Genomic DNA, 514,289 nt, shown 5'->3' on the forward strand with positions numbered 1-514,289 from the left:
CCTCTGTGAAGGCCCAGACACTCTAATTTATTACTTACCCAGACTAACACTTGATGATGCTACTGCCATATATCTTTCCTCTCACCACTCAGTGAGTGGAGTCTCACAGTTGTTGGAAGAGATGGCACATTTCCAAACACAACTGCTATTTAAGTCATTAAAAATGATGCCTGGTCTGTAAAACAATATTCAAAACCACTGACTACAGAAAAAAGGTTGATTTTGTTTGATAATCTTATTAATATAAGTAATCATAGCAACTAACTCTGGATATAAAGTTTACCACACATGAATTTTGAGTGGCCTACTGCCTATGGAAGCTTTTCTTCTGCTTCTACTTGTATCATGGTTTACTTCCCTCCCCCCAGCCTTTCTTTTTTTTCTTAAAGATTACAACCCACTTTAGGAGAACATTACTGATAGAGTATCTTCTGCTATAAGCAAGACAGGAACTTCCCTAATCAGAAGCCTCTCTTGGGATGTAACAGTATTCATTCAAGACTACCATATCTGTTTACTGTATTTTTTCCCCTAGATCAACCACCTGATCAGTGTACTTTGCAAAACTTGCAAAAAGTGTATTTATGCAAACTTCTTCAGTAAAAGAATTTTCAGTTTCTTATAAACTATATCACCCCATATTGCAACACAAATATTATTCTCCTGTCATGCACATAAGTAACCAAAAAAATCTACCTTGACATGTTCTGCAAAGATCAAAAAAACATTGAAAGTACATTTCATACATACTATTCCTCCGAAACCACCATATGCCAAGCACAGTCCCAGACTCAAGAGTGAGATCACACCCACTTGGACAGTCAGTACAGCAATGGATTACATTAACCTACAATTACCCAAATCAGCTAAAGATTTTGGACAACTTGGTTTCCAGTATAACATTTCCAGAACTGAAGTAGTACGACTTAAGTCTTTAAATGAGTTCATACAGGCTCTAAGAACTTTCCAAATGCATGAAAAAACCACCTAAAAATAGGTACAAATTTAGATGAACACAAATAATTGCTGCAGTTAACTCTGCACACAGCACAGACACATCAGTTAAGATGACTGTATTTTGTCCTGTTACAAGAACAGTTATTCCATTTGATACATAAATATCAGTGTGCCCATACATCTGATGTTGACAAAAAGGAGCTAAAATTTATTATTTCCATTATATATTGCAGCATCCCCAAAGCTGAAACAAACTATTTTAAGCACTTTAAATCGATTACAAAACAGTTCTGGTTTCATCTTCAAGAGTTTTGTTTATAAGCAAACAAGTAACTCTGAAATCAATCTCGGTTAACAAGGAATCCATCTGTTTTAAAATTTAAGAAAAGCTGCCACCAAAGAGTAGTGGTTTTGTTGCTGAGGAAATGTCTACAGATTAATTCAGAGCCCTATTGTGTTCAGTGCTGAAGGCAGTACACGTGTGCCTCCTCTAAAGAATTTTTAAAAAATTATTAGCTAACTAATCTGAATCATTAGGTTAATACATTAAGCTCTCAAAATAACAAATTACATGTATTTAGATTTTATTTCAACTTAAACCAGTGATTTTTAACTTAAATTCTGCATATTGAAACTGTCCTTCACAGGCTACAGGCCATGCTGATGGAAAAAACAGATTCATCAAATAGAAACCGAATATGCATTAAAGAAAGCCAGGAAAATTAAAACTTTTGTGAAAAGAAGTTTTCCAAATAAAAAGTCAACATGGAACAGAGAGCTAGAAAGTAGGACACCACAGGAGAAAGTAATACCAGCTCTTCCTTGGGCCAGAGTTGTGCACCTACACATCATTTCAGTTGTTCAGGAAGTAACCGCTGAAGCAACTACCCCAAACTCTTTTAGAGTCACCCAAGTCTAATTAATTTGCTGAACATTTAATACACAAGAAAACAAACAGTTTGAAGGAAATCAAGAGCAAGTCATTGTTCCCCCCATTCCCTTCATCTGCGCTCATAACTCTACTTATGAATCGATTTTGCAAAAGACTTGACCAACTGGTAAGCGAGCTCTTGGGAGGGGACACACATTAAAGGAACAACCAGGAAGGAGGCCGAGAGAAAGCCTGGCTCCCAAGTTTCACCCGGTGATCCTTTCCACTGCACAACAATAAGAGGTTCCCACCCCATGAACTTTGGAAGTTTCCCAACTGCTGGAGACATTTACTCCACCAGCAGCAGCACTGCCTACGCCAAGAGCTACTCTGTTGCATTCTCCCTGGCACACAATTGCTTTTCCTTTCTATAAAGCAGCCAGGCAAATTACACATCAAATGATAATTCACCTTTGAACTACTTAAGGAGTCAAGTCACAATACAGTGCAAAGAGCAAATGTCACGCGAACGAAGGCGGATGAACTGGCACAGGCTGTTCCCTACTCAGCTGCTGAGGTACCACCAACTACAGGCTCAGCAGCTGCCTGTGCCAAAGCAATCCTACAGCGTGCGTACAATCAAACTGCATCTTCCAGTAATGCCTTGTCAGCTAGAAGAGCTGAGATCTGAAGTTTGCTCCATTAAAAACAATTGTCTCAAAAAACAAAAACAAGAAAAAAAACAACCAAACCAAACCAAAACTTTCACAGGCACACAAGAAGTAAATTGCCATCTTGGAAGTGCTCACACAACCCACCAGCTTCATTCCTTGTATTTAGCAATGAAATCACGGGAAAGCACACAGACATTTATAATGCTTAAAAAAAGAGGTTACAAGTACATACAGCAGCCTCTTTTACAGAGGTGAGAACTCGACACCAATACTTCTCCCCATTCATCCAACACTGAACTTTATGTGAAGTTCACTTTGAAATCACTCAGTCCATCTTTAACCTCTGAAGAAGTAGCCTGACGAGGAAACTAGCTTTTTTCACTAAAGCAACTTATTACATTTGGTTTAGATCACCTATTTTTGATGATTTCCACAGAGAGAAAGAGACAAGTAACCAATTAAAAGTGGCAAGTGTAATATTTTTCACCAAAAAAAAAAATTATAAATCAAGTGATAAATGGCTTCTGAGAGATACAAGGCAGTATCAAGGATAAGTAATCTAATTTAGGGAATTTGGACATGTGAGCTCTTTGGATTATTCCATGCCAATGAGTTTCTGAACCAGCTGAAAGAGTATCTCACTTTCCACTACATTTCCCAAATGCTATATGCAAACACTGATCACAACAACGTTGACAGACACATACATGCTTGCAAAGTGATTCCATAAAAAACCTTTATAGCTGACAAAGAATAATTTTAAACCAGGTTACAAAAAAACACATTGGAAAGCTATTAAACTTGGGTAAAATGGAACCAAGAGAGTTGAGGTTTTTCAGGTTAAGCTCTTTCCAATATTCAACATATATTCCTGCCAAAATTCCACCACACAAGTTGAATAGCTAAAACATTACAGAAAAAAAATAATTATGCGAAATACACACTCTGCAACATACTTATACACACCACCTAAAAAAACCCACTGAACTAAGGCAAGTGTCCATTTTCTCTCAGTTAAAAACTACTACAACATTGAAATTACCACTATTAAAACACCTCCACTTCTCACACAGTTGCAACAATTCTCCTCTAAGTACTGAGCACAAACAGAAGGAGAGATTTTTTACTTCCAATAGGAAGACTTTTGGTATCAGTGGGACAAGAAGAAACAGAAACAAAGCTTGCTAAGGACATAAACTGGATAGTTTCTCAAGGATTCAAAGGAAGGAAGAAGTCTCTTGTGAATATGCACATATTTTGCAGAGGGGAAAGGGAATTGTGGAATCATAGAATGGGTTGGGTTGGAAGGTACCTTAAAAACCATCATATTCCAACCCCCCTGCCATAGCAGGGACACCTTCCACTAAACCACGTTGCTCCAAGCCCCATCCAACATGGCCTTGAACAATTCCAGGGATGGGGCATCCACAGCTTCTCTGGGCAACCTGTGCCAGGGCCAAGAGCCAAAGGTACAAGAGCCTCTTGGAGAGCACAGTCTCTGATGTGATGGCTCAGGCATTAGACAAGCACTGAGGCAAGTGCCTCCTATTCTGTCCTAAAATGCAAGGCCTAGAATATACACAACAAAATGCACAGTCCATGCTTTGATCCAGGGCATAGTGTTTTGAAGACCTCAGGATTTTACTACAACGAGTATCTGGTTACTGTTTCTAGAGAGTGTAACAACCTCATTTACACTTCCTTAGTCTTAACCATGTTTTGCTAAATACACAGGAAGCAGAAAGGGCAGCACGTTGTCAACTGCTTTTTACAACGAGACAGAAATGCCCATAAGGAGCATATGAACCCGTCACAAAAACTGTGAGAAAAAGAACACCAAAAATATCCACTTGTCATCAACAGGAAAACACAAGGAAAAAGAACAAAACAGGATGGGGTAGTTTTGCAATGCAAGACACACAGAAGCCTATGCCTGAGCATGTACCAGAGCCTGGAAATGAATTCAACAGGACACGTTTCTAACTATGATTAGAATCACTTCTACAAGGGCATGAGATGTAAAGAGAAAAACGTGAACAGATAAGGTAGAGGTGTGAAGGGATTGTATATGAAAGGCTGGAAAAACGACAAATGCAGACAGAAAACTTGGGAAGAATGAATGAAGAGAGAAGTTAATGAGATCGATGTGCAAGTCGATCGATGCTACCTATTGGTGTCCTCGGCTATTTCTTCTCCACTCTAACTTATGTTGATAATGACAACTGGTTTCATTTTCTCTCCTGTATATTTACGTTTAGGTGCTTTCAAAGGCATAAAGAGAGAAACATAACACATAGAAAAAAGAGGAAAAAAACAGTTTTATAATATGTGATTTCAACTGAACATCTGAAAACTGTAAAGAGCATGCACTGACAGTTGAAATCAGTGATTAGGGCCAGAAAAAAAACCTGGTGGCTTTTCAAATTCATTTTATATTTGTCTATAGTATATACAAGTTTTTAATAGCAACAAGTAGCTCGCACTGCCTATGCAAGCACAGAATGTAATTCTTTATTTTCACTGACAGTTTAAAAGCAGACTGCAAAGTACCAAAGTTAAAAGTTTGGCAGAAAGCTGTTTCAAGGCAATATAACACCAAGGATATTTCTGGATATATAAAATCTCAGGTTTCCAGAAGAGAGTTAAAAGCAGTTTCTGCTGATGTACCAAAGCCTATATAAAGTTAGTAGCTTTATATACAAAAGACATATTGTTTAAAAATTATTTTCCCTTTCCTGAGTAAATATCCACTTACAGAGTGGAGGGAAAACACCATGCAGTAGACAAACACTGGAAATCCTTCACAAACATTTACATTTGTCCTCACATCCCAGAAGGCCCAGAGAGAGAGAAGCCAGGTAAAACTTTCAGAAGTAACAGTGAGTACTACCTGTCCCCCTAAAGAGGGATATTTATTACCAGAAATAAAGGTTTTAGTAAAAACAGAAAAAGGAACAAAGCCTTTTTTCAACAGTAAAAACAAAATGCCTTGGCAGCCATACAAATGGCTCAGCTCACAACCACTGTGGTAAAAATTCCTGTAACCATATGGGATATCTATCAAAATAATGCATTCTGCAGAACTGATAAGAATAAGGAATGACCCAGCTTGACTGTCACAGATTGTTCGTCTTGGCAGGAGGCTCGAAACAATCCTTTTTGTTTAAACACTATTTTTATAACTCTTAACACCATTTTAGAAAACAAGTTAAGAATATATCCACAAAGCAAAGCTACGTTTTAAAACAGACTGGGTTTATATCCTGCAGTTAAAAAAAAAAAAAAAAAAGGAACTCAGCAACATCGCTCGTGTTGCCTCCTTTGTTTTGCTGTTTTCCATTCCTTACGTTCTTTCTCACCTACTTGTGCTCTCAAAGATGCTCAAAGTGATGCAAATCCCCCCGGACTCCCGGGAATTTCAGCAGGCGACATCATCAGGTGAAACCCAGCCTTAGTCAACTCCACTTCCTGACCACGTCTAAGATGGAGCGCGCAGCCCCGATGAATCAACCAGGAGCTGTTTTACACATTATTCACTCGTCCCTACAACCTCCCTCAAAGTTCTCCGCAGCCCCGAAGGGAGAAAAACCCCCTCCACTTCCCTTCCTTCTTTTACTTCCCTACGAGACGCGAACTTCCCAAAACAAACTGCGCTGGGGGATAACGAGGGCACAGGCGGAACGCAACGCGCTGCCTGGCTGGGCTCTCCGCGGCTGGAAGCGCTCATCCAGGGCCTGCGGGAGCCCAAGGCAGGGATCCTGGATCGCTGGAGCAGTGATAGCTGGAGCAGTGGAACGCCGGAGCAGTGGATCCCATTCCCTGCGAGCACCGCCCGCCCCATCGGCCGGGCAGGGCCGCTCCCGCCCTGCCCTCCCCGCAGCACCGCCAGGCCGCTGCCCGGGGCAGGGGCACCGGGCGCACAACAAAGGCTTTTCCATCCCCCACTCCCACCCCCACACACACGGACCCGCCCGCGTTCCCCCGGCACGTAACCGGATCGCGCGCTGCGGGGTCGCGGCGGGGCATCATTCCCCGGGCCGCCGCGCAGGTGTGACGGCAACCGGCGCCCCGCGGGGGCGAAGGCGCGAGCTCCGAGCGGCGGCGGAGCCGCATCGCTGCCCTGCCCGCTCCCCGCCGCTCCCCTGGCCCCGTTCCCGTCCGCTGGCCCCGCGCTCGGCGCCTCCCGGGCTCCCGCACGGGCCCCGCTCCGCTCCCGCCCACTTTCCGGGAGGAGCGGTCACGCGGCGCCGCTTCCATCCGGGAACGCGCGGGGGCGGGGCGGGATGAGCCGGGCGGGGTGTGGGGTGGGCGCTCCCGGGATGGGACCGCACCGGGGCGTGTGGTGCGACTGAGCCCCCACTCAAGAGCGTGGCACAGGATGGAGTCCAGACGGTTCTGGAATATCTCCAGTGAGGGAGACTCCACAGCCTCTCTGGGCAGACTGTTCCAGTGCGCGGTCACTCGCACGGTCACTCCACCCCATGTTCAGGTGGAATTCCCGTGCGTCAGTTTCCGCCTCTTGTCCATCCGGAGGGATGGAGCACCTCTCTGAGGTGCTGAGGGAAAGAGGTTGTTCAACCTGGAAAAGAGAAGGCTTTGGGGTAGGTGACCTAGCTGCGGCCTTCCAGTACTTGAAGGGAACTTCAGGAAAGGTTGAGAGAAAGGGATTGTTCAGCCCAGAAAAGAGAAGGCTTTGGGGGTGACCTAATTGCGGTGTTCCAGTACCTGAAGGGAACTTAGAGGAAAGACTGAGAGAAAGGGATAGCCTGGAAAAGAGAAAGCTTTAGGATGAACTTATTGTGGCCTTCCAGTACCTGAAGGGAACCCTTCCAGTACCCCTTGAGGAGAAGCTGAGAGAAAAGGATTGTTCAGCCTGGAAAAGAGAAGACTTTGGAGTGACCTAGTTGTGGCCTTCCAGCACCTGAAGGGAACTTACAGGAAAGATGGGGCAAGACTATTTATAAGAGCATGGAGTGAGAGGACAAGGGGGAATGGTTTAAACTGAAAGAGAGTAGGTTTAGATCAAATATTAGGGAAAAATTCTTTACTGTGAGGGTGGTGAGGCTCTGGCACAGGTTGCCCAAAGAAGATGTGGCTGCCCCGTCCCTGGAAGTGTTCAAGGTCAGGTTGGATTGGGGCTCTCAGCAACCTGGTCTCGTGGAATGTGTCCCTGCCCATGGCAGGAGGGTTGGAATGAGATTATTTTCAAGGTCCCCTTCCAACCCACACCATTCTATGGCTCTATTGCTTGGCATCACCAAGAAGAGCCTGGCTCCATCTTCTTGGCACCCCCCCTTAAATATTTATACGTGTTAATGAAGTCCCCTCTCAGTCATCTCTTCTTGAGGCTGAACAGACCCAGCTCCCTCAGCCTTTCCTCATAAGGGAAATGCTCCAGTCCCCTAATCATCCTCGTTGTCCTCTTCTGTACCTCCCCTCAGAGTGGTCAGGGGGGCTCCCCTGAAGCAGCTGCCTGGTCATTACCCCAGTTGCCAGAAAGGTTCACAGTGTGGGGCAGATTTGGGGCTTCTGAGGACTTTTTAGTTAGTTAATTATAATTTTGGTTTTCAGATGATGTCATCCTAAAATTGACACTTGTGAGCTGCGTCTGCTCCCTGGCATTGGGCTTAACCAATACCCAAGAACTAGCCTTTGGTGGCTGCTCCCTGACTTACAGGGCTGATGTTGGGTTCTAAGCCTCTCACCTGGTGCACAGACCTGCTCCTGGCTGGCACAGCCCTGGACTTCAAGCCCCTCGCACCACAGCCCCTGACCAGGGTTCTTCTGCTCTTACCACACGTGTTCACTACCCAGCAGTTCTGAGAGCTGTCAGTCAGATTGGTTTCCTTTAGACACAGGTGAATTTCTCTACATCACTGACATATCTTCCTAATTGCTTCTAAAAATAAATGGTGTGATAATTGGTAAATTGCATATACAGTACTGCAGACTTCCCTGTGGGGGGCTGGAAATAAAGCTTAAGCAGTATGTTTTACTTTGATTTTCAGACAAATGGGACTTTAAAGAAAACATCCTCTATGGAGACAATTAAGACTCGGTGACACCTTAATTGCTTCTCTTGAGAACGAGCACTAAGAGTACATACACACAGCATTGTGCTGTGTAAGGATAGCCAGGCCAGCAAGGTCTCAAGATCAATACAACTGCATTAGTGAGGCACAGAGCCCTGGATAATTCATCCTGCAGAGAAAAACTGCACTGACAGGGCCATACTGCTTTTGGTAGTACTAGTTCTCAGAACTATTTCAGGAACCTGTCTAGCATTGCACTGTATTTTCAGATGTCTCAGCATTTTTTTGTTTGCTTGGAGCCTTTTTCATACCAGGAAATAGTTTTACAGCCACAGCCAGAACTTACTCCATTTAGAAAGCCAGATGAGTGTCAGGAGGACCAGGCTGTTACCTTTCATAGGGCCCATTACTTAGAGGAAAACACAATATGCATTTGTTGTTTGTATCAGACACAGGTAGAACACAGCCTATAGGAATTTTTGGTCTTATCAGTGCTTGGAGACACTGTTGCAACTGGGAAGTGAAAGATGTTCACTCTTTCACAGGGCAGAATTCAGTCACTGCTACTGGAAATCAGGAGTGGATTCCTAGTTGTAGCTGAGAAGTCTACCATGGAAATCTTAGGATTTAATTGGACTAACTTAGCACATAGGAAGAACAGTAAGCCAACTGAATCTTTGTATGTAATAACCATCATTTCCCTTAAATCCTGCTGTAGAGAATGTCTGCAAAGATGGATCGTTAACAGAAGTTATGGAAAACTGCATAATTGTCAGCAGACAAAAGGTGAAATTACAGCTCATGCACCCATTGGGCTGAAAAGTCCTTTTGCTCACCCTCAGCTATACAATATTCTGGTGTGGGTGGGCACATGCCACAGAACAGTGTGTAAATGGTTGCCAATCAAAGCAACTACCACCTTCCAGATCTGGAATCTCCAGTTAGTTTTAACCAAAGTTTAACTTATTTTCCTGTGCTTTTCATCCAATGCTCAGTCCTATTCCCTGCTATTCCCCCTTAGATTCCCATTTTTGTCCCCTCTCAGTGCTGAATTAAAGCACACCATATAGTACTGGCCTCTTGTGTAACGTTAAGGTAAAATGGTGTAGTGTCAGGATGCACTGGTGTTATTTGCATTATGGCAGCACTTAGTGGGTCAACTGAGATAAGTGACCCTTGGTGCCAGACATTTCACAAAACACAGTTTGTAATCTAATAAGTCAGGACAGAAAATGGTAGCGAAAAACAAGGCAGGGTGAAATGATTAAGCACACTTCCAGAACACAGGTTCTGTTAGAGATGAGGAGGAGGACAAAACTTTCCTGGGTCCAGAGTGAGTGCCTTAGATCATGCTTCCTCAGACCAGACAGGAGGAATATGCTCTTACAATACACACCGCTCTCTGGCAGAAGCTTGGTGGTATTTATACTGTTCAAAGCTTTTCATAGAAAGAGCCTATGTTAGTTTATTGTCCTAAATAAAGCCTAATACTAAATATATTTAGTTTTCAAGTTATAGCAAGGGAAACTATATTTCCAAAGAAACCTTGGCACAGCACAGTGGCTGTTGTAGTTGTTGGTTTTAATTGTACACACAGCCAGTAGTCCTGACTCCTCTATTTGGACTGTTTATCACTTCTCATTATGAAAAAGATCTCGATGCACACATATGTGTAGGGGGAAGGGTTTTTTAATGTGTGAGACCTGTAAACGTGTCATGATTGCAGTAGGGAACATGAACTTGGAAGCAGTAGCAGCTGTCAGGTATTAAAATCAAAAGAAGAAATCCGCTGTTGTAGAAGTTCTTTCTTCCCAGCTTCCACTGGGACAGAGCAATGTTTCCACTGTACCATCCTTCATTATGAAGTCCTTATATTTAGAATAGAATAGAATAAATGTTTCAGTTGGAAAGGTACCTACAGTGTCTATCTAGTCCAACTGATGATATTCCTTTACTACAATCAGTCTGGATCCCTTCTTAAAGGCTGTTTCAAGCACGTTACCTAACAGTTCTTAGGATTTCTTTATAGAATAATTTTGCTTAAGAGTGCTCCTAAAAAGATTAAGTAAGCATGTTAACATAGAGTTATACAAGGATTAGTATTTGGAGATTTTGAGTGCTCTAGTCTGGGCAGCCAACACAGTGATCCCAGCATGATCAAGTTTCGGATTGTTGAGACTTTCACCTTAGATAAACCCTTCAAAATACAAATTCTGTCTGCTGTCATATTAAACATCATATTTCCTGTGTTTCTATTTGAAATAGAGAATGTATTCTAGGTTATTGATGAGATTTCTTCATCCTTGTTTTGTGATATGAGGTGAACTGAATTAAGCTGCTGCACATGATGATATTAACCCTCAGAGCATGTAAAATAGATTGTTTTCAGTATTAATCCCACAGATTTAAGGGAGGTAGTTGCATATGTAAATATGAAATGAAGTTATGAGTAGAAGCTATTCTCTACCCAATAAGTACTCACATTTCAATTAAATTATATATCCTAATTAAAGATTCATTATAAGCCCCTTTGTGATCTTTTTGGTGAAAGGAGGCATTATACACACACATGTAAGCACATTCCTGCAGGATGTTTTCAAGAATCACAACAGGATTATATCAATAAAATAAAATTTTTGAAAGAAATTAAAGACAAGAATATTAATTTCATCTATTTTTCTAATCAGTGTGACATATTCTAGAAAAAACGGTGGCAAATAACTCAAGAGTATTAGTGTCACATGCTTTCTGTTTCCTTTTCCTGTCTGTTGTCCAAATGAGAGCACCTTCTGGAGGAATAATGATAAATCCATAGCATCTTATTTTATTTTACCCTATTTACTTTTAACAGAGCCAGCAGACAACATTGCGAATGTACTGCCAAGATGTATGGGTGACTTTGCATTAAGTAAATGCAGAGGCAGGTCTAACTGATATGAGTCACAATTTCATGGGCAGTTTTAAAAGAGTATAAAATTTCAGCAGGGAAGTTTTTAGTCATCTTATAATATAGTGGCTTCAGAATTTGAGTTACTTTTTGGAATTTAAAGTTCCAGGGTATTAGGGCATGCCCAATTTAGATTGAATTTTCCCCTTAACTTCTTTCTGTATTTTCTTTCTAGATTTTCTTTCTGAAAAGGAAAACAATAAAACACGCTAAGTTGCGACAAACAACTGATTCCTCACAAGGTAAAGATACAGCTCTAAAGTTGTTCAGTAATGTTTCAACAGAATGGGTCTTCACTTGAAAAGGTCAGTGTTTTGAAACCAGAACTCTTCACATGCTAGTTTGGGCAGAAAGGTTTTAGCAAAGATGCAGTTTCTTCTGAGAGAGGAGGGTGAGTTTATTGTAGGAATAAACAGTGTTCCAGTGGCTGCAGCACAGAGCCTGCAGTGGTGGGTGAGTCAGTCAAGTCTTGTTTTCCCTGATTCAGTGTGAGTTTTGATATGTCTTTCACACCACAGATAAAAACCACCAAGCTACTGGCTGATATGCAATTAGAGTCTTCTCTGTTTACACTTTGTATAAACAAACACTAGTTTTAGCAGATACTTGAACTTGGGACTTCCAAACTTTGCCTGAGCTCAGCAGCTGTTGGGTGTGATCTTCTCTTTCTTCTTTCATTAAAAACAAATAAATAAACACTGAAAAGATTTTCATGCAAAAGGTGAGAACACTTGAGTTTTCTAACTTTCACAAAGACAGGCAAATATTTCCCACATAGTTTTAGTCAGTTTTTCAACATATTTTATTTCAAGGGATGCTTACATGTTATTAGTGTTAAAAAAGAATTATTAAATTGAATTTGCTTTGTCTTGTCATGTTCCTTTCTCTCAGTTTTTCTGTGTTTACTCTATTCACTGTTATGCCCTAAAATAGATAGTAAAGACTTCAAAGCAGGTATCCTATCTTCCTGTGGATATTTCTTTGATGCATAATGGCAGAAAACTTACTGGAGAGTGGTTGCAGCACTAAATGACAATAATTTTTCTGCAGAATGTCGAGCTGCAAATCACTGACCATCTTTGTTTACTACCTCCTCAGTGTTCTCTAATGTGTTATCACCAGTTTTTTGTCAAAAAAATTCCCACATTTCTTTCAGTCATTCATCCAGATAAATCTGCTGATTTTTCACTTATTTCTCCATCCTGCACACCTAAGTTGTTGAATTCATTCGTGTTTGCTAGAACTCCACAACAGTGACTGTATAACCATGTGATGTGTCCCAGGGTCTTTCTCCTTTCCTCTCCCTTCACTGTCATTGCAGGGTCACAAATGATATGGCAAACCAGGGGGGTATTATTTGATGTACTTAATAAGACACAAACCTGACAGACACTACTGCTAACACTGGATGTGGTCAATTTTTTATAATATTTTCATGTAGAAAAGATGATTTTATTTTTTTTAATAAATTTAATAGATCCTTTTTGAATCTTGCGAAAGGATGAAAACCTCGCTTTTAAGTTTTTTGCAAATCAACATTCCTCTCCTTTCCCCTGAAGAAAATGAAATGGAAGCCTGTATTTTTGAATGTAATGCCAAATCTTTCCTTGTCTACTCCCTTCTGCTCTCCAAAAAGCACTGAAACACAAAGGACCTTCTCTTCCATAGACTTCAGAGAGTGTGGAATCTTTTTTTTATACCAGAAAGCAACAATAAAAAGCAAATTTTGCTTTGTGGCTTATATTCATAAATTTGATAGTGATGCCAAATGTATACTCTTTTCCTCATTTCAAAACCAAGTAGGTTTTAAAATGCCTTTAAAAGTAATTTTCAGAGAGTGAAGAACAAGCATGAAGTTCTGAATTTTATGTAGCCCCCAAACATCATCATTTATAAAGAGGGATAAACCCAGCATCTGAGCACGATTTGGTTGGCTCAGAGAGCACACAAATAGACTCTCAGAAGCATCAACAAATTCTTCACTGAATGAAGATCAAGTTGCTAAGGCACATTCAGAGAAGGAAAACACACACCTCAATTCAGTCTGTGAGGAAGACAAATAGTTTTGAGCTTTATTACCCTATTTTGTTTTGAGATTCTGTGGTATTGCCTCTTGAAACATCCTCCTGCTTCCTAACTGATAAACAAAATCCTTAATTATGCTACTCACAAGACTACTTTTTAACATTAATATTCCCCCAGTTCTCTTGAGTTTCATGACAGGACTTGGCTCAATTGTCTCTGTGCATAGCGAGAAAACCAATATTCCTTCTAATGTAGCATTTTATAGGACTGAGCTCTTTTGTCATACTTTGCAAACCTAACATATTTAGCATGGGACACTAAATACATAACTTTTAATAATTGAAATAAACCAGCGCTGTCATTTCAGTAAATGCCTATTTTTATACCTGCCAAATATGCAGAACAGGTAACTGGAGATTTACTGATTGTTGCACAGTTGGTATAATTTAGCCATGAATTTACGAGTCGCACATGCAATTGCCTATTTTGTTCAGTTCTGCATATTGCACAAAAAATATTGTATTTTTTTTCCCCATATTTTGCGGGTTTTTTGCAGGAAATAATGGAAAAAATTGATTTGGTGAGAAATATTAAATTGAAAACTCGTGCTTTTATGTTTTATACATGGGTTGACCTCTGTTAATTCAGAAGGTTAATTAACCCCTAATGACACACGTTTTTACTGTGTGTATCAAACAGCATTTTTGTTTGACCATACATTGTTTTTCTTCTTTTTTTTTTGTTTTCCCTGAGAAGTGAACGCATGCTACTGGCTGGGTTTTTTCTAATTTTTCAATTTCAACATCCCCCCCCAACCCCATAATTTACCCAGATTTATTCACCACCTTTATCTATAATTGATCTGGTCATATGGTCTTAATAAAGTTTAAGTAGTTAAAATGTAAGAACACGGCTATCCTCCATAAAAGTTAATTTTAAACTGTGCTGAACCACGTACACTAGATAATAAGCAATATTAGAGATATATGCATGTAACAATATACGTGTATAGTAGTAATCAAAATAACATAAATACAATAAGTATGACTTCCAATTGGAAAATCTCCTAAACGGAATGACTTCTGCATTTTGCTGAAAATACACAGGCTCACTGAATTTCGTCTCTAAGAAATATTGGATATTTGTATAAGACATTCACCATTCATTATGAATAGAAATGAGGATAAATAGCATATTCTAAATACCAGGAAAAAACCCCAAACACCTTTCAGGATTATTGGAAGGATCTCAACACAAATGTTAAATACTAAGCTGAGAACACAGAAAAGCCACGTGATAATTTCTAACAGAGTTATGCTTGATATTTGAAATTTTCATGAAGCAAACCTTTTCATTTTAAGAGAATAGAGGTGTTTCTTACCCATTTTTTATTTCTTTTGGCATCTATTTAGATTTAACACCTTTTTACATAGCAGTATGTGCTATAGGTACAGTAGTTCTCATTAGCAAAGATTTTTTACTGTTGATGTTTTCATCTAGTTCATTTCTCCTCGCTGGCAAGCATTTAATGTCTCCAGACATATTATGATTCATAAGATGAATAACTTCCTCTTGCTCTGAGATTCAGGAGACCAGCATGGAAGTGTCCTGTTCCTAGAGCAAAAGCTTAGATGAATAATGTGGTATGACGACAGTATCACTCAGTGAGGGGAGTTGTTCTGGGGAGTCTCTTCAGCAGCTTAAAGCTGTTGGTCAGGAAAAGGTAGATTAAGGCAGATAGTGGTCTTCTGAGTCAGATTTTTTCTGACATAAGAAATATATGGTGGTGAAACAGTGTTAGAATCATTTTGCAATACTGTATTTGGATGCAAACTTCATTTGAGATTTTAACTTTTGACTGCTTTACCAAATTTACGTAACACAAATGTTAATTAGGGTAGAAAATTATACAGCAAACTCTTATGCACATTGCACTTAGTCAAGGTCAAAATCCCATTTTTATCAAAAGGTTAACGTAGCTTCTTTTTTTTTTAAATAGTCTCTTGACACCATTGATTTGGAAAGATGTGATATTTTCAGTAATTATTACATCATGGTGCAGTATATTTGCATATGGGTTCATTCTGTATCTCTTCATTAAAAAAGAATTTTGCATGGTTTTCCCATACATATGTTAAAAGCCCAATTTTCTTGTAACCAGAATTTGAGTTACTTTATTGCTTTCAACTCTTTCTTGTTTTATACTTTGAATACCTAAAATTAAATACTTGAGGTTTAGAATCTGATATTTCAGTGTAGCTGTTTTATATCTGTTTTATCTCTATGAATTCAACAGAATTATTCATAGTGGTAAAGAAGCTGATTCAGTAATGGTTATGTCCAAAAATCAGGAATTCACTTTAGAACAACTTCAACATATTGTGTTTAAATTCATAAAACATACATAGTAGCTCCCTAGTGAGTCTTGGTGAAAAAGACCAGATAGGTACCAAAGCAGAGAGATATCTTGCATTTCAGTTATTCAATAATTAAGAATTGGAATGTCCTTTGAATTTTAGTATTTCAGGGTGTTTATATAAGCATATAAAGTAGCCAATTAAAAAGAAAGAAGTCAAATATGATCATTCTGGTTATCTACCTTGAACTGCCCTTAAGTGCCAGCAAAAACTTGAAGTGTGTTATCCCCAAGTCATTGGCAATCATGGCTGCAACTCTAAAAAATGTCTTTTAAGAACACCAGTGTCAGATTTGTCATCTAAAACACTTGTTTGGCCCTGCAAGTTTTGAGATAACGGAAGATGACAGCAGCATCTCCTCAGAATGAAGAGATTCACAGGGAGCCATGATCTCATAGACATAGAATAGCTTGAGGCTTTGCTCTGAGTCATCCCTCTCTAATGGCAATTTTAAGGTCACTCCTGAACATGGTCAGTTTATTTTGGAGATGAGAAACAATACTTGGCAAGAAAGAAACAGAGATCAATTGGCACAATACATGGCTATAGCTCAGTTAATCAAAGTGCCTTTGAAATACTTTTAATGTGTATCTTTGGTGTTCTGTTGTTCCAGAAATGTGTTCTAAGTTTTCATCCGGTATTTTAGAAAGGAGTCTGAATTCCATAACGTCTGGATAGGGTGTGATTTAGTTTTAGTACTTCGAAAAGTCTTTGTTGACAAAGCTGCATTACTGAGATTCATTTCTTAGTCTTTATTTCAAAAATTTTATGCAAGGAAGAGACCTATCACACATGTTAATTCCTTGGAGTTACAGGCTAACTCAGAGACCAGAACAGAGAGGGAAATTTTGTGTTCATATGATAACTTTGTCAGAACAGCTGCATAGAAAGTGAGGGAAAATAAATGTTGTTGAAATAACTTCCACAGACGTGGCTGAGAAAGCAGAAAGCCTAAAGGAGACCTAAAGCTCATGGCAAGACTTTTTCACCAGGTGTACTCTGTGTCCACACATGCAGATAAAGAACATTTTTAGGCAGTGAAGGCAAACCATTGGTTTAGGAGGAAGTTCAATATCAAGAGAATTTTGAGTTGGTGCCAGAATGAATACTATAATGTTCTTCAATGTTTTAAGTAAAGGTTTGCCACACTGTTTGAAGAAATGTGCACGTATCCATCTGCAAAAAGCCAGCTGTCCAGGAAGCAGTTCTATTGTAAAGAGTCTACTCCTGCCTTTCAGGGAAATATATAAGTTCTCTCTTTCTGATGTGGAACAGAAGGATTCACACCCTCTGAATACTTCCAGCTACTAGTTTTCTAGACACGTGGTCCTATCTAAACTCACTGTATGACATCCTTACCTTCTGCCCCTGAGAGCTCAGAGCTTCCTTCTTCACGCCAAGGAGGGACTGTTAGCCCTGAGCCCTGAGCCCCGAGAACTCACAGTGCTTTTACTCCATCAGTACTGTCTGCTTCAGGTAAACTGGCTTTCTAAACGTCTGACATGAAAGATAATTCTAGGCAAACTTTAAATATTCGTTCAAGATATGATGAAGACAAATAATTTCAAAGGCTTGTTTTCATTAGCAAATCACAGCTATTAATAGCACGATTTCTTTTCCAGTGAAGGGAAAGAATTCCCTTCTACTTTCCAACTGTTTATCTCAGTTAATATTACCTTGCACTTGCTTTTAGTTCCTTGATTACTCATGTGCAAGGAGGTGGATAGGTCTTATCACTGTGTGCACCTTGTCTCAAATGCTTTTACCCGAGCTTGGGAATTTGGCTCTTTTCTACCTAAACGAACAACCACAAAAGAAGCTTAAAAAGCTAGTTCATGAGAGTTCCTTATCAGTAACAAATATATTTACTTCTGAGAAATGTTGATGGTGACACCATGTTTCCCTTCCTCTTTAAAAAAGTCTATCATTATTTTTATTTGAAATAAATGGAAAACTGTTTTCCATTCAGTCATTCTTTAGTTATTGAATGGTCCATATTACTTGCTCTTCTCCCTGTGCACTGAATAATAGAATACAGATATACAACAGGGCTTTCAGAAAAAGTGTGCAAGAACAGATGGGGTTTGTGCAAAACACATTTGTATAGGTGAAGGAGGAACTTGACCCCAGGGCTTCAGATTACAGAACTCTCATAGAGAACTGGTTCCTGGGAGCAGTCAGAGACAATGCTGAAATAGAAAAATCTGTGCTCCTGATGCTACATTTTATTCATAGAAAAGTTGCAGTTATATAGTATGGCATGCTGGTTAATGAAGCTTTAATTAGCTCTTTTTAGACTCAATAAACCTTGGAAGTGTAGGCCCTGTTCACACACTATTGCTGACCTTCATGTCTTACCTGAAAGTGAGCAAATAACAAATGGTATTAGTGCTACCCATGAAGATAAGGCTGAAGTTGAGCAGCAATTATGGCTGAAAACCTGCAACATTTGAAGCCTTTTCAATTCTTATGCTATAAGGAGTCTTTCATGCAAGTAATAAATTGGATGGCACTTAGATGAGGAGTACAAGTTGAAAGAGAGAAAAGTGAAGACCAGACAGTGCAAATCTATGTGCACGACTCAGACATTTGCCACAGTTCTGGGATTTCTGTAAGTGGCAGATAAAGAACAATTTGACTGTAGAGCTCAAGCTGTTACTATTCAGCATTCCCAAGATGAAATTTGATGTCACTGAGCAGATTCATGGCACCCACAGCATGGCAGCAAATGCAAATAAGAAGGAAAAAAATACAACACCTACAGAAAATGATGATGAAAAAAATGAAGGTAAAATTGGGTGTTACTTTTTTCATTTTTCTTTTTTTTTTTTTCTGTCTGTACTTTCCCATTGTGAAGCAAGGACATAAAATGATTGACATTGTTACCAGGAATAACTCCTGAAATATTGAAATAAGTAATAAGTGTCTGATGAGAACTGTGACCTGAGACAGAGAGAGGCTGTAGAGTGAAAAGGATCAAAACATTAATAGCCATTAACGCAGAACAAATACAAAAGTTCAAGGTAAAGGAAGGGGGAAGCAGAATAGGCAGACACTAACTGAGAGAGCAGACATTGCTGCTTAAGGTAGAGAAAACACACAGGAGGCAGGAAGCAAAATGCTCAGCCTAAAATATTACTGAGTGTTGTGTAGGCAAAGAAAATATCCTAGTGTTTGTTCCCTAAAGGAAATGGAAGCTGAAGCATGTGCAGGCACACAGAGAGGCTACCAAGAAGCACAGGTTGTATGACCAGATTGTCTCCAATGTTCTCCATATGCACACTCCTTTTCCAGACAAAGCTGACTGCTATTCTTTCCACTTTGCCATAGGACCAGGGTTCTGGCTGACCAGCATAGCTATAATTTTATTCCAACAACACCAATAAGCAACTGGTATGTGACCATGAGAAGAGAACTTCAGCATTGCAAGACCAGAACACTGGCTATCAAAAAGATTAATCACAAGGGGATATATTGTTGCCTGAATATTTTAACAACTGGCATGGAAATATTCTACCTTCCAAGAAAACTCCCTCCCAGAACAGCCAAGTAAACCTCAGATGAGCTATCAACTTGACCCACCACCGAAATGTTTAATTTTTTCCAAAATCAAACTAAATGAGTTAATTCTTTTTTCTACTTCTCTCTTTAATTTTAAAGTGACTTCAAAAATGTTTCCTAATGAAAAGCCAATATGAAATTATTATATAACCTAAATGCAGAATGTTTCTCCTATTCCAAAATGCGTTGACTTCTCTTATTGCTTGCCATTTTTGACACTTACCTAGACACAATTTCACTTGAAATCACAAATAACTTCGGTTCTCTTCAGTATTTTGGCAAATAAGGAAGTACTTGGCCAAAGGAATCAAGAAACGTGCCACAACAAGGAAAAAATATGCCTTGATAGTGAGTACAAGGCAGAATTCACTGCTCTGGAGTAAGGAACTGGTTCCACTTTCCACATGAGAGACAGGACAAAGCCTGAGTTGACAGAACTGTCTGGGAGTACCAGAGGGTTTGCAAGTCCTCTGTTTTGGATTGTTTGTAAAAACAAAGATCTCTGTGAATTACTGTGTTATGCTCACACCTCACATTTATACAAACCCTAGTCTCTGTTCCAACAAAATCTCACAAGTGACACAATTATAAAAGTAGACTAACATTAAAACTGACAGGATATAAAATGTTCTCAGTTCAGTAGCTTGGATATAAGCTAAAAGCAAAGACAGCACATTTCTGCACTTGAAAAACTTCCCCCAGAATCTTCTTTCAGGGACAGCTTGAAAAGACAAATTGTACTGGAGTTTTCCAATCTGTCACAGTAGAGAAAATCTTCTGAGCTGTAGAGAGATGGCTTCAAATGAATAATATATCATTTTATTTGTGAATTTATAAACAAATTTATAAATTTTCTAGTTCGGTTGGGTTTTTTCTCACTTCAAATATCAGAAATACACCTTCCAACTCTAATCCAAATACATACTACCAAATCAACTCCAAACCAAGTGTTGGAGTACCTCATTAATTGAAATTTGTGTGTATTTGTAATGTTAATTCTCTCTTCAAAATGAAAATGTCAATGTAGAGCAAAGTGAGCAAGTATTTTAGTGGGAACTCTGGGCTAAAGAGGATCTCCCATACTGCATGAAGTTGGAATTCAGGATCAGTGTATCTCACTGAAAAATAACAGTACAATTGAGAGGTTATTGTCTCTCGTGCAAGAAGAGAGATTATGTATAAGACCCTAAACAGCAAGTTAGTTTTAAGGCTAATGAAAAACTCTACCAATCTCTGACTTAAAATATGTGGATTTGACCAGTTTATGAGAAATTTGCCTCAGTGCACAGGAGTTGGTAAAATCTCATCATGCTCTGACATGACGCACGTAAAACTGAAAAAAGAACAGTGTTTTCTGATCAAATTATTCTCAGAAACATAACTTCCTCAGTGGCTGCTTATTCAGTGCTCATCTATGATCATCTGTAGGGTTACAGTTTCATATGAACTCTGTTCTAGCATGCTGTCATGGGTGATAGCCTTTATAGTTTGGTGAAGTTCTTAAAAATGAGCATTTTACAACTCATTTTCTACTTGTTCTGATTTGTCTTTTTGTCAACTATGTTAACTGCAGGTTTATTTTCTTTTCCTCGAGGAAGGTTCATATATATTTTTTCAGTTAAGCATTTTGATTAAATGAATCACTAAGATTTTCTGTGAAATGAGTAAGTCATGATTTTCATGTTTTATAAATGGGGAAGCTGAGGAACAGAGAAGGAAAGTGACTTTCTGTTCTGTAAGTGGCAAGGCTGGGAATAGAAACTGGAGATCTTTACTGCCAGTTCCACTCTAGTTGATGGAGACCACTGTTCCACGGGTGACATTCCCACAGCTCCACTTAGAGCTGCAGAAAAAAAATTCTATACAGTCTCAATAGTTTAATAGCACTGGCTGAAGTAGGGTCCCACCATATCCTTCCCTACTCCTCCTCCTTTTTCCTAATTTCCTTTTTAAAGTGATTTTCCTTGTGGGGTTTTGCAGATCATATGATAAGTGATACACTAAGTCATCTGTAGCAGTTTCATGCAACTTTATTACAAAATAGTAGAAGGTGATGCTCTGGAAGTGCTTTGGAGAAAATAAACTAAAAAAAAAAATAGGCAGCAGATCTTACTGATTCTTTTAAATTTTCAAAAATTAGAAGAAAGTTCAAGAAATGGACACATATAAATTTCAGCAAATTATCAAAAATATTCAAAGAAATGGTTATAAAAGTGAAAGTGTAGAAAGCCTATAAAGCCCTAAGGGAAAGGAAATGTGTAGTGGAGTTGTTGTGATGGTATGTAACTCAACACCTTTCATTTGGTATAATAATTTGAGGGTGTAGTAAGTTAGGATTTTGAACTCCAATTGCCAGATCAGAAAAAAATCTTGTGTTCCCTCTGCAAACCATCATCTCAACATAAATTGCATTTGCTAATTAAGATGTTGTCTGTCTTCACGTCATGGTAAAAACCTTCATAAACATCATAATTGGTCTGGATATTCCACAGAAGTGCAGTTTGCATCCCTGGCTGATGTGGATCAGATTTATATGGCAAAGAGATTTGATCCTGTGCAGATCTGGTGTTAGTGAGTCATGTCCTGAGTCAGAATGAACAGTAAGGACCAATCTGGAAAGAATCCCTGTGTTATCACTTCTTTTACCATAGTAAAAGTCTCAACTAGACATGGTTCTGCCTCCATTCTCTTTCTGGCTCATTTCTTTGACCTGTCCATGAACAGTTTTTTGAGCTGTCTGTTCCCAGCTGCTGGGCTGTTCTTGCTCCTCTGTTCTCAGCCTCATTCTCAATGGACATACTATGTTTTTTTCTTCTGCCTCCAGTATGAGATCACCCCTGCCTAAAAACCTGTGTGCCAAAAGGATCCTTACTCAAGGTGACAGGAAGATTCAAATTCCTTATACTGGTGATAGGCAAATAAGAAGTCAGTAAATTGCTAGGGTGATTCACTGATTGTGTTAAAAGATTTAGTTAAAAGACCTACTTCCTGAGCTCTTACCCCATCTGCTCTTGGGCAGATCCAGGTGTTTCTTTTAAAAATATACTCTTACAAACTTTACATCAGATAGCAACAGAGCTTGCTGACTCCTTACCAGCAGGTTAGGTTGGGGAACCCCATGTAGCAGCTTCTGTTGGTGGGAAGTGAGCTGGGTTGTGCAGAAAAGCTGCATGAAATGAGCTAAGACATTAAATAACAACTTTCAGCCAAGAGTAAAAATTTTATGCCTGAATTATGAGCCTCCTGTAATAGAAAGTGTAGGAGAAATTCAAACAGGCTATTAATTGTAGCAGTGCCAATATATTAAGATGAATAAGATTTTCTGAAGGTATATACTAAGCAATTTCAGTTCCTTTTACTTGCTTCATTAGGATGAAATTCTTTGCAGATGCATTTTCAATAAATGTGTGTTATGATTTAAGAGCTCCTGCATTGGAGTCAGTCACCTCTGCCAAGGCTCAGAAAACACCACATTCCTAATGCCATCAGGGTTTATTCTGTGGTTACATGCTCCTCTCTGCCTTTGGCTTTCTATAATCTTCATTTGACCTGTGGTAAATTCATGCTGACGGTTCTCACCCTCAAGGAAATGAAGTAAGATTAAGTCTTCTAAGAGTATAAAGTTTTGAAAATTAATCCCATGGTCCCAAAGCCTCTTGGCTGTTTTAGAAAATGGTACAAGTCCACTGGTCATGATATTTTGTTCAGTTGACAAAACTGTTCCGTGGAAAGGCTGAAACTCCTTTGAGAAGGGCAGTTTCAGTTGTTCTTGGTCAATGAAGGTTTCCCTGAAATTTTGCCTGAAATTTCAAACACTGAGAGAGACAATCTATCCAGTGTTATCCGTGGCATGGTGGCTCTGTCACACAGCAAGACAAGAAAACTGGCTTAATTCCCTTCTCTGCCTGATTCAGGTCAAGGATTTTAGTCTCAGTTGAGATCTTTTGTCAAAGTACTCACTTCACCTAGTTCAATTTTTTTTTTTTAAATATTCATGCACTTGAACATTTCTTAGGAAAGACACTGAAAAAAGGAAATGGGAAATGACTTTTAACCTGATCTTATTATGCAGGAGTGGATTGAGTGAAGTTCACAGTACATATGCAAAAATATGTCAGCCAACAAATCAAGGAGAAAACCAGAGAAGGCTTAACATAAGAATGATAACCCTAAACACATTTACAAAGGACACAGAGCAGAGTTCTAGACTGAAGTAAGAACTGTGTCTATAAAAGTGATTCTTGTCACTGGAAGAAGAGAAAAATTTCCATAAAGGATCATCTGCATTAAGTTCTTTCTAGTTGTGCATGAGATAATAAGGTTTTTTTATTCCTTTACTGGTTCTCCTGTGTTCTTCCTGTGCTAAGCTTCTGCTATGTATGTATGTATGTATATGTGCTACTGTGAACATAAATTTGTGTTACATCACTGTAGAAGTGCTTGCCATTGTATATCTGCCTGCTTAGGTATATTTGGGGAACAGACAATTCTGCCAGAAACAACTGAGTAAAAAAATATGCATCAGCATAAATGGTTCCCTTTTTTTCCTGAATATTCATATTCTCATGGGAAGTATTTCCACAGACTTCCTTTAAAGGAATGAAGTGTTTGCAAAGCTTAAAGAGACAAAAAAAAACATTTTCTCTGACTAAGTATCCCTAAAATGTTAAACGTAATTTTCAGAATACACAAAAATATCTGTTACTTCATTTGACTTACTCCATAAAGAATTGGTTTTCTGTCAACTTCTTCTTTCCTTCTCTGAAAAAGATATTTCCATCTGAGGTCAGTTGCAAAAAATTTAAGGAATCTATCAATGGAATAAAAGAAATATCAACTTTATCACAGATGAGATTGGACTATCATTGAAATTGGACTAGCACAAAATAAAGAAAATTATTTCTTGCTCACATTTCTTGGTCTTTGATGTCTATTGTCATTATGGTAAGTCCAGAACACTGCTTATTTCTGTCTACCCAGGAGGGCATGCAAGACAGTAACTTCTCACTGTTTCTGACTGCAAGGTACCTATCACACCACATTTAGCACTTTGAGCTACAGGTGAATTTTCTCAAGAGATCCAAAGACTGAAAATACAAACTGTGTTTTATAGCTACCAGAGTCAGTGAAGCTATTCCAGTACATACCAGCTGAGTATCTGGGCTTAAGAGGCAGTGGCGACCATTGGTACAAGAGCATTGTCAGGAGGCTTTTATGCTGCCACCAGTATAAAGCACCTCTGCTTTATTTCTTGCTCATTTTCTCTGCTCTGAAATCATGCAGCTTCTTTCCTTAACTGCTATTCATTACAGTTCTCTCTGGAAAAATACCAGTAATTTAAAGGTTAATAGAATGCTGATGTCACTGTAATTAGAGCAGAGGAAAAACATTTCTGTAATTACTGTTAATGCTTTCTTGCTGTTCAACCAATAAGATATGGCCCCCAGACTGAGATGGAAGGTGGGTGTAGAGATCTGTGTGAGTGAGAACTTCTGACAGGGTGATCAGACCAGTGCAGAAATGATGCCTGAGTCACTGGGAGCAGGTTGGAAATTAGTTGTTAAGCAATCCACCTAGGAAAAATAGAAGTCAGAATGTCAAGGCTGAGAATGTCATAAAAGTGCAGTATATGGAACTGGCTAGCTAAAGAAATTCAGGACATGCAGTTAATCAAAATTCATATTTTGATTTTCACTACACTGCATTGCAAACAAACCCATTAGCCTAGGAGTTTTACATTTTCAAAAACAACCGGTGATGCTGCAGAGCTGCCCATCCGTACCTGTGCCCCTACTGCCTCTGGTAGTGACCCCAGGGACAGAGCTGGCAGTTGGTTGCACCTGGATCATTATTCCTAAAGCTGTTGTTCTATGCTGTGCCTGGTCACTTCCCATGGAGTGAGCTAGAGCCCTGAAGTGCACAGTGAGGTCTCTGTTCTGCCTCCTCAGGTGGGAAGTGGCATTTCAGAGCTCAATGAAATAGCCGTGAGCAAACAGAGCAGCTGAGTTTGGGGGGTTTTCCGTTCTGCCAATGGGAGACCTCTCCAAATTAAATGTATAGCATCTATAATGTCAAAAGACCATAAAAAGAATAATTTCTGCACTGTAGTTGTTTTAAGAAATGACAAGTAAATTCTTTCCTCATTTTCTGAATGGCTGGTTCATACACACACACCTGAAGTCACCCACTTCTGGGTGACCAATCCCCCTGATTTCCTTCAGCTTTGTATTTTTTTTTCTTCACACAGAAACAAACCTTTATCTTTTATATAGGTATGTGTATGTATATATTTAATGGACAGAAGTTCAAAATTGGTGGTTTTTTTACTAGAAAAATGTTTGTTTGCTTGCACCTAAGACCTTGATAAAAACCTACATACAAAAAAGTCATATATGAGTTTTGCTGATTTTAATGCAGTTGCGTTTGCCCAAATGCCAATGAAATCCTACACTCTGATGAATACTCTGGTGAAGACACACTAACTTCCCTCTCCAAAGCAGTGTAACCCTGCTGGCATGGCACTGTGCTCAGGCTGATTATCTCTGTCCCCAAGAGCTGGCCCATTCAGTAGTAGCTCAGGTACCCTGTGAACTGTAGTATCCTACATTACAGACATACCCTGAGAAACTCATCAGTAAAGGGCAGAAAAGAAGAATGAATTTTGCTATTGGTATTTTACCATCATATATTTCCCAGGCTCCCTTTGGTAAGTCGTTTGTCACCTCATAGTTTCTATGTGTCACAGTGGATGCGGATTTTTAAAAAAGAGTTTGTGAAAAAATAGCTACATGTTTCAGCTCAGAGCTGGCATCCCATAGAGGAGCTTGGACTGAGAAAAGGAACACGTGCAGAGGGAAGGCCAGAAACACCAGACACAAGTTGAAGGATGTGATAATAGACAGGAGCAGGTAACAGTAAGAGTTTCATTGCAAGGGGAACAAGCATGCTAGGTTAGGGAGAAGATAAATAGCACTTTGAAACTTCAAATCTTCCTCTTTCTGGTTAATATATGAAAGTGAATTATATCTGAATTCTTATGGGCATATAAAGCTGAAAAATAGCCAAGATTCTTTCTGACTTCTTTTAATGTTCCAGTAGCTTAATTTTCACTCTGAAACACAAGTGGTAACAAAATTCTCAGAATGTGATCTGTACATTTCAGAAAGGCATGTCCTCAGAGATGATTATTACAACAGCAAGAATTCCTTTCTTGTATCATCACTGCAGTGATCAGGACTCTTGTACAGGCTCAGAATGTTGTGCCAAACTGCTCCTAAGTGACTTTAATGATTTGGAATTGCAAATAAGTTATAGTTTAACTGTAGTAAGTCAAATGTAACACTGAAAACTACATCCTTGAGTACATATTTCTGTACTACTTTAGAGACAACTTAACTATGTGATTTTTTTACCTGGTACTGTATATGTAGTCTGCATTAAATGGTTTAAATTCTGAGACACCTGAAATCTTCGTGGTCTCTGGCTTAGAACAGTCCTTTTTCATACAGGCCAAACTGATTAACAAAAATTGTAACATCTGAAGACTTACTGTAAATTCATTATCTATAATGATTTTTAGTCTGTTTTAACTGAACATGACATTGAGTATGGACAAAATACGTTAGACATTTCAAACAAAAACAGAAGCTGAAGGAATTGTATCTCTTCTATAGAACCAAAAGTTCTTGACAATTCAGGTAAAAATGCAATAATAAAAGAATGAAGGATATTCTTTACATCTTGGATCTTCAGAAAACAGAAATCCTCCCCTTCAGTTAATTGTGATTGCTGTAATTCAGTGCAAATATTAAATTAATCACTTTAGTACAGGTGAAAGGTCATTGTTCAAACGGTGGTTTATCCTCTCCCTTTTAGGTTCAGTCTCCAGCTCCAGCTTTTTCTATCTGTCACTTCTGTTTAGACTACATCAGGTTAAACTGAAACTAATCATAGACATGCAATGTGGCAAATCTGCTTGACCAGAAATTTCACTCCCTCTTCTCATAGGATTACATCCTAACACTGTGTTCACTCAGCCAGACTTTTCCTCTGGTCAACGGGGTGACTAATGGTCCTGACCTTAGTGTTTGTCTCAAGGGCAAAGCATAACCTGGCAGCAAGGAACTGGACCTGTTGTGTTGGACCATCAGCACTGTTTGTGTTGCTGTAAAACTTACGGAAGCTGCGGCCACACAGAGATACTCCTGGCTGGGAGCATTTTCAGAGGACTTATGATTTGCTCAGACTCATGGAAAGGAGTTGGCTTCTTCAGGCTGCAGGGGAGCAACACTTGGACATGGAGAATGCTTATTTAGATTGTGGATTGACCTCCAAAGAAAGGTTATGATCTCTGTGAAAGCCATCTCTCTACAAGTAAGAATGGTAGCAAGCTGCCTGACTAACAGTAGTAGTTATCAAGAGAATAAATTCCCAGCCTCAGAAGTATCCATGCATATTTCTGAGGGACAGTTTGCCAGTGAGTTAGAAGCCATATTATTGGTGTCAAAGAGCTCTTATGCCTTTTTAAATCTTTTTTAATATCTCTTTCTTCTCATCTTCTTACTTCTATTCCCCTCTGCTCCTTGTTCCTATTACTACCCTGACCTGAGCAACCTGAGCTTGGTGAAGACATGGTGATAATATGTAGCAAACAGTTCTTTGTTGGGTCCTCAAAACCCACATGCACGTATTTTATCCTCTTTACCAGATATTTAATTTTAATTTGGTACAGTACAGAAGACAGTGGTATACAGAAACCATACTGACTGACATAAGCTTCTCAAAGGAAAATCTGGTGTGGATTTCATACGCGTGTTGATGGAAAACAGCATTTAATTTTCTCAAATAGCTAATGGCATGGAACTCTCAGAGACAAATAAAGCAATGAGATAGTTTTGTAAAAAAAAAGTGTGAGTTAGTTCACCAAATACCTTTGAAACCAGTAAATGTTCATTATGGCTTGTCCTGGTTTTGGCTGGGATGGAGTTAATTTTTTTCATCACTCCTCCTGTGAAACTGTGAATAACATTTTTACTTCATTTTTAAATGCCAATACTGCAAGATTATTTCAGCAACTTCATGTGCAGGTTTTATGTAGGGGCAATTTGCCCACAGCAGCTTTGGCAGTTTCAAGGTGAGTAAGAATAGTAATAAGGTAATAGCTTTACTATTGCAATTAAAAGTGAAAATTATTTCTTTTAAGTCTGTAAATACTTTCAGTAGATACTGGGCATAAACTCACAGGCAGCTATATAATCACCTCAAGAATCTACACTGATTTTCAAAGGTCAAAGCGGTTTCATAAAGAAGGTAAATGAGATGTAATACCTACCTGGTTTCTGTAATACCTACTTTCATAAGACTGCTATCAACAGCTCTGCTATTGTAACACAGTCAAAAATATTCTTTTATTATAATATGAAGTTTATCTTCATAAATATTTTTACATGCACACTTGTTAAACACAATAGTCAATCCAGCTGCAATGATTTTCTCCTTTACCTTTTCCCATATGTCTAAGCGCCCAAGGAAAGATGTGTTTTCATTTGTTTCTGTCTTAGCACAATAGTTACACAATATTTTTCATGATAGAAACTAACAAGGCTCTTAGTAATATATTAAAAAAACCGCAAAAAAACCCCAACAAACCAGGAACATAGCAAAAAGGAGAGAAAAATGTAGCAAAACCAAGGGATAAAGACCTGTTAATAACGTTTCTGTTATTAAGTAGTGCCTTCTGTGCCTTTAAACTCACACTATTTCCATTGCCAAACGGCTGCTCTTTTTTCATGGGCTGGCTTTGGCCTCTCTAGATAAAAAATATTGCTGTGGCAGTATTAATAGTGCAGGCAAATGGTTTAATCACAGGAAGGGACAAGAAGTTTTCTTGTAATTGGATAAGAATATCTTCCCCTGGTTGAAAGTTTAGCTTGTGGCCATTTATAACCTTTCTATTTCCAGCTGAAACCTGAATCCTTGCTCTTTACATGGAGAATGCTGCTTTCTGATAATATTCCCCCATAACCAAGGGGTTGGGTGTTGAGTGTGTATTTATGGGTCAATATTGGACCCCTAAATTTCTTGGGGATACATTTGCTTCTATCAAATTCTTTACTGAAAATACTGAGAACGTAGTTCTGTAGATCCTCTGTCATGACTTAGCTGAGTAACAGTGATCCATAGACCTCACTTCAGGAACCAGTACCCAAAACCATAAAATTATATGAAATGCAAACAATAGTAAGAATTTCTATTACAGCTGTGTTATGTTATGCAGCACTGCAGGATCATGCTGTTTCTTGAACCCAATTTAAGAGAATTTTCTTACCTATAAAATAGTAGTAGAAATGGTAAGTACAACCACTGTACTTGGAAGAAAAGTTTTTCTCCACGGTGTGACTGTTACACTGAGAAAAAGAAGTAAAGAGCCATTTCATATTTTTCTGGGCACCAGTGGATGTTTATTTCCACACTTTTCACTGCAGGGAAATTATTCTTTCCTACTGTACACGAGCTTGTATTTGATTATTACAAAATATTTTTTGAATTTGATTATTATGAAATACTTTTTGAGTTTATGTTCCTAGTACACTTAATTATCATATAACCAAGGTTCAGTCTATCTCATGAAATTGCAGCCTTTTTCTCTCTTGAGTTTATTGCAGCTAAGAAGGGGCAATTAAGTTGAGAAAATAAGTGTGTGTTTCACATGAAACTGCAGCAGCCTGAAAAGCTCTCTGTTCACAATCTCTTAACTAATAAGTTTTTATTTAGGGAGGCTGTATTAGGTGAATAACTTGAGCTTATATCATACTGAAATGTCCTTGTTGGTAGAGATAGCTGTTTGTAAATATTCTTCAGTTTCAAGATGGGGACAAAATTATGAATATGGGATCAAATCCTGTTAAATGGCTTCATGTTGTATTTAAGGCTTGAGGACTTGTAGCTAGCTACAGATTTCGATGGTTGCAGTGTATTATCTGTATTTTGCCTGTAGCACAGAATGAAGAGACCTTATTGCAGGGCCTAAGTAGCTACACATGAAACTGGCTGGTCCTTTATTCTAGTAGCAATTCTGTCTTTACTTTTCCTGTGAAAAACTGTACTCTTTCACACAAAATGAGTTTTAACTTGAATGGAAACAGTTTGTTTCTCATGTACAGATTTGCTTTAACTGTCGCTTTCATTCTATTCTTGTGTGTGTGGTTGGTGTGGTTGGCTGTGTTTTTTTTCAATGGCACTTGGCTACCTCTCTCACTAGGCATTTCACCTTTTTTTTTTTTTTTTTTTAAATAGTTGTATGAGAAGGCCTTCTGGGAGCTACCAGAGCTTGCTTTCAAAACTCAGTGAGTTCCCAGTCGAAAGAGCCCTCTGCAAGATTAATTCAAGTCAATAGAGGATTTAGAAGTGAAAGGGGAGAAAAATCAGGTCAGCAAGAAATATGAATAGACTGAATAAATCAGTGGGAAATGCTGTGGTAAAAGACAGAGGAGTCCAACTCCATTTACTACAGACTGGGAGTCTGAGATATTTAATAGCAAGGAAGGAGGGTATTGCTTGAGAATTGGATTGAATTGGCAGAGTATATCCAATCATTCTCCTTCTAATAGAAGGATTGAATATGTAATATAACTTGGTACAAGTGTTTGGTGTCTCTGCTTTTTAATAGGAGTGCTGTGAACGCAGTTCCTGAGGAAAAGACCATTTGTGTTTCTTTCCACCAAAAGAATGAAGTACCTAAGCATGCATTTGATGCTGTATGGTTCTGTGGTTTCTGTTCTAAAATAGTGGTGGCAAAATCTGAGTGGACCTAATTCATTGTGTCCTATTCAGGAAGGTCAAGCTGAAGTCCTGATCTGATGGTCAGTTCCAGAGTCCTTACTAGTGCTTACACATAGGTATCAATACCTTCCAGAGGATAGTTTGTTGTGTTTTAAGTCCTAGCTTTTACAGCAGTAAAAACATTCCCAGATGCATTGAAAATGGATACAGGCAGGCAGGAGTGCAATTTTGATTCTCTAGGAAGAGTTAAAGTTGAATTAAAATTCCTAGCTTCTCTTAAAACCAATTTATGAGAGAAGTATCTAGTCTTGCTCGAACGTGCTGTCATGTGGGTTTTGGATCATGAGAAGCAGATGCTCCCTAGGGTTTTGTCATCTCCAAATGAGATAAATATTTTAGGCCTGTGATTGACTTGTTACAGCCATGCAAAAAATTACAAATGCATCAGAACCCCAAACTTCATTGGGGAATCCGGTCACCGCTTCTGTATAAATATTCAACAGTAGGAGATGAGACAGACTTTCTCACTATGGCATTATGTATGCACCCAGCATGAAGGCATTTTAATTCCCTTCTTAGATGGTACAGTACTGTCACCCCATAGAAACTAGAAATTAAAAAGTCTGTGCCAGCCTGCACATTCCCCATGCTACATGGAGGAAAAGCCTTCTGAAGTAACTGAGGGAGCCTGGATTAAAGTTTCATGACAAAGGTACACATACCCTGAAGATCTGACTTTTATCACTGCCATCTGACACTTCAGAGTGCTGTTCAGCAGAGTGTGAATGCATGGCATGCTGTTTACTTCTCCTTATGCTAACTCCCTGGCATGGGTTTTGTGGGTATGCATATGTATATACACATATATATATATATGTGAGGACCATCATTGCATGGGGAGTGAGTGTACAGCCACCAGAGATGCAGAAATTTGTAGCCCAGATTTTTGTACGCTAATTCCTGATGTAGAGAGACCCTCCCCTAAGCAAATTCAAATCACTAATTATAAGTGCCCAGAGAGAGGTTTCATGCAGTTAAATAAACTGCAATAAAATGTGTTAACTTGCCCATTTGTCCCTCTGCAAGTGAGCTCTAAATATCTTCATCATGTTTTCTAGCAGCCTTCACAAATCCTTCATGAGTCCAGTTTCCTGATGTCAGAACAGGACTAGGATCTGCAACCACATCAAAGTTAACTTATGGGATTTTGCTTTGCTTTTCATAGTTATGGATGCTAAGCTTCAATAATGTGCTTAGTGCTGTAAGAGGCAGCAAAAATGACACTTCCTGGCCCAAGGAGCTGCAATCTAACAACAGACAGACACTGCAAACTGGGCTGGGAGACCTGGGGAATGTACTTCTCAGAGAAATGTTATGTTTTAAAATAATGGTTGTGTGTTTGATAACATTTACATTAAAATTGGTGAGTATTCATGGCTTCAAGAGTGATGAGAGTTTAAGGAAGGGATTTGGCTTCTGCAGCTTTTATTCTGCCACATGCAGAGGGATTGGATCAGTTGGCCATTGGTGCTATAGGCATATACATTCCTTCCTTACTTTTTTTTTCCATGTGGTATTTGGGCTTGCTTTTTGATCTGTGCCCCTTACATTTTGCACCTCAACAGGCTGCTCACAAATGCAGAGGAGTTTATGTCCTGCCAAATGTGTAATTACTGAAGTACTCCAGGCACTTCATTGCATACTAAGGAAGTTTTCGCTGCCCTTACATTGATGTCAGATATTGCTGTGCCAAAAAATCATCTCCAAGAAAATAAGCTTCTTTAGCCTATGATATTTTAGTAAGTCCTTCAAAGTAAAATTGATATATCTGGGCTCTTACTTCCTTTTTCTTAGTTATGTGGATATGTGTAGGATTAAAACTTCTTTCTATACTAGTGATCTTTTCTCTTCTAGTTAAATAAGTGTCTTTATCTCTTGAAGAGACAAATCTATTAGTAGCAAAAAGTGTCTAAAGTGAGAAACTTTCAAGCATAATAACAGTGCAAATTGATAAGCTGTTTTGGGGCTGGTTTTGAAACAGAATACACATGAGGAAATAATTTGTCATGTGCTTAACTTGTATTTGAAATACATTAATGAGCATGATATCTGGGTCATGCAGTAAAAGTGAAAAAAAATTGACATACAGTCCAAGTCAATGAAATTATTGTGTTAGAAACTGGAATAAGCCTAAAGAGAAAACAAGAGGGTCTTTGGGGTAAAGCTATTGATTATGACACACTTCCCTTTGCTCTAATTCTTTTGCTCTGTTGGAGTTTTTGTTTCAGGTAGGGATCCTGTACCTTGCCATGCTTGCCTGTATTCTAGCTTTGATTCTAGAAGCAGCTGAAAGGTCGTTGTTTCCCACTGCAGACATATGAGAAGTAATTGTTTGTTTTGATTACCCTAAAGCAATTGGATCTCCCCTTTAGAGTAGTGATTCAGTCTTTTAGTAAGCTTGAGGGACTCGTCCAGTCCAGGGGCTCTAACACAGAAATGAGTTGTTGTGTAAGTGGAAAATTAGCAGATCTATATCTTTACTCAGATGACAACAATTACCGTAGTCATTTGTCATGATTGGTTTGAGAATATTAATTATCAATTTCTCTCAATCCATTTCCTCTGAAATAGGCATTAACCACTGATAGTAACCAAATTTGGGGGACTGGTTTGTGTCACCACTCTTTCCTATGTTACTGCTGTTGCCTCAGGCCTCACCTGCACTGAGTGGCTTCAACAGTAACACTGGCTCTTTCACAAGAGCTCCTGTAACTCATCTGCTCTGGGTTCAGCGAGTCTTCACAGAGACTGGTTTTACCTGCAGATGTTATGCCGTGTTGTAAACGAGTGTTTTCTTGCCTCCTCTACGATGGTTGAGTGGGAGTTCATTTACAATGTGCCATGGGATGCTTCCCTGGGATTGTGAAATCTTAGCATCAGTTCAGTTGGTCTTCTGCACCTCATCAAACTTTGTTTCACAAACTTGGTGTTTGCTTTAAACTTGTGTGTCAGTTTCTCTTTAAAAGAAAAAAGTAGTGTCTGTACAGTTATCTTTTTTTTTCGTATTTTAAACTACACTTTCTTGTGACTGTTTACTTGTTTTTTTCAGCAGAGATGGTAGTTCCTGGGAGGCTGTGTAACTAACTACTTAGCTCCAGAAGCAGATAATTGAATTTAATTAAAGATGAGTGTGTTCTGTGACATGCAGGCTTTGCCCAGCACCACTGGCAGCACACACTGCCACAGCTCTGCACCTGCCTGGTCTGAAACAGGACAAACTGCAGGTTAGAGCTCCCTTTTTGACCAGATCATAGCTCCAACACTAACAAGTCTCAGCTTGTTGGGTTTCACCTTGGCATGCCTGCGAGTATCTCAGCACAGGTTTGCAGGCTCTGACTTGCCAGTGGCTGGAGCTCTCCCTGTCCTTCAGGCAGCACAGAATGCTCGGCAGGTTTTTCATGGGTTGCACACTGAGCCAGCACCAGCAGCCCCTTCTCATGAGTGGGTGACAAAGCTTTGTCAACAGAGGCCAGAGAGAAAATATTTATATAATGTGGGAACAGAGCTGGTGGCTCAGCTGTGCAGAAATGAATCATCAAGTTCAGGCCTTCATATTCAAGCTGGCAGGGGCTGTGTGTGCTGATAAGGCAACGTCCTCAGCTGGTGCAAACGTGCCTCGTGTCACTGTGGCTCAGCTGCTCTCCAGTGCGAGGAACATCCAGCTTCCTGTGACTGGACTGGTGATTCAGTATGAGTTTTGTGGGTTATGTGGAAAGGGGCAATCCAAGGATAGAAGAGGAAGAATTTTGTTTTTGGAAAGGGTCAGGGAGGTCAGGTTTGGAGATGTGGTAATAGAAAACAAAAGAAAAAAAACAATTTGTTGTGACAAAATGTTGCTCTTCACTATTCTTCATTTCTGAGTTTTCATTTGAGAAAAAATTGAGAGATGGGATTTGCAAAATGGTTTATATAGATGGTGTTTTTACTAAATATATGCTCTTGTTAACCAAGCTTTCTTATTTCATCTGATAAAAAAACCAACAATTTTCAATCTGTAACAAGCCAAATTCAGCATGAGATCAGATCACTGCAGCTTCTAGAACTTTGCCACTTATATCCACAGAGTCAAGAGTTAGTGTTTTTAAAAAATGCATATTAAGTTGTTTTCTTTTATGTTGAAGATTGACAGGATAATAAAGACAGCATTTTTCTAAAGTAATTGTTGAAGTCTAAATGACACAGTGGCAGTCAGGTATTACATAATTAGCTAGAGAAACTCATATATCTTTATGTATTGACTTTTTAAAGTGTTTTGTTAACAGTTTAACAATCGTTTTGGGATGGTGGGTAGAGGTCTTCACACCCTTAGCCTTCGTGGCCATACCAAAGCAGAAACCAGCAGGAGGTTAGAGAGCTTACAGTATTGCAAGTGAAGGCAAATGGTTTACAGCTGAGGTTTTTGTTGCAGTGAGAATTTTATTTTCCTTAATTCACAGACCATAAAATGGTACAACAGATAAAACATTTAATGTGTATAAAAGATTAAATTAGAGGCTGCAGTGTGGGTCAGTCTGAAAGGCTCATAAAAGGCATGGTTGAAGATAGCAGAAATCAGTTTTTCCTCTCTGATTTCAGTGATCCTTACAAATTTGCCTGGACATTTTGTGCGAGATGAGAGCGCTCTCTTGATGTGGAAACCCTAGGAACATGTCTCAGAGCTTTCCAGATCACATAGAGCTATAGTGGCTGATAGGTTGTCATCTTCTTCTCCCTTGTCTTTGACTTGCAGCCTCTGCCTGTCCCTACAAAAAACATCAACCTTACAGTCTCAAATTGCTTGCAAAGCCTACCAGGTTTTGCTTCTTACTCCACCCCAGAGTGGTTTCAGTGGAGCAAAGTGGCCAGTGTAGGTTGTTATCTGGGTGTGCTTCATTTTAACCAGTTGACATTAGAGAAGATTCAAATAGTTCAGTACAGCTTCCAGCAGACCACCCCTCATAGTTTAAGAAATCGCATTTAAATTATTCATAAGCTATCTCCATGCTGTATGATTTTCAGTAACAAGTAGGTAGAACTGTTAGCATGGCTACTTTTCCATTATATAATCTACTGGGCAGCTGGTCTCTCAAATTTTTGGAGGTCCACTGTGCAGATGGACCCAGAGAAGTTGGAACAGCTTCTGTGTCCAGAGGAACAGCCAAACTTTTGATGTCCGAAACCTCTCTGTCTCCTCCAATAAATTTCTACAGTCATTTCCAGGATCCCATATTGAACACTCAGACTCTCTGCTACATAATTGCCTCCACTGAAAATCCAGTTGATACCAGAAAGCGTGTGTGTGCATGTGCACACGTGCTATGTACCTGAGAGACATGTCTAGAAGAGAGATGATTGTGGGATTTGCCTTTTTAGAAGCAGATGCCATTATCAGGAGACATGAAGGGTGCTGATTTTCCAGCATTAACCTATCCTGCTGAATGGAGGGAAAGAAACATGGCATGAACCTGTGAAAAGCTGGAAAGTTTACAAAGGAATGATCCTACAGCTTCTAGCAACAGCAGCTGTGCTGTGACATACAGACTGATGTACCAGTTGTCTGATCCATAGGTTTTACTTCTAGGACTATTATTTCTTGGCAGCCAACCTAATGTAATTACGTATGTTTTCCTGCAAAAAGCAAACACTTTATGTGATTGAGGAAACAGCTGCAGTACACTGAAGAGCTCACTTGCATAAATGTGAAAGTATAGTCATAGAATTGCAAAATTGCATATTGGGTAGGGTTACATGCCAATGGCAAGGATTATAAAGACCTATAGGGATTATAAATACCTATAATTCCCTTTCATTTAAAAGGAATTAATATTTAGACATTTTGAACATTGAAAGGCAGCTTATTATCTGACTATTTAAAAGTGTGACTATTTGGTCTAAAAATAACTATGAATATGATTGTGAACTGGAGATCTTTGCATCTTTCTTTATTTTCTATTTTGAGTTACTCTTCAGAGCTGCAGAGGACACCTTCAAAAAGGACTGCCAAGCCAGATAAAATTTGTCCTTTTTCTTTCAAACTTAAATTGAGCTTCTTGTTTGTAAATTCTGAAGCAACCTAGTGGAACTTCTTGTATATGAACTACATAACACAGAAACTAGATTCCAGGTTGCAGGTGACATGCAGGCTGTTAATACATGACCAAGGATACTTACTGAGTCATTACATGAAGTCTTTCCAGAAAAGACCTGGTGACAGCACAAGCATTTGTGCAGATGTGTGTCAAAAAGAACTAATTTGGGGGAGCAAAACCTAGTTTGTTTCAGTCCCTCATCTGCTTCACTTTGTGACTAGACAAGTGCTTGTGCCATACAAGAAAGATGTACAAACCAGAAAAGAGAGGCTAAACGTGTGGAGGATGTAGACACAGCATCAACTTATACTGCCCTAAATGATATGTGGAATTACAGCATCACACTGGGGCAGCTGAACTCCTGCAGAGGTTGCAGCTTAAGAGGTCTTTAGCCCAGTGTTTTAAAAGAGACTTGGCACCCATTCTGGGTTACCATAAGACAAGGAGACTGTAAACTGGCAATACATCTGCAGTAGGGACAGAAACCCTTCAGAACAGAGCACCACGGGCTGCTGGGCTGGCAACCATGAGCTCAGCCCTCTCCTCTGCCCCCAGAGCCCTGTGTGCTCACAGCACAGTCAGCACATGACAATGCTGACACAGCGAAATGGGTCCAGCTGAAGATTTTGGTGCTGTCCCCATAGTAATGTGTTTGGATTTCTTGAGTGGTTTTCTGCAGATTTGATCGACGTGGTTGGTTTCAGCTGATAGATTCAGTTGTGCAATTTGTTCAGCTTTTCATGAAGCAAAAACAGAGGAATGTTCCAAGTGTCATGACAGCATGATGAGATGAGCTCTAACTCATCTTCTCGTGATACTTCAAAATACACTGCCATGTTTTCCTCCACTAGTTTATTCTGCCCATCTGCTGGATGCTGCATTTCTTGCTGGCAACAGTAAAACCAGTGCCCAGAGGCAGATGTGTTTTTTCTGAGTTGGCTTTTGCTCATAGTTTTAACCTGTATCTATGCTTGGCATTGAAGCATCTCAGGAGCATGAACATGAACTTTTGAATGATACTGCATTTCTGAGAGCCTGCTGATCTCCAAAAGGAAGTCCTACTTCTGCTCCTACCTCTTGATTTCATCCTTTTCCTTCCACCAGCCTTTAGAAACAGATCTAATATTAACTAGAAATCAAATTAGCATTGTTTTGACTGAAGCAGTGTGTGCTTAGTGCCTTGAGGAGACAGTGAGAAGCAGAGGAAGAAGGAGGAAGAGGGAGGGTACCAGCCCCCCTGCAGGCATGCTGTCAAATTCTCCTACTTGGATTACTGATTCTGCACCATGACCCCACTGTCACCCCCAGCAAGAAGATGGTAACCCAAATCCAGAGGGAGGAGGTGTCTAAAGCTCTCAGAGTCCTCTTTAGGTTTCCTGACAGCAGATTATTGTAGCTGTTCAATGATACATTTGCATCAGCATTTTGAGCCTGGAGAAGATAAACTATTACCAGTCAGCAAATATGTCCTTCCTAACTTAGGAAGAAAGTTCTGAGCCTCATCAGAGTACACACTCCATTTTGGGCAGGGCAAAGGGGATCACAGGAATTCTTCTGTGGGGGGGATAACAGTAGAGAGAAAATGGCATGTTTGGGGGCTGAGGCTGTTTTCTGTGCTTCCACACTAGCTAGCACACTGGATGCGTGCCTGAGGATGCTGTGGTCACAGATGAGTTCTGCCTGCCATCTGAAGTGCTGGGATACCAGCTGATTTGATTTGGAAGGTGTCTAGATGTGTTAGGGTGGATGTGCAAGACTCTGAGAAAATTGAGTCCACTTTCTTTGTGCAGAGGCTGCTGAAGTGGCTGATGAGCCCATTCATGCAATGTTTGAGAGGCTTGTCAGTCACCTCCATAAAGGGTTGTACACAGCATAAAAGGCAATGGGGAAAAGTAGCGGTGAGAACAGTCTGAAAGGAAAGACTGGAAGGAGCTCAGACCCTACTGCCAGTGAGCTGCCAATTGCCCTGGAAGGACAGGGTGCATGAGGAGAGATTTGGTAGTAAAACTCTCTTGCAATGAAAGCTTCCACTTCTTGTTTCAGAACAGCTGGAGGGACTCTTCTTGCTCTGTGTCTGCACCTGAACAAATGAAGGTGATAGGCTGACAAAAAAAAAAAAAAGAATAATTTCTTGGGTCAGTTTGTTTTCATTTGAAAATTTTAAATCTACCTTTCTTATGACACCACAAATATAAAGGATTACAATGGTGCTTAATCCCACTGAAGTAAATGAGATTTTAATACTGAGATTTAATGGGAGTAGAGTCAAGCTTCAAGAGAAATCCAATGTAAGACTTAAACATTAGCAGTGATTGAAAGGATAGTTAGATGAGGTCAATCTTTCTGCTGAGGGCCAACGTGAGAGGTAGAATGATATAGGAAGTGCTGAAAGGAAGACTCACCATCAGGGTAATAAAGAAAATATTTGAATACAAAGCTTACTGACCACCAATCTTGAGCAGTGAAGATATTTCAGTCATGTTAATTTATCCGAGTTTATACTGGAAGGTAAGGATTAGGGGTGGGTTGTGTCATTATCAAAGTCTTGTATTTATTAGCAAAATGATTTGAAAAGCCCTCTAAAGACATATTTAGAGAAAATGTTTTCTGTGGAGGCAGAACTGTCTTAGGACATTCATAGAATGCCTGTCCCCTCTAATATCCTTCTGGGCACAGACATCACACAGTTGCAAGAGCACAACAGAGGCGAAGGAATGCACGGGGTGGGGGGAAATAGGAACTTTTTAAACTGGCTTTGCTACTAAGAAGGAGTAAGGGTGAACATCCACATCAGCTTACTCTGGAGCATGCCCTCCCACCCATATATTCCTCATCTCTTTCTTTGTGCCACCAGTGAGGTACAGGAAGTTGATTTATCTAAAATTTCCTGTGGCAATAAAAAAGAAGAGCTTAAGATGCCTCCTTACTAGCATGCAAATATGTGATGAGAAAACATTTCCTCAAAACACTGCTGATACCTCTGAAACAACTGCAGTCTGCTGAGACAATCCATGGAGCTTTTGACTATTTCCTTTCCAAACTGACTCTTTCTTATCATGTGGTTTAGAAAGGCAAGGTACTGAGATGAGTTGGAAACCTGTGGAAGAGTCCAGATTTGGTTTTGTGCTGAAGCAGATAGACTAGTAAGATAAAAAGAACTATTCTAGGAAAGTAAGAGCCCAATCAAAGATGTGGAATTAAAGAAAAGAGAACTAGTGGTAAATATGAAAAATGTGAGTTAGAATCATATGTATGGAAGGTATATTAAATAGCATCACTTAGCATAATGCCAGTAAGTTAGCGCAGACAAATCAAATGTACATATAATGAGGAAAGATGAGTGAAGTAGCAGCAATTCTCTTGTTGCTCGAAAAGGGGAGCAGAAATCTGTATATGTATTCAAAGAGCATTAATCTGTTCAATATGCCTCCTGGGTACTCTTACAGCTCTTACAAGCTGCAGGAAAGTCTATCCAGCTTCAGAAGAGGATGTTTGCGCTTTTTAGACATCCTGGTTGAGACAAATAAACAAATAGGGCCAGGAAATAGTCCTTTTGGAATTTAAACAGGTGTATTACTCAGTATGGAAAGACTGAGAATTGATGGAACCCTGTGGAATTACTATAAAGATTGGATGATAAAAGTCTGCTAACACATGTGAGAATTGAAGCTGAAAAGGCATGTCAGTTAAAAGTGAGGCTGGAAATGCAACAGAATTGTGTCTTGTTCTCCAAGTTGTTTGAAATTCTCAAGGATAAGCTTCTTAACATTTACTGGAAGAAGACGTGCTAAAGATTACCAGCCTGAAGGTATTAGGGTATGCAAGGCATTAGGAATGGTAATTACCATGACCTCATACATAAATAACCATTTAATAACACAGCTGATTTCTGGAGACTTATCAGCATGCTGTCAGTGTAGAAAACACAAGAGGAAAATTTCTTGAAGCAGGAAATCCTTCAATCTAAGAACTATAAAGGAAAGAAACAGAAACCCAACTAAACAAACAAAAAGCACAAGCATTATCGTGCTCCATAAAAAGGCAGTGAAATCGAGCAAAAGATGCTGAACAAGAACCTGCAGGCAAGTTTTCAGACTTTGCCAATGGGAAATGCTAATGGAAAGTTCCTAAACAGAGCAGGCCAGGCTTGGATGATATTGGAAAATATCAGCTCCCACTAGACCAGTATATTTTTGGTACTTTTTCAGATCAGCTGTTTTCCAATTAGCTGAAATATGAATGTAAAGTCTAATTTTAAACATAGTTTGAAAAGTGGGACTTTATCTGTCCAGTTACTTAAAATGTCTGTTTTGTTATCTTGTTTATTACTCTGTCACTCGAAATCTCAGCAATTTTGTGGTTAGCATCAGCTCTGGCAGTGTTTCCAGAGCCAAACAAACTGCACAACATCTCTGTGGTGTAACATGTGTAGTAACTTGTAATTCACTGTGCAATTTGACAGTAATTATTCATAGCTTTAGCATTTGCAACTTGATAGCCTATTTTAACAATACTGCAAAAAATGTTCTCAAATAAACAATACTGTAACTAAGCAATCCTAATGTATTTACATAAGGTGTTATAAGTGCATTTAATTTTTAATTTAAATGTAACTCCAGTTGGAATACCTCTGAAATCATTAACGGAAATTCAACAAAAAGTCATGAATGCTATTAGCTGAGAGTAGGAGACTATTTTTAGTCTCTGTTCCCCATGATTACAGAAGACTTGCTTTTAAAAAAACTTGGTTTTGAGAATGAGTCCTAGATTCTTGGTTCAGATTTCTACAGGCAGGCATATTTTTAAAGAGGCAGGTCATAAGGTTGTAAAGACAGCTATAAAATGGAAAACTTTAACACAATTACAATATGTAGATTTTACTTTTTAATATATAAATTTTCTCAGTTACATAGGAAGAGTCAAAAAGAGACGTATTGAGTACAACAAATGTTTTCATGTCTGCACTAAAAATTTTCTTCTTTTCTCATCTAACATTTAAAAAGTGTCCTTCTGAGGGCAGTACTAAGCTAGAAATGAACTATCCAAAGCTGTGGGTTAGTTTGTGGGGAGAGTTACTTTTGTTATTTATACAAAGGACAAGGTTTGCACAAACACATTTGCATGTTATTGTGTGATGAGTTGCAATTAAATGAATTTAGTTGGATACAGAATTATGAAATTTGGGCCAAATCTAGTGATAATAATTTCAGAATTTCTTTTCCAGAACCTTTTAACTGAGAGGCCACCAGGAGGGTTGAAGACTGTGCTGTTTAAATCATTTTGTTTCAGAACTCAAGCCATTCATGTCTGCTTAACATTGTACATGAATTCCCCTGAGTTTCCTTGCAGGATAGCAAGCTTTTTGAGGAGCTTACATCACACTGCAGGAGTATTTATTATTTTTTTTTCTGAGGACACTATTTTGTATGTTGAAATGTAACTTCTTTATAGTTCCCTTTGTTCACTGAATTTTCCAATTAGTGTCCACATCAGCTGAAGCCTGTGAGAATTCTCTGTGAATTACAATGCCATGTCGAACTGCAGCAGTTATGAAGGTGTTGTGTCAGAAGATATGAAGCACTTTTCCCAAGTATACATCTGCAATTGCATTTATTTTAAAACTTGAAATAGAAGTTGAAATTGAGGTTTTCTTACAGCTTTTTTTTTTCTAATCAGTGTTTTTCAATCTCCTCTCTTTTTGCTTGAGGATCGATAATATGTATTGTGCCCAGAGGGTACATTTGTTTGTTACAGAACATCTCATGAGCCGTCATTTCCAAGCTGCTGGACTGCAAAGCCAAGCTGAATAGATTCTCTAGTTTTCTTTTTAAATGTCACTGACTTCATTTCAGGTTTGTGGAGTTTTTTCCCCTACTATCTTGACAGCTAGCTTTCTCTTTGTAAGTGTCTCTTCATTCATTTACTATTTCAGTATAACTTACAGCTTTCCACATAACAATTGAAGGGCTCTAGTCCTCTCACTCCTTCCAGACAGAAAATTCCTGTGCTATGATTAGGGGTATTAGGAGGTAGACTGTTAATAAATGACTGAAGGGGTTGGATGACTTTGGATGTGATCAGTGGCTTATGAGTGCCTCTGAAAATTATTACATCTGATCATTGCTTCAACTCCCACCGAAGGGACACTGGTTCAGAGTCTGCATAAAGCAGCAGGATGAAGCTCTGCATTCTTTCAGGACGTGGCAGGGCCACGATTGTAATTGTCCAGTAGAAAGTGGGCAGTTGGATAGTCCTCACGGTCTTCAGAACCCATGAGACATCTGGAAGACCTTAAGGTGAGGAAGATTCAGCTTTGTCTGATTGCATGTGAGTCTTCCATTCCAAGATAACTGACACACCTCAAAGGAGGCCAGAGGAGTCCCTAGAGGGGCCATCAGCAGTAACTCACTGGCATTTCTGCAGTCTGATTTAGATGAGTCACACCAAATAGTTCCCAAAGCAGGTACTGCATTCAGAGGTCTCACCTTTATCTGCAGATGCCTATCATGGTCATGCAAGTAGTCTATGAACTTAGTTCATAGTTACACCAGACTCTTCATCCTGTGATTCACTGGAGCAGCAAGAGGTCAGAGGCACCTACAAGGAGTAGAGAGCAGCAGAGGGAGTTCCAGCTCCCTTTAGAAAAGAGCAGAAAGCCTCCTCCCCCTTCTCCTTCTTGAGCAGGGAGTCACCTACACCAGGTGTCAGGCAGGCACAGTACAAGAACTGTTTAAATGGTATTTGATGGTGGTTACTACTAAATCAGTCACCACTGTCATTTAATCAGTTTCTAAAGTCATGAATGAGGCTGCTGATGTCAATAATGGATCATTAACTCATTTCACAAGTAATAAATCAATTTTTCTAGTATTAAGCCTGCAGAGGAAAAAATGCTAAATCAGCCATAAAATACGTTATTACAGAGCATTAATTGGAATCCTAACTAGAATCCTTTGTTTTAACTTCTATTAGTAATTGTTTACAGGGAAAATTTAATAGCATTCTTGACTCTAATCCAAATTCTCCTCAACTGGAGATGGCTGTAGGACTTGACACAGATGGGAGAGGAAAGGAAGAGGGGTAAGTGATAAAGGTGGAAAACTCCAACAGATCTATTTTAGAAGGTCCTGTACCTGGCTGTTTGCATGGGCCTGTTCTAACCACGGAGGGCAGAATCCTTCCATGGTGGGTGAAGGAAAGGCTTGTGACAGTGAGAAATTCTTGCAAGGCTAATACAAAGCTAAACTGATTCTTGTCCTGAAAATAGTAATAGAGGCAATACACAAACCCTCTTATCCTTTCCATCCTGGATAATGAATCCTTTTTGAGAAATATCTTAACTTTGAATCCAGCTGAATTTAAACTGCAAGCTGTATTAAACCTTTCTAAAATACCACTCGAGACAGCTGGATTTTGTTGATGGGTGAGGGAAAAGAGAGTTGTCTCATCTGAAGACAAGGTCTTAATACAAACTGCTGTTTGTGTGAAGCGAGTGGGGCTGAGTAGATCACACTTTAAAAGCAAGTCTAGTTATCAATTTCCTGTACCACTTCCTTAGCCTGAGAGCACTCTTGTATTCTTTCATTCCACCCTGAAATCATAATAACCGTTTGACAACTGGTATAAAATAGTTGTTAATTACCAGAGACTGGAAAACCACTTCTCTTTATAAACAGAGTGACTGCTGAAATAGTTGATACACTCTTTTTTTCCTCTGGCACCTGAACTTGAATTCCTATAGTATTCAATGACAGCAGACTAAGACTGTGGAGTTCACTCCAGTCAGGTCTTGGACTATCGTGTAAACAAAGTTTAATCTTTAATTTTTAAATTGAGTTTGTGTTTAAAAGGCGGAAAATCACAATTGAATTCTGGCATTCAGACTTCTCCAGTAAAGTGCTTTCTAATGTCTATACATCATATTTGCTATACTTATAGTATTTATCTATTTCTGAACTTGAAATTCGAAATAGTTCTTTCTTGTAAGTTCGATTTCTTGTAAGTTCAGAAATTATTTGAGATACTGTTGTGGCATTTAGCCTTTTCTTCTTAGCTTTAAATAGCAGCAGTTGATGAAAAAACATTGAAAATAAGAAGAGCAAAAATGATTTTGTCACAGATCAGCACCATTTCAATTTAAGGTGACGTTTGATCACTATCGCTTGTGATTGTGACCTGTTTTAATAGAAATAAGAAGAGAAACTAAGAGACATGGTAATTTTGCCCAGTGATATTTTTTAAAGAATATTTGGAAAAAGATATTGAAGCAAACAGGATTATCTCTGTGCTCAGATAACTTCTGTGGAAATGAGGTAAAACTACTTTAGGGTATTTAGCATTTAAAAGAGTTTTTAGTCTTGTAGGAATGTTAAAAATACAGCCAGTTTCATGTTCCTGTTTGGCAAGTTTTTGACCTCAATGTGTTAATTAGATGCAAAAACTTTTCTGTAACCTTGCATCTGAAACAGTTTTCTTTCAAACGTGTTGCAGTGTAACAACCCAAGAGTATGTGAGGAGGGAGCAAGATAAGCAAGAAATTAATTTCATGGAATGGTCATAGAATAACTTGAATAATTAGCTAGATAGAAAAATTACTGTTGATTTGAGCAGGTCAGGCAGCTGCCTGGGGCAGAAAATTACAGCTTTAAGCTGCAGAAATGAATTTTGCTGTAGGCCTGTTGAGGGTTGGTTCAGCAGTGGTAGGAGGATAGCTCCTGGTATTGGGATTGCCTGGCAAGGGTTTGGTAGCAGGGAGCTACAGGGATGCCTGATGTGAGAAGCTGCCTGGATCTTCCCCCATGTCCGATGCAGGCAGTGCCAGATGGCTCCAGGACAGACCTGGCCTTGCCCATCAGCCACAGAGGTAATGCCTCAGGGATAATGTATTTAGGAAGAGGGACAAGAACCTTTGCAACTGCAGTCTGAGAGAGAGAGAAGAGTGAGAACAAACTTTTTCCAAAACAAACTGCATGTGCTACCCCTTGACTTGTCTGTCTCTTTTTACAATCAGATCACGAGTTCTAGCAAGGACCCAGAAGAAGTACCCATTCCTTACAATTGTTCAGTCTTAAGGAAACCCTTCCTCCATACTATACAGAAAACTTACCAAAAATAAGTAAATAAGATTTGAGAGTACAAAAATCTTGGTGTCCATGAGTGAGAAGCCTATCTGCTATGAATTAGGATAGGGATTTTAAGGCTGGGTCTATTTTGTTGTGTATCTGTTTTTATAGCTAAGCTCACACAGAGACCTTGTTCCAGTAGATCATTCTCTTTATTAACATCTCTAGTCTTGTTCTGTTGTACAAGTCTTCCCAATTCAGAATTGCTTTTTTTTATTATTGTAGGTGAGGAATGAAATAAGCTCACATCAAAGCTGTTCTTCCCTCTGTCTATTTTGACTCTCCAAGATGAGTCAGAGGACACTGACACATATACTTAAATCAGTTCCGCTGTTGTGAATGCATTTGGACCATCCATTAGAGATAAAGACTCCATAAAGAAGGCTGACAAAATAGCCAGGCATCTGATTAGGCACAGAATAATTTCAATGGCTAATCAAACGAATGAATCCTTACTTGATTACGTTTCAGTTTTGTATCAGCTAATCATGAAACCAGAAAATACACTAATGGATGCTGGTTTCTGACAGCACCTGTACTCACAGGTACAATTGCTGTAATTTGGGAAGAAGAAGGGAGGGGGCAGCACTAATTTCCTAATCAAGAGCTGAGACAAGCAGAAAGCTTTAATATTCTTAATGCAATAGGTCGTTTTTTCTCTAGAAGGAAACAGGAACTTTTCCAGGACTTGAAGATGTCAGCAGTGGGATGTTTGGATCAGTCCCCCACAACTCCCAGCACCCATTTTTTTACATGTATATGTTGTTCCTCAGGACACCTTCTGTATAACATGGTGAAAAGAGACCTTTCTTAAGAAAATCGGAAAAAATGACCTTTCTCCCACCCCTCAGGTCTCTTTCCATACTGACTCCTCAGCAGACATTATCAGGGACAAGGAAGGTCCCTGCAAAAAACCAGAGTGTTTGCTGTATGTGTGTTTGCACATGACCATGTTCTTTTTGTACTCCTCGTGTCTCAGAAGATTTGGTCTCAGATGTAAAAGCCACAAGCTGTCAGATGGGGGAGATGCTTCCGAATGCTCTCCACCAAGGTCTCTGACTGAAGATATAACAAAAAAGCACAGGAACCATTGCAGTCCACGGAGGAAATCCCATTGTGCTGCATGATAATACAGAAAGCAGAAGTCCCTGTCCCAGCAAACCTACTATAGAAAACTGTACATTTTATTTTCATAAAAAAGGCAACAATAGAAATACTGAAGGAAGAAAGGGAGGTAAAGAACACTGGCTTCTGCTTCAAATATAGCCTAGAATTGACCGTTAGTTGTATGCAGAGAAGAGTTTTGGTGCTAAGTTATGAACAAGGTCTGACATCTGCTCTCACAATGAATCCCAGAGAGCAAAGCCAGTCTTGAAGCTTTTATTTTTGCACTTCCTATGGTAAAGTATCTCATGAGGGACAGACTGAAATAAAGGCTGAGCCCTGACTCCTGAAAAATGGGTCCTACCTTACAGAAGCCATCCTTCTGCCACTGTGTAACCTCACAGTGTCACCAGTGCCAGGAGAGCTACAGAAATTTGGGCTTGTATACACTGGTCTGAAACTATTGCTAACAGAGCACAGGAATGGCTTTAAAACATCTGCCAATCAATACTGTCCAGTTCTTTGAAGAACTCTTAGTTTAATGCTGCTTACCTACGCAGGAAATGTCTCTGAAGTGTAAGTAGAGAAAATACAGAGACCAAGGGCAGCTGGATTAGCAGCACTAAGCCACGGTCAATCTACTGCCTCCATTTTAATAGCTTTTGCAAAAGTGGAACACTAGATTCTCTGCTATGTAAATCAGCACAGAGCCATTGAAATTGCCAGAACTGTGCTGATTTATACGGGCTGAGAACTGTGCCTGAGACTTTCAGCAACAGCTGTTTCAAATAGTTGAGTTGGATCTGTCTTTTGAAACACTAAGCCAACAGATAGATTGCCTCTAAATTATCAGTGCTGATTAATATAGGAGATACAACAAACCTTTCCTAAACACAACTCAGCCTAATTTCCTTATTGACTTAAAATACACTCATCCTGAATCTTCTTTAACTTTTCATACAAGCTCCTAAGTTGTAGAAAAAAAAAGTCTTCGGAAAGACAAACATAGATAAACACTTTATTAAAAAGGTATGGTGTTACCATTTGTCATTTCATAGCTCATATATCCCTATTTAAAAATAATAGTAATAAAAAAAATCCCAAACAACAAACCAAAAATGCACCATCTGAAGTGCCTAAAGTTATTTGAGGGTAGAAACTGAGTTGCTAGAATCACATCTGGTGTTGTGTTTAGGATTTTTTCCTAAATCTGAACTTAAAAGAAGGGAATGAAGGGTCCATCCTACAGTGAACTGAGCACTTTTTCAGAGCTGCTAAGTAAAAATCTGACTCTTTTCAGAGGCATTAAAGATTTCCAGAGTAGATGCTTGGTGTTGTTCAGGATCTCATGAGCAGAACAATAGCTGTGTTCACCATCATAAACATTTTTTTTATTTGTGACATGAGTTAGAAGTTAAGAAAATACGGTAGATTTCTGCTGTAGAAACAGTAGTTGTGTTCTGGAGGATTTTCAGATGTCTAGGAGGGAAAAATGTTTCTTTCCATGCTGTCAAAATCAGAGTCTTCCCTTCATATTTCTGACCTTCTTATTCCTCAAATGTGATCTTTTGCCTCTTTTCTCACCTGTGCACCTGTACATTGTGTTCTGTTCTGTGCAGATCATGGCTTCATGCATCCTGAACTCCATGCTTTTTCTCTGCTCTTCTCTCTGTCCTTTTATCTTTGGATGTCTCTTATCATGGTGCTCTGGACATTGTGCTAGCACTCACCACTGAATTTCTTCCAGAAATCCCTCATTCTTTGTCAATACCAGAAATATTTTCCCAGGCATGATTTTTGAGGTTGTTGCTGTCACTCTGTTTCAATTAATCTCCTCCATTTCTTTCATGAGCAGCTGAAGAAATAATTTTTGAGCTTGCTTTCCTAGAGATTCTTGAAAAAGCAGAGGAAGGAAAGGAGTAAGGCAATGGATTGACAACTGACTTTGTTTACCTTCTCTCTCCTTCATGTTCTTGTACATTAACAGAGAAACAGGAAGCAACAGGAGAAGGGAATGACTGCTGGTTACAGATTCAAAAGGAATATGGTGTCCACGAGCACCCTCTGTTCCATACTTGCTCCATGCAGAGCAAATAGTCCACTGGCATGCTGACTGAATAATTGCTTTTACACAGTATCTTGCAAATGGCAGTCATGGACCAGAACCCCCTGTGCTTGCTACTCTGTTAACAGAAGGAAAAAAATTTAGAAGACAGTCACCACAACCAGAGCTTAAATCCAAACTATAAGACTGGAGACACCAGATGGAGATGGACAGATGGTGAAGTGCAAAGAAACTCCTAAACAGTTGATAAGCATGAAGGCAAACAGTATCAGCATACCAGCTGCCTAACATTTGTCCATTAGAGATGTCAAGCCAAGGAATGGTATAAGAATGGTTTTGAAGGATAATGGGATAGCTCTATGAGTGGCTGGGGGAAAAACCATCCCAAGCGGAGATGGCAGCAGGAAATAGTTTATCTGGAAACCCTGCTAAGACACAGTGGAGGCAGGAGTTGTAATTTCCAGTGAGGGGATGGCTGTGAAGGGCATGAGGGTGAGAACAAGTAACTTACCTTTAATGTGACCAAGAAGTGGGACTCGTGAAAGGGCAAAAAAGAGAGGGGTACCAGGGTCACACTTATTGTGTAGTTACAAATGAGGCAAGACTTACACTCGCAAGAACAAAAAATGTTGAAAGCAGTAAGTCTGAATGATTTTTAGCATCTTATTAGAAGGAAAAAGCAGTTTCACAGTTCTCATGTGGAAAGAATCAAGACTTTGACACATCTTAGGCTCCCTTTTCAGTGTTTGAGTGACAGGCAAAATACATCACAAAGGGAAAGAAAAGGAGTAGCAGGGTCACATGAGATGGAGTAAAGGGACTAACAGGAACATTTTAGTTATCCTTATTGTGACATAATAGCTAAATATTTGTAAGGAGACGCCAGGGAGAAAGGCCAAGATATGTTGAGGGCTTGTAGAGACAAGCACAAGCTGGAGAGGTGGATATCTGTGCTATGTGGCTGGCGGTCTATGTAAAGAGATGCTTGAATTTTGCTCACAGATCTAGGCAGAGAAAACAAAAAAGAGACCAAGGCTGGGTGTTAGGGCAACCCTTTGAGAAATCTGGGGTCTCAAGAAGCACAACCCTTTAAAGGACACTCTGAGTGACCAGAAGGCAGTGATGGATTTCATAAAATGTGGTAACTTTCATCGTAATTGGTTAAGGAGTCAGGAAACTCCCTCGGTGTTTAAATGACTCCATTGGGAGAATCTGGCCTTTCACAGATGATGTGGGTTGGCTTTTGTTGTTTTTTAATCCTCTCTGGTATTTTCCTTTTTTTATGAATGACTGCATAGCAGTTAGTCCATTTAACTGCAGCTGCTCACCCTTCTGAGAGGTGTTTTGAGAGTGGAATAGATTAAGGATTTAAATACAGGTGATAGCAGCATTGCTTGGAATGAGCAGAAATGTAATATTTATAACACAAGCATATTGGTCTTTGGGTGGGTAAGTGGTTCATAAAATTCAGTGCAACATGAGGTGAAGTAATGTACCCAATTACTAAAAGAATAAGCATGAAGATTGCAGTCTAAATAGGAACACAACAAGGAATTCATAGTAAAGAAAGAACCTAGAAGGGACTGCAGATAATAGAGTAAACCATTAGCACTGTTTTCTGGTAACAATGACAAAAATGAAGAAGAGCAAACAAGTTTTTGAAATATACTCAATAAAGCTGCAGGAATTATCTTGACCTTCCACTGGTCTCATTAGAAAACAGTGCTCAGCTTTAGCCATTTCCTTAAAGGAAGACATTGAGAACGGGCAGCCGGGGCATCCAAGATGATTTAGTAATCAAGAAATGATTTATGAAGAAAGTTTTGACTTATTTCTCCTCTGTAGCTAAGGGAAGGGAGATTATGGGAGAATTCTTACACAAGTATGCAAGATCCTTAACAAGGGGGAATGGATCATTGCTAAAGTACAGTTGTTATGGTCATATACAAACTTTGAAGAAGAGATATTGGATCAATGTTAGGGAACAAAATGCAAGCAGATTTTCAAAGAGAAGACAAAATTTTATCTCAGACCACATGAGCAATGTTTGAGGAACTGACTATAATTGCGTAGAAGAGATTATTAAAATTCTTCATCTTATTTTTTAAAAGAATAAGTCATGAGCCAAAATTAGTTCTTATATTTGTTACATACTGATGAAGAAACCTTCCTACAATAGACAGATACAAACAGATCTCTGTCAGCTGAGCACTTAAGACTGCAATTTCACGAAGAGTTTTGCTGTCAACTACCTAAAAGAAAGAGCTGACCTGTCTCTCAAAGGAGATGATAATATAAAAATCTACAACAAAACATCAGTTTCCAAATTCATTACAACTATATGTGTTCCCAGTATAAGCACCTGTATTTCCTTGTACGGATTGCTTTTTTAAAAATGAATCAGGTTGGAGCTCTTCTTTTGAGTTTTAATAGGGAAAATTGTCCAGAATACAGAACAAGAAGATCAGAATAAATTTAAATATACATGGCACTTTTGATCATCGAAATGTCATTTCCTCAGTTTATTCCCTCAGATAATACTGGTAGGCTTGTACAAATACCTTCAGCTGACCAGAGGAATTAGATTTTGTTTGTTCCCAGACTTGCACTTTACTTAGATTACCTTCTTTATCGATTTACATTGGACCTGAGCATCCTCTGGCAACAAGAAGGGGTGGGATATTGTGTGCATGGACACCTTTTCCATCTTGAAGATGGTGCAGCTCCATCCATACCACTGCTCTACCCCTGCCCTGTCCAGCTCCCAGTTTTTTTTCTTATTAAGTGAATTTAGGGGAGGACAGAGGAAGGTGTTCTGCAAAAGGTGTAGGAAAGTGTTGGAGGCAGTGATGTGTACCCCCTCAGAATTTCCCAGGGAACCAGTACAGTCAGACTTCCCTATATTCCTTCAGCAAATGGGTGACTGGCTCTTCTTCTTCCTGGCCAAAGGTACTGCTAGGTAAATAGAGTGACAAACCAGTGACATACAGACCCTACCACGAGTGAGGACAGAAAAACCAGTAGTGTGAATAAATGTTAGGAGAAATTATACAAGACTATTTGAGTAAAATGTGTAACAGAGATTAAATGTTTTTTAAAGGACAAGTTTGGGCAGAACACCACCGAAATATCCTAGATCTTAATTTAATAGCTGGTATCAAAGGTCTACACATGGATGGCTTGCATCTGTTGAACTGAATTCAGGGTGAATGTAATCAAATCAAAAGTCTTTCCATATAGTGAATTCTCCTGAGGGAGCCCACACTGATTCTTGCTGATATGATATATCCCATTCACTTCAATGGGACAGATAAGCCTCGTGAATAAATGTCTGAAGGAATTATCCCAACAGACTTCCTTACGTGCTTTCAAGCTTTTCCTCTCAAGCTGGTGAAAGTTTTGTTTGAGTTACTGACTGCATTATTTAGCCTGTGGGTTTAGATGCAACTATATAAACAGATTTCAGGGCATGTATTGGAATTACGGTAAAACGTGCATTTGTTCATCAAACTCTAGAACATTAGAACATTAGACTGTGCTTTATGCACTCAGGGTTTTGTACAGGTAGTTGTGGTGACAGTGATTTTCATGGAAATATTTGGAATGCTTCTATATAAGTCTTCACAACAGTCTCATAGGCTTGCAACCTGTTGCCATTTATTATATCGGTAATGGGGAAGACAATTTTTCTGAAAGCAGGAATGGGTTGTTAAAGACTAAAATTTATATTAAGATGCTCTATTATAACAAGCAAAGTGGGAATCTCTATTTATGGAAGAAAAATATTGGGTAGGTGTCTGCATCTTTATGTCTGGTTGTCTGCATTTGGACAGTCATGTCTGCAGAACAAGAACTCAACTACCAGGACGAGATTCTCCAATCACATCCACAAAGGTGTGATTTTAAATGAATCTAGAGGTCTCTTAATATTTTTGTAGCATATATTCTTGTGCATGGAAGCACCACCATAAATATTTAATTAAAAAATAAATAAATAAAAAGACAAACCCAAAACCAACCCTATGTCCCCTTTGCAACTGTTGGTAGCTGTGGAGACTGAAGTCTTTTACAGACACAAGTGAAATAAAGTGTTTCAGCTTTTGGCTTCTACTCAGCCCTGAAGGGCTCCCTCACAATCTTCTCTTCTTTGTTGACACTGCCAAGAATGGAACAATTTACACCAATGCTTTTGTTTACCCGAAGTGGTTGCATTTCCCAGCCAAGTGCTTCAACAAGCAGCCAAATCAGGCTCCTGCTGTTGAGGGGAGCTCCCTTACCTCCTTGGCAGGAATGCTGTTTGGAGTTGGCTCCAAAGAGCAAGGCACACATCCTGTGTGTGTGTTATCCCAAAGGTCTGCCAGTGAATCAGGTGCTGCCTCTGGTGCCTGAGGTTTACACAGACTTGGCCAGTGCTGTTTCATTTTCCCTTGGGATCAGGATCTTGACATGGACATTCAGGTCTCAAGTCCTCGTGACACTGAACAGGTCAAGTTAGCTTTTCAGTGTGATTATCAATCAAATGCATTTAGTGACAACTACTTACATCACATGCTCTCAGAGTACATTTTTTGTTCACAGATTTATACCAAAAAAGAGCTTTGACATTTTTGGGGGATTGTTACAAAACAGCTGTGATATGCTGTGTACTCATAACATTATGGCATCTTTATAATCTCCAGATCTTTTAACAGCTTTATGAAGGATATGGAGCTTAACGAAATGTGAAATATACACTAAAACTATTTTTTCCTGTGCAGTAAGATAATAAGATGTTACATTACTCACAGGTCCAATTTTAAATTTAAATATAATTTCATTTAATTTTACTTTGCAATCAGGTAAATTAATGAGAGAGAATCAAAACAATATGCTGTAATTGCACTTGAAAATTATTCCTTCTGTCCTTCAAGAGTGTTCTTTCTCTTTAAGATATTGAAATTTAGTGTCTAAATATAAAACGCAGTAACATCTGGTACTAATTGCTGGTTTAAATAATATAGACATTTAGACAGATATTTCATGCTTTTGAAAGGAGGCTTTTAGTAGGATGTTCTGAGTCAAAGGTTATAAAAAATTTCATGCCACTAAAAATAACTAATATTCCATTTGTGTTCTAGATCTAAGGGATCTTTTACATAAAAGATTTTTCTTACTAAAATATAGTTAACTTACTTTATTTGAAAAGAACAACCAGTTTCTATGACTTTTACATCTGCTCTTCTTTTGTACATGTGAACATAGTGCAGGGAAATGTTGGAACAGTTTATTTTTAGACTCAAATATTGTTACATTATCCTCAAGATCTCTGATTTTCAGCACAGAACCTTTTCCTTCCGAAATTATGTATTTGAAGTCTTCTATTTGCTTGCACTTTGCCAATTATTTTCCCAACAAAGGAAGTCATTGAGACAGGTAGATTGACATCAATGCTAAAGTGAATTTGGTGTCAAGCAAAGGAACCATGGTCCAAAACTTATTTCTCTTTGATGCAAACTCTTTGGTGTACTGATAAAAACACCAGATATATTTGAGGAAAATAATCAGTGGCCCTATTGCTTCCCAGTTTAGTGCATTTTCTTACCAAAATACCTTCTTATATTTTAGAATAAGCTGTCTCATCCCTGGCCTGTCTCCTTTCATCCCTGACTGGGCTCCCTGGATGAACCCTGGACCTGGTTCATCGTTTGCCTTGTCTTGGGCTGTTGATGGACCCTGTGACCAGCTCCTGGCTCTGACACCATGGTCAGACCCTGATGAGGAGGTCAATAAAGCTCAGATGATCCCAATTTGGGGGCAAGAAGCTGGAATGCTTTATTGGACTTACAAGTTCATATTTAAAGGGTTTAGGGTCTACATATTCATCAGGGGGTTGCACCTATTACAATTATTACAATTAGGGGGTTTCAGGGGATGATGTAAGGGGAAAACCTGATTTACACATTTTGGGGTTTTCACAGAGATGACATCAGGGGAAAATCCAAGTTACACTTCTTGGGGTCTTAGGAACTACCTCATGGGGAAAAACCTATTTATCTTTGGGGATTTCCATGGGGGAAAGACATTCAAATTACAGATGACACAGGGCACAGAGAGCAGCTACAGGACATGTGATAACATCACACAAAGAGTCTCTTCACATCCTGCTGGAGAAGGCAGGAAAATTCCACAGGTCAATCAAGAGGGTTTTTCCCAACTAGTGTGACTTGAGGTTTCTGTCTAAACTCAGCAGTTCCTTTGTCTGATATCCGAATTTTGGAATCCAACACCCTGAAATGCTGTGTCCCTGTAGGACAGATGTGGCAAGAAGAGCATTACTGATAACTGAATCCCCTGTGACTGTGAGCACAGCATTCTTCAGCAGCAGGAGGGGTTCAGCCAACTCTGTGCCTTGTTGACTGTCACTGATAATTGATGCTAATCAAAGAATGTAGCAACTAGGTGACACTACATACTGAAGGTTTGTCATCAGTGGTAATTTCTTTTGTCAGAAGACAATAATTTTACCCATTTATCCTCTCCCATTTCAGGAATCTATCTAATCCATTTTTACTGTGGAAGTCCACAGCTTTATGTAATGGTGAGAGGTAGCATCTTTGGTTATGTCAGTCTGACATCTGCTACTTTCATCTGATGTTCCCTGGATATTCCACTGGGGAACACAGACAAAACCCATTTACTTCTCCCCTCAAACATCTCTGTTTGTCTCCTCACTCTTCTGAAGCAGAATCCAATGGGTCTTACTCTCACTCTGGATTTATGCTACCTAACCATACCAACTGACTGCAAAGCTGCCTCAGGTTTGGATTTTAATACAGAAATTAATTTAAGCGTATGTAGAACTCTAAAAACATTTGTAACTGCCCCAATTTTGAGAACTCTCAAAACTGAATTAGTCCCACCTATATAACCACTTTCCCTAGTTTTAGCATAGGAGGGCTTGGATGAAAAACTGGGTTTATATTTTGCTGTGAAGGGATTGAGTTTTGTGGCCATTCTGACCTTTCTAAGGAAGGAGATACCTTGCTTGCAATCTGTTCAGCCACCTGTATAAAAAAGCTACAAATTCAACCTCATAGAGCCCACACGACCTACAAATGATTCATTGTCCCAGTCACCAACATTTATTAGTATTCTTGAAAGAATCTCCTCCCTCCCCATCCCACTGACCCCAGGCCACCTTCATGCAAGCCTGCACTTCATTTATCGTCAGAAATTCTGAGAAACAAATCTAAGCAAAACAAGTTATGACCTGATCTCTCCCTGGTCTAGTGCATATCTTTTCCATTCAGGCACAGGAATAAATTAAAAAAACTAGAGGGAATTATGAAATGCAGTAGTAGTGCCTCGTGCACCAAAAAGTCATAAACTGATCAAAGGCAGAAAATATTAAAGCCCTGGTAAGCAAATATCTGATCCAGGTGCACTTAGGCTCACTGTCCTTTTACACTGTGAGATTTTCCACTCTCTGTTACAGAAAGCTCTCCCAAGCCTCTCTGGTAGCAGCTCAGATCAACTATAATTTTTCTTTCCATAGCCAAAATGTACCATCTGACATCTACACATCGGACATTCAAGAGAGCAGCTTATATTATCCAGCTTGAAAACCTTGACATGAGGTATGCACCCATGCTACCCTTCTGTGTAGGGTTTGCCTGGAATACCATTCAGGAAATATCCCCTCTTTTTCCTATTGTCTGGAAAAGGGGTTTGCAGATGGATATGGATTTGTAATTACACCTGTAGTTCCACCAGTTGTTGTGTCGGTGCTGATTATTAAGAAACCTCTTAAATTTTCTGATTAAGAAACAGTCAGAATCTGTAATTGTGCTGATCTTTAGTCAGCAGCAGATACACAAGGAAAGAACTTGTGAGGGAATCAGAATAATTTGCATGTCTTGTGTAGCCACTGTTACCACTGGTTTTTGCAGTTCTAGTGCGGGTCCTTCACATCTTCAGGCTTCAGAGCAAAACCTGGACCATTAGAGGAGTTAGAAAGAAAAAGAAACCCACCCTTCTTTTACTTCCACACATTGTTTAATAAGACACTGTATGATAGTTTTATATCTTCCTTTAAAACATAGCAGAGTTATAGTCAGAAGCAGGACCACGAGATACAAGGATAAATGCTCTGTTCCAGTAGCCTGGGACATTTTTCTGCTGTAGCCATCTAAATTCAAAGAGATGTGATGCCCCCTTTTTAGGAGATATGAAATCATTATACTTTCTGCCTTAAATTTCACAGAGAAGCTGGTAAATAACATATTTACCTTATTCCGTTCCCTCTAGTAAGATAAAATATTACTTTGAAAAAACAGAATAAAAATAAATTGCAGGTAGCAATTAATAATTAAAATAAATCAATTTTTAAATACTCAGCCACCTCTTTCCATGTTTGTTTTTAATACACTCAAATTTGAAATCTAATTGCTTAGACAGTAGTACTCCTGTGATTATTATTAGTTACCTAACAATCATTCACATCCTCTTTTATTTTTAATGCTTGTTGTGTTACACTCTGCTGATACTATATTGTTTCAATTGTGTGGGTTTTTCTACTTCTGCACTGGGAATATAGATTATTGTATTGCTTCACTGGATCCTAGAAAGGTCTGTCTTTTATGACTGCTGAAAATCTGTGTACACAGTAGAAAATGGCACGGCATGTTTCAAGCCAGTGATTTCAGTTGCTGAGGTTATGGTAATGAATGTTGGTGTTTGAATGCTTTGATAAAGATAACATCAGTGCTACAGGATACACAAATCATCATGTATTCCCATGCAGTGGCAGGAGGGAAGCAGCCAATGTTTTTCTCTTTTTCATTTGCTTGAGGAAAGTACAGAAAATCCTGATCTTAAGGGCCATATTGGTTTAGATCCCTAAAACCTTGACAGCAGCAAAATTAAGTGTTTAAACCCCATTAAAGGCACTGAAATCTAAGCTCATGCCTAACTTAACTGCACAAATGTCTTGGATTGGTGCCTTTGTGAATAAATTGGAGATGCTTAAATTTACACTCAATTGTCCATTTCCTTCTTGCTGCCTTGTGCTTTCTGTGCTATTATTTTAATTCTTCATATGACCCACTCCAATTTTCTTGATATCCAAACCTTTGTGAAGACTTAGACATCATTCAAGAAGGTGTTTCAGCACATTTTAAAGTTCATTCTTTCAACAGTCATTTCAACTCCAGTGTAATTTTTAGTAAATGCTTCCATCTCATTGAACTCAGTGCAACCTTAAGCACACAGTTAAGTTAAGCAGTATTGGTTAATGTTTTTCTGAGCTGGGGATTTAGATTGTGGGTATATGTCTTCTGGGAGTAACCTCTGTTGTTTGCCATTTCTGGTGCCTGGTGGCACATCACTTTCTCTGCTCTATTTACCACCATCCATCCATCCACCCACCCATCAGATGAGCATTTGTGTACATTTTTTTATCCAGTTTAAGTCCAAGGCACCCAACTTTGTTAAGTAGTTTAAATGTTGGCTAATTCACTTGCTTTTTAACTGAAAAGCTTTATGAAATGTTAAAATGTACCTATTTGCAATAAGGAATTATCTTGCCCAAATTAGAAACTGATGGTTAGTTTTCTGCCATTTTGTTAAACCATGTTTCATCAACAGAAAGAAAGCTTATTGCTTGAACACCTCATGCTTTTCCAAGCAAGAAACCCAGAAGATGATTACCTCAGATAGGGAGGTGATGGTGAGCAATGCTGGTGCAGGCTGGGATCAGTACAGCCTGCACAGCTGCACCTGGAAGGAGCTGTAAGGTCATAACTTCAGTGTGTTCTACCTTGCAAAGACTAATAGAATACTTTAATACTGGCTAATCAAAATTGCTGGTGTTTGGGGGACTGAAAGTAGATCTGTATTTTGTATTTCCAAGAGACCGAGGGACTGCTGGATGCCAAATTTCTGTCTGTTTGGTTTCTGGATAGTTGTGCTAGGCACAGACCTGAAACAAGGCCTTAACAAGCTTCCCTACACACCGAAGACATATTTAGATCTAAGGATTTCAATATAATTAAGATTTGAGTACCAAGTGAATTTCTGGCTGTGAGAAGGTTTATTAGTTCCTTCGAATAGGTCAAGATTCAAATACTGCTTTTCACGTTATTTCATATATTTGACCTTCCACAATTCGTGTTCTAAAGAAATGTCTTTCAAAATACATCTTTCAAGTGTAGTAATGTTTGTATCAAATTAATCTGAAGCTTCTGTTGCCCTGGAGGCTGACTGAAATGTGGGTCAAGTCTGACATCAAGTGGTCAGACACACTCTGTTCCCAATGGGACTATTAACATAGTGCTGCTCCTGATATCTTGTAAGAACTTCCCCCTCCACCTTTTTTCTCTGTGTTTTTTCTTATTTTAACGTGATTTCTCAGTGTTCTTCCTTCTTTGGTTTCCACCTTTCCAAGGTCATGGAGTATCATTTCTGACAGACACATGAAGAATCGTATTAGTCTTGCATTAGATATTGCAACTGCTGAATGATGGGATTGTGTAAATAAAGTCTTGTTGACATGGTAGTGCTCATAGAGCCTTCGTTCACTCTGCTTTGCTTCAGCAATATATTCTAACAAGATCTATGTCTTTTTAAAAACACTCCCAGCTCTTGAGACACCAACTCCTCTATTGGTGCAGAGTCTTACTGATAACTGCAGAACATTTAGCATTCACACGTTGCTTCTTGTTGTTAAAACGCATTGCAAACACTAATTCCGTTAAATTTCATCATTCCAATCTGGAAAAACTTAATAAAATTATTCATACCATGATATAGGAGAGGAACTGGAGAGAGAGACCAGAGAGAATTTAAGTCTTTGACTTGAGCCTTTAAATTTTCCTAGGTGCAGGTCTTGGCTTCAGTCATCTGGCATACTGGGATGTGACTTTCATGCTTTAAAAGTATTTGTACCCTTATTGACTCAGGAATACAAGGTTCATGTTCAGCTCCTCGTTCTCCTTTCATCTAGGGTGAGGAGATAACCTTCGGCAGCCAGAGGGACATTTTTAACCTTTCTTCTCGGAGATCAGCAGGCTTGTTCAAACAACAACAAAAGACAGTTGTACAATATAAATCTGTTATCTGCACAATCGATTCATTTGTAACTGGAATGTTGGTGTGCTTCTATACCCTCTGCATAAAACAAAAAGTACAAAGGTCAGCATTTCTGTGTACTTTATAACCCAGTCAGCAATGCAAATACAAACTTTCCATTTCTCCCATAAATACCACAGCTGGATAAGATAAACCACGGTGTTTGTGCCTCTGGGCCTCTCAACTACCTGTTTGCAGGTGGACACCTTTGTTTAAATTAATCTCAGGGATGAAGTCTTCACTTCAGCATTGTTTCTTTCTGCTGCAAATTTGGCTTTTCAGTCTGGAGCAGTAGTTTCACAGGGATCTTAAGCTGCATAGACCAGTACTGCTGCTAAAAACACAGCCCTTCTCCTGATTCAGCATGGTTGTTTGTGCAGCTCCACAGTGTACTGGACTGGGGACTTGTTATAGGAAAAAAACAACTGACCAAACCAAGCTCTAAAAAAGCCTCAAAACCAGAAAACCCCACCAAGATTTCTGCACATCTAATTCAGGGATCCACTGTAATTTAACTCAGTGCTTAATGGTGGGTTTATCCTCTGTGAGCAGAGCTCCCTTCTTGAACTGTGTTTCTTACAATAAAAAGGGTCTGTGTGAGGCAAAGGATCACTGTTCATGTTCCCAGTGTGTTGTCTGGGCATCCCAGGTCGCTGAGTAGAATGGACATGTGGTGTCTTTGCTTTAAAAGGCCTATGGCCTCCTTACCTGGGAATAGTGCAGAAAAGAAGTGAGCTACATGATTGAACTCTGTGTTTAAAAAGTAGTCCTGTAAGTTTTTTTTTTTCCTTAATAGACTCTATTTTTATGTATTCAGATATGGTTCAGTTGCTATCAATCTAATTTTGAGTTCATTATCTTTAGTCTTCTATGGTTTCACTGCGTAGATAAAATTACGGTGAATATGCTAAATGTTAAATGCCTGCTTGTACATATATTTTCATGGATGGATCCTACTAAAAATTAACGACTACAATAATTTTTATAATTTAGAATGGTTTCTGTTTACATAGCATGTGATCTGTATTAAATCACACTAGCACCAAAGTCCCAAATCATGCTATGGTTAGTCCCAGCACTGGTCTTAGGATCCAGACAACAGTAAGGAGATGGGAGCAAGTAAGGATACAAGATTCAAGCAAATGACCACAGAAGACAGACTTCAAAATACCTCCATAAATATATTTGCAGATCATTTTCCAAGTTGTAAGCCACAAGGGACATGAAATTTCATGGGTGCAAATTCAGTTCTGGGTAAAATTAAGTTCCAAGTAAGCCTCTTTTCTTTTACATCCCTATTATGGTATCCATTCTGATGAAATACTTCTGCTGAGTCATGCAATAGGCATTTTAACCAGACACAGAATTTTTCTAATGAATAAAGCTTAGTCTCTGCAGCAAATGCAATGAATGGTGGTGTGGTGCATTTTAAAAGGACATCTTTGCAAAGCACCTATTGATGCTAGACCGATGGGTGCATGGAGGGTCACCACAGAAAATAAAATCAGTGGCCAAATGGCAGAGCTGTGGCAAGCTACATCTTACAAGCTTCGAAAGGAATTTTGGCCAGAGTTCACAACTGTAGAGTTTATTGCAGCTCAGACAAAATGTACGGTAGTTTTAGACAAATCTGGGCATTTTTATACTGAACAGACTATTTAGCATAAGTGTGTGCATCTTTTAGCAAAACAAATCATTCTCTTGTTTAAAAACAAAACCAAAATGCTACATATGTTACAGAACTATACTTGCCATTCTTTATTTTAAAGTCGTACACAAATGGCTTGTTCTGCTCTGATTAGCTTATTAGTTAATGTTGGATATGAAAGGCAGTTTTGGGGCATTGTCTGTCAACTTAGTGGAAATTAGGACAGTGAGTGCCTTCAATAGTCTTTGTTCATTAAACCATATCTCTGCAGATGTTCAGTGTTTTAATATTTCTTTTGCTGTTCTGAAGCATTCTCATTTTTTTTCAGCTAATGAGAAACGTGTGACTTTGCATACTGTTCACAGAACCATTTATTAAAGATGCAAAAGAGCTCAGCTTGTTACTCAAAGACCGACACCTTTCTTCTGAATTTATTATACCCATAAGTGCTAATACACGTTTACAAGCCCTGTACGAGTAAGATGAGTGAGTTAAACAATCTATAGAAATTTTTGCTCTCAGGAGAGCCCTGAGAGCATCTTCTTGGAGACCAAGAAATTATTGGTCCCATGGGGAATTCAGCTGTAGCCAACTGTGCTTTTTATATGAAGAAGAGTTCATACATGGGTTCCTGCTGCCAGATTTTAGCTTTAAGTATCATGCATCATTTAAGTATGATGCTCACCAAAGTTAGTATGTCCTGCGTCTGCAGACAACTAATCAAAGGGCAGGTTGTGTTTCTTGGTTTAAACCTCTGATATTTTTGAGTCAGAACTAACCAAATGACAACTGGATGATGTTTGTAAACTAAAAGCCTTCTCTTAGCAAGGAAAATCAACAGCTAGTTCTGACTGACACTGTGCTCTCATCACCAGCAGAAATGCTGTATTTATTTAGAAAATAAAGCAAAGAGTGTTGTATGTACTTGAAATGCAGCTTGGAGTAATGGGCCCGGCTGGGGATGACAAATGAGAGCTCTAATTGATTAGCCAGTTAAATGTACTTTATCTGCTTCTCTTTTCTGAGATTTCTGTTGAATTGATCAACAAGGTGCTACTGCTGCTCCTTAAACTAATTTCTTCTTCAAATCATGCACATCATTAGTCAACAGGATGGATGGAAAGGTGGTGAGGTAGTTGTTTGTGCTTCTAAATATATATTCATTATGCATGTAACTCTATTTTGTTAGGATTCTTGATCTCCTTCTAACTCCAGGTAGGGTTTTTTAACTTTAGCAACTTCCAGTTTGGTTATAAATTTGCATATACATAGGTACCACTGTTCTTTCTTCATAATACAATCTGCAAATATGTATGAAATTTGGAAGTCTGTTTTCATCAGCCTAACCCATTCTGAACCAGTCTTATCTTGAAAGTACAGGTAATAACCAACAAGAAAAAGAAAAAAAAATACAATACCATTGAAATATGTGGAATTAGCTGTTCATAAAAGGAAAGGTCATGCTTTATCTTGCTGCATACTATCATGTATTGTCTGTACTCACATATAACAATGTATTGCAATGAAAATTAAGATAACACCACAATGTGTAAAAATAGTTGGTAGTAATATAACTGACTGCTGGTACAATATGCTCTTTGTGGAAATATAAAATAGACATAGGTTGATAGTATGAAGAAAGGGGCAGTTGCAGTAGCTCAGTATATTAAAACTGATAGCATATCAGATATGGCAATTACACTAGTCATCAATCTTCAATAGTTTGTGAAGAATGCTGCTAAAATGCAGTGAAGCTTTATAAGATTTGTGATCACAGAGTGTAAAATATAACAGATGCTACAATATTTAGATGCCTGCTGGCATTTACTTTTACCCTACACAGCTCATTTCAGTTATATGAAAATTTTATGTGCTCTGTAACCTCACTGAAATAGGAACATATTTATAAAGCAACCACAATGGAACAGAGCATTTTCAATATATACACTACTTGATCTGTTTAATAAGATAAAAAAAAATAAAAATTGCCAGTTAAATTAAATGACTATTAGTTTATTATTAAATTACTGTTAATGCAGCAGTTTTGATACATGTGATGCCTTCTAATCTGGACTCTCTGCCAGAGATGTGTCACTCAGAACTGGTTGGAGAGGCAACACAGCCATTGTTCAGCGCCCGTTGGGGCCTTATGGGGGTGATCACTGCAAGTCAAAACTAATGAAATGAGACAGGAAAAGAAAGTTCTTGCAGCTTGCTATTTCTTTCAGCTGGGAAGCACAAGGGACAGCTTCCTTTGTGAAATGTGAATCCTATGTAAGAGCCACCCAGGTTGCTGCAATCTCTTGCAAGACCGAATATTACTGGAGGAGTGTGAAATCAGGGCTTAGATGTACTTGCTAATTAATACTATCTCTTGGAAGGATGCCCAGAAGCACCTCTTTGTAGCAAGCTGTGGAAGTCACCATGCTCCTGCTCTTGTAGACAACTGTGTTTCATTTCATCACATCTCTATGTTATTTTCCTTTTCCCAGCTTCCCCTGAGGTGACTGTATCACAAACGTTTAACAGCTGAGTGTGGCTGATGTAATTCTGGTAATCACTGAACTCGTTGCACTAAAACATAAATGCATTAAGGTCAAAGACATCCTCTCTAAACTCAAGAATTGCTCCCAAGGCTTGACCTTGTAGATGTCTGATACAGTGCTTGAGCAGGAGGAAGAACTCACTCAACCCAGACTTCCAAAGGAACACCAAGACTTGCAAAAGCATTTGAACTGGCAGTGTGTCCATATGGCGTTTGGCTTGGTTCCTTTGCAGTTTTCAGTTTCATGAACTGGTTTCCCATGTGGTAACCTGGCAAGTCTACAAGCATAGGGCCTGTAGGAAACCAAGAGGCTCTGGCTGTTTGTCAGGGGGGGATTATAACATATCCCTGGTTAAAAAAAAAAGGCACAGTAACTCTTGGGTAGCAGTAAGTTGCTCCTTTTTAAAAGTAATGTTTTGATATTGTTGAGAGAAATCTGTTTCTTTCTGAGAGTAGTGTCCGAAATTTTTCTTAATCTAAAAATTTGACCCTTCACTAGCATTGCTTACGACATTTAGACCATTTCTACTTTATCTTTTTCAGCTGCTTACTGTTTACGGTTCCTGTTCACAAATCAGATCCTTTATCACACTTGAAACCAAAATATTCTTTCTTCCTCTACTAGCCCATAAAACATAACGCAGCAGAAAGAGTGTCACTTTGGATGAGTCACCCAGAAACAAGATACACTTGGGCCATGGAGGATATTTCTCCTGTGAGCTCGAGTTCCTTAAGCTTTAGAGAGCCATGTCAGAGACTCTTCCCTCCTGCACAAGTGTAGGTACTTCACTGCAGCTTGACAATACACAGGGTAACCAAGCTGTACAACTGCTGTTTGTTCAAGCTGCTTGTTCTGTGAATCAAAGCAGTATCTCGGATTGATGTTGCAAAGGTGGTTAAAAGCAATTTTGTGGCCAGACTTACTGTCTAACCTGCTGTACACATACAAACAGCAAAAGCATTCAGCCATAACTATATCTGCTAAATCTAAGGTCTGGCTTTCCTGCTGCAAAGCAAGCAGCAGTTTTCTAGCCTCAAAAACCATGTTAGGAAGTTAGCAAGCACTATAATTCCATTTTGTGCTTCTGCAAACTCAAACAAATCGTGTCCAGATCCCTTTGAGATGACTGAAGTTGGTTCTCTACAGGTCAGACAATATTGGACAGTACATTCATTACAGTAATTTTGAAATGTAATCTAAGCATATTTGAAAATACAGATGCTTAACAATTGTTTGTGGTTAAAATATATTTTTATCAGACAGCACTGAAATTTGTGAAGTCTTTGATGTAAATGAACACGGAGTGCAGATAAGCAAACCAACTCAGAGAACTCTCATCTGTACTATTCTTTGTCCAATTGAAAGTATTCTCAAGTTATATGAAATGCATGAAAATGTGGGGGGTTTTAATAACCAGAGAATCAAAGTCAATAAATGAATTCAAGCCATCTCACCCAGCTTATGAAAAATACAATCATGCACAGAGACATAACATAGGTCAGGGCTGTCAAATGCCACTCGCTCATCTCGGACGATTGCAGTGTGTGTGATGGCCATGGTACATCTGGACAGACTATGAACAGATCTACCTGGGGTTTCTGGAGGCCTCTGTGGCTTCAGGCTTGTGGAATGTCATCTCTGCCCTTCCCATGGCTGCTGCCCCTGGTGCTCCATCCAAGCAGTGTTTTGCCCAGGTGGCACTGGCAGCAGCAGATGGCATGGCAGGTGGTGGTCACAGAAGTTGGAGAAGCATTTTGATATTCCTCCCAGGTGCCCCAGTTCCTTCACCAGAACTTTGTCCAGTAAAGGTGAAGGAGAGCTTGATCCTTGCCCTCCAAACTATCCCAGCCCCAGGGGAATTCTCCCTGCCAGGAAGCAAGTGATGTCTCTGCCATCCTGGCTCCTGTCTCCTGCCTGCTCAAAGTACAACCACATGCAACTCACTCAACCCACCAAGTTTCCTTACTACAGCTAGCTATGACTAGTTGTGTGTCCTAGTAGCTACTAACAGTTGTTGTATGGATAACTGGCTATGACTTATGAGTCTCACTACTACCTACTTTTAGGATCCCTCAGTCTGATGAGAGAGATATCTGCCTCTCTAGTCTTCAGGCTTCTTCCATTTCACCAATCCAGCCCCAAAGCTTCAGGGTCTCTCTCAATTTAGACATTTTCCAACCTCTGCAAACCTCTGGTTTGGGAGCTGTGCTCCAGGACAGGTAGATCTGCCAGGGACCTAATGCACTATGTAGTGCTCCAATTCTAGATCTGCCAGTCTGGTCCCCTGAGTATCTTTCCACTGACTTCTGTGGATTTCATAGGATACCTTTATTCAGATAATATGCTGGAGTAAATCTGTTTCTCAGAGGTCACGTCCCAGGAGGCACAGTTTGCCCTGCTTCACATTCCATGACAAATCCATTCTGAATCCTTTTATTATTAATAATAGACAGCAAATTCTGATCTCAGAGTTCCTGAGGTAGAGTCAGTGATATCTGTGTAATTTAAATCAAACCTGCTCTCACAGGTCTAAGTGAGTTCTAAAGATTGTATCAATGCAATTTCCCTGTGCAGCTGGGTAAGCCAGCACATAATTAGAGATAAGAGCCAAGAACCTTAGCAGTGCAAGAGGTGTAACTAACCTTTGCTAATGAAGGATATCATGCAAATAGCATTTGATATTTGTGTGTATCTGATCCTACAACTGAACAAGGTATAGTTGCTCAGTGCTTCGTTATGGCTTCTGTGATGGTATAGGCACTTCTTACCAAAATTTGATTGCAACAAGCATTGCACAGATTCAAGGGAAAAAAGACTCTGCCTGTTGAATAACTACAAACCTGCCCTCCCTTTAAATTAGCTCAACCCTTTCCACTAAGAAAAGTCCTAAAATAATAACCCCTCCCTCCACAAAAAGAGCGGCAGAACAGAGATTCTTGTTCTTTGTATAAGTTTCATATGAGGCTGTGAATGCCCCAGAAATGCAAGTCAGTGGATATTAGAAGCTATTTTCTGAAGTCAATTTTATCCCAAAGTCCTTGAGAATAAGTATTACCCTCTGTGTTTGCCATTGCTCAAAAACAGCTCTCTGCTGCAACAATTCCAGTAATTTGAAAACTTCAAAATCTGCATCAATTTCTTGTAGTTCTTTTTAAAGCTTTTCAAAGAGGGCACAAGGACTAATGCACATCTGCCTTAGGAGGTTTTGCTACTAGGAGGGAAGGTAACTGTTGGTAAGGTTGGGCCGTGTTAGTGCCAAGGATTTTGATAAGATTGTTAATTGTATCCCTGTGAGTCCAAAGGTCTTTGTAAAATCATTGTGAACTCTCACGACACTGCAGATGTGGATGTGATATGCTTGAGTTAATGTGTACTGAAGTGCAGGTACCCAGAGTGTATTTTACATGTAGTCAAAGTGATGGTTAGAATTATCAGCAGGCTCTGAAGCATTCCCCAGGATCGTATCATCCAGTGTTTATTGGTAGGATGGTATTGTGCTAGGCCAAGGAGAGTGGCTAAATAGCTGACAAGCTGCTAGCTACTTTGTTTGAGTGTTTCATAGAAGCAATTCAGAGTAATTCAGGTTGGAAAGTGCCTCAGGAGATCTCCAGTTCAAACTCCCACTCAAAGTGAGATCAGATCTGGGCTCAGACCAGTCTGCTCAGGGCTCGATCCAACTGTTGACCAAGACCCCCAGGTCATTTTCTGCAGTGGTGGTCCACAACCAGTGTTGTTTCTGGGGATTATTTGTGCTTGTCTTTGTTGAATTTCATAAGGTTCCCGTTGGCACAGTCCTCTGGTTTACCTTAGTCCTGAATGGTGACACTGCTGTGTATGCTCTGGATTTTTCTTGTAGTTTTTATAAGCATCTTTTACTTTATCTACTTCCCTTTTACTTTGCTGATTCTCCAGATGAAACCAATTCATTACTGTCAGAATTTTTCATTTTATCCCATAGTTATGGGTTGTGGCTTGGAATGTGGGCATCAGATGAAGTTCTGGGGTGTTGGGTCCACAGGAGCAGCAGGCTCAGGCAGACCCTCGAACTAACCTTGTGTGGCTGGATAGCTCTGTCTACAAATGTGTTCCTTGCACATTTCTTAGCTTTCCTGACTGCTGTCAAAAAGTAAGCTTCAATTTAGGCCCTCCAAAATAAAGAGACATGAATTAATGAAAAGTAGCTAATGAGAAATGCCATTTCTAATAAATGTTATCAGAGAGGTTTAGTTTGATTTATTTTCTGATTTTTATTGGAAAATTCACATAATCAAAGAAGACTGCTTAAATTCACTCTGCCTTTTGTGTATCATCAGTGGAATTATTAATAGAGATCCACCTACTGAATCATTAACTCTGTGTGTGGAGACTTACAGCCCTCAATCCCCCCACACAGCTGCCACCACAGCAGGGCTATAGGCAGGGCAGTTTGTCAGCAACGAGAAATGGAAAGTCAGAAGATCTCACTCTGACTTTTTGACTTTCTCATCCACGTGATATCTCATCCAAGTAATATAATCAGGCTGAAGGATCCAATCAGATTTTATTGTATTGCTTGATGTTATTAACCCTTTCCAGTGGCCTTAAAATACCTGGACATTTTTCCTCATATTTCATATTTAATTGCATATTTCAATTGCAAAACATATGTCCTTGGAATTTGAGAATGTTTATCTGTGTATTCCTGATGTCATATAAGGACCTAGAATGCCTTTGACATTTAAATTTAAGTCTTGGGAAATGAAATATTTCTTTCACTTTTAATTTGAAAATCTATGTTCCTTTTCTAGCTATTTTTGAGGAGTGCAGTGACGTTATGTTGATTGAGCTTTTTCATGAAAATAGTAGGGTCTAAACAGATCTCAGAGAAAGATGAAAAGTTGTTCTAATTGCAAAATATGTATTTTGGCACCCAGACACCGAGCTGTGTCATGCAAGGAAGTGGCATTGGGAGACATAACTGTAAGGATTGCGAGGACATGTGTTTCAGCAGCCATGTTACATTCCAAAAATGCTACAGCCTCAACATGCAAACAGTCCAACCAGTAGTAAATTATTAAAATAAAAGCTTTCCTCAACCCCTCTTTTGGTTTGGGGGTACATCAGTGTACTATGTCTCCTGGCCTTTTGCGGTCAAGAAGCACCATCCAACAAGGAGAAAAAGAGGCCAAGTAAACTATAAATTTGTTACAAATTATTTAATCTTGCATTGTGAATCTATTGTTTTTTTCCTCTGCCCTAATAGACCTAAGTAGTTCTGGAAGCTGCACTCTCACATGCTACAAAAGTACTATTTCAGTAGCAGACTTGTTTGCTGCTGAGAAAATAGTTGTTAAGAAATCATATAACAACCACTGCTGATCCCTAAAGGGGATTGCTTCTCCCACTAGCTATTATCTAAATTGGATGTTTTCTGGAAAGATGAGCTGAATAAATAAAATAACACCAGCAAGACTGGAGTACTAAGGACTCAAAGATTCAGACTCCTCCATTTTAATGTTAGTGTAACTCCACTGAACTCAGTGAGTTATTCTGGCTTTAAACCTAAGCCCTGGGGCCCAAAACGCTGCAGGGAATGAAGCTGTCTGCTCCCATTTGAACAAGGGGAAGGCCACAGCGTGACTTTATTTACATAAACTGGCTACCAGATGGAGAGAAACCCTGGGGAAAGGCAGGTACTCCCTGCCCCCATCCCTCCTGAAATGTAGGACATGGGAGAAGGGTCCACTTGACAAAAGTGTCTACCTGAAAGGAGGTCATTGTCAGGTGCATGTCAGTCTCTTCTCCCTGGCAACAAGTGACAGGACAAGAGGAAATGGCCTCAAATTGCTCCAGGCGAAGCTTGTATCAGATATTAGGAAAAAAATTTCTCCTGGAAAGGGTTGTCAAACATTGGAACAGGCTGCCCAGGGAAGTGGTGGGGTCGCCATCCCTGGAAGTGTTCAAAAAATATTTGGATATGGCACTTACAGACGTGATTTAGTGGCGAACATGGTGACGGTGCTGGGTTTGACAGTTGGACTTGATGATCCCAAAAGTCTTTTCCAACCTTAACAATTCTGTGATTCTACTCTGAAGTTTGCAGAGCTACTGTTCTGGTGCTTCCTCCTCACAGCTTGAAAGCTCTGAGTTTGGGACTGGGCTCTTGTAGCTGCCTGGCCACATTTCCCTTGCTCTTGCTCCCACAACAGCTTCGGCAGCGGTCAGCAGAGAATTTGATATCTGGTACAAATGGGTCTGTTTACTGAATTCTAATTCCAAAGTGTTAGGGGTTCCATTTCTATTTGGTTTTCTTCCCATCAACTCATTTGTCTAGGATCTCTGTTTCTGGAAAGAGGCAGAGTGAAGAATTTAGTCTAATACACCATTTAAATTCCATAAACAAGAAAAAAATCAAGTAGCAGACCTGAGAATATATATTGCAGCAATAAAACTTCCCTGAAAGAATTGCAGCAGCAGCTAGAGAATGCTAATAAAGGTTTCTTTGCCTGTGAGGTAACATTCACAGGCCTAGGTTGGCTTGATTTTCATTTAATAAAAACACTACATTAGTATAATCATGATTATATTGTGAAGAGGAAACACTTCAGAAACTTTTTGATTCTCTTCATTAATTACTTCTCTCTCCAGCAGTACCACTGCACTGAAGAGATAAAAAGAGGAGAGTGACTGATACTGAGTTTCATTTTTAAAGAACAAAGTGCATTTTTAATTGGGTTTAATATGTAAGCTTGCAGGTAAAAGATGGGCTCAAAATATTTCTGAATAAAACAAAAGAATTGCAGACTTCTGCCTTCTGATCTGGCCTGTTCCAAACCGTACACAGACCACCTTCAAGGTACAATTAACAGTCTGAGATATTTGGAGAAGTGACTTGAGATGGACAGTGCTATTTAGTCTGTGGATCTTGGCGAGGTTTTCAGCTGGAATTTAGCTTCCAGAGACAGGATGTAAATATTGCTTTTAAAACCAGGATTTTTTGTCTCTGTGAGTTCAGAATGTATAGTATAGATTTGTTTTGAGTAATGTCAACTCCAACCTGGGGATCCAGAGGTCACAAAAGCTAGGTTCTAGGGCTAAAGCCAGCTGCAAATGTAGGGATAGCTGGAATTTTAGTCTTACTTTTCAGCTACACAGTGAAGCAAATCATAGCAAAGATCAAGTAGCAGCTGGAGAGCCAGCTCTGAAAGCAAAACATATAGAAAAAAGGAAAGGAAAAAAAAACCCCAAAGTGTTGTCCACTTAAGGGGATGAGGATCTGGATATGCAGGATTCACTGAGCTGGCTGGTGGAAGAGGGAGGGCTACACAGACAGACAGAACATTTACTGTTACTATTTTAATCCACTGCTGGAATTCATGGTGACGGTGTAAAATAACTGAGTCCTGTGTTCCAATTCTTCAATCTTATTCAGAAACAGAAGTTATGAAAAAAAAGGTATTAAAAGTATAACAAATATGAGGAAGTTAATGTTTACTTCAGTTAGAGCATCTGAGCCTGATATTGATGCTACATGCCTTGCTCCAATTAAAGTCAATAGCAAGAGCCTACCAAAATGATTTATCTTCTCTATTTTATATTTCAAGTTGTTGATGTATATAGCTAATTGTGGTAAGTTAGCAGAGAGAAACAAGCTAATCCATGTGAGAAGATTGCTTCCTTTTGATTCCCTGTTTGCCTGCCTACTGGCAGTTCCATACTTAACCCCCTGCTTCATTTTTTACCTCTCTCTTGCCAGCAATTATATTTCATTGGTGACTGTTGTAGCATAGAGTTGGAGGTGAGGGCTGCTGCTTTATCTGAGAAGCAATATTTTGTACTGAATATCACTTCTCAAGGTATAGAATCTGGAAAACTAGCAATTTCTCATTTAATTTCCAGCAAAATTTACTATGTTGGAGGAATAGTGCTGTCAGCTTCCACTGAGAATGGTATGTGGTTTGTTTTGTATCTAAAGGTTTGCCTTGCTTCTGTGTCCTCTCAAGTAAAGCAAACACAGATTACATTTCCAAACTAACTGTGTGGTTCTTGGTCACCTCATTTTGTAGTTTTGCCAAAATAGAAATCACTTACTGTTTTCCAGAAAAAAAAAGTAAGGGCAGAGCAGCGACAGCAGGTATCCATGCAAATCCACAGTTTTGGGGGTTTTCAAGTCACTGAATCATAACATAAAAATTAATGTCTGCGAAAATATTCCCATTTTGTCTCTTTGGCAGCAAACTTAAAACTAACAACTGCTATAGATCATAGTAGCTGGTATGTTACGTGATATGGACACCATATAGTACATATTTATGCCATAAAGTGGTGTTGCTCAATTTATTGACTGTGTTAAACTGGAATGCTTCACAGTGGGAAGATCTTTACAATTAAGGAGTAAAACTCGTGAAATGAGGGGTTGAAAAGACCATCTGAGTTTCAAGATTGCTCTGGGCTTGTTTGAACAGCTGATAGAAGCAATGATGATGAAACCTTGGCTGACCTGAAGATCTGCCAACAAAAAGTCCTTTGTGAATCGGAAATGACACCTCAAAACTTTTCTAACTAAACAATATGTGTATATATGTTTGTACATACTGTGTTTATAACACAGTGATCAGCACCTCTGTTTAGCTCCTCTTATCCACTGCTTAGAGACAAGCAATGTCTCTGAACATTAAAAATCCTACTATGGAATGAAATTTTTAGATCCCATCTCTGAAAACTGAAAAACTGGCCAAGATATAAAGACTAGATAACACAGTTCACTGGCACTAGAAGTCCATTTTATTTAGAACAGGTTTTTCTTGCCCTTCTCTTCCCCCCTCCAGCAACTGGAAGCTTACTTGAAAATCTGTAATTGTTTTGGCCTAAGCCAGGTTTTGGGGAAAGTGCCAGGCTTGGGACGCTGCTCAAAACTAGGAAACTGCTGAATTATGTATGTATTTGTGATAATCAGATATTTACCCACGAACTCCCTTGCTGCAAGCTGAACATCTTGGAATCCAGTCTGCAAGGCGTGATGTTATGTGAAGCCACGTGCACAGATCAGCAGGCTGTGGCTGTTAAACACTGTTCACATCCTTGAATCCTGGCACCCCACTCTATCCTAAAGGCAGAGGTGTCCATGTTTCTTCAGTGCCTGGTAGCTGATACATTTCAGTGTATTTTGTGATGTTTTCCAGTCCATGGAAGCGCATCCCTTGCTGCAGAATGTGTCCTTATCAGCCTGAGTGATTCAAGCCTCCAGGGTTTTTCTCACTGTCCATCCTGTTCAAGGGAACATTGCAGATAAGAGCAGGACTGAGGTCTGGGGCTGTGCCATAATGGTCATTTTTCAGGAGAGAATTCACTTGCCGTAAAATTAAAACATCCCAGCTGAAAATGTAGCAGAGATTTCTCCCAGTTCATTCTTCCTGTTGCACCGGCAGCACTTACAGGAAGCAGCTTCCTTGGCTTCTTGGCATCGTTGGAGCCTATCAGACAAATTTCTCTAACTGGGCCACTGGGGACTGACCCGGGACTAACACATTCCCTGACCCAGGAGTATTTTGGGAAGCCTCACATTTCTGGTTCACTACTGTGGTTTCAGAGAAATTAAGGGCTCTTGAAAACCTTTGGAAATACTGAAACAGAGTGAGGTTTTTATTGTTGCAAAATGAAATTTCTGAATTTTAGTTTCTTGTATAAGTATTTTTCAAATTTATATGGGAAGAAATACTTAACATTTTCATTCTAAGTCTCTAAAGCTATCTTTAGTCTATACTGAAATTGTTCCTCTACATGTTTTATAAAAACTTTATATAACTTCCTATCATTAGATCTTTAACACTTATAAGAAGTTGTGCAAACCTGGATAGGAGAAGTTGTACATATATAAAAAATAAATAGATCTGTCTTTCTGTGCCTTGATCACTTCTGAAAAAGGAAGACAGTTAGTCAGTACATTAAGGGTCTCAAAACTGAGAGCATCTTAAGCAAATGTGTCCTAAGTTTCACATTCATCAAACAGTTTTTCTCTTAATGTTACCTCACTTCTGGGTCAATTATTGTGTGCAGATGATTATGAATCCAGTCTTCAGAATCTTTCCTGAAAAGACAACAAATCTTTAAATTCACCTCTTGCCTAGTGATCTGTTTACAGAATACCATGGATCTCACTATAAAAAGCGCCCATTGACCTGTTATTGGTTCTATAATGCCTGTGGCATGGGTGGCTAATCTTTAGCTGTTTGAAAATCAGGTGACAATGTCTCAGCATTTTGGTAACTCTCACAGTCGTCTCTGGTGGGATTTCTGTACCAGGAGAAAGGGAAAACCACTAAGGCTTCCCCATATCCTTGTATTATCCTTTTTGCAGTAAGGGTGAGCCAGAAATCTGTGTGGAGGAAGATACACGGTGCCTCTCACTCCTCTTCCTCATACACAATGAGTTGCTGCTTCTTCTTCCTGAGGCCAGGGAGTCTCTGGAGGCAGTGTCAGGGCAGAGACATTTCTCAGCCTTTGCCAAAGCTGGAGTACTATGTTTTCTCCAAACCCTTGGATGTTTATTAACATACTACCTTTCTGCTCATGCTGCCATTATTTGTATAGAAATGTGTGAATGTTGTATTGGGGCACGCACAGTACCCATATGCCCACCCAAGACTCTGTGAAGGCTCTCCCAAATCTGTTATAATAACATGTAGGCAAAAACCAAGTTGGTGACCCCGAGAAGCTCCAAAATTAGGGTTCAGCTTCCTTCTCCCAGCTGTGTTTCAGCAACCACTGCTGTCAGCAAGGCACACAACTCTGGCCTGCTTTGACAACAGCAAAAATGACACCAGGTAGCCAGATTCTTACAGACACCCTGGCCCCCATGTCTGCCCTGTGGGAGCACTGGTCCCTCTTCAGCCCTCACAGAAGCATAAGGCAATTTAAAATAGATTTTCTTATAGGGATGAGTTAATTTTGTAATAAGCACAGCTTTGCTCTGGTGTGTCAGCAGTTGTGGTGATTTTAATGTTGTCCCCTTCACTTCCCTGTTAAGCTGGTGTAAGGTAGCCTTGATTATTGAAAGAAATGTCCTGTTGCCTGCTGGTGCAATTAAGACCAAGATTCATTGCTGGGTAAATTTGGCCTTTTCTGTCAGTGTCTGTGATTTGTACTTGTCATGGATTCCACTCTTTGTGACACCCTGGTCCCAAGAAAAGACACAACCTGTAGCATTTAGGGAAAAAAATTGGAATCCGTATTTCCTGTATGTGAAAAAAAGAGCACAGAATAATTCAGCTATTGCTTTTTCTGTGCAGGGAATGGGGAAATGACCATACAAAATGCAAGTCTTAGCTCTCAGAAATCTCCCTTTTGTACATGTGCAGCATGAAGGCAGAGAGCCTAGCTGGGGCATTTCCTGCCTCATTTTGCCCTTCCCAACTCTTGTCCTGGAAATTTTCAGACACTGTGGCAGCAAATACATTGAGAGCAATTCAGTAGATGGATGGCAAGGCAGTAACCAAATTGCTGCAGTAACATGTATGCTGTTTTCAAAACACCCTGAATGGTCTATTAGATGTAAAATTGGATTAGAGAGAGCAATTAAAATGGTAAACCTGTAAGGAAGAGCAGTATATTGTTGTTTTAAAACTTGAATTGACCACTTGAACCATGTGTGTTGGCCACAACTCTTGCCTTTTATTGAGCCAAGAGGAATTTTAAAATATTTCATTAGCATTAAACCTGATAGATTCTTTCCATTAAGCAAGGTGAAACAACTATAATGCACCATAGCCAGTAGCATTATAGTGGTGTGAATGCTAAAATATATAAGATGCTTCAGCTGGGGGCCCATTGTGCCCAGTATTCATATTTTGAAAAGGTTTGGAAGCTTCTCATTATAGATAATGAGAGTTGCCAGGTGTCCAGCAGCTTATGAAATGAAGGACTGAGTCCAAATTATTTAGGTGTACCTTGTAAATAGATTTCTGTTGTTTTTTACAACAGATTTCCAGTAGATAAACTAATACTGGTTAACCAGACCTCTGATACTATGAGCCATATATTTGAATAAACTCAGATATTTGGAATAATAAATTAAAAGTGACTATATTTGCTATGAATATATTAGAATTTATATAGTGTAGAGTTAAGATCTTTTAAAGTTTGCTGGATGAAAACAACTTTTATCTCACTATTAATGGATCTTAAACATAAATTCATCTGAACATTTAATCTAAATTAGCTGTCATTTGAGGTGATTACATGGCTTAATTTTTTTTTCTTTCAACTGGACCATGCATTTCCCAGCAGCTTAGTTTGCTGATGGTTGATTTGTGGTGATACAGATCATATACAAGCTGGCTTGTTGTTTTTAATGAACTGGATGTGTTGTATAATGGAATTACTAGGTTTGTGTTAAATTGCAGCATTGGGACTCATTATTGTGAGATGTTATCTGCTTTGAACTGGCTTATTTTATCACAAAGAAAGAAATTGAATTTGCTTAAGATGGCAAATGCAGCAATGGATGGGTTGGTTGGTGAGTGTTTTGGGGCACCCTGTTGAGCTGATATGTGTTTTATTTGATCTGACTCAGGTTCTGCCCAGAAGATGCATACACCCACACATATGTTGCAGTCCATATAAAAAAGCCTAAAGCAAACAACAAGCCCAATGTATTGCTGAATGGTTAAATGCTGCTCTTTAGCCATTGGGTTTTGACCATTTCAACTGTAAATTCATGGGATCTTTTCCTTAGGGTATTTTTGTTCCAATTTTCTGTAACGTGCAGAAGCTAATGACGCATTTCTTCCTGCACATATTTAGCTTTTACATGCAAATATTTCAGCACATGCACAGAGGCAGTTTTCAGGCACTGAAGTTTAAGGGTATGCAGCAGGATAAACCGTGTAAGAGCCAAAAAAATTATGTTTCCTTTGACAATTGCAGGTTTGGAAGATGAAGCCTCTGTGTGCCGTTCTTGGCATTTCTTTTCCTTTGCAAAACATGTTGAGCTTTCAGCCTAATGTAATGATGATATATAGGAAAATTAAATAATTTTGTTTACTGAAGTAATTTTAGCTACTCTGTGCAACAATGTATAAAAACACTGATTTGCATTGACAGAAGCCATAGACGCGTGGTAAACACTTTGACTTGAACAGTTTAAATCAATGAAAAAGGGGTTCAATTCACAGGTGATTTTAAGAAAATGATGAAGGAATGCAAATTGTTTATAAACTGATGTGGCACATGCTTTCATTTGGCTTCTACTTAACTTCCTGTTACAGCAGTGCCAGCTTCTATAGCTGTGTTGGGCATATGATATGTTAACACATAATAAATATGTTAAATATGAACAAATTCTGCAGTGATCCAAATTAGCAAGAAAGTCACTGAGATGTGCCTACCATCACTCTCAGCCTCTAACAGAGCCTAAATCAGAGCAAGGGGTGGTACCTGAAGGGTAGAAAAGTGTTCAGCAAAGCAGAGGAAACGGACTTTCCCCACCAGTAAAGCATCCCACCTCCGCTGGCACCAGCTTACACCTGATGCTTCCCACAGGCAAGAAGTTCACCCTGTTAAGGAAAGGAACTTGAGGTCCTTTGGAATCCAGAGAACAAGGACCCTGCACAGATAAGAAGCCCAGATCCAGCAGCATCCATGAGCCAGGAGCAGAGCCTGCCCTGCTTCTCGCCCTGCCTTTGGCCTCTGAGTCACAAGGCAGAAAAATTACCCCAGGGAAGTCCTGGGGGTTTTGCTGTGCTGCAAAGGCAGCTGTTCCCAGAGCTCACATGTGGGTAGGAATCCAGCCAAGTGACCACAGTCTTTCCAGTGGAGGGAAATTTGACACTTCCACATTCATTCCTGGACATCAGAGCCAGTTTATGCCCCGGTCCTTCATCACATCAGGTGGGACACCAGCACTTTGCAGTGATGGCTGCACTGTGTAAGACCTGATGATGTTCCATGAACCACTCAGTGCTGTGCATACACATCTACCCAGGGCACATGCCCTGGCTTCTGGGAGCACTGCCATGGCAATTTCAATTTTTTGTGCAGAGGTGTTTGAATCACCACAGTTATAGTCAGAGTTTAATGATAAATGAGGGGGGTTTTGATAGCTGTGGGGACTCAGATGTAAAATATCACATTAAAAGTTGTTCTTTGCAGTGCAGTAGTTCTACTCCAAAAGAAAGCCAATGAGCAACAATAAATATTTTTCTTTCAGAGTGGGCTTAGTAACTCATTTTAAGTGATTCTTCTAAACTCTCTATGATCTAGCATCACATGCTGTAGAGGTGGAAGAAATGATAGCTATTTGTACTTTGCATTAATGTTTAGGGTGGATTGTAATGACAAAGCAGATATTGAACTCTGTAGTTCATTTGCTTTTGTTGAAATAATCTTTAAATTATTCTTCCCTTAAACAGATGGCTTTTTGCATACTGAGGAGTGCTCTGTCCCATTCCTACCCAGTATGCTGCATTATGTCCTTTCTTTCTTCATCTTTGCCATCATTATTTAGTAGATGGGATAGTATATACCATAGAACATGGAGTTTTTCCTCACTCTGCTTTCCTGGCTTTAGAAAGTTCCAATTTTTTTGCATGACCTTGGTTCTGGAGGCCTTGATTTACATCACATTAACAGCTTTATGGAGTTACTTTATAGTTTGCTCTATTGCAGAAAAACAGAACAGTTTTACTGATAGAATTTACTGCTCGTTTTTTTCCCAATTGTTTTTGGCATATGCTCATGTTTTGGCTTTTACATCACTGTTGCTAGTAATTACCTTGCTTCCATTATTTGTCTTTAATAGAGGATGAGTGAGTGTGTGGTATTTTTCTTTAGTAGAGCCTGAATATATTGGAGATATCTCTTATGATGGGGAGAATACTGCAGGCATGATTAATGGCATCATCTTTGTAACATAATTTAGTTAGAAGGACTTATACAACTGATAAAGTGTCATGCACTTCCACTAAACTGCAATCTAAGTGAACTGTATTTCAGGTTTTTATATCCTCATTTCTGTCTTCTGTAAAGATATTACTGTAAGATTCATACAAGTATCTTTATAGTCTCATGCTGTAAGCAGTGAAAGTTCAATCAGTTCTTCATGCAGGAAACAGTTTCTATAAAAAATGAGTAATTATAATTCTGAAAAAGGCATAAATTAGTTCACTAGATACATTCATTGCAGACTGAAGTTGTAACTAGATGAAGTCTTTTATAGAATAAAGAGAAATTTAGTTTAAAATAAAGAAATGGGTCCTTGAAAGATGAGAGAGAAATTAGGTGTTTACAGCAGACAGTGCCTACAAAAACTTGCATTGTAAGAACTCCATGGACCACTCACATATAAATTAATCTGAGAAAATCAATATATAAACCAGAGACTAATAAAGAACTTCTTCTTAGTAATTAAAAACATCTCTGTCTTCATCTGCTTAATCCAGCTCCTTGGGCCAATTGAAATACTGCATTTTAATTTCACCTCTGTGTGGTTTTGTATGAAATTATCAAATTTTTATGAAATAATTTCAAAACTTATTCACACATAAAGAAGGTTTTTCTTGGTTTTCACTAATCACTATTATTTTTCTAGTGGAGCACTTTGTTTAGCTATACTTCCCATTTGAGCTTTGCATTTTGAAAGGGCTTTGTGTACTTAATTTCATCTTTTTTTGTACTTAAACCTACATAGCTTTGGAGCTCAGGTTTTCAGCAGCTTGAATATGTCTCTGCTGACCATTCCCAGCAGGTGAACACGCTGGCAGTGAGCCCTGCTGTGCACAGTGGCATCATCTCTTCCACCAGCGAAGGGAAGCAAACTCCACACTGGAGTCCATTTCCAGCTCTCAGGAACACAAGATGAGCCCAGCACTGCTTTTCCCCATCTCCATCAGTTGGCACTTCTTTCCTTATCACCCCATTCTCTGTTTTGTCTAACTTAGATCTGTTTCCCCTTTGATGCTATCAGGCTGCTGCCTTGCCCTGCCTGGTATAGAGTCTGCTTGTTAGGAGTAAAATCATGCATCTTTTCAAGCAGCTCTGTAATCCTAAAATTACAAAGCACATGTCCCAGTCAGAGCAGTGGGTCACTTTTTGGGAGCCATGAATGCAATTTCCAGTTCTTCACTGAGCTGGATATTTGCATTATTTTCCCTTTCCTTGTCTGTTCATGGTCTGCAGTATATGCAGACACTGACATTCCAGATGGAGTTATTTTGCCCCGTGTGCAGCGTGGTGGGGCCTCAGTCTTTGTGACAGTCTTTATGGGCAGCAAAAATAGAATAATAAATAGAGTCTCCACTAAATTATTGATTCTCATTACAGATTCTCATCTGGACACTCCAAGCAGGGTGCCTGTCCAGATATATTTACTGTGCATATTAATTAGGGAAGGATGAACAAAAATGAAAAATAAAAGATCCATCACTTCTGGTTTTTTATCTTAACTTTTATCTGGTTTGGTTCAGATGGATAAACTGACAGTTCCCCTATTTCTGTGTTCTGACCTCCGAACTGGAGGCTCCTGTTACACACATCTGGCTCTGCACTTCAGCCCAGCAGAGCTGCAGAGGGAGAAGTAGTGATGCTTCACCTGCTTTTGCTGCTGCTCACACACCTTGGGCAGTTTCCCTGGCTTTGTGCCAAACCCTTCTACTCTTTCATTTCCTGCATTACCAAAGTGCAGAACAGAGAAGCAGCTGGTTGGTAAGTACTTAGCTTTGACTTAACACATTGATTCACAGAAGCAGTGCTGTGTAGACCCAAATACTCATGTAGCATATTCTCTGATTATTTTTGTACAGAAGCATCTCTGTAAAAGCTATGGTTCATACTATTCAAGCTATGGTTCATACTATTCAAGCTATAGTTCATACTATTTCATCAACCTTCTACTGAAAAATTGAATGGGCTTAAAATTAAGATCCCCTTACATAATGGAAGTCATAATGAAGGGTACGGTTCATAAATTTCAATTGTTAAATTGTCTCAGTGGGAAAGGTGACTTGACATTCCCATATTTTAAGGATTTAAAATCCACATTCAACAATAATGGCAAGGAGTTTAATTATCAGCTTATATTAAGACTTGAATATGAGAGACATTTCAACTGTTCTCTATGTGAGCCATAAGCTTTCGACTGAAGATTTTTCTTGCCTCCCAAGATCCAGATTCTGAAGGCATTTTTATTGGGTTTGTAAAAATTACATCTTATGGATGAATTTAACCTAAAAAAAAAGAAGATGAGAAACCCAATTAAACATTTGCACAAAATATCTTCCAGGACCACAATACATGTAAGGCTTTTTGAGAGTATTTAAGGAGGCTACTTAATGGCTATTTGGCTAACAAATAGCGCTAAGAAAAGGGGAACTTGTGCCTTTCCACTCCAACATTTTGTGGTACCTCAGAACTCAGTGTGTTAAGGATGGAAACATCCATAATGGAGCAAATGTTGCACTTTCCTGTTACTCAACACAAGGCTGTTGTTTATATTTATCTATGCTGTCTAAGTTTGAAAGTCCTTCTACGGTTAAAAAAATCCCTTTCCGGCTCTTCCTCTTTGGGGGATGGAATCTGTGGGTTTCCCTAGGTTTGGAAAGCACTGATCACTTGGGGGGTGCTATTGTAATATAAATAAACAGCAATGACAATAATAATAGTGTAACGTTGCAGAAAGCAATATTGTGTTTGTAACCACTGCTGAAACAGAGGTAGTGAATGATGACCATGTTTAGCCAGACTGCTGATGCAGGAATACAGAAACTGGAAAGATATCAACCAGACTGATTTAAGACTTGGAGAGAATACAGAGCTGCTAGATTGATAGCACAGAAAGGAATCTTTTGGTTGAGGTCCATGGCCTGCATCAGAGCTTTTGGGATTGATAGCACGCAGCACTATCAATCTCACAGCAGCAAATGGGATGACTATTCTCCATGAAGAATGGGCCATATTAAATACCCTGACATCCACTAGATTGAGAACTGCAAAATGAGTAAGGAAGAGTACACGTTTTTAGAGATAATACACTGCTGATTCTTTGTGCAGTTTGTTTTGCTGCAAAAAACAGCCTCACTGGCTATTCCGAGCTCAGCCCCTGGGAAGCTGAAAGTCATTCTGGAAATAATAATGATAAGTGTGAAAATGCACAGAAGGTAGGAAATATGTAAGGGAAAGTGACTTCTTAAAATTCAAAGCCAGGCTGGATGGGGCTTTGAGAAACCTTGTCTAGAGGAAGGAATGCCTGTCCGTGGCAAGGGGGTTGGAAAAAGATGGTGTTTAAGGTCCCTTCTGGCCCAAACCATTCTAAGATTGCATGATTCTATGAAAATTAAAATGCAAAAAATAACCAAAAAATAGCTTACTGTGATCTGTTTACTATTTTTGATTTGTGTTTCATTGATTATTTTGTATATTACATCCTGGCCATTTTCATGCTGAATCCTGTGTTCATAAACTGGTGACAAAAAAATTTCTTTGCTGCATCTTATGCTTTCATTGTTCTTAATATGAAGCTTGTGAAACTGAAAGCTTTAGGTAAACATGTCTTGCTTCAGGTCTATGGAATTTTCTTCATGAATTGGCTAGCATTTTTTACTTAATATTTTTATTTAATACAACCATATATCCTCCTTCAAGTATATGTCCTATATAATATTATTCCATCGGGAAAGTATAATTTATTCACTTTAGCATTCCAAGGGTTGTGGAAACCACTATTTTTTTCTTGTGTGGACACAGCTCCCTTAGCAAACATTGCTGGTCACAACAATAGCAGATGCATTGCTAAGTGAACATAACTATCTCTTGTGTGAAATTATTTGGATAGCAGCAATGCACAGACAAAGCCATTAAAGGACACAATGAAAGCACCAAAAACTGTTATTGCCTTCCAACAGAGAGAAATTCATGAATAGTAAAGGTTCACCTCTGAAAATTTGGAGGTTATTTGCTTCTCTGAGTTCTTACAATTTTCCAAAGTGTTTAGATGTTCAGCATAAAATTAGGGAAGTAGCATCAAACCTCTGTCAAACAAAATGATTCTTTAAAAAGTTTGCTCAGTAGTCTGAGAAAAAAATTACATACTTTTACCTAAATTTATCTTCTCTAGGGTCTCTGAAGACAAATGGAAATGTTTGGAGAGAGAAAGAAATCGCCAAGCGTATTTGCTGGAGGGAACGTCCAACTTTGAATAATTTGTTGCTAGATTTTAATGTTCACATGTGACATCATTTCTTCCCTCCCCCCCCAATTTTTATACTCTAGCTTTTTTCACTTGTTTCTAGTAATTTTCTAAAGTCTTATTTTAGAAGGCTACAGAAGTGTTTATATTATAAATTTGCTGGGCTTCACTTTGATGGCATGACTCTTCTCCTAAACTCCTTTGGAAGATAAGAGGGATTTAAAATATGATGCACCTGAATCAGGAAAAGTTCTAGTTTTCAGTAATTCAGGGACTAAAATATAAATATGGTCTTTACAGACTATCTCTTTTGTCTGAGAAGTCAGGATTTCCAGCATGAGTCATAAGCATTCTTAGATCATGCTAAATAAATAGGTTTATTATTCAAGCTTACTGTATTATATAGGAGGAATTTTGGTTGGAAATGCATTCTAAAAAGTGTTCCATTTTAAATGTTTTGCAATGTTTGAATGACTGTTATGGGCTTGAATGACTGTTATAGGCTTGCTGACAGCTAGATGTGTTTTTAAGCATGCCCACATCCATGAAGTAGTCATGTCTCTCTCGGGGAAAAGTTCCTGGATAACTGCTGGTCTCAGAGTTCAATAAGAAAAATAAACTGTTGCTCTCCTGGTCATTAAGGAGGTAGTCAAATTTAGATTCCTAGAATACTTTTCATGGTAGTTCAAAGGGATTTTGAAGTCAAAGGTGAAAACTAAGGATAGCTGAAGTAGTTCTAGTGCTTGGGTGTCACAAACTCAGGCTTTAGCAAGAAAGTTGGAGTGAGGCTTATGCTGAAACACAAATGTTGCATTAGTGTCAGGCTGTGACAGATTGAAATAATAGTCCTGTGCAGAGGAAGGCTGCAGCTGGCATCAGCAAAATGTGCCCCTTAATATACACTGAATCTCCAAGTAGTAACACAAACATCCACTGAGAGCACAAAGGAAATGTCCCACGTGTGCAGTACAGCTCGTTTGGGAAGACCTCGACATGATAGGACCTACCAATGACAAATGAAATTCAGTCCAGGTAAATGAATAAACAATACAAACAAAAGTCATTCATAAACTGGGAAATATGCTGATATCTAGACAAATAAAGCAATCTGGGTGTTTCTGTATTAAAATAATCCCTAAAGTATTCATCCCAATGTGTACGGGCAATGAAAAACAAATCAAGTAGTGGAGTGAATTGAATTACCAGTCCTATGCACTATAAATCAAAAGGAGATCCAAGCATTTTTATTGCTCCATATGGCAGAGTTGGCCATTGTCTAGAGTACTGTTTATAACACTACTCACATCAAAGCTGGAAAGTTAAAATTGCTGGAGAAGGTGAATCCAAAACAACCCAGAACCAGAAAACTGCTAATCTAATCATTAACAGAGAAAAATAGAACAGCATTCAAGTTAAGAACAGCCAAAGGAAAAAGAACAATCAAATTAATTCTAGGGTCTTCTGGTGAGTGAAGGAAATTTGTGGTTGAAAATGGAGCAGGAAAATGTAAAACTAAGAGGATGTTTACACAAAATTCCACATTCAAAACAATACACATTTAATGATATGCATTATCCCAGTCAGTGGTAAGCTAATGGAAGTGGCATTACCTGGAGTTCTCGTGCATGCCCAAATCATGTCAAATAGGGGAATGCTTATTGGATAAGCCAGGGAACTGGATGCTAGGCAGCAATAGATGAGTATAGTGTTGACTCCAGCATCAGTGTTATTAGAGAGCTGATACTCTTCAGATCACAATCACCAACAGTGACACTGCAAGAGTTATGAATAAATGAAATTAGAACAGGGTAATTTGTGAAATTAATGCTGATTATGTCTTTAATATAAAACTGTACTTCTGCCTCTTGGGTTTCTTCACAGCATTACCCAACTTTACACCATATGTTTGCACAGTCCTAGAAACTGGAGGTGGTTGAACTTGGTGGTGGGTGTTAAGGTGGATCTGCTGCCTGCTGCAGCTTTCCTTGCTTATAATTCTGAAGGTCACTGGCCTGCTAATAAAAAAGAGGGTAATGTGGATTTCAGTAAATTGCTGAAAAGGCCAACACAGAAAGGGTTAAGGGCAAAGTAAGTCACCTGCTAAATATCACCTGGAAGGGACAGACCTGAGTAGGTGCTGGAGTGGCTAATTGCAGCTGTCAAGCCAGCTAGAGGTCTTAGGCTGTACACAGAAGAGTGGCTTAAAATCACGGAATCACAGAATATTCTGAGTTGGAAGAGACCCACAGGGATCCTTGAGTCCAACTCCTGTCCCTGCACAGGACCATCCCCAAGAGTCACACCATGTGCCTGAGAGTACAGTCCGAACACTCCTTGAACTCTGTCAGCCTTGGTGCTGTGCCCACTGCCCTGGGGAGCCTGTTCAGTGCCCAACTACCCTCTGGTGAAAGAACCTTTTTCTAATATCCAACCTAAACCTCCCCTGACACAGCTCCAACCATTCCCTTGGGTCCTGTCACAGGTCCCCACAGAGAAGAGATCATCGCATGCCCCTCCTCTTCCCCTCACAAGGAAGCTGTAACTGCAATGAGGTCTCCCCTCAGTCTCCTCTTCTCCAGGCTGAACAGACCAAGTGCCCTCAGCCCCTCCTCATGCAGGAGAAGAAATGAGCTCAAGAAATGAGCTGGTGGTCCCTCACAAGGTCAATTAGGTACAACAAGACCCTGCCAGTACCACCATCAAGCCTTTTTATCCCACAGTGGTCTCGTGAGAGTGGGGGAAGCTGAACAGGACTGAGGGTAAGGCTATGGATGGATTGAGAAAGTGTTATGGATGGTGTGATTGCTCTGTACTGTGCTTTGCTAAACCTACCTCACAGGCACAGCCACCATCTCAGCATAGCAAACAGTGCAGAGAACTTTCAGACCCATCCACCTCTCTAGTTTTAAACTGGCAGGTGGCATCATCCTTAAAAGAGTCTTGAGGCATCTGCTGTTTTGGTTTCTTTCTGGTTCAGCTTCGTGCCCAAGGGAGCGGTAGCTGATGCAGTTTGCTGATTGCAACTTGCCTCAGGACTGCTGAGTTTGCCTTTTTGAAGTTATAACCTCAGATTTAGGAAGTTCTGGACTAAAATAGCTCATCAAAATATGCAGATGGAAAGAGGTTAGCCTCCCTTCCTGCTGCATGGAATGAATTGAAATTTGTGAAGTCTCCAGTTATTGAGTTTTCTTTTTTATGGAAGCATTTGGCTTGTATGCGTCTGTTAGAACTAGAATGAATTTTAAACATGTTTCCACTGAGCATAATTAAACATATTAGAGCCTCGATGAATTGTATTGTCCTATGCCAAATGAAAGACTGCAAGGAATAAGAGGAATTAAAATGAATGTCAGAGTGAAATGAACACCTCCATTAAGATCAATAAAAAATTTGTTGTTGTTCAGTGTATTTAACAAGGTTCTGGAGATGCAAAATGAAGTGTCTCGTTGGTTAAAATAAAAACATTGAAATGCTGCTAGGAGATCACAGGTAATATAGCTACCTGAGAATATATCACAATTCTAGCAGCAGCCTGATAATTAAACCTTTGTCTCAAGTGTGAAATCTCTTGCATGTGATAGGATACTGGAACTTGTGTAGGTGAAATGATAAATGGAAGCAGATATTTTAATTCTTTATTTTTAGACAATTTGGTAAAGAAACCAACATTAAAGCTCAATTTAGTGTATTGCTTTTTGTTCCCCAACCTAATATCTGTTGGTTTTTGCATCAATAAACACATTAATCAGAACCTGAAAAATGGAAAACATTAGTCAATGATCCAATAAAATCCTATAATATGATGTTAGTAATGAAAAAAAATTGACAGATTAATAAAAACAGTGATAACATAGAAAATGTAGCCTTCCAGTACACTGCTTATTGTGTTTGAATGAGTTTCAGAATTTAAGCATGAAAAATTATTCTATCCAATTTCTAAGGGTCTTCTGGATCTCTTACCATATAAACTTATAGCACAGTATTTAAATATGGAATGACTTTATACATTTTTTTTCCTTGACATGAGGGGGAATCCCTGAGTAAAACAATACACCGTACACCTGGGAGAAGTATGTGAATTTTTCCCCACTGTGTTAAAGATTCCAGGGATCCTTTTGCAACACAACATAACCCAAGTTATCATATTAAATGTTATTTCTCATTGTAAAGGTGTTACTGTCCTCTTCTGCTTCCTCCCACGTTGGGCTGGCTTCATTTTACTGCCTATTTTCCGTATTTATTTTAATTCCACATTAAATCAAAAGGTGTTAACAGGAGTTTTTAATTTTGTGGGGTGATTTGCCAAACTTTTTTTTCCTAAACTGCATTGAGCTTTAATGAAAATGGAACTGCAACCAAGAAACCAGAATGTTTCTGATTAAAAACAAATGAAACTAGTACCTGCTTTGCTTTATTGCATCAGAAAGCCCTTGATCTTAACTGCAGATTGTCAAGCTGTGTAACAGGCTTGGAAGTTACTGTGCTGGAAGTGTAGGTTTCCTTAGACTTGCATCTAAGTTGTTTTTCATGTGTCCACCTGTCTGCTGTCAGACAATGATATTTTAGTTTAATCCTCTGGGAAAAATTAAAAAAAAAAAAAAACCAAAACAACAAAAACAGCCTGTTTCAGTCCTACTGTTTCAGTGCACACCTGCTAACAACTTGTGGACATGTTGTCCAACCAAAGCTGACAAAGAAGTTGGTGATTGCCTGTAGACTTTTTGTGAAAATAGGTGGGTAAGAAAAGAAGGGAGACCCACTCATTCTGAAAAGACATTTTTCTATAGGACATTGAAATGCTTGCACAGATCAAACAGCTGTCCTAATTACAAGAAGACTTTTGGAGTAAATCTGAAATAAAAATGCACACGGCCAGGCTTTCTTAGTTCTGATGACAATGATTCATTTTATGTACATGGAGTATTATATTGGCTTTTTCTTTGCATTTATCTCTATGCATATCTGGCAATATGCAATCTTTTTATATTCAAACAATTGACAAAGACATCACTGTGTGCCAGGCAGAATAAAATCTGCCCTATAAGGCAGAGTCATAAACTGAAACCTGTTTTCAACGTTTTGAGTAAAAATAACAAAATCCTCTTTAAACTGCCTCACTTTAAATGAAACCACCTCACTTTAAATAATTCTGATCCAGTTCCTCCAGCTTCCGTAAAATATGACACTTTCTCCCATTTAAGTAGATTATTTTAAGTTATGATAAGTGTTTGGTAAACATGAATTTTTAGACTACTAAAGCATAAGATCTGGTGGATTTTGTCACAAACGTGTGTTCCCCTAAAATTATAATAATCTTGAAAAGCTGATGCAATAAATTTACGCTTCCTAGAAAAATCAAATGGAAAATTTTTGCTGTTTTCAGTGTAAGTCCATTGACTCCCATGGATTTTCTGTTGATTTATGTAAGTATGAATAAAATCAGAAAGGGCCCAGTAGAATATGTTGTAGTTTACACAAAAAGGATTTATTGCAGGGACTCAACAAAAGAATTTTTCAGCGTAATTTATAACCTGTTTACTGACTATAGTTGACCTTCAAAATTGCTATTAAATATTCACTCTAAGGACTACTCTGTATATTTAACTAAAACCTCAGTTTAGAAGGGTTGCCAGTACATTTCTACCTAGTGTCTATGTTTTCCTCTCAGTTTCAATGGAAGACAAAAATTAATAGCTAGAAAAGACACATCCTTTCCCCTTGGAATTGACAAGAAGTCCAATAATTTTTGATGAATAGTCTTATTTTGTGACTCTAAATGTCCACCAGAATCAGTGTGCCAGATTAGATAATATTTTATTCTTTCCTGTGTCCATGATATGTCCTCTTATTCGTCATGTCTGAGAACTTGTCCTGACTACAATTATTAAAGTACATAAGGTAATGTTGGTTTGTGTACCAGCTGTGTGTCTGAGGTCCTCACCTTCTTGCATGTACTGGAGTAGAATACCTTCCCTGCAAAGTTATTGGGAGAAAAAGCTTCCTTTAACCATGTTCTAGCCAGAAAATGATACTGCTGTGCTTTTGTAGGGTAGAAACACCCTTTGAAACAATGCTAGGAGGTGTTAGCTAATCCTTTTCAATGATGCCTTTTTACAGCCTAATCGAGATAAACCCCAGGAGGGAAAGAGAGGTTTGCAAGATGAATCTGTGCCCCGTGTGGTTTTCAAATGGATTAAAAGTCCATTTTATTAACTGAGTGCAGTGTAGTATGAAATAAACCTGAAAGCATATGGTTTTGCCCTGCCAGAGAGCCGTGAGTTGAAGCTCTGCTGTGATTTTCCCCGTCCCAACCTCCCTCTGCCAGGAAACCTCAACAGTGTTGGACCAACATCCCGACCTCTCTGCTCCCATTGTCCTGAGGCTGGTGGCAGTGAGCTGGATGGGACAGTGGAGTCCAACTGCCTGAGCCAACCTGGTTATCCAAGGCTGGGCAGGGAGTGGTTGGGAGGTGCCACTGGAGGTGGCACGTAGGTTTGGGGGAGCCTGAGTCTTTGGAGGCTGGCAGGGAAATGTCCCCTGGCTGTGCTGTGAGGGGACAGGATGAAAGGAGGTATTTATGGTCTGCATGGCAAGAGCCCACTCCAGGCTGTGCATGGGCACCACGTTGTGTTGTAGAGTCACCTTGATCCCCAGCAAGGACAATCTGACCCTGCATATGCTGCCAAAGGGTTGACTGAGCATGGCCTTATATGCTTGTGGACAAAGAGAAATTACATTTCCCATGTGACACTTCCACACTGTGGGTAACATATAGCTGCAGCTGAAGTGCTTTTGTTTCAGGCATCATTTCCATCTTGAGTGGCTTTTCCTGTCTGCTGGAAAAAACACGAGCTCACTGGGTTCTTTGGTATTCTTCGGGTCCACCTGTGTGATCACTGTGGATAGTCTTTAGGTGGGGTGCACCAGTTATCTGTAAATTAAACTATATTAGGGGAAAATTTTCCTGTGCTTTCTTCCCTTTTAGTAGAATAGCTTTCTGTCTCAGAAAAAAAAAAAATAAAGAATTTGATCTCAAGATCTGCAAATGCATCTGCAAGATAAAGGTAAGTTCTATTCGAACTAGCAGGGTCCTGGGACAATTTCTGGCACTCAGCCTTTCTCTTGAACCTCTGCTCTATGTCCTGCAGCTGCCAGGGCCACGAGGGATAGGTTTTGCTTTCTATAAATTGAATTGCTGAAACATGGCTCCTACAAAAGCCAGCCAACACCATCTTCTACCCAGACCAGGGGAATGCTGGCGTGAATATCCATTCAAGCACTTCAAAGCATTCTTGCCCGTGCTGCAAACTGAGCCAAGGGTTTCCTCAAATGCACCACATAAAATATCCCACGTAGTTCCCTGGATTTCTGTTGTATTTCTTAATACTTCCACCAAAAGCTCGAAAAATGTTTTAAATTAAGTCAGTTGCAGCTGCTCTGTCAGGAATTCACTAAGCACTGCAGCCACTGAAGCAATTAAAAAAATGGCACAGAAGGTAATTAAAAGCCTTACTGGTTCTTGCTATTAGACTGACATTTTAAATGCCTCTAGATGTTTTATTGCGCCAATAACCTATTTCCCTAGTCTCGAAGAGAAATACAACTGACATCAGTAATTTAGCAAAGTATTCTACAGGTATCATAATGTTCCAACTAGAAATCTATACTAAATCACTGCGGTTTTCCATTCTGCACAGTCCTTGACGCTCAACCTAATGAAAGAGTGGTTATTTGTTAATGAATATTAGAGCTTAGTCTCTCATTCTCATTCCCTGTAGTGAGCTGTGTAATATTTGTATTACTTGTGCACAAAGAGGCACTTTCTGGTTATCATGAACATGTGGGCTGGAAGGACTCAGGCAGAGATTGTCCTTCTTCTGTACAACAGCAGAGCAGAAGTCCTGGTTTGCTGTACAGGGCAATGTGAGAGGCCTTTCTCTGCCCCAGTGAGCTTTACTAATGAGTAGTGCTGAACAGTATATGACTGGCTGCTGTTCACAAGGTCTGCTGTTCACATAGCTGGGCTTCTCAGAGCTCCTCTGTCCTCAAGTCCTGTGTTTGCAGGCAGGCTGATAGAAGGAGGTTCCTCCCAGAGACCTTAGTCTGTCTCCACAGCTCCATGAGTCAGGCTGCCACCCTTCCCAAACCCCACGTGTGTCCAGAAAGGAAAGCTGGAGGGATATTAGACAGTTTGCTAGCTTTCAATTCAAGGTTCAAGCACAAGACTTTAAGAGGATACAGGGAAAATATTTTATTACAACATTTTCCCTGATAGCCTCCAAATCCTTTTCAATGTTCCAATGAATCACTATTGTTCACCGCTGATAGGAAGGTATAGGAAAACCACATGACACAGGGGAAGATAATTGGAAGTTGCCTAATTTTTTTAATCCTGATTTATTTTGTAGATCCCATTGGAACATGAAATCAAGCCAGATTTCAAGTATATTACACTTATCTGTAAAGTATACAGAAGTAAGACTATAGCAAACAGCATTGCTATGGGTGTTATAATGCCTCAAAGTTTGACAGAAATTATTCTGATGTGTAAGCACGAGGAGCAGCATTAATGTTAAGCTTTCAGCTTTTATTCCATTTTTTGTCTCCTGGGTCACCTTAATACTATGTAAACAGGGGTGCTTTGGAAGGGATTTCAGCAATAAACAAACCAGCACATATTCCTGTGACTTGGGAGAAAGCCCACGCAGGCTGGCTCACATTGACCTCTGTGGTGTCTTTTGTTTCATATCCTGCTGATCAACACTACATGTCCCTACAGTTTGCATCAACAAGGATGTAAAATGGCAAAACTCTCTTGGCACTAATCTCCAAAGCCACGTCTAATTCTCTATTTTAATGAGGCATTGAATTATTCCATACAGTGAGATGCCTGTCAGTTTGCAGCATAGTTCTGCGCGTGCTGTTATGCCACCAGAGATAAACAATCAGTAGGATTGATCAGGCAGGCAATCACTTAAACAAATCTGAGTAGGGAAAAAAAATGCATGTGCACTGCTCAGGATGAAATAGATATTTTGATAAAGTTGCATAATGAAAATATGTGGGGTGTGAATCCAGTGAGTGGCAGTATCTAATTAACAGTGAGTTTGCTTTTGCATAAATGATAAATTTTCTAGAGTTGCAATGGGAAGAAGGTCTAGGAACCAGAACAAGAAGATCCATGGTCAGTTCCCCCATTTTGCCACAGTTTTAGACTGGAGCCATTTAGTTTCCCCTCTGTGTAGCAGCTCCACTTCTTCATTACAGTAGCAAAAAGGTACACCAGCTTAGGGCAAGGGTGACCCTTCTTTTCAAGGGGAAAAGGCAGGTTGTAAGTGATGTACCTCTGTGAGAAACACGGGGCCAGCAGGTATGGTTCTGGCCATCCTCTTCAAGGTTGGACATCTGTGAGTGCAGCAAGGTGCAGGTGGAAGCAAGAAACAGCAGAAAGGTCATTGCAATTATGTGACAGTCATTAACTGGTTATGAAGTGTATTCATGGGAGGCATTTCAGGGGAAAATGGTGTCAATGCAGTGAGCAGTCCTCAAAGTCCCACCACGAACCACAACCCAACTATATCTTCCCTACTCATGCTGCTAAGCTGTCCTGTCTATACTTGCCACCATACCCATGAGCACCACAACAAAACAGTGAGTAGATGTTTATTCATGCCCCTAGGAAATGGTTCAAGCATTGCTGATGATATCAGTAAAAATTTTTGTCATGATCTCAGCAGTGATTCAAGTGCTTTGGTCACTCAGACCTGCTCTGCTGTTCATTAAGTCAGTGGGTTTCTATTGAGTTTGAAGAGCAGCAATTAAACAAATCAGACATTTTATCACCTTTTTTGCTGCATCCTGGTTTAACTGTTGCTATTTAAGACCATGTGATGGATATATTGATTTCTGCATTTACCTACATCCCAGCCAACCCATCATTTCCTTTGGATTTCTTTATACTCAAAGGAATTCTCAGCTGCTTTACTGAATCTTTTTTTATGGAATCATCTGTCACAAAAAATCTCAACACATATCAAAATTTCATTAAAAAAAATCCTTGTCCTCTATTTGGGTGAGAGTGCATTGTGTGTCTTTTAACAAGGCAGAGAGGATTCCTTTCTGGCTAAACCCTGTGAAACTGGACTCTCATGCTCTGTCATCTTTGCTTTAGAAGAGATCACTCTGAGAAATTCTGATCCTGTTTGAGCTTCCTGCCATGACAGAATAGCACATCTGAAGCCACTGTCCAGCTCCTTGCATTGCAATTCTTGGTGCCAGAAGTTGTCCCCCCTCAGCCTCCTGGCTGAGCTGCTCGTGGGATTCCTCCAAATGAATCACTTAGCCTGGGCAGCTTCAGTAATGACAGGTTCTCACCAAACAGGTGGGGCAGCACAGTGGGATCCAACTGCAGGTTAAGGGAATGTGGTTTTACAGGCAGCAAAAAGCTCTGGAGCTCCAAAGCTTTTGAAACAGGCTTTTCTGTCTAATGTGAAAGTCTGATGTAAAGTCTGACGCTCTAAAGCATAAAAACATTTTAATTAGGGAACATCTAGATGGTTAAGTTTAATTGAGTTGCATCTAAGAGTGTTTGGGTTGGAAACATGGCTGTTTAGCTGGAGTTGTAAAGTGGTGAGGTAATTCACTGGCATGCAGTGTAATTTGTGATTAAGGTTATCTGCAGTATCTAACCTTTTAGAAAATGCCAGTTGCATAATGACTGCCAGTTTTCTCTCCTCAGGTATTACATTGCAGAAGGTTCTATCTGACCATAAGAATCTATTTAATAAGACCCTAATGGGAAATGACCAGTGTCTGAGTATTACAGATTAAAAGTGACAATGCTAATTGACTGCAGAGGTATCTACATGAAGAGGGACCAGAAAAATCATTTAAGTCTAAATGAAATTGGACTGATTTGATATTTGAAAAAGCATTACATTCCTCTTGTGTTTGGCAGTGTGGATTAATTGCTCCTTGTGCCAGGCAGAACTAGTTCCTGTGTATCAATAGGCTGAGACTAGTGGGGAGTGAAGAACATGAACTTGGGGGGGTTAAAAATACATTAGTTTACTAAAAGTAGAAGTATATGAGAAGGTCTGTATTGTATGTAATTTTTATGGTGAGGAATGAAATGATATTTTGTATATGCATTTTGTGATTGCTGATGAAACAAATGGGGTGCACAACCACATTTCTGTTCTGAGGATGCAAATTTAATTACCTTTTTTGCTTAGCTTTTCAAAAAGCATTTTGCAAATAGATAGAACTAGGAAATATAAAATCAGTTTTATTTTATGAGGAGAAATTGGTAGGAATAATTATAGGAAAATGATCATATGTGGCATATGCTTATCTCAAAAATGACAAAATCATTAGGTATTAGGTAAATGTGGCTGCTGAATTTCTATCTAGTTTGCTGTGCACTAATCTACTTTCAATCAAAGGGGCTACATTACAAACTAATTTCTCTATATGATTTTTACAGGTCCAAGAAGGGAATCAAAGACAGAGCATTGATTCCAAATAACATGTTAGGTGCACAGAAAAAGCAGCATTTTCATATGGAGATATATAAAAAGTTTTTAGAAACTAAACATTAGACATCCTTTAAAAGTCCCAAGAGACTGAGAAAAATTCCCTCTAGCATGGCTTTATGTGCTTCAGAATAGACTGAGAAAATAGTTGTAAAGATAAAGAAAAGACTTAGGGGTTCAATACATGCTGTCACTGCCTCTCCCCAAAAATCTAATCAAGTTAAATGTTTTATGTATTAAAGCAACATATGAGCCACCTTTATAGATTTGATTTTATTTTATATAATGTAAAGATCAGTAGTTTGGATCTCTGGTTGCATTTAAAATATACAAGAAAACAGGGAAAACTGCTCGTGAATTCAATACAGAATTCAGAGAGTTAATACAGAAAACAGTTAAGTATGTGCTTAAATTCAGTATGTGAGCAATTCTGTTGAAGTTGGAGGAACATGTGGCATGGTTCAAACTTAATGAATCCATAAGTCTTTGCAAAATCATCTGCTTAGTGTCTCTGGTGGAAGATAAAGAAAGAGAGAAGCATGGTAATTTTACAGGAATAGGCACTGAAATATGCCCTGCTTTTCACTGACCCTGCTGTATCCCCAGTTTATACCTCAGAATGTATGCAATGTGCTCTGTGGGACATTGTGCCACTGCTAGGAACAAAACAGAGATGGAAAACAAACAAACAAAATAATCCTAAATTCTCTGAAACACGGTGATGGAGTTGTACAATTTTCAGATTAAAGTTCAGGTAATTTATTTTTAGGGTAAAATTTTTTGTGTTCTGCTCGTATAATGCACAGGATTAAGGCAAAATGGAGGCTGTTTTTAGAGTTCAGAACACAGGTTATATTCACTTTTATACAAGAATTGATAGACCATTCATATAGCTGCTGTAATGCAAAATAATCATCCACAACTACTTACACAGCATGGAGCTGGGAAACATATCAAAATAATCAGCATGAGAGTGAACCATACAATGTGCTGAATGTAAATATATGGCCTAATTCTCCCTTTGTGTCAGTTTTAGGCCAATATAGCTGTTGCAATATAAATAAAAACACAGCGGTAATTTCAGTGATTTCAGTGCAGCTGGTCCTTAGATAAGTGAAAATGTTTAGGCTTTCATTCTGTGGTCTTTAGCTTGAAATAAAATGCCCAGTGTTTCTCTTGACTTTGATTTTTCACAATTAAAAATTAATCAGAAAGGAAAAAAGTGTGTGAATATTTATATAAACACTGTGACTTTGGTTAAATTTGATCATAATAGCCTTTGAGTTCTTTCTATTCCACAAACTCAAAGCTTCTTGAAACTGGTCTGCATAATTCATTTAAATACAGATATCATATAGCTGCATATTTGTGTTTGTTATTCAACATCCATATTTGAAGCCATATCTTTGCATTCAGCTCACTGGTAACTTGGCTTAGCACTCCTGCAGTTTAAATACCAAACCTCAATGCCTGGCTCCTCATGAGTAATCTGTGAACTGCCACTTGCTCATCCCTGATTTGGGGAGGGATATTTTTGAAACCTGGCTGGGTTAGCAAGTGATGGAATTGATTCATACGTGTTCTGCAAAGGTCAAAATTGACCAACTTTTATTGCAGAGTAACATGCTGATTCACCAGTGCATAACTTGGTGAATAAAGTCATTTGGATTTCTCTCTGCAAGTGCTCTGTGGCTCTCATGCAGTTTCTTTACCCTTTCCTTAAATTATGGCTGGCCTTGGGATGAAATTAGAAATGGTGTTTCTTGCATTTTACAGTGAGCAGTAGCATGCAGAGGTTCTGCAGGACAACATTGAGACCCTCATCTTTATGCTCTGGTTACCTGGGCCAGCTTTAGGACCAGTTTATATCAAAACAAGCATTTCCACTGTTGCATGAGCTCACCTGTTCTTCGCTGTACTCAGTGCTGCACCTCTCCTACATCTGGACATCAGCTGGGCAAGTCTGCTACCCTCCCTGCCAATTATACCCAGATAATCCCAAAGCTAAATCCTGGAGGTGACCTCTTTCTCTGCCTCAGTTTAAAGCAAAGAGAAGTGGTTGTTGCAGGTCCTTTTATGCTTCTGTGTTGGCATGAGATATAATCGTAAACAGAAACAGGAATACATCAGCACAAGAAGGACATCCATGTGGAAGTGCAAGACATGGTTCCTCGAATTGTACTTATTAAGCATTGTAGGGATTTTTAAAAAATGACAGAGAAAAATCTTGAAATATTTTACTTTCAAGGATTTTAGTAATTTTTAAAAGTAATCCCTTAAAGTAAATGTAAATCAGAGATGATATTTTATATATGTCCCACACAGTGAAAAGGGACAAGTCCATCCAAGAGGAGGATGAATACAAAGGCAAGAGAGGCTATTTTTCCTGAAGATTGCAACTATGGAGAGGAAATTGTGTCTGCACAGATTTGCACAAACAGTTCCAGCAGACAGCATGCAGATAAATATATACCACAAAACACAACAAAAAATAGTTCTTGTATTTTTCTCCTTCTTTATCTTACTTAGTTTATATAGGAAAAGTGAACATATCCATTAAAAAATATCATCTACTTTTTATTTTTTTAAACATCAGTATTGTGCTAGAATCATTTTTAACCTAATGTAGAATCCGTCACTGTCGATAGATATAAGAATAGCTTCCATTTTTTTTTCTTTCCAACAATGACATGTAAAGAAGAGCCATTTTATAAAATTCTAAACTTTCACAAAGGTAAGAAATGGCAAAATAATAACAACATTTGTCTTCTGTCAAGAAATATTGACATGGTATTACTACAGCAAAATTGGTTTGTGTTGTGAAGTGTGTCTTATAGATAAATCAGATTTGAGACTTTTTAAGCTAACTAAATTGTACTTTGGTACTGATATATATAAGAATATCAAGACACACGATACTGAGGGGTTTTTTCTTTGTTTTTTTTTAAATGAAGTAGGATAAGAGCACTTCAGTTTGAAGAAAAAAAACTTTCCTTCTCTTTATCTGCCTTCGCTTGTTTCACACTTCACTCCAGTGTGATTCGATGTGTCAGTAAGTGGGCAGTGCATGGCTCAGCCTCAGAAATGAACAAGCAGAGGGGAGGTATATACAGATTTATAGAAAGATGCCTTTTCCTTGTCAGATTAAATAGATATCATTCCAGCATTCTAGTATAAATACATTCATATTTCCACATAGTTCAGATATGTGTGAGACGCGGGTAGCCAAAATAGCTTTAAAAATTTTTATAAGCACTTGGTGTTTAGCAGGCTGTGCTGAACACTTCTGCAGTAGTTGTACAGCTTGGGGAAGGACCTGCAGAAGACTTGGGAAGTGCTGCTCCTCTGGTTGTGCTTTGCTGAGTTGTTAAGCTGACATCTGGCAGAGCATCTTCTTGCTTCAGGGCATTCTCCACACTGTCAGAGGAGGTGCTGGGCCACTTTGCCAAATGCATGGCTTGAACTGGTTTCTTCATGCCTTGCTCTGCAGAACACCAATGGCTTTCCCCCATGAACTTGAAAGGAACAGCAGCAAACAATTAGCAGTTCTTCAGTCCTAGAAAATATCCATCTGCTCTTGGCACAACTGTTTGTCAACATATAAATAGCTCCACTGCCAGCAAATGGAGTAATTTTCTGCATCTGGCTCATGCTTCCTCTCCTCCCTATGCAAGTGACATTTGCAGTTCAGTAAAGGAATTAATATATTCACAAAAATGTCAGTTCTTACCACATTATTTTCAAAGGAATGATATCAGAAAATATATGCAAACATGGAGATTCTCTGAAATTTTTTTGTCTTGTTTTTCTGGCACTGGAGTACACTTTCATACTTAAAGAGGGGTAAAGAACATATCTGAGGGTCTGTGTTTGATTTTGCATTGTGTAATTAGTTACCTGCTGGAGTTTCTCACAGCTTTTCCATTTGCTCCTATAAGGGCTAATCCTAACTAAGAAAGAAATGAGTCATTCTGTGACCAGTGGAACTTATGAAGCTTCGTTTCCTGCAGCTCCCTCCCATGTGGTTTCTCCAGTGTCTAATGGCTTGGTTGAGTTCGCGCTGCAGGTTCTCCCGCAGTAAGATACTGAGATTAGTTCCCTTTCATTTGACTTTCAATTTTCACAGAGCAAGTAGAAATTTACTTTAGAATTAACATAATGTGGAAATATGTTTCATTTCTTAAAAAAAAAAAAAAAACAACAGAAAGAAATCAAAACATCGGCGCTTTAAAGCAGCCACAAAAGTGTGTTTTACTTTTTCCCAATTAGCTGATGATCATAAGTGCTGTCAGCTGTGTAATGGACACAGCAGTAGTGCTTCCATATCTGGAGTTGCCCTTGATCCCACCACTGGGCTTTCTAAAACACTGCAGTATTTTTGAGTATTTGGAAGAGGCAAATAACTCATAGTTTTCTCAAATATCAACAGATGTTGAATGGGAAAACTGCTGCTTTCTCTAGAACAACCTTTGCTGTTGAGGTGACAGGTGATATATTTTCAATGTTTGCTAAAGAGGATGCTTGGAATCCTAAGCTGAGATATGGAAGCCATCACACCTGTGACAGGTAAGGCAGGCATCCAACCTAGATGCTCTCTGAGGCAAAGTTTGGGGTGGCTGAAGTTCTGCCGATGAAGGCAGAGCTGGATGGTGTATTTCCATTTGGCATCTCCAGAGTTCCACTTGCTCGCATGAACACACAAGTGAAATCTACTCTGAGTGTCTGTTGAACACTGGACCAATAAAACCTGTGGCTTATAATCTGATCAATGTACAACATGGTGAATGACTGGCAATTCTGTTTTAGTGAGTTCAGGGGGTTTGACTCTTGGAAAGTTTAACCTGTGGGTTTTGATCCTCTGCAGCAGAACTGTGAGTCTGGTTTTGGTTTGCTTTGTTTAAATCCAGCAAATCTTAACAGCTTCCTGTTTTCCTGAGATCCGGCATCTGGGAGAAGGGGCACAGTGTGTAGCTTTGTTTTGACTTGTCTTTTAATGCACTTGTTAAATATACCACTGGAAGGGTTCAAGATCAGGTTGGATGGGGCCCTGAGCAACCTGGTCTAGTGGAAGGTTCCCTGCCCATGATAGGGGAGTTGGAACAAGATGATCTTTAAGGTCCCTTCCAACCCAAACTATTCTGTGATTCTATAACATCTCTACTACTCATATACTGAGGAAAAACTTCTGTAGAAATTAAAGTGACAGGGCTCCAAGGGTTTCTCAGACTCATATCCAGGTTGAACTGGAATTCTCTCTTGAACAGTCAGGTGTTATTGCATAAATGTTGACATATCCCAGCTGGCCAAACTCTGATCTCACACCAATTTCATTCACTTTCAAGCCCACTGGCTTCTGTGGTTTCTCTATCTTAAATTGGCATTTCTTAGACATTCCCATCCAAAGAATTAAATGTTCTTGTAAAGCAGTCTAGGAACTGAATGTTTTGCAAGTTTTTTCCTCATGTAGTGGTGTCAGAGATGTCTGGGACTCTGAGAAAAATGCCAATATTGGATGTGTTTCATTCTGGTAACCTCAGAGTCAAGACTGCACCCTGAAGCTTCAGATTTAAGTAAGATTAGTAACTCCTGGTCCATGGAACACAGGACTGATGGGCTGCCCCTATCATAACAAAGGAAGCAATACAAAAATAAAAATAAATAACAAGCAGAAAAAGAAGCAATTAGAGACTGATAATGACATTTTGTGTTAATCACTAAGAGCTTAGTGCCTTGAAATACTGTGCCCAGGCTTTGCTTCCAGAAGTTGAAGTGCATGTAAATAGCAACAGCAAATCCTGTTGTCAGTGATGGGTGACAACATGATTTCTCAGGCATTGGCATTAGTTTCTTTTCAGGGAGTTATAAGTAGCTTGAATTAGATAGATTTTGTAACTGCTTCCACTTTTTAATTTTCCTGCGACAACTTCGTTTTAATTTCTCATTCAGACCAGCAGAGCACAATGCAGTTATTGTGTATATGCTGTGAACCAGCTCCACACACAGACATGATTCTGCCTGTATAAACCAGAGTTGAAGCAGAATTTTACTTCACAGACAACATAATTGGCAAACAATGCCATACAAAAATTATATTATTTTTAAAGCTAAATGGTGTGCTTTTAAGGGATTTTTAGTTTACTAAGCTTTATTTACTTTTGGTGGGCTTTCCTTGGGGGTATTTAGAATTTCAGAAAACAAATTATAATATTGCTGCATTTTAAAACAAAAATCTCTTTGCTCTGCTGAGAGAATGGACCTGGTTCAGTGTGTGTACACTCCCAGAATAAACAAAACCCCTGTGGAGCTTAGGTAATAGACTAGGTATAAATTTGGGCTTGATGAAAACTTCAGGAGTTATGGAATGCTCAGAATCAGGCTGATTCAAACCAGCTGCAGCCCCAGCAGCTGGTGATCCAAGCAAAGTGTCCCCAGCCCATCCAAGGGTTTGGGAAACCCCTGCTATGTCCAGCCCCAGCACAGTCCCTTTCTGCTGGGGCTTGGTGTGGTGATATCAGGACATTCGTGCCAGGAACTGGAAGTTCCAATGTCTGGACACAGTGATGACATGGACCCTTTTATACTAAAATCCTGCACTAGAATCTAAGCCTGGAGTAATTCAGCCATTGTTAACCTAAATATGCCATCTCATGTTTCATTCAGGCTTACTTCAGTACGGATGTTTCTTGCTGATTGCAGCTGAAATGAAGACAAATCAGGCTTATTATATTTAAGGCTTGTGAACATTTTTATTTTTGGGGTTTTGGTGGGTCTGATTCTAAAGTGGCAGCCATTTCCACTGGAGTAAATTGGGAGCAATCACCTTGCTCCTCGTTGTCATTCACCCTGCAGTTAAACCAGGCTCTCATTCATCGGAGCAAAAGGTGCCTGAGCTTGGAGTAATCAGTACAACATGGTGAAGTATTTAGCAGAACAGGGACTGAAACACAAGTCCATCATTCCCCTAAGTGCCCCAACAGCAGCCTGCAGAAAGTGGTTGCTGTCACCCCTTGCTTCCTTTCTCTTCTCCTGTTTATATAAAACCTGAACCAGGGGGAGAGTTTCACTTTACCCAGGAGAGAAACTTGGTGTCAAGTCACCATAAAATGGGAGATTTGAGGTTTAATCCTACTGGAGAGATCAGGCATTGAACCAGATACCTGTGAGATGAATGAGTTAAGCTGCTGGAAAGGCTTTCCTTTACAAAGGAGGCAAACTGGGATTATTCAGCTTGGGGAAAAAGTGTGATGGGGATATAACAAAAATCTATAAAATCATCAGTGGTGTTGGGAGGGTGGACGAACAGGCACTTTCCAGCCCCTCTTCCAAAACAAGAGCAGATCTAAAACAAACAAAAGGAGATTTTTATTTTCTTTCCCTTCACCAAACCTGTGATTTAACTTTGGAGATACTTGTCAGAAGAGTCTGTGGATGTTGAAGGTTTAAGAGAGTTCGGGGAAGACCTGACAACTCCATGGAAGAGAAATCTGTTAAGTAGTAGGGAATATAGAGAACATGTCCTTTGCATAGGAATTATTGGAGGCTGCAGTGATGTTCAAGAAGAGGGTATGGATGCTCCTGACAGTGTAATGAGCTGCACAGAGAGAACTGCTCTGCTCCTACCACTGCCAGGGCTGCTGTCAGAGACAGAGCAGGGAGCTGGAATACCCTCGGCCTGAGCACTACAGGTGGTTTTGCCTGGATAAGAGACTGGAGAGGGTGTTATCCCCTACTTTCTCCCGCCTCTGTATCCTGAGCTTGGGCTACGTCTTCCTGCAAGACTGGATCCCTGCAGGGCAATGCTGAGATGGAAAATCCTCTGGGATACACACAGAGAGCTGCCCTGTGCCAGGGGACCATGAAGTCTCCTGTGCTTTTCTGCTCTTCACAAGCAAAACTTCCCACATTTTCACACCCCATGTCACCCACAGAAGAGTTTACAGGCCTGGGATATTCTCTCCTACAGGCAACAAGTTTAGACCTGACTATCCAAGTCCTTTATAGATCCATCTCTAGAAAACACTGCAAGGTCACCCAAAAATGCTAGAGTCGAAGATGATGGCTGAAACCTGTCTCACCACCGGGACCATCCCGCTTTAACAATTATTGACATAAATGTTTTAATTTTTAGAAAGGTCCAGCAGCATTTAGAAAAAAAATAGGTTTAGGTTTTCCTTCTGTAATGCTTGCTTTTTATTTATGAAATTCCTAGCATAAATAAATTCTGGTTACCATAAACCTTAAAAACACAAGACTCACAGGACTTAAAAGACATTTTCGTCAGATCATGGTGAGAACAACCTTGATGTAGTTTGCCAAGCCTTGAATTATAATGTATGTCATCAGCAACGTAAGTTGTTATAATTTACTTCTGACATTAAGATCTTGCTTTTGGGCATATAGTTGCAAATGTATCCTATTCACTTTCTTACTTTCTAAATGCCCTTCATGTTTCAGCAAGACAATCCAATCAAAACTAAAGACCAAATGCACTGTAAAACAAATCAAGCATACAAACAATTCTTAAGCGTTCCTCTGATACGTTAGCTGGCTTGCCCAAGGCTTCTAAACTTCATAAGCTGTGTAATAGTGAGGTGCACAAAAGTTTTCAAAGGGAACATTTATACCATATGTTTTGTATGTTAGTCAGGTTGGAATTTGTAAAAAGAGAATCACACAGAGAAGAATTTTGCATAAATCTAGCCAGCCTGGTCTAAGACTCACTGCTACTGAACATTCTCTTTCAAAATGTGGGGGGTTTGTTCCAATTTTCTTAAGTTACAATTTAAGTTGGTAAGTTTTATGATGACAGCACTTTGGAGGTGACTAATTGTGCCAAGAGATGTGCAACCCCTGATGAAATAAAAGTCCCTCACAAGGAGAGATACTTTAGTTTAATGACGGTCATAAAGCCAATTTTTAAAGCTATAAAAGTCACTGATTCTCTGTCTTTAGCCTTAGGCTGAATCCTATATTTTGCACATACTTTCCATCAAAACCACTTTACGTTTTGCTTATAAGAGGGGAATATGTGTGGGTTTGCCTCTTCCCACTCTTTAGAACAAAGCATAAAATCGTTTTCACCAAGGACCCATGAAAAACTCTTAGAAAACTACAGCAGGAGTTTGGTCTTTATTAAAATTTGATATTAACCTGTGCTCCAGAGGCACTGGGGCCACAGGCCCTTTGCACCCTCGTGGCAGTGTGAAGGCGCGGTCGGTCCCTACTTTGGCAATGGCTGCCTGGGGTTGCAGAGCATCCAAATTGCTCCATTTCTCTCCTCTGGCAAGTGAAACAACCACTGGGGATATTTGCAATCCCACCCTTAATGACTTTGTTGCCGACTTAAGCATAGCAAGGAGCAGCAGCTTAGAGATTTGCAGGACAGGGTCTGTGTTCAGAGAGACCGCAGACATCTGCTTCCAAAATCCCTCTAAATCTCTGCAAGAAAACACCCCTGTAAAAAAGCCACCAAAAGGAAGGGGTCATGCACTGACAAACAAGTTACCAGGGGATGTTTCTAAGGGAAGCAGAGGAATCCTAACCAACTTCCCTGGTCCAGGGTTTAAGCTGATAAAGAAGAGGATTAGATTTTCCCTGTGCGATAACCATCCCCCTGCCCTCCTCAGCTGCAGTAATTAAATGAGTTTCAGTAAGTGTGACATAAGATCAGATCCCAAGAGCTCCTGCCAAAGAGCACTTATAAGGCATGAATTAAATAAAGGTTGAAGTACTTTTAACCAATCAGCCGGTTTCTCACAGAGAGCCAGGAGCTTCTTCATTTAGGAACCTGACATTTCGTTCAAGTTCTGCTGAGCAGAACAGATCACACCAGTTAACGTGGTAATGAAGAAGTGATGGTGGTATTTGCACTCAACTCGAACATCAGCATAAATTCTGTTCCTCGTCCAGATCAGTACGACTTCCCTGAAATAAAGCATATTTCAGCCTCATTAACCAATTTAGGATCTCAAATGAAATTAGATCAATTTAAGTTAAATCCATCATAACCAGGCTGCCCTTAAGAATTAGTTTCTTTGGGTCCATAAGGATACTCCTGGTAACTGTTTCTGCAAGGTCATCTATTCCGAGTTTTTAGGGCATCCAGCTGTAAACAAAATTTTAATTGTAAATGCTCAAATCAGATATATGGACTTTGCTTTCTCAGTGTTACTGCCACCCATGAAAACTTGCCTTATTCCCATATTGAAGTTTCAGGCAATAAAGGAATTTTACTGTGTTAAAATAATACACTTATCATTTATCCACCAACACAGAATTAGAACAATAAATGGTTTTAACAATAATTACTGTGCTTTAGAATAGCCTTCATTTCCAGCTATAGACTTCAGTTCTGTCCATACTCAGTTAAAACTACGCTTAAATATTTTACCTTTTCAACAATCTGGCCACCCAAAGTGGACATCTCAGAAATAAAAATTGTAATTAAAATCTTGAAAGGAGGTTACATTTGCTAAGTTACTTGTTGTGAGAACTGCAGTGTGGTTCTCAAAGCTCAGCCTGTTGGGATCAGCCAAACAGGTGTAGGTTCTTCATAAATTAATTAATTTTGTCTCAGCACTATATAGCCAATTGTTAAATTCAAAATAACCTGTTTCTAAGGGGTCACCCCTGTATTGATGTCATCAAAATTAATAGGAAAAATTGCCTTAAGCTTAATTGGTATTTTAATGCCTATATTTTTAAATTATTTGAACAATTTCTTAATTAAACTTGAACATTAAAAATGAAACTGCTCTCTTTTTTTTTTCTCTTTTCTTAATTTTAAGGCATTTCAAAGATAATTGCAGTCCACACAGAAGAGTCCTTTTTTGTGAAACAAAATTAAGAAGTCTTGTACTCAATACTAGATGTTAATTATAAGAAAGAAACAACTGGGGGAAAAAATTGTAATGGATAGTCCAAAGGCCAGCCATGATTTCATCTGAATGATTGAACATTGCAATTGTTTCCCAGATGTTTAGATTGTAATCTCATGGTGGACTTGTATTGCTTTCACTGCCTATATCTTTAATATCTACATGGACAGATACTGTTGTGGTTGTTAAAACATTTTAGGAAACTTGCATCTTCCATCACCATTGTCACAAGTTAAAGGTCCAGAGACCTTAAGCTGATGGTTCAAACTCATCTTGCCAAAGCAACAGAGTGAAAAAATATGTCTGGCTTTTTACTGCTCATTTTAAAGAAAATAAAGTGAATGATGAGTTTTTTTCAATGTCAATAAAATCATTCTTTCCATCAGCTTGCAATGTTTGTGGAGCTTTATTTAACAGATAACTTCTGACATCTTTCTAATCTATGGATCATTTATTGTGTAGGTGTGTTTTAACATCTCCCCTGTTCTTGCATCCTCACTTACCACCCTGAAATTAGATAATGCTTGTGCTCACTGAGCAGTGTTACAGTTAGAGAGGGAAGTGTGTTGTTGAGCTTAAATTAATGTACCAATTCATTAAACATTTTCAAGCTGTGTGCCCATATTTACTAGATACAAAATCCTAGATTAAAAAGCCTTTTGGTCTCCAGTAGAGGCAACCTAAGTCACCTCAGCTTCCAGCTCGTGCAAACCTAACCCACGCTGAGCTATGGTGGCTGGAAATCAGATAACTTTCTACTGATTGTTTTAACCTGGTCTCGTTTTGCTTCAGGTGCACCAGTGCCAGTTCAGAGCGACTCCACCTCAGCCTGGGAGGGCTTTATATCAGCAAAAGCAAGACCAGAATCAGACCCTGGCCTCTCTCCAGTGTGTTGAACCACTTTTGGCATCACCCAGCTCTTCACACAAAGAGCCAGTGGCCCACAGCAGAGTAACAAGCTGTAGCAGGTTTGCCCATTTTTATTTTTTACTGTTTTTAAGCTTGCTATTTGCTTGAGGAAAAATACATTGCTCGTGCCAATTAGATAACTAGATCATTCTTCTACTTCTTCTGTCAGAAATTTCTTTTACTTTTACTTCCAAGGGCCCAGTTTCTAAAGCATAATAGCATACATCTAATTAAGTGGGCTGCTGGTGAGAATGAGCTATGAAATAATAAACACCCTCTGAGTTTGTAGCAAGTAAGATTCTTGAGAGAAATTTGTGCTCCTCCAGCTTTAAAACGGGGACAAAATAGAATTTCCATCCTCTGCTTAGTTCAGAGCTATTGCTATCTTTTCTCTTCTAAACCTGTTTTCTGTCCAGTTGCTAGACCAGCCTCCTTCAGGAGCCTCTTCTACAGAAAAGCAGCAAAAAAAGGCAGAATTGGAGGAGAGGCAGAGCAAAAGTGTTTGTTTACCACCTGCTTGTGTCTTGTCTTCTGACTAGTGCTGCCATTTTCCCCACAAGAAACCAGTGACACATGATTTTTTTGAGCAGTTAAGGATGTGCTCTGCATCCCACAGCACCCACAGCGGCAGCAGCCACAGACAGTGTCTGTCCCTATTGCCCATCTGGTGATGCAGCACATGCCACACCAGTTTCCACTGGAAAAATCCTCTGGGATAGTTTATCTCATCCCACACACCCCACTGGCCTCTCCCTGGGTAGAGGACACAAGCCAGTGCCGCTTGCTCCCTTTGTGTTGTCAGAAACGGGAGAAGTTCTGCTGCCTTCATTACTTTGGTAGACATAGCAATGTTTGTCTTGCTGGTTCTTGCTGCTATTTGTTGTTATTTTTTCCCCTATTCTCTACTCAGCAAAATAACTTGGGCAGCTGGAGTGCACAGAAAGGGCCTCTCTTTTCCTCTCAATTAATTACACACCTGAGTCCGTGGTCTTTGATGTTGTTGCTGTGAACACTGATAAAACTTGAAGGGCTTTAGAACACATGAGTTGCTGCAACCACTTTTTCTGGTTGTTCAAGTGTCAATACCCAATAGAGCCAGCAATTATCTCAAACTTTTACTTCAAGTCAAGGAAAAATAAAGGAAAAACTTTGCCATATTTATCTTTTATAAGACCCTTCCACAAGTTCCCGCTCCACGTGCAAAGTCGCTCATGCTTGCTGGGTTTTATAGCATTCCTGGAAGTACTGCTCAACATGTTTTCAGTGTTATTTAGGGTGTTGGTGAGGTATTCTGGTGAGGTTAGGATTGAGGAGGGAAGGGCAGGTCCACCCAGAGATACTTCTGCCCAAGCAGTGCCCTGCTGTGCTTGGCAGAATTTACCCTTCTGCACAATATTACCCCTTTTTGCATTTGTAATAATATGGCTGTTTGACTTGCTGGAAAAAAGGCTCTGCATTTAAAAATATCACAGGAGTGAAGATTAAGAAAGCAAGTGCAGAGGCCCAGCTGTTGAAAGCACAAGCAGTATGAAATTGGGGGTGGGGGACAAAATTAGCATTCTCCTCACGCGCCCACCGCCTGCTCTAATCACAATGCAGGCATTATCAGCCAGCGCTGAATCTTTGTATTATTTCCAAGTTTCCCCTATTGTCAGTCATTGTGACAAAGTGCAGGACAATCTGACACAATGATGAATCACTCCAGACATTGAGTTTTCACATGGCTGTCAGATGATCTCAGTAGGCTGTGTCACCTGAAAATGCCACAAGACTAAACCTGTGCTGTACTTCAGAACAAAAACGGAGTTTGGTATAAACTCCACTGGTTCAGGGCATAAACATGGGAGTCTGGAGGGCTGGCTCAGCTTTCTCTTACACAGGAAATCTCTGCATTTTCATCCAGTGTGAATGAAATCAGAATCAGAGCTCAGGATGTGTTTACACGTCTTGCATGCAAACCACGAAGATATGTTGTTTGGGAGTTTACAGTAAATTCCTGCATGGATGGATCTGTACTGTGTGGGTTTTTTTTAAATACTTGTTCAAGATGTAATGCCTGTCAAAGTAGAGGATATTTTATCCTAATATTTTCAGGTGCATATATAAAAATGAGTCCCTTGTAGTTTCTTTTTCCTTCATGGCAAAGTTATCTAGCAGCCTTTTTATTTTCTCTATGGGTCAGGTAAGATGTAGCTGCGCTGATAACTGATTGATATATAGTCAAATGCAAATATGCTTGTTTAAGTACATACCTTGCCTTCATGTATATTTGCTTGTCGGTGCTATTGTGAGCCCAGCCCAGAAGAACATTGCTCTTTCCCACATTATTATTCACAAAGGCAGCTTTCTGAGTTATTTCTGCTCCTGCACAATATTCATGATAGCAATTTGATACCTTAGCAGTTTCAAGGTTATCAAGTGATTGAAAATCCTGCTGCTTACTTCAAGGTGTAACATATAAACTGTACTGCCATCCATTCTAGTAATATAATAGTTTTTCTTAATGCCTTTCATGAACTCCTGATTTAAAGTGTAAGCTAACTTCAGAAAGGGCTTATCATCCCCAGACTTCGCCGGTGCTGCTCGGCTGCTGAATACAATCCCCTGAATTTGTATCGCTGCATGTAGCACTTAAGCAGGCAATATTTAATCTCTTTCAGAGGTATTGATACATCAATACTGAATGAGGACGTTGGACCACAGTCATAATGAGAAACAAAGAAGTGGTTATTTATCTCGCGTGTCGAAGGGCTAACGCTCCTTGGGCGTGAATCTCACGGGCAGGACTTGCAGACTGCAGATCACAGGGATTAACTTTATACCAAAGAGCAGCTACGGAGCCATATGATACAGTAGCATTCGTTAATGATGAACAAATAAGTGCCACTGGATGCTTAATGAGGACATTGAAGAAAAGCCCATCATTTCTCAACCTGTTTTGGAGGCTCCCAGCCACCTACTGAATTTTGGCTGCGGATGTAGTCTGGGTGGTTTCTGATTGGTGGATTTTGCTGCTTGATGGAGTTTACATGGTGGCATCTGCTTAAGTAACAGATGTCTGTGCCACTAAGGTGCTATGTTCTCACTTTTTATATAGAAAGAAATTACTTCTCAAAGAGTTTTTATTGTCTTTATGCAAATTAAAATACAAAATTCCTCTCCTTAAAGGATCCTCATTATAACAAGAACCTTAAATAATCATAAATACGTATGCAGCCTCATAAAATCTTTTGCTCTTTGGTTATCAAGGAAGTTCCTTCTGCGCTGCCAATTGTGCATGAAATTGGTTCTTATTTCAACTACCAGTATGAAAATACTCGCTTTTATTCAGTGAAGCCCCACTGGATTTCTAAACAAATAGTGCAGAAGAGTTGTTTGTGCCAAAGTATTTCAAGGAGGAAATTTTGCATTCTGTTTCTTATGCAGTGCTGAAGAGTGAGATAGAGCTCTGTTCTTATTCCCTGGGAGCCTGGTGATAGAAATATATATGTTTTTTATCTTTCCTTTGTCAGTTTTCTTTAGTAGGCAAATGTGTGGTGTCTTTATGGATTCTTTTTTTTTTAAGCAGGGATTGAAATCTGTGAAGGAGTCATGCCTAGAAAAATGTCCACAGATTCCAACCTACTTTGGACTGAGGTTTAAAGTATCCAAGTCCTTGCATTTCTGGTTCATCTCACATCATAACTTTGTGTCAGGTATGACTTAGTGCCTTGCAGAGCACTGGATTCCCCATCTGCTTTGTTTATCTCCAGCGACAGAGAGGGATGAAGGACTTTTATCCCTTGCGTTACCTCTGTATGAATCAAACAAGATGCACCTTCAGGCAGGGTGGGAAGAGTGGCTGGTAAGGGAGGCCATGGCCCCAACCCATTTGCACAGGAGTGAAACCAGACCCTGATGTAGGCGAGACTGAGTGTTTTGGGATTTGTTTTGGGATTTTCTGTTACGGACTACACAGCTCAGGACAACAGCTCCTGAGCTGGACAAAGTGATTCTTGATGAGGAAGGTAAGGTGAATGTGCTAATACCAGACTAGAGCATCTACTACCCACTTCCAGGCCCTTTACAAAAAAAGTATGGAGTGCACTCAGCTCTGAAAAGCACCTGACTGTCACCTCATCACCCTCAGGCAGAATAAATTGCCCCACAAGGACCTTTAAGGACAGCCTTGGCTGCCAACCCCAGGGATGATTTGGCTGCTCCCACCCTTCCCTGCCATCCACAAAACTGGGCCAAGCTGGGCACAAGGATGTTGCCTTGGAGAGTGTAGTTACACATCTTTCCTTCTTTCACCACAAATCACCAAATCTGTGATAAACTTCAGAGAAATGGTTAAATTATTGCAGAGGGGAGCCTGGATAATGTCTGGTCTCATCATGTAGGTTGTGCTTTTAGAATATGTTGTATTGAGGGAAAATTAATTGAAAGAGAAAGTGAAGGGAACAGACAAATGATTATTGGTTTTTTCTGACCTGTGGGATGTGATGCTGTAGGAGGCAGAAGACTGTTCAATGTTTCAACGGGTAGACCTTATTTTAGACAGATATTTCTGATATGACCTTTTCCTAGTGATGTTTTTTTTTTCATGTCTATCCAGTAGACGGAGTAAGGAGGTGGTGGATGTGCAGTGGATTATTAACCTGGTGGCAACAACATTAGTAACATAGAAGGGTGCTTTATTCTACTGCTAGAGCTCGCATCTGTTTCACAAACATTACCAAGATAATCACATTCTTCCTGCATCTGCTTTGCTTTAGCTCACACAGATAATTCAAGGGTAATGCACCTTGTCTAAGCTAATTCTAAATACATGCCTCAACACAAAAAAAAAGTGCTTGGTGGGTATTTTGACCCAATGCACTACATCAAAGTAACCGAGTAAGCTGTAAATGCTTTGAATAAAATTGGACAAAAATTGGCTTTTGTCCAGCCATGTTTCGGAATGGCAGTTTGCTTGAGTTTTAAACTTTCCCTTATGTGAATATATATGAAATGACAGTGCAACCTGTAAGTTATTCAGATGCTCCAGTGAGGGCTGAGCTGAAGGATAAAATACACCATGATGAGTATGAGGTCTAAGATGAGCCGTGGAACTGAGATCTGACCTTTTCAGATAACTTGCAGGCTATCAAAATTGCCTGTGTGGGATGACAGCTTTGAGATATGCACCTGATGCAGAGGAACTCAGAGCCCTATGGGTCCAACTAACTGGGACTTTGCCCTGTGGATCCAGACATTAACTCCTGAAAACTGGAATCATGCAGATGATTGTTGAAAGTGAGGTTAAATGAAATTAGGCAAAATTGATAAACATAGTAGATTATGTACTTAATAAAAGCAGAATATGAGAACCCTGGAATCACAGAATGGTTTAAGTTGGAAGGGACAGTAAAGGTCATCTCATTCCAACCTCCTGCCATGGGTGGGGACACCTTCAGCTAAACCAGGTTGCTCAGAGTTCCATCCAGCCTGGCTTTGAACACTTCAGGGATGGGGAGACCTCAGCTTCTTTGGGCAACGTGTGCCAGGGCCTCACACTCTCAGAGTAAGGAATTTCTTCCCAATATTCCATCTAACCCTGTCCTCTGTCAGTTTGAAGCCACTCCCCCTTGTCCTATCACTCCAAGCCCTTGTCCAAAGTCCCTCTCCAGTTCTCTTGGAGCCCTTTTACGTACTGGAAGGGGCTCTAGGGTCTCCCTGAAGCCTTCTCTTCTCCCAGCTGCTCTGGAGGAAGCTTTACATCCTGGCTGAAGCTGTGTTTGTCATACACTGCAGCCATCAAATCCTGGCTTGTAAGGTTTAGAAATATCAGTGACCATTGGTATCAGCAGCTTCTGCGAGGTGCTGTGGTCAGGTGATAATCTATGGCACCAGAGGTTTGAAATTACTCCTTTAGAGCTGGGAAAGAAGAGAATTTATGGAGGCATCATCAGCATTTCCTTTCCAAAGATCATGCAGATTTCTTGGAGGGACATATGCTGAGTGTCTTCTGTTAGCACTTGGAACTGAGTGGAGTCTCCTTCTCAACACTGGCTACCACCTGTCATCTTCTAAAACATGTGCCATATGGTTTTAGATAGCTGACACTACACTGGTCACCATTCCATTCATGAGCGTGATTTCTTCGAATCATAACCCATTTTTAAATGCTACTACTCCCAGTCATCAGTATGACAAAACCATTTAAAAATAGACTATTAACACTGTTCCTACTTGCAAATACATTCACCTAACAGACTTAATTGGTAAAGTTTTGTGTGGTTGATGTTGCATTAAAGTGCCCATCAGCATAAAAGAGTAAATAAAAATGAGGATTTTTTTAACCAACTCCTGAGGCTGTACAGACTGCAGAGAACTCTGAGTCCCTCCTAACACCAAACTAGCTTATACACGGAAGATCAACATTTAGAAACACAAGATGGCAAAGAGGGATCTGAAGCAGGTCTTTATTCCACACCTTTTGATGCTAAAATACAGAACTGGGCATTTGAAAGAAAAGGCAACAGAAAATGAGCAGAGAAAACAAGCGAGTTTATCTCCAATAAAAATAATTATTTATTTAATGCTATATAAAGTGATCTATGAGTTATCTTTTTGTTACACTAATAAAAAGTCTCAAGTCTGTTGCACAAATGTGACCTGAAAGGAGTCTTTGCTTTACCATGGGGAACTGCATCAAATGCAGTTTGAGAACTTCTGCAACAGTAAAAACACATCCTGGGTTTGAACATTCATTTCACAAACACTGTAGCAGTGTTTTTTATTTTTAATTTAGCCTGGTATAAATGTGAGTTAATTTCAGCTTACCTTATTTTCCACTGTTCTCACTTGTTCACATCACTGTTTTGCTTTCCTGCCTTTCTATCTTTGTTGTCCTTGTTTTTTTGCTATGTATTTTTTAACTCAAGTTTCTTATAGCATTATAACTACTATAATTCCTCAATAGAAAAAGTCAATAGAATCCCATCAGTAATTAATAATTTAAATTAAAAGCAATATGTAATAGAAAACTTAGGAAATCTTTGAGCATGCTTAGTGGTATTCAGAAATTGGCCAAGTGTAATCTTGTCTGCAACCCTTGGAGCCATATGTGGGAATTCCTCACAGCCACAGGAAGAAGGAACAAGCCAGGATGGAAAGCTAGATCCTTCTGCAGCTCAAAGGAAAGAGAATTTAAAATGGCTTGGTGAAACACTCACACAAAACACTGCCCTGTCATTGGGAATAATAGGCAACAAATTGATACAGTCATTAGGGAACTGAAAATGAGAAGTATAGGAAACAGCAATTAAGCAATTTCAAGCTTAAATCATAACAGCGCAAGTGAAACTCCCCAGATGCCTTTGCAGCCTTTCAAATAATCACTGGATAAGTTTTTCCAGGGTAAAGGAAAAAAAAAAGAAAAGGGTGTAGAAAAAAGGAAAAGAAAAAAAGAAAGAAAAATCAGTGCATCTGCTTAGAAAAACACAGAACTGCAATACCAAATTAATGAGGGGAAACTCCCCGAGGGTGGAAGAGGAAAAGACACGTGAGGACTGCACAGTCCCCAGGGACAGTGGCGCAGGACAGGACTTTGCAGGGAGGAGCCATGTGGGAGCTGTGTGGCCACCAGTCCCATCCCCAAGCCCTGCTGCTATCCCAGCATGCTGTGCCCTCACAGGCATCTCCTCACTTTCAACATCGGATTTCTGTAACTAATGGAGGAGATTCTCCTCTGGGAAACTCCACCAGGATCCTGCTGTCCTCCTGGTCCCCGCAGGCTCTCCCCAGGTTCACACCCTCACTGGTCTGATTTCCTCATGTCAAAACACAGTCGGGCAGCCAGAGCATCCTGAAACACCCACACCTACACAGTCCAAGCCAGCTGATCCAGGCAGCAGTCAACAAAATGTCCTGAGCCAAAATTTAACAGCACTGATGCTCCTTGTCTGACTATCTGCTGGTGAGTTCATGTCTTCGTCATCATAAGCAACACTCTCTGCTTTCCCAGCCCTCTAAATCTATGCAGTTACTCAGATTTATCCTTCTAAGTAGTCATGCAAGCGAAACCGTTTGGTTGCCCTTGTTGAATCCTCCAGGATAGTTTAGCGTGGAAACTCCTGAGTTACTTTGCCTGACAATGAAAAAAAATACTGGGGTTTAACAGGTTCGATATGGCTCGTGGTTTTTCTGAGGATGACCTGAGTTGAAGCCCTAATACTGTGTGTGTGTAAGCTTTCCTGAGCCCAGCCACATTTTCCACCAAGTAACACTGTTCTTGGGTATTTCCAGAATTTTGGAGTTTTGTCCTGCAACCTTAAGTGTGTTTCCAAACTAACTCCATGACTAAAGAAGGATGTAACCAGGTACTAGGCACTGCAAGTACCATTGATGCAATATCCAGCATGGCAACAAAATTATGTTCATCCATTTTGAACTGCAAAGTTACTTTGTGTATTCCCAGAAATCACCACGTTTCAGAGGAAAGCTGGGTTTGCACACACATGCCAGCAATCTGGGCAGCACACGTGCAGAAGGTGTATGCTTTCTGAAGGAACAGAACCCATTCCACACGGGTATATTCCTTTGTATCCAATGTGAAATAAGTCATGCCAGGAATGTGTCTTTTCAGGACCAGTAAGACAAGGAAACAGTGGAAAGATTAAACATCTCCTTAACAGGATAAGCAGAAAGTCATGGAAATTATTAACAAAAAAAATAAAAGAACCAAATAAGAGAAAATTAACTATATGAAGCCCCAAATCTTAGCTCCAGGTAGTGCAATCATCTGAATATCTGTTTCTTGCCATTTGCATGATTAATTGACATCTTGTTAACTGCTCATTAGGGACACTGCAAATCAGCACAGAACAAAACAAACACTTCGCAAGAGAGAAGAGAGTCTCTAATTGTGAGTTATACTGGAAACAAAATTGAGGTTTAAAAATACATTTTAAGGAGGCAACCTGTGCAAGGTAAATTGGAGATTGGAAACTTTCTGAACTGCTGCTGGATTGTGTATGGGGCAGCCTGTGCTGTACTTGAAACACTGCCCTGATTTAGATGTCCTTCACTTCTCTAGGACCACGCACAGGCTGGGCACAGTGCCTGAACAAGTGCTTTAGCTGGACTGTGGTTATCTCACAAGCCTTTACACTGATATTATAGGTTTGGAAACCAATTAGTAAATGCAAACCAGCTTGAGACACTCAGGTGGAAGGAACTGACAATGGACTGAGGTTGCTTCTTTTTGTTGTACTATTGCAGTTCCTGGGTGCTATGGTAATAAAAAAGAGTAGTAGTAAATAATAATTATATTAATAAGTAAGGAAGAGCTATAGCTACCAACTCCTGTTCATTCAATAGGGCTAAAATTATATCCCCTCTGTGGTCAGAGTAAGAACATGGCAAGCATTAGCATAAGCCCTACGAAATGCTTTGAAACTGTAGGGGGTGTGTTGTGAGGACGAGTGTGATTAATGAATTGATGGCTGTGGTTCTTCCCAGCCCTGAGCACTTCTTAACTCCCCGAGGAGTTTCCATCACGGTTCTGTGGTTCCCTGCATCCCTTGCAAGGGGATCAGTATTAGGAGGAGTGGATGCCAATCGTGTCTTCCCATGCACAGTGTTTGACCAGGAGAGGTAACAACCACTTAATGCTCTTGCACATCACAGCACTAGTATTATGAGATTTCTCTCCCTGTTGCAGCCTGGCAGTTCCAGTGGGAATTCTGGACTAAATGACTTTTTTTTTTCCTCCATGCACCAGAGAGTAACTTAATTTGTTTTCTCTCTCACTTGTTTTGTATTGCTGCAGCAGGAAGGACAACGACTGATAAAGGGAGAAAGCAGGAGAGCTGTGGCAGTGATTTTCCATTTTATTTATGGTGACACTGTGTAGAAAAATGTAAAAATAGATCTTGGGGATGACAGTTTTGTTGCTTCTTGATCTCAGGCTGGCACTTTGGAGCTCTGTCCTCCACTCCCTGTGAGGAGCAGTGCCTGAGCAGAGGGATCAGGCAAGAGCCTGCATCCGATGAGTGGGCAACTCTCAAGGAAGCGAGTGTGAAAACAGTGAACAGTTTATTTTTCTTGGAGGAGGCATCCAGGCTAAATCTTACTCTCCTGAAACTGAAGTCAAAAGAATGAGTCCTGTGAGTGACGAGAGAGAAGCCTGGGCACTAGAGACATAGCAAATCCTTGCAAAGGAAAGTATGAGAAATATCATTATACATGAAAACAGAAATACCTGGCTTCTGTTACAATCTTTTCCAACTAGTCCCCAATTTGCATGACAGGCGAGCAGCGAATCAGGCTGTGTGAAACCTTTTGATCCATAAAAACCTTACTGAAGGAGACAATGAACACTTTAAAATCAATGGCCTGAACAACCAGCAAGGTATCAGTGGTGATGACAGCCCACTTGAGAAAAGGAAAAAAACCTAGTGATGTGGAACCCAGAATAAGAGATATCATTAGCTTTTATTTTTAAAGCCACTTTTACAAAGATGCACCTCCTATTCACTGCCCTGCCTGGACATGCATTGTGTTTTATTAGAAGAAAGCCAAGTAATTTAAAAAGTATGTAAGTAAGTATTAAACAAGAACAATCAAATAACAATGGAGACAGAGAATGGTCATGATTTCTTTTTAACTCGGGGGAGGTGTTTCCAAACCACAGAGAGAAACAACATCTTTTCAAATAAGGGCAGTACTATTTAATGCCATGGATATGTCAGCCTTGCTTTTTTTTTTAAGTTTTTCTTTTTTTTTTAATTGCACACTGCTGAAGGAAGCAGTGGCAACACCCATTTTCATTAATACTGAGGGTGCAATGTGAGTATTGCCACTCTGATTTAAACTTTTGATGTCCTCCAGGGACTGCACAGGGGAATGACTTTGATGGATCACAGTTGCACTTGAAACCGAGCCGGGAAAGATTACTGTGTCTCAGGCAGAGAGATTCCACTCACCTGATTTTTTTGTTGTTCCGATGAGATAATTTTTCTAATTAACCTTGATAACATTTCCAGACACACAGGCCTATCCACACACAGATGGAAATACATTCTCAAATGGACATTTCACCTCTATCCATGTTTTCTAGTAGTGACTACAGAATTTTAACACCTTAGCTGCCAACTGATTTGTTTGGGAAGCTAAAGCTGAAGTTGCCCACAAAAGCCTCTAGAAGAAATCAATATTTCCATAGACACAGATTTGTATACTCTGATTGAACAACAGCAGTATGAATTTAGGAGCAATATGTGTGTCAGGTGCCAATTTCTGTTTAGTCCTCTTTTAATGCTTAGCAAGGAAGTCAGTGATGCTGTCCCTTTCTAAGCAGAGTCTGAAGAACTGTAAAAACATTTTGAAAGCCAAGGCATGGCAGAACAGGGTCCTTCAGAAATGTTAGTGTCTGACCTTTACTCCTCACATCAGCCCACTTAGGAACAGGAAGGACCATCTCTTAATCCCACTGAACTCACATGAAAATCATCCTGGAAGCAAAATGAATAATTCCCCCTGCTCTCATCTACTTTGTTCAGGTTTAAAATCAGTCAAGTGCCCAGCCAGAAGTTTTTCAAAGCTTTCCTGATTCCCCTCGCTCTTACCTGGCTTTATACCAACACTGATTTTTTACTACATAGAGCTGGAAAAACAATTCTCCACTTCCCCAAGAGAGCTGTGACACTTGTGAGAAAGAACAAGTAACTCCCTGTCCATCCTTTCACCACATCCTTTGAACCTGCTGCAGGTGAGCAGAGGCAAGTGCTGCTCTGAAAAGCTTTCTCAAGATGTTTGCTGCAGGTAGTTTTTCTCTGACACCTGAAAGATGCTAAAGCTTGCTAAGGACGCAATATAAAAAAATCTAACATGTTATCTAGGCTCAAATGCGATAAATGTGAATTTATTCCTAACCATTGATCATATTTCCAAGTCTCTGACTATGATGTTACCAACAGAGCAGCATTTCATAAACCTGCAGGCAGAGGAACTGAGAATCTGTAATCTAGACAACAACCTGTATTTTCCCCAGGAGCTGGGAATTTAGATTTATGGAGAAGTTTTACCAGCTAAACAGAGTTTAGGAGGGGGCCAATGTATATGTAAGGTTTATGAAGACAGCAGTTTTAAAGACATCACGATTCTTTTTTCTCCCTTCAGAGGTTATGCTGGTACCATATCACCAATCTGCCTTTTCCCTTCTCAGAGAGAGCCTGCTCCAATTTTTGCTGCAGTGGGGTTTATACAAAGCCAAAACTCAGCTGTCCAGTTTTATGTGATTTTATGGGTCTCTTAACATTTGTAAAAGGTGTAATTGCTGCAGATGAGTATGACTTTGAAAGGTAGAAGTGATTCCTCCGTTGAATCAGCTTTCTCTACCTGTAGCAAGTTTTTTGTGTTTTTCTTCTCAATGAAGTCAATGTCACTGTCCATTTCTGAGCCAGCTTTACAAAGATTGTGAAATGAAAATGGTTTAAAACTAAAAAATGCCAATACTCAGAAATTACTTATTTAAAAGCCAATTGTTCCATTGGCCTGAACATGCTGATGTGGAGGTGCTGCTCACCCAAGCCCCAAAGACAATCTTCATGATGGTTCACTAAATAATTTGCAGAAATTTCAGGCTTGGTACTATGTACATATATTTTTTACTTGGTGGATATAACACGGTTCTGAGAATATGTTATATTTTTTCATACATACTTTGGTGAGGGGTTTTGTTTCACTTTGCTCATTTCTGAGGCATACACTCTCTCTACCTTGTCAGCCTTTGCCATACCTTTTAAAGGACACAGGCAGAGAAAGAACAGATGGAAATAATGATAATTGCTTACTTTGAACACTGCAAGAAATGCACAGCGCCTATAAGGTCTCATCCAAAGTTAATGGAAGGACTATCAATCCATTGTACTTACAGTGCATCCATTACTGTGGGCTCTGAGCACCTCAGCAGCTTTCAGGAATTTATCCTCAGGACTGTGTGAGGTGAGGAAGCACATTTTTCCCCATTTCATTGAGAGAAAGAATTTTCATACATCCCAAGGTCATACACACCAGTGGAGCAGGAATTGAAGCTGTTTCAAGTTCTTTAGTTGCCTTATGGTAATCAGATCCCACGTGGCCAGAACCACAGCATCCCTGGAGCACTGAGCAGTCACAAAACTCCTCCACTGTTCCCCTGCTCACAAAGTGCTCTGCAACACCCTGGTAGTGGTTATAAATCTCCCAGTCTAGTAAAGGGAATTGTGCACAACAGTTTAGGATATGGAGGCCTGGGTTGTGATGAAGACCTTCCTTCTTGAAACAATGTGTTTGGGCTAATAGCAGCTGATGATTTTACTCTACCACAGGAGTCATTCAGGCACTAAGTGGTTGATCTCACCTGTTATATTGTGCTTCTGGATGAAAGCAGTGTGTAGTTCTAGTGACAAGTAAGCCTGCAGCAAACACTGTCACCAGTGTCCACAAGAGTGATTGCTCCTGAAACAAGATGCAAGAACATTGGGTCTGAAAAGAAATGTAATATTTTAAACAACACAGAGGATGTAAAGTGAGATTTTTGGGTTACAGGTTTGTGTGAATGTTTTGCTTTCAAAAAAATAAAGTCAGGAATAATAAACAAGAATTTATCAAACATCTATCCTGCACATCTGCTACATGTGCAGTACATGAACAGTGCAATTTCGTGGTATCATGTGTGATACATGTACAATAATAGATATTAATTTGAACTAAGTGTGTACTACATACAGTGATCATGTCATTTTCAGGAACTACATAAAGACAATAAGAAGAGCTTAGCTATGAGGACTGAAATAGTAGGGACAATTCAGAAACCAGAGTTAAAGAACTTAAAAAGAACATTTGAAAAGATGAACCTTTTGATAGGATTTAGGCTGCCTTTGGGATTCCAAAGCTTTAATCAACGAAAGCAGCTTATTCCATCAGTGTCGTGAGCAACAGCAGAAAAGACATCATCAGTGAAGAACACTGTAGAAAACAATTTCTTTGGTTTAAAAGCTTGTTTAGAGAAATCTGAGACTCCTCCCTTAGTCTGGTGACCATCTGGATGGATTTTGCCTTGGAAAGCCTGTCTTGAACTTGAAGCAAACAAACATTTGTTCACATGGTGGGAAGGAAAAGATTGAAGCAATGTGCCAGAACTGGAAAAGCTGCCCATGCATATCAGTACATTTACCTAGAGCAAAATGTGCTCTTTGTTTTTGGGACATTATCTTTAGTCCTCTTGACCATCCTGCATAGTGGAAACTCAGGGAAAAGATACCTTTTTTCCTATGTGTGACATCTATATCTATAACACATATTTGCATTCAGATCTATTACCAGAAGACTCTTCACCATACTAGAGGCTGTGAGGGTTAATTTTTATGTTCCCTAACGTGGATTTTCATCACCCCCAAAGCAGTTTTCAGTAAGCAATTCCCTGGGGAGGAGGCAGCCCCAGAACACAGCACGGAGCACACCAGGGGCTTTCTGCACAGTCTTTCAGGACCAGTACCAAGTGAGGTGGTAGTGCCAGATGGTGTCACCTCTGCCTGGCTGGGCTGCCAGAGCCATTTTGGGCATCTGGACCCAAAGCCATCATCTGGTTCTGGGGCCCTCTCCAGGACCCATAAAGAAGGATAGATGGTAAACTCCATAATGGAGAGGAACAATACAAAGCGGCAGAAATGTTTATTTTCCTTTCCTCTATGGTTAGCTGTTATGAATTTGGGTGGCACTGTTTTGGATGGACCCTGGACAAGGCTGTCTCTGTGCTGCAGAATATTCACTCAAACACTCATTTAATGAGCTGGCAGTTCAGGTGATGGTTGCTTCCCCTTTCAAGCTATTTAACGTCCCTGGCTGTTTCTTTGGTAACTGATATCCTTCACAAAAAAACAGCGCCTGCAAACAACATACATATCCAACCCAGACAGCACCTCAACTTTTACCATCTTTAGCATTCCTGATTGATAGCACTTACTAAACCTCTGAGCCTGCCTCACCCGAAGTACAAAGGCAGGAGGGACCTTAGATTTCACGTTTCTCCTTTTCACAGCTTTGAGTATGGTGTAAGTAACCTTTCCCATAAAGTCAGCTAATATGATCCTTCATCCTAGATATATATATATAATCTACAAATGTAAAAACCATGGCTTGTCACATTTATATGAATCCACATACGGGGTGAAAAGTTGAAGATGATACATGCTCCACAAAGGACATTAAGTCTGCTTATTTGTGCACTGTCATTGCTCTGGCACAGACAGACTAACATCAAGTGGTTCAGGGCTACGTTTCTAGTACACTTTGCCAGTGTACATTTTCACAGTCTAATGTGCATTTTTACAGGTGCAAATACAACTATAGCTAAAAGACATACATACCTGGAAGATTTTAAGTTCAAAATGAAACACCTTTTCCTTAAAGACAATTTTGATTTCTTTTATTTAAAAATTACCTTGAAGTAAACTACGAATCACTCAGTGTTAAAATTAAAAGCAAAGGTTTAAAGTAAAGTAAATGTGTTAAAATGCTTTAAGTTCCAGTAAAATCTTTCTGAAATTTTTAGAGCAAATTGAGGGCACCTATGCAGGCACATATTACCTTCCCACCAGCATTGCAGAGTCTGAGAGCTGAATTATTAGGAAAGCTCTTTTGTTGGATTTCTGACAAATCACTTTAATGTGCCAAAATTGATTTGGCATGAAATCGTCAGTAGACCCTCCAGAATACTAATAGCATTAAAGGCAGATGCCAGGGCTGACAAACTTGCTTGACTAAAGTTAGGTCCATGAATTAGTAGTTAGGTGTCTGAATTAAAGTCTTCTGCTTCCAGATGTGCTCTGTGTCTGTTGGTCCAGCTGAAGAGGTTGCAGCAAGTGACAAAGCAAGGGGGTACTGGGAGTATTGGGGACAAGAGTTTATTTAATGGCTTTGCTTCTCAGATAAAATCTTCATCTACAAGCCTCAGATACTCTAGGTAACAACCCCAGACAGTAGCTACAGTTTTGTCCTTTTTTTCTGTAACAAATCCACAGATCTTGACTCTGAACACACATCTTTGCATCCATTAAAAACACCAGCACAGCCCAGTGCTCTGACAGGTGGAGATCACTGGCCTCTTCTCCCAGCTCCACTTTCAACACCCCTCATGGCCTTGGAAGAAATTTTCTCCAGCTCTGCTTTCTTGTTTATAAGACAGCAATGACAGTGTTTATTTTCCATGTTGCTGTGAATGTCTCTTGTTATATTCTACTTTCCCTGAAGCACAAATTTACTGTAGGATCTTTTATATCAAAGTGTAGAGCAATCTTCTTCCCTCAGCTAGTTGTATTTATGGAATTTAAGAGTGTGAAACAGCATTTGGACCAGGTCTTTAGGAAGATACATATGTGCTATCTCTGTAACATGGAGGGACAGGAGCCTCAGGTGACATAAATCTGCTTTCTTTAACTTTAGTGAATTTGAGATTTCCTGTGGTGAAGATACTGATTCAGTTCAGCTGAGGTCCAGGCCTCTGCCATTTCAGCAGCAGCATTTCCTAAAACAATTGGGAAAAGTACAGTAGAGGAGGAGATCTGCAGCCAAGCAACAACTCAAGGGAACTAAAACTGTCGTAGCTGATTAAGAGAAATGAAAGCTGCTCAGAAACAAATCTGAGTATGAATTTGGAGCACAAGAATTAATTGAGAAGGGGATTCTCTTTGTACTTCTTTTAGTAGGTCAGGCAGTTTATCCACTAAGATGCCTTTGAAGCTGCCAGTGAAAAAGGCATCGCTGGAAAGATGAAACGAGCCAGTGAGTGAAGTCATCTGTGTGTCCTAAACTCTGCTATTCTTAGTGAATTAGCTGCATGGTGAATAACTGAAGCCTAAGCCAAAGATGCTCCATTACCCTTTCCAAAGAGAGGGTGAGGAAGGGATAGCTCTAGGAAGGGATGAGTGACGGTAATGGGCAGCCTTAGTGACAGAGCAGGGGTGTGATGCTGGAAGGCTGAGTTTCTGCTTCGCTCACACAGCTGTGTAAATACTTGCGCTGTTGCTGCAGAGAACACCAAAGGACTGAACACAAACTCATAGCAATGTGTTCTCATCTTGATGTCACTCATTTAATGGTTCAGGTGAAAGCTTATGGTGATATCATGGTGACTTAGTAGGTGGCTATTCACAGAGCCGTGAATTCAGTGGGAGTTTTTACCCTGATTTTAATGGAATGTAGCTCTAGAAGGGAAAAAAAAAAGGCAGATAAAGGCACAGGAACTGATCAGTAACATAAAGGGAACAGACTGCACCTCCTGCAGAAGTCAATGGGAGGAAAGGTTTTCCCCAATAACATACAGGAATGTTTTTGAGAATAAGAAATGTGCATTCGGAGCAAAGGAAATGGAGTGTTGTGTTTTCTAGCCCTTGGCTGCTGAAAGATACTGACAGTAGGAAAACTCACTATTTAAAGCTGTCTCTGTTCTAAATGCAAAATAGCAATGTGGTATTTTTGTCCCAAAGAGAGCAGAAGTAAAAGAGGTATTATAATCTCGCAGTCCTATTCTTCCTCATCAAAGATGAGTTGTGGCAGATCATGCCACCCTCTGTCGCCAGCATCCAACCTTGCACCTAAGGGATCACTCACCCTTCTCTGAGGATCAGCTAGGTATAAGAAATGGAGGAAAATAAGATGCAGTCACAGGATATCACACATCTGAGGAAGTAAATTTTGAAAATACTACTTACTTTGCCCATATTTTTCCATACCTATAGCCGGAAAACCAATAAAGGGGGCTTTTTGTCACAATGCTGTATTATGTTGTATTTATTGGTTTTTTCCAGCCTAAAGTGCTTTGTGCGTGAGATTAAAAAGCTGCAAGTCTCAGGCCATCTGGCCAACCAAATGGATTTAGTGTACAGGATCACTGCCAGATGTATGCCAGTTGTAAGTTTAATTTTTGAACATATAAAGTGCCTGGGGCTCTCTGTCTGTTATTCAGAGGAAATCGTGTTCCAGTTTTCCAAAACAATCCAGACACAGTTCAAATCTAGGTGTATGGTCTATTCTCCTCCACATGGTTTAAGGGCATATCCTTTGTTTCTCATAAAGGAAAAGTGAAGGCAAGAGAATTTTGCAGGTATCTTACATGTAACTTATGTTTGATCACATCTCTCTGACCTTATGGGATGGTAGGAAACACAGCAATGAGTTTTCTTAAGGACCTTCACTGAAATTGTTTAATTGAAAGATAAAATTTGAAAGAGTACTTTAGATTAATTTACACATATTTATTTATGAACAACTTGGAGAATGAATATGTTTTCAAGTATATAATAGTTTATAATATCTTAAAAGTGATATTTAATTGATCTGATTTATTTTAAATGAGGAGCTAATGGAAGGTGAGATATATTTTTAGCTTTACAGATGCTAAGAAGGATAAAGTGCATTTAATTTTTTTATTTTGCAAATGTTCTCACCTAAGAAGGTCTACAGCACAACAGGCATAGATGTTGTGAAAATGAAGAAGGTGTGAGCACAGATAGCTCTGGGCTTTGCAAAATGGTTGTTCAAAACACAGAAGTTGGAATCCAGGACAGAACAGGATTGGGCTGATGAGAAACGGTGATTTGTGGGTCTGGCTCTCCTGCCGCCCACATTATTTCCCACCGTATTTCTTTGCAACAGAAATCCTGAGGCTAAATTACTTTCTCCTAAGCAGACCTGAAGGCCCAATGAATCAGAGATAAATGTTTGGAAAGGAAAGACAGACTTGTTTGTCAGGGCACAGTTATTCTCCACTATCTGACAGAGCCATGAGGCAGAAGCTGGTGAAAGCCAGACATCCACAGCACCCAGGGAGTCCTGCAGCAGGTCTTGGAGCCCTTGAGAGGTACAGCTTCACCCAGCCCACCATGCTGACTGGATTTGGCAATTTCCACCACAGTCAAGTTGAAGTATATGTAGACAAAACATATGTTCAAATGTTTAGAAAAGGAGATTAGTGGCAATGTTGTTAGACACTGCCAAGAAGCAGAGCCTTTAACTTATTTGCAAAAGTCTCTACCACTAAAACCAAATCTCAGACTTCCAAAACAAGGGCTGCATTAGCCTTGAAATCAGCAGGTCTAATTACATTTGTGCTCCTGGAAATTGCTGAGGAGTTTTGGTTAGCATCTCTGGTCAGTGTGTTAGCAGTGGTGGTTACCCAGTGAAAAGGGCTCCACGTCTTTTTGAGTGCACCTTTCTAGTGAAGAGCCATAAAAGAAAAGCTTACACTGTCATTTGTAGTTTATTTTATTCCTGATAGTATTTTTCCCTGTTATATTAGCCACTTTTTTTTTCTCCTGCAAACTCGTTCAGGGGGTGGGAATCAGGGAAATCAAACAAATCGTAGATTTCAGAAAATAAGAAACAGCAAATTGAGCAAAAGCAGGATTATGAAGACTAAATCTTTTGTTCAAAGAGTGATTAAAAAGCATTAAGTTGGATGAAGTCAATCTAGAGCTTAACTGAATGAACCTTCTGCTCTATTTTTCTTCTGTTTGATTTCACATATATTGAGAAATTAAAGGATAGGAGAGACCTCTTGAGGACTGCTGAGGCTGGGGCTTTTTAAAAAAAATAGCTGAGCAAAATCAGTTGAACATGAGCTCTGTATCCTTGTTTCTAGGCAATGCAAATTGTCCTGGCCAGCTGTGTCCAAGAGCAGCAAGAATAAGTTGAGGGTTTTTTTCCAGCAGAGGACTCGAGCAATTCACACCCAAATGTGTGTGCTGTGGGGATTCCTCTAGGTAATGAAATTCTGGGATTTGTATCCTCCTCTCTCCATAGCTTAAGTGAAAACAGTTCCCCTGCCCAACAGCAAATACAGCTGCAGCTTGTTGCTGAAATAGGGAAGTATCAGGGTAATTGCTGTTTGATTTGCATTCAGAATACCTTTTGTTTTTCTGTGGTTTTAGGATTAAATCTGCACAAGCTGAGGGCATCCAGCTCTCAGGGTGGTTTACCTTAAAGAAAACTGTGTGTTTGGAGGCACACAGCTCCTTTGCAGGAAAGATCAAAAGTACGAAGTAGGAGTTACCAGTGGCTGCTATTGAGGCCATGGACTACAGCCTCAAGAAAGACTAAAACCAACAAATAATCAGGTTTCTGCACTCTGCTTGTGTGTGGCACTTGGAAAGCTCTGAGCCTTTGTTTCCGGTGTGTGTTTATAGAGAAAGATTAAGGGAGGGGGACAGAGTGTATCCCTTCCACAGCTTTTCTCTATTTACTGACTTAATTGTCTTCTTCTGTTTAGACGGTGATTTTAAGTGAATTGCAAGTTTGTTTTAAAACTAATTGTTAATTTTAAAGTTATCTGTCTCCAGTCTTTGCCATCATGGGCTCTTTGGTCTGTGCATTTTTATATCTTCCCAATTTGGCTCAATAACATGCCCTTTATCTGAAATATTTTTATTTCTGGTCTTTGATGTCCTTATGAACGTGGTAGTTTCCATCTCCACTTCTGGAAAATGTTACCCTTGGACAGCAGCTGTGTCCCATAGCTCTGCCATTTGGAGCAATGGCTCATAACAGAGCAATGTAAAACTCTCCCACTGCCAGCAACATTAAACTTTGAGTTGTACTGAGCAAAAAAATTTGCCCTGAAGCCTTTTGCTCCCTTTGGATGTTATTTTCCCCCTTGATTCAGACTTCCCTTAGAAAGAGGATTGTCTCCCCCAAGGCATTTGAATACAGCTTGGAGGAAAGCTATTTTCTTTCCAACATCTGGTTTTGGTATTTCATCACCTTTCTAATTCTGTGATTGGTGAAAATAGGTCCTTCTTCCTCAGAGAGAGACAATAAGTGACCTAGTGCCTGTGGCAAATGTCCAGGGCAGCAGATACTGAACACCTCCTCAGTCTGGTCTGTACCAGAGACTGAGCTCAGTTCCTGTGCAGTGCAGGGTGGAGGGTGCCTGCCTGTCTTCATCACCCCTCCTCTTTCCCTCTGACCATTCTCACTTCTCCCCCCAAAATCACTATTATTCCCATGGAAAAGTGTTTAATCAGCCATCTTACAAAATCTCCATGTGGTTCTAGACAAGAAAGTCGAAAAACTGAAACTAGACTTGAAGCTCCAAACATAGGGAATACACGTATTTATATTGGTTGAGTTTTTTCTATCAAGTACAGTGAATTATCATAGAATGGTAAAGTCCTCTCAGAACTGCTTTTTCAAGGGGTATTGTTGTATAAATCATGAAAACTAGACATGGAAAATGTTGAGCAGGTCTCCTGGTCCAACCATCTGCCAAGATTGTCCCCTGCAGAATTTTCCCTGTTGCTCTGCCATAGCAAGATATCAAAGAGATGCTTTATCTGCAAAACAGCTCCACACCTATTTATAGTCCTGCAGAACTCATTAGCTTTAGTTACAAAGGAATGATTTTACCCCCTGTTATAGAATAAGGTCCCTCTGTCCACAGTGTTGCACATTTGCCCATCCTCAAAACCACAAGTACAAAATTTCATATGCATTCGCTGCTCAATAATTTAATCAGAAATATATCTTATCCACTGCCATCATATATCTTGCCCTTCCATAACACATTGATAACCAGACAGCTACCTCTTGATGACTCCCCCACGGATAATAGGCAGCACAGCAAAATGTTCCTGTGCTTCTGAAGCAGAGAAGGAGTATTTCATTACCAGATCCTCTCCCTCTTTGCCAGAAGCTACCAAACAATAAAAAGGAAAGGAGAGATATAGCTTGTGACATCTGTCAGTGAAAGTAGCCCTTGGTTCAACCTGGACTGTTATAAATATTATATTTGAAGTATTAGCAAGAGCAGATTGGATTGCAGCAGGTCCAGAATGAGGCAGCCCGAAGGCTGGCAGTAAAACTGGAAGAAATGAAATGGTTTGGCATAGGTATCTCCTGCTTTGCATTGTACAAGGAATGAAGAGGGAAGAGGGGAATCCTTCTGTCTGATTCAGCTCATCCAGAGCATCTATTTAGAAGAGCCACCCTGGCAAAGATGGACCTTTTCTGCACGGGCACACAGTGTGACACGTGTCAGCATCCTCGTACCATCGGCTTCATTACCCTCATCACTCTTCTGTGCTTTTCTGGAGGTGTTTCTCTATATTAGCTATGTTCACCATTGGATATGCACTCAGTCCTCACTTTGGACCAGAGCTGGGAGTGCATGTTCAACCTGCACAGGCTTCAGGGGGAAAGATGCAGACTCTGGAGATATTCAGGTACTTAAAGATTAAAAAATGGTAACTAACTCCTCTTGGTTTCACAAAATGTGAGCTCTTGAAACTGCTATTTAGTTTTTGCCCTCAGGTTTAGGCACCCCAATGATTTTAAAAATCTGGTTCAAGAGTCTCCATCTTGATCCTTCACTAATATTATGGAGAGAAAATTATTTCTCAAGCCTAAACTTTTGTGAGAAGATAAAAAACTTCTGGCAGAGGCCACATGAGTACCCCAGCTAAACAGAAAAATTCCTAACACAGGTTGAAATTTTGACAACTTCAAGGGAGCAGAGAAAATCAAGGGAGTGTGAATATATCTAATATTTCTTTCTGTTACTGCAATTTTAGGTGTTAATTGTAACAGAAATTTTTTAGAGAAATTTTCTTAGGTTCACGATGTTACTTAAAAAAAACAAAGAGAGAGAGAAAACCAAAAATCCTTTAACATTTTTCCTCCAGCAATAAGAGAACAAAGCAGGCAAAAATTATTGAAGTTGTGGACATTTCCACACCACTAAATAAACTCTCCACCTTGGTGTACATGGGGGATTAGGAAAGAGAGATGCGAGAAATTGGCCTAGACTTTATTTCCCTAGAGGTATAGGGAGATACTGAGGGAAATCTCAATTGTTCCGTAACATCTGATTAAGAAATCAGGATATTTTTTTTCTCATTTTAAAAATGCAACAGACTAGACTGGAACCACCTGAGAAAGCTGATGGCAAGAAGAGTGGAGAAAAATCATTCCAGTCAATACTTCTGAAGTGTGGGCTTGCATCGTTTGCTCCACAGCATTTTTATTATAGCAGAAGTGGTCATATAAAGGAGAATTGCCTTGATCATCTTGGGCAGAAGGATGTTATATAAACAAGTATTGGCTGATGAGAAGCTCAGTGGGATTCAGCAATGTGCACTTCCAGCCCAGAAAGCCAGTGGTGTCCTGGGCTGCAACAAAAGGAGTGAGAACAGCAGATCGAAGGAGGTGAATCTGCCCCTCTGCTCCGCTCTCGTGACACCCCACCTGGATTTCTGCATCCAGCTCTGGGGCTCTCAACACAAGAAGAACGTGGACCTCTTGGAGCAAATCCATAGAAGAGCCATGAAGATGCTCATAAGTCTGGAGCCCCTCTGCTATGGAGACAGACTGAGAGAGTTGGCAGTGTTTGACCTGAAGAAGGGAAAGCTCCAGGAAACCTTAGAGCCCCTTCCAGTACCTAAAGGAGCTACAGGAGAGCTGTAGAGAGTCTTTGGACAATGGCATGGAGTGACATGACAAGGGGAATGTCTTCAAACTGACAGAAGGTAGGGTTAGATGATATCAGGATATCAGGAAGAAATTCTTCCCTGTGAGGGTGGTGAGGCTCTGGTACATGTTGCCCAGAGAAGGTGTAGCTGCTCCATCCCTGGAAGTGTTCAAGGCCAGGTTGAGTAGAGCTTTGAGCAACCTGGGATAGTGGAGTGGAAGGTGTCCCTGCCCATGGCAGGGGGGTTGGAACAATATGATCTTTATGGTCCCTTTGAACCCAAACTATTCTACAATTCTATGAAGTGTGTATTTAATTGCCCTCTTGTTGTTCTCTGGAAGGACTTTCCTCCCATTTCAAGTTGAAGGTTGGTCTAAACTGAAGAGCACTTGGCACAAAAAGGCACTTGAATTTTTCTCTTTAAGGACATGCAGTTTCACAGCCTCTTTAAGCAGCCTTAAATAGGTGCTGTGAATGGCCAGTTGAGAGGCTGCATTATCATTAGATTTTACCTGAGGGTAAAAAGAAATACACTGTCTGACCTTAGATGGGTCAGAAACACTGGCTATCAAGCAGATGGCAGTAAAATTTCCCTAACTGCTCTGCTGCTGTTAACCACTTCTGAGGTTGTGCCTGCCTTAGGAAACACACCAAGGCTAAGCTCTGCTTGCAGAACTGTAGCCTCCACAGGACAGGACAAACCAGCCACACACTCTACACTGCAGTTATTGATGCCCATCCAAGGACTGGGAATGATTTTTCATCACCACCTCCAACCCTTCTGGACTGTCATTTTGCTGTTTTGAAACATCCAGCTATAGTTGTCTCAATCGTGACCCATATTGGTGACAACAAATGTCTCATTCATGGATGTGTCTTGCACATCTGTAAGAGTGGGGTGGTGGTCCCAGGTGACACAAGCTATGGTGTGAGATGTTCCTTCCCTGCCTGATGCTGTATCTCGACGAGCTGTTGCCCAGAAGACAAGGCCATGAACAACCTGCCCAGTACTCAAGCACCATGCTGCTGGGATGATGTCCTGTGCCAAGGCAACAGATCTGGCCACACAGCCTCTTGCTGTCCCTTTGCTGTAGACAGCTGCTATTTGGGGGTGTGTTTTTGTCCCCTGTGCAGCACAGTCATCTCCCTTCTCTGACTTCTTCTTTCACACTCGGCACTGCAATTTGGGCTTTGGCTCTCTTCCTAATGACTGTATTATTAGCTCTATTTTCATCTGCTCTCAGCTCTTTATTTTGCAGAGAATTATTTTGGCTGCTCTACATATCACAAATTGAGTGGTTGAACCACGTCCACAAACACGGACAGAGAAAGCACGTTGAGCAGGGCCCTGTCCAACCACCATCACTGTCACCTCACATGTGTCACTGCTCCTTGTCCACACGGGCATCCCTGCTGCTGCCCTGCTGCTTTTCCAAACACACCAGGGCACAGCAAGGAGCAGAGTGACCATATGGCCCGAGGCAGCTGGGCCATATGAGCCTCCATTTGCAACACCCAGTTTGTACTTCCTAGGACACAGAAGGTGTTTAATATGTTATGTGTCACTTTACGGGTTATTCCAGACTTAATTACAAAGCCGGAAATGGTGCACAAAAGCTGTCCTCTTGAACCTGCTCCCTGCAGGAACAGTCCCTCAGTCAGAGTGCTTTTCCATCTGTATCCAGGACACATACTCTGAGAATAGCTTGGTTGGTTAGAGCACAGTGCTAAAAATGCCAGCTTTGTGGGTTTGGTCCCTGTATGGGCCATTCACTTAGGAGTTGGACTTGATGATCTTTGTGGGTTCCTTCCAACTCTGAATATTCTGTGATTCTGTGATCTGAGCAAAGCAGTATTCAAGGTGGCTGGTCCTGCCATTTGTCATCTAACCATAGTCCCCTCAGCAGTCCATCAGTGCTCTGGGGTTTTGGCACAGCTAATGGAAATGTGACTTGCAAAGCTGTGGGACAGGTCCACAGGGCCCTTGATGGGTATAGGGAGAGAAAAGGATCTGTGAGGCTTCAGTTTTCTCTTGGTCTTCTGTCAGCTTCAGACTACAGGGGTCTGTTGTTAAGGTATGACAGGGATGGAGTCATCCCGAATTCACTTCTCACAGACCTCCCTGGGTTTTTGGAAAGGACTCATTTGCATATCTGTATTCCCAAAATATGTCTCTGGAGATCCCTCACTGTGATCAGCAGCAGGTACAAGTCCTTCAGCCTGCAACTGCATTGGAGCTCAGTGCCTCCCACTGCCCGTCAACAGCTACAGTGGGAATTTCCATCTGCACCGTGCCGATTGCCTCCAGATTGGTTGTATGGAGGGAATGAACTGAGAAACGGGGAAGGAGCCTTCAACTTCTGCTATCCTGGGAGCAAAGACTTCTCAGAGGTTCTATTTCTTTCTGGCTCACTGGAAATCTTTGAGGGAACAGGAGGAGGAAGTATTATAGGAGGTTCCCTAAGAACAAAGAGGCACCTCATTGCCTAGGGAAAAGCAGGGTGGATAGAAGGAGAAATTAGTGATCTCCCTTTAGCTTTTGCTTTTCCACTAAATAAAGCTGAAAGCTGGAAATATTAAATAGCTGCCTATCTCCCAGGTTTTAGAAGGAGTACAGGCTAAGTGCTATGTGTTTTTACAAGAAAGTCTTAAGTTCAAAAGAGTTTTCTAACAATTTTACCCCCCTCCCAGGCAACCCATGGTTTTAGCAACAAACTGGGATCACCGGTGGATTGATAACCCACTTTCCAGCAGAAAGAACTCTATGAAAGCTGTACATGGTTTTTAATGTTTAATGACACAAAATCAAATGGAAGTGGCTGCTGGCTTCCACAATCAATTTCAGGATATCTCCCAGAGAACAGCAGAAAGTGGGAGAGTTTCCATTAGCCCTGAAAATCTCATCAATGATAGGAAAATGGTTATAAACAACCCTGCACTCCAAGAAACATATTAATAACCTTGTCCTCACTCATTTCTCATGTCTCTGTAGGAGGATACAGTTTTGTCACTGGTAAGATCATATCTTGGTCTCAATTCCACCCTTTCTTTGCACACTCAAACATCCACAGGGTTGTGAGTGCTTGAGAGAGCCACACCTCACAGTTGTTACCCTGGGAGCTGTCCCTGGTCTAGGAATATCTGAGGGACAGGAATCACTTAATCCTTCTGCCTGTTGGCTCTGCCCCATAGTGAAAGGCATTCTTGCCAAAATGCAGTGCAGGAAGTTGTCCTGTCCCATAGTTGGGTGGGAAGGGGCTCCCTGGGGAAATATGGAGCTCCCTGTCCAGGGTGCACACGGGGACTTGCGTGGCCAAATTCACCCAGATGCTCACTGGTGGCCACACTCAAGGGCTGTTCGGTCAATGAGAAGGTTCCTGCTGATTTTGATGGGCTTTATGCCATTTGCCAAGCTTAATGCTGCATGGCATGAAGTGCCCTTTTTCTGCCCTTGTTTTGCTCAGACTGGAGGAGTGTGATGCCTTCTGCCAGCTGGAATCTGGGAGGGGGAAAAGGTTATTTTTTGCATCTTTAAAAAAAAATGAACCAGGCCTAAGCAAAGTTAGGAACAGCCTTGACTTCAGCTCAGTGCAAAACAAGAGGCTGTTTTCGAATTTTGCAGGTTCACTCCAGGACTCCAGCTAAGTGAAGTCAAGGCAGGGTTTGTAATGCACAATTTAATCAGTGAATTTGTAAATCTCAAAAGGCATGCTTAATTTAATATTGTTTCTAATGGCTATTGTCTTCATGCTTGCCTGTTTCCCTGGTGTTTTTCCCTTTTGTAATTACTGGAATGGGCATTTCCAGGTGCACTGCATATATTAGCAAGCACTTTCATTTTAGTAATGGGTGAGACATTTTCAGTGTTTATTTCTTCATTGCCCTAATACTTACTTTATTAAAGGTCCTGATTCTTCTAAAGGAGAAAAATAAACATTTACCACTCCTTTCTACCTCATTTACCTCTTCCACAGAAAAAAAAACAGAAGAGCTAAATTACTTCTTGGCCAGGTTTAAATTATCAGAGGAAAGAAAAACAAAAAAGGGATGCTTGGTCAATCATAAAATGGTTTTGGTTGGAAGGGACCTTCAAGGCCACATCATTCCAACCCCCCTGCTATGGGCAGGGACACCTTCCACTAGACCAAGCTGCTCCAAGCCCTGTCTAACCTGACCTCAAACACTTAAGACCCATTCTCACCCCTTATGGGGATGAGAACTAAGCCCTTGTTGAATTTAAAGCCATTCTCTTGAGTGTCAGGACTTCACAGCTATTTTAAGCTCTGTTAGGGGCACCTGCAGTGCCCCTTTCCTACACCTCATTACCATCCCCTAGCAATAGCAGTGTGCAGCCTGGGCACTCGTGGGGTGCAGGAGTCCAAGCCTTGCCCAGCCACCCCAGACTGCTGCTGAACACTGTGGCTGGATTTCAGCATCTGCTGACAGCCTTCATCCTGCTGCTGAGCAGCATTTTATTATACATGCACAACATCCCTTTGCCACATGCTAGTCTAATTTTCAGATTAACTGTTTATTAGCATTATTACAAACATGGCTCTTCATCTTCTATAAATGGCAGTGCAGCCACTGTGCTCCTGTGTGAAGCCTGTAAGGAAGCACTTGGTTCACTAAATTACCCTGCAAATGTCAAACTTGCTCTGTAATATTAGCTGTACATCTTACATCCTCTTTATTAGGATTTTGTGTCTTGAGGGTGCCCTGTGGCGTATAGATTTTTTAAAATACGAACCAGTGTCATTTCACTCTTTAAAAGAACATTTAATTAAACAGGATTCATTGCTTGTATGGGGCAAGTTAAATGAAAACTAAATAGAAGGCATATGATTACATGTTATTAAGCAGAGTGACTGCTCCAGAGACCAAACTCTTTTAACACAACATTGAACTGAACTCATTTCATATGCACAGGTTAACTCTGGCTTGGGAGGGCATCATATTTTGAGAGCAGCAGAATGGTTATGGGCACTAAATGGCTTTTAACAAAATGTGTGTTTCAGAAAGAAACCTTACCTAAGCTGGACTTAAATATGTTAATGACAGAAACCAAAGCTTTGCACTGATTCTAGGTAACCTTTTAAAAATTACTACTTTTATTGTGTTAGATGCAAATAAGAATATCGGTTTTGTTTATTATTTCACTAGCTATAAATTAACAAAGGGCCACAGTGAGTGTAAAAATCAAATTGGAAGTATTTTTTAGGCTTGAGTCATTGGTCACGTCATGGCTTTTTAATGTTCTTTAGGAAAACAAAAGGAATTATAATTAGAACTCCATTACACAAATTCCTATTCCCTACTCCTTTTATGTTAACGCTGTTGGTACAATCGGAATTTTTTTAAGACGAGCACTCACCAAATTTCCTTTCCAGGCATCCTAAGCTCATTTTTGAATGCCTGCTGTTCTCTAATCCCACCCCCAAAACTCACCATGGCTGTGAGCCTACGAAGCCTTTCACAGTGGTGTAGCATTCGGTGGGCAAAAGTTGCTATTTTTACATGAATTGCAGACACCTCATTGTACTCTTACAGCTCCAACTACTGCGGTGGTTTCACCCACCATTTGGAGGAGGGATAAGTGTTTGAGTGTGCATCACTACATGGCCCTGGCTGGGTGCCATAGCCCTCTCTCCCTTTCCTTCTTGCCTGCTGATTTACCTGTTACTAAGGTTAAAACCACAACAGTGACAAGCTCCAGCTCAAGCCCTCTCCAAATCCTCAAAAGGACACCACCTCTATTTTCTCTGCTCGCAAGTGAGCGTGCACAGCTAGAGCTCCAGAGAGGCAGCTCTCAGCATGAGGTTCATGACTGAAAAGCATTAGGTGACTGAGATCTTGTATCTAAGACTGGAGCTATCTGTTTCTTCCAATAAAGTAAGTTAAAATCAGGCTGTTTGGTGTGGTAGCTACTGGTGGGACCAGTGCTGTGTGTTCCCGTGTGTGTGCCCTGAGTGCCACTGTGCTGCAGTGAGGACCTCGCAGTGGGGGGATTTGGCTCACAAACCTCCTCAAATCACATGGAGAGCAGAAGGAAAAGGTTTCTCATATGTGAAGCACATGCACTCAGGGGTGAGGCTGCACTGTCTCCCTCCAGTTCGGCTCCCCTGCCCTCTCTGTTGGAGCAATCAGCACCAAAGCTGATTCAAAGCACCAGTCACCTCTTGCTACCTGACCCGCTCCCAGTTCCAGCAGAAGCTTTATCAATCGCCTGGGCATGAAGGTGCCTAGTGACCAGAATAAACACTTCTGTCCTGAAACTGGTGAGGTTTAACCATTCTCAGAATGTTCTCCATTCTGAGCAGGTGTGGGCAGCTCTGCTTGCTGCCCTCGGCGCTCCTGGCACGGCCCCAGGGCACCTCACTGCCCAGAGCTACAGCCTGAGCCCCTGGGCTGCTCTGAGGGTTTGGGCTGCTGACTGCTGCCTCAGTGCATGTCCCTGGTTAACAAACAGAGTAACTTTTGCCTGTGCATTAGGCCAGACATGTCCCCCTACCTCTATCTAGGTCAGCAAGAGCCTTGGGAGCACAGAAGTGTACTCTGAAAAAATAAAAAAAAATAAAAAAAAGAGGAAGAGACCTTCCTATTTTTAGGTTGTTTTAATTGCTTTTCATGCTTTTCATAACAGCTGAGAGGAAACTCTTCCCTGAGAGTGCCACTTCCCCTCTCACACCTCTTCTGGGAAGACCTGGAATTCTCAGCCTCTCCTGCACTGCAGCCCAGTCACAGCACCAGCTTTGCTGCTCCCGGGGTCCCTCTCAAGCTCATGTCTCTTGTCTTCTCTGTGAGTCTATTTTTTATCTTCTTTTTTTGCCTGCAAAAGAAACTGAGCTCCTCCATGCATGTTAGTGAAGACATGCTGCCACATATTCATGAAAAACAGAATTATAACAAAAAAATTGAAACAAATAAAGCAGTCTTAGAGCAACTCTACCTTCCAAGTGGGAGTGTGGTTGTCCAGAGGTTCAGTTTATAACTTCTGGGCTTTGAAACAGGCTCTTAAGTGGAGAGCCTGCACTGTTTTTGTTCATTAACACAATCCACCCTTGGGTCACATCAGTGTGGCTGTGGCTTTGAGGAGAGTTGTAGCCAATACAGTAACGTGCAGGTCTGTAATTAGCAACGTTGGGAGGGCTGCTGTGGGCAGATGGGAGCTGAAAAGGCTGTGCCTGTTGTGAGACAGACTTTTATATGTATTGGCCTGGGAGTCCAAAGCCATGTGTGATGAATGACCTTACACACCGACAAGCCATTTGAACAGCAAACCATGGCATCTGTGTCCCTTTCTTGATACAGGGCAGTCATACCCCCTCTATAAATCATGCCAGAATGAGGTTTCTCTTAGTCATCTGGGTTAACCTTTCCTGCTGTGTGGGTTACCTACCCAAGGGTTTAAATCAGCTGTTCAGTCGGGTGGACTGAGGTTCATCTGCAAGTTAAGAAACTCCAAATTTCTTTAGCCATCATCCTTTGCCTTCCAGCAGACCCCAGTTTCTGCCTTAGGGCAGCTGTCCTCAGGCACAGCCTCTAAACTTCTACAAGGGAAAAAAAAGAGTAGCCAGGAGCTGTAGGACCCAGAAACACTGTAAAGTCTGTGCTGAAAAGCCTCTGTCTTTAGCATACTACAAGATTTTACTTGTTTGGGGTTTTTGCAACCATATTTTTTTTCTCACCATACCATTACCTACTGCCAGGCACACGGTGTTACAGCAGCCCATAGGTACCTGAGTACTTACCTCATAGTTTGCCCTCTGCCCTGGCAGTACATCCACCTGAGCAACAGTTCACCTGACCTATTCCAGCAAAGATCCCAGTCTCAGTAATAGCTTCTAATGGAAATATTCTGTGTCTGCTCGGTCTCGAGCTTTCTCAGGTTTTGTTTTCCAGAAAACTGTAATTCAGGCACTCTTAGCATCTGCTCTTACATGGCAATATCCAAGAGTACTTGTGTTTTTATACATGCACAGCAAAAAGCCTTTTACTCAAAATTTAAGAGCATTACACTAACGCACCACTGCCTGTGTCTTCCCTGGGATTAAATGCAGGTTGTCAGAGTTCATGCTCCTATGGGCTGTGCAAGCACCGCTTTCAGTGGCCTAGTACTTGCCCTTAGCTTAGATGTCAGTCATTATTAGGAAAAAAGAATGAAATTCCAGAAGAAGAGGTTTAGTGTGTCAAATGAGTAGCAGCACTTCTGTGCCGTGATGTCACGTATAGTACCTCCAGTGATGGGTATTTCAGCTTGGACTACAATAAATTCTAAATGGTTGGACTATCATGATTATTTATTTAGTGTTTCTCCAGCTGTGGTCACAGATAGGGAGCGAGGGGACAGTATCCTACACATCTTATATATACAGGGCCAGCACTTGTGATAGTTTTCCTTAGTATTTTTGCACCTATTTAAGCTCAGGGACCTCATGTGCTGGACACTGGATGTTCCTCCTCAAAATGCTTCTCATCCACCATGTTCTTGTCTTCTCTTGAGCCCATGTAAAGGATTAACATCTGTTCTTCTTCCAGGAGGAGTCCCAGAGGTCACCCAGCTGCCATAGGAAGAGCAACTTCGTTCTCAGGATTTATAGACCTGAGCAACAGCAGCCATGGGGGAGGCAATTGCTGCCAGCCAACTCATCCAAGATCACTGATCCAAATTTGTATCAAATCCTTAGAGTCCTCTTCCCTAAATAATGCCCTGTTCTTCACATAAAAAAAATAAATTTGTTATTTATACAACAGATGTACTTAAAACCACCGACCAAGATGAAGACTCAATTGTGCTAGGTACTATAAAAACAAGCAGTAATCCCCCAGAGAGCTTTTAAAGTAAGGGATTGATAGTTTAGCTTTCCTGGGAAGACCAGTCACAGTGAATCTTTAAAATCTATTTCTATGCAGAGCAGAGAAAGTTGTTGGGCTTTCACTCCTTACAGCTCTTGATAGCACACATAAAGCACAAAGCAAGAAAGCTACATGTGACTTTGCAACTCCAGCCTCAGACAGAATATATGTGCAGATCCTGCAGATACATCCATTGACTCCTAAGCTGGAATTTATTCCTGAATCAGGAAAACGATGACCCGGGCATTGCTCCTCACTTAAAATACCAGCCCCACAGTGGCAGATGTGATCACAGCAGGCTTCATAGAGAGGAGCAATTCCTAACCCTTACCATAAAAGCATATTACTGACTTTCTGCTGTTGCACTATCTTCATGGACGTGCCCAAAACCGTCATTGTTAGAGTGGTTCGACTCCCGAGCTTGCCTCGGTGCACTTTGAAGCAGTTTGTCCTAAACCAGTCATGTTCACTACCCTAATCTGACATGGAGCCTGATGGAAAAATCTGTGATCGATTATAGCAGCAGGACAAAGAGATATGAGAGGAAAGCAATGCAAAAGAACAGATATCAATCACTGGCTCGCGACGAGCCTGAAGAAGGTAGCTGATGGTATTCCTGAATTTGAAGGCAGTGTAGCACATCTTTTTGCTGTTGTAGGTAAACACTCTGAGCTGCAGATTGTTTGTCTTCCAGACAGACCGATTTGGTGTGAAAAGTGGATTTTGAAGTATGGATTATGTTGGAAGGGGACAAAATAAACTATTGGTTTGTTACCTTGAAAACGGTGTAGCATGTAATGGGTGTTTGCAGCAGTTTCACAGATGCTTATTGCTCTTCTTTTTAAGCTTCTAAGTGGTTTTTTTTTTTTTTAGATTTACATTTTTTAATTGATTGAATGTGAAATATATGATGGAACAAATTTGTATTGAATAAGAAATAGACGTGGTCAACAAACTTTAATGTCGAGTTAGCTTTTTTCTCATTGCTGGAGAAGATCATACTACAAAGCAAATTAAAAATGTGAAGCCAAATCCTGATTGCAATGCAGGCAACAGAAATCTTCTTGTCAGCCTCAATAAAAGCAGGTGTAAGTTTTCAGTATTAGTGCAGTCCATCCAATTCACATGTCTTTCTGTCTTTATCTAATCTAATACATGGTCATGAGATAAATTACAGAAGCGTATGATAAATTGCATTGCTATTAATTTTTGGCAAGATCACCTATACACTGGCCAGTAATTCATCTTCTCCGGGATCCATTGTAACACACCAGATCCTTGAAAATGCCTCTAAAATACTGTCATTTCATTTTATTTAAGAAAACAAAGAGATTATAACTGCTGGCAAATATCCTGCTTACCCTCACCAAAATAAATGATACCTCATTGTGACCTCTGTAAAATCATGGTTATAAAAGTATCAAAATGTATTTATAACATTAAGAGTCCCAAAGGTCTTTATAGTCTGTGTGAGTGGAAAACTATGTACTGAGAGATTTCAAAGTGGGAAAGGACGACATGGTTTTAATTAATTTACTTCTGTGTTCATTGGGTTTTGGTTTTCTTTGCCTCGAGATTTGATATTACAGATAAAATACAGAAAACTGAGTAAGAAATATGTGATATGTTGTAATAATATTTTCTGGTCCTCAGTTCACCACTCTTGAACAAAGCCCCATTCTGATTCACACAAGTACCACCTTGGACCCACACACTCATGGATCTCTGCTGAGTACCATTCATATCCAACTGGGAATGGAAAGAGATATATTCCCTTAATGAGAAAATACAACTTCTTTTTCCTTACACCCATCAGATCCATCTCTGCATTCGCTTTGGTTCCACCACCAGCATGAGCTGTTGGATGTGCTGGAGGGTGGGTGGGCATTGGGCTTTATCCTGAGCCAATCCCATAGTCCCAGCCCAATGTCCCACCACTCTATACTGCCAAGGAAGAGGTGAAGCTGGTTGGAATTTTGGCTGGAGACTTGTTAGTGTCTGTGCCCCTGCTCAGTGCCAGCCTGGGAAATTGCTTTCTGCTCCTTGGCATTGTCAGTGACTGCCAACAGTCACCTCCTCCTCACCTCACCATAAATCACAGCGAAATGGTGCCACGAAACATCCAACAGCTGCTGAATTTCACCCAGGAGATTGCTGCACCTCAGTGGCAAGAGAAGTGATTTTGCATATCAAGATTTTAAAGTAATTTGGGGCATTGTGAGATGAAAGACATTGTTGATGTGAAAAGAGAATTATTATATTTACTTCAAAATCCATTCTCCACCCCATGAAAACAGTAGTTAAAAACAGAGCGTGTATTGCAGGATGATGTGAAAACCTGGCCTTGCTGGTGGGAGGGAGTTTTCCCAATGATTTCAGGGAAATGAAGGCTTCATCCTGCACTATTTAGGAGCTGGTGAGGCATAATGGTTAAGTCCAGCTAATTGGATGCACTGCTATAGGCGCTTGAGAAATGTGTTAGACAGATGCATTCAGCTAGATAGAGATCCCTTGGTGCAGAGAGCTGAAGTCAATGACAGAGTTAAATTGTGAAAGATTTGACCTGATGTCATTTATATCTCAAGTCATAATTAATGCTTAAAGTTCAACTCTATGGCAATTTTCTTTTAATAACACTTAAAACCTATATAGAGCTGAAAGAATTGCATAGACGTGATGAAGGATGACTTGAGTGGATGCCAGAATTTCAGTGTTAGTAATTAATCCTCAAAACATCTTTGTGGGGCATTTGGAAGCATCATTTCCCTTCAGTTTCTCCTCTGAAGAGAAGCAGGGTGTGCTTAATGCCTCCCCAAAGTCTGTGGCACCTGGAGATAAGGACTGAGGTTTTTTCAGGTGCTAAAACAGTGAACACTTAGCTCAGCCCAGCTCCCATCTTTTTGTCCTGATGAATTTTTAAATTTTACCACAATCTTTAGAAATATGGACAAATAACTTGACAAATAGCCTGGTTTTTTCCAATTAAAATCTATGCAAATGTAGAACCTAAAGATCTGTCATAAACACAGCTTCTGCCTCAGAGGTTTTTATGTGGATGAAATATGAATCTTACTGAGGGAAGAAACGCGCTCTCGGGCTGAGACCTTGTAAACTGGGATTCAGCTCCCTGCAGATTTTTATGGTCAGGTTATAACTGCCCGTAAAGCAGGGGTAAAATGGAAGTGCTGACAAAACTTTTAAACTATAACAGTGGAAATGGTGCCACAATAATTTATAATCTACAGGCAGCTTTGGATTTATTATCACTATGACAAATGCACTGTCATTGTTAATAGGATATTTCCCAGCAAGGACTTCTTGTTATGCAAGCCAGGTTCACTATGTCATGCAGCATGATAGCAATAAAGTCTACAAGAATTTGTAATGAACTTCAATTACTAATAGATTATGGTTAATGGGAAATATGTGCAGTAAAGATATGGGTTTTTATATGCGCCTTCTGGTACTGTACAAGGCAATGATTTATGCTACAATTTCTGTTAACATTCTCCTGTATGAAAAAAAAAAGAGCCTAAATTGGTGGAAAGCCACTCCATCCATAACAAATATTTAAGATAATTTTGCACATCATGTAAATGAAGATGTAAAATTAGATATTAATCCGTTTCATTTTAGCATTTGTATTTTTATTAAAAATGAAGACTTTGCACTACTGTGTAATGACATTAAAAATCCTATCATAGGCTGCAAGCATGAATTACACCGACGCAGGAATGGCGACAGCAGCCGAGGGGTGAGTGCATTTGTTCAATTTGCTGTTGTAATTAACGGAGCAGGGAGAATATTTTTCTATGTATGATTTAAAGTAATAACCCTGAAGCTGCTCAGGCAGATGTGTTTGATGCAGGGGGATATACACATGAAGTCTGGAGGGGGTCAGCCTTTTCCTCCCCCGCTGTCGCTCTGCCCCAGCCTTCCCGTGTGGCATCACTCCAAAGCCATACCTCGCTCATGGACATCGGGCTATTCCCTTCCCTGCACAGCAAACCTCCCACGGGAATTACATTGGGAAATAATCACCTGATGCACCATCAGAGCCACAAGCTCATTCTTACTTATCAGAGGGACACAGGCCTGGGTGTTTGCCTGCTGTTTCAAAGGAGACTTCCTCCTCTTCCTTCTCCTCCCTCCCTCCAGCTTTTTTCTCCTGTACCTGTATTAGAATCTGTATATTCCAGGTTTATGTGCCTATGAAATGAAAAGAAAAGTGAATGTCTCCCAATTTGAAAACAAACACTGTTCAGAGCCATTCTGAGAAATATATAGATGCAACATAAAGGATTGCATTTACCCAGAGTCACATTTCATTGCTAAAACATGTATTTAGCCAGAAAGGGGTACTCATGCATGAAGAACTTTCAGGATCATTTCTGGGATATTTTTTAATACAGGTATCCTGAAACCTAACGTTTCAATCAGTGTTATGCTGGTTTAATACCACTGCTCTCAGTGAACCTCTGTATAAAGCCTATAAGTTAGTTTTCTAGGGGTGCAAGTGAGGAAAATGTGGGGTTGGGATTTGCCCTTTTTGCAAGGCATGTAGTGATAGGACAAGAGAAATGGATTCAAACTGACGGAGGGCAGGTTTAGATTAGATATTGGGAAGAAATTCTTCATTTTGAGGGTGGTGAGGCCCTGGCACAGGTTGCCCAGAGAAGCTGTTGGTGCCCCATCCCTGTAAGAGTTCAAGGCCAGGTAGGACAGGGCTTGGAGCAACCTGGTCTATGGGAAGGTGTCCCTGCCCATGGCAGGGGGGTTGAAACTGGATGATCTTGAAGGTTCCTTCCAACCCAAAACATTCTATGATTTTCTGGTTCTATGAAGACCCATCCCATCGGCCCACACATCTACCTGGGGGTTTGCAAAAACCAAGGCTGGTCTGGAGACGTGCTTTTCGAAGCAATTTCTGCTGGCTGAGATAAGGCAGACTTTCTGAGAGGAAAGCAATTAATTTGGTGCAGAAAGCACACAGGTAAACTCAAAATTGCCAGGTAAATCCCAGTCCATAAACAAACTGCACTCCCTAATCATGCCGTGGAATAGCAGTGTCTCACTGTACAATTAAGGGTGATCCTCACATGGAAATGTGGTTCTTCACTCTATTACGAAGTTCTTTGAGAGATTTACAAAATGTCCTACTGTTTTTATGGTAAAATGAGCATAAAATTGTGCTTCCCCACACTCATTTCCTACTAAGTAATATTTACTTCTTGGAAATGTGTGTGTTCCAAATTTAAAATTAAAAATAATTTATCCCTTAAGGGTGCTCTGCTGATTCAGTTTTCCCTTAGTCCCTTAGCAGAAGCAGCAGCATATACAGAACGGAGTTTACTGTATTTTTTCCCCCAGTTTTTTTAATGTAATTCTCCTCAGAAGCAAAAGAGGGAAAGGAGCTCTCTCATGAATTCACATTGAACATCTTTTGTGTGTGTGTGGTCATATCCTCCTCTCTTCTCTCCATATCAGCTCTGCTGCTCCTCATCTTTCCTGCTCTCTCCTGCATTTTCAGAACAAACTTCCCCCAAAACCCCTAAAGCCCCTTTTTTCATGTGGGTTATTTTTTAAGTCTGCTAAAAAAAACCAAACAAACAAGAGGATCTGCATGTGCATCTTATTGTCGGGTTTTGTTGTTGGATTTGAGGGGGTTTGTTTTTGTTTGGGCATTTCTGTGGCTCTCAAAGATCTCTCACTCCTGACAGGGTTGATGTGGCAATATTCAGCGGTCACCTCGTTTGCAAGCACCATTTAGAAAAGGTCACTGACAGCATAAAAGAGCTATGAAAATAATTGTATCTTTAATTTGTTTTCCATTAGAAATGCATGCAGCAATCTGTTCTAATGAGAGATTTTCTTTCTTTCCTGCTTTGGCATGCGACTGTAGCAGCTTACAGATATACTGAGGTCTTGTAATGCAGGAGTCTGTGCACAGAACTGTGTAAAGTGGTAATAGATCTTGTTCTGTTCAACAGCTGAGAAATATCAAGGAAACATTCTAAAATACACTGGAATTAATATCTGAGCGCTAGGAGAAGCTTGTGTTTCAAATAATTTGCCCCAAAATGAATATAAACAGCTATTAATGCCTAATATGATCTCTTGAAATCACTTCATATCATTAATAATCTATATTTTATCAGATATGTGTGTGCAAAAATAAAACATAATTTCTTGCAGCTAAAGTATTACCTAAAGTAAACCATTTCAACACTGAATCAAATTATTTCAATGGCAAAAATCACACCTGTCTCACGGGACAAATTGAGTATTCAGACTATTAAATCCATTCAAGCGACTTTATTGTATTCCACTATGTATTCTGCCTCATAGAGAGCAAAACAGTTCCTAAAACTATAAAACCATTTAGCAAAACAAATGCATCAACCCCAACAGCCTCAGATGGAGCAGAGACTAAGGAGATGAAACACCTTCTTGCTGAACTCCCTATATACTGAACAGATTTACCTGACACGACACCATTGAAAATGAAAAAAATGCTACTGGAACTGGTCAGTTTTGTATCACATTTTATTTTTACATTTTCCTTGTTACAAAGCTCACAGGCCTCCGCTGCCTGTCGAGGGAAATGCTGTGACCAGAAGGTTTGTGTGGTTAATTAAAAATACAAAAAATAAAAAAAAGTCCTGTGTGACTGTAGCTGCTGATTCCTGACAAAGACTTTGCATCAGGGCTCACTGCTGAAATCTACCTCTCCAGGACAGTTGTTACCAACCCTGTCCCTCAACCATCTTCCCTTGTTTTCCTCTTGGGTTCCATCAATAAAGTAAAAATCCAGGAAAAAGGAAGCAGTGCCATTAAATGGAGCTGGCTTCGGAGGCAGGAGAAGGCAACCATTGAACATGGAGGTGTGAGGCCACTTTCACAGTAACTGAAGGTATGAGATATCGAAGTCAGAAGCTCAAGAAATCCCATCAAGGAGCCACCCAATAGTCGGTCATTCTGAGCCTCCACTCCTGCTAGCTGCACTGAGAAGCTGTAATTGGCTTACTTGGTCTGTAAGTGATGATGAAACCACATGTGGCTGTGGATTATTTCTTAGGAAATGGTTAGGTTTCTGTAGTGCCTGAGTGGATAGTCTGAGTTATGGCTGATTATACAACATCCGTATGATAAAACACAATTTACTGCCTAGTGAGTTAAACATTCATGGATTAGTGTGGAATTAATCAGCTATTAAAGCTCACTTATAACAACAGATGTTAATAGTGATTTCTTAACAAGCTCCAAAAATTATATATCATTGCTGAATTAAGCCATTTAAAAATATTATAAAAACATACTTCTGTCCTTAACAGTTTGTATCCGACTTTTTCCTTTAGATCAAGAAGCAAGAAGAGGTTAATTCATGGCTCAATCACTATTGCACACAGGTTGTTATTGAAAAGCACCTTCCCATCTCTGTTTTCACTGCATCCAGGCTTTTTTAACTCTTCCATTAACTGACGCTTTAGTTCAGGAGGAGCAGTTTTAGAAAACTCCAATGTTTCTGTCAGGAAATCCAGCAACAGCTCCCCATCTTTGTCCCCTTCAATAAAGCAGCTTGTTATGTCCAAGTGGGATGGGAGCTCATAAAGCTGGTACTTCAGCCCTGCTGAATCCAGTATCTTTGGGAAGTCACCAGAGGAAACGTAAGAGCAGAGATCATTCAAAGGGAAGAAAGACCTGTACTTCTTCCACAGTGTTTCCCAGCCACTCTTTCCTAAGAGATGAACCACCAGAAAAATGCTCAAGAGTAAGGAAAAGCATTATTTGAACACATTTTTGATCATCTCTGGTTTTTTAGCAGTTGTCATCACTGCGAGCAGGATCTTTCCAGAGTTAGAGTGTGTTCTGGGGGATGGTGGAGAGGGCTGACTCCCTGCTCCTGTGCCTCAGGTTTGGGGACTGCTGGAGTGGTGCACATTATCTACCCTGGAGCTCCAGCACCTCTCCCCAAAGCCCCCAGATGAGGCCGGAGCAGTTCAAACCGATGCATGTACCTCTTCTCAAGAGACATTTTACAAAACAAAGCCAGCTGGGTGAGTTGAAAAGTCCCAAGTTATGTCTTCACATCTTTATTTTCCCTCAGTCTGGATGTCTGATTCAGTAGTTCTGCTGTAAATCATTTTTAAAAGGATCACCCACAATGACTGGACAGGATGAAAATAACTTCAAGCCTAATGAGCAGCTCTTCAAAGTTACAACTATAATTCTCCCTAAGTCCTAAAACCAGTTGCTCCGCGGTTTTGCGGTTGCTTTGTCTGCAAACAGTTATTTATAGTCAAATAAACAGTTTGGTGTTTAGAAGAGAGGCTACAATATTTTCTTTCACCTGGTGGAAATTGAATGCAGAGCGCTAATTGCAGGAAATTTGCTGGTGTCAGTGTTGTGTGACTCAGTGCCGTCTCTGAGCCGAGCAATTATACAGTACCTGAACGCAGCATTATTATAATGGCCCTCGACAGGCTCAGCATATGGCACTGCTTTTGTTTTCAGGGCGCTGTAAACAGATCCATAGCTCCTGCAACTCGCCTGCCCTCCCGGCAGGGTCGGAGCAGGAGGGATTGCAACTCCACCAACTGACCCAAGCCCTCTCCTACCAACGACTGGTTTTTAATTAACACAGCCTGATGTGTTTGTGTTGGAGATGACATTTCCTTTTATGAAATGAATTTTGTTCTGCTGATCTTTCAGTACCTCTTTTTGCTTCAGTGCTCGTTTTCATGGCACTTCTTCCTTCCTCTCTATTCTCTTGTTTCCCCCAAGGTTTTCCCTTGCCTTCCTCTCTTCTATTCTGAGCCCTACTTCTCTCTCACACTTTTTTGTTGGTTCTAGCAACTTCTGCTCCATCAGAAAACATGGAGTTACATTGTCCAAAGAGGACTTCAAATCCTCTTCGTGAACTCAGAACTTTAATAATTTTAATTTTGAATAAGAATGTGTTCCTTCCTTTATTCACATTTTGAGAATATCCAAATGGACAGGTTAAGTAACTGAAAAAGAATTTCAATTAAATATGTGTAAGTAATTAGCAATAGTCTGATATTATGATCTATTCTCATTCAGCCAAAGAACAAGTACAGGGGTTTTTTTAAATCATTTAAAATAGTATCATTTAAAATAGTAATTTCTTGTAGTGAACTGCTTGAAAACACTTTGAACCAAAAACATGTTGGATAAAAAATAGTTTGAATAAATGTGGTTGAGAGAATTGTCACTTCATTGTGGACCCTTCATAAACAAAATAAAAAGCAACTTCATCAAATACAGTTTGCAGATGTGGCCAAATTCAATAAGAAATTAAGCTTAAACCTCTGAACAAATAATGCTTAGCATCCCTTTCAAAATTATCAGATGAGACTGTTTACACAACTAAAATTTCCACAGTTTTTAAGGCAAATTAAAGGCTTTCCAGAGTCAAATTGGACTCCACCATTTCAGTACCTCTGGCATAACTTGCTCACAGTATTAAAAGGTCGTTGTTTACTCTGCTCCTGCATTTTCCTGCTGGATTGACCACAGAGCACCTCTACGAGACCTGAAACAGCCTAAGAATGCTGTTTTCTACACAAAAATGATGATATTAAGGAAATGGTCAGTTTGAGAAGAAAATGAACCATATGTGCTGTAACACCTGCTGCATGGCACAGCCGAGCCCCGCCGTGGCCGTTTGCTTAATGCCACAAGTCTCCAGGAGTGAGATAATGCAGCGCCCAGCCTGGAAAGCCTTTTCCAGCAAACAGCAGAGGCTGGAGCAGCTTTTCTGAGTGAAAGCTGCAGGATGGAGCCTCTCTCCTGATGTGGGGCCTCTGCTGTTGTCCACAGCGGGACAGGCTGTAGGAAGGGGAAAAGCACAGGGCAAGAGGAAGATGTTTTGTGCCCACGAGGTGGGTTTGGTGGCTCATAACACCGTGGTGTTTATGACTCACACAGGTTTCAGTGGATGTCAGTTCACCTCTATGGCCTGTGCTAAACTCACAGGAACCCCAAAGGTCCTCACAGCTCTTGGCTGACTGGGCAGCACTGGTGGAGCAACTCTCACCTGACACCAGGATAATGAGGAGTTTCGCCTGTGATTCCAGGAGGCTGTGGAAATACCGGACAGTTGCTGGGATATCTTTCACATAGTAGAGCACCTGGAAAAAGCAGAGATGCCTACAGACATGCAGTGCCATCCTGAGTGACTATTAAAACTAGTACCACTGGTAAAATAATCCAAATAGAGGCAATCCTGACAGGCGAGCAGCGGGACAACAAGGCACGTTGGCAAGATGCCAGGCAGTGGGCTTGCACTGCAGGCTCAGGCTGTCACTGCTGTGCCTGCTCTCTGGCTCTCCCAGGACCAAGCTCATGTTCATTCATTAACCTGAGATAAAGAGATTCGCCTTTCTTTGCAGTGAAGATGGCTTGTAACGGCTTCAGTGAACTTGGAAATACAAAGGCAATTTCATGGAGAGGACAAGGAGCTTTTGAAGACACTAGTTAAAATGTATTTTTAGTTGACTGCCACCCACAGCCTGGTTAATAGGACTACTGTGCTCAAAGCTGCTTTTCATTTTTGCAGTTCACTCATGCTGAAGTACTTCAAATTACTGGGAAGTAAACTCACACCTTTCTTCCCCTTAGAGTGAATAATGAGGTCACATACTTCATGCATACTTTTAACAGCCAAGACTTTGATAGCATTTACTTTGCAGAGACTCTTACCTGGATCATGTGAATGAAGTCCCACTTTTTAGACTTCTTTTCTGCATTCATTCTACTTTCATATTCATCAGCTGTCTCCTCGTGCCAGGTAAACTTTACCTTCCCCAGGTTTGATGTCTGAGCCACACGCTCTGAAATACAGGAGAAGGCAGGACAAAGTTATCTCAATTGCAAATATGTGGCTGATTTCCACTCAGAGCTTTAATACATCCAAAAGTCATATTTAGACAGAGAGTTCTGGTACCAGTTTAACACAACACTGGAATATTTAAAACCTTGAGCCCATATGTGAGGAGGAGGCTGTGAAGGGCTTTGTAGGATGAAGTCTTAAGAGGGTCTGATGCTTTTCCCTTTGCTGCCTCATTTGGGCTCCTCTGGTTTTTACCTGACTTAAAAAACAAAACAAATACATTTTTCTCCATGACTGGTTCAAGCTGATTTAAAATATATTGGTTGGGATGAATATTTATGAGGCCACAAGCAGCACACTTCACATTGAATAGGAGAAGGACTGATGGTCCCATCACATAAGTGCCACACAAAACCCACATGGCTGAGCAGAAGCCAGGCTGTGGTGAAGGGTTTTCCCCAAATAAATATAGGAGTTCAAGGATGAATCAAAGAGTGGGTTATTGTGGAGAGAAGCACAATTAAAAGGCTGAGAATGGCAGAGAAAGCAAATGTCTCCTTCTGAGACTGTGTAACTGGGATGGTGGGAGAGGGAAGGAGATTTGCTCTGTAAACAAGGACCTAACTCTTGACATTTTGGCTTCTGCTGTGTTGAAATAATTTTTGAAAAGTGCACAGTTTTGGCCAACTGCTTCAGGTAAAAGGGAAGACAGTGTTTTAAAGCAAAGACTAGTATAAGGAGTGATATATGGAGTGTTTTCAGACCTCAATACAATGCACATCAGCAACTGAGGAAAGCAGAAAGCTGGAGTAGTGGATTCAAAGTTACACTGAAGGCCTGGCTCATCACTGCATTTCTTTCCTTTTTATGGGAGCAAAACTGAGAGATAATTTCATAATTTAGGGGATGCTGGAATACTAATGTCCATCTGCTGGCATATGGAGCTCATCTCACTGCCTTCCTGCCTGGCACCCAGGATTGCTCCAGGACAAAGCTAGCCTGGATGCAATTCCTGTGCTTCGCTGGAGTTAGCATAAATTTAAAACTTAAATGGCCCAAAGGCAGACTGAGCCTTAGCTACAGAACACATGTTCAAAACAACACGATTTGCTAAAACCAGTGCCTTTACACAACTAACGACAATGTTTCTCCTTTTGGGCTCTGACTGGGACACATCCCCCTCAGACAGATGAGAAATGCTCCATCAGTGCTTATCTCCATTCTTCTGTGGCTGGAAAAGGGCCACCTCTTTCAGATGCTGCTGCTGTTACTCTGTTGACTTCCCTTTATCAGTCAATGGCCCCAGCACTTGCAGTTCAGATTTCGTTTGCTGTTTTAAACTCAGGCATCATCCAGCAGCAGTTCATATCCCCACCACCAATAATCTGGTGCAATCTGGTTCCTTTCAGCTGCTGGTCTGTCTACAAGGAGGAGCTAGGATGACAACTGAATTGCTTGCCAAGGTGGGCCTTTAAAGTCAAAATTTCAGGAAAGGCAAACTCATTATGTGGATTTTCTGCCCAAAGATTCATCTGAAACCATTCTGAAAAGTTTTCCTTAATTTTCTCTTGAGTTCACCCTAGACTGTTGTCTGGTTCAAAGCTGGTCATGTGCCCCTGACAGGTGCCCTCAAAACTGGGCTGCCTGCAGTTGTGCAATGGCAAGGCAGCTCAGTCCTGGGGCCACCAACACTTCAATTACAGTCACCAGAGGACTTCACCTGGTTGTGGACCAGGAATGAAGGAAAGCCACAGCCCAGCCATGAAGCTTTGAGTAGAGCTTCCACTGTATGTCTCAGCCTAAGAGAAACCTAAGTTTGTCATCACTGCCTGTCCCAGCGTGAAGTTTCTCTTGTGAGCTTGGCTTCTACCTCCCTAGGAGAAAGTATTTGGTGAGGCAGAAAACATAACTCCTGAATCCTCAGAGGTGCAGATAATGTTTCTAATTCTCCATAGAAAATCTGAGGCCTCAGAAACCTAATTAATGGTACCTACTGGGGACGTGATTAATTACCAAATAAGAAAGTTTAAAGAAAGAAATTCAGATGAATATTTCATTTCCAATTTAGCATAAAACTTAAAATAAGGGCAACATGTTATATTTTTCTTTAACTTCCTTCTGGAAAGAAGTTCATTGAAGTAGGGTAGGACTGTTGGTGGTAGCTGGTGGGACCACTTAGGAAGATTCAGAGCAAACCCAGTCCTACATAGCCCAGATAGGACAGAAATCCTTTGTGCAGGTGCACAAATGTCTCTTGAGCAGAGCAGATGCTCTGTTGCCCATCCTTCACCATTTCAGCCTGGAGCAATGTAAAAGCTCATGGGATTTTGTATGAACTATCTTTTAAAAGATCAGGTCCACATAATACAGAGACAGATATAAAGAAATTACATGTTTCTTGGGAGCCTTTGGTGTTTCCAGTCACTCTGAATTCCCACACTGCAGGAAGAAGGGAATTTTTTTTTCCTTTAATTTCCACAAGCTGCTTCCTTTTGAGAATGCTTCGTTTTTAAGGACTTAAGCAAGAGCAAGAGTTGGAGATTTACAGTGTGGTTTTACAGTCTGGTGTTTACTATGGTTTGGAGCATTTCCAACAACACAGTCTGCTGATGAGATTCATTCATTACTGTCACATCCATTCAGCAGCCCCTCTCTGGGAAGGTGTGCCGTGCTCTGGGCTGCTCACAGCTCCTACTTGTAGCTGGTGTCACCTCCACATAACACCATAATTACTTGCTAAGGTGAAGCCTAGTAGGTGTTAATCCAGTGATAATCAAACTGTGGGTTGCTATTTAATGCTCACTTTGTAGGGCAATTTGACCAAAGTACCCTTGTTAACACTCAATCCTCTTTGGAAAACGATTTGCTTTTCTTCTTGAGTGTTGCTCAGACCTTTGGGCTGGTGGAAGGAAACAAACTCTAATCCCCAGAGCACACGGCAAAAGTCTTTCCTGTCAGTCTTGCTTTCCTGTCCATGTTTTCTAATTCAAAGCATAGTAACTAATTTAGTGAGGTTTAGCTATTTGTTGGAAACGATTTTTAAGATGTCAGAGAATTACCATGAGACATTAAAATTTTCCCTTTGATGCCGAGGAAAGATCCTGATTCAGTGCAAGTTGAAGGAGAAAAACTTTCTGAAAGGTGGGTATTTTACTCTATTCCCAAACAATCACCAATCACTTCCCACCTAGTTTGGCTTTTAAAGTCTGTCTAGCCAAGCATTTGCCATGCAGAGTTCTTGCAGTGTGAGAGACTAAGATTTTAAAAAGAGTGAACATTGTTGAGAAGCAATGATGGAAAAAAAGCATAAAATAGTGAATTTTTTAACTTTTATGAGACATTTCTGACAAGAAAACATTTGAATGTAAGGCCATCCAGCTTTCAACACTTTTTAATGCATTTAGCATACTTAATGTAAATTTAATTTATTTAATGTAAAAATACCTTTGTACTTGGAGATTTGGTCAGCACTTGGCTCTATCACCTCATTATTGATGGCGACTCCAGGATATCTGGCTTGTACTTTTGAGAGGATCAGCAGGTCCATCTCACCTAGGGAAGCAGGAGACATGAAATACAAAATGAAAGCAGAGCTCAGGCAAATGTGATCTCCACCACCACCACATCCCCAGTTTTGAAGACTGGTGCCTGCTGTTTTTGTACAGAAGATGTACCACACAGGTACGTGCAGCTGTTTTGTATTTTCAGTAGGTTGCCACTGGAGATTGAGCTCTAGGATTTCAGAAAAATCTAAATATCCATTCCAACTATCTTCATCTCTCCTCTCTGACTGCCAAGGGAAAATCAGCCACAGTCATGCCTGTGGCTTGACCTCATATTTTCTGGGCATGGTCCAACCTCTTGAGAGATATCCCGAATGACTCTGACAGTGCCAGTTCTGATGGTCCCCAGTCACCAGTAAACCTGGCAGGATTCCTTAGGAGTCAGTAAGAGCATTTTTAGCCAAGTGCCTCACTGGTTACAAGGTCATGTGGGGGAGGGCAAAGAAAATATGTGTTTACACTAGTATCAGAGACAATATTCATGTCTGTTTGTCTTTAGTGTCCCGTGACTTTTCCCAAAAGAATGATGAATAGAGCACATGTTTATCCAAACCCTGTTTACAGAATACCTTGGAGATTACTGTACTTTCTTTTTTTGTGTGTGAGGGATAGTTCTCTCTAAACACTGTTCGTGCCAGCTATAATTATTTGATTGATGGATGCACCAGTAGATCCAACATTTCAAAATTTAAAAATAGCTGCCATATGTCTTGGCATCTCACCCCTTCTGTGTATAGCAAACTCAGGGAGATGATATTCCTGACTGAGGCACGGGTCCAGGGACAATATCCCGCTGGCTTGCTTAGCTTTCTTCAAGCTCACTTCTGCTTATTGTGCTTGGATAGATTTTAGGTGGAAAAAAATAATAGAGGAATAAATTAAGGTCAAAAGAGTGAAACAGAGGGTAACTACAGTGAATAATAGAGCCAAGGGTCACGTTACAGGCAAATGTATTGTCCTGAAAGATGTGTTTGTGCTTGCACACAACTCCATGTTACAAAATTCCCTGCAAATACACAAAGTTATGTTCTGAATGGAAGATCACCCAGCGAGCCCTGATGGCCAGACAGGCCCTTGCTGAGGGGCTGTGGAGGGAGAGCCTGCACAGCCTCTGCCCACCCTCATGATTTTCAGTGCCCCTGAACTCTCACCATGTCAGCATTAGCTCCATTATACAAAATATTTGAGGTACAGAAGGAAAATATTCAGCATTAAATTGCTCATTAGTGCCCAGAGGACATAATAAATAAAGTGAGGAAGAGTTTCATTTTTTTGGACTCACATGTCTTTCTCAAAGCAACCAGTAATACCAACATTTACATGGCATCAGTGGAAGTACATTCTTTGAGGGAGGGAAATTGAATTTCTGAAGCAGTAGAAATAACTGCAGCTTTGCTATCACTGCAAACCCTGCATTCTGTTGAAAAATCAGAGCAGAGCCAGTTGTCTGCAGGCTGCCATGATGAAGTTTGAGAACAGACAATTAGCAACAAACTACTGCAGTAGCTTGATTTTTGGTTGCTTTACCAACTTTCTGTAAAATGATTTAGCCATTTGAAAAGGCTGTGCAGGACCTGATAAAACCCCCCAAAATTTGAATTTTGTATTTCCATATGCAGATAGGTTAGTATATTCCTTTCCACTCTTCTGTTCCAAACCACCCTTGTACTGTCTTTAACCAAAAAAACCACCCCTTTGATTCATAATTTAACCCACAGCCTTAACTGACTTCAGTCAGCTGTTTTATATGCAAACAAGTGTCCTGAGGCATTTTACAGTCAGATCTGTGGCAGCTTGCATTATCAACAATTTGGCAATTAGGCTATCGGAATTATTTAAACTCTCCAACACAATTACCTTTTAAAGGCTACCACTATGTTCACCATTAAGTTTCTAATTAAACATTTTACGTAACGGGATAGTTTATGGCAAGTTGCTGCTTTATAGCAGTGCTGATGGCTTTTATGGTTTTTAAAGGTACAGAGTGCGACGCGCTGGAGTGTGAACTTAATAAAGTAGCGGCTGTGGGCGAAGGCAGGCGCCGTGTACGGGCGGGTGTAATGGGATATGATCCTGCATTAAATGGTTTCCTTGTCTCTAGAGGGGGAAAAGTGGAAAGGAAATGGTTTCCTTCCATGTTCTGTCCCCATGAAGTGCAGGGCAGATGGGGCCGGGGCAGCAGCTCTATCACCACCCTCCGGCATCGGGCAGGGTCGGCTGCAGGGATCTGGGAGTCAGCTCCCTCCTGACCTCACAGGAACCTGTGATGGGAACAAGCCAGTGAGCAGATGGGGTTTGGTGATTTGGGGATTTTTACATCACAAAGTGAGTTTTGCCTGCATATTATTGATTATCGAATGTCCATCATGCCAAGCTGGACTGTCCCTGGTCAGGGAGTGAAGTACCTCACTGAGTAAAGTGTTCCCATTAAAAATATTATTTTTTTTGGCAGAAGAGTGGTTTCCTTTGTTTGGAGAGCAATGCTCCTGCCCTATCACACTGTCTGTTTTATAACTAATGCCCACCATTTATGTACAATTATTGTATGGAGGAGAGATTGACAAAACTGAGATTAGTCTTTGGCAATGGCATGACTAGAGCACTTAAGCTAAATTAACTCTTCATATAACATTTAAGTGTGGTGACTTAATAGGCAGAGCAGAAAACTTAGGTTTTAAGTATGGGGGAACTCAAGCAAGAATTTAACAAGAAGAAACCACTTGATCTTACTGGTATTGTTTTTCCACCCAGTGAACTTGTGATAAACTACTTATTTCTTCTGATTTCTATTGGATTTCTTCTGGAGCTTACGTTCAGCTCCAGTGTTTTGGGGGACAGCAGATTCAGGAGGTGTTTCTGCATTGACTGTGGTCGGCAGATACGTACAGGCAAAGCAGAGCTCAGCCATGACTGTCACATAGCAATGATGGGGAGTTATCACCTCAATAAATAGTTACAATGCAAGTAAAAATTTAATATTCTGAGAAACCTAAGACATTCTAGCACTTTTTTTTGGTGCGTGTGGGGGCAATTCAAGCTTCTCTCTGCCCTTCAGGAGTGATGGTCCAAAAGGAGATGATTTGTGGAGGACATAAAAGAATCAGGGTGGGGAGGCACAAGCTGTTTTCAGATGATATGACTGCACACCAACTAACACCATTTGTCCCTTGGAGCTGACTTTTCAACAAAAGACTTCTTTCCCACTCTACTCCTTCTTGCAATTTTTAATCCTCTAATCTTTGGAAAAAAAAATAATAAAAACACATCAATATTGAAGTCTGTAGCATACCTGCTCCACCACCAATGCTGAGAACATTGATTGTAGACTTCCCATTTCCAATACTGAAAAACATTATTTATGCATTTTAGTAGAGCCCCCAGTAGAGAGGGTTAAATGCAAGATGTGAAGCACTGGAGATCCCATGAAGACTAAAATTTGCAGGACAAAACCACAATGCAATCTGTGCATGTACAGGCATGCCTGTGAGAGGGCAGGAGGGATCAGGTTCAGAACTCTGCTCTTTGGAGATTTACCATTTCCCGCTATTTTGGCGATTTGTAGAGGCTTTTATTATGAGTGCACACATAAGCAGGTACACGCCTTCTCTGTGTCTGTGCTCTGAGGAACAGAGCCTTCCCTGGGTCTCGACCAGCAGCTTAAAAACCACTTGTAGAAGTTTTACATTTTGCAAAATGGGGAGGAGGAGAGTACAATGTTCTTAAAATCCCTGAGGGAGGCTTTGGCAGAGCCATGAAACCCTGAGCCCTGAAGAGAGCCTCCCCAGAGCCAGGATTCGAAGCTGGCTGCCACCTCCTGAGCCAGCCTGCAAAGCCAGGGGTCCAGCAAAGGACACTGGCAGGCAAAGCAGGAGAACTGTTCAGCCATACCTGAGAGACTCTGAATATTACCTGAAAAGATTACTTTAAAAAAGCTACTTTCAATCAAATTTAATGTTAGGATGTAGTATCTGTTACTGTGTTTCAGAGCTGATTCTGGGTAAGCTGTATTTGTGTGCGAGGAAACAATGCAGCCTTATCTCCTCCCTGCTAGGCAGGCTCCGTCCCGGAGAGCCGCCATCCAGCCGTGTGTACAAATGGAATCTCCAGCCAAGCCCTATCAGAGCCCTACAGATGGGGCAGCTGTCAGGGAGAAGCAATCTGCCTCTTGCAGACAGCCCCCCTGAGCCCAGCCAAGTCCACCACCGTCATGGGACTGTACCCCAGGCTGGCCCTCAGCTCAGTGTGGCCACCTCGGTGTTACCTCGCTATCACATCCGGCAGCTGCCTCTCCATGAACTCCCGCATGCTCTGATGCTCTGTCGACTTCTCCAGGAACAGGCGGAACGACCGGAGGTATCTGTCAGGGTTGGTGAGCAAACTCCTCATGGGCGACGCCATGCTGGGGGTCAGAAGGGTGCAGGACGGAGGGGACAGGTCTCCTTTCAGACCTACAGAAGGAATAAAAAATGCTGGAGGGGCAAAGTCAGCATGTGCCTGGACTTTGCTCCGCATCCTTGGCCCTGCCACTGCCCCTTTGAAGTGTTACGCAATTTTGCAACACAAGCTGTAAATCAGGTCCAAGCAGCAAAGGGTAATACATCATCTTTAATCTGTGCAGAGGAAGCGCCAGCATTTTTTAACTGTGCTGACACAGGACTCACCCTGTTAAAACACGGTAAAAGGGTCTTCAGACGGTTCTTAAATAAAAGAAATTTCCCCTGTTTTGTGAAGGCATGGAGAGGCTCCAAAGGCTGGGTCTGGATGAGAAGAAAGTGCAACACCCATCTCCAGAGATGCTGGCAGATGTCTCTATCTGTATTTTCAGTCTTTTGATGCTCTTAAAGGGAATGCTGATACTGGGGTGAAAACAATAAAAACCTTATAAATGCACTTTATTTCTCTAGTTCCTCTGAAGATAATGGTACAATTCCCATGGGCTAAGTAGTTCATTCACCGAAGCCACATGAGTTACAGGAATGGATGCTGTGCTAAACCCGGCTTACAGAGAGAGTCAGGAGCAAGGGAGGCAGAGTGTGCTACCAGGAAATGTCAGGCTGTAGCTTGACAAGTGCACAAAGATGCCTTCATCCTCTCTTAAACTGCAGTTTAAGTCCCTCATGTCTTGTCCTAACTGGCAAGAAGAAAGAGGAACCCTCTTCCTCCTCGTGGGTCCCTTGCTTAAGGACTGCACCACATTTCCACAGTGTCTCTTACCATTTTACTCTGCCTTTCCTGCAGAGGTTACATCCCAGCCACTTCTCATTATTTTTATTGTTTGGACTGTCTCCAGCCAAGCCTCCCACCTGCTGACATTCCCTGGCTCCTGGCACAGCCAGGATGGCTTCCCTGACCTCACCGAGATCCCTTGCCTTCTCTCACCAGCATGACCACTGGAATACAAACCATGGGCTTTTCCCAGACTACTTCTCTTGGCCCTTTGAATTATAGTACTGGCCTCTGTTGTGCTCAAGTCCCTCCCAGATGCACATCAAACAACAGTCTTGTCCCTCCTCCAAATTGTGAACAGAAACACAAGTGAGTAGCAAGCTCTGGTTCATACTTGCCATTACCTCCCCTTCTGGCAGTGAACTTCTCACACATTTCCTAACAATGCAACCAGTTCTCCACCCACCCAATATCTGTCTCATCAAGGCCACATCTTCCTCACTTGTTTATGAGGATGTCATACACAATGCTGCCAACTCTTTCTCCCCTGTACACCAGCAGAAAGATGGGTTTGGGATTATTTCTTCCTGATATTTCCATGTTTTTTGGCCATCACTTTCTCTTTCCCCCTTGAAGGACAATTTCTAGGGACAGCCATCATGCTGAGCAGCTGCAGCTCTCCAGCTCCCTCTCCTGCCCCCTTTCCAATGACAACATAAGTTGTTTGGCTTTGCCCATTTTCCTTCGCTGCTCATGACAAAGGTAATATCCTTTGTCATGACGTGTTTTGGTTTTGTAGCCCATGAGCCACATCTCCACATGTCCCAAAGGTTCCTTCAGGAAGGATCATGGTGAAGGTTGGTGACAATGCTCCTCCAGCACGTGCTGCTACCAGAGCCATGAAATCAATTAACAGTGTCTGATAATTGTGTCCTTGGGGCTCTCCTGAAGACCTCTGGAACAGGACTCAAGGTGTGATCTTCCACCCATATTGTCTCCAAGGCAGGCCAGCTTTGGCATGCTCCCTGTTCCCCACTTTCTCAGACAGCAAGGATGCTTTCAAGGCGAAAACCAGCAAAACAGAGCATGTTAAAGAGCAATGATGAGAAAAGCCTGATAACAAGTAGCTGAGAGAGCTTTAAAACCTGTCAGTCTCTGACCAACAACCCCTCCTTGACCCAGATGAGCAGCGCTTGAACTCCCAGCAACCTCTGAATTAACCCGGGAAAATGAAGTATGAATTTTGCCAGAAAGAGTAAGGAAGAAAACTCCTGGATGTATCTCAGGTGAGAACTACTCACTGTTAACCCACCCTGAAAGCACAGTGGTGTATTCCTCGTTTACTCATTCTTCTGCTCTGCCCAACTACTCACTTTTTATTTTAACTGCAAAGAGGCTTTGCCATTTGCCACTAATATATTTTACTACGTTCAATCTGGAAAAATATTTTGCAGTTAATAAGAGGAGATTTAGATAATAAACCTTTTTTTCTATGCCTCCCCCTACTTCTCATGATTTAATTTGCTGATGTCCCCTGCTCAGCAGTCTCTAATGAACAGCTGAGATTCATTTTCATGTTAGCTGCAGTTCAAGGAATTTGTCTCGCTTCTTTCATTACGCTTTTGGCTGTTTGAATTTGCCCCATTTATTTGATTCTGTGTTTTGCTCTTTGAATTGCAGCCAGTTAACTTTAAAAAATGAGTCAAGTAAAGGAAGGAAAGGATTGTTTCCGAATTAGGCTGATAGAAACTTTTGGATAATAATATTCACTTGGGCATGTTCTTTTCGGTAATTATCAAATTTATACGTAGCTCCCTGAGAAGACTGAGAAGTTTTGAAAGCAGACACTGTGTTACCCCTGCGGTTACTTGATCCACCCCGGGTTTGTGCAGGCGAGAGCAGAGTGAAACCTGCTTTAAACTCGCCGTAAAACCCTTTAAACCTTCCCTGTGAAGCCAGAAAACAAGGCGAGCGTGCCTTCAGCTGTAAACTGTTTGCAGTGGGAGCTTGGGTTTAATAGCACGGGATTACGTCTGTCGCTGAACGCCAGCGAAGGAGGGATCCCTCCGAGGGGCTCGATGGAATCTGCTCCGCTGGCACTCGCTCGCAGGCCGTACTTACGTGGAGTGGTCCCTGTCCCTCGGGGCTCTGGGCCCCCGTGGAGTGATGCCACTGGGAGCCTGGGATGTGCTCCCACCTTCTTCTCCAGCCACTTTCCCGGCGGCCGCTGCTGTCCCACCCCCGGGGCTGCGACGTGTCGTCACGGGGGAGTGTTTGCTGCCTGACGGAGGAGAAGGCAGAACTGTAACCTCGTGCGATGGCAGCTGCCTCTGGAGGCAGAGGGGCAGCTCCGACCCTGCCCGACATCTCCGCTGTCACTCCCTGCATGGTCCCCACCGGCTGTCCCCCAGGACACACCCGGCACGGCCACCAGAACCCTGGGAGCATTCGGACACCGAGCCCTATCCCTGCGTTAATTAGAGTACGGATGACAAATGAAGCGCTGCCACGGGTATACGGGAAACGCAGCTCTTGACAGCTTGGAAATAGTTGTCTCAGTGTGCGGCACGTGGCGATGGGCAGCATCATTTGCAGTGTGCCTACAGAACCCTACCATTATAGAATACCTTGCTCTTTAGCTGGTTTTCTTGCCAGCAGCTGTTCTTCTTATCCCTTGCTTTCCTTAAGCAATGGGAAGCATTTTCCGAGTTGTGTGCACCCTCTGCAGCCCTGTTAAGAGCAGTTTTATCCGAGGGAACAAAAAAAAGCACTGACCCATGTCTGCTGTCACATTGTGTTTTGGTGTTCAGGGCACTAATAAAATATTTGTCCCATGTGTGCCTCAAGTTATTCTTTGTTTCTTAATATTTAGCAAGAAGGAATTTTGTTAAGTTAAAAGAAGACATTTTCTTTCTTAACTTAGATGGAGAAATGAACTGTTCAACTGTTCACACTATGAAAGTCATATAATACCAGTAATATTAATAACGATGCTTTCAAAGGCACAGTTACAGGAAGAATGGCTGCAGTTTGACATTTAGCTGAGAGTTTACTGAAATGAAGATTTCATATCAACAGTTAAAATTGTTCAGCCAGAACGATGACTGTTTGGGAAGGCAGCACCTGCTGCATTTTTTTCTCTCTCCACACAGAATACCATTCCCAGAACACTTTGAGGGAATGAGATACAAAGCCCTTCCCCAAGGAATGGTGTTTAGTACCTATCATATTCTATGATTCCAAGAGTGATGCCAAAGCCACGCAGGAGGAGCAAGCAGACCAGCAACGTGTCTGTCATTTCAAACCTACAATCGTGACTTCCTCGCCCGTGGCAGGGGGATTAGAACTTGGTGGTCTTCAAGGTCCTTTCCAGCCAAAACCACTCTGTGGTTCTCTGACTCTATGACACTATTTTCAAGGGGTGTTTTAAGGAAAATGAAACCCTAAGTACCCTGTCAGCTACAAATCAAGGCAGCTTCTCTTGGCTTGCAGTGTCCCAGCGAATGCTCCTTCTGCAGTGACAGCTCCCACCAGGCTGTGGGTGCAAACCCAGCTGCAGCAGCAGCCGTGCAAAGCCCCATCCTGGCTCCATCCTGCTCTATCCACTGCTGTTCAAACATAGCTGGACAACAAGGTCAGTGGTGTTTGCCTGGTTTTCTGTGCAGTTCTAAAAATCTGTATTAATAGGTGTCACCAAAGCTGTGCAAGCTGACCTAAAGAAAATAAACTCAGTGCATCTGGCCCACACTTTTCTCCCTCTGCAGAGCACTAAATATGAGTTTTCCAAGTGCCAGTTGCCATTTAATGTGAAAGCCTAAGTTTAGAGAGCCAAAAATAAAGATTATATGCATCTGGTGCTTTTAAGTGCTTTATGAAAATAAAAGATGCTGCTGTTAATTTGCTTCTTTAATTTCCCCTGGAGACACATTCTGTGAGCTTTAAGCCAAATCCCAGCCCTTCCAGTCCAACGTGTGCAGGGGAATTGGAGAGGTGGGGATGCTGCACCATTTCCTGGACCATATTTTCCTGGCCCCCAGTACCTTCCATTCCCAGCAGTGTCTATAATGATGTGCTGCAGAGGCATCTGTGCCCAGGGCAAGGCTGTGCTGAGCCAGAGGCTACAAACCAGCAGAGAAGAACAGGAGCCAGGATGGGGGCTGGCATCACTCTTTAAAATGACACCCTGCAGAGAAGCTGGTCACACTGCCCTCAGGCAGATCTATGGCTTTGTTCATTAATGTGATTTTACACTATTTAACATCATAGAATCATCATAGAATGTTTTGGTTTAAAAGGGACCTTAAAGATCACTTAATTCCAACTCTCTGCCGTAGACAGGGACACCTTCCACTACACCAAGTTGCTCAAAGCCCCATCCAACTTTGCTTGAGCACTTCCAGTGATGGGGCAGCCACAGCTTCTTAATATTTATTTAAGAAAAATCACACTCCTGTCCTATTTTGCTGTGTGTCCTCCTATATACAGCACTGTCCTAGATAGCAGGAGGCTGAGTTATTGAAAGGAAATCCTACAAGCATTGAGGGCACCAATATTTGGGAAATAAGAGCTATTGAATATTAAGCATCCCTCTGTCATAACTCCTCAAGAGACAATTCATAGCTCTGTAGGTACTTAACCAACTCTGACATAGTGTAATACTAAAATACAAAGTTGTGGGTAAGACAAGTCCACCCTGAAATCTGGCAAGAACCCAAGCAGTTGTCACTGGGCCCTTAAGTGAGTCAAGAGCTGGGAACAGCCAATATCTGCAGATTATTTCCCTCTCTGTAGTACATCTGCACGGGTTTGGGCTGAAAATTTATACTCTGGGAAGAAGGAGAAAGGAGTTAAATGTCATGGTCTTGGTTCAAATGAATCATTATAATTTTTTCTCCCAGGTGTGCTCCAAGTGATGGTGGAAGACAACCCTCAGTGAAGGAGGAAAGGTGAAGGGGAAATTGCAGCGCAGGATTTCCTGTAGGTTGTGCTGATTTACAAGCTCCAGCAGCCTCATCAGTCCCATGGCAGAAGTGGGAATAGCAGCACAAAAGTATCCACAGAAGACTTAGAAGGGCTGTGGTAACTGATGAATCAATTGCCTTCAGAAATGAGAAGGGTTTTCTAAGTTAGTACAAACCAGGGTACAAGCAGGGTATTGGGACTGAGTGCTGCTTAAATGTGAAGAAGGAGATTAAAGTTCTGCGATATTGATTTTATCTTGGAAGGGATGGGATTGTTGGAATAGACCATCCTGTCATGAGAAGGGCTGCAGCAACCCTCCCTTGGGGGATGATCCATCCCTTTGGAGCAGGGACCAGAGCCTGGAGTCACAGCTGAGAAAACCTAAGCTTGGGTACAGGCAGGGGATGGATCCATGTGTAATGTCCCTCCTACCTTAACAAAACGCAGGAGTACAAAGTATGTGGGTCAGATTTAAGAAACTGGATTTTCAAGAGGCAGAAGGAGTGGAAAAGTCTGGGCAGGAGCGACCTAATTATTTATCTCACCACCAGATTTAAGCAGCTATAAATGGACCAAATATCTGAGCCTGGAGAATCAGGAGTTTACTGGGCTTACCTCTGGATCTGATGTAATCACATCCAGCCAGCCTGATACAGCAGAAGCAAGATGTTGCTTAATGTCTAAAGAATTATTTCTGCTGTCTCCTAATAAACGTGCTGATGTAAGCTGGGGGTGATAACAAGAGCGCTGCGCTGGGGTAGCAAAATCTCATTTTTCAGGGCAACCAAACTGTCAGTACCAAAGAGCAGAGAGGTTATTGCTCATGCTCCTCCAAGGTTACTTTTATTAAAATGGAAATTTCCAAAGCTTTGCATGCACACACACGTGGCCACAGGTGCAGATTTCCCTCAGAGGGGGAGAGGGGCCAGCTGCAAGGCCACAGCCATCCCCTTCCTCCTGCAACCCATCAGCTGCAACCCTTCCAGATGGGAGTACCCTGAGGGAACTGCAGCACAGCTGTCTCTGCCCCAGGTGAAAGGTGTCCAGGCTTCATAGCCCCCATCCTCACCATGGCTTTGGGGTGGGTTTGACAGGTACAGCAGCCTTTGGTGGGTGGGATGGGCTCCCCCACATCTGCCCCCCATGAATATCCCACGTGATTTGGGTGAGGATTTGTTCTCCCTCCTCAAACCCAGCACAAGCGTCATCACCTAAGGATAGGAAAGGATAGAATAGAATAGAATAGAATAGAATAGAATAGAATAGAATAGAATAGAATAGAATAGAATATTTCATTTGGAAAGGTCCTACCAATTGCCTGACCACTTCAGGCTATAAGTTAAAGCATCCTTTTAAGGATATTGTCCAAATGCATCTTAAACAGTGCCAATAGAAAGAAAATATTAGAAAAAATATAAGAAAAAAAAAAAGAAAAGAAAGTAAACACTAATACCTGACTGATACACTGAGCAACTACAACAGGACAAACCTGAAGTTGACTACCAAGAACTATTTAACAAATGTGTCCTTTTATCTTCTCAAGTACATCTGAGGAGCAGATTTAATTTTTAGAAACATGTGCCTTAGTTAAAATAATTTTGCTTTTCCCCTCCCTGAAGTTAAATGAATCAAAGATTGTTTGTGAAGTATCTCGTTATAGGGTGCTCCAAACTTCTGGCTTGTAATTGGTGAAAAAAATCAGTGCTCTATTCCCAGATTGAAAAAAAATTTAGAGCATTTCAATTAGCAATTTGAAACTGAAATTCTTAATTGAGTTAATATCAGAAAGAAATTTGACTTGAAAAAAATGTTCATTATTCATTTTAGGGCCTGAGTTTGGAGGCAGTAAAGGGTGCTGGCACTGCATACCAGAAAGAGCTGGTAGAAGGTGATGCTGCCAGAAATCACCCAGAGGGTTCAGCTCTTGTCCTGCAAAGCCACGAGCAGTGATGGACTAGACAAGAGACCACCAGCTTCTTGTTAGCCCTGAATGCAGCTTGTTTTTAACAGGGGCTTCAATCTCTGCCAAGAAACTAGTTTCTGTGCTGGAGAAGCATGAAGGACTCAGCAAAGACTTGGCTCAGGTTATTGATGTTATGGGAAAGTAGAATTATGCCAGGGAAGAAGAGACAGCTTTTCTTCTGTGCCACTTTTGCTGCTGATTTAGGTTTTCTACATGTTTTAGCAAGCTATAATCATTCCCTATGAAAGAAAGCAATTCTTAGGGCAGTTTACCCATATATGGGAATAATTATTTTTTCTTTTGAGGATGCAGTGATAGGAGGACAGAACTGACAGAAATATCCAACTACCTGTAAATGAAAAACAACATCTTGGTCATGTTTTTTCAGAGACTGCCATGAGGGACTGCCTCTGGTACCACACTAACTCAGTGGAGCTTCAGACCCACGGATGATGAAAGCATGAAGTGGTCAGAAGTCGTGCAGCTCTTAACACTTGCTCATGTTTTAAATAATTTTCATTTGTAACAGCAGTTACAGATTCTTATTTATTCAAAAACAAATATTCCTGGCTCAAAAGATCCCTGTCTTTCCTATATCCATGCAATATCCACTTCCCATTGGCACCTTCCCCACATTACTAATTTCCCCTTACCTCCTCCTCCAGCTGTTCCCTAATGAGCTTGTGCAACAAAGAGAATCTGAACAAGCCTCATTTGAAAAGCAATCAACCAAAATTATAAGGCCTTTCTTCTATCCTGTGTGTGGAAAGCCATCATCCCCCTGAGCACATGGCACTGATGTCTGCTTGCACCCTGCTCTGATGTGTCAGTGCAGAGAGCTCAGGGGAGGCCGTCGCAGCATAATTTAACAACTGATATACCACCTGGAACTCCTTGGTGTGGTTCACATGCCTCCTAAATCTCTCTGCTTGAAGTGTAATATTTTCATGCCCTTCATATCTCTTCCTGTGGGAACTTATGCTAAGCTTTGCAAAGGGTTTAGGCACACTCACTCCCCTCCAGTGGCAGTAGCCGCTTACAACTCTCATCGTCACAATCTTTGCATTAATATGACTGTATTAGGAACACTTCAGATGTTTGTAAGCCATCACTTGTGACAAAACCCAGCATTTAAATTATGCTGACCTGGTAAAGCACATCCTTTTGACAAAATTTACTGTCTTGGAGCCTGTGGGATCCTGGTTCAGATGGCATCTGGCACTGCCAGATCAGGGGTGGCATCCCACCTGGTGTCTGTATAGTCTGGAGCCTGTGTGTCCCTTTGGACATTAAATTGCCATGGCAACCTTTATATACTAAGCAGCTAAACTGGTCCATGTGTCTTTTTGAATAGGTTCTGCTTCCTGGGACAGAGGAGGGTGTCCTGAACACGGGGCTTAGCACACAGCAAGCCCAGCGTCTCCATACCAGCCACTTGCCTTTCCCTTTTTTTCTTTGCCATTTTTTCCTTCTCTTTTTTTCCTTCCAACCCTCAAGTCTTTGTCCCTTCTGCCAGGTTCATTACAGTGGTGGGATGTTCTCACAGGTTACTGATGAAAATCTGTGTGATAAGGGAGAACCAGTGAGCAGCCAGAGCGCCTGAGAGGGAAGCCGGCTCAGCAACACTGGATGTTCTCAAAGGAACAACGTGGCCCCAGACCTCCCCTCGAGGCACAGATGGGAGGTGAAGCTCAGCCATGCTGTTGTTATTTCTCCCAGGCCTAACAATGGGTCAGAGGTGGAGGAATAAGAAAAATAAAGATCAAATACTCCTGCAAGCAGCATGGATGGACAGTGAGGGCTGCTCGCTGCATGATCTCTGCCTCTCCAGCCCTCAATTCTCAGCAAGCACACCCAGCAGAGTGAGTTTTAATGGCACTGTATAACTCCTAACCACAAAACAAACTGAATCTATGACCACAGAAACAGATTGGCAGTTTTTCAAACTGATGTTAACAATTATTTCACTATTTTTTTTAAAATGCCAAGTTTTATGACCAACTACTGCTACATGCAATTAAACCCTTGGATGCTGCTATTCAAGGTGGAAAGCAAGATGGTCTGTGACCCATCAGGGTCTTGTACTGCTATAGAATTATAGAATGGGTTGAGTTAAAAGGGACCTTAAAGATCATCTTGTTTCAAACCCCCTGCTACAGGCTGGGACACCTTCCACTATACCAGGTTGCTCTAAGCCTTGTCCAACCTTGCCTTGAACACTTCCAGGGGTGGGGCAGCCACAGCTTCTGTCCTGTGCCAGGGCCTCACCACCCTCACAGAAAATAATTTCTTCCTCACATCTAATCTAAATCTTCTCTACTTTAGTTCAAAACCATTCCCTCTTGCTCTATCATTACCTGCCTGTGTAAACAGTTGCTCTCCAAAGCCAGGCTGTAGCTTGGCTTTGAACATGGTCATGCTTTAATTTATACTACATTTTTTACTACAGTTTGAACTAATATATTAATTTTGGAGCTGAGTGTACCACCTACTGCCAAAAGGCATTGCAAATGCAGGATTTCACAGTGAAATAGCAGTACAAAAGCACTGCTTCCTTGCAAGCACTTATCAGTGCTAGGTACATGGATCATGCAAAAGCCCTTGACAGAGTACTATAACATTGCTTGAGTGAATGTGTACAAGAGCTTTTCATGGATAGTGCTGTCATCTAATTTTTTTTTTTTTTAATTACAACTTCATTTGGAGCCAACAGGAGCCTTGACTGGAAGCTCCTTCCTGCAGAGTGCATTCATGCTTCAGGAAGAGATGCTGAAAAGGCCGTCTTAAAACTTCCCTAGAAGAAAAAGCACTGTGGATTTCCCCTCCTCATTTCCCAAAGAAATGACAGTTGTCTGCTCAAGCCTTAAACTGAAGGTGTATTTATTTGCACTGAAGCCAGACATGAGGAATTTTGTCTGGAAAGGAATTTTGCTGAAGGTCGTGTGTGGGATGGAAGGGGGTGGTGAGGGATGCCTGCAGGCAGCCTGACTGTCAGCTTACATGGCATGGACCTGGAAGGAGGCAGCTTGATCCCTGATTGTATACTCCGAGCTCCTTCTCCTGTTGCTGCCCAAGCAATTGCCATTCCTGGCGTGGTGTCCTCACATCTTCACTTACCCTCCTTATCTCTTGCCATGATTCCTTCTCTCCCTTCCCTTTCTGCTCTGCAGGCCTGCAACTGTTGTTGGAAATAATATTTTTTTAATACAGTTTCTATCTCTCACCTCAATCCAGCTGGTGCCATTGTAGGCAGTTTCCACGTGTCACTGCTCCTTTCAAGCACCATATCCTCCCTTAAGATACTGACACATCCACCCCAGCCTGCCCACTCTCTCCTTTGTGAGGCTGTATATTGAAAGTTATTTAAGCTCCCAGCTATTTTCCTGCTTAAATAAACCCTGGACCAGTTACTCTAACGGCACCAGGGTTTTAATAGAAAGCTGCACTGCCACCTTGTTATTTTGATCCCTATTCACCTCTCATCTTCCCACAGACAAAAGCCTCTGAGTTTTTTTACACGTAGGTGTATTCATGCTTTTATTGAGAAGGAATCCTCTTTGCAAGCTCCACTCTGGTACGAGCCTGTTCTGTGGGTCATATTTGGTGTTTTATTTGGGTTTGATTTTGTCTCTGCTCTGACCAAACTGGTGACCTTAATGATGACAAAAGAAGGAATTCGGAATTTGGTCCTGATTTCAGTGCTAGGAGACACCTCCTTGTCATTCTATGGGTATTGTCCTCCTGTTGCAGGCACATCAGATTCTGTGGGGACTGGGAAGAGTAGGGGAGGGTGCCAGGGAACATCTTTCAGGTTAGGATACACAAGGATGGGTACGGTGCACAAAAATGCAAAGTGCACTGAACTTTGTTAAGTGCAGCATTTATGGCAGAGATAGTTGGAAAAAATAGAGTCTTGCTATAGTTAATGGGTTTTACTAACCATGCCTCTCAGAGCCCAGAGGACACACTTGGGCTGTGGATGTATCCCCTGGCTCTGCAATGCTCCTGGAAATGCAAGGTTAAAGCTTCAACCTCCAGCCTCCAGGCAGGAGAATGCAAATGTGGTCCACCTTTGGCTTTCCAGAGGCAAACATCTGCTTTAAAGGGAGATTAATATAAAAATGTGGAGCTACCTTTTTCCAGATAGGTTTTGTGGTGTGAGAACAAGGCAAAAAAGTTGGGAAGATGGAATATTATTATCATTGTTGTTGTTTACTATTACCATTAATTGCTATTACTATTACTATTACTTGTTTGGGGTTTTTTTCCCTTGGTGTTATTTCTTGCAATTTTCATCAAGGATTTCCTAACTCCAGAGCAAGGGAGTGGGATCTTTTCCTTAGCAGTTATTCAAAACCAGGGACACATCTCTATCTCAGGTCCCTGCAGCTGAGGTAAGTACCATAAAGTGCAGCTGGGGAGATGCAGCTGTGCCATCCAAAACACATACTGAGCTGCTGTGGTGACAGTGACATGATAACCCCATGAAAAGCCTTGATAAAAACATGACTTTTTCTTCCATTTATCAACTCTGCTTAAGTTGAATGTACCAGGTTTACTGAGAGAAGTAACCTGCCTGCAGACACCCACATACTGCTGTTTAACTTTCCTAAAGTTAATGGAGAGAGTGCCCATAATTACACGTGACCTTCTGTAACTTTTCAGCTTTTGTGATGAAGTAGGAGACAGAATTATGGCACTTACAGCTATTGATTAGTTAAATTAATGGACTGAGACTGATTGAATCTATTGCCACGGCCAGGGGGTTCTGTGTGGTGTTTCTTTTATGAATTCAATAGAAAACATCTCTCAAACTGCAGGGTGGAGAGGTGGATGGATCAGGGAGCGCCCAGTCCAGGCTGCTCCAACCACAGAGTGGGTTCTTCATCTCGTTGTGGTACTGCATCCAAATGTCTTGAGACCAAAGCTGCTGTGTTAATCCTTATCCCACTGGTACACTCCTCATTTGGGCTCTATTGCATGATTTTCATGGGTCTGTCCTGCTAAATTGCAATCATCTGCAAGAGATGGAAAATTTAAGAAAGCACAGAAATGCATGAGATACAGTAAATATCTGAAGGGCACTGAGGGAATAGCAGTAAGAGTTTATTCATCTAACAGAGTTCGGTGCTGGGCTACCTAGACAGCTTCACTTGATCACTCCCACAAAATCTGTCACATCACACACATTTTTTGAGGCAATTTCAAGTTGATCTTCAATTCAACAGCCAGTGCTGAAGGCCAAGCTCACCAGGTTTGCCACTGCACCCAAATTTCCTTGTCCTTACCAGGACACACCAAATCCAGTCTTCAAATTATTTATTTTTGTTAGATATTCAGCCCAAATTTATCTCCTAAAATTTTGTACCTACTGGAGAGAGAGCAAGGGGGAAGATAGAAGCCATTTCCCTCAACCCAGACTAAAAGCTGGCCAGCATCTTGGCCATCCACACAGACATCAAAGCTGCTTTTCCTTGCAGGGCTGCAAGTGCTGTCCCCAAGGGCCATGCAGGCTTCTGGGGAGGGCTTTGCACTGTGCCATTGCCCTGCTTTAAGAGGAGACACACAGTGAGTACCAGACAGCATGTCTGATGGAACTGCTCCTGTCAAGGGTTTATTAAGAGGTTGGGATTTTGGCTGAAGAAAGCAACAACACTGAGGCAACCAACTGGACTTGCACAGCTGCTGACTTGGTGATGTGCAGTATTTTCATTGTGTGCCAAGAGTGGTATAACGTTAGCATGGTGCAGAACACATGGACTGAAAACTGCCTGAGTCCCTCAGATCCCTCAAAAATGTAGGTAAAAATCCAAAGACTTCAAAATAAAGACTACTCATAATCAGAAAGATTAATTTCTTAGCTCAGGAATAAATACTAGGATTAGATTGTCTGCTGGTGGATGGGCTGCCTGGTGCCGTGCTGATGGTTCTAAAAATAAGTGTTGCACCTTTTATAATACTTCTGTAGTGCTACATTCACAAGGGAGAAATCAGCCACGGGCTGGAGCCACGTGCAGCAGACAAAGACAGGCAGCAGGAAAGTGATGGCTGGACAAGTTGGTGTTCACACACATGGAGCACTGTCCAAGCATAAACACAAAATAACTATGCTAAAAGCCCCAAACAACTTGTGGGTTCCAAAGCTCTTTTAGAAATCACACATTCAAACAACAAAATTTTTCATCACTTGCCTGCCTGATGTTAGCTTGATGCACAAAGCTATTTCTTTGGATTGGAATTGTGATCAAATCCCGTGTTTCGGGAGTGCACCACACAGCGTATTTAGGCCCATGAAGATTTTCTGCCCTCTCTACTCCATGGTTCAGACCATGGCTTGCTCATCCAACAGTTCAGTCCCAAACAGGAGGACTTGTGCCCTTCTCCCTTAGCAGACTCAATCCCCTCTGTGACTGACTCCCCATGCAGGCAGTGCTGGAGGGGGTTTCAAAGCATTAAATAGTTCCCCTGAAGATCTGCTCACATCTCTTTTTCTTGCCCTGGACCCACATTATGCCAAAAGTACATTTACAGAGAATGAACTATTATTTAATGGACTAACTAGAATATCCAATGGGTTGTTTAGAAGTGCTATAATTATCTATATTCAATGGCAGTTGGGTCAGTCACATGCTTATAATATCCCTCAGCCATTTAGAAGATATAAATCAGTTTGACAAAATACAAACAGGACTCAGAGAACATCCCACCCATGGCCAAAACCCCCAGACTCCATCACCTGCCCATGTCTGGGGATGTTTGTGGTGCTGGGGGTATCAGCCTCTCTCCTGCTGCTACTCTGGGTGGACACAGGTGTCCCACAGGTCTCGTGGCAGCACCCTGAGGATGTTTCTGCTGTCCCCAGGTACCTCAGACATGTGCAGGGTCACCTCACAGCATCCCTTGCCACCTCTCTTGAGACACAGCTGGTGGCTTGGTCACTTGCCCCTCAAGGAGCTGCTGTAGCTCAGAGACACAAATCATCACAATAAAAGGACAAGGACTAATAAAAACTGATTTTGCAATGTTTTGCTGTTCCTTGCAGGTGGGAATGTGGCTGTCCATCAGCAGGGCAATGCTGACCTCTGCTGCCAGAAACAAAAATTATGGAGAGCTACCTGTGACAGCACTAACTTGGCCAGGTGGCTTGGAGGGAGTGGGTACAGCACCACCCAGGTGTAACATCATTTCTGTGTCACCTGCCCTGAGTGAGCCCAGATTTGTATGTTCAGGCCTGCAAACCAGATCTTGAGGAGATGCTGTAAAAGGCAACCGATTTACAAGTGGAGGCCCAACCCTTTCCTGATGGCTTGGCTGCCTCTGGTGGCAGGCAGAGACAAGGGCTGTGTCCTCATGTCTGGGAGCTGGAGCTGATGTATTCACCCCAACCATCACGGTGGGTCTCACAACACTGCCTGCACCAACTTCTTCAGTGCTTTGCTCTGCTGGCTGGGAAACAGGTGGAGAGGGGGTGTCACAGAGCCAGAAGTGATGTTTCAACTGCTCAGGCAGAAATTGGGATTTTCATATTTATAAAAGATTAGCTTGCTAAAACATAATTATAAAAATACAGGTTATTCCTCCTAAGTATACCTGGGGTCCAGCAATGAGGAGTGCTGAAAGGAGCACCAAACCCAGAGGCATTTTCTAGGGTCTTCCTCATGGGTCAGTCACATGGCTTAATATAGTGTGTGGTGATAAAAAATGCACAGGTGCCACAAACCAGGGAATGCCTTCAGTACAGAGGAGAATTAGGACACAACACTGAGAGAAATGGATGACTTTCAGAGCTGAAAATACAATTGGGGATGGTACAAGGGAACAGGCTGCTCTGCTTCAGCATTAGATGGGTCTGTGGTGCCACAGTGATACAACCAGTGAAAAAGGCAAGTGCAGTGCTAAGATACATCAGTTGGTAGATGTACTTTCCACGGAGACAGGAAAAAATAAAGTCATTTTGGAGTTATTTGAGGGCTGCAGTTTAGTGGACCTGGCTTACAGAGGAGCTTTCCTGCAGATGTTAACACCAGCACGACCCACCCTCAGGCAGGTTGGGTTTGCTGCCCCAAGCACTGTGAGTGTGCAGGGTCACATCACCTCCAGAAATCGTTCCTGAAGCAGTTCCAGGAGATTTCACCACTCAAGTTATTCCTATTGCAGTCCTGCAGGTCTCCTCTGAGCTTGTTACAATGGATACAGTGTGCAGGGTTGAATCCATTATAACTTGTACTCTGGTTTTACACTCTGCAGAATGTGCAGTGCCCAGCCTGGCAAGCTCTTTTGTAAGGGCTCAGGGGCAAAAAGTTAATGGAAGCAGCTTGCTCCCACTTTCCTAGCAGGGAAAATTGAGAGGAGCTCTGCAGCCTCCCAGGCATTCCTGAAGATCCATCCTGCGTCCCTCATCTCCAGATACTTTTACCAGTTAGGGAATAAGGGAGTAAGATGGGGTTGACGTTTCTGGATTCAGACCCACCACATTTGGCAGCTCCTGGAGGTGGAAAAGAGAAGCAAAAGGTTCAGGGGAGGTAAAACTGGAGCAGTTGCATTACAAACCGATTGCAACCCTGATGAGCTCTCATCTGCTGATTGCAGCTGCCATGAGAACCACTGAGGGTTTTTTGCTGGAAAAATTCTTTGCAATCATATCCAACACAGAAAGCTTTCAACTTTCTACCTACTGCTGTACAGGTGACACAGAGAAAGGCATGTGTGGCTCCAGAGCAGTCAAAGTATGAAGGTAAAGCTCGTGTGTTAACACAAAGGCCTTGGGGAGGGTTTGCCATCAGCCAGGTCTTATGCTGTCTGCATTAGGTGTTTTATTTATTACTGCTGCTAATCCACAGCTGGGCAAACAGAGACATGCAGGAGTCAAGTGAGTGACTCCTGTGGGGAAGAGGAAGAGTCAGGAACTCAGTAAATGGTTGCCAGCTCTTCAGCACACGGACAAAGCAGTAGCATTCCACCTCAAGCGAGTTCTGGCTGAAGGATGCGCCGTGTAACCCTCTGCCACTCTTCATCAGGGGGAGAATTATATGTGTTTGTGGTCAAGGTGGTCTATCCTGGGACGTGCATTTCTTAGTCGTTGTCACAAGGGCTAATTTATCTTTGGTAATTAGTTTCTGTGCCTTGGAGCAGTGAAGCGCAAATAAGCATTTAACATTGATCTATTGCAGCACTTCCCTGGGTAAATAGATGGCTCTGGCGTTGGCTGCTGCTGATGCATCAGTGTCTTTTATGATCAGAGGAGTCACTCAAGCATCAGCTCAGCCACAAGCCAAAAAGCATGTCTAAGCTTTTAAAACTAAACTCAAGGGAACATGTCTTCTCCGACCTGCTTGTGCTCTGGAAGACAACAGCGTCATTTCCCTCCTCCTGCTCTGAGGCACAAGCCCAAAGTGCTCCTGAGGGAGAGATCGTATCAAAGAGGAACACAGCAGCTTGGAGACTGGGGTCAGCAGAAATGTCCTTTTGTTTTTAGAATCTCACTGTGGCTTAGGTTCAGGTTTTACACTACCTGCAAGGCCAGCTCAGGACCACAGTCTGTCCTAATTAAACTGTTGCCAGTTTTCAAGCAATTACATGCAATTATATGTGTTCTCTTTTTACATGAGCACCCTCTCTAACCCAACTTTGACAATAGGACCACCAGGGAAAGAAAGATGCCTGTTGGCTGATTTAGCCCCAGAGCTAAATGTCTGGCAAAAAAATGAACAAAGGAAATATGGTTTCATTAGAAGGAAACTATATTAGGATATTAACTGAAAAGAATGGACATATTAGTTGCTAGTCTACATGGAATAGAAGCAGAAATAACTAAGAAAAGCATTATTATATGCTAAGTATACTTAGTGGACTGCTGGACTACAAAACACCAGTTGATCTAGAAATGAATTATAGACAGTAAAGTCTGTAGCTGGTATAGTTTTTCACTTAATTAAATGTATTATTTTTATGTGATAGGGAAATGCTTTATTCTGTGAAACCTAATTATTTCTTTGGAAAAGTTGCATGTTCATCTTTATGACTGTGAAATTAATAACAGGCTGTAAAGTCTCACTTTGATTGAGAAACTCTTCCAGAATACAGAAAGAATTCAGTGCCCATCACCTGGATACACTAGCCTGGATACACTGGCTTTTCCACAACCATATTTAACAAAGTGCAATTTAAAGGCTGTTCCTTCCTGTCACAAGAAATGTGAGAACTATGAGCAGCTTGAAGTGTTCAAAAATTATCCCAGTTCTTTGTTTGAGATATGAAACTGGGCTGCACAAATTCAAAGTGGCTAATTTTATCATGACCCCAAAACCACATAGCAGTTGGAAAACAATTTCTCCCCATTTATGAGTTCGATTGTCCTCATTAAATATCTGCTTTTCTTGCTGTTTTATTGGAGATGGGGAAGACTTACAGTTGCTATTCATGATGACTTTACTGAATCATTTTATAGCAGTGGACAAGTTGCAGTGGCCAACATTTAAAATTAGGGTATTTCAGTTTATCAGCTGAAGTCCTAATTTTTGGACCTGTTTTCTTTTTTCAAGACTGCAAAAATACTCACTGACATGTGTGAAAATCAGACCATTAATATGAGTAGAAGTAGGAGCTAGGTAGATAATTTGAGTGCCCTCATTTGGAGATGGTCTCACACTTTGGGCTACATAGAACCAGTTCTAATGGCAGTTCAACAGGAGCTCCCAGTTCTATAAAAGAATAAACACATCATGAATATACGATTTCAAAAAGTCTTCTTATCAATTCTTCTGACTTTTTTCCTCCCTCTGGATTTGTTTTAGTCTGACACCTTCTGCTTTGTTTGAACTTTCCTACTTCTTTTGCCCTTTCTGGCACTTTCTTTCTTGAGTTCTCCAAAGCACAGAGAACAGCAGCAAAAGACTGTCACGGTTGGACTTCCAAGCCAGTGTGGTATAAAGAGAGTCACAATTAAACAAAACCAATTGAGGGTCTGGTGCACTGATGAATAAAACATGCTTTGATGAAAAAGCCTGCCTAAGTGCAAAGTATCATTATAACATAGCTTGGGTGGAAAAAGGGTTCTTTCCTCAGTTGAAATTTCTCAGAGCCAGATGAGCATTTTCAGACTACTATTACTGAAATAACCATCAAGGTGTTCAGCAAAGTAGTCATCCACCTCAAAAATACAGGTTATCAAATAAAACCCCATTTCCAAGTATTTCAAACATGGAATTTTCTCAGCTGCAAATTCAAAGGGAACTGGATACCTAGGAGCTTTATTATAATTTGAGGAGTTATTAAAGAATAGGAATCATCAGGAGAGAGCACGATAGCAGATCAGGTTGAAAAGTACAAACCACTTTTTTTTTTTTTTCTGACAAGTCAAATATCAAAATAAATTCACTTCAGGCACATTCACATCAATTTTCATCAGCTTTCTCGAAAGACTTTTATTGGCACAAATGATCACAGGAAGCAAACTTCATGCTGAAACTGCTCTACCCACCTCCAAGGGGTAAGTTCATTAGGAAGGATTAATTGGATGAAGGCATTATCTCCTTTGAGAGGTCTTTTTCATGTCAGTACTTAATAATGTTCACTCTATTCAAGCCAACTCGGGAGTGCAACTTTCCACTGCCATTCTGAGTAGGCAAAACACCACTCTTTCACATCAATTATTTTTATTTCCATTGTAATGAAACAACCTCCCTTTTCTGAATGATCAAAAGAAGATAAATGCTACAGTAGAGGACAGAAAATGAGGTACCAGAGGTTCAAAGGACACATTAAATCTGCTGATGTGACCTGCTTTTGCTCAGTGAACTTACCCATGAGCATCTCGACTCAGATGTACAAGGTAGGCTGCAGCCTCGTGCAATGCTTTGTGCCAGAGCTCTGCAGCAACTGAGACCAACTTCTGCCTTTAACCAAGAGCTTTAGTTCCTTTTTGGACACTGTGAGGCCCTCTGCACATTCATCACTGAACAACAGCCTGCAGGAGAGATGCAGGAAAGCACAATTTTTATAAGTATCTAAACCCTTGCCTTGTGTTGAAGTCAAGCGACACCATCTCTACTTAGGGTCAGGAAGATTTATAGCATTTGCATTTTTTTATAAAAATAAAAATAAAAATAAAAATAAAAATAAAAATAAAAATAAAAAGAAAAGAAAAGAAAAGAAAAGAAAAGAAAAGAAAAGAAAAGAAAAGAAAAGAAAAGAAAAGAAAAGAAAAGAAAAGAAAAGAAAAGAAAAGAAAAGAAAAGAAAAGAAAAGAAAAGAAAAGAAAAGAAAAGAAAAGAAAAGAAAAGAAAAGAAAAGAAAAGAAAAGAAAAGAAAAGAAAAGAAAAGAAAAGAAAAGAAAAGAAAAGAAAAGAAAAAAAGAAAAAGTGTCCAACTCTTTAGGAAAGGAAGGGTTTGGTGCCAGTGCTGTATTTCTGCACGTTGTGCAACCAGTCTGATGAAATTCAGGCTTTGTTGAGGGTTGGGCTGAAACAAATGTGGAGGGAAAAGAGGAAGCAATTCTGAAGGCACTCAAACAGAAAAGCTTGCAGGATCAAGCAAGAATTTACATGCTTCTCAGAGGGGTGTTCCTCCACCTCTGCACCTCAGCAGGGTCATATGAACCTGAATGGGAGGGATAGGGGCTTGCATAGATGAGAGGTTTGTTGCAGAGTTGATGCACCAAGGACATTTCAGCTGAAGAAAAGCCATTTCTTTCCAAAGAGCAAAAGTGCAAGAAGAAAAAACCTTTGGTCTTTTCTGCATTCAGTCTCAATCCACATATACTGCAAGTGCTTGAAATGCAATTAATAATGTCAGACCCTTTTACACTTTTAGAGAAGTTATTTATTATTACTATTGTGTTGGCATGACACTTATCACCTCCTTAATAAAGCCTCTCACTTACAGTAATGGATCTAGCCTCATGACCTGCCTGCAAGAAAGAGAAAAAAAGGTTTTAAAGATGGAAAATTGGGTCCCAGAAAGATGAAGTGATCATGGCCAGAATGGGAAAGCCATGGCAGGGCCACGTGCAAAAACAGATACCCCAGAACAGGGCTGGCTCTTAATTACAAAAATGAACTTCCCTTCTCATTCTCAGATTTAAAGAGCCAAATGAGAGATTTTTAACAGCAGGTTATCTCTGAAATTATTTCTGGCCTGATTTTGGAGCAGAAGATGCCAGACTGTTTTGCAGTCAGGGTGTATATGAAAGTTAATGTCAGGTCCAGGAGCGGAGCAGCACAACAGGAGGCACAGCCAGCCCTGACAAACACAACAAGTGGGCTTTTGGGGGATTACCTGGCACAGAGGTGAGGTCCTGTCCAAACCTAGCCTGCCAAAAAACAGCATCCTGTACAACAGTGCTGGTGCTCTGCCTCCAGAGCACCTCAAATATGAAAATAGAATTACGACACCCGCTGGAAAAACGTACAAGCAGCCACAGACAGAGTACAGACAACCCAGCACTTCTGCTCTCCCAGCTGTTAATTGTCAGCTGGAAACACACTCAGTGTCAACGTGATAAGAAGTGATAAGGTCATACACTTCTCCTCAGGGATCTGAAACTTAGTGGAAAACCTTTTCCTCCACCTTTTCCCCTTGTAAAGTTAAGGAGTATCTCTTGGCTGGCTCCCAGTGCCCACGTTTCTCCCTCTGGGCCATAAGCACCGGGCTGGTCTGGGTTGTTTCTTCTCCTTGCTGGTTTCCTTCCCCATCCTGTTCTCGCCGCCTCGGGACACCAAGAAGGTGGTGGGAGCAGGTGCCATCCAGTCTGTAGCAGCCTAAAATGAAGTGCAGAGCTGAGCTGTCTTGTTCGTGGAGGCCAGATGGTCCTCACAGCAGAGGAAATTATAAAGGAAAAAAAAAAAAAAGAAATATCTTTCTTCAAGATAAAAAGTGACTGTGCAGAGGCACTCGAAATGGATTTATTTGCTACCAATCTTTGAAAAACACATGGAAAGAAATTAGGGAAATTAATGAGGAAAGGCAAGGGGAGGGAGGACTGCCTGGATGCAGCCTTCAGCACAGGAAGTGTCTGACCAACAGGTTTCCAAAAGGCAGGAGAGAAAGGGAGAAGTATAAGAAAGATGTAGAATAACTTTCCTTCCTTCCTTGCCTTGAAAGCACAGGGTTCTGGTCAAGGTGGAGTTTTTGTCTTAAGCCTGGGTGAAATTTTATGTATTCTTACGCTTTCCAGGGACTGCTATGACACATAAATAAACAAGGCTCCAGGACCAGTATAAATGTTAATTGTGTTCAAAAGCAGTTTGTGGCTGAGAGATGGAATAGGAAGATTTATTTAAATTCCCACCAAAACAAGAATGAATTTGGGAACTGTATTTGCTGGGGGGGAGCGGAAGCAAAATACAGCTCTGCCACACAGAAAAGCAAGAATTTCTTCTCCAGTTAACCTCTTTACCTGTCTTTGTGTTATAGGTTATATTAATGCCCTTAGTTTAAAATTTCAAATCATCAGAAATATTAATAAACGTTAAGCAATGGCTGAGGGATAATTTATACAAAGTGCAGTGAAGGCACACCCCGGCAGTGCTTGTTTTTTTAAGACATTTGTAGTGGGGTGAGATGCTCCCAGTAAAACACCCAGATGAATGCATGCCATTTGTTCCATGTCGCCTGAGGCTCTCAAGCAAGACATTTACATTAATATTTGGTAGGAATTACAAGTAAGTCAGGACAAAGATTGGCCATTACCCCAGGTCCTCTGAGCCCAGGAGGAAAGTTTTCCTTACTTTGGCTGCCTTGAGATAAGTCCATGGTGGGGGGGATGCTCTGCCAGAGAAGGTACCTGGGAAGGATGAGGCCTTGGAGACAATCTGTAAGAATTAAATAAGAAAGATGTCTAGGTCAAAAATTTGTATTTTTGTCACTGTTATTTTTACATATAAAAACAAGTCCTGGCACAAGTTGGGTGAATAATTTTAATCTGAAGATACTTAACAGTTGAGTTGATTGATTCTCCAGTGTTAATTACTTCTGCTTTGTGTTGGATCATAAGAATCACAAGGATTTCTTTACATCCCAAAGTGGATTACCAGTGCATAAAACTGGAGAATGACCGGTTGTTGATAGTCAATAATGGAGAAAGTTCATGAGTCAAATTTATTAAATCTGTAGAACTTTTCTCAAAGTTTCCTCAAATATCATCCACTTTTCCCTAATAACAAATGACATGATCTGCATGAGCACAAAAAAACAAAGTCAACATTTATCTACACGGAAACATCTGCAAATCAAGACCTGGTGGAATGTTTGGTCAGCACTGGAAGTATATTAGCTCTTCTTCCAGAAATAATAAAATCAAAACGTTTATCCTCTGTGTGATCATTTTGATACTTTATAAAGTAAAAGCACTAAGAGTCAGGAAAGCACTGCAAAGTGTTTACAAAAGCAAGGGGCTTGGTCTTGTCAGATGGAAGTCGATGGCAAAATGCCAGTAGAGTTAAATACCAAAGAAAACAGCCACTGGAGCAATGAGCTGTAATCTTCCTTAATCTATAGTATCAGCTGTTGGCAGATACATACAGAGTGATAATAGGATGCAAAAAAATTTTAACAAAGCAATAGGGACTTGGAGACTGATCTGAAAATTTCTCTGTCACATTTATAAATCCACCAGTGGTACCATCACTACAGAGTATGATAAAACATATGTTTTCTCTACCAGCTTGCTGGCAGGTCTAATCTAAAGTGTCATCAGACTATGGGAATTGGCTACTGGAAATGGAACTCCTGTTCTGTTCTTCTCTGTTCCTTCTCAGAGATGAGAAGAGAAGCCCCACTGGGATCTGGCCATCTCACATGTTCCACAAACCTCCTTCAGACACGAGATCCTTCCAGCTGGAGCTTCTACTCCAAACATTTGTCTTGGAGGGATTTATTTGTTTATTTATTGTTAACAAGAAATTAAAGGAGAATGGGGGATGAACAATACATTTCCTGCATTTTGCAACAGCTGCTGCTTTAGCTAAAAGCAATGGTCTTAAACAATGCAGTGCAGGGGGGCTGGTCCACAGCCCCCTCTGGGTGTCCAGGCACAGCCCCAGCTCCCATGCCAGGCTGGTCACACAACAGACTTGCATTAGAAGGTTAAGATGTCAGTTTATCTCTTTTTCTCTTTTAGGACAGATTGCAATAAACATCTGCATTGATAAGGGTATTTTTAGGGATGGGAAGCAGTTTAATTCTAGTGGCAGAAGATTTGTGTTTTCTTTGTGTTTTCTAAACAGGAGGGCAGTTGAATTTTGGCATGTCCAAGAAGAATTGGGCTGGTGGAGCAGAAGCAGGGGGAACTGTCCAGACCCCAAGGTGCTCATCCCCCAGCCAGGAGTTTGGGTGGCTGCCCCTGAGTGAGAAGGAGCCACAGAGCTCCTCTGCTGGGACAGGACAGATGCAATCATGGCACTACCAGAATGTTTACAGTACCATCACTCCACTGTGTCCATGGCAAAATAAGGAGATATCCAGGCTTTTGCTGTCTGATGTGCCATCAGCTTGGCATGTAGCAGAGTGACCATGCCCTGGTCCATGGATGTCTTTGGAGACTTAACCAGAACTCTCAACATCTAGCAAGATTTAAATTTCTGTTGATATTTAAGTACAGGAGTGGCGTGACTGCAAGGAGCAATGGTCAATAACAAAGATATTTTAGACTTAGATTAGACATTCATTCTCAGTCTGAAGGATATGACCTTCCAAAAAAATGGTAGTTTGAAAAGCAGGATAATAAACACCTTCTTAGAGTTATGACCAGAAGGTTATTATTCCTGTGAAGGCCTCTGCAGGCTCCAGAAAGGTGAGCACGATCCTACCACCAGTACATGGAGGCACTACAGCATCATCAGGGAGCTTCGTCAGGATGCTGCCATCTCTGATGATACAGAGCCTGGGGAGATGGATCATATTTTGGGTCATCTGGACTAACTCCATCAAAAGACAAAAGACCCTGCACATTGAGCTGGCAGTTACTCCTGTCCTTCCCATCATAAAGCTCTTTGAGAACAGTCTGTTCCTTAGGAAACCCAAATTCTGTGCCTAGCAAGGACTATCTGAGAGTATTTCCGGGGACACATGGTTTCAGTCAGCTAGAGGACTACTTTCTCGACATAAACATGTCCCAGTTTTCCTAGATACAATGTTGTGGCAACCTCTCTTCCTCATCTAGATCTTGCCTCAGGTTTCTGCACCCAAGGGACCTCCAGAACTAGCATCCTAAATCTAAAGACTGCAGGGCAAGCCTTGGTATCTCAATGAAAACTATTAATATAGGTATGGTACAGCTCCTGACTAGTGGAGATCTCACCTTACAGCCATGCATTTATTTGGTGTATTTATTTCTGAAGAATGCATGGGGTACTCAAAGATTTGCTACATCTTTGATGTAAGCTTCAACAGATTTGTTTGGGCAAATATTAAAAGGAGAGGTAAAAGAGTTCAACCTCTGTATTTTTATCCTTTGCCTCTTGATTGACCTTAGGTTTAATCTTTTCAATATATGGTCTACTATTTTACTGAGCTTGTCTTTTAATGGGATTATTCAGAAATCAGCTATTAGATCTTGCAGTTTCTATGCCACCTTCGTTCCCCTGGCGATGCTCATGGGTAGAGAAGCCTTAACATTCACTTCAAAGTCAGCCCCCAAGACTTCATACAGGCCCAGTAAAACTAAAATTATCCATCCTTGATGCTACAAAGAGCTGCTCTCTGTAGCTCCTTTTTAGGGGACTGTAACACAGAGCTCTGCATTGAAATGGGCATATTACTAACTGGAAATAAGGATAAAATCTGCAACTGCTCCACATGAAACAATGCAGCTTGGGCTTTGCAGGCCTTAATTCTGCTGCAGAGTACACAGGGCAGCTTACTACATGGTTATCCACAAAAGCATTTGCTTTGGGCTGGAACAACCTGTAGTGCTGAGTGGCACAGCTCCCTCTGGGAGACATGGACCAGCTCCTCACTAACTGCAGCAGAGTAGGGCTCATCCTGGCCTGAGCTCAGCAGGGTTAATCTGGCTCAAAGCTAAAGCAGAAGCAACTCCTGACATCCCCTTCCTTGTGTTTTCCTCCCCGGTTAGTTGTGACTCCTGGTTCGCTGTCTGCAGACCTGGCCTTGAGGGGCAGCCAAGCTGCAGCACTTCGGCCATCAAGTGGGATAAAAAAAACAACCCAAAAGCAGATTTCATGCATCTCCTGTGTCATCTGTGTTGTGCAATCACAACTTTTTTTATAAACCAGACCCCAGTATCAGAGTCAGAGCCCGTGACTCTGCAGGAGAAAAAAGCGTGGTCCCCAGCAGCTGGGATCAGGATGCGATGAGCCACCAAGGAAAGCTGGATGCATTTGTCAGCCTGACGACTTGCTGCTTCTTCAGCTCAGCATCTCCAGCGTTTTGGGAGGAGGATTTATTCCGCTGGCTGCTGCAGCCCTCTCGTGGCCACACAGACGCGCTCCTGCTGCTGGGAAAGCACAACCCGAAATTCCGTGTGGGAGGAGAGCATCTTGTAAAAAGCACAACAAATAGTTATTAAATAGCATGTTCGCCGAAGAATAAATATATAAATAAATGGAACAGACACTTAGATGCTATTTATTCCAGGGGTACAAGCAGAGTCGTTGATAAATTACTTGCTTTAGAAGAATCAAAAGAAAAAATACAGATAAAGCACTAAGCAGCCGTGTTTTTAATGGGGTGTCCTATTTCATCTCTCCAGGCTGTCACTAAACAGTCTGCTTTGAAGTGCTCCTTTTCTTCTGAGCATTTGCACATTGATTTACAATGGTGTGGGTAAATATTGTGCTCGCAGATGGGTTTTGCTGAGAATCTGCTTATTGGAAATGTGTCTGCCTGGTCAGGAAACTCCAAGGAGGGATGAAAAACCTTTTGGGCTGGGGAAGATCTGGGGGAATTTGGACTGTGCTAAATTCCTGCAAAGATTAACAGACAGATTGTTCTTTGGAGCTTGAAAAGCAAGCCTGGTTTGGGGTACATTTTGTTTTTCCTTTCCAGATAGAAACCGGAGACATCACTATCGCTTGGGAATAAACCCCAGGACTCCATAGTGGAAGGAGAACATGAATGGGAGCAGTGCTGAGAGCCTGCCCAACAGCCCAGCTGTACACTCCCTGCCCAGTGCTGGGAGCCAGCACAAGCAAAGGAGATGCCTATAGAACAAACAACAGAATGGATCAAAGGGAAAAGCTTGTGCACAGGTATGGTGCACAGGTATTCCTCTGGAGGAGGTTGTCTAGTTTGGATCGATGTTTCTTGAAATAACAGCAACAGTACCTACAGACCAGGGTGCTGCAGTACTGCCAGAGAGATATTATTCTACTGTTTTCCCACTACTTTTCTCTTTTTTTCCCTTACAAGAGTTTCAGGAGAAATGGTGGCCCTTCAAAAAGATGTGATAAAAACCAAACCAAACCTAAAAAACATACCCCCCAAAAAAAACGAAGGACAGAATGGGGCTACAGTGACTCCATGGGCTCATTACCTTTTCAGACGGTGCGATGCTACTCCTGGCAGTAACTGTGTCTGGGCAGATGGCCAGTGAATGGGGGGGGATAGGTTTAGCAGCACCAGCAGGGCTCTGGTTGACAATGACATCTAATGTTTTGCAAGCCAGTGTGCTGACCCATGTGTTCATGATGCTGGAACAAGCCATTTGATCCATACCAGACATCAAGGCGGCAGCGGTACCTGAGCCCCTTCAGGTGCACACAGGTGTGTGCTATCCAGCTTAAGCATGGAAAAATCAGTTCATAGAGATGGGCTCTGTGCCTGCAGGTATTTTCCATCTAAGCTGGTGTTTCCTGCCCTGAGACCTCTTTGCTGTGAGGCTGCTGTGGCTGCAGGCAGCTTTTCCCTGTGTGGTCAGTCCAAGGTCTGCACTGCTCTAAGGCACTAAATACAGAGCCAAACTTGGCAGGCATCCTGTGCAGCACCTCCCTTTGGAGCTGGCTGTCCTGGCAGCACCTCCTTCAGCCCCCCGAAGAGCTCAGGACCCTGTGGTAATAGTCTTATCTCACCTATATTAACATCTTAACCACATACACCATATTTGAGTACTGTAGCAATGACAGACAAGCTGCCTCCCAGGGCTGCAGCACAAGGACAAGCTGCAGCTCACTCACAGCTCTTCCACATCCCCAGGCTCATCTTTCTCACTTACAAGAAATCCTTAATGTTCCCATAAAATGGTATTTTGCATATTTTTTGTTTTTAACTAAATAACCTCTTTGCTCTTCATTTTCTGTAAGCTCATATGTGCAGAAAAATATGTGACTTTTTTGGTTTAGGATTGCTTTTATTTTATATGGAGACAAACTGTAGTAAGAAAGTAACAAAATTAATATCTGCCTGAAAGAGCATGTGGCAAGGATCATCCTGGGATCCGAAATATTCTCCAAATAAAAAGGCTGATAAATTTTTAAGACATGTCCATGTTGCAAGATGCTGAGAGGCTTGGGGTAGTAAATACCTACATTGACAAAACCATGTGAAATACCCTAATGCAGAGCAACTTACAGCTCAGGTCTGGGTGCAAAGCAGCTGGGATATCTTGCTGGTTTTGTCCAGCACAAATGGAAGCATTGGGTCTGTACATGGCCAGCACAAGGGCTGTAGCCTCCTCCTGGCTGCAAAGCAGCCCCTGGTCATGCAGACCCGTCTTTAGGTGTGCAAACATGCTGGCTGCATAGAAAAGTGGAAGTCCCAGTGTTGAAAGCACAGACAGGATGTTTGCTGTTAAAAAACAAGTCCATGTAGGCTTTTAGTGAGATGGAGCTCTTTACTTTTTGGAAAATATTCTCCTAGGGATGGACTAAGTAGCCAGGGTGTAATCTTGGACCTGGTGACGTTACCAGGACAAGGAGCTCGTCCCAGCGTGGCGGGCAGCTCTGCTGACACTGGCTGGCAGTGGCAGGCTGCAGCTGAGCCCCACTTTCTTGCCTTCTTGCCTGCGAGTCACCTTCTTTCTATGTTACACTTTCCTGTGACTGCATCACCCCCATCCCCACCCCAGCGTGCCCTCTGCAGTCAGTCCGGCTTTAGGACTCCACCACGATCATGCTGAGGTTGTTGCTGAAGATGATCCTGCCGTCCTTGGTGCTGCTGCACTCGGGCTGGCACAGAGCCTCCCGCAGCCGCTGCCGCAGCGCCGGCGGCGCCGTGCCCAGGAAGTCTTTCGTCCCCGTTAGGAAATCCATCATGAGGCCGCCAACTGCGTCCCCCTCGACGAAGCACTCGGTGATATCCCATCCCGACGGGAACTCGTACACGCGGTATTCGACTCCGAGTCTCTTCAGGACATCCGTGATGCCGCTGGAGGTGATGTAGTGGCCGCTGTCGGTGGAAGGCAGGCAGTCCCTGTATTTCTTCCATAAGCTGGCCCACCCGCTGCTGTCTGCCAGGGCAGGAGGGGAGGTTACTTTTGCAAAGCCAAGGCAGTCAAACACCAGCTAATGCACCTGCGAAATGAGCTGGAAATGCTCCCCAGGCTGTGCCAGGACCAGGAGGAGTGCTTTCCCCTTACTTGAGTCTACTTATAAAAGTCTGTGCCTAAAGAGGAGTAGAACTCTCTTTTCCCTCCCTCCCTCCCTCCCTCCAAAACTCTGCTGTTTAAAGGAAACTCCTAGGTGATGGTCTCCAGCACTGGGATTGCCCAGAAGGAGGGATACACGCAGAAGTACCAACATGCTGACCCTGAACATCCACACTACCTGTTAGCTGTCTCTTGGCTAGAATAGTGCAGATGTTTTTATACATCAAACTTCGATTTTAAGTACATATCAAAGAATATATACCTGGAAAAATAGCCCCAAAGAGCAAGGGAAACAGCCTACAGGCAATGTGAGAGAGAGTTTTAATGGCAAACATGGGAAAGTATGCTTTGTCCACCCCACCATGAGCCCAGGATTTATGAATGACACAAGGGATAAAGCACTCTATTGTTTTTAATAAATGCCACCATGTTATAAGTGCCTCTTTTTCCTGTCCTACCATAAAGCCTGCAGCTCTCGGTGGCATCTGTTGTCCTGCTGGGGTCTGGACCACCACTGTGCAGAGATAAGAGCACCAAAACTGGGCCCACCCAGAGCTCTGGTTGTGTTTTGACAGTGCTGATTTCGCCAGGAAGAAGGATTGACTCCCATTCATAAACAGCCACACTTCCATCTACTAAATCTTCATAAGCAGTGAAGCAAGAACACAAAATCTGTGCCTTAGACATTGTGATCCAAGAGACTAAGCCCAAGATTGCATGCTCCATATGAAATCCAGCACTAGTTTTAGTTATCTAATACAGAATAAGTGTTACTGAAATCCCCAGGTAAACATTTGTGGCTCTCAAATTCAAAGTTCTTCAAAACTCCAGATATGAAGCAAAAAAAATAAAAGGTCCCACTTACCCGATAAAATTATGATCAGGAGTTTACCATGAAGGTCGAGGCAGCTGTGGAAAAACTTGATAGTATTGGGAATATCCTCCACACGGTACAGCATCTAGAAGAGACAGTTACACATAGCCATTATTCCTCCTCCACAGTGCAGTGACCCTCCAAAGCCTTAAACCCTTTCTATAGAGTTGTTTTTATTGTGTTCCAGTTGCTTCCCAACCTGTCCTGACTCAGCACACACATTTAGGGACACCTCACAGGACTGGGCATCGTCAGCTTTGGTGTTTGTGAAGCCCCTGCAGAAGTTATTGCTCACAGGAGAGCTATGCTAAGCCCTGATCATCCTAACTTCATGCATACATCAGAAACTAAGGGGGGAGTGAAAGTTAATACTCCTATGTCAAAGCAATGCCCATTACCTGGATCATATGGATGAAGTCAAATTTCTTATGCGTGCCTTTCTCTTTCACCTGCTGTTCGTACTCCGAGGAAGTGAGCTGGTGCCAAATAAAAGAGACATTCTGCAGGTCTGGAGCTTGATTCACCAACTCTGTTTTTAAAAGTAGAAAAAACCATGAATTTCATAAAACAGGAGATGGATGGTCCTCACCGTACCCCAGGCAGCAGGTACAGCCTTACCTTTGTAAGCTACCACGTGCTGCGGGTTGGGCTCTACGATTTCGTTGTCAATAAGGACCCCTGGGTGCACAGCCTGCAGTATCCTGATCATTTTCAAATCCTGCTCACCTGTTCAATAAACAAAAATTCATTGCTTTAAGAAGGATGTAAATGTGATGAACGGGTGCCAGAGCATCTGCCACCACTACTGCCAGGAAATCCCCTGAGCAGGAGTGAGGCATATTTGACCTTGTGGCTTGCATGGTGGAATCTAACTGTGTGTATGTGCCCTGCAAAGTTAGCTATTGGTGCTCCTCTGTTGCAGTCTAAGCTCTAGAGAAGCAAGCAGCAGTCTGCCCTCTGGTGCTAGGAAATTTCCAGCTTTTTTCGACATCATGCAGGTCACTTTGCTTTTTTCCCAGAAATGCTGTGATATACCAAGCCTATAAAGTCCACTTAGTTCACCTGGAACTATGTAAATAAACAGCAGAGGTGGGCAGCGTGTCAGGACTTCAGCAAGAATCCTGTCTCTAGCTGATGGTGGGACTTAAAAATAGTCCTGTCTGTACAAATGTCACACTGAGAGGTCTTGATATGAGATACTGCATCCTCCCTAGCCTTTCAGCTGATGTATCAGCCATGAGAAAAGTCGTCATCTTTGGCAGGTGTTGCAATAAATAGAATTCAAGGAGGAAAATACTACCCATGCCAGCACTACAGAAGCATCCAGGGCAGGAGGAGTCCTTTGAAATTGGAGAAAAAATACCCAAGGCCCCTGAGGAATGAAGTGGCAGCAGTGCAGGGTTGGCACGAGGGAAGAGGCTGCGGCTGCATCAGCTGAAGGCAGGTGCACAGACCAACATTGTTGTCAGGAAGGAAGATCCCCATAGCAAGCAGCTGAATCATTTTAGAAAGTCCTAAATTTCAGTTTTTAAGTGCCTGGGGGTGGGGAGCATCAGCCCTTAGAGGTGCTGCTGTGGGCTCCCTGCAAGCTCAGAGCAGATGGGAGGCAAAGCATCGCTGCCCCATGCCCTAGAGCCACTGATAGTGGCAAATGAGTATGCCAACAGCAAGTGGATATCTTAAAAGCTGCTTGGGTTTGGTTTTTTTCACTCCATCTCTGCAAAATTCCTTAATCCAGTCTTTTTGCAAGAGCAGGTAATAACATCCTCAACCAGGCTGTCTGCAGAAAAGAAGCAGTAAAATACAACGCTCCAGAGCAGGGATTTCTCTGCTCCAGCTTGCCCTGCCAGCAACAACCCTTCAGCACTGACCACAGCAAGGCTGGGACAAGAATGAAACCCCTCTGGCAACCAGCAGCCCATGCTGCTGGAACCAGTCATGGGAAAACACAGGGTGAGTGAGAAAATGTGATCTGGATTGGCACACAGGCTTTTAGGATGTAGAGTTGGTCACTAATCCCCATTAATATTTTCATCAACTAAACTAATTCTGGGGGCTCTGTGAAACCCGAGTCCATGCCTGGAAAGGTCAGGGATCAGACATAACCTTTTGCTCAGTGCCATCCCAGCTCACTCCCTGCCCAGCCACAGACATTCAGCTCATGCAGCCGTGGGCAAGCTGAGGGGGTGTGGGTCTGTACCACTGTCTTGTCATCTGTGAGGGGCAGTCAGCCAGGAAACAGCTGAAATTTTAGAGATTTTATTTTGCCATTAAAACCTCTTCTGAAAAGGACATAAGGAAAATTAAGGATGGTGCTAAAACTTCATTTTCCCCTTGTGTTTTCTTGGAGTCAGGATTTCTGTTTTATATTACTTAATGAAAATAGAATGTAATTGAGAACTGAATTATTTCTTCCTACTTGCTTTCTCATATGCTCCAACATATTCCCAGTTGACGAAAACAATCCAATGCTAATTTTCACTTACTCAGGAAAACAAGGGGAAAAAAAGTGAGAAAAAATACTTTCATTTGAAAGTATTAGCACTTAAAATTCAGCTGAAAATACTTTTCAAAGCAAAAGTAAACTCTGACAAATCTAACTGTCATTTCTTTTCTCTACTTTTTATTTTATCCCAGTTTCCCTAGGAGCAAAGTTAGCTGTTTCACCACTTTTTTGATTTTGGTTTTTTTTAAACACAAATACATTTAGAATTTTAGCTTTAAAGCTGTTTTTCCAAAGGATGGGTTTCTCTCTGGGGAAAAATATCATTTGCAGTTAAACTCTACTTTTCACTGGATAAAAACACAGCAGTAACAAAGAAACATGTCTTGAAAAAGCTGATGCAACCCCATGCTAATGATTGTGGCCAGCTGGTTTTGCAGTACTGGGAGCAGGCCATTGCCCAGCCTTGGCCTCCGGGATCCCTAAAAGCAGAGCAAAAAGAGAGATCCCTTCAGGTGGGTTGGTCTAAGGCAGGACTTTGTGTGGAAAGAACCTCTCTGATGTCTCTCTGTCAAGGTTTGAAGATGCTCTTATACCTGATCAGAAACAGGAGACTTTGCTTTGAGGCATATAAAATCAGGTGAGAGTCTTCAAGAGGCAGAAACTAAGCTAAAATCCCACACATCTCACTGCTCAGAAAGATTCGAGCAGCAGCATTTCAGAAGGGAAGTGGGGAAGGAAGGGAGGGAGGGAGCCTTGTTCTCATCCCAGCTCCACTCTTCCTTCTGCCCTTCTCTGTTTCAGTGAGAAGCACTGTCATTAATGCTGAGTAATTATCCTCATTGCCCAAAATTTCAGAATAACCTTCTGCTACCCACAGGGACCCCCATTCCCCAGCATCAGCAGTGCTGCCACACTCCTTACCTGTGCCACTTCCAACTCCCAGAACATTTATAGTCGATTTTCCATGGCCAAGACTGAAAGGATAAGTATGTGTTACTCAACCACACTATGTCACATGACTTTTTGTTTTCATTCTTGTTGCTTGGATGACACATTGACCCAGAAATTTTCATGTTATGCATAAAAATTGGGATAGAAATTGGAGCATCCCTCTTGAGCCCAGCTATAACCAGTATGGTGGGAGCCAGCCCAGTATTCACAAGCTCATATTTCAAAGTGCAGTAGGTACCAGGGTCTAGTGTTTCTCCCCCTTTACCAGAGAGTTTCCTTCAGGCTGTGGCTGGCACTGTGCAAAAAATCCTTGGGGATCTCCAGGGCAAAGGGCTCCCTTTGGGAGCAGCAGGGCTGTGCCTGGCTGGGGTGGGCACTGCTGAGAATGCAGGGACAAGGTGAGCTGGGGAGAACCTCTGCACCCTCAGGAGAAAATATTGGATATAAATACCCAGAGAAAGTAAAACCATCAGGCTATCCAGGTGATTGGAAATAACAGAATCACAGAATGTGCCAAGTTGGAAGGGACCCACCAATCATCTCTTATCAACATTAATCTTGGTTAAAAATTGGGAGGAATCTTCAATAACTTTTATCTTCGAAAAATTACTTTTTAAAGGACTCCAGTCATGTGGTTCATAGCAGAGTATTTAATAACTGCTTGGCTCAAGGATGAGGGGCCATGTTCTGACTTACTTTATAGCTTTATTCTGCTCTTGGGCATGGACTGTGTTGGGGAATTGAGTTTCCCATACACAGTCTCAGGAGACACCACAGCAAGGATTCCACAAGAGTGGAATGAGCAGCAAATCCTGAAGGGTGTGAGTAGCCAAGGAGCCTTAGACCTAATGAGGGTCAAGACCTTTGACAGACCCACAATCAGCATCATAGAAAGCCACAAGGTTTTGCATCATTTAAATTCACGATAAAAATTTCCCAATACAATCTTCGAATTATTATAATTTTATTTCTTATTTTTAATATATATCTGATCCAGAGAATAAAAAATTCCTGCCCAAACTTTTTTCTCAATGGAGAATACAGTTGCTGTAACATCCAAAAATTACCCAAACTTGAAAGGGCTTCTTATGGTTTGGATCTAGGCTGTTCTGAAATTATCTGCAGTTATCCAGTCTTAATATATTACATCAATACTTCACAAAACTGATTATCATTTGGTACTTAAGCAATGCAAATCGACTTAGGATAGAAATAAGGAAGTCTTAAGGGATTGAGAAAACCAAGAATTAGTCACTAGAAGAGAATTAGAAATGTGTTTCTGTTTAGATGGTGTGTGATGAAGTCCCAAAAGCAGGAAGAGACCGCATGAGAGCTTTCTTTTGAAAAAAGCAAACAACCAAAAAACCCCAAATTTAATCCTTGGAAAATCAGCTAATGAAAAGAGATGGACATGAAAATGAGGTCTTGATTCTTTCCTTAACATAAGCTAAGAGGCAGCACAGTGTATTAATTGAAATAGCACATACTCTGGAGTCCTTTAGCAGAATATCCTGTAACTCACTATTAGAGGATTTAAAACTGAAAAGCATTAAAGTTCATTCCTGCCCAAAAAAACCCTTAAATGTGTTTGCTGACCCTTGTATGCAGGTTGCCCTCCCAGGATAACAGCTGGCTTTCCCAGCTGGGTGGAAACAATCCTTACCCAGCCATGATGTTGGGCAGTTGTTCCTTGTTGAACTCATCCATGCACTGGTGCTCTGTTGAATGATCCAAAAATGTCTTAAAGGCCTCCACATACTCCTCAGCTGTGAGGCTTCTCATGGAAGGGATCGTATACAGCTCTTGAGAAACAAATATGGATTGCATGTTAGTGGTTTCAAGGCAAGTGAAGGGTCAAAGCACTTACCTTATGGAAGAAACCCAACCCAACAGGAGAGAGAGATTTGGGAAGACGATGCAGAGGATGCACTTTCCAACCGGTTTGCACTCAGGGTTTGAAAATTATTCTTGGATATCCTTTGACATCAGCATTTTTGTTAAGTGCCTCATCACCAGAGGTAAGCCCGAGGAAAATGTCTCCAAAATGCTTAGGCAGATATGAGGACTGGAGGGTTTTTCTAGGAATGTGAAGGGAATTGCACAGCAGGTCCACACCTGGTGGGGGGCCCATCACTCATGCCCATGCTGGGCAGTGTAACTGAGATGGGCAGCTACTGACACACTTCTTAGGAGAGGTGATGCAACACAAAAACTGCCACCTGCAGCTGAAGCAAAAATAGTCAACCCTGTGCACCTCATTTCTGACTCTCGCCAGCATGGGACTGACATGGGCTGCCAGGGGGGTGAATTCCCTGCTGGGAACTGCAGCTCATGGCCAGGAGTGCAACTGATATCAAAACTGTTCATCTGAATGGGCTCATGTTCAAATGTGGTTGGCTGACAACAAGATTTCTCTCTCAGAGTCGAAACCAGGGATACTCCAGTGGTTGCAAGCAATTATTGTAAAAACTCCCTTTCCTGCTGTCTCATCCTAATGACAGAGCTGTTGCCAGGGCACAAGCTCTGGCCAACTGCTTGGGTGTGAGGACCTATAGCAGGACTAAGACCAGAGGCTCACAGGAAGATACCCTGCAGCTGGGTCCTGGCTCTGGGTCTGTAGTGCCAGCCTCCGTGTGCGAGATCAACATTGGAAAGGCATCATTCAGTGGGGAAAAAATCAGCTTTTCCTCCTAGACAAAATGAGGATGAAGTGCAGGACACAGCAGAACATCATCGTCCTCATTTTTGCCTTTCAGGGAGCTGCTTTCTTATCATCTGCTTTTAGTTGTCACTAATAAGAAAACTGTATATCTCATCCGGGACTGTGCAATCTCAAATGACTCTGCTGTTTCCAAAACCACATGTCATTGACAGCTGTGTTTCTGGTCCAGAAAAATATGAACATCTACCCTCAACACTTCGAACTAAACCCTAACATAATCCTGAAATCACCTGAATTGCAGTCAGTTTACCTTCCTGCTTCTTTCTTTTTTTTTTTTTTAAACAATCTCTAACTCCAAAAGAATTAAAATATATTTGTAGTGATAGCAAGGTGAGTGGGTATTTTACTTTATCCTCCTTTTTTATTCTCCCAAATACCTGAATTATCGTGTGGAGTTGTCAGAATCTCTGCTTCAAAGTTCATGCTGGGGAAACTATTCCTGTAAGGAAAGTATAGCACTTCAGTTATTTGAAGAACCTGTATGTTTTTTTGAAGCTGCATTGAAAATGCAGAACAAAGGGAAGATGCTCCAGGACAGATTTTTTTTCTCCTGATAATCAATGATTTGTTCTTTTTTTACTAAAGGAAGTCAAAACTTCTTTGTTAGCTGATCATAGAGTCATGGAATCCTAGAATATTTTGGATGGAAAGGGACCTTACAGCTCAGCTTGTACCAACCCCCTGCCATGGGCAGGGACACCTTTCACTAGACCAGGTTGCTCCAAGCCCCATCCAACCTGGCCTTGGACGCTTCCAGGGAGGGGGCATCCAGAACTGGCCACCTGCACCACTGTTTGTCTGTGTTGTGGAAGTTTTTGTACCCCAGCAAAATCATTAACCAGTCAATGCAGTTGAAGGCATTAGACTGATATTACACACCCTGCAAAAACTTGAATCATGGATGAAATAAAAGAAAGAGCAGTGAAATTAGGAGAAGGTTATAGTGAGCATCAGCATCCAAAGTGCTAAAATATCTCCTTGCCTGTTGTTTCAGGGACCCTTTTTGCTTTGCTTTTTTTGCCTTTTTTTTGGTTTGTTTGTTTTGTTTTGTTTTGTTTTTTTTACTTCAGATTTTCCTGGCTGCAAATATTACATCAGGTAACTTGCAGAAGATATTTGTTCGAAGGACAAAAGTCAAAGAGGGCATTTGGCCATAAATGTTTTCATTCAGTTACATGTTTTCACTCTTAGTTTTTGGGAGCTTTTTTTTTGTGAAGACCTCCAGCAATAGAGTCCCATCTTCTTTCCTTTTAAAACATGCCTCATCTATAAAACAGGGATGAGGTGCCACTGGAAAAAAGGAAGGGAGGAAATTAAACTGGAGCAAGGACCTTACTTCTGCAAGTAAAGTGTTGGGCTGATCTGTCTATGCAAAGGGAATAGTCATCTCCTGGGTAACCACATTTCAGCATCAAGATGCACAGCAAGACTTAAGGGTGATATTCCTGTATAACCTCTGTATAACCTAACACATCACTGCTCCCAAAACCTTGCTGTTAGAACATGCTTCATGAGAAGCAGTCTGAGATAGCAGACAGCAACCCACAACTCTCCTCTGCCATGGAAAAAAATTCCATGTGAAGAAGAAACAAGGTAGGAGGTGGAAAAGTAAAGAAGGGAGTCTTGTGGTGGGGCTTTGAGGTGCAAACATGTAAAAATTTGCTGGCAGGTAGCAAAGAAGTGGCCACAGGTGCAAATAGCACACTGCTTTGGTCAATGAAGGCAAGAAAGGACTGAGATGTCCCAGAAGTCTTGGAGATGCTGGGGCACTGCCAGAGTCCTGCAAGAGCAGTTGATTTCATCTGAGTTCAGTACCAAAGCCATGTAATTGTCTCCTGTGAGAAACTTCAAAGGTCTCGGTTTCACCACCCTGACCTCACCTCTCCTCAGGAAAGGCCTTATGGAAGTTGAACAGGAACAAGCCTGAACTCAGCCCACCTCCATAAGCTCCAGCTTGGCTGCAGGCCAGTCCCTCCAATTTCCACTCTACCCTCTTCCATCTCTGCGTGCCCATACAGAGGACTGTTTTGTCCCCTCAGCTGACTCGACCCAGCAAGACGGTTTTCAGAACAAATGTCCCACTAAAATGCTGAGGGATAGCATGGCTTCCCCTGTTCCCCTGGCTTCCCTAGAGGAACAGCTCTGGGCATGAGCTCCATTTCTGACCGGTCAAATGTTTCCAGCCGTGCCAGGAGACCTGCCAGGTGACCTGGGCAGAGTGCAGCACAGGAATTCACCAGGACGGATGACACCAAGATAACTCTTCCACTGACACTTTTGCCATTTCTCCCCAGGCAGGGGTTAGATTCTAAGATTGATTAAAGCTTGTTGGTGGCAAGGTAAAATGGGAACAAATAGATTTCCTCTAAAATCTGGCTTAAAATCTAGATCTTAAAATTTGAATACAACATTTTGGGCTGGTGCTGCCCACCCCAAGGCCCCAAGGCCCACAGCAGGACGGAGCTGGTGACTGCCAGGGAGTGGGATGCTCACAGGCTGCTGGTCCTGTCACAGGTCCCAGCTAAGATGGAGCTTGTATTAGCAAGGTTAAACCTCTTCCCTCCACGAACCAAGCAGGATGTACTATGGACTGCAGGTGCAGGGCACAGAAGGAATTCACAGTGTTGCTTTAAATGATGCAGCCCCTTTAAGTTAAGGAAGTTTTTTCTAGGAACACAAATTGCAAGAATATTTTCATAACTCATATACATTTAATTATACCTAAACTTAGGCTGTGGAGGGGCTAAAAGTCTCCCTTAGCCCCTTTCCCTCCCAGGACATGGGCACATCCTCTGCCACTCCCACCTTACACACACCCATCTGTGACACACAAACAGCTGCATGTTGGGGAAACACTATCCCGCTCCCTGCCAAAACCCACTTACCTCTTCGCCTCCGGGGCCGCGTCCATTGTCGGGGTGGATGCTGTCCAGGGACACAGGAGTTGGACTTTGATGATCCTCGTGGGTTCCTTTCAGCTCGGAATACTCTGTGCTTCTGTGGCACAGCAGCCGGGCACGGGGCCGGGGGTCAGCCCCTAGGTCAGCATGTCCACCTGCCGCCCGCGCCGCGCAGGACGCTCAAACCCCGCGGCGCTGGGGGCGACCCGGGAGTGCGGCCGCGGCTCTGCCGGCACCTGTCGGACAGGCAGCGTCCACTGGGGCGAGGGGGGGAAACCCGAGCCCCGCGGGGAAGGAGCGGGGGGCCGGGGCGGGCAGCGAGCGGGGCCCGGCGTCCGCAGGGATGTCCTCATCGCGCGGGGGCTGCGCTGCGGTCAGGGGGAGAGAAACAAAAAAAGGGACACATTGAGACTTCCAAACCTTTAAAGCCTGAGTGGAAGTGGCTGAGGAGTGTCCGGATGGACGGGAGGCTATTTGCGTTCACTTTTTAATGTGCTGTGAAACCTTCCTCCGTGCTCACCGCCCTGGGCAGAAAGGGACTCTTTCCTGCATCCTTGCCGCGCTGCTGCCTGATAGATGGGGCATGCACTGAGAGATCCCTGCCTTCTCCAGGGACAAGAGTAGCTCTGATTGCCCAGAGACCTGAGCAAGTGATTTTTCCATCTCTGATTCAGGGGGAAACGGGGCATAATGGCAGCACCTCTTGCGAGCACTGCAGCCCCGCAGTAGGGCAGCCCGGCACATCCCCGGTCCTGCCCCACGAAGGGAATGGGGGTCGGCGGGCAGCCAGGACGGGGGGCAGCGAGCCCAGTCTGCTCCCTCTCTGCTTGCTAAACCGCAGGGATTAGAAGGCAAGAAAGCATTTTTTGGGACAACTGTCCAAGCCAGAGGTGGCTGGAGGTTCCCAGGAGAGGCTAACACAGCAGAAGGTGCAGTGGTCGCTGTTCCAAATACAGGAAATCCTAATTGTCACCTGCACCCTGCATCAGCTTTTCCCCTGCCCACATCCACAGGACTGATGCTCCTTTTGCCTAAAATCTAGTAACACAAATGTAAAAAAAGAAAGGATTTAATGACTTTCTATTTCCAAGTGAATTCTGCTTGTGCAAAGAGCAGCATTAGCACCCTCTTCACTCCCTTCCCCTGAGGGCAATGAGTAGAATGGATTTAGCAAATGACAGATAAAGCCTCATCCCTTGCTGAGCTACCCAAAACACTGCCTGCCCCACACAGATCCCTGAGACCAGGGACCTCAAGTGGAGAGGCTTCACCATCAAGTGACCTGCCTTGATTTAGACTAGATTTGGCTTCCAAATGGATTCAAGTTATCCGCTGCAAGGCAGGTCCACAGCAGCACATTAAGCCAGAAATGACTGCATTGCTACTGCTAACCAAAATATTCCAAATACTTATTGAAATATTTTGTATAGATGAGGAAAGACAAGAACCTCTTTGCTAGATCTAAAGCACAGATTTGGCTCCATTTGACCACCTGAGCAGTGATTTTTACATCAGTCAATTCAATCCCTAAACATTCCTACCAGAGGTGCCAGCCCCTGACACCAACTGTGCACCAGTGGATGCACCTGGAATATCTCAGCTGCCTCATGACCCCCAGCCACCTCTTCCTTGTCCAGCTAAGCTACCCCTCCATTCCCCCATGACAACACCAGGGATGGACACCCCGCAGGTCCCGGCAGGAAGCCATACCTCCCCAGAGCAACAGGAGCTGTTGAGAAATCTCCAGCATCCAGGAGCTGCGCAGCCCTTGGAAACCTCCTTGTACATCCAGGGGGTACTGATACCCCTCCGTGTCCCCTTGTGTCCCTCCCAGCTCCAGGATACCACGTAGGCGCATGCCACAACTGAGCCGGCATTAGCCTACAACAACAGCCTTTGTTCCCCAGCGCTGGAAACAACGGGACATTGTGGGCAGCTGCCCTGGCCGGCAGAAATTGGCAGCAGGGTGGCTTTGGAGGATGTACCCTCTGCAAGCCGTGTTTTCGGGTGTTCTGGCAAGCTCGTGACTAAATCCGCTCTGAACTCAGTTTTCCGTGCAAATCGAAAAAGCTGGTGTTTGATCAGTGAGGTGATGGCTAAAGCTAGAGCTGGGCTGCAGGGAGAGAAAAACAAAGAAACTGTGTTTATCCCCACACTGCGGCTGCAGAGGTCAGTTTTGGGCTGATCCAGCAGAAATAGGTCATTCACTTTCCCCAGGGCAAGCAATGCCTGAGGCTGGTATTACCCACAGCCCCGAGCTCCCTCGGTGTTCCATCTCCATCATCCCATCATGACAAGCTTGGAACATGTGTCTCCAGGCAGAAAAGCCTGGATATTCAGAAATCAAATTTCAATGACTTTATCTTCTAAATAGTGATCAGCTTTTAGGCTGATGAATGTCAGGAAGGTCCTTGGCATTTTTACAGAATGTCCATGGAAACGAGGTTGGAACTAGATGGTCTTTAAGGTCCCTTCCATCCCAAACCATTCTGTAACTCTATGATTAGTAGTTTATTTTTTGAGACCCTTTCAGCTCCACCTAGGGCAACTGATTAAGGCTCAGGTAATTTTTTTGTGTAACTGATTTTCTTGTGAGAGGTCTTCTCTTCTGCAGCAGTTTTCCCTTTTTCAATGAAAGTGTTTTCATGGCTACATATTTTCAGTTTTTCTAGATGTATCTCCCAAGATACATCCAGCAGTTTCTGTACTCTCCAAAGTGAAATATTTGGTGCAAACATGTTATTCTGCACCAAGTAAGTTCCAGTAAATAGAACGATAACCAGCAATTTTGTAGCACTCATTTTCCTATAGTTAAAGAAAAGATTTCTCATTAAAGGAGAAGACTTTTTTGCTTTAATCCTATTAAATATTTAACATCTGGGAAGCAGTAGGTCTTGGAGTTTGAGCAACAGTATTTGTTTTTTATATAAGTGTACAGGATATTTTCCTATATGAAAAAGAATATGATTTCTTATGAATACTGAAAAAAACAACATCACAGAAACAGAACCCATCCCTCTGTAGGAGTAAGAGCTGCTGGGCTCCAGCCATGTTTGTATTCAACCTCCCAGAGAACCCAAAGTATCTAGGTCTGAACATCAATTATTTTTTTTAACACAACCCTTCTTGCCTTTTCATTAAAGCCTGGGTGCTGGTTCAGTTCTTCCAGACCTTTTAAAACAACCCTTCTCAAACCATTTGACTAGAGGTCATAACTCATGTAGTTGTAATTACAGAGCCAAGGAGAGGGCAAAAGGAGAGTCTGATGTGGCTGCCTGCAGAAAAGGCTCTTTTATTCAAGGTGAAGACCAACTTTGCTCTACAGACTATACAGTATTCAAAAAAAAAAGTCTCTGAGAGCGAAGGCAGGTATGGTAAAATGTGCCTTTTACCCCTCAAGAGCTCACACGATTTCAGCCAGGAAAACACACTCAGAATTCAAATTTCCCTGTAGCTGCCAATAGCATGTGCTGGAAGTGCAGCCTCAGCAGGATTAAACACTTCCAACAGGTACAGTGCTCCAAAACAGGGGTATCTGCAAACCCTGCTGTACCAAAATATAAGAAATTGCCAGCGAAAGATTTTGTCCCTGACTCAAAGTCAGCAGTGCAAGTAGTAAGGTCTGGAGACTGGTCCTTGAGAAGTTTTTCTGGTTCAAGAGAATGGACTAAGGGGAACAGGGGATTTTTTTTTGTAAGAAGGCTGTGAAAAAGGACCCTCACAAGGCTGGGATGGCTGAGGAGGTATCTGCAGGGAGCTCAGTGCCACAGGAGGTTGGCTTTATGTTAAGGTTTCTGAGCAGTGCTGGTGTGCTAATTTGTCGCTCCTGTGCTTTGGTAGGGTTCACCCACCAGCCTATAACTAGAAGCAATAAGTCTGCAGGTGCAGGAGTTACAGCTGGGCAATTTGGAGTAATCCCAGCATGTCACAAAGTGATGTAAACTGCTGCAGACCCGGGAACCCACCAGTGCTCTGCTCCCCTATGGGCCATAAAGAAGTCAGAGAGCAGGCAACACAAAAGAAGCACTGAATTATTGTGACTGATTACATTTCAGTTACACCTGAAATGAAAGATCAGAATTTAAATTCTTTTTACTTACCTCCTCTTGAAGAAAGGCTGGGCCCAGCCATCACAGCAGAAGTGACACTGCACGACCTCCAAAGGGAAGGGGCCTGAACACTTGGAGCAGCCAAAGTACCCCAGGAGAAGCCACCCTGCCAGGTAAAAGTCTGTTACAAAACTGGAATATTTCCTGGAAAGTAAAGAAGATGATGAGTCACCTTTTCTCTGTGTAAGCATAGAGAGTAAGAGGTGGGAGAGTGGGTGTGAATCCAATGGGAGATGCTCACCTTTCACAGAAGTTTTGGCCGCTCTTCTGTGATTCTGGTCTCTCCCAGTCTTAAAAAGAGTATGCTTAACTAAATTAGCATTTCTTTGTAAGTTGGGTTAAAGTTTCCTTTCTGCCATCTCTCAAACCTGAGGAATATTTATAAAAATAGATCAAACCAAGCAGCTTTGGCTAATCAGGTTCAGCAACATGCATGTCTATCATTCAGCAGATTGCGGTGACAGAGGAGAGCATGTCAAAGCGAAGGGACTACAGATTCATTTTACCAAAAGCCACTAGATGGGGATGTGAGGACGTTTTTCTGATCTCTGTTACACACGGATCCCGTTATGTGAGTTCGAGCTGGCCTTTCCCGCTCACATGGGCTGCCGTTGTCTTTGCTTTTTGTTTTTAGGAGCTGACAGAGGTCATTTGGAAATTTATCACTCCCTGAGTTCTCATCCTATAAGGAATCAGGCCTCAGGCAGCTGATACAGTGTGATTATTTCTTGACGAATATTATTTTCTGCACCAAGATTGAGCAGAGGGAAGAGTGGAGGATTTGGCTTTCAGTTTGTGGATTAGTCTTCTTTTATAGGCTGTGGAAAGGAAAAGCACTTTATATTGAACACAGTGTGGGGAAAAAAGTGTATTCAGCAAGCTGGTAATCTCTGAAAATGTCCATACTTTGGAATGGTTACTGTGGAAAAAAGCCAGGAGATTTCCTCAGGCTCAATAGTCAAACCTCTGGGTATTTTTATTTTTTTTTTTTTAGTTTCTCCTCCTTTGAAAGCCCTAGTTCTCCTATGAATAAGAGAGATAAAGTCAGGAAAATTGGTTTGGTGGAGGTGTAGGCAGGATCAGCCCTGCTCTCCAGGGCAGAAGCACTCCACAGATATATACCATGAGCACATATAGGCTGCAGGAGTTCGTGCAATGCATAAGCAATGCTATGGGAGTAGGGAATGAGGAGGGCTCCAGTTATACAGTAAATGTCAGCTCTGACCTCCAGTAACCTTGGGCTTCTGCAGTGACCATCCACTCTTACTATTTTACCTTAACTGTCAGGATATTTGGTGCTTATATTAATTCCCTGCTCCTGCAGTCAGGTGAATGTAAAAAAAACCCTCTTCTAGCAAACTTTTAACAGTAAAATTCCAGATTCAGAGGCATGTTAAGGCACCCAAAATGCACTCCAGGGTTCAAAACACAGAAGATGCTTTGAAAGAAATACAAAAATTTTTAATTTTAAAGCGATTTAATGAAACTTTCAGTGGTTGGCAAGGGAGAGAGAGTGGGTGTCAGGGTGTCTTGGTGAGTCTGAGAAAAAAAAAAACTCTGGTAAATACCCTAAAAGAAAACTAAGTTTTTATCATAATATTAAATTCAGAAGACTGGGACAATCATTCAAATATTTAAATGACTAAATATCTTTCCTACTCCATATACTTGAAACATGGAGCTAATGCTGCCAGTTCATGTTTTAAGGGTTGGGAGGGCAGAGGCAGTGGGGACTGTTTGGTGGGTTCAATTGCATCTCCACTAATTGCTGAAAACTGATTGCTATATTTCATTAAACATAAACAGAAGTACAATTGCTTTTCCTGAGTGAGAGGGTAGAGGGGTTGAAGGAGCACTGGGATGGCAGCAGTGGCTTTGTCCCTGCATACTCTCACTGTTGGACACCACAGGCACCAGCCTGGAGCCCATCAGGTGCACACCTTCCCCCCCAGAGTGTTCCCAGCAGCTCAGCAGGTACTGCAGAATCCATCTATTTTTCTTCTGTGTTTTTTTCCTCACTGCTTAGTAGTTTCCTCATGGTGACAACAAAATGTCTGTTTTCCAGGAAACCATTTGAGCTTTATGGATTAGCCATGGTAGGCACTTGCAGACCTCCATAAAGCACGTTGACACACTCTCTGGTGTATTACTAACTCGACTGAAAAATTGATCAAAACTGATAGAGTTACAGGGCCTGCGTCCCCTTACAATCTGCTGTTGCGCCACTCGGCTCCTACAGAGCCAGCAAAGCCAAACCCTGGGAAAACCTTTGCCTGGAAAATATACCTTTGTCCTGCCCTTGGCTTTGCACCATGGCAAGAACCACACACCTGAAGCTGATGAAGTGCAGGATGTGCCCACCCCCAATTGCTGCTGGTTCTGCTGGGGCCAAGCTCCCCCTGGCATTGCAGGTATCCCCAAAATGCAGCAGGAAGTGCCTGCAGGGCCCTGTCCCGCCACGGGACACTGACAACATCTGCACTGTGCTCAAGGCTGGCATGTTCTTGCCCCAGTGTGGGCATGGCCTCAGGTGCCTCCTGCATGCCTTGTCCTATCTGCTCCAGCAGCAGCTCTTAGGAGAGACTGCTTAAACTACAGGAATATTTAGCAAACTCAGTAAACGTGGGCATAGGTCTGCTGTAGAAGATGGCATGCCATGCAGCAGAGGAGCTGCTGATCTCTTCTGCAGGACCTCAGCAAAGTCTTTTCTTTTTCCTCCTGGCCTCCCAACAGCTCTTGTTTTTGCTCTCTGAGAATATCAGTCCCGTGGAGCAAAGTCTGTGCCTTATTTCATCCCAGCATCTCCTAGTCTTTGGGAAGGTAGCCAGCTGTTGGGTGTGTAGTCTCTCCTCAAGCATCCTCTAGTGTCCCAGTCCTACAGAAACACCTCCTCCTTTTGTTTGCTATTTACAGTTTGACTTTTGCTGGAATCCCAAATGAACACGGAATAGCAAAGCTGATACCTGATTCAAAGAGCTTCCAAATGAGGGGTCAGGTGGGATACAAAGGATATTAAGATAATAAACAAGGGATCAGAAGTGGATGAGATATCAGAGGAGATAAGGCACTTGCTTCCAGTTCTAAACATGCAACCAGAGCCGAAATGCTCTTCCCTGCAAGTTACATGCTCCCCACTCTCAGATGAGATAACAATGTTGTGCTCACTGTCAAATTCAGTTTGATGGAGCTGATCAATAAACACTCACAGATGAATGCCATGACATGAGACGCAGGGGAAGGAGCTCTTTTGTCACACATTGCCAATGGGAAAAAGACAGTGAGGGAGATGCTCAGCTTTTCAGCTCTTTGGAGCCACAGGATCATTTAATCATCTAGATTGACAAAGACCTCTAAGATCATCGAGCCCAACCATTAACCCAGCACTGCCAAGCCCACCACTAAACCATGTCCCCAAGTGCAACATCTACATGTCTTTTAAATGCCTCCAGGGATGGTGACTTACAGCCTCCAGCAGCTTTATTTAAATACAGATTTTAAATTATGTCAAAATACCATAGTACGGTTTTATTAGACAAACAAAAATGTACAGTAATGACTAGTTTCATCATCGTGAGCAAAGAGGTAATTTCAAAATTGCCTATGTTCACATGGATAAATATACAAGATATTCAAGAAAAAAATGGGGTTCTCTTACTGCAAACATCAAGCACAGGCAACTTTCTATCACCTTGCAAAATGCTGGACATTGTCCAGTTTCAAGCTGTGCGCAATTGTAACATACCTCAGCGGTTTATTTATTTTTACCTGAATATTGATTTAAAAAAAAAAGATCTAGGAGCTGTTTGCACCCCTGTCATTCCCTGCAGCTATGACCAATTTCTGCTGGGCTCCTCCCCGAGTCCCTCACCCTGGCCAGATCCAGCTGGGGTGGATACTCTGGAACACAGCACAGATCAGAGCCAGCCCTGTGTCACCCTTGTGGGGTGACTGTGGCCAGTAGAGGGGTCCAGGACAGGCCCCAGCAGGCCCAGCTACCTGCACAGGTGAAAATGCACAGGATGAACTCTGGGCAACATTAAGGTATTTACTATCTTTTCAGACAAGGATGCTATTTAAGTCATCATTACAGCAACTGTAATTTTTATTACACATAAGTCCTTCATGGCCACCGAGCTGATGACAAGTCCTGATGGCCTCAGCTCCCTCCTCTGTCCTTGCTGTCTTATGTGGCCACAAAATCTCATTTCCTTTTCCCCCAGCGAGATTTTAACCACTTACCCCAGAAAGGGTCCAACTGCTGAGCCGGGAGGTGACCCACAGCACCAGGCAGGTGTGAAGAGTCATGAAGGACCAAACATCTCAGCAACATCAATGGATCAAGACCATAACTGCTTCAAAAATCCCAGGAAACAAAAGCAAATGAAGCACCCCTGGTGAAACCCAGACATCCCCGCTCTCTGAACCAAATTGTGCCCTGTGGCTTGTGCCATGGGGACCACCCCTGCACAGCCCCTGCCCGTGCTGCAGATCTCATGTTTGGCCCCAGGCAGTGGCCATCTCCTTTAAAGTGAATATCCCTGATCACTTGCACTCACTTATTCCCTAAGGAGTGTATCCTAAATATATCTATAACATTGCAGGGGCTCCTGGAGGTATCTCCAGCATCTTGATGCTCTTCCAAGAGCACCGGAGGGAAGCAGCTCGGTTGGCTCTAGCACATTCCATCTGCAAGATTTAGTGGAGTTCTGAGCTGTTAGCAAACAACTCAGAGCTATGGTTTTCATCTCTTTTCCTTCCCCTCCTTACATGGTACATATGTGAGTGAGCTTTCCCAAAAGCAGTTAAGATGCTTTTGATCTCAATTACTAGTATCAACTACACTGAGAAAATTAGAATTCAAGATTTGTTACCAACACTTCAATTATTCAGTGTTATCAAGTTGTCACCAGGCCTTTAATTATTTTTCAGTTTACACCTAATTTCCCACACTGTGATTGCTTTAGCAATGCTAAGGTAGATCTGCAACTGTAATCGGAAATGTCCAAGCCCTTTATGATGCTGGGGACTGGAAATGACAACGTTAATAAAATTCACACATCTCCTGTGCCACAAGCCCTCATCAATATAGTGTTGATTTGCAGTTGACATGCTATTTAATTATGCTCTTTTGGTACCAATAAACACTTAATAATATAGTCAAAGTGAGTAAACAGGATATAACACTGACTGTGATTCTGCATCTATTTAAAGATTGGGCACAAGATCATAAAATCTCACTGCCAAAACCTTTCAGTATTTGACTTTGCTTTTTGGACAACAGTGTGACATTGGGAACATCATTTCTGTATGGGGTATGTGCACCCAAACTATTGGTATGTACACCCAAGGCATTGGTTGTATTCTGGAGATGCTCAGAGGTTAATCAGCAGTGATTAACACCAATTATGCAGATAGTTATTGTCGTGTGCAGAGATCATTTGTTTTAACACACCAGGCAATTTTGACTCATCAAAACATTATGCAAAGAAGGAAACTGGTTAGAGTGATGGAGCTGGTGCAGAAACTCTAACAGACCTCTAACAGAGTCAGCAAAGAGGCAATTTGCCAAGTTTCTCGCCCAGTCCAGGGCAGGAAAACTGGGATTATTATACCTGCTGCAGATCCCTGTCTGGGGGAGGAGCTCTTCCCGTTGCTGTGCACTCAATAACCTGGATCTCAGAGGGAAGATACCGAACAGCTATTTTCTCCTCTTTTCCCCTAAGAGGCCATTAGCAGTCAGGGCACACTTTGATGTGCAGGTGATGCCTGAGGACACTCCAGGCAGCTCACCTCTGACCAATAGTCAGACTCCACTCAGTGCCCTCCCCCAGCTGCCCTACACCCCAGCCAGGCCCGGGGCTCTGAGCTGAGGAGCTATTGCACAGGTCTGGGAGGACCACTGGCATCCTCAGGCTGCGCACACAGGTCCCACCACTATTGTGCAAGTCAAACACTCTGGAGACAAGCTGCTTTGAGGGTTTCATGCTGCTCATGCTAATAAAAGGCTCATCTAGGGTGAAAAAAAAGGTCTTTCACAAGACCTGCCCAAACTGGCCTCTCCAGCTCTCATATAGCCCCTTTAAGCTCTAGAGAAGGCTCTAAGGCCTCACCAGAGCCTTCTCTTCTCCACGCTGAACAACCCTATCTTTCTCAACCTGTCTTCATCTCACTGATTTCTTTGTAACAGAAAAATGAGCAAAGCCTATCCACTGTTGTACACAACTCTGGTCCATAAACCTGATGAACAGAAAGATTAGGGGCTTGTGTCCAACTCTGCCCTGTTTTACACCTTTTTTGAGCATCCTGAAGCTAAAACACAGAGAGAAAAGACTTCAGCAAGTCAGCACCTCCAGGCTGGGATCTCCCAGTCACTACCATGATCTCCTCTTTCAGCTGGTGTATAGGTGTGTCTCAGGCTTACAGGTGCCTACCAGCTGTGTGCCAGCTGCTGCTCAAATACTATTTGGCGTGATTTGCCTTGTAACTATCTAATGACATTTCTTGCCCAGAAGCAGATGTAGGAAATCACCTTTCTAACCAGCACCTCCATTCCCAGCCTACAGCACCTTCTGCAAATAAACGTTACATATTTGAGATTTAAATTCATGTTAAATCCTTAGTGCTGGTCTTCCAGAGGTGGGGAAGCAAGGGTTTCAAACACAGCATCCAAGCGCTCAAGATCATTGCACATTTTATGCTGTTTCTCTCTCCACTAATTGAGTTAATGCCACACACAGCTGGGAGTGCATTTGAATCCCCAAAAGCACCATGGCACTCTGAAGATGGGCTTTTTCACGTGCCAGTTTGACAGCTTGACTCACAACTGGCTCCTCCCCCAAAAAATACCTGTGCCACACAGATGTGGATGACTAGTGCCCGAACCAGAACTAACTTCTCAGAAAATTGTACTTACTGCAGGACAAATTGGGTCTGCTATGCCAGAAGCCAGAATAATTGCTCAGGGGAGCACAGGGCTTATCCAGCAGTTAATTCATTATTTGTACCTTCCCAGAGCCAGGATGGAAACAGCAGGAAAGGCGGCAGCAAACAAGGTACAAACTCCAGTATCTCAGGATCAATTTGTTCAGTTAAAGGCTTATTGCCATCACAGCAAGGTGGCAAAACACCTTTACAAGAGCTTACAGGCAGCAAAATAGAGGAGGGACCTGCTTTACTGCTGTTTTGTGATATACTAAACTGATTTTAATGCAATTAATGCTGCATTTTTTACTTTTCCATGCCTTTATATGCACTCCAAAGTAAGAGTTTGGAGAGGTCTTGCCATGTGCAAAGACTGGTGCTTCTGAAAGAAACAGCAGCTTGAAAAAGGTGTTAAAAACTCTATTGGGTTTGTGTGGCAAGATTTTGGTAGCGTGAGGGCTACAAGGCTTCTGTGAGAAGCTGCTGGAAGCTTCCTCCATGTCTGGCAGAGCCGATGCCGGCTGGCTCCAGGATGGATCCACCACTGGCCAAGGCCCATCAGGAATGACAGTAACACCTCTGTGACAACACATTTAAGAAGGAAAAATAAGTTATTGTGCAGATGAAAATTGCAGCCAAAGAAGAGTGGAGGGAGAACAGGTGAACAACTCTGCAGAGACCAAGGTCAGTGCAGAAGGAGGGGCAGGAGGTGCTCCAGGCTCTGGAGCTGAGGTTCCCCTGCAGCCCGTGGTGCAGACCATGGTGGGGCAGCTGTGCCCCTGCAGCCCATGGGGGACCATTGGGGTGCAGAGATCCCCCTGCAGCCCATGGAGGAACCCATGCTAGACCACAGGGATGTATGAAGGAGGCTGTGACCCCATGGGAGGCCCAGGATGGAGTAGGGTCCTGCTGGAGACCTGCACCCCAGGAGAGGGAAGCCCACACTGGAGCAGGTTTTCATAGTAGGATTTGCTTCCCTGTGGGGGACCCATGTTGGGGCAGCCTGTGCCTGAAGGACTGCACCCCATGGAGAAGTGACCCACGTGACAGCAGTTTGTGAGGAACTGTTGCCCGTGGGATGGACTTACACTGGAGAGGTTCATGAAGGACTGTCTCCCATGGCAAGGACCCCACAGGGAGCAGGGGAAGGACTCCTCTTCCTGAGCAGCAGCAGCAAACAACCTGTGATGAACTGACCTTAATTCCCATTCCCCATCTCCTTGTGCCGTGGGGGGGAGGAGGTAGAACTTGGCAAGGAGGGAGGGGTGGGGGAAGGTGGTTTTAAGATTTATTTTAGTTCTCATTCTCCTGCTCTGTTAGTAATAAATTTAATTAATATCCTCACTTTGAGTCTGTTTTGCCTGTGATGGTGATTGGTAATGGGTCTGTCTTGATCCTTATCTTGACTCATGAAACCCTTCTCTCCTCTGTCCAGTTGCAGAGGGAAATGAGAGAGTGGCTTTAGTGGGTACCTAGCATCCAGCCAAGGTCAACCCACCACAAAAACCCAGAGCACCAAAAGTGGTGCAGAGCTCTGCCACCATTCTAGTGATGCTTACCACGCCAGGGCTGACTTCACTGCCGGCTCCTGACAGTACCCCTTTTTGCTGCTCTCAGTACAGCTCCTCAAGGGACAAGAGCTTCTCCACAGCTCCCTGAGGTGACCCCACATTGGCCCCATCTCCACTGCCTGCTCTGTGACCACACCTGTGCCTGTGAGCCCCAGGAGGCTGCCATCACCCACCTCATCCCACAGCCACACAATGATGAGACACACTGTGGGGCCAGGGCTTGACTTCTTCAAGGGTCCCTGGAAGATCTGGGAAGCCAATTTTTAAAATAAACTCAAGCCATTCATCAGAGCAGACAAACAAGCTCAGGCTCACAGGCTCTGTGTGAGTCCAGCCTGGCCTCGAGGCAAAGCAAAGCTGCTCTTACCTTTAACAGCCTTGACAAATTGGAATAGGATGTGTCTCTATTGAGTGTGGATGTTTTCCCACTGCTTTTTTTTGTAGTCTTGACTGGTGCAGGGAATCACCATGAATCTTCATTTGCTTTGCTGCATTCACACTGGGTTTATTGCAGTGTATTTTTTTCGTACTAAATCCCCATGGCGGGGGGTTGGAACTAGACGATCCTTAAAGTCCCTTCCAACCCAAACCATTCTGTGATTCAATGATTCTATGAAATATACACTGTTTTGGCTAACACATCTAGATCTTCGTACATTAGCTCTGTCAGATCTATTATTGCTTAATACTTTTATAGAATTTATAACTTATTAATGTGGAACAATAAGGATACTGCCAATTCTCTCATTCCTATAAAATGAAATGCAGAACTGACAGATGAGCGAGGCAATGGGCAGGGATGAGCACAAGGAGATCTCAGAGCAGGCCAGGCCAGTGTTGTTGGGAGAGTCACATTTACTAATGTGAGTGGCCAAGGAACTTCCCTACGTGACAGGCTTTTTATTTCAATCAAGAGAATATGTTAGTTAAAATAGTCTTGGGCATATTTATGCTATTTGTTCTGTACCATTACACAGCCATTGTGGCTAAAGCAAGAGATAATTAATCTGGTTGTCCCCCTGCATTTATAGGTAGTGCAGATATAGTAATTTTTATATTCCTTAAAAAAAAATACTTCCCAAATGGAAAGCAGTTTTCAAAACATGAGCATGTTTTACACAGCAAGGGCACTTGTGTTACATCCTATTAGCACAGCCATCCTTCCACTGCTTTCCAAATGGAACAGAAGCAAATGCAATATGAACTCATGGAATGTAGCATTCAGAGAAAAAACTAGAGAGGAAAGAATAATAAACCCAGCCTGTACCACATGACATAAATCACCTCATCACCTTCATCATCAGCTGCAGCACAGAAAGGCCACTCCAGGCATCTGCCACTCCTCTGCAATGACACCATCACCTTTAGTCATTCAATGGCTTGTATCACCACTGGGACAGGACCTGCATCTGTATTTGGGAAAGGTGTAACCCAGGGAAGTGAGAGCATCTGGAGCGAGTTAAGTACATCTGGAAGGAGAGCAGCAAAACCCATCCATGAGCTAAAGGAGGAAGAAAATTATTAAGAACATGTTGCATTTTTGCATTTCCTTTCTGACAGTGCAAACACTTAAAAATATGCTCACAGTTACATATGTAACATATCCACAATGGAATCCTTGACTTGTAAAGTGCTGGAGGGAAAAAGGAACAAAAGAAAGCTGCCACTGAAGCCTGTGTATGAACTCAGCATGCGCACAGGGGTGTGGGGGCTGACCCTGCCCAGCAGTGCTCACACAGCAAACACTGCTGCTTTGGTGCACAGCTCCCAGCTGAGGTTTGTGGGGACTGGGGAGTGTGAAATGGGCAGGAATAAGGAATGCCAATACCTGAGCTGTACCAGCACCAGCAGTTCTGCACCATAGTCCAGGATTAGCGCACTGTTTCCAGTCCATGCCATGCTGCTCAGACCCCAGAGGAAATAATTTTGCTCCATTTTAACCCTGAAGACCAACTCTTATAAACATTAAAAATGTTACATATTTGGGAGAGAAGAATTGGAAGTTGCTGGAAGACCTCATGAATGTGAATGCCAGTGCTCCAGGCAGCACTGGTATGAAATGCTGCTCTGTGGGTAAGGTGGGTGTCTCTGCTTCACTCACCACATGGAGAGTGGAGAGTAGCTGGATGTATCCACAAGGAATGAGAGAGTTCACATCTCAGCAACAGCTCTGTGCATGAAGAGTGACTGAACACATTACAGGTTAGGGAAGGCAACACTTCCAGGACTGCCACAGAATCACAGAATTGCAGAGCTTGGAAAAGACGTCCAAGACCATCAAGTCCAACTGTTAACCCAGCACCACCATGTTCCCCATTAAACCATATGCTCAAGTGCCACATCCTCATGCCTTTTGAACACTTCCAAAGATGGTGACTCCACCCCTTCCTTGGGAAGCTTGTTCCAATGCCTGACCACCCTATTGTTGAAGTAATTTTTCCTAATACCTAATCTAAACCTCACATTCCTTGGACATTCCTTGTCCTTGGAGTACAGGAATGAAAAAGAATTTCACCTCCCCATAATTCTTCTTAATAGTAGGAGGGTGTCAGCTTGTTGTCTTGGTAGCAGGAGAAAATATCCCAGCCAGTCCTTTTCCTGTCTGGAAGGGGTGATTCACAGGGGGACACATGACACATGGTAGCTGAGCTCTCCTGCAGAGGGGGGAACCAGCAGGTGATGGGCTCCAGCCCTGCCTGCAGCCCTCTCATCCCCCTGTGCTTCCTGACAGCGCTCACAGCCCACCCTCACATGGATTGCCAGGAAAGGGGCTGAGGAGCAAAGCAGAGCTCTGCAAGGGACCCACCAATTCCTCCTCTGCTAATCAGCAGAGTCCCCCCCTCCCTTCCTTGGCCTTTCAATCTCCCCAGGGTATTTCAGCTCCCAAGCTGCTGCTCTTCCTTCTGGTGCTCATCCCTGGCCCCCTCACGTGGAGAAATGAGTGATCCGGGGAGCTGCTGGCACAGCAGGGTCTGATCCCTCTTGCCTGGTCACATCAAAAGAGCAAAACCATCAGGCTCACTACAAGCAGCACATCACCCTCACAAATGAACCCAGATGTTTCCCCTCATGCCTGCTGGCAGAGCCACCCTGGGCCAGCCCCGCTCTATGCAGGTGGCAGCAGAGGAGCTGAAACCAGCAAATGACTCCTTAGGAAAGCGGGACAGAAGGGACCTCACACCATCATCTGGGTCCATTCGTGAAATTGGTCATTTGATGAAGTAATTGGGGTGCATGGCCCTGCATCCATGGCAGGACAACGCTGACATTTTGGCTCCCACCCAGTCACGCTGCGATAAATGGAGCTGTCAGGTCAGAGCACGCTGATTCATTTTCATTCAAGCACCTATTTAATATTCATCACGTTATAGGAGGACATTTTTATGTCGGGAAAAACACAAATGCTCTCCCGAAATGACTCAAGGGCAATAAAGAATAAATTGTCTTTAAACCTGTATAAGGAATGCTGAAGTCACAAACAAGGCATAAAATAATATGGAGGTGGAAAGTGCTTTTTCCTTATTAGGTTTATCAAAGTAAAACTAGGCTGGCAAGCTTGCTCTATCAAGCAAATGGATGTGGTAAAAAAAGGAAATTAAAATTCTGATCCATATTCATTGTTTCAGTGTCAGCAAGGGAAAAAAAAAAGCTCCACTAATATTTTTTTTGCCTTAGAAAGCTGATCCAAAGTTTTACGGAAAAAAAAAGTAAGCAAAGCTGATAAGAAAATCAAAGATCATTAATAGAAACAAATCACATAGCAGACATAGTGTCTAATATCAAACAAAATGTGAAACACAGAACATGCTTGACTGCACCAAGCCACAGCTCTAGGTACTGACAGCATCTTAATAGGGAGTTTTCTTTCCCAAAGCTCCCAGCGCTGGCCTGGCCAGTGCTGCTGCTGTCCCTGGCCTGTGGCTGCCAGCCACTGGTCCCTGCATTGGCAGCAGGGTTTAATCTCCAAACAGATAACAGGTTTTCCTTTTCTGATTAAATTAAGTTTAACACAGTCCTGGAGGCAGTACCCAACCAGTCGCATCCATGGATCCGTTGCAACCATTAAATAAAGCCAGACTGATTCCAGCTTAAAAAGAGGCTCATGCCTTGAACCACAAGAAGTTTAAGGGAGAAGAGGACTAGTGACAGAATAGAAGAAATTGGAAAAGTTCTTTAAGGTTACCAAGTCCAATTGTTAACCCAACACTGCCGAGCCCACCACTAAATCATGTCCCCAGGTGCCACATCTATGTGTCTTTTACATCCCTCCAGGGATGGTGACTCCACCACTGCCCTGGGCAGCCTGTGCCAGTGCTTGACAACCCTTTTTGTCAACAGATTTTCCTTAATATCCAATCTAAACTTCCCCTTGAGGACATTTCCTCTCATCCTGTCACTTGTAGCCTGGGTGAAGAGACTGACCCCACCTGGCTACAGCCTCCTGTCAGGGAGTTGTAGAGAGAAGGTCTCCCCTGACTCTCCTCTTCTCCAGGCTGGGCCCTCCCAGCTCCCTCAGGTGCTCCTCACAGGACTTGTGCTCCAGACCCTTCACCAGCTTCATTGCCCTTCCCTGGACACGCTCCATCACCTCAATGTCTTTGTTGTTGTGAGGGGCCCAGAACTGGACACAGCACTCGAGATGTGACCTCACCAGTGCCCAGCACAGGGGGACAATCACTTCCCTGGTCCTGCTGGCCAAACTATTGCTGATACAAGCCAGGATGCCATTGGCCTTTCTGACCACCTGGGCACACACTGGCTCATGTTCAGCTGCTGTCACCAGCACCCCCAGGTCCTTCTCTGCCAGGCACCTTCCAGCCAACTCTTCCCTCAGTCTGTAGTGCTGCCTGAGGTTGTAGGGACCCAAGTGCAGGACCTGGCACTTCCCCTTGTTAAACCTCATGCCATTGGCCTCAGCCCATCAATCCACCCTCTCCAGATCCCTCTGCAGAGACTTCCTGCCCTCCAGGATATCAACACTCCCATCCAAATAAGGGGGTCTTAATGCTGGCATGGGCTTATGTGTGTATTTTGCATTTCTACAGACTTGATAAATTAACACATTTTTCTCTGTAGAACAACAATAGGACAAACAAGTTTCAAGTCAGTCACACATGCTACAGCTGAGGCCTGGGATGGAGCTGATTCTACAGCCAGCACTGCATCCCCTGTACTCTGGGCTGCAACACTCCCCATTTCACTTCAAATGTCACAGCATTTGGCTTCCACCATCCTCCCTCCCCCCATATCCACTTCCCAGGATTGCATGATTAGGAGAGACAGGCAGCTTTCTGGTTTTTACTTTTTAGAGACTGCAGAAGGGATCCAGAAGACTCATCGCAGGCAGCAGCTCTTCATTTCTAAATCATGTTCTGGTACATCAAAGCACTGCCCAACTTTGCAATATTGAAGAAGTGGGGGGGTTGCCGGTTTTAGGAATTTTTTTTGGTTAATGATGATCCATGTTATACGTAGAAGAGTGACAAAGGAATGGGAGTTTGATCCCTTTGGCCTTTTTACAGCCCTCTGAGGGCAATGAACAGACCTGTTCTCCTTTTCCCATCTGTCTTTGGTCCCACAGGCTCATCAACACAGATTTTTGTGCACAAAATCTTCTCCTGGAGAAAACACAGAATTACTGGAGAGCAGTTCATGTAAATATACTCTTTCCTCAGAAGAGGACAGTGTTTTTAATGACAAATTGAGTGAAATCGCACTTGGTGTGAAGCAAATAAAGTAGTAAATATTTCAAGTTACCGCTCTGCAGTAATAGAGACTGCATTTAAAATTAATTGCTGTGGATCTGCCGTATCTTACAGAGAAATGGAGTGACAACTGTGATGTGACACATCTGCATTACAGCTTTTCATCTCAATTCTGTCTTCAACAGGCTCCATCAGTCGCTTGCATTCAGTACATGAAATGATATTTTCCGCCCATCTCTACTGGAGAAGTAGCAATCTCCTGATGCTTCCCAGCAATGAGAAACCTGTCTGAATGTCACTGCTGTCACCACAGAGTGCAGCCATCAGGCACAGGGTACAGATTATAGAGATGTATGTCTCTGATGCTCCTCTGCTGAGCCCACCGTGCACAGCCCATTGCAATAGAAACCAGAGCTAGGACTGGACTGAGTTATAAAACCCCATTTTCTCTGCTCCAGGACTGTCAGATACTGGAAGATGAGGTGGTTTACCCAGTTAAAAAAGTGGTGTGGGGCCATTAGAGAAAACAAGGGATCGCTGCAAGTTGCTCTGGTATGACCTGTCTCTGCTGTGACTTTTCCTGGCAGTCCCTCAGCATGTTTGTCACTGGGAGAGATGGCTCAGACACAGTGTTAGGGCTCCAGCAAATATCCTTCTTGCACTTCTGAAAACAATCAGTTCACTGGTGCTTCAGCTGGGCTACAGTCTTCTCACAGAACCTTCACAAGTTCTATGTAGTGTATGTTGGAAAAACAAAACCTTCCATCACAGTGGAATCTCTTCAAAGTCCCACTTTGCTTATCTGAGGAGAAGGCTTCAGTTTCATCAGAAGAAAGACTTAAAACATCCACTACAAACAGAAGAAACATGGATGTTGACTGACACAAATGCTTCTCTTAAAGAATGGAGATCCGAAATGAAATCTCTATTGCATTCTGTCATTGAAACAATCCTGAATTTCCATCCTCAGGTAGACTCCAAACACTTCACTTAAATAAATTTTGATGGACTTGGTCTACCCAATGCACACAAGACAAGAAGTTTAACCTTTCTGCTGCAGAAGAGCAGCCACAGACCACACTTCTCAGGGGACACCTGCATCTTTCACTGCTCTGACCCATCAACTGCTGGGATGTTCATCTGATTCAGTCACTGAACTGAACTGACTTGTAATGTAGAAGGCAAACCCAAATTGTGTAACTAAATCACTTAATTTGCCACATGAGGCATTTCAGAATCAATGCACTCATATTCACAAAGGTCAGTGGTGGTGGAAAACTTGAAAGAAGCAGCAGATAACAGCCTATGAATGGCCTGATCGTCTCTAGATGAAGTCAATGAGCATCGTTTACTGACTTTGGATCAGACACATTCCTCCTTTGCCACCTCCAAATATGGTTTTGCTTGATGTTACAACAGTGACAGAGAAGTGACTCTAACTGTATTCCTGCCTGTTCCTGCTAAACTCAGAACACAGTTACCAAAGGTTATTTCTAATGGAGAGATAAAATGTCACATTGTTGCTTGGCCAATAATCCTGCTGCTGTGCAGTGCTGTGATCACTGGGCAACTGCAACATCCTGGAAACACTATTGCTGGGCTGCATTCTGCAAGAAAAACTACTTGAAGCTTGCTCACATGGGGTAGGAGGCAGACTGCACCCAAAAAATACAAAATCCGAGTGCCACCTTCCTCATCTGCAAAATGAATGCTTGTTGCTCCACTTCCCTCATGAACTGTCAAAAGATTCTTCACTGTTATTAAGCTTGAAGAGATTTTTTCCAAATGTCATATTGGCATGTAACAACCCCAGTATTCACAACATGAAGGTGAACTTTCGTGAAGCAGAGGAGAAAATTAACATTCTTCCTTATTGGAGGAAAATGAATCTTATTTTTCATTCCATCAAAACATCTCTTCACAGACAGGATAAATCCCATAAATTGCTTTAACCTGTGTATCCACCTATAGTCCATTCTAGACATGACTGTAAAAAAGCATGTAATCAAAGTAAATGAGCATAATTACCAACAACTGCAAATATGGGGGTTTAGGTTATTTTCTCAGACATTTCATATGTGACCATTTTACCATTAGTTTACATTTAAAAATACCAATAAACTATATTAGATTGGAAGATAAAAGGGTATAATAAAAGGGTACACATTAAAAATTCATGCAGAAAGCATTCCATCGCCGTGATTACCATTATAACTATTCATTCAAATCTAGTCTTTTCTCCCTAAATGTAAATATAACCAAATCACAAAGCGTGGCCAAATATTAACCTGTTTCAAGGGACAGTGGGGTCCCTTGTTATCAGACTTCACAGCAAGACACTTCTTTCATTTCTACCAGGCAGGGGACAAGAAACAACTGCGCAATTCAATTTATTTAATGTCAGTTCATGTGAATTCCTCGGTTTTTTTACAATCGTGTTTCCAGCCCCAGTTATTCCACTGGGTCAAACAGACTTCTTTAAGGCAACCTCACAGCTGTACAACTTTCTTGACCCAAACCCATCCATCCCATCCATGCTGCTGCACTGGGCAGGGCTGACGGCTGCGACCCAGGGGGATGCCCTTCCCTGCAGATGCAGCAAGACCGGGAGGAGTTACACGTGACTTCCTCAATCTTCCACGTCTGACAGAAGCAGGAGGCACAGCCCGTCGTGAGCGTTACGGATCAGGTCGTGTCACATCTCAATAGCTTAATGGCATGGCTGGTGGCACAAGTCATGTCAGCAGTTAAGTGACAGTAACAGAGTCACCTGTCAGGTCGTGGCTCTGGGAATCAAGTAACACATACATATTGATGGCACGTAATAGCCTGTGCTCAGATATATCTTCATAAAGGCAATATAAATCAAGCTCCTGTCCAGGACAGGTGCATGTCACAGCTGTAGGATGTGGAAGTTAATTCATTTAAATTACATTTTAAACCAGACAGAACCATAATCTGTCCTGAGGCATGTTCATACATCAGGTAGCCTGATCCATCTTTCAAAAGGTCCTGAGTTAGATAATTTTTTTCTGCATTATCACCTCCCAATTGAAAACAAGATGCAAAATCATATTTAAACTACATTTCTCCTTCCACTCATAAGGGCAAATTAAGTTATGTATTGAGAAAAAATATGATCAGAGGGCTGGAGCACCTCTGCCATGGAGACAGACTGAGAGCTGGGGTTGTTCAGCCTGGAAAAGAGAAGGATCAAGGGAGACCTGAGAGTCCCTTCCAGTACTAAAGGGGCTACAGAGCTGGAGAGGGACTTTGACAAGGGCTTGGAGTGATGGGACAAGAGAATCGCTTTAAACTGAAAGAAGGTAAATTTAGATTAGGAAGAAATTCTTCACTGTGAGGGTGATGTGGCACTGGCACAGATTGCCCAGAAAAATCTGTGGATGCCTCTCCTTAGAAGTTCAAGGCCAGGTTGGATGGGGTTTTGAGTGACCTGGTCTAGTGGAAGGTATCCCTGCCCATGGCAAGGGGTTGGAACTGGATGATCTCTAAGGTCACCTCCAACCCAAACCATCCTATGATAATCTTTCAAGAAACCAGCTATGCCATGTTAGCAGCAAATATGAATAACTTCATACTTACTGGGATTAATCCAAAATAGAAGTCCTCAAGAGATTTTCTTTTCCCCTTAAGATTTATTCATTTCCCAGTGAAACTGCCCATGAATGCAAGTGCACTTAAGCAAAGAAAACTGTGCAATTAGGCTCTTCTTTGACACCTATGAATACAAGCACAAGCTAATTTACGAGTCTTTAGCTGCATTTTCTTGTAGAAAATTTTACACTACTCTGCTTCCAGAGCAAAGAAAATTAATCTTTGCTCTAGATTGTAGCACCTGAAGTTCAAGGGTCCAGTGACATTTCTAGTGTGGTTGCTGGGGGGGAGTACAGCTGGAATCCAGCCCTATGAATGAGAAAGCTTCCCAAGACTTCAGGATATTTCTGCAGGAAAAATGTAGTTCGATTTTACAAACCTCATACAAAAGCCCCAATGTTGGCAGTGTTTAAGCAAAATGAGATGCATAAACATGGTACCTGTGCATGTAAATATCCCATGCATGGGAAAAAAAAAAGTTGCAGGTCTTACAGCTGTGATACCAAAGTAAGAAACACCTGGCACTGGACATTGAAATCAAGAGAGTTGAAATAAATGATGACAAAGTGCTGAGTCTTGTTATCTGGTTATTACCCACACAGACAAATTGCCAGGGCATTTGGCAAATTCTTCGCCCCCAGATGCCTTCACTCACAATCACATATGTGTCTTGATGGGATGCCTAGCTGGGAGTATTGGAATGACCTTCCTGAACGGGACCAAGATCTCTGTCCTGTCTTCAGCAGGGGACAGCACCAGCACCAGCTACTTCAGCAAAAAGTTTAGAAATACCAAACAGGCAAGAATTGAGAGTAACCCTTTTTCCATATCATGGCTCACTCTGGACAATAAAAGGCAGGAACTGACTCCAGTGCTCTCACAGGAGGCTGGGCATCTCCCTGCAGCAGGATATCCAGAGCTCTTACAGATAGCAATAACCTTGGTATGTCTAGACAACTGATTCCTGGTTTTGCACTGTGCTGCATTCTCAGCCTCATGGACTCTGCAGGGCCACCAGCTCCTCTGTTCAATGTCACAGCTTAATTCAATCCCAAATCCATGCAATTAGGCTGTGACGTTTGAATCACCGTGCGGTCCAAGGTGGATGAGGAGCGGACACGCGTCCGTGTCTGCGCCGTCAGACAGCACCCAGCCAGCAGCAGCTGTCTGGAACAGCAGCCTCACGAGCCTCCCCTGCTGCTCCTTTTCATTTCACAAAGTCAAACAGGTGCACTCATTCCCTAGAGGGTATTGCTGAACTGCAACAGCTCTGCAGCAGACATTGAGTGTCCCTCAGCCCCCAGCACCACTGCCCTGCACAGCCCGCGGCTGCACCCACAGTGCCCAGTCCCACTGGGAACCGTGGACAGTCCCTTTGGCCAGTGGGTGCACAGGTGGGGACAGAGAGTGGTGAAGGGCACCAAACTGAAACACATCCCCAGATCCATCAATATAAACATCTGCTTTGCAGTGTTGTACCTGGAGCTCCTTGCCTCCCCAGAGTAGTTGACCACACAGCTGACATCTCCTGCACCGGATGCAGAATCATCGAGTCACGGAATGGTTTGGGTCCAAAGGGACCTCAAGGGTCATCTTATTCCAATCCCCTGCCAAGAGCAGAGACACCTTCCACTAGACCAGGTTGCTCCAAGACCCATCCAACCTGGCCTTGAAGACTTTCAAGGATGGGTCATCCGCAACTTTTTTGGGCAACCTGGGCCAGTGCCTCACCACCCCAATTTCTTCCTAATATCTAATGTAACCCTGCCCTTTGTCAGTCTGAAGCCATTCCCCCTTGTCCTATCTCTCCATGCCCTTATCCAAAGTCCCTCTCCAGCTCTCCTGTAGCCCCCTCAGGCACTGGTAGGTGCTCTGTGGTCTCCCTGGAGCCTTCTCCTCATCACAGTTTGGACTGTAATTCACCCTGATGTTGAGGGCAACGACCACATGTTGCAGCTGTCGTTTTGCTATTTTAACACCAACTTTCCCACTCCAATGCCTTGTTGAACAGCATGCTTAATTGAGTTTATTCCTTCATTATTCAAAGAGCACCATTCTCCTCACATCGTATCCCACAGACAAAATATATTAAGATCTGTCAGTGTTCTTCCTAATAGCACTAGATCATTATTCCCCTTGCAACTCTTACTCTGTACATGTTAGTCAGCAGTTCGGTACAGGGCACCATTAAAAAAAGATTTAGGGCCCCAATGTTACTGGGAAACACTAGATCCTGCTTTTTATTCCATAAACAGTTACAGCTCTAAGGTGGGAAGCAGGGCCAGCAGAACATCTCCAGGGCCAGAAACAAGTGAGAAAATTTCCCCTTGCAATTCTATCAGCCTTTCTTTCTAATGAGGGAAGAGAAAAGCACATTCCTGACCCTGCTTTGGTGACACACTAACACCTCAATTTAATGCTGAGGGAGCAGTGCTGGGTGGGTGGGAACATGACCTGGGGCAGGAAACCTACCTACAATTCCATTATTTTTTCAATAAAACTGTAATATTCAAATCACATTACAAAGGCTGTGCATAACAACATAACAACATGAGCAATGCCTTCTGTCCCAGTTACACCCACCTCTTGTGATGATCCAGGTAGCTGCAGATTGGAATGGACCACACAGGTGCTGGGCTGTAAACAATTCTTTTTTTCTCTTCTCATTATTGGAATAAGCAGCAGCATTGAGTTAAAAATAACCATTCTCCAGACCCGCAATTATTCTCCCAACTTGCACTTGTCTATACTCTCTTTTTCACTAATCACTGCAGCACAAAATATGCCAGAAAAGTTTGGAATCCAACTCCACTCTCAGACACAGTAAAGGACTAATAACACATGTTGTTTACACACATTTAATGCAACATACCAGAAGCAATTTTCTCACTCTCTTTAGCATTTTATTTGCTTATAAATACAAGTCAATACCACAAGATGGCACTTTCTTACTTGCAACACACACTATTATAAACACTTACCCTCTTCAAATGTTCCCAGAATTTTACGACATGTAACTTCTCAGTGGTTCTGAAACATTTAAAAAAGCAAGACCTTCTACAAACTGCATTTGTGTTTGATGTATATTAAATGAGGTCAGGTAATTAAATTCAAAAAAAGGAATTTATAAATATTTCAGATAAGAAAATTTAAATACAAAAGCAGAGTTTGTATTAATTAAACTGAATAACAATTCAAACTGGCCATAATGTATCTACATGGTTTAATATAATTTAAAATACTTTTTAAACAATCAAATCCTCTAGCCATTCATTAAAACACCTATCTACTCAACTCTTTAAAAAATATTCTTGGTTAAGAAACCACCTATGCTTTTTCATAACAATCCTTATTCTGTCCTGTAGGTGGAAATGAAGCAAAATCATATTCCAGACTAGAAAACAGGATAAGAAGGAAGAAACTTTAAAAAACCTGATAACTTCAGACACTTCAACTCATTCTTCCTTGCATTTCTCAAAATACATGATCTGGTTTTAAAGTCTTTGAATGAAATGTAAACACTAGAAAACTCATTGTTGAAGTATGTGAAGAATAAAGAACCCTGCACTAATATAGTGCATAATGATGCTGTGTCAAACTTGTCATTTACAGTAAATGTCACATTTTCCTTGGGATTGTCATGCCTTTTTTTTTTTTTTTAGATAATTCCTTTTGATGTCTGTAGATTCTCTCTTCTTTTTTTTTTTATTTTTTATTCCCATTGCTCAACAGGAAGAGCTGTATCTTCTGGTCTTTTCAGAAAAGCTTCACAGGATCCAAGTTTTAACTCTTTTTTTTTTTTTTTAAATAAAGAAATAGCAAAGTTTTAAGCTTGCAATACTTCTGTTCTGCCCAGTATATTACACATCAGGAGATTCCTCAAAAAACTGAGAAGTCGAAGAGTTCCAAAAAAGAAAGCAGTTAAGGCAGTTGATGTCTAGATTTGGATTTCTTTTACATGTTACATGTCAATGTCTCCATCGTAGGCCAAGGTTAGAGGCTTCTGCTGTGGAGGAGGGCTTTGATGCTGCTTCGTTTTTTTGCTGCAAGAAAAGCATTTCAGAAGACAAAACTATAAACTGTAATAAGCTCAGAAACGTCATCAAAACCCAAACTTCCATAAAAAATCAACATCCCACACTGGCTATTTAATTTTATAACTGGGTGATGCTGTTGTACAGTGGCTACTTCTAACACAGACCACATGGCCCCCCCTTGTGTGCTCTCACGTGTGTGGTACTGACACACAACCTGCCAAAAACGGGCAGCCAACTGTGCTCCTCATCTGCAGAGGAAATAAAGCACATTTGTTTCCCGTCTCTTCTCACAGCTGACAAAACAAAGAACACCTCGCAGAAAAATTGGAACACAAGCTGTCTAGGAGTGGGACATTCTCATTTTTCTTTGGCGTGGTATTGAAGCAACAATAATTATTATTGAGAAACACATTTCCTCACCAGCCTTCAAGTGATGGAAAAGTGGGTAATGTTATTTAAAAAATCCTCTGTATCCTCCAGTGTGAAGCCACAGAGAAATGGAGCTACATGGTTTGGAAAATAAAGGAGCTGCAAGTCCTAAGCAGCATCCAAACATGGTTATTAGAGCTTCTAACCAAAGAGAGAGACTGAGAGAAAGAATAGAAAAATGAAGGGGAATAAACTGGTGTTGGATGAAAGAGGGCAATGATGCTGTCAAGCCACAGTTGTGACTCTCTCGTTGCCTGCCCTGATCTGACAGGGGTCAGGCCAGCTTGCACCATTAATGTTTGTGAGTTCAGGCCAAATCCCTGGGCATTACCTTTCCAAATATTCAGACCAGGGAGTGCAACACTCTGCCAAGCTCTGCCAAGTCAGGCCCATCACCCCTGCCTGGTGCGACGGCTGCGCTGGAGGAGGGCAGACAACCCCCCTCCCAGTAAAGCCCAGCACCAGTGACACACTGGTGTAGATCAGGACCCGATACCCTGTCTTTAACAGTGGCTGGTAACATCAGCTTTAGACACAGGACATGTTTCCACCTGACATATTCACTGCAAAATCCTATTTAGGGATTTCCTCAGCTGGAGCGTACATCCGGAAAACCACAATTAACACCAGGAGACCCAATCTCCCATGAACTGTTATGCCTTCTCCAAATCCATTTATCTTCCTGGCATGCACAGTCCCCAGCAGCAGTAAGCTCACAAGGTAATAATGCACTGTGTGAAAAATAATATCTTTTGTTTATTTTAAACGAACATTTCATCAGATGCCTCCTACTTCTTTTATTGTGGGAAATAAAAATTCCCTAGCACCCTTTTCTCCCACATTCATGATTTCATAGATCTCTATTGTATTCCCACATCAAACATCATTTTCCAACTGAATGCCCCTATTCTATTTAGTCCTTCCTTGAGCAGAAGCCAGCTCCTCGATCCAATCATTCTCCTTGCCTTTCTTCAGTTTTACTTTATCTTTTTTTAAATAATACAATAAAACCCCTTTCTAATCCCAGTAGAAGTCTGAATAAATAAAAGGTCCTACTGATAACCAAAAAGAATTCTTTCCCTGCATGACCACTAAACTTCTTCACAATAATGCCTGTTAACAGTTAAAGTTTGGAGAGTTTTAATTACTCTGAGATAGGGGTCAAATGAAGGCACTTAGGTAATCCAATCTCCATCCTTTTCTAAAGCCTTGAGGGTTAAATCTCTGCAACACAGAGTGTTGTGATATATTTTGGATTGTTTAAGTAAATGAAAACTAGCTTTTATTTAAGGACAAAATACATGCCATACTTACCACATCAGATAGGATGTAAAAATCAGGAAAACTATGATGAAGAACCCACCAGCTGATACTCCATACACCCACATCTTCAGTTTACCATCTGTGGAAGATGAGGAAAAAGGACAGAGAGATGAAAGGGGAGCATAAAAAAAATTATTCTAAAATACATAAAAATTCAAGAGATTAATTAAAGAGAAATTAGTAGCAACATTGACGGGAAATGCAGCAAGGATTGGCTGGGAACAACCCATAAACCCCATATTTTTGATAGCAAAGGATATTTCTGTAAAAATCAACCATTTTAAAGACAAAATGCTAACTTTACTAAGGACCGTAGATTTTCCTCAATGAAAACTGAAACTGAGCTCTTCGTCCCAGTTTTCCAAAGCAGTGTTACTTCCTAACCCTGCTCTGGCTGAGCTCCCATAGCTCATTACAGGCAGCCTGGGCTTAGGGTACAGCACAGAAACACAACCCAGGCAGGCTCCTGGCCACAGAAAGGAGCAGGGACACAGGATAATTGGGGTACATTCACTTTAGAGCCCCAGTGGCTGCTCTGGCAGAGGCAATTCAACGCTGAGCTGACCCAGACAGACAGAGGTAACATCTCACGTGTTTAGCCCAAAGAAAAGAAGGTTGAGAAGGGGTGAGATTGTTCTCCATAAATACTCAGGGGTCAATTGGGGTAAACACCAGTGAGCACAAGTGGACAAGCTGCTTTGAGTTGGAAAACACTTGGGCAACAAATGGGAATAAATTCAGCTTAGAATAAAAACAAGAATAGACTTTGTGAGAGTAAGACGGATAAAGCTGTGAAAGAGCTTTCTGGCTGGGCCACAGAAGCAGGAGACATAACTGGCTTTAAGACAAGGTAAGGCTCCTGACTGGGCTGCTTGGTTGCAATGACCAGGGACCCCTGGAGGAACCCCTCCATGCACATGTGGGTTGGAGTCTGTCGAAACATTCCCTTGACTCAGAACACTTTATCTGCACAGGTCCTTAATGACAAGCTTTGCATTAATAATAACAATTGTTCAAAGACTGACATTTCTGTTTCTCGCTCTGTTCTGCCTGTACAGCTTTCCTTGAGGGGAGAAGGTTTGGTACTTTTCCATGCAGCAGCAGTCTGAGCTGATTCACATCAACAGAGCTGCAAATACACACTGGAGGCAGGAACAGGAACCTGTGCTGTGCCCACAGACACGGTTTGACAGAGGCCATTTCAAACTCAGTCAAGTGAGAGGGACAATCACTGAGCCTGGTTTACATTTTACGTTTGAATCACATTTTTTTTCAAAGGGAAACACATTTAATCAGATCCCATTCCTTCTCATTTTTCTTCCAGGCCTTGTGTAAAGACTGAGTACCTCTCTCACACATTTTCTCTTCTCCTTGAAACACTTGCAGACTACCTCCCACGTGAGAAGAGTTCTGTTTGTCAGGTTTGGGATGGTTTGTTTGGGTTTTTTCCTGAAGTCCAGGTATGAAATTGGTTGCCCTCTCAACTGGAGAAGGCCAAGAAACATTTAGCAGTCCTGCAAAGGGACTGTCACAGCCACAGAAAGGCATCACAGCATGTCTGCTATGAAGGCAGCTCTGCTCTACATCCCCAACAGAAAGGCACTGGACCATGTCATCCGACAATTTAAGCAATGCTATTTAAATTGCCTCTCTACTTGAAAAAAAGTTTCTGTACCTGAACTCTTGCCTCCCGGAGTGTGGTAAAGAGAGGAAAAACACAGCCTGATTTGAAATCAGTTCTGTGCACTCCTGCAGAGCATTTAGAAGAACAAAAACATCAGCCTCATTAAATCATAATAAAATTTGTGTTCCACACTGTAAACGGGAAGGGAAATCACAAATTACCTTGAGAAAGGCACATGTGCTTTCACTGACAGCTAGAAGTCCTTAGACATACACAAATGTCAAGGACTGTGGTGCTGCAGGGTGGAAAATGCCATCCATACGGGGAGCATTCACCACAGACCTGCTATCAAGAGCAGAACTCGTAGGCACCAGCAGTTTCCTGGCGGAGCCAGCACTAACTATTGCAAACCCCCACACTAGGGAGCCTGAGAGCCTCTTCAAGGCAAGTAATTACAATGAAGTTAGACAAAGGGGAGTGATTTGAAGAGCACCAGCCATGAGCTGGGGTCTGAAGAGCACCCACAGACTGAAGAGTTTACTGCAGTATGCCATGGGGTTGGTGATACATTTAACACACATGGAGCACCTTTATTCCTTTCCTGTATATTGGTTCTATAACATTTCTGGCCTAAAATTAAGTAACACCGTGTTCTGTAAAAGCTCCCTAGTCCCTATTTCTGTTACAGTCCCGGGGGAGAGTTGGCTCCCAGATGCTGCACTGAGGTCAAGCCCACTAGAAGCTTTCAGGGCTGCAGACTCGAATGCTGATTTAAAAACAGGATTGCAGCATCCACCTACACCTCCCTCTCTTTTTCTAACCCCATAAAGGTACCAGCCAAAGAGATGACACCCAAGTTAGACAGCCTACAGAAGGCCAGGGATGCTGAAAAAATGGCAATTAACCCCAAACCTGTGATTCAAACTGATGCTGAACTGCGTGGGCTTCTGGATGAAGGGCTTGATCGAAAACCAGACAACTTTAGAAGGCTTTGGACTGAGCTCTCTGAGCCCAGAGACTGTCAACGCAAAGGTTAACTACTGTATGCAGATCAAATATGTAAATGTAACATTCAAAGTGTGATCACATATATCAGACAGAATTATGGCTCCCTGAATCCCCCTAACACAACGTTTTGTTACATGTTTTCCAAAGTCTTGTGTTCATTAGAAACTAATTGCAAACAAATGCTGTGCCAGGCACCAGGAGAGAGGGAAGACTGCACTGCCAGTATTTTAGAAGACAAGGAGAACAAATGTGTTTTGGTAAAACCTGATGCACCTGACGAGTTGGCTTCCCATTTTAAAGCCCTGTTTGCATTTCAGAAATTTGTTTTGGATGAATTCATGTTCAAAACAACAGTCAAAATGGGAATCAGCTATTACTACAGCACTAGCCCTGTGGACCAGTCTGGGCACATCCGGTACACGGTTCCATCTGGGAAGGATTTTATGCTGTGGATGTCAAAGATCCACCTGGGATGAGTTGCTCGGGCACAGCGGCTTGCCTACTTTTTTGGGGTGTTTTTAATGCCAGAACTTTAACATTTAAACTCTAAACTCTGCACTTTTTAGCTTGTTCTTTTCATATACTCTTGAAATACAACAAGAAACAACCAATGCTTTGTTTAATGAAATCTTAAGCACTTTTTGCTCTGAATCTTCTCAAGCGTTGGTGATCAATATCTTTCCTAGTCCAAACATATTACCTTCTAGAAACATCATCAGATAATAGTTCTAAGCATCCCCCCAAATCACATAGGAGTATACTTTTGCAAAACATTATTGCCTCATTCTGTCTTTGCTATCTCTCAACATAAGAGATTGTGATTCCTCTGAATAGGCACAAAGGCATGAAAGACAGCACACGAGTCAGAAACTGGGAGGCTGCTCTGCAGCTCCCAGACACAGTCTCTGATGTTATGATCTACAAAGCTTGTACCTTTCTTCTACGGAAACATTTTAAAGACAATTTATTCCATTCATATTTAAGTTTTTCACCTGGATTAAAAGGTTGAATAGACCATCCTTTGAAAATGTCATGCATTTTTGAGTTGACAGGTTTATTTTTTCCAGCAATGGTCTTAACATCGGCTTTCTTATCTTCTAAACCTGGTACCTTCACGCAGTAATCCAGGAAACCATTTGATCTCATTACTTCTGTGTATCCTCGCTCACAACCGCAGACTCCTCTCTGGAGATAAAAGGGAATTCAGCATTAAACCAGACAGTGCCCCCTCACAGAACAGTGCACACTGTAGGGAAACCACGAAGAAACTGCAAGGTATAACCTGCACGTGCAACTTCACCACCAACAACCAAGCCAAACCACCCAGGAACTGGTGCCTGCAAACCCATTTCAGTTCAAAAAAACCAAACATATTTGGGGAAATAGAGTTGAAAAAGAGTCTGCAATTATGGAGAAGCCTAACATACAAACATTTTCATCACAACAGGCTTAATAACAGGAATCTGTGGCAAACTCCTCTCGTTGGTAACAATTTTCCCACTGACCCTGCTGGGCATTAGAAGAGATGAACCAGAAACAATCCCCCTTCAGACCCAAACCCTCCTCCTGTATCTCCACTCGAGTATTTCACGGGGTTATCTAAAATGAAGTTTTCTTGTGGCCAAATATTCACTGTCCTGGATCAGTCTAAGCAGTTTGGTCAAGAGCTTTTTTAGAAGTCTGTCGTTTGCTAAATAGATACTCCATTTTATGGATTTCTACCTTAAAACAGCTTCTTTGTATTATTTTTCTTTGCTAATTACTTTATAATTTCTTTCTGAGAGTCTTGATACATACACTTGGTTATGATCCAAACAGGTGATTGATTCTTTTATCTCCTCTTTTACAGAAGTTTTAAACAGTCCATTTTCTATGGGAGAGTATAACAGCATTCAATGAAATTTTAACCAATAAAATTAAACCAAGAGTCCCCAAACCCCTCCACAGAACAAACCCAAAGCTGTAACACCACATAAACACTCCATCACTCGTTTGTGCCGGTTTATGGTTTCCTTTCAGGATGAAATTCCCACAACTTCCTCGAGGTGGTACCACGGACACACTAAACTACTTTCTAGGTCCTGGAATGCATTTAGGATCCAGATGCTAATTGATTAGATTTTGCAGTGCTAATTTCCTAACCATAATTACCTGCGTGCAGTAGGAGAAGGGTTTCCTACACGCCGGGCTGCAGTGCCGAACTTCCGCAGGTTTTGTCCGAAGAGGACACCCTCCTGGAAAAGAAAATACTGAGTGCCTTCAAGGGCATGTTCTTTGACTTGGATCACCACAGTGTGAGAAGTGCTTGCTTACTTATTTTATATAGTTAAATACTAGTCTATTATGCACATTAGCATAATATCTGTAGGCATCGTATTAATTAATTTGCCTTAACAGGGCAGGGAATTATTATAATACCCATCTTGTAAATGGAGAACAGAGATATAGAGATATAAGCAATTTGCCACGGGCCACATAGGAAGTTAGGGAAAGAATGGGGAATTAGATGCAGATCTTCTGTGTCCTCATTAATGTCTTATCGACATAAGAAGACATAATCCACATAACGTCTTTGCCCATCCTCACTCAGGGAAGCCTGTGCTTCTGTAGGAACAAAAATATGTTAATGAGTTCTTAAATACTTGGTAACCTTTGCACATAAGATTTTTGTTATTATCTTAACCAGTCATTATAAATAGAACTAGATAAAAACATCTGCATTTTCATTTCTACTCTCTCATTCACCCTGTGCATATTGAAAGAGACCCTGTGGATATGCAAGCCCTACTGCCTTTGTCAATCTCTGGTAGAGCTTCAAAGTTCTGATGAATTTCCCTTTTCATCCTGCACAGGCAGAATTTGTAGGTCACAGTCATAGCAGGGACCTCACAGTTTGAGTGATTTGAGACTCCTGCATGTTGAAAGGAAGAAGAGGTACAGAAGGTGGGGTCTCTACCACACGTGCAATGTTCTCTTCTACTCTTCACAGGAAGGTTTCACTGAGGGTTGTGCAAGTCAGCCCAGGCAGCCCTCTAGGATGTGTACACTTATTTCTTCTTGTGAGCAGTCCAACAGTAAGGATAACTAGCCCAAATACTCCCATGTAATATATGCGTGATGCTGGTCTGACAGCAAGGCTGGTAAGCTCCCATCTGTCTTTGCTATACACAAATCTAAACTGAAATTCTGGAAGAGTGAGGAAGGATGTCCAACTCCCTCTGAGAAACAGATGCAGAAAAAGAGAAGTCTGGATGGAGACATTTCATTCATAATCATGCGAGGCAGTTTGGGGAGATACCTGTGACATTCATTCCATCCGAGCGCTGACACCACACTGTGCGAACGTTGTCTTGCCAAAGGCTGGTTTTCCACAAGTAGTCATAACACTTCCCTCCTGCAATATCAACATCAGTTAGTCTTTACCTTGCAACTAATCCAGAATAAACTCTTGACAGGGAGGAAGCCAAGCTACCTGAGCAAGGCCGAGTTTCCATTTCTTGCCCGGCGCAGTTCTCCTGGTTCTCCAGAGACTGAACAATGAGCGCCCGGGATCGAGACTGGCGCCCCGTTGTCTCAAAGCTCCTGCCATTGATGCAGGTGAGCTCGCAGGAGCTCCACTCTGACCACTCTGTCAGGTGGCAGTCACCTGTACATTGAAAGAATAAATCACACGTTTGCAAAAAGAATCAGCCTTGAAGGACAAGGACAACCTAAGCATACAACCGTTTTAACAGTGAAATATCCCAGGTACGTCATCCAGAGGTATGCAATATTCGGATTTTCTGCTTCACGGGGAATCTCATTTTCTCAAAAAACAAAGGAAGTCTTTTTCAGGTGGTCTAGAAACAGCAGAGTGAGCATTTACCTGATCTGCTGAAGCACAAATTCTTACTACAACAGCTGACAGCACTCGGAGCTACAGGAGCATATCCACCTCAGACAGCTATCACAGTCAGGAATGCACCATGACTTCCCAAAGACTTTACCTGGGCAAGGCACAGAGCAGGGTAACTGCAGCACACTCTCTTTCGATGGCAGCTCACCACATAATGCATTTTCTACTGGTTTGGATGTAGCAGAAACAGATGCATCATGTACTACACACGTGAGGTTGCGGACCTGCAATCCATCTCCACACTGTCCACCCTATAAAATGATAAAAGGGAACAGGGGCACACATCACTGACATTAGCAGATGACAAAAGAAACACATTTGATTCCAACTAAAAAGTGTTCAAAGATCCAAAGTTGGTCTTTGGATGTCAATAGTATCCCCTGCAATAGTTATGCAAATCTCTGTACACATCTCTACAGAAGCTCAGAGGCAGGGGCAGAGCCAGACAGAAAAGTGCGGGAAATGTAACTCAAACTGGGGAAGAGGTGGGTACCATAAAGGATTAATACCATAAAGGATTAATACCATCTTTGGGGTCAGCCCTTCATGCCTTTTACTTGAGCTAGTGAATTTCCTGATTCTTAATTAATGCCCAGTTACATGAACACAAACATTTTCGGCTTCTCTAAAGAAGCCAAGAGCAGAACCTGCCCATAAGGAAGGGACATTTCCTCTACCCTCCTTTGATGAGGCAGACCAAGAAGAGCACTTACATGCTTTAAACCCTGCAACAACAAAAATCCTCCAGGTCAGTTAACTGGGCTGCCAGGGTTATTGTGCATTAGGCTGGCTGTGTAATGTTCTAAAGAGAACGACCACTTCTGGAGCAGACATGAGATCCCCAGCTTGAGTCACACACTCCAGCAGAACATCAACCCAAGCCAGTCATCACCTGTCAGCACTAAACCCCAATTGAACAAGCAAAAGGAGGCTCCATCTGAGCCACTCCATGCTCATCGAGCCCAGTTCTGAAATATTTAGTCATATACCAAACCACTTGCTGAAGAGGACTTACTTTACTGCAAAATCAATACTGTTTGGCTAAAGCTATGGTCAAGGGCTGAGGATGCTGCAAGAGCTGAAGTGCTGAGGCTATTTCTAGAGGCTGGAATTGTTTCCTTCTCATCTGACAAACAGAGCTCCAATGCTGTTGAGGTGGATGCCTTAAACCTGCGTGATGCCTTAAGAATGTGCACCTGAAGCCTTGAGGAAATGCCACTTTGCAAAATTCAGTAAACAAAACTCAAGAAGAAGGAAGAAACATTGCTTTTATATAACTGAGGGACGTGCTCCTTTGGATTTCTTGGCAGTGGATTCTCTTTAAATAATGGACTTAATCTGCAGAACAGAATGGCTCCTACTGAGTGCATTCACCCAGTAGCAGATTCAATAGCAGGAATCTCAAGAATGGCTCTCCTGCACACACCTGGCTGCTTTTCACTCTCTCCATCCCTTCTGTTGCAGACCCGCAATGAAATGGAAATAGGAACATAACTAGCTGGATTTAGAGAAGTTGCTAATCAAAAGCATCTTAGAGATTAAAGTAGATTTACTACATGCAGCCAGATTCCAAGTTTTTAACACCATGTTTCACTTTAGTCAGGATGTAACTTACTGTTCTAAATTACTGTTTCACCACTGAAGCCTCTATTGTGGTCTGAGATTAATGGTGTGTGAATAACTCATGCAGCTGTCAGTTGAGTTAGAGTGCTTAGAAATGGCTGGTGGAAACAGAAGACGATGGAAGAAAATTCTTGGGGGAAATGGGCACTAATCAAACTGCAGTATTTCCAGAGTGACTAAATGACTGGAGAGGACAAAAGAAGTTTTCAAAAATATTCTTCTTCTTCTATAAACAATATATACTTATGTACATATCAATATATAAATAGTAATAAGAATACTGAGATATAAATAGATCAAAATAATAATTTTTTCAGTAAAAGTCTCTCATAAAAGTCCACATGCAACACTCTTCATTTTTATATCACGCAATACTGAAACTACATTCATATTTCAATATTTAGAATAAAAAATAAATATAAACTATGAACTCTCAAATAATCCTAAAGACCAAGGTTTTCTTTTTAACAGTGGCTTCCATTTGCTTGCTTTCTTTCAAGACCTTAATTGAACACACTTAAAAGATAAAATGTGACCCTGTCACTTACAGTAGGAGATCCTTTTTGGTATATTTGGAAAAGTCTTAAGCAAAGCAGGAGCACTGCTTTAACTTCCTTATCAACTTCAAAATTATTCATGTCCCCAAAATTATACATCTGAAGTTCTAATTAATAGAGGATCATTAATAGTGGAGCCGGAGGAAGTTCACGGCAGCAATGGCACACTGAGGATGCAGGGAATAGCTGCTAATCAGAGAACTGCCAAGGAAACCATCACATATTCAAAACACAGGAGAACAAATCTGTATTGTAAATGCTCTTTCTTGGAAGGTATGATCCCCTGAGGTTTGCCTAGAACCGGGATTTGCCTCTTGAGTTATGATCTCTTTGTGGGAAATACATTAGAATTTGCTTTCCAGGGGGGATTTCTGTCATTTGGCTGCAAAAATTTCTATGCTGACCCTACAGAGGATGCAGAACCCATCCTGGGTTCCCTAAATAAAGCCAGGACATACGTGCCCCTCCACCAGCACCTACATGGAGCCTTCACCTCGTACTCTCCTTGAACCAACCACCACTGGCAAAGTAAGGAAAAGGTTTACACCAGGACTCTGTTTGACAGCCAGGTATCTCTGGAGTTCAGCAACACACTAATGTAAGGCAGCATCTCCACAAACCTCCCACATCACCCACATATAACACACTGATAAGACAGGAGATAACAGCCCCAGTGAGATGCTTTGCCCAGAAGTGCCTTTAAGAAAAGTTTTCCCTTTTTGGCTTTTGCTGGGGTTCATGTGTTCACAATTATTTTAGGTAAAGAGTTGATTGGGCAAATGCTTTCACAGGTTGATAAGCATTTAATCAGGTAAAAGTCTTCTCTAATGAGGGAACATTGTATGATCACATTTAAGGGAGTGCTTTTAAAACACATTAGAAAGGAAAGGTTTTTAGTCTCCTTAGGAATGTCAGCCAGCTGGTGTTTGATAATGCCTAAGCTACTTCACTTACATCCCTTTAATGGAAAAAATGATCAACAGTGTCAGCCACTGTTAAAATTGTTTTTTAAGCTAATCAGGGTAAACCATTTCAGCTCTAGGAGGATAATCACTAATGTCCTGTAACCCTTTAAGACTGGTTGTATTGACCAGTTCCCAAATTGTGCATCCCTCTGAACACAGCAGAAATGCCCCATGCCACCAGCAGGTGTGGCTGGGACATGTGTAATTACTTGGAGACCAGGGCACTGTGACAATCAACAGAGAACACATATAGCAGGCTCTATTCCTAAACATGCAGACACTTCTAATTATTCACATGAAATCAGTTTAACATAAAACAGTCCTTCTACAACTAGGAAATGCAGTCTCAGTTATCTCATAATACAAGGAAAAAATATTTTGGCCTTATAATTAGTTGTCCCGTTTCTATTTATTACAGGAAGACACTTTCACACTATGCATTTTGGTCTTACCATAGGATGCACTTACCTTATTTCACAAAGCATCCTTGAAAACAGGACTTCTAAAAGCTTTCTTTAGAACGCTGGTTTAAGCTTCTTTTCCAGTAAAGCACAGGAATAAATCACCCAGTATTTATGAACTACATTTAATTCCTAAGCACCTCATTAAAGAGAGAGTGAACATGAATAGAATGGCTCCCCTCCAAAACAAAGTAAAGGGTAGAGAAGCTACACAGTGGTAATTTAAGGAGAGAAGCAGACTCTATCTCACTGAATGTGGGGATGATATCTGGGTTAGGAGAGGCTGTGATTATTTGCTCTGAGCTGAAATTTAGCTGGGTTCTGGATGAGCTCACTTTTAATCTGCACAATGTGTTATTTATCTGGAGTGAGCCAGGGTGTTAATTCAGCTTCCCTACTAATTCTTTTATCAGCTATGTTAGCTCCTATGGCTGAAGGTCTGTTCCCTTATGTTTAACAGGATTTGCTTACATTAGCTATCAGATGATGCTATCATTTTGTTCTATTTATGTTATACATAAATAAATACTGAATGCAGCATATACAAGGACCATATTCACATCACTAGTTGCAATGAGTCGATTATAGAAAGTACAAATATATTTCTGTTTCTCTGATCTTGGACTGTACAAAGACTGTCATGCTCCAGATTTCATGTGTGAAAACGTGGGAAAATTCTGGGTATCTATTGTGCCACTCACATATTCACTACATGTCTGTCTACCACACTTAGAAACCACACAGGTATTCAAGGCATTGGCAGTGTGGGAGGGGGCAGAGCAGAAAACACAAGGCATGTGTGTCTTTATGTGCATTATTGGCCTCAATCTCTTACATGGTATAATGTGGAGAAGCAGCCACAGATCTGGCACAGGTCCTGTCCCCCGGGACCAGACAGGGCACTTTTCCACTCAACCACACTTCTCTCACCTCCATTTCAGCAAAACCAGATTTAAGCAGCCTGATAAACCTCACTGTGAAAGATTCACCTCTGCTTAAACTGGGTTACCGACTAATATGTTTTAATATTGGAAATGTGATCTAACAGATAAAGAGAGAAGAAAAAGCACAGAGGGGAACAAAAAGTCAATTCAAGCTTGATGCAAGTCACTGACAGTGAAAAAAATGATGGCTCCAGTGCTGTGCAGAGGTGCCAAGTGCAGGGACAGCACATCAGAACTGAATCCAGACATTTTTAGATCATTAAAAAGATAGCCAGGGTACAGAAAAAGTAGAAACCAGCCTCTCATAAAAGGACTTGCACTACTGTACCGGAGACCTGGTGGGGGAAGACCTTCTATACAGTACTTTTAAAAAAAGGAAATAAAAAAGATAAAAAGGCTAAGCTCTCTTGATATCTAGTGCATCTATTTTCTTTTTAGAGTTGTTTTATATAATTAAATTATAGGTCATCATATCTACGCCCACTGAAACACATTCACTCCATAAATCCCTTTTAATAGTTCTGTAAGTTTATGGTACTTGAACCCATATTGCTATCTATGAAGGGCTGCTGACGGCTGGAAGATGAGGTGCAGAGACTTACCACTCCTGAACTTCCCCTGCTTCCCTGTGGATCTTATCAGCACCTTCACCAGCCACAGAGACAGTGAACAATAGCCCCAACTGGGTTTTGTGGTCGACCCCAGGCACAGGGAGCCCCTGCAGCCCTTGGGGAGCACCAGGGAAAGCCGTACCTGGACTCTGCAGGGAGACCACGGCCCCAGGAGCCAGCTGTAGCAGGGCTTCACCGGGCAGCTCCTGTGCTGGATGAGCTGCTCCGGGCAGGGCCGGCCCTCGCCTGCTGCCCGCAGGACCACGGAGCGCCCACGCACCATCTGGCCTAGGCGAGGGGAGAGCACACACACGGAGAAGGACAGACAGAGGGAGAGAGAGAGAGAGACAGGTTTTGTAATTTATCAGCATTGCCAGCTCATTTCCCACCACTAAAATCTGCTCAAAAAGCAATTAATTGGGAAGACTGGATAATATGGTTGCGATTGCTAAGTAATGCAGCCACTGATATTTTCAAGCACACTTTTTAAAACACGGTTTTGTATGTTTCCCAAATACAGCGTTTGTTTATGCAGCACATTTAAATACTTGACTAAATCCTGATTATTAAATATGACAAGAAAATAATTCCTATGGCAGCAGCATTTCTACCACCATGTATTCAATATGTTTCCAGAGATTTTTAACAAATGAAATTTTCTTTTTATGAACAATTATGTGGACCTAATTTGAAAACTGCAAACACTGTAGTGGCTATTACCATCCATAACCACTTCTACCATTTCATTAAAATCCTATTTATTATTGGTGAAAACTTCTTCAGCCACTGAATGGAAAAAGCAATTATGTTACTACTTTTGAACTAATAAAACTGAATATATTCATTAAAGTTACAGCAATTCCATTTCCGTCTCCTTTGCTGTCCATTTATGTCCAGGAATGTTTTCACTCAAAATGTTTCAATTAGAATTCTGGCTCCAATTAAAAAGAAGAGTGGAAAGGAAAAAGCCCTTATGCAATAGAATGCAGAAGATTGTGCTGGACATAAAATTTCTGCCTTGTCTTTCAATATATGTGGATTTGAGTTAAAAACTAAAAGGTCTGGGCATTAAGGGCAGACACAGACAACAAGGCAGAAGCGAGTGGTAATTGCTAACCCAGAGAAAAGGAAGAGATAAGGTGTTGTGGTGGAGCTCTCCCATTGGGATCACAGCCTTTCAGCTGCTTTTGTGACCAGAGGGGAGTGTAGGGGGAGCAAACACCCTGCAAAACGGGAAGGCTGCAATATCCAGCCAGATCCTTCTCCCAGCTATTTATGCACATCCTTTTTAATTAAAAATATTGCAGGTGTAAGGCACATCTCTAATAACTGTCATTGGCACCACCTAAAGAGCAGAGTTTCCAAAACATTTTAGTAAATAAAAATGAAAAACAGACACACCTGATAAAGGTACTGATGGGATACCTTAGCAAGCTATCTTACCTTTACAATGCTATTCCCTTGCTCTTACCCATTGAATTCCATTTTTAAACCCATTTAAACCAATTTTAAGACTTCTTCCTTTTCCAATTCTAATTCCCTAGACCTGGGGAGTTTGTAACAGAAGTGATGATAAAAGCTCTTATCCACATGACTGTGCATTCAGCTGTCACGGAATCAGATACATTAGAAGGTGGAAAAAATTCTACCAGCTGAGAGGAAAGGAAAGAAACTCCTGCAGTTCACTGGGGAGTCAGAGCAAGGGAAGAGAAGCATCCCAGCCTGCTGTTGATGAATCTCACAGCAAGCCTCCCTGGCCCAACAGGCCAAAATTAGCTATTCCTTCCCCTCCAGCCAGACACCAAATTTGCCAAATTCTTCCTAATGCTGAATGCTGAGGACTGGTGAGCCATGGAAAAAAGGCTCTTTGGGAATGGTGGGCAGCCCACAGCTGCAGGGTTCTGGGGACACTCTGGGACATGCAGGTCCTCCAGCCAGGCAGCTTTGCAGCCCTGCCAGGCACCACCTTCCCACATGGAGCTATGGAAAAGGAAGCCTCCTAAGATTAAAAGATCCAATTTCCTTAGGAGGGACTTGAAAGCCTGAAGCATTCATCAAGCTATTTTAATTAACAAAATAATTTCCTTTTGTACACTCTGTTTAACATGTTTCTAGCAAAACGTAAATGGGAAGATCATTCAGTAGAGAACGCTATTTTCTTTTAAGAGGAATTAACAGCCTTTCTGTATTTATTTCCATTTTGGTTTCTTGCAGTTGGTTAACCAAACTATTGAAACTTCACTACAGTCCCAATGGTCAGCTGAGGCTTGACTCATTTAGTCTATCACTTTCTTTTTACACGGTGAATAAATCACTGAAGAAAGACATTTCATTGAAACCTTTCTTTGCACAATGACTGCAGTGAGTTTCTTAAAGCTCTGATTTCTTTTTCCACTCCACAAACAGTATCTAGGTGCTCAACTACCACTCAAGTAGCAGAAAAACTCCCTGGTTTTTCTTTTTAAATACCTTATCTTTTGCTGCCTATGCAGAAGAGAATCTTACTGCATCTGAAATTAATTTTCTTCCCATACAAACTCTGCAAGTTGAAGCAATCTTAGTTGTGCCTTTAACTTCCCACTGTATTTTTCTTTAATTTCCCAATGTATTGGCCACATCTCTGATTCCTCTGCTCTGCAGTATTAAATGATACAAAAATTAAGACAGAAAGTGGGCTGAAAATTGAAAATTAGTATTTCTTCATTTGCTCGATTTTGAAAGAGTCTGGTCTTGTTGATGCTGGTCTCTTAAAATTCTGTTTTGTGTCTGCAGCCAGAATTTCATCTCAGATACATAGGATCATATTTTCAGATCAGGTTAATGAGATTTTTTTACCCCCCCAAAAATCTTGCCATTCCTTGCTTTTATCCACACAAAGTGATGTGTCATGGCTGAAACCAAGCTGATTAAAATTCCTGCTACAGTTCACCCCAGTCAAAACGACTAACATGTTGTAACCAGTTTGATGACTGTGGGCAGAGCACATAAAACACAGCTCTACCAAGAAACTCTGAGAACAGACTGGGGATCAAGTTACTTAAATAAGCCCTGGAAGTCAGGTTAGGTCCAGTCACAAGGTAATAAACAGGGCTTTTCACCCATTTCCCACTGCCAGTCCCTCCAGGAGGCACTGGAGCATCCACAGCTCAGGGAGAGCTCTTGGTGGCCCCTCTTCCAGCAGCATTTCCCACCGCTGTCAGACTGGACCCTGCCAAGTTTGAGTAGCAAGCAAGAAAGCATCACAAAAAGTTCTTCTTCAGAAGGCAACGCCACAAATGTTTTACCAAACTGGTGATGAATCGGGGAAGAATATAACCACCAAATCTTTCAGCTGTGCACATCCTTGTTCTCCCTCGTTTCTGTCCCACAGGTCAGTCTGGTGTTGGGATGCACATCTCTGCAACCTGCTATGTCTCTTCTGGGCTCTGAGGACTGAGCAAGGCACAGCAATGTGCCTCAGAGTAATTCAGGTAAATCTCACAATTCATCTGATAAAGACAGCTTTGCAAGTGGAAAAGCACAGGTTTAGGGGGTTTTATAAATTCAGTCCTCCTGTGAGAGAACTTGGGAGAAACCATATGGGATTGGAAAACGTTTACGTAGAAAAATTCAGCATCCTCATGTATTTATTCGCCTTAACAAAGGAAATTCAATTTGCTGGGGATTAGCTTTACCAAACATCCTTCCAAGTAACTTTGATTCAGGCCATGAAAGCCTCATCCATTAAGGCAGTACTATACATCTTTTCATAGCAGTACAGCAGCTGATAGGAGGGACCCTTACATATAACCCAATGTCAGCCTAAAGCCCTAGCCAGCATCCTGAACAGATGCTGCCCAGAACTACAGCTGCAACAGGCAAATATCCATTACACATCTCCGTAGGCTCAGCACAGGTAGGAAAGAGAGATCTACTTTACTCATCATCATTTATAAAAATCAATATATTCGCCTTTGGCTGCTGTGTACCAGAACTGTACTAGATGTCAGTGCCACATGCACAGCAGCACCACTTCATGTTTAAATGCACTACTCCACAAAATAAAACCTGCACAAGAAAAAGAGCCATCCATTAAAATATATCAGAGCAAACTGTTACAGGAAGAGATGGACAGAATAAAAACGTTAGCAACAACGCTAGAGTAAAAAAAACACATGAAAACGCAAATCCAGCAACATTAAATTTTGATCTGAATCGTATTTAAATTATGTTTCTCTTTGAAGTCCTTGATGGTGCTTCTGCAGGCCCTTCACACGCTCTCCAAGAAAAGACAGAAAAGCAACATATTGTTGTGAGTAGATACAGTAATGGTGTGTTCAACTTGCTGTGAATTATTTCTGAATACCAAGTACCTAAGTCCTTTATTTCAGCTGTACCAAAGAGTGGGCAATTACTTACTGGCAAAGGGAAGCAGTATGAGTGTTTACTACAGCTAATTCCCACAGCTCATTTATTGTCATCCTTTGTTTTTTCCTGTCTAATTTGAGGCTTCATCCTATTCACATAAATGCCTGTGAGAAGCTCATGATGACTTCAAAGGTGTCGCTGTCCATGAACTTTTCGGTAGGAAACTCTCACTGTATTCATGTGTGAAGCACCACGTACAGATAAGTGCATAATTAATGTCTTCTCTGTTAATGCCATCATCAAGTAGTATTTATAACCAACTGGAACTCAGTGAGGAAGCTGAAATGATGGTGTTTGTGCTGCTGGAACCACACAAGGGCCATGGCCGCAGGACTGGTGCCAAGGTCCATCCACTATGGATGTTTGATATCAGGGTAGCTCCACACCTTAGGGCTGCTGCAGCAAAAGCCAAATCAGGACTGAGGATGCAGGAAAATAAACCATGTGCTGGAATAACTTGGATGCAAAGTACTTCTGTTTCACTGACGCTTTGGCATGAGTTTCAGAAGACTCCTGGGTCCCTGCAAAGCTATTCAAGTGGCAGAGAAGGACGAGCAAAACTTGGCTTCTTTATGATACAGTTTTTAGGACAGTTTTCCCAACTGCTCAGCTGCCATGGGTTCACAAAACAGTATCTCCAGCTTTAAAATCCATGTAAAACTACAGGAATAGTACCTGTCTATAGCCTATACAAGACAGCTCTCTAGCCAGCAACATAACAGAGTCATGATCTTTGAAGACCAGGAGATGACCCGTAAACTGAGCTGAGCTTGGGCTTGACCGTGTGATTCAAGCAGCCTTAGTGCAGTTTGGCACCTGCAGCCAGGACACTTGGGGACACTGGCTGGAAGGTCTGCTTTGGCAGGGAATGATGTTTCCAGCTTTCCTCTGATTTAGGACATGAAGTAACTCCTTGCATGCATTGGTAGCCACCAGCTCTTTAACCAGTCTTTAGAATTGGCACAATCATTTCAGGATCAGGGACACAATACAAGACCTACCTTCACTCAAGCACATCCTTTTTCAAACTATGCAATATAAGAGCTCAGGATGAAAAAGCCTTCAGGCATTATACAGAGTTTTAGCTCCTTGAGTGTGTTAAAAATCATAAAAAAGTTACAACCTGCTTTTGCACTATACTTTGTTTAATTTAGCAAGTGATTGAACACTCAAAAAATTAATTTAAGTTTATTCAGCAACATGAGCATTAACACTCCAAAATGGATGTTGAAGAAAAAATAAAATTTGGAATTAATAGTACTTCCAGAGTGTTGTTGTTAAAACACTGTCCATGAATTATTCATTTCTGTTAAGACAGCACTACTTCACAAATGGGCTAAAAGCTCAGCAAAGGAAGAACAGCACTAATCCTAATATTAAGCTTTTTCTGTAACGTGCTTTGATCTCCAGAATCCATCTGAAGGAGTCACTTTATGGAAGTTAAGAGCTTTTTTCTTTTTGACCTTAAGTGAATTTGATTCAAATATACATTATGGCTCTTGAATCTTAAAGACCATTAGCTGTACATCTAATGCACATCAGAAGCCTGAGAAATAATGTCTCAAGCTTACTTTGAATAAAACCTTCAATGCATTTCCTCATGTCAATACTCAAAGGGTTTTTTACATCCTATAAGTTGAAAAAGGTCCTAATCCTTTCACTTTTTGTATGCTGGTGAGCATTACTGGTTACAGAAAATCTTGCTGAAGTTACTGGGGTCACACAAGTATTAAGGGACCTGTGGATACAGGATGGAGACAGAGGCATATATTAAATGATGACAAATAGTTTTTGTGTATTTTCTTCAATGGGATCCAATTACGTGACTAAAAGTTACTTCACCAGAAGGTTCCTGTTTATTTATTTATCTCTCAAGATTACTGTAACACTCCCCAGCTCTTTGGTAGCTTTACATACTCCCTGTCTTAGGGGTTAATGTTTGCTATGACTGAATTCTGAGAGTTTGAATTAATTAATAAATAATCCTCTAGGCATCTGACTACTTGCTTCCTAAGTTGCATTTTTCACTTCAGAGTACTTTGGAAATAGCCTGCTTTGTTCAAAACACCCAAGACCTCAGGACCCTGAGAGTGTCCAAGATCACCTGTAACAAATTCAGTGTGATTTGGGGCTATCCCTGAGCTCTGTACCCCTGCTCAAGGATTGTCTGAGCCCACCTGGGGTTGGGGGCACTTTTTGTGCTGCATTGCTGAGATGTGGGGGGGAGGAGGACAGGCAGGGACTCACCACCAGAGCCACACGTGTGGGAGCACTGGGACCAGGCCGACCATGGGGAGAGCTGGCAGTCCACCGCACACCCCACCACACACCGGCTGCTCGTCTGCACGGGCTTCTCCAGGCGGAGCTGTGAAGTGACAAGGAAACACAGGCATCAGCTTCCCCGGGCCCCAGCCACCTCCTGCCACAGTCAAGCATCCAAACAAAAACTGGCAGCAACTCCAGCAGGATACCAGCATCAAGGACCTTTCCCAAGGATGCAACGAGTGAAAGCAGTTTCAGTGTTGAAGCACTTCACATCTAAGCATCTCTGCTGATTTTGGCTGGGGTAGAGTTAATTTTCTTCCCACTGGCTGGTATGGGGCTGCATTTTGGATTTGTGCTGAATACAGTGATGATAATAGAGATGTTTTTGTTATTGCTGAGCAGGGCTCACATGGAGCCAAGGCCTTTTCTGATTTTCGTACTGGGGCTGGGGGTGCAATGGGAGGTTGGGAGGAGATAAAGCCAGGACAGGTCACTCCAACTGACCAAAGGGATATTCCCTACCAAATGATAACATGCTCAGTATATAAAGCTGGGAGAAAGAAGGAAGAAAGGAGGATGTTTGGAGTGATGCTGTTTGTCCTCCCAAGCAACCATAGTGATGGAGCCTTGCTGTCCTGGAGGAACACCTCCCTGCCCATGGGAAGCAGTGAATTAATTCTGTTTTGCTTTGCTTACGTGTGCAGCTTTTGCTTTTCCTATTAAACTGTCTTTATCTCAACCCACAAGTTCTCCAGTTTGTACCCTTCCATCCTCTCCCTGATCTCGCTGTTGGGGAGCAAGAAAGTGGCTGTTTGGGGCTTGATTGCTGACTGGGGTTAAACTATGACAGCATCCCTCAATCCTTGGGTCTTATTCCAAAAGGACAACCTCAAACTTCTCGTAGTAGGACACAATCTCCCTAGTCACCAGCTTCCTTGAAGCCACTGGAATAGTGCAGGGTTGGTAGCCATGCCACATGCATTCGAGTCAAGGGGTGACACCACCCACTCCAACACCCCGCAGATGCCTTTGTCCCCCAAAGTACCCAGCAGCTGCACCCCCAGCAATGAACACAACTTTCCCACCATTTATGGATGATGTCTTGGTGTGGATCAGAAGGCACCACCAGCTTTCTGGAAGCACAGTGAGCCTCTGGATGTTTCCCAGCCCTCCTCACCCTCTGGCAGAGCTGCATGCTGACGGTGGCTCCATCACTGCGCTGGCAGCTCAGGAGTCGGCGCCGCTCCCCATGTCCACACGAGGCATTGGCACCCAGCTGGCACCCACTCCAGCCTGCAGACACAAAGCAAAGGGTGCACTGCTGCAGGTCACCTTTTCACTCAACACAGAATCACAGATCACAGAATGGTTTGGGTTGGAAGGGACCTTAAGGTCATCTTGTTCCACCCCCCCTGCTGCGGGCAGAGACACCTTCCACTAGACCAGGTTTCTCAAAGCCCCGTCCAGCCTGGCTTTGAAGCATTGAACAAGTGGCTTTACCTAAGGCAGCACTTCCCCAAATCAGGGCATCCCAAAACAAAGAACAGTCCTCACAAAAAGATGTTGTTCTTAAAACCAGGCAAGTCTCAGAGGAGATACCACTCACTTTGCACTCCGATATCGTATCCCCTTATGAAACCGGTACATCCGAGCGCACATGTTGAACGCTGATAAAGGGTATCAGTTCAATCCAGTTGGCACACTTACAAGACTGTATTGTCTGAAGCAAAATTTAACTTTGATAAAGCAGCTGGGGAAATTTCTGAAGGGGAACTCTGTTTTAACCTGTTTTTGTCTCAAGGCAAAGCAATCCATTACTTAAAACTAAACTCTAATACTCATGAAATAAAAACAGTATTTCCAGCAGAAGAAAATTAATATCTTATTACGTGTCTGAAATTATGCTGGTCAGAATGCAACTAAACTGAAATAAGCTTTAAAACATCATTTAAAATAAACAAAAAGCCCAGCACAAGCCACTAAAATTTCCATACACCACCAATAAATAAGAAGGATGAGAAGAAAACCTATTACTTTGTGTCTTCTACCTCTGATAAACATGAACACATAAATGTTCTGCATTTCTGAAATGTGATGATAAAAAAGGCATCGTCCTGCTGCCTCTTTTTCTAGGGCTTTTATTACAAACAGGCTGAGTTTATATTCAGATATTTTATCGTGCTTTGTTCTCCCTTCCCACCAGCCCCCAAACTTCTCTTAATCTCTTCTCTCTATGCCTTTCTCATTTATTTGAGCTGGTCAAAACAAAAGGAATTTTTCCTGTTTTGTTTTGTTAGTTTGTTTGCAGCAGATCCAATTGCTTCTAAGGTCCTAAATAATGCATTTTGCTCTGAATATCCTGTGCTCACCCATATAACCCATATTGCCTTCAAAGCAGAGACTTCTGTTGGTATTATTGGTTTAATCAATTCTGTTGATAACTCACTGAAAATCTTATTTAATATGCTTTACTTCCAGGGCACCTGCAATGACAACTTAAATACAAAAATTGGGCATTTGTCCAGTAATCTGTAAAAATGTTGGTAAGTAATTAATGTTATTGAAACCAATGATGTCTACACGTAGCTCTTTTAAAGTCAAGACTTTAACCATTGCCACAAGTAAATATAACTAAAAACACAAAGTAAGGGTATATTTGAAAGTTGCACCTACCTGTAAGGTTGTACTGATATTGGAAGCAATTCTGGTTAAGAATACATGGCTTCATTTGTGAATCTTCAGGGCAGGGCTTTGAACTGACAGAAGACCTCAGCACTTGTCGAGTTCGGGTTTGCATAATGTTGGGATCACACACCTGTATGCAAAAGGGATGGACAGTACAGAGACCCCAGTAAATCATACAGACACCAACAGCCCAGGGTCGTTACACGCAGCTCCACAGCCACATCGAGGTATGACACAATCCCACTCCTGTTCCAACAACACTTAAAAGCATATGAAGGGAAAGAAATGCAGTTTAATGTTAGGAACCCAATATTACTAAAAGTCATATTTTATCAACCCCGATTTGGCTACTTTAGGCACTCTTATACTACTTATTTCCATGGTTTTTGTATCCTTTGTTTCCATGTTTTTAGGATCGTTGGGGATAATAGGATAAAGACTGTGCCATTTTGCTGTGCCCTACTTTGCACCTCTTTCCAAGACTTCTAGTAAAATGACATAGTACTGAATATTGGGATAGGATTTCTGGTACAATTAACGCATTTTTAAGTAATAACTGATGTTACAGCAAAGCTTTCATTTCCAGGAAGGAGATTCGTAACTGCATATCAGTTATGATTCTGACAACAAGACTTTTCAAAGTATGTGATACCAATACTGATGTCCGACTCCCTACAAACCAGGATTTGCTTGTTTATATTTTCACGGGAATATGAACCTAATGAGGCAGGTTTCCATTTATGTTTGTGCATCACACACATGAAAACTGTTGGGTTTTAGCAGCCCTCAAACCTCACTCTCTTAGTATGGCATGGGGCTGTTTATAGTACAGCACGAATGGGTGCATGGGCATGGTCCCAGGAAATCTAATGGAAATAAATCCCTATTAAAGGTATTCACAGCCATTTATTGGACAAGATGACCTATTTAATTCCTAACAGTTTCTCATTTGGCTTGTTCAGGAACAGCAGGGAAAAAAACCCAAACAATGCATTTAGAAATACATTGTCATAAATTCTTGGAGATTTAAAACATGATTTTTCTATAGAGTACTTTAATTACAAAAAAATAACTAACAGCTTAAAACCATGGGTTTATTATCATGCAACAAACTGCCTGCAAACACTGAACCCTGCACTGGTGAAAGTGTGGATAATTCCCGTATTGTGAATATTAAAGGGAAATGTAATGGCCTTGCAGCAGAAATTAATTCTCAGACTGCTGTAAACCTGGATTAGTTGCACAGATCATAGCATAACTGAACAGAAGAAATATCAGGAAAAATAAGAAAAAAGTTTGGTTCAGTCTTACAATACATTGCCAGGGCCTATTTTCCTTATGCTTACATTATGTGAAAGAAATTCTATTATATTCTTGTTGCTGACACACATCTTGTCAAATCGTTTTAAATTGGTAATCTCATTTGAATACCCATGGTCAGCTAAAATACCCGATTGTTTCTAATTATCTGGAAATTAAACATATGCTAAGTGTTTACCAATAGTTTACTGCCTTTTTCTCAACTAATCTGATTGTTCATCCTCACAACTAACACTAATAACTTAAATGATTTGCCAATAAACCAAAATGAGTAAGAAAAAAATCAAAGCGGGTATCTCAGTGGCTACTCCTAATTAATGTTTCTCTGAATTATGCTACCAAAGGGAAAAAGAAAAATCAATGGATGCTGTGATAGAAGTTGCCTGTGCCAACTCAGAAATACCTGCTTTTGCTCCCTTCAAAATGAGAACCTGCAGACAGAAAATATGCATCATTTGTAGATAAGAAAACTCTTTTAATAAAATAGTATTTTTCCCCTGTGTAGCATGCCCCCTGTTGTGCTCGATTACAGGGCATTGATGCAGCCCAGTGCTGTCATAGAGCCCCCCAGATTTCCTGGCTGGCAGGACTGTTTTCCCTCTCAGATATCCTCCTGGTGGGCAGCAGATCAGTGTGCAGGTCAAAATCTATCTGGTGTTTGCCAGGATCCAAACAAACAACTGGTTTACTGCCGCTCTGAAGCCTGAATTCTCACTGCACTGATGAGCCACAGTGTTCAGAAGCCAGAGCTGATGTGATAAGCTCCTCACTTTTACCAGTTTGGAATAATAAGGAATCTCTGTAGGAAAAGCGTTCATTTAATCAAGCTGAGTACACAGGAAACATGCAAAAATTCAAAGTCGGCAAACTGTAACTAATATCCTGTAATATTATTTGTCGAATTTCTCTTAACGTCAATTGAGAAGTCAAATTAGTTTTATAATTGATTTTCTGGCCTTACTCTTTCAAGTTAACTATGTAAAAAACTGAGCCAAATATACATGGAACTGAGTAAGCAGCAGGAAGGAATGACTTGCAAAAAAAAAAAAAGATGAAAGCTGGGATTTTCAAAGGAGCAAGGGAGGAAGCTGAATATCCAGCTACCCTGGAATCTCAATGGGTTTGGGTGCACAACTCCTGCAGGACCCCTCCAGAAACCCAGGCTGGAAAAAAATTAAGTGTTTACAACATGGCAAAGGTTGAGAAATGGCTTGGCAGACTCAGAGTCATTAGGGGATGTGAACAGTGAAAGTTAAAGAAGAGGGATGGATTCCAGTGGGGAGATGCTGAGGGTATTAACAAGCAATAATGAAGGGATGTGTGTAATCTGCACAGCAGGAGGAAGATATTATGTCACCATTGTCACCACTGCTATCACGACCAAGGGTGCATGTCTAGTCCTAAATTTGGATCTTACCAGGTTCTGAGAGCAAAACCAAACACCATCAATGGCAATTTACATGTTTAGGAGGCAGGATGGGAATGGTAGGCAGTAATTTATAGAAAGGCAGCAAATGAAAGAAATATTCCTTGAGTACTTAAAGTAAGAAATTATCACAGAGTTAATTAAGATTTGGGCAAAAAAACAGAAGGTGTTGATTCTGAATATTCTCACAAATGAAGAAAATGGCAGAACAAATCTGACTATTCAAATAATCTTCCATACAAAATAGTGAAGGTGCCATTCAGATACACAGATCAACACTTGATCTGCCCTAGGAATCCAAGATTCTAATTGAATGCATATATGAACCTACAATTTTGGGGTTTTTTTAAATAAATAAAACCCACTGTGATTCAACAATGCTTTACTGAGTATCTTCATTTACAACTCCTCTCTTCCCACTGAGTGGATGCTATACTTCCAAAGACATTATTTTACTTCCTACTGCTCTATTAGCAACTACTGCTTTCACTGATGACAGATGAAGCTTTTTTAATTATATTTTACATTAAGTCAGCCATTGCCTCCTGTAAGGCTATCACAACTGGTTTGTGCTCAGCATTAGCCAACATTTCTACAGTTGAATCACAAGAAAAGAGGAAAACGGGCAGGAAATAACACCACTTAGACAAGAAATAAAGATTTATGGATCAAAGAAAGACAATGAATATGAGTACTAACTGGCCATAAATATAGGAGAGGAAACAAGTACTATGAAATAAAGGTAGCTGTGATGCACAGAGGTAGAAGGCCAGAGGCCTGGAGAACTCCATGCTCCCTCAGGGTTAAGTTTGCTTAACAGTTTGCCTGTTAAGTTTTACAGACTATGTTGTTTGTCCAGATTCCTTCTTAATGACAATGGGTTGTGTGATTCTGGCATATGCATACTCTAGAATTGGTGATAGGAATGCAATTCATTTCTGGATGGCAACAATAATGGGGACCTATCTCAAGTGGTATGTTAATAGCCTACAGCAGTAGGATGTCATACACAGACACAGTAAGTTTCTTTATGGGTACGACTACACTGTCCCAGCCTACTTTATAGAATTAAATCTCACCATTTCCATTATTCTTTTCCATGAAGTATGAAAATGTTGAGCTAGAGCCAGGAACCTATAGGCCAGATTATATAAACCACTACAGAAACAAATATTTTGAAGCAATGAGACACACATAAAATGTTAAGGCAGGAATAAAGCAGAGTTTTTCTCAAAGGACCATTTAGAAATTATAACAGCCATCATCTTGATTCTGTGGAGGAATTCCTGGCACTATTGACTACTGCATTTTTTAATATTTCTTCTAGTCAACCCCAGTTTTTTACCATGAGCACCTGTCACTATTTTAAGCCAACATAAAAAGTGAGCGACAAAACCATACACAAAGGATGTACCCAGCCTTCGCTCCAGGCAATAATGGAGCAGGTAAAGCACTGAAAGTTTGTTCTGGAAGAGAAGGGTATGAAATAAAATAAACCTGCAAGGTTATGAATGCTAAGTTCCAGTGCAAGAGCTGTTAACACATCACACATTAGTATACACAATTAGACCTTCTTTGTGATGGATTTTAAAAGCTGTCCATTGATCTAGGCTTTCATAAACATCATAATTGTACAGCACAAAGGCTGTAACCCATTAGAGGGCCCTTTAAGCTGTTTAATTTATCAAGCAGCTTGTATAATGCATCCTGAGCTATAAATAGCTGGCTCCATTATTTTAAACAGGCTATTCATAAGAAAACATACAATCTCGAAATAAGGCATGTGCAAGGCATCAACAGTATTTGACTATTTTTAACAGAGCAATGAACCATTATATTGTTCATGCCAGTGTGGATGTTTTGTAACAATTTAACAAGCCATTCACAATAACACAAGCAATCTTTTGAAATGAGAATACATTTACATAAATTTTCTTTTTCAGACAGACCTAGGTTCTGAAACTTTACCTGCCTCCACACAGAACCACTGCTTTTTAAAGAATGATTGCTAATGAAGATGAATAAAAATAAAACAACAAATATAAAAAATACAGCATTACCAACTTTTTGGAAAGCTATACAAAAAAATCCAAGCGACAGCTATGCTAAGGAGCAGTACGTGTTCTTCCAAAAAGCCTTGGACCAGCATAGTTCTCATGCTTGACCTGAATAAATTATCTCCTGGGCTAGAAACACAACACTGTGCAAGCCTCACTCTTCAGTCCAGCCTCCACACTGCAAGTGCTCTGCCAAACTTACGTGCCAAACCCAGAGAGGTTGGTGAGTCTCCTCTGGAGATACTCAAAAGCCGTCTGGACACAGTACTGAGTAATGTGCTCAAGGGAACCCTGCTGGAGCAGAGAGTTGGACTAGATGACCTCCAGTGGTCCCTTCCAACCTTGCTCATTCTGTGATTCTGTGCACAGGTACCAGCTGTGATGAAGACGTCGGTAACACACGTGCAGAGCCCCAGTGTCTACACGAGCCCACAATTTCCCTTCCAGCGGCATTTCCAAACTGTAGTCACTCCGACTTGCATCCACGATGAAAGCCACTGCAAGCCTGAGAGCTGGCTGCATTGCTTGGTGACACTTCTAATCCGATCAGTTGTGGCAATATCACACTCCCCCCCCGCGGATTCGAGGGAATAATAACTCAATTGTGGCAAGTCCTGAGCGTGGTACATCGCTATTGATCCAAGAGGAAAATGCTCGCTGAAACGGAGACAGCTGTTCTCACTCACTAGACATGCAACCTCCTATAATTAACTAATTTCAGAGCTCTTGGAATTAGCTGCTAGAAATGCCAACAGCTGAGGCAAGCAAGGAGGCCACTCCGATCCGCAATGGGGGCTGTGACAGCCATCCACCCAACAGAGAGCTAACAAAATAGATTTGAGGTAATTATTTCAGGGACTTGTAGCACCACTCGCATATTAACTCTTTTTAAGAATGCTTTGATGAATTCAATTGAAGTCAATTAATTACATTTCCAAGTCAGATGAATATAAAGTCGAGACGCCGCAGGAAGTGTGTGTTATTCCATCACTGAATATGTAACAGAGATGATGGGATTTCAGTTTCCACACTGTTTAGCTGGGTCTTTGAGCAATCAAGTGATGGTGTCTGACTGAACACGCTATTGTCCCTGGAACAAATAAGAAATCTCTGAAGCAAAATGCAAGTCAACCTAATTTGCCTAGGATTTTTTTTTTTAACCAGCTAGCTTCAAATTGTTATTTTAAGTGGCTTTAAAGGCTTGATATTTAAGTTACATGGATGTTACCTAGTGACAAGAAAGAAAACTTTGTGAGCCAAAAAACAGTCTTCAACAAGAGGAAAAACCGTTTTGAATTTACTTCTCACAATAGAGATAGTGAAAATAATAGGGAAGCTTTAAATCAGTAACTATGAGTTTCTTGAATCCAGTACAGAGACAAAACCTCAAAGTTTGAGTCCAATACAGAGACAAACACCTCAAACCTTGAGGTATTGTATTTCAGCTGCATTTCTGGGTCACAGCCATTAGATGAAATATTAACATTTACCTTTATGTAGCAGTGTTAAATAGCACCATAATCAAGATGTGAAAATTGGAATTCAGTTGAAAAATACACATAAAAGAATTGTGGGAGCATCTGAAATTATAAAAGAACACAAATATTTAAAAGTAAAGGGGAAATGCACCGAAAAAAGGTAGAGCAAATACAATGTTTTAGACAAAAAAGTATTGAAGAAAATACTTTCCATTGACAAAGCAGTCACCACCTTTATGACTCATTGATTTCAACATGATTCAAGATCATTTACCATCCTGAAAGTGGAAAATTCACATGGGAAGAATATTGCTGCAAGATAAAAACCGAGTAATACCCTAGAAGTATCCAGAGTACAATGACATATTGACAAAAGGTACAACGGATAATCTAAAAGGCTTTTTTATATTCAGCTGATAAGAGTTAGTTATTCTGCTATCAGGATGAATTTATTATCAACACTATAAAACATGAGCAGAACACCAAAGCGGCTGGAAAAGAATTCTCACCTGAGCAAGATCTTCGGTAAATATCTCAAATCAAAGAACTCCTCAGGCAAACATGAGGCTGAAATTGTGATTGTTCATTTCTTACAAACTAGAATTTGTCAAGTTTCATAAATCCTCTTTATCTCCAGCAAGCCAAACACGACCAGAACTAGAGGAAGATATCCTGGAATGGTCTTTGGCAGCTGCCTCATGAGAGTGGTATGACTAGAAGAGTGCCAACTATTTTGGTATGAAATGCAAATGCACTTGAGAAAGAGCAGCCAGGATTTACAGTTTTGCTTTTTCATTGCAATATGATGTGATCTTTCAAATTTTTCGGACTAGTCGGGGAAGAGAAAGGAGTCATACTTAGAAAACATGTTTTTGGTGAATATTCAAAAAGCATTTTATACATCCTCAGAAGACAGGCATTTCCTCACAGTTTGGCATGAATCAGAAACCATGCATGATTATACCAGCTATGGTATAATATGCAATTAAATAGACAACCCTAATGAGCAAGAGGTTCTGTGCCTACACCCTTACTGGCGTGTATTTTGAGCTCTGTGGGAAGACATGTGAAGGAAGACTGAAGGCCCAATAGGTCTGACCAAAAGACTTAACATGAGATGCAGCTGCAGGTACAGACTCCTATATTTGGGTGTCTGTATGTATTTGGGTGTCTATTTGTAGTTCTCCATGCATGGTCCAGATCCAAGCTCTCACTTGCAACCAGTGGAGCTACTCAGCTGACCACAGGTAGCTCTTGCCTTACAGATGGAATGGGATCCTCCATAGGCTCCACTGGCTCTGTAACTCCATTGCCCACGTCCACTGGCTCATGGCCATTCTCAGTGACCACCTTTCCTAGTGGTGACTCAGGAGATGAGGGTTCCATTAATCACCCTAATGCTGTCAGTCCCTCCCTCCTGGCCACCATCATTCCCTCAATCCCTGCCCCATCACACCTCTGGCCCCACACATACCAAAGATACACCACTGGCACAGCACAGTCACTCTGCACTGACAGCAAAGCCCAGTGCTTGCCTTGGAGATGCTGAGCATGTGCAGCCTGGGAGGGACCGTGTTGTGTGGTTCTCTCTTAAAACCAAACACAAACAGCCGGAGTAGCTGTAAAAGGGAGACAGCACTGCTGTAAACTCATCAAAGGGAGGGTTTTATCTGCCCATAAAACTTCAAGCTGTTTATTGCCTCGTATCTGGACAGCACTATTGAAACACATGCTCCGTCGGCACACAGTCATCTCAGTTTCATAACAAAGCATTGCAGAACAGCTTGTGAAAACATATTGTTCAGTTAATTGCATTGGCATGCAGATGCCCTCACATTTATGAATTAACATCCACCGTGGCAAAAGGATGCACAAGGAGACACAGGGACTGTGGCATGAGGCCCTGTGCCTGCCAAGAGCTGTGCTGCCTGATGGAGTGCAGCCCATGAGCTCTGGGCTTCCCTTTCCTGCTTCTGTGGGCTACGGAGGCTTCACCACTGGCAAAAAGGAGCCTCCAGGCAAAAATTCTTGGTGTCTTAAGGATACCAGGGTGCTTAAAGCTTCAAGTAGTTCTTCTGCTTGATCTGTCACCAAGGCACCTGAAATACACCCAATGGCCTCAAGGATCTCTGCATTAGTTCACTGCGTGCGAAAATGAGGAAAATCTATGTCTGAAAAAGTCAATGGCAAAGAAACAGCCCAACCACAGTGGGACTTTGAAAGGTATCCAAGCATTTGTATGGGTTGCAAGAGCGTTATACTTCATCAAAGCTATGCTGCTCAGGAGGAGGTGAACGCAGGAAATGAAACACAAGATTTTATTTGACATGTTCTTGCCGAGTATATTGATACGCTACACAAAATATTATGGAAGGAAATTACCTGTGTCAGCAGTAGTATAAATACCTGTCCAATAACCACTCAGACTTTCAATAATGGCCCTGTTAACACAGGGGCAATGAATATATGTTTGTCACTTAAATACATCAAGTAAATCTGTTAAAAAAACCCTGTGAGATTAAACCCGGCACCTATTTCAACACCCATCAGGGAGAAACAATAGGTTTGAAATCACATGCTTTGAGGCCAGAGAGGTTTCACAATACAAAATTTGCAGCTTCTTTCCATCTTGCACACTTAGGAAAACACAGAGCGCTTGGCAGTGGCTTGAATCCCTGCATAATTCACCAAGTTTCATGACATGACAAATTGTTCAGGCATCTTGCTGCCATGCCCTTCTGCTGCTGTTGTCTCAAATCTTCCCTCAAGGTTTTGAGGAGGAGGAGACGCTGGATAGAAATAGTGTCTGCTGGGAGGGGAGAGCTATTATTCCCTCAGGACTAAGACCTGTCCAGAGAAGTGTCACCACCACAGTTTACCAGTAAATTGTTATGGCAGTCGTGCATCATTGACAGAGGTGTTCCTTGCAAATATTTCCTCAGACAGACAGCCCTTATTGCAGCTTGAATACTGTTCCCTTCACCCACTCAGCTTGTGTGGGCCCTCTCCCGTAGACCAAGGGGAAGGATGTGTCAAATCAACTGTCACAGTAATAACTATGTGTTTCACTAACCAACTTTCTATAGCTCAGTCTCTGTAGAGTTATAAATATCTCCAGGTTCAACCACATGGCAGGATCCATTAAGCCTGACATCCCTAAGAAAATAATTTACTTTCCTAGAAAATAATTATGCCATGAAATGGCTGAAGGACAAGCAAAGAGGAACATTGCCAGTGACACAAGCAGGAGGGCCTACCTGTGGACACCTGCTCCACTGTCCCCAGTCAGACACTGCACACTCACTGGGACAGTACAAGCTACACTTCTGCACTGTGTCTGGGATTTCAGCCTGATTACACAGAGCGTTGGGCACAGTCTCCCCTCCATGGTCCTCAGCAGTACTCACACACCTACACAGGAAACAGACATTTTCATTAGAGTACCATGGATGTGATGGATATCAACGAGTCTGCTCGACCCCATAGGGGACACCAGACATGACAAGAGCTACGTGCAGCACGTCTGGTCAAAAAGCAGAATTAATCATGTTAATGCAAATCAGAAACAGCTACATGCACAACACGCTTTTGTTACTCACAGACTTCAGTAACAATAAACATTTTAAATAAACATTTCAAACTTCATACAGAGGGATTTTAGCTTTGATCGGCTGACAGAGGAGCAAACAGAAAATGACACCCAGCAAGAACAAACCTTTGTGCTCCTGCTAGGAACATCTGAACATTTGGAAATAACTAAGCATTTCCCCGTGCCTGGGGAATGAATATTCAGTAATAATGAATGCTACTCTGGTGCGTGCAGTGCCATTACTTGGGGAAAATGTTAGCAAATCAGAATATGGAGGCACCTCAGGGAGCTTTATGTATACATGGCATTTAGGTTGAAGAATTCTAATTTAAATATCATGCTGTCTTCCTGAAAAACCAAGGCTGCATCTCTGAGATGCTTTTCCTGTAAACCATTGCACATAAACACGTTTCTTTTCATCAAAGTACACTGGACTCAGGAACGTACTCACTGTCAGATGGTCAGATATTCCAGCTTTATTCGAGTACATATCAGCTCTTTTTGATCTGGAGTACCTGAGCTTTTGTCTTCACGCACCTGACTTTCCTCGTTTGTATTCCTTCTCCACAGTGGAGGGAATTTTGTTCGCTGTTGATTTTGCACGGAGACCACGGTTCTACTGCCCAAGAATACTGATTGCACTCGCTGTAGCATGGGACTGCCTCGTGCACCTGCCAGGAAAAAGAACCAAACTGTTCAGCTGAGCCATCCAGGTTAGCACCTCTGCAGAAACACCTCAGCCAAGCCCAGCAAAAGGCACACTGAAAAATATCCTGGCTTACACTCCTTATGCTAAGGGTGTTGTAATGGCTTTAAGTTCATTTATTCATTTTTGACTTGCCAAGGGATTTTTAAGTATATAATAAAGAGTAGTATGCATGCAGCATCTTAGGAAACAGGATAAATAACAGCTATTTCCTGCAGCCAAAAGAGGAACTCCATTACAATTTCATTTGCTCTGCCTGCTCTCAGTATAATCTATCACATGTCATTCACCAGGACTGTATGTACCACATCCTTTCATGTTTCAGAAGGTAGAAACTTAAAATCAGCACTCATTTACCTTTGCTTCTAACATATCCTTGTAAGTCATTTACCATAAAAGAATGAAATTTCATGCGTCCCACAAATTTCATTTTTATACATAAAAACTGTAAATGCTTTTTTTTTTCCATACAAGTGACTTATCTCTAACATATCTCCCAATCAAACACAACAGTGTATTCACCTGAACTACGGTATCTATGTAGAGAGAAAAATACAGCCAAAAGCTTGATAAAAGGTGCCAGATATTCAGGTTGTTAAAAGCAGCACACTGAGATATAACACTTCAGCAGATGTTTAGGTTTAAATAAATGAACGCATCAACAGTTCTATTACAGTGATGAATAAAAGTTATTTATTTTGAATCTGGCTTGCCTGCAGAAGTTGATTTGAAGATACAGTATTCCCTGTTGCTTTGTACGAAGCATATGTGCTGCCCTGGAAAAATACAGTGCACCTAAAATTTCTTCTTCCACACACCAAGATCTCCTCAGCCTTGCTGCTGTGGAGCCATTTCATTCTCACCTTTAAAATAACTATAAATCAAGAGCCTTCCTCCCAGTTACCCCCTCAAAAGAAAATCAGCCACAAGTTTAATAATTTACAGTTTCATTTTAAAATAGCGGATTATGACTTTGCATGTTGTGGCCACAAGAATAAAGAAACCTTCTTTGCAACACTTTAGAGGTGGGAAGACAAGGAGATTGAGATATCAGTCCGGAAACAAAACTGGTATCCCATCAGAAAATCACCTTCCTATCAAATAAAAGGAAGATAACTTGCAAAGGAAAACCCCTCAGGAACAGAAAATGTCAGAAACTACCTTAGCAGTGGGTCTGCTTACATGTTGTGCACAGGTTTAGCAGAGAAGGAAGAATTAGAGATGCTGAAAAGTGCAAAATACACATAGAAGAAGAGACAGGAAAGAGGGAAACCAAAATTGGGACTGGTGAGGGCAAGGACAACACGAACTAATAAGAGTATCATGTTCCATGCAGAGGAAGGGGAGGGGAACAAATGGGGCAAAGGCAGCAGTACAATTAGTACAACTTTCCCTACATATTATTAAGAACAAATTACAAACTTGGATGAGGCTTGAAGCAATCTGAACTAGTGGGAAGGTGTCCCTGCCCATGCTGGGGGGACTGGAACGATATGATCTTTTAAGGTCCATTTCCAAACCACTTTATGGTTCTGTGAAATCCTTTTTTCATGGCCTGTGCACAAATAACACATAGAAACATGCACTACTACACCAGGGATAAATTATGCTCAATGATGGCATCTGCTACAACAACTTTCCCGTCAGAGCGAGTGGGGTCAACCCACAGCCTTTTTAAGGGAGCTCAGGGGGTGTGTGGTGCTTCGAGCACCTGCTGGACCTGCACAAAGGTCTCTGAAAGATCTCACTGCTCCTCAGACACTCGATATCGTAAGCAGCACCACAAGTGCTGCTAATTAGCTGTGCAGCCAGGCTCGTTAACACTAACTTGTACACAGGAGCACACAGAGGAAGCACTCTCCCACTGGGAAGCCACTATCCTGCCCCACCAGCCTGTCACCTCCAGAGAGTCACTGGCTCCTGCAGCCACATCCCTGCACACGCCGGGGACAACAGCAATCCCTCTCCAGGCACTGCGAAGCCTTTGCACTCCCCACAGACATCCATCCCGGAGATGGATGTAGAGACAGGGAGTATTTATTACTTTCCCTGCTCCACAGGGGGAAGGAAAAACTACAGCCTGCCTATGTTGCCTGACAAAACATACTGCTGTCCACAGGAGGCGATTAGTGAGAGCGAAATGTGTGCTTGAGGCATGATCAGTGATTCCCAGAAACAGAGGGGAGGCAAAACCAGAGAGAGAAAAGAGCCAAACTTGGACAAAGCTGGTTGCTGGGGGCAGGAATCCTGCAGCCCAGGGAGGAGGTGCCTCACTGGGTAGTGTCAAGGATGGTAAAACTTAGTAAGTTTATTAGGAGCTGGTTGGCCTGTTCCTGCTCTTTAGACTTCTGGAGAGAAAGCCAGAGTTGGGAGCGGCTGGGAGTTGATGGTGTGGTGCTGCTTCCCTCCACAAGCACAGCAGGGCAGCAGGGGCAGGCCAGCACAAACAGTGGCTTTGGGGATTTAAGATTCTTTTCCTGGTTCTAATTAATAACCTTCCCTCAGAGTTAGAGGATACTGTTGTGAACCCTGCAGGTTCACAGCACTGCCAGCCTTTCAGTGCTTGTCCTGCTGCCTGCAGCCAGGACAGGGTCAAGAGCTTGGGAATACCATCTCCACTGATTGCTCTGCCTTAACATCTGTTAAACCTCAGACCTCTCTGAACCAGCAAAGCCCACCTGTGGATAGCAGTAGAGGCTTAACATAAGGCATTTACCACAAATGTGTTTTGGTGGTCAAAAGCTCCTGCAGCATGTACCCGTGTAGGAAAACCAGATGTTGGGCAGGCAGGGGATGCCACATTAACTAAAATCTATCTGAGGAAACATGTGAGGTCAAAACAGAAATCCCATATTCAGTGACACAAATACACATAATACAAAGTGAAACTTCAAATGAGCTCTTTCAAGAGCAGGCAGGATCACAACAACAAAGCCATTAATACAGCATTGCTTGTCTGCTGTCTGATTGTGTCAAACTGCTACGATTACATGTGAAGTCCCATCAGCTCTCCTCCTCCTCTGACAGACAGACAAACAGACAGATATCCCATTCTGCACTGGAGGAGAAAGGTCACACAACACTGGCCCACATATCCCTGCAGCACCTCTGCTGCTGACCTGTTCAGTACTTTCACTTTGGTCAGGATTCCCAGGTTACACTCACCACCAAACTCTGAAATGTAACTGTTACAAACAACCTGTTTTCCTAAGTTCTTGGCCTGACACACAGCACCTCTCGCCTCTGAACAACCTCTCCCCTCTGCCCTGTGTCAGCACTGAGCAATGCCATCTCTGGTAGTACCTCTGGGACACTGGGGAGATGTAAATAACCACCTCACATCACTGGGAGGCACAGATTTCTTCAGAACAAGTTACAGCAGACACCAATGGACACCGTTAAGCTTTTAAATGGGAGTCTCAAAGAGATGCAAGATTTCCACAGGTGGAACTCTATGGAAATGCATTCAGGAAGCTGTGAATATAATTTGTGTCTCCATCTTTGCATTTAAAAACTACAGTGATGTGGCATGTGGTCCTTTCCTCCACAGGACAACGTTTTCCTCCTGTTTCTCTCTCCTGGCTTGCCATAATTTGTTTTCAATCACCTCCAAATCCTCTTTTTTTTTGTATTGGGGAAAAAAATCCAAACAAATCTTTCATTCCCAAGTTTTGCTAGAAACTGTGATACTTAAGGAGGTCACATGATGCTCTTGACTTTGCATTTTGAAAGGATTTTGCCTAAGCCTTTCTGTTCTTTGGGTCCTACCTATCAGGGCAATGTAAGTTCACTTCTCACCTCCTAGGTCCATGGGAACACCCCTGTCCTGAGCCTGGGATGGGATGTAGTGCCCTCACTCCTCACCAACCCAGGGACCCGAAGTGCCTGAGCATGGAACGAGGTTGGGATGTGCTCCCATGGATCCCTGGCTGTAACACAGAGTGCATCCAAGCTTCAAATTACATACAGTCTAAGTGTCCCAGCCCATATCATGTTTGCCATTCAGTATCTCTGCTGCAGATACAGACCTTTCTTGATCAGTTATGCCACTTCACAAAGACAACAGTTCCACTAAAAATACTGCTTAATGCTCACCCTTCCCCAAACTTATGCAAATGCACTATGACAGCGCATTTACAAACCCCTTCAGACTGAGCTCCTCAACACGTGTATGGAGCTGTAGTACCATAATCCATCTCCTGAAGGGCAGAAATGAAATAAATTCCATGTGATAGGCACAGAGGCCCGTTGTTCTGCATGGCTCACGGGAGAGAAAGATGATGGAAGCTGCAAACGCCTGACCCGTGAGGAGCTGCAGAGCTCAGCACCCAGGGGGCCAGCCTGGCTCCATCCCTTACTGCCTCAAGAAATAAACACAGTCTTTTAGCAGTTCAGGAAATTACCTGCTTTATCCAATTTTTATTCACATTTACATGCTGGGGTTTGGGCTCAATGAATCAAGGGGTGAAACAATGCCTGACTGAAGTCAAGGTGAGTTTTGCCACTGACTTTCACAGGACCACTGTATTGCTCTTAGTAGACACAACTGCCCTAGAATAGTACTTTAACATCTGAAACCTAAAATCAAGTTGATGGGCACACTTCTTAGTAAATTAAAGGAAAGAAGGACATAGGAGACAGACTGCTAAAGCTTGCCCTAACAAAAGATGCCACTTACAATTCAGTCCAATGCAAAGCCTGAGCTCTTGCTAAAGAATATCGATGTCAACAGTTACTTCAGTAAGATATACAAACATTAATCTATTTATTTTCTCTTTTAATACCTGATACTTGCCTTTTAATGAAACGTCCAAATACCTAACAACCAAGGAGTTTTGGTGTGGTTTACAATGTTCTCTAACTTATCTAAATGTAGGTCAGGAATAACAGAGGCCTTGCAAAGGATGTATAGAAACAAGTGCACTTACTCAACTGATGCAATTCATTGAAAGAAATTCTACCTACACTTCAGGTAGCTTTTCTGATGAGCTAGAACGAGGTCCAACACTTGTGAAAATCACAGTGACTTCATATTTCAGTGAACATCAAGATTTATTGTCCCTCAAGATAAATATTGACTCTGGTTTTCCCTCAGTCGATATTTTAGCTTTCATGACAGTAAATCTTGGTGTTCACTCCAATTAAGTCAATATCTGCTTATTATATTAGAACAACCAAACTGATCACTGTAGCAGTTGCCTGAGACCCTGAGGACTACCTCTGTGCTATTCATTTCTAATACAAATGGGCTAAACTCATCACTAACGTAAGTTCATTTCACATCGCTGCCCTTATACCAAGTTTACATTAGACCTAATACACTGAAACAGCCAGAGCTGAAGAAATAACAACCCATTTTTAAACTGTGGAGACCACCCTGAGTAACACCAAAGCTAGAAAAGATCTTTTTTTAGGTGGGAGAGCTGACTTGCTCTGGTCTGCAAATGGACTTAATGGTAAGGAAAATCAAATGCAGATTTTAAAACCCCTCCTACTAAGACTGGCCAGCAATTTGCTCACTTTTAACACCGTCTGCATACCCACTTTTATGTTCCCTGCATATCCAGGCTGCAAGAGGAGGGGAGGCAGCAGTGGGATGTCACAGTGCAAAAGGGAATCTCTCCTCCTCTCAGAGCTTATGGTCACCACTTGGTGACATCTGGGTCACAGCCAGCACTCCCTTGCAACCAGCCTGACACAAATGGATCCAGAGCATGGTGGGAAATACATCCCAAAAAATGTCCATTCATTGTAATAACCTGCAAATTTGACTTCTACGTTGACTCCATCTATTTCACACAAATCTCTTTTTTGGTTGTAAGATGCCTATATATTAATTCAATAACTTTTATAATGTACTAACACTGCTTTCACATTCTGTTTAATCCAAACCAGATAATTTCTAACAATGAGTTTCTATCATTTAATTCTTTAAAACTGAATTGAAAATGGAGTACTTGCTTTGTTAATTACTTAACTGCGTGTTTGATTTGGCAGATCTAAGCATGCACTTAAAAGCTTTACTGAATTAACTGTATATCTGAAGTACTTGCACATTAACAAACACTACAACACAGAAATTATCTCATTAAAATTTCAACATTAAATAGTCCTCTTTAAAATAAAATTGATTTTATTTCATGCTAGTTTATATATTGATCAAGATTGCCAGAAATATGCTAACCACTCACCACTGGTTGAACAATTAATTGGTAAACAATTTGGATTTTGCAAAGCAGCGGTTTCACTGATGAATACTTGTCTTTGGGTTTTTGGATGCTGCAAATAGCCACCAAAATGAAAAAAAAAAATTGCTCAAAATTACTTACAGCACAAAAGTTTGAACAGATTCATTATGCAGTAAGACTTCTGAAATTATTGGAATTCCTGAATTTTTTATGCCTCTAGCAGATACCTGCACAAATACTCGTGGAGCAAATTCAGCACTTTTAGTTCTCATTTACGCCCAAATCAAAGGGGTTTGTGATTTTTTCCTCCTCTGTGGTGTGGAAAAAAGAAAATCAATTTCAACCTTCGCTGAGGTTCTCGAAAACCTTCGCTGGCATTAAACCAAGAAAACCTAGACCTGTCTAAAACGTTGTAGCTGGCAAAGGGATGGGATCCATTTTATTTTAAGTGCAAAATATGAATTCAGAGTCAGGGTAGTAATTATGACAGAACAGACAGAAAGTTGCATCAATTCCCAGTGTCTGCTCTGCGGGCAGTATGGAAGCCCCTACAGAAACAGATCCTTCACCACTACTCCACTACTTCAAAAACTGCTGAAAAATCACTTTCTCTGAAAAGAGCGAAAACACTTATCAAGCCTCTGAAGTTTCTCCTTCTCTTGATTATCTATTTATAGCCCAATCCTCAAAACTGCTCAACTTTAATCCTAATTTACTCATGAGAAAACTGAGGATGAAGAGTGATTTACTACAGACAGGTTGGTAAGGAAGCCCTAAGGGAGTGAGGAACTGAATCTGGAAATGCCCAATTTCCTGCACTAACTGGATGACATCTCAGATTAAAATCAGCTCCTGAAAAGTTCAGATAAAGACATTTCAGGATGAAGTCATCAAAAAAAGCAGCACCATAAAATTCTGCCTGTAAAATGAGGAAAAGAGGAGATATTAGGAAATCAGCAGGGTATTCTTGCTATAAAGATCTCTGGATGCTCCACTTTCCCTCACCATGGCCTTTACTGTATCTAGCCTTTTGCTGGACTTTACAAAATGCTCCCAGTAAATCCCTTACATTCTTCTAACGGGTAATTAAATATTCAAAGTCAGACACTGCTTTATTTCAAATTCTTAAGTGCAATGAGTGGAAAATGCCTTGTTTAAAAAGTTAATTGAGGCGAGCTCTCTCAAACCCCAGTCATTACGGCTCACTCTGACAGAACTAACATGTTGCTCAGCAAGGTTTATTAATTCATATTTATGAGCAGTAAGTGGCTTTATTTTCTGTGAGATTGGTGCAGGCATTAGAAACACCAAGTTGTAACATGGTAAAGCAGGAGTGCTCTTTCACAGAGGTTAAAATACCAAGGTGGCATCATTTGACATGAGAAAATAAGGGAGAACATGCAGCTCCTGGCCCCAAACTTGCGTCCCTGGTTTTACTGTCACTACAGCCTCTGAGGAGCAGGACACAGCACAAAGTATAACCCTGCAGGTACTGGGCATTTATTTCTACCTGAAATACTCAGGCAAGACAATTTAGTCTCAGACCTATACAAAAATTGTAGCTGTTAAATTGGGAATGGGGGATATGAGAATACAATCACAAATGGCCAGTTCCTCTGGCTCTGCTTTTTTATTTTATTTTTTAATTCTATTTTGTCACTATCAAGAAAATATTGAATCCAGATAAGATATTGACAAATGCTATATTACTATGTTGTCAAATATGGGGGTCTAATGCAAGGCAGAAACTCATTAGTGAGAGTTTCAGTGCATTTTACAGATTTCAGGAGTTGAAGGTGCTGCAGCTGCTGCTGCCTCCCTGTCACAAAGCCAGACAAGTATAGCAAATTTAAGTAGATATAAATAAATCAATGTCTCTTGTTTCTGAAACAGCACATTTTGCTGCAGTTTCAGGGGTAACAAACAAATGTGACACCTCTCTGGATGAATCTGTTATGTAGTAATAATGTTGGATCCAGTTTTGAAGAGGGGAAGGGGGAAAAAAGTTGATTGATGTAGAACAACATCAAAGCCCTTTTTACTAAATGAGAACAATAAGATGAAGACAGATTGCAACACCAACCTGAGCCTTTGTAGAGGTCCATGTTAGCAGGGCATGACAAGCAGAAAGGAAAGAAAATTATATATTCATTAGTTTAGCTGCTATATGATAATATTGCAAAATAAATAAAAAAAAAAAGGGAGGAAAACCTACTTAAAACTGCCACAATGTAAGGCTGCATTCAATTCTTCGATTTCCCCATCTTTCAAAAAAAAAAAATAAAAAAAAAAGAATCCCTCAAGCAGAAATCAGGTGTTTCTTTATGAGTGAATGAAAAGCAATGACTATGCTGAAGAATAAAGCACAGTTCATTCAGCTGCATCCAGCAATCCTCTCAAGTTCATAACTGTCTCTCACAATCAAAGTTTAGGATAACAAAAACTTAAAAAAAAAGGTGTTAAGCTTAACCTGAGATCTGGTAAGACACCCCACAATTACGGACTATCAATCATAACAGATACAAAAGATTTTCAGACATTTAAATCTTAATTGGGTGGCTCTGTCATTAGTAAAGCCTAAAGGTTTCATGCTCCCACTGCTCTCATCTGACTGCAACACCCAGCAAAGCCCACACAGATGTGCACCAGGAGCCAACCAGGCCTGGAGAACATGGGGCTCCTGAGCGAGTCTGCCCAGCCAGCCGGTGCTCCCAGACCAAATCACAGCCTTCCAGTAGGTCAAAAACCTCCTCCGGCGGGATATGAGCAAGTAATTACTAGATCCAGAAGCCAAGTCATCTGTCACATGAAATGAAATAAATGCCAGCACTAAACACAAACAGTCCCACAGAAGCACTTTCTTTGTGGGCATCTGGACAATAGGCAATTTAAAGAAAAGACCATCAGAGCTTCCTGCTAAGTTAAAAATGATGCCTTGGAGACAAAGTTTCAGGCCTAGTCTTTCTTTTAAGAGATTTTAAATCATTCCAAGGTCTAAAAGCTTCAAATTGATATTCTATCAGTTTATTTTCATGTCTTAAGCAACAATGAATTAGCGCGACAAGAGCAGTCAGGTTTGTCCTTACCATCGTATGATCTTGAACTGACAATTTTTCCACACGAGATTTAAAACCAGTTAGCTGACAAGAACAATTTGATTGATGGCACTGTAGACAAGAGATAGAAGAGACTGGGAAGTGCCAGGCAGTTGAAAGTTATGTTTTTTGAAACACGCTTCTCTGAGGCTACACCAAGGGCTGGAAGCAGAGAGAACTGCAAACCACTCCTGAGGCTTCCTGCAGTCACAGCAAGAAACAGTCCAGTTTATGTTCCTGCAAAAGCAGCAACAGAAATGCAAACCGGCTCAAAACCTGATTGTTTTGTTAGGATGAGACTGTCACTCTCCCCCCAGTCCACTCAGCAGGAAGTCTCATTCCTCCTCAGCTGCATCCAGACAGAAGCAGATGCTCGCAGGGAGAGCGGGACAGGCGCTGATGGATGAGTGATAGATCCCACAGCTTCAGAGCTCAGAAAGATCACCCACAGCCTGATTAGTAACTGAAGCTAGAAAAATTTCCCTAGAAGAGCAAGCTCCTGCAGAAGTCAGCATATTTGACAGCCTGTTGCATCGCCTGTTTGTGGTAGCTGTCTTTCTGCCAAGACAGGCAGATGTTAGTACTGCGCTTAGACTCGGCATTAACTGGAGCGATTTTCTGCGTATAATTACAGGTAAGGCAGGTCTCCCAGCAGTGCTGCACAGGCCAGCCTCGGGACCAGGCAGAGGAATTCACAGATCTGAAGGCAGCTACAACCACACTGCTGCACGCTTAGAAATCCTACAGTTGTTACAATCTGACAGTTTTTATCGGTATTTCTTCTGGGCGGGTCCAGACAGAAAAGATTTAGGCACAGAAGAGCCAAGTTTTCTTTCCCAAATGCATACATTCAAGAAAAGTGATGGGCTGCAGAGAGAAACCAAGCTTCTACCTGCAAGAACATCCATATTTAATCAACTAAAAGCTCCTTGAGCCAAAAGTTAAATTCTACCCAACCTATTTCAAACATCAGAGTGCACACATACTGTCCCTGAGCCAAAAGATAAGAGGGAAGTGCTTGCGAGTCACTGCCTTGTGGGGTAGCTGATGTCTCTGTAGTTCTGGATATCTCTCTTCTGTTCCTTTCTGTCAGAGCAGGGAATATGTATTCTCAGATTCCTACATTTCTATCACTGACCCATAGTCTGAGGTTAAATGCTTTACATGGACCTGTACAAATCCACGTGAATCGATGGAAAGTCTTCTACTAATTCCACTGGGTCATGCTGTGGCAAGCAAGGAATATCTGGACATTTATAGGCACATCACTAAAATTTAGAGGGAAAAAAAAGTATTGATCATGGTGAATTTTTGCTGCAATATGTATTTATTAAGAATGTACATCAATACTGCCTATATACTGGTGATTAATGAGAAGCTATATAAAAACCAAATAGATGGTTTTTTGAATAAATCTGACAAGGAACACATCCCTACCCATAGCAGGAGTGTTGGACTAGCTAATATTTAAGGTCCCTTACAACCCAAAGCATTCTATGATTCTCTGAAGGAATAACAGCATAACTCTTCATGCACATATGCCCATGCACTGCAAACATCAGATCTAGCATATGGTTATGTTTTCTTGGTTTTAAGGAGTTTATGAGTGTCTGACTACTGGAACCCTACCAGAATCATGCACCAGTAGGTACTTCACCCTGTAATAGCCACCACCAGCACACCAAGTCGTGCTCTGTACCACTGCAGCGTTCAGTGGGGATGTCAGGCCACGAGTGATTCAGCAATTCTCACACCTCAGCCATTCCCCAGAGCACCACCTTCATGCATCCACGATTCTGGAAATAATGGAGTGAAAAAGGCTGTTTCCCAAAACAGTAAGTAAAGGGAGCAAATAGAAAGAAAATGCATATGGAGGCTACACAACACAGCTGTGCTTTGCAGCGTGTCGTACACACAAACCACTCTACCTGAAACCTTTTAGAGAATTAAATAATGCAACACAGCAAACAGCATGTGATAGAAATTAGAGGACACAGTAACTTGGAGATCATGCAAATGGTCTAAAAGAAAGTAATCACTCAGCCCATAGGAGATGAGAAAGAGAGGAAAATTAAAAGGCATGAGACAAGAACCTGAAGTTGAATGACAGATCTGAAATGAACTGAAAAGCCCAAGAAATAAAGGGAAACACTGTTATCTATCGCAGGAGCCACACACAGAAAGCCCAACACTAAAAATATTCAATTTACAATAGAGGGAATGGCAGGAAGTGGAAGATCACCAATGGGGTGAAGGGAAAGAAAGGTGAGATAAACCTTTTATGATGAGCATTGACTCAGAAAGTTTGGCCAACAAGGAGGGAAAACTTGAAGAGACATTTGAAGGGATTTATGTGTCGATGGGGTTATTCAGGAATGAAGGAGACAAGATACTGAGTATCCTTTGGAAGATGAAATGCGAGACAGATGGAGGAGGAAAGGGATAAAAAACAGTGACCTGCACAGCAGTCATATAAACTTTTATTCTTGGGAAACTATTTTCCTACAGACATTATCTATAAGCAGCAGAAAATAACAAGGAGATGAGTAGCAGGCAGCACGGGCTTGTCAAGAACAACCTGTGTGAAATCATTCTGATGTTCTTGGGTAACAGGATAACAGATGCTGTGGATAGGGACGAAATGGCAGGTATTCTGTTGACCTTAGTAAGCCTTTCACACTACCGTTCAGGCTAAGGAAATACAGCCTGGATTAATCTAATACTCTGTAAGTACAATGCTGGAAAATCAAATTCTGAATAGTAATAGTGTAAAATGGGCAAGAAACCTCACAGATGTCTCTGCAGAGCTTGATGTTCTATATCCAGTCATATTACTTGTTTTCATTAATTTGGGGCTGATGGACTGAAAATGATTCTTACTGACTCTGTGGATGCTGCCAAGGTGAGAGGGACAGTGAGGCAATTGGAGGACAGGAAGAGAATTCAAAGTGGGCTTTATGAATTGGTGAAATGGAATGAAAAAATAGGTTGAGAGAGAAGTACAGAACTACAGTGACAAGAGACTGACCAGACAACAGCATGAACACAGGATGAGAAACAAATGGCCCCTCTGTGGTACCACTGCCCTGGATCCAGAAATTGTAGAGAACCATAAAGAGAATGTGATTCAATAGCATTGTAAAATGAGACAAAAGCATAGTTTGTAAAACTCTGAGGTACCACTTGAGCCATGGCATAGATTCAGCTCAGGAAGCACGTCCAGATGCATGCACCCAACTTCATGAGACATCTGCAGGATCTGAACCCACTGAGAGGCGACTGATGACAGTAACACTATTAAGACCAGAATCAAATTGCCAAGGTGAGTGGTGGCATTTCCTCTGTTGCTTTACAGGCAAACATTTAAAACACCAGTATAATTAGTGACAAACTATATGATGGCAGGTCTGTCAACAAAGCATGGTATCACTGTCAGATAAAATAGCAATACTGAGCTGTAAAAAGAAATAACTCTGCTGCATCATACCAGATGCAGAGTAGCAAAAAGACACCTGAGAGAGCTTTAAAGAGATCTTCCAGCAGCTTGAAACCATCTATCTGCAGCATCACTGAGCTCCGTGCTGGCTTATTCACTGCTGCCTTGAATAAATCACAGACTACCAGATTGTGTTTTGGAAACCAGAGGCTCTTATACCTCATACAGGAATAGGATGGAGGAATTGATATTATATTAAATATTAACGGCACTGTTGTAACGCTGCCTACAGTCCTAGCTCCTCATTGTAGAAGCAACATTGATAATGACAGAGTGGTTAAAGGAAAACCAGAAAAATAATTCGAGATCCAAAAATCTTGCCTAAAAGTAACAAAATGAAGGAACCTACCTCTTTGGTTTAGATGAGAGGTGGGGAAGAGGAGACTCAATCATTTTTCAGAATATACAAAGCAGATTTCTCTAAGAAAAGCTCCTTTTAAACTAGTAAGTAAAGAGATATGTTCCCAAGGCTGAGAGCTGTAGTTAGACAAATTCATATTCAAGTTTTAAAAAAAGGGAATTTTTTAAGCATGAAGAAAATTAACTACTGGATCAGTTTATTCAGGATAATTCAGCCAAAGTGTGTGGCAAGATGGGTGCCTATCTACAGACCTCGACAGGTAGGCATGGATTTGCCTGTAGTCAAGGAGCTTATGCTACACAAGAGGTCAAAGCAGACCATCACCTTCATCATCATCATGATCTTGCCTCAGAATCTCTGCATGAGGAATTCCACAGAAGACTTCTAAATCATACATTAATCATTAAATGAGCACCACTTTTACTAAACTACACTATATACTTTCAATATAAATTGTAGATTGAAGGGATGCTTGGGTGGATTTCACATGCATTTTGAGAGGTGGTCAAAAAAACATAGCTCTACATTATAGATCAGTAGCACACTGCAGTTAAGCCAGTCCCTGTATCACCCCCTAAATGTTGATCCCCCGAAGAAGACAATATTTTATTTACTGCATCAGCTCTAGTTACTAAATTTTAAGCAAGAGAGGAACTGAAATTCAGCAGGAGAATACACTTTTTAGCAAGGTCATAATGGCACCAGTAGCGTGCAGGATGGAGGAGGGGAAAAAAAAGCAATTATTTAAAAAAAGCAAACACTCTCTTGGTTGCATCTGTTCATCAGTGACTTCTGCCATTTCTCAACTGTAATTCTGGGGTGAGTAAAATAGATAGAATACTTGGAAATGCAAGCTGGAGTCTTCCTGGGTAGAGGCTTCCAGGTTTTTGGTTTGCTTCTGAGACAGCTGCTTGTGCTGGTTTTTATTACAAGGACCCCTGGCTTAGCAACGCATCCCTGACCCTCCTGCGGGTCAGTGCACAGCACCTGGCATGTGGACAAATATATGCATGTATGCATGGACATCACTAAGAATAAATATGAGCTGATTGACAGAAAAGTGAAAAGAAAGAAAACAGAAAAAGAACAACTGGCAAAGAAGGGCAAATATTCATTGTACAGAAATGCATTGCAGGGAAAACAAGAAAAAGAGGAGAGATGCGGTAACAAGGAATACTGGCAGTGACACAGAAAGGGATAAAGGCAACAAAAAGACAAAGGGAAACACTAGAGGAAGAGGCTCACTGTGTTTTACAAAGGCTTAGCAAAGTAAAACACAAAGCAAAACATGTCTGAGGCAGCACAGAGGCACACAGAGAGGCAGTGACAAAGTTATTTGCAATAGGGAATACATGGAACCCTGCTGGGCTCGACTTCGGCTGTTTCTTTGTGGTTTGGCAAGTCCTGTAACAGCATCTGGTCATGTGAGACAAGTGCAATGGATCAGAATAGTTGGGAAAGCAGAAATGTTTAAAAGGATAGTGCCTTTATACCCATCAACTGACAGTTTGATAGTGACCTTAGTGCCACCATTTGCTCTACATACAAATAGGCAACACTCCCATGGTTATTTTCAGCTTGTTTTACAACGCCACTTTTGGAAATCTTTGTTTTCAGCCAGCAATGCTGGTGTTAGAATCAGACTACATTCGCTTCATATCAAAGCCTCTCCCACAGTGCAGCTGCACACCAGCATGTAGGGTCCAGAGACATACATTTCACAGTCATGGAATCAGATAATATGAGCTCGGTAAGGAACTCAAGGATCATCTGGTCCAACATTTCAAGGCAAAAGCACGGTCTAGACAAGGTAGCCCAGCACCCTGTCCAGTATCTTGAAGCACTGAGGAAGCCACCACTTCCCTGGGGAGGTTATTCCAAAGGCTGATTGTTCTCATTGTGAGAAATGTTCCTTGTGTCCATCTGCAAGGATTAATATGTACCTCTTACCTGTCATCTCTTCCACAAGACTCCTTGTAAAAAGGGAGTCTCCATCTTCTTTGTAGCCACTCCTTAAATACTGGGACATGGTGATAAATGTCTCCATGGTTGCTTTTGGCCTGCTGAGCAAACAGATCATACCAATCCTCCTTGCCCATGTATGCTGAGCAGGGAAACAAGCCACATTTCACTGCCTTTTCATTTAGACTTAGAGGGGAACACTAGGCAGTAAGAAAAGTAGCTGCTCACTCAGAGACATTTAAAAACACTTAAACATAGCAGCAAATCCCCTTCCATGTTTATTATATGGACACCAGACAGTTTGCAAGTGACATTTTTAACTGTTGGCAAAGCTAGAATGAAGGACTGACATACAATACATTGCTGCAGATGGGTATAGAGAAATGTACCCTGGTACAGATCACTAAAAAATCCACTGCATTTGGCATAAGTAATAGTTGGATTTTTGTTTGTTTGGGGTTTTTTTGGATTGTCGAATAAAACAATCCAGCTGCCTTCTGTTACCTTCTGTTATATCAACAAAAACAATCAGAGAGGAAAAGTGCCAAACAAATTCCTTCTTTTGCACCACAGAGATGAAAAAATAATCAACTGAGTAACAATGTTATTTGTGCTTGTGCATGTTTACACAAGGAAATATTTTTCTTAATAAAAACAGAAGACATTATAATTTTGAAGAAAATAGAAACCTGAGGTAGCATGTTTCCCTTCTAAATACAGCGAAAGATGCTTCTCAAGGACAACATCTGACTTTCTAACTCAGGCAACTGCTGGACACCAATGAAACCAAATCATGTTTATCACCGTGACGGTCAGTAAAACTCAGGATATTCAAAATAAACAACCCAAACCACAAAATTTAGGTCTCTCTGTTCCTGCCTGGCTTCCTTGTGCACTGGTGTGAGGGCTCTGGAGCATGGCATGCTCCTGTTAAACACAAGGAATGCAATCAGGTAGCACTGCCAGCAAAACGGCCCTTCACGAATATCTCAGACTTGACGTCTCCTACACAAAAGGAAAGAGGATTTCTCTTCCTCACTCATCCAGAGAAAACAATTACAGCTGCACCTGAGCACTGCAGAGTGAAAACAAAGCAATTAAGGAAAAAGCCTTATCACACACTGGGCAGGAGCTACATGGTTTCACACAACACACAAAAGCATCAGAAACATGCCCACTGCTGGCACTTGGGATTTCCACACAAAACTGGGAATGTTTTGGGTGGAAATCCCATAAACACCACATCTCTGGTGCAGAAAGACATCAGAGTCACCCAGGGCTGTAATTGCAGCCCTTTGGGGGCAAAACCATCAGTAATTCAGAGATATTGGGACGTACAGAAGAGCATGAGGGACCACAGCGTTCACCTGGTCAACTTGAGAGAAAGGCAACTCAACACTCCTGCCTGCTTACTGGAAAATTTGCTTTGATGCTTTTCAAAAATTTTAGTCCTCATATTTTTTGCATTCCCGGCATCAAAAAGACACATCATCAGTGGGAAGGACTGGGGCAGAGAAAATGCTGGTAACTGAGCCCAGGGTAGAGAAAATGCCAGCAACTGATGCTATTTTAATGGCTGTGCTTTTAAGACCTCCTGGGGATGAGGTTAGATGCCACAGTGGGTAAAATACACCTTTCCTTGGGGAAGAATTATGGGAGGCTTAAAGAAAATTAGGTGAGGCACTGAAGGAAGCCCCTGACAGTCTCTGGCACAGGGCATGTACAATGTCAGCTCTAAAATACTGAGAATAAACCAGAATGCAGTAAAACAAGATTATCTTTGCTAGTAATACATGCAGACTTCTTCACAGCACATCTACTCATAAAAAACAACATTTTTAACAATTCTGATGATGAGAATGCATGCTTTTTTGGGGGATTAGCCCCCTCAGACTGCATGCTTCCAGAAGTCTATCCTTCTTGGTTTTCCCAAAGCAATGTGCTACTAAGCATTCAGACTTTGCTCTCCCCTATTGTGTCTTTTGGGTTGTTTTCTTCGTGAAACCCCATTTAAATCTGCTCTCTATGCAGTAGGAACAAACATGTCTTGGGATAAGTCATGGACAGTTGGACTGTACTCAGCACAGCTCAGCAAGTGAACATGGTGCAGCTTTACCCACGTGCCACGGCACGGCACCAAACCACCACCACCAAGAAGCAGCAGAGCCTTCACCAATGCAACCCCATTTCATCCCTACAGATGACATTGCACTGCACCCCAGACGTGCCAAAGTGCAGACACAGCAATAGCTGAAAGAGGATGTAAGTCCTTCTCCAGTGAGGTCTTGTTCTCCACCAGGCTGGCACAGCAGCAGAGAGGCAAACGCTCGTCCCATACGGCAGAAATAGCAGGGCCATTCCCACACACACTTTACAGCATGAACACAGTAATTCCTCTTCTCCATAGCTCCACTTCATCAGCAGAATTACACACAGCAGTAATCCACACCCAGGCCTCTGTTAGCACCTAACAAACTTGAGAAATTCTTGAAGGAAGAATTAGTTTGGTCCTGTTTCAATAGCTCTTTCCATCAGAGGAGGGTTTTGTGGCTTTGGTCGATTAGCTAGGAAGATTTTTTCCTTAAAGTCAGCCTCTATCTCCACTCTTTTAATTCCACCCCATTACCCTTGTTACACCCGTGGGCACCACGTTGTGGCATCTTTCTTTTATATTTATACCCTTTATGTGTTTGGGAACTGCTATGAACCCTGCAGACACTGCTCAGCCCCACATGCCCTTTCACACCAGTATTTGGCTCTTCCCATTCCCCCAGCAGTGGGGTGATACAGCTGTGTTAACTACAGCCCAAACTCCCATTCAGAAGCAGCCTGGGAAGCACAGAGAAGCTGTATGGCCCCAGCTCACACAAACCCTTGAAGTCTTTAGCATAAACACACACAGATTTAATTCAGACTTTGATGAAAAACAGGATCATACCATTCAAACATCACATTGCTTGCTCTCCCCTGGCTTCTTGGCCCATTTACTGCACTCTTCCCAGGCATTAGAGGGGAAGAAAAGCTCTCTATCTATGTTTATTACGCAATTCAGTTTTATATCAGTGTATTTAACTTTGTTTATGCTGAACTCCACTGGCTTAGCAATGAACCATTGAGCAGAGTCTTAGGGGATTACGTTCAGTATTTTCTCTTAATTAGGCTGCACTGGCTCCTAGGATGCTCCATGTTGCTTTTATCTGCAGCCTCTCACAGACTGGAATTGTGTATCTCAATATTGTAAAACTGTTTTTACTCTTCTCTGAGATAAACCTAAGGAGATTAGACCGGTCGGCTTCTCTCAGGTTGCTGCAGATTATCACCCACAACCTCACTGCCCCTGTGTACATGTCCCTTATCTCCTTCCAACACTTTCCAGTTCTGAATGTTTCTGATTATATGATAGAGCCTGAAAAATAGCCAGGGTCTCCCTCAGTGATTTGCTCTTTATGGAAATGCACTTATTTTCTTATTCTTCCCTTCACCCGTTCCTTCTTCAACAGATCATTTGGGACAATAATCTGAAAGCATTTATTGCAGTCAGGCTGGTTTTCCAGGATCACTTGGTCTGCCAACTATCAAGATTAATGGCAGCACTGGATTTCAGAAACCTGGCTGCAAGGGAACATCCAAGCTTTCCTGAAAGTCATAAGAAATCCAAGGACTATCTTCTACTGCCTGACTCTCCTTAGGCTGCAGTACATTTCTCTGTAGAGATTATGATTATTTAATATGAACATTAAGAACAATGTGAGGCTATAAGTCATCTCAGAACCTTTAATCACACTCTCAGACGTGACCAAGCAGTGAGAATCTAAGTGTCAGTGGGACTTCACCCTGTGGACACCTCTGTGCCCAAACCACTCTCACCCTGCCTGAGCTCCCACATCAGGAAGGTAATCTGGATGATCGGTATTTTAATAATGTTAAATCTTTATTCAAAACCTTCAGCCTTGTATATGTAGGGCATGGAAGTTCCTGCAGGAGAAGTAGGTCAATGAGCTGGCCTTCAGTTCAGTGGGAGGTAATTTCTGAGAGCAGACACCATAATGTGAGGCAGGGGATTTATGGCTATCTCAGGACAATGTAAGCCACTGATGGAGCCTGCCAAGATCAGCTGGGGGAGATCCCAGCCTCTGGCACAGTGGCAGTGGAGCTGTCAGGTATCAATTCACATCAGCAGGCAAGGACTGAGAGAGCTCAATCACCAAGTGAGCCCAGGATCCGTGGGGATCAAGGGTCATCCTGAATTATTTATTTGGTTCAACAGGTGATCTTTGGTCTTTAGATTATCTAATTCCACTCAGCCACCTCCATAATATATCTTTTTTTTCTTTTTAATCTTCTGTCCCACTCTCCCAGTGAAAATTAATTTTCTTTCTTCTTCCTTTGCTCAGCCATGTGCTGAATCCTGGATGACTGTCCTTTCTTAGAGGAATATATAATAGGTGTCCATTTTCCCAGTGGTAAGATCTAATAAATGCCCAGCTTAGAATCACAAGTACTAGAGATAAAACATTCTTGAATAATGTCAATATAACATTCCAACTAGTTCAATACAGTATTAGTTCCAGTATGACAATGTCTTATTTTCAAACAGTTATTTATAGGGCTTTCATCAAGCTACCTGGGATTTATCTTTTTTTTTACTTTGTGTAGCTCTTTTCTCCTTAATATTCAGCCTAAAACACCTCTGAAATCAGAGCGGAAAAACCTCCTGGTTAATTTGATGTTTCAAGTGTCAGTACAATTTCCAGAAAGTACAAGAACTACAGAGGTCGAAAGAATCATTCCAACTTACACCTCAATGTTCATTCACAGTGAGTTTCAAGATAACCTTTGAGGACAAAACATTCTAGCCTCAGCTTCAATAAATGTAGCTTTCAATTTGGGTGGCCACTCATGATTACCTGAGCTCCTGTTGGAACAGCTTAAGTGACCATCACCGTGGTACTGGATGCTGCTCAACAGTCTGCTCCTGGCAGTGGCAATAGTCTGGTCCTGGTTGTGCAGTGGTTTACAACACCCCTTTCCCATTCTGAGTGCACACCCCACCAGCAATACAGCCCCCAGGAGTAAAGAGCTAGCAGCTCAGGACTGGTGGGTCTACAAACCCTCTCTAGATAGTCACCTACAGCACATCATTGATATGCTCTGAGTGCTGTAACTTCAGAGGCAGAAGAAATGGAAGTAGTTCCAAAACTGGTATGGGGGCTAAAACCCACCTTCATCTCGATTTTCACTGTGGCAGCACAGAGTTATGGAGGAGCCGGTAATTACCAACTTATGTGAGACATCATATGTTTCATAACTGCTCACTTATCATCCTGAGTGGACTTCTGCCTGTGCAGTCTCCGAGAGACACCCACCGTAAGCTCCACTAATTGGTCAAGTGTCAGAACGGCTGTCAAAAATGTGCTCCGTCGGCATTTCCTTGTGAAATCTATCAGGATGTCAGCTAGGAGTCTAGCCCTCAGAGATAAAAAAGAATGGGAAAGGCATTTATGAGTTTGACAGGATTTTAGTGTAAAAGTTAAGGGAAGAGATGATGGTTTTGGAGAGACACACAAGAGGACAATGAATTGCTGCAGGTCCAGTACAATTATATTGGGGTCAGCCACCACTGAGGCACCTGTCTGAGGTTTAGCATTGCACTAATGGAAGATACTGATTTTCCAGACATCGCTCCGACATATTTTAACACAATAGAAAATGGTCAAACTGCATTTGGATGCCTCTGCAAGGATTTTTCTATTTCCCAGAGACTTTCTATGAAAAATGAATTCAGACACTTAAAACACTTGCAAAGTTTTGCAAGTTGCCAATAACTGAAAGCTGTGTTTGGGAGTGCAAATTTTTCTGCCATGTGTTATCTCCCTGGAAAAAAATACAAGATGTTCAGTAATGCAAAAATATGAGAAACTGCAGCTGCTCTTATTAAAGGTATATGGCCAGTAAAGACAGCACTGTACTTGTTCAAAAAATCATAGTTAAACAGCTCAAAAAAAAGTTTTTGGCCACAGATATGGCCAGATCCTTTAATGTAGTAATCTACCCTTGAGGACACATCTTTAACAAGCAATAAACACACATAAAAAGATTCATACATTAATACAAGAAACTGCATTATAGAGATCAAGCCACCTCTGCAAGAGAAGGAGCACACAGTCAAATTTATTTCTAAAATCAGTTTCATGCTAAGCTGCAATCTCATTTACCTAAAAATAATGAAAGAGGAAGGGAAAAAAACACTCAAAATTATTATTAAAATGAATAGAATAGAACATTTACCAGATGTTCAGGCTCTCCACCTACCCTTTATCCTTCTTGACGTCTGACACTTTCTTTCATTTTAAAAATGCATTAATAAGATCACAGATCATAACAATAAAACAGGTGGCATTAAAACCCTCTAATTTAGGCTTCTAGTTAAGGCATGTTATAGGCATTCACCTCCTTCCATTGACTATGTATGGATGTCAGCCTCCCAGCTTTGAAGATTAATGGGAATATCATTACAATTTGTCTTTAACCTCCAACTTATCCTACCCCAAATGCTAAACCCTTCTCATTCCTTCCCTCCTTGTCATGCTCATCACTCTAGTTCCCTTCTTTAACTAGTCCTATACATTAATTCTGCCAACAATGAGTTCACTGAGGTTACTGCTTCTATTGGCACTGGAAGACGCGCACAGAAATTCACATGAGAAGCAAAATACTCAGCTATCTCCCTTTTCTACATCTCATCCTTATCTGAGCAACACATAAGGCAAAGTCAGGAGCTGCCAAACAGCCTCACTACAGGTAATTTCTCACTTGTATAAACAGTACTGCTGCCTGCCCTTTCCATCCCCTCCTTGGTGTCTTCCTACGGGAATAAACAGCCAGTCCCATGCCAGAGGGGTGCCCTGTTTTTGTTTAACTGTTGTTTAACTACATAAATTACATTCCTGGGGTCATCCTGAAAAAAGCAGGAAATGCCATGCCAGGAAGCTGATGAGTGTTATCAATTGTCCATATTTAGCTTCATGGCAAATGAAGGAACACAGGGAGCAGAAAGAGGAACCGACAGCCAAAGAACCATCTGTGGACTGAGGGAAGGGACCATGTACTTCGGGTACATCAACACATGGACAACATCAGCTAAACTACCAGTAAAAACAACACTGAAATAAAGAACTACTAACACTTTTGCAGAACTGGAAGAATAGCAAGATCAACAACAGCCTTTGGCAAGTGGGACACAGGAAGAGGAAGAGGGAACATAGGGAAGAGGACGTCATGAGAAGAACTCACCAAAACCAGGGGTCTTGTGAATTGTCAGACTAATGTCAGCAGGGATATCATCTTAAAATGGTATGTGAGAGAAAGTAAGGTAAGACTTTAAGGAACTACAGAGAGAAGTTTTGTCCATGCATGGAGGCAGTGTGGGACATCATCCAAGGTGGGCAGGGAAGAGGGGAGCAACGGGGTGGCTGGGGCTGTAGGGGGGGAGGTAGCACAACCCCACAGCACATCCAGAGCAACACCAGGGGCTCGCACTGGAAGGAGACAGAGGTGAGGATGAATTCAAAGGGCTGATGTAGCCATGGAGAGGCAGAGCCTGTGGGGCTGTGTGGGAGTGCTGTAACTCCTGCAAGAGGTGACTGTACATAAAAAATTCTATTAGACAAATTGCCAACGCCCTCACAGCACGCTCTGCGAGCCCAAATGTAGAGATGCTTCTCTGTGCCTCACGGCAGTCCTGCACAGGCTCTGGGGAAATCTTCTGTTCAAGGGAAGGTTTGAGTTCACACTCCTTTGACTCTTTAACACGGTTTACAAAACCACAGCTGAGTACTTTTTCCCCGATACAGAGAACCGAAAGCAACAGAATTACAAGCTGGGCGAGGTGAAAACTAAGTACTGCATGCAAGATACCACCTCTGGGGCCAGAGAGGGGAAATATATGCAAATATTTCTTGTTTCTGCCAAGGATCAGCCAGATTTGCAGAGTTGGAGCCTGCTCTCATTTTTATTGGATTTTTTTTGTAATTCTATTAGAAAACCCCTGGCTTCCAATGGTGTGAGATATTGCAGAATCAGATCTAAAATATGTTAATGTCACCAGAATAATGATTACAAATCTTGAAGCGTGATTTGTATTCTGCACAGGTATGTCTCAGATTACAGGTATCCTGAATCTGAATTTGTTTTCTGATTCTGATGCTTTTACTTATGCTTTCTGGTACATATTCTACTATATTTTTTAACTGCAATTATTGCAGTAGCTCCTTTAACAAATTTTAGTCTTTTGCTTTGATTTATTTCTGTAAGACTTCTTTTTTAAAAAAGTTCTTAAAACTTGCTGCCAAGGACTTTGAAATTTAAGGATTTGATTTAAGCTACCAGAGAAAGGCATTCACGATCACATTGGGATCCTGGTTTCTTCTTTTCAACACCAAAGCACAATTATATCTCTGTAATAGTTATGCTGAATATTAAAAGGAGCGATTATTATGGGGCATTTTAACTATCTGAACATTAAAAACCTAAAAGCACTAATCATAATTCTTTTGCCATATTAAAACATCACGAGTAAAGCAGGAGCCGCACTAAAGCAATAGTCATTAATCGGTATTTAAAATAAGTCTGTTGCCAAATTATCTCTTAGGCTTAATTTCCTTGAGCAGTATCATCCCGCAGAGAGAAGTCTGGAGTATGACCTGACATATTACTGTTCTTCAAGAGATAGTCCACCACCGGCAATTGCTCACCTGCATTAGCTGGCCCCCACGACACTGCCAGAACCTCCAGTGCACAGAGGTACGAATGTCACATTAAATACCCACCTGCCTTCTGAGGCAGCCCAAGGCTGCTCAGTAATGTAGGCAATACTTGATCAGTTATTTTTCCCTAACCCTATAGGTAGAAAATCTGAATTTGCTGCCAGCAGCAGAGCTGGATCCAGTGGAGGGCACAGAGGACTGGTAGAGCCAGTGAGAGTTCCAGGAGCCAAGGCTGAAAGGAGGGGAACAACTGTATTTTAGAGGCCATTGATTTTGGGCAGCTGGAGGAAGAGAGCATCCATTCTTCCATACACCAGGGAATGCCAGTTCTGGCTCTTTGCAGGGCCTCTCCTGCCTGACCCTCATGCAACACTGTCTTGGTGCTCCACACCAAAGTGGCTGGTTCCTGCTCCCAAGGGCACAGGGAAAGCCCCTGTGGACTGACCCTGTTGAGAACACCCCCTCACTTAGGTCTGCAGCTTGCTCATCAGCCTCATGTTTTCACTTCTCTCCACACTCCATACCAGTGAATAACCTGGCAAGAAAACACTTAATAAAGCACAATTAATCTAAACATTCTAATAAGAAAAGCTTCACTGAGACTTAGAGGGCACAATGCTATAAGGGACAGCATACGGTCACGACACGGGTCTCTGACAGGTTGGGCCAAACTTCCTGAAGTTATGAGCTAAGTGCCAGTTGCAAAATTTCCCACCTGCTGGTGATGATGAACTTCTTCCCTCCCTCGTCATTCTAGCTGGAAACATTCCCTGTGGAGGTACTTCCATCTGCAAAGGCAGAAGCCATGCATCCCTGCCCGCTGGAGAACACTCCAGCGTGGGAATATTATCAGCAGGCCCAAACTACAATTCAAAATTGCCATCCCAGGCTGACCAGACAGGCAAGAGCACATGCACTACTCACCATCTAGATGTAGTGCTCCTGTCAGAGCACCTCACAGGTGATTTGTGTTCGTAAGGTGCTAAAAGCCTCAGGTTCAAATAAGGAACAAAAAAACCTGGTCTCTAATGCAAAGGCCTTACATCCTATTTTATATATATACTGCACCAAGGAATAACTCTATCGAGAACAGGAGTTAGCTGTCTCTTTGCTATGCCTTTCATAAGTTTGCTCCCTCCACTTATCCTCCTTTTTATGGGGCACAGGAGAGCTATTCCTCAGCTCGCTCGCTCTTCTTTCTCCCTCTCTTGTCCACAGCTAATTTTATCTCCCCCATGGCTTCAACTTTCATTTCCAACTAGCACTTACACTGTTATATCTGAAGTGTTCCTCTCCAGTCAACACATTATTTTAGCTCATCTCACTCTCATTTCAGTTGTCCCCACTTCGCTCCATCAATGGCACCACTGAGGAGCACTCATGTCTGAACTTCTGATATACCCTTCTTTATGCCACCCTCCTGGAATACTTAACTGGAATTAATATGAAATAGCATTCCCTTTCCCAGCTCTCAGTACTTTCTCAGGATCTGCTCTGGATGGAAGCCTCACCTCTCCCTCCCAAAACCAGCCAGACACAATATCTCAGTTGCACAAGTCTTGGTAATACTGGCGGCTTTTTATTGTACTTGCTCTATCAAAAAATAACCTTGCAAAACCAGCATCACCATCCCGTTATGTCTACTGTTAACCTGTGTGACCAAACAATCTCTGCACTATGACCCCCTTCATTGATCCTTTCTCGTTGTTCTGTGATTTATTATTTTCTTTTTTACATTTTGTTCAATACTGATAGGCTTTCCCACTTTTGGGAAAGAAATACGTCTCCTGTGTGCATACAGCAACTGTATCAGTGAAGACATTACCATAAAAGTGATAAGAAATAGTGCTAAGAGCTAGTTCTACTTTAATCCATTTATCCCACTGTGCCTTCCAGTAGTCAAAATGAAGATATGTCCATGGGACCCTGCAAAGAATCAAATTTGCATACCACAATAAGACATGAAATAGTTACAACTTCAATTGCTTAAGGATAATTCAGCCTATTATCCCCTTCTGTGCCATGGTGAAGTGTCTGGGCTATTGGTAAGAGCTGAAGCACATTTTAAAAAAGTGGATTTTGTGTGACAAACAGAAGAATGCTTCTTTAATTTTGAAGAGTCACAAAGAATAAAAGGAATTGCAAATTAAAAAAAGAATGCAGTTGTCCAGGGAATTTGGATATTTGTACTGGGACCAAAACAATGCTACCTTTAATAAAACTGCCATCATTGCATATCATATAAAAGGCCACTTTTCAGCCCAAAGCACCAGACAAACAATGAGCCCAGTCTGGCAGTCATTACTTAGGCTTCACACTCATTAGTTTTTTATCTAAATTGTCTGAGCTGATCAGATTTTCTCATGTGCTGTTTAGGTAAGGATCTGAATGCACTTTATCAGGGTATATCTGTTAGCTTTGCAAAATAGTTTAATGTCTCTCTAATACTCAATATAAAGCGCATCACAATACATAGGTTGTATCCTCTAAAGAAGAGAATATTCCTCTGAAAAATGGCTTAAAGGAGAAATAAGTCCTACAAAACACCTTTGAAGTGAGGAATAGAAGTGTAACTCTTAGGCTGCACACTGACAGTTTAGAAAGCACCTTCATAATCACAGTCTCTCCTATTTCAAACTTCTTATCCAATCTGGAGCACTCACTTCAGGAATGTCACTGCTATTTAGCAGAGAAGCCCTGTTTGGGTGTAGCTAAAATTTAATATATGAGTGTCCTTATTGAAACCCATCACTCTACCAAATGACTGGGCTGTCTAATGACAACCTGAGGTAGAAGAGCAGAGGTGAAATGAATATGCAGACAGGGCCACCGTTCAAGCTGCAGATGATTTGTCATTTAAGTGTATTTTGGACAGACAGATAGGTCAGGCAGAACAGAGACACTTCCACTGACAGAGTCCATTTTGCACTACTCTGACACCACGTATTCCCAAATGAGTCCATCAAGCCTGACCTTTCAACACTTAACAGCTTGGGGGATAAGTGGGGAAAAAAATGACAGTGGTATTTTCCAACAGGACAAAAGAGGTTCTTTTCCTAGATTTGCACTATTGACAAATGAAGATCTTTTTGAAACTGTTTGTGTGAGTCTTTGTCTTTATTATCTTTGAACTCATAGCTACCACCCCCAAAGGCAAATGTTTCCAGCAAACAAACAGGACAAATTAATGGCTGAAAGTTCTTCTTAAACTTTTCTAGACTGTTATAAACCTATATGTTTATATTTGCTTGCTATAAACCGCATTCAGTAATTGCATCCAGGCCACTAACTTTGAAGTAAAGCTAATTTTTCCATATTACCTCTAAAACTTTTCTCATAGTTAATTTTCTCAATGACCTGCTGGACAGTATCATACACTCCTACTTATTTTTCTTGTGATCAAATATTCACTGATAACATTTCATCTCTGCATTTCCCATGTGACACTTCCAGTCTTAAACTTGTGTTTAATTTAAGGTTGAAGAGTGGCAAGGTTCAACCCTGGCTATAAGTGAATGCCTGACCAAATCCTCTGAAAAGGGCAGCACCATACAGCAAGAGGAGGAAGGGATCTTCAGCTTCTTCAAAGTCACCCATGCAGTGAAAACAAACCAAACTGCTCTGCTGTTTTCTGCAGATTTCAACAGGATTTAAGTCATCTCAGTACCTTACATGTGTATTTCCTTCCAACTCACCAAAGGAAGTTCTTCCTGAATTTATAACAATTTTTAAATGAATATTTAGGACAATCAAAACAAGTACACAGTCTATGCTCAACTCATTATTTCATTTTTTTTCTGTGGTATCTTTTCTGTGTATATCCATGTACATCCTAATACACACACATCTTAAGTCGAAATTTATATTAAAATATTTCTTTAGTTTTTCTACTGAAATATCTAAACCCTTTCCAGAAAATTACAATTCACACATCAGGAAACAAATACAAATGTTTGCATTACCTGCTGAGAAGCAGCACAGTGCAGCTCTATAAGGCCTCAAATAAAGATGATAGTTAGCTACCTTAAGTTTCTTCTTATAGACACATAAATCAGAACCTGATGTCACGGAGATTCACCAGAGTGAGAGGTAAACGAGACTCAGTGAATTAAATGATTGAAAAAGTTTATCAAAACCAGGCTGAAATTGTCTGGGGCCCAGAAGTAACACTGGGATGGTTCCACTGTGATGGTGCTGGCGGGCAACACACCACAGACCTCCAGAGAGGGATTTTAATATAAAAACAGTGTTATTAGACTGCTATTTTTTAGTAAGATTTCTCTTTTATTGCAGAACAAATGCAGCTAATAATAATATTAGAACCAGATATTCCCAAAAGCAGTCACTGACAGGTTCATTCAGCCACTGAAACAAGGTGATGCTATTCCAGATTTGTTTTTCCTAGGAGGAATGAAAGAACTGGCTATAAAAATAAATTTGAAGTATGTGATTATATGAAAATTCTAAATTAAAGTAGAAATCCTTAGAAAACGCAGGCTGGCATTTTCAGTCACAGCTCTTGGCTTCAAAAGGGCGATTTGTGCACAGTGAGGGGACCAGCTGGGAAGCCACTAATCACGGGGGGCTGAAGGATCTGCCAGGGGAAGGAGACCAGAGGTTTTGAGTCAGAGAAGCCAATACTTACAGGGATCCACACCTCAAGGAAGAAATGAAACCTTGAAGGTAGCATGCCCGGCCCTCACTTGTCAAGGAGATCAGAACAAGCCCTGCGGGGATAATTGAGTGGACGTGGAAGGAAGCACCAAGGATAACCCCACCTTAGAGTTTGGAAACGACAGAGGAGACAGCGAGCGGCAGCTACCACAGCCCAGACAAGTGAGTTGCTTTAGAAGACACTAAAAGAAGTGACAAAAGATGACAAATTGTACATGAAGAAATAACCTGCAAAGAAGCGGAGCTAATACGCAGTGAAGCTGAAGCAGTGGAGTACAGATTAAAGGCAATAGGTAACTCCAAATTACATGAATACATGCTTCAATTCTCACTGATGTCAATGATAATAACCACATAGAAAGTATCACAGTTGAGATGAACACGTAGCTCAAGAAACGAAATGTCCAAAAATGAGAAATTTCCATCCAGACTAGTGAAAGAGCTGGTAGATGAAATTTCACGTGGGGTAGCAAGTTTAATAAATCAAGCAAGACACGAACAATACCACACAGTCAGAAATAATAAATGCCACATCTATATATAATGAGGAAAAAAATTTATCAGAGCAACTAGAAGCCCTTTCTTCTATGCTTAGTAGCAAAGCCTTAAAACAACTTTAAGGTAAGAATAATCCAAGCCAGTGAAGCTAACAGAATCTGGGGGGAAACACCACATGGATTTAATACAGGTAAGGCACATGGATCTGACATCTTTCTCAGAGAAAAAAACCTCAATTTCCAGAGAAAGAAAATGAAATTGATCTTGGCAGTCCGATTTTGGGAAAGCTTTAACATCATGTCACCTGGGAAGTTATTAGTTAAATTGAAGAAGATGGGGGATTAGTACAAAAATTTTAATTTGGCCTGAAACTGCGGGAGGTAGGACAGCAACAGCAGCACGAAATGGGGAACGTCAGGCTGGAGGGAAGTTATTAGCATCAGTGCTGAGGGACTGGTCTGACAGCCAGTCTTGGTTAATATTTCACCAATTATACTGGCACACAAATAGGTACGGCCCTGTTCAAATTCTCCTGAACACAAGGAGCTAAATGACATCTTTATGAAGAGAGGAGTGGGATAGTGTGGAGCAAGATCCACATGGCCCTGGACCGAAGCGTCGGAGAGAGGCTGCAGTTCAGTAGTAGAGAGCACGGATCATATATTTGGAGACTAAAACAAGCCCAAAATCTTGGTTTTCTTGGGAAACCACGGGGGGCATCACAAGATGAAACATTACGTGATGTGGCTGCTTAAGAAACCAGAAGAAAATGGAATCCAGGAAGGTTTTAGCTTACAATTTCCCTACAAGATGGAATGCAATTACTGGTGTTCTACAAAGCCCGGCTAAGACTGTCCCTTGTGTGGTGTGTACCAATCTGGACACTTAGCTTCCCAAATTCAAACACAAAGAAATACAGAAGAGAAACAACAGGGTGATTTTGAGAATGAAGCTTCTGTCTTGCTAGGAGAGGCTAAGAGGTTTAAATATGTCTGGAGATGGGAAGCTGCAAGGGATGGCTATCTTTCCATTAGAGAATAGAGATGTTTTCTTCCTATAAAGCCTGTGGGGCAAGAAAATACCAGAGAGCAGAGCTTTTAGTACTAATGGAAACTTCAGCAAAGATGAGACAGAAGAAAATACCCATCCACTCAACCTGGGAATGAGAAGAATTTTCAACAGGAGAGGATGGGCCAGGCTTTTCACTGGAGTAATGCAGATTATCTGCCTAATGCCAAGGCAAAATTTAATAACGTTTTCAACTGGCCAATACAGCTGCCTGCAATTTCTGTGACTGTAACAGAGAAGTAAGTCCTATGTCCTGTGAAAATATCATGAGTGTTCCATGTGTGAACCTGGAATACAGCAGTGTGACACCTGCTGCACCTCCCCTCTCCCTCGGGTGATCGCACATTAATTTCCTTGCAAACGTTCAATTACAGGAGTGAACCAACAGACAATTATCCTAATGAAACCTCAAATTAAATGCAAATTAAATTCAAGACCACTGAAAAAGTGATCTTTGATTGGAAGTAGGTAATGAATTGGGTTTTGTCTTTAGCAGTTGTTAGCAGGGTTTAGGTAGCTCTGGGGTATCAAAGACAAGATAAATTGGCTAAAGCAATGACTAATGTAAAGCTACTAAGATAAACACTCATTTTTTACATTTTGTTACAAAATATAATTAAAAATATAATCTAAAACCCCATATCCAATGTATAAATTTGTTCTTAGCCTTTAGATGAAAAATGCTTCTTTTTTTTCCAATCAGTGTTGTTTGCAACTCTGAGAGCCAACAGCTTCAGCTCCAAAACCAAGCAAGGCCGGCGTGGGAAGCCACAGATGTGGCCCATTTTGGTTTCCATACAAACCATTAAGAGTTTTAATCAATTGAATTTAATGGAAATAGGAAAAGGCCCATTATTTAACAGAAGAATTTTACTCCTACCAAATTAGGAAAGATAGATTACTTTCCATGATTTAGCTACCCATCAAACATAAGAATAAAACCAGCAACAGTTCTACACGGTGAGGCTGATAAGTGAAGGTCTTCCCTAAACAAAGTCTATTTACACACAGAAGGTTAGGCAACATAACTAAAAGGAACTGAAAATAAATGGGCTTTTTTTCCCACAAAACATAATGGAGGGACAGCACTGTAACAGAAGGAATTTAAACTGACAAAACATAAAGCACAGACCTCTGACAAACTTTTACTTTACTTTGAATAGAATTACATTATCTCAGATTATTCTGGTTCTGCTGTAGTCCATTTCTGGGAAGTATACTCCTTTCCCTTAGGTGCTTGCAATACAATCCTGAGAGCATGTTACATTTGTGTGACATCAAGACATTTGTATTTTTCCTATTTGCAACACATTAAAAAAACAAATGTTCCTGATTTCACCATTTCAGTGATGGTCCAATAGTGTTGCAAATACTATTGGACATATTTCAGGGAAGCATGTGGAGACTGATTGTTCCTTTCATTATTAACTCCATTGATAAACATTAGCTCAAGCCAAAAAAATTATCTTTTTGTTTTTTGAATCAAACATCATCTGTTTCCCAGTCTGCAAATTGGACCACAATCCAGCAAAAACATGCAAACTCCTGGTATACGAAATGATTGACTATTCTACATAGGGAGGCCACTTTGCAGGGTTTTACATCTATCTTGGACCAAAGGTCTTACCTTTGCTGAAGAGGCAGAAAAAAGAGAAATATTGTGTAAATTAATACTGCTTTCTGACAAAAAGCTGAGCCAATTTCAGGTGTCTTAAAAGTTAATTGGAATTTCCCTGTATTTAAATAAATTATGAGAGTCGGGCCAGAGACATTTGGTTAGAACAACACAGTCGTTAGGAAAACACTAGGTGGAAGAGAGGACATAAAACTGGTGTTTGCATCTGCTGTCACACAGTATGCCAGGGATTTATGGGCACGCTCCAGAAGTGAGGAGCTACCATAAAGTGCCTCCCTGCCAGGCAGCACAACCACCGGGCACGTGGAGCAGCTGGAGTGCACGTCCCATCACTCACCAACTACTGGTCAGTGGCTCAGGCACGCACAATTTACTGCGGATTACAGGAAGGGAGGCAGAGATGTAGAGCCTGAATCCATTCCCAGACTTCTCACAGCTGAGTGTCAAGCACAGCCTTTTCGTACAGGATGCTTCAAGAAGAACTACTGCCTGATGCTGCCCTGCACAGCGGGACATGGAGATCACAGAATCATAGAATCAACCAGGTCGGAAAAGACCTCTGAGATCATCAAGTCCAATCCTTGATCCAACACTGCCGTGGTTACCAGACCATGGCACTGATGTCACATTCAGTCTCATCTTAAAACCTCCAGGGACGGTGAATCCACCACCTCCCTGGGCAGCCCATTCCAGTGTCTGATTACTCTCTCTGTAAAAAATTTCTTCCTAATATCCAACCTAAACCTCCCCTGGCAGAGCTTAAGACCATGCCCTCTTCTCCTACCCCGGGAGAAGAGAACAACTCCCACCTGGTTACAACCTCCTTTCCAGGTAGAGATGAAATAACACCCTTAACACCACTAGGAACTGAAAGAAAAGTGTCCCATCCTCAGTTTTAAACCAACACCTGTCAGGCACTGATTATTCTTTGGATGTGATTACAAATGAATTTCCATTCAGGGGTACAGAAATCAGGTGCGTAGAACCAGTGCTGTGAGGACTCCGCAGCTGCACCCGTTAGAAAGGATTGTTTTATTTAATTTAAAAAAAAAAAGTTATGACATATGGACTAAAAGAGACCTGCCTAAAATGAATATTTCACTCCAAAACAAGTAGATATTTTAGTCTTATCAGAGGGATTTCAGAAGTCCTCTGGGCTCCCTTCCCTCACCAAGCTCTCAGGTACCGTGGTATGCTACATTATTATGACAGGGTGAAAAAAAGGAAATGAAGGTAAAAAAAACATTTATGCTTCCTCTAGCTGGGATTAATTTCTGAGGTTAGCATGCAGATATGACCCGAATACAAGCTGTACTTCGAATTTGCTGTGTGATAACTAACTATGCTGAAATGCTGCTGTTTGCATACAACTCCTGAGAGGGTTCTTATTATGCAAAAACGAAGACGTGAGAACGCTGACGAAAATCTGCGAGTCATTTATCAAACACTGACCTGGAATGAATATTAAGAAAAACCTCTTTTATATGCAAATGCTTAATACGATTGAGTTTAATCATGACTTTCCTTTCTCAGGACCGATGAGTTGTGCATGTACTGTGCTCTGTAAGACAGAATCTTACATATCTCACTCACAAAAAATCCAGTTGTTTTGTCAATGGTTGCTCTGGGAACACACAGCATTGAAAATGAGCCTTTTCTTATTATTTTACTCACCTGTGAGACTATCCATAAAGCCTGTTCTGTCTGCCCACCTGCTGATCACTGGAGTAAAATCTGGTTTACACGGACCAAGTACTTTCATTCTCTCAACAAGACAAACTCAAAGTATAATTGATTTCTCCAATGGATTTTCTAATGAGTATCTACTGTTACTCTAGTTGCTAAAGTACTCACTAGTGTTTGTGTTCCAACAAAATACAAATCGGTTTATTTACCGTCCAACTTCACAACGAGCTACAAACTGGGGAAAAGCAACGTGAAAAAAAAACATCAACGTCCACAGAGTTAGAAACATTGGGCTCCAAACTGGCAGATAGACAAATATATGTTCCACATGGCCACTTGAGAATACACAGAACTTAAATTAAAGCAACAGAGTGGCTTTATTTTAAGAAATTTTGAAAAATTTTGCACAATAATAAAGGGCCACATGTTGGACTTAGTGACTAAGCACTAAGCCTAGTGCACTAAGCATTGCCCACAAAACCAAAACCAAGTGAGGTGCCTCAGGAATGTCCCACTGAAAGCAGGGACCAGGTTGACAAGGTCTGCTAAGACTGAATGAAAGACTTGAACTCCATGTGTGAAATAGAGCACTGTATAACAGCATTAACAAACATATATTAATTCATCTCACCAGTTAAATACATATATAATAAGACATTACAAAAGTGGCATATGACTAGATCTTCACTACTTTTCAAAGTCTTTCTTAGAAGAGGCCTCTAAACCCTGCAGTTTTTCACCACTGCCCTTTTTACTCAGAATGTTCAGAACAAGAATGAAATATCTTTACACTTGGTAGTTAAACAGAAAGCTCATGAACCTCATAATGTCCCTTAAATAAGCAAAAATTCTCACTTTTACTTAGTAAAGTAATAATTTAAAATTCAAAGTCATAATTTAAAACTAACTTATAAGAGCATAAGGGACACCTAAACTTAACAGATATTGGAATAAACTGTTGAATGTAGACTGACCAGCAAGGCTGATAGATATTATTTGATTTAGCATATTTAATAGCCACAATAATTAATAATAATTGTCCAGTTCTCAAAATCCTACATAATAGACTGGAAGAAATCTTTCTGACTATCCAAAAGATATCTACAATTTTTATCTAATGTGGCATAAGACATTTGCTGCATGATTTATAGGAAATCATTTTAATGGTCTTTATTTATGATTTTTAAATACTATTTCAAAGAAAAGGTTTTAAAAAAATCAAGGAAAAAATTCTTGTTTAAGAAACAATTAAGACTGTTCAATGACAGTACTGCAGTTACAAGTCAAGTTATGTAGGAAATCCAAAATTCAAAAGAGAGGTTGAGAGAAGTTGAGAGTTTTCAATGGTTACACCTCATAAGGAGTAGAGGGGGGTTACTGGAAGGACCCCACTGATTTCAAACAGGACTGGCAGGTGGGACTCAGGGAAGGCTCTTCCCATCCATCCCACCAGAAGTCACAGAATCACAAATGAAATCACAGCCAAGCTGAACTAACCAACAGAGGGCAGCTGACTCAGCTATAGGGAATCCCTATTCCTGATGAAACCCACAGCAAAACTCCTGTGCCATCAATGAAATACAAACTGATGTCAAAACTTTTTACCTGAAATCTAGAATGCCAGGATTGGACAAAGTGTTGCTAGTGAAAATAGCAAGTGTTTTAAAATAATAAAGATATTTGAGAAAGGAGGAGAGAAACTCACTGAAGTTCAAATCAGTGAGTGCTCTGTCTCAAGCCAGCCACCTCTGCTATCACTACAAAAATTGAATTTTGCATAATATATTCATTCTTCAATAGTAACTCATATGGAGAAAAAAAAATCTGTTTTCATAATGCATGCTGATTATAAGTTTAATTAAGGGAAAAACACAGCAGTAACCTACCAACTAAAGAAAATGATCACCCAATGACCAAACTAAAACAAAACACTAAAACTGGTTGGTTTATTGTTTTGACAACAGCATGTGGTTCAGCACTAGAGCCAAATTAATCCTCCATTAAAACCTAAATAACCATTTTAAGCCTGCTTTTTAAATTATTAAAGTGTGGCTAACATCTGTTCATTGTGAAACCACGACTGAGTCTCATCCTTTTTAAAATTAATCTGTAACTCTAAAAAAACATGTAGACTATATTTGCCATCAAACTATAATCGATGCTGGGTAAACTTTATTAAGTGCACTAATATTCAATTATCTTTGATTCTGAGTTTGAAGTCCAAAGTCAATCTGGAACATCTGAGACACCATGATGGGCCACATCTGTTAGTGACTCCAAGGGCTCACAAAATGCTCCCTTCATAAAAGGATGCAAGTTTCCTGGTTAAGTTACAATATGGGAAACAGCTGAGTCAAAAATAATATAAATTATAGGCGGATTAAAAGCCCTCATAACTTTTAATTAAGCAATAAATCACACCAGACTGCACAGGACTGCTGATTTATGCACTCTGCAAGTGAGAAGCAGTAAATAGAATGAGACAGGACAGAATATACATCTTATTGGAGAAGAAGAATTTATCCTTTGGCATTTCATTCATCTATAAAAATCTGCTCACCTTTAATATTCCTACTGTTGGATATAACCTGCAACATATTTATAACTCAAAGACATGTCACAATCTATAGATAATGAGGAAGGATTAGCTGAATTTGTGTTACTCATATTTACAACTCTCTTTTCTTGGTGTCCCTGATAAAACAAAGACTTCAGGAAGCAGGGAGAGCCCCAGACAGGTGTACAGGGGAGACATCTTTAATTTCTCTCTTCTCTCCCCAAAGACATCAGCACGTGACTGGAATGAATTTCGAGTTTGGGAAAACAGCCCTTGCAAACAACAGCCCTCCCTGACACGGGGGTTGTATCTGACAACCACTCAGAAAGCTGTAATTGGGCCTTGAAATCTGAAATCTCTAAGTGGTTTACATTCCAGCCAGCAATCTGGGAATGCTGATGGTCCTGATGCTGTCACTTAAGAAAGATGCAAAATTCATGTATTCAACTTGGGGTTCAAATGGACACATTTAGCTGACGGCAAGTCCAGCTCTGTCCTTCCAGTCATGAGAGGGGAGATCAAGAGGAATAGAGAAGGTCATTTGCACTTTTATTCTGCTGTCTTGGAGGAAGAAACCAATTAAACAACCTAAAAAGAAAATAAAGCCCATTCCTGAATCTATCAATCAGCTACAGAGCACAAAACAAAGGGAACCCAACAAATGAAATGGTTATAATTTCTGAGAAACGGCCACAAGAAACGTCTGCACCAGAAAAAATATTAACACTTGTTAAGTATTAATCAAGGAGAACTGCTGTAGACAGAACAACACAGCAATATTAAATACTTTAAAAAGAGGCAAGATCAGGGTTATTTTAAAGATCAGGGTCATTTTAACGACCATTATGCAAGTGGTGCCTGAGAGTTCCTGGGCTGCTCAGGAGCTCTGACAGATGAATTCACACAGCACATACATCTTCATGTCTGTTCTCCCTCTTTGAGCAGCAACTTCATTTCCAATTATTCTCTCTTATTCATAAAGGAGAGTCAGAAGAGTAGGAATTTTCTGCTCTGAATGCTCAGGGTATGTTCACAGCACGCAGGTGAGTCAGACCACGTTTAGCAAACTCCTATTCCTCTTAGGAATAAAGCCATTCACTGAAATGCACTCACCTTTAAACTGGGGACACACAGAGACTGCTACATATTTATAAGAAAATTCAGTCCTTCTAAAGACACTGCTGTCCACTGAGAAAATTAAAAAAGTGATCAAAATCTTCATTAGTAACCAAGCTAGAGCTGCATACCTAGCCAAGAGAATGCAGAGGACCCCCATACGAGGACCTGCATGAGACAAATCCAGATTGCTATTTGACTGGCCAAAGGACATATGAGATACTCTGTCCTGAGGAGAGGAAACTCATGTCTTTACTGCAGTCTTCCCAACATCAGAGCTGGGAGCAGACTGCCATCACATCCTTTCTTAAAGAGCTTCCTAGAACAGCCTCGCACTGGTTTCTGATGGGAGCAGATGCTAAATCAGGCCAGCGCCAGCACCTAATTTACCAAATCGAGCCAACCCAGCCTTTGTTCATGTTGGATGCTCTCCCAGCATGATTCTGATTCACACACCAGCTCCCTGGATTGGACAGATCTGGGCTGCCTTCTGCTTAAAGCCCTCCTGTGTCCAGCATCTTGGCAATATCTTGTTGCATTCACACTTCAAAAAGTTTTGAAGTCATTATGTGGCAGGTTCTTAGAATATTAAATTACTGTCATGAATTTCCTTGACTTGACTTAGAATCTATTTTAGAAGAAATTTCCACATTCATGTCTTCCATCATAGCAAACAGTGCTTTGCAATCAACAAGATCATATTTTGGAAATTAATTTTGTACAGAAAGGAGTTATAAAAGAGAGTAAAGGAAAGGAAAATGTGTCAAAATGTTCATTTAACTTGCCAAAAGCAAGAGAAGGGATACTTCTGTGTAATTCACTCTCTCTGAGGACTTAGTCACATGTGATAAAATGCATGCCAAATAACTGTTTGTCACATCTTCTACCATATGAAAAGGTGAAGACGTACCAACATTTTCTATTCAGAATATTCTTGGGTTTGTTCCAATTAGAACAGAAGCCAGGGCCCTATTTTAACTGTTATGCAGCATCTCCCCTTCCTTAATGATTGCAAACCTAAAACTGAGAACAAATTGCACTGCAAAACTGCAGAAAAGAAACAGAAAGCTTTTTAAAAGGAGGAAGAAGCGGAAAAAACCACCCAAGATTAAATCTGCTGCCAAGGAATAGCCAAGGCATCAATCCTTCGTGTTCTCCTGCTCCTAAGACAAAGACAAGCAAGAGTAAGTTCAGCCTCGGTGTTAGACGCTGTCACGCTGATTTATGACACGCACTGTGTGCTGGTCCTCCAACGTGACATATTGTCCACGAGAGATTCAGCACAAACCAGACTTCTTGCTTAAAAAAATATTGCCCAAAACCAATTGAACTGCAGTTCCTTAGGTGAAATGCTAATGCTTTCTCCACTGGGCCACCCGACCGTCTATGGCTGATTTTCCATTTAATTCCATCTTCTCTGCAGAGAAATCAACAGGACAAAGCACTTTGGGTATAATTCCTGTCTTTCGCTGTATTTTGCAGTATGCTGTTGTATTAAACAATAAATATTCCTTTCAACAACAAATGTAGGAACTATATTTGAATCAGAAATAATTATGGGTACATTCTCAGTTCCAGAGATGCAAACATATCAATTTCTTTAACAGCAAAAATTCCTGCTCTGATACATATTTCATTAAGAACTTAGTAGTGGCTGTACCAGGCAGAAAAAAATGTAGTTTAACCAATTAGCACAAGGTTGCTTATTTTTGTGGATTCAAAAGTAATTCCGGGAAGTAGACTGGCATCGTAACATGTTTAACTTCACAAAGTGCAAATGTTCTCTCACAATTGCAGAAAAACAGCATTACGCCATATATCAAGTTTCTTTGTTATTGGAGAGAAATTTAAAGAAGTTATTTAGAAAAAAAAAAAAAAGCCAAGTGAAAAATACTGTTGAAGTTGTTAAAGGGCTCCATTTTTGCAAGGCTAAAGCTTTTCATGAGTGGCAATAGCGAAAATATGTTTATACGACTCTTTATTCAACAGAAAACCTGCAGGAGAAATGAAAATCAAGTGTGGATAGTTATTGAAGCTGAATATAAATTTAATATATACCCGGAATTAGAGCAGACACTACAGGGTTATCATCCTGAAGGATAAAATGGGAAGTAGCTGTATTTCCCTTAGGAAGCGAAGTAACACCCACCCACATATTGGACTCCCAGACACTCTCTTCAGGCAGGTGAGATAGTGCTCAGACACAGACTTGGCTGCTACTTTTGCTCACTTAACCAACTAAATTACTGTTTAGTATAAAAACTTTCAGTCACAGCAAGAAAAGTGTAAGGGAAACAGGAGGTTCTCGCTATTTTTTGACACTGAAAATTCTCCCACATTAGTGTAGCAGGCAAAAAAACTTGTCATTTTTATGATACTGTAAAACTGCACTAAAATCAGAGGAAAAATGTGTTTTGTGCTGTAATTCCTTCCTTTAAGGCAGAGTGGGAGGAAATCAGACCTTCTGAAGGTAAAACTGAGATTAAAGATAGGATTTTTTTTCCCAGAAGTTGCACATGAAGCAAATGATTGTTGATAGAGCCAGAGGAAAATGTAAGTCAGATGTTTCCCTGCATGGCACAGGATGGGATCTTACACAGCCAATGGACTGATACAGCAGAACTGGGCTCAGAAATAAACTACTGGCAGCTGAAATCTATGAGAGGAAGAGATTCTAAGTGCCTCAAAAAAATGCAGTGACTTTTGCTGACAATTAGAAATCTGTATTATAAAAGAAGTGATTTAAGCAGGAGCTATTTATAGCTATTACACTGATAATGATATTCTTGAAGACCAATTTCTAATACTGGAAGGTGAGGGTTATACTCACCAGCCAGGGACTGCATGTCAGCTAATTCAGTGACAGCAATTAAAGGTGCTGGTTTCAAACTTAGCTTCTAAAACAAGAGTCTAAAAGTTTTGAAAGCTTTTCATACAACACATGAATCTATACATATGTATGGATAAAAGATATATTGATGCAAAGGAAGAGTATGACCATCAAAACAAAACATGAAAATAAACTCTTCTGTAGTCAGACACAGGCAAAATTATGAAAATAAAAACTATTTTAATAATCCACAGACACATAAGAGACAAAGATAAATGGAAGAGGTTGCAAATATTTTGCAAGTAAGTAAGGACAAGAACATAAACTGAAGGAAAGCAGGTAAAATACAGTGTTAAATGTTGTTTACTCTGAAACTTTACTGGATACAAAATTATTGCTTTGAGAACAGTTACCTACCTAAAAAAGGGAACCTTGTTTAATTGCAGTGCCCTGGGATAAGCCATGCTATGCTGCTCTTCCTTTGGCAGTTTCCCTGACAAGGTCTAAGGGCATTTTTGGATCACAGAAACTTACCTTGCCAAATGTGAGCCCAAAACTGCCCAGAGAAATGGCTACTCAATGTGAGCAAGACAAACTTTAGCCTGCATACTACTGCGTTGGTTTTCTTTGAGGATTTACTTGAGGAATTAGAGTGTGAAAAGCTCTGGAAACATCTTTAAAAAAGGTCTTTCCTGAACAGACCTTTCCTAACATGACCAGTTAGAAAAGGGGAAAGATCACACACACACACACTCTCCCACCACACACCTCTCCATCTCCAGCCCAAGCCCAGCTCTGCCTCCAAGAGACAGTGACTTCCACAGTCCACCCAACCTTGTACATTCCAATGGTGAGTTTTAAGAGCCAATAATTTTGTAAGATTTTCATTTTTGAAAAGAAATTTGTCACATTTTTTGCCGATCAAAATAAAATTTGTTTTTTTCTGAAGTGCAAGTAGGGCTAAACCAGTCACTTTCCATGAAAAGGTTCCAGAAATTCACACACCTTCACACCTGCTTCTGAGAGAACTGGTCTGTAAATGCACCACTGCCTGCTCCTTTTCCTTTTCCTTAAACTCCTGTATGCAATTTCAGGGGAAGTACTTGCAATTCTAATGTGCAAAGTGTCTGTATTTCTCATATTCTAGAGTGAACAGCGGAAAATGTCATTAAGAATAAAATATTCATTTTAATGAAAGCAGTAAGTTTACATTCTAAATACATTACATCTTTTTCCTGCTATGCCTGCCATAACAAATACTCCCAATCCTTTAAAAATGTTTGCTTAAATATATACAGCATATATAAAGGGGATAAGCTACTTGCTGTGATATTTGTCCTTTAGCAGGACTGGGTAAGAGAGAGAGAGGGAGGAAGGAGAAGGAGGGAATATCTTGACAAGAATATGTATGAGAGCAATCAATAAAAAAATAATCCCTGGAATTCATGAGTCTTGAAAATAAGATGCATTTTCTTGTAGTAATCCTAAAAACCTATAAAAGAATGTTCAAGCAATAAACCCCCCTTAACTCATATTTAACCTTTCATCATGTAGAACTACATATTAAATAGCTTAGCAACTGCATGCTGTGTAAGTGCATTCAAATAGGAGCAGAAGTAGAAAAATGTAAATGCTACACCTCTTTTAACATGCACTGCACAGCCAAGAACATCTGCCAGCTGACCCCCTAATCCAATCGGCTGTTCAGAAGCAATCACATCCTCAGATAAGAGCTGCACAGCTCCTACATGCAAAGCCCATTTTCTTTAAGAGATGGAGCAAAATGTAGTTAGCCAGCTCTCCAACGATTTTCGAACAGAGGTACAAGGCGAAAGTAATTCCGCAAATTACACGGAGCTGCATTAAAATACTGTCATCTCTCCCGCCAAATATTGTAATTTATCCCTTAATTTCACAGGGCAACAGCACAGACAGAGTTTAGGGCTGAAGTGACTACACCAAATCAAGTGATTGTATCAGAATACCAAGCGCAGACAGCCCACACAAATGTTTGTCACTTCTATCAGGAAATAACCTGGAATAAAATCTGGGGCTCAACCTAGTCCATTGACTATAATGAGAAGGAGAAATGAAAAAAAAGCTGAATTAATTCTCCTAACTCTCAGTTAACTTCTCACATCTACTGCAAAAAGAGTGGGCTGCCTGAGGGGCTCCACAGGCAGATGAAGACATTTAAAGAATGGCTTCAAGATACTCCACAAGAGTCAAAACCTCCATGGAATTAAGAGCATAAACCCCATGGAACATTATGCAGTAATAGGACGTGTCATTATTTCTGCATAAAATCAAATTCCTGCTAAAAAGTTCTGTCCTAAATACACAAGCAAGCTGCAGTACACTGACCAAACTGACTCCAGGAGGACAGTCTTTCATGGAACAGTTTATGTGACTCAAATAACTACTTATATGCATAAAATAAATTGTTTGATCATGCAAACTGCCTGTCTCTCCAAAGCAGTAGCTTTGCTAAGTATCTGTATTGGCAGAGCCCTGGACATGGTAAGAAAGAATTGATAGAACAGTGTTTCAAGTAACATTCTCTGCAGTTAAATTTATGTCAAATATTTGAAAGGCATTGAAAAAAACGACATACAGGGGTCTGCCAGAAAGCCTAGACAACACCCTGCACAAGGAGAAGGTGAAAAGATTACATGGTTTAATAAAAAAACCACACAAACTGACTGAGGGATTTAATTATAAGACACTGGAAAAATGAAGGGTTCTCCAAAGTAATTGATTAAACAATAGCAAGACCCAACCTCAGAAGCAATAATAATAAAAAAAAAAATACTACAAATACTGGAGGAAATAATAAGAAAATCATAAGCGGATTCTATTGGCACCTGGAGGAATTCATTATTGGTTCAAAGTTATCTCAAGTCTTATCAACTGCATAAAGCACAATATAACACAGTATCCAGTGAAAAGTAAAACTCAGCACCGTGGTGATTTTGCTTTCCCATGTCTGATATCGAACAAAAGCAAGTATTTACTGCAGGTACCTAATCCAGATTATATAAAATAATGAGGATGTCACATTTTTATACCTAATGAATCCAGAGAGCTTTGCTCTAGGGTTTAAACACTGCCCAGACCAGAGGAAAGAGCAGACAATCTGCCTGGCAGCGGATTAACGATATGTGTCCAGCTTAGCTAAACAGCAGTGCCATCAGCTAATTTCATTTACCATCTGGGCAGACAACTTGTACATGTTGCAGCGTGCCCAAGGACCTCGGTGTGTTACATCTGGGCTGGAAGTCTAATTCCAGTGGGTGCAGAGCAAAACTCCTTCTGAACTGCACAAAGAATTGAGAAGTGTTGGGAAAGCTGATGAATGGAATGACAGACACAATGTGTGTGTGTGTGCATATCTAACTGCACATACATATATATGTATGAAAACACACTTTTCTTATTAGCACAAGTTCTTCTTATCGTAAAAGTTCCTATATATATGTGTATATATATATATATATAAATATATATATATGATCAATCCTATAAATCTAAACTGGAAAGATATAATCCATTTGTGTGTTAACCAGCTAGAAACAGCTTCTGTTCTACCCTAAAAAACTCCAACTCACGGGTAAAGAAACAACCCCCCCCAAAAAAAACCCCAAAAACCAAACAAAAAACCCCCAAACCCTAAAGACATGAAGTCACAAACCTTAATGCAATTCTACTACAGTGTCACTCCTACAGCCTTTAACAGAAAGCCTCTAATGAATTCGGTGGGTTTTAGATCACGACATGTGGTCCTGGTAAAGAGGCAAAAAGCACCAGCCACATTTATATTAATACCAGCCATGGCACTTTGCAAGCACTATGCACCGATATACTGTACAAAGACATAACTTCCAAGTTTAAACAGCTTCTTTCCTTTAATATCTTCTGAAAGGCTTTTGAAACTAGCAACTCTAATGTGTGTGGGAATAGGTAACACATGATAGCAATAAGTTTGCTTTTAATGGAAAGTCTGCTGTGTCTATGGTTAACAAACCCCAGTATCTTTTCATTACAAAGGAGCTTATTGTTACCATATGACTTACTGTGGGATTTCACTTTGCCTCTCTGGTGATCTGTCTGATCTATTAAGGAAAGCACTGAGCTATGGACAACATACACTTTATTGCAGTTTTATACTTTCGTAGTCCCTGCTGCTTCTGTCAGCCTACTTCCGATGAATAGTAACAAGGAAAAAGAAAAAGAAAGGATTAAAAAAAAAAAGGGAGTATTTACCAAGTTTCTCACAGGGAAAAAAAATTAACTGTGAACAAAATGAGGCAAGTTCATAACGAGGAAGTGGTGCTGCATCCCAGGACACGACTCCAACAGCAAAGGTTGTGCAGAAAAACAGCTGGATCCACCAGCTCTGGCACCTACCAACCACTACATAAATAAATCTCTGTGTGAATACCATTGAAGTACTTCTACATGACACATATTTTATACATATACATATTCATAACATATATATGAAGTTCCTTCAGCATGACTGTTTCTGCCCTATTAATTAATTTTCATGGCTGAATCTGAAATATAGGACAGGGAAAACTAAACATTACTTCATCAGTGTTAATTAGTATTGAGAATTAATCAGCAAATGTAGGAAATCACTATTCACTTTGCAGAAATGCATACAGCATTAAGTAGCATTTAAATAGATGCTGATCTTTCTTTAAGAGTAGCAATTTAAAGATTATCTTCCTCTGATGGGATATTTCAATACTGAATATACAGAGATTAATGTTCAAGGGAACTGGTGCTGTGTTGAAGGGAAATGTTGCTAAAAATAGCAATATATATTTAACGAATGTTTCTACAGCAACCATAGTCTCAGAAAGAATTAAAAGGTTTTAAAATAGCCATGACATCTGAGTTCTCTGATGTCTACACACTGCCCAGGTGGGATTATTAATCCAGGGCTTCCGGTGCTCTGGGAGATAATAATTTTTTCATGTAAGAAGTACGTTGTTTCAGATCAAATTCTGAGCATCTCTCCTTCAATTCTTAAGAAGTTCAAGGATTGCCTACAAAATGTCACACAAGGTGTGGTCCCAGAGGTACCTCCTGTTTTTAATTTCTTCACCAGCACAGTACCTTTGGATCACAATTCAAAACACAGCAAGCCCAGAGGGATTTCTGTGGGCTGTTTCAACACCACTCACCTGATTCTTGAGATCCAGCTTTGGGCAGGGACGGCCTCCATTGTACGGCTTCTCCTTGAGCCACTTGGATCGGACTTTCACCCCCGGGCCACAGGAAGAGCTGCAAGGAGACCAACTGGACCAATCGCTTAGTTTGCAATCAAACGGGCAAGGGACCGTGCAAGGTTCTTCAACGTAACCTAAACCAAAAATGTGAGACAGGTTTTAATCACCGCGACCGATGAACTCCGACCCTCTGATGGGATCTGTGCAATCAACACAAAATGAGAACTCCTGAAAGAGAAGACATTTGGCACACTGACAACACCATCCCAGCACGAGGCTATGGCATTAAAGACCAGCAGCGACTTAAATTAATTTCTACTTGGTTTAGTCCAATAAAGGCAGTGATAAAACTCACTGATGTAAAGGACACACACTGGTGAAAGTAACTGATGTGAAGCTGGTGGTCACCAATATGTGGTGGTTATCTTCCCTATGAGACTGTGGCCATACTAAATTCTGGACAACCAAGTGCACAGCCCAGTCCCATACTCCTATAGTAGGACACTAGTCACCTCCAGAGTTGGCACAGGCAGGAGTCAGACAGAGGCTCTCTTCCCAGCAGAGGGAAGCAGAGGATGCTGGAGGCAACAGAGTTCTTCTCTTGGCAGCTCCCACAAGATGTGTGAGGGACCTGCCTGCCAGTTGGAGCAGTGTGGAATCCATTCTTTGGAGAAACAGATGAAACCTGCATCCCACATCTTACTAGTAATTCTCTTTGTACACCTTTCTAACTGCTTTGCTTATTATGGGTTTCATAAATGGCATTTTAAAGCTCTGCTTTCACCTTAACCTGGTTTGACATAAAAGTCCTCAGAAGATCATCACCTCTTAAAATCACAATACCAGGCATCTGCAGTAGCAACACCTTCTGAATTAAAACCCAAGAGGTTCCTCCATGAAGGCACAACCCCACAGCTGTTTTAGGAGCTGGCATATGGGAAGAGAGATTTTGCAGAGCCTAGCCTGGCTGTGGAGCTCTTGGTGTGCAGAAAGGCAGTGGAGGGTGGCCAAACCCTGAAGATCTCCAGGGAATTACTAGCACCAGTCTTGGGTTGGCAGTGTGGAATAATTCCTGCACCTTCCTGCTTACCGTGCTGCATTCATTCTCCTCCAGTTCCTATTATCTGCTTGTCATGTCTGTATGTATTATTTTAATTTAAACAAAAAAGAGATTTCATGTTAGACCATGAAAGGCAGTGGCTGCTCAGATTAGCCTTTATTAGAGGCAGCTTCGTCCCTCTGACAGCTGTGGCAATGATGGTCATGGAAATAACTGAATTTCATCCCTACCACATTTCTGATGTTTCTCATTTTTATGCCCTTCCTTTCTCTTTGGTTTTCATCACACAAACACTCCCTCTCTATTCCTTACCCACAGAATACCAAACTAGCTCATTTCATGACTCTTTTAGGAAGGGTTTCCCCACTCTATCCAGGTGACAGTCACTGCAGCATGGAGGGAAAAAACACCCAAACAACAAAATCCAACCCAGCAGCAGCTGCTGCCCAAAACCCTCAGACAACAGCTCCTGACAACCAAGAAACACCAGCGCTGAGGCACAGGGATTATTCTGGTTCAGAGCTGGATTTACTAGCCAAACTATGCCTGAACTGCTACTCACTCCAACCAGGACTGTATTACAGCCAGAGCATCCACCCACAACAACAACACGCTGCCTCACTGCCACTCTTGACACTGAAGTCAGCACCAAGAAAGGTTCCAGGCTTATTTAGGCATCCATTCCCCGGAAAATATCTCCCTTCCAGAAGTAGAAGAAATACTGATGTTGCTTTTGTAAACAGTGCCTTAAAAATCGCTGGTAGCAGCAGCAGTTCCCTCCTTCAGCTCGGTGATGCTCCATTTCTCCTCTCATGATGCTCAGTGATGGTGCTGTTCCCTCTCTCTTTACGGCGGCCGCCCCGCAGCCTGACAGCTGCAATCACTTCCCCCGTAACTCACGCTGTAACTCTTCCCTGGAGCTGCAGACCCGCTCCCATACAGTGTGCTCTGGTTTTCTTTGCCACCTCTGATCTCTGTGTGCTGCAGTGCCTTTTCATTTGCAGCTCCAAAGCCACTGGAATTGGGCATCTTAATTATTTCCTACTGAATCTCCTGAAGTAGTGCTCCCATGTTTGAGACATTTCAACTTTGCATGCTTTGTGTGCTCACTTCGGTGAGATGACACCCATGCACAGACATACACAAATATTTCCAAAACAGACTTGCTTTTTTCCCCCAAAATAAAACTCCCAAATATCCCACTAATATTCTATTCCATCTGCTTTGGTTGCCACTCAAAGTAATTCATAATACATTATGATAAGTAAAAGAAATTTTCTCATGATAGATTTATGAGAAGCATTTCTTAGGCAGTTCTCCAAAGAGTTCTCTTCCACCACCGTATGAAATATCATTTTTCCTTGGGCTGTGTGACAGCCTGGGTAATTAACTCTCAACAGAAACAAAGAAAGTGCCTTGTTTCAAAGTAGAATTAGTCAGAGGGGTTATCAACTTATCAGAGAAGGCAAAATGGGCTAAGTCTTTTGGCAGTTCGAGATCTAACTCTATAATAAAAAAACATAAGACAAAAAAGAAAGGAATACAAAAAAAAATAAGGAAGATTAAGGAAAAGTTATAATAAACCATCTTTCTCAGATATAAGAAATAAGTTTTTTACAACAGGGGTGGTAAAACACTGGCACAGGTTGCCCAGAGAAGCTGTGGATGCCCCATTCCTGGAAATATTCAAGGCCAGGTTGGATAGAGCTGGGAGCAACTTAGTCCAGCTCACTGCAGGAGGCTGGACATGGTGATCTTTAAAAGGTCCCTCCTAACACAAACTATTCTATGACATTATGGAAATTAAAGAAACCTATTGTATTCCATCCCCAGGAAGTGCTGTGAGTTATCTCTCAGCGAACCACAGGATTTCTGAAGACATTCTGTTTCTCAGGGACCAGCTCATTCCTTTTTGAGTTTTCCTTACCCATATTTTTAAGCTACATTAAGTATAAACAAACAGTGGCCAGCTAATAGAGCATTAAATTTCCATACTGCCCAGAGGAAGCCAATTCCCCATACTGAACAAAGCTACAGAATCAAATCGGGATCATAACTTTCCTCCAGGCTCTTCTCACAGACTGCCATTACTCTTCCATCAATCACGTGAGGTTAATTCCAGGCTGAGATACTCATAGAGCAGAGATTTCACTCAACCAAAACTTTCCTCCAAAAACATTCCTGTGATGTACCCTCTCTGCTCAGATAGAGAATGCCTTTATGGCTATCTTTTTATGATAATTAGTAAATAACTTGTACTCAGCTCATCCATTGCTGGTGAGAACAGGGTAATTGTTTTTCTCTGAAGGAGCCAAGCAATGACTTGTTGTTGTCAGGGGGCTAAAAAGATCCACAGTAACCCTAGTTTTGGCATGCCCAGAAAACTTGTAGTATTGGCACAGTGCACAATACAAAGCAAACAAAAAACCCCAAGGGAGACATGCTATTAAAACAATCCATTAATAAAGAATTCTATGTTCAGGCTATTATCAAGAGAAATATTCTTACCATAACAAAATATGAATAAAGGAGCATAAACATATTTCTGAGCTACTGTTGCTCGGCCTGGGGAGACTAACTCAAGGCTGAGTTTACACAGCTGGTTTTGTCAGTGTCATCCTCACACTTCTCACTCATCTATCACATCCCCCATTTTTCTCTTCTCTGCAGAACCTGTTACCAAAAACTCAAGTTTCTAAAATCTTCTGCAGAAAAAGATGTTCTGTTCTCCACAGCCCTGCTCAGCCTGCTTTCCATGTGTTTTTAGATTATTTCTTGAAGCCTCCTTTAACTTCTTTTTTTTCATTATTATTACTTGTCAAAATTTCAAACACTGTTAAAATAAAGCTCATTTAATTAAGACAGAGCAGATGAGAGCCTCTGTCCTACCTAAACCAACAGCAGGTACCTGAACACCACAGAGCTGGAGCTGCACACACAGACGTCACAGGAGGCAGTGGCAGGAACACCAGCATATTTAAGTAGATATTTTGAAAAATACTCCTGAGAATTGGTAGAAAAAATTGATGTGGATGATCAAACAAGCCTTTTCTATGCTTAAGTGCTATTGTTTTTCTACTGAGACACTGTCAATGTAATGGGATGAACAAATGCATTTACCCAGGCTGCACAGTTAATTTTACTATGATTTATTCATAAGAACAATGTGCTTGTTGCTGAAGAAGCCACAAATGGAGTCTCCTCTCTGAAGTGTCTGTAACAAACAAAGCACCCACAGATTACACAGGATGTACTGGGAAGGCTGGAACACACGATGTAGCAGCCACTGCTCATCTCCCTTCTCCTGTGCAACCCAGAGCCAAAGCAATGGCAGGTGGATGAACAAAGTGAGGACAATGGTTTAGCAGGAGTCACAGAATCACAGATTGGTATGGGTTGGAAGGGACCTTAAAGACCATCTCATTCCAAACCCTGTCATGGACAGGGACACCTTGCACCAGACCAGGTTGCTCCAAGCCCCGTCCAACCTGGCCTTGAACACTTCCAGGGATGGGGCAGCCACAGTTTCTCTGGGCAACCTCCAACGTCAGAGGTTAAGGTACAAATACATGGTGCAAAAACTGTAATTGTCTCATTTTTTCAGCACAACCCAGGAGAGGCAAGGCAAGAGGAGGCAGTTGGAGGATGGGCTGGGGGTGTCAGTGATGCAGAAGGACAAAGAGGCTGTGGATGGCACAGCAGCACCACGGGGGCAGGTTTGTAGCAGCACCATTTCTTTCCCATGTACACAAGACACTGATGTGTCACAGCAGCACAGCCAGCGAGGGGCTGCAGTGTCCTTCCATGTCCCCTCCACAGGCACAAATGGGAGAAGCAGGAGATTAGTAGGTTTACAAGCTAACATAAGACACTGGCATCCACCTGACTGTTGCATTTCCAAAAGATAAATTTGCTGTGGGTATAAGGTCTGCACAGAGCGTTAAACAACAGTGCCAACAGCATTCCAAGAGGCCGACTTAAAAGTGATGCGAAAATAAACAACATTTCTCCAGCAGCTTTGAAAACAGATGCACCTCTAATTGAATTGGCTTTAAACTCATTTGTATCCTCCCTAACATATTTCATGGTTTCAATTAACAAACTTCTAGCGGTTCTGCCCTTGTTAGTAAACCTTGAGGTGGTTCATAAAACTCAAGGTCATTACTTGAGAGGGACAATTCTGTGCATCACCGCAGCTGCCACTGGTAATAACACTGCTAATTTCCCCTGGAGTCTGTGGGACAGGACAGATCACCCTCTAACAAACAAGGGAGCAGCAGAGTGGACAGTGACACAGAAGAAATGTTTCTAATTACACACACCAAAGGTAGAGGGGAAAAAAAATTGATTCATTATGCAATTAATACTTACATTCGTTTGGTTACTGACTGTGAAGTATCATAGAATAACACCAGTAAATCCATACAGGACTAAAAATTTAATAGCTAAAGGCTCTATAAGGGAGACCTGGTGGACCACAGCACTCGGTGGGCCACATTCTGTTCAGCTGAAGCTTTGGGATCTCCTACAAAGAAAAGGTCTTGTTTTAACTCACGTTAAAACTCAGCATGGAGCACAGTTAAAAGACTTAACTCCACCAGCTGATCACAGTTCTATGGCTGGGGCTTTCCCAATGTGCCATGAATAAGGCAGCCACTGGCCATGGGCCACCCAGCATGACTGAAGGCTCCAGTACCTTGTGACATACAAGGGGAGCACCTCGTCCTAAGCAATCTTGGTTCAAAACCTAAATTCTGCTTCAAGGGAGAAAACTATTAACTGAAGGGAACTAAGCAGAATAAGTCTGGGAGTCTTGAAGTTGCTAACAACTTGAGTTGCAGCTGAAAAGGATGTAATCTTGCCACAGAACAAATGTTTAATCTTCTTTCTATTATAGTGTGCAAGGATTTGAGAGATTTTATGCAATATTAGTTTGCTGAGAAATTTAAGAGATAATCTAATGAATACATTCAGTGAAGGCATAGCCAAAAAACCCAGCTAAAATAACTTTCACATCAAATGTTTTGCAAAGCTTAAATAATGGACCCTTCGCTAATTTATTCCCACTTGCTCAACAAAGAGGCACGTGCTCATGTTATCTTGTAGCAGACTGATTAGAGATTCTAAATAGACCAGAGAGGACTTGTAAAAAAGGCTGGTAAGTTTAACTCAACATTATTGTTATTGAAATTCATCCAAAGGTTGGTTTTATTGCTCAATTTCACAGTCTCTATAAATCCCTACGAGGCAGTTGGGTTGGTGCTGACTTTGCACTATGATTCCTAATTTCCTTTGATTTTGCATTACGGTTTTCTTCCCTAAAGAACTTGCAAGCTTATGCTTTGAGTTACACACAAACAATACTAGCTGATATATTTAACCTTTTAACTCAATAAGGAAATCTCCATTAATTAGCACATTCCCTGTAACAGATTGCAGAACAAGCTGAGAACTCTTCCGGAGAAGGAGGCTCGTCTGCTGCCTTCAGAGTGCAAATAAATAAAGCAAATAAATAGGACCTCACAGTGTACATTTATCTCATAGGGAACTTTTGATGCAGGAGGGCAGAAATCCACAGCACAAATCTGTCCAGGCTCCAAAACCAACTGTGGGAATGATTCTCCCTTCTCCCAGGGCTGCTCCCCCACAGCAAAGGGCTGCTTGGGAGCCCTGATGTCTTAACAAAGTCCTTACTCAAATAAAAAATCATCCACTGGGATCAATAGCAGTTAGGGGAGTAGCTCAGCTGTGTTTTTCTATCTACTTTGCTCATCACTCTGCCACTGTGAAAATCATCTGCTTTGTCCAAACAAAACTGAGTAGCTTTTTTTTTTCCTTATCAGTGTTGTCATCATCTGTATATCAGGAAAGAAACTCGGCCCACTGGACTTTATTATGGATTGTTTAGCATATATATTTTTTTCAGGCTACTCCATTCACAGTAAAAGCAGGTTTTTAAAATAAACTTGAGATTGTGTTTATTTTTTATGGTGATGATGAGATTTATATAAGAAAACAAGACCTTTTTTATCGGCTGCACACCTTCAGCAGTACATCACAGAGACAATTAAACTGTCCACAGACCATCAAATTCCCCCTTTCTCCTACACCTGACTTCTCTCAGAGGCCCGATTGCACAGCAGCTCTGAAAATAGATGTGCACTGCAGAGTGCTCTGAAGATCAATATAGACTTGGGCAATTTGGACCAGGCAGGAAACACCTTCCAGAGCCAAGGGTCCATCACTGGGAGAAAGCTGCCGCCAAATGTCACCAAAAATATCTACCCCCCTCAGTAAATCTTGTACAACCTGAAGGTCAATGGTTCCAGGCTCTGCTGGAGCACACTAAGAAACTCAATTTCAGAGTTTGGGGCCCTCCATGGAGAGCATCTTTTTGCCAGTTTCTAAAGTCACGACATTAGGCACTGTCAACACAATATGCCACCTAATTTCAGCTGCCAAGATGTGACCCCAAGACACAGACAAGCCTCATTTAGACAACTTGCCTCGGACAACAACGTGACAGTTTCCATTCCACAGAATGGGAACTGCTGATGCATCTCCTGTATCCTGATAATTAGCACGTATTGTGCAGTATAATACTGCTCTTATTTCAGACAAAACAAACCACCAGATGACAGTGCAGAAGACAGGAACACTAATTAGACCAATGTGCAATTAATATTTTAAAGAACGCTCATAACAACATGAAAATAACCCAACTTTTTTTCCCTTTAAATGTACATTCCTAGTTCTTCAATTTACAAACTTGAGAGGTTTTACCAGGTGCGAGGGCGTCTGTTCACAAGCAGGTCACAAAGGCACTGGAAAGGCAGGGGCAGGTTCTGAGCCTGCAGTGACCTCCACAGCCCCCTCCCAGTGTCACAGGAGGTGAATGACACAGTGACCCCTCACTGTCACAGGAGGCAAGTGACACAGTGACCCCCAAAATCAATACCCTTAAATCAATACACTGCCTCAATTCCTTCTCCTCTCATCAACATTAACTGAGAAACCCACTTTAATTACACCAATGCACACTTTAATTACACCAATGCAGCTTTAAGGATGCCACTAACCATTACCAGCATTAGGAAGACCTTTCCCAAATGCCAGGCCCCACCTGTTTGGATAAGGAGTTTCACTCCTCCTATTAGAGGTCACCCTGCTGCAGAAGCAGGAATGCAAAGGCATCTGACCTTCTTAAATAAAGCTGTACTATAAAAAACATCTGATGGAAACAGGATTTTAAGAAAGGGAACAGTCCTGGTTTTCCACAGCTCAGGCACGGAGAGACCAGCGACTCATTTAGATGATGGAAAACCTTGAGAGGGAAACAGGACGTTTTTGTGACGTTAGCAGGCCCCAGTACAGAGTATTGATGTACTGAATTCCTGATAGACTTTTGTTTCAATTTTGCAGTGTGACTTTGAGCTCTCTGGTTGTGTAGCTCAATCTCCTGTGCTGGAGGACTTCAGTGAATTCAGAAACAGAAAGCGATGCAATCTTGTTAAATAATGACATTTTTAATGGTCACCCCTTCATGTTACCAAACACAAATGAGATCCAAGATTTCACAGTGGGAATCTCTGTAGTGAGGAATATTAGAAGATTTGCAAACCAGGCTCTCAGTAATTTAATTTGCACCATCCTCATTTGCAAACCTTGGAGGAACAGAGAGCTCTCAAAGTATATCTCAGACCCAGGCATGGAGTAAGGTAGGACAAATGCTCAGTTACTCATCAATATCACAGGGATAATCCTTAGAGCAGACTGAGCTGAGGTTTAATTTCACTTCTATTTCCTAGCTCAGGCTCATTTCCTCGCATCTTCTGAATTCACTTGTCGCTGTATTTCTCAGTTGGTCTCCCAAACTCTGTGATCATGCAGACTACATGAGGCACCTAACAGAGATGTCCACTATGTGCCTATCTACCCCTGCCATGCTAATTCTACTTCTGTATAAAGTCCTCCATCAAACTCATCGCTGCTCATTTTATTCAGACATTGGCCTGTGTCCAAAACCTGGAATTCTTATTTTTATAGGATCCTTGTCCCATACAAGTAGAAACACAAGAAGTTGTTTCCGAAAATCTTCAGGTTATGGCAAAACATGAAAACCTTTAATGCTACTGCTGTGCACTACAACACCTTCAGCTCTACCCAGGGGTAAAGATACGGAACTGTCACTTTCCTCTCAAAAATGATTTGTCATCCATTTATTTGACTGAAAGTCGCTCAAACAGGTTAAAAAACATTGCAAAAAAACCATGTAAGACATGAGAGGAATCCTGTGAATTACCACCAGTACATGTCACTTCCCAGTACAGCTACACGTCTCAAAAGGATCACAAAGCTCTCCATGAGTGGTAGAAGTGTAGAGGTCTTAAGACCAGAGTACATAATTCATGAACAGGACTAGGCTAAAAGGTTATTTCTTCATACTTCCAATATAACATATTAAATGGAATGACACATAGGGAGAGAAAAATGTTAATTCTATCTTTGTATGGTAACATTTTATTACAGCCTTGCTTCATAACAGGCTGTATTTGTGACAAATGTGTTATTAAGGCAGAAGAGATGGGCCACATTTCAAAGAGATTCTCTTTCCATAGCCCACTGCAGGAGTCAGGGCAGGAGATCACCCACTGCATTAACTTGCTCTCACAGCTCTCCTAAACCTCCCATAGACTATTTCTACACTGAGTTACAACTTCTACACTAGAAACATTCCCAACTCCCATGGAAGAGCTTTAATCAATCTGTCAAAAACTGACTGAGCCTAATAATAGAAAGCAAATGGAACGAACATGAGCAAGGGTGGGCAGAGGTGGTCCAGCAAGAGGAGGCTAAGGGTGAGTGTCAAACAAGAGAAAGTCTGTTTGAGGTCAGTAAAAAACCATTCCTCCACACAGTCTGGTACAGCTGCCTCTTCAAAAGGGTCATTTTATGGAATGCAGCAAAAAGAATAAAAGAAATTTGGGCAAAAAGATAAGCAATAAAGATTTGTATTTAAAGCCAAGGAATAACAAGAGACATCACTATGACTAAATGCAGCACTTACAGAGGATGCTGCTCAAATAGCCAATTCTCTAAATGTTTCTCTGTAAGATGCATGTTTCCTTTCTGTAAGAAGATAAAGACCTAGAAGAATGTGCATTTCTACGTACTAACGCCTCATGGGAAGTCCTACCTTGCTTTAAATAAGCTTCTTTGGTAGCCAGTTTGACCCATTCAGAAATAACTTTTTTGATGGTTGTTTATCTTTGATACTGTTGCCAGGAAAACACAGAGAACTCAATGTCTGAGCACTTGTCCTGTGATCCAATTTCATTTGATAAGTCTTTTAACATCCCTAAAGGAAGAAACACGGCCAAGTTTTCTTATGGTGAACAGATCTGGGGGGGAGAGGGAAAGAAAGGAAAAGATACAGAATAAATCAATGTTCTTTGAGCACTGTTATGAGAGCAATATGTAAAAATCCTGTAGTCAAACAAGAAATGGAGGGCAGGTCCTTCCTGGGCTCTGTGTCTGTGCTTACAGCTCCCCTGGCAGCCACAGCTGTAATTAAAAGTGTCACCACATACCCAAGGAGACATGTAGAAATGTCAGAGAGAGTCCAGAGGAGAACCCAGTCAGGATTTCAGGGCTAAATTAAGAAACTATTTAGCTGTGAGAGAGCAGGAAACCAGTCAAAGGTGGCCATGGCTTTGAAGAGCCCTGAAATGGGGACTCAAGGGTAGGACAGTCCTGTCTGCAGCTGGCAACACCTTTTAGCTACCCTAATTCCCATGCCAGGGGATTGGAGGGGCACAAAACAAGGTGAATTTTCAGTTGAAACTTTTTCCTGAAGCAGTCTTTGAAAAGGTTTGTCCTAGTAGTAATAGAACCATTAATAAAATACAGTCATGCAACAAAAAGGCCACAGAGAGAGACTGTGCTGGTTTGGGCTGAGGTAGAGTTAATTTTCTTCACAGTAGCTGGTATGGGGCTGTGTTTTGGATTTGTGATGAAGTGTTCATTACACAGGATGTCTTCATTATCACTGGGCAGTGATTACAGAAAGCCAGGGCCTAGCTGGATTCTGAAATGAATGGATTGTACTAAAAAATGAAATTTCAATATAAAATTTCATTCAGACCAAGAATTAAATTAAATACTTTGGAATATTTTCAAAAACAGAAGGAGGAAAACTTGTGTTCATAAAATCTTCTATTTCTGAGGACTTTCGAAACAAAATCAGGGATTTCTGCAACAATTTCATTTTTTGAAACACAATTTACTAGACATGGAAAAATGTGTAGCACAGTTATTACCAGAAATTATACACTTTCAAAAATAACCATTCAATGCTGCATTTTCAACCTTTTTTTCCCCCAAAATTACTACCTTGTAGTAGTAGTAGGTTTGCTATCAGGCCAGGATAGGCTTGGCCTACATTTCCTTAACCTATTAAGCTCTGCTTACAGCTTTTGGAGCTACACCCATATAAACTTGCAGAACAATTATTAGAATCTAGGTATTAAAAACTACCTGAAAACAGCTAATTTTCTCCAAAAATGAAAATGCTGGGACTGACATCCTGCAGGGTTTCAGAGTAGGTCCCTGTGTCAGGTCACAGGTAGGTCATGTAGCATCTATCAGGCTGGTGGCCAGAATTTCCACATACAGGAGCACAAACCCCAAAGGAATACCCCCGGTAGAAATGCAGCATTACTCTGAGATGACATTTCAGTAAATCAAACTTCATGACACTTGATACTGCCTGGTTTTCAGCAGCAGGAGCTGATATTCCCAATCTATGACCTTCGCACACTGCCCTAAATCCCTCAGCAATGGGGACGTGGCTGATCAGGACAGAAGCAGCTCTGTCACTGCTGGCACACACTGCCCTGACGTGCCTTGGAGCAGGGAACATCCCTCCAGCAAACACAAAACCTGGGAGTTTTCTCATCACCAAAGTTTTTAACTCCTCCTGGTGCACCTGTTTGCTAATCCCACCCATGTGGGACTAAAACTGGCATTTTCAAGGAGTGTCCTTGCCAGCAGCAATCTCGGTTGCAGTGTTACATCAACCTGCCTAGGAGGAACCAAGCGACACCCCTGCATCTGCAGGTGCCAAGGAACTCTCTGAGCCACCCCAGTCACCTTCAATTTGTCCACCAGCAACTAGAACACATACAAGAAAGCGGCACTGTTGAGAATAAGGAGGTGTATGAGCATCCCTGCCGCGCCCTTCACAAATTTAGAGATCATCAACACTTTTTAAGGTGACTGCAGGTTGAAGCTAACCACTCTGTGATTTAAAGTCAGGATCTATTTGTCTGTTGTGTCTTTCTTGTGAGCACAGTAGAATTTGAATAGTATAAGCACTCTTCATAAATTCCTGCTTTCCATAAATTGCCTGTCGGATCAAAAGCAGAACCTCCATGCAAGAGCACAGAAATCTCCAGCCTTTGATTTGGAACAGATGAGGCACCCTATGTTCCTCCAAGATTAAAAAAACCCTGTTGGCACAGAATACAAGAGAGAGAGGCAAAGGGACGATGTGAAATCTTTCAAAACAAAGGAGACAGAAATTCGAAAATAGTACAAGCAACTCAGATGACAGATTGAGAAGAGGATGAACTGCAATTAAAAGGACAATTTCATGTACAAAGGGGATGCTCCAGACACCAGTTAGAAAATTGAGACCCTTTGGACTAGCAGTGAGCTGAACACAATATAATCTAGTCTTCTGATAGGAAGGGAAATTGAGGCAAACTATCAATTCCATTTTTGTAATTTAGTTAAAGATAGTTACCTCTATCTGCTATTTCATAAGTGCATTTCCAAAATAAAGGTAGGAAAAGAAGTGTGAACCAAATCCAGGAGAAAATAACTAGCTCAACTGGAAACTGCAGGTCTCTCATTTCTTGAGGTTATTGAATGGGTGATCAAGGAAAATGATGACACCACTAAAATAAAGCAGCAGTCTAATCACAAAAGCTAGTCATGAAAAAAAAGTGTACTTTCTTCTAGATATTGGAGAAAAGGCTTGCTACAGAAAGGAATAAAATTCAGAAAATCTGTAATTTGTATTTTTAAGTTTGTCATATCAAATTATCATGAGCTAATAGAAGATTTAATAGCAGTAAGGAAAGGTAAATTAGTCGAGGCATGACCCGTGTGCCCACTAGAGTTGACCCAAAGAAATGACAAAAGCCTTGCTCAGCTGTGCAGGGTCAGGACAGAGGGGATGCTCTGCATGTGGTAACTACACCAATGTGGAGAAAATCCATTTCCTGCTGAGAAGGTATATTTAAAGGGTTAATATATTTGCAGATAATTGGCTTAGGACAGTTGGAGTCTAGACTGCTGGCAAACACAAATGAAAGGACTAACTGAGGTTTTGGTTAGGGATTCTTTTTTCCCCCTCAAGTTGCAGAATCAGACACAAAAGTCAGTGTAAGATCAGGGCCTCAGACCCCGAACCCCCCTGAGCAGTGATTCATCTCTACAGTAGACTCAAACTCACAGTACATTTACTTGACAACTTGGATACACTTACATAATAGGCCACATTGACAGGAGTGAACCAAACCCTACTGAACTGTAAGTTCAACAAGCAGGTTTCAGTCAGGGAAAGTGGAAATCACTGCAGCGAGAAGGCAAAAGCTCAGAATTTGCTCTCTAGAAAGGCTACAAACAGATCAATACTGTTCTATACCACTTTTTTGTCCTATACCACATACTCAGGACATTATAAAGTCTAGGACAAACTTAAATCTCCTCTTGAGACACAATTTGCATCCTTACATCTGTCTTTCTACCTTCTGTAGAAGAACTGAGGTCTAAGTCTTAAAACTTTCCCTTTTGTCCTGGTTCAAGAGAAAAGGAAGGAAAAGCACTGTCCTGCAAAAGGAAAAGAGCAGGAAACAAAGAGAAGTCAGAAGACCTGAAGGACACAAAAGAGGAACATGCTTACCCCTCCATCTCATAAAGCAAGAACAATGCCCAGATATCACCATGATTGGCATTCATTATATAAAGAAATGGCTTAATTAGCCATAATCATGGTCAGCTAGCAAATGTTAAAAGGTCACTTGATACTAATTGTGAACAAGACAAACTGAGCTGCTTAAAAAAAACACTGTCATGAATAATTTCTCAGGGCTTAGTAATTCTGGATGCTTCTGTAAATTGCTCTTCTCTATTATGGTTGAAAAGCATTCTGCTAATTATTAATTGGATAATGATTTGTTTCTATCACTAATTCAATAATGTGTTCAGAAGTGCATTTTGAAAGTTCCCAGCTCTACAGACCATAAATATCAGACTTATCTTGACATAACTGCTCTGGTTGGAAGGCAGGTCCCAAGTGATGGAAGTGGAGCCTATGGAGCTTTCTGCCCATTTTTAGGCACTTTGCACTAAAGTCACTGAAATGTCCACATCCTCTAGAGACCAAGGGAATGCTGCTGCAGGGAACAGAAGGTGTTCAACACTGGGCAGCTTATGTATCCTAGGTATTAAACAGGGGTTGGTTGGAGATAATAGTTCACCCTTAGCAGGGTATCCAGAAGGTAGAAACATCTCACCCCTCCTTTACATCCCACTTCCAAACTTAAGGGTCTTCAGAGAACTGTGTAAATGGAGTGCAGGAGGGAGGGCATACGAGAGGACTCTGCTGTACAGCACTGACCACCCCTTTGTCCTGTGACATGGGCCCTGTGCCAGGGTGGTGTTGCAATCATTTCTGCTCACATAAAAAGCTGAAGGCAAGAAAGTCAACAATAATCCTCTGGAGCTACCACTCCCTACTACCTCCCTAAGAGAAGCCAGACCATTAAAAATGCCACATAAATATCACTGACAGAAAACAGGCTTCAAGGTTATTCAGAAAAGCCCCACGCATAGACAACCTCCCCTTTTTAGTAGTGATAAAAACCCAGAGTTTCTCAAAAGAGCAAGTCACGCCACAGGCAAACCCACCTTTCAAAACCCAGCAGCTCCCTTTTTGCAGAAGAAAAAGTAATGTGGGGGAAAGGTATAGCACTGCTCCTTCATGGGCCACAGAGGCATAATCAATTGGCACAAAAGCACATTGTTGAAACACAAACCATGGAAAGCTGCTTTATGAACCCGTGCAGCCAGCTGGAACTGCCATCAACAGCTGCGAGAGGAATTCACTACAGGACTGAATCACTTCATTAGGGTGGAGGTTTTTTTCTTTTATTACACGCAGCTCAGGCTGCTGATCCTCATCCTGAAGACCCTCCACAGAGCAGCCCCACTGCTTCTCTGCTCTCTGAACATTTATGGTTCAGACTGTATTAGTTAATCTTGTCCTGAGACATCATTTCTCCCTCTTCTATCATAAGCAGCCTTCCAACCTACTACATCTCACTGCGTAGTGTCTCAAGCCTTCTGACTAAGTCAGAGAGCAGCAGTGGTTTGGAGGCAGCACAGGTGTAGAATCTAAGAAAAAGGCTTGTGTCTGTGACAGGACAAGGGGGAATGGCTTCAAAATGACACAGGGCAGGTTTAGATTAGATATTAGGAAGAAATTCTTCCCTGTGAGAGTGGTGAGGCCCTGGTACAGGTTGCCCAGAGAAGCTGTGGATGCCCCATCCTTGGAAGTGTTCAAGGCCAGGTGGGACGGGGCTTGGAGCAACCTGGGCTAGTAAAAGGTGTCTCTGCCCATGGCAAAGGGATTGGAATTAGATGACCTTTAAGGTCACTTCCAACCAAACCATTCTATGACTGCAATGAACTGCAAATCACAGAAATTGGAAGAAAATATCTGAATGGAATGACATTTCCTGCTTGCTCTGCTTTTAATTCTGCCCGCTTTCTGTTTGATATATGCAACTTGATTATACATGAAATATAGGTGGACAGAACCCCAGCAAGCAGTGACATGAAAACACATATTGTGTATCAATTTCAGCTTAAGATTGGAATATAATTGCAAGGAGGAGACCACTGCCTGCCATGTGCACTTGGCATGAGGGACAGCAGGTGACATCACAGCGATTTTGTAATTTAATATAATTATCTCAAGAAAATTCCTAATTCCTTCACTGAAAACAACCATACAAGCCTCCAAATTTAGTGAAAGGGAAGAAGAATTTCTAAACAAGTAAAAGCTGGAGTAGGAACTGTCTTCAAACAAAATGCTGATTGAAATATACCTTCTCCTACGCTTATACTTCTATGGGATTTTCAGATAAATAAAAGAAATGCCCCTGCTATTCTGACAGCATAGCCAACTTTAGCCCTCCTGTACTTCATTTCCATTGTAGAAATGTCAGCGGACCCTCCTATTGAAGAAAACCTCAGTATTAAAGAGCAATAAGAAGACATTCGAAGAACTGTGTTCAACACCCGCAGCAAACTTGTGAGAGCTCCTCCAGCAAGTCACACCTACGCCAAGCTCCACCTCCGAGCCATGGAGTGCTCAGCACGAGGGCTATTTACACGTGTGGGAGCTGGATTAAATCTCCTTACCTGAACTGCTGCAGCGAGATGGTTCCACGAGTGTCCCGCTCCCGTCGTAGCAGGCGAGAGCTCGCAGCCGCACGCCCTCACCACACTCCTTGGACACTCCATGGGATGGCATTCCCAGCTGCAGCTCGGATGGGTCTCCTCTGATGATGCAGTCAGACCAATTTCCATGGGGCTGGGAGGTAAACACCTCACAAGGGCATGGTTCTGTTTCAACTTGAGGATAAACTTCTGTGTTCTGGCATTTGTCTCGCTTTCTGCTTCGCCCTGTTCCAACCACAGAAATCTGTTTGTTAGCTTAACAGCTGCTACTCTTGATAACAACACGTCATATTATTTATACTTGCATGAATTCAACACATTAGAAACAAGACAATCTGAATGTTAATATCCAGGAATGTTCCTGAAGCATCTATTAGCTGCTGCCAGTGCTCTGGTGAGCAACGACAACGTATTTATCTCCAGGGGTAACCGGAGAACTTGGAAATAGCGCTTTGATGGGTAGATCAAGGAGCAAAATACGAAGTCTTACTCTAGGAATGGTGTGCCCAGAAACTGCTTTGCAATTTCATATAATATCGTTTTTCTCTAATTATCTGATGAAAATAAATTGATTGTTTTGTCTCTGTTTGCTCACAATCAATGGTTGCTAGGACAACTTCCAGAGGACTCTACCTTAGCCACAACTTCCTCTTTGAGGTTTCTTTACAAATTAGTTAAAGATGTGCTGTGCACACAAACTGTGCTTTGATGAAAACAGAAGAAGATAATCCTCAGTAAATTATTAGGGCTGGAAAGCATTTCAATGGTTACATTTGCTTTTATGTTTTCCTTTGGTCTATTCCTTCAACAGGTTTTAAAAGAAGGCTCCTTCAACAGTTTCAGGAAGCAGCAGCATCCGAATAAACCTTTGGTACAGCTCTCTGCAACTGCACTCCCCATGCCCTGCTCCTGCAGGACTTCAAGGCATGAGAAGGGGTCCCCAGTATAAAAGGAAATAATGCAAAGAAGAGAGTCCACGCTCCCTGCATCCCTATGACTGCTCCAGGGAACAAATGTCTGTATACAAAGATAAAATCAATGCTTTCCTTGGCACAGGTCAGCCAACGTGCCGTGGAGCAATCTCGATGCTGGCTGAGCTCAGGAATGTCTCTGCATTTGGCATCTGCACAGAAGGGAGAGTTCATCTTCAGTAACAAACTGCATCTGTATCCCACCCTCAAAATGTTCCTCAGGGATCTTGGACGTGCTAAAAACACTTCTGCAGAAGGTTTTTTAAAGCTTTGATCCCAAAAGAAATGTTTTCTCTTTGATACTGCACACAAATAAGATAGTAAAAACAAACAAAAAAAAGTTATATAACCCAACAACCCTCTTTATAGTCTGGAACAAAGAGTAATTTCACCACACACAAGCTGGGTCTCATCAGTACCCATTTGCATACAAATATGTACCTCCAAAGTAAAGGCCACGGCTGCAGACCCTTCATATCACTGTCCTTCAAGCCCCAGCTCTTTTAAAACTGTACTGCCAGAGTTCTGCAGAATGTAAAATTTGCCAGCACAGAGGGATACTAAACACAAAGAAACCAAACAGTGCCAGTATCTTTATGGTTTTTTACATAAATATAGGTGTACATTTTTATGTAGGTATTTATGAGCAAATTCAGGTACAACTCCTCAGACTTCAAAAAAAGTCTTTTAAAAGGCTTTAAATAGATTGGGAGCTCTCTAGTGGCATCTCCAGCATTTTATGTTTGATGAGCTGACAGGGGCCACAAACTCAGCCTATATGTGCAGTTGTATGTTCTCCATTATATAAGTAAACATGGGAATTCGGGATTTGCCATTGTTTTGTCATCATGGCACGAAGCACATCAGACTCAGGTAAGGATGTTAATAATCTCACACTTATATGACTCTTCTTTTCCAACTTGCCCTACCACCTGCTTTGCTGAAATCTTCCCTCTAAAGAAGTTGCTATGAAAGCCCTAACTTGAGGGCAAAAGTGACACTGATCTCATACTCCTCACAAAGAAATAGTTTTAGAATGATTGGTGGTGACATTTTTATCATCTTCACAGGCTGCTTTAAAAATTACTCTTAAAAATACCATCTCCAAAATTTTTGAGGACAGAAACTCTTCAATTAGATAGTATTTTCTTTTTTTAAATCACATTTCTGAACACTAACAAACATTATATACATTAAGTATTATCAGGTAGTGCATACTGTACGTAAAAATTACGGGAAACATTAAAAATACAGAAAATGCTTTGTACCCACAATACAGTGAATTAACTGTATTAATTACCTGAAGACTCACCTAAAAAACGTGTTTTCATCATAATGACTTTGAATTTCGATATGTTCTGTAATAAGTCTTTCACTTCTTAAGTAATGACTAATTTTATATGTACAGTCGATGATGACTTACAAGGTAAAATGAGCAATACTATTAAAAACTGAGTGGAGGGCAAGCAAATACTTAGCGAACAATTAGCAGATTCCCACTAAATGACACTGTTAATGAACTCTCATAATGAAGCCAAAGCATTCACTTGAGCATAGACACACACAGTGATGAACAAGAGGTACAATTCATGCATGCTTAGAGAGGTGAAATGCAAATGAATAAAGGACTCTTCTAACATCACAAAACACTTCCTAAAATAGCACTTTCCTTAAATCTTTGGACAGATTTCGTGTGGATCGCACCTTTTCAAGACTTTTGGCTACCTCCAATTTTCACAAAGGTTTTATGCAAATACAAGTCAGCACTAATCTCATCAACTTTCCCTTCTGAAACGTGGCCAAACCAACCCCAACGCCGGATTTTGTCCTCCCTTGCTGTTTTCTGGGGTGTTGTGCTGTCCCCACCCTGGACACCCAGCGCATGTTCACCACTCCCTTTTCAGGACACCTTTGCTGGGCACAGGCTGAGACCACAAGCTCCATCCCAGCAGGAGAAATGGAATCCAGCAAGGCTGTTTGGGGATAGACTGGCGGTGTTTGGGCACAAGTACAGTGAAGGTGAGGAGATGAGTAAGAAAACCTGAGTACTAGAAACCATTTTTGGTCCACTTACTTGAACAAATCTATGTCTGAAAGAGAACAGAGTAAGGAAGGGAATAGACAAGATCATACTGCTTTGTAACTTGCACAGATGTTCATAAATCAAATTCAGATTTAAAACTACCTGGAAGTAAGTATCCACTTAATTCTTAAATATTTTCTATTACATCAGGCACCTATTATTCTGCCAGGGATCAAAGACTTCTCCTACTACAAACATACAGGCATTGACATAGAGAACATTTTAGAATACACTCTTTGCCAGAAACAACAGAGCATTATATAATACTGGTTTTTATGTAAAAGAGAAATCTTTATCCTTTAATGAGCCACACTGAAGAATGGCAGCTTGAAGCCATTATATATGTATGCTGTAATTGTTAGGTACTAAAAACTTGGAACACTCCAGCAGTAACACACCAAATAACAAGACATCCATGCAGGCAAGGATAAGGGGAGTATAGAAAAAGGAGCAGTGGTGGCCACCACATTTTGCTGCCACTCGGTTTCCAAGGCTTTATCCCAGCAGATATTCTTACAGTAACGTTAACATTCCACTCCAGAGTAGAAATCTGTGAAGTTTCACCTCTATTAACGGAGCAAACTCAAGCCAGCTACACCATAGCTCTCAAACACAACAGAGAAACATGAAAAGGTGTGAGTGTTGAGGGTAACAATAACAGCCAAATTTCTTGTAAACCTCAGAACATTATAATTCGTTTTCATTTGATTTAACAATATACGTGGGGGAAGACGACTCTCAGCAAAACAAGCAGTTCCAAGCTATTAATGTTAAGGAGTTTTAAAGCTTTTCAGTTTGGTCAGCATTCAAATAACATAATAACAAAGCACGACAGCAAGTATGGGAGACTGCTCCATGAAATGGTTTGAACTGGTGAGTATAATGAATACATAGAAAATTTTGAACAAAACTGTTCTAAATGGTACTGTTTTTTCTTTACTCATGGTATTAATTTGCCCTGTTGAACTATGGAATACTGCTGAGTACAAAACAGCCAGTTTTAAACCTCCTTCAGATTTCAACAGTCTTAAACAGAAAATGACACTGATTTGTACTCTTGTATAGGTGTTTGCTGCATGTTTCCCAGATTAACAGGTCACAATTGCACAAAGAGTGGTCACTGTTTCATTTGGTTTATGTCTAAAACCAGCTTTCCATCAGTGAGTTTTCCTGCATTATTCCCATACCAAAATGCATGTGCATAAGGCAGGCAATGACCACTATCAAAAATCAATTAAGGGTGATAACTACTCTGGGTTTTCCCACAACCCCACCATCAGTCCAACAACACCTGACAGCATTAATCACAAGTATCACCATCGGATAAACATTATAAAATATATCACCTGTGAGTGACCGTCTCCTGCTTCTAGTTGTTTCACAGTCAGATGAGCAGGCTGTAAATTTGGACCAGGGGGTAAACGTGCAGTCATCTTTGCAGGGAATGAGGCACTCCTGGACAGGGGATGGCATCGCTCCTGCCCACCGCACACAGTCACCGACATCGGCAGGGCCATCCTGCTCCGACAGGCACGTGACAGCTGAAAGGAAAGGCACAGATATCTTTAGGTTCCTGTATATATTGTATCATACCCTGTGCAGTCAGCCCCTGTGTTCTGTGTGAGATTCACTCTCCTGGATTAACACAATAAAGCTGATTTGTTTGTAGTCATTATTCACAGGTGACTCAAAGATGTGCTAGGAGCTCCACAAAACCGTAAAGACACTTTCTTATTTGAGCAGTGTATTATTAGAATGGTGATATAAATTCAGTATTTTCAAGGAGGCGGTCATTTTAAGGGTTGTGGCAACAGTTTAACCAATGACACATTGTACAACCAAGCAACAAAACATGTAATACTGTGGTTATGTGCCAGAAAACATATTTGGTTGAGGCCAGGATTCACAAGCTCTGATGGACATGCTACTCATGGAACTGAAAGCACTTCAAAGTAAGAAAAAAATATTTAAAAACTATAAAAGAAAGCTTCCTTCTCTAAAACTGTCATCTTTTCTATATTTCAGCTTAAAGGAATGACTGAGCAGCAGAAGCTACAGTTAAATGCTTCTTGCAGCAAGGTGTAAATACAACGTCTGGCCTTTCCAAAATGAGCTCCCTAAATATTGTGCTACCTCTTCCACTCTCCCATTCTCTGTCCATTGTCCTTTTTGTGACTGTAATGATTAATTTTTCAGTGTGGATATTGGCACTGTATAGCCACGACGGAGAAAAAAAAATATTTAATGCATAAATTTGAGTCAAAGGAAGCCTAGGACAAAAGTTGCTAAAGTTTCAGTGAATTTATAACAAGTAATCATAATAAATAAAAATAGCCTGCACATCATGGAATTATTATTAATTTCATTAATAATAATTAGTTCCCACAAAATCTCCAAGATTATAGGCTATTTATACCCTACAGTGTAGGTTAAACAAAGCAAAGGAAGGTCATGACTTGATTAAAGTAATGAACTCAGGGACAGAGTAAGGAACTGAATTCAGCCACAATACTTTAGTCACGTCGGGCTCTCTGATTTCAGGCAAGTCCACACATTGTATCATAAAGGCACTGAAGATGAAATTATTTAATCCAGATTTTAATATTTAACTTTAACAACCTGTGATATTACTTTATGACGATTGCTAAATAATTCAGGTTTCTGAGGCTGCATATAGTTTTCCTTGTTGCCAGCACTTAATGTGACTATGAGTGCATGAAGAGAAAGGGAAAAAGAACTCTGTTTTCTTGCAGTTAAAGGACTTACTGGGGTGTAACTCTGCAATGAATACACATGATTTTGGGGTTTTAACTACAGTACTGTATGGGAGCAAGGGGTGGGTTGGCAACCATCTGGAAATAAAAAAACAGCCTATTAAAATGTAATTAGATTTCTGTGGAAAAAAAATCAGCATTTTGAAGAGCATGCAAAAGGCAAGCAATTGTTAAAAGTCTCTTTAGACTCAACTGACAGCAAATCAGCATATTAATAACTACCTCTAAACTGCTGATCCTTGCCTTTCACTTTCAATCCCGTGACCCTTCCTAGCTCCCAACTCCGGCAGTCAGACTTGGAGCTGTTCCCTTTCTCAGTTACAGGAGGGCAAGGACAGAGGTCAGGGCTCTGTATGGGGACGTGGTGTAATTGCCCTCTTCAGGAAGGTTAAACAAGTAAGAGACTCTGATGCCCAAGGTCTGTGTAGCCTCATTACCTTCAGCAAGGACACCATAGATTTGGCAACACAGACGTGTCCACGTGAAGTCTGGCCAAGGATATGCAAACCATCTTCTCAGCATCTCTGCAGCTGTTGGCAGGGATATGAACACCACCCTGCACTGCCAACCCCATGCAGCCAGACTTGTGGTTGCATAACAAATAAAAAAATTATTTATCATGGTTTTCAGCATACAAATAATTCACTGAGTTCGCTGAGCCTATTTGGATGCTAAAATAGATGGATATATCAGGACATATAGGATCAGGGCAAATCTTTGCCAGAGATCACAGAGCTTAAAGAAATTGGTGACAATAGACACATGGGTAGAGCAAAGTTGAATTAAAACAGCAAATAATATAGTGCATTATAGATGTATAAGTATGGAGACAAGAAAGAGCTGAAAAGAAAATATAATGGATAGTCTAGTAAGAGACATAAGACCTAAAGGAGGATCTCCTGTGATGTGATTAGGGATGGGCAGGTGGTTGAAAATACAGAATGGCTTTTCTTCTCTACTTAAGGAATTTTTTTAAGTGCAGATCATGTAACTCCATCCAGTCATTCCCAACAGAGCAACAAAAGCCTCTGTGCCAGCAAGAAGGCAGCAGCCAGAGAGCAAGGAATCCAAAAAACTTTTCTTGATGCCTAAAATACTGGCTCTGGAGAGCAAACACTTCACTTGCTTCCCACACTCCTGAACTTCTGCACTTCCCAAGGCCATCAGTGTTATTACCGAGCTGGTGGGGACCTCTGTGGCGACCTGACCTGCATCCATGTCCCTTTGTGGGGAGAGCAGGCACTCCTCATTTCACAGAACACCATTAAATGCCAGCCACAAGCATCTGGCACCCTTACACACCCCACACCTCCTCAGAAGCAGCACAGGGCATTTATATTATATTAGGAGGCAATTCATTTGCACCCAAGAGCCTGCAAACGTCTTTGAAACTATGCCAGGGCATGACTTCTTCAGTCTAAACTGAATTATGTTCAAAAGCATGAGCTTAATGGGCCTGATCTTTGCAGCATGTCACTCATAAGCAATAGCAGTATTTCTGCTACATGCTTACAACCACGCTTGAGGTGAGCAGCACGAACTGCTAAAATAAATTAAATAATAAAACAAAAGCCCATTTAAGGCATTTTAATGGATTGAGAAGGGGCAGGCAGGAAGCAGCAGAGATGACGGGGCCATTCCAGTGGTTCAGTTGGGAACTATTCCCCTCGTTTCTGCCTGCTGCAAACTTACTTCCCAATTTAGTTAGCTTTAACTTCAAAGAGAAAAATATTTTCATATACAGGCACTTCTGGAAAGAGAATGAGAGAAATTTGTTTTCAGTGAACCTCCAGGAAAGTAAAATTATTTATCCTCAATGGTTTCGAACTACTGATTGGTTTGGCTCATATGTGGTTTATGTTGCATAAAAAATATTTCCCCTTAATCCTCAGTTCTGTCACAATGGTTTTAAATAAACTCATACCGCAAAGCCATTTCTGCTATGTCAACATCTGTTTTGTTTTTTTAAGGGGGATACCACTGGAGAGTAAATGCAGTCCATTTGCAGCCCTGTGCACTGAGAAAAAAAAAAAAAATCAGAGTAATAAATCCCTCCTAGACATAATGTGTGATTTCTACCATCTCTGCAGCATTTAAAATGGACACAAACATATGAATAAAACAGCTAATAACAGGACACTGCCAGATAAAGGCTTTCAAATTATAATATTGATTCCCACAAAGTGGGGAAATGTAGGATTTCCTTTTCAATTCCTCCTGTTCTTTTTTATTACCACCAATCAACACCACCAAACTGGAATTAAACACTTGGGGCCAAACTGTGAGATGACATTTTGATGCAGTTCTGTTGATATAAAAAGAACTGCTGGTATAAAAATAATTTAAAAAAAGTACACCTTCTCTTGGAATGATAAACACAAGATCATGAATTAAACTGAAAGGTAGGCAGGTTTAAGAGGCTAAAAGAAAATAACTTTTTTGCAGGGAAGGGCTGGAATTGTTTAACAGACCATGTGGATACATCTGTGAAGGTGCCAACCTAACTCAGCAATTAATATGAGCAATGAAAACACTGCAGATGCAACTGCTTTGCTTCAAGGCATCAGTCAAGTGTTAAATGTACAGCTTGGGGAGGAAGTTTCCCTTTCTGCTGCTACAGGGTCCTGTTGGGAGACTGAACAAGGACTGGTAACAGGATATTCAGTGTGACAGTCTCTGTCTTCTGGCTTTATATTTCCACCCACAAGAGCATGTCTGTATCCCAGCACCTCGGCATATGGCACACAGAAGCATATGGAAGCTATATTCTTTAACTACATTTCTCTCAAATTGAAAGTAAATAGCAGACACTTGTTCTATAAACTTTTAGATGGTGAAATCAAATGTTTGTACGCTGTCAAATTGCAGAGGCACTGAAGGCATCCTTCCTTCCATCATCACCAAAGAGGAATGTCAGCATCAAACTGGGATAACTCAGGTGCCCTCAGGTGCACAGGCCTGACTTAGAAGAGCACTAGAGATGGTCTTGGCAAAAAGAAGTGTATTGAAAATGAAACATTATAGGCACAGCGTTGCATCCAATAAGGAAAGATAACATAAATATAGTTCCTCTTAAGTAAAAATCCAATTACAGACAGCCGCTGCAATCATATTCATTCACCAAAGTTATAATCAATTCTCCTTTAAAAACGCATTTCAACAGATTCCAAAGGGTAAAAATGCTAAAGAGTGAGAGTATCAAATGCGAAGCAGTAAAATTATGTCGTACTGTGGCACTTTCAATTTGTGAAAACTAAATTAGTGTTTTCAAAACTCTGGAATTAAATGTCATTAGAACATCAGAAAACAATGACTGATAATTCTGGGAAGGCCAAAGAAACTAAAGCTATGCAGTAGTGCAAATCAAATGGCTGTAATTAGTACAGGAAAAACAGGATGAGCTATGAGGTTAGACAAGAGCTCTAACATTCAAGAGCTGTAGGCACAACAAGGTAACAATCTTCCCTGGCTTCAAATTCCAAGTATGTGTGACAAATCAAAGCCAGTACGTAAAGTTAAAGAAATTATTTTAATATAGCTTTTTTTCCTTCTCATTGTTCAGAATAAATCTCACTTTGTGTTGCATAATTATTCTAGGTATCCCAATATAATAACATATAATTTCTTACACATATTACTAACTATAAGTGGAAAAGAAGTTAAGGGGTAATACGTTCAAAAAAAAGGAAATAATTTAAGAGTCCAGACTTGCTGACTATAAGAATAGTCTCATAACTCAGAGTGACCTCATTTATTTTCTATATTGACACTCCTTTACAGTTACAATGAGTTGCTTCAAAGTCCCAGGTGGCACATTTAGGTTTTTCTTGGTGTGTTAACACAACCCTAACTATAGGAGACCAGAAGCAGACATAATAGAACACGTAACATAAAGGCTCTGCTGAGACTCAGGTTTAAGTCTAAGGCCCTGAGTCTATAAGGACATAAATATACACTCAGCTCCAGCCCTTGGATGCAGCAGCACTCACTGCACGGAAATGTGTCCGATGTCTGGACTTACAGGAGCAAACCGTAAGATAAACGTTGAAAGTAAATCTGAAGAAAAGAACAAATTATTCCAGGAAGGACATCATAGACACAAATCTAGTAAAAATAGCTGAGAAAGAGCTGGAACAACTAGTTATGCATGAGGAAAACTGCCTCCGAGGTCACCAGTTTTGCATTTTGTAATTATTAATGATATTGACAGTAGTGCTAAAGGGCTAACAAATGCCACCAAGCAAACAGAGCACTGAATAAACACAGATCCCCACCAACCTGCTCTATAAACAAACAAGAGGAGCCCAAGATGAGGTTGGGATGCAATAAAGATGGTAAATACCAGCTGAATAGATAAAGGAAAGCAACTGAAATTATTTGCATGAAAAAGGGCGAGAGAAATGGGCAGAAAAGTTAAGTGCAGAGCATTAGCATGGAGAAGAAATTGTAACAGGGAAAAGGGCAAAAGTTTGGGATAGAAGTGAAGGAAAAAAAGCATGCACAACTGTGAAGATCCTTCTCAAGTTAAAGGTCCATGTTTTAGCTGCTCTTTAGGTTAGTTTTTCCCCGCAGCCTTTCCACAATAAGACAGGGACATGGGGAAAAAAAAGTTGAATGTAGGCACAGCAGCCTCAGAAGCAGTCCCAGCTACAGGTCTCTGGGGACCACCTCCAGTGCAGCCTCTGCCACTTAATGCCTTCAGCTGGACTCACTTCTCTCTGTTCCATCTAAAATAACTCCTTAAAGTGCAACTTTTCTTTGATACTTATGGATGAGGTGACCGATCATTTGGTTTGGAATACAGGACTAGAACTGCTGCAAGAGCTGAGCTGCACATGGCAGTTTTGCCAAGCTGTGTGACTTGATGTTTTAATCTTCCTCATCTGTGAACTGAACCACTGTTTGAGGAGAAGCAGGAGAAAAATACATTGCTGTAAAACCCATTCCTCCTCACACCCACACAGTGAATGCAGAATACAGGACTGATACATTAATGTTGAGCATTGTTTTCATACAAGGGTTTTCTTATTCTAAGGGGTTCACACTCTGCCTGGCCAGAAAGACGAAACAATATGAGTTTTTAATGTTTCAAATTTACTCTGGCCAGAGAATAACTGCAATCTGAGTGCTTTTACATTATGCAATCAGTCTATAGAATCTTTCACAATTTTTCCCTTTTTTTCCTAACATTATCATAGGTTTTGAATGGCTTTACTTTCATTTTCTATTAAAAAGAAAATCAATGGAAGTGCATAAGATGATTAATGACAGAAATTATGCTCCTTTCAGAGAACATAAAATACAAAAATATGCTTATATTTTTCCTCTTTCTGTGGCCCACAATTACTAAAATTACTCGAGTTCGATTTCTTTGTAGCTCCTATCATCAAGTTATATTTAAGATAAATTATTTATTGCACACTTGAAAATAAAACTAAGATATCCTGCTATAAATACACACATTGAGATGACAGTAAATACAGAGAATGAAGCATGCCACACAACACAAGAGAGAGGAAATGGAAAAGAAAAACAACATTTACAGTACTTCTAGTAACTCAAGTTGGAAAATCACTGATTTAACAAGCACTGACTTTCTTTTGAAAGCTCTTCCTCAGTTATACATTCCCTGAACATGGTTTTTAGTGGCAGCTGGACGAACTTAGAATCTCATGTAACCTGTTTTATTCCAGCCAGGTCCAGCTTCTGGTAGCACCCCAAGGTCATCTCTCACAATGGCAGCAGAGAGTTCAACACTGCAGCTGACTCCCATGGCAAACCCCAGCCTTGGGAAGTCTCAGAAGACAGCTCTGTAAACTTGTCCGTTTCAGTCTGAATTTTTTTGGCATTGGTTTTGATAGAATTCAAAATTATCCACTTGTATCAACTTTCAGATAATTAGGCATTCAAAACATTGGTTTATGTGGGGTTAGGAGAATACATGTGGAATCTTGCCCTGGAAGGCAGACACTCTGCCAGTTTACTCCATCTCTCCCTTTACAGTAAAGCACAGGTACTAAATCCAGAACATAACACTAACATACCAAGATATTCACAACTGCCCCAAGAGTATATTTAAAACACTGTAGTCCAAGGCAACACCTACAGATCTGAATTTACCCTTTCACCTCAGCTCCCCAATCCCCAGCTCTGGTTCTTCTCATTTTGGTATTCAAAACTCACTGCCCTTGACCCCTTCTCAGGGACCAGCACTGCAGACATACATTGGCCTTCAACAACTTTTCAACTCATCCTCATCTATATTCCTCTCGCAGAAACTGCTCTCAAAGTTTCCTTAAGTACCAATGGATTTTGCAGATATGGTCCTGCATAAAACTTTTCACTCCAACTATCACTTTTCTAAAGAACAGATAAGAATACTAAATGCTTTGAGGTCTGAAGTCTGGCTACTCATCTCCAGCCTAAAACTGATAAAACAACTAAAATTACTTTGACTGAAGCTAACAGAAATACATGCTCAAATAATTCATGTTATCTAAATTAAGTATCTTTCAGCCATCATATAATATTGTCCACCTCATGAGAGAAAATAAAGACGCTGGACTTGAGATTGAAGGGTCAGCACTGTCGAAGTACAATAAAGACACTGTACTGAGATTAAAGGTGAGAGAGGCAGAAAGAGATTGTGAAAAATTTCCCACCCACAACCCTGAAAAATTAAATGTTTGAGGCCTTTCAGGAGATTTACCCAGTGGGAAAACTAGGTAGGCAGATTGGAATCCCAGTAAGAGCAAAGTCACACTCTGATGCGTGGGAGTTCCATACATGTACACATAATGTATAAATTATACACCCAGAAAGGCTTTTTATACTTCTTCCTAAATATTCCTACTGTGCAGGGAAAAAGTGTTTTACAGAAACCCCACCTCAGGGCATCCTTTCTTTGGAGGGAAAAAAAAAAAAAAAGACAAACAAACCCAAAAAAAGACATCCAAATTTGCCAAAAGAGACTATCAGTCCAAGACAGTGAAGGGTATATTTCTAAACTGAGCATAGAAAAGACACTGATTCCCATAAGTATAAGAAGTGGTATTTCCCCTGGGTCATGCTAAATGAACTTTTTTTGTGTGTCAGTGAAGCAGATCCAATAGATTTACCTCTCCAGAATAATAAAAATAATTACACCCATCTTTCCTTGGATTTGCTGTTCAGACCGTTCTCACTGCTAGTATGTTCCTTTTTACTCTCCTTTTGAAGCTAGCAGATCTCAAGGGACTATTTGCTTTCTCTTTCTAGTCTCTTAAAAATAAAGCAGAAGATCAGAGAAGATGCAAAGGTGGATATCTTACAGGATGTTATGTTTTCCATACAGTGATCTTCTTTTCCTTTCTTACAGGCAGAAAAAAAAGAAACATTTCTTATTTAGCTGCTGCTACTTATCTTAAGTTTGCACTAAATTGTTATAATTGAGGGGGGTTTATAAAGCAGATTGCATTCCTGCTGAAACAATGGGAAAACTCACATTTATTTCAATAGGAAAACAGATCCTATTACACTTTCTTTTTAATGATTCTTCTATGAACGAAGCATTTGTTTGCAAACATTTGTTTCTAAAGCAATTACACAATCCAAACACTGACTGATCACAATAGGATCATTCATCTATAACAGATACAATATTTGGACACAAAAAATTCTTTTTTGTGGTTTCTTTACCATTGGTTCAGATCACATAATTTATGATTTATTTAACTGAAAAAAGCAATCCAGTGCAATAAAAACAAATTAATACAACAGAAACTAAATTGCATCAGACCTAGAAATGCTTTCCACCCCACTGGAATATTGTTAGTATTTTTAGCTAATCTTCATGTGCTTCATTCTAGCCAACCCCAGGGTAGAGCTGGCTAGGACACTACATTACATTTCCTTTTATTACAGTCTTTCCAGTAAAAACCATTTTAATCTTGGCTATAATAAAATTATCAGTTTGATTCTCATCTTATACCCTCTTTTCACCTGTGAAGTTTTGTTCATCTTTGCTGGAGCTCAGAGCCGTTTCTCCCATAAAATTGCTCCGTGTGTGAATCTTTCTGGATGCAGAAGGTTTCTGCCAACTGTCATTACAACATCAAAGGTTTAAATTGAGGAGCACTTAAAGCAGGGGAAGGTCATCTTTGGAAATTAACTTGGAATAAAATTTCATAGAAATGGAGGTGGCTGTTCATACTCTGCCAGTGCAGCAACAGTGGACCCACCATTTAGTTCACATGCCTCTCCTGGCTCATTTACCAGCAGCTTCCTCCTCCTGTAAAGGCAGAAACATCCCCCACACCCCTGGGAAGTCCTCAGTGTTCACACAGAGCATCAGGAGCCTTGCTCACCTCTGGAGAGGCAGGACCCAGCCATGGAGGGCATCATTAAGGAGCACATCAGTAACTGGGACCTGAGGCTGCCTCAGTGACACGAAGCCCAGAGGAACATCTGACCCTTTCTTCCCTGAAGAGGGAACAAAGTCTATGTTCAATTATGCCCAGCACTACCATGTCCCTTAAAACCAAGAGACATAACCAGAGGGACTTCCAAAATTTCCCAAAGTGGAAATTCTCCCATTTTAGAATAAGTTATTTGGAAATAAAATTCAATGCAGAACCAACTCAATACTTTGAAGATTCATCAAGATTCACATCACATTCCCTTTTCAGAGGCGAGAACTGATATTTGGAATTTTAAGTGTGTATTTCAAAGAAACAGTAAATAGCAGCTTTTTAATTCATCAGAAGCCCAAAGGAAAGGGAACTTTTCATACAAATGTGCTGTACTTGGGAGACTAAGTCTTGCTGTTGCTATAATCAAAGTGTAAATACAGCATAGCAAGAACCCATAGCAATTTGTGTCTATGAGCAAGTTTGACATGGTAGGGCCAAATAAATTCAGACTGTACAGCTCTACAGAACTGGGAGGTTCCCTGAGCTACTGCACTGGTATTTTGCCTTTCCAAGATCATTTGTCGCATCAGACCTTTGTCTCAATTTCTCTTTAAAACTCTGTCTTGTCCTATTTGAAGGCCCACACTCCAGGGTTATATCTTATCAAGTTAATTAACTTTTAGAATAGAAACAGCAAAAATGACTATATAAACTTTTGCTCATATATATCAAAGCCAGTGTCAGCCAGTGTGGTTCCTGTGTACCTAATCCAGGAGACTTCTAATAAAACCTCATCTTCCATTTACAGCCTGAGGCAATAGTAGGTCTTGCAGAGAGACGGGCGAAGTGAGGAGGTTTAGTAGAGCAATAATGTTGCTCAACAGCTTAAATATTGGTCTAGCTATGAAACTTTATGCCAGGAGGTTCTGGCATTACATTATTAAATGCCAGTATTTCATCCATGGTTTTCACTTACTCAGAATAATGTATAATTCAGTTCAGAAGAAAAAAAAAAGGTAATTTATTATATTTCTCCACAGCCCCCCAAAGAAAAAACCCCTGAAGGTAACACTACTGTTCAGTAGATCAGGGTCACACTAATGAGGAAGTTTGGGGACGGTGTGTGTAATATGTCAGTTCTTCACTTAATGAACAATTTAGCAACAACCTACTAGAAGCTATGAAAACCACTGCCTTCACTCAGGCCTATAAGGTGACTGGAACAAGGAATAAAGGAGATATTAATTAAGCTGGAAAGTTTGAATCAACGAATAAGGAAGAAGAGGATCCTTGGAAGCAACTTTGATTTTTATTTTACTGGCTCTTCACCTAACATCAGCAGATCTCATTGATGTGTATTAAAAAAAAATGGGGTAAGAGGGAATTGAACAAGAGTCATGTTTGAAAATAATTTTGCCCACAGTTCAAAATGACCCAGCAGTGAAAAGGATGAAACACAGAAAAAGAGCAAAGAATCTGAAGGAGAATTGTAGCCTGAGAGGCTGGGAGTGTCCAGCAGCCCCTCACTCAACTCCAAGCACACTTCTTTCCTTAGGAAGGCCCTCAGGCTCCTAACTCCTGTCATTTCTGAAAGTTGTGTGATCTGACATCTATAGATAGATAGATAGATAGATAGATAGATAGATAGATAGATAGATAGATAGATAGATAGATAGATAGATAGATAGATAGATAGATAGATGGATGGATGGATGTTATAATTTACTGCCATTCCTGATTTTTTTTAAATTTTTTTTTAAGTGCAGTTAAATCCATATAGGTTAAGATACTTTCTCAAGAAAGTCTCACTAAGAACAGTTTTTAAAAGTCAAGAAAACTTCTTATCATTTTGTTTCTATAAAATGCAAAAGAACACACTGTAGATTTAGATCACCATATCAGCACTTCTGATTTACTCACCTTTTCAACACAAAGACAGGCAATTCCCTTATATAACTTTATTCCAAAGCTGTGACCTTGACTTCTACCAAAAGTTCAATTGCATGGATATTGTTTTTGAGGCAGGATGAAGGAAGAAAGGAATTCTCACAGATAAGATTATGAACTGTCAAATGCAGCTTAAGAAATACAACTGTTTCAAACAGATGATCTGATTTAATATGTGCTGACCGTCAACTCAAAAATTATGACTAGGTCATTACATAGCACACTGACTACAAAGCTTGCATTACATATTTGTTTGCCTCATAAAGCATTAGGTGTGTGAACCAAAGACATCTTCAAAGCCTTCCATGTAAGGATCAAAAGTACCAAAATAATATTAAATTAAATACCACATACTGAAGGTGTCTGGTTAACAGCATACACGGAATTGGACTTTTCAAAAGGTAAAGAAGAAAGTATTGAAAAGTACTATTGGTAAAGTTACCAGTTACAACAAGATTTAAAAAAAAAAAAGGTGTTCTCTAGTTTTTGAAAATAATAAAGAAATGCATAAAATGGCTATTTTAACTATTAACCCACTGGTCTAGGTAATCATACAACTGTAAAAACACAGTGAAGCTTAAAAAAACTATCCCAAACCACAGTGTTATCTCCTGTGATAAGAATTGTGTACCCATATAAAAAAGAAAATATTATTTTTTTCTCTACTCAATAAATGCAGTAAGGTTTTTCTAATAAAAAGGGAAAAAAAAGATGAGCTGCCAATACTGATGTGTCTGCTATCAATAAATGAGAAGTCATGATGAGACAACAATCTTTTCCAATACAATAAACACAAAATAAAACCCCCTGATAATCATATGGTGCTTTGCACAGATTCTTGGATTCTACATTGTCCAATATAACAGAAGCTCACTTCACATTGCCATATAAAATTATTCCAGAAAAAATAAGTGTACGCTGGCGTGTACATGGGTTACATTTAAGTTAAAAGATGCAAGATTGACAGTTCTCTCCAAAATAAAGAATGAGTAAAGATTATGAAGAAGAGATGAAATGCTTAACTCTAATGTTTCAAATGCTTATCTACCTTTCTATCATATATGTTTAAAATGAAGTTTAATACACTTTCCATTATGGTGACAGTGGGACTCTTCAGTAACCACCTCAAACAAACACATTATATGGAATCACCTTCAAAAATCAAATTATTCTTTATCAACACAAAGTCTGCTACACCCACAAAAACACTGAACAAATAGCAAACAACAGACACCCGCTACAAGTATTAAACAATTATTTTTAGAGTAACTTACATAAGGAAATGAAGAAATGAGACCTGATTTTTGTCCCCCACAAGTCAGCTGCCCAATGTACCTACACCATGTGATGCTGTGCCCAGTGAGGCACCCAGATCCCTCTCCCAAGTCATGACAGCTCCTCCATCATCTTCTTATCATACTTCAGCTTAGACAACTAAGGTTTCACAATAAGGATATACTTACTCACCAAAGCCTTAAAATCAGACTGAAAATGTTCACACAGTTATCACAATAACATATATTTTTTATTGAAACCACATTGTAGCCAATATTTAACAGATTAATTCACATGACTAGAATAGCAACATAAAAGGGGTGCAGCTCTTCTGAAAGAACACATAAATGCTAGGTGACATTTTTTATTTTATCTACAAATTATACATCTTTTCCATCTCTGCAATAGTCAACAAAGAACAACTGGTAAAATCTGGTCTGTCAGGGTGGAGACAGAGTAAACTCTAGTCAGACAGAGCAAAAGCCATAAGGAAGAAACAATGGAGAACAGCTGGGACAGACAGATAGATTATTACATTCACATATCTGCATTAAAGCTAACTAAGGTGTCCTGGAAGGTTGGGCTGGTAGGGAAAAGAAAATGGAAGAAGGGTGCAGTTCAGAAAAAAAAGAGAAAAGTGAAAGTTCTCCTATCAGGGAATGGGCACAACCATGGTGGAGATAAACTGGAGTAGGAGAGATCAGCTAAGCTCAGTCAAAAGCTTAGCCCTCAAACACTGCCCTCAAACAAAAAACAAGGTGAAAATTAGGTCAGGTTCCTAAGGATTAGCAGAAGGCTGAAGCACAACCATGCAAAATCAGAAGTAGAAACAGGCATTAAAGGCAACAAAGGATCCTCCTGCAAATGTGGTAAAAATCAGGCACTGTCCCCTCTCCTACCCACTTTCTCAAAAACTGGCCCAAGCTGCACCACCCTTCACTGAGAGGGTCAGCTGCAGTCCCAGGAGTGTCTTTCCTTTCAGGGAAAGGGCTATCAAGGATAAGCTGGCTATTTCAAATGTCTGTCCTAATGAATTCCAGCTCTAGCAAACTGATCTTGATGTGCCAGAAGTGAGCATCAGCTTATTTTTGATTTGCACAAAGATACTGGGATGAATCATCATTTAGCAGAGACAACTATTTAAAAAAAAAAAAGGATAAAAGTTAAATACATCAACTTTCTTTCTGTAATTGATTGATGGACACAGGGGAAGAAAATTAAGAACAGTAGCTTCATTTTAGAATAGCTTGTTTCCTCGAGGACAAAAATCCTAAAAATGCTCAGCACCGTGAATCCTAAAAGACTTTCCTAATAATTAAATTATATTGCATCAAAAAACACATGCCTCCAGCAGTTTGATTTGGATGTGTGTGCTCTAAACATGAGCAACTGGGTGAGCAAAGATTGGGTGGAGAAGACATAAAAACATATAGTATGGTTAGCACTAAAGAAAACCCCTGAAATTGAATAGAGCCTTTTGCTTCATGATAATCTCTAGGACTGATTCACCACTGTTTTATTACTGACTTTCGTTATTGTATCTGAATACAATTTGATTTTATGAGATCTTAAATATTACCTTTATAAACATTTCATGGGATGTTGACTCTCTATCTGCAAATTGCTTATTTGCTTATTGTATCTGCTCATTGATGCCACTGCAATAGCTTATTTTTGCATTAACTTCTTTGTCGAGTCTAGTTTATCTTCTGAGAAAACCCTGAGATGAAATTTTTAATAAGAAATCCTTAAAAAAAGATATAACTGTAACTGGTAAAGACATTTTCCCTTATAGTGTTCTGTTTGCCACATAATTCAGTCGGGGAGTTTATGCCAGTAACTGTGAGATTTCAAGAAAGTACTTTGTTTATCATTTAATCAATATAATTTGAGCAACCCAGAAAGATTTTTAAACAGTAAACCAAATTCTGCACACTCCTCCTGCAACTTTACCCAAGGTTCAGACTTTTGCTCAATAAATGCTCTCCACATTTCATTTCTTTTGCTTCCACCATTCTGACTGGGTAAACTCAACACCAACAAAAACCTGTGACTGAACTCCATCTATACAGCACATATTAATTGGTTTGCAAGCAATGGAAGCAGATGATGACTGCACTGGGAGAAAATATAGCAGGTTCATTAGGCTCTCCTCATCAACCTACTCGACAGGTTAGTGCTAATTGACAGCTGTACTCAAATACTCATCACTTCTTCCACTGCAAACCTTAACATTTACATTCCACAAAGCATATAATCAAATTTTACTCAACTAAAGCCCAAGAATTAATTGTATTTAACTTCTGATAACACATCAGATGATTATTTCACTCACAGGAAAAATGTAATACCTGCAAAACCACAGAACCAACTGCAAATTGCTAATAAGTTTCATTATTATTAAGTTTGCCCCTTGGAAACACTAGCAATTACGGTCAAATGAAATTCCATAATCCTTCTAAATTCCTTTCCTGGTTACTTGCACTATTTACATTTACCTGTGAAACTGAGCTCACTAGGAAAGACAGGCATCTTTGAAAGGCTTCAGATAAGACAATTTGAGCAAACACATTTTGCCCTGTTTCTCATCAAAGCACTTAAAATTGGAAAGTTTATGCTTTCATTCCGGATTTGCAGAGTATTAACATTTAAATAAGCTTAAACGAAGGGCCAGATACATGATCTAAAAACAAAAAGGAATAAAAAGCAGCCATCTTCCTATAAATGCTACAATTAATCACCATGATGAACAGAGAGAAAGCAATCCATCTCGCCACACCATAGAGCTGATGTAGCTTTTCTTTTCATCCACCACAGAAGTTAATTATTATGAGCAGATGTGCTTAGATTACATGAAAATTTATACCCCATGAAAGTAGGCATTGAAGATATCTATTTATTTTAAAACACAAATTCGTCCATGTTTGTTTGGAGGTTTGTTCACGTGCAACTACATCAGTAATGTAGCCCTCACAAAACCCATCCATCTCACAGGCAGTGCTTTTTATGTGCTCCACTAACCAAACGTTTCAAAGTGGCCCTGGAAAAGCACCTGCTGGTCAAAGCAACTTCTTACAAACAGGGTGCTTCTGATTTGTCCCACAGATTCCCCAGTGCACCCCGAACAAGGCCTGCCGTGATTACACCGTGTGTTCTGGGGGTTAAAATGTGACAGAACAGCTGAATCCCCCAAACTCTCCGAAGAGTTCATGTCTGCACGGAGCTGCTCAGTTCTGCAGGCCAAATTCTGCTTGATTTTCTTAGATATCGTTAATAAGACCTATTATTTAAGATGCCCTCCCAGAGCACAAGGGAAAAAACCAGGCCTGCAGCGGAGGCTCGTGGTCAGCGAGGGCAGTGGCTGTGGAAGCCCCGTATTCCAAGCACACAGCAGAGCCTGGGAGCGCTGCCCTGGCACGTCCCACGTCCCCCGAGGACGTGCTGATCTCCTTCACCCTGAATTAAACGGATGCTGAAGTAGATGGCCTTCGACAAGCCTATTACATTTTAATAGGTCTGTTAGAATCCCTCGCGCTGCCTGCCTCGAGTTCAGGCGCTTCCGTTGCCTGCGCAAAGACCGGAGTAAAAAACAAAGATGCAGAAAGTTAATATCCAAAAGACAGTAGGAAAGACATAACTCGGAGAAATTTCAATCACCCTGGGGCACATCACAAAAAAACCAAATATATGATTGCAGGGCTGAAACTTCAGTGAACTGTCAAAAAGAAACGATAGCACTGACCGGAATTGATCAGAAAAGCGGTAAAAAGTAACATTTGCTACAAGGCTTCACATTCAAGATCCAAATTTGACATTACAAAATACCCTACTTCGAGAAAACTCTGTCAAATATCAGAATATATTATTCCAAACTTTCCTTATTTCACAAAGCCAATATCAGCAATCCTTTAATAAATGATGCACGCACCTGGCAAACCCAGCGGCTGCCAGTAAAAAAATTGACTTTAGAAAAATCTTTGTTAGAAGGTGACATTTTTTTCATTACTATCTATTGCCATCAAGGTATAGAGATGGCTTTTTCTTGTGTAGTAATTTTATTCCAGGGGAATTCCAATTTTTTGGATGAAGTTTCACTTGATTTATTATAAATAAAGAAGACAGAATCTTCTCTTGAGTCTTTTCAGAAGCAAATAAATGACAATACTGTTAAGGAGAAAGTGCAGAAGGGGTGTTTTCAACAGGAAAAATGTTTGGAAGTATTACAACCACGATCATCAGACTTGTTTCAGAGTATTTTTAGTATTTCTGAACATATTTAGAAACAGTGTCAACAGAAAAGAGCACCACCGGGCACCCAAAGCAAATGTAATATTGACCAGTTCACAGTCACCTGCTGTATTCTCACAAGTGCAAGCACTTCATAAGCATCCCTGTCACTTCCAGTTATTCTACTGTCACTTTAGTGCACCTGTTTGAAAGAAAGATGCTGGGAATTTTGAAAGACAGTTTGAGTCAAGGTTACTCATTCATTCTGAAATTGAAATCTCATGTCTAAAACCTCTACCGGAGACATAAAGGGATTGAAGCAACATTAATATACAAATTCAGAGTCAACGAACATGACATTAGGACTCCTTCTGCACCTTTGTGGCATGTCTCATTTAAAAAAGAATCTTGTGCTTGAAGATTTACAGTAAGCCATACTGATGAGCTCTGCCATTCAGGATGCTAATATTCATGTTGAGTGTTCCCAATTATTGAAAGGAACCTGACTCAATAATTTCCAGTAATTTCTAACTAATGCAGAATAAGGGAAAATGCAAACTGCAACTTTTATCAAGCTCCTCTGAAGGAAATTGTCCAGACAGGCCAAACCTTAGCAGTCTGACAACGAACAACACATGCTATAAATCAAACTTTGCATTCCTTTCAACATCTCCATTTTCCTTTCACCAGCAGTTGGGTTTGTTTGTCGGTTGGTTTTTCTGTTTGTTGTTTTTGTAGGGTTTTTTCGTTTGTTCATTTGCATTTGTTGATTTTTTGGGGGGAGGTGGGGGAAGGGGGTGTCCAAACAAATGACGGAGTCCTTTAATATTTCATTGATTTAAGCAGGATCAGTATTTCAACACAGAATTGTCCATTTCTCAAACTAAATCCCTTTGGTACTACAGTAGTGTAAGAATAAATGACCAGTCTTCATCCTTCCAGTTAATGAGATCATTATGGACAAGAGAGAGGTTATTTGGGTAAAGACTGTGAGAGTAACATATCTAGTGTTCTCCTGACAACTAATACTATAAAAGCTTTTTAATAAACTTGTTTATTTTTGGTCATGCTTCAAGCTTTCCCATTTAAGATGTCTATTTGAAGAAAAGTTCTCCTTAAGGCCATTTTCCAGGGAACCTGGATCTTATCCTGCTCAGCTCAGATGAATTTTTAACAATTTCCCTATGAACCACAGCGGCTTTGGCATGAATTGTCTTTGGAGTTGTAAACAGTACAACTGTGACAAGGAGGAAATTAAAATTTTATAAAAGCAAAAGTAGATCTAAATCAGTACTGAATGGGCCTGCCTGCACACAAAGAGGTGCACAAGAGGGATGTGAAAGTGTTATATAAAATAGCAAACAAAAAAGGAGACCAACCAGGACACAAATGTCTCAAGAACAAAGGATGATTCAATTAAATTGAAAATCATCAAGAAACTAAAATAGTTTACTCCCTGCAGGGTTAACCCATTGAACTGAGGTATGCCAGACATACACAGGGGCCAACAGATTAGAAAGAACATGAAAAAGTCAGATATTTTTACAGTTAGTTACAGTGACAGTTACAGGAGCTCATAAAAAATATTAAGGATTAGAAACCCCTGTGTTTCAGGCTCCAAGTGAACCAAACATGGAGTTTTAGGATGAGGTGGCTCCTGTGTTTCTGATAAAGAGCACACAAGGCTGTGTGATCAGGTCTGCTTACAACCCACTCATGGTCACAGGAGAGATTCTGTTACAGTCTGTAACATCCTCTGCACAAACCATGACGTGTGACCACCCAGGCCTACAGCTCACATAATATAAATTTCTCAAGATTTGTATTAAAAATCTGAATCAACTGCTCATAACTAGAAGTTGGTGGTAAAAACAAGTCATAATTGGAAGGGCCTGTCTCCAGTTTGAGGGAGAGATGGCTCTTCATTATGTCTCTCATTATGCCTTTCATCCTCCTCAGTCACAGTACGGTTTGGTTCTCCTTGGACCTCTTTCATCTACTATACTCTGTTTAATGACAGTCCATCATTTAAAAAAGGACCCCAAAAATTACTTTCGCCAACGATAGTTGCTTAGATCATACAGACTACGCGCTAGATAAAAGAAATCTTGGGAGGACCAAAGAGAGCTGAACTTAATCAGAGGGATGAAAGACAAAATGAAAATCTATCTACGCTTACATTTAAAAAGGAGTTTCCTTCAGATAAGATGATCTCAACTCTCTCTCTGTACCTGTTAAATATGGTGTGAGTACTGTTAGATCCTGTGGGACTTTTATGATTGAGATGCTCCAGCAATTCCTGTAAATTGTACACATTTGGATGGTGCTGTCTTTGACTTTGAGGTGACCGGGTCACTTCCTATTGATCTGAAACCTTCTTTCCCCCCTTCTTCCCTTTTTCCTCCTAATCAAGACAGAAATACATAACGTGGAAAGCTTTGATGTTCCTCTGCTTTACTTCTCATTATTTTGATCTTTTAACAATCCCTCCATTGGTACAAGCCATGCATTTTCAGTGTTCCTGCCTCCTGGCTTCTACTTGATTAAGGCTTTTTATTTTCCCCCAGAAAACAAATGCTGTGTGTGGTATTAAGATGCTCATATTTGTTTTGTTTATCAGATAAGAACAGCATGTTGTTAAGCTAGAGAGCCTTCTTACTGACTTCTTCAGAGTGGAATATACTGTCCTAGTTTTGAAGGAAATCAAATATATGTAATTTATCTGATGCAGTCTTCATCATCTTTATTTTACAGGAAGTCTACAGATCATTGAGTTGCCTTTGGATAAAATGCTGCACTGTAGATTGCTGTCAGGACAAATTCTCTGAGAGTCTCCTCAATTTTTATGTTGCTGGCATAAGGCTACAGTGACAGAAATGACTTGGAGTCTCTCTTGCTATTAGTTAGTGTCTATGAAGTAATGTCATGCCAATTCTCCTACCACCTATGAAATACTCTTAGAGCAGCTCTATCTAAGGTGGAAGCGGGGCAGACCTAGGCTGAAATATAGTTTTAAGCATCCTGTGATGCCTGTTGACATCCTCCATTAAAAACAGGAGGGCAGTCCACCATCACTCTTCTGTGAACAACCTGTCACTGGAAAATCAGTATCAATCTTTCTTCCCCCTGTCTTATCAACTAACATCCAAAGAAAGAAAAATTGGTCTACGGGAACATATTACCTGGAGATCAGTGGGATGTAATACAATATGAGGATGAATTTCCATGCCCCAAAGCACTGCCCAGCTGCAGACTCCAGTCATACACAGATTTACATACACACCTCTGCTACAGCACCAGGTTTTAAGAAATTGGTCCAGGATGACTTCTACACAAGCAGGTGATTTTATTTCTCATACATTAAACTGAAGGAATATCAAAGGCAGCCAAAATGGTCAGAGAGACTGATCCATCACATCTCACACAGCCTCATCTGTCCCTTCCCCTCCCCTTCCCTCCTGCTCCTGGTCAATTCTAATGTTAAAAAACACACTTAATCCCATGGAAAATCTGTCTGGGTGAGGATATCTTCCTCATGTCACTGGTGCAGGGAAGGCTAAGAATGCATACATGACATTAGCATTACATTTTTGTCTACCCCTCCTTAATTTTTCCTTGTTTTCCCCTTTGTGAAACACTTTCACACATTTTTGCATGAAACCAATCTACTATCAAATCTACAGTTAAACCCAGGCTTTGGGAAGTAAAGATCAAAGCCTATAGGTGAACTGATAAACAATATCCAGACTCATGTAATCACACATCCATACTGCAGTGATCAATCTCTCCAACTCCTCTGTGCAGATATACAGAGCTCACCAAGAATGAAGATTAGTTTTAAATGCAAAATCAAGGGTAAAGTTTCATTAAGTTCAAGAGATTTTAATTTGTTCACTGCTATTCACCAGAGGTAGGCTCCTAAATATCTTATTTCTTTCTGTTAATGAAATTTGGGTGTTTTGCAAAAAGGTTCCCAATCTATTCTAAACCTATTGGTAAAACAGGAATTGGAATTACCCAAGAGAAAGTTTTGGTGCTTTTATTTGATCTTAATTGTTTGTCATTACTTACAGTGGCAGAAGGTGTTATGGAACAAAAAGTAAAAGGGAGGATTATCTGTTAAACACATTCTATTTTAGGAAACAGAAGAATAAATTTCAGGAACTTGGAGATGAGAAGAAAAACATAAGTAATACATGATTTTATGATGGGTGTTTTTTTACAACACTCACACATAGTCCATAATTCCAGACTTTCCTCTACAGTACTGTCACTCACTTTCTATAGTGCGAGTGCTCCACATTTTTTTCTTTGACGAAAATTTCACTTTTCTGATTTCAGAGCATGCTCAAATTTATCCAACACATATTTTTGGTCTGCCTTTCAAAGCACTCATGACTTGCAATTACCCAGGTGTGTTACAGATGTACTCTACAGTTTATCATCCACACTGTTAGTGGAAACACTGAAGACAGTCCAGAGCACATGTGCCCTGTGGGAAGACATCTGAAACAGCCTTCCTGGCTGACAGCAAATAATGATAACAGAGCTTGGAATGGGTTTTTTCAACAAGTTGCACAACCTCACCCTGCATTTCTCTAGGTCATACTTTCTTGTTGCACATGGGAGACCATCATGTGGGACCAGACTCAATGTCTTCCTGAAGTCAAGAGAATATTATCTGTGCTGCTTTCCGCTTCCCTTATTGCCTGACCTCCAGTCCACTGCCTCATCAGGGAAAGAAATCAGATTATCAAAAACAAGTAATGGTAAATCAATTTTGGTTTAGTTGTTTCTTACCATCTTGCTACTCTCCATGTTTATAAGCTAAAAACGGCATTATCAGCAACAGGAGGGTAACGACACAGATAAACACTTCTTTTATGAATTTGCATTAAGATGCAGAGTGACTACATCCCTAAAGCACTGGTGAAGGCCCAGGCAGACATGGCTGATAAAGAGGCCAAGGCTATTTATCCCAAAAAGGCAGGTTCCCCCCGAACCTCAATTCCATCCTGGACAAACTGTTTCACAAACGTATAACAAACAAGATCAGCTCCTGTCTTTACCCTGGTAATTATTCTTCCCCTCAATTATTTGCTCCCAATGCTGTCAGGCAGCTGTCTTCCAGACCGTGACTCTGGCTGGGACCACTCAAGTTCAGCTCGCTGTGCTCCATTTGTGTTACCTTAGACTGGTACCATCAGGAAAAACACTGACAAACCTCATGAACCCCCAGCATCACCCAGAATAAAGCTCAAGGTGCCATTGTCCTCCCAGGCAAAGTTAATATTGGAGGGAGCTGCTGATGACAGGTGAGCTGCTGTCAGCTGGACAGATTTATACACAGGACTGCACTGCAGAGCACTGTTCAGAAAATATCACCCCAGAACTGAAGCAGGCGAGTCTTCGCCACGTTTACAATCATAAATGTGTTCCTTGCAAACTTTAAGTTATCACATTGCCTTTAGACTGTAAATTATCACAGGATTCTAATATGTACCTCCTGAAATTGGTAATTCTCTGCAAAAGCATTCTGCAATTCAAATTATAATGAATACATCTGTTAATTTAGCTAATCAGCAGTTATACTAACTACCTGCAAAAGAGGGAATAAGAACTGTTGGATTATGAGCAAAAAAATAGGTAACACTGATGCTTTTTTGATGGTACAACTCATTATAAATAGGTTACCATAAAATAATTGCAGGAGAAACAACAGCAGTGTATATGGTCATTACTGATTGATAATACACAAGATAATACAGCTAAGGGATGCCTGTTTGAAATATTTTTGTAGATGCAATACTAAGAGCCTATATCTAAACTCATCCTTTCATCTTGCTTGATATGGATGCATTAACTTAGGTACTATTAAGTTTGTGATCACAGTATTGCCTATATTTCATGCAACATTTTACTGGAACTATCACTCCATTTAGATACACTCAGAAAACTTATGCAGCAGTTTGTTACCATTTTTTTCTCATGATGACAAGTTCTTGGTCTGAATCTCAGTCTAAAACCAGTCTTGTCTGCAATATCCCTATAGCTATCAGAAAGCTCTGGAGTAAGAGACAGAAACCTGCAATGAAGGAGACAAGAATCTTAAATTGCTCGAGGCCGGTGCTGCCTGCATTCCACTTTTTCCCTGTCAATTCATGCATCAACTTTTCAACTGAAAGAGGTTATATTTAACACCAACCATCTTAGCTAAATCCAGCTAAGTCCACGTGGTGTGAATTCACAACACAGTTAAAGAAGCAAACAAATACATCATATGTGGTGTGATATTAGAGCACACCAGAAATATGCTGCTGAGATACCCAATGGGGCTGTCCAGGGATGATCCACCCTGTGACCTCTGGTGAGCCAAGGGCAGTGCCCTTCTCCAAAGCAGAGGAGTAGCTTCTCATTACTGCATTGGTGGGTCTGTAGCTGTTTTCCTGTACACAAATCAATAAATTATCTCTAAAAATATCTACTGCTCTGTGTCACAGCGTTTCTGTATTCTTGCAATGGGGAGCTACAGCTCTGAGATGGACCTATTGTCTCATTAACAGGGGGAAATATGGTCGAATCCCCCAGATGAATCAAAGCAAAGTGGCAGGAACAGAAGAAATAAGGCATGACATGTTCTATTGCTGCAGCTTCTGGAAAGTAACTACTCTTTCCATAATCACGTTGTCAGTGTATTTCCAAGACTAGTTTTTAAAGCAGAGCCTCATTAGACCAGTCTGGACTTCAATACACGTCTATTTACTTTATCAATGGCGTTTGAAGCAGCCTTCAAAGACACTTCCTTAAAACCGGCTTTCCATCCACTAATTAAACCTTAACAATCCCTTGTAATGAGCAACATATTTTTTTCCCGAAAATGTGTATGTCTAAGGTGGCTGCTCATGTCAGCACTGAAAGGAGAGGTCAGTTCTGAAGGATCCTCCATCACAAACATCTCAGAACAGTAAAGTCACTGAAGGGCACCTAAAGCAGAAACAATTCTCATGAAATCATAGAATGGTTTGGGTTGGAAGGGACCTTGAAGATTATCTCGTTTTGATCTCCCTGCCATGGGCAGGGACACCTTCCACTATCCCAGGTTGCTCAAAGACGCATCCAACTGGGCCTTGAACACTTCCAGGGATGGGGCAGGTACAATTTTTCTAGGCAATCTGTGCCAGTGCCTCATCATCCTCACAGTAAAGAATTGCTTCCTAATCTCTAATCTAAACCTGCCCTCTGTCAGTTTAAAGCCATTCTCCTTGGCCCTATCCCATACCCTTGTCCAAAGTCCCTCTTCAGCTCTCTTGGAGTCCCTTTAGGTACTGGAAGGGAGTGTAAGGTCTCCCCAAAGCCTTCTCTCCTCCGGGCTGAACAACCTCAACTCTCTCAGCCTGTCTCCATAGCAGAGGTGCTCCAGCTTTCTGAGCATCAATGTGGTTTCCTCTGGACCTGCTCCAACAGATCAACATCCTTATGTTAAGGACCCCAGAGCTGGATGCAGTACTCCAGGTGGGGTCTCATCAGAGTGGAGCAGAGGGGGAGGATCACCTCCCTCGACATGCTGCCCATGCTGCTTTGGATGCAGTCCAGGACATGGTTGGATTTCTGGCCTGCAAATGCACATGGCTGGGCCATATTGACTTTGTCATCAACCAACACCCCCAAGTCCTTCTCCCCGGAGCTACTCTCAATCTATTCTCCACTCAGGCTGTACCTGTACTTGGGACTGCTCCCACCCATGTGCAGGACCTTTCCTCACAGTCTTGTCACCCTCTAGTAAATTAGTCCCTTGTCAGGAAAATGACAGCTATACAGCAGTAGAAAAGTTTGTAAAGCTTTTCATTTACTTTTAGAAATGTTGTCTACTGTCAAGCAACAGTAACATCCCCACCCTGTTTTACTCGAGTGTCCTATCTCAGGGGCGTTTTCCAAATCACACCTCAATTAAGTTTAAATAACAACTATATTCATTATTTCTAAAGGCTCCTTTTCTCTTTCCTGTATGACTGTTTTCTGAGTAAGTTAGTCCACTGAAGCTGGTATAAAAAATGAAAGGCTATTGTAATTAGTGTAATATCTTTCCAAGATGAAACCATAAAAAAATGCAGCTTCAGACAGCTGTCATCTCTTTGGCCATTCTGCTTATTATTCACAGACAAATTCTGATATCTTCTGCATATTACACAGTACATCTACATGCAATTTCAGTGAAAGCACTCATGGAACAAGATCTGTAAGTATCTATCTCAGAATTTAGCTGAGAGAAAGGATGGAGCTTAAATGTCATTTCAGACCTAATTTGCCCTCAGCAGAGCCATTGTTCTAAATAGGTACACATAAACACACTCTGTTTTTCTTTAGAAATAATTTCTATGAATTCAATGTCCTTATATAATTGGTTGGATATGACAGTCACTGAAAACTAAAATCCTCTTTTTTACATGACAGTCAGGGTATGGACAGAAAAAAGAAATCTAAAAACGGATGCTCCAAGGAACAGCCAGACTGATTATCTTCAGTGGTAAAAGGGTAATTGCTGTTACACAGTAAAAAAGAAACTAAGCTAATTCATATGAATACTCTTTGGAGAAGGAGCTCTTACTGGCTAAAGACACTGGCACATTATGTAAGCCAACTACTGTGTGGAGTGGTGATGATACCTCGAATGCAAGCTCCTTTGCAGGATGCCTGAATAGTGCAGGAAAGCATCTGTTCTAACACCTGGGGTTCTTCCACTGATGGCACAGATTCCCCTGGAAAAACCCACAGACTGACAGAATCATACAGGGCAATTTAGAATGGAAGGGACCTCTGAAGATCCAATGCCTGCTCTAAGCAGGACACACCTCAAAGTTAGAAAACGCTGCTCAAGACCTTATTCAGCTGAGTTTCCCGTATCACCAAGGAATCTAGAGTCCCTCCAGGCAACCTTTCCCTCCAGCCTACAACTGTTATCCTCTGTTATTTCACTGTGCACCTCTGGGAAGTGTGGCTCCACCTTCCCTGTGAAATCCACACTAGGCACTTCTCCAGGCTGAACAAGTCCAAATCCCCACTCTCACCTCACATGTTATTTCAAAAATACCTCCAAAGACCCCCCCCCCTTCATGGTGAAGAATGAGAGGATCAGAAGTCCTCTAGTGTCGAGGTTTACAAGCTGAAGAGACCCTGCAAGGCACATGACAAACACCTCCCTTGGTTGCTCCCTGACATTTCCCAGCACCTCCTCAAGCACACGAGTTGCTCCTGAGGAGCTCAAGTAGCAAGGCAGCCTTATCAAAGTTTCCCTTACTCAACACTTCTACAGATAAAATACAGAATTGCTGAAAATCCAGCAGCGCCTTTTTCAGACACAATATGGTCAGTTGGCAACTTGGCTTCAGCTGCCCCCTCCATGGAGATCACTCCCCTTGTTCATACAAAATATCTTTAAAAACCTTCTTCCATGGGATTCATCTGAGAACTCATTTTCCTGAGACCCCACTCATCTTCAATAATACCTAGCAGACTGCATGTAATTATGAAAACCAAAGCTGTTACAAAAGCCACAATTAATTACAAAAAGTGAACGTGGCACTGAAACAATTTTTGCTTAAACCTATCAAGGTATGAGATGTTTTTCATGATTACACCAGAACAGCACATAGCCTATGTAATTATTGGAGGGCACTCCACAGAGTTAAAATAAGTGCGATATTCTTCTCTTATACTTCTAATTCTGTCACAGTAACATTAATACAAAGTTCATGCACCTACTAGAGCATAAAGATTACCATACCTTCACACAGAGGCTGAGGAATACAATTTACAGATTTGAAAACCTTGTGGAAAGGTTTGTGGTCAAAACCTAGTTAAAGATATTTACTCATTTGAGTTTTAGTTTAAAACACATTTCTTCTTTCAGATACATCCCACATACTGTCAGAACTTCTCTTTCGTTTCCTTTGTTTCCAGATTATATAAGAAATTCACTTCATCTTTAAAGAATAGCTTCTACCTTTGTGAAGGAGTAAATTATTATGTCAAGTTTCCTCAGCATACCTGTATAGCAATTTTTTTTTCAATAAAAATAACCTTTTGTTAAAGGTTTCATTAGAATTCCCAGGAGACTGATAACAGCCACATCTCCAGCCATCTGCGGGCACCACTACAGACTCTGATCACATACTCTGAACAGTGACACTCTTCTCAACAATTCTGTTCAGACAATGGGATCAGTGTAATTTTTAAGTGCTTAATTACGCCAAGGGCAGGAGCCCAAAGCATTTACCCATGCTGAACTTCTCCAACAGTCTTAATGAAAATCAGGCCTCAGGCAAGTCATTAGTAGAATTTAAAATCATAGGGAAATTATCCTTTCCATTTTTAGCACCATGAATGGATTACTTCATAGAGGCCTATAGATAATTCTTTTAAAGCCCACATGCTTCAGCTTTAGGCAGAAGAGCATGTTAGTGAAGGTCCTTGAACATCAAGCATAAATCTCCTCCTATACTTCAAACAAACTATCGTGTTAGTGGTATTTTAATGCACAGCACAGAAAAACTCTACAATGGATCCACTTCCCAAAACACTCTTATTTTATAAAGTATTTCAGTAAGTTTCCAAATTATCTACTGTAAAAGAGTAAAGACCCTACTTAAATGCCACACTCCAGCACCATAAATACTCAGAGGCTGGATGGAGGAAGCTCACCCCGTGACTGCAAACCATGTCCACACGCCTCAGTCTGTCCTGGCACACCCTGTCTCACTGAGTCTGGCACCAGCACACAGGGACTCCAGCGGTGGGTCTTCCACCTGCAACAGGAAAAGGTGAACAGGTAAGTGGCTAAAACTAGAAAACATGTCCAGGCAAAAAACCTCAGTTACTAATGACGATTTGCTACAGAGACTTAAGGAAAAACAAGTTAAAAAGCTGCAATTCCTCTTGAAATAAGCCTTCCAGAAAGCCACATCCTCCTCCAACAACATTCTCCTTTCTCATTTTTGCAGGGCATGGTTCAAAGTTACACAAAATACACAGAAAGTATCTCCAGTGGGCTTTGAAATCCGGCTCTCCTCCTGCCAGCCTGTTCTCATGCAACTGATGGTGTTCCCAGCCTGCTTCCTGTGCTCGCGCATGTGCCAGCCAAGAACACCAGGAAGCAGCTTTCCATGGCACAGTGGAGTGGTGAGAACCTGCCTGGCAGCACCTCCAGCTCCCCGCTCCACTCCCAGACCATCTCCTATGGGATGTGTGGGCTGGAGATTTATATGCAAAGGTACAATGTTTCTCTATTTACTAATATTGCATTAAAACAGATGGGCCACAGAATTTTAATGAGGAGAGGTGAGTAATTGCCCTATTGTACTGTTTGTCTAATCAGTATTTTTTTAAGTGCGTATTATTCACCGGTGTGAGAGGACCGGGGGAAAAGAAGAGTTTCTGCAATAAGCATACAATCATGATTAAGGCAGTTGAGGGCTTGTGGCCCAAAACAGCTCCCATTTATTTTTAGATACAGTGAGGGGGGAGTTGCCAGTAACAGCTTCCTTACACACATCGTACCCTGAGGTTGCCATTTTTAGGAGTTGTGTCTATTGCTGCTTGTTCTGATGATGCCAGATCTGCTGAAATCCCCAGTTTGAACTCTACTTTTAAACATTTTGCAAGGTCCATTATTTGTTTTAACTCTGCATTTTCCAGTATTGCGTTATTTTCTGGTGAAAATTGTGCAGGACAATGGCACAAAAGTCGTTTCTGGAGAAGTGGACACCCATCAGAGGCTGGATCCAAACTGACAGTTTTTACCTATACACTGGACAGATGGGAACATCTTCACATTCTCTTTCCTCATACAAGGTGTCTGGGCATGCCTGTCCCCCGTTGGCAGAATCCTGGACAACAATCCTGTACCGAGACTGCTTAACTGCAGTGGCATTGCCTGTAAAACAAACAAAAAAGTTGCCTTCCAGACACAGTTGGTACCCCAAGTAAGTGATCTAGCTGACTTGGTAATAAACATGCTTTGTGTTCCATTTATATTTTGAAACTGCGAGCACTCTGGCTCTATCCAAGCAGGGAAGGAATGGTACATTGGATCAAAAGCTACCTTTACTTGCTTTAAAGCTACCAGGAGTTCAGCAAAACAGCACATGAAAGGTTGATAAATCAACAGCCTAAGAGATGCATCAAAAAATGTCTATTTAACAGAACATCAAATCAAAGAAGAAAATAAATAAATAAGAAAATGAATACCTTAAGGAGAGAAAAGAATAAAAGCCAAAGAAACAAACTGTCCTAATGGATTTTTTTCTGAAAACACATCTTTGTGGTCTCAGGCTGCTAACAGTAATTCATCTTTATGGCTCTAGAAATTACAGATGATAACTTCCTGATAGGGAAACCATTGCAACCAAGAGAGGCTAACTCTCTGCTCAACCCGAGCTGATGCAAGATCAATCCATCTAGAAACACAGTTCACAAAATCCACAGAACAGAATGTGGTAGGAAAGACAAGGACAAGGTTTATCTGTGTATCTCTACAGCCAAACCGAACACAATCCTTGGCTGTGCAGGTGGTAAGTACAAACTGAGAGCTGTTTTAACCACTGTCTGTGGCATTAGTACTTCTTTGGGTACCGTATTCATACTTCAAAAACAGATGCTAGAAAACTAAAAGAGTATCTCAGCAGAACTCCATAAAGGATGCCACACCAGGTAAACATCTTGAAATAGTGGACTTCATCAGATTTGTCCAAAAGAGGAAAGCAGTGTGCCAATTAGCCCATCATAAGCATTACTTTTCCAGCTCAGGATAAGGGCAAAGCTGCAGCAGCAGGACTACAATGCATTACAGTAGAAGGAAAACTTAGAAAAAGTCACACAATGAACACAAAGTACGAGTCCAATAAAAATGCTGGCTTTAAATGAAAGCCTCCACTGGCACATGTGCCATCACTGTGAGATCACTGCAAAGGAACTTTGGGCCTGCCTTGAGGCTGCTCACCATGGCTGCTGCCCTAGGACAGGATAAGCACATCCAGAGTGATCCCTCTCCGGCTTCTTTCACAACCACTACCTGAGGCAGCTCTACAGCTTCCTACAGTCTTTCAGATGCCTGATTCAGTGCCTGTAAAGCCTCACAAAGAGCCTTTTCTTAAAATCTAGTCCAAGTCATCACTCCTGTAAATTAAGCTAAACTTGTTTTATCTTCTGTCCACTGCATGAAAGAAACAGTTTATCCCTGTCACCTGATGCACAACCTTCATGAAATTGCAAGGGTTTGTATCTACTCTTAAGTCTTCCACTCTCTAAACTAACCAAACACAGTTCTTCGTAAGTCCTTCTCAATTACCTCTCACTGCTCTCTTTCTTTCCACACTGTGCCCAAGGAATCCCAACTGTAGCCTCACCAGGGCAAAGCACAATGACACCTTTGGTGTGTCACAAACAACTTGACCATGAGTTTGACGGGCCCAGGATGAGTTTTAGCTTTTCAAATTGTTGACTTTCAGGCATTTTGTAGTCCATTGTATCTCCAGAGGTGCCTGAGGCAGTAGTGATGTTTTCACTTCCCATTCTGTCTTTGTGCAATCAGTTTTTACTTCCCAAGCCACATTTTGAGAATTTTCTCAATTATTCCAATATAACTCAAAATACTGTCTACTATGTTTGCTACCTCTTTCAGCTCTGCACCATCTACTGGTGTTATTATTCAAGCACACAAGCTGTTAAGAAAAATATCACAGGGAATTGGGGCCAGGAGGACTCAGCTCATGTTCCAGTTTGATCCCAAACAGAGGACATCTATCAGCTAACTGACTGAAAGCAGCTTTGAAGAGGACATGGGAGTCCTGATGGATAAGGTGACCATGAGGCAGCAATGTGCCCTTGCAGTAAAGAAGAGCCACAGCATCCTGGGTTGCATTAGGAAGAGAATCATCCATGAGGGAGGTGATCCTTCCCCTCTGCTCAGCCCTGGTGAGAAACTGGGTGCTGCACCCAGTTCTGGGCTCCCCAGCAGCAAAAAGATATGGGCACACTGGAGTGAGTCCAGTGAGCAGCCACAGGGATTGTTTAGGGACTGAAGCATCTGACACACAAGAAGAGATCAGGAAAGCTGGGACTCTTCAGCCTGGAAAGACAGTTCACAGGATTTTATCAGTGTGTATCAATAAGCAATGGCAGACAGGAAAGGAGACAGAGACAGACTGTTTTCACAGTGATAACCACTGCAAGATTTTTCAAGCAGCTGAGTACCCATTTAAGAGAGATTTAATTCAAGGCACCATTCCTCAGTTTCCTGATAAAAGTTTAATGTGTTAAAATCTACCACTTCCCTTAATTAGAGCAGCTACACTGTCAAAAAAAAAAAAGATTAAATTCATTGGGCACAATTTGTTCTCAATAAATCCCTACTGAATCTGATTCTTTAAATGTTTATATCTTGAATAATAACTTGTTCTCGTGGCTTTTCACATAATGAAGTGAGGAAGAGTAATCTACAGTTTTCTTGACCTTTCTTTTTGAGGAGGTGGGGGTGAGAGAGAGAGTGCTGGCTTTGGTTTGTCTTGGTACTACTGAAATTTAGTTAATTCCTTAAGACTTAACAGTTTCTCACCCAGAAGACAGACACTAAATGCTCTGGCTTTATTTTATTTCTTCCTTCTTATTCACACAGCCCCACTGACACAGGAATATGTACTCAGTGGAAATACTTACTCTTTAGTCCATTCTTCTGGCTGCAGACAAGAAACAACAGCAGGAATTGCACATTCCCCTTGTTGTGTTTCCCTCATTTCTCAGAAAGTCGTGGACATATATTTCATTCAGTTTCCCTTTACTATCAATCCCTTTATGTAATTCTTGTTATCTAATATCCACTAGCTTAGTTTGCATTCTCAATTTCTTCTTTCTAATCTTTGTGAAACAATTTGACAATCCAAAAGGATACAAGATTGTGAACAACTCTGATGATAAGATAAGAAAGGGCTTCTCTAGCTGTGTGTGACGGTTTCTCTTCATTTTTTGAAGTCTGAACTTGCAAGTCATATACACAGGTCTCGTTCTCCTGTGCTACTGGCTTGCTCTTAGCACAGTTTAAGGATAGAAATTACAGTCCAGTAGGGCTTCAGTTCTTTGTAGAGGCTTTCTTGGCAGCTTCCAGATCTTCTGTACTCCTGCCTGCATAGAAAATGTTCCCAAGAGGTACAGCTACCAATCCTTGCAGTGTGTTGAAGTCTTTTTTTTTTTTAATGTCTTGCTGATATTGCCATCCTTCCCTCTAAGAATCATGAACTCTATCACTTTGTGACGATTTTCATTCAAATTATCTACCACCATTAGAATCTTAGCCATTTCCTTCCTATTAATCAGCACCAAATCTAAATGAGCTTCCCACAGTAATTTTCTCCACCTCGAGAAACTAAATTATCCTCAACATTTATTGCACGTTACTCAAACCCCATTTTCAAAATTGAATTTCCTCACTGGCTTTTCTATAGTGTTCCTCACAAATGTTAATGAGCATAATTTTTATATTTCATTTAGAATTGCTATAGCCTGATTTTTCCAGAGTATTAGCATAGTGTAGGACTGTCCTTATACGGCTGAGCTTCAGCTGATTTTCAGCATGGCTACGACTGTTTGCCCTCCTAAAAAAAGAAAGTCAAGCCTCAAGATCTCTAGGACCATCTTAACTTTTATGTCCTTGACTCTGCAACTCAGATAATGATGTTTGAGAATTTCAAGGGTGCCTTCTCCACCTCCCTCTGCCATCAGCCTCCATTCTCCTCCCTTTCACACAGAGCCATTCAACTCCTTTTACCAATCCATTCTTCTCATTCCCCCCTGGATCTTGCATCTCTCGTTCCTCTGTGTTTCACTCCTGCCCAGTGCTCAGAGAGGTGCACGGCCATTCTCAGGTGAGGGACAAAATCCTTGTTCACTCCTGTAACATGTGCTATATCTGCTCCAGCTTCTCCAGGAAACATCCAGCTCCAGACTCTGCTCCTGACCACATGGAAAGGCAGGGTCCGGTCAGCACAAGGCTCTGCACACACAGATATGGACAGATTTTCACAGGATTCTGAGAATTTAGTCACTAACATCAGAACTCTCTCCAGTACTTCTGTACAGATAAGAGCTTTTGAAGGGGTAAGACTTCAACTTTGACCAACTCTGGCTGAGTGTTTGTCTACGAGGACTGAAATGGCAGATTGTGGACTGTCTGACACAAGGCACAAGTCATTGGAATTTCTTATCATGGCACACCATGCATTTTATCCACTTTTACCCCATCTCATTTCAAATCTGATTTAAGGCATGGGGAAAGAAATAGGACAGTTACTACCCAACATTTCATGTAAGCTTGCTTAGAGAATTAAGCAACTGTGAAATTTCTAACCTTCCTCCTGGAGAACCAACGCTCAGAAGAGGAGAGGTACTTACAGGTACCATCTATTTTCAGGAGGAAGATGAAAAACATTATTTATTGTTAGTTTTTTGCTTTTCTTGTTAATCTCTCTGTTTTAAATCTGTGCTGACAGACCAGAGAGCACCTCATCCATGCTGAAAGCAGTTACCTCTCCAGGCCACCTTTGCCACCCTAAAGCAGATGACAGAGGAAAATCTACATGCTGCTCATTCAGACCAACTCATACTCTGAAGCCACCCTATTGATTCTTTGATTGTTGTTTCGATCCATCCTCAAAGACCAATTAAAACAGATAACATTATAGGAGACTGCAGTAGACAGTTGTCACCTTTAAGTATCTGAAATGGCAGAGAATCAATAACTTGCAACAACCTCCCTGTTCCTGCCTCCCCAACAGGTGCTTGGATTCAATGGCACTTCTTTGGTGAATTATGCTGTCCGTCCATCTGTTGCTGCCCCGAGTTCATTGCTGTCTCCTCTTCTGAGGTAGGGGAGAATCTTTTGCCAGAAGACAGACGGTTGTCTGATGACATTTAAATGTAGGGAAAATGTCAGCTTTTTTATTGTTAGATAGTAAAATGGGATGTATTTTCTCAGATAAACCACAAACAGCTCAACTGGTAAAGTTCTGTGTAAACCTGATTTAGTGTTTACATGTTTGTCTAAGTTCTAATCTTATGCTGGTACACAATTAATTTTAAATCTGCCAGGCAATACCTGTTCCTGCTTGATCTGCTTAGTAATTCACCATCTGTATTTTGCTTTCATTAAATACAACTTTTCTATAAAAAAAACAACACCCCTCACAACTCACGTATGTATAGTGGCTTTGAAATTTCATTATCGGGCTGAGGTTTTAATTGTGCAATGCAAATTAAAAAAAAAAAAAAATCTTGCAATGCAGCCATATCAGTAACAGATTTAGCAAAAAGCAAACTCCCCCATCTAAGAAGTTTTAATTTAGAATTATATTAAAATGATAACGCTGCCAAGGAGGTTAAATAATTAATTTCGTCTCATTTTAATTGTAGACTATTATTTAATAAACAAAGTAATTTACCAGGTAATTTATTCAACTTCTTCATAGGCAGCTCATTTAAAGTCTAAAAATAAATTGCTAATTAAAACAGGATTCACTGTTTTAGAAAGCAACTCATTTTCCTGTAAAATCTAACAAGGACTATGCTACAGCATCCACTGAGAATCTCTGAAGGGCAAGGAAACTACCAACAATAATGAAATATTCTGATAACTGAGAAGACTTTCATCTGAACAATTAATGAAACACATAAATTTGTCACAGAACCCAACACTAGATCATTATAAAGAAACCTTGCTGAACATTTCTTGTCCCAGCCAACTAGATCAAAGAAATGTAAGGTCCTTGAAAAACCACAAAGCACGGGAGTTACTTGCACAACCTCGTACGTACACCTAGGTTGGTCAAAAGAAAAACACCTCATATAATGAAGCAATTCCATGCATAGTCATATAACACTGGGACCTTGGAGTCCTGATTTTGAAGGCAGAAACCCAGAAGGAATTTAGTCCAGGCAGAGAGAATCTACATCTCCAAATCTGTTCATGAGGGTCCCACTTGCACAAGATCAGCGTCAACTCAAAGTCAACCGAAGACCTCACGTCCAAACCTCATGCACATGAATGCCCTAAAAATTATTAGACTGGTGTGAACTACAACTACCACATGTTTCTAGGCCAATTCTCTAATTTTCCCCAAATATTGACCTCTTAAAGGCTTACCAGGCTGACACGCTGTTGGGCAGGGAGTCCACTCACTGAAAGGTGTAACAACACAGTCCTTCTTGCAGGGGAGGACACACGGCCGCACGGCCTCAGGTCGGATGGACTCTGGACATCTATTGATGCGAACGCAAAGACAAAATGTAATAAAAAATTAAAACTATGGAGAAAGACCTTCTTCTCAAGACTTTCACAGGGCATAGTGAGCATAGTGCCATGCCAAAGATATCCCTCCTGGTCACAGCACAACTCATTTTTCTTCTCCTTTGCTCTCCCATAGCAATTTAGTACATTTCAAGGGTGAAAAAAAAAATAGATGTTTTAAAAATTGTGGAGCTCAGCTTGATGACTACAGGACAAAGGTAGCTTTGTCTATGACAACAAAAATACAAAGCTCACTGGAGCAAAACAGACATATTTATTACCAAAGAAACTGAGTAGTTATGTTTATAAAGTAACCTTCTTTTAGCACAACATGCAACAGCTTTCAAACCACTTGCAACTGGCTCTAAGGACTGATGTGATATTCCTTCACTCTCAAACCCTAGGAAGCACAAAAATAGCTTCAAGTGATCTTTAATTGAGGCCTTGATTGTTATGTTAAAAGTTGTACAACACAGTACAGTAAGAAGAGCTCTGTGAATTTCTTCATTCATTTTTAACTCTTAAATGAAAAACGTCACACATATTTTAATAAAAATTTCAGACACAGTTAATACATAAGTTAATTATATTAATTAGTTAATCTATAAAAACTCAAAAAGTGTAAAAGGGACAATTTTCTGAGATCAGGTAGATCTTGCATATCAAGTAGGTGAACAGGAAAGAAATTATTCTTTTTTATTTTTTAATGGTTTCCATTTAAAAAAAAAATCACTCAAAAATACTTAGCAATGAATGCAACCCAAAATGATCCCATTTCGAAGAGGAATATCCCACTAATCCCTACTAGAGGAAAGAAAAAAATTTGAAAGTCATGATTCTGCTACTTAAGTGTTTACTTACCCCCTTCGGTTCCATTTCTCCTCACACCATCTCACAAGTGGAGGGGGCAAACAACTATTTTAGACATTATATAGCTCTATAAACAATATGTCTAATTAGGTAAAGTCAGAGCATATCAGTGGATTCAAGATCTAAATGAATACTAGATTTCTTTCCTTTTATTTAATTAATCTCATTAACCTCAAGAATTTTAATTAACTTTACTGAAATCAACACAGTCTGCTTATACAAATAGGATTGTTTTGAGAGCTACAGTAAGAAATGAAACTCGGTTGTAAGTCTCTAGACTCATTAATGGTGCAAAAATAATTAGCAAGGTCTTGATTTTCCTATACAAGGGAAAACATCTGTGCTACTTATTTTCCTCATTTAGTAAAGCAAAGCAAAATTCAGGATATTTGTACTGCAGAACATACAATTTTGTTGTTGCGTTGTTATCACATTATAGAAGCTATATATACCAAATGAACAATATAAATCACACATATGGTTCTGCCTCATTGGGGTGCAAATATAATGCAAAATCTATTTACTTTTTCTGTTTTATTAGAGCACTGCTAATAACGTATTGATGAACGTTACATTCAGATGCACTTTACATTTTCCTCACACCTGTCCTGCAGGAAAAGTATTTGCAGAAAACCGTAAATTAGAATAACAGAGGAGCTACAGCAAAAAACTCTCCACTGCTAAAAGCACACATTTGGTTTGGATTTACATGGAAAGCTAAAAAGGGGGTAGCTATTTGGTTTTGTTATATATTAGGACCTCTTTCCTAGTAGTGATGGAGTAGCACCTGGAGAATTAGTCCTGAAAGAAAATTATTTTCAACGCCGCAGATTCCATACGCTGAAAATGCCTTTACCTGTCATGTGTTGTATAAATAATCACTAATAGCCCTCCTTTAAATACCTTTTAGGTGTGACCTGGCCAGAACTGCTCTTCATGCAGAAGACTTTCCTTGTCTGTATTCCCACTCCACAAGTGGCCTCTCCACTCCAGCTGATGGTGGAGTTGAGCGCGGTCACCAGCACGTCTTCAGAGCAGGAGCTCCAGGGAGACGTTTCCCAGAAGAAATGCACACATGGATGATTGTTACAGGCACGGTGTTCCTGCAGGGCTCGGTCAGGAGGACAGGCTTTTCCACCTGGAAAGGGTCAAGAGAACACCATATTTTATCTTATGGCACATGGTAAAAGGAAGACAAGGAAAGATAAACAAAAATGTCAGGTTTGTCTAATATCTTCTCTTTTTTTCCCATTAAAATAAATAAATAAAGCTTAAAGAAAGCTGTTGACCTTTATGGCTGCAATAACAACCTTCTAAAATATTGTTTCCCCATTAAACTAGCCTTGCATAAAATTGTATTCCAATGCATAATGGAAACAGAAATAGGCAAAGAATATTTCTGAGCTACCTTATTGATAACTCCTACACACAGCCAAGTTAATTCAACTTAAATGCCAGTATCACTCAGCAAACATGCAATTAGGTTTTAAGACAAATTAAGCATTATTTTTATGTTCATTCTCCTTGCTAATTTCCCAAGGAGGAAGGTCTCTGTCTCATATTTGGACTCTATTCACGTGTTGCCTTAAAGATTGGAGCTGTTGAGATGCTGAACAGTAATGACAGAGGAACGCATCAAATGATACCCTCATCTGAAAATCAAGGAGGGGAAACTTGAAAGACAGGTTTTGAGTATGAAGCCTTTACTTTTCTGAAGTACCATCCTTCAAATGCGTGTCCAAAGATTTTGCTAAGCTGCTGTACTTTGTCAGCAACTGGTGATAAATCCACAAAGTACACGAGTTTGAACAGCCTCCCCAGAAAGTAGCAGCCAGCAGCCTGAATTTATCCCATAAAAGCAGGAGATATTTGTAGCTCAAAAGCTATGGAGTAATGCAGTGAAATTTAACAGTAAGCATTGCCATTTTTGGAAGAAAGAAGTAAAAATTACTAAAATGGAAATCATTCTCTTCCAGGAGGGAGAATCTGGCAACCTGGGACATTGCCAAAGTGCTGCAGATTTTGAAAGAACTGAAGAGTGGGGCCAGATATCAGGAGGTTCAGAGCACCTTTACACCCTACTAAAATGAGCAGGAGATGAAGGTATATAGCTCCTCAAAGGGATGCCTATTGCCTTGCAGGACTGACCTTCCCGAAATAAGGTATGACCCCAAGCAGCCACAATGAATAGCAGTGAGAAAGGGAAGAGAGAGAAAAATTACTTGACATGCTGATTTGGATAATCATGTCACATTACAATTTATCTTTTCATGAAAATGGACTGTTCCACCCAGTGTTCAGTCTCAGAAATGTTTAGTATGATGAAGGAGTAGAAAATGCCCCAGGTAACTTATTTCCTGAAGATTTTGACTTGGTAGGAAAAATGCAGACCAACTACTGTTCTTGTGTGTTTGTGAGCACAAGTTTAAAAAAAAAAAAAAGGCATAGCAAGCAAATGGTAAAATGTTTGGTGCATTAGGGAAAAAAATAAAAATCAAAAGAAAATATCTAACTTAAATTTTTAACTTCCCAGGGGAAAAAATGAGGTGCCTTTTTTTCAAAAATACTCATGTTAAGGAAGCTCTCCTAAACAACAGAGAATAGTAACGAGGTAGTTTTAATTTAATAAGAAATACCACAAGGTCCATCCAACCTGGCATTGTGCCTGCAACACCACAAGAGGAGATACTCTTCATAGAAAGCAAAAAAACCTGGCCATTTTCTGCAGTTCATTGACAACTTTTGCACAAGGAAAGCAGGACAGGACTCCTCTGCCTGGCCATTCCAGTAGCCATTTACAGACTTTTTATGGACATGATGTTCATCAGTTCCTCTACCTCATTTTACACCTGCTGAGAATGCCTGCTCCACAATCTCCTCTTGTACCAACTTTCAGAAGTTTGCTGCATAATTAATTATCTTTGAAAACCTGCTTTAAATCAAGTAAAATAAAGTCCGTCTAGTTTCATCAACAGCTTCCTGGTTATCATGTTCTGGGAGCTGGTGAAAGGCTTGGAGAAGCTGACCCAAGAGTTTGAAGTGAAGTCAGCCTGTGAGATGGTGTCCAGAAGTCCTCAGACATCAGAGCCACAGCCAACACTGCCTCCACTGACAGAGGACAAATGAAATGGCCCTTGCAAAGGTACCAGAGATTTGTAGAGTTGGTGGCCCAGCTCTGAGCTGGGTATGAAAGAGGTAGAGAAAGCAGGTAACTTAACACTGCCTCACTATTGCAGTGATAATGGCATTAAATCCACTTTCACTCTCCAAAATTTCAGTCACTGTCTCTACACAGACGTGTGACTCTGCATAGCAAACCATCACACCCATTGCTAAAGATGCACAGAAAAAGTCGGGGTGTTTGATTTTAACAGTTAATTATTCCTTCCTGAGACATTTAAAGCATTCAGTTAAAAGTAAGACATTTTTAGTTTAGTGTCTTGCAGGTTGAGATTACTGTGCTTCTGTACTTCCAGAATTCACTTCTTCACAATTTCACTGTCATAATTCCGAGTTTATCTGTTATTTGCATTTCATTGCTTCCACGGAAAATGTGAAGCCAACTGTATTTTTCGTTTTAATTATTCTCTAGCTCACAGACTGGTTTAGTAGTAGTTATTATCATTCAATTAACAATTATTTTCATCCTGAAAAGTCCAAATTTTCTTAACAAGTGCTTATAAGGATGTTTATGTGAATATAGACCTTTCACATGAGTAAGGGTTGCAAGATCAAGTCCTTACACTGTCCCAGAAACAGCAGGTGGCTTTACTGACAATTTGCAAAATAGCACTTAACAGAGCTTGTCCTAAACTAGATTTGCATCTGGAAGTGTTTTGTTGCTGCATTAACCGCACATAGTTCTGGCAATAGCAGGTATTTTGTGTCAACAAGGCTTTAGTCTGTTGGAGCTCTTCACATTTTATGAATTTTTATGCACTTGATTCAAGACCTTTCAAATCCTGGGTGAAACCAACACATAAATTAATTACCATATGTGTAACTGTAGCTAGAAGACTAAAGTTCTAACAGAAAATAGTTTGTGTAAATAGCTGTATCACTGATGTTAATATGCAAAAAACCAGATACAAGATGTGTCCATGAAGATCCAGAGGAAATCACGTATATTCATCAATAGCTATTTACTTGCTACAACAGAAAAACAAGGTCAATAGGTCTGCATTAATAAAATAACGTAAGAGGCCCTTTTCCACTTCCTCATTTTTCACAGCTCACTGTTTTTAAATTATTACTACAATATTCCTAGATAAAGACACTCACAGGATGAGTCTGTGTCACGCAGCAATTTTATTGGCAGAGGATGCAGCTCTCCCAAAACAAATTCACACCCAGACTGGCCCTCAATAGACAGCAATTCAGAGGCTGAAGTAAATAACTCTGAACTGTGACAGAATTTCTCTAAGTGACACATTAACTCCAGCCCATAAAGATCTCTTACACCCCAGGTATGATGCACGGACAAGCATTAACTATTATTCCTCATTGCTGTGGAACTGGGACCAGCTCTGATCTAAACACAGTTTGGCTGAGGAATGCAAGTCAATTCATCAAAGCAACAGTGGTTAATCCAAAAGTGTTCACCACTTACCCTCAGCTGGAAGGGCCAAGATGGACCTGCTCCTGCTTTGAGTGCCCTCCGCGTTTTTACTGGAGCACGAGTGGGAACAGGGAGACCACGGGGACCACTCGCTGATGACACAGTCCACGGCACAAGGGATTTCACAAGCCACAACCTCAGGATGGGGCAGCTCTGAGCAGAGGTGATGTGGCACTTCTTCACCTGGAGTAAACGGAAAAAGACATATGGAGAGAGGCACGGCTTGGTTCAATATCCACAGGCTGCATCAAACAGACTAACTTTATGTCAAACACTCGCCTGGCCATGGAGGAATATACTACAAAAGAGAATGTGGTTAGGCTTCAGGCTTGAAAGGGTAGTACTTGAACAACTAACTTAAATATTTACTCAGAAAAGCAAAGAAGAAAGAAACGTGTTTCAAGGTTGGTGTGTGACATCTTGGCTGCAGTCCACTTCATGAAGCAGGCAAGCAAAAGGAATGAGATCATTCACAGATTCGCAGAATTCAATCAGAAATAACGACAGTTGCCCTGTATTTTCTAGCAATCTCTACCTACAGAACCTATTTTCCACAATATAAATCATGCAGGTACCCAAAGAAGTCAGATTTCTTTTTCCTGTAGATCAGAGAAGTATCTGATAGATGTTTTTGTCCTTCCCCTGCAACCTCACCAGAACGAACCACTCTTATTTCTGACTCTTGCTTCTCACCCAAAACCTAGGAGATACAAAATTATGAATCAGTTGGATCACCCACATCCAAGGGAGAAATACTTTCTGTCGGAGATGAGCCAAGGGACCTGGACCAAAGCACACCTCCTGATGAGAAGCATCTTTACAAAAGCCCTTTCAACAAGAAGGTAGGACACTGGGGACTGGTGGAGAAAAACCTATCAACCAAAACAACCACTGGCAGAATGAGCAGCAAAAGAAAGCATATGAGGAATGTCATGTGGAATACAACAGAGAACTACTATTTTTAAAAAGGAAAATAAAATAATAAAATACACTTTTATTTTTTAAAATAATATGGAAAAAGTCCAGAAATTTTAGTAATTACGTAGAATTTACGAGGACATCATAATTCACAAAAAGTTCATAAAATATAACTTTCAGTACTGAATTACATCTAATATCTTACAAATATATTTTAAGCGATGAACAGTCATGATTGACTTTGTTCTATTGCTTAGTATTTCTGTATCCTCATGAATTTTCAGCTATATATATGAAATTTCTGGAAGCTCAACTCCACCTGTTTATAAACAACAAGGTCACACCAAACGTTACCTCCTCTTTTGCCCTCATAATAGTTACAAAGCTCTCCTTTGAGGTTTCTTTAATTAGGAACCTAGGGAAAAAAAACCATAATGACTATTCAGGCTCAACTATATGTAAGAAAAAATAAAATTAAATTTATAATGGCAACAACTGGCTCTTTCACCTCACACTACAGGAACAGGCTCCGGAACAAGGCGGCCCAGGATGCAATTATAAGTGGGAGGGTAGAAAACTGCTGGCCCCACATATACAAGTGAGTAAATAAGAGAGGCAGGCTGTGAGCACATAAAGCTGTCAGCAGCAGGGTGGTATTATCTGCAGTTGCATTCCTAAATGAAGACAGGCTCATTGCCCTCGAGGCACAAATAAAACTTTTCAAGCGTATTATGAGAAGGAGCGTCGGATCCAGCAGGCAATCAGACTGCAAGATATGGTTAAAAATACTTTATTTTTATACTCCCTTTCCTTTGTACACACCTCTGCTCACCAGGAAAGGCTGGATATGCCCAGTCTCTGCACTATACTCCCTGCACACGGCCCCCATCCCTCAGAACTGCAACTGGCACCCCTGCAAAACAAGCTCAATCCCTCATTCCCTTTGACTAGCCCAGATCAGCACTGCTGCTTTTGATGTTCACATAATACTGAGAACCATCTTCAGAGAAAAACAATGTAAAAACACCAAATAAACCTGTAAGCCTTATTCCAGCTGTCTTCCCGAGTCACTTCAGCGTCAAAATCCCTGCTAACGTTTTGACAGCTTGTCTGTACAGCAGCAGATAACAGGAGGGCATCCTGGGCAGGCGTGATTTCTGGAGTCAATGGTACAGTAGCATCAAGAGATTATATATGCTTTGGTGAAGTGGGGTGAAACATCTGTCTTCTTCTCCCATCACTGACACTGACAGGGAAGCACGTGGACAGTCAGTAACAGGCTTCTGAACCAGAAGGGATGGAAAAGGGACACTGGCACTTCAAGCAGGCCCCCCACCCCTCCATCCATAACGCAGGTTATCTCTGTTGCATCAGGACTTTATGCAAAGAGAGCACCATGAAGTTCACCAGATTCTGAATTCAACCCAATTTTTCCACCAGACTGTGCTACAGATGTAAGAATCAGAGAAAAACCTACTTGTTGAAAGCCAGGAGAGCCTCTCCATTGATCTAATCTGACTTGACAAAACCCAAGCCACTCCATTCAAAAGATAGGTCCCCTTTGGGGTGGCTTCCTCCAGGTGCCACATATTTTGGAGTAACCACCCTGTGGGGAAGGGAAGCAAAGGAGCAAAACACACTTTCACCTTCTTCCCTCTGTGACTCCTTTTCATGCTGGATTTACAGCGGGGGACAGCAACAGCAACACTGCAAACAGAGGCTGCAATTCACAGTTCCTCAGCAAGGAAAGGAAGCCTTGCGTTTTGTTATTAAGAGTTTACCACCAGGTGCATGGAGGTACAATTCAACACTCACTTTGATTTACTTTATAGCTCCACTCTCTGTGTTCAGGTTTAATTACTGCCTTCTATTACTGCAGAAGGGGAATGTTCTCCTGCACCAGTCGCCTGGCTGAGAATTCTCAGAAAACTACTGCATACTACAAAGGGAGGCAATAATATTTCATTTTCCATGAAAAACACTAGTACAGGATAAAGCTGAAGTGTGCTTTATACATTGTCACAGATTTACAGGGAATATTAAATTCTCCAGAGCTTCCAAACTGTCCACCCCGTACCTTGAAGGTGTAATTCTTATCTCAGATATGCTGAATAATCTTTCCAGATATTTGTACAATCTTTACACACAAGTCCGTTCTATGGGGCTGGATGGGATCAACCCAAATGTACTGAGGGAGCTGGCAAAAGGGCTCATTAGACACTCTCCATCATTTACCAGAAGTTCTGGCTATCTGGGAAAGTACCAGGTAACCAGAGGTCAGCAAATGTGACACTCAGCTACAAAAAGGGCTGGAGGAGGATCCAGGGATCTTTAAACCTGCAGCCTGACCTTCGTACCAGGGAAAGTCATGGAGCAGATCATCTTGAGTGCCATCACACAGCATGTACAGGACAAGCAGGGGAATCATCCCCAGCCAGAGTGGTTTTACGAAAAGCAGGTCCTACTTGACTAAACTGACCTCATTCTATGACAAGGTGACCGACCTATTGGATGAGGGAATGGTTGTGGATGTGTCTAACTGGACTTTATCAAAGTTTTTGACACCACTCCCCACAGCATTCTCCTGGAGAAACTGGCTGCTCATGGCTTGGATGGATGCACTATGCAATGGGTAAAAAACTGGCTGGACATCCAGGCCCAGGCAGTGGTGGGGAATGGAATTACATCCACCTGAGGCCAGTCACCAGTGGGGTGTCCCAGGGCTTGGTACTGGGGTCAGTCCTGATTGATAACCTGGACAAGGGGATTGAGTGCACCCCAGTAAGTCTGACACCAAGTGGGGGGGAGTGCTGATCTGCTGGATGGTAGGAAGGCTCTGCAGAGGGATCTGGGCAGGCTGGATAGAGTGGTTGGAAGCAGCCTGATGGAGAAGGACCTGAAGATGTTGGTCAGCAGCTGGTTGAGAGCAAGAACATAACTACCTGCCATCACCTGTGAGGCACAACTTCTGAACTGCCTGAGGTGGAATAATTGAAACAGCACCCTCAGCATCCCAGCAGCCAAAGTGATCCCTCTCACATGCTCTTTATTTCATGCCTTAAGCACAAATTGTTCTCAGCCTTGCTAAATGTTTGCTTTCCTAAAAGAAGCTATAGTTAAGAAAAATGCTACAGTTTTCTATTCAAAATGTTTTATTGCAAACATCCTGAACAACTCTAATGGCATTTTTTAAACTGATTGCCCTGTACTTGAATAGTTTAGTGATTATAAAGCTAAATACTCAAGATATACTCACCAGATAGCCTTTTATAGGAAAGATTTAATCCATATTCTTCCAAGTCAGGAGGTAATAATTACAAAAGAGAAGACAAGCATGGCATTTTTGCAAATATATTGGCTAACAAAGTTGCTCATTACCTAATGTACCAGTCCCTCATTTGAATTCTTTAACAAGGCAACAGAGAAGCTACGTGGAGAAGTACCATTCTGAGTAGAATTTTTAATTCACCTAAAAGCAAACTAAATTCTTCCCAACAGCAGACACAAAATAAGGAATGACCTAACCCTCCCCTTGAATTAAAGAGCTTGGTCTCATTTCCAGCAACTCAATTTTTTTCTCATTGCCTTTTCCATTCCAGAAGGAGAAGCCACTCCCATGGTCCTGAATAACACGCTCCACGTCAAGGCACTGAACCAACAGGAAAGTTGCATTTGGAATCAGTCCCATATTAAACTGCATCTATCTATTTTACATACTGCCTTGCAGCTCTGGTGCATTAGTCTCATTCTTCCCAGTGACCTGTCGTACACCCACCTCCTGTGACACAGTTTTTAATTACTCCTGCCAAAGACATTCCTCCTCTGGCTCAGGAAAAAGGGAACGTCCACTAGACAGGACACAATTAAGGCAGCAAAAATACAAATCCCATCAGGCAGCAGGAATGGAAAGATCAACTCAATAACAAACCAAGTATTCTCCTTTTGACATTCAATAGTATACCATGCTCATTTTTTAGAAGGAAAAACTGCAAAGTTACTTTGAAGATTTCAGGTTTTCACATGTGTGGAGCCTCGAGTGACCCCCATGATGGGAAAAGGCTCAAGGCAAAGGAATTACATTTCAGACTGTTCTGCATTGCTACATAGAAGTTCAGAAAATTTATTTTTTGCACAAGACTGCTGCAAAAATGCTGCATTTTTAATGACAATTACCAGTTTGCCATCAATATTTCTCCTTGTAGCATTCCAAATTATTCACTGGAAATAATGAAGCTGTCATCTAAAATACTATACGTATCGTAAAATTTTATGTGCCACTTAAATCTCAGAAAAGAATGACAATAAACTTTGATTAAATACTTGCCTGTAACAGAGTGAGATGTCAACAGGCAGCAGTAAATCCAGAGGAATTCCTATTGACTGTATGCCAGTTTGCTAAGAGCAAATGCATTCAGAGAAAGCTGTCTGCTGGCAGCATCCTGGCCTAGGCATCTCATCAGCTACTGAAAATGGTACATTTAAACTCAATAACAATCAAATTACAACAGGAGAAATTTCTCATAACCATCTTGAATGTCTTCATCTCATCACAGCATCACGGATCTTTTTTCCCATGCTCACAACCAGCTTTAGAGAGATCTTAAAGCATCCAGGGGCTGATGTCTTCAGTCATCTCCAGCAGATGAATCTCACTGAAACCTCTGGCTCCCGCTTGACTTTCCTTAATGCCACTCAACAGGTAAGAACATCAGAGAAGAGCAGTGTCAGTTTGTCAGGGAGAACAGTGGCACATGGAATAAATTTAATTGCAGTGGTCCATCACTATTAGCAGAACCCCACAGAGGGGAAGGGGAATGCAAAAGCGACGAAGGCGAACGGAGGTCGAGACCGTGAAAGAAGGTGAAGCCGTGAAACAGAACAAGCCACTCACAACAGACAGGAGGAAATAAGCACAAATAAAACCAAGACTTTCTCAGGGAACAAAAGAAAAAAAGAATGGATGAGACAATCATTAAGGTTTTGAGTCAAAAGGCTTGGTTAAAACGCAACTGTGAAAAACAGTGTGTTAGTTTAAGGAAAACACATTTTTAACCGCATAATGCTCAGTGAAGAAAAAGGGAGAAAAGACTCAGGAGGATAAGAAAAAGGAAAGTAAGCCAAAAAGTACAAAAATTAACAGAGGGAATGAGAATAAATATGGAAAAGAAATGGATGTCTGGAAATACGTTCCAAAATCCCCACAAAATCAGAAGTCTTGTCCAAATCCCTCCATCACTGGCCACCATCCTGTCCCTTACTATGGCCAAGCAATCATTACAGAGGGTATGAGAGAAAGATGAGTACGGAGAAAAAGCAGTATTTGGTTTTGTTTCCTGTGTATCCTCTACAGCAATTTGGACTGTTTGCCCACTGTTGTTTTCTCTCTTTATGCAAATGCACACAAGAAAACTGATTGGTGACTTCAAGGAAGCTCCAAGAAAGCCCAGCACAGGAGAGGCACGTGAGTGAGCAGCTGCCAAGCCCACAGAGAACATCCCAGAACATCTCTGTGGAGTATTACACACACAAGGTTACAAAAACCAACACACCTGCATGAGGTTTCCCACACAGAGATTGACTCCAGTGTGTTTCCTATCCCACATGGAAAGACAAGTTGTCATTTAAAGGAATTTGCTGCATATTCACCTGCTGAGCTTGGGCATAGGAGTAGAATCAGTTCTACCTTATGGCTGTTTGCAGAGTCCCTCCTGAATTAAAGAGAAATTGCTCCTGTGGCAGCTGAAAGTAAACACGGGTTCGCTGCATCCCCAGAGAAAAGCATGGAAATTCAGGCTGCTGTTCCTAATAATTAACATAGCACAGCAATCTGAAAATATAAAGTATAACAACTTAACATAATCCATATTAGTGTTCTGGGGGGGTTTTCCTCTCTTTTTCTTTGCACATTTTTCTTTTTTTCTCCATTATCCCTCCTCCTTGTAAATGAGGGAAGCTATACAGGTGGGTTGATCAAGACTGATTGCAATTAAGATTTATTGTTGAAATTGCTGCTATGGTGTAATTGAAACAGGTGTCCCTCTATTTCCTTCTCTGTATTACTTTCTTCCAAATGCTAATCAACACAAAATATTGTAGAAAGCAATTATACAAAAAAGTCAAATGTATTAAAATATTATAAAATATACATATATTTCCAAAACTTTAAGAAAAAAATATTAGTGGACTTTTTTATTCCAATAACATACAGAGTCCACTTCATATTATATATCTTAGCATATATAATATGCTAAGATATAATATATAATATGGGGCAGAATAATTTTAGTGGAAGAATTCAGGCATTTTAGTTTAGAAAAAAGGAAGGTGGTTTTATTTCTAATGCATCACAGCCATAAATTTCCAAACATTAAGCTGCCTTAAGTTGACTTAAGTTGCCACCTTTGCTCTCACAACTAAAAAAAAAAAAAAGATTTATTACAAAGGGCAAAGTAGAAGAAAAGTTGTGTGTTCACACATGGAAAAGTGCAATACTTTTATACCTATACTGCTTTGATTATTCTAATTTTTCTTCAGATTATGCTACTCAGTAATGATATTCCTTGCTGGCTTGCTCATAGCCATCAAAAGCCTGTGACTGACTGCTATCCAAACAATATTCCCAAAATAAGTTGGCAATTTGACATCTATTGGGGAATAGCAGACTCTTTTTCTCTTCTAGCCCAGAAATCACCCCAGAAGTGAGTTTGTATTAACATGGGACACTGAAAAATTGTAAACAACAGTGCAGCAAATGAGGTTGATCTAAGTTGGCAAAAGTCTTGTTTTCAGATACAGTGAATGCTAATGATAATAAATAATTGCAAATACCATCTGGACTCTTTAAAAAACATCTTTCTCCAAGTCTGCAATTGAATCTCTACAAAAAGAGGATCAATGCAAAAGAAAATGAAAACAGTAAATTAAAATTAGATTTATGCCAACTACTTAAAACTAAGAGCTCATTTAGAAGCAGTTAACACAAAAATGTGTTCTAGTTCAGCTGCAGAGTCTGGCCTAATCCCATAAAGCAACTCTGAGAGCTCCCGCAGCCCATCAGGAAATGTTCAGAATTTGCAGGACCAAACACTAAGCTATTTTTTATTTTTATTATTACTACCATCTTTTTCAATTTTGTCTCTAATTGATCCACAAATCTCAGAACAGAGCTTTTAAAAACTGCAATAAAGAAGAAAATACCCCCAGTATCATAGATGATCATCAGTCAAGGGTCTGGATGAATGTCTGAGATCTGTTCTTGACCACAACAATACAATAGCAAACCATGACCTTCAGTTATTGAGGAAAACTTCCCAGTGTACACAGGTTTGGCCAAGTATGAACTATGCATCTAAAGTGCATAAGACACTTTTCAGCTGGGTTAAGTTACTTCTGGCTAATGTACCCTGACCTCTGCTTGAACCATTTTTACATAATAAAGCTGTGAATTTTAGACAGAGTGTTTAATTTCCACTGTATTTTGCATAGATCATTTAGTACTTAAAATGGGGATAAATCAAATGTAGGAAACACAATATTAACAGTATTTTCTGTGTGCTTCCACTTTGCCCATGAGGTGGAACTTTAATTACCTCATTAATAACGATGCCTGCATTTTCACTCAGTACTGCATCATTCCTCTAGTGCCATTTAAACTGCATTTGGTCTCTAAACTGCCCCACCCTCTGGAACTGGTTCACTGATTATATGGGAGCACCAGCCTCATCCTGCTTACAAAACTCAGCTACAATGGCATCAACTGAAGAATTTAAAGGCAGGAATCACTTATGATGACCTAATATGGTTTATTTAGAAAAGTTTCCTGTTATTTTCTGCCTCCAGAAAGTTTATATAGATTTTAAGGTGACAGTTGTTTTGGAAGAAAAAACCAAAAGAAAAAAAATCTAAAACTCAATCAGTATTTTGCCCAATTATTCAGAGTCCAAACTGTCTGGAAACTACTTTTAAAAAATCTGAAAGATGGCATCTGTGAGTACAATTTTTGCTGGGAAAAAAATTATAATTTCCTTACTTGTTCCAAAGTAGAAAAAAAAAGAAAAAAAAAGAAAAAATAAGTATGAACCCCGAAGGGCCCAAATGGATCCCAACCACTCATTCCCTAACAGGTTTTCCAGCTCCTGTTTTTAACTTTTCTACAATTTTAACTTTGCCACTAGATTAAAGAAAAACACAGAATCAGTAAATGAAATCAAATGAAAGCACTTCACCCCCCTTTTAAACACCCTGAAATGTCGAGGCTGTCAGGAGACATTTGGACACGCTCTTCACATATAAGAATGGAAACAGAAAAAATGGAGAATCTCTGGATAAAATTTGGTTTTCTACCACTAAATTTCTCCGTGTGAAAAAAGCAATAACCACTTCACAACTTGGAAAATATTTCTGTTCTGATTATTCAGCTATTAAAATAGGAAAGTGTCATTTTATGACAATTGCTTTCGGCAGGAGATATTTTACACTTATATTTGCAAGGAACGGGAACATAAGGAAGAACAATATTAAAACCTTCAGCGTTAATCTGTATTTTCAAAGCTAAGCACATTTTGACAAACTTTCTAATAGACACTGTTCAAAATTCATAACATATATGAGCATGATTACATTACTCTAATTTATTTTTTCTCCTCTCATGCACAGCAATAAAATTTTACCTTTGAACTTATATTTATTACAACTTTTACTCTATGGAGGGCATGCAGGCACAGAAATATAATAAAGCTCTGCTAATTCCATACATTATTGAAATCCTAACAGTGCAAATGGTATCCTACTGTCTTCATGCATACTTAAAATTTCAATTCAAAACCCATTTCATTAAAAGGTCTGGTTAAGCAACAGTATATGGTTTTTATAAATTTGTAAATTAATGTAGCAGAATTATATTTTAGATATTCAGAAAAAAAGGATGTAATACTAGTGTTTGTTTAGGTGTTGTAAGCAAAAACATGATTGATACTAAATAATTGAGTGGTCCATCCATCAGACTCCTCTAAGCACTATAAAAATGCAGAGAGGGGAAAAGCTAGAAAATAACATTTGCTCACCCACAGGCAGCTGAAAATTGGGTCTAATTTCAGTGGTAAAAATGCCATTGACTTCCCCACACTGGGAAGTGTACAGCTATGCAGGATAACTTCAAACTTAATGAAAGCACAAACAAGTGAAAGCACAGAAGGAATTTAGACTGGGAAGATCAGGGGGCATCAGTAAAACAAATGATACCTGGCCAAGGAAAACATCAGGACTGATACACAAGAGAAATTCTGGGAATCTCCTAAATTGGTGGATAGAGCAGTAACTGACACAGCAATCCAGAAAGGGAGCAGCTCACACAATCAAGTACATGACAAAGTCCAAAAGTTGACTCGAACTGCAGGTATAATATTGGCACAATCTCCTCTCTCCTCGAAAAGGTCACTTGGCACATTAGTTCCAGCTCCATTGATTAGCAGCTGAGATAACAGCAGCTCACACACTCCTCAGTCATTGGGAACAGAGACAAGGGGATGACTTTCTGCATACCACATCCTCATCACATTTCTGGTAATTGTTCAGTCACAGATAAGGCACAAATAAGGAAAAAGCAGCAGAACAGACTCCTCCGAAAACATTAACAGAAACAACCTAACCACCTTTACTTTTGGCACTGAGGCATCAAAAATGATAGCTATTATTACTGCTGTAATTACATGGCTGTGACTCGGAGGAATCGCATTTTGCTTCCCTGGAAACACGGCCACGTGTTTGACAGCTCCTAAACCCCCAGGAACAGATCTCCCCACCACAGTCAGTTTGCAGAACTGAACACCTGGGCACCTGAAGACACACTGCCAGGAATGGTCCAAAGGGCTCCCAAACCCAGGGGTCCATCACCCCCATCCTCCTGGAGGCAATCTATGGCAGTTTGACCACCACAGGATCACACCAGTGGAGTTCTGAAAACTCCACAGCCAGGACTGTTGGCAGCCCTGGACTCTGGCTTCTCTAATCCCAAACTTCTGAGAAGCACCAACATCATGATCTTTCCAGAGCATCACTCTGTCCCCACCACACCTCTGTCCCTACACAGGCCACCCTTGAGGACTAAGCCTGAGACTTTCATATCTAAACTCTTGTCAGAACTCTGTCTGTGAGCCAGCAGTGGTCACATACATCCCCCTGAGCCAGGTGCAAGACAGAAATGCAAGGGAATAAAGACACTGAGCCAATTAAGCTTTTTGATCACGAAATACCAGACCAGGCTGAGGAAATGCATGAGGGCCATATTTCAACTCCAGCACACAGATGTAAGGAAGTTGCCAAGACAGAGGATTTCCTAGAATTTAGTAGACTCCGTGCATGATATCAAGCTCTCAATCTCTGATCAAATTTAGGCTACTGAGCCATTCTGTGCCACAGCAAGCCCAGACGGGACAAGTCAAACCTCATCTTTGCATGAATTCCCATCAACAAGCAGCAAAGCAGGGAGCAGTTTACCACAGCAAACTATGGTGTTGTCTCACTCCTACACAAAGGTGAACTTCCAATATCAGCTATCTCTGCTATAGAGCCAAAATTTAACAAAATCCTTCAGAAATCTGGTCTCGAACAGATTCAGTTTAGAGAGGAATATTCACTTGTTAAAAAGTAAGGAGAAAGGTTTTTCTTTGAAATCAGATAAGCAGAGCAAGATTTTTACCTTCTCTCAAGCAGTTAGTTGGAACATATTCCACTACGGATTTTAAAGTCACTTCACCGGCAACATAACCTCCCAGCATATTGAAAACCAGCAGGAAGTGTTGAATTAATACATACATGCTAACAAGCACTCCTACAGCCCTGAATGTTTAATCCAGTTTCTCACTAGCTGACGCTGTACCCCACGGCTGCTCCGTGGTTTTGAAGCCTTGAGACAAGGGAAGAACTAGAGGGTGTAGAGCAGGGAACCACAGGAAAGCAGGCAGAGGGAAAAGTCTCTGGAGAAAGCCCGAAGCAGAACAGTATCACAGGTAAAGGAGGCAAGGCAGAAATGTTAACACCTGGAGTGGGATGGAGGAGGGAGAGAAGGGAGGGAAGTCAGCCTCTATCTTCAGTAGTTGTGGGGCTACATTTGGATAATGTGTGGAATACTTCCCAATAACATATAAGTTGTTCCCGCTCATGTGCTGTGTATACAAAGAGATACAAACAGAGTCACTGTGACACTTGGCTGACTGCACAGGGTAAGTTATTGCACACCAACAGACTGCTGGAAAAAAGGAACTTCCACACACCTTTGGGGTCTTACCCATATATCTTAATGTTCTGGACTGTGACAAATGATTGGATAACAACTCTTACTCCCCTTGTCATCATCCATCTTCTTAGGAGGTTTATTTCTTCAAATCCTGATGATGAACCTCTGTAGTCACTTATCTGAGCAGTGAAAATTTATTGCCTGTACCAGAAAATGAAATTCTCCTGCAGGAGAACTGCAGTGGACACAAAAGGGCAAATTTCCACCCTGGAGTATACGGATGCATTTTCTTTCTCCTCAGTGGAAACTATACACATTTATCCAATGTCAGGATTTGGACCAAAGGGTATCTCCTGTGTTAATAAGAATGGCTAATTTCCAATTAAATAAGCTTACAGATCATAGAGATGCCCTAATGAGAAAAAAAAAAATGAAGCCCCATACTAATCCTGCTTTCATTGCACATATTTAACAGGGCTGCCAAAGCAAAGTCTCCAAAATACTTACTAATTACATTGGACTGCCTCCAGCCACTGTCACTGCCAGGAAACGGGCAAAGTTTGCAACAAACCAAACCACTAAGAGTTCAAAGGTGATATTATTATTTTGGAAAAGCCTTGAAGAGGTCAAGAGACTAGAGAACTGTGGAACAAAGCAGTGCAGGGCTGATTTGGACAGAAAATAGTCTGTGGACTTCACAAGCAGCTGTAGAAAAATATTTTGGCACAGCTGGCAGAAGCTCCCAAACTGGTAAGCTGCAGAAGTACAGACTTGCACTAACTCCTTGGCATTCATGTTGGAATGAAATACATGCTATTTGTAGCACAGACTGGAGGGTAAAAAGAAAAGTTGTAGGGAAGAAGTCTATAAACTCAGTTGAAAGGATCCATACGTGTCTTCTTTTTCGTGCATCCAGTGGCAGGATCTGGTACCCCAAGAGTGGTTGTTCCCAAGACAGGGAGAGCCCAAACACCAAAGGATGACTGCAAGACTTGAAAGTACATCGCTGAAGAAATCAAGTTCCTACTTTTGTCTCATCAATGATGAGAACTAGCAAATCTGTGCAAGTGGCACGTGACCCTCATCAGAAACAGTGCTAGGAACAGCCTGTCCAGCCTTCACATCAAGTTGCATTTAGCCATTAATTAGCTCAAACCAAGAACCTCCACTGCAGCTTCATAGTGCAAGAAGGGTTGAAAGAGCTGCAGGTGCCCACAGTGACACCATAAATATTGATCACAGTGTTCATTCCACTTCATCAGCCACAAAGCACACAATGGTGCTCAAGGGAGAGGAAAAGGCAGATCCAATTTTAATCACACTGCTGTACTAAAACACAAACCTCGTGGAATATTATTTTAATTACTGTTCTTTGCTTATGCCAATTGCAGTCTATTAAAAAAAAAAAAAAAAAAAAAAAAAAAAAAAAAGAGGTTTTTCTGGACACACTCAAAACTCCAAGCTTCCAGGAAGGTGCATCTACACTATGTGAATCAGCCCTATGTAACAACACCCAAGTGAGCTCTGCAACAGCAAAAGCAGTTTTTCAGCCCAGCACAGCACCCCGGGCTCGTCAGAAACACAGGTCATTAACCAGGAAAACTTGGTGCTACCACAGCTGTTTCTGAGCTACAAACCCCTCTGGCAGTGAGGGGGCCCTACAGACTTAGTGGCTCATTCAGACTGACCTGCTGTGGTGGGTTGACCCTGGCTGGGCACCAGATGCCCACCAAAGCTCCTCTCAGCTATGCCAAGGGAGAAAATATAACTAAAGGCTCATGAGAGAGATAAAGGTAGGGAGAGATCACTCAGCTGTTACAGTCACAGGCAATGCAGACTTGACTCAGGGAGATTAGTTTAATTTATTACTAGGATAATGAGAAATAAAACCAAATCTTAAAATGCCTTCCCCTCCACCCCTCCCTTCTTCCTGGGCTTAACTTCAGTCCCAATTTTCTCTCCCAGAAGCCACCCCTGTAGCCCCCCTGCTATCAAACCCTTGCCACACAAACCCAATACACCTCCATAGTACAGTACATAAATCCTAAACCACTTAACCTTCAAAAATATATGTCTGGGAATACTGCCAGTGAATATTTGAAAGGGATTACAGTAAATGTATTAGTTGTCACTGAAAATTAAAATATGGATTTCAATTGAAACTCTACATAAGAGGGACGTTTTCCCCCAAAATCCATTAGTTAGCAGCCATGCTGAATGAAGGGGAAATTGTACATCCAGCTCAGACTACACAGAGCAAGCTGATATATTTTAAAAGCTGCATTTTTATCTACTGAAATAAAACATTTTACTTTTTTATTTTTCTACTTTAATCAGAGTATAACCTCATTAAATGACAGTGTGTGAAAAGAACATATAAACTAGAAAGAAAATATAAAAAATTTCTGAATAAATTAATGTTTATTGCTTTTAGACTTTGATATTCTGGTCTTTACTACTTAAATGCAGTTTAAATGTATTACTTGCCACGGCCTTTACGTTAAACCCAGTAAGTCTGCAATTTGTGATAAAATTCCTTATCTCTCTTCTTCTGAACCTACGCAGAGATCCAAGGTTAATTTGCAGATAATATTACTTCATGAAATAATTATCTTAGTCTCTAGTACTTAAAATAGCCAAATTCAAGAAAGACAGTTTTAAAAATGAGGCTGTTAGGGCTGCAGGATGGAGGCTGCTCCCACTGACACACCCCCACATGGCAGCACCTCCAGTGGGAGGCACAGTCTGGGTACCCCAAGCCTGGAGCAGCCACTCACCCAGGAATTCAGGGCAGGGATGCTCCATGTTGATGCACATGAAGGAAGAAGAGCCAGCCCCATGCAACCTCACCCTCCAAGCCCCCAAATGCGAATGGCAAAGCAGCCTTCTGCCCTCTTCACAACCCCAGCACCTGCTGAAAAATTACTCTCTTGAGCCATTCTTCCTCATCCTGCTAATTTTTCCAAGCATCCTCCTATTAAACTATACAAATATATTCATTTAGTAAACATCCCATTAACCAGGTCAGTGTACAGTATTCACAACTTATTATGGAGCAGCACCAAATCAGTCACAGAAGCAATTATGCAATTGTAGAGCAGACAACTCACTTTAATCTTAATGTGGGGCTGGGGATGTATATGTCAATGTTCATTCACATGACTCATTCATTTTCAAGTATTGTATTCCATTTGTTTCACCCTCACTCATGCAGCACTCATGTCTTTTGATCTATAATCTTTGTGGGCTGTCAGAAAACACAAGCTCAATGTTCCACCCTCCACATCAGGGATTTTTTCATTGAATTTAGGGGTATTTCTAAGCTTCTATTGCCTGGGGGCAGCGGGAGAAGCTGGGCTATATATTTAGAATCAAGACCTAAATAAGCCTTAAAAAAAAAAAAGTCAACCAACATTAAAGAATTGAAGATCTTTCCAGAACCATTTAAAATAGATGGTTGTAGAGAAGAGAAATCAGAGCTAAGATTCTGGGATGTTATAGTTACAACAGGGGGGGAAAAAGTGCCTGTTAAAATCCCAGCTTTATTTGAAGACATACATTTACTGAAGCATCTTGGGAAAACGGGATACCATATAATATTAACAAACAAGAATATGCTCTGTCAACCACATGCAGCACCACAGACATTTTGAAGACCTAAATAAATAATGTATTAGAAAACCTAGCCCAGGCTGAATTAATGCAGACTCCAATGATATAAATGAACGGCAGCAGTGGAATTATTTTCCTGGGACTTAAGTCGTATATAGCATTAATAGTAAAGGCCTTGAGATACTTACTGATAGGCAAGAAACTGCTATCTTTAGATCTATGCATGCCCAGGGAGCACTCTGCCCAACTTACAGTCTCAGAGAGTTTCCAAGAGAGTTACCAAATCACTCGGCTTTATTTGTAAACACCATGAAATAGAATAAAATACCCTCTTGGCTCTAGTCTCCTTTGGCACAGCACTAAGTGTACAACAAACAGTGCTGACTTGGGAAATCTCCTGGAAGCGGGGCTGGGGGTGATGGGAATTTTGCATCTGGGAACAAAAAATGGAATTTGAACTTACAGGATCATCCTGGTTTCTACAATACTACGAGCAGCCAAGACTCAGCTCCTCCCCTGATGTGGGAAGGGTCCAGGTGGACATGACAGTGTCACCTGAAAGGGACTCTGTCCCTCCAGCAAAGCATCCTGGGCTCAGCCAGTCCCAGCAAACTCCCTGCTCGCTTGCTAGTGGCAGATATATATTCTCCCTTCTTTCAGAAAAGTCACTTTTCAAACTACAACCATCTCCCAGCAGATGCAGTGCCTGAATCCCCATGGACACCTCTAGCCACAGGCCCACGCCAGGAGCTAACTTTGTGGGATTGTTTTTCCCTCCTCAGCAATATGAAAGGAAAAAGTACCATTGTCTGCAAGCAGAGCTGCTGCCCCAGTCCACGTGGGTGTATTGGCTCATTTTTTTCCTTTTTTCTTTTTTCTGGGCTTGGTAATTACCATGACAATGTGAGGGTTCATTAGTAGCAACACCACCAGGAGAGTGATGGCAAAATATAGACTACAGCTGTCAGAAAGGAACTGAGCAAATTCATGCTTACAGTCCACATCTCCACAGGATTTTTTAAATAATGCATCTGTTTTAACAACCATGGCAGGAGGATACACTAAAATTATACAGGATGGGAAGACTGGGCTTCAAACTGCAAAACACACCCCAACAATCCAGGATGATTCTGTTTCTAAAGAAACTCCACCTCATATACACGTTCTCTTCACAAACCTTGTTCTGACATTTGCAAGCTGCCTAAAGATACAAACTGAACAAGCTGTTTATTTAGAAAGGAACTATGAAATATCTTATCCTGTTACTTGTTTAACTCTCCTAAACAAAGGCAGTACCTAATTTGAGGCAATTACAGCCATGTTTCACAGAGACAGAAAGAAAAACACCGTACAATGGAACTTTAAATTGTTCTCAATCTCCTCACAGAGCTAATCTTTCTCGATTCACTAATTCACATTCACTGCAGCACTTCACAAAAGCTCCCATTTATTAAATACGAGATTCAATTCGCAGATAAACAATTCGATAATGTAATCTACACTTAAAATAATAGCTTGGCCTCAAAGTTTAGGGAGGAATTAGGAGTTTTCCCTTTTTATTGTTGTTCTTAGCATCATTTCTTGTCACAACCTCAGAGCTCAAGTCCTGTAATCAAGGTCCACTTGGCTTGTGTTTCCACACAAGGTAAGACCTGTATGAGGATTGAATGCTGTCCCACAGAACTCACGGAATTCAATGGGAAATCTGCCAATAGGAGGACATTAAAGAGCATTTAGGAGCTGCATCTCATGGCTGTTTTCCCTGCTCTGCAATTTCTCTACTGTTTTATCACATGTTCTTCTCCTTCCATTACGACCACCTGACTAATCACAAATTGCTGCCTAATGAAGAGTGCTGGCATTATAATACTTAATTAGAATTAAGAGGAAGATTTACTTTAAAAACCTGACAGACCAATATGCCCCAGAGCCAATCTCGCTAGTGCAGAACTACCCCAAAATTTCCATGTCCCAAATTCTTAATTAAAAGTTCGTCAAAACTTCTTCTTTTACAGGGGGAGCCTTCCCCTCTAGAATCCATTAACCTCCAAACAAGTGACAAAATTGTTTTTAAATCAGCTCTACTTCATAAACAGCTTGATAAAAAGAAACTTCAAGAAAGTACAAGACTTATCTTTCATTTCCACTCAACAGCCTTCAGAACTACTGTACAAAGGTGGCTCTCACAATCACTCCAGCCCAGCACACGACGTGTAGCACCGAAGGAATTTCTGCTGCAGAAAAAGCCTTCTGTAGGGCCACCCAGCAGGGAAGGATTAAATTACACAAAAAAAGCCCCTGCTTTTTTTCCTCCACTAAAGGGCTGTGGTCAGAGATCAATATGAGGAGCTGCCTATTGAAGTTAGACTCAAATTATTCCCTTATTTAAACCTCAGGAGAAGGTTGCTGCTGACACCCGGAGCACAGCACACAACCAGACCCCAGGTGCAGCTCCTCCACCTCGCCTGAGGAGCAGTGAGCACCCAGACCTCATGGCTGCAGGCTGCTCCCAGCCTTTTCCTGACTCCTCTGACTCCCTGCACCTCTGCAGGGAGACTGCCTGCACTGACTCCTCTGCATCTCTCCTCTCCCTCACCCCAATCCCTCCTGCAGACTGAGCTGGAGGGAGGCCCCCAGCCCCACACACCCTGGTTTCTTACAGATACTCCCTCCCAGGTGTCAGTCTCCTGTCTGCACAATCAGGTTTAGTTTATTTCTACTTCACAAAGAACTTAACTGGCTTATTCTGAAACATTTTTTTCCTTTCATGAGTTATATCATATGAGTTGGACTCTGTCCCACTAAACCTCACACACCGAATGCAATAAAATACAGTTGGTTTCTTTACCCTAATGATCTCCTGTTTAATTTAAACCTTCTGTACTCTTGACTGTTTCTCTAAGCAAAAAAAGAAGTCCTGGCTAAAACAATTTTGAACTGCGAATTGGGCAATTTTCTGCCTGTTGAGAATTTGAAAAATATCACACGCATTAAAAATTTACTGGCTTGTTTTAGTCTGGTGTCCTAAGGAAATAAGGATTTGCCATTGTGCTGTTTATCCATCTGCTGAACACCAGAGAATTTTGAAACCTTCTATTAATGTAAATAAAATTCGACAGAGGGGTTGGTCTCTAAGATTCAAATGCCTGTTTGAACTACCTTCTGAGTGTTGGAGAAAGTCAAAAACCATTACTGGAATCTCTTGCAAATTAGCTACAGGATCTTTCAGAAAACTTGTGTGAGTGGTGCCATATAAATACAGCTGAATATCTGGTTAAAGACAAATGGCTTAAGGACAGTATTAATGCAAAAAACTTTGAATTAGTGTATCTCAAGGAGATATTATTAGTAGGAAAGTAAACCTCAAGGAAATTTTGAGGTTACAACTGTGTAAAGAAGCTCTAAAATCACCGTCTCAAAACCAGGAGAAAATGCCACTGATGCAAATGCTACAAATAGCCACTGGCCATCTTCAGAGAGCCCCTTTCTATGTATCAAAACCAACAAGGATGGGACTAAAGCACCAAAATGCCATAGAGACTCCACTTGGGATGAGGAGGATGAAAAGACATCATAATATTCCTCAAGACACTGTGTGTTTGAGAGACTTAACACAAATATTACCAAATCAAAACCAAGGAGTGAGATATGCTATCTTAATAGCTACATTTGTTAAACACTTCCTTCACTAGCAGAAAGGCAGTGAAATCCTTAACCCCTTTTGGATTGCACTTAATCCTAAAAACTAGAACCTTTATGGATGAGATTACCCTCACAGTCACATCTCCACCTGCTCCTCCTGGTACCTTCAGCCACCTTTGGGTCACAGATCCAGAATCCTGTCCTCAGTAACACTTCTCAGAAGGATCCTTCCCCCCTTCCTCTTCCATCCACACAAGTTAATTTTACAACTTGCCATCAGCCTGCCTTTCTAACACAGTTCAAGAAGGATCCTACTTTGCTCCTATCTCCCCTTTCTGAAGCAGGGTTCCCTGAGAAATAAAATAACTCTACAAAAAGAATATGAACTTAACATGTATGTGAAGTTCTGCTTAGTTTAAAGGAAACAGCCAAGCCAAGGTATTTTATGTTTAGTGCTCCATTTCAATGAGAAAACAGGAATTCTATTGGTACTTACAGGTATTTTTCTAGTCTTTTACTGAAACAACCTGAGATTTTTGTCTAAAATAGGGGCAAAACTAAATAAAACAATTTCTTTTCCAGACTTAAAAAAACTAACTACAAATACTTCTGTGGTTATAAAATACAATAACGGAACTTTATTTCAATCTCATAATCAAAAGGTTAGAAACCATCAAACTCAATATTCTCTAGGCATTAAAAACTAGTTTATAAATAAATAGTTTTAAACTATACATATGCATTAGCCCAGCATATAAATGTTAATCCTTCTATACAGTTTCTTCAAACCACTTGCACCAAAGTAACAGACCTACAGGTCACACACACACGCCATGCTCTTTAGGTAACCTTTATCACAAGCTCAGATCAACTCAGGTCAAACTTATTCCATAACATTTAAAACATAAAGGGCAATACAGATCTTGCCATTATAACTGATGTTTATATTTTTCTTAATGTTATAATTCCCATTTCTGAAAGGGCTACCTTGAACCTTTGTTCCAACAGGTGTTTGAAGCTCAGGTTAATTTTTAAAAAACATCATCACCTGTTGCTCCCTCTCGTGCAAGTGGGAGCTGGATCTTTGAAAATCCATCTCCTCTCTGCCAAAACAGCCACAGGGAAGAAGCAGCCTCTGCCCTCACCATTTTAACACTGCTCTGAAGTCTTGAAAAACATCTTTTGGAGACATTAGGTATTAAAAAGGAGCACTAGGTACTGAAAAAGACCCTGGTTTTGCATAGCAATTCATTTGAGGGCTTTCTGCACTGAACACGAGCACACGCTAGGCTAGCACAGAAAAAAATATGTTCACAGGTAGCTGTAATACCTTATACTGACAAGCACAGGAAGGATGAAAGTTTGACATATACCTAATCAACTCCACTGCATCTCCATCTGCCAAAATACAAGAAGCTAAAATTACCACTGGATACCAACTGTAGTTGCCTTCTGCATGACTGACACAAGACACATTACCAGCAATCAAAAAAGCACTCTCACAGTTTAGCTGGAAATCTTGCAACATATTTGCATTCAGAGATGAAGAAAATTAATCAGAATATGCTTGAGTTTATCCTCTCAATTCAAGCCAACTATTTCCCACCTTTCCAGCACTAGATATTTCAGCCTGTGCTTTAGTGCCAATATTCCTGACTCCAAGACACAGATATTTACACAAACATAGCTAATACAAGAATTGTTTATAGACTTTTCAGTTTCTGTCTTCCTTGGTTTGTGGGCCACATGTTTGCTCTAATCTTGAATGAAACAAAACTGTTAAAGTGTGACTAAGCAAAGAAAGCTCTAACTTTTCAGCAGCTTACCTTAAGATTAACCTAAAGCTGATCTTCTGCTTCTTTTGCAGACATCAATTTCGGTAGAGGATGCAAAGACAATAAATTCTCCTGAACTCATGGCAGTGTCTGTCCTCTGATTGTCTGTGCACCAGTCCTAGAGCAGGGCACAATCTGCATTTTGTCTTTCTAAATGTTTCCAGCAGGAGACATCAAATCTTTGGCACGGTACCAGCTGCTGTGAGGTAAGGCTTGATGGAGGTAACTAAATCCAGTCCACCTGGCTCATTAACAGCCAGCCTGCTCAAAGAGCACATCAATCTTTATGACTACAAGAAAAACGGGTCTCAAATCTACTGAACAAACCCCACACCATACTTCAGGATTCCTATAACACTCATCAGCCTTGCTACTAGACTGCAACATCCTCCTTCCACCATGGCTGCTAAATGAGAAATATAGATCCTATCTAATTGCCAGAAAGCTTTGCTTTTAGGATTTAGGATTAGCTTTTAGGATTTGTGTCCCTAACAGTCAGGAAAGCATACTGGTTTGGGATCAGCAGCTCCAGTGACAGGGTATGGTGGGATACACTCAGGAATGAAAAGGAGGAATGAGCAGTGTGGTGCAGAAGGCTGAGCCCCACATTGGTAACTGAACCTGTAAGCTTGGAAAAGCTGGTACCTGTTTCATTTTATTGACTCTACATGCAATTGTGTCGAGTAACTGGGTAATTTTACCACTCCCTCCAAAATAATTCTAAATCCCAGATGTGTACAGTTGTTTCACCTCCAGTTTGCATTTACATGACCAGTCCATAACTGTGTGTATTAATCACACCTTCCTCAGGCACAACTCCCATTGCCAGTTCTGTCCTGCTAATGCTGACAGTACACAAATCTGACCAGGGCAGTTTATCAGTCTGTCTTTTTTAACCTCAGTGATTCCAGAAGCTGAGACAAAACAGCCCCTAATCCACTGACCAGTTATTTAACTTTTAACTAGACTCTGTTCTCTTATTCCCTGTGTATCACTCGGAGCTCACTCTCCTCCCACACCCTGCTCAGGATGTCACAGCCCTCATGGGCACTGAAGAAAAATTGATTTTCATTACTCCATTTGTTAAGGTCAGACTAAACAAAGGTGCATTTCCACATTAACTTGAAAACAAATGTTTCAATTTTACAAATAAAACCGCTTCTTTTGGTTTCCAAAAGTTTCTGTTTCTAAAATAAGGAATTACCACAGTCTAAGCTTATGCTACTCTTACAGGAGAAACAAAATCTCAGTGTATCATTAGATACAGTGTTGTGTCACTGGACTTGATGCATCAATGAAAATTGATATGTCACAAAGAATGTATTTCAGACTTATTTTCAATAAATTGAATGCAGTCTTTTCTCTGAGAAATAAAACAGACTCTGCAAATTCACTCTGTATCACTAATCCACTGCAAAATGAAAAATCATGAATTCTACCCAAGTAAGAACTTGGCCTTGCTGAGATTGGACCCGATGATCTTAGAGGTCTTTTCCAACCTAAGTGATCCTATGATTCATGTTGAAACAGGACACTGCTACCTTCATGCCCTCAAAGAGGAATAAAACCAGCTGTCATCTCTCCTTGAAGCCCCTTCTTCCTGGAGGATTGAGGTGGGAGAACATATTGTAGGCTGTCCCTGGGAAGAGCCTTTCTTAGGGACCACAGGACATGCTGGGATGGACCTGGGAGCACAGACAGGTAACTGAGCACACTGTTGTTAACATCCTACCCCCAAAGAGTCTTCAGCTTCTGTAAGTGCAGAGCTTCACTGTCAACCCATGGCAGAACATAATATTGGATCTTAAAATAACACTGCTTTGATTACCTTACTTCCCTTTACTCTTTGCTTCAATTCCAACAGGAATTCAGTGTCTGCTCTGTCAATCGAGCCGTGTGAATAATAGATTTCTGTTTGGGCACTGAACCAAAACAAAAGGAAAAAAAAAAAGGAAAAGGAAGAAAAACTGTATAACTGTTTAAAGTAGTCTGAAGAGAGACTGGGGGTGGATTTAGGAAAAAAGTAATTTCAAGATAAGGCAAAATGTTTGTTTAATATGAAAGGAATATTTTGCTTTTATGTTAACAACCTCTTAAAAATAATTCGATTTTTTAATTTTGTTTAAGACTAGTTCACTTATCAAAAAAACTCCAAACATTAACCCTTTGATCTAAAAATGCTGAAAGAAAATATTTTAACTCTGAAATAATGTTCTCCAGTTTTACAAATAAAACTGTCAGGTGAAACAGAAATTTGGGAATAGACATATTTCAATCGAAAGGTGTATTTTTTCAGTGAACTTACTAACATTTAAAAAGAAAAACCCCCTTGTTTTCTTGACAAGTGTCACATTCTAGATACCAACTGCCTAGAATCAAAGAAATAAAGAGAGAAATAAAACAAAACTGAAGCTACTGTCCCCAGTACTGCCAGAACAGCAGTAGCAGTGCTCATATACAGGTTTTCTGCTTGAAACCAAAAGAAGCAACAGGCCTAGAAGTTCAGTGAACACCCTTATTTTGTGGGTTTCTTCTACTCACCAACCTCTGCAAATACACCCTGGGGTCTTGGGGGGTTTGGGTCAGGTTGTTTCTTCTTCTGGCATCGCACTGCCGAAACGAGGACAATTGATTTTTCACTCCAGAAGGATTTCAGCTCCTGCCTCTCCTCGCTGCCACTCGTGCAGCCCCGTGTCCAGCAGCCCCGAGGCTCAGTCATCCCAGGCTCAGTGATCCCAGGCCCAGGTAAATCCTGCAGCTTGAAGCCAGCAGCTCATTCCACTGAGACTAGTTAAAGAAAACATCTTGCCACCACAACAGCTATGGCAGGAAGTGTTTTATGTCTAAGCCACCACTTTGGCAGATTGTCTGCAGCAGGGATGTTCGCCCCTTACGGCTGTGAGTCCTGAGACCTGCCTGACATTAATTTGTCAGGTATGGCTGGGAAGAGTGCACAGAAACCCACAAAGTTCCTGGGAGGAAACTAGGTGAGGCAGAAGCTGCTGCAGATGGTGTTTCTGTGACAGGTCCTAGGAATAGTCCTTTGGGTGCTACAGGAGAAGAGAGGCAGCAGCATTTGTCTGGGCCCCTCTGGACTCTGCTCCTCTGGGCTCAACATCTGCATCTCCCCAGCACTGCATGAACTGTGTATGAATAAGGAAGGGAGAGATTATTCAGAACTATTATAAATACTGTTCTCAAAAAGGAAGACAACTCCACAAGTTTAGATTGTCAGGTTGGATGGGGCCCTGAGGTACCTGGCCTAGTGAGTGCTATCCCTGCCCATGGCAGGGGGGTCAGAATGAAATGGTCTTGGAGGTCCCTTCCAAGCCAAACCATTCTCTGATTCTATGAATTTTAACTCCCACAGACCGAAGAAACCCTGACACCCAAGCTGACACTACAGAAAGGCAAACACTCAGTAGCTTTTGAGCTGTGACTAGACTTGTTAACAAGGAGTAGAGCAAAAGAGCCAGAATCCAGCAAAATCACACGACCACTGCATTAAACCTTGTTGCTGATCTAATAATTTCTGATTAAAACAATTAAGCCTTTGGGTATGAACTATTCCATATTTTTGATTACTTAGACAATATGCTGTTCACTGTCACAGAGAAACTGTCTTTGCTACTAATAATTCTTCTGGTAGGAATCAGAACAAGCAGAAGCAAATTAATAAATGATGACATGGGAATTACAACAAAATAGATTGATGACTTGTGGGTATGATTCTGAATAATAATATTTTACAATCTATTCATGAGCAGTGCTAATAGGTGAGAATTCGTTTATAGTATTGTCAGAAACATTTATAAAATGCTCGGAAAAGGAATTGTTACTTTTATGAGTCATACTTGTTATTTCACGAATTTATTGTTATAGTTCCCCTTACGTACGTTCTCAGGTTGTACTCCTTGCCATAATGACTACTCTGTTCACAAGCTACACAACGGGCATTTCTAAAAAAAAAAAGCACAGTTTGGTTTGGCATTTGTCTTGTTTCAATCTTATTTTCTATCATTATTGCAGCCTAAAATAGATATGGAAAATAACAATAAAAAGGGTGCCCAAGTTGCTTCATCAGACTGAACCCAACAACATTTATGAGTTAAAATACATGTTTATATATTTCTTAGCACTTAAATCAAACAACTATGAAACTACCCATGAAGGCAGAACTTCTCCTGACTGGACTGAGGTTCTACCTGCTGATCCTGAGCCAAGTCCTGCTGTCTAAGGTTATCTGCAGTTTTCTGCACTCTACTACAGCACTGAGTTCCCCTTCACTCACCATACTCTCAATGCTTGTACCTCTTGCACAGACAGAAGCAGCAGAGCACACAAAAGATTATTATGATCATTGTCTTCAAAAAAAAGAATTGCAATACATTTTGGCTACTGCCCAATTGCACTTGAAAATGAGAAAGTTTTAACCACGTCCATGTTTTGTGAACTGGCAAGTTTTTAGAGAGTTATTTTCATCTGGTCAATGCACAGTAATGTCCATCAGTTCTAATCAAAACTGCCCAAAATCAAATGTCAAATACTTGCAACTATCTGATCAAGAATACATTACAAACAGGCAATTATTCAATTCCTTGTTGAAAGCCGAAAACAACAACTCTGAGACAAATCACAAATAATTTGAGTTGTCTGTGAATATAAAAAAAAGAGTTTTCAAATAAATTCTTTGATCTGAATTATAGATCCATGTACCCAGTGATACACTTACACCATCCAATTTTCAGTATCATCATCAATTTTCCTATAGTAGTCTTTTGGCTTTGCAGACTTTCCCAAAAATATCCATCGTCCTTCACTAGCTAAATAAAAAACACTTTGCTGAAAAATTTTGTTTGGAAAAAGCATGCAATAGAGGTCTTTTGCCATTCTATGCATTACTTCACATTGCATTTCTATGCATTATTTTATTTCATTTGATTTATTACACCACTGTCTTTTGTTGATACAGAAGAAGAGCACTCGAGGGATATGGACCAGACAGTAAGAGCATCTCACACACATCATATACATGTTCAGTATCTTATTAACAGAGATTAGAGACACTGCTAGTGGGAGCAGACACCTAACAATGACAAAGTAATGAGATTATTATTGTCTTCTCATTACTTCTCATTTATGCCAAAGTACCACAAATCACAAATTACAGACTCCAGCTACTCCATAAAAAAACTGCTGTACACAGTATGTGCTCTGTGGAGGCCACTTCATTATTAGAGATTAACCTATTTAAGGAACAAAAAGTCATTTCTGTACCTCTAGATCAAGTGGAAGTACGAGTGCTACATCACTGAAATTCATACAAGTCCTTACAAAGAGATACTGCTTTGAGAGGGAAGTCTTCAGAGAAACCTTGCAAACCACAGTTTAGATCCATCTGTGACATGCTCCTGGGTTGTCCAAACTCCAGCTCAGGCCAGCAACCATTTGTTACCTGGGTCAGTACCACAAAATCTCACCAGAAAGGATGGATTTTTAACGTGGGAAGAAAGGACACTACAAGGGATTCAAAGGTGGAGTTTCAGCCGGAGGAACCTGTTTGTTATCCACTGCTCTCTGCTCACCTCTCTCATGGCACAGGTTGGCACCATGGACAGAGAAGGGCTAATGCCTTGTGAACTTCACTTGCTGTCTATCAACATATTTCAGAGAGAAAGAGGCACCTCCAAGCTCCACCTTGCTGGAGGGAAGTTTAGTCCAGCTGGATCCCACAGGGTCCAGCAGCAGCAGCAAAGTCCTCTGCCACGGGGCAGGACTGAAGACACGGCCACTTCCCCTCCACTGCAGTTGGTGTGATTGAAGCTTGTTTTAGGCAAGTGAAAAAACAGTCTCCTCATGAAAAGGGCCTCCTGTCTCTGAGCCATGGGGAGCAGCACAGAACAGCTCAGTGTTACACAGCAGAGCACAGGCTGGGGAAGGACTCAGGTTCAGTCACACTGTGGACGGAGAAAGAAGCGAAGGTGGGCAAGGGCAAGAATGTGTGATGCCAAGCTGTTCTGCATCATGGCTGACACAAACAGCACTGAGATCAGCTCCTTCTCAAGAGAAGTCAACCAACACACTGCAGCAAGAACAGGAAAAAGAGTGCCAAAAAGTCTAGCATTCATGTGAAAACGAAGGCGTCTTGCAGACAGAGAAGACCCAAAGTACCCTAATGAACATACTCCAGGCCCAAATGAATTGTTATTAAGATGATGATACACTGGATTTTGTCATGTAACAGGGTCCAAAAAAATTATTATTTTCATCCTTGTAGGCTTTCAGTGGGAATACTGAACAACAATGCCAGGCATGGATGATGGAATGACTGGATAAATTACTGGATTTTAGGAGACAGAAGTGAATTCTAGAAAAGATGCTCAAGTAAATGCAAATGCCAGCACATAATACAGCTACCCTAAATGCTTTCAGCAGGACCCTTACTTGCACAGAATATTGAACATGTGTACAATGGTAAGCATGAGCATAGGCCTTATGCTATTTTACCTGTAATTGATATATCGTGTTTCACATGACTCCCTCCTGGCCTCCTACTACCAACTAACCAGCTATTCCAGGTAAAACACATTATGCCAGTCTGACACTTATTCCAGCTTTTAGCTAAAAAGAGAAACTACTTCTTGCAAAGGAAATTTACCTAAGAGAATATTACAGAAGGAAACAAGGTTATGAACAAAGCAACTAATGTAACTGGATTCAGGGAAGAAGAAACAATTTGATTTTTTTTTTTCCAACTTCTACTTTAAGGACTCTTCCAGACCTCTCCTACACAACCAAAAACTCAGAAAAGCTTAAAAGTACTATTAAGCAGTGCTTCTAACCTGCCTAGTGATACAGATGCTTCCTTGTGAAACCTTCTCAGTTATGACTGGATACTGATCACGTCTAGTGACAATGTTTGTCCCGAGGTGGCACGGTGGGAAGAATGCTTATTTTGTAACTAGAATATGCACAGAGTAATTGAAACTAAAAGGGTACTGTGAGATCTCCAATACCTTGTTGAACAACTGAGTGAAGAAGAGGCACTTCAAAGGCCTGGCTTCTGTAGGATCATAGCCACAGAGAACAGTTTGATCAGAGATCAAGGAGCCTCTGCCCTGGAACGTGCTCTCCTTCCCAGCCACAAGTTGGTGCACAGACATGGATGCTGGCACAGTTCTAACAGCGTGAAGTACATGGTGCTCCTTAGCAACACCATCCATCTGCAGGCTACACCACAGGCCTGGACCTCCAGTTACGATCACAGATCAGCAGAGACCACTCAGACAAAATCCACAGTCAGCTCTTTGCTCCTCACTATATTCTGGCTGTGTCATTTTATAACAGTTGAAGATTTCTTTTTCTCCCCATTCTCAAAAATTTACTAGAAAACCACGCAGATTTAAATGTATTTCAGGAGAATCTGTGCTCTTCAGACAAAGCAGCCATCATTTCTTTCTGTCAGGTTCTAATGCCTCGTGAAGGACACACTATTTTAACCACTTGCCAATTAACCCCTCCTGTTATCAACTTGAAACTGTTTCCTGTGATCGGTCTCAGCACCATGTAAAAGAACAATTCTCCATTTCAGACATAATATCAGGCTCTAAAGTTGCACAATTTTGCCACTTTTGAGATGATAGCACAGTCTTGCTGCGACTAAGGACTGCAAAATTGTGCTCCAAGTAATTGAATCTAAAGATCTGACAACACTGACCTTATCAAGGAATGAAACCTTTGGCTGAGGTTCAAACCAAACACAAGAAATAACATCTTGCTGGTTGTTTGTAAACGTCATATAAAAATGTACTTATTCATTATTAGCAACTTGTACACTGAACACTCTGCAGGTCTCCAACTGCAGGTCTCAAACTGCTGCCAAGTGAAGGATTACTTGGTACAATCATTTCAGTGACATCTTAGTCCTGTATTAATTTTGGCAGCGCAACCAAGCATCCCTTCTCATGACTGTAACAGGGTTATCACAAGATAAACATTCAGACCACACACTAAAAACTGAGGATAGAAGAAATGCTAAGGACTGGGTTAAGATTTTGAACGCCCATAGTGCTGCTGACCTGAGTGACAGCCTCAGTTTAGTACAAGATGAGCAAGAGGGAGGATTCTAGGCAGAACCAGGACACTGGCATCCCACTTTTGTGGTGATAAGGCCAGGAATGACAGCACATGACCTGCACTGGTGAGTCATCTCCCTTAGGATAAAATAGAAGAGGAAGCTCCAGGCAAAATCCCAAGTCCTATCAGCACCAGGCTCTCATGAGCAACACAGCCAACTCAAAAAGCTCAAACTTCCATGAAAATTCAGTACAGAGATACTTTAAATACTCACAAATGTCTTCAGCAAAATGTCATTTTAGGAGACACAAAAAACCACAAATGGCTTTTGAGACCATACCACTGCTCACCTTTCCTGCTCTTGCAGACGGCGTTCAGGATGCGGTGTCCAGGCCCACATTTCCCATGGTCAGCCACACATTCTCCTTCTGAAACGACCCACTCGTAGCACAGAGGGTCTTCACAAGGAATAGACTCCACTAAATGGGGACAGCCCACCAGGGTGCCCACTGGATCCACAATCACTTGCCTTTGTCTCATCCTAAAGCCTGGAAAAAGCGGAACCAAATTAACTGGACAACGGCAAAAATATTTATACAATCACGTAGCAGGAATAGGACTATACAGGGCACCTGGAACAGGGGGATAAACAAGAGTACAACATTTACAAACTGGACTGGCTGGGATGGCACTCAGCTGTATGTGTCTACTTGGCTATATGTGCCCACTTGGCTGTATGTGCCCACAGCTCGGCCATGAAAAATCTGAGTGTGTAAAAGAATTCCAGCAACCCACATTTTTCACATTTCTTTTTCCCTTTTATCAACATCAGATAAAAATACACATGTCAAAATACAGAAATTTACCAGTGATGCATACATTAATGCAATAGCAGCATTAATATAAAAAGAGAGGAACAGTTAAAGAACTGAAGATATAAAGGACATCTATATTCTGCCTGGGAATCCACTAACCAAAAGATTTGTTTTGAGACACAGCAGAGCAGTTTACTAAGAAATTAGTATTCTGCTTTATGAAGGTGTAAGGTTTTCTGATACATAATGCATATCAGACCTCTTTGAAATGACATCCTATTAAACTGGAAGATTCAAATGTAAAGTGGAAGAAAAAGGTTACAGAAATAATCATAGAATTGATTACATAATCTACCTCCTTCTGAATAAAGCCAAAAGTCATGTTGCTACATAAAATGCAGAACTAATACACAAGTATCTTTCAGCATGTCCTGTTATGTAAATGACACAGAATTCTGAGAAAAAGGCAGAAAAAAATATATGGTGGTCTTTCCTCCAACAGTCTCAGAGCAGGGGCAAATATACAGCCTTAGCAGAGGCCACGTGGAAATGTTCTGCCCATGAAAAAGAAAAGGAAATTAAAAATAAAACATTCCAAAGAACATAACAGATCAAACTTTCACAGTTCTCAAATAAGTAAAAAGAAATTACTCAAAACTATTCAAACATGAAATGCTTTTGCAAGTATTTATATTTGAAGATTTATTTTTTATTATTTCTCTTTTAATTTGAAAAATTTTGACCAGTTCAAATCATTTCACAAACTTAGGCAGTTTTCAGAAAAGTGTAATATCCAAACAATAATATCCACTCCCTGACATGGACTCCAACAGTCATCTTTCCAACTCAGAGTCTTAGGAAAGGCTCTGCAAGGAATCTCAATATGTTGCAGCAACAAACATGTACAGCAGTCAATTAAAATCCAGGGGAGGTTAAATTATATTTGTATATCCTTCTTCAGGAATTTAAACTAAACCCAGGAGAATAGAACAAGCTCTTGGGTCAGGCAGACTGCAGATTTCAGGGCTGTGGGATGCACCTTAGTCCTGACACGTTCCAGCCAGCTGCATTGCCCTGGAATCCGGGCACGCAGCAGGACTTCCAAGGGGAATCAGAGAGGAGCAGCCTGGCTGCTGCCAGCCCAAGAAATCCTCCTTTCTTACAAGTGCAGTGCAGGATAAAGGGATCTGAATCAGCTTGAAAAATTCTTATCTTTTTTTTTTATTTCTCACACAAATAACTGTAAAAAGCTTTTAAAGGTCACATTCCACTACACACACCTAAGAGCTTCATCCTATGTTCGATTAATTTTTAAAAGGAAAACACATTAAGCTCCCGATGTAGAATTTGACACCACTGCCTTTGCAATGTTATTGTAATATTCCATGGCCTGCCTTAGACCCCCTCAGTGCTGCCCAAGGAACAGAGAAGGGCTGCCCTCACCTCTGGCTCCGTGGCGGTGCTGGCAGTTCTCGTGCAGGCAGGGACCCCACGCCGACCACAGGGACACCACACACTCGGCCGGGCACGGCAGGTGACACACCTGGGAGCTGGAGGGAGCAGGACCCTGGCACAGCTTCCCATCTACTGGTCTAGCAACTAAGAGATAAAAGAAAAAAAAAGGAAATCAAGGCTGCAACTTCGCCCTGACAGCGCTCCAGGAGTTTACTGCTGACCTTAGTTTTCCAAAGTGCACCAAAATCCAGTGGTTTTTTTCAGGGTCTTATCTCCCTGAGCAAAAAGTTAATCCTGTGTTCAGCAAGGCATGTAGAAGTTTGATCTAAATTGTCCGTACTCAGCAAGCCAATTAAGACTATGCTTAGTGGTAAACAGGAGCTTTAAATCTAAATTCAGTGCTGATTTTTGACAATGCTGGAGCAATAAACTGGAATCTAATCCCTGCATTTATGGCCTCTTTATACCAGACTGGATAGAAAGACATCTAAGAAGGAAATCCAAAAAGTTCATGTTGCAACTGGGAGCCAGGCAGAGGCAGGTGACTAAAATCCAAGCATGGGGGAATCTCCCCATCCCCGTTCCCTTCAGGGGCACTGCCACCTCTGGATTATGGATGAAGGGTCCATACTTTTGAATTTTGTTCATCTACTTCCAATAAAATTGAGCAGAGATCTCGATTTCTTCTATGCAGACACATGCAGGAAGCATCTTTCATGCCTGGGAGGTGAGACATTTACTGGAGTTGCCAGGCATGGATCTCCAATTCTCTTTATCCCAGAAATGAGCTGACTCCAAATTCTGCCAAGGACCAGTTTACTTGATACCAACAATAAGTCTGGAAACTTGACTCTCTTTGTATTTCCATTTAACATTAGATATTTCTAGTTTCAATTAACTTCCCTCACCTTTTTATTTGGGGCAGAGGAAGGAAGGAAAAGAACAGGAAAGACTCTTCATCTATCTTCTGAGTCATTATATGATATTGCATTTTAATTACATTATGGGCTGAATTTGGCTGTCTCTTTAGATAAATCAATATCAAAGAAGTCTTTCAAAAGGCTTGTTTGAGTTTACTCTGCCATGGTATTACCAAGACTTCATTAATTTTTATAGCTACTGAGTTTGTTTTATCCTCATTTTTATTTTTAATGTCTGTTTTTCTTTGCTTCCATGCATGGAATTGATTTGAAAAGAATTTATAAAAACATGCCCAATATATGAGTAATCTTTTCTTTTTCTGATATTTTACCACTTTCTTTAAAATGAATCATTTGAAGAAAAACACAAGTTCTTTTTTTTTTTCTGAACACAAGACTTCAGTGCTCAAAATCCCCATACATTTTGATTTGCACATCCTGAAGCTGAGACTTCAGACAATATCAGTGCTTATGATTCCAGCTCATCAGAATAACAGGATTAAACAACAGTGTGATTTAATACTCAGCTGAAAGATAATATATTAGTAAAAAAGACCATTTTCTGAATGACTTCTGAGACACTGTAAGGCCTCTGACATGTTCATTTAGAGATCTGAACAAGGTGGTATAAATCCAATTCACCTGAATGCTCACACAGAGAGACCTTTTCTGGAGACCTTGCAAGAGAAGTGACAGACAGAATGAAATAAATATTAGAGTTTTAAAGATAAGAGTATTTCTTTTACCAAGAAGTCTCATGCATGGCTTAACCTGCCTTCCAGCATCAAGCTTTGCAAAACTGTATCAGTTTTTGAGAGTTCACCCGAAGAAATGAAAGGAAATAAAATTGAGTGCAGATGGTCAACACAAGGAATGAAGTCCTACTCTGCTCTAATTCCAGGTGTCTGTCGGTGCCAGGAATGGCTCTTTCCTCCTCACTGCTTTTTAGATTTCTATATTGAATTTAACTATTTAAACATGGAAGCCATTCTATAAAGTCAGATTGCTCTCCTGCCTTGAAAACCAACCAGTGCGCCCAAGGGTATTTTAAATTGATTTTGGATAAAAGAAAAACAAGAAAAATTGATCACAAAAAGTTAAAGGGCTACCAGCCATCCCAGACTCATGGAAGTCTTCCTGTTCTGAAGGATTCTTCCTATTCTGAAGGAAATCCCTGCCTTCTTCTCCCTGCCAACCATCTCCTGCTGCTCCTCCTCCTCCCTCGGGCTGATGCCCCATTTAATTCTAGCACTGGGAGTTCTTTTCCCAGGACCTACATCCTACCTGTCACTGCAGTAAGACTGCTTGATTACTCACTTCCTTAGGTAGTTCTTTATATTCCATAAAAGGTAAATCAGCAAATACCATTCTAACCAAATACACAAATACACTCTAGGTCTGTGCCAGCTTTTACTCACTCTACACTGACTACAACACCATGTATATGCACATACAACACCATCCTTTTCCAACACCAGCCAGGTACAGAGAGCAACAGTTTCCAGCACGATGGCCAGAGTGACTGGATGGACCAGCAGAGTCCTCTTTAAAAGAATTTCATTCCTTTTCAGTCATTTGATTAAAATCTCTGATTTCCATCTTTTTATTTCAAAGCTTGATGTGATTTTCTATTGCTGTTCTTGCATACCCTAACAATTTTTTCTTTTTCTTTTTTTTTTTTTTTTATTTTAAACTAAGGATAAAGTGGACTTTTTCTGTGAACCTTTTAAACACCGAAATCCTCCCACACTGCAGCCTCCAAATGGCACAGGTAGCCTGGCTGGGGATGTCCTATTCAGGAAAAAAGCCTGACATTATGCCTATGATAAATGAACACAACTGCTAGAAATGTCTTTAGGAACAGGCCAGCCTTCTGATTTTTTCAATAATTGACTCTGCAATGGCATTTTCCTACATTCATATAGAAAAAGTGCTTTTTGTGTAACTATTTTCTTGGAACAATATCAGCCCTTTTTTCTTGGGGGAGGGGAAGGGAAAAGGCAGAAGCCAGGGAAGCAAAGAGGGAGGGAGAGGCAACATCTCTGATTCAAGTAGCAGCTTATTTATGACACTTGTTCTTACCTTTTAAAATCCTGTGTTCTTCCCAATCTATAGAACAAACCTGGAAAAGCAATCAAGTACTAATCTGGGAGCCTCTAAAACATTGCACATTTCTATAGCTGTTATATTGAATCTCTCCTTTATAAATGCAACTGCAGCTGTTCCCAGCACCAGTGTCTTGCCTCAAGTTGGAATTTTACTATTTGCTGTTATTTTCAGGTTATTGCTACCAGCAGGAGATAATAAATTGGGTTCTAAAGTGTCTTGTTTCCCTATATATTTTTACTGAGGTAATGACTTGGAGGAAGAGTGGAAGAGGAAATCAGTTCTGATATGATTATTTCCATAATGTAATTTTCAGCCAATAAATAAATTATCTTTGAATACAGTCATGTGGACAGATACTTGCAGGCACACATACCAACACGATGTTAAAAGCAATGCTGACCAGAAAGAGGGAGAAATGCATAGGGTAGCATTTTGGACGCAGGGATTCCTGTCAAATACGGTTTTTCAACTCCTCAGGAGGTAAATAACTTTTTTTTTCCTGGACCTTAACTACATTTCCCTTTTACAATGAAAACCCAAGTATTTTTGATATTAAAATCAAAATGAGACATTTCTAAATATCACTAACATATCTGGCATACACACAGAGATACCAGGTCTGTCTCTTACATATTGGTGCAACCGTATTTTAGGTAGTATTCAATTCTGAAGGAAATAAATCCATATGTTTACCATTTCTTTTGGCAAAACTAACCCAAATTAATGATTTCCAGGGTACGAGAAAGGTACCAGAAAGGGATGGCATATCCTTGTGAAAGTTCTTACTGCCTCTGCCAAGACTTATAAACCAAAGACACTTGGATCAATACAAAGGGAAATTACTTGAGAAAATCACAAAGGAATGAGTTATGCTATAAAAACACCTTTGTGTGTAAAACACAATAGGGATAAACCCAGCACAACATTTGTAAGCAATTTCTCTAACCTGAAAGACTTACAGCAAAACCAAAATATTACACAAGGGAGAAGTGGTGAGTGCAGTTTAAGCAGCCTAGAAATGGCACCAATCCCAGCCCGTTGCATCCCTCCATTAAGGAGCCTAATGCACGCCATGCCTGATGGAAAGGGTTCCTTTAGGCTTTTAGGAAGAATCAATTAGTTTTGAAGTCACCAGGCACAAAGTTGAAGTCCTATTTTCAATTAAAACCTATTTAATAGACAAGGAACAACGTATGAATAGAAGGCTGATCACAGCATGAAAGAGGGTTAATAGTGGTCTGCCAAGAGCAACAATGGTTTAATGTATTCCAGAACAATAAAGATCCTCACAATTTTATTAAAGTGACACAGGCAAAAAGTCCCCCTGTATCCATATCCTCTGCTGTACAACAGGACTGTGATCCCAGCTGGAATACTGTATTGTTTTGCTGCAGCAGAATTTGTGGAGATTAACAGCAGAAACCACAGATCTGGCAAAAATTCAGAGTGAACGTGGGGCTTCCCACCAGCAGCCACATGACTGAACAGACCAGAAGTGACAAGTCATTAAGAGTGTCCAGGAAAAACAGTGGAGGCAACAGGGATGCTGGGATGGCAGTGAAGGCAATGATGGGAAGGAAAAAAGGGCTCTGCGGGATGTTCGAGCCTTTTGGCTGCTACCCAGGAAAGGCTGGAAATCACTGGGACAGACCACCAGAGAGGGTGAGAGAAGTCACAAGGAAAACAGGGAAAAAAACCTAAGAAACAGTGAAGAAAACACATGAAAATTTCATTTCATTTATCTCCAATGTCTTCTGTTCCAGGACAAGCCCAGCCACCGTTGGCTCCGTTCTCTCTCCACAGTGTCCCAGTTTGTGGCGTCGCCTCGTACATACAAATCTTTTTAATTTTCCATCTGACTCAATGTTATTGTCTGAACACAATGCAGCTCCCTGGCCTCATAACAACAACAGGACAAAATTACGCAGAACAAACCATCACTGTTTTGAATAAAATGAATCCAGTTCCAGTGGCAGGAAATAATGACAAAAATACAGATGCAATTAAAATCTTAGCTTTCAAGGGTAAAAGCCTGAACCAAAACCTCGTATCTCACGTGAACTAACTGGGCTGCATATTATTTGCTAGATACCATGGCCAACTATACAAATAAAAGTATTTATAAAAGTATAACTATTTCATGGTCATAACAGATAGCTCATTGACAAAAAAAAAGGCCCATTCTTTATAAGGGATCTCTTAAAGGCACACTTCTTTCACTGTCAAAGCCCTTTTATACATTATTCTCTTCATTTTAGTTTAATTAGTTTCAAGACATGAAAGAAGTGAAAATATTATACCTCTAAAAGACATTAGGGAAAATGCTTTTTTCCTTAATGGATTCAAACTAAAATTTTTGAAATACGCATTTAAACACTACTGTCAAGCACTGCAACGATCTGAATAAAATCATTTCCTCTCCTGCTTCTAAAGGGTTTCCCCCGAAGAAGCCAGCTGTTACATATTTATTTTTCCATTATGTGAGTTGTATCTCATAAATTCTGCTCAGCATTTGGTGAGCTTACAGATCAATAACTCGGCATCCCAGAATATAAATCTGATGCAGACTTCCCTGAATATATTTCACACTTCAGAGGTGTATTTCTCATCTTTTCAAGCCAGTGCGGTCATCCCAGTGACAAACAACTAGTTTGCTAGTTTGGGACTAGAGGGGTCCTTGGGGGGGTTGTTCTTCCACTTGAGAATGTGGTTTCTGGGATTCAGGTCAACTAAGCCCCAGGTTGGATGCTCCTATTGCTGGACCATGAGTCAGCAGAAGAAAGCTTTTTTCACACCACTGCTGACCATCAGTTCTCTCCCCCACCATGGTTCTAGTCAAGTTTTCTCATTACTAATATATTCCAACCTATTCTTTTTCAACTTCATAAACCAGACAAGGACAACAGGATTTAAACATCAAAGTTCTTAAATTCTAATTTCCGTAGAGTAAATTAATCTTCTCATTCCTGCAGCTTCACCAGCATAAATTTATAACAGCAAGAACAAGAACAAAACAAAACCAAAAAAAAAAAAAAAGGTGTGCATTTAATACAGGGCTCGTATTCCTCACAGGGCTCATATTCACTCCAACAGTGCAGAACCTGCATCAACTCCTACGGGCAGCTTATCTCCATCAACACAGTCTTTTCCCAGTAAATATGCAGGATGGCAACAGCCATAAATGACAACAACCTGCACAACCAACTTCCAGTTTCTAAAGAGCTGGACCTGGTGGCTCACAAGACACCTGGCACCCAAGGGGACGGTGGCACACACAAATCGGATTCTTCATTGGTATTTTTCTCTTCCCAAAACCACTTCCATAGTTTACTGAACAGATGCCACATGTACCAATTTGAAACACTAATCCCCCAGAAGACAAGCACTGGAAGATCATGATTCAGAGCAGAACAAAGAACTTGCAGGGGAAAAAAATGTGTAACCTTCATTAGGAAACAGTGTACAGAGCAAAGAAGGAAAACCAGAATATTTTAGAGCTAAAAAAGACAAAAGGGCAGAAAGAAAAAGATGAGGAAAAGCAGAGAATAATACAAGATACGAATGAAAGGAGTTCTCAAATTAATCTCTGTGCAAACTCCAAAGAGGCACCATTTTCTGGAAAATAAAACACAGTGCCAAAACATCTCCCATATGGGAATCAAGAACAGTCTGAAAAGTTCACTCATCAGATAAGAAAGGAATAGATATTTTTGTCTATCAGCAGTAGGAAGAAAGCTCAATATTTTGAGGAAAACAAGAAAGTATAAAGGCCATAAAATCATCATTTTGAGAGTCATATAAGTTGGAGTTAGATGGAAGTGCAGGGGAACAGTTTCAGTTTCAGACCATTTTGTGATTCTGTCAGTAAAGTGGCTTGTAAGACAAAACTACATAAGGGAATACACACAGGGATGGATCAGAAAGTAACCATCAGACCTGAAAAGGTACTTGAGTATTTTCCAAGTCCTTAACTCTAAACAGACTAAAGGAGGTTTTGCTGCTACAGCTGGTGACACACAAATTTATAAAAAAAATTGATTTAAGATGAACCAGGTGGAATTGCATCCTAAAAATAAAGCAAAAATTAGTATAGGCTGGGGAACTACAGTGGAGTAAGTCAGTCAAGATAATATGTCTACTAACAGGGGAGGGCTGAATGTCTCTCAAAGGAAAGAGATTTCTGTAAGAAATAGCTTTGCAGGGTAACACTAAAAGGTATCCAAAAATAATGAAGGTACAACTATCTCACACACCTGCTATTGAAATTCAAGATCAAATAAAAATAAATATAAGGAGACAAATATGATGGAGACAATCATTAAGCAAAAAAACTGCAGACAAGACTTTAGAACCTCGTACAGGTCTAAGAATTTTATGTGCATTTTCAGATGGAAAATAACAAGGATTAAAAAGATAGGAACCTGCAGTGATTTGCTGGTGAGAAAGTAATAAGAGATACATTTTATTAGCCAAGTTTACTATGCTGGGTAAACAATAAAGAGGATTCAAGGGAGAAGACCATTTCACAAAAGTCTTTTCAGTCCTATAATTAAAACTTAAGCAGGCAGGCTGCAAAAAACATTATAAGAAAATTCTGAAAGTGAGAGGCAAATTGGATCTCATTCAAACAAGTAAGAAAGAAAAAATGTCAAGATATATAAGGCACAAATTTTATGAAAGAATGACAGGGCAGACAGATTCCCTAGTTAGAAAGCTACAGAAAATATGGAGAGAACAGCAATCCCAGTCACTAGGGACAGCAGGCAACTAGTTCAGAGAAGAGAGGAAATGCTTCTGGTGGGTTTTATAAAGGCTGCCATCTCCAAGACTACTGATAGAGAGTTACAGTTTCTAGATAAATCCAAAAAGGAAAATTTATCAGAAAACAAAAGGATACTACCTGGTCTTCAGAAGAGAAGATAAAAAATTCCTGAGGAAGAAGATTAAATCTAGGAACCACATATGTTTATTAAATGTTTGAACATAAACACAGATACCACTCCCAGACCCTAAGAGCAATTTAAATTCCCACATTATTGGAATCATTTATTGTGATTGAGAGGAGATTTGCATTGCCAAACTAGGAGAGGTTTCATGAACTGATCATTGCATAATATTCTTCCCTACTTGTACCAAATCTCTTTTTTGTTGGTACCCTGGGGATTGCTAGACAGTGATGTTCACCCAGATCAACTAAAATTTATTGTGGGGAAATACATTTCATGTAAAATTCTGTAAAATCAACAGTCACAAAAATCCTACCTCTTTTTGTAAGCCCACTTGCAAAAGAGAAGAAAATATGTGAGTCCCATGGTGGCAGTGTCTTGCTTTGAAAATAAATTGAGGGTCTGCCTTTCTACTTTATTTAAAAGAGCTTCCACATGAGTGAAGAGGTACAAAGAAGGGTAACCACCACCATGACTACAGTTTGGTCCAGACACAGGATGTCCAGGCACAGAGATTAGGGAGTACTCAGAATTGAAGGGCAGAAAGGACAGACCAGAGCTGTACTGTAGATACCTCATTTCCACATTCTACACTACTTTTTGTGCAAACTTTGTCTCTTCCTTAAAAGCAACATCATTTCCAACATGCAAATTTGCTACTTCCATCTCTGGATATCAAAAGAATAACGATAAACTTGAAGTATTAGATGACGACCTCTCTGTGAAAATTGAGGGTTATAAATTTAAATGTGTTAAAATTCAATGAGATACTTAAAGAAAACACAAAGATCTGTTTAAAGCTAATCATGGTAAAGTTCAGTCTAAATTAACAAAAGCCTCACAGTGAGTAGAGATGTGGAGTTCCCTTTACCTGTTTACCAACTGCTCACTGACAGCTTCATCTAGATGGAACAATCTCAGCATGCAAGAATATTACCAAGGACTTCAAAGACTGGAAGATATTCTGCCTCCAAATACTCCTCACCCATGTTAAAAGTATGGGCTTCCTCCTTAAGGCCTAAAAAATATATAACTTCACTTGGATCAAGACAGGGATTTCTTAGTTAGGTCACCTCTTCAGGGAGAAAGATGTGAAATCTTATCAATGCACTTCTCAAAGTAATACCTAAATGAGAGTTTTCCATTTCCAGTATCTTCGAGTTGGAATTTTATAATCAAAATACAGGAAGATTTCTGTAGACTTAACCTTTGGAATAACTGATATATAGGGACTCAAGAAAACAGGTGCTCTCTTTCCAAATACACACATTTTAATAAAGGAAGAAATAGATGGGAAGACTAAGCAAATGAAAAATGGGAGAGATATCCTTGGGGGATAAAAGAGCTTTGAGCAGTATGTATAAATACATCACAGATGGTACCTGTCTCCAACCAGGATTCTACATATTTTTCCAAGAATGCTGCTGGAGAGACCACAGGACAAAATCTTCTTTCACATATGTCATTGGGCCTAGGTCCAAATTCTCATTGGAAGTAACTAGAAGAATAACAACTGTGATGGATGGTAATATCCTATTAGACTCGCTTGTTTGATTCCTGAATGATCCCTCTAAGGACACTCAAGAGGTGAAGAAAGAAAAATTACTGTACTTTTGATGGTAGCAATTAGGCTCTATATTTGCTTATACATAGAGGATTAACTTCCTCATCTTCTCCTCATCACTGAAAAACTGGTACAATAAAATATGAGATGCCCTAGTGATGAATAAAAGTATTCTGTCAGTTCAGATTGCCAGAAGAAAAAAAGCCCAAATATATGTCATTCCTTATTTATTCAAAAAACAAAAATTGATCAGCTAGTACATGAGACACACTGAATATTACTGGCTAGGGAGGGATAACAGGGAAGGTTTTCCCTCTTTCTATTTGCATGTGACTGTGCTGCCAGTAGATGGGATTCTCACTTGCCAAGGACTTCTGTACATCTCCAGTACTGCTTTGAAACTACAGTAATAATTTATATCTTGTACAATTGCCCTGCATGTTCAATTTTTTTGCCTATATGAAATTATTTTTTTTAAAAAGTTATAACTGTAAATACAAGGAAAAGGTATCCCAGTGCATTTGGGGTGGTTTTTTGTTGAGAAGAGGGCTTGCAACTTTTAAGTTGAACTGAACTTTGAACAAGGGGAAAACCTGCAGGTGATCACACAGTGGATATAGAGCACCACTTCTGTCACAAGATGTATTGGTACAAGGAATTCAGATGCACTCCTCTAATCCTCTGGGGTAATTCACAACACTGACAAAGAATAACGTGCGAATAAAGTCAGTTCAAACCTGTTGCTCACCAGCCTAACACAGAGTGGTCACATGGACCACAGAAGTGGTCAGCAGGATGAAGACAGTTAATAAATGTCCCACACCTGTCATCAACAGCACTTTTCTAGCTTTCAAAGCCCTGTGCACCACACACCTGTGCAGAACAGAGGCGTGTTGTGTTGGGAGAGCAAAGTGGTGCCAGATGTTTGGGAGAGGTGGAGCAGCCACTATGCACAAACTCAGAGTCTGTGTGGGATGCTGGGACACACACTGGGCATCCAGGAAACATTTGCTTTGCCTCTGTAAGTAAATAAATCTAAGATATCCTATTGTGTTGTTATTATCTTACATCTCTGCTCAAAAACACATTCCACAAGAGCACTACATCGAGTAAATAAAACAGCCTATGATGAATTATTCATGGTGAATCTGTAACTACTTATTATTCTTCTAAAAGAAATATAACTCACTTCCTGAGTCCAAAAACCTTCTGTTTGCTCAGAAGTTGTGACAATATTACTTTTGCTTTCCCCTTCGAATCACAAGAAAGACTGTGTATCAATCTGAAGCAGAGGCTAAAGCCACATCCCGAATGGAGTGTGACATCTTTTTTTATACTCTAAACCAGGACTACACGACAGATAAATGCATTCAGCTACCGAGGGGCTGGGCTACCTGATATATGAGAGAGGAAGAAAAGTCAACTCCAAGCAAAATTTAGTTCCTTCATCCTTTGTAACTCTCCCAGCACAAGCGAACAACAGAAGTGGCAGCAATTCATCCAAGAAGGGTGTGGCTCCTGGCACTTCCACGCAACACATCCTCCCTCTGATGCCAAGTAACACCTGCCTTGGAGAGCAGGGATACCAGGAGGGCATCAGCTAGTCAAAGGCTACCAATGACTGCATGTTATCTCCTTATTTTCTTTCCCTGTTTCCTTACTCAGACCTACTTAGGCCAGCACTTGAGAGTGACCCCACACACGTACCTTCCTTCAGCCGGTGTGTCCCAAGCTCCATGGTGATCTGGACACAGTAGACCACCCGGGTTTGTAGGCCACCTCCACAGAGCCCTGCGTGCCTGTGGTGGTGAGGGTCCTGCTGGCCAAGGAGGAGAGACACCTGGCAAGCTTTCCATTCAGAAGTTCTCCAGGCAAACCTTTGGAAATAAAACAGAACAGGTAAAGACAATGGGGAAGGGAGAGGTACTTCACTGGATGACAAAATATAATTGGTTTAATCCTTATAGCAGCACTTCCCTATCCAAAACAGGGAACATTCTGAAACATTTTGAGCATTAAATTTACACAGGTTAAGTATTTGCTGTGTGTCTGGTGCGCTTGTGTAAAACTTTTCCCAGATCACCAATCTCCGAAGCGTTCTGAAACACTAAATCATCCTGACAACACCTCTGAGCAGGGTGTAAAAAAGGAGTGAAGATTAAGAGGTTTGATTAAGTGTGAAAACTAGTTTTCAGACATGTGGCTCCAACCACTAAACCACCCCTCTCTGCCAAGAGCTGAACACCTCACTCTGAAATGCACTTAATAGCTGAAATCCTGCATATGTCAATGGAGCTCCAAGCACAGGTGGATTTTCTGCGGGGACAATTCCTTCAAGGGATTGGCTAAAGTAGCTCAGTTAATTCCAGTTCCCAGAAGCTGTGATACACAGCAAGCTCTAGATAAAAATACTTTTATTCTACGCTCCATTCACAACTAAAGAGCATTAATGGTTCTCAAGTCAGGATAATGTTTTGGGGCACAGACAGGTGAATGCTGTGCACACAATAGTTTTTGGTGTGTACCAGCTTAAATGCCAGGAAGAACTTATTAAAACCGTAGGGAAAACGGTGTTGTGTATCCATGGAAAGTGAGAGTTATACCCCCATCGTGTCTGGAAATGCAGAGCATATTTCTAACATAACAGTTTTCACAGGCATAATTCACTTTGACTCATAGGTCACAGTATGAGGGGAGTAAATAAGAGCTCAAAGTCTTTCAGAGCTTCCTGAATGCAAATCTTAGGCAATATTGTTTTTATAACAATCTGTTCACACTTCTGCTGCTTTATTCCTCCATTCCTCTAAATTTTATAGTTTCCTCTTTTCCATACAATCTTTGGGGTTTGTGTAATGTAAACTATGTAAAATAATTTCCTTCTTTAATCCTCCAGACAAATGCTCTCTCTTCTTACAGCAGATCCACAGTTGTCAAAATTACGAGTGTTTGTTGGCTGCTGACTGATCTCTGGAAACTCAAACACAACGGAGTGTCTCTGCAGAAAAAGCCTTCCCATCTTAATTTCCTGTATTCCTCATGGCAAGTATATGTTCCTGACTACAGCTATGGCAAGGAAACATGCATCTCAAAATTATATGAAAAATAAATACATTAATTTGTCTGAGCACACATCAATGTTCTCTTAAACTTCTTATGTTGTAAGTATGGGCATAAAATGATTTCCAGCCACAAAGCACTTCTGAATTTTGTAACATACTCATGGGAAAACATTTGTGAATGCTGTCAATTACTTTTCATTTACAGTTACTGTTTGGATGAGCTGTCATGCTCTCTTAAATAACACAGGTGCAAACCTGGATACACTCATAGGGTTTATCACCAACAGAGAAAACAATGAAGAACATACTTTTCACATGACCAGTGTCAAATAGTTCAACTCCAATAATATATAAAGCACAGCCATGAATTTTTTCTTGTAGCAGTTCCTAATCCCATTTTTTGGGCCTGCAGTGTTAAATGCAACCTTCCCCTTACTATATAGGCAATGAAAAGTAAAGTGCTCTTCATCAAATATTGGGTGAAGAGGATTCCTCCTCCACAGCACTTCAGGACATTGTGCTTTTCAGGTCTACACTTTCAAAACCAAAAGCTTACACAGAGAACACACACATCTTCCCACAGCCATGGAAATAGTTCTTTTAAGGAAGCATTTATTGGAAAAAAAACCTGACTAAAGAAAAACTCATTGTTAATATCTGGCTTAGGAAGTCAGCTGTGAACTCTGGATCCTAAAGCCTCATTTCCAGAGGTGTGAGCATCTGCTTCTCTATTCAGCGTGAGCTGCGGGAGTTAACACCTAGGAAAATTAGGCCATCAGTGATTAAAATTATGCAAAATAACTAAATCTGAGCTCTGAGATAATTAAACTTCATCAACTCCTGAATCTTAAAAAAAAAAAAAAATCCCTTTAGATATTCTCCCAGAGTAAGTGGATAGTGTGTTCCACTGCTGAGCAGTCCATAAGGAACAGCTATCGGAGCCCAGCCGGTGCCTGTGCTGCTCTCACCAGCTCCAAGCCTCAGCCCCATCAGCCCATCTTGCTTTTTCCCAGCTGGACATGCCCTCAGCTGCATGGAATTTTCCTGTACCAAATCGTGATCTCCAAGCATTAAACATTTTTTTAAAACATTTTCACTGCCATTAAGAAGCCCACTACCCCAGAAATGTATCCAAGAGATTGCTGTCCCACTGAGTAGGAAACCCATCGCACAACCATTCCTGATGGACATGGTGACCTTGGACAGATCTTTGCAGGGTTTTAAGGAGCATGCCCAATACCTGGCATTCATTTGCCCACCTATGGACTACATTAAAGACAATGAGAATTAACATTATTTAACAGGGAGAAACAGGCTGCAGAATCTCTATTTATATTTAAACAGAGGCTTATTAATCGCCATTAGCTAAAAAAAAATGAGATTACTGGTTGGAAAATACTTGGGGTGTTTTTTGACTTTGGCAAACTCTTGCAAATTATTAGCAATATCCACAGTGAGTTTACATGACTGTAATTTCTCCAACTGATTGCAGATGACCAAAGCCACCGAGAAACCATAACAAAAATGTGCTGTACCCATGTTAAACTGAGGGGTCAATCCATCCAGACACTCCATCCCCAGAGGGTGAGGATTATGGTAACTCAGGAATTAGGAGGAACATAACACACTGCAGCCAAAGCTGGTCAGCTCCAGTCTGCTCTTGTGATCTTTACTCCAAAACCTGTCACTGACAACAATTTCAGATGTCAACAGATTTAACATCTCATTTTAACTCCTACCAATGTCTCGTGAGACTGATGCAAACTATAGTTGCAGTCCTAGCTGTGACCCATTTATCTACAGACCTCTCACTATAGCTAAAATAACTCAGCCCTTCCCTTTGGCTTCCCAATAGGCTTGTTCCAGTTTTTGACAATACTGAGGTACAGGAAGTCCAGCTACTTCAAAGACAGACCCCACTGATGATGGTTAGATCAAGGTAACATCCCAAATGGGGAACTCCAGAATCCAGACAGCTGGATTTGCTTAAGAAAACTGGCAAACAAAAAATGCTGGTTTAGGAACAATGAAGTTTGTGCTTGAGGTATCCAGGAGGGAACTTGGCCAGTAAAGCTGAACAGCTTTCACATCATAAGCAGTGCTCAGAATTTCCCTGCTAAAGAGTTAGCAGAAGAAGCAGAAGAGCAGGTCCTGCAGGTTTCTGTTCCAATCATGGCAAAAGTCTGCTCTTGTGCTGTGACACCCACCTGCAACTGCAGGAGAAATCATCCAGCATGGAGATGGATAACCAAAGCTTCACCAGGGATCATTCCTGATCCAATGGGAGGTAACAAAGCTGGAGGTCACTGCTGCCTGCCCAAGACCAGTGATGGTCAAAGGGGTGAAGAGTAGAGTTGCTACCACTCCTGCAGTGTAGCTCCAGAGCCTAGCAGCACTATTCACTGCATTGCCACTCCACTCTTTCCTACTTCACACTAATGTCTTGTCTTTAATTTGGGCATAATGAGCCTCATTTACAAAGTGACACTATCACACCTGTATCTCAGCAATAACCTCAAGTCTTTTTTTAAAAATCAGGTCTTAAAACTTTCCCATTTTCCATCATTTAACTTTTGAAAAGCTTTGAATTTCCAACAAAGCGAAGAGAGTTTTTTCTCTAAATCCCTGTCTTGTAACATGGCAACCACAAGCAAAATGAACGACATAAAGACATAATCATAATTCTGGAAAATCTATCTATTCTCAGCAAACATGAAAGCTACACATCTAGGATAAGAAAGATATAAAACATTGTTCTAAAACCCATGACTCAGTGACAGTTATGCAACAAACAAGTGCTCAATATCTTTCCGATTTATAGTAACCTCTTGGTGTCTTTAGTCTACGGGACTTACGCTCTTAGTGTTTACACAAGTTTTATACCTGTATAAACCCATTCACTTTAATTGAAGTATCCCAAATTTATACCACAATAAAAGAAAACAGAATCACCTCCTATGTGTTTAAGCTTTTTAAGCACTTAATCCTTTCAGAGCAAATAACCAAAAGTAAAACAAAGCACAAAGCTCTGGAGTCTTACATGCAGTTAACGTGTTTTATTTTCTTGCATTTAAACTATTGATTGCAATAGCCTTTGTAAACTTCAGTCATAAAATTAAAAGCCCTTCCCATCTAACAGCAAATTTACAGCTTTGCCACCTACCTGTGACGGGATGTTTAACTTGAAGCCTTGCCATGGACATAGAGATAATATTTAACAGAATAGTTCTGAGCCTTAAGGTATTTTTTTTTTCCTCTCTGGATCCTTTTAGGAGCTGGAATATCATTTCACCCATCTCACTCTGCTGAGTACAACTCTGCAAGTGCTACCTCTTTATCTGTTGCTTTTCCATGTGGGAGGATGTAGCCCACAACATGTCCCTTCATTCACCCATGGGGTGCTCTCTGCCCCTGCATTAAAGAACAGCCTCTAGAGAACTGTGGGATCATCCAGTGGGTTGGGTTGGAAGGGATCTTATGGATTACCCAGTTCCAACCCCTCTGCCATAGCAGGGACACCTTCCACTACACCAGGCTGTTAAAAGCACCATCCAACCTGGACTTCGACACTTCCAGGGATGGGACAGCCACAGCTTCTCTGAGCAACCTGTGCCAGGGCCTCAGCACTCTCACAGTGAAGAATTTCTTCCTAATATTCTCCCTAATATAAAAAGAATTTGTTTGTAGTCCCCTTCCTTCTCCTGCTCAGAGGCTTGTTCTGCTTCTGGTCTGTGTCATTACCCATTTTCTTTGCTGTGCCTGCAGCACGCATTTGAAAATTCTTGCCCAAAGAATAAAGCTAAAGGAAAGGCTGCTTGTCTCAAAATAAACCAGAAATTAGCCTAGAGTGTATTTCCATGAACTGGAAAAGTAAATACAAGTCTCACCTTAAGAAATTTTAAGACTAATCTGATTAGTCAAACACAAGAAAGAAAAAAGGAATGGCTTGTGTTGAGACCAGACAAATGAAGGAAAGAGCCTTTAATTTCTGCTATAGAATCTCCTTAAATTCATTATCTTCTCGTAAGAGGAAGAAAGAAAAGATAACTGTTTGGTAAGCCCCAGCAAAGCCACAAATGAAGTGTCATATATTTAAGGGGGGAAAAAGCATAATCTTTCTAGGTATTACACTGCAAAGAGAATATGGTGAAATAAGGAGAATAGGAGCATCAAAGGCTTCTTTTATTATTTCACAGGGATTAACACTCCATCCCTCTAGGGCTGAAAGCCACTGCTTTCCAATCTGAGCTACTGCCAGTAGCTTTGTCACCAGTTCCCAAAGAGCAACACCAAATCACCAGGCTGTAAACTGTATTATGGACCAATAGTATACTTTACCAGCTGCTGACACCTAAATAACATCTAAATTTTGAGTTTCTGTTCACTCACACAAAATTCTGGTCCACACAGCCTTATGTCTGGTAAACCCCCAGCACATACTGCAGTATTACAGATTTTCATCCCTGCTTGTTTCTGTATGTACTGAATGGAAAAATCAGTCTACTAACCAGGCACTACTGCAAAATTCTCCTCAACACTGCACAGTATGAGAAGGTCATAGCCTACCACCTGCATTTTGAGATATTACATCCCTAGAAATATCAATTAACTAAATACCAGAGTTGTGTTTTTTAATATTTTTAGCTAAGTGGCTCTATTAACCTGCAAGTTTAATGTTATTTTTCTGAGCTGGCACATTAGGCAGTTTATTCCTGCTCTTGCAGATACTGCCCTGGAGGTGTTGCCTCAAGGTATGGAGGCATGGAAAGATGGGGAAGGTTTTAGAGTTCACAGAGTCACGAAAACCTGGGCACAGCAGCAATACACTGACAGAACAACAGGTTTCCTTCTACAGAAAGAGTGGCACCTCCAAAAATTTATCAGTGTTAACGCAGATTCTCACCTTTTGGGTTCTCCTGTCTCTACACAGCCGTTTGCCCTTCAGTAAAGTGCAATGTCAAAAAGCAGAGGTGAGAAAGTGGGCACAGCCCCACGGCTGTTCGCTCCCTGATTAAGTATGGCAAATGCAGCAAACACTTCTGGGAGAAGACAACCCAGCCAGTCTCCCCCAATCAGGTGTCACTGCACCCACCCTCCTGCACAAAATCAGCAAGACAATGTGCTAATCTATTGTCTTTGAAATCGATGTGCGCTGGGGCAGGAGCAAAAATCACTCTCTAAGAGCCTTTTTCGGAGGATGTAATCAAGCAACAGAATATTTTTTTTTTCATACTTCCTCTCTTCTGCTGGCAGGGTGCATAAAAATGATCAGCATTTGATTTTGAATGAGCACAATGATACAGAGACACTTTTACAGGTGATGCCTTCCTAAGAAATATATCTTGCAAAGGCTTTATCAAAGGTTTTGGCAGTGTCTGGCAAAGCCCCAGAAACTCATGACTTGAGCACTGAACAGATCTCCTGTTAAACACACTCATGCACAGACAGGGAGATTTGTCTGAATGTATATAAAATTTTATCAATCCCAAAGCTTTTTACAATCAATCTGAAAACATGTCACACAAAAAATCAAGCAATATTTTATTTGCTTTGCAAATCACACTATCAACCTCCCATACCAGCCTGGCCAAGCACAATGGCATGAGTTTGCAGACCAGAAAGGGGAGATCCTCTCCTTCTGCCAGAACAAAGATTGCCACAAACCAAACAAGCTCTCAGGGATTGCAAAGTTTCCCATTTCAAGAAGTACCCAGAGAGAAGTTGAGTAAAGTCCAGGCTATTACCTCTGATCAGTTCCCATTTTCCTCAAGCAGGACTGGGATTTTTTTAAGGAGAGATGAAGAGGAATCATTAAATCTTATGTAAAAATTACAATTTCAAAGCCATTAAAAGCACAGTCATAGAGACCTGCCCAGTCTCTGTGCAGCTGAGGAAATTCTCTGAAACAGCAATCAGTACCAAAGCTCTTTCAGACAACGAGAGTCTCTGCTCCCAGTTTTTAAAATATGAAAATATAAACTGTAGTGGATGTAATTTAAATTAATTTTCCATATGTAACTGTAATTATTGTAATAGCAATAACAACAATAGAAACAATTACAAGAACATTACTAACAATAAATAACACCACTAATCATAGTTAACAATGATCAAATCAATGATGTCTTAGACACAGAAAGCACAACACACAACCCTCTCCGTGCACAAACCAAGCAATGAGGATCTGCTTTGCACGAGGCAAGTCAGCAAACAGGGGCTTCTTTACTTCCAAAAACTGGGCTAAAAGCTCTCACCATACCTGGGGCAGGGCTGCAGCAGCTCCTTCCCTCCCACGCTGCAGGCTTCCCTCTCTTCCAGCTCCGGGCACGGCTTCCCAGCGCCCACGGCCACGCTCCGCACGCTGCGGCGCCGGCTCCGGAATCCTGGCGTGGGATCTCCCCAGCTGCAGGTCCGTGAGCAGGAGCTCCACGGGGACCACTGGGATGTTTCACAGTCTTTAGGGATGACACAGGACTTGGCGGTCACAGGGACGGGATCCTGCAGGCAGAGGCTGCGACAAGAACACAGTACAACAGCTGAGAAGGTCTTGCTTAAAAAATTCCTTTCTTCTTTTTCAAGCCAAACCCCCAAAGAAGAAATCTATGGCCATTTTGGGCAAATCAGAAGATCTGCATCAACAGGAATACAATGAAAGTCAGAGGAGCTCCAATGCAGTGCACATAACACATTTCCAGCAAGCTCTGGGTGCAGTGTTTCAGGACAAGTAGTTTGTAAATAATATATCTCATTTATTTTGGGTTAAACAGATGAGAAAGGCATTATATTTGCTCCTCTGTAGTTAGAATTTCACAGTTTATCCAGAATGGACAACAAAATGCAAGCTCAAGAAAAATAATGTCACTGGTAACCATTCCCACAGCTCATACACAGGATGAGATATCCCCTATCCATCTGTCCAACCAGGAGTCAGCACGTCCTGCTGAGAAACTCTGCTCTTTTAAAAAACAATTAGTCCCACACTAATAAGAACAGTGTCAATTCTTTGAGACTCTTATCAAACACATGCTGTCAAACAAGGTTAGAGGGTTTTCAAACCTGACAAACCACCAGAGACCCAGGAATGCTGCAACTGGGACTATATTTTGGGACTCAGTTACTCCTGATGACATCAGGACACGATCCCATTCACTCTGCAGCACGTCGAGACACCACACAAGGCCCAGTATAGTAGGAAACCAAATTCTAAGAACTGCCAACTCTTGAGATTTGGTATCGAGATACAAAGTCCCAGAATAACATTTTTAAGAGTTCCAAGGTTACAATAAATTTTCACAATATAGAAAAGTATGGCAAATGAAGCAAATACTTTTGGGAGAAGACAACCCTGCAGACTAAGGACACCATCCTTCCTTGCTCCTCCGTTTCTGTCTCAGCCAGTTGATGGCTCTCATGCCCAGAGGGTGCTGGGGGAGACTCCAGAGAGCACAGTTGTGGCTGCTCCACCTCACCCTGACCAGAGACCAACTAAAGGGGTTGGCCCATCCCTGGAAGTGTTCAAGGTCAGATTGGATGGAGCCTTGAGCAACCTGGTCTAGTGGAAGATGTCCCTGCCCATGGCAGGGGAGTTGGAACTAGATGATCTTTAAGATCCCATCCAACCCAAACAATTCTGTGACTCTAGAAGGTAACCTCTCCTCCCCCAAAATGGGAAAAAAGCCTTTCTTGTCTCAAAAACCTTGGATAGCTGAGGTAGCAGAGGACAAAAGGATATACCAAAGGAGGACTGAGGGATGTATGAGCAGAGATACCACTGAAGCATCATGGAGGACAGGATGGGGCAGACAGAGATGAAACCCAGAAAAAAGAAATAACCAGGAAAAAAGAAAACAAGATTTTCTGACTTCTGCATAGTGTTATACAGATCATGCAAACTGGCCTCTGAAATTAAGACCACACATGATGAAGTCAGTGTGAACTCTAAATTTGTCTTCTCCGGTCTCCAGTTACTTGTGGTCAAGCTTTTGCCAACTGTAAGGAGCAAATACAGGTACACTTAAAAGGTGTGAAATCCAGAGCTGCTGCCAGGAAACCAGCCATTACCTCCCTTGTTACTACTTACAGCACAGTTTGACCAACCTAACTCCTTCCAAAGAAAATAGACTGGGGCAATCATTTCAGGATTGCCAGGCAGCCTCACAGGCAGGAGCAGAGAAGATAAAGGACATTCACTCGCTTCTCCAGCCTACAAATTGGTCCCCTTTTCACAAAGGTCAATAGGAATATTCCCACTGATACACATCAAGTTTGACTAGAACCTCAACCACCTGCAAAATACAGCATTTAGTGGCTTATATTTGTGCTCCAATGTAAAAAAAGAAAAAAGCATAACAACTTTTGGTCTTAATGTCTTCACCCAGAATAAAACTCATTCATCACACAGGTGCTATGAGCATGAATTTACTGAGGTTTATTTAAACAACTTCATAAAGTACAAACAGCCTGTGATGTTCATAGACCCCTCAAAATAAAAATATTCTTGCTTACAATTTAAAAACATGTCTCATTCCCCTGTTACAAGTCAAATGCAACTGATTGCAAAGCTGTCTCTGGAACAAAACATCAGCTCTGTGGAAACAAGGACTGAAAAGTACTAATCATTATACATGTACTTACTAACCAAGGGATTTTGAGTCTTTTTTTTGGAACATTAGGTTAGGTGCAGTCACACGAATGGTCACCTTATTTCCTTTTCAATATTTTTTTAACAGATGTGCCACTAGTGCCACGAACACTAACAAGAAAGAATAATTCCTGATTTTGAGTAGATCAAACAGTAGCACAGACAAAACACTGCCCTAACTGATGGTACCAGAAAACTCAAGTTTATCTAAGAACATAGCACAGAGGGTAACTGATCTCAGATTTTAAAGTGCGATCAAAACTCCCCATTCAGATACCAGTGCGAAAACCCAAATCCATTTTTGGGGTTGCACCACTGCAAAAGAGATTTAAGTCTTGCTCGATCTTTACTGAAGCACTGAACAAAATGAAGCCTTTAAAAATCTGGTTTGGGGTCTTCTTTGAAATGTACATTGCTAGTCCCAATTCTTAGCCAGACAATATCTCTCCTAATGGATTCAAACCTGCGCTGACCCTCCGGCTGCAAAAGCCACCCCTGCAGAGAAATCATCCCTGCACTGGCAAAAGCCTTTGCCAAGGGCTGAATAGCTGTTTCTGTCCCTGAAAATCTCTCCACTGCTCCTGCTACAAAATAAGAGGGTAACTTTGTTGACCTCCAGGTGAATAAGACAGGGAGCTGGCAATTTCCATCCTGCTCAAGTAGGCTTTTGAGGGAGAATTACAGCAACTGCCTAACAGAAAGAAAATTAATTAACTTGTACCTACTCATTCAGAGCGTCCAAGTCAAATTAATTGTGACACCAAGCAACACAAAGACAAATGTAAAAACACTCTTTTGCATGAAATTCAGACACAGCCTTTCATGTCGCAGATGTATTTAGGACGATCTAATACAGATAAAGCCCAGACATGTGAGACACTCGCTGATCTGAGGCTGCAAACGAGACACGTATTTGTGCTGCTGTGGCTGTATCCAAACCAGCAGGGAGAGGAAGGAGGTCCTGGGGGCAGGAGGTACTACAAGAGCCCTGTTTTCGAACTAATTTTCCATGTATTAATGTCTCAGGTTAGATCTTCTACTTGGGAGTCGATCTGGGAACTGTGACATAATAGAGTACTTACACTACTGATGCTTTTTTCTGTGTTATGCACTTGGATTGCCACTGTAGCACTACAGGAATTGTATCCCTGTGTCGCGGTGCCTGCGGTGCAGGATGGATCCATTAGTCAGCAGCAGCACGGAGCCTCAAGTGGCAGAGTGCCCTCTTAGCCTCTTGTGTATTGAAGGGGAATAAACCACTTATTAAAAAACCACAAAACACTCGACCAAGGGAAACCTACTCATGCCTCTTTTACACTTGCACAGTCCTGGAGCTACACACAGAAGAGCAGAGAGGGGGAGGGAAAGCAGCTCCAGGTACCAACCACTCTGGCTGTGCAGCTCCACATCCCTCCAGGCTGTTCCCATGGAGCAGCTCTGCTCGTTTCCTCCATCTCCAGTCACACACACCCAGGAGACACAGTAATTGTGCAGCCCCAAGCAGAACCACACCACCTTTCTGCTCTGGACAAAAAGTAGTTCACCAAAAAATAGCACATTTCCCAGCAGCTCAGTGCCTTTGTGCTACATGCCCTACAGTCACAGAGCCGTCACATCCACTGCAAGGAAATGAGTGGGAACATGTCTATCAGCTGGAAAAAGGAGAGAGACCATCCAGGAGCTGTGCATCACTAAATCAGGTTGGGCACAGCACAGAAATTACCCCTGGTTTCCTCTCCCAACCGTACCAATGCAATTCCTCACATTACAGGATGAGGCAGGTGGTTATTGTTAAACCTTTTACACTGAAAGGATTATCTCCAAAATAATTTGACACACTAAGAAGCTGTCACCATGGCCATGCTGCTGGTACAAAGGCAGCACCAGGAGGGCAGGGTACCACTTCTGCAGCCAGGCTCTCTCCCAGCAGCTCAGGAAGGCTCCTGGGAAGTACCTTGCCTGACTGGGGAATGTGTGTTCAAACCCATGTGTTGCAGAGCAAGACAATCCTGGAGTGAGCTAAGCCACACTGATAACAACCCATTTTCATTTTTTCTCTTTTTTTATAATGGTCCCTATGCTGTAATCAAGGATCCAGCCCTGCAGGCTGCTGGACTACACACTACCTGCTCCTTGCACTTGGCTAATAATATTAAGGTCTCATAATGGACACAATCTTGCCATGTTTCTAACAGCATCAAATAACTTTTTTCCCTTAGAAATTGGCAATCAATGTTAGCAGGCATACTTTTGAGGATTCCTAACGTATTTTAGGGACCTCCAGAGCTGCCAGGGGTATTTTGGGGACTGGCAATATCATATACTCAATCTGTGCAGCAGAGGTTTCTTTGGCAGAAGAAACACCAGCCCCTTCTGCACCAGGGTGGTGATGATGGGGAATATTTGCCTGCCATACAACTGACCAAAGGGAAAGGGAGCTGGGGGTCCTATAATCCAAACAAACATCAGTAAAGATGTCTAAGATTTGGTGTCTCCAAAACTTAATGCAACAGATCCTCTGCTTTAATTAAAAAAAATGCTGGCTTACATTTGCACTGCCCAGGCAGAGTCTCAAATCTTGGGGTTACAGAGGCAGCTGGATCCCATCACAGTTTGAGAACAGAGAAAAACACAGCCATTATTGGACACTATTTCAACAAGCATAGAATCAGAGAGTCATTAAGATTAGAAATGGCCTCTAAGATCATCAAGTCCAACCATTAACCCAACACTGCCAGATCCAACACTAAACCATGTCCCCAAGTGCCACAACCACATGGGTTTTGAACAATCCCTTCCAGGGATGATGATTCAACCACTTCCCTGGGCATCCTATTACAATGCTTGACCACCAAAAAGTTACTTATGGAAACGAAAAAGCCATCACTGCTCCTTTGTTTCACATGCTTTCAGTGAAAGCAAAGGAAATGACAGACAAAACTTCTGAAAAGAACACTAGAAAATAAAATCTCCTTCCTCTCCAACAGCTTTGGGAATTGTTTTGAAGCCTGAGCACTGAGGCTTGATTCCTACATCTGCCAGGAGGAACATGAACATAAAACTCCTCTCCCAGATCGGAATCATAACCATCAAATAGCGTATCACAGCACGGCATTTCCAGCTCTGGACTGCAGAATTTTGTATTCACCCAGAGAACAGAAGAATGTCAACACTGAAACTGCAAATATTTTTTTCCTAAAAATGTACATCAGCACAGTGGTTACGCACAATCCACTAGGAAATGGATAATGGAAATTTAAATTACAGAGGCAAACAAAAGAGTTGAATGCTGCTCCACCTCCGCCTTGACAGATGGGTTGTCCCTTGACTGAGTTTGACCTGAATTTTCACTTACAAAGGCAAAGTAAACAGAAACCCAAATCCAACTCTATTATATCACTGTTGTCATCTCAAATGTAAAATGAAGAGTTTAAGAAATATGTACCTAAAAGACTCCTAATCCAAATAATAATAATAAAAAAACCCTAAAACTGTTTGATCCTGACTTTACCTTCTCAGTATGCTTAGTGAGCACACACATCAGGTTAGAAAATCAGGTTAAATTTATTTAGGACTTCAGTGTCTAGCTATGGGCACTCATTTCACTAAACTGCAATTCAGTATCTAACCTGAATAACCTTTTTTCTTTAAAAAAAAAAAAAAAAGAAACAAACTCAAGTGCCTCTGCCTCACTATTCAGTACATTTTTACAACTCTAACAAGACAGGAAACCAAAACCAGCAGAATTTCTGGCACATTCATTCCTTGCAACTTTTTCTGAGATTTTTTTTTTATTAATGCATGGAAGTGCTTATATTTGAATTTGTTACTGGATATGAGATTTAACACAAAATGGAAACATTTTTCTGAACTAAACCGAAATCTGAGTTTGATTGGAAATAGTATGAAAAAAAATTCCAGTTTTTAAAAAAAAAGTCTTTAAAAGCTTCGGATCAGATCCATCAAATCATCCTATTTTGATGTTATTCCTTTTATTTTCATGAATGTAAGGTTTCTACACCGAAACCATTTCTGAGCAGAAGTGAACCTCTCTCAAGGTCTGTTGATGTTCTGCTGTTCAACTGCTGTCACTTTGGGTGTTTTCAGAAAGGTCTGTCGCTCCCTTTCCTTCTTCTTTGCCCCTTTTCCTTCCATTCTGCCAAATGCAGAACCTCCAGACTGAAAAGATATTTCATCAAAAGCATCCCCAGCTCTGTTTCCCTGACACAGAACATCCAATCTTCCACATGCTTGTGCTCCTCTCCAAGTAATTCCTATTTACAGTTTTTACATTTAAAATTGCTGGATTTTTGCTTGCACCTTTAAGGCTGGTACAGACACACAGGACCAATTATTTAAATTTTAAAAAGAGTCTTCCTTATAATGCAGAGGATTGTTCATCTCCTTCTGAGGGTTCACTGTAAAACCAAAGGGTCCCTTTTCCAGGGTTACATGGCAAACTTAAACGTCAGGCAGGGGCTTGGAACGAGATGGGCTTTAAGGTCCCTTCCAACCCAACCCATTCTGTGACTCTATGACTTAAAAGAAGTGAATGCATTCAACCTTTTAGCCTTTAAAAAACAGATTGCACCCAAGGCCACCAAAATCCAATTTTTGGCAAAAGACTGTTCTTTCCCGCCAAGGAGTGTACCCTGTATCCTCTCCCATCAGGGAGCGCAGCAGCTGCTGCTGCTCACTGGCCTCACCAGCTGCTCTACAGCCCTGAAATTAGACACCAGTAAATTAAACAACCTTGATAATAAACTGGGCATCTTTGCCACTGCAAATCAGGAGGCAAGATGAGCATATGTTCCCTCTCCTTTCGAGGCCCTTGGCCAGCTGGGGGTGGTTTGCTGACCACTCCTGTTACCTGCCACTTTCCTGTGAGAATTGGGCAGTGGTGGAAGGCAGGCTGACGGCAGAGCCCTGGCAGACCAGCAGCTCAGAGCCCACTGTTAAAGCATGTCCTGGGATATCCCTGTCTCTTCCCTCAGTTTTCCAGACATTTAATTTACACTGGTACTTACTCGGCAGTGACGGTAGAAATGGGAAACCTCGGCCAGGAAAATGCAGAAGCACAAACAAGGCACTTCTCTCCCGTTTTACAGCAGACACTTGGTTTCCTGCCAGACCCCACTACAGGGTGATGCAAATGCATTTACTCTTCTTTATCAGTAGCCAAAATACCATCGCTGTCGTACAGCAACATCTGTAAGATCAGGCCTGTTCTTCAGAAGAATGGCAGCAAATACACTGCACAACAAAACCAGGAGAACACTACTAGGGGATGCTCAAAGGGAGTCACTGTCAAGGGTATTTGATGTCTGTGACACTCCAGCCCCAAGATTAAACACCAACCGGATTTTGGGCTGGATTTTTAGCTTTGAATTTTAGATCCAGAAAAAGAAAGGAAAAGTGTGTGACTAGCTGGATGTTGTAACATGACATGACCTTTCCTCCTCTACTCAATCAATGAGCTTTGCTCTTGTATTTGGAGTATAGAGTAAGGGATGGGTCAGGCTCAGCTCTGCAGTAAATCTGAGACACAAACTCAGCAGAAAAAGACTGCCAGGAGGTGGCTAATGGAGCTGTACACTCCCCAAAAGGGGGTTAGATCAGCAAAAAACTCAGAAAGGAGCAAGGAAAAAGACAGCTAGATCAGGGACAGAGTCACTAAAACCAAAGCTCCCAGCACCCTCTCCACTGTCATCCAGAAACTGAATGTATAACACAGCAGAGAAAACATTTATAGAAAGTTTCCATACCCATTCTTACAAATATAGCAGTGAGAGTGTGAAGGCAGAGCCAGTGAAATTTTAACAAAAGCAAGATTCCCTTCCCAGAGCCTCTGATAAGGAATGAGATACAAGAGGCAGAACAGCTAACAAGTGTTAGCAGACATAAACCTGCTGGTAGTCACACAGCAGCATAAATCACAAGTGACTCCATTAAAGTCAAGCAGCTACATGAGCATAAAATCTGTATATTTAGAATCAGCATATATTTAGAAAGGAGTAATAAAGTCAAGATGTTGGAAACTGCTGGAACAGTTCACAAAGCCTGATGTTTTCCAACTGACAAAAAAATAATCCTTCCCTGGCTACAAGTGTAACAAGAGCAGGTTAGAAAAGCGGCAGAATGTGTATTTTCACCTCAGTGTGTGTGCAAAACCACTGTGGACATTAACAGGGGTAGAGAATTGGACATAAAATCTCTGCCGTTTGAGTTTGTGCAAGCGCCAGGAGCTACGGATTGATTTCTGCAAAATTCAGGAGCAGGATTTTTCAAGAACTTCCAATATTCTTGAAAAACAGAACACAAGAAGATCTCCAGCAATTTTGACTTTCTCAGAAGTCAATCAATTTCTCAGTCATCTGTAGCTACCGGCACCTGCCCCAATCCAACCTGGAGTCAAACGGCAGAGCCCAGATAGCTTAAAATCAAATGTGAGAAATACAGAGAATAAATCTTTCCATTACTTGTTGCATTTACTGTAATCTTCACATTTGAATTATAGCAAAGCAACCTACACAGACCAAGAGAAATCATTAGATAAAACATTAGGTAAGGACAGAAATCAACAACCTCTACCAAAGACAGTCATACCAGTCACCTATCCTGTATCAGCACCCACGAGTTACACCCAGACAGGAAAGCTCCTCAATAAGGACAACAATCACAGGTTTGCTCACTGATTACTTTCCAAAATATACCTTCTAGCAAATTCCCAAGGCCAAACTTTTCAGACTTATTTTATGCAGTGCTGATTTGTAAGAATGAGGGAGTTTAAGTTGGTGCAATTTTAGCCTCTTCTGCCAAATATATGCAGTACATGACTGAGAATGAAACCTCCCTTTCCCACAGCCAGGTCCCAGCAACAGTACAAAGTGATATATAATTTCATTTCTTCAAAACAACAAAACAAAAAAAAACAAAACACAAAAAACACAGAAGAGAATTACTGAAAATATAAAATGAATTAAACAGTCACAAATTTTAGAAGAATGCAAAACCTTCAGCATATGCTAGAAGAGAATTATATCAAAAAGAGGTCCATAAAGAAAACACATAAAAATAGGTATTTAAAGCTCATTCTCTGTGGTGCTGCCAGGCCGAGCCAGCGCTCTGCCCTAAAAATCCTGTGGGGATGAACCAGAAGCCGAAGCCCCCTTACCTGAGCACTGCATGTTTTCCATCGCTCCTTACACACCTGACCTGCCTGGTTTGGTAGCCAATCTCCACCTCCCCGGCATGGTGGTGGCGTTTAGAGCCGTGAAGTCCAGGCGTGCTTTGCTCTCCAGAGTCCGAACCCAAATCCCGCATATTCCTCCCGGCCAGCTCGACGTCCTTAGGGTGGGGCAGCCGGCATTCGCCCCACGAGCCCACGTGGAGGCTGTAGGAGTGCTCCTCCTCCCCAAGGGCACAGCCAGGAGTTGCACAGGCTCTGGATTCCGTGAGGTTCGGGCACGGGGCACCCCCGTAGAGAGGGGGAGCGATGACGGCCCGCGTGCGGTGCTGCAAACTCCTGGCGCAGTCCGTGCCGCACTCGGACCAGCCGGAGAACTCGGACACGACGCAGTCCCGCGGGCAGGGCACCAGGCAGGCTTGCTCAGCCGGCGGCTGCGGTGTGAAATACTCACATATTTCGTTGGCAACCACGGTCCTGTTCAGTCTCTGGAGGCAGCGCACGCTCCGGTGCTGCAGCCCGTGCTGCGCGGTGACACAGGCCTCGGCTCCCACCTCAGCTCCGGCGGCGGAGACCAGCCCACACCTGTCCCATCCCGAAACCTCCCACTCGAACAGCTCCAGGTGCCAGTCGCAGACCTTAAAGCACCTCCTCTGGCTCTCGGGTTTGTGCTGCTGGTCGCAGTTGGCGTGGTACGTGGTCCAGCCCTCGGCGTGGGTGCACCAGACGGCCCGGCTCCGGAGGCCCCCCGAGCCGCAGTCACCTATGCATCGGCCCCAGTGACCTGCAAGAGAGGGGGTGTTGAGAAATGCCATGCAATGCTCCTCCCACGGATCTGTCCTGATGCCCAAGAGCAGATCAGAGAACCTCAGAATCACAGAACGGTTTGGGTTGGAAGGGACCTTAAAGCTCATCCCATGACAAACCCCTGCCATGGGCAAGGACACCTTCCACTAGACCAGGCTTCTCAGAATCCCACCCAGCCTGGCCTTCAATGCTTCCAAGGATGGGGCAGCCACAGCTTCTGTGGGTAACCAGTGCCTTGCCAACCTCACAGTGAAGAATTTCTTCCTAACGCCTCATCTAAATCTCTCCTCTTTTAGTTTAAAGCCATTCCCCCTTGTCCTATCACATGCAAAAAAATATAAACCGTATACAAAATATAAACCATACCCTGCTGTATATTAAAAAGTAAATAACTGTCATCTGGTCCCTAAAATTGGTTAAATGCTTCCTAAAGGCTGCAAGACATTTCTCCTCTCAGTGTACTCACATCACTAACTGCTTGGAGAAATTTAGGGTAAAAAGAAAAAGTCCCACAACACTTCAAATTAAAGGTAAGCCAGGCATGTTTCTGTGGCAGTAAAATTCCTCCCAAAGCCTCAGGAAATATGACTACTTAATTTTACTTGTACAAATTAATATAAAAATTATCATAAAAGAACAATAATCTAATAGGAAAAGAAAGTCGAGCTAGATAAGAGGAAAACAGTCCTAATAGAGCAATTAGTTAATGGAATAAACTGCACTGGGAAGCAGCTGAATCATCATCTGAAGGGATAAAACGATGTGGTTAAATATGTAAAAATAAGAATATATTCCTGATAGGAGTTTGAAATGGAGGAAGTGACTTGGCATGGTACTGCAGGATGGGTCCCACAGGGTGCTGCTCTGAGAGCAGAGCCCGACGGCAGAAAAGGCACCTCACGTGCATGGACTTCCAATCACCCTCAAGGTACATTGAGCAAGTAATTTCCACTTGCAGTATGTGGCACTATAAGAGGTGGTTAAGCCAGTAATTCAGGAAGAGAAATTAAACCCAAATAAAACCCAGCAATGTAATTTTCACTTCTGGAGCACGTGAACATACATGTGTAATCATATGAATCTTACTTGAGGATTTGCAAGAGAACACAATCAGACAAGGCTAAATAGAAAGATTTGTCTATGAAAATATTATTCGATAAAAATCCAGCAAGTCAAAAAAATAATGAGGGCTATAAAGTGCAAAATTGCTGGCAAACTTGAAGAGCAAAGGTAGAGAAAAGCACTCAGGCCGAATCTTAACTATTAAAGGGATTTTGATGATCATCTCAAGGGGGTCTCATCTCATTCCTAAGTTTAAAAACTTTCCAATACCTCATAAAAGACCCATTTTGCTCAGTACAAACACTGCATACATAATCCTTGCTTGAAAATACACTGAAGCTTATCTTTTTTTATTTTTTCAAGGCAGAAAATGAACTTGCAACAAATGAGTCTATTTATATTAAGCAATGCTTCTCTGGTCAATTTTTTTTTAAATTGATTTTAAAACTACCGGAATCAGTTACATGCTCACACTACAAAACCAAAGGCACATAAAACCCAAAAGCAGTCCCATAACAGCTGCAGTTATAATCCCAGGTATTTCATTCAGCCGATGGCGGTTTCATTGGCAATCCCGTTGTTCTTTCTCCATGAATAGAGGAGTTGATCCTCCAGAGCCAGGGGTTTGACATCGTGTAATGAAAAATGAAAATAAATAAATAAAAATGCCTGATCTCTTTTTCATCGGTAAGAAAGGAGGAAAAGCAAATAGGAACTGGATATAGCTGAGTTTCTCCTCCAACAGATCCTACGCTCTTGCCATGTCCCTCCTGCGGGAGCTCCTCCTGCCCCATCCTCTGGGCCAGGGTCGCAGCTCTGCCCTCAGACAGAGCTTCTGTTTTGGTGGACAGGTTGAGGCAAGAGGGGTTTGCAGATCCCTCAGGGTTTAGACAGATGCAGCTTTTGCTGAGTCCTTTCGGATACGTGAAAAAAATCTTTGTCCCTTTTATGCCTCCGTTTCACACCAAAAGCCATCAGCCCAAGGTAAGGACTCAGCTGTGACACATATCTTGAATGGGAAAAGGGAGCATCACACCCTAGTGTGCTCTACAAGCTGTCCTACACTAAGGATAGGCTTTCAACAGAATCTGATGTGCCTAAAAACTGAATATTAAAAAAAAAAATTAATCTTTAAATATGCTTTTGAAGTTCAGTTACAGGAAAAGGTCCATTGATGATTTAAACGTTCGTCCTTGATACCTCACCTTGATCTAACAGAATATTCTTATTCTAACGTCACCAAGATTCAAAACCAGACATCAGACTATATACAAACTGTCATCTCTTAAAAATAATAGTCAAAATTCAAACCTCAGGCAGTAGGTGGCTTTCTATTAGCAGAGAAAAGCAACTACCACAAAGATTAAGCATCGCAACCGAATTGTATCATGAGTTTATTTATTTCTCTGAGGCACTTCAGCAAAGGCAGTTTAGTTTTGGAGATGTGGAAATTTCAGTGCAGGAAAAGCATGGTTTTCACCAGTTTGTTTTTAAAGCAAAAATTCAAGAATATGTTGTTTCGCTTCAGAACAGTATTTTGCTCATCAATAGGACCTTGAAACACATTACGCCAATCAAGGATTTACTATCTATTTCTTAGGATAGAAAATTGTATTAAAAATAGCATTAAACCCCCAGATGGAGTAATACAAGGCAGCTGTAGCAGAGGACTGGCCAAATCTCACTCATCAAACCCATCACTGCTCTTTTCCTACTGCACAGAACGGGTCTCTTTGGTAGTTTTTATACATTTCTGGGTGCTGCTCATGAACTATGGAACAGCTGCAGATTTACCACCCCTCACATTAACAGGATAGAGAGACAAGCAGCAGAAGCCAGAAGCAAGAAGTGGCCATTATTTAATGTCAGATGTGAATTTAGAATGAAAAATTACCAAAAAAAAAAAAGTAAGCAAGGACTTGTAAGTAATTACACTGTCATTAGAAATATTAGAATTTGCAATTATTCTCTGGCAAACATGCTAAAAACAGAGCCTGCTCTTGGCATAGCAAAAAAAAAGAAGCATGAAAAATAAGGTTAAAAATCAGATGAAAAACCCATTACTATAGATTTTTTCACTTCCTGACGATCTCTTCAGGATGTGGCAGTAAACTTATCCACAATCTTTCACTGCTTAGTTAGATATCCTGTTTAGTAGTTAAATGAGGAGAAGGATGTAAATACTTCCTAGTCAATAGCCTGCTTTGTAATTAGAATTTAATTCTTTTTAGAAGGGTCATGTTAAATTTACGCTTTTTCCAAAATAAATCTGAGTCAATTAAAAGAAACATCTCAGCACAATGTGAATGATAATATTAACTACATTAAAAACCCACTGGAATTTAGGCATCAAAAGCCCGAACTTCAGAAACATGTTTTACAACTCCCCATCTCAAACGGGAGGCCACTGGTAATTTAAGCAGAAACTAAATAAAATGAAATAAATTTCACAGTGATCTGTCTGTAGAAAGTACAAAAAAAATGAAGATAAAGGATAGATCATCTGTCTCCTATCTTTTGTAACCTAATCAGATACTGGATGGGTGTTTGAACTCAGGACAAAGGACAAAACGTGTTTGAAGGCAGGACAAAGATGGGAGAAAGGGACTGTGGATATACACGGAAACAGGGAGACTGCAAGATGGATGTAAGAAAATCTTCATCTCTGTGAGGATAACCCTGGGAAGAGGCTGCCCCAAGGGACAGCAGAATCTCATCAGTGGAGGTTTTCAAGGTCTGACTGAACAAAGCCTGGTGTGAATTTGATGCTGACCCTGCTCTGTGCAGGAGGTTCAACCAGATGATCTCCCGTGGTTCTTTCCGACCGGAACTACTCTGTGAAGGAGCATCTAAATGAAAGCAAGGCCTTGTCCAACAGGATGCCAAAAAAAGCTTTTCCCTAATAAATACCACTGAGATCTGCAAAGTACCAAGGGACATGCAACAGCACAAATAAATCCATTAGTCAACTCAACCAAACCAAAGAGGAGTTCAACCAAATCTCCATTTCCAAAAATTAGAAGTCGAACAAAACTTGTTTGGCTTGCACAAAAATTGTAACAGACAGTGGGGTGTCTTTGTTTACAGAAAACTGAGAACAAAGACATCCTACTGTTTCTTGCAGAACATCTATAACACTACAAGTAAAGACATGAAAGGGATTAATAAATCAAGACAATCTATTAAAGAAAAACTACACATTGTTCTGTTTACCATCCTTTATCAGCCAGAAGGAGTACTGTACTATCATCCCACACAGCTCCTCTAATCCCTTTCAAAACATGCAATAACACAGCAATTGTAGTTTATTTGATGCAGTGCACACTGATCTGCTTTTCCTGCCTGCAAGACCTACCTACACCATAATTATGTGTGAAAGGATGCCGTGACATCTGCTCTCTGCCACAGGTCACACACACATAAGGCAGGCAGGGTATACAGGCAATAATTACATCTTACAGACAAAATAAAACACCATTAAACATCAAAATTAGATGAGGAATCCCAATAAGATCTGCTTAGTAAGTATGTTATTGCTTAATAAGGCTTGCCAGACTAATTATGCTCTGGTTATTGTGACATTTAGTTTAATCCTAACCATTCCATCATTGGGGAATTCATTCAACAGTCAGCATCTTCCACAATGATTCTGTCCCTGATGCTATGTACTGATTTTCAAACTTAGGATGAGACCAGCAATCAGTAAAAATAAAATATTGTGTTAGCAATTTATATCAGGTAATAGATACGTGCACATTTGATACATAAAACAGTGAAGGAACACTGAATGAATTAATGGACAAACACTGGAATAGTCCTATTTTCTACCCATTTTTACCTTGTCTTCCTGTTTAAGTATCCAATTTAGGAGCAATTGCTCTAGACCTTAACAACTTGTTTTTAAACAGAACCTTCTCATTCTTATACATCAGTAACAGAGACATTAAACTAATCCTTGACCGAGAAGTAACTCCACCAGATGTGATGTAACTCCACAAGATCACTGCAGTGTCCACTTTAATGGAATATTTCTGCTTGAAACATCATATAACCCCTCTGGATGTCATTCCAGGATCCTTCCACCAGAGCATGGTCATGGGAAACGCAAAGCTCCAACTTTAACAACTGACTCAGAGAACAAGGGAGCTTTATTCCTGATGGCACTACACCTAATTAATCTTGATTATTAGTAATGAAGGTAAAAAATAAGTTCCACTGAATATGTTTCCTCAGAATAATATGTTGCTTTATGAGAAGTTTTTAATGAGATTTATCTAATTTTAATGTAATTTTATGAGAATTATGCATGTTTTATGAGACTTGGGCACACATTTCTTTATTATGAACCAAACTCTTAAAGAACACAATTCAAAGACATTCAATATCATACCAAGAAAAATAACTCAAAAGATTCAGGCAAATATCTCAGTCAAATCTTTTTTTGCAGGCTAAAATCTTTGGGACCAGGTCTGTACAGAGTCTAGGACATCAGATCTGATACGTCTCAGTATTTTATATTACAAAGTAATGTTGTGTCACTGTAGTTGGCAGAACTGCCCACTCCCTCCTGTCTCCTCGCCCTTCACCTACTGCCACATCTCAGCCAAAACACAGCTTTTTTTCCTTGCCTATACTTAACTGTCTCAATTATTTTTCTATTTATTAACAGCAATTCATTAAATCACTTTGTACTATAATCTGTATGAAAGATTCTATACAAAAGACTATTGTTCTGTTTGCGGTGTGTCACACAGGGCATATAAAGTTCCTCTGATTCCTGGGATTAATTTTAAATACTTGCAGCACTTTTTTAAACTTTCATGACCTACACAAATGAGCAATTCAGCAGCTTAGTTATTCATCTTATTTTAGATCTCAATAAATGTGAAGTTTAGTGACTTAAAGCCATGCAGCAGTTTGTTCCAATTTTACATTTCAGGTTTTTCCCTTATTATCCACATGCTGTAACACTCAAGACACACTTCAGCAAGAAAGACATTCTGCAGCAGAATGTAATGAGCAGTGCTGTTTATGAAAATGCAGTGATTTACTAACCCCTTGGCACTGGAAGGTAGGACTTCCCAATATTAAGCACTAATGTAAACGGCATTAGCTGAGCTACTCAATCATGTGCCCACACCCTGGAGACAGCCCAGGGAAAAATATCCTTTTCTTTCAACTCTCAGTTAAAAAATAGAAAAAAAATAGAAAACCCCCACACATTCCAAAACATTTCTGTAATACTCATCCAACACATTTTGAGGGTTTGTGAGAACAGATATCTTGCCTTGATAGCAGTGGGTGTTGGGAGAGGAGTCCATAATCTATCTAGATTTATGTATTCTATAGAAACAAAAAGAATAAATAGATGTTGTCTATTTATCTGTCTATCAACAGATTACAACTATGAGTAAACTATAAATAATGCATAGGAGATTAAAAACACCTTGGTACTGGATTATAGATAGCTATAATCAAACTCTGGTCTTTTCAAAATTCCAAACAGCTATGAAAACCAATTCCTTCTAAAACATAACAGCCTTTACGAGTTGTTTGTAAACATCACCTTAAGAGAAAAAGAAATGTTTCTTCATTCACTCCACCCTGACTTTGGGCCTTATAATCCCCAACAGGAACTGTTATTTCAGAATCAACACAACACAGGTTATGCAGTATCTCCTATAACACGAAGCATCAGTTTACCAGTGGGGCCAGGGGAAAAACACAGGCATTGCTGGACACCCATCTCAGTAACACTTTCTTCTGATCCCCAGCCTCCTCTCTAGTTATACTTAAACCTTCTCCCAGGCCCACAGGAAAGCTCAAATCCCTTCAAGCACAGCCAAGCAAGAAGTCAAGGAGGTCTATGCTGACATTTGCAAGAAAGCAGAAGGAAACTTGAGATATTTGTGAATGGGGTTATTTCTTATTTTCCTCCAGGAACTGGGAGATTCAGAAGGTCCTTAAACCTTCTGCATTAACACCAGCAAGCCTTGCAAAAGGCTTTTTCTGTTTTTCCATATTCTGGCTTCCCCCTGTTGCCCTTCACACAGGCAGTCACTCCAAGATATTTTTCCAGCATGCAAAGCCCAGGTTTCACTCAGGTCCATGTCCTGCTGACAGTCCAGCTGGGATACACTCAGCTCTGTAAGAGAGAGATTCATCCACAACAAACTTCAGCAAACAACATCAAGATCAGACAATCATGGAATGGTTTGGGTTGGAAGGGACCTGAAACACCACCTAGTCCAAGCCTGTGCTGTGGGTAGGGACATCTTCCACTAAACCAGGTTGCTCCAAGCCCCATCCAACCCAGCCTGGAACACTTCCAGGGATGGGGTAGCCACAGCTTCTCTGGGCAACCTGTGCCAGGGCCTCACCACCCTCATGGTGAAGACTCAGTGAGGGCAGAGAAGATTGGCACTAATGGACTCCTAAGGGAATCACAGCAGGAAACTCGCTGTCAAAGGTTCGCTGCTCTGAGACAGGCCCTGGGTGGGACAGCTGGGGGGAAGCACTGGCAGTGGTTCAACATCTGCTTGCTATTCCAGCTCCAAGACACAAAGAGAATTCTTATTTTAGTTCTGCAATAATTCATTACCTGGCAAACACTGAAGATAGAGCCCAATGCTTCTTCCAAACCATGACAACTGCAGTTTCTAATTTTCTCACTCTTTCATGAAGCTTAAATTATGCTTGTTCATTGAAATAATAGCAAAATAAACAAATTGTTTCAGAGAAAAAGTTGTGAAATAAATACAGCAATCTGCACACCTGCAAAACCTTCCTGAAGTATCCAAATTTACTTCCATGCACACAATCACAGAAATAGGTGCATCCCCCTCCAGACATCATTTTAAGGGAGAACTATAATCTTTCTGCTCAGCTTCAAACTATTCCCAGCTTACATATTTTATAACTCACAACAGTCCAGAAGCCAACATATGTTTTCAGCTACTACAGCAATCAATATGCCATGGTAAAGGAATCGGAACCCAGAGTTGCACACTAAGTCTGGCTGGGGCTAAACAGTGGAATTGCATTCCCTGTCCCTTGGCCTCCTGCAGAGCTGATGTGCCCACACCTACAGATATCCCATTACCTTGGAGGTTCCCCACCTCTGGTGAGCCCCACTTGGGGCAGACCCTCTCCCTTGCTCTGGAGCAGAAGTGGGGCTGCCCAAAGCTCTTGGAACAGAAAAGGCAGATGGGTAAAATACAGACACCACGTACTTCTAGACAAATATCTTCTCAACCGTATGGGCCAGCCACTCATTATTCTTAATAAGCATTATAGAAGAGCTATACAATGGGCAGGAGTCCCATGGTGCCCTACTGCTGCTAATTAGTATTTCTGCAAAGATGGAGAACACCTATGATAACAATTCCCTGGCAACAGCATAATTAATTCATGTGAAAAGTACTATTTTTAAATATGTGCACAATCAATTTTATAAAAACTGGACAGAGGTTATTGTAGAACTCTACAAACTGCTTTTACTGGGCATTTTCCCTTTATTTACAGTCCATTTTTAATTATCTCCCTTTCAATTATTTATAATTAAATTCCCATTTGCTCTAGACACTCTACTCCATATTCTAGGGGGAAAGTGTTTTGGAAAAGCGTAATTCAGTGCATTGTTTGTAAATAGCTGTGGAGGAATAAACCATACGAGCAGCAATGCCAAAATTTGGACTGACAAGTGTTCTCCAGCAGTAAATCAATCTGCTCCTCTCGCAGACACTGGGAGCACCAGCTGCTGACAGGAGGAGTGGCTGAGGAACGAGCAGTGGCTCATCAATCCAAGAGGGCCAAAGAGGTTAGATTTCCAGGCAGTGTACTCAGGATTAAGGGCTTTAACATGCAAGTGATTTACACTTCAGGGAAGAAGGACAGGCATGTAGCACACACAAAACAAAACAAAAAGAGACAACAATAACAACAACAAAACACCGACCAACAAAAAGAAAAAAAGCTAAATCCAATTCACAAAAATTCGATTTGGATGAGGGGAAATAAAATAATTAATGTAAAAAGAAAGCAAGGACAAAGACATTAATGTTCTAATTGAAACAAACTCCCATCGCATCATGAATTTTGCCTCCTGACTGTGAGGTCCAGGAGAACAGAATAACTGAAATACTTCAGTTTGCACTCAGGGAACGTGATCACATTACCTCATTCAGGCTTGCAGGTGTTAAGATAAGAAAAATCTTGGGTTCCTTGTGCCAAGAATTACAAAATATAAGTAAGCACATCATATCTGCATGAGTATGTGAAGAAAGAAAAATCTCCATCCCATCTGGAGGTAGATTTTGCCAGGCATCGCTCCAAACGACTGCACATGCAGGTAAGTGAAAGCAAAGACCCGAACATCAGGCTAGACTGAGATCCAGGGATCTTACAAGGAGGTTGTATTATCCCATGGTGCTTTTGAATTTATTTTATTTTATTTTAAGCTAGACATATTTAGGTGCTGGAGAGCAGGACATGGTACTCAGCAACACCCCATCCAGAGCAGCCGTGCTTCTCTTCAAACCCACCTCCCAGAGAAGAGCAACAAAACCCAGAACCGGGGCAATAAAGCATTACAACATTAAAAGCAATTTCCTACTAGTTTTACTTTTTAATTTCATTGTTTCCTATTCCAGTTGTGTTAGATTCTGTGGAGCAAAAGCCAGTACTGCTCTAAGGATGAACAGAGAAGAGAACACCTTGGTTTTGGCAATAAATCTCTGTCAGTCCCTTCACTGGAACCCAAGCACTGCCAGCCCTGCAGTGGGCAGCGCCAACCCACCCTCCAAGGTGGGAACAGGCATGTTCAAGGGAAGGGGCAGGTTTGGGTTGCTTTTTTCAGTACTCACTCTGCTGAAATAAAGAAAGCTGAAAGTAGAACGTCAGTTCCAGTAATTTAAAGATGGAAGAGTTCAAACATCAAACTGCACCCTAAAATTACTCAGAGGTCAGTCTCACCAGACTGGTAGATCTCCACTGCCTTTGTGGCAGGTGTTTTGCTCATGTTATTCTGAATTTATAGTGGTTACATATTTCTGAATAGTCTTCAGCTATCACTGAAATCCTAACAGACATGCACCTTTAGTTGTATTTTCACAAGCTTCAGCACAAGGGATAAAACCACCTCCTTTTAGATGTTGAAACAGCTGAGAATATCTATCCTGAGAATGGCTTTGCAAGCACAGCCCCATGTTTCTTTCAAAAACCACTAAGAGACGTGGCAGGCAGCATTCAGGTTTTCTGCTGGGGCTGTTTGCTGAGCAGAGATGAACAATTTTGAACTTGGAAATCCGGTCACTGTTGCCATAAAAGACATCATACTCTGACTTTTTGAAGTAAAAGGATGGTGACATGGAAAAGTATCAGTTACAGATGCACATATGCTGCACACAATTTGACATCCAAACATAAGCATCTGCTTTCACAACGTCAGCCCACACTTTGCAACTGAAGGTTTTTTAGAAAAAAACCTTCTTATACATAACTAATCATTTAACAAGGGCTCAGAAAACGCAGCCCTTAATAGATTTAATTAACAGGTTAATGATGTGCATAGCATGCTTGCTCTCAAAAGCAAAGATTTTCACATTAAGCTTGTTTCTGTTTCACAGAAGCAGCTTTCTGTAGAATATCTGTGCTAATGTAATTACACATCTGGCACTTCTGCTGCTTTCAATTGCAGAGATATTTATAAACAGTGCTAGTAATTTGCACAAGAGTACCTATCTTTTCTAATGTTTTGCACTACAAATAAAGATATTTGCATGAAAATTCAACTGCAAAGAGTTCTCTTTTGTATCCCCAAGTGGTTCTAATGAATACATAAAATGATCATTTAGCCTGCAAAATAAATCTAGCACTTACACTAATGTCATGACTGCCTGGGAAACCTGCATAGACTAAGCCTGCCTCAAGTTCACCTCGATATAAAGAGGTCAAGTACAAATTTTTAGATAGTTTTAAATGAAATATCAGCCCTGCTAATCATCTTTGGACCACTGTGTCACCACATGGCAAAACTAATGTTTTAAAATATAATTTCTTGGCAATGTTCATTTATCACCCTCACTGTAACTGCAAAATGATGGAAAACCAGGCCAGAATAATGGAAATCACACATTATCTCTACCAGTATTGTCAAAAAAATGCAGTGGTTATTAATTTAAATATGCCTCAAAGAACGATCACAACTTCAAACACGATTCAAGAAGATAAAAAGCCATTCCTGCCTCAAGCTGCTTTCAGTTCAGTTTAGGTCATATTTAGGTTCATCATGATAGCATCTGAAATCCCTCAACTTACTAAATACTGACAGAAGATGCTGCTGCCCCAGTGTTTAATCAAAGGAGAGAATGAGCCCAAGGTCCTGACGGGTGTTACTTAAAGGAGATACTATCAAAGGAACCTTCCAACACCTGCTCAGGCTCAGCAATGGCTGCATGGGAGAAAAGATAAGCCAAGATAAATACCCCTTTCTCCTTGCTCTTTTAAGGCACATCCGATTAAGAAAAATCATAAATTATTTAATAAAAGGAAAAGAATATATGTGTGAATGTGCATAACTTGCATAACTGATGTCAAATATATTCATACACACATGCACAGACATATATATACATGTTATGTGATACTTGTATTCTGATGATCCCACTTTGCTCCCATTTTGGAGTCAATCAGTGTTTTGATGCTCAGTCTGAGCCCAACACAACAGAAGTGTATGTGACATGCCATGACTGTACTGGAGCCAGCTCCTAACCCTTCCCACAGGAGACACTTCCAGTGCCTTGGAGGTCATGATGGAGAACGTGGATACTCTGGAAGAGTAGATGATGACAGGAAATGGACAGAACACTGACACCTGGTAATCTAATTACTCCAAAACCCCTGACAGTAGTCCAGACAGACAGAATGAGGAGTGATTTTGGGGAACAGGGCAATGAAAACACTTAGCTAATAACCCTGAACCACAGAGCTCAAATGGCTTTTAATTTTGCTGCTTTTATTTGAGTAAGCTGTTTCCATACAAACCAGCTCATTAACATGTCCCAGCTGGTCCATTATCCAGTACATGGAGATTCAGTATCACCACAAGAAAACAATAAACTGCTACAGAAAGAGCTTTCTTGAGAAATGGAGAGGGATACCTGGCCTCTGCCAGAAGGAAATCCACCTCCTGGTCTTCTCCCCAGGTTTAAAGAACTATAATGTTCACAGCAAAGTTGGTGTAAGCAGCCACCAACTGCAGCATTAGGAAATCTGTCTACACCCTCAATGGTTGACAACACTCAGCTGTAGAAATACCAGACTGGTAGTTCTGTGGAATAAGAAAAATTGGCTTTCCCTCTAAGGACACTGACGTAACTGCTCTTAACTGAGTTTTAATTCCACTGGGCATTCTTCAATTCAATCAAGCCACTTGGAAACACTCTTCTATTATAAATGTCTATTCCTTTCTTATGATTGCCATAATAAACTTTACTCAGAATATTCTGAAGTAAATAAAGCCAATCTGATTTGAGACCCTTTTAACAGTAAGCCATATATTTTACATACACAAAGAGAAATGACTGGTCAAATGACAAAAATCAATGAAAAAAAGGGAGCTAAGAAAATGCAATCCATATTCATTACATGTTTAAAACATTTACTGTCTTTTCTATCTGAAGTTTAGAAAGTCAAGATATTCATCATCTTTGAAAATTAACCTTAATTGACTTGTATTCCTTCTCAGATGATGCAGAAAGATTTTCAGTTAACATCTAATCTTGGTACTGCTGCAGATACAGAAAGTGGCTTCCAAAAAGCATAAACAGAAAGAATCTGGACAGACTTCAGGTCTTTTCAAAACAAAAAAGAATTTTTTTCAAACAATATTTACTGTTCCCAGGATGTGTTTTCTAAAAATCCTTTCTTATACTAAAACCTGCTTTTGAAAGTTAAACTGTTTCTACTTTTCTGTCTTAAGAATAAAGGAGAGGAGAATACCTTCAGGACCTCTGAGCTTAGTCACTATAGGGTAATACAGGCTGTATTGTTGTAAGTTCTTCTACTTATAAAGTCCAGTTAGGTCTGTTGTTCCATCACTCTTCTCAAACCACTTCACTGTACCATATTCCCATTCTCCCACATATTCTAACTTAAACCAATGAAACAATCTTGACAGGCAAACCAAGCAACTAAATGCTTTTCCACATTCCTTTTTACACATGCAGAAATACATTATTAATGATTACTCAGTCAATGTTTCCATTTATCTAAATTTGTCTGATTACAGTAGTTGCTGCCCAAAGAATTTTGCCCTGATAATGACAGATGTGTGATCACACACCACATCCACACCACAGCCTTTTTCATTTCCATGTGCCATCAGTGTCCACTGGACTAGGAAAGCAGAAGCTTCCCCCCATGTGTCCAGACAGCCTCCCATCAAACTTTGCAGTAAAACAAGAGAATAAAACAGCCTATGGACTTCTACATAATCCTGTATCTTCTTGGCCCGTCAGGACAGGATCCTAGTTCCCTGAAGAAATTAAAATCCATGCTCCCAAGACCAGGGAAGGAGCTCCAACCCACATTCCCTCCTCACCTCCCTCAGGATCTTAAACTCCACCATCCTGTGGACCAAACCTCTCCCCATGGTCAAGGTTCCTGATTCCCACCCTCCAGATCAGTTCCTCTGTACCTGTGCATCACCCACCTTGCACATCATCACCTCAGGTGGCCTCTCCAGCACCTGAATACAAACAGTGTAGAGGAGTAGAAGCAGGGAATGACACATGGTGGGATGCAGGCTGGCACTGGAGGCCCCAACACTACTGAAACCTCACCAGTGGCCAGTCAGGGAAATGGACACCTGGAAATGACTGAGGGGATAAAACAAAAACTAACACAGTAACATGGACCAATAAAGAAAGAGGAGGGTGTAAAACTGGGCAGAAACAACCCCTTGTGAATCCTACAGAGAGGAAAAAGAAACCATCAACATGAACCTCAGATTCCTCCTGGGAAAAGACGCCAGCTGCTGACAATCCACCACCCCCAGAACAAAACCCCCAGCTTAGGACACATGGGAGCAAGGTGACATTAACACCAGGAAAGGTGTACGAGGTGGGGTTTGTGTGTGTGTAACAACTTGAACTGCATTACTCTTCTTCTCTGTAATGATTAAATCTGGACTAATAATGATTGTCCTCTTAGGGTTTCAGTTACACTAATATTAATTAACTGGATATACTTATCTCTTCCTCCTTGCCCAAGAATAAGGGGAGAAAAGTTTTCCTTATGACACTTTGACTCATATTAGAGATGGACTCTCCTTCTTAGTCCACACAGATCTGGGTATTTTCATTCCTGCCACTGCAGCCCCAGGTCCTGACAGGACTGCAGTGAAACAATACAGTCCAGCCTGAGCAGAGACTCTGCCAGAATGCTGGGAACACACAAGTGCCTGCTGTAATGCAGCATATTCAAATAGTGAGTCTCAGGAATAAATCAGCCTCAGACATTTGTATAAGTAGAAATAAGGATGTTTTGCATCAGCCCTCATAAAAAGATTCTTCACATTTATTAGGTACTGCAATGCCTTGGAAAAACAAGTCACTACAGCTTTCTGACTGCAAAGTTCAGAGTCTTGGGTATTGCAACAGACGTTAACTCTTTTTCAAATAATTTATTTCATTTCACATGTAAGAGCTGAAGAACACTATGCATGTCAAAGACACTTATTATGGAAACTAACTTAATTTTTTTTTAAAATATCAACTAATCTGAACATTTTATAAACTCTTCCTTAGATTAAGGCTGCACTAAAGCCCTTCTCAAGTTTCGTATGTGAATAAACTCACCCATAACAACTCTGTAGGGCTTTTTACATTCATTATTTATGGGCAAACAGATTTTCCCCATTGAAACTTCGGCGAAGCTTGAAAACACCTTTTTATGGTCGCCCTAAAAAAACTCCAAAATCACGCAATTATAATGAAACTGCTCATACAAGCTACACGAAAATATTAACTCAGCACCAAGTCTATAGATAAATGGAGCACAGCAGCAACAACAGCATATGTCACCAGACCAAGAGGGATTACAGCATCCAACAGCTGGACCATTAGAACCAGTCACCGGGTGCCAATCACAGTGATACAAAATAGGGGGGTTTTGCTGATCACCGTGCACATCCTTTGCCCCAGGGAGGAGGAAGAACAGCTGCTACTTCCTGTAGAAGCATTCATATTTCCTCTCTTCAGGGAATTCAAGCCCCAGACAACGAACTGGTTGCACAGGCAGGAGAATTCATTTTCTTCCAGTTTGCTTTTATGAACGTGTTTGCCAGCTCAAGGAGAAAAACGCTTTTACAAGAACACTAAATATGTGTCCCTACAACAGCCACGTGCTTCTCTCAGGGGGTTATGAGCGCCAGGACCAGCAGCCACTTGACAGAGGCACCCTTGGCATCATTTTCCAAAGGAGAAGAGGCCCAAACTCTGATCCATTACACCAGCATCAATTCGAGCTGACCAGAGTCCACGTTCCAGCTCCATTCCTCGCTTATCTCTGTCCCACATTTTGGATGTCAAGCTAATTGCTAAGTTTCATTCATGAACCTCAGTTCGCCAAGAAGCATTTTTAGTCACGTCTTTGAATTTCCAAATGGATATCAGACTGTTAAATAATTTCTTTTAAGATGTCACAGGAAAAAACTCCGCATCGACTCGGACTCGCTTCCAACTGACGCCTAATCCATATTACAATAATAATGTAAATTATCTCTAAGGAGTGGTTGGCCGTTGTGGTCACATCACATGGCAGGCAGGCAAGCTCAACCAATACATAAACTGTGAGGGAAAATGGTAAATGTGCTGATTATGTAAATGGAACTGTTTGAAGTCAAAGATGCCGGCCTGTATTTCACTGATAAAACGTGTAAAATGGAAAAAACCACTGTGTAAGCAATTAAATTTAACTTTTTAATCAATAAAGGGGAAACCGGGACCTAAATCCACTTTATAGGATTTAGGAATCAAAGTCTTCCTACAACTGAAAGATAGCTGTGATGCCCATGTAACTAGAGGGGAACTTGCTATAAGACAAAAATGTCACATTCTATCTTGATACCACACACAAGAGAGTCATCTATCATAAGATTAAGATAATTTGGTGTAATGATGCTCCTGATCTTTAGTTCTGACTGGCATTCTTTCTAAATAAAGCCGTGCTCACGACAGTTTTGATGGCAGCATCTCAGCGAAGTTTGACAGATGAGCCCACCTGTCCCTGTTAACACTTTGGAGTTGGTTTTTGTAGGTCCAGTGTTTCTCCAAGGACTGCAGAAGTAGGAAGCATATTGTGCTTTTAAACTTGCACTTCATTCCAAAAATTTCCATGATGGAAGAACTTGGGTTGGTACCAAGGTGTCCAGAGCTGCAAAAAGTCAATTCTCCCTCCTGGTCCTACTAGGAAGCTGCCCAAGACACCAAACACACTGACCCAGCACTGAGTTGGAGAGTTGCTTTGACTTCCTTGCTGTCTGCCAGAGTCCACTGCATTTTCCTTTTGCTCCTTATTGACTCATTTCATACAATCCTAGAATAGTTTGGGTTGGAATAGACTTTGAAGACCATCTCATCCAACCCCTCTGCCATGGGCAGACGCGCCTTCCACTAGACCAAGTTGCTCAGAGCTCCATCCAGCCTGTCCTTGAACACTTCCAGGGACGGGGCAGCCACAGCTTCTCTGGGCAACCTGTGCCAGGGCCTCACCACTCTCACAGGGAAGAAATCTCATTTCTCTATATTGACACTCAAACATGGCACAATCTGCCACCAAACACCAACTCCTCCTATTCACAAAACTCAAAAAATTCAGCAGTTTCTAAAGATACCACTTCAGCCAAGCTTATTCCATTGCCATAACACACTTGTGAACTGCTGTTCTGTATTTTACCTTATCCATTTCTCTGTTCAATAAAGTACTGTACAGTGTCACAGTCTTATTAAAACAAAACAAACACCCTTACTGAGGATACTTTCACACCTGAAAAGCAACTGAGAACATACATGTAGCACACAGGATACATATATACACACATTCAGAGGTGTTTACTGATGCAAGAATAACTGAAAAATAAGTTTACTACACACAGTTGGGGCTGTGATGGTCAGGCTTCATTCTAAAAAGCACCAAACGACTGCCATCTGCAATGCCTCTGATAGCTCACTAATTAATGATCAAGATTGCATTTGCTTCAGCATAATTTTATGCTTTTATATGGATATCTTATTTGATTATAATTATCACAGACTGTAGAAGTTTATTAGGGCCAATCATTTCTTAATGCAATTAAAATCCCAGGGGAACAATATGAAGTAATTTTTATTGCTGAAAGTGATGACAGCTTATAACAAAAGGGAGCCTACTTATCAGCCACAATTATTCCAAATTATACAATTAAAACAAACTGCATGCATTTTTCAATACTTCTTTGTGCATACCTGAGTTAAAACAATCAGGATGTGTTAAAAGTGGCAGAATGAGATGACCTTTGTGATCCTTTGTGTTCACCTCTTTGGGGAAGGGATTATGCAGCCCTTTTCTCCTCCTGGATGAAATCACCCACTCTTAAAATAGCTCTCTGGGCTATTGCCTCTGCTTCCCAACCCTGTTAACACAACACCTCTAATTCTTTCTCTTCCACAACACTGTGACACTTCCCATTAAAATGAGTCTAAAAACCATTTCTCCACAACACAAATAATTATTTATTCTTTCACCCAAAAGTATTAACATGGAGATTGGAGGGTAAAAACAATAAGAAGTTTCTATGAATGGATTCTATGTTCATACAGCTAATCCTGTTCTTTTATACATTTTTAGAATACCTCCACCTCGGCACTGGCAAAACAAATTATTCTCTTTCCCATTCTGTCATTCTCTCTCTATTGTCATCCAAAAGGTGTTCCTTTTCTTCCTCTGCCCAGACAAGAGCCTTTCAGGTTTTAGTATGCTCCTTACCCCAAGACCTGCTTAAGAAAAGCAATACATAGCACGCTGATGGGTGCCAGAATGTGATTTATTTCCATTTCACAGTTTCCCCACAGTTTCCCCTGAGAACCCAAGTAATCATTGTGAGAACATCTCATCACTGCCACTGGTTTAGCCCCATTTGCTCCCCATTAAGAGAGCCTTTTGATTTAACATGTTGCACTTAACCCAGATAATATTACAGCCTGTTCCAAATTCCACTTGTAGTGCTCTAAAAAATGTTGAATTTTGAGAAATATTATTTAGCCAGTTGGTCTACACTGGGTGGCTGTATTCACAACTGTTTCCAAACAATATAGACAACACTGCACTATTCCTTACATCATGCTATTTAAGTATTTTGTAGTTCTGCTGAATGAGACCCAGTATCTGATATGCCATTAAAAAAATGGAAAGAAACTATGCTAAAAAAAAAAATAAAAACTGTTCTCAAGAAGATACTAAAAAAGAGATCTTACATTTTTTTACCAAAGATAGACCTAAGAAAATAGCCTGTAGAGGAATAAAAGGCAGATCAGGGAAATACCAGTCAGCGTTATCCATGTGATTAACCTTTCTCCAGACACCAACACCAATCCTGGAAAGCAGCCCCTTCTGCTGGGATATCGACACCAGGGAAGGCTCTGCACCTGGAGCCAGGACAACTTCATGGGAACCAGGCACACAGAGGCAGGGTGGAAAAAACCTGGCTTCAACATAAATCAGCTTCCTCTGATTGCTCCTATGAATCACATAAGAGAAATATCAACAGCCAGCTGTGACTGGCACTGAACTATCTTCCTAAGTATGCTGAAGAGCACAGAATCCAGGCATTTCTCCTGTGTCAATATTCCACTGCGATAGCTTTTCTCCCGAGGCTTAGAGAAATCCTTCCTCCTCTAATCCTGTTTTCCAGTGACAACTTAAGAACAGAAATGGCAATAATTTCCCGTTTCCAGTGCTAATTCACAAATTACCGAGGCTTTTTTTTCCTTGGCTGCTCTACACATCCAGCAGCACTCAGTATCCTCATGGAATAGGAGTTTGAACCGTTCAGTTCATTGAGGGGTAGCATGGACAGGTAGAGAAGGATGGGGAACCACTTCTTTATAAATTATACCTTTGCTGATTTTATTTCTACTCTCTGAAAAGAGCACTAGAGGCATCTTGGATCAAGGCCTCTTAGCTCAAGGCAGTGATGCTTAAACTCTCCAGCCCCACTGGCCACCCAAGTCTGGGCACCTCAGCTTCACAGAACAGTAATTTACTGCTGTCTGCAAGATGAAGAATACCTATTGATTTCAAATACTTTAAAAAAAAAAAAAATACTTCCTCTAATAAATCAGCACTGCCTGTGCTTGTCAATTTATCTGCAATAGCTCACACGCCCATCGAACCCGGGCACTGGAAACAGCATCTGGATTAACCACTGTGGTGGTGTTAATCACACTTGCCAATTATGAACTGCAACAATTATAATGCTGCTCATTCATTAAACATTTCAGCACTAATAAGTTGACTATATATATATGTGTGTGTGTGTATACATATGAAAAGATCTAGGAACAGGATACACACTTGCTTTCAGACTTCAAGTCTCAGGCAATTCTGTACAGCAGACACTTTAAGGGCAGATAAGGTACTTTTTCTTTTTTTTTTTTTAAAATAACTGGTACCAGTTCCAAACCATGATACTATTTCATCCCAAACTGGAACACTCTACAAAGTCAATGCCTGTGAAAGTCACCGGAATGCTGAGATATATTTGTTCTGTATTTTTATGATAAAAAAAGGAAAAGAAAATTCCATGCCAGCAGTATGACTCAATGTCAATTAGACACTAACACCTCAGGCATTTTCCCTATGGTTTGATACTCGATTCTACAAATGTAAGTTCAAAGGGAAGAGTTTTTTCAAGCCCACATTTGGGCATATAATGTGTTCCCTATGAAATGGAAATCACTTATCACCTTGTATTAGTGGCTAGTGGAGAAACCAAAATGAACTAGTATTTTCAAAGGGCAAAATATTATATTTAAATGTCTTACATAGATATTTGTGAATTTGCAACCTACTATAGCCTTGAAATTTTACTTATTTTTGGTGATCTGGCTTACATGAGGCTGCAGGCACACATGGAGGAAGAATCACACATAACTGATTTTTGGTGACTAGGTGTCTGGACATATAGATAAGCCTATAATAGGTATCTGTGATGCTTCTGTAAGAACAAAACACTACTGCTGAGAGGATGGGATGGGTGTGAACATGCACTGACTGGTCACAAAGGGCCCTCAAGGGAAGAGCCCTCCACCATTAGTGGAGAGCAATCAGCTTCTCTAGCAGAGAACTGGGAGCACTCAGGTCATGGCCACATGTGGACCTTCCCCCCAGAGAAGCTCCTCTTTCAGCTCTACAGACACAGGCAAGGTTAAAGCTCATCCTTCTGCACACTCTTAAATTTTCCAGCTGTTTCAGTAGGAATCTGTACGTTTAAGTCACTTTTCAAAAAATATTTTGCAGGTATTTAGCTCGGAAATCCTTCCTTTCAGGAGGCATATCCCATTAATTACCTGAAATGTTTTTAAGTCTCTAGCTATCCCTAAGAAGTAGATGCTGAAATGGTGGGAAGGTTCACAAGGATAGACAGGAAAAGACTTAATTCAATACAAGATGGTAAATCAGGTTAAAAAGGTAAAGCATGCACATGCCTTCCATTGTGAATAGCTTTCTGAGCAGAAACCCAGCTATCAAAGAACCTTGAATCTGAGTTTCAAACGGGATTTTCAGCTCTGCAATCTCTCCACTCTCCATTCACACCAACTATTAAGGTTCTAATGAAACAGCACAGATTTCATCCACAGTTCTGCCCCAGCAGTGCTATTCTCAGCCTCTCTTTGTCCCTCAAAAAAAAGTACATGAAAATTCAACTGTTTCTAACTTTCTGTCCCAATCTTGCAAGAAATATTATACCAGCAGAGATAACTGGGTGCACCAGCATAGCAAAACCCTTGACTCGACATCTTAAATTGATTCTTTTCTCCTTCCTACACATAATCCCTTAAACCCTGCATTCAACACCTTTGCACACCCTATAGTGTGTTCCTAAGACATGCACAGCAACTCCTAACTCACTCCCTGCTCTTCACCATGAAGTGCATCTCAGCACAAAGTAACAAATACCTCATTTTAACTGGGGGCCCAGGGAAGAAGGCCCCACATGGACACGGCTGCAGCTGACTGCCTGAAATGGCAAAGACCTCCCTGCCTGCCCCAACATAAACTTAACCACCCACACCTTTCACGTTTCTATATCCACTACCCAGAGCTCAAAACAGTACACAGCATGCTTCCCAGCAGGAATATGCTTTCCTTTTCCCACTGTGCACACTCCTGGTTTCCTCCAAATCATTGCTATAAACTCAGGAACATCGAGAGAAGCTTCTCACTGGTTTTGTGGAAGTCAGCACGAGCCAAGGTCTCCTACTCTCCCATTCCACTGAAGAACAGAGGTATGGTATGAGGTGTTGTCCTTTCCCTACCAAGGGAACAAATTCCTTAAGGACAAAAATTTACTCTTGACTATGGGGAATGAAATTCCTACCAGAATTAATGCAGAGCCAATTTGCATCTCATCTGAGACAGAAAATCCTAGAAAATATTTATGGCCAAGTAACAGGTGTGTTGTTCAACCAAATTTATAGTTATAATAAATCAAGAGATCATACAAGATTTAGCCATATTTTGACTGCTGTTTAACCTTTTCTGAACAGTATATGGCAGGAATAACTCCACCTGCAAAGACAGTTGATATGCTTTTCAGAAATTCATTTTCCTCTGATTTCACTCAGTTCCAAATTCTCCTGCAATGACAGGTGTCGCAAGAGGAAACAGGAACTTTTTTTTAATTGGTCCTCTCATCCTAGAAGTAATTTTCAAAGTGCAGAGAGCTTTGTCAGACATTTTTATGTATTCTACTTTCATCATTTAAGAAGGTCTGGAACGTTGCAAGGATCATTATTACACGACGAAGACTGTTAGGCAAAACTTTTTATCTTGGTTGCTATTAAGTGCCCTTTTATTGCCATATCAATCAACTAAATGATTTCCAAAGTCTGGTGTAAAATAGCATGTTGGTGGAGCGGGCAAAGCTGACAGTGGGTAAAACTGTAATCTGTTTACATCTTTGGACTTGATGGCTTATGCTGCTGGTGAGGCATTTCCTAAATCTTTCATTATTGTAGTGAGTAAGAGGTTGTCTGGAGAGCAGGAGACTCCTTGAAAGCTCTGAAACCCAAAAATAGAGCCCATAAAAACAGTGTTAAAGAACTTCTGTGTGTTTTAACTGAAAGTGTAGGGAAGCAAGAGAGATCAGAACAATTTAGGAACGAAGTGGAGCAAAACTGTGATGATGTGGATGGGAGGGAACCAAAAAGAAGACGGAAGGAGGATTTTTCACGTGGTTTTCATAAATTAGGTGGAAGAAAAATGCATTTTGAGTTAAGAACTTCAGACTTCATATTCAACAAACATAATTATGGCTTTTCACACTAACAGCAAGGCCCAACACTGTTCCCTTCAAGCAGTTCAGCACTTCTGTCACAACTACAAGCTGAAGCACAATCAGTTGCTTTTATTAGACATGTTTGCTTTCTTTCCCCAAAAACTGAATGTTCAGCAAAAACTAACAAAATGCCATTTATTAGCACAGTCCACGAAACATAACAGTGCAGAGGGGAAAAAACCAGTAAGTCAGGTACATTCTTTAACAAAGTGCATCATGCAAAGCACTGAATTTATAAATGCACAAGCAAAGCAGCAGTTTGAAACAGATGGGTCACTGGTAATAAAAGTTTGCTACAGATGGAGAATTAGCACAAATACTTTACCACATCACATTCAGATCAAAACTTTGCATAAAATACAAATAATTTTCTCTCACTATATTGCTCTGCTCTTAAAAAGAGGTATTTTTGCAATTATTTTGCAATGTCAAAGAACTGTAGTCCTCCAAAGAAATACCCTGAATATACTAAAAACACACACCTCTGTTCAAAGCTCCTCTTTCCATGAAGGGAATCACAGAATCATAGAATCAGTCGGGTTGGAAGGGACCTCTGAGATCATCAAGTCCAACTCTTGATCCACTACCATCAAAGCTACTAGACCATGGCACTAAGTGCCACATCCAGTCTCATCTTAAAAACCTCCAGGGATGGAGAATCCACCAATTCCCTGGGCAGCCCATTCCAGTGTCTGATCACCCTCTCTGTAAAGAAATTCTTCCTAATATCCAACCTAAACCTCCCCTGGCACAGCTTAAGACCGAGCCCTCTTGTCTTACTGACAGCTGCTGGGAGAAGAGACCAACCCCCACCTGACTACAACCTCCTTTCAGGGAGCTGTAGAGAGTGATGAGGTCTCCCCTGAGCCTCCTCTTCTCCAGGCTGAACAGCCTCAGCTCCCTCAGCCTCTCCTCATAGGACTTGTGCTCAAGTCTCTTCCCCAGCCTTGTTGCCCTTCTCCGGACCTGCTCCAGCACCTCAATATCCTTCCTGAACTGAGGGGCCCAGAACTGGACACAGTACTCAAGGTGTGGCCTCACCAGCTCTGAGTAGAGGGGCAGAATCACTTCCCTGGTCCTGCTGGCCACGCTGTTCCTGATCCAGGCCAGGATCCATTGGCCTTCTTGGCCACCTGGGCACACTGTTGGCTCCTGTTCAGCTTCCTGTCAATCCAGACTCCCAGGTCCCTTTCTGCCTGGCTGCTCTCCAGGTACTCTGTCCCCAGCCTGTAGTGCTGCAGGGGGTTGTTGTGGTCAAAGTGCAGGACCCGGCACTTGGTCTTGTTGAACATCACCCTGTTGGAATCAGCCCAACTCTCCAGCCTATGCAGGTCCCCCTGCAAAGCCCTCCTGCCTTCCAGCTGATTGACACTCCCCCCAGCTTGGTGTCATCTGCAAATTTGCTGATGATGAACTCAATTCCCTCATCTAAATCATCGATAAAGATATTAAACAGGACTGGGCCCAACACTGATCCCTGGGGGACACCACTGGTTAGCAGCTGCCAACTGGATGCAGCACCGTTCCCCACCACTCTCCAGGCTCAGCCCTCCAGCCAGTTCCTAACCCAGCACAGAGTGCCCCTGTCCAAGCCATGGGCTGCCAGCTTTCTCAGGAGAATGCTGTGGGAGATGGTGTCAAAGGCTTTGCAGAAGTCCAGGCAGGCACATCCACATCCTTCCCCTCATCCACCAGGCGGGTCACCTGATCGTAAAAGGAGATCAGGTTGATCAGACAGGACCTGCCTCTCCTAAACCTGTGCTGGCTGGGTCTGATTCCTTGTCCATCCTGAAGGTGCTGTGTGATTGCACTTTGGATGATCTGCTCCATAACCTTGCCAGGCACTGAGGTCAAGCTGATGGGCCTGTAATTTCCCAGGTCCTCCTTCCGGCCCTTTTTGTGGATTGATGTGACATTCGCCAACTTCCAATCATCTGAGACCTCCCCAGAACATTCTTCCCCAAGGAAGAACATCTAGGATCTTCCATACCCTGGCCACTGCATCACATATTTGCCACCACACTTCTGTGAGACAAGCCCGTCCATGCAGCAAGAGTTTACAGAAGCTTAAACCAGCTGTGCAGCTTAAGTAAAAATAATCTCCTGCTGATACAGGACTGCCCTGATCCTCCAACCAGAACTCCTGGGGCAGCTCTTCACTCCACGTGCAGACCTGGTGGCTTTTGAAGGTTTCACCATCAGTCTCACACCTGGAACAAGGTCTACATTGTGGGATAAGCTCATCTCAAAATGGGGAAGGCTTTAGGGCATAGACATTATGGAGCTGGATTTCTCCAAAAGCTATTCCCTTGATCTAAAGCTCCGAGTAAGATGATTAGGAGCCCTGAAGCGTACAAAGCCCAGCTGTTCCTCACAATGCAGAAAAAGCCCTCTTTAGTCTATTTTACAAGCTACCATTTTTTAATCTCGTTCCCTCATATATATCAGAGATAACATGTTGCTTTTCATCAACTGCTTTTTATTCAACCTACCACCACTTTCATCAGTAAATTTCACTGTATTTTAAAGTTTCCTGTACTTCACCGTACAGCTATTTTGTATTTGATCTTATCTTTGACTAGGTGGGTTGTCAAGGAAATTTCAGACAGGACACCTGCTTTACAAATGAACTAACAAACAGCAATAGCTTTGGAAGATCACAGGTGAGACAGTATAATGAGGCTCAAGAGGTTCACAGTTATTTTACTGCTCCTAAAGGCAACTCATACTCGTTGAGCAGTGGTTCCACAGTCTGTTCATACACCTCTGAAGTATGGAGGGCTAAATTCCTGCCTTTATTTCCTGGGCTTAAATGTCATGGGAACAGAGACAGACATGATAGCATGTGCTTCCATTATTAAATTCTTGCAAAATTACTGAACTACAGGTTATATCAAAAGAAACTGCACCCCAGCAGGTGCATCCTGCTGTAACCATCTCCATCAATTTCTTGCACTCGTGATAAAACAATTTTACAAGCACTTGTAACACGGTAATATTTGTATTAAAACACCTGACTAGTTCACAGAAGCACACACTACTCTCCTGAAAGTCAAAAACCCAAGGCCAAATTTCACTACCCATTAACTCCAGATTACTCCACCAGCTGAAAGAGTATAGCATGAGTAAATTCAGAGGTGTGCTGGTATCAGGGCTGGGAAGATACACAGAGGTCCTCTCTCCCTCATTCCTCTCAACTAAAGAAGCTGGGAATAACATCAACCTCCCAAATCACATGTTACAGCAGTGAGGAAAAGCAGACCCAAAACATCCCAGCACCCACCCCAGCAAGGCAGGAGGGGTGATGGGCTCCCAGACTAAGAAGAAAGTTCACAAAATATGCTTAAAAAAAATATTTTTCCCTGTAATATATGGATGTATAACACTAATGGCAGTGAGTCAGTAAACATCATTTAAATTGTCAAGCTCTAACAACCTTCATCCCCTAAAAATGTACTTCAAAGCCATGTTTGCACAATTTAACAAGGGCAAGGGCACGCTGGTGCATTGGTGAACCTGCACTGGGATGAGTAAACACTGTAAGAGAGTCTTAATATGAAAATACTTTCCCTAACACTGTTTGAATTACAGGGTAATTAGGTGGGGGTTTAATACATCTTGTCAATCTTTTGGCTCAGGCTACAACATACAACATACAACTGTGGCCTTGGTAAAAACAATTCACTCATCACAGACTTTAGTTTCCAATGAGGAGGAGTCTAAGGGCTCAGTTTAATAATTCATTTGCAATTTTTGCATACTGCATATATAATATCAATATTTCAGCACTTGAATCATTGGGAAACTGAACACATAATTAATTTGAAGTTACAGGAGTGATGTAAGGCAGACTAAGGCTGGCACCTCAAGTCTACTCTTGGAAACCATTTCACTGGCAGGCAGGGCTATCGAGGTCTGCAGGGGTGAAATGCTGACAGACTGGATTTTGCAGCCTGCCTTCTTTCTCACACAGCTGCACAAAACAACTGCTGAGCCATTTAAAAATACATTTGTGAGACTGTGTAACTACAAAACTAGGTTTTTAACCAAATATCCTTAAAAACACTGCGCTTTAGCACAAATTTTGTTTGCTTTATGGAATAAAGGCAGCACAAATATTGTGAAATACGTAACTGCACAGCTTTACATCCCTACATACTGAAATGCTTTAGGTCACAAAAGGTACTTTTGGTAAATTCTCGTGAAGGTTTCCCCAAGACAACAGTTGTAGCACATATTGGGCATCTCCCTCTGCCTGACCAGGGAGGCTTTGACCTGCTAACAGATGGCAGTGTTTTACTTTATAAGGTTCATTCCATTAATAAAGAATATAAATTTTTCTTCTTCATTTCTGCTGATGCAAATCCACTAGAAACCCTGATCCACAAGAAGCCCACTTCTTGTGACAATTTAAGTGTGACTGCTCAAAATTTGCCACAGACACAGCAAGTGTTATCTGGGCTTCATCCAACCTCAATCAGATCTGCTCAACTCCAACCCACACTGCTGCTCTCCTTTAAACAAAAACATATGACATGGAGAAGAAGAGAAAGTTCATATGACACCATTGTATATAATTGTTCATTAACTGCTCTAAGGGGAGAACGTAGTTAACCAGCACACGTGTGTGAGTAAAGTGTCAAATTGGGTTTTTTTAAATATACGTGCTTTAAATAGTAACTTCACATTTATGTGTCTGTTCTCTGACACACAATACACAGAACAGAAATTTTCTTTATTACAATAGTGCTACACGCCAGTCACAAATTATTAATGAGTATTTTCTGACAATTCACTCCATTTCAATTATTTATTATTCAGTGTAAAGCACAAGCTTTACATTTTTTTCTTAGATTGTACTTTTCCTGTCTTGTCAATAGGAATTCATATTTGCTACTCAATTTACATAATGTGTAGGCTCTCCTGAATCATCAAAATAAGCTGAAGTACTAGGGAGTGACTTACTTGAATATCAACAACTCCTATTTTTCACTCCTGGTGACATTCATGCAGAAGCTGAAGTATTGAAAAATACCAAAAAGGACAGGGAAAGAAAGGCCAGAGGGCAGATACTGTGACAGGAGAAACATCTGGCAGCCAGCAAAACAGGGCAAGAAAATGATAATTAATAGAAGGGAGGGTTTTCCTTGGAGCACACACATGGGTACATGCTCATCAGTCCTGTAAAACCAGCTAGGGGGTTTCCTAAAGATGATTTAATTTGGACCACAGTGCACCTCTGATCAGCAGAGGAATCCTGTCCCAGGTCTGAACAGCTGTAAAGAACAGACACTGCAGCCACAGTGCCAGAAAATGAAACTAAATAATTTAAAAATCAGCCAAAGCAGAGGGGGTGCAGCAGCTGAAAGAGATGACTCAGCCCAGAGAGGTGTCTCTTCCATCATCACTAACACCCTGCTAAAATTAAAATTATACTGGTGATCCCCACAGGAAAAGCCAAGGAAGTAAAAGGTACTTTATCAACCACTTCTCTGAATGATATGCTGAACCTCATCATTCTTGCCTCGACTTTATATTATAAGAAATATATTTAGGTAGAGAAAAGGCAAGTTAAATCCCCCTCGTAGGGGGAGGGGAAAAAAAAAAAGAAAAAGAACCCCAAACATTTTATTTTTCTTCAAATTTCTCAGGAAATAATTTCTTTATGTAATGATAAAAAGGCACAGTTATCTATGCTTAAGTGTAACACAATACCAGATATAACACATCTTCACTGGCAAGGAGAGTGTGTTCCACTCTTCTGCACAACTCATTACAGACAATACCCAGAGAAAATCTTTATAACGTTCTGTTTCTCATTTCATGAATTTTTACAGCTAATGTGCTCTCAGTCAAGAATAATGTAGTGATTAGAACAGAGCACGGTAAGAATATCTGGCAATGTAATACCTTTAGAATTTAATGAATTTCCCTCCACCTAGAAGAAATTTATTGATCACCAATTTTTTTTCCGGCTTTAGATCAATTTTTACATCATTTAGCATAAAGTTTCTAGAATTAATTCACGAGAAGGTACAGATAACAAGCTTTGAAGGTAACAAGATATTGATTTGTGCGACTTTCTATGCTAATTTCAGGATTTGATCACAGCTAATTTAATTTGACTAGCGCTTTTTTATTTTTAGATATCTACAAAACAGCTTGAGGATGAAGATTCCCTTTGACAATAACTTCAGAAGGCTCCATCAGGAAATAGAATCATGAAAACTTACGGGGTTTTGTACTCACTTGTGCACACACACTCATGCAGGAACTCACACACCAGCTCGTTCAGTGACAAAAAAATATTACCTGGAATAATCTGCCAAGACATGAGGCCAGGAACATCTCAGCACAGAGCCACCTCTTGACTGAGAGTCTCCACATAAAGTATAATTCAAAAAAACTCAACAGTAAAAGATGCAGCTTTACCTGGGCAGTGTTTAACAATATCTCATGTTGAATCATTTTGCGTGTTAAGCATTTTGTGCCAAATTAATGCAGTTTCCACATTTAAACAGATTAAGCCATGATTTTACACACTGGAACTTTCAAATTCCTTGGCACTACCTCTGTGTTTCCTGGGACATCACAGTACTGGACAAAGCCCTCGGACAGGGATTTGTTAAAAGCACAACTCCTGATCTAGGGAAGTAACTGTTTGGCAGACAAATTAAATAAAATCTAGAAACCATCTGTTTTAGAAACTTTAATGATTAATTTTAGGAAGATGTTCTAAAAATGAGATTATTTTTGGCATAGCATTTATTTATAAGACATATCGCTAGCAATCCAGCATTTTTCATACCAGGCTTATAACTGCATTTTCCAGTTATCCATCTGGGCCCTTTTCAATTCAGTGGTTTAATTAAAACTCAATGGTATTATCAATCTGTTGCATTTTTCATTTTGATGGTTATTACATTTAGAGTACAGCAGGAGTACAAATTAGAGTAAGAAGATAAATCTCATCTTAAAATTTCATTTCTCTATCTTCAGTAACTTTCGTTGTCATAATATTTTCTAGCTCATTCACGTTTATAAAACAGTTTTAATGATCTATTTTTTATTATTACAATAAATGGAAACAGGAAAAAATTATTTTTCAATAGCTTTACACATCTCACAGGGAATCTCTCATCACTCATTCCATCAGTCTGGTCAACAGATGGGCATTACCCAGCAAGGTTGGGAAAAGGTCCATGGCAGGGTTGATATTAAGTTTTCTTTTCACCTCTTAAACATGTAATTTGGCAGTAGGCAGCCAAGTACATATCTAAGAGACAGAACCTGAGAGATGTAGGAAAAATATGACAGATTCCCCAAAGAAGAGAGTGGTGAAACAAAAATTGCAATGTTGCAAGTTAGAGTAGTTTTAATTAATATTTAAGAAGAGCATTGCTGTGCTTCCAAACTACCTCCACAGACCTGGAGGACTCCAGCTTTAGATTGTAACAGCCAAGACCTTAAGGAGTCCATATCATCTTTCCCTGGGCTTTGTGCAGCACTCCCAGTGCACCCAACCATTTCCCTGGGCAGATGATTCCCCTTTTCATTTCCCAGCTCCAAGTCTTGCAGCAGAGCTCCCACCGCGCTTGCCTGGCTCTGAGAATGGCAGGGCATTTGGAGCAACACAGTTACTTATTAAAACAAATTTTGGAGCTGGTTTTGCTACTTTTAATTGCAAACCCAACTGACCAAAAGGGGAAAAGAAAACATCTCTGGGTCCCATATTCAGCGCCACTGAATCCTTCAGGTTTTCAGGATAAAATATTTCAAATACCCCCTATAGGATGCAATATGAGAATCAACAAGAGGAAAGGAAAAAAGGAAGTGAATATTCACCTTGTGTCACTAGTTGATAGGCAGCAATCTTAAAACTTTACAAAAAATACAAGGCATAATTCAGATAGAAAGCAAGAACTGTAAGGAAAAGGAATATGATTTATTAGACCAAAGGATACAAGCAGTAAAACCAAACATGTTTCCAGCATATGCCATACCAGGATCATGATGAATTAAATTTTGGGCCTTGCTGCTCTAGGATGCTCGTATGTCAGATGTAAAAATTGTTTCAAACTCATGGCAAAAAGTCCATCGGGGCTATGAAGGTTATTATCCCCAAAAATGGTGCAAGCACCATCTCCAGCTCAGGGCTTCCTGAAGCTCCAGGTTGTCAGGAGTAGAAGGGACACCAGAAAGTCCCTACATTTACCCATTTCTTACAGAATTTCCCCTGGCAGGCAGTGTGGGCAGTGCTGGGGACAAAGGCAGCCTCAGGGGACTGTGGGTTGGTCCCTGCTCCTGCTCTCTTGACACATTGGAAGAAAGGGGAGTCCAAGGTTTGCAGAAGGTCAGTAAGAAACCCACGTTTACTCTCACCCACATCATCTTCTGGCCTTACACCAAAGAAGAGCCTACCAAGAAGCATTTATCTGATTAATGCTTCCCCAGCAATCAACCTGTCTGTTGGGACACCATTCATCAGGAGCTGTGCCTGGATTTGTGGTGCTCATCATTTTGTTTCCGCAGACCTCACACAAAGTCAGTGCGAATTCCTGCTGACTCAGACGTTGGATCAGAGCCAGCATTTCCTCAAAAAGAAGAGGTAGAACAGCTTAAGGGAGGAAAAATTATTTAACTGCTTGGCCAAATGAGATTCCAGCTTGGATGCTGATCTTGATTACTGAAGGACGACAAAGAACAACAGAGGAAACTCTGACAGGCATCAGGAAGAAAATCATGAAGTCCAAAATACAGTCTGTATCATAACAAGGAATGTCATCTGTAATGCCTTTATGCCTTAGGCTTGACGTCTGGATTTTCCTTTTACTGTCAGCAGAGGGTTCCTTTGGCTGAATCATTATAACAGCACTATTTTTAAAAATTTTAAAAGTTCAGATAACACTATTTCTCATGAAACATATGCAAATACCAATTTTGCAGCTGATCAGTTTTGACACACCTGGCTATCAAAATGTTCAGTCTTCTCTGAAAAGCCTGTAGTTAGCTGAGAGGAGCTACCAAGAGTAGCTGACATTCCCAGCAAGGATTTTAAAAGTACCTAGGTAGCACTTTCTGTACCCATCGCCCCCAGTCAACACCCACAAGTCACATCTTACTCCACACACACAAAAGTGTCACTCACTTCAGCCAACTCAGGTGCATTTAACTCTGAAAAAAATGCTAAAAAGCCAAAATAGAAATTAATCTTAAATGTACACATAACTGTTTCTGGGCCTTACAGTGGGAGCACTAACTAGTTCTCTTTCTGTACATGGTATTTGAGGCACAAAAAGGGCTTGGCACTCAACTTGAATTGACTTTTGATATGAGTCAGACACCCAATTATCCTTTGTGCTGTTGAAAAATCCACCCTCATCTCTAATTCTTGTATTTCCATAAGAGTTGACACCTATTAAAACATCATTAGGTATGCAGTCAAAACAACATAACACTTCAAAAAATTACTGGTAGTCACAGTTAATTGCCTGTAAAATATTTCTTTAAAACCACTCTAATTGGATTCAATATTTCAGGTATCTCTTCCATAGATTTTGGGGTTGGATATTTACCAGGAGAGCCTCAGCTTACTGGCATTTGCACCAGAAAGAATGAAAGGAAACTACAACACAGTAGTAGCCTATGCTTTATGAGCAGTTCTGACTTAATTGCAAAGTTATAATTAAAAGAACTGAAGTGCCTACCAATTCAAAATCTATTTACTCTGCTGTTTAAAAGGGTGATGTCTATATGCTTGAAACAATTTTGAGTCCAAATCAAATAGAAGAAAATCTTTACAAGAGATGTAAATGATCACTGCGAAGCACTTAAGGAAAAAGCTGAAAGAAGCACAAGCTTGTTAAGAAAGATCACAGAAATGCAAACATGCAAAATATAAAATGATTAAAAAATTAAGAATAATTAATAGAGATTAGCCTTTAGAACTTAACACAAAATGTAAAGAAAAAGACAGGAAAGCTGGTTAGCGTGAAGGCTAAGAAATATGTGAGGTTTCAAGAATATCAGGAGCCAAAGGAATCATGCCAACAACATGACTAACTGCCTCGTGGGCCCTGTGAAGTCTTCATTAGGCAACCTCAGCTCATCCCTCCCGGACGCTGAGTGATACATTCCTTGACCTGAAGTGAACACTTAGGTTTTTCCATGTACATGAAGGACCCCCCAGTGGCCAGAACACACAGATATAAAGTACTTGTGACCTGTACTCAGACTGCTGCCTACGCTCCAGCCCAGGCACACACATTTCTTGTTGGGAAACCCCAGACGGCCCCACACCAAAGGCTTTTTTAAAGCATATTTTTCCCTACCATCGTTTCTGACGTGGTCATATTTCACACGGCCTTGTCAATGCTCAATGTGCAGCACTGGCAAAATACTGTGAGGGTTTTGGTACCATAATTCCTTCCCATCAGAAACAACTCAGAGCACAGCATTACCGAAATGAACTGCTTATTTAATATGCCGGAAATATAAAGTAATATCCAGAATAGTATTTTGGCTTGAAACTGAGTGAGAGACTGGAGATGAGACCTGTCAGATTAGACCAATTGAACCAAACAAAATACCAAAATTTTTTATGTGAGTGCTCAATCACTTTGAAATTACTGCAGACAAACTGGCTATTTACCCAGAGGAAGCCAGCTATGGACATGAGTGAGTACTTCTTCTTTGTTAAAATGAAAATAGTATTTGGGTTCTTAAAGCGAGGTATAATACAGCAAAAACTGCAAGTGTTTTCTCATCTATTCTTGAATCCCTTTTTAAACGGAAAGGCCACTTAGCAAATAACAGAAATGGATGCAGCTGCAGAATGTACAGAGATAAATGGGGAGAGGAGCAGCCACGGCTGTACCACACTGCTTAGTACATTAAGTGACTGCAATCCCATAGCTACAATTTAAATATCACCTCCAGACAAAGTAGTTCCAAGAACCACTCCTAGATGCAGCGTACCAGAGTTTTTTATGGTAGTGGGAGCACCCAAAACTGCCCCAAATATGCCCATCCAGGACTGGCCACACTAAAGAGGATGACCATGAGCCATCAGCCAGATTAAACAGCAGTCAGGGAACTCCATAGAGACTTCTGAAATAAAGAAAGAACTCAGCTCCAAAAGTATTTTAAAAGGCATGGTTGTTTTTTTTCTTATAGCAGAGGAGAGAGAGCAGGGGGGGACAGATCTCACAGGGCACAGCATCCACATCGTCTGTAGGATGAGACCCCGCACAACCAGGGACTGGGATGATAACCAGGAACTTTTGGGGATTAGCTCTAGGAAGGTGTTTGTTAAGTTATATTAAGCCTTTTGTACTGCAGCTCATCTGGTGCATTGCTGATACTGGCCTTGAACGAACAGTTCTGTGCCTGCTGGTTAATTTTGTCCCGCTAATAAATCAATGAAGCGCTTTGATCTCAATTTGATTCATATTAGATTTTTTGAGCAGCTCCTCACTGCAGCAGGCAGGTGTCACAGCCTTCCCTGCCTGCCTGTCTGAAAAATCGGGAAACAATACGCGTTACAAAATTGTTACTCCCAGACATTTTATCACTAATTCAGCCACTTGAAGGAAATTACTGATCGGTTTGAGAACTGACCAGGGAGGAAAGGATTTCCCATGATTTAGAGGGAGCAAAACACCTTTGCATGAGCAAAACAAGGCCATTTTGACTTTAGGCAAGCCTGACCACTCTTAAAATACATAAAAGTCCATTATGGTTCTGGGCAGCTGATGAGCTTTATTAAAAAGTTTATTACCTCTTCAGTTAAAACCTCATGTTAGAATAAACAGAGGCCTGACAGAACTATTAAACCACAGATATTCTCTACTCTCTCAGTCTGTTCATTCAACTGTTTCCCCCCACCCCCCCAGCAGATAGGCACTCACAACAGCACAGGAAACAACCAGCACAGGAGGACACTTGCTACAACAGCCCCAGTGAGCTTCACACCATTATGTTGGATTTTATTGTTGGCTTTCTGCAATAAATTCTGTTTTTCTGCAATTCCGCTAAGCTTAGGTAAATTATACACCATGCACCAGAGTTTAACTCTCTGCTGGCTGATCCCCAAAAAACAGCATTTGCTGTCACAGCTATGAATTTAGAGAAATGGGAAAAACAATCTAAAGGGAAGTATTGTAAAAGAAAAGTTGACAATTACATTCCTTTTTATTGATGACCCTGAGCACGGTAACGTGCTGACAAACATCCTTCTTTTCCCACTCTGCCACAGCCCTCGGCACAGTATGTCCTACACAACCACTAACCTCCATTTCACCCTTTTTTTTTCCACTTTTCCTGATGGATGCAAAGCTGCACAGGCACAGGGGAGATCCACGCACGAGCAGGCAGGAAACAGGGCCTGAGTTTGCAGTGCAGAGGCAAAATGAAGAAGAGAGATTGCAGCTCTAGGACACTCTGACACCCTCACTCTTTCTCTTTCTTCAAAAGTATAAAAAAAATAGGTGGTTGCACTAAAATTAGGAGGGATGCCCACCTGTCCTCACCAGTTAGCAGCACCCTGCTCCAGAAGGAGCCACTATAAAGCCTTTGGGAGCAATCTCTTCCTGGAAACAAGATCCACAGAGGAGCCCGACCTGAATGGAGAGAAGTTGACTGGTAAAAGATATTTCCTGGAAGGTAAATGTATTTATTCATTCCGTGGCCTTTCTGCCTTCTGTTAAATTTATGAGCTTTTATGTTCTGTTATATTTTCAGCGTTCAGCTCAAAAAAAAGCACAGTTGTGGCACAGAACGAAAAAATCCTGTGAAGTCAAAAAGCATAAAAAGAGATTTAACTGCCTCCTTTTAATTTCTTTCTTCATCTCTGGGATAAATCTTTGATCCACGCTGAATCTCTCAGCTACTCTCCAGTGGAGGCAGAGGAAATGCACACCCAAAACATCTCCTAGAACAACTGCACAGCTCCTGGGTTCTCACCACAGCCCAATCCAAATATATTCCAAGCCCAGGGAATGGGACAGGGATGGTCCTACCCCCTGCCCACCCCACAGGCAACACAAACAGGGTTTCTCCAGAGCCTCTGCGCTGCTGCCACCCATAAATGCCCATGTGAGTTCTCTACCAAAAAACACATCAGCTCTGTCTGATCTGTCTTCAATAGCTGCAAAATGCTGAGCTCTAATATATGACAGTAAGGGGGGCTAAACCATTCCACTTTCACACTGTCACACGCACCCAAAAGAAGTTTTTGATGAGGCCAGGCAGGTCTGTCAAACAAAATCTGTCGTGAAAACTTCTCAAATTAGAAAAAAAAACCCACCCTACTTTATTTAGCTTCCGTTGTTCTCCTTCTCACCCAGAACTGTGAGCTGTAAATCTCTCCAGAACAGAGCCCATTAGCGCACCCTCTCACAAGCGGTAGCGCCACCGGTCCCAGCTGTCACCACCACGCCTGCTCAGGCTGCTCAGACTGCTCATGGAGGAAGAGGAGAACACAGGACCCGGGCTTTTGGTTTCACATCAGAAGAATGCAAGGCTGGAACATAATAGTTATGTTTAGGAACATGGCACAGGAGCTACCCCAGAGATATTTTATCTGTGATCCCGCCTGATTTCCACCCGAACAGAAATCAGCCAGCCTGAAGAGACAGAACTCTGACATGGGTCACAATAAACTGAACAGGAGAAAATGAAGCCCTGAAAATTAAGCCTCAGAAGTTCGTAAACTTCATCTACCACACTCAACTTTATCCTTTCTTACTCTCTCAATTTTAATCTAAGCAGCTGTGATAGCTGGAGCGACTCTTTAAGCCTGCACCTGAATCCATGCAGCTTTTAAGAACATACATTTCTCTGGGTTTTTTAATATATGCAGAATACAGTATGTAGAGAATATATATGGTACTTGGGTTTGCAGAGAAACCAGAAAACAACATCAATATTTATTTTTTATGTCACAAAGCAGAATTCTCTTTCAGGGAGCTTTTCAGAAACTCAGCTCCGGCTCTTTGAGAGGAAGAGGTTGGCAGCACTGAAACCTGGAAAAGGAGTTTCAACTTCCAAAACTCCATTCTTATCCTCCTCATCACCTGCACAGGGAATCATTTCATTTGGTTTTGTTACAGAAGAAGCACTGCTACCCTCATTCCTGAATAGAATCACTAAAATACTGATTAGCCATAAGATTTTAAATTGAAAGAACGGTTTAAACAAGATAGACGATGTACAAGAGTAACCCAAAAGACTGGATTTTTTGGTTATTTCCTATTTAATTGTTTTGTTTTCTCCTCTTACTGCACAAGAACCTCTCAGATCATGTATGTTTTCTTTCAGTGCTGTGCACAGTGATTTCAGTTTTTGTTAGAGGATGCCAAACCTGGGGCTGAAGGTGCACTTGGCTGCAAGGACTGACTGTGAATGAACTTGGGCCAAGAGCATCCCAGGTGTACGGTACCAACGCTGTGAGGGCTTCACTGCTGTGCAGCAAATATGAAGCAACAGTTTGGGGCACGTTTGAGTGTTCCTGACTCTTCTAATGTCACCCAGCAACACAGACGATGCCGCGAAATGCACAGTCCTTGAGGTTGGCAGAACAGATGGAGCCTTAACCTTTACTGGAGACTCTGGTTACACAGCTTCTGCATCTTAAATAATTTATAGGAACTGATCATATGGGAGCTTCAGCTGCGGAAACAGATGATGCTGAAACAAGATCTGATCCAATCTGTTCACTTGCCAGTGTTCAAAACCTAGGAAAGGTGAACAGGTCGCCCTGCAGCCCACGGCACTTGGAGGCATGGGATTTTCAGCCCCATACACTTGTTTATTACTGTTTATTGCATTTAACACAACCCAGCTTCAGTTTGTGGTGCACCACATTTGCTTCAGCTAAACAACTTTAACCCAACTTTGCTCTAAAACCAAGGAAGGATTCACAAAGTTACAGTTCAGATGCTCGGCAGATGAAGAGGCAAGTTAAGTAATCACTGCATATGTTATCGTATAAATATTTAAGTAAAAAATAGTAGTTTGTTCTGAAGGTAAAATATTTACAAATGGGTACAGTGGTTCTGCAGGACTTGAAAGGTAAGCAGGATCTCAATTTTAAATACACTGAGAAGAAAGCTTAGACTGAGAGCAGCCTTTGTGCTGACCCTCAGGATGGGCCATGCCGGCACAGGGACACTCAGGGCTGTGAACACCATTATCCAAAGTACAGAGCAGAGCAACCACATAAATGTGCCCACTTGCACTTACACAGAGCAGCAGAGCAGGAAGCAGTATGCCTTTACAGACAGCTGGGGCAGCCTGAAAGCTCCCCTAAAAACATTCAGGAGAAGCATGTTAAAGCAAACCAGCCCAAGCTCAGCCTACTTTAATATTCCAGGCTAAAAACTGCTTTATGAAAGCTGATTCACGAACAGACCAAATATTGCTGTTCTGGGATGCACAACAAAGAGTGGGGCAGATGGTCAGGGGTGGCAGCAGCTTCACTCATCTGATTTAATCCATCACCACAACCCTGTCAGAGCCCCCAGTCACGTGTGCTTCACTTACTCACTTGTTCAGTTCACACAAGGCATCCAAAAAAAGCCCACTGAACAAGATGTACAGCTCATATTTACTATCCAACCCTGCCAGCATTCCTGGGTTTTTTTAAACAAGATCGAAGAAACAAATTTGCTCTTGGCTGCGAGAAGCTCTGCCAGGTTTTCCATCCTAAGTGTGTTTTAATCGGATCACTGCTTAAACTTTTCAAAAAACAGTGTTTAATGAAAACAAACAGATGTACAACTGCCGAATGTCACTGGGAGACTGTTAACATGTGTCATCACCAAGTTTTAACAGCAGAACTAGAAAAAAAAAAAAAGAGATGGAGAGTTATGACATGGGTTGCTATAGAAGTCCATCTTTCCCAAACACAATATTCCCTAGAGAAGGAAGGAGAGGAGTTCCTACGCACAGCCCGAGTGGGAGTCTGTGTCAGAGGTGATGTGCACACTCACCCACCTCCCACACACGGGCTGGAGTCATCCCCCCGCTCCAACCCACCCACAGCACCCTCCTGCCTTCCCACTGCTCACCCTCGCATCTGCTGCAGGGCAGGTCACTTCTCACACTGCTGATTCAACAGAAAATCCTTCTAAATACAGGGGGGAAAATACAATTTCTGTCAAAAGTTTCAAATCGACTCATCCAGCATCCTCATCCAACCCGAGCCACTGAGGAGTGGGGATATGGATGGAAACCTCTGTCCAGGGGAGGATATAGCTCCCTTTGGCAGCAGTTCTACAAGTCCACACTGAAACCTTTCGAATAAATACACCCAACTGAACAAGTTCCAAGTTATCAGCCAAGGCAGCTTCTCCGGAGGATAATTCCACTTGCAGCACTGCTTCAAAATACCCACATCCACATTATGACTCCTATTTCTAAGAATAAGGCTGAATAAAATGGTTTTTCCCCCTACTTCCCACAGGAAAGCAAAGTAAAGAGCCCGTCTAAACTTTTCTTCCTTCCTTAATGAAACTCTTATTGATTTTTCATCCTTGTGAATCATTGCCTTGGAGCAACTTCTTTTGGCCGCAGGTTCTCACATTTAATTTCTCTGTATGCTTAAGGGAAAGTTTATCATGAGAGTGCCTAGAAAGATACTAAAAGGGTTTTATGAGAAAGCTATGAAATTTTACATATGGCATTTACCAGTCTAGCTTAACAAAAAAAAAAGAAAAAAAAAACCAAAATAACCCATGACACTAACAATCAGCAGATTCCTGTGACATCCTGTGCCACCTCCGTGCAGCTGTCAGTGCACAGAGGCAACAGAAGAACAGATTTATGTTGACAAAGACTAAAAATAATAAAAAACAACACAACAGACATTCATTCAGATGTATGGAGTGTTAACAGCTACCCAAAGATAAGCAGGCCAGAACACATATATGTGTCCATGGGATAGCAGGAACCACTGGCACTATCATGGATATTCGGGCCGGACATGAAGAAACTGTTAGGATTTAATAAATAAATAAATGAAAAATCCATCAGCAATACATTAACAGATAGACAGCTTTGCCAATACCAAGGATATAAAAAGAAGCAAATCTCTGATAATTTATTCTTAAACTAAAATTTCCCAGCTGTTTCAGTTGCTATTTAAATGGGAAAACAACTAAAATGCTACAGACCTTGTAGTTGTCATTCATGCAAAATATGCTAATTCTACAGGTTTAGGGAAGAAGCAAATTTATGGGCTGACAGGCAGCCTCCAGGACACAGTAATTCAAGGAAATATTGGCCAGGTCTGTATCTAAGAAAAGGAGATATCCTTTTGCTTAAAAGCTAATCTTTTACATTGTAGTTAATATTGTCTAAATGGCACCATCCACCAGTAAAGTACTGGCTAGAACTGGTTCCAAAAGACCTGAAAACAAGGATCTTTCACAAAGTATCTAGGTTTCCGGAGAAAAAAAAGATCAGGCCCTATAAAACTTACAGAAAAGAAGTTGAATCGCCTGTCACTTTATCAGTCAACCACCTGTTATTCTTAAGAGGTGAAGCAGGAGGAAAGCTTGATGGAAATCATCTTTTTTCCCCATTTTTATTCCCATCTTTTTTCCATTCTCTCACATCTGTCTTTTCACTAAAGTTGCAACACACTAGCACTGTCCTAATGGTGATAACACAATTGCCCTTAACTGCTTCCCAAATTACCTGACTGAGGAAGGAATTCAATAGTGTTTCCTAGGTGGTACCAATTAACACCCACCAGCAGTGATCTCTAACAGCCCTGAGCTGAGAGCAAAGCAGAGCAGAGCAACCACTGCTGGTCACAGGACTGAGACTGAAGAACAAACTCTGTGAGATGGTCAGACTCACTGCAGGAATTGTGCCAAGGGAAGGCAAGTCCCTGAACTGCACAGGAACAAGCACCAGATGAAACCAAATGAGATGACTTATGTAGGATAATTATTCCACCACAAAGAAAAGTGGCAACAAAGAACAAAGCACAAAGAACAAAAAGGACTGAAAAAAATCACATGTTTGTTGCTCACAACAATTAGGTCTTCTTCTCCAAGAATGTTTAAGAACTGCAAAAAGTTATCAGAATAAGGTTAGGGAAATTTTTTAACTCTCACTAAACCCAGCACCAAAGCACTGAGATTAAAAGAAAGAACATTTATAAAATCCTACATGAAGCAAACACGAAAAGGTTGCTCAGCTGCAAGATAACTGAGTAACGTAACCTTTCAAAGCAGCAACAAAAAGCGATTAGACCATCCCTTGGATTGAAAATGATTGATTATGCTGCTAGTATTGGAATTGAAGTTGACTGTAATGCTTTTCATGTAATTGCTTTATTGAATGCTGCATGGCTTTATTTGGCAATACACTGAGAACATTGCGAGTTTACCAGTTCTACAGTTCCTGATACACTGCAGACACACAGTTACAATATATTTATCCCAATGACATTGGATTAAATGGCACATACTAAGGTTACCTCCTGACCTTTCAGTTAAGGTCTATGGGGAATCTTCTGCCTGCAGAATCATCTAGTTGATTTGAGTACCAGCAGCTTTCCATCCTCTGCATCTGTTCGCTGGTTCATTCCATAAACTCTATCAAAAAAACTTAAATCTGATTTGGGGCCCTGTGTGCTGTAATAATTAAATCATTTTGAGGACTTTGAAAGCTGGCTCATCCATTAAAAAAAAAATATCAGTCAAGGACAAGTAAATCACAGTGAAGAAGACGAGTAAGTAAAAGTTTCCCATTTTTGTATTGGAGTACATTAAAATATCTATGGGGTGTTGTTTGTTTTTAACCTTTGTTTTTATCCAAAAAAAACCAGCCTTCAAAATTTAAATGTAACTGCATAGAATTACCTTTTCTCACCTGCTTTTCAATTTCTTTGATTTGTTATCCCCTGGTGTCACTCCCTGCTCTTTGAAGAGAGTCCTGGCAAAGGTCAGCAGTCAATTAACCATCAGTAAATACCCAACATGAGAGTGACAATTTTGGGCTGCCTGAGCTCCCATTACTAAACCAAGCAGCATGTTGGAAAGCTCATAACAAAAAGCATAAAGTACTTTAGAGTGTTCTGAAAATAAATATAATGTTACCTTTAAAGCAGTAAGTATGAAAAATATCAAAGAAGGTATGTAATACCAAGTTTTATCATCTATTGCACACATATATTGATTTAACCGAGACACGCTCACTTATCTACAAAGCAAAAAATTGGGTTTTAAGTACCGTACTTTGCAAGACCCTTAGGGCACAATAACATTACTGTCATCATTTACTCTGACTTCCCTGTCTCTCACTTGATCCATCTCCAGTCTCTTCGAAACAATGCAGCTCTGTTTCTATTTATGCCACCACACCAGCATCCTTGGCTAGATGGCAACACAATAATTATACACAGTTAACATAAAACACAGGCAAAAATTAATGCTTAAACATCCCCCCCAACATCTGAGCAACATATGTAACACTCAGACACACAGATAACTTTCCCAATGCTGTGCATACAAGGATGTACTTGGGGTTTTGGGAAGGTGGTTTTGCACACTTTTTCAAGTTTGAAATTGTTTGGGGACAATCCTTAAAGTAAGATCTTCTTTGCATTTTGCAGAGGAGTGCAGAAGACCGAGGATTGATATTTCCTTAAGAGTAAAGTGAGATCAATAACAGTTGAAGTGTGGATAAACCCTCATCATTGGATTCCTACAACTTCAAAACGAATCCACGTCGGCCGCCCGTTAAACACAGACACGACTTCAAATCTGCAGAATCACAAATTCTCACATTAACAATGTTTTAAATCAAGGTACAATTATACTGGGGTTATAAAATATTTAATGCTGGTTGAAAAATAAATGTACTGAATTAGTTTAACTGAAAATATTGAATTCTTAGATAAGTTACTCATTTCAGTGATCCACCGAACACATTTAACACACAGAGCTGTGAAAAATCTACTGAAATTCATTTCTACTTCCTCTTGAACACAGCATTACTTTATTAATGCAACCAAGAATATTAAGGGAATGACAATAAAAACATGAGTGTTACCTTATGTGCACTATATTTAATAACAGAACTTCTGAAAAGTTCCCGGTGTTTTATCATTAAAGCTTCCTTTTAATCTTTGTCTGTAAAAACTCTAATTCCAGGCAGCTGCTTCAAAACTCTACAGCTAATAGACATTTATTTCTATGCATTTATTAAATGCATAAAAAATTAAAAGTTAGAAATACTTTTTTCTATATCCAGTGTCTCCACTGTGAAGATCTTCAATAGCTAGAAGAAAAGTGCTTATTTCACAGAATCACAGAACAGTCTGAGTGGGAAGGGACCCACAAGGATCATTGTGTCCAACTCTTACATGAATGGCCTGGACAGGGATCAAACCCACAACCTTGGTGTTATCAGCACCATGCTCTAACCAGCAGAGCTAATTTTGTTTAAAAGCAGCTGGGTAACACAAATCAATTTAACTAACGGGTCAAAAGATGTTGAAGGTGTCACAATTATTGAAGTTAGTTTTCCCTTCAGCAGCTTCGAAGCCATGGAAGTTATGATTATAAATGTCATACTGTAGAGAATTAAAACATGCTTCACGTATTTTTAAACTATTGATATTTGAAGGTCTTTGGATCTCAGGGGTGAGAGAATAAAACCCCAGAAAACACCAATCAGTGAAAAATTTCAGATAAAACAATAAACACCAGATATCCCCTCACCCTGGGTTTAACCTCGTGGCTGGCACCCCCAGCCATATTTCATACTTCTGTTGACCTATTCAAGAGGTCAATAAAATCCTGATAAAAACTTAGAGAAGTACCTTCCTTACACATTTAATTTTTTAAGCATATTGAAAATATAATGCCTTGAATGTCAGAATTTTTCAGAGTCATCCAGCGTGAACTATTATTGCAAATGATGCGTAGGAAGACTTTGAAAGCTGCTGTTGACTAATCCAAGGAATATGAACCTCTCATTACCACTTAATTCTGTACAGGGTATAAACACAACTCTGAGTTTGTTCTCAGAGTTCTGTGCTGGTGGCATCAGCTGTAGGGGGCCGGAGATTGAGAACAGTTGAAAGTGTATACAGTCGTGTAGAAGATGAGAAGGTCATGTCTGACCACAAAGGACAAAAGGAGAAAAACAGGATGTCAGGTTGGGCAGTAAAAACAGGAACTTGTAACCGCAGAAGCATTAATGACGCCAATATAGGTAACCAATGAAGAGAACCCCTTGCTCGCATGTATTGCGCGTGGACAAGGTGACTTAGCCAATAAGCTTATGCGTGATCGCGTGTACGGAAGTGAAACAAACATAAATGTAGTCATAGAAGCTTCAATAAACGGAGTTCTGCTTTACCCACATCGTATCGGTGTTCTTGCTCCCCTCCACCTGGCCGCTGCACTGTGGTGACCCCGACGTGATACTGCACGGACGCTGCGGACGAGAGAAGGTGGAGACATCCCGGCTGCTAGGAAAGCAGGCTGCTCGAGAAGCAGGATCCTTGTTGTGGCCACGGCTGACCGGTGAGTCAGGCAGACTGCGGTCTGGACGGGATGGGTGCCGCTGTATCAGCGATAGAACGAGCTACAGTCGACGGGTTGCTCAGTGTAGCGAAAAGGACTGGGCACACGCTCCCTCGAGATGAGCTCGTGGACTTCTTGTATTGGTGTCGGAGACGTGGTCTCTTGACTTCTTCTGATCAATTGTTTGATATCGAACATTGGGAAAAGATTGGGTCTGAATTATGGCAAAGTGTGCAGAACGGCCAAAAGGGGAGCAAGCAGATGGCGCAGATCTTCCGAATAGTTCGGGAGATGATTCAACAAGTCCATGCTGATGCTGAAATCGCCACTGCTTTGCAAAAAGCCCTCGATTGTTCTACACAGCCGAAGGAAAAGGAAAAAGACGAGGAGGGAAAGGACAGTTGTTCGACGTTGATAGATTGGGAGGCAAAATCTGATCCTCCCCCATTGTACCCCCCACTAGCAGCGCCTATGTTTCGGGGAGAGTTTGAGGATCTCATTCCCCCTTGGACCCCTAACGAGATTTCTGCTGGGACAGCTGCTGCGCCTTCTGCGCCCCCTCCCCCGGAGGCTATGGAGGTTGATCCAGCTAAAGTACCGTTACCGGAGGACGGAAAAACGTCCCCTCAGAATCCTCTTGTCGACGAGCTACGGTTGCAACGAGAGCAGATGGCTAAGTTGCTGGGGGCAATGCAAGAAATAGACTCTAAAGGGGGGAAGGGCAAAATGTGGGAGTTATATGAGAAAGCGGCTAAAGCAGTACAACAAGGGATACAGAACATAGAAGAGCAGCTTAATAGACATGAGGTGGCTGAATGGGGAGGCAGAGAAGGAATCAAACAAGCCATCCTGCAGCGTAGGTTGACAATAGCGGAAGGACAGCAGTTGATACAGCGACTTCTAGGGGCACACGAAGGGCTTACGACGGGAGAGAAAGAACAACTACAAAGGGCAGTAGACGAAGGCAGAGAGGAGATAGATGTTCGTAGGAGACTGCCTTTTGATAAGCGTGGGACAGATCCTTTTGATAGGCGTGGGGCAGACGGAGCCCGGGGGCCTCCGCGAGATGATTCTTTCGATCCGACCAGGCGCTGGAAGGGACAGGAACAGCCTCGGTGGATACCGGCTCGGTGGGTGAAACCCTGGCTCTCCAAGGTGGATGCAGCAGCAGCCGAGAATAGCGATACAGGAAGCGCTCCGACAGCTTGATGAAACATCACGACAGCGAATACAACAAAAGGTTGCTTTAGTACAACAAAGACTGCTGCACTCGGCGGTAGCGAAGGAGGCCAGTGGCTGGGATTACCACCAGAAACCGTCATTGAATAATTACTTGGGCATCCTTGAATTATTATCAGTAACTACTCGCAAAGGGTGGGACGAACAGCCTTGTTTAGTATGTCAAAGTGAGCTCTGTTTTTCCTGGGTTGCTCTAAGGTGTGGGGGTTGTAATCACAAAATTTGGTGGAATCAGAGATTACTTAATAAGAGGTGGTGTCCAAGGTGTGAGTATAGCTATTCAACCGCAACGTGGGAGCAAGAGCTTTTTCGCATTCAACAGCGACGTCTACACTTTGAATCGCTAGAGCAAAAAATATTAGCATACTGTAGGTGGGCATTGGAGAAGGAGGTACATCGCCTAGAAAGTCAGGGGAAAACATACATACTTCAAACACGGTGCAGTCGGAAGGTACCCCTGAGATTTTTTACATTAGTAGGGCCCTTTAGAAGAAGCCCTGATAAAGCGTTAGCAGAAGCAGTTGAAAGGCTGCGCAGAAATGAAGGATATCATAGCACTGCTCATACTGTTCGCCTCTGGCGTCACCTCTTGGCTAACAAAAGTTGACCAGAGGCAAAACATGTGGATTACATGGGCTAATCAGACTAATCTAACATCCTTTTGCCTATCCTTAGCCACACCTTCCGATCCATTTCGCACTTGTCTATTAGGCATACCCTTTCAGTCATACACCGACCTTTTGGTTATGCGAGGATGGACAAAGCCCAAGGTTCCAATGCCCCACAATGAAAGTCAATTCATAATTCAAGTCTGCAAAGCTACAGCAAGCCTTAGCAATAACAAAAGCACTTGGGGTAATACGACATGGTGTCAGATACAGATTACAAGAAGAAGCGAAAATGGTTTAGCCTTATACCAATGGGGGCTTGCATGGTGGACACGTAAAATATTACTGAATTTAAATCATACTGGTCTAGAACCACAAGAGTTAGAATTGCTGGGCTCCAAGCCAGGAAATTATTGTGTTGTTTTCGGAGACATTTACAATAACCCAGAACACAAGCGCCCAGTCAATGACAGTGTAATNATCTACTGAAATTCATTTCTACTTCCTCTTGAACACAGCATTACTTTATTAATGCAACCAAGAATATTAAGGGAATGACAATAAAAACATGAGTGTTACCTTATGTGCACTATATTTAATAACAGAACTTCTGAAAAGTTCCCGGTGTTTTATCATTAAAGCTTCCTTTTAATCTTTGTCTGTAAAAACTCTAATTCCAGGCAGCTGCTTCAAAACTCTACAGCTAATAGACATTTATTTCTATGCATTTATTAAATGCATAAAAAATTAAAAGTTAGAAATACTTTTTTCTATATCCAGTGTCTCCACTGTGAAGATCTTCAATAGCTAGAAGAAAAGTGCTTATTTCACAGAATCACAGAACAGTCTGAGTGGGAAGGGACCCACAAGGATCATTGTGTCCAACTCTTACATGAATGGCCTGGACAGGGATCAAACCCACAACCTTGGTGTTATCAGCACCATGCTCTAACCAGCAGAGCTAATTTTGTTTAAAAGCAGCTGGGTAACACAAATCAATTTAACTAACGGGTCAAAAGATGTTGAAGGTGTCACAATTATTGAAGTTAGTTTTCCCTTCAGCAGCTTCGAAGCCATGGAAGTTATGATTATAAATGTCATACTGTAGAGAATTAAAACATGCTTCACGTATTTTTAAACTATTGATATTTGAAGGTCTTTGGATCTCAGGGGTGAGAGAATAAAACCCCAGAAAACACCAATCAGTGAAAAATTTCAGATAAAACAATAAACACCAGATATCCCCTCACCCTGGGTTTAACCTCGTGGCTGGCACCCCCAGCCATATTTCATACTTCTGTTGACCTATTCAAGAGGTCAATAAAATCCTGATAAAAACTTAGAGAAGTACCTTCCTTACACATTTAATTTTTTAAGCATATTGAAAATATAATGCCTTGAATGTCAGAATTTTTCAGAGTCATCCAGCGTGAACTATTATTGCAAATGATGCGTAGGAAGACTTTGAAAGCTGCTGTTGACTAATCCAAGGAATATGAACCTCTCATTACCACTTAATTCTGTACAGGGTATAAACACAACTCTGAGTTTGTTCTCAGAGTTCTGTGCTGGTGGCATCAGCTGTAGGGGGCCGGAGATTGAGAACAGTTGAAAGTGTATACAGTCGTGTAGAAGATGAGAAGGTCATGTCTGACCACAAAGGACAAAAGGAGAAAAACAGGATGTCAGGTTGGGCAGTAAAAACAGGAACTTGTAACCGCAGAAGCATTAATGACGCCAATATAGGTAACCAATGAAGAGAACCCCTTGCTCGCATGTATTGCGCGTGGACAAGGTGACTTAGCCAATAAGCTTATGCGTGATCGCGTGTACGGAAGTGAAACAAACATAAATGTAGTCATAGAAGCTTCAATAAACGGAGTTCTGCTTTACCCACATCGTATCGGTGTTCTTGCTCCCCTCCACCTGGCCGCTGCACTGTGGTGACCCCGACGTGATACTGCACGGACGCTGCGGACGAGAGAAGGTGGAGACATCCCGGCTGCTAGGAAAGCAGGCTGCTCGAGAAGCAGGATCCTTGTTGTGGCCACGGCTGACCGGTGAGTCAGGCAGACTGCGGTCTGGACGGGATGGGTGCCGCTGTATCAGCGATAGAACGAGCTACAGTCGACGGGTTGCTCAGTGTAGCGAAAAGGACTGGGCACACGCTCCCTCGAGATGAGCTCGTGGACTTCTTGTATTGGTGTCGGAGACGTGGTCTCTTGACTTCTTCTGATCAATTGTTTGATATCGAACATTGGGAAAAGATTGGGTCTGAATTATGGCAAAGTGTGCAGAACGGCCAAAAGGGGAGCAAGCAGATGGCGCAGATCTTCCGAATAGTTCGGGAGATGATTCAACAAGTCCATGCTGATGCTGAAATCGCCACTGCTTTGCAAAAAGCCCTCGATTGTTCTACACAGCCGAAGGAAAAGGAAAAAGACGAGGAGGGAAAGGACAGTTGTTCGACGTTGATAGATTGGGAGGCAAAATCTGATCCTCCCCCATTGTACCCCCCACTAGCAGCGCCTATGTTTCGGGGAGAGTTTGAGGATCTCATTCCCCCTTGGACCCCTAACGAGATTTCTGCTGGGACAGCTGCTGCGCCTTCTGCGCCCCCTCCCCCGGAGGCTATGGAGGTTGATCCAGCTAAAGTACCGTTACCGGAGGACGGAAAAACGTCCCCTCAGAATCCTCTTGTCGACGAGCTACGGTTGCAACGAGAGCAGATGGCTAAGTTGCTGGGGGCAATGCAAGAAATAGACTCTAAAGGGGGGAAGGGCAAAATGTGGGAGTTATATGAGAAAGCGGCTAAAGCAGTACAACAAGGGATACAGAACATAGAAGAGCAGCTTAATAGACATGAGGTGGCTGAATGGGGAGGCAGAGAAGGAATCAAACAAGCCATCCTGCAGCGTAGGTTGACAATAGCGGAAGGACAGCAGTTGATACAGCGACTTCTAGGGGCACACGAAGGGCTTACGACGGGAGAGAAAGAACAACTACAAAGGGCAGTAGACGAAGGCAGAGAGGAGATAGATGTTCGTAGGAGACTGCCTTTTGATAAGCGTGGGACAGATCCTTTTGATAGGCGTGGGGCAGACGGAGCCCGGGGGCCTCCGCGAGATGATTCTTTCGATCCGACCAGGCGCTGGAAGGGACAGGAACAGCCTCGGTGGATACCGGCTCGGTGGGTGAAACCCTGGCTCTCCAAGGTGGATGCAGCAGCAGCCGAGAATAGCGATACAGGAAGCGCTCCGACAGCTTGATGAAACATCACGACAGCGAATACAACAAAAGGTTGCTTTAGTACAACAAAGACTGCTGCACTCGGCGGTAGCGAAGGAGGCCAGTGGCTGGGATTACCACCAGAAACCGTCATTGAATAATTACTTGGGCATCCTTGAATTATTATCAGTAACTACTCGCAAAGGGTGGGACGAACAGCCTTGTTTAGTATGTCAAAGTGAGCTCTGTTTTTCCTGGGTTGCTCTAAGGTGTGGGGGTTGTAATCACAAAATTTGGTGGAATCAGAGATTACTTAATAAGAGGTGGTGTCCAAGGTGTGAGTATAGCTATTCAACCGCAACGTGGGAGCAAGAGCTTTTTCGCATTCAACAGCGACGTCTACACTTTGAATCGCTAGAGCAAAAAATATTAGCATACTGTAGGTGGGCATTGGAGAAGGAGGTACATCGCCTAGAAAGTCAGGGGAAAACATACATACTTCAAACACGGTGCAGTCGGAAGGTACCCCTGAGATTTTTTACATTAGTAGGGCCCTTTAGAAGAAGCCCTGATAAAGCGTTAGCAGAAGCAGTTGAAAGGCTGCGCAGAAATGAAGGATATCATAGCACTGCTCATACTGTTCGCCTCTGGCGTCACCTCTTGGCTAACAAAAGTTGACCAGAGGCAAAACATGTGGATTACATGGGCTAATCAGACTAATCTAACATCCTTTTGCCTATCCTTAGCCACACCTTCCGATCCATTTCGCACTTGTCTATTAGGCATACCCTTTCAGTCATACACCGACCTTTTGGTTATGCGAGGATGGACAAAGCCCAAGGTTCCAATGCCCCACAATGAAAGTCAATTCATAATTCAAGTCTGCAAAGCTACAGCAAGCCTTAGCAATAACAAAAGCACTTGGGGTAATACGACATGGTGTCAGATACAGATTACAAGAAGAAGCGAAAATGGTTTAGCCTTATACCAATGGGGGCTTGCATGGTGGACACGTAAAATATTACTGAATTTAAATCATACTGGTCTAGAACCACAAGAGTTAGAATTGCTGGGCTCCAAGCCAGGAAATTATTGTGTTGTTTTCGGAGACATTTACAATAACCCAGAACACAAGCGCCCAGTCAATGACAGTGTAATCGTAACCCCCTCTAATGTTGAGATCTATAATTACAGCATGGGAAGCCCCTATTGCCTAAACGGAGTAGACTTTATTGAGACGCTTAACAAATCCCCACGGCGTTTACCCCCTGCTACGTTTCTAGTCTGTGGAGATAGGGCATGGAACGGCATTCCAGCTAGCCCATGGGGAGGCCCCTGTTGGTTAGGCAAATTGACTTTGTTCTCCCCACAACTAAGAGACCTGCAGAATGTTACCCGATCACCCAAACGACAAAAAAGGAGTATAGCCATGATGAATCAAAACTGCAACTCTCACATAGTTTTGTGGAGTTCCCCTATCCAAATCTTAGCTTCTATCTTTGCTCCTCATGTTTCAGCAGCCCATGCGTTGAAACAAATAACACGGCTAGCATGTTGGGCTGGGAAGCAAATCAACATCACCTCTGACATTATAGGACAACTTACTCTTGATGTTGATTCTGTAAGACATGCGGTACTACAGAATCGAGCAGCTATTGACTTTTTGCTTTTAGCGCATGGACATGGGTGTGCAGAATTTGAAGGCATGTGTTGTTTTAATTTATCTGATCACTCTGCGTCAATACATAAGAAGTTACAACAGTTACAAGACGGCATGCACGATTTAACGATCAATAGCAACCCTTTTGATAGTTGGCTACGCTCTTGGGGAATAGGAAACTGGCTACGCAATATAATAATAGCTTTAGCCGGTCCCTCTATCATTTTATTGCTTTGCCTTTGCTGTGGACCTTGCTTATTACAGTGTCTGTTGTCGCAAATATATAAAGTGATAGACATGCTATTTGAAAAAAGAGGGGGAGATGTAGGGGGCCGGAGATTGAGAACAGTTGAAAGTGTATACAGTCGTGTATAAGATGAGAAGGTCATGTCTGACCACAAAGGGCAAAAGGAGAAAAACAGGATGTCAAGGAGAAAAACAGGATGTCAGGTTAGGCAGTAAAAACAGGAACTTGTAACCGCAGAAGCATTAATGACGCCAATATAGGTAACCAATGAATGTATTGCGCGTGGACAAGGTGACTTAGCCAATAAGCTTATGCGTGATCGCGTGTACGGAAGTGAAACAAACATAAATGTAGTCATAGAAGCTTCAATAAACGGAGTTCTGCTTTACCCACATCGTATCAGTGTTCTTGCTCCCCTCCACCTGGCCGCTGCAATCAGCCCCTTCTCAACGCCTTCTGCTGAAAGTCTGACAGCACTGCTTTACAGAGCCACAAAGAGCCTTTAAAACAGATCCTGTGGAATACAGTAAGGGGGGGTGGGGTGGGGGGGAATAGACAAAAACCAGGCAGCAAATATATTGGCTTAGGGGAAATAAGGGAGGTGTACAGCCCTTTCCCCGGGATCCGCTGGGTACCAAGGCACACACTCAGCTCCGCCTCCGAGGCGCTGGGCTGGCTCCTCTTTGAACATATGCCCTTTCAAGTGAAATTAATCACTCTCTTTATCACTCCTGCAGCATCTGGAGCCATAATCATTACCCAACTGCTGAGAAAGAAATGAAACCACTAATCGCACGGGGAGCAGGGCTTAGCGTTCAGAGCAGGAAAGTTTTTATTAAGTTCTCATTTGAAAAGTGATTTTTCATGGCCAGCCTTCCAGGACACACCACACAAAAGCTGGACCTACTTGAGCAACTGTCTACAACTCATCCCCCAGCAGACAGAACCACTATAGAAGTGCTGTAATGAAGTTTTAACACGCTTTTCCAAACTTAGCTCTATAATCCTCAATCACTGTTATAAGCGAGTACGACATAGAGACACATTTAACCACAAACTTTAAAAGCTCTCTGGAAGAAGGAACTGCAGAAGAGGTGGTGGACACCAGTGTCATCAAGAGTAAGGACCAGACAGTGCCTCTGGATTCACACACCACACTCGTATTGATCTCAGCAGGAATTCCCCAAGCAAACTGAAGATCCTACATTCAAAATTATTATATTAAGTAGCAATTTCATCATATCTATCCACTAGCTGAAAGTGATTAAAATAAACCATATCGACACTACTGCAATCATCTGGATTACCACGAAATATCCCCTATCCCTTCTAACTTCTCTAATTCATTTTCCCGGCTTTTGACATTCATATTTTTTCAAACTAAGAAAGAATACAAAGAATAATTTGAAGACAGCAGGACTGTTCTCATAAATGACAGAGGGGGGGAAAATAAATCTAGGGAATAAGGGTATCAGAGGGCAGACAACCCAAACCTCACGAAGAGTCAGCAGCAGCAGCAGAAAGAATCAGCAGCATCACTTGCACAGTGAGAACAACAATAGGCATCTCGGGGACTTCTAATACAATTTTGTGTATTTTCATCCATAATAATTGTGCTCTACACAAGAGCTGAATGAGAAGGTGATTATCCCCATATACTGAAATCATTCAACTAAGAGGCCAAGTAAAACTCTTACTCTAACTTAAGATATAATTATTAAGAAAAAAAACCCTGCAGGGTTCTGAACAGGGGCAGCAAAATAATTAAATCTAGTACTCTGCTAAAACAGGCTGAAAATGTGATCATCCATTTTTAATGCTCCACCTATACGTAACAACAGAAATCTTTCCAACAGCTGCATTCAATTAAAAAAATATTAACCCCAAGGAAAAACTACAAAAACATCCCCATCTGTTTTTCTTGCCACTCACTGTGCTTCTTTTGTGTCTGAAATATGTACGACAATACAATCCAATGAAGTTGAATGAAAAGTACCACAATTCCAACAATAATAAGCTATCTTTTTATTTTTTAAAATGAACAATTTAAAAGAAACCACTTTTGCAGATTTTCCCCTGTGACCCCCCAGCTCTGTTCCCATAGTAACTATTGAGGAAAGAAAAGGATAAGAAGCCTAACATACTTTTCCCAATACCAACAAAACACAGAAGAAAGCACCTTATTCTCAAAAACTATTATTCTCAGGAGGGGAAGAGGGACATTAAAAGATTAGTGTGAATCTCTTGTGTAATCTAGTTTAAACCACCACCTACTGAACATCTGATGTTGGTTAGACAAAGGTGTTTGTTAAAGCGGGAGGCCTTTGTGTAAAAGAACTGTTGAAATAGTTTGGGAAGCCCAACAATAACAAAATTGCCAGGAACATGCTGTAAAAGCTCCCATCTGAACACAGCAAGGCACCAGCCCACAGCCGTGCTGCGGCTCAGCGCTCCTCTCCACCGAGGAACTCGCATTCCAAGAACGTAAAGTGTAAATTTTGGAACTTAATTTCAGTGTTTTTTCAGTTCCTCCTTTGCTTAACTTTTTAATTGGTCTCATACTCTGCGCTGGAGTGTGTTTTTCTAGGAAGATATACAGAAGCCAGTGATCCTTTCTTTAAGCAGTGCCACCAAGAACCTTCCACCGGTGCCGACAGGTCCCTACAGGAAACCAGAGCTAATAAGGGAACAACTTGGAAACACCGAGTTTACAGACAAGGAAAAACAGCATCAGTTTAGGCACTTCTACATCACTAAGTACACTTCCCAAACTCCTCCAGGAACAATTTCAATGGCATTCTCTGTGCCACAGGGCAGGTCCCTCAGCCACGTCCCGTACACAGATCTTTGAGCCCGGTGGGATAAGGACAGGACCCCTGTGGGTGTGCTATGGGCTGCTGTGGCATTTGTCCAACCCAACACAGACCTCGAGCACCTGGAGGAAAGACCAGGCTGGAAAATGATCTTCCAGCATAAGAAAGATTCTCCAGGAGAGAGATGGAGCTCTTATGGTGTATGTTTATCTGGTTCTCTGACAAACACACCAGAATCTACTGCCTGTAGACACAAGGTCTCCACCAACTTTGAAATGTCTCACCCACCTAAACATTAATTGTACAACCACTGCAAAGGGGTGTAAATTAAGGCAACGAGTGCATCTCTACAACTCCGAGACAAGTTGGATTCAGCTGTTGAGAAAACCAGACCACATGAGGACACCACATCAGAACTGGAATAATGCGGGTGAGGTGCAGCAGCAGAACATTATGTAACAGAATTTAGAGGTCTGTGGAACAGGAAGGAGAAAATGTGGATAGGAAATGGTAAGGAAAATGAAGAGAGAAAACCAAATGTTTATCCATCTCAAACAGCTGCACTTCTGTCTGAGGAAACATGAAATTAGCTTTGAGATCACCCTCAAAGCTTCTCAAATATCAGTGACTTATATCAACCAGCATATAAATTTTGCTGCTAATGAAATTTTGCAAAAAACTTTCTCTGAATATTCAAATATTAATGGGGTTTTTTAAAGTTTCATAGAAATAAAAGCGTAATTTATATTTTCCCATAAAATATTTTTCATAAATATTTTAGACAAATTTAGAACTAAAGTACTACTTTTTTATTTAAATCACTTTTTTAATAATGAAACTACACCAATACCTTAAAAACAACTAACCTGCTTCAAATGAAGTTGTTCATTACAAAAAATTTTTAAAAATGATTCAGAGATATTTTAAGCCAGACACTTCTAACTACGATTGTAAAATATCAGTAGGTGAAATCTTCACTGGGATTTGATATAATTCTGAGGAACAATGCTAAGAAAAGATTTCATTCAAAGAGAATATGTTTACTCATAGAGGTCCAGAGGCTTGGTACCCTCGATGAGTAAATACATTAGCAGCAATGACCAAAAGAAGTGTTACTTAAATAAAAGAGTAGTCTGGCTCAATGACCAGTATAAACTGGTCATTATTAAAGTTCAAGGTAAAAATAAGAAGGTTTATCATTTTAGAACAACTTTTCATCATTAGAAGTTTGGAATCATGAGTGAGAAATACCATAAACCTCCCAGATGCCACACAAAGATCGCTAAAAAGCCACCGGTGTCTCATTCACGAGGTGTTGTCCTATCAAATAGAAAAATCACTTAATCTAGGACAGATCATCACTCTTCACTTTGTTGAGCTTCTTGAAAAACTTCACCTGTTGCAGAGCTATTTTTGAATCTTCTTTCAGCAGGTTTGAGCTCTGCTGTCCTTTGAAGACCTGGACTCCTTTTAACATTTAAGTGTACGCAGGTAAAAACCTGTCTTTTAATACGTAAGGTCAAAGGCACTTCCAAACCAGCACTTGACCTTCCTGAAACTACGATCTTGAGAAAGGGCACTTTATGGCAGCATTATCTGAGGACAGAGAACAAAAGACCCTTTTTCATCGCAGCCGCGGCTGCCTCGCCCACCCTCACGGGCAGTTCAAAGGTTCTTCCACGTTAGAAGCGGTTCTCTGAAAAGTTCCTTTCGTACCTTTTCCATTACGGATTGTTTCTGAAGAAAGACTAATGATCAAAACCCATTTGCTCACCCTATTTTAAGGACAACTTTCAAATACGGGTAGTGACTCCGAAGTGAAGTTTTCCTGTGTTCACCTGGGGCAAGAGCACTTATGGCTCACACACCTGGCTCCCCGAAGCCCACGAACTCCACAGGTTTAATGGTTTCTTCCTCAGGTAAAAATCTCTCTACTGTGATCAGAATCATTACAAACCCATTTCCCAGTCTGATACCTCACTTTCAGTGCTCTTCCACTCATATCAGGGAGCACGTCCCTGCTGGGCTAAATCACCATCCTGACTCATTTTTGGTAGAGAATTACAGATGGAGAACTCCCTAGGACACAACATCTTCTAACAATCCCCTTTTTCCCTTCCATAATAGATAGAGTATTATTTCCATGTTAGTATTTTTACCATGATTAAAGAACTGATTTTTCCTAAAAATCAGAACAATTTCACCCTACAAGAAACATTTTTATAATATTCTGCTAATTAAAAAATAAAGCTGTATCATTGCTTTAGCTCTGAGAGCCATCTTTGTGGGGAATACCCCTTATCCTTTCCAATCTCTCAGTGTTTTGGGGGGAACAGCACATGCACCGTTACTGAAGTACAGTTTATGAAGGAGGTGAAGACACCAGCAGTGATGGGGAGATGGCAACAAACCCATGAGCAACAGCAAGTGTCCCTGGGAAGAGACACCTCAGCATTTTGCAATCCTAATTATCAGCCCCTTTCCACAAAATATTTCCCGTGTTGCACACTTAATTTTGACTTTAGAACTAAATCTCAGAGCTTCATCAAAAAATAAACCAACTGGAACTATGCTGTGGATTCATGTGTGTGTCAACATTCCACACACAGTTTTAAAAGCCTGAATTGCCATCACTAAAACACAGAAATATTGGCATTGCAGAGATTCCAGGAGCTTTTAGGACCACTCAAGTGTTGAAGAAAATCAACACGGGGAAATATGCAAATTGCTAAATGGAAATTGCATTAAATACTATTAATTTACGAGAATTTAGATCCAATCAAACTTAGCAAGAGTGAGAAAATTGTTCAGCTCTTTGAGGTTGCTGAGTAATTTAATTGATATAATTATTGCTTTCGTGTTTAGTGGTCACTAAATGAGTATCTGACAAGAAACATCTTGAAACCAAAAGATACAGTGTACACATATTTGGACATCAATATGTGACTTCTAAATGCCAGAAACTCAAAATAAAGGGTTTTAAAACAGGCCACAAATAAGGAACACGCAAGTGACAGGGAAGAGCATGTGTAATTTACCTACATTTTAGAATTACAGAGCCTGGGTTTTTTGTAGATGCAGTGATTTCAATACTGTTGCTTTCACCTACACCAAGACCATCAAGCCCAGCTTGAAAATGTGCAAATCTTCATTAGATAAAATCAAGGACTTAATTGAAAAGAGTCTGTGTTATAAACTGCAGTGCTGATATGATTCTTTCTTTATTTTTTCTTTTCTGTTTTGTTTTTTTTTAAGCCCCATCTATATTAAGGATGCCTCCCTGGACTTCCATGTGCTAGGAAAATTCATTTTAGTACATATAAATTCATTTTCATAAAGTCAGAGCTTTCAGCAGCATAATCTTATTTAATTATAAAGCATGACATTTCAATAAGGAGTTGGATTTCTCCCCAGCAGGTAAGTAACTCGCCATGCTTTCAGCAGTCAATTCAAGATTTAAAAACAGAACAGATCATCCACTTTCCCATTAAGGATTGCTCATTTCTCATCAGGTTGTTTCATTTAAAAAAAAAAAAAAAAAAAAAAAAAAAAAAAAAAAAACAGCTGCAGGTCTTTCTATCAGAATGGATCTGCTCAGTTCTGACATTAAAAGTTTTTAATTTTAGGTTATCTTTGCTGTGCTTTTATTTAATTTTTCTTATGTTGCATTGGGGACAAAAATCCTCAAACTATGGGATAATTTTTTTATAATTATTATTATTATTATAAAACCACAGACTTCACTATGCCAAAGTCTCCACAATCTACATCCCGAAGTTATTTTATTATTAATATCCTGCCACAACAGGTTATGTTAACCCTTCAACCTCTTCAGATCCACCTGTTCCACTCAATTTACCATCCCCCTCTTCCCAAAATTTTTAGAACTTTCTTCCCTGTAATCTTTTAGAAAATTTAGAAATGCTGATGCTTCACTACTACTGCAGAGAAAAAAAGGGGCTTCTCAAATACTGTTTCTTAGCAAAACCAAGTGGTTTGGGTGAACATACTATTCGTTTCAACCTAGAACTAAACATTTGGGCTTTAGATGTAACTTTTATCATATTTTCAACAAAATACTCCAGTGAAAAAAAGAAAAAGAAAGAAATGTTTACAAATACTGGAGAAAAAAATTCTTTTTTTTTTCCCAACAGGACAATGAATTTGGCTGAAGCTCACAAGTGATTTTCATTTGGAAAACATTTCACTCAAAGTTGTTTTCTACCTCTTGTCACTACATAAGCAGAGAAAGTACATCAAAACACGCTTAGGATTTGTGGTTTTCAAAGTGACTCTTGAGGGCTCAGATATTTTTAATTCACTGTGGGAGTCACAGGAGCTGACAACTTTCTTCTGCATCTGGAAGACAGACTTTTACAACAAGCTCATCGTGGGGCTTTCAGTGCATGGTGCCCACGTCCACACACACCTGGGCACTTCTCTTAGGTCTAAACAAATCTGCCTCAGATGCCTTTGAAGCATCAATAACTCCTTATTGTCAGCTGGAATCATCAAGTCAAATTAAATTCTTATGACTTCAAATGTACAGCCCTAAAGACTGATGGCACAACATCCCTCAGAACTGAGGAGAAGACAGACAGCAACGAAGGCTCTAATTTGTCTTAAGAAAACAACTCTACCTTTCAAAGCTTGTTCAAAAATCAGGTAAATAACAGTGAATGGGGGAAAGACAGTTGGTGTTTATTTCCTCTTCATTTCATATGTTAGACATTGCAAAAAAAAGAGTCTTTGGAAATATAGTGTCATATTGCACTTCCCCAGCACTCAGCCTCCCATCCCAGCAGCCAGGCAAGAAGCTGGTGTTGATCCCACCAGAAGGACAGGAGCCCTCCTGGAATAATTGCTTCATTATTCAGTTCATTCAGTCTATTACCTTCCACAGAACTATAATTAAAAAACAAATAACCAAAATACCAAAGAACCTCACCAAAAAAAAAAAGGAAAGAAATTATTTTTCCATCAAATTTAATCGCTCTCTCGCTCAGTCACAGAAGGCCAAACCTCAAAGGGATCCTGGGCACTGAAACCTCTGGTTCAGTTGGGTATTTTTGATTAAGTACTTTAAGTAAACATTTCCCAATTCGACAATTTTTCCATCTCACTGAACATTCTCTGTTGTTGTGTGTTGTGCTACAAAATAAGCATCCAATGCATCACATTTGGGTTTGTGCAGCTGTATCACACCATCTCCTACCCATTACCTCCCTGTCACTGAGTCTATCAATGTGTCTTCACGTGTTTCCAAGCCTTGTGCACACCTGGTTTTGCATATTCAAACCCTGCATGTATCCAACCTGACCAAGGAACAGAAATAATTCACTAAATGTACCAAGGAAATTACAAACAGGTCAACCAGAGCATGGACTTCTGGCTCAGTACATCCTGAAAGTGTGCCCTTTGCATTCAAAAATGAAAAGAAAATTATTAAATATTTTGGAGGAAGCAACATTAGGATGATGATATCAGGATCCAGTAAATACTGGATTAAAAGTATTAAGGAGTCCAGAATTATACTCTGGAGTCACTCTGGTGCTTAGTTGCAAAATGCATGAAGATTAGTAACCTACAACAGAGATTGAACTCCTCTATTTGTCAGTTACAAAAAAAATCAGAACAGAAGAAATTATCAGGCCTTTTTAATTTATTATTGAGCTAAAACAGAATGAAAAACAGGCAATCGCTCAATCCTGAAACACAAGAATTATCTAGTAGATAAGAGAATATATCTTTATCCTACCTGTTTTCCAGACAAATTGATGACCTCTCCTGGCTTCCAGATCAGCTGTTTGTAACATTAAGAAAACAAACAAAAGGAAGGGCTTCCCCAGGCTCTGCCATGCCCAATGAGGAGAAACCCAGTTCTGTTGTAGAAGCATAATTCAGATAATTCAGTCTCTTGTCTTCTTTGGTCCTAGAATTAACAACAAAAAAAAAAAAAAAGAGAAAGGTTGCTAAAATATTTAAAACACCAAGGTAACAGGCTCAGCCTAAGGGTAACCTGGTGGCCACTGTGCATTTCACAGTCCCTGTGTGCCAGGTTTGATGAGGACAAGTCTGGTACAGGTGCTTTGCTTGGAGAGAGAGAGAGAGGAAAAAAAGAAGGGGGGGAAGAGAGAGGAAGAGCCAGCTCCCAGAAGACCTGCAGACCCATCCTACAGAGCCACTGTAAATGCTTTTAGCAGGTTCTTAAGAAGAAATCTACCAGTGCAAATAAATGGCAAGGGATCCAGGAGCAGCATGTGGTATGTTCCTTTTCTCTGTTTAACTTTAGCATGAATATTACCATGATATAGGCAGCATAAACCAAAGTGAGAATGGATTCCAGGTGCAAAATTCAGCTCCCAGTACAGACCCCATGGCCTACATTTCAGATTCCTGACAACCAAAATGACAGACCTGGAATTGTTTTAGCCCTGTGTAAACATGGGATAGAGCAACATCAGAAAGGCAGCAGGGAAAGCAGGGAAGCAGGGGTTGCTTTTTAGCAGATGATGAACCACCTTGAAAGGGAAAACTAGACACTATGTAGGCATTTCTAAGGAATTTGGGACTCTCTTTCAAGTCCCTGATCTTTGAGCTCCAGATCAGCAACCAGTTACTCCAGAGAGGTCTCTCTGACTAATGGATTTTAATTAAGCTCTCCCACACTTCAGACGAATACCAGAGGCACGTTGTGAATGAGACAGGAATGGATCAAGTTCTGCTGCTGCAGCGGTTTTACACCACACAATTCATTAAAATAATCACTGTGTGGTGCTGGAAGCAAGGAGGAATGTCTCTCTTGGTCTCCCACACAAAGCAGGAGACCAACTTCTAAATGCCTGCTTCAGCAAACATCCACATTGTTTATACACCACAGAAAAGCTCCAAATGAGAGACTAGAAAGGCATACAACAAAATAAAATCTTAACAATTCTAGTTCAGTCTGGTAATTCAAATCCCTGTTTCTCTCATCCCAGAAGATGACCAAACCAGACACTTATTTAGACAGATTTTACGTGAATTTCAAGATATTTTTGACTCGTCCACATTCAGGAAGGAACAATTTGGAAGTCTCAAAAAATGTTCATGGTACTTCCCCATGAAAAAGTTTTTGATGTAAATTTACATATTCATTTTTCTGATGTAATAGCTTTTGTATTTATACTATGTTTAAATTCTCAACATAGTTCTATTTATTAGTGATTAACCTTACTGTTATAGGTAAAAATGTCACATCCGTGCTTGCATAAGGATAGAGATAACACCTGCCTTCAAGATTTGCCTTCATTGGCATAATCTTGGTAATTTTCATTAAAATAATTATTAGTTTTTACAAGTTTAGTCCAGAAAATTCCATTACATTCCTAACCTTATGAAAAGCAACATTGTCATAGTACATAATACACAGCATCATTCTTGATAAGAAACTGAAGATAAATCTGAAAATTGTACATACTGAATATACAGTAAAGCTTTTAATTTCAAGCTGTATTCAGATTACTTTGAAACAGTTTCTATCATGATAAATTCATGCAATTGTGTTTAATCAGATATTGACTAACTGCAGTGGCAGATACAATGTAGGATCTGTTATCTGGTTTAGCTCATTCTTGTGTTCCAGATGAACAGCATCTCATGTAAGACCTGAAAACCCACCAAGCTGTCCAAATGCAGTAATGTGGGCAAGAGACCAAACTTATGCTTTTCTCATGTCTTCTGGGTTAATTTTATTCAGAAATCACATTTAATTCCCAATGCAACCCACCGAGTCCCAACACCCAGACAATGTAACACAGACCACAAGTGGCCTCATAAGAAGCACAAGAAATCTTGAGCATCCTTCAGAAATCCAGCGCAGCAGGGAAGTCCTGGGATGGGGAGAAGAAAGGCCCTCAGACACCCACCAATTAAGGGGTTTTTTGCCCATCTAGACAGCTGCTCACCTCACACAGAAGAGCTGAGGAGGAGCAACTCGCCCAGTGCCTTCAGCATCGCAGTCACCATCTATGACGGTCGGAAAACAGAGTCACCGACTTCCTGCCAAAGGAAAGAGAAGGAATCAGTGACACTGGCTCCAACACTGTGCACACACAGAAACACAAAACCAGGAGAGAAATAATTCAGCTGCTCAGATTTAAGTTGTGGAGGGGAGCCAGCTCTGCCCTGCCCAGCCCTGCACAGACAACACTCATCTGACTTGCAGGGCGGCTCCCCAGGTCCAAAAAATGCCACTGAAACAACACAACTTAAACAGGCAGGGGCATGGAATGAGTGAATCCAAGGCAACTCAGATAAGAGCTGATAAAGATGCTGAGATTTTTAATGAAGCACCAGTAGTGCTCATCAGCTGCCTTCTTAATGCACTGCCTTCATCTCAGCATTCAAAGGGTCAGCGAACAGCAGCACATCCCTGGGAGGAGCTGCCTCCTGCCCAAAACAAGGGGTTTCACATATGTTCCTTCTTTGGGCAGGACTACAAAGATAACTGGCTGCTGCTCCCCACGGAGCAAGAGCAGAGATTACATTAAGTCAGGAAAACCAGAAATAAATTAGACACCATGACACTGATTGTAATCTCCCCCACCCCAGCAGAGCTCAACACAGTCCACTGATTTACACCCCAGCAAAGCACAATAAAAATTTGTCTGTATATCTGGGTTTGTGTAGCACAATTTGGAACAGTAGCTGTTCTGTCCTGATACGATAAAAAATTATTGCACAGGCAACATATGCTATCTACAGAAACATGAATAAATTACATTATGAAGGCCACCAACACTTCGCATCAAATTTAGTTACACTGTATCTCAGCTCCCAAATGTGTCAGCATGGCTAGCTGTAAACTGGCAAATACAAAGGAAAATGGAGAAAAAATATTTAAATTTACATTTTAGGAACTGACTTCACCGAGACTGCTGATGATTAAATTCATGCAATTGCTTAAATACCACAGAATCACAGAATGGCTTGAGTTGGAAGGGATCCTAATGAACATCTCATTCCAACGCCCCTGCCATGGGCAGGGACACCTTCCACTAGAACAGGTTGTCCCATCCAACCTGGCCTTGAACACTTCCAGGGATGGGGCAGCCACAGCTTCTCTGGGCAACCTGTGCCAGGGCCTCACCAACCTCACAGGGAAGAATTATTTACTATATGTGTTCAAGATTTTTGTTTTAGTCTAAAAAAATCTCTCTCTTTTCCAAAACTGATTATCTGGATTTATTCAATATCCTTTATAATACAGGCTTGGCCAGTTAATAGTCTACTCTAGTGTATTTTCATGAAATTAAAAAATGAGGTGTTGTTCTTGATATTTGAAGGATTAGTCACAAGACTCCTTGTCATTTTGTTTAGTTTGTATGGAACCTTGTTCAGAAAAACACAGTTAACACACATCAGCTGTAACGGCTGGGAATACACACGCAGTTGTGAAAAAGTCATGTGCAAGTTTTCTAATGATCATAAAAATGCATTTATATTTTCTAATCCACTGCTAATTCTCTTAATGACAGGATTGAATAAAACTATAGTTTTGAAAAGTAGACGTTTTAGAAACCCCTATTTCTGCTGAAAACATGGCATTCTGGTGTCAAAATGTTATAACTAAATAAATATGCCTATAGCTGACATATATCTTATTTGTGAAGTGTTCAAAATTTAATTTCATTTTCAGTGTCAATGGAATATCCACCAGCCAAATCCCAGTATAATCCCTGTTTAGCCAGGGAAGGAAAAACCCTCCGGGAAACTTTTCCCATTTTCCAGCCACTGCTGAGCACTCAGAGAAAAGTATTCCCAAAGGAAGGCACTGTGTTAGTCCAGGACACATTAGAGTCCTCAAAAGCACCCAACACTGAAAGATGGAAGGCTGATGGTCCAATTTGGACTCTTCACTCACAGCTACTACACTGGTAGAGAAGGGGTAAGGTGCTCTTTCTCCAAGTTTCCACATGACAACAGGTTTCTCCAGTCCTTCTCCATCATTTCTGTGGCTTAGGAAAGTCCAGCCTGGCTCTGCTCCAACACGGATTTACAAAGTTATCTAACACTGAATTTAGAAAAAGATCAACTTAAACTGATCCAAAGCTGAGACATGATTTCAGCCTTGTCATACATCAGTTCAGTTCCCCCTGACTTCACTGGGAGTTGTGACCTTCCCTGTCACGGGTAAATCTGACCTACTTTCTGGTGTGAGATGGGAATGCTGACAGGGACACCTGGGCAGCACTCTCCATTTAAAATACATGATGCAATTAGAATAGTCCCAAACACCTTAAATAGCAACCAAAAAAACAAAAGGCAGCAATTGCAGATCACATGCGTGGCTATAAATCATTTGGCAGGTGTCTAGCACAAAGATAAGCATCATTAATCAGGAATAAATTTTCTTAATGCAAATGTAAGCAGTAACCATGCAACTGTTTGCCTACTACACACATCACAAAGCATGTGATATTCCAAGATAATCTGGATGTTTATATCATACTCTTTATCCTCTGAGACCACTAAAACCTGCCTTGCCATCTCAGAAACCTGTTATCCAAAAAGCTAATTCTATTCTGTCCTAAAGCAGCAGAATGCCTGGCCTGTAGCAGCAAAGGCTGATCATCACAGACAAGCACCGCTGACCATCCCTGGGGGAAAGACTTCCAAAAAAACACTAATGCTACTGCTACAGGCACTGAGTTTAACAAAATTAAAGTGTTTGGACATTCACATATGTCAAACTAGAAAAAGATCTTCAAATGTAAGTGCATATGTGTCCAGTCTTTTATTTAATGATGAATACAGTTACATTAATTTGCCCTTACTTCCATACCTAAAATGAACTCTATACATTATTCCACTTACAGATTTGGAGGGAGAGAGTCTTCTGGTTAAAGCAGAGGCAGCCTAAATTCATTCTGCTTCCAACTCTGTCACAAACTTCCTGAGTAAAAAGCCATTTAAGGTCACGCTCAGACACTAATACTTGATTCTGCAAGTGATTTCAGCGAGTGACTTTGCATATATGAGAATGGCAGCTTGATTTTCTATACCCCTACTTTGTCACCTCCAAACCTAAACTGAGAATATTTACTCTTCTTCCAGGAGCATTTGAGAAAATCCTGGATAAAAGCACACAGTGTGAAGGAGCAAAATTTATACTTGGGTTAACAAGTGCCTGACAGTATTTTTGTCCTGAGTGGTCACTCATTGGGAACCCAAACATTAATCTTCACAGTTCTTTGATAATTTGCTACAATAATTGTAAGGGCAAATAATGAAAGAACATCTGATGTTAACACATCTGCCTACAGAAGATAACTCCAAACAATGAGCAGACTCCAAACCAGCCTCTTTGGGCTGGGAGAAAGCCTGCACAACCTCCATATCTACAACACTGCTCCATTTTCATGTATAAACTTCAACAACCTTCCTCAACACTCTGTTGCTGGAAAGCTCAGTCAGTTGTCACCATCTTTACCAGTTATATTTGAAAGTTTGGGTCTTTTAGAGATGTTTACAGTCAAACAGTAAGAATCTATTAATTATTTCATCTTTCCTATTCAATTGTATCCAATTCTTGTCCCAAAGCTATGTAAAATCCTGGGGACTAAAAGCAAGAATATGAAACTACTATGCTGCCAATGAATTGCTTCTTAACTTACATCAATTTGTTTGGGGTAAAAACCACGAATCCTAAGTTCTCCTGCTTCAGTTTTTGTACATCCTAAAAATGTAACAAAAGCAGGTTTGAATTTAGAAGTTTAATTATAAACTCAGCTAAGTGGATTATAATGAAAGATGTTCCAGCAAGGGAGCTCAGACTGATGCATTATGATTACATCAAAGAAAACACCAGAGAATAGACTTTCCATCAGTAGAACAACTTTAATTACAACAGTGCTAGAGCAGAACTGTTCTGTGAAACAATGCTGCTGCTCCATCTCCTCCACTCTGAGTACTTCCAATAGACTCCATGGGAACACACTTGACTTCCAGCAATAAAAAGTCGTGTGATTGCAGACTCTTCGAGGAACCCAGCTCGGGAGATCAGTCAAAGGCAGCTGACACAACACTTGCTTCACTTGCACACAAACATGGACAGCTCAGACTCTGCCAGAAGGGCAGGGAGACTTCACAAGCTCAAGGATTCAGGAGCTTGTGAAAGGCACCATCCTGGCACTCCTCAGTCACCTACATCCCCCAGGCCCACTGAGCAGAATGAAGGATGCTCAGCAACCAAGGAGCCCTCCAACATTTCCCTCTACAAACAGCACTCAGGGTGACCCTCTGTGCAGGTGCCCAAGTGGAAGCCAAGCCTTGGACTTCCCAGTGGTATTTAACAGCCACAGACCTTTTGGTGCTTTTGGTGTTGTATCTTAGCACTCAAAGCAGAGTAATTTACCTTCACAGATGTTCTTCAGGTGATTATCATACCCCTTGCAGCAGGAACAAGTACAGAGCAATTAAAATCAAAATGTTCAAGACTGTCAATAGGCTTCTCTCCTGAACCCAGGCATTGATTTTTTTCTGAGCAGCAGAACACAAGAAGTGTCCAACAACTTTTAAGTAACCTTTTCATGCTGCTTGTGCACTTTTATATATTTAATTAAATACAGAAAAGGCTGTAGAGACTCACACCAAACATCTCATCAACAAACCAACAGTCGTCTTACTAACTTATGGAGTCACATTTTTAACCTACATAAGTTTTGGAGGTTATTTATATAGGTTGTGCATACAGCCTCTGTACACTACAACTGGATGCCTCCTAACAGGCTTCTCAGCCAGCACAGCAGAACACAGCCCAGAATAAGCTCAGTGATGTCTTCACACCATGGTACATCCTTTCTGTAACAACAAAACTTTACAGCTTTGAGGGGAAAAAAGTTTCTTATTGTTTATTTTTCAATGGATAGAGAAAAGTTTGAGTCCATTATCAATATACTGCTCTGCTGTAGCTTTTATCATTGGCAATGGATGAGCTGAAGGTCCTTTGAAACTCAGCTATATCTGAGAACTGCTGTCACAGTTGCACAGATCTTGGATTACTGTTAAATTGCAATTAAACAAAGGCAAAGGGAGCTGGCACTGCTTCCAACACCATTTCAGTAAATGCTATTGCAAGTTTTTGTTCAAAGAGGATTACTCTCACTTCACTGGCAAAGCATTGCATATAATGCACATTCAGCAGTATAATACCATTTGAAAACTAGTATTTGAAATTATTTTCCTTTAAAAGGCAAACCTGGAAATCAGACTCAGTAGAGAGCAAAGTCCCTACTTTAGCAGCAGGACCATTCACACTGAAAACAACAGAAAGCTTCAAAGTCACCAATTACAAGGCAGCAGAGTTTCAAAAAAAGAATAAACCTCCTCATAACCTCTTCTGCAGGAACAACAGCAGATTTCCTGAGCATTCCCATTAAAGTGCTTTCAGTTCAGAAATTAAATTGCTTTACTGCAGTGATTTTCTTCTGCATTCTGATATTACTTTATATTATTTGACATTAGTGCAGCATCGCAGGCTGTAGGTCAGGGTTTTTTTCTCTCCTCACTGGAACACGGCCCCCACGTAGAGTTTATCAATCTTCAACACAAGGTCAAAACAACACAATCAAGTACCACCAGGCATATGAGCTCAGCAAAGACTTGGGCTCTGCTTAGCAGGGAAGGACCATCTGCTTCCCTGCCACAGGACTGGCAGAGCTGAAGCTTATCTCCAGTTTAAACCATTTTTTCTACACTTCCATGGATCAAACAGAGCAATCGAGTGCAGGCACACACCCAAGCACCTCAGCAAAGAAGTAACTGCAAAGAGGCAGGAAAATGTTAGTTTTAACCTGTTAATCAGTTCTGGGGGGAGAAATAGGGTTCAGTTTTGAACCTATAAACATTGGTGACTATAGCTAAAACAACCCCACTCATGTATACACAAATATGCAGAGGTCAACTTCAATACTTCTAAAATGTATAATTTTCCTTCTGGTGTAACACATACACTAAGAAAAATTTCTTTTCCACAAGATCCATACCTCTATTTGTATGAAGTCGTTTCTATTTTGCCATTTGCACCACCTAGCGCTAGCCCATACCCAAATGAGCTAATAAGAAGAGACACACACACATCCACAAGATGAATTCCATTTCAAAAAACTCATTTCCAAAGTGCTGAAATAAACATTTATTCCAATGCATCCTCTGTCATCAGTTGTTTATTTCAGTGCACCAAAGTACAAACTTGTAGGAAAGGAGAAAATATGGAGCACAACACAAGGCAAACACCATAACAACTCCAAAAACATGCAGGTCCTACAGAGGAGCACAGTCCATCAAACACTGACACTATACTTATTCATTTCCTATCATGTGTGAACAGGAGTTCACACATGAACTCCTGTGATGAACCAAGGTTTCACCATTTCTACAGAATAAAGCCCTGTATAAATCAGGTCGCATGTCAGAATATGTATTTTAAATAATTACAGCTAGAGTTGTCAAAATTAATTAATCTAATATATTTTGTGATGCCTTACTAGTGATTCATTCAGTTCCCTTCCATTCACTTTGCAACAGATGTCCCAGGCATTGATGCCAACCGGCCCAGGCAGACAGTGTAATAAAAGGGTTAAGAAAAAACTATATTACTTAAAAAGAAAAAAGACAGTGAAGGCTGAACACACATGAGGGGGGAAAAACAGTGATACTGGTATAAAAAGCTCTAAAACCTGCTTTCTGAACACACACAGATGCCAACATGTGCACGCTGCACTCTGAATCCAGCTTTTATTAACTGCCATGCAGACTTACTCCAACAAACCAGGAGCAACGCAGTGCAGGGATACAGGGCTTGTACTGAAAAGCAGCACTTGCTTTTTAGGTGGAATTCATTTTCAGGAACGGCCAAGCTACTCCTTATACCCAACTTCCTCAGGCTGCTGTGCGAGGGACTTGAGGGAAAGTCTTGGAAAGCTCCTTCCCCCTGCAGTGGAGGCCCCAGGGAGAAGGTGCCGCTGCAGAAGGTGCACAGAGCAGCCCAGTGCTCACATCAGCACATCACATCGGCTTCTTCCAGAGTGGGAACAACACCAGGCACATGCTCTGGCTCAGAACTTGGCACCAGGATGTGTGCCTGAAGCTCAGGCATTCCCACACACTTTGCAAGAGCCGCAGAACCAGCTGTAGGAACGTGGGTTTTTTCATATCAAAACCCATTCCTTCCATCTGCACATTCATTTAAAAGTGGACTTGCTTTCACCTCAAGATTAACTACGCATGACTGCAGCAAAAACTCCAAATTGCCATACAGGCAGTTAAAAAGAATGACACCACCCTTTAAAGCACTTGGAGCAACCAGCTGAGTGAAACCATGGATCTATTCAAGAATTCTGTGATGCTGTTACCTTTTTCATTCCCATTTCTTTTCCCCTGTTGCTGGTTATAGTCACTCACTGTATTTTATCACACTGGAAAGTCTAATCTCTTTAGGGTGAGAAATATATTTGCCCTGAACTCAATATAATACGATTCACACAGGGGTCCCTGACACTACTGCAGTATTGATACGAAAAAACAATCATAATTATAGCAACTGATAAAAGAGCTCATTATAATATTATTTAAGCAAGGTCAATTGCCCGTGCAGGTTGTTCTTACCGGAGTTCACGTTACATCACTGGTCCCATCATCCTGACCTTCCCTGCTGTCATCCCCATCACAGTTCAATTAACAGAGGAGTCCTGCAGTGGCTTGATGAGCATCTGCTGCCTCTACCCGGCAGTAATTCAATAAGGGTACGCCATAGGAAGAGATAATGAGAAGTCAGCCCAGTTGTTCTGTCTCCCTCCAGGAGAGCAGATGAGTTTGGTTTATGGGAAAGAGCGTGACCTATGAAAATTATCTGTTAATTTTATATTTTCGAGCTTCAACATGCAACTCAAAGTGTTGTCTGGTTTCTCTGGTGGTGCAACCCGCAAGGAGTCCCTGATTAACAGCCCTTCCCACACTGAAAGGATTCATCCTTATGAGTTTTCTCTTTGCCACTTCTACCAACGGAACGGTTTCTACTCGTGCATTCATTCAGACCAGCGTCTGAATTAAAAAATTAAACATCTGAGCACAGAAAATGAGCCAAAAACTATTACTGAAGTAACTCAGGCAGAATGAAACTCACACCCGTGTCAAACCTGGGTGAAGCACTTGCACAAAACCAAAATCTCCTACGTTGCAGTGTCAGCCTGAGTTCTCCCCCTGTCCCACAGAACACATTACTCACTGGTGCCCAGATTTTGTTTGTCCCTCTATTTCCTTCTGCACCATTCCAGCAGAGGCTCCCCTCTAATTCCCACCTATCTTCTAACTCTCCCGTTGCTTTAGAAACACCTATTCCATCTTAAAAATTCAGAGCCACCTATAGTCCCTTCATCTCCTACTCCACCACTGGCTGTCACAGGGACTGTGTCTGAGGGATGTGGCTCTGTGTGGATGTATTTTGCCTTCTCATTGTAGTGTCCTCACCAGTTTTTCAGCTTTATTTCAACAATCTTATTCACTGAAATAGGCAATTAACTTGATTTCAATTTTCTATTTCATGTCTCCTTAATATCATTAAGGCACAGATCTACTGAGGATGATGAGCATGAGAGGAGAAAAAAAGGAAGATACATTTCCTCCCTAAGCTCTGCTTCTGTAATGTGACCAGTGAACCACAGTGAATTTACACAGCTGCACAGTCCCACAGCTCCATATTCATAGCCTCATTTCTCTCGGGATCAGCTTCATTTGAGACACGTCCTTTCCCATCACACAATTATTTGCATTGCACCAAAGACTGTCTGCCTGCTCTGACAACTCTTTTCTATGAGTACAGGTCAGTTCATCCCTCATTCACAGGATAATCCAGGCTGGCAGGTCCCTACCTCAGTCCAACCTTCTGCTCAAAGGAGGACCAGACAGCTGTGAATCACACAAGGTATTCTACACTGTGCCCAGCTTTTTTTATGTTGCTTCTACTTCCCACCAGGAAGCTCAGTCTGCCAAGCTCACACCAGCTGACATCACATCTGAAGCTGTGACCTCTCCCAAGTCCTACAACCAGGCAGCTTTCCCCCATTTCAGTATCACACTCTTTTCTTCATTCAGTTCTGCCACCTCTTTCCTCATGGGTTTAATCACCTGCTGCACATCTCCTCCTGGCTGTCCTGTCATTAATCCTAAAACCCTTCCCGTCCCCTGACCCTAATTTTTCCCCATACTAAACTAGTTGACTTGTCCCAAAAGATAACACATTAAATTTTATTATCTTCACCACCTTTTCTCAGCATGGTTTCTTATTCATTTTCTCACCCTACATTATTTTGTCCTTTCTCCTAACTAGCCCTTTGTTCACTTGCATCTCCCTTCTATTTTCTGATTCCCTGGGGTCATTTTCACGCCTCCCACATTTTCTCTATTGTTTTCTGCCTTTTTTTTTTCCCTTGGATAAGCTTGGAGAGGAAATGCTACAGACACACCACAGTATATCCAAAATAGAACACTATAACATTTTAGAGTTACAAATAATCAGCATTTAAGAAATGCTAGAATTAAGGTTGCCTTGAAGGAATGTATAAAGATAGTCAGGTTTTGTGATTACATCTATTTTTACCATATTACTAAAGTCTATATTAAAATGCAATTTAAATCTATCTTTGACTTCTTTTGCTTTTATCTATTCATCACACCTGCCTTCAACCCTCTCTTAAAGCCTTACTCATACTTCTCTCTGAAGCAGGCAGAAAGTACCTGTAAATCCAATAACTGCAATCACAGAAAATGTTATTTACTTCACACAAAAACACACAAAAACACATCTGTCAAACTAGTCAAGGTCAACTCATCAGACTTTTGTAGGTTAATATATGTCACTGCCCCTTTTCTCCACTTTTCCAAAGTAGTTGAATTAATAAGTCAACTAATGCATGAAGTCTTTTGTAAAAGCACACCCAGATGGATGTTTACCAGACTTCAGCCTTCATTTTCCATGTGTTTCAGAACTTAAATAAAAATTCAGTCAACCTCCAGGAGAAATTGGTGCTGGCGGAAGTTCTTTGTGGATTCACACTTAGATTAACAACTTCTGCAGTGAAAAAGCTGCACTTGAACCTAAATAAAACCTGCACTGATAGCTCCCTGAGTCTCATACACTCATCTTTAGGACTGCTATTACAGACACTTTCAGTATTAAAATCTGCATCCACTCCCAGGCTTGTATTCCACATTATTTGAACTATTTTACCCTCCTCTGGCATTTTCTTCCATTGGAGAGATGGGAATCTGAGCTAAATACAGGACTTGATAGCAGCAGTAATCTGATATATCTGATTACACAAACAAATCTAAAATAAAATTAGAATTTAAATGGCAGAAGTAAATATATTGCAAGTGCTGGGCATTGCTTTACAAATTGGTCTACCAGGCAATATTTGGCAGAGGCAGCACAAGAGCTGGGTCCTAATTCTACACATACTTTTTTCCTTACGTGGTAAAACTAGCAGGGAACTGGGTTACTAACAGAGTTAGAACTCCATTTACTATGTAATTTTTCCTCAGTACACAAGTCCTTTTTTAAAGGACTGCAATTGCTTTGAGTTATACAAAAAGATTGATCTGTAGAAAGTGGAAAACATCTCCTGTCCTACTTTCAAGACTGGGATTCTGCCCTGCCAGCAATTGTTCCGTAGGATCATTCCATCTATGAGATACAGGAAAAAAATCAGAGAATTTCTCAACCTGTGGGAAGAATTTCCTCTGAGTTACAGGAAAATACACATTTGCAAATACAAATACGCTTAAAATCACGGGCTCTGCTTTTCCTCTATTTGTTACTTTTCCTGCTAAACAAAATCAGCAGTGATTTGGATTTGCTGTTAATGAATGCCAAAAGCAACTTGGCATCCTCTTGCCAAGGACCTCTGTAAACTGCAGTTCAGCAAAACAAGACAATCTTCTTATCGTGTGTAAGAGCTCAATTAAATCATCATTTTAATGTAATCCCGTTTAGTAGCTCTCACATTTTCTGTCCTGATGCTCATGATGTTAACAGCTTAAAAAAACAAGGAAAGCAAAAACACAGGAGGTAGAATGGAAGGACAGAAGACAGGAAAATGCAGCTTCTGTTTCGCTGAAGATCATTTGATGGGGAGCAGACAAAACCCACCAAACCAAAACCAAAGAACCTCAAAACCAGAAGCATGGAAACAGCTTACACAGAAAGGAAAAATCCAGCAGTTTTTCTGGACCCCAACCCATTCTGACAAACACAATACAAATTGTGAGTTGAGAAAGGCTGCTCCAACCAAAGACTTCCAAGCAATTTTCAAAAGTTTCCCTGCTTCAATCTGCAATACTCACTTAGGGGTAAACACCTTGCTAAAGAAATCAATGATTATGATGACAAACATTTAAAAAAACACACAAGAGGGCTATAGAACACCCCTGGAATGCACATAACTCTTTATACATAAGTAACTAATCTCCCAGAGTACTATGTAAATTGGCTAAGCTTAAAAGTTGCATTTAAAATTATCCTCAATATCCATTACAAAAGAAAGGTGCCTACCCACTGATGAATTAGCAATTGTAATAAGGGGCTGTAAAGCCAAGGGTAAATTGATTGTTGTTCCTAATTTTCTCTTTATTTTAATCTAAAATTCTCCAAATTGCAAGAAATAAAAGTACCGGCAAGAAGGTGAGCAAAAAGCTTTTGACTGCCATATAAAACATCTAAAAATAGTGTTTCAGTATATTTCCATACGCTGGAAGTAGCAGAGAATATCATCTATATAAATCTATTCCTAGCAGAGGTTTTCAGCAGCATCCAAGGCTCGAGAATCAATTGTAAATTTGTATTTTAGAATAATCAATAACAAAAAGCAGAAGAGACAACTTAAACAATATGCAGCATTTAGTAGGAAGATACAGCTATGCATCATCTCATACAAAATAGATACAGACATTATCACATGCCTTGTATTTTTAATCTTAAGGAATTTATTTGGGAAGAACTTAAAAACCTGCTGTTAGAATATCACTGCAAGAGGTTTGTTGGTGATGTAAGACACTGCCAAGGCTGAGGGTGCAGAACACACAGGGGTGATCTGGCTGGTCCTGATGCCTCCGCGGGCACAGATGGAACCCACACCCACACACAGAAGGGAGGGTTTCCCTGGCAGATCCCTGGGATGTGCCAACACCTACAGCAGCTGAAGAGCTGCACTGGAATATCAATGCACACCCTACCTTCAGATGAACGAGCTGTCAGCACCAGGGAGAAGAAAGGCAGGTTCAGAACTCCACTAGAACATACAGGGGAAGCTGCAGATTCCTTTGCCAAGCCCACCTCGGGAGAAGGTCGTCCCACCAAAGCCAGGAGGACTCTCCAAACTCTGATCAATGCTGTCGGGCTCCCTGAAGCAGCTGACACTTTCCACACTTGATAGTCCCCAAATCCCACAGTAATAAGTGACAGATGTCACATCTCCCAAGAGTGAAATGATGATAGTATATACTCAAGAACTGATGGCCAGCTCAGAAGTGTTTCTCTTCTCTGCTGGCAAGATTGATGCCTGGTGTATCAACTGGGGAACAATATTTAAACCACAAGGGAACATTATACAGACACCGAGAGACTATCAAATACCAACAAAGAAAGAAAAAAGGAGTTTTCCTCCTTCTCTATTTCTGGGTTGGGGCAATTAATATCAGATAGTTGAATGATGACCCTAAGAAATTGTTCCATCTCTAACAAAGCTTGTACCAGCATCAGAACCAGGCTGAGCAAAATCATCTTTTATTCTAATGCCAGTTTGTCTCCCAGACAATCAGAGCAGCACTGCATCCAGCCAGCAACTTTGCTAAACAATTCCCACTGCCAACCAGTGCACTAAAACAGGCTGTGAGATCCAAATCACTGCACAGCCACAGAGGTGAGCACGAGGTGAAATCTGAGCAGGGGACCTGCCACAAGACAACAGTTAATTCACTCAAGAAAGTGCCAATCCACGAAGCTCACGAGGAGTTTGTGTGACACGGAATCACATCCAACAATCCCAGATATAACAGAATCTGGTTGAATAAGAAAGAATAGTTAGAGAATGTTGAAGCAGTACACCAGGAAAGGGGATCAGGGAACCACCAAGATCTCAAAACAGGACAGCAGCAATGCTCCAGGCAAGGGAAGATCTTTGGATCAGAGGCAGCAGGACTCAAACTCTCTATAAAGTGCTTAACTTGAAGAAAACCCTCACGAGGCCTCTCAGGGATGGAAGTGCCAGTAAACAGTCACGTACCAGATCCAAGGAACCTCCTCAGCCTTGACCTGAACAGTTCTGCTCTCTCTTGGCAGCCTAACACAGTCTTGCCATGCCACGCTCCACCTTAACATTATCAGTGATTTCACACACAACAAAGGCTTCAATTTTGATGGTGTTTCAGTGGATACTCCATGCACCCAAACTGATTATACAGACACTGAAACTCGGGGAAAACACTGTTCATTTTCCTCACTTATCTGTTGTATTAAATATCATTGTTTATTAATGCAAAACAACCTGTAGAGGGAAATAAGACAAAAGTATGGACTTTCCCATTTTTCCATACAGCTTTTCTCATCCGAGAAGAACCAGGAGTTGCTCTCAGAGCTAAGAATAAACATATTATTCTATGAACACAGGGTAATTAGGAATCAAGTTACAGTACAGCTGTTTAATTCTTTCTACTTTTATACATATACACCTAAGTGTACCCTCAGACAACTCCATACATTAACATTTCTTCAAACATACCCACAGAATCTGCTCAACATGTTTCCATTTCAACACAGAGGAGTTTCTGTAAATTCAAAAACAGTCAAAAGTTGCTTACTATAGTTAATTAACTTCTGAACAAACAGATACCTGTTTTCCTCCAAAATTTTAAATTTCATTTTATGTCATAAATGCTGACATCACCTAAGTAGGTCACTGTGCACATCCAGTCCCATTTCCTGCATTAAACAAGCCAAAGATCCATCCTGAAAAACCTGCATCCAGCCCATAACTTTTACTGAAGCTATGATATGTACTTTAAATATGGATATGACCTTGCTTTGGAAGTGTTAAGAATTTGGAAATAAAAAATTGCATATTTACATAAGTTCTTCTTGTAGTCAACCATCACTTATAGCCACAAATTTGAATTTTGAAGTGCTAAATTAACAAGCAGGTATGAAAGCAGTGAATCCTGTCCCTTCTGTACCCTTCCATTCCAATACAGCAGTACAAGTCTGACTGCTGGAAAAAAATGACTGCAGAAAAAAAAAAAAAAAAAGAAAAACCATTCTCACCTTTTTAGCAATGCCCTGAAATGTGAGCAGTGATTTCAGGTGCTCCTTACAGGACACAGTAAATGGGCTGGGGTTGCAGAAAGCAGGTGATGAGAAGCTCCAGAGGCCAGACCCTTTCACAGGCATCTCAGAGAAATGAAAAAGAAATGTATCCAAAATTATGCACATTACATATACTATTGCCAGTTCTCTTCTGATTGCCTTAGGGGGGTTAAAACAGCAGCCTTTGAAAAATAAGGGTCCATCAGGCTTCTTGTGATTTCCAGACACACTCAAAAAAAAAGGTTACGCTTCTATATAATCCTGACATGCCAAGTATTTGGGGATTTAAAAAGGCATTGTAAGTATCTTAATAAAAGCTATTATGCATTGCTATAGGACATGAAAAATATTAAGATAGATTAAAAATGTTTAAAAAAAACTCCAGCATGTGCAAGGGTCTAAGCTTTTGTAAAGAAGTGACTCCATTCTGAAAGGATCTAGTTCAAAAGGACTGCACTGGAGGAAAGAGAGGTTGTGTTAATGGGGAAAAACACACAAAAAATTATGTCTAGACAATCTGGTGCACACACTTCTTAATCAGTGTAGCATAGATGAATTTTTCATGACGAAAAATTCAATTTCTTTTAAAAAAGAAAATCAGAATGAATAAAAGCTCTCTCTAAACCTTTCTTTAAAAGACTACAAGGAGCACTAGATAAACCCTGCATCACAGGAATTCACCCCACTTGATATGAAGAATTACAGTACTGGACCCGAGTCTGCCATCACTGAACTCAAATGAAATTTGTTAGCAACTTAATCCACGTCAAAAACAAGTCCCTTGGTTAAAACTCTTTTTACTTTATTTCCAGAAGGAAAACTGCCTTTCTGGGTAAAGCCCTGGAATATGTAGTGTATGCAGATGAGCAGACATATACATAAAATACACTCACTAATGTACTCACTAAATGTGTTCATTAATAACATCCCATTTCCCACAGCCTCTTGGAAACATCATAGCAAGAAAACACGTCTTGTACCAAAATGGGGGGGATGGAGGAATCCATCAGAAAGCCTCTAAATCTACAATTGCAATTTTCTTCTGATTCTGAAACAATTTAAGATTCTTGGGGAAACTAAAGTTTTTTTCCAGGAAGCGTAGCTGCAAAGAGCAAGGAGCAGACACGAACCACTGGAGATGATAAATTTGGGTCCACCCTAAGATGACATGCAGTGACCTTGCAGGAACTGAACCCTTAACAGTACCATAAAGATGTGTTTATATTTTTAGACTCCACTCTGAATCCCAGCAGACTCCCATGCCCACACACAACTCCAGCCTCGTTTACAAGACAGAACAGCAACACATGAAGTGCCTTCCCAAATGCTCTCTCCTTAAACCAAGCCACTCTGTTGTTTAGCACAACTCCTCAGTGCTTCAGTGGCCTTTTACACTTCTCAGGTTGGGTTTCTGATATATAAGAAGGGACCATGAAAATTACCAAAGTGAAATCTCAACAGTAGATGCCCATTCTCCTTGCTAAAAGTTATGATTTCCATTTAAAAGCAATTAATTAAAGTAAAATCCCATCAGAAAAAAAAAGGCAAATTTTTATTTATTTCCTTTATGATTTTACTTAACTGAGAAGGTGTCTCATGGATTTACTGAAGCCTGGATTTGTATGGCTGCTCCCTGGAGGCTTCCCTCCCATTTCCTGTACAACCTCAGCTGTTCCATCATCTCACCAATGCCTCGATCCAGTCCCTTCTCATATCCCCTGTTCTCCTTGTCCTTCCACAGGTCCTGTAGCACATCCAGCTCCAACCCCCACAACCAGCCGAGCAAGGGGTGGCATTTCCTGCAGCTGGTTCCACACCACACACAAGAGTATCAGGAACAGATGGGATGCTCACCCCACATGCTGCAGCTTTCCCATCCATGGGAGCACTCATTTCATGCCTACTCCAGGCAGCCACCAGCTTTCACTCCATACACAGAAATATAATTGCCTTTGACACACCTACCACCATGAAATGTGGTTTAGACCGTGCAGCAGAACAGAGTCACGCACCATCCGGGCTAAAAATAACATTTAATAACACAAGCTCATAATCAATTAACATGTATAATTCGGCAACACATTCTATATTATTTGATATGAAATTGATTGTCCACAAGTGGCATGGTACAAGATCTCCAACTAAAATTAATCAGGAAAAAAAATGCCTCCATAAGTATTCCTCTTACAGTCCATTACTACTTTGCTTCTTTTCCTTAAGGACCAGATCTACACATTTTGCTATTATATGAGAATCTCCATCTCAGAAGAGGAAGTTTTGCATCTTTCATGGCAGCAACATAAAACCTGCAGACATCATCTTGGGTGCATCCCTTAGGGGATTTCAACAGAAAATTAAAAGCACCTCAACACAACTTAGCACTTTAAATATCACCCGATGTTCTGCATTAAAATAGCCAGCACCAAATTTCAACACAGGACTATTGCAATGATTCCTTGAGCATCAAGGCCAAGGACCAGCACCACACAGAGCCACAGGTGGTGTGAAGTAACATCCCCTTGGTGAAGTGCAACAGGGAAACAATCAAGCCAATACTGGGCACAGTTGGCAGTGCAGGGAAGCAGCAGGAAGCACCCCGTCCTCAGACACTTGCCGAAAGGGGATGGATGGTGGAGCACCCAAGCTGTCACCTGGCTGCCCTGGAGCCACCTCACTAAAGGGATCCTGCACCAACCCTGCTGCCAACCCATTCCAGGAGCTCCACATGGAAGTGAACCCCAGGATTTCTTGCTGTCAGCCCTGACTGGCACTCCCAGAGGGCCCGTGCACACGAGCAGAACCGGCTCTGCAGCCGCTCTCCCAGGTGGCCCCGCGGAATCGCTTTTCCTTTCTCCTCACAGCAGTTAAGCAGCACACAGAAAATTGAATCATAAGGGTAGACAAATAATACATCACAGAACACAGCAGTAGGAAATCTTCCTGTCTTTTGAAAGAAACTTACTGCTGAAGCCTTAATTTGTGGGAATTGAAAGCCTCATAACAATTTAGGTTGGATTAAGGTTCCTGCCCAGTTAAATGCCAGTACTGACGGTCCTAGATGAGTTCCCATCTTATGAACAACCATCAGCCACATGCTTACAGGCAACATGCCAGAGCACACTGCACTTTATCTGCCTTCCCTTATTGCAGATTACGTTCCTCAGGGGATGCAAAATCTCACAATCCAACTCCATCAGCTGAGAATGACGAAACCTTCCAAGCGCTTCCAGCAGCCGATGGGCACCTCCTCACCTCCCAAAGCCTGTGAGCACACACGTCTGCTCAAACTCTGACACACATAGAAAAAATTAGAATCTCTCTCCATATTTACTCTTGACATGGATAGCCAAGCCACTGGCCATCTTCCCACCAGCCAGCCCAACCAGTTGTTGGAAGGGCACTGGCTAACATCAGCCGGAGCCGCCACCATTAAGTCTCATCCACCGTCCCAAGTTCATAGAAAAGTTGTTCCAACTTACAAGAGTCCATAACCTTGGTGTGAGATGCCATTCTCTGCGAAGAAAAAGCTCCCCTGCCCCCTCAGAGATAAGCCATCCCTTGCAGCAGGATCTGCCCTTCACCACTCCACCTGCAGCCCAAGGCAGGGAACAAAGTGTCACGATGAGGCTCGCAAAGGTTTCCTGTTTAATGGTCAAACTTGAAACGTGTCACAGAGGAAAAATATCAAAGTGTACCTGAAACTTCAGCCTGTCTTTAGCTGCAGATTTCCATTCAGAGCATCTTTAAGCTACCAGCTGTGAAGATGAATTCAGCAGCACTTTTGCCCTGTGGTGTTCCATCACCAAACCAACCCCTTCCCACCACCATCCTGTCATGCACCATGTCTGAGCTGCAGACCAGGATGTCAGGTAGTGTCAGGGCTGGGCAGCTAATGCTGCTTTCCTGGGGATGGAAGTGCTCAGAACAGTTCTGGCTTTTATCTCCACTGCCTCTCTCCAATCAAAGAAAGGTTCTTTGTCCTCACCTGAGCCTGCTGCCCAGACAGGTGTGCTGATGAGTGACACCTCCCATCCCCAGTTCTCACAGCTGGATTACACAAATGCAAGGGTTACACCAGGAACAGCCTATTCTCATACCTATATATGTGAGAGTGTATTTCTCCTTTCCCATATAGGCTCTTAATTTTCCTTTTACTTTTAATTTGCATACTCTTTCCAGCCTAGCTGGTTTTAGCCCATTTACCACACTATAAAAGATTTATAAAGTTTAACAGCAGTCATGTATCATCTTTGACATACTATGTTTGACTAGACTCCCAGCAAAGAGCTTGTTTTAGCTACTCAAAAACACTATTTGCTATATAACAACACAGATGATTCACTCGATATCAGTGTTTCTGGTAATGTATTTTCTGCACTGAAAGCAAGGAACCACAAGACAAATCTGAAGCAAGATTCAGCAGCTTTTTGTGATTACTCACTGCTTCACGTTCTTGCAGAAACTTTGATGTATTCTGTGTCCAATCTCTGTGACACCTCTCAGATGTTCTGTCTGAGAAAGGCCTGATGGGCAGAGTGTCCTTAACTGGTCCTCAAGAGCCCTCAGCATGTCCTCCTTTCTGTAACTAAACAATACAGACCATCCAAATGGGCACAGCCAAACTGTGACATAAGTTTGCCAACAATAATCAAGTAGTCCTTGAGGAGACTCAGGCTGCTCCTGGGATGGATAAAATTTCACTCCTGAAAATCAGCACCTCTGGGGAACATATTCATTTGTCTGGGTTATGCTGCATCCTGAAGCCCTAACATCTCTCATTTCAAGCTATGGGAGCTGTGGAGAGCTCAGGAAACATCAAGAGCCATCACCTGCACTCCCGCAATTCCCACGTGTTATCACCTATCACTCCAGAGCACGGAGCAACAATCTCCCGTGACCTTGATGTTACCTCTTCCTCCTGAGAGACACAGAGCAGCATTTCCATAAAGTGGTGGCAACTTCTGGAACCCCAAATCATACCAATTTCCTCGTTGTTTTGCCCTGTCTGTCTTCATACATCTGTAATCCCCAATGACTCCAACATCAGTATCAGACAGCACAAGCACTCATCTCTCAGTTAGCTGTGAAGTGAAACGCTGTCAGCTGACAGCCCCTGCTTCATGGGCATCTCTCTGCAGTGTAACATTACTAAGGGGAATCCGATTCTGAAGCTTTCTCGGTTGGTATTTTTTTATTTTGACACCTTTTTCATCAGTTTATTGGATTAAACATAATGGTGACTACCAATGACACATCCAAACTTAGGCTTCTCTGCAAAGTCCTTAAGCTCTTCCCTAAAACCGTGGCTTACTGCTGGATGTTACTGTGTTGGCTGCACAACCTGGAGATCAGAAGCATTTTTGTCCATAGAATCCCCTGTTTAGCTGCAGTATAACCAAAGCTGCCTCAGGGAAATGAAGGGAATAGTACAAAACAAGTACAAAACTTTCCCAGCCTTTTCCTCTGCTCAAGGGTACCAGTATCTCCAGTATCATTAACAGGGCTCTCAGCAGTGCCAGACCTGTATTTTCTCACATCTGCAAAAGCACTGACAGCCTCTGCATCCCTGAGCATCTGAGGCAGCATATAATGTTTAAGGCCTTATCTTTTGTCATTTTGAGCCCTTTAATGACAATCCTAGCACACACTATATATACACTGATAACAAGAACTTGGTACCTCTGTGCTCTCCTATTTTTGGCAGTCTCTTTCTGAACTACAGCTCTGCCAGCCACCATTCCTTTCCACATCATGGCTCATATGCACTTTCTGCAAACTTTCTAAACTGGGAAAAAAAAATAAAAACCAACCAACCACCAAATCTATATTTAATATAGAACCTGCTGCCTGCACAGTCATGGACACATGGAGTTTGCACATCAGAGGTTGGGAAGCACATTTCAAGGAGACTCCATCTGCAGTAAGTAACTCATTCAGAGCTCTAAAGCAGCCTTTGCAGGAAGGTGGGGAATGGTTTGTTCCACATAACACATCACTGGTGGCCATGGTACAGTTTTGGGTATCATCTCTGACTTAGGTATGATGTGGTTCCCTCAGCACCTCTGCTCCAGGATGGAGAGGGAGGAGGGCCCAGAGGAAGGACATACCTTTCTCACCTCTTACTCAGCCCACAGCCCAAAACTTTCTCTTTGGCAAAATCAATTGTTTCTGCAGCAGCCTGAAGGCAGGGAATCCATAATCCACCGTGCTCAGATCCATGTTTCAGTGCCCAACCAACACAGGGATCCACCTGTGGCCTGGCCTTCCCAGAGCTGCCACCAGTGCTGGGACACAGCTCGACCATTTCAAAGAGCTCCCCTAGGAACTGATTCAGCAGAAGCCCAGATATCTGTGTTCGTGCTGTCTGCAAAAGATAAGCTGAATGATTTTTGATGACCATCTGTTTAGCAATGGCTGTTTAACACTCCCCTTTTGACTGTTATTTCCATCCATTATTCACCAGACACTGAGCTGTATTTGCCAATGGTTAGAAAAAAGAAGCCATGTTATTTAAACCATCATAGAGCATCATAACAACCACATTACAATGTGCTATTTTGTAACATGCAGATTTGATAGAAAACGACAAATTCAAGTTTAGAAACTATTTTCTACTAAGATACAGCATTAAGCATCTGACTCAAGGAGTACAGACTGACAAGTACGTGGGTGAACAATAATTTCCAAAGAGATAATAAACTGACCAGCATAAAACCAGAAGCATGGGGCAAAATCAAATTTAAAAAAGGCACATACTTTTATTTTTTTGTTCTTATTTGATGGCTCTCATCTAATATTCTTCAAAATCCCATTTGTGAAGGTTTAAATTCTGCTGCATAGCTTCTTTTTTGTCCCAGTATATGTATTACAGCTTAGTCGGTATCTTCTACTCTCTTTTTTCCTAATTTCTTTGTTAAAATATTAGCAAATTTTCCAGGAAGAGGAATAACTGTCAGAACTGGAGCGTAAGCCAACACATTCTCACCTATTAGGATTAAACTATGTTTGACCCTCATATGGTGGGGCTGATATGGTTAAGACTAATAAGTCTATTATTTCAAGTCGAGGTACAAGGCACCCAACTGCTTCACTATTTCAGAACTAACCACCACACTCCTTCTGCAGGGTTTTGATTCCCATAAAGTAATCGTGAACAATTTTTCAGTAAGACATCATGAGCATTAGGCTTATTCTAAAAAAAAAAAAAAAAAAATGCAAAAAACCAGTGAGATGAAAAGGAAATGGGCTAAGAGTACAGTTAGAGCCACTGGCCTTAAAGCTTTCCACTAGACAAAGTTATGTTCCCCCAAGATGTTGTGCAATACAGCAGCATTAATTGCTTGCTGTTCAGCTGACCTCCCCCAGGGACCGGGGCTTGCAGCCCATTAAGGCACTGACAGTCCCCTCACAGGGAAGAGAAAGCCCCCACACATTCTGCACAGTCAGCTCTTCCCAGTTTTGCACGTCTCTATTTCAACAATCTTCTCACAGCACAGTTCAGTATCTCTTAATACTAAGCACAGACATGGTTGGTCCACAAAGACACCTGAAAGAACATGGATTCACAGAAGGACACACTTTTGGAATCTCCACATCCTAAAGACCCGCAGGATAATCTCACTGTGAGAGCTGGTCCAAATTTATACCGAAAAAATCTTTTTTAACTTCTCAATATATAAGCTTACATAAGCTTGGCTTTAAATCTGCAGCTTTTCAAATATGCACTTCAATTCACCAGAGGAAATCAGGAGATGTTTTTAACAAAGTTCATTATAAATCCTTTGAAATATGATCTACATTTGAACTTCCATATCAAGGATTCGCTTCAGTTATTCTCTTAATCCAAATAAAGAAAAGGGATGAGCCGCCAAGACCTCCAAAACAGGTAGTCAGAGCAAGTGCTTTAAATTCAGGTCAAGCTGCAGAAGTTAAGCTTAAGGCTTTGGTCTGATTTGAGGGAGCTAGTTTTGCTGCTCTGTACAATTTTAACTGAAAACAAGTGTGGCTTGCTCTAGCTCTGGTCTCCAGCCCTGGAGCTGCATGTCCCAGCTTCGCTGATCACCACTGCCATAAACCAGCAACCAAAGCACCTCACCTGCCCCAACTACAAGAACTGCTGCATTCTGGAAAGGTTTTGCTGCTGCCTTCAACAACAGCAGGATCAATGCCACCAGGTGTAAACTCCTCGGTACAGGGGTGACCATCAGGTGACATTCCCTAACTGAAGTCGCACAAAGCACTTTCCAGTAATCAAACTGTGAAAGGAAATAAAAATACTTTCAAAAGTTCACAGCTTTTTCCTTTTACCTCAGCGGTCTTCAAAAACGCTTTGATTATTTTTTTAGCATTAAAAGCCAATCAGATAGATATTAGAAGAAAATACTTGGAGTTTAGTTATCAAATTTCCTTGATGGAAATAGCTGGAGATTTTATTATGAATTTATCTCTTACTTTTAGCATTGAATTCGGGATTCAATCAAACAGAAAATAAAATGGAGGTTCCCCATAACTTCCATGGAGCCTTTAGTTAAAAGAAACAATCTTTAATATTTAACAGAATATAAAACTAGCCAAGGCTGGAAACACACACAACTTGGCAGTGCTCTAGCAGGTGGTAGCTTCCTTCATTAAGGGCAGTAATGACATTTGTGAGGTCTCTTTGCCCACCACTAAGTGTGTGGTGAGTTAATGAGACTGTGCTGAGAGCTCAGCCTGCAACTGCAGCATGTGAGACGTGGCTGATGCTGATCTCAGTACCTCATCCTTTACTGCAGAATCATCTACCAGGGAAACAGAAGTAGTAAAACTCCCCACAGCCACCTTTAGCTACCAGGAACCAGACAGAAGACAGTTAATAACCTAGTGTGCAGGTAAAATGACACCAGAAGGAACACGGACACAGCACAGGGTCCTGGGCTGCAGGCAGTCACACTGAGAGCAACCAACAACTGCAATTAAGATTTCCACATCAATGAAAACTTAAACATATTTGCATCCATTCATAACTGTTATCTGCAAAATCTACTGCAAGTGTTTAACTTACTGCCCTGTTTATATCACTGCTTAATTAGGTCCCAAGAGTGAATTTTAATCTAATTTACACCAAATAAATCCTACATCACTGGCATTCACTCGGATTTACTCCAGTGTAAACAAGGTAAGAAGTTGCATAAAAAGCCTAACACAAACATTTTTGTTTCCTGGGTTTGTAGTTGCCAAAATCTTCCACAAATTCCTTTCAAACAAAGTTTTAAATTGCTTCTTCTCTACAGACTCGACTCACCACTTTGCAGTGCAGTCTGTAACCTGCTGGCTTAACCTACAAAAACTGCAGGTGCAGGGCACTGCTGCTCCACCATCACAGAACTACTGACAAGAGGGAAAAATTAATCCATGCTGAGTGCCATGCTGCTGCTGACAGACTGCTAATGGTTTAGTTGGCTTAGGTTAAAGTTTGTGTAGCTGTTCCTGCGACTGAGAGCAGGTGAACCCGACAGAGCTCGGGTGTGCAGGGCAGGAGCTCCCTCCTGGTGAGGGTTCATTCAAGAAACCAGTCCTTGCCTGATCTGAGCTCACTTTAGGAATGATTCCCAGCTGCAAGAGAGATCAGAGCCCTGGCTTCTCTCCGCCTGCATTTTGCTTGGGGCAGATAAACGCTGCTGGGGGGGATGCACAGGGATCCACAGCCCCCTTCATCCTTGATGTGCTTCCCCACAGGGGGGTGCACAGGGATCCACAACCCCCTTCATCCTTGATGTGCTTCCCCACAGGGGGATGCACAGGGACCCACAACCCCCTTCATCCTTGATGTGCTTCCCCACAGGAGGGTGCACAGGGATCCACAACCCCCTTCATCCTTGATGTGCTTCCCCAGCGAGGTGCTGGCAAAGCTATGGGCCTTCTCCAGCCCTGCTGCCAGCAGCACTATCCATCCCCTGGAAAGACAAGGGAAGGTGTTTGACATGCTCTTTTCCTGCGCCCCAGAGAAATGTGTTATCTGCCCAATAAACCTGGTTATCTCTTGAACAGACACGCCGGAGTCCTGCGAGCCGCCTCCAAATCAGGTTGGGTCCGTCCCGGCAATCGTGTTACACAACACTGCCTGATTCATCTTTTTATTCAAAACCACTCTTTACAGAAGACAAATGAAAAGCTGAAACAACAGAATCCCTCATTGCTTCCAGCATTCTTCATTGCTAGCAAAACTGTTCCGGTAACAGCGGAAGACAAATGAGATTATTTCAAGACTGCAGGCATAAATTATGAATATAAATGCTACAGAATAAGCTCCTTCACGCTGCCCCTTTCTCACATGCGGTCAGGGAACCAAAATATGTGCAGGGAGATGAACGGGACAAAGCCAAACAGCATTTTAAGCCTTGCCCTCAGCAACTAACACTTGGCGTATATATATATATATATTACTGTATTTATTTATTTATTTTTAAGATTGTGCCTGGCAAACCCCCTGTTTTCAAGTTTGTCCTCATTTCTCGACACCTAGGCAATTAAAATTAAAGAAGAGGTTCACTTTATAGCACAATAGCCCTGGAGTCCCTCATTTTTTAAAAAGTTTGCTCTGTAAAACCTGAAACACAGAGCGCTCTGAGGTTTTATCCCATTATCATTTTTCAAAGCTTGCCTCTGGGTTTGGTTTGGAGGGGTTTATTTGTCTTTAATTTCCATGCTAAAGTGCTGAGAGGTACAATAAGAATAGGTGCACGCTGTTAATATTGCGACTTCTCTGTGGATTTATTTGAAAAACAGTAGAAAGGCTAAAATGAGTAAAGACTGTAGTTTTCCTCTTCATTAAACTTCTCCTCATCCATGCATAAACACCTAATTCTCCACTGAGCTTCCCAGAGTATTAAAGTCATTTGAGAAAAAAAGCAGACAGCATCTTACTTACATTTTGTTTTACAAAAACACAGTTACAGCTCTGCAGCAGGACGGCAGCAACAACGGGCAGTGCCACCACCCCTTGGAAAGGAAGGTTAGCCAGCTGCCAGCGAGGCTGGAAACGTTCCAGCAAGGAAGACAACAGAACAGTCTTCCCCCACCCAATCCAACCCCAGACTCATAGAAGGGTTTGGGTTGGAAGGGACCTTGGAGATCACCTCATTCCAGCCCTCCTGCCATAGGCAGGGACACCTTCCACTAAACCAGGTTGCTCCAAGCCCCATCCAAACTGGCCTTGGACACTTCCAGGGATGGGGCAGCCACAGCTTCTCTGGGCAACCTGTGCCAGTGACCTGTCGCTCCATGCACTTGTCCAAAGTTCCTCTCCAGCTCTCCTGGAGCCTCTTTAGGCACTGGAAGGGGCTCTAAGGTCTACACAGAGTTTTCTCTTCTCCAGGCTGCACACCTCCACCTCTCTCAGTCTTTCTCCATAGCAGAGGGGCTCCAGCTCCCAGAGCATCTTTGTGGCCTCCTCTGGACTTGCTCCCTGTCCTTGGACTCACTCCATCACCCTTGTACTCACTCCAGGAAAAAGCAGCAGGGCAAGGAACCAAGTTAATGAACACCTCTGTTTGTTCAGCTTCTGAACCCTGAGCACACAGGAGAAGCTGGAGAAGGCACAAAACACTCCAGTGACTACAAGGATACACCACTGAGCCAAAGCACCAGGACAGAACAGCACACACAGCACTGAGGCTCTCCAGAGTTCACTCATGAACACATCCTACGAGATGTCCTACTGCAGGAGGGGCTGAGTCCAAAAAATACATTGTTTTATGATTGCCAGGGCTTAAGTATAAGCTCCAGTTTAACTTCCACAGACCTGCTGTCAAGTTTTCCTCTCTTTTACAGATGAACAGCAAGATCACAGCAGTTACAACTGTTGTTTTAAAGTTGCAGCTCACACGCTATTTCAGTTCTGACAACCATGGTATGCACAACTCTGCACTTACGATGTATCCCCAGATTCAACGTTATATTTAGAAAAGTAAAGCAATAGTTTAGCACTAGATTTATTCCATCAGCCCTTTAATTCAAGGCTGGCTGCACAAAATAATGAATATGTACTTATGGAAAAAACCAATGATTATGGATTGAAACCTGAAAAAAGTAGTACTTTCAATAAAACATTATTTCTCAAAATCTATTGGTTGCATTGATTATACAATCTCACAGCATTTTTTCCTATTTAAACATTTAAAATCATGTTAAAAAGTTGAGGCATTGTTCTAAAGTCAGCAACAGTTGCTCTGTTAAGCACCTTCAGCCTAAGGAAACATTCACCCATTTGACTTTCACCACGCCATTTGCACAGGAAATAACAACTGGCATAGAAACAACTCTACAAAAATTTATTCTAAGAAATACTACATTTGAGAATTTTGTATTTCATGCAGCAGCTGGAGCACAGCAATGTTTTGAATGGAAGGAACAGTCAGTGCCTTTATCCAGATGCCCTGCTCATGGATCCTTACTCAGATAAAAGGATTCCTGTGATTACGTTAAGTACGGACCATCATTAAGACAAACCAATAAAAGCCAATTAAGGGCCACAACATATCACACATGGTTTATACACAACATTTCTTTGATGGCCACACACAAATGTAAGCTGCTAGTTTTAGCAATTAGCAGTTTTCATGCTTTGTTAAGGCAATGGCACTAATCCAGAGAGGGAAAGGTAATTCACAGAGAAAGATCCCACCATGGCCATTAGTAATTCAGCCAACAAACTGCAGCCCTCCTACAAAACCCATCGTACCAGGGCACACCCAGGGACACTGTTCTAGGTAAAATTTAAGCATCAGCC

General features: G+C 41.2%; 3 protein-coding genes and 1 long non-coding RNA gene across 6 annotated transcripts; 1 reads left to right on the top strand and 3 right to left on the bottom strand.

Annotated features, from left to right (window-relative positions):
- Window positions 1-143,961: 143,961 nt before the first annotated feature.
- LOC103754398 (histamine N-methyltransferase) lies at window positions 143,962-161,582 on the bottom strand. Of its 2 annotated transcripts, none has more exons than XM_018078928.1 (7): window positions 161,492-161,582; window positions 158,466-158,652; window positions 157,494-157,546; window positions 154,086-154,193; window positions 150,512-150,642; window positions 149,847-149,940; window positions 143,962-143,995 (listed from the first exon to the last, which is right to left on the bottom strand). In XM_018078928.1, exons 2-7 carry the CDS (start codon window positions 158,600-158,602, stop codon window positions 143,988-143,990), a joined length of 531 nt encoding a protein of 176 aa, XP_017934417.1. In that variant the 5' UTR covers window positions 158,603-158,652; window positions 161,492-161,582; the 3' UTR covers window positions 143,962-143,987. The 2 variants fall into 2 exon arrangements, with proteins under 2 accessions (XP_017934417.1, XP_008918456.2); XM_008920208.2 differs by lacking the exon at window positions 143,962-143,995 and adding an exon at window positions 146,315-147,524.
- A 23,272-nt stretch (window positions 161,583-184,854) lies between these two features.
- LOC103754396 (carnosine N-methyltransferase 2) lies at window positions 184,855-197,898 on the bottom strand. 2 transcript variants are annotated; one of them, XM_008920207.4, is made up of 8 exons: window positions 197,712-197,898; window positions 195,204-195,265; window positions 193,768-193,906; window positions 192,075-192,127; window positions 189,326-189,433; window positions 189,106-189,236; window positions 188,699-188,792; window positions 184,855-187,695 (listed from the first exon to the last, which is right to left on the bottom strand). In XM_008920207.4, the coding sequence occupies exons 1-8, from the start codon at window positions 197,735-197,737 to the stop codon at window positions 187,340-187,342; spliced, it is 969 nt and encodes a 322-aa protein (XP_008918455.4). In that variant the 5' UTR covers window positions 197,738-197,898; the 3' UTR covers window positions 184,855-187,339. The 2 variants fall into 2 exon arrangements, with proteins under 2 accessions (XP_008918455.4, XP_025751574.2); XM_025895789.2 differs by lacking the exon at window positions 195,204-195,265.
- A 24,635-nt stretch (window positions 197,899-222,533) lies between these two features.
- THSD7B (thrombospondin type 1 domain containing 7B) lies at window positions 222,534-487,207 on the bottom strand. The gene is made up of 28 exons (XM_029962200.1): window positions 487,071-487,207; window positions 484,883-485,056; window positions 424,303-425,098; window positions 414,747-414,998; window positions 407,136-407,305; window positions 395,878-396,033; window positions 393,970-394,167; window positions 364,295-364,486; window positions 360,589-360,823; window positions 358,672-358,787; window positions 352,284-352,416; window positions 351,186-351,289; window positions 323,221-323,415; window positions 318,782-319,045; window positions 302,182-302,360; window positions 256,889-257,022; window positions 256,020-256,173; window positions 246,470-246,611; window positions 244,974-245,089; window positions 243,779-243,896; window positions 237,267-237,412; window positions 232,055-232,214; window positions 231,541-231,714; window positions 231,367-231,462; window positions 230,220-230,302; window positions 229,061-229,253; window positions 225,428-225,515; window positions 222,534-223,690 (listed from the first exon to the last, which is right to left on the bottom strand). The coding sequence occupies exons 2-28, from the start codon at window positions 485,019-485,021 to the stop codon at window positions 223,609-223,611; spliced, it is 4,815 nt and encodes a 1,604-aa protein (XP_029818060.1). The 5' UTR covers window positions 485,022-485,056; window positions 487,071-487,207; the 3' UTR covers window positions 222,534-223,608.
- LOC115307703 lies at window positions 468,858-476,703 on the top strand. Its single transcript, XR_003916043.1, has 2 exons — window positions 468,858-469,064; window positions 476,603-476,703. It is a non-coding gene; the product is annotated as an uncharacterized LOC115307703 (long non-coding RNA).
- Window positions 487,208-514,289: the final 27,082 nt, after the last annotated feature.

The sequence above is a fragment of the Manacus vitellinus genome, unplaced genomic scaffold (genome assembly GCF_001715985.3).
Source record: "Manacus vitellinus isolate BGI_N305 unplaced genomic scaffold, ASM171598v3 scaffold_43_pilon, whole genome shotgun sequence".
In the NCBI taxonomy this organism is placed as follows: Eukaryota; Metazoa; Chordata; class Aves; order Passeriformes; family Pipridae; genus Manacus; species Manacus vitellinus.

Coding starts and splice junctions, on each gene's coding strand:
- LOC103754398 (XM_008920208.2), bottom strand. CDS start 158,602: ATGGCGTCGCCCATGAGGAGTTTGCTCACCAACCCTGACAGATACCTC. Junction 157,547..158,465: donor CTGCCGGATGTGATAGCGAG/GTAACACCGAGG, acceptor AATGTTTTTCAG/TATTGGAAATGGGAAGTCTA. Junction 149,941..150,511: donor ACTTCATTCACATGATCCAG/GTAAGAGTCTCT, acceptor TGCTTTTTCCAG/GTGCTCTACTATGTGAAAGA.
- LOC103754396 (XM_008920207.4), bottom strand. CDS start 197,737: ATGGACGCGGCCCCGGAGGCGAAGAG. Junction 189,434..192,074: donor GGGAGTTGGAAGTGGCACAG/GTAAGGAGTGTG, acceptor TTTATTGAACAG/GTGAGCAGGATTTGAAAATG. Junction 189,237..189,325: donor GCACGTGGTAGCTTACAAAG/GTAAGGCTGTAC, acceptor TTTTAAAAACAG/AGTTGGTGAATCAAGCTCCA.
- THSD7B (XM_029962200.1), bottom strand. CDS start 485,021: ATGCTTCTACAACAGAACTGGGTTTCTCCTCATTGGGCATGGCAGAGC. Junction 257,023..302,181: donor AGCTGGATCTCAAGAATCAG/GTGAGTGGTGTT, acceptor TTTTCCTGGCAG/GTGCACGAGGCAGTCCCATG. Junction 231,463..231,540: donor GGAAACTCGGCCTTGCTCAG/GTAGCTTGGCTT, acceptor TTGATATTGCAG/GAGGGAAGTGTTATGACTAC.